This window comes from Sylvia atricapilla, chromosome 28 (assembly GCF_009819655.1).
Source record: "Sylvia atricapilla isolate bSylAtr1 chromosome 28, bSylAtr1.pri, whole genome shotgun sequence".
NCBI lineage: Eukaryota > Metazoa > Chordata > Aves > Passeriformes > Sylviidae > Sylvia > Sylvia atricapilla.
The window spans coordinates 1-476,361 of NC_089167.1; the positions used below are offsets into that span (position 1 = coordinate 1).

A 476,361-nucleotide genomic window follows, 5' to 3' on the forward strand; every position below is an offset into this window, starting at 1 on the left:
CAAGATGCCGCGTAAGTCTCCCAAGGCCCAGAGAAACCTTATGGCTGCTCCCCTGGGCCCTATAGAACCAATAGGTGCCCTCCTTGCCCATACAGACCCCTCCAATGTCCTATAGACACCCTCAGCTCCATAGAGACACTTTACCCCATATAGACCACTCTAGCCCTATAGAGCTCCCACAACTTCCCCATCCAGGCCCAAAGAGCTCCTCAACACCTTACAGACCCTGTAACACTCCCCCTAGCCCCATACAGACACTATAACCCCTGTCCAGCCCCATAGAGACCCCATCATTCCCCTCCTAGGGTTATACAGTGCCATAGAGACCACCCAAGCCCCCTGTGAACCCTCTAAGGTTCCTGTCAGCCCCCCATACCTTTCTCCAGTCCCATACAGATCCTAGAACCTTCCTCCCGACCCCATATAACCCCACCAGCCCCATATCCCTCTCATGGGCCACACCACTCCTCTGAGACTCATAGCCCTTCACAGGGCACTACAGCCCCCCTAAGGGCCCACAGCCCCCTGCAGCCTCCAAATGTTCCCTCATTGCCCCTATATAAGACTCTATAGCCCTGGGCTCCATAGACCCTCATGCAGCAAAAAGGCCACAGCCCCACATGCCACCCATAGGACCTGCCAGGCTTACCCGCAGCAGGGGCAGCAGGTCAAGCGCCCGTACACTGCTGCAGCCCCAAACCTGCAGCAGCTCCCCCAAGCAGCGGGAGAAGGCCCGGAGCTCCTCCGGAGGGGGCACCTACAGGAGGACATACTTGTACTGTCCAGTACTCGAGTTCTCTCTGGATCCCCCAGAACACCCACAATTTCAGACACTTGGGTCCCCTCAAACTCCTGTGTGCCCTCAAACCCCTGCCACTCACATGCAAATTGCTCAGTCCCCCCAAACAGCTGGATGTCCCCTCCACAAACTCCTGGGTCCTCCCCAAACCCCTAGGGCCCCAGAAGAACCGGGGTCCTCCCCCAAACGCCTGTCTCCATCCTGGCCCGGCCCCCCCCCCCAAATCCCTACCAGGTCCCCAAAGAGGAGGCGTGCGATGGTGCTGCAGGTATGGAAGGTGAACACCTCAAAGGGATCCAGGGGGGCCTCCCCATAGGAACGCAGCTCCTGTGAAAAAGAGGATGCTAGTTTATCTCTTCGCAGGAGAGAAGTGGGAGCTCTAAGGGAGTTTTGGGCACTCACAAGGATAATGCCCTTTTGAGGTGCAGAGAGTGAGGTGTGGGTGGGTCAGTTTTGAGGGAGAGGGAGTGGGGTGGGGGTGCAGGGTTTGGGGATCAGGTTTTGGATGCAGAGAGTGGGGGTTGAGTGCAAGGGGCAGGGTTTGTGGTGGGGAACTTTCAGATGCAGGGGGCATGGTTAAGGTGGATGGGTGGGGTTTGGGTGAAGGGAGTGGGGTTTAAGGTAACAGTTTTGGGGTGCATGGGGCAGGGGTTTGCTGAATGACTATTGTGAATTGGTGAATATTGTGAATTGGTGAATATTGTGTGGGGATCTGTTTTGGAATGCAAGGAGGATAAGTTCTGGGGGTGTCAGGGTTGCAGGGGAATCAGTTTGGGGAGAAGTCGGTCTCACCTCACACAGCTTCTGGCCCTGCAGCCAAAGGAGGGGCCCAAGACGGCCCCCAGCCCGTGCCAGTGCCCCCCGCACTGCTCCCCGCTGCCGCCGCCAGCCTGGGCAGGGGCCTCCCAGTGCCAGGTCCCGACCCTCGCGTGACACCAGCGACCCTGGTGTTGAGCAGGGGGAGTCAGGGACCCCCAGAAACCCTGCCAGCCCCTATAGGGACCCACCTCCATCACACCAGGGGTGTTCTGCAGGGCCTCTCTACCTCATAAAGCCTCTTTGAACCCCATAACCACCTCCTCCATAGGACGCCCCTAATCCCACCAGGATCCCTGGAGGTTGAAGGGTGTCTGGTGGGGCAGAGACCTCCAGAGACTGCCCTAGCCCGTATGGGCAACCCACCCCTCCAGAATTGCCACCACCTCCTCCCAGTACCCATGTCCCCAACCCCATAGAGACTCCCTCCAAATCCCATAACAACCCCTTCAACCTCATAGGGACCCCTTCAAACCCTGTAGGGACTCTCCATCCCATAGCGCCCCCTCCCCCAAACCCCACAGAGAACCCCATAAACCCCATAGTGACTTCCTCAAATCCCCCAAAGGGCTTCCATACGCACACTCCATAGCGACTCCCTAAACCTCACAGATGCCCTCCCCCCAGCCCACCCGGCCTCCCTTGCCCCCATACCCAAATAACTGGTGGGGCGCGCCAGCCAATCCCCCCAGTGCCGGACCAGCGCCTCACGGATGGTCCCGACCGAGCTCGGCACTAGCACGTCTGGAGGGAAGAGGAGGGGCTGGGGGGGGACCCCAAAATTGGGGGGGGGGGGTTCCCAAACCAAGTGGGGAGTCCTGGTGTGGGATTCTGGGGGGAGCATCGGGGGTTAGGGTTCCAGGAAAGGTTTGGGGGATTTAAGGAGAGGTCTGAAGTTCGGGGAGGTCCCAAAACAGGCGGAAAGAGCAGGGTTGGGGGTTCGGAGAGGGAAGAGGAAGATCTTCCCGGGGAGAGAGAAGTTTGTGGGGAGATCTGGGGTCCCAGGGCAGGCTCAGGGAAGGTCCGCTTTGGGACGACCCCCACTCACCGCGGCCCCCCAGGCGCAGGCGCACTACGGGCCCGTGCCGCCGCGCCAGGCGGCTCAGGTGCAGCGCCCCCTGCGGGTGCAACAGGTGCAGCGCCCCCCAGCGCGGGCCGCGCCCATCGCTCGGCCGCAGCAGCGCCGCCAGTGACAGTGACAGCAGCAGCACACACAGCAACAGCGCCGCAACCGCCATAGCCCGCGGGCGGTGTCCGGAGAGCCCCTTTATTGGGGGACCCCGAAACCACGCCCCGCGGAGCCCCACCTCTGAAGCCCTGCCCCTTGCAGGTCGCGCTCACACACATACCAGCACGACAGCACACACACACCCCCCCCCCCGCCCCCCCAACTATAAAAGTGGACCCTAAGCCCCGCCCCATAAGGGGGCCTTAAACTCCGCCCCTTGAGGCTCGGCCCTTATATAGGGGACTCAAGACTCCGTCTTTCATTAAGCCGTGCCCCTCAGGGGATGCTGTGTTTGTGTGAGGGGGAAACTGGCCCCCTGCCCTTGCAGGCAGCCCCCCCCCCCCCGCCTCCCCATCCTCTATAAAACGGACCCAGAGGCCCTGCCCCTAGAATCCCTGCCTCCTGATGCATTTATTCCTCCCTTAAAGCAAACCTCTAAACCCCCAAAATGACCCCACCATTATAAAAGTAGCCCCTTAGGCCCTGCCTGTCAAACACCACTTTATTTAGGGGACATTTAAGCTCCGCCTTCTCGAGGCTTGGTCTGCAGCTACGAGGTGCACCCCCGAACTCTTTCCATTAACTTCGCAGGTGCACCTGTTCATTCCTCCCACTTGGGATTGGAATTCCACATTCCTCTATGGGTGCCGCTGACTGAAATTTTCCCAGAATCACGCATTCTCGCCCTTCAAATCCTGCCCTCTCCCCGTGTCCGCCATACCTATCCCCAAAGCCCTCGTGGGGGTTCTCCCATCCCCCCTTAAGTCCCTGCACCCAGAGCCTCCTCCATGGGTGTTTGCCCCCAATTTCCCTCACTCTGGCAGCAGCATTTGAAAATCAGAGACCTTTATTTGGGTCCAGCAGCAGTGAGGGAGGTCCTCAACAGAGTGAGAGTCCTAGAAGCGTCCCTTTGGGAGGTGACGTCCCTCCAATGAATGGGTCCTGGGACAATTATAGGTGAGGACCCACAATAATCTGAGGGGTGCTGAAGTCAGGAAGGGTACCCCCACCATGGGATGTGTTGCTGCTGGAATTTTTGGGGACTCCAGAGGCGGGGTCCCATGGTGGGGGTCCTCAGGAGGGATATTGCAGAAGGTGGTCCCACCTGGGGGATGTCTCAACGTGGGGATCCCTTATGGTCTTCAATAAGATTGGGGATGTGAAGGTGTCAGGAGCAGAGCCACGGAGTGGTGGTCCCTGTGGAAGGGTACCAGGGGTTAGGTCGTGGTGTGAGGGTCCTGGGAGTGTTCCCCATCAGATGCTCCCCCTCTGGAGCTCCTGCAGGTGCCACGCCAGCTGCAGGCTCTTGGGGAACAAGATGGTGCAGTAGGCAGTGAGCACAGGTATGTGTCCTCCATCACCTGCGCTCTGAAGCCCCTCAGCATCCCCTGACTCCTTCACAGCATCTCCCACCAGCAGCAACCCCCTAAACACACTGTCAGGGCACAGGGTCCTTTCAAATCCAACCACAGTCCTGTGCCCCTAGAAGTGGGCCCCACTATCAAGTGACCTTCTCCCCCATACCCTCACAGACCTCTCCCTGGGGGAAGGGGGCCCCCCATAGCACTTCCCGCTAGCTCCCCATCCATGGAGGCCATAGACTCTCCCCTCAGGTCCCATAAGCCTCCCCTCCACAAACCTCTCAGCCCCCATAGGCCCTCCCTTAGACCTAACAACATCCCCTTAGCACCCATACAGATCCTCCTAGACCTCCCTACTCCCTCAGAGACATCCCCAGAACCCACAGGATCTGCCACAGCCTCTCTGGACACATACACACACACACCCCAGTACACACAGCTGTCCTCCAAGTGCCTATAGAATCCTCCAAGCCCCAGTCCCTCAACTCCCATAGGAGGATCCCTTTTGGACCACCCTTGGCCCCCCAGCCCTCACCTCCTGCAGCACCAGCAGGGCCATACCGATGGTAAAGGGACAAGCACAAGCAGTTCCTGCACCTGTGACAAGGGAAGGACAAGTGGGACATAGGGGAGCCGGGGGACATGGGGAATGTTGGGGGACATAGGGGCACATGAGGAATGTGATGACATAGTGGGACATGTGGGGCCATGGGAACAGGAGGGGGATATGGGGGACATGGGGGATCATGGAAGGCACGGGAGTGGGAATGATATGGGGAGGCATAGGGGACATGGAGAGGGGCATCAGGATATGGGAAGACACGGGGACAATCCTGCTCTAGGGCCATCACCCTGGGGAGACCTTGGGGACATGCTGGGGATGTGGGAACACCCTGGTTGTCACCCTGCACCCCCCAAATCAATCCCAAGATCCTCACAAACACACCTGGGACACTCAAAATCCACTCAAGGACATCCTGACCCCTCAAAATCACTGTGGGGAGACGCCAGGGACACACTGCAAGGGGACGCCTTGTGGACACCCCAGGTAGGGGGGGGACAAGGGTGTCTTGGGGATATCCTGGGCATGGAGACTTGGAGAGCACCCCCCTGGGGACATCCACTGTGGGGAAAGGGGACACAATGACACCCTGGGGGGCATGCAGACAACCCTCTAGGGACCCCCTAACGGGAGAGGGAGACAGTGCCACCACAGGGGAAGGGGCACAGGGGACATCCAGTCTGGGAGGTCTCTGGGGGATGGGTGGACACAAGGACATCAGAAGGCACACAAGGACACTGAGGGAGGACAAGGCCACCACGTGGTGGGAGGAAGGCAAGGACATAGTGGGGCTGGAACAGTGATGGGGGGGCTTTGTGTAGGGGTGGTCTCAGGGGGTTCCAGGAAGTGTTTAGGGGGTCTCAGGGTGGATTTGGGTGGTCCCAGAGCCTTCTTAGCAGATGTTTGTCTGTCTCAGGGTGGATTTGGGGGATCCAGAGGGTGGTGAGGAACCCCAGGGGGTCCAGAGAGGATCCTGGGGTATATTTGGGGGCATCTAATGGAGGTTAGAGGGTCCCTGGGGGGTGGGGTTCCCAGTCACTCTGGGGTACACTAGGGTGGATTTAGGGGGTCTGGAGGGGGTTGGAGGATTCCAGAGAGTGTTTGTGGGGATTTTGAGGGTGGAATTTGGTGTTCCAGGGTAGACTGGTGGGAGGGCGGTCTGGAGGGGGTTGGAGGGTCCTAGTAGGTGTTTGGGGGAGTCCTGGGAGGGAGAGGTTTCCAGGTTACATTTGGGGGCTGTCAGAGGAGTCCTAGGGAGTAGAAAGTGTTCGGGGAGGATCTTGGGGTGAATTTGAGGGGTCAGGATGTCCTTGAGTGGAATTTTGAGTGTCCCAGGGGTGTTTGTGAGGATCTTGGGATTGATTTTGGGGGTGCAGGGTGGATTTCAGGGGTCTAGGGGGGTGCAGTGTCCCAGGGGATGTTGTGGGGTGAAGGGGGTTTGTGGTTTCCAGGGTTGATTTGGGGGGATCCTGGGTAGATTTGGGGGACATGGGAAGATGACAGGGGTTGGAGGGGGGTTCTGATGGATGTTGAGGGTCTCAAGATGGGTTTGAGGGACTCCTTAGGGGTGGTTGAAGGGTACCAAGGCATCCCTGGGGGGCTGGGGACATTAAAAGGCATCGTGGAGAACATTGGGAGTCCTGGGGTGGATTTGGAAGGGTCCCAGGGGCTGTTTGGGAGGGTTTCCAGAACAGATTTGGGAGTCCCCCGGGGAACTCCTCTGGGGAGTTCTTGGAAGATCTGTGGAGTCCCAGGTGAATCTGAGAGTCCCTGGGGGATATTGCGGGGGTTCCAGGGAGGGTGGAGTGGGAAAGAAAGGCAGGTGTCATAACTCACCAGTCAGGGGTGCAATGCTCTTTGTAAATTCTCATCAGACTGAACAAAGATCCCAGGCACATGTCAAGGGGTCAGCCTCATGATGCACAGTTACTCACAGATCCAGAGAAAGCTCAATGCACACGAGCCACGTGGAGGAATGTTATACAGAACATACTGTTGTCATTTCCCAGTTCATTGGCAGTGACAGTCTGGAGAGACAGTGGCATTGATGGTGAAGGAGCTCACTTGCTTCAGGAGAACAAATACAGTCTCTCTTCCTCCCTTGTATTGGCTGTGGAGAAACTGTCCTGGGAGTTCCAGCAATTCAACATCCCAATATATCAGAGGAATGTCCTGCTCCCATCCATATGGACCAGACAGACTCTCAGTCACCAGCGGGCATCCTTTCTTCGTCAAGGTAGGACGGAAAAGGTGCAAACCATTCCGACAACCAGCAGCCCATCCATGGCACCTGAACAGCTGGGCTGCTTGCCCCAGCACCTCCAAGAGCTAGGCCATGAACCAGTGCCTGGAAAACCAGTCCATCTCCCACTGAGCACGAGGGAACTGGCCCCTCCCAGCTTAGGTAGGCACCTAACACATGTGCCTCCACCCGATCCCCACAGCTTCCCAACTCGATCAGATGTCCTCTGCAGGACCAGCCCAGAGCCCTTCAGCTTCCAGAGAAACAGAACCCACTCTTGGACAGCTTCAGGGCACAATTAGTGATTTTAGAATAAAGGCAGAATGATAAACACAGATCAGGAGCACAGTCGTCTGGGTTATAAAGGCAGCAAACCTAGGAACTCACCAGTTCTTATGTGAGGTGGGGGATGTTCCTAGGCACACTGGTACAAGGATGAGATTGTGGGCCGGGCACACTGAGGAGGGTCCACAGGCTGAGGAGGCGGCACTGCTCTGTGTTCACCTCTGCTTAAGCTGAAGCCCATATTAAGGCCTTGGCCAAACAACTTCAGTTTCTGGGCAGTTCTTGCAGCACTTTCTCCCAGTCTCGTGTTTTTGTGCATTTAATGCTGCTGCTCAAGATTCTTTCTCCTCAGAACTGCAACTGTAGTCTCCATCCAAAGGAGAGCTGTTTGTCTCATGAATAAAATGCAAGAGCAGAAGAACTGGGCCTGAATGTGGATCCATTGGCCATGACTTGCTGCTGTGGGCCAGAGGTCACACATGGTCTTGCTGCTGGGGAGGCAAAGCTCCATGACATTCACAAGCCCCTTCCCAGGAAGCACTAGCATAGCTGTGCCAGAGGTCTGTCCCAGGTGTGGAGAAGTGTTGTGGGGCAACAGGTGGGTGTCCTCCCCCTGGGGGAAGCTGCCAGTATGAGGGAGATGCCAGTGAAGAGCACGAGCTGTGGGGAGCCTGCCAGTGAAGAGCACGAGCTGTGGGGAGCCTTCCCTGTGCTCCAGGCCAGACTGTGTAGAAAGTTCTCAAGGGGTGCCCAGGCCCCCGAGGGAGGCAAAAGGCCCAGAGCACCGTAGAGCTGAAGCAGGAGCTAGAGGGAGGCACTGGGCACAGGGCCATGGAGGGACAGCACCCCAGACTCCACAGGCAAAAAGGCAGGTCTGCCTGGTGCCTCACAGAAAAGCTTCCCCTACACTGCCTTGGTGCCTTTCAGAAAAATTTCCCCTGCCTTGTTTCAGTGTGTCACCAAAAGACCCCGCCCCCCCCCATGCCTCCTCTGCTCTTCAGTCTGGAGGTACCCGACCCTGGCAGCTCCCAGACAAGGGCAGGATAGGGTAGAAGCTGCTGCCAGCTTCATCTTCCCCTCAAACTCTGTGGGCTGCACTGCCAGCAACGTGGGGTCACCTCACTGACACCAGGGTCTCATCCAAGGCAAAGCCCACACGTGGGTTGTGGTGCAGCTCCAGATGCAGGTGGGAGTTTAGCACCCTCCAGGTACTGCAGGTACACTGCTAAAGGGGGCAAGGGGCCAGACCTTGTCTTGCTGGACTCAGAGGGTCCAAGAGTTTACTCCCATGCAGGCACCTTTAAACAGGAAGCCCTGGAATCACCCTGGAGCTGGGCACCCAGCCTTGAACTGGGCACACCAATTGCCAACTGGAACTGTGGCAAACCTGGAATTTTAAGAGCTGGGCACCCCCACACTTGGACCAGCACCCTCCAACAAGGACCACTGGGATACCCATGACAAACCACCTTCAAACTAGGTTGCCCCAACAGAAGATTGCAGACTGCAGCTCTCCCTTACTGGAAACACTGGGGTCCTCACCTTACGTGGACAGCCCACACCAGCTCTGCCAAGTGTCACCTGTTGAAACAGACCTACAGGGCACCCACAAAGTGGGTGTCACTACCCCTCCCATACTTGCAAGTGCAGGGAAAAGGGTAAACAAACAGAACCCTTCCCCATCTGAAGCACTGAGGACCCCCATACAACAGCTCAGCGCCCAACCAGCCCAATCTATTCACTTCTGGTTCCTACGGTGGGCCTGGTGTAACCACCTGACTGGCTGGGGTCCTCCTGCCCCCTTTAACACCTTTTTCCTCCACCAGTGCCAAACCCTGCCCTCCCCAAGCTGAGGGACAGAAGGGGACTGCTTATGGTATATGTACTTTAACTCGTTTTATTTAGACTCGAAGGTAACTGCGGCCCAGTGGAACCGTGACCCAGTAGAAACGCAGCAGTACATCAGGACTGGGGTAGGAGCAGGTGAGCTGCAGCAGGGTGTGGTGCCCAGGCTGCACAAAGAACGGTCAGGTGGTGAGAGACGGGTTTACGAGAGCTGCCCGCAGTCAGTGATGGTGATCTTCTTGCTTGTTTTGCCATCTTTGGAGCCACAGCGTTCCATGGCCTCCACCACATTCATCCCCTCCTTGACGCGGCCAAAGACGACATGTTTGCCATCCAACCTGCCGGAGAAGCACCAGTCACAGCTTGGTCCCTGATGTCCCCCAACAGAGGACATCTCCCAGATGCAGATCCCCAAGCTTCTCCCACAGCCTACGACTCACCACTCGGTCTTGGCAGTACAGATGAAGAACTGGGAGCCATTTGTGTTGGGGCCAGCATTGGCCATCGACAGGATACCAGGGCCCGTGTGCTTCAGGATGAAGTTCTCATCTGGGAACTTCTCCCCATAGATAGATTTGCCTCCAGTGCCATTGTGGCGTGTGAAGTCACCACCCTGTGAAAAGGCAGCATTCCAGATCACAGGTGCAGAAGAACGCTCTGGAACTGGGTGCAAGCATAAGGCAGAACCAACCTCCCACCCTAAATCTACCAGCATCCTACTCCAAAACCCACATGGGGGCCCGATCTCCCCACCTACCCACTGCAGCAGGACCACCACGCACCTGGCACATAAACCCAGGAATGATTCTGTGGAAGCAGGACCCCTTGTAGCCGAATCCCTTCTCACCAGTGCTTAGAGCACGGAAGTTTTCTGCAAAGGAAATAAAACCCCACCATGAACAGCTTTATTTGTTGTGAGTTCAGGACAGTACTAGGGCTTGGTTCAGTTGCAGTGGAGCCAAAGTTGCTTTACCAACCTGCTGTCTTCGGAACCTTGTCTGCAAACAGCTGTGAAGACAGGAAAGACATTTGTCAAATCTGGGCCAGTGACTGGCCACTGCCTCCCACTCCCTGAGGCCACCTCCAGACCGCGGGAATCCCCACAGACACTGCTTGGACCCCAGGGACCCCCTCTGGGTGGCAGCTTCTCAGCCGTGCCAGCAGCTCTAGAGCCCTCTCCGCTTCACACCGTTATCTGCAAGCTCTGAACTAACAGCTGCGGCATCGCGCGTCTCACTAGTGGGGCAGAGATGCGTTCGTTCCGCTGGCCGAGAATAAATTAAACATTAATGTGCCTGAAGGCTTCCTGGGCGGGGCGCGCGCGCCGCCTCCCAACGCTTCAGGACGATTTTGGGCTGCGTGCGCCACCCGTGCGGGAGCGCGGCCCCGAATCTGCAGCAGCCGCGCTGCCCGGAGCAGGCCCAGCCATGCCATGGATGCTCTGCGCCCCGGGCGGGGTGACAAATGCTTTGCTCGTCAGCGACAATCCCGCGGCGATCGGGTTGTCAGCACTCTCCGCCAGCATCCCCAGACTCGGGCAGCACTACCCGGGAGCTCGACACGGCTCATCCCGATGCTCCGGGGGCCCTGCGATAAAATGGCGGCGAAGCAGCCACAGCCGCGACCCGCAGTGGGGGGGGGGGGGGGGGGGGGTGGGGAGGAAACTGCCGCGCCCCTCCGGCTCCGGCGGGGAGCGGAGGCGCGGCGGGAACACGGTGGTAGAGAGGCCAGCGGTAACGGGGACCAGCGTTACCGAACCAGGTGCGGACGGACTCCCGCGGGTGATGGCGCGCCCTGGGCTGGCATCGCGCCGCCGCTCCTCGACCTCCACGAGCGCGACGCTGCGGGTCCCTTTGTTCGTCCCGCCGGGCCAGGGGCGCCGCAGCCCCGCAGCCACACCAACGCGTCCCCGCCGCGCACGCGCGGCGCCTGCCGGCCCCCCCACCGGCCCCACGCGCCCGGCAAGGAAATGGCAACGGTGCCCCCCGCCCCTCCCCGGTCTCCTCCCGCGCCCACCTCGAAGGTGACGCGACCCAGGGGCTCGTTATTGGCGGCGATGTCGAAGAAGACGACGGGGTTGGCCATGGCGAGACACGAGGAGAGTACCAGATACTCGTCCGTGCGGCGGGCGCGGCGCAGCAGAAGGAGCGCAGCGCCCCGCCGCCTGTTATATAGGGTCGAGGAGGGCCCACCTACCCCGCAGCACCGGCCAACGGCCGCTGTCGGAGTGGCGGAGTGGCAGGGCAGCCAACCAATCGGCGGAGCCACGTTTGAAAGAGGGGGAAGGGAAAAAAAGCGCGGGCGGGGCGGGGGGGCCGCGGTCCGGCGCTGGGCAGGGCGCGGCGCGCATGCGCCGTGCGGAGAGCAAGGAGAGGGATGGGGCACGGCGGGGGGGGCGGGAGCGGCGCCGGCATGGGAGAGGCCCGGTGCGGCGCTGGGCCGCCGTGCGGAGCGGTTCCGGGGGAACGGCGGGGATGCGGCGGAACCAGGGCGTGTGGGGCTTGGAGCTGCCACCCAGACCTGGCAGGCTACCGCCCGACGTGGGGAGACACCCAGTTCCCCTCCTCCGCCGTCGGACTGCAGCACCGCCCGGCCGGCCCCGGTTAATGATTGACGCCACAGGTCCGGTTCACCGCTCGGCCGGGCCGCCGCTGCTCGAGGATAGGGCAGGATTTCCTCGCTACTCGGCACACACCCTCCCCACTCTGCCCAGAAAGAGGGCTGAATACCGCCTCCCGCCAGCCGAGGATCTCCCCTGCTTGCCAGAGAAGAGTCGCGGGGTCAGCCCCATAGCAGGATGACAAAAGATGGGGGGAGACACGTGACCCTGCAGAAGGATCCTTTAATAGTCATCGGGGACATACAGGGCAACTCTGTGCGGGGGCAGTGGGAGCTGAGCACCACACTCCATACCAGACCCGTGCAGTATAAGGGGCAGCAGCATTTGCACAATGATAGGGGGGCACGGGCAGCCCCGCAGTGATGCACTTGCCTTTAAATATGGGGAGTCTCAGGGAACAGTAGTGTGTCTACACTATGTACAGCTTTGTGCTTCTTGGGGGGCTCAGCCCCTCTGTCCCATTGCAGCCCTTTGAGGAAAGCCCCCGCTGTGGAGGGTCCCAGCTCTGCAGCGGGCAGGGGCACATAGTGCTGCCCCCCAGCCCCAGGAGGAGGGCAAGGATGGCTTAGTTATTCTCGAAGAGGGAGAGGAGGTCGTCGTTGCTGCTGCTGGGGAGGTCGGGGGGCCCCAGGTAGGAGAGCAGCTCATCAGGATTCGTCAGCTCGGGCAGGAGCTGGGGGCGACAGTGTGTGATGATCAGCTTCCTGCAGCTGCTGCGTACTCCCCTGCAGAAGGTGGGATCCCAAGCCAACAGCAGGACCCTTGTCCACCCCTCTGAGTACTCACATCGAGAGTAGGCTCTGAGCCATCACCCGCCGCAGCCACGCTGGGTGTGGGGGGGAAGACGAGGTCGGTAGTGTGGGCTGGGGGTCCCAGGGGTTGCCGTGCCACTGCACTCCGGGAGTGCAGTGTGGAGGCCAGCTGGCTGCCCGAGGGAGTGTTGTGCAGCCCTGCCTGCACTGAAGGGTGGGATGGCTCCATTCGTCCCGGTGGGGGAAGCTGGGGAGTGGGGGGAAAGAGCACAGCTGTGAGACCTTCCCTTCCCTGGGACCCCCCAGCTCCCCCACAGTGAGACATCGGGACTTGGGTGGTGTCCCCCACCCATAGTCCAGCTGACCTGTGCAGGCAGAGAGGGCACAGGCAGCTTCTCAGGGGCCAGAAGGCCGCCTGGGATGTTGGGCTGGTAGGAGACAGGGGTGGGACCTGGCGTGAAGTCACTCAGTGCTGAGGTGCCAGCGACGCCAGGGGCAGCAAAGGGCTCTGGGAAGCCCCCAGGACCCAGAAAGCTGGAACCTGTGAGAGGAAATGGGGCAAATTGGGGGACACACACACACAGGGATGGGGTTCAGTCCTGTCCCTCATGGGTCCCCCCGTACCCGGGGTGCCGTAGTCAGTGGCAGCCCCTGCTGGAGGCTGTGACAATCCCGAGAAGGGCACAGAGCCAGGTCCCAGGGCTGCGATCATCTCCATGATGTTGGGCAGCACCATGTGCGCAGGACTGAGTGTCCGGCACCGCTTCAGCACTGGCCCCTCTGGTTCCTCCTTGATATGGACATCAGGTTTGATAGGGACAGGTTTCCAGCTACAGGTTGGGTCGATGGTGATCTCCTCATGCTCTGAACTGGGGGCAGCAGAAGGGCAGGGGAGGTGAGGTTTGGGGCATTGGCTGCACAGCCCCTCAGGGGTGGCAAATGACCAGGCATGGATGGACAGACAGCCGAATGGAAGGCACTTACTTCTGGATGTAGATCAGGATGCCCAGCATGTACTGGTCAACCTCAAGCCCCTCCAGCAGGGCTGTCTTACTGCAGGCAGAGTGAGGGCAGGGTGAGATAAGGCAACCCTCACCAGACAGGAACCTCCCCCTAAGGCAAGAACTAATCCTCTCCCAGAGCAGGAAATATATCCCCCACAGGTAGTGAAAGACACATCCACGCCCTGCAGGCAGGGACACCAGGGCATGGCTCCATTGTGGCCTCAACTCACTTGCAGACAGGACACCGCCATGTCCCCCTCTCGCAGTTGAGCTGCAGGTATGACTCCAGGTCAAAGCACTGTAGGGGAGAGCAACAGCTGAGATGGAGGGGGGCAGGATATTGGGTGGGGGATATACCTAGCACCCTGTCATCACTACCCCTACCTGTATGTGCCGGCAGTCATGACCTCTGGCTGGAAGCTGGATCCTCCGGAAGGTGATAGGACACTTGAGGGACACCTTGATGGCTGTCTGCTCCACACCATCCTCACCATTGGGCCCTGGTGTCCCTGGGATGGTCCCACTGCTGAAGTTGCGCTTGACTAGGAAGGTGGGGGTGAGGACCACCAAGGGTCAGAACCAGGACACTGGGATGGGGGTGGCACCATGGTGGTACCTGGGCAATACTGCACCATCACCCCCATCCTGCTGTGGCCTTCCTGCCACACTGCATCCTCCTGACCCCCAGGACCCAGGTGCTCACTCTTGGTGATGCAGTGCTCAGCAGGGAGCAGGCGCTTCTTGATGAGCCCCTGCAGCACCGAGCGCACTGAGGGCCGATGCACCAGCTGCAGGACGAACAGGTGGGACTGTGGAGAGATGGGAGGCTGAGCAGTGGCCCCAGCCACCTACCTCCCTCTCCCAGTACCCTCCTGGTGACTCACACAGCAGCAGGCGGTGACAGTGATCTGGATAGTGTTTCTACCGGGCTGGCAGACGTGCTTCAGGTAGAGCGGCTTGTGGGAGGTCTTGTTGTCACCACGCTCAATGCTGAGCGGTGTGGCGTTGACGCTCACCTGCACGGAGGCCGGCCAGTTGGTATTCATCTGCCGGTCCTCGTGGTGGTAGCACTTGAACTGCAGCTCCAGGTCAGGCCTGGGGGCAGGCAGGGTGTAGACAGGGGGTGTGTCCGCACACGAGCCACCACACCACATGTCACCACACCATGCTGCTCCAAGCCACATAGAACCATGCAGCGCTAAGCCATTGCATGTTACACTGTGTCATATGGCACTGTGACAGTACCACAGTACCACGGCATAGCACTGTGCCAGCCCATGCCCCAAACCACCATGCTGTGCCACAACATACTGAACACCATGACAAGACGCTGAACCATGGCAAGCAGAGTCGCGCCAAGCTACACTTTGCACCACGATGCATGACAGTGCCACGCCAAGCCATACCATGGCATATACTCGCGTGCCACACAGCACCATGCAGTGCCCAGCTGTGCTGCCCAGCACAGCCCCACACCACACGGTGCCGTACAGCACCCCTCATGTAGCACTGTGCAACATTACAAAAGGTGCCGCAGGGCCCCCACCTCATCATGAGGGTCTTGTAGACAGAGTCACGGAGCTGGAAGACGTGGTTGCTGACAGCCAGGTTGTGCTGCAGGCGGAAGGGCTCCAACACCACGCCGTCCCGCACCGGGAAGGTCAGTCGCAACTCCTCGCCGGGGGCCGGCCCTGCGGGACGCCGCCATCAGGGAAACCGACACCTTGCCCCGGGCCCCAGCCACACCCCGGCCACGCCCCGCCCACTGCACATAGATCCACCTCGCAGGAGCCCAACCTCCACTACACACAGCCCCGCCCACCCCGGAAACCACAGTCCCGTGCAGGAAGCTCCTCCCACCACAGTGGCCCCCCGCCATGGGCCACCCCACTCCTACCGAAGATTCCTCCCGCTCGCTCCAGGAAACCACACCCTATCCAAGCCCCTCCCAATCCAGATGGTCTCACCCTAAAAACAGAAGCCCCCTACCAAACCAGCACTCTTGTAAAGCCCCGCCCTTTTTGACGAGCCCCTCACAGTACTCTTTCCCACCCTCACAAGCAGCCTACCCCCTCCATCAGCCCCAAGCCCTAGCAGTGGTCACGCCCCCTTCTCTGAAGCCCCTCCCACCCTCCGTTTAAAGGGGCAAAGGCCACAGCGGTGCCCCAAATGAGCCGTACACCCCGATGCTTGAGGCATGGGGGTGATGTCTGTGAACTGCCCCCCACACTCGCACCAGAGACACCTACCCGAAGGGGATGGGTGCATGGGGGCAACACCGGGCTTCATATCTGCCAGGAAGGGTGACTTGACATCCTGACCAGGGGACGCATAGGCGGGGATGCCACTGCCTGGTGTCATGGGTGGCGTGGGGTTCCCGGCCAGCGGCGAGCTGGGGTACCCCGGCAGCGATCGGCCCGGCTGTAGAGGCACCATGCGCCCTCAGCGTCCAGCCAGGCCACCACAGGCCCCACCCTACCCATTGCCAGACTCACCCCACTGATGGCTGCTTGGCTGTAGGTGCTGAAGCTGGCATTCTGCCCGTTGAACTGGTCAGCTGGCTATGGGAGGAGGAGGGTCTCCAGGGGCTGGAACCGGGAGAAGGCAGGCACCCAGACTTCCACCCCTTGCCCACCGTTCCCCCTGTGGTACCTTGTAATAGGGTCCAGCACTGCCTGAAGCGGAGAGGTACTGGCCCATGCTCTGCTGCAGCCTGTGGCCAGGGTATGAGGGGGACGGAGCAGAGGACTGGGGGGCGCTGGGGGCATACTGGGCACCAGCTGCAGCGTACTGCCCGCCCTGGAGGTACTGCTGTGCTGGGTACCCCTGTAGGGCCAGGGAGTCAGCACCAGTGGGAAAGGGGGTCACCACATGCCATAGCTTTCACCAACACAGCACTCACCTCATTGGAATATGCCCGCTTGAGGCCCTGGCGGGGCAGCTGCTGGCTCTGGGGAGGGCCAGGGTAGGTGTGCTGAGGCACTCGCTGCCCACCATAGAGGGGGCCAGTACCAGGCGCCCGCACTGGGCTCATGCTCACAGGGGAGACACCAGAGGGGGCCACAACACCTGCCATGCCGGCTGGGCTCATGCTGTTTGGGCCACGGGGCCCAGCATGGGGCAGGAATGGGCTGGTGAAAGACTGCCCTGTGCTCATCTGCAGCAATGAAGAGAGAGGGGTCACAGCAGAGCAGGGGGGGCTGTCAGCTCCCCAGTTCTGCCACAGCCAGGTTCTTACCGTGCCATACTGGCTCAGCTCCTGGCTCTGTTTCTCCTGCAATGCTGCCACCGTTGCTGTGGCTGTGGCCGTGGCTGTGGCAGCAGCCGCGGCCACAGCAGCAGCAGCTGCTGCCTGGGTGAAATCAGCAGTAGCCCGGCTGGCGTGAGAGGGGAGCCCCATCCCTCCAGGGCCACTCGGGCCACCATTATAGCTGGAGAACAGAGAAGCAGGAAGAGGCATGCAGTGGCCCTGCAGCAGAGCACATGCCAGGCCATGAAGTGCAGGACAGGCCTTACCTGGCAGGGAAGCCCGGCCCACTGGGGTAGGCATTGCGGCCATAGACACTTGGCTGCACATACCCCTTTCCTGGTGCCCCCTCGGTGAAGGGCTGCTGTGGCAAGAATGGTGGTGAGCTCATGCCTGAGCTGGTGCCTGCCATGCCAGGCAGCAGCGGGGTGCTGGAGCTGCTCCCCCCAGGGCCCATGGGGCTGCCAAAAACCTGGAGGGTGCAGTGGGAGGCAGTGGGTCAGGCAGGGTTAGTGGCATCCAGGTGCAAAGGAGTCCCTGGGGCAGGGACGCTGCCGGTACCTGGCTCTGGGAGGGGTTGCTGACACCCCAGACTGTGGTTACCACAGAGAGGGATCCCGGCGGCTGATTGGTGCTTGGTTGCCAAGGAACAGCCTCGTATGCAAATGAACCATCACTAGAGGAAAAAAAGAAAAATTAATGAAGATGAAGGACAGAGGGATGGAGGGACAGAGGGGACTGGGGGATGGAGAAATTGAGGAAACGGAGAGATGAAGCATGGAAGGGATGGAGGGACAGACAAGAGCATGGATGCACGGAGGGAAGGATGGAGGGATGGATGGGGGAATGGATGCATGGGTGGATGGAGGGACGCTACCCCGGCGCCCACCCGTGGGGCGCAGGCGGCAGCGAGGGTTTCATGGGGTTCATGGAGCTCATCAGCGGGTGTGGGCTGGGTCTTCCGAGGCCGCGGCGGGCACTGCGGGACGGCGGCACCGTCTGTCACTGGGGCTGCGGGAAGCAGTGGAGCGGCGGGTGAGGGGCGGCCGCCCACGGAGAGGCCGGGACGGAGTGGGGGGAACAGCCCCGTAGGCTTCGCGACCCCGCAGCCTCCGCGGCCGGGACTTGGCGTCCGGCCCGCGGCTGGCACGGGGCGCCGGCCAGCACGCGCCGCCCCCGCTCCGGGCCGCCCCCCCCCCGCGCCGGCCACCGCGGCGTCAGACCTCCCCGGGGCGGCGGGCGCCGGGGGGGAACCACGGGGACTTCCCGGGGAACGGACGCCGCCCCCCGCCCGGCATTTCACCCCACTGCCCGGGGTATTTCCAGCCGAGCCCGGCAGCGGGGGCCCGCGGGGTCACTGGAGCTTTCGGTTCCTCCCGGCGCCGCGGGAGGGCGGCGGAGACGGGGTCGCCGCGAGGAAAGACACGCAGAGGGGAACACCTGCGGCGGGCCTGCCCCAGCTCCCGGGAGCCGCCACCACGGAGCCACCGGCCCCCGGGGCCCCTCACTAGCGGTGACAGCCCCCTCAGGTTCGTCCCCAGCGGCACCACAGGGACGAGCCCCGGGGCCGGGCCCCCCCCCCCCCCCCGCCATTGCCATGGCAACCGCCCCCACCACCCCCGGCACGGCGGAGGAGGCCCGCGGGGGCACCGCCAGCCCCGCCCGTCTTCCCCCCATCCCCCCCCGCCCGGCGCTCCCGCTCTCACCACGGCGGCGGCCCAAGATGGCCCTGGCGGCGCGGGGCGCGCGCGGCTGCGCGGAGGCTGCGCGGGATCTTCAGCCGCGCGGGGCCGCAGCTCCGCGGGGGGCGGGGCCGGGCCGCCGCCGCGCACAATGGGGCCGCACTCTCATTAGTATGCAGGCCCCGCCCCGCCAGGCGCGGGTAGCCGAGCGCTGAAGAAGAAGGGTCCGGGCTGCGGGGGGGGGGGGCGGGGGGAGAGTGCGGGGAGCAGAGGAATGTGCGCCCCCATGTGCAGGGCGCCAGGGGCAACGCAACGCACGTATGGAAGCATGACGGGCACTGCCACCGCAGCGGCGGGACCGCGAGTCGCGAGTGCATGACATCTTGCACGTGTGTGCGCGTGTGAACGGGTTGCGCGCAAGGACGGGGACCCGCGCGCGCTGCACGGACATTGTGCGGTGACACCATGTGCGACCCAGTGTGTGACAGACAGCACAGCCACGGGTATGCGAGGGGATGTGGCACGCATATATCCCTGACCTGCCTCCTTCAGCTGAAAGACCTTCGTCGCATCGAAAAGCCGCAGTGGGTTCTGGGGACTCAGCGAGTCCCATCTGCAGCTGCCCACGTCGTCCCCATCCCCGAACGACGTCCCATGGGAGGACTAGGTGGGCTCTGGGGATGCCAACAATGAGTCTCATTCGGGAGATCACCTCCCTCGACCCCTACTCAGGACTTCCAATGAGAGGATATGCCACCCAGCACCAGCCCTGCCCCTGTGAGGGCTCAGAGCTGGGGGATGGTGCAGATGCAGAGGTGGAAAAACGTGCTCCCCAAGGACAGGCAAAACTGAGATGGGGCACACCACTCTCACACCCGCCTAGGCCTTAGGCTGTGCAGATGCCCTATCTCCTCCAAGAAGCAGTGGCTGCACAGGTGCAAGTCCACGCCTGAGAGGAACTGAGAAGAACCTGACTCATTGCACTGGACACCCCCATAGAAGCTCTAGGGACTAGCCCCTCTTGGGGGGTATGGGACACACTCAGAGAAGAGCTCCAGGGACCAGTCGTTCCAGGGGTCCGGGAGGCCATGGGTCTTACCCACTATGGCAGCAGGCAGCCCCCAGACCCTCATGGTGCAACAGCGGCTGCACCAGTGCCACCCTGGCATGAGACAGACAAGGACTCCAGGCACCAGTGTGGGGTTGACAAGATCTGTAGTTGAGGGGGGGAGGCGAGCAAAGGACAGAGAGATGGACAGACAGGTGGAGGAGCATGCTGTTGCCATCCTGGCACTCAGGCCAGGTCCTTGAAGGCATCGAGGTTGAAGGCCGTGTCGAGGAGCCGCTGCAGCTCTGTCAGGTGGGTTTTCTTATTGCCAGTGGCAGGGGCAGCTGCTGGCTCCCGCCCTGCATACCTGCCAGGGACAAGGTGGGCCATGAGAAGAGTCTGTACCTACCAATTCCCTCCCAGCCTCACAGCCAGCCCCTGCATCCTTACCAGACCGGCTTTGCGCGGTTGATGGTGGTGCGAAGCCGGGGTTTGACATAGTCATAATAGCCCTGGTTCTTGTGCTCCTCCTGGCACCACACCAGTTCAGCAGCTGGGTATTTCTGGGCTTCCCGCTGGAGAAGGTCAAAGGGGAACGGGGAGAGCTGTGGGGGACACAGAGTGGTGTCACACAGGGGACAATGAGGCAGCATTTCAGGGGGTGCAGAACCCCCAGCCTGCAGGCATGGCAGTGGCAGGACCCTGCTCACCTGCTCCACCCTGGTAATGGCTACATCAGCCTCCATCTGCCGGGCCTTGCGCTCCCGAGTCAGGTCATAGTACACCTTGCCGGTGCAGAACAGAACTCGCTTCACCTGATCAGGGTTCTGGGCCGCAGGGCCACTGTCAGGGATGACACGGAGGAAGTGGGTGCCTACCAAGGAAGAGAATGGCACCCTGAGCCACAGCAGTTCACAGCACTGTGCCAGCAGCCATTGCACCCACATCCCATGCCAGCCCCTTTCGGGACAGTGAGAGGCAGAGTCAGGACTTCCAGGCAGAGTCAGTTTACCCAGGTACAGGCATAACTCCCACTACTTACTCCCGTGCCACTTGGGGCAGCCAAATCCCAGCAGCAAGTGGCTGCTGATGGAGGAAATATCACTGAGCCAAGTCTCCCGAGGGTGCCATGCTCAGCCCTAATGATAGGGGGGCTCCCTTGTGCCAAGGAGAAGACCCTGGCCTCACTTAGCCACTCTCCAGCATGGGAAGGCTGCTGTCAGGCAGACTTTACCCAAGGCCACAGGCTCCTGCCCTTCACCCTGCAGAGTGGCATGGGGGGAATACAAGCAGCTCTGTGCTACTTGTACCTGGCAGCATGTCATCGAAGCTGGAGCGGGCTTCAGGATGGCGCAGCAGCGACTTTGGAGTGAAGATTATCAGCTGGAGGGGGGGATAAGAGGCAAAACAAGGTGGTCAGCCCTGCCAGAAACACCTCCCTGCAAGCCAGTGGGTAGAGCAGACGTGCTTGTCATCCCCTGCCCATCCTGCCTGAGCAAAGGCACAGCTGCCAGGCAGATTTGCTTCTCACTCAGCTGCAGTGCTCTGCCAGATTGGGCACCCATTACCAACAGCACCAACCATCTCAGTCAGGATGTCCCCTGGGGAAGAGGTGGAGGGGCTACCAGCGACTTTCCTGTCCCATTGCTGGAGCTGACTAGAAGTGGCTGATTTAGGTTACATAGCAATGTCTGTTGGCTCCAACAGCCCTGACCTCCCCAAGTAATTTGGGAACAGGATCACAGTTCTTGCAGCCCACAAGAGCCAACAGCTGCACATCAAGTGCCAAGCCACTCCCAAGCACTGTGAGGTCCTTGGCCAGGCAGGGGCCTACTGCCCATGTCTGAGGTGCAGGAAGAAGCTGACCCCAGCCCTATCCCAGTCGAGCAGGGACACAGTGTCCTGCTTGGGCACCGAGCTGGGCATGGAGCTGCTGGCACTTACTGGTTTGCGGAAAGGCAGGAGGATCTGGCGCCGGAGGACATGGAAGAAGTTGGCTGGAGTGGAGCAGTTCACAACGATCCAGTTACATTCATAGAGTTGACGCACATCAAAGTCATCCAGCTTCTGCCTCGGCCAGCACAGGTGAGGGGATTTCAGGAAACACAAGGTACCTCTTGGCCCTGCACCTCCAGCAGCAGGTAGAGTAGTGGTCCCCAGCCCTCCCTCCTTCCCTCCCTCCCTTTCCTCACACACAGAGACCCACAAAGACCTGTGAGAGGCTCCAGGCATGTGCCCTCCACCTTGGTCTGGCCATAGGGGTGGCCAGCAGCAACCCCCTCTCATGCCACTTTCAGGACCACATCTGACTCAGACTATGCCGCAGCTCCAGGTTCCATGGAGGTCCAGCCTGGGCACCAGGTTCAGGCTTTTTCCCCAAACCCTCTGGGCAGCATGAGACCAAGGCATCCCATGCCTCCATCCCATGCCATCGCTGCCCTCCACCCAGCCCAGTCCAGGGCACAGGAGGGCCAGGCTGAGCACCACAACATGGGGGACACCACTCACAGGGAAGACATCGGGATCATCATTGCACATCTGCAGGAATCGCTCCGGGCGGGCAGAAGAGTGCTCGGGACCCTATCGGGACCAAGAAGGGGGATGGTCATTGCAGGCCAAGGCAAGCATGAGAATCCAATGTCAGGCACTGCCATGTCATGAGCAGTGCTCCATCCATGCCACAACTGTCCAAGGTTCTGCCTCCAGGGTGAGTCAGGGGAGTCCTTACCATGCCCTCCATGCCGTGAGGAAGCAGCAGGACAATGCCGTTCTGCCTGACCCACTTGGCCTGCCCAGGACAGATGAACTGGTCGATGATGCACTGAGCAGTGTTGTGGAAATCCCCAAACTGGGCTTCCCAAAGCACCAGGGCATTGGGACTGGCCATGGCAAAGCCCAGTTCGAATCCTGAGGAAAAGAAGAGCAGCTAGAGGGTTGGGTTACCCTTCCAGAGTGGCCTCACCCTGGGCAGTGAGCACAGACCTACTCACTCACCCAAGACACCGTACTCTGACAGGGAGCTGTTGCAGACAGTGTACGGAGCCTGGTTGGGCCAGAGGTGGTTCATGGGGATACAGATCCTCTTGTCCACATTCTGATCATGCAGGACATGGTGGCGATGGCTGGAAAAGGGAGAAGAGTAACTTCACTGTCAGCCTTTGGATCCCTTCCAGAAGAGCTGGAATTGCCTTTAAAGCCTCCAAAAGCAGGGCTTTACCTAAATGTCCCCCTCTCAACGTCCTGGCCACTCAGGCGGATGTGAATGCCCTCTTTGAGCAGGGAGCCAAATGCCATGTACTCTGCCAGGGCCCAGTCAACTGTCCGGTTCTTCACCATCTCCCCACGAGTTTTCAGAATACGGCTCAAACCTGCCAAGATGGGAGCCAGTTCATAGTCAGCATGGGACAGAGCTCCAGTGACACCACGTTTGTTCCACAACCAGCCCACAGACTGACAGACTGCAAGTGCTGTGGGCAGAGGAATGGATTCACCTCTTCTGGAGGGATGAGCCATGGATAAGGAATCAGGATTGCAGAGAAAGATCAGCTCCTAAGAAGAGCTATTCCTTGGTTCACTTCACTTACCCACAGCTCACTCATGAATAATTTCTCATAGAGTCTGGGTGAGAAGGAACCTTAAAGCCCAACCCCTGCCACAGGAATTTCTTGCACTAGAAGAGACACCTTCCAGTAGACCAAATTGCTCTAAGCCCTGTCTAAGCTGGCCTTGAACACTTCCAGGGCAGCCACAACTTCTCTGGGAAACCTGCGCCAGGGCCTCACCGCCCTCACAGAGAATTCCTTCCCAATATCCCATCTAACACTGCCCTCTGGCAGTGGCAAACCATTCCCCCTTGTCTTGTCACTCTGTGCCCTGGTGCAAAGTGCCTCTCCATCTCTCTGGAGGCTGCTTTAGGCACTGGAAGGGTCTCTAAGGTCTCCCAGGATCCCTCTTTCCTCCAGGCCAGACACACTCAGCTCTCTCGGAGCTCCTGCACAGAGGCTCCAGCATTGGTATAATTTTCAAGGCCTCCTCTTGACCTGCTCGAACAGGTCCAGGTTTCGCTTGTTCTGGGGTCCCCAGAGCTGGACATGTGCTCCAGGCAGGGTCTCAAAAATACAGCACACAGGGAGGATGCCCACCCTTGACCTGCTGCCCACACATATTGAAGCACTGCAATACATCCCTTCCTTCCAGGCCACATACCAGCCCTATCTCACATCTCTTTGGAACAAATGCCCAGTGTGACACAGCTTTCACAAGCTCCTACCTCCATGGATAGTGAAATCCTCCACTGGCACCGAGCTGGCCACTTGACCAATGTGTGTCAGGTCCTCTTCATTGAGGCCAGTGGAAGGGCAGGTCATGCTCCGGGGCTGCCCATCCAAAGTGAAGAAACCTGTCAAGAGAAGGAGAAACACCATGCTGCAGGAGATGTGCCAGATCCATTGGAAGACCTCAGGTCATGGACACCCTCAAGCAAAGGTGAGGACACCAGAACAGGAAGAGCACCACTAACTTCCCCTGTGGGGTGGTTTACTAGAAAATCTCTGCCATGGCTCTAGAGAGGCCAGGTGCTTTGCTATGGCCTCCAAATCACTCCTAGTGCCTTACCTGGCCAAGGTGAGTCCAGCCAGTGCTTGATGTGCAAGATTTTCTCATCCTTGGATCTGGCATGGGCCTCCTCACAAATCTTATCGTACTTAGCAATTTCCTCCTGAAAGGCAGAACCGAGAGGCAGAAAAACATTAACGGGGGATTTTCAAACAAGGGTGTTGACCTTGGTGTAAGCTTGCAAGGGTGCTGGAGGGCAGAGGTGGTCCCCACAGCATGAAGTCCCAAAGCTATGCAGTTCAGCCTCAGAGAGCACAGCCACAGCTGGGACTCATGTACCCCAGGGCTACACTCAGAGCTGACATTTTGTGTTCAACCCTACTGATGCTGAAAGGTGGTGCCAGGGAAAGCAGAGCTGGTGGAGCCTCTGCATCGCAAGCTGCCCAAACAGCAGAACCAGGACAGGATCCACCCCAGATACCTGTGGCCTCAGCAATCCTGAGTACTGGCACCTGCCTGTGCTGCAGTGGCCCAGAGCTGCATGGCCTGTTCCACACTGATCACAAAATGATTCTTGAACTAGATGTTCCTGCACTTTTCAGAGCAGGCACTGTTCAAGGATGAGCCTTGGCTCCAAACTCCATTGCTGCAAGGTCTGCAGCGTGCACACAACCCCAGCACAGCTCTGCCACCTTTAGGTTACAAGCACAAGCACACAGCTCCTGTAGGCCCATGTAGGCTTCATATGGTTCACACTCAGGTCTGAACCACGTATGTAGTTTTGCCTGAAGATGCCACCAGCAGTTTTCCTTTCAGGCTCCACAGATGGTACCTCATACTCTGGCTGATTTACCACCCCCTGGGAAATCAGCAGCTCCGCGTATTTCTGCAACACTGGCTTCTGTTTCCGGATCTGTTTGTACATCAGGGGTTGCGTGAACATAGGTTCATCCATCTCATTGTGCCCATTGCGCCTGTAACAAACCTGCCAGGAAAGAAAAGAGCCTTTGAATGCAGCTGCCTGTGACCTACCACTCCAAAAGCACTTGGGAGCTACCTAGGTCATGTGAGGGAGGGTCCCAAACAGCCTAGGAGGGACCCAAGAATAGCCCTGGCAGTGTTCCAGCTTCAGAGACTTGTACCACATTCCTTACCAAATCCACCACCACATCCTTGTGGAAGGTGCTTCGCCATTCTGCTGCCACATTGCACACATAGACAACGGCCTCAGGGTCGTCTGCATTGACATGGAAGATCGGCGCATTGACCACACGGGCTACATCAGTTGGGTACGGGGAGGAACGGGCCATCCGCGGGTCTGTTGTGAAGCCAATCTGTAGCAAGTGAGGGCAAACAGGATAAGCATAGTGTTACCAATTAGATTTGGGACACAGCTACTATGCAGCTCGTTCTTTGGACACTGATGTCACAGCTGGCTCAGCATGAGGCAGCTGCACTTTGCTGTCCCAGGAAACCGTCCACACAGCTCCAAGGCCGGCTCAGCTGCTGCAGCTGGGCTATGGATGCACAACCTGCCTGTCTCTCATGTCTAGACACAGTGGCACATTCTGGTACCCGCTGCAGCTGTGGGGACAGGCTGGTCCCAGTGAAACGCCTCAGGTTTCCGTGGTGGCAGATAGGATCAGCTCTGTCAGACCTCACACACTGAGCATCAGATTGTATCACCTCTGCACCAGACTGGGCTCAAAAGCTGCTGCTGTTGAGCAGCTGGGTGAGAAGTACCCCTTGTTGACCCCAGGTTAGGGCTCCTGCCACGAACACTGGCAGGGAAACAGCTGCTGCTGGTTCCAGCTACTCCCTGCCCCAGGGTCTGCAGAGACAGCTCTGCCAGGGACCCACAAGCACAAGATATTTGCTCCTCACCTGGTTGTTGACCACAACATGGACAGTGCCGTGGGTGGTGTAGGAGGGAAGGTCACTGAGATGAAATGTCTCGTACACAATGCCCTGCCCTGCAAATGCAGCATCTCCATGCAGGAGGATGGACATCACCTGGGAGAAGGGAAGCCATGGTGGTCATCAGGGATGGCAAGCAGGGCATCACCAGTAAATGGCCTAGCTCTCCCCCCCATAAGCTTTCAGCATCCCAGAAAGGACAAGGAGCAGCTTGTGAACATATCCAATGCTTTCCCAGGGGATGGGAGTGGAGTCAGCCATGGCTGACACACCACTGGCCAGAGACTGTGGCCACCAGCCCCTCCCCAGCAAGGGCTGCACACTTGGGGCACTCTGAGCAGACACCAAAACAACATCCAGTATGCCCCAGCTGGGCACCAAGTCCCATTCCCAAATACATACATCCCAAAGCAAAGCCTTTTTCTCACTGGGGGAAGAAAAGAAGAAAGCCCTGTTCCTTCACACTTTCAGCCCAGAAACCCCATGAGCAGGAGCGGGCCCTGGAGCTTCAGAGCCACTGACATTATTCTGTCACCACACCAGGGGCTGGCTGAGGACGCTGCCTGCCAGGTGAGGACAGGATTGGTTTTTTTATATCCAGTCCTTGGGATGTAGGAGGGAGGGACGCACTTTCGATCTCACTCTTCCACTTCTTGGGGTTGGAGACAGGTCTACAATGAATCACGCAGCAAACAGCTCCCCACAGCCCCTTCCCATTGGGGTGTGGAGAACTGCCTCCTGCTGCCAGCTTCAGCTTTCCCAGTCCTGTGAATGGTTATCTCTAGTCACACTGAGATCCTGCTGCCTAGGTGTGGTGCTTGGATTGCCTTGGGGTTCCCCTCATGTCCCCGTGTTCCAGTCAGGGGTTGTGCATTTGCTGTGGCCACAGCTCACCTTAGTCAGCTCAGAGATGAAGAAAGCAGCAACAGGAGCCTAGGGTGTGTAAGCCCCTCCCAAAGTTATCTCCAAAACCAGAAGGGAAGGATGAGGGAGCAAAGTCAGGGTGACAGCAGGGGAAGGGGCACACCAAACAGAAAGCAGACAAGTTATTTCACTTTCCCACCAGCCTGTCTCCACCAAAATCAATCCAGCCTAGGCCACTTCACTACACACATTTGAGCAGCACTCACCTTCTTCCCCTCCGTGTCCCCACAGTAAAACTGCTCTGCTTTTGTCTTGCCTTGAACAACAGGATCAGCTGCTTCCAAATGAGAAGGATTTGCCACCAAGGAAAGAGTGATGTTCCTGTCAGTGACGCGGTTAATCCGCCGGTGGTACATTCCCAGGTGGTACTTCACGTCACCAGAGCCCTGGTGGAGAGGAGAAGGGAGTCACCCTCAGGAGCATGAGCAGCTTTTGGGTTGTGGAAGGAGACAGAGGAGTGCTGACCCCAAGGCTGGAAGATGGGGGCATTTTTTGGAGGTACTGCCACAACACAGCAGGCATTCACTGCAGGAGCTGAACTGGCACCCAAGAAAGCCTTTTCCAGGTGCCAAACCACCACTTCGGACATGTACCCAGCCCATCTAAATGCCGCCGAAGGTGTGGGGGATTAAGCAAGTGTGGTGGGTTAGGCAAAGACCCTGAATAACAGCTTCCCTGAACTCTACCCACACTGTAGCAGCATGGCCATCCATGGCACCATTCCCAATATGCAGCCAGGTACCCCATCAGGGCACCTCAAGGCCCCAGGCTGCTGCTTTCTCACCTTGAAACCCCACTGAAGACCATGGCAGGATCAAGCCAGCCCAGCCCAGCTTCCCAAAAGCCAAATCATCCCAGCTTATGATGCTGAAGTTTTGGAGCATGAGCTTATTGCAGTGACAGAGCTGCTTTTGGAGCTGCTTTAGAACCCAAGATGGGGACCAGGAGCACAAATTAACTTCTGCTCCTGGCCACCTTCCCATCCTCTCAGCATCTACTGAGGCTGCCACATGCCCTGGAGAGCTGCCAACAGCCAAGCTTGTGCTGGAGACACCAGCACATGTCACCCACAGGACAGGCAAAGACTGGCACCTCTACAAAGACTCCCATCACCCAGGTGTGCTTGCAACGTGGAAATCCACGCAATACCAGTGCCACTGAGTGACACCAGAAGCAGTGGCACAATCCAGCCACAGCCCTTGGGGACTGCTCAGGGACAGGCACCAGCAGCCTGCTGCAGGCAGGGGAGAAGCTCACCTCATCAGCAGCCTCCAGCTTGGAGTCAAACTGGCAGAAGATCTGCTCCAGCTCTTTCCTGATCACGTTGGCGAGAACATTCAGGCGTCCCCTGCAAAAGCAAGGCCACTGCTGACAGACATTGAGTGCTGATGGGTGATCTACAACCCTCAGGGTCACAGCACACATCTCCTGCGATAGCTGTGGTGGGGTGACCCAGAGATGGGAACTCCCCAGAAGGAGTCTGAAGACACCTCAAGCACAGGGATGGTTTGGTCAACACCAACTCCTACATACTTGACGTGATGCCCCAGAGTGGGCAGGTGCTGGGATTCCACCATGATCCCAGCTCTGACCTCAAGCCACCAGCCCTTTCCAGGTGAATTTACAAAGAAGCTGGAAATACCCTGATGAGCAGAGAGCAGCCAAGGTCTGAGTTCTCCAGCTGAGGTTCATCACCAACCAAGATCAATTAGGTGACGGCAGAAACCAGCGTGCTCTCCGGTACCAAACCCCAGCAGCACCCCCCCACACCTTCTACCCACACTGAGCAGCAAGCTTGCTTAAGGCAATGTTACCTGTGGGGCATCCCCATGATCACATAATCCACTCCCTTCTCACTTGACTTATCAATAATGGTCTTTAAGGCTGGGATCAGCACTTCGCATCCCTCCAGACCAAAACGCTTCTCTGAAGACCATTTCCGATGGAGGAACTCCTCAAACCTAGAAGGCGAAGGGAGGGAGGGATCAACGCCAGGATTACAGCTGAATGCAGAAACCAGCGAAGGGACAGGGACTGCACCAAGGGAGCCACAGCACTGACTGATGCTCAAGCTGGTACCATGCAGTGCACAACAGTCACTTCAGTATCTTTCCACAGAGCTCAGCTGGCCATTTCCCCCCACTCCAACACCATGCTGCACTTAATCCTCATTTTTAGACCTTTTCTTTCAGGATCATCCACATTTTCAGGCTGCTTGCCAGCACCTGAGCCTGCCAGACTGCCAGCTCACTAGCAGTCAACCTGCTCATTAGGTTGATGGCGACAGATGATGTCAAGACATGACTCAGCTTGTGACTGCATCACTGGCTGGAAGCAAACCTCTTGGGGAAGATACTGAAAAGGTGAAGACCCCCCAGGGTACCTGGTAGAGCGGACCAGCCTGGCCAGCAGCGTGCGCTTCTCTTCATTGGTGAACTGCATGATGCCTGGGGTCTCAAACTTCTGCCGGATCCACTGGCACTGCTCCAGGTCATTGATGAACATGAACTCCACACCAATGTGCTGGCAGTATGCCATCTGTTCCAATGGGAAATAAGGGGCCATGAGACAACAGCCAGGGCTTCAGCACCTCAAACCCGCTGGCACTTGCAGCACCCCACTGGATCACAGGGCCAGGGGGCTCTTCATTTACCCCTTTACTCTTTCAGCCAAAGAGCCCCTTCTATAGTGGCACAGACATTGACCCTCATGCCTGGCACCTGGAGGAGGATGCTGGGGAAAACAGGTTGCCCTGCAACAGCCCAGCTTTAGGAGCCTTGTTTGAGTTGTATTCCCAGGTAAAGGGATGCTGCAGGGCAGCTCAGACTCTGTACATGACCCAGCATCAAGCTGTTTAATTTCCCTTCCCTGAGGGGCCCACAGTCAGCTTCTCAAGTCCTTTACATCCACCTCAGAGGAGAGATTTTCCCTCTTGGTGGCATCACCTGTGAGCAGTCCAAAATTCCACATTACCAGGACAGGGAAGAATCAGAAGCAGCTTGTCCCACAATGATGAGCCCATTCCTGCAGCTGAACTAAGATGCTGGCACAGTTTTGCTTCTTCCAAGGTCAACTAGTCTCAGCAGAGACCATCTGAGCAGCCTGAGAACTGCTGGAGATCAGTCCAAGCATGGGAGGGGATGAAATTTGGCAGAAAAGCAGAACTGCCTACATCAGCTGGAAGCCCAAGCCCCAAGGGTCTCAAACCTGCACCAAGACCCTCAGAGGGATATCCATGCAGGACAGCAACACTGTTGCAGTGCCTGGAGCGGGGTTCACTGGCCTCCAGCCCACTCCTGTGCTCTGCCAGCACCAGCTGCTGCTTCAAACTGGAAAGCACAGCTAGGAAAGGCTTCAAAAAAGGCTCTATCTAGCTGCCTGGGGTTTGCTCCACCTTGGGCAAACTAAGTGTGTTGCTGCAATGCAGCAGAAAGCTGGAGGCAATCAGAGCAGGTTACTTGAGGTGGCTCTTGTGAGTGGCGCAAGTGCTGAGAAGCAGTTCCCAAACTGAAAATCTTATAATGTGCAGGTTGACCCAAGACTTTCCAAAGACAACTGCTCTACCCCTGTCCCTGGCTGCACACAGGTCTGGTATAGACCCCTGCCCTCCTCACCTCCAGCCGACGGATGATTTCCCGGAGTGGAAGAGCCGATTCATTTCCACCGATGAAGGTGGTTGTGGGCAAGTGGAAAACTTTGTCGAGGTCAGATTCATCCAGACCGTAAAAGCCTGCAGGATTTGTCATGGGTGGGACAAGCAAGAGAAAGAAGGAAGGGAGAGGGACGGAGATACCATCACACAGGGAGCAGGTACATTTGGGAGAGGTGGAGAAGGGATAAAAAAAAGCACCATAAAAAAAAAATAAGCATGAAGGAGATTTATATGGATAAAAAACCAAGCCATAATTAAACAAAAAGACATTAAGCACAGAACAATGAGTTATTATGGAAGGCACCGCAGGAAATAAACCACAAAGCAATGTATATGCACGGAAACGGGCAATAAAAATCCAGGGTGAGTTTGGGAATTTGGAGCCCCAAGAACAGAAAAAAATACAGAACAAATAATAACAGAGGGGAGAGAAAAGAAACAAGAATTGAGGAGTCACCGAGCACATCAGAGGCATCAGCGCAGAGAAGGAAACAGTTAAAAGAGACACAACCGAACAGACAAAATCCCAAGGAGGGAAAGACAAAGAAGCAAGAAAGAGAAAAGGCAACAGGGCTCTGATGGACTCTCCTGAATAGCTCAGCCCGAGCTCAGCAGCCACTTAGGGGTTTGGCTGCCCTGGTACCCTTTCACCCCAATCAACAGCTTTTTAATTAGAGCTTTTGCCTAGCTCTGCTCAGCAAACCTCCTCCCTTTGGCGCTGGCAGCTGATGATTTGGAGGCAGCTCCTACTCATGTTATGGGGGCTGTGGGGAGCTGGCCTGGAGAGGGGCTAAGCATGCCTCAGGAGCTGGAGATTGGAATTTAGGATTGCAGGTGAGTCCCGCTGTACCCCAAAGCCACTGTACCCACTGAAGCTCATGGTTGTCTTTGGGGAAACTGAGGCACAGAGAAGGAGGGACAGTACTGACCTTGCTAAACTGAGGCAGAAAGCCAAAAGCACGTCCAGGAGTCGTAGAGACCCTTCTGAAGCAGGAGCTTGGATAAAGGATTGGCTCTACAGCCCTGGCACCTCTTTCAGGCTTCTGCTCATCCCTCCCGCACTCCTAACAAGGCCTGGTCCCAAGATGTTTCCTAACCCCTGGGCAGGAGCTGCAGAAAAGACACATACCACTACTCCTCCCAGCTTCCTCCAAACCATTCCAGGACTCCAGCTGGGGGGTTGCTTTAGAGAGGGAATGGGGAACACCATCTAAACATGGCAGGGCAGTGTAACACACCTTCCTCAGGGGAATGGGAGGCAAAAACTGGCCCCTTGTGAGCTGGCCCCTTCCATGAACTTTCATTTAAAAATCTATCCCTTGCTGTCTGGTCAGGAATGGATAGTGAGCTGTAGACAGCCCGATCTCTGAAGTGTTCAACACCAGACTTGGAGCAACACGGTCTAGTGGTCTGGGTAGTATGAAAGGCCCCTTCCTAAGCCAGTGGGTGATTCCATGATGACAGGGCTGGTCATGGCGTATTCCTGTACAGCCTTGGGGGGCGACTCCCGAAACTGGGAACGCTCCAGCCAGCCTGTAGTGGACACATTTCTGGCTGCCACTGCTTCTTCATCCCCTCTGCTGCTCACACAACCCTCCTGGACACTAGATTCCCAGGAGAGTAAATGAAGCCAGGCCCCAGCAACTCTGCTCCAGAGCTATGCCTAGAACACTGAACCAGACAGGACTTGAGAGTTTGGCCCCATGTCTCTGGGGCTTCTCTTTGGCTCCCACTCAAACAGAAATCCCAGAGAGAAGCAGCAGGGAGCATCCCAGACAAATTGCCTGTTGAAGGGTTTCAGGGAAACCTCAGTAATTTACTGAAGCTTGCAGACCTGTAGCATAGCACTTTGGCTTGTTCTGCTGTGATGCTTTGAAGACACTCTGGCACACTTTGCGGAATATCCGATTTTAAAAGGAGTTTTAGGACATCTAAGCATCTTTGTTTCTTCTTTGCTGCAGCCTGCCAGCTCTGACAACATTCGGTATTTATAGCCAGTAACACCATCGGATGATGGAGGAAGGCAAGGGACAAGCTGCTAAATTTTCCCAGTGAAAAAACCAGGAGAGGACAGCTTGGATTTTTAGGAGCCTTGAACCAGTGAGGGAGATTGAGGCCTTGAAAAAATAATATTCACAACAAAACTCCAGCAAGCCAGGCATGCAAACACAGTACAGAAAAGGCCAGCAAGGCTCAAACTGCGGATTTATACAAGGCAAAGGGTCACTAACCACACACCTACATCAAGACTTTGAGCAGAAATTAAAAATAAAACATGTCGCAAAACTCAGGAATGATGTGAGATGGGAGGGGTCCACTTTACCAGCTCAGTTCATGCCCAGAATAACCTATTCAAAGAGAGTCCTGCACTCCAGAGGGTTAAGGGCTCATTAATTGCATACCTCCTACTGTTAACACTCTCAGCCGCTCCTTGAACACTGCGAGGTCTGGGGTGGGGGGATGGGGGCAGGGAGGGAGGTGCAGAAAGGGAGAAGATAGAGAGATGCAGTCAAAGTTAGTAAAAAAAACTTGTAACTGTGAAAACTAGTCATGGAAAGCACAAGTCAAAAAAACACAGTATTTAAAATACAGTCAAAATCCATCAGAGGCAAAAGGGCAGGGATGGAGGACGACAACACACTAGGCAGAAGAAAAATCTTAGTGGGAAGTTTGATGAGAGGAGGGAGGAGCAGGAGGGGAAGAGGGGCATCAGACACTGGGGAGCAGTTGAGCTGCATGGTTTGAGATCTCCTCTTGCACCTTGATGGGAGAGAGGGCGGCCTGGCACCTTCATTTGCCACAACCGAAAGCATCCTGCCAAGCTGCATCACAGGGAGTGGGACCCTCTTGCAGAACTGGGAGCTGCCTCCCACCAACACCTGCTCCAGAGGGTTTGCTCAGCTTGTGCTGCTGGGAGGATTTCAAGGTCAACCCACGGAGGTAAGGGTGCTGCCTTTGCAAAGAGGAGGAGGACTGAGGTGTTAACAAGCAGACAGTTCATGAGGAAGACAGCGAAGACGGCGGGCGCAGCAGGCATGCACAGCTGTCTCTTCTGAAGCACGCTTGGTGCAGACAGGAGTGCCTGCACACTGGAGCAGTGGGCAAGCACGCAGCACCAGAGCTGCCTGCCCGGCTAGGTTAGGTACTGCCTCAATCTCACCTGGGTTACAAGAAAGGCCTTGGAAACACTTGTCCTTTGGGTCAGCAGGGAAAATCAGACATTTCCCCAAAGCGGGGAAAAGGAAGGTGGGAGCACCTTAAGCGCAGCTCCCTGCAGGGGCTCGCCTGGCTCTTCCTGAGCTGGAGGAGGATTTCCATCAATTCCCCTTGGCATGAGGCAGAGGCAGCTGCCTTCCTCGGGGAGAAAGACAGACAAGACAGACACTTAAAACACACACAGCCTTCCACACACCACCCAGATTTCAGTGCGCTAAAGTAGTATTTCTTTCTTTCTTTCTATTTTCAGGGTCATACTGAGTTCCTGTAGTCATCCTGTCCTTGCTTTACACACCATGCCAGACCAGCTGCAGTGGAAGACCAGGATGAGATTACTTTGGGGTTTTTTTAAATAACAAAGAAAAGACAAGAGAAAGGGGAATTGGGTGGCTCCAGCCCCTCCACTCCTCAGACTGAGTAGCCCTGGGCAGGTTTTCTCCCTCTGACCATTTTCCTCAAAGAGTGAACTGCTTAATCCAAAGAGAGCTTACAAACCAGAACCAAATCAGTTGCTAAACAAAATTAATTGAGTAGAAGTAACTGAGAAGAAAGATCAATTTCTGAGATTAATCATCCAACTGTTTGAATCACAGCACTACCACTTAAACTGTTAGCAACTGCGATCACACCACAAAAACTGACCTTTAAAGGACTTCACTGTTCAGAAAGCGGAAACAAGATTGTTTCCAAGTTTCAAAACCACTCCTGTTATTAACCACCCTGTCAAGTGGTGCATATTCTTTCAAAGAAAGAAAAAAAAAAAAAAAGCCAGCAGAATCTGCTTAGAAATTGGCTTTTTCTGCCACAAGCAGGCAACACCCAACCTTAGGTCCAGCCGGAGTTCTGTATTCTGCACCATCGCAGCTCCTTCTCCACTTCCTGAACACATTTGCAAGCTAAGTTCACCCAGTTACAGTCAGGACTGACTAGATAAGGTTTTTCCAAGATAAGAATACCAGGGGAAAATATACTCAGTATAAATAATACTTATAGCAAGATTAAAAAAAAAAAAAAGTCTTTTGCTGAGATCTAGCCACCTGAGTCTGGGGTTCTAGCATGAGACACAACCCCAGCTTGAGCTGGCAGCTGCCACCATTATATCTTGCTCCCAGGACTCATTATTTCCTAGGAATTCATGGATTTCTGGGAAGCAAATCAACACCAGTAGCCACAATGACAAGTATTTTAATATGAAAGCCATAAAGGAACAGAGATTCAGCTTAAGGGCTTGCTCAGACACAAGGGATCCCATACTGAGGCTCCTTCCAACCAATGCCTATCTACTAGCTATGCCTGAATGCTTCCTGCCACAGTGAGCCACACTGGGACACACTACTTGGCTTGTGGCAACCCTGGGGAACCAGGAAAAATGAAGCCTGGACTGCTTCCCCCAGATGTTGTTACAGCTGTACACTGCCTCCAGCCCAGTGGGCTGGCTGCCGCTGCCATGGAAAATTGCCGGTTGCGCTTGGATCACACTTGGCTCTGCATCCCCTGAAGCCAGGACATGGCTGGAACACACCTGGTTCCTGAGGAACCAGAAGACTCAGCAGCACTCTGAGCTGACTTTCCCTCTGAACTGACCTCACCCTGAAGCAGACCTGTGAGTTTAATGTACAAGTGGAGAGCAGTAAGGAGCAGTGTTTTTCAAGGGTCTCTGCTGGGATCAGTAGGGTTTAAATCCTCCATCAATGGTATGAACAGTGGAATGATGGGCACCCTCAGCCAGGTGACACCACTGAGTGTTGCAGTGACATGCTGGAGGGACAGGATGCCATTCAGAGGGACTTGGACAGGCTGGAAGAGACGGACTATGGGGCCTTCAGGAAGTTCAGCTATGCCAGATGCAGGGGTTGGGGCAATTTCCAGTCCCAGCATGGAGGGATGGATAGCAGTTCTGTAGAGAAGGACTTTGAGGTCCTGGTAGATAAGAAGCTGAACATGAGCCAGCCACATGCACTGACAACCCAGAAATCCATACACGTCCTGGGCTGCATGCAAATTGTGACCAGCAGGCTAAGGGGGACATTCTATCCCTCTGCTTTGCTCAGGTGAGATTCCACCAGTGCTGCCTCCACCACGAGGTCCCCAGGGCAAGACAGATGTGGACCTGCTGGAGCAAGTCCAGAGGAGACCACGGATATGCTTAAACATCTGGAGCCCCTCGGCTACAGAGATAGGCTGGGAAAGCTGGGGGTGTCAAGCCTGGAGGAAAGAAAGCTCCAGGACATCATGTTTGACCTTTCAGTCTATAAAGGGGAAGGAGCAGAGAGACTTTTTACCAGGGTCTGCAGTGACAGAACCAGGGACAACAGTTGCACACTGACAAAGGATATGTCAGTGATTGGACATAAGGAAGAAATTCTTCCCTGTGAGGGTGGAGAGGCCTTATCACAGGCTGCCCAGAGCAGCTGTGGATGCCCCATCTCTGGAATTGTTCACGGACAGGTTGGACAGGGCTTGGAGCAACCTGGCCTAGTGAAAGGTGTCCCTGCCTGTGGCAGTGGGGTTAGTCTAGCTGACCTCTTAAGCTCCTCTCCAACCCAGACTGCTCTGTGAGTCTACGACCTCCTGAGCAGCACAGTAACTCTCTCCCCACACCCAGCTCCCTTTCCTGTCGAGGGACAGCTGTCACTGCCGCCACTCAGCTGACTTGCTCTGGGTTTCATCCAGATCCTGCTCTACTCTCAAAAGGGATACACATCTACCAGGCATAAGGCTTCAGGGCTCTCCTCTCCTGCTCTGCTTCACAACTGTAGTGCCCACAGCAGAGGCCAAAATCTCTGAGTTGGAAAAGTCTTTCCTCATCCTCTCCACTACCCAGCCATGGTGAGTGGCTTTAAGTTCATCTAAAAAGTCTTCCTGCTTTTCTCACAGTGCTGACTATGAGCACTTGTGTCTTCTCCTACAGCTGGGTTCACAGCCATCATCTCCCCACCTCTTGCCACCAAAATATCTCAGGCACAGGAGACACTCCAAGCTGGAGCTGGACAGCTCCTGAGGTTCAGCCAAGGGTTGGTCCTCCAGAGAAGCATGTCAGAGTCCAGATCATGGGATGAAGTAGCCTCCTGATCATCCAGCGAACTGGTCCAACCAAAACCTACTCCCTTCCCTACCGCTCCTGGTACGTGTAATCCTGTCCAAAGGTCCAGCAGGTCCAGGGCTGGTGTCCCTGTGCTGGCAGATGAATAAGGAATCAAGGTGGTTTACATGCACTGTGCATTCTGATTGGCTGTTTCGATTGGCGAGGTTAGTAATCATCACTGATGCTCTACTCTATGTTAGGAGCATGAGCATGCCTCTGGAGCACTCAGAGTGCCAAGGAACCACCCCGGGAAGCACCAGTGAGGTGACAGAGTTCAGAAACCTCATACTGGCTAGGAGAATGGTAGCAAACTACAGAAATCAGCTCAAAAGCACATGGAGAGGTGCTGGGTTTAAGCACTTTCAGAACAGGATTTCAGGTCCTGTGCACCACACACACTTAGGCACAACACTCATGCAGCTCTCACTCAAACGCATTGCAAGTTCCACCTCTCTACTTGGTGGAGAGTATGCATCCCAAAGCTTCCTTGTTATGATCACCAGTAGGGACTCATAGCTCAGTCTTGGACAAAGAGCAATTAAAGGATTTACAGATGCTGGGGGTAGCTGGAAGTTCAGGAGGGCACCCTCAGCCCTGCAGAGATGAACCCAGTACATTCAATTCCCAGCTCTGAGGGTCCCCAAGGGCAGCAAGAGGTGCTGAGAGAACAGACCCCCAGCTCTCACCAACACAAAACCTCTCTGCTTTGCATTTCCAGAAGATGCAATTGCAAACACTTCTGGTTTTTTGCTTCTGGTTGAGCAAGATCAGTGATAACACTGATTGGCAGTAGTTGAAGAAACATGAGTTGAGTACTGGACTGACAGCCGGAGGATGGCAGGACTGCACTGCTGCTGCGAGCAACTACAGTTTTAGAGTGATCATTACTAAGGAAACTTCAGATCCCTGGCCTGTGAAGCAATTTACCTACGAAGCTGTGAAAGAGAGGGGAGCCCAAGCAATGCAGCACCAACTGCTCTCAAAGCCCTCACCCAGTTTGTCTGTGGATGTGATAATATCGGCTGGAAGGGAGGAGTCCAGATCTGCATCCAAGATGCCCAGTGGATCGAGCTGTGCTACATGATGCCCTCGAATCTATGAAATGCACCAGGAATGGAAAGGAGAACAGGAACCAAAAGGGAGAGAAAAACAAAAGAGGGGAGGGGTAAAAAAGTTAAATTACATTAGAATTAATTTGCAGAGTAATTCTCACCGACGTTTGGAGAAACAGTTACTGGCGCATCATCAAAATTTACACAACTAATGCCGAGAGGATCAAGCTTTGCAATGTGGTGACCCCTGACCTGAAAGCAACAACACAGATTAGTCATTAAAACAAGTTAATTGAAGAGACATTCCTTAAAAAAAAAAAAAAAAAAAAAAAAAAGTTAGAACATTTCATTCAGAGTTTCCCTCTTTATGTTTTCTAGTTGCATAGCTACTCCCAATTCTACCTTCAGTTGAAGCCTGGAGAAGTTGGATTTACTGTCACCTACAGGACACAGGAGAGTGCCAGGAGCCACCAGGACTGTTCTGCTCTACCTGACACCAGTTTTGGCAGGGGTACAGGGGGATGGCAAGCTCCTTCACAGCAGAGACAGGGTCTAAGGGTCTCCTGATGCTTTTCCAATGTCCAGCTTGAATAGCTCCTTTCTACAGACGCAGTAACTTCACACTGATGATTTCCTCCTAAGAATCACAGGCCCATGAAGAGGAAATTTGCCCAGAGAAGCTGTGGTTGCCCCATCCCTGTCAGTGTTCAAGGCTACACTGGATGGGGCTTGTAGAACAATTTGGAAGGTTGTAGTAGGTGTCCTTGCCTGTGGCAGAGAGGCAGCAGGGTGAAACAAGATAAGCTTTAAGGACCCTTCCAACCCAAACTATTCTGGAATTATATGAATTTTCCGGATTTTGGTAGATATAGATGTTCTCTTGCCAATAGGGCAGAGGAAACAGCCAGTGCCATTGGCAGTGGTAGCTCCCAAAAGGCCAAGGAACATGTCTGAGGAACATTTGCCTAGCTCTGCAGCAGGTCACAGCATCCCTCTGGAGAGAGGAGCCCACAGCAGAACCTGGAGCACTCTCCTGTGAAGGGCCAGGTGTGGAAATAATGAAGAGCTTTTGCATCAAGGAAGTCCTGACAGCTCCTGGCAGCAGCAGTCAGGCCAGGAATTCCTATACTGGTCTGAATCCACATCGAGTGCCACAGAGAACAGGAGGTAATGAGGAGTTCTGGGTTTTTGCTGCCACAAGGTAGGTACCCATGGACAGACTCCAGCACATCTCACTGGGCAAACTCAGGTCATCTCGGTGGCCAGCACTCTCCAACTGCTGAGCTGCAGGTTATTCCTTGACAGTTTTCAGGCTCAGCGATGTTGGGAATGGGGCAGGAAATACAACTGCCATGGTATGGGTTGCAGAGCCTTCCTTGCAAGCAACACCCTGGGCATCAAATCTGCTACCAGTTAGGAAAAGCACTCAAATACAAGTGCATTACTAAACCTCTTGGACAAACCAGACACATTGATCTGACCTTATTTATCAGAATGTATTCCTATTCAGAGCATCTCATGGGGATTATAGGATGGGACTTTTGTGGTTTCACCAGCCAAGGAGCCTGAAATTAGCCATCAGCATTAAGGGTGAAGAAAGCACCATTACCCCTTGCTCTCTGCAGGGCCAGGTGATACCACAGCCCTGAGCACTGATGGCCACAGGAAAGCTCTTCTGGGCCAGCTCTGTCTGTGAACTATTTGCTTGTCCATCTTGCTGTAAAGCACAGGGGTCAGCCCACCACATAGCAGTCAGCAGGATGGAAGCTCACCATGCTACTCCCCAGGGCCAGGATGCTCTCAGTGGGATGAGGAGGCCACTTAGTCCAGCAAACAGCTTTGAGCTGGGGACACCTGATGGCTTACAGATTACCTCAGCATTTTGCAGGTACACAGAAAATCCTCAAATCAGTGTGGGAGCAAAGAAAACTCTTTGCTCACAGGAGCCATGCTGTTTGTTAGCGTCCATATGCAACACAAGCCAAAACAAGGAACAAGAAAGATGCTCCAAAGGCTGGAGCCTCTCTGCTCTGGAGTCAGGCTAGGAAAGCTGGAGGTGTTCAGCATGGAGAAGAGACAGCTCCGGGGAGATCTTGGAGCTGATTCCAGGACCTAAAAAGAGCTGGAGAGGGACTGTGGACAAGGACCTGGAGAGACAGGACATGGGGGACTGGCTTCCCACTGCCAGAGGGCAAGGTTAAATGGGATATTGGGAAGAAATTCTTCCCTGTGAGGGTGTTGAGCCCTGGCACAGGCTGCCCAAAGAAGCTGTGGCTGCCCCTTCCCCAGAAGTATTCAAGGCCAGGTTGGTCCAACCCTGGACTGACCTGGGATAGTGGGAAGTGTCCCTGCCCGTGCCAGGGGAATGGGAACAAGATGGTCTGTAAGGCCTCTGCCAAGCCAAACCACTCTACAATTCAAAATTAATAATGACTTGGACATGCAAACAGAGTTGCAATTAAGGTTAAGGAGCTATCACTGATGTCACCGCAGAATAGTCATTGCTCATCTGTAATTACAGGGAAAACCAAGCTCAATCCAAGTAAGAAATTATTGTGTGGTGTTTTAAGCAGGTTACTAACCACATGCAGGACTTCCTTCGCCTTCCTACTCTTTCATACCTCCATATACTGTCATGAACCTGCCCACCTGGACATCCCACTGCAGCTACAGCCCTACTGTGACACCAGGGCAGGGAGGGAGGCAGGTTTCTCACTACGGACAGCTTAGAAAAATACATCCAAGAGCCATCATCTTCCTACGCTGCCATTTAGAGCCTGAAGAAGAGACAGGCACGCTGAAGTGGTTGCGGATTTTGTTTTCAAATCACTGACTTCAATTACATCAGTCATTCCATGTTCAAACTTGGCATCTGCCCACTTGTTCCACTGGCAGGGGCTGCCTAAGAGCTAGCAGGGATGTCATCTCCCATGGAATTAGCCATGCAGGTCCTCACAAACAGGTTCTAACGCAGACATCAGCACCGCAGTTGCAGCGGCAGGCACAGCAGGGACACTGTGTTTTGGAGCCAGAGAGCAGGGCCAAGGCTGGGCAGACCTTTGGATTCTCCCAGTGCTACAGTTCCTGCTGTAACTCATAGCCTTTTATACTGGATTTTCCCCATATCTCAGCAGGAACACAACTGCACAGCACAGTGCTACATCACAGGAACAGGTGAGAAGCTCACAGTCAAAAGTGCGCAGCACCTGAGTTCATTAACTTCTCACCATAGCCATCCATACTTGATAAACCAGAGCACAACAAAAAGTAAAAGGATAACACAGATGCAGAAACACATTTAAATGTTAAAATACTTGCTGGCCTTCCCTCAGCCACAGGACGTTTCTTCCCTGCTCCGAACTCATTTCTCCCTTCTGGGAGAAACACCCACCAGTGCCATGGGCCACTTCCAGGTTGCAAATCACATGGAAATGTTTCCTGACATCTGAAGTTCTGTCAGCAATGGAGGGAAGCAGGATAGGTGCTGCATGCCACTGCTAAGCATGGCAGGAGCCCTTGGCACAGAAGCAGCATTCCAGACAGCAGCAAACTACCCAATGGGGAGATGCCCCCCCCCTCCCTGCTACCCTCTTTGGATGACAATAGCTTTAATCTTTCTGTTGGACAGCAAAGCATCAGCTGAGCTTCTGCCCAAACAGATCAGCTGCTCCTGTTCCTAACAAGGCAGCCCAGCTCCTATCCTGCATGCTCCCCACACAAACACATGCATCACTCGTAGTAACTCCAGCCCACCTCAGCCACCGCATGCCCCTCTTCAAAGGACGTGACCCTCCTTGGCACAAAGTCCCCTTACCTGATAGGCCCTGATGAGAGATTGCACTGCAAGATGGTCCTCCACCAGTTTATCCACGTTAGGCTGTGCCTGAACCAGGGACTGGGCTTGGGACAGGGTGGAGAGGCTGGTAGTCAGTGGAGGGGGGCTTTGGTAAGCAGTGCCTGGAGCAGCTCCAGCATTGGCGTTGCGAAAAAAGATGTCCCATGACTAGGAAAAAGGAAAGAAGAGAGGTGACCAGGGTCTTCACTTGTAGTCCAAACACCTCCTCAGTCAAGTTTACAGAGGTCTCAACTTTACTGCCAAAGCAGGGGACAGAGCTGCCTCCTCCCCAGTACTTCAGCTCCATGCATCTGTCACTGAAGGCACCCACCTGCCTTGAACAAGAGAGCACTAAAGATCTCCCACTATTCCAATTACATCACAATTCAACTTCCCATCCATCTGGATTATTTACTTTGGCATGAGGCCAACACCAGAGCCACCCCTCCCTTGGCAGTGGCACCAGGACATGACACAGTGATACCTCATCTCTGCTTTTGGAACTGCTGCTCTGAGCAACAAGCCCCAGCCTGGACTTCCAGCTTGTTTCCTTCTCCCCAGGTGAGGTCACTGCTCTCTAAATACCCCAAAATTTTCTGAAAAATATTTCTGACCTGCAATCAAATACACATCTTCTTCCTTCCATGGTTTGAATGGCCTAAATCTCAGCATAAGCTGGGCTGTTCAGCCCTCAACCAGCAATGTTTTTATTTTTCTATATCTTCTTCAATTTTCTCCCATCCTTTTGGTGACACCAATGACAGCACTATGGAGGTACTCTCATACTAGCTCTCCCATGCCCAGAACGAGGCAGCTGCCATCTTTGCTCCTGTTCCCTCTGCAGATGGGCATTTCTAAGTGTTAAGAAAACAAATCAAAACACTGGAAAAAAGTCCTGGACAGACTTTGTGTACTGTCATACTTTCCCAGGACTGTCTGAAAAGCCTGGAAGTATCCCAGGCCAAACCCAAGTTAACCAGTCTCCTTGTAGGAGCACCAATAGATTTGGGGAAGGAGAGCCTGGCTGAACAAAGTCCAATCCACATCCTCCTGTCATGCTTGTGCCTAATCTCATGTGCCACCAAATGATGGCAAAGGATGAGGACACAGCAGAACAGCAGCTGTGTGCCAGCACAGGCCCAGAAAGCTAGCAACAGCAAACAAATCTTGTGGGATTTGCATGCTGGCTTCAGCTCAAGGGTCTCTCCACCGACTGGGAGCTAAGCATCCTGCAACTTGGAGAGCACCAAATACAGCCGTGGTGATCGGAGACGGGTGAAGCCCAGTCATCCTCAGAGTGTTTAAATCAAGTGGAAAAGTGCCCTCAAAGCACGGGTTGCTTGGGGCAGAAAACAGTTTTTGTCCCCTGGAAGCAGGGTGCAGAGGACCAAAAACCTGCCCTTCGCTGGAGGACTCGCAGCAGCTCAGCTATTCCCCCCACAGCTCCTCCAGCTGCAACACCCATCACATGCCCCAGGAAGGTATTTCCAGTCCCAATTTACCCAAACACCCCATTGTCCCGTCACATGACTGCACAAGCTGAATAAATTTAGAAACAGGTCACGCTAAAGGAACATAAATAAGATCTGGAACATTTTGACACTGTAAGTGATAAACAATCACTCCCCTAAGGGAAAAAAAAAAGGAGAGACAGTAAACACTCAACCCTATTCTGATTGCTAAAGGAAATTTCAGTGGGAAAAGAGGGAAAGCTGCTTTTTGTTCCATCCCTTCTCTTCCCTTCCCCCGGTTCACAGAGCTCCTGGGTGCCCCCAAAGCCACCAGCTCCTGCAAACGGAGGGACAAGCACCCAGGGATGGGCTCTGTGCCCTTGGGATGGAGAGGAACGGTGGCTGGCTACTTTGCTCCGTGTTTAAGGTTGTTTCACGTACTGGCAAACAAAGGCAAGAGAAAAGGAGCACTTATTAACCTGAGAGGTGGGTGGGGACAGGGACAGAGCCAGGGGTGTTGCCTTTTTAACCTCCTCTCTTCTGCCTTTCATACCTCCTGGAGTTGCAATTAGCTTCTGTTTTGAAAGAAAAGGTTCACTTTAAACTCTGCAAACAAGATGTGGCACTGGCTGGGTCATCTTGGGCACTTTCACTGAGTGCTTTATTGCTCCACAGAATGTTGTCTGGATGGCACAGGGCAGGCTAGGACTCTGGTAAGTGCCATAAAAACATCAGCTTTCAACCTGCTGATGTGGATTCGAATTTATAAGAATCCAAAGGCTATCCTATGGGTTTCTGGGGAGCACGGAGGTGCCTCTGGTGCTCACATCTCCCATGGGAGAGGCTGAACAACCCCGTAAGTGTTATCCTGCTTTATCATGGGAAGGAGAACTTTGACTTAGTCCAGCACTTGCCAAAGGTAACAGCAGTAATAAACTTATGGGGTTATTCCTCTCTGATTTCTCTGTGCCTGTGACAGCTCTGTGAGCACTCCACTCACTTTTATACCCTGTATAGCCGCATATAAGATATAAGATACATAGATACACATTTTGGAAACAAGAGAGCTCAGAATCAGGGCATTTTTAGACAGTTACACAGCTGCAACACAAAGCATTAGCCTGGTCCGGCTTTCCCAGTGCTCCTCATGCACTGGCAAAGTGGGATCAGTGAACCAGCTGCCTGCCATAGACCAGAAGAGTTCAGGCTTTAGAGGGACCCTGAGCTCAGTTCTGTGAGTGGTACGCAGGGCAAGCTCCTCTATTGGGAACAGTCCCAAACCAGTTCACCAAACCAAACCAAACCAGCACCTTCTACCAGATTCAGCTTCTGAAGAAGGGTGTGGGCTCATACTGTCGTGTCCCAGCTAGGAGGTTTGGCACATACAGCAAGGGAAGAGGGGTGATGTTTCTTATCTACTGCAGGCACTGAGGGTGTTTCAGGCTGGGATGTGCATATGGGACACACAGTTTCCACCTCCGGGTCAGGCCACTTCCTGCTCCTTCCCCTGCAACAGGGTCTAGAAGCATCAGTCCTGCTTGGCATGGTCCACAGGTCTGGCAGCACCTCCTGCTCCAGCAGGGAGAAGATGATGAACATCAGAACTTAAGGCTGCAGGAGGAGGAGCCTGAACGGAATTTAAGGCAGGTAGTCAGTGCTGAGAGCAGGCAGTCAAGTAGCAATGGGCTCATGCTATGCACATTGCTGTGTCTTTTATCAACCTAGACAAGAACCTTCAGTTTTCTGAGGTGTGATGTGGCCATCAAACCCCTTCCAATTTTAATCCCCAAACACTGGCAAATTAAGGCGTCTGTGTTAAGGGCTGTTTAATGTACAGATCCACGGGGAGAGCTGTGTCCCTGTCCCCCAGTTCAACCTAAACTCCAGGGCTGCTGCTTGGGGAGGCTGAACCTATCCCAGATAGGTTCCACTCACCTGCAGCCACAGCTGTTTGGCCACCTTCCCTGAAGCACCCAAGCTGGTCAAACGGAGAGCAGGAGGATGGTGTCCCCTTCCAGGGGATGCAGTCCCAGGAGCAAGCAGCACTGACCCTGTGGCAGCCCACTGGCACTCATTCCCCCTGCCCTCACCTCCTCTTTCTCCCACTCTGCTCTAATTTTTGTTATTCTATTGTTATTATTATTATCCAACTCTGCTCAATGGACTTGAAAACTGGAGTTCAGCTAAAGGATTCCATGCAGAAAATGCCGTAAACAACCTATTTTTTTACCTTCCCTATTTTAAGCAAGCAATAAAGCTTGTTCTGCAGTTTAAACCCCAGGTGTATACATAGAGAAATGCATTCAGTGTGCTCAGATGGGACCACTGCACCAACTGGAAGTCTCAGAGGTTTTTGGTGACAACAGCAAAGACACTCCAGCTCTTCCCAGTTGAACGTGTTCCTCCTCCCTGGTGGGACACAGCACAGCAAGGAGCAGCTGGTCTCTGTGCTACACAGGGATAGAAAAACCTCAGCCAACTCCTCATGACAGCCTGACTCCTTCCAAGACCTCCACCCTAGGATCTGATCCTCCACCTGGAAGGATGGAGGCCAATGCTTACCAAGGACAGAAGGGACACTTTCCCTCACCCAGTGAGGGCACACAAGCTGATTAAGATTGCAAGTCAACATGACCAGAGATAGTCGCAAGCCCAGCCTGAGCACAGCAGCTCAGCATCGCAGCAGGAACAGGGGGACCCATGAAAAAGTGCAGAGAGGAGCTGGGAAGGAATCTTAGTAAACAGGTCACTGGAACGAGGTGGAGTCCGCACAGGACACAAGGCCTAGAATGAGGCCAAGTGCACCAGGAAGCACCAGCAAAGTCCACATCAACACATGGATCACACATCAAGCCCACCAGAAGTTTTGTGACCTGGATTCTGTAGGATCACAGAATGGTTTACATTGGAAGGGACACTCAAAGGTCATATAGTCCCATCTCCCGGCTCCAACCCCTTTTTGCCAAGCAGGACTCCAGCTTGGTTTTATTGGAAAAGCACTCCCTAATACTTGCTTTTTCCGTCATGAGTCTCAGGTTTGCTTCCTGGAAATGGCAAGATCTCATTTCATTCCATTACATTCACTGATCTTCCTACTGTCACAAACGAGTCCCAGCCATGCAGGAGGAAAACTCTCATGTCAATTACAGCACTGCTCTCTGAGCACTTGGAAGTACTTCCAGAGATGTTGATTTCCAGGGGGTCAGTCACCCAGAAATCGCACACTTGCAATTCTTCACCATAAACACTGGACTTGGGGCCTGGAGAGGTGGTGAAAGCTCCACCCTTATAGGGGCTCAAAACCTGACTGCACAAGGCCCCTGGTGACCTGGTCTAGCCATGAAGGTGGATGTCCTGCACAAGCTAGAGGTCACCTCCAAGCTGGATGCCAGGGCAGAAGCTCCAGAGTCTCCTTCCAACCTAAATTCTTCTTCAGCCAAGTGCGTACATGCCCTGCCAACTTACAGACAGGCTGACAAGCCACATTAGTGAGGAGACAAGACCAGAAGCAAACCAGAAGTCTGGCCACAGAACCCTAATTCACTTCCCAGCCAGCTTCCATGGTCAGTCCTGATGTTCACTCTCATATTCACTTGGAGTGACTTTCAAGACTGTCCAGAGTCTGGAACAAAAGAGCTGGTATCACACAGTGACTCTCTGTCAAAGTCATGATTGTGCCTGTTGCTGGGACAAGGTGGTGTAACCCCTTCTTGTTTTTAAATCAAGCTATAGTATTTAAACTCATGGATTTCAATTCAATATCCCATCTCTGAAGGAGGGGTTGTTCCACGTGCTTGGGCAGCTTTCAAGTCACTGTTTGGCAAAGCACACAATCCAAACGAAGCTGTTTTGTGATTTCCAAGTCTACAGTTTGGCACAGCTACCCGTTTCCCTCCAGAGAAGCATGAAGTCAACATTTTTTATGAAAATCTTACATTAAGAACTTTTTAGCACCTTCATTTTGGATGGGTGGGATCAGTGCCATTGAAAACACATCAAAACTGCCATGAGTGCTGGAGCATAGGATTCCCTTATACCCTCAACTGCTCATTCATCATTCTATTCTGGTCTACACATGGCTTATAAATAAAGAAAATCCCTGGTCCACATCAGGACATGTTCAAAACTGTCCTAGAAATCCCCTGGGTAATGCTGAGACTTAGTCACTGGAGGAACATTTTCCTTGTGAAACAATGGAGATGGGGAAAAAAATGCTGTCAGGTTTCAGAACACCTCCTCCCAGCTGAGCTCTTACCTGCTGGGCTCAGCCTTGCTGGAAGCGCTTCAGGGATCAGATCAGGACAGACCTCTGCACATACTGCCCACAGATGGACTGTTTTCCCAGTTTTCAGTTTAGGAGCAGCTGGTGGGAATACCTCTGGCCACCAGGCCCTGTCACCCTCCCCATCTGTACATCAGCAGCCTGGCTTTACACACAGAAGCTCAAAGCCAAGCTCAGCTACATGTGCCCCAACACGGAATACCACCCATGCCTGAGACAAAAAGGAAACCAGCCACCATGTGGAGAATACCCTCCTTGCCCCTTTTCCTCATCCTCCACTCTGGAATCAACCCTCTTGATGAACCATCAGAGACGGAAAAAATACAGCATTGGGAGCTCGCTACAGATGGATTCCCAGAAGCCATTCCTTGTATCCACTTTTGATCCAGGATGCTGCCTTGTGTCCCAAGCCCACCGGCGTTCCCTCTTGAACAGAAAAAGCTCCTCTTGGTTCTTGCTCAAGGAATCGCTGCTGTTTCTTTTGGACAAAGAGAGGCAGAAGGACCATCCACAAACATCCAGCCCCTACAGATGAATTCACTCCTCCTCAAGAGGTGGCACTTACCCTGCACCCACTGCTCAGACACACAGAGAAGTAAAGATGACATCCTGGCAAGGTTAATCCTTACCTTATGTACACTTTTGGGATTTTCCAGCCAAGCATAATACATTTCCTCCACATAGTTTGAACTAGTCCCACTCAGAAATGGTTCGGCAGCCACCGGTGCACTGTAGCACCTGAGCTGTTGGAACGTCCTGGGTGCTGCCGGTCTGTGTTGGGAAATTGTTTTTACAGTCTGTGAGGCCGTCAATGGCCTCAGTTTTGCTGCACAAGTCCTTAAGTTAAGCATTTTTGTCCTGTTGCGTCACACAAGTTCCTGTTGAGGGAGAACAGAAGAGTGGGTTATGAACTACTTCAGGAGAACACTGAACAGAGACCACTCCCTCCCCCAAGCACGGAGAATCAAGCTTAAGATCGATTTTTAATTTGGATTAATCCATCCACCCTACCCCACAGCCAGGTCCCTGATGGCTTGGAAATGCATTTTTTGCTCAGTAAACTTGGCATGGCTAGGGCTGCCTCTCCCATCCCAAGCAGCATGGCACCATCATCTCCTCTGTCACAACAGTGCAAAGCAAATTTATCTGATGGGTAGCAAATTTATCTTGGATGAGCCACTGAACATCCAAGCCACCCACATCTCTTGATTTCAGCTTCTTCCATCACTCTCCCTCCCAGGGAGGTCTGGACTTCCATTTCTCTGACCACTCTGCTTGGCCAAGGTTTTCTTCTTGGTTTGTTGTGACGTGCACTAGGATAAAGCTGGGAAGAAACCATCTACAGGGAAAATCACTTGTAAAGTAGGGATATAGCAGTGCAAAGCACTTGAGAAGTGGGCTCCAGGAAAGACTGCTTCTCCTCAAAAGCCCAGACCCAGGAATATCAGTGCAGATGAAAGACCCAGAGAGGGGCTCTCCCCTGCTCAGAGAATCCAGAAAAGCAACCTGGAGCCAGTGTTGGACCTTTGAGAGGTCCCACCTTGCCGCTTTCAGCAGGACACATACTGGGAGGCCTGGGGTTAGCCAGGGATTTGCCACAGGGCTGGCCATGGCATTTAACACACAGACAACCAATCATCACAGCCCAAGCAAAGCACTGGAGATCGTCCTGAAGGAAGTGCAGGCACTTGGAGCGACTCTTCTTAGAGTTGCCCTTTCCACCCAGCTCCTCCCACAAGAGGCAGGACCCAAGGCTAGAGTGACCCAGCTGGCTGGTTTCCATATCCCAGACCAGTTTAACGAGCAGCAGCCCAATGTCAAAGCAGTTATCATGTGTTCACCACATTAAAATGAAATTTCACAAGAAACTAGAAAGAACAACACATCTTCATGACCAGCATTTTGCTAGCCAGCCTTCTAGGTTTGTCTTGCTGAATCTAGTTCAGATACTCATCTCTTCCCTGTAGTGACCAATAACAGGACCGAAGGGTTGCATCAGGGGATGTTTAGGTTAGATATTAGAAAAAAGGTCTTCACCCAGAGGGTGTTTGGGCACTGGAACAGACTCCACAGGGAAATGGTTAACGCACTAAACTGAGAGCTCAAGAAGCATTTAGACAACACTCTCAGGCACAGGGTGTGACTCTTGGGGATGATCCTGTGCAGGGCCAGGAGTTGGACTTGATGATCCTTGTGGATCCCTTCCAACTGAGAATATTCTGTCATTCTGTAGTTCTGGTTGCATAGCATGACAGGTGCTACACTTCCCATTGCAAACCATAAGGTTTCAGTTCAAAGAGCTTGAGGAAGATCCAGAGTCACCTGAATGCAGACAGTGTTTGGCAGATTTACCCATAAGAAAAAGAGAACCACTTGTTTCCACCCTGCCCACAATCACACCTGGCAAGAAAGGCCAGCAGCTGCAGGACCACAAGTGCCACAGCACTGTGGATTCTCCCAGTTCACCTCATCAGATCTACAAAGCAAAACACATGCTGTTGTTTTTCTGAAAGGCTGAGAAAGTTAGGGATGTTCAGCCTAGATAAAAGAAGGCTCCAGGAAGACCTTAGAGACCCTCATAGTCCCTAAAGGGGTTCTAAGAGAGCTGAGTAGGGACTTTAGACAGGGCCTGGAACGACAGGACAGGGGGAATTCGCTTCCCACTGCCAGAGGACAGGGTTAGATGGGATATTGGGAGGAAATTCTTCCCTGTGAAGGTGGGGAGGCCCTGGAACAAGTTGCCCAGAGAAGCTGTGTCTGCCCCTGGATACCTGAAGTGTCCAAGGCCAGGGTGGATGGGGTTTGGAGCAACCTGGGCTAGTGCAAGTTGTCCCTGCCTATGGTAGGGGGTGGAACTGATGATCTTTAAGATCCCTTTCCACTCAGAACATTCCATGATTCCGTGATATTTCAGCGAGCCAAATGAATCAGGTGCCAGAGCACAGGCATGCATATGGCAGGGGAAAAGCCTTAGGACAGAAGCATCATCATCATCTCCAGTTTCATGTCCAGTTTTTGGTGCTGTCACTCAGCAGCATCCAGTGACCTCTCTGGAAAACAGTGAGGTTAATGCCAGAGTTTGACCCAAAGTGAGCAGAACTACCTTCTCTTTGAGGATCTCTTGCAGGAAGGGTTAGCTAGGAGCCTGGACAGAGACAGGCAAGCTTGGAGCTGGGATGACTGCAAGTTGGATCAAAATAGAGAACCAGAAGCAAGGATGAACGAAACCGACTTTGAGATAAGGGATATCAGGGTCACACAGGAATGCAAAGGTCACACTGGGAGTGACGACTGAAGAGAGTGCAGGGGGGGAGCCAGTCACAGCCCGAACCTCACTAAAAGGCCAAACCCCAAGAATGCCCACAAAAGATGACGGCTCAGTGCGCGCCAATAAGCAGATCAACGTGCTAAATGTGACCCACCCGCAGCCGGGATGGGGACGTCAGCCTACACAGCAGGTACTTGGTAACGACTTGCGACTTAGAAATACTTTCAAGGTTAAAAACAGCACAAATTCCACCTTCCAGGAAGCGGCGGGGCCAGAGCCACCAGCTGCAGCCACAGCTTATCCAGCACCGGGCAACTTTGAGCCCGCGGCAGGCGCGGGCTTCAAGGTGGGCAGGGGCCGGGGCAGACCCTCTGTGGCCGCTACACGGCCGACCCCGGCCCACCAGAAGCCACTAGACATCTCCGCAGCCTCGGACAGCATTCCCCGACCGGGCAAACGGAACGAAGCGGATCCGCAGCGGGACCCAGCGAGGGCATGGGGGGACCGGGAGGGATCGTCAGGCGCGCGGTAGCCCCGGGAAAGGGTAATGGGACCCCCCGCCCACGAGAGCGCGCCAGGCCCGCCCCCGTCCCGCGCCCCCCAATCACCACCCGTCACCGCCGCCCGGGCTTGGCGTCCCTCGCTTTCTATAGGAGAAAAGCGAGCAGCTGAAGCTTTCCCATTGGCCGCAGGGCTGCTCATCTCGCCACAATCCCGCCCCCCTCGCTCCCCTCCTTCCAGGCGCCCGGGCGGCGCCAAGGACACCGGGGCGCGACCGCGGGCACCCGGCCCAGCGCGGCCCCCGGCGCGGCCCCCGCTCCGCTCCGCTCCGCTCCGCTCCAGCGCCGGCCCCCGTTCCCAGCCCTCCTGCACGGCACGGTCCGACCCCATCGTCCGGCCCTGCCGTGGAACCCACCAGCGTGTCCGTACACTCTGCTCGTGGCCCCGGCTCTGACAGCACCCCGACCACCGGTCCCGCCCGGCCCCTGCGTCATCACGTCGCGTCGCCACGCCCTTTTTGTCACGCCCTTCGATCCCAGCCCAATGCGGCTGCGCCGTCCGGCGTGAACCAGCGGGGAGGGGGCGGAGCGCGGCGTGGGCTGGGCAAGGCACGGTACGGCACGGCGCGGTATGGCGCGGGTGTGGCATGGGGTCCACTGTACGGTATGGGCCAGAGAACTCTCGGCATGGCCTGGACGCCCTTGGTATGGCCTGGGGACTGCCGCGCTATGGCCAGAGAACTCTCATAACAGCCTGGAGCCCCTTGGTATGGCCAGGGGACACCCACCGCGGTTCATGGTTCACAACCTTCGTCATGGCTTGGTGACTCCCATCGTGGCTTCAGGACCCCACCTGTGGCCTGGTGACCTCTGCCATGGTCTAGGTGCCTCCACTGTGTCGTGGAGGACCCTTTGCCCTGGGGCACCTCAGGGTTTTGGGGATATCCCACTGCGTGTGAAAACCAGTAGATGCCCAGCAGGGCCCTGGAGGTGCTCTGGGAGCTCTGCGTTTCTGGCAGTTTCCTGATGATGAGTCATGGTGGCCAGGAGCTGTGCAGGGCTGGATGGCACTTAGAGGAAGTGAAACAGGTGCCAGGAAAACACCCCAACAACCCAAGTCCACGCAAACCCGGCCACGCACATCCCCGGCCCTCTCAGCATGATGTAATCTCCGGCACACTGGATGGACCATGAGGATGGTCTAAAGGCCATGACTCTGAAGGACCATGTCCCCGGGGTGGCATGACTGGGCACAAGAAACTGAGCAGACACGAGGGTCCTGCACCCACTGGTGTTGGGGCAGTGAGGACAAGAGGGGTGACAGAGGAGGCACAGCTTGCCACGGTACCAGGGGTGTGGGCAGTGCAGGAGGAAGCCATGAAGAAATGGTGGAGAGGCAGCACTTGCACCACTGACACCTTCTGGGACACCCACAATCCCTGGCCCTGACAAGGGTGAGTGTCATCACAGCTGGGCTAGGGCTGGGATTGGGACTGGGGTTAGAGCTGGTGCTGAGTGAGTCCAGATCCCTGCTGGATCAGCTGACTGGCAGGCTGGCACATGGTCACAGGCCCCATACATCAACCCCAAATATCCCCTCTGCTCCCTGTCCCACTCACTGGCCCTGGAGCATCCTTCTGCTCTGCCCTTCTGTTCTGCACAACCCAGGTCGAGATCACCCCCTGCTCTGCCCCATACTCTGGTCCTGGAGCATCCCCTGCTCTGCTCCATGCTCCACCTCTCCACTGCACTGCTTGGGGACAACCACCCCAGCCCTCCACCCCTCCAGTCTCAACAGAGTAATTGAGCAAAACCAGGCATTGCGAAACCTGGAAATCCCACTCTGACAGCGCTTCCTTCTAGCGACTCTTGAAAACCAGCCACACTGACACCGGACTCAGAGAGCAGCCAAGCAACACTGCAGGCAGGACTAGCAGGAGCAGGCAGCCAAGCGCCTCAGAAGTTTGCAAGTACTGTGAAGTCTCTGCCCAGGACTCTGCAGTCAGTGGCAGCAATGGCATTTGTCCCTGATTTGGACACACTGGAGAGCAGCAGGTAAGAACAGACTTCCCAGAGAGGACTTTGGGGATGTGATGCTGCATTCCTGACCTTGACTTCACCATCTCTCTTTGCCTTTCAGCCTGAACGAGGAGACGTTGTATGGCCCCAACTGTCCCTGCCTGCACAAGGTAATGCTAGGGTCATGGGAGTGGTGAGGGTCCATGTTGTATGGAAGCCAGGCTCTCACCCTGCATCCCCTTTCTTCCCCAGAAGCCCCAACTGGACTTGGAGGTGACATCACCTGGAGTAGGCATCCAGGTGACAGTGACAAAGGGACACCTTTCCAGGACCTTTCGCCAGGCTGCCGTCCTGGTGGTTGCTGTGACCAGGCTCCTAAAGCAGCCATCACACGATTTTGCTGATAGTGACCTTGGCAGCTTCTTGGATGATATTTTTGGTACGAGGGTGATGTCAGGGGTGTCACCCCAGCCAGAGGATATTCTTGGGGGATACTCTTGGACCTGGGAACAGCATCCTCCTGATTGTCTTGCTCCCCACAGAACCCGTCTCCTTTGAGTGCATCAGGGGCAATTATACCAGGGCACCCGTTTTCCGCTACACTCGCTCCCAGTCCTTTGACATCCTGGACATTGACCACAAGTGCTTCGTGCTGGAGTCACCCACCCAGCTGGTGGCCCTGCACCTGCAGGGACCCTCTGCTGGACGGAAAGGTGAGAGCCTATGCTCCCATCCCAATGTCCCTGTCCCCAGACCCAGGACCACCCGGGAGCTACCCTGCAACCTCAGGATCACCCATTTACCTGTTCCTTCTCTCTGCAGTGAAGCTCAACATTGCTTTGTACCGTCCCCGGTCATCGCAGGGTGGTCCAGGGTCTGGAAGGGTCCCAGTGGCATTGGGTATCAAGGGCTACCAGCTCTACATGTCATGTGTGATGAGTGGCACCAAGCCTGTGCTGCAGCTGGAGGTGAGCAGGGAGTCTCACCAGTCCGTCCTCTGTGAGGCTGGGGTCTCCACTCCACCCTGACCCCCATTTCACCCCTCTTGCTATAGGAAGCTGATATCAGGAGGGATATTGAGAGTGTGGAGCTGACCCGCTTCATCTTCTACCGCCTGGACAGCCCAGCTGAGGGGACCACCCGCTTTGAGTCGGCTGCCTTCCCCGGCTGGTTCATTTGCACATCCTTGCAGCCCCGCCAGCCTGTCGGCATCACGAACACCCCAGACCAGGTGAACATTGCTACTTATGAGCTGAGTGGGCGCTGAGGACCCTACAACAACCCAACCGGCAGTCACCGGTTTTCAGGCTGTATGTACTAAGTACAATCTCCTGGGACACAACCCCCCTGTTCATCTATTTCATGTGAAATTAGCAGCTCTGGGCCCCATGGGCTCGAGCCACCCCAATCTGTATTTATTTATTTGTTGTGTCTCCCCATTGCTTTGGTATTTATTTTTTGTGCCCCCTTATTTATTTTTGCTTTTAATTTGTATGTGGATGGAGGTGAAAATAAAAAGTTTTCTAGGACAGCATTGCTCAGCTCATTGCTCATGGGGGATGGGGTTATGGATGGGAAAATCATTCTGCTTTGGCTGCTTTTTGGGTGAAAATCCAGGGAATTATGGGCCACCCCACAGCCCAGGGACCACCCTGACCCATGCAGGACCCTCCACCATCTGTCTCCATGCCCACACCACAGCTGGGAGGCGACTGGGGTGGGCATCCCACAGTGGATCGCCAGCAGCCCTGACAGTTGCCTGGAACTGTCATGTCTGCCCCAGCTGTGGCCAGCACATGGTATGGTGGGCCACAGTGCAGCAGGACAATGAGTGGCATGGCATAGTGCGGCGTTACAGGGTGTGGGATGGTATGACATAGTATGATGTGGTGTACCATGTCGTGCGATTTCACACCACACCATGCCTCATCATGTGGCACAGCATGGTGCAGTGTAGCATGGTGTGCCATGGCATTTTGTGGTATTGCACGGCGTGGTATGGCATTATGTGGCATTGCATGGCATGGCGTGACATTGCGTGGCCAGACGTGAAACGGCATCGCACACCGTGCCGTGGCACGTTGTGGCCTGGTTCAGTGCGGCACGACGCTGCTTGTCACAGGGTTGCAACGCGTGTCATTGCAGGCACCCACCAGCCCGCCCCGCCCCGCCCCCGACCCCGCCCCGCCCCCGACCCCGCCCCCGACCCCGCCCCGCCCCCGACCCCGCCCCGCCCCGCCCCGGTGGCTGCGACGACGGGAGGGGGCGCATTGTCACCACCCCCTACCCCCCTCAACCAATCACGAAGCCAAAGCTGGCGTTTGGCTCTCTCCATTGGTCGGTTTGAAGAAGGCTGTGGCAAATAAAGACGGCGCGGCGGTTGTTGGGAGTGCTGGTCGTCGTGCTGCGGCAGCGCCCGGGATGGAGCGGTCGGGAGCCTCGGATCTGGATCTGGATCTGAGGGATCCCGGTACTGGGGGGTGCAGGAGAACGGAGCAATGAGGTCCTGCGATGCGGGAGTGCTGCAACGTGCGGACTCTTTGGGGCGGGTACTTCGTGAGGAGGCCGCGAGTTCTGGGAGAGTGCTTAACTGGAGGCGGGCAAAGAGGGGCCTATGGGGTGGGTGTCAGGGGCGGCCTGGGGGGCTGCTGAAGCCTCGGGAGGGAGGCTGAATGGGGGCGGTGTGAGTGAGGGGGTGTGAACCCGCGGGAGGCGCCCACAAAATGAGCCCAGGGACGCGGTAGGGGAGAAGGCAGTGTGGGAGGACTGGGGATGTGTTGGGGGGGTCATGCTGCTCTTGGGGCTCAGTGGAAGCCTTGGGAAGCAGAGGGCAGGGGGGGCTTGACATGTCCCCAAAGCCCAGGGTGAGATGTGGGTGTGACGGAGGGTCACCCTTGCGGCTGCTGTTAGGAGCACAAAAGGACGAGGCAGGCCAACAGGAGGTCAGGCAGGAAAGCTTCTTCTTTAGTTTTCTGACTCCATAATATATACAATTTTACAGACAGGCCAAGACTGGCTACACAGGTAGCCACCTCTTCGACCTCGTTGGTGAACGTCACCATTGTCCTGGTTTAGGTCAAATTTGGGAGGAAACCTCTGAGTGGGGTTCCTCTGGGGATTAAACCCAAACGGCCCCAGCCCCAGCAGGTCCGGGGGGGGGGGGGGGGGGGAAATCCTCAGAGAAAAGTGGAAAAAACTATTTATTTAACAAACAAAATGCCCACGGGCATGAGGGATGGGAAAATTAAACAACAAAACCTCTCGCTGCTCCGAAGAGGGATGGCAAACTGAGGAGGTTCTCGCCAGAAGTTAGTTTCAGTCTTTCTGGTGCTGGAAAAGGCCGAGGTCCACCCCCTGGTGGGCCACGGATGCCGGATCCCAGAGACTTCTCTGAGTTTTCAGTCCAGAGCAGACTTAAACAGTCCCAAGAAAAAGACAGAAAAACAGTCCAGGAAGCTTCTTTCCCTCACCTAGCTAAAACTAACTAAAAAGGAAAAAAAAACCTCTCCGAAGTATCCAACACACCATCCCGAGGGAGAAAAAAAAAAAAATGTTTTTTTTTCAAAAACAAACTGCTCCCGTCTTCTTCCCTGCTCACCCTCAGAACCACTCTTAAAGAGCACAACCTACACCACACGCAGAACACGATTGGTGATACAGAGGCATCGTAGTCAACCCAGGACAACCATCAATCATCTTTCTCCTCCCAAAGAGGAGAAGTATGTAAACAAAGATAATTTTCTAAAAACATGCATAGTTTACTTGAAGCTGCGTGAGAACAAAATGCAAACAGTGGAAAGCAGTCTCACCCGAGGCAACAATCGGGTGAGACTGGGAGAGTATTAGAGACTGGGGCCCTGGGGATGGAGTGATGCTGGGCTCTGGCTATGAGATGCCCTGGTGCTGCAGCCAAACTGGGGGTGTCAGAAGTATTCTCTGTCCTCCTGTTGAGACACTCCTTGCTTTTTTTTTCTTACTTGTGTTAGAAGAGGGCATGAGTGCAGGCCTGTGGGATACGCAGCTGAAGTGGAATCATGGGCAGCATCTCTCGTTTTCTTCTGCAAACTGAGTCGTGCACGGTTGAGGTGTTGAGTGGCATCACGCTGTGAGTGTCAGGAAGCTTAAGATGGGCCTCTGGGCAATATCATGTCCGTGGGAGTTTCTAAGAGCAGCATTGCCAGGCTCCCCAGGCAGGGAGGTCGAGAGATGTGCAATGTAGTGTTTGAAAGTAACAGAAATTCATTGTCATGGGTACTCATTCTTGGAGTACTGAGGCCATGCTGTGTCCACTGCATTTCCTGTCATCTTTCTGCAGCGCAACGAAGGACGCAGCTGCAGAACTGCCAAGAAGCCGAGGAAAGGCTGAAATGCCCAAGTGCAAAGTAAGTTAGGAGGATGTTGGTCTTGGATGAGATAATACGTAAAGTTCTGTGGTATAGCTGGCTCTCCCCACTGGCCAGTGTCTACCTTCTCTGGCCTGTGTACAAAGAACACAGGGGCCTTGCTGTCTGGGCTCTGCTGCCACAGCACCCTGGCACCAGTCTATAGTTACTAGCAGCAGGAGCAAAGGCATGGTTTGAATGTTTGCATTTTCCAATGGCTGATGGTGTATCTTCTGTATATTTTATGAGACTCTGTGAAACTTTCTCATCTCAGCTCTTGACTCTGGCAGAACAAGCCTTGCTGTTAAAAAATTCAGATTTGGAACCAGATCTCGAGGAAAGGGTGATGGGAGTCTCACCACTGGTTTTTAATGGCAGCTTCCAATGGCCTTTGGAATATGTTAATATCAGGAAAGGGCATTTTCTGTGCATCTGGCAGGAAAACGTGAAGAGAAGAAGCAGGATCAAAGAGCAAACCAGTCCCTGTTGCCAGGCTCTGGGAAACACCACTAATAGAAATGAGAGAAGATTCATGACCTTTCTTTTTGGCATAGTGCAGCACTTGGGCAGAGCAGAAGATGGCCCTCACCCTCTAGGCTCTTTCTTACAGTTAAAAACTTAGGCAGGCATTAATCTTCCCAGAGGACTGAACTGCTACCCTAGAGCAGAGGGATGGGAGAACTACACAGCTGCTGCTGTCAGAGGGCTTCAGTTCTCTGCGTAGGAGGAGGGGAGGACAGAATTGTGGGAGCTGACAGTGGCTTGCTCTCCTACCTTCCTGCTTAGCTGTAGTGCCTGGACAGCTGCTGGGCTTGTGGATCAGCCACACTGCAGTGACCTCTGGTCAGGATTCTCTGAGGCACCACTATAACCTGCAGCATGGCAGCAGCATGGCCTCAGTTGTCTGTGGCACACAGGGGAGTTTGGGAGCCTCCAAACCTACTACCTGCCAGACCACCACCTGCAGGAATTATTTTGGTTAGTTTTGTTGTCCATGGGAAATTTTGTGACAACCTTGGATGTTAATGGCCTGTGTCGCTTTTCTGTTGCCACACAAAAGAAAAAGAATTAATAGTATGTGGTAGTATTCCTTGACAGGTGTTTGATTTCTGAAAGCTACTTCTAATCTCCTGTGTCTGAGACAACCAGCAGTGGGTTAGATAGTTAACTCTTTCTGCTTTTCTTATGGCTGTTAAATAACCTGATAACTTGTTGGACTTTTACAGACCCTTTTTAAAGGTCTGGACTAATCACCTGAATGCACCCTTAGAACCAGTTTCTAAACTCAAGCATGTAAGTAAGAAGTTTGAGTCCTTCATGCTTTAAGTGAGTCTGGGGAGAATGGGGTCCCCTGTCACGAATGAGTGTTTTCTGGTTGCTTAAAGAATTACTGGTAAATGTATCAGCAAAAGCAGGTTTCATATAAAAGTGAATGCAAGACAAAGTTCATTGTCAAGGTTCACTCTACTACTTACTGGATGGTAAAAGCACATAGAGAAAAAGCAAGCTAAAATTAATCAATCTAAAACTAAAACCAACCCAAAAATTCTGTGTGGAGGCTGAGGGAGTGAGGCAGAAGAAGGAAAGGGTAGGGACAAAAAGGAATAAGGATAGTCCACTGAGTCACAAGATTCAGAGCAGACTGCCTTGCTAATCTGAGCACTGGGCTTGACCAACAGTTTAGGCCTGAGGGTTCTAACAGCACTTAAACTTAACAGCACTTAATGAATAGGTTAAGTTCAAGAATTTAACAAAGGATTTGCATAGAATTTACTGTAACACAATAATAACTTGCTCACAGGCCTGACTTAAAAATCTAAAGTACTTAAGAACCAAGGAAAGCCACATTCATGGAACATTCACTCTAGCATACTTACACACACATGAACCCAAAGATTTTATACAAGGTATATATCTGTGAAAAATTCCCCTCAAAATCAGTGAAAGACTCATGTTGCTGCCTTTGTATCTTCTCAACACGCGAAGGGTTGAGCTTTGGGGAAAGGGGGCATCAGCCCAGGTTTTGTTGGCATCATTTGCTGTTCCTCCAAGTACAGCAAACATGAGAGTTTGCTGGCTCTGAGAAGCCCCACTCAGAGGGAGATGCTGGTCACAGCCCATACAGTCCAAGAGAGCTCAAAAGGTCTCATTCAGGATGACTTGCTTATCAGGTCAAAAGAGAATGTATTTTAGTTATCATAATTTTTCATCCTGGCTGCAATTCAGATCTGTAGCTTGCTTTGCAAACCACATCCTCAAGTCAGGGTCATGAGTTCCTGACTCCAAATGGGGGACATACCACAGATTGCTAAATAGCTGGCAGTGAGTCAGCTAGCTATTTTTCAAAGGAGTTTAGCCTAGTTAGGCATTTCAGTTTGGGAGACTGATGCTTTGCCCATGTCCAGGTGGGTGTTATGTTATTGTTGTATTGACAGCTGCTTTGTCACATGACTGTCTCCTGGGCCAGCTGTCAGGGTCTGACCAAGCTGTGCTCTCCTTGGAGCTGAGGGCTGCTTTGTCTTTCCAGGTTGACAGGAACAAAAAGGATGTTCTTGAGAATGTGACGGTGGGTGCTCAAGAGGATGGCAAGCTTGGAGCCAAATCCACACAGCACACTGGCCACACTGCTCAGAAGAAGCCTTCAAATACATCCCAGAGAGCAGGAGGGGTGCATCCAGTGCAGCCAGGGAACAATGTGACACTTCCTGCATCTGCACAGACTAGAGGCAGGGTCCCATCTTCAAGCTCTGGTCACCTAAATCCAGGAAGGAACCTGAAGTCTGCACGGGAGACTGTTACTGCAGCAGCACCTCAGGTGGGAAGTGACCACCCTCCTCCTGGGGCACCTCACTCCCTGAATGAGGGTCTGCAGGACAGGCTGGTCTGCCACAAAGAAAACCTTGACCCACAAACCTCCACATCCCCAGAGCTGATCAGAACTTTCCAATCTGATGCAAAAAGTCTCAAGAAGAAGAAGAGAGTCTTGGCCCACAGGGAAAGCTCAGCTGTAACGTCAAGGCCTGTTCTGTGTCCAAAAGACAGAATTAGTAACCACCAGGCTAAGGAAGAGCCAGTTCTGGATAAATTCAGGAAATCCCTGCCAGAATCAAAGAGCATATCTCAAAATACAAGTATCAGAACTCAGCCAGTGCAGCCCTCTCGGTTCCTTCCTGCTTCTGCTAATTTGCTACATAAAAACCCAGGGACAAGCCAGGGAAAAACTTCTACAGTGATGCAACCTGGTACAGCCCCAGGGGGAAGTCTGAAACACCACAGCCAACCTCTCCCAGTGAGAGGATTTCCCACCAAGCCTCCCACCTTGGGCAAGCCCCAGGGGACCACAAACCTGAAATCCAGCCTGAACCCAGGTGTCCCTTCGCCATGTCCAAGGCCCATGGTTAAAGAGGGTATGGACAGGAGGGACATGAAGGTGATGCCTCCTGGACACACGGCAGCATCCCAAGGGACAGGTCACCCAAGCCAGTCTTGCAGCATACACAATTCCAAAACTCATGTACTTGAGGATGATTTGAGAAGTCAGAGAAATCAGCTTAAACCAGAGCTGCTGATGGCAAATAGCATGCAGGCTAGGCACATTCCAAGGATCCCATCAGCTGCAGATCGTAGGTAAGTGGCAGCTCTGGCTGCCTGGGTCCTGTCTCCAGGAAACAGCAGAGTTCAAAAGATTTGACTGGGTGAACCAGCACCATCCTGTTGAAAACAGAGTCCAAAGTCTTTAGTCAGTGAAAGCTTGTTGGGAGGTTGATGTCCTGAAAAATAAGCGGTTGGGGATGATGTTGGGTGGCACCCTTGGTTCCTCTCCCACTGATTCAATAAGTGGAAGGAAAGTGTGTAGCCACTCTCCTGCTTTAGCCTCAAGGCTTACACTTGAGAGTGTTTTCCTTTCCCAGTCTAGAGCTCGGGTGTGTTTCTCAGATAGATATACTGATTCTTTTTAAGCAGCTGAAGTTGGCTAAAGAGAGATTCCAAGGAAAAACAGCCAGCTCTTGCCAAGCTTCTGGGGTAGTAACTGTGATCTCTTGGTCCTTGGACAGGAAACAGCTGGAGGAGTGGTTGGCATCCAAAGGCAAGAAATACAAGCGGCCACCAATGAAGCTGCTTCAGAAGCAGGGAGTGAAGCCATCCTGCAGAAAGGTCAAAGCAGGAGAGGAGCAAGAGAATCCAGAGCAGCACTGCCAAGCGAAGATCAACAACATATTAACTGAGTGCCTGGAGCTCATTGAGGAGGTGGGAATGGGAACGGAGCTGCTTGAATGAGCTTCTCCTCTGCTGGAGCATGTCAGGGGATGAGGGCCATGTCCCTCCAGTGGCTAAGAGGGATTGGGAACAAGTGTTCAGTTGCCAGAGGCAGAACATAGGAAAATAAAAGTCCTCACAAAGTTATGGGTAGGCCAAAGGCATGCAGTGAGCTGCGCTGACTGGGACAATGGAAAGGTACCGTGTCAAGAAAGACTCTTGTGGTTTAACCTCAGCCAGCAGCCAAGCCCCATTTAGCTGCTCACACAGTCCTCTACCAGCAGGACTGGGGAGGGACTCATAAGGGTAAAACACAAAGAATTCATGGGTTGAGGTAAAGACAGTTTAATTGGGAAAGCAAAAGCTGTGCACACAAGCAAAGCAAAACATTGACTCTGCTTCCCATGGCCAGGCAAGTGTTCTACCACCTCCAGGAGAGTGGGGCTTGGTCACATGCAGTGGTGACTTGAGAAGACAAACAGCATCACTCCAAATGTCCCCCCACACTTTATATACTGAGTATAGGGTCTGGAATATCTTTTTGGTCTGTTGGAGTCACCTCTCCTGGCTGTGTCTCCTCTCAGCTTCCCACACATCCCCAGCCTCCTTGCCACTGTCACAGCACAAAAAGTAGAAAAGGCCTCCATTCTGTGTAAATCCTGCTCAGCAATTGTGAAAATACTTGTTATCATCACATTTGTGTTTATCACAAATCCCAACCACAGCTCCATACCAACCACTGGGAAGGAAATTATTTCTACCCCAGCCAAAGCCAGCATGGGCCTTGTGTATGTTGCTGACAGTGTCCTGGAACCTGGCAGTGAGTCTCCAGCAGCAGCCTGGGCTAATTGAGCCAACTTGAGGTAGAGCCCTGGTGGGTGTCACAGCTTGAGGTAAGGCCCTGGTGGATAACAGTTGCTGGGAACACTGCTAGCCCTGCTCCAGGGTTTACTGGCCCCAATTAATGCCAACACTGAAGCCTATCCTTTGACACCCCTCTGGAATACTAGACTCAATTATCCAAGGGGAAGATAGAGGCAGGACAGCTTTTATCTGCTATGGTTATGTAGGAGACTTGCAAACCCAGACTTTTGAGGCCCTCCTCCTGAAGAGTGCCAGGAGCTGTGGTCAGGCACAGACTGCTTCCTGGTGCACACACTTGTCCATGCCATGGACACCTTTCTTCAGGCCCTTACCCTTCTCTTTGTAGGGTGTCCATGCAGAGGAGCTCACGGGAGTACTGTCCCTTGTGCCCCAGGCTGAGAAATTTGCCAAATTCTGGATCTGCCAAGCAAAGCTGCTGGCCCGAAATGGCCCCTTTGACGTGTTGCAGCTGTACAGAGAAGCAGTCAGTGCTGGGGCTGAGGTGAGTGGGGCATGCCAGCTGTCTGTGTTCTCTGCCTCTGCACTGGAGAGCTTCCTCGAGATCTAGGGGCCAGGTTTTGGAATGAGTTTAGCAGCATTAGTTGCTGGTGAAAAAGTCCTTTAGAAATGCCAGTCCCATTCCATGCCGCAGGATATGCCTGTACAGGGTGGGCACCTGGCCAGCTGTGCTGGGTGCTGATGGATCCCTCTGGGCAAAGGGGAATCCTGCAGCCTCTTCCTGCTGTCCTCAACATGGGGTGTTGTGGTGCAGCAAAAGCCTTTCCTCCTATTCAGCTGTAACTCTAGTCTCATTCCCATGCCAGACCTGCCTTGACCCACGTTCTGCTTTTCCTGCAGCCAATCGAGGAGCTCAGGGAAACTGTTCTCAATATTTTGAAGCATGCAGGCCAAACACCGGAAGGTAACCTGAGTGTTGTGCGTTGACTGAAGCATGGGCAGGCGGGGGCTCCCTGGTGTTGCCAGCCAGGAGGCAACATGGTTTATAGTCTGTTTCAGCACCTCCTGTATCTCCTCATGAGCATTGTGAAGGTCTGGAATCCTGATCTGAAAAATGGGACACTGCCTGGGTAGGGAGGGTCCTGGCCCAGCAAGCCTCTGCAAGCAGGCACCCTGCCCCTGTCCAGAGTGCCCAGGTGTAATCCCTCCCCAGCAGTCGCTCTCTGCAACTGTGTTGCCTTTTTCCTCTCCTGCCAGGAGAAGAGGTGGAGGAACCCATTCCTTGGGAGCCTAGGACACCCTGTCCAGGTGAGAGGCAGCCCACAACATCGACTCCAGGCCTGGTGGGGAGGCCTGTGAACTCCCTTCCCCCCTCCATCAAGTTACTGGTTACATCTGTGTCCAGGTAAGGCTAAACCTCCTGCTTGTGGTAGCAGACACCCTCCATGCCAGTGGTCCTCTGCAGGGTTTACCCAAGGCTCTTGTTCTCTCCATAGAGGAAGGGAATTCCTGGAAGGCCCAAAATTGAAATTTCTGACACCTGTGCGGCGCGCAGTGCGAATTGAGAGGGCTAGGAGTCACTACCCAGAGATGCTGAAGGACCATGACCCTGTGGTGTCATCCCTCAGTGAAATCCTGCATGCTGAGGAAGATACTTGCTTCTTCTTCCGGAAAAACATGGCTTTGCCAGAAGTGACAGAGCTAGAGGGTTTGAGTTCATATTCCCTCAAGAGCTCCTGAGGGGTTCCCAGCAGGGGCAGGCTGCCTGCCCACCATGCTGCCTTGTACACGTGCCCCTGGCTGTTCTTGTTGCCCCTCAGATGTAGAGGAGAGGGGATGGCACAGAATAAGCCTGTATCAAAGATTTAAATGCTTACATATATTAATGTTTAAATGGTTTTTCTTATATTTATGTTTAAATGTTTACATATATTAAAACTTGTGGTAGAGATGTGTGTGGGCTAGTGAATGGTGTGGAGACACTGGCTCTGTCTCCTGAGATTGTGTCCCTCAGGACTGCCCTCAGCTCTGGTGCCACATGACACACACTCTGGTTTTCCTGCTGTAGAATGGTGTCAGTCAGATGGTAATGTTCCAGGCACCTCACAGTGTGTGAAATGTCCGAAGCGATTTGGTCTGGAATTGCCTCGTGCCCTACCTGGACTCTCGGTGAGGTGCCCACCCAGGGACGCCAATTCTCATCATCACCCTGCACCAAACTACCGGCGTGGGCTTTTCCTCCCCCTTTGTCCCAGTCTCGCGGTCCTCAAAATCCCGACGATCGCCCGCGAGTTGTTTTCCCCCGCGATCCGCTCCCCCCTGACATGGTGTGTTTTTCTGCTGCCCCCCGTCACGTTCCTCCTGCCGCCGACGTGATTTGGGGTCGTTTTCCCTGCTGCTCTGGTGTTTGGCTCACTCCCCCTCCCCGCTGTTGTGTCTGTCCTTGCTCGGGTGGAGGAAGGGATGGCGAAGCGATTTCGCTCGGTGTCTGGGTGGGGTAAACGGACTTCTAGGTGGAATCTGATCTAAATCTTCCCGTTCCCCCCTCTGGGGCAATTGTCCCATGTCCAGGGGACATGCCTCAAAAGAAAGCATGTCTCTATCCTGATCGCTAGGATGAAGTACAAGTTTTTTCTTTCCCGGGACCGGCATCGGGGAATCAGGTTTCGGAATTTGAGGCGCCGAGATAGGCTATTGTGATTTATGTGCCTCATCTTGGGGAAGCTGCTGGCTATCCCCTCCCACATTCCCACTAGGAGATATGGGACCTGCCTGCTGCTGAGAAGCAGCTCGTTGCTGTTCAACAGAAGAAACATTGCTCTGTTCCTCCTGCGCAGCCCTCCGCTGCTGTAAAGAAGGAGGAACTGCCTTTTTATTATGTGAAGTTGCCTCTAGCATGATTCTCCCTCCAGGCAACAGCCTCACAGCCATTTTATCCTTTTTAGTTGCCCTGTGGTACAGTTCCCTATTTGCCTCTTGCCAAAATGCCGGCTCAAATAGGACGTGGGTTTCACAATGTGGAAAGTTACACCAAACCCACAAAAGCAGAGCTTGAAGCTCCTTTTCAGGAAGGCCTGCAGGATGTGCAGACATAACTACTCGTAAAGTAGATAGGATCTTAAGTTGTTCCTGGGAGACTCCCACCCCCATGTGTTCTGGATTTGACTGGTCTCACCAAAACTGAAGAACAGGGTGCAGATGTTCTCAAATTCGTCCCGGAGGTAGCCTGATCACCGACCAGCAGATCTCAGGGTGACAAGTCCAGGGCCCTTGGAATTCGTCTGTCCGAGGCGAAGTTGAAGTCAGCTGCTTTGGCCACAATTCTTCCCCTGTCTTCTCTGGGTTTTTTCCTGGCTTTAGAGGGCTTTGTCTGTCCACTGGAAAGCACCCAGGGATGCCAATTCTTGGTGAGGTGCCCACCCAGGGACGCCAATTCTCATGGGGGGTTTCCTCACCCGAGATTTAGGTGGTTTAAAGTCTTTGGCCCTCTAAAAGCCCTGAGTCGCGTTGGTATAAAAAAGCAGAGTCCTCAAGGTCTGTTTTCAGGTTTCTCGTGTTGTTTATTATTTGGTATCTCAAAATTTTCTCTGCTCCCAGCTGAGGTCCGGACAGCAGCTGGGACACGAGGCGAATGCCTCCCAATGGGATGTTCCCTAACATTTATACAGATAACTACGTGTCAGTTACTTACTATTTTGTACCAATACCTAAGTGCCCACACTAAAAGTGTCATTTCTACTTTGATCCAATCCACTCTAACTACTCTGTGCCATCACCACCCCAAAAGATGGAGGGTGAGGAAGAAGGAGAAGTACATGAGGTACCACCCAAATTCCGCCATCTTGTCCCCATTTACTTCTATTCTATAAACTCTAAAACTACTGAATTCTGTATCATCTACTGTACTAAACTACTGTTTTCACATCCCGGTGGTAATTCCTTTCTCAGTGTCGGAAGCCTCTCCCATGGATTAAAATCAGACCCGGTGTTTTCCTGGGCTCTGTGCCAAGGTCTCTGCGCCCCCTGGACCGGCTCCACACCCCCTGTGCAGGGCTCACATTCCCTTCCTCGGGTCCCAGGCCATCCAAGGGAATGTCCTGGACTCCAACATTGGACAGCATCTGTATGTCCCCTGCTGAGAGGCATATAGGTGCAGACCTGGTCTCTTGAGGCACAGGTGGTAGCAAAGGGTCTGCCTCAGGGGCTCAGGGACCTGCATTGTCCCAGCAGCTTCTGTGCAGGCCCCAAGACTAACAGCAGCTCCAACAGTTGCAGAGGACCTTGGGGTTCAGCAGGCCAGGCCCCCAACTCCTGGACATGGTTGGGGTCTGGGGGCAGATGAGCCCTGTGAGAGCACTCAGGCCCCGTCTGCTGCTGTCCCTGCACTTGGCAGCAGCACAAGGTACCAGGCAAGGGGCTGGCAAGGGGATCGGCAGGTGCTCTCTGCTGTGAACAATGACCATATGGCAGCTGTGGAAGGCGGGGGAGCCCTACTGTCATCCACCCAGCCCCAGCAAGCAGTGGTCCTGGCCCCATCATGCTCTTTTGCCTCCCCTCTCCCTCACAATGCACCCAACCCCAGCCTTGGCTCAGCATCTCTATTGAGTCATGGATGCTGGCAGGAGTCTCAGAGTAATGTGCTGGAGTTCTGGCATAGGGTTGGCTTCACTCTGTGGAGTGCCGCTGGCCTGGCCCCCTCTGCAGAGGTAGGGTAACTCAGGGCTGCCACCTTCTCCCCAGGGGCTTGTGCTTGCCCTAGCTGCTGGACAAGGATTTGGAGACTGCCGTTTGCCTCCACCTCTCAGGTGCAGGGACAAACCACTTTTCCTTTGAAGCAGCCAATTTTATGTCTCTGCACTGCCAGGAGTTTTGAGTATCTTTTATAAATAGAAAAGGGAAGAAAAAAGAGGGGAACAGCAGGTGAAGGGGGTTCCACCAGAGCTCCACCCCCTCTACCCAGCACAGCAGTGCTCCTGGCCAGGCCCAGAGGCTAAAAGGGGAGGAGCTGCTGGGACCCCAACTGCTGCAGTGGGGCTTCCAGTGATACTGCAGCAGTGGCACTGCCTGTTCACCCTGGTGTTGGACAGTCCCAGGCTGGCATTGAGCTGGTGGGAAAAGTGAGGAGAGGTTAAAGGAGCAGGAGCTAGCAGGCTAGGGGGGGCCTCTCTGTCTCTGGGCACAGTCAGGAGAAGGTCCCAACTGCCCAGGGACAGGTGTGACAGGGACCATGGTCAGAGACCATGGTCAGTCACCAGCCACCTGTGGCCACCAGAGGTGGTAGCTGGCAATGAGTGGCTTTAATCTGGCAGTACAAGTAGTCCAGGGCCACTGCATGCCCTCCTGTGGGTCTGGCACCTGGCATGACAGCAGTTGGCATATGGTCAGGCTTCTCCATCATCTTCCTCCTCCCCACTCGAGTCCTGGGGGACCTGAGACAGTGCAGAAGGGGCTCAGTGGTCACAGGATCCCAAGGGCATCAGGGTGGCAGGATGCCCATGTCCTTCTGCCCTCTGTTCCCTGCCACCCACCTGCTGGCCAGGATCACCATGCTGGGCCAGCCAGGGAGGAAGGGCAGTGACCGCATCCCCTGAGTCCAGGCGAGAGTGCTCCACTGTTGACTCATGGGCCATCTGTGGGCAGGTGGACAAAGCTTCCAGAGAGAGGCTGGCACCAGCCAGCCAACGGGTTGGGTGCCCACCCAACACCTCTATCAGCCCCATGGCCCCCTCAGGCAGATAGGTTAACTGAGGCGCAGTTGGTGACCAGCAGGCGCTGGGGGCTGCATACCAGGACAGGCGGTGCCCGGAAGAGGTAGCTGAAGGGATAATAGAGGAAGTTGATGAAGGAGGCAGCATAGAGGTCTGCATAGCGCATCAGCTGGTTGGCAAAGAGTGTCTGACGTGAGCCACAGCGGAAGAGGCTGCCCATCTTCCCATAGCACATATCCATCTCATGTGTGACTTTCTGTGGGCGTAGCAGGACAGTCAGGGCGCCCTACGGCCCCTGAGGGGCCCCCCCACGGAGGAAGTCGTGGCAGGGGAGTGAGCTGAGCTGTGTGTCAGCTGGGATAGTGCCCTGGTTGTCACCTGGATCCGACGCTTGATGGAGCTGATGTCTGGGCGCTCATTACTGCCACTGTCCAAGTGCCTGGAATGGATCAGACCCAGCTAAGGGCTTACCTGGAGAGTTCCTCACAGATGCTTCCACCCCTGCCTGTCTCCCACCCCAACTGACTTACTGGTACAGCTCGGCCAGGAAAACATCCAGGCTCCGCAGCTCCTCAAACAGCTCTGCAAGGGCAACAGGGCCAGCTCAGTGCAGGAGCATCACACACTGCCCAGCATGACCAACAAAGAGGGTCAGGGCAATGGCCACTGAGGCAGTTTTGCCATCAAGGGGTGTAGGAGGCTCCAGGCCTCCTCCCATTGCATGGCAAAGTCTGTGTTCCCAACCCGGCACTGCTCACCACTCTTCTCTGTCCAGACCTGCAGCTCACGGGCCAGCTCAGGAACCACCAAAAAGGTGCGCCAGCCCTGCCGCTTCTTGGATTTGAGGATGTCCCCAAAGATGTGGTCCCCCATATAGAGGATGTCTTTGCCCTTCACACCCAGGAGGTCACACACCATATCTGAGGAGCCTGTGACAGCCGAGGATTAAGGTGGGGGGGGGCAGAGTATTCTCCCCTATGCTGCCCACAGGGCCCAAACAGAGCCCAGCTGGGCACTTACCACCGGAGTAGACAGCACAGTGCTGGAGGGGGCCAGTGTATGTCCCAATGCGCAGCTTCCCTGTGTCCTGCAGGAAAAGAGGACCCCAGGATGGGGACACTGTTATCTGTGCCTGTTTGGTGGCCGACCAGCCATTAGTCTACCTTGCTGTGCCCACGGAAGCTCTCCAGGTGCCTAAATAGTGCCCACCATCCCAACTAGCCCTGCAGCAGGGAAGAGGTCGTCACCGTGTCGACTTGGCGAAGGACAGTGCCCTCGGCAAAGAAGAGGGGCTTCCGGGTGTCCACCACAATCAGGTCGAAATAGGACCTCCAGGGGCGCTGTGGGACGTCAGCCTGCGGATGCCGGGGAGGGGGTCAACAAGAAGATGCTGATGGCATCCAGCGTGTCCCACCCACTCCACAGTGGGGACAGACTCACCTTGTCCTCATTGCTGAAGTCAAACAGGTAGGACATGATGGCCTGCAAGGACATCCAGCATCATTGCTGCCCCCACGGAAGGCAGACCCTGCCTGTGCTTCGACACATCCCGTCTGCCTCCCCCGTCTAGGGCCAGCTGGACCTGGTGGTGGGGGATGTGGACACTCCCTACTCACATCAGTGTAGGTGTAGTCACTGTTGGTGGCCAGGAAGACCTTCCCCACTTCCTTCATGCGGCTCAGCAGCAGTGGCACACGGGGCTAGTGAGGGGCAAGTCAGTGGGGGGAAGCAGAAGCGGCCACAAGGAATACAGAGGCGGCCACAAGGAATTGATGAGGGGAGCAGAGTAGGGACGGGTCCATAGGGGTCTGCACAACTCACATCCTTCACCACATACTTCTCCAGGTTCTCTAGTGTCTTCTCCTTGAGACAGCCCTGCAGAAGGGGTGAGGTGGGGCTGGCCACAATCTCCCAGGGCATGCATGTGGGAAAACCCCAGCAGTCTGAGCACCCACCACCACCAGCCCCTGCCCATTGCACCCACAGAGAGGTGGACATGGTCCATGGCCTCGCGCACATCCTGGAACATGCTGCGGAAGGACATGAAGAGGTTCCCATGCTTGTAGCCGGTGTCACAGCTGCAACAGTCAGGAATGGAGGGGGTGAAGGGGCTGCCCTGCAAAGGGAAACTTCCCCCAAGATTTACCCCATCTGGTCCAATACCAATCCCCCACCCACCACCTCCCTCTTACTTGACATATCTGGAGCAGTTGGTGAAAAAGTCCACGAGACAGGCATAGAGGTGGGCCTCTGTGTGGGAGAGGCCTGTGAGAGGGGATGCAGGGCAGGACAGCACCTCAGGGTGGTGGGAGGGCCAGGACAATGGGGGTTTTTACTCACCTGTGAGGTTGAAGAGAGTGTTGAGGATGTGGAAGCGCTTCATGTCATCCCGCTGGATGAACTTGTTGGGGTAATAGTGGAGGATTTCGGCCCTGGGGAGGGAGCATGGAACTGCACTCCACCCTGAGGGACCTCTCAACTTCCCCCTGCCCCAGGGGTGGTGAATTCCCAGACTCACCCTTTGAGGAAGCGGAAGCCATGGGCACAGACTAGCAGGTTCCCGTGGGAATCCACCTTCAGCAGGTTCCCATACAGGGCATCAAACACCAGTCCCCTGCACCACACAGCTGTCAGTGGGTGGGGGGCTCACTTCCCCTCCCCTCCCATCTCTGGACCCCCTCCACAAACCAACCGGGTGGGGAAGGTGGGGTCATATTTGTAGGCAAGGATCTCAGGAGGGTACCCAATGGCAACAAGGTGCTCCAGCAACAGGGCGAAGGCCAGCTCCTCATAGTCAGGGGACTTGTACACTGTAGGCAGGAAAGGGGGATAAGGGCAGGGGCTGGGGGATTCCCACCACTACCCCACCCTGCCTTAGAGCCCCCCTAAAACGCACTGGCCAAGGTGTAGTCCATGTCAAAGCCAAAGCATTTGATCTTCTCCAGCGCCAGGCTCCGGTTGACAAAGATCCTGGGGGTGACCATGGGAGGAGTTACAGGGTGAGGAGAGGTTTAGGGCTGGGGGTGGCATAGAGGAAGAGATGTGGTCGTGTTTCCCTATCCCAATCTCTGGTCAGTGCTCTGGAAGGGTTGTGTGCTCACCCCAGCCTAGGGCCCCATAGCAAGTTATTGGAGCAGGAAAATGGGCCGTGGAGCTGGAAATGGAGTTGGAGGGGGGAAGGAGGGGCAGAGGGTGTGCAGGGAGTGGGGACAGTGACTACTGTTTGGACCTGCCCCCACCCCGGCATGTCTATATGACAGCCAGGGTCTCTGCCCCCTCCCGATAAAACACGCGTCCTCTCCCATACCTGAATCCCGGGATCCTTTCTTCGGGTCCTGCTCCTCTCCCCATGTGCCCTCCCACCCATCCTTCCCCAAGCCCTCGCCCCGCATCCCCAAGTCCTGCTGCGCCCATTGCCCGCCAGTCCCCCCGCATTCCTCAGCCCACCGGTGCTGGCAGTCCCTCCGGAGGGCCTGCGGGTCGCCCTGCCCCGGGCCTCGGGCCGCCGGGCCCCGCTGCCCCTCGCTGCCCATGGCCACCGCCTCCGGCCACCGCCTTCGGCCGCCGCAACTTTAACGGCGCCCTGCGGAACGGCCCCGCCCCGGCCACCGGCCGTGCCCGGCCCCGCCTCGGGCAGCGCAACCGGGACGGAGCCGCGCACCCCGAGGCGGTGACCCCCGAATGGGACCCGGCCCCCCCCACGGGGTACGGGCACCTCCTCGCGCGTGGCCCCCGCACACGGGAAGGGCTCCCCGTGCCCTCCCTGAACGGGGCTCCCCCGTGCCACCGTGTTCGGCCGTGATACCACGCTGCCCCCGTGGTGTCCACCCCCGCGACCCCCAGGCCCAGAGCCGTGGGTGTTGTTTGCCCAGCGGCGCCGCTGGCAACCGTCCGGCGGCGAATCATTAACCGGGGTCAGGGACCGGCCTCTCCGCCGCCCCAAAGCCGCCCCGATGGGCGCAGCGGCCGCGGCGGGGGCCGGGCGAATACACCCTGGCCTCGCAACGGGGAATCCGGGACAGGATGGAGCACCCACGTCCCGTGGGACACATCGACCCTCGCCCTACGGCGCTGGGTTAGCGTCTCCACGCAGCACATAAAGCACCTCCTGAAACCTACGTGCGTCGCCCCATGGGACCGTCCCCCGCCCTCAAGCACTCCCGGCTGGCCCCCACCGAGGTTCTTGCGACACCCCGGGGCCGCTGACGCGGGGCCCCTGGACCGGCCTTGACCCAGGCAGGAGGGAGTATCCCACGGCACATGGAGGGGCGGCAGGGCAACTGTTATCCATGAGCTGTGGAGGGACGGACACACGGCCGGACACAGGAACACGCGCACTCATCCCCCCACACCAGGGATAGGGCTGATGACAGGGGCAGCCGCCCCCAGGTGTAGGGCCCCGATAACCCCTGCGCAGGGCTGTTTACAGCTCCTCCCATTATCCAGGGGGCACGTGGGGCTCTTATCTTTGCCCCCAGCTCTCTCCCAGGGCTCAGGGCCAAGGCAGGGAGGGCTACGGGGCAGTACCTGGCCCCTACCATATCCCAAATCCCCAGAACCATAGGCAGCACTGGCATACGAAGGAAATCTTTATTAAGTCCGAGGTAGCAGCAGTGACAGGAGGCCAGAGGGCAGCCCCCAGGGCCCCCGAGCAGGATGGTGTCCACAGCACTATGGCAATGGAGGCAAAGCCGAACACTGCAGAGCCCGCACAAAGGGTACCCCCACGGCTACCCAGCCCTTTGTTCCAGGGCAGGCAAGGACCAACCTCTGTCCTTCCCCCAAGAAATCACCAGCAGGGGGGGAGTAGAAGTGAGAAAGTGACCCCCAGTAACTGCTTATCTACAGCTACAGCAGATCAAGGTGCATTACCAGGGGGCAGATACAGCCATGGCAGCATACCCCCCAACAATATTAGCGCCAAGACAGTTATATTTAAAAAAAAAAAAAAACAACACGATACTTCAGTGACAGCACTATGCGCAGATGGGCGCAGCCGCCACCCCACAGCAGGGAGCCCCAGTGGCTCCTTGAGGGAGGACAGCAGTGGGAAGCATGAGCACTGGGAGCCCTGGTGCCCTCACACCTTCAGGACAGCAAACTTGAAGACAGCCATGATGGCAGCGCTAATGAGGCCAGAGATGGGGACAGTGACAAACCACGCCATGAAGATGTTTCGGAAGAGGCGCCAGTCCACTGCCTTCCTGGAGCGCAGCCAGCCCACTGAGACCACTGAGCCCACCTGCCCAAGGAATGAGGGCACTGCTCAGTACCAGAGCAGGCATCTGCACCCCTCAAACATGCACTCCTTTTCCCCCTCAGGCCAGAACCCTGGGTCCTGCCCCAGCCTGTGGGGACCTCAGAGAGCACAGGCAGGGAGTGCAGGAAAAGGAGTTGCCACCCCAGAGGGGTGACAGGACCAGAACCTCACAGCACTTGGGTTCTCATAGCCTCTTGGGAGAGCCTAGGGGACCATGAAAGGGGTTTTACTCTCCCATCATCTCCCAAGTGCCCCAGGGACCCACCCCGAGGCTGGGCAGCCACTGCCACCTTGCACTGAGATGCCAGCAGCAGAGCTGGGAGCTGACAGTGACCAGCAGCCCAGAGTGGGGCCTCCCCCATAGCTCAGCCCTACGAGCACCAGGATTCGAGAACACTGAGCTCACACTGAGCCAAAGTCATTTCCCCACTACCCCTCTTACCTTGCAGTGGGTTGTGCTGATTGGGAGGCCGACATTAGAGGCAATAACCACTGTCAGCGCTGATGCCAGCTCAATGCTGAAGCCGCTGCAGGGACAGAAAGCAGATCAGAATAGGGGCACTGGATACCCCAAAACACCCAGTGGGCACAGCTCAGGGCAGCACAGCTTGGCTCTCTAGACTCCCGAGTAAACCCCCCAGGATGCAGCAAGGTGTTGGAGCTACACAGACTCCAGCTCCACCACTGAAATGCCCCAAGACAGAAGGGAGAGAGGCTCCTGGAGCAGAATGCAGCTCTCATGCTGCCTGAAACATCCCCTCTGCTCCATGGTAGCCCTTACCTGGATGGCGTGATGGGAGTTAGGTCCTTCCCCATCGTCTGGATGACTCTTCTTCCCCAGACCCACAGGCCAATGCAAATCCCTGCACCCCCATAGAGAAGCAGCCAGATGGGAGTTGCCACCTTGGTAGCCACATCGCCCGTCTGATAGACCAGGAAGAGTGCAACCAGGGGCCCAATGGCATTGCTGGAAGAGAAATGGGATCTGGTCTAGACGGCCAAAGGCTCTTGGCAAGATAGAATATCCCTGGAAGTGTTCAAGGCCAGGTTGGATGGCACATGGAGCAACCTGTTCAAGAGGAACATGTCCATGGCAGGGGCTTGGAAAAAGATGATATTTAAGGTCCCTTCCATCCCAAACTATTTTGTGATTCCATAATTCTGTGAGCACTAGCCCCAGCTACCAGCCTCCCTGGCTCCCACTAACTCCACTGACCTGACATCATTGCCACCATGAGCGAAGGAGCCAAAACAGGCCGTGAGGATCTGCAGGAACTGGAAGAGTAGGGACACCTCAGGCTTGTCCTGCTCATGCCACTCTTCCAGGGAGCTACTGCTGCCCTTGTGGTCACTGGCACCCAGCTCTGCCTGGGCTGTGTTCAGGTCCACGTCCGCAGCTGGGTGTGCATCCGCCACTGCGTTGCAGTAGCTCGTATAGCTGTCCATGCGGACCCTCTTCTTAGTGTCCACCACAGACCAGCTCAGCTTCTCCCCCTCCTCACTATCCCTGGCACGCAGGGAGTCCAGGGGCATGCCACAGATAGCCATGGTGTAGGAGGTATAGCTGTTATTGCGCCGCAGAGGCTTGTCCCCAGAATCCCCCATGCAGTCCCCCATCTTGGCAAGGTGCAGCTTGTGCAGCAGCTCCTTGTAGAGACCGGAGTCCTTGTGCACAGTGTGGTACTGGTATTGCCCACCTGAGCTCAGCTGGTGACCCACTGCCTGGCTGAGGTGGACCAGGTTGCCATTGGGCAGCCGCACAGCTCCTGCCAGTAGGGACAGCAGGTGAAAGGGTTAGCACCAAGGGGTGCCTGGCACTGGGAAAGTCTTACCTCCATATCACCCCCTGCTACTCACCGCTGTCAATGCTTGTTTCCTTCAGATCAAGGCTGGGAAGCCTCTCCTGCTCCAGGGCCTCCTCCAGCTCCCCCACATTGAAGGAGACCATCCTCTCCTCCAGCACTGCCTGGGGGGGAATGGCCGACCCTGCATCAGCAGCAGGGCCCTTGGCATTGCCCGGGGTCATCTTGGCCTCCTCTTGCTCCTCCTTTGGGCAAACATTCTTCTCCATCAAAGGGCTTTCAGAGGGACTTGATTTTATCTCTCCTGTGAAGAGGGGCAGCCACCATCAAATCCCTTTCCACCACTGCACCCAATGCCAGCAGCAAGCCCACACACTCCTTGCTACTCAGATTTATGGCAGCCAAATAAAATTTACAGCTCCTCCCTATCCTGAACTTTGGAAATTGCTGGCTAGTCAGACGTTGTCCCGGGCACAACAGCCAAACCATCTAAGCCAGCTCATCCCCTATTTTTAGACACACACACCCACACGGGGTGTGGTGAACACCATTATAGGGCTTTTATGTCAGTAATGTCTAGTGCAGAGGTTCCTCTTTAGGTCATGTTTGTCCCATCCCTGTGGGCAGTGGGATGCTCTAGACCCACTTTTGGAGTGGCTATGACTCCTGAAGCTGACAGGTGCCCAGAAGAGCCCAGCTCCTCTACCAGCCCAGCAGCTCCAGCCTGGGCTCCTCTCCAGCTTCCACTGGTAGATGACAAACCCAAACAGGAGCTGGTCTCCACCTCTCAAAGGCAGCCTGGTTTCCTGTCCATCCTAGGGAGCCAAGCCAGTAGCACCCGGCTGTGGAAGCTGAGGCTGTTCCTCCGCCTCTAACGGGAAAAGCATGTTTTCTCCAGGTGAAAACATGATGTCAGCTCCTTCAGAAAACAACCAAAACCACCTTCTTGTCATAAACATGACCATTTCCCTGTCACTTTGTTTCCTTCAGGGCCTGGGCTGTGGCATCAATCCTTCATCCTGGCATCAAGTCCCAGCAGAACTATCTCCCCCTGCATGCCCACCTCCTCCCAGGGATGCTGTGGGCAGGCAGGGAGCATGTCTGACAGGCAGAAGAACCCACTCACAGGCAGGAGTTAAGTTAAACAACTGGAGGACTGTGAAGAGCAGCCATAAAGCTGTTAGTCATACCCCAATTACACCAGCACAAGGACATCCCCTCATCACCAATTCCCAAGGCCCCAGCTTGCACACATCATTGATATTCACGACCACATGCAGTTCCAAGCACTGCTCTGGAGGCAAAGCTCAGGGCTGATCCTTTGGATGCCTTTCAATAGTGTTTTGGGTTTTTTTTTTTGCTACAGGGAAAGGATTTCATCAGCTTTAAACTTGTGATCTGCACCAGCCAGGCCAAGGATTGCTCAGCAGGTACGAGAAGATTAAAGGTTACAACAGGCACATTGTCTCTTGCCTTCTCTCTCCTCTATTAGAGTGGGACAAGCTGTCTGATACTGCCCACAGCTCCATGAGAGATCACCCTGCAGATCAATGAGCCCCAGACACTGCTCAGCAGCACAACAGCTGCTCCTGGGGTGCTTGGGTTGAGAGCAGCCAGAGCCCAGTGATGAGTGCCCCAGTGACTCAGAGCAGGTTAATCTCTGAGCAAAGATGAGGATTCTGCTAATAACAGGCCCACAGCTAATGGGATCTCCCACCGGGAAGAGAAGTCAGTCAGCCAGAGCATGCCCTTCCCCAAGGATTGCAGAGGGACATGGTACTTACGGTCGATTTTCTTCTTCATTCTCGGACATACAAAGAACCAGACGACAAGAGCACAGACAACAGCACTCCCCGCCGAAATTAGGAGGATACCCCACAGAGGAAGTTTGTCAAAGCCCAGCACTAGGAAATAAAACAATGAATCTTTGAAAACCTCTGGGCAAAACCCTCCTCAATATATGACTCTGGTTTTCCCAGGCACAGGGGCTCCATCACCTGCAATGGCCCTGAGCTAATCCACCTGCCAGGGAGAAGACATCACTGCTGGGAAGGCATCACTAACCATGCTAAGACTCCAGGTATACTCTCTGAGCCCCACAGGTCATATCCCCAAAAGCAGCTGACCCTTCACAGCTCCTTCCCCCAGCCAAACCCTGCACAGAGTGGGGCATGCCCTGGGCTCTACACAGCTCTTGTCTCCTCATTTGCTGCAATGTCAAAGGAAAAAAAAACACCTCTCAGTGTGGCTGCAGCAGCAGCGGTGCTGTTTCCCTACTCAGGAGAAGACACAGAAGCTTGAGCTGCTCCCTCTGGAGCACACCAGCCCTGCTGGCTAGTGGGGAGGGTAGCTCTTCTGCTCCTGCAGTCAATGGGAATTTAGGCTTCATGGCATCTGAGATGATACATGACCCACTTAGGAGCATTCTCACAGGCAGCCTGACTTTGAGCAGAGGACTGACATCACACAACCCCAGGTAGGGCATCAGGTGCTTGTGGCTATCCAAATGCTGCATTTGCTGCTACAGGCAGTGACTTACTGGTCCTGAAGCAGCCCAGACACCTCACCCAGCCACTGGTCTGCCTGCAAACCCTGTGCTCGAGCAACCTATAGAGCTCACTCAGCAGTTCAGGACTCAGAATAAACACAGATCCACTTTGGACATGCCAAGTGATCAAGTGATTTTGGAGCAGCCTCAGTGCCCCCAGCAGCATCACTGCAGCCTGTCCTCTTCTACCCCATGGAGAGCCCAGGGAAGGGGAAGCTGACATCCCTCCAAAAAATTTTCCAGCCACTGTTTACAGAGCAAACCCTGCCAAAGCCAGCACTGCCTGCCTGCATCCCACCTCCAGAGGCTCCTCCACAACAGGAAACCCACGCTCACACCAAAAAACAGCTCAGGCCGAGTCATCCCAGCAAACAACAGAGGGGACAGAACCTCTGTCTCCACAGGCAAATCCACCTGTCCCTGCTTAGTCCTGGTCGTGACCTGTCCCCTGCAACACAGCATCTCAGTTTGACTTTTTCAACTGAATCTCAAGACTCTGCAGCACACAGGCCAAGAGTACTCTCCTCGCCAAGAGTAATTAGCTTGCTTTTAAGGACAGGATGAAACAGGAGGTGCAGCCCCATTCCCTGATCCTAGCCCCACCACTGGCAGCCTGAAGAGTCTCTTCAACAGATACCTGAGTTTTAGCACAGGTAAGAGAAGGGAAGGGGAAGTCATGTTATTGGCCAGTCCTGGGAAGTCTAAGGAGAAAGGTCTGGAGGAGTTTAGTTTGAGCAGGTCTCTTTGGTTGGGCAACTACCTAGCCCAGACAGTGCAGGCTAGCCTGCCGCCTTCTGTAACCGGCACAGGCCAGCCGCCTTCTAGGAGATCTCAGCCCTGTAAAGCAAAAAAGGGGTAAATCGTGCATTTAATGGAGGCTTTAGAAAGAATTTCAAAATTCAGGTTCAAGCATTCTGTTGTGCACTTACAGGGCGCCCCAGTGTACATGATGGAGAAGAGGTTGATTCCAACAGTGCAAGCATAGAAGACAGGCAAAGCTCGCAGGCCGTTTGGAACAGGATCTGCCTGGAAAACACGTATCAGTGCTGTAGAGAGGTAGACTGGGGGGGCTGTGCAGCAGCCAAAGAGCAGCTTAGCAACAGATTCTTTCCAGAAGAGGTTTGTGCCCTCAGTCACCTACAGATGACAGCTCCCAAAAGCCTTTAGGGAACAACCCACAGTCAAATGCCCCCCTGGCTGGGAGGTCAGGAGGTAGCACAACACCTGGGTCCCACAAGGCTCCCCAGGGAGCTAGGGCAGGCCCAGCCAAGGGTTCCAGCACTTCCAAGCCTGGAACAACTCATCTCTACCTAGCTTTTGAACCCTTTCCCTGGCTCCCCAAACTGTCACCTCCACCTACATTTTTCTTTCAACTCCTCAAAAACTTTCAAAGCTTTTACCCCTATCCAGATGACTTGAACAAAATAAAAAGTCTATTACTCACAAAGGAGTTTATTTGACCACATACCTGGCAGCAAGGCCTTTACCCCAGCAGCAGGAGCACTTAATCCCCATTGCTGCCCAGCAATTGGGATTTGGCATCAGTACAAGCAAACCAAGTCATCCTGAATGTCAAGCAGCACAGAGCAACTGGACTGCTTAGCACCAGAATGGAGTGTGACAGGGCCAACCCCACTTTGGGAGGCTGGTTACACAAGGTTACTGTGACAGGGGTGACGCTGAGTTGTTTTAAAGGGCTGCCAGTGATAAGATCTTAATATGTCTTAAATCGTTAGAGATAAAAGTTAAAAGGAATTTAACCTCAGATATGCAGAAGAAAATGCTGGAGTTTCTCTGCATAACTGGGGTCTCAGGTGGAAAGAATGTGTTTTCCCTAGCCCCAGGAACAATTCTCAGCTCCTTCCCAGCTGAGAAAAGCCATGGCTGTGGGTCACCACCTTTACCTACAGCTCACCCCAAGGAGAAAAATCTTTACACCAAGATTTTGGAACAGCCCAGCTGACAGCCCTGGTCTTATCAATTCTGGGCTACTTCATTACTGGGAAAGAGGGCTGTTCCTGTTGAAGCCAGAAAGACAACTCCCATGTTTCAGAGGGGAGGTGATGCCCCAAAACCCTCCAGGTCCACTCTGTGGAGTGGCCACAAGCCCCCTTTTCTGACCTCTAGAGCTCCCAAAGGGCTCCCCTAGTGCCAATACATACACCTCAGGATGTGCCACCCCAGAAGCTTTGGTGACCATAAACAAACCAACAAGTCCATTGAGAGCAGCCAAGAGCCCCAAAGTGTAAGAAAACAGGGCAGATAGACCTTACCTTACAGAGGATGAACCTCTGGACGAGGAAGAACAGGATAGCAGACATGATGCCCGAAAGAAGAGGTGAGATGAACCAGGACAACACTAGAAAGTGGGAAGCACAATCAGCATCCTGCCACTGGAAAAAAAAGCCCAGGGGCACACAGGGTCCACGGCTGGGGTGGTCCTGCCAGCTGGACTTACCAATCTTCAGCAGCTCAGACCACTTGACACCTTCTTGCCCTTGGGCCACCAGTGAGAAGCCAATGGTCGCTCCAACAATGCAGTGGGTACCAGAAATGGGGAGCTTCAAGAATGAAGCCATCAGCTGCCACACAGCAGATCCTGGAGAAGAAGCAGCCTACTAAGAAAGCCATCACGAGGTCACCCTGGGACATACTGCCCCTACATTGTGACCTCCCTGCTCCTTACCAGACATGGCGCTGATCGAACCTGCCATCAGCACCTCCTGTGTGGAGTTGTACATCTCTACATCGATCAAGCCCTTCCGGATGGTCTCACTGACCTTGGCTCCCAGAAGAACGGAGCCCACCGTCTCAAAAATGCTGGCCAGGATGCAGGCCTGCCGCAGGGTCACCACCCCCGAGCCCACAGCAGTGCCGAAGGAGTTAGCCACGTCGTTTGCACCAACAGAGAAGGCCAGGATGAAGGCAATGATGAAGCCCAGGACCAGCATCCAGAGGAAGTCAGCCATAGGGGCGGTGGGCACCGCGGAAGTCGATTCCATAGCGGGGCGATGGGTTAATAAATTAGGTATTAAATTAAATAGAGGGATCGCTATAGGGCTCGGCGGGGCTGCGACGTCCTACGGGCCCGTCGGTCGTAGGGGCTGGGGGCTGGATGCCGCGCCATGGTCTCCGCCACTCTTCATCCTGCGGGAAAGACAGAGCTTAGCAGGGTGAGCACGGGATACCAGCCCTTCCCGCCGCCGGTAACGGCCGCTTCCGCGCGCACCACCGCCCCCTCTCGCCGCCATGTGTGTGTCCGCCCCTGCCCGTCATCTCCGCTCACCGGCTGGGCCGGGCCGGGCCGCGCTCACCAAGAAGCCTCAACCACAGTCTCGCTTCGCTGCCGCTCCCCCGCTTCACTCACGACAGGCCCGATCCGGACCCGCCCGCCCGCGCCGACCAGACTGATGCGGCCACAGCGCCCGGCTCACTTTAACACCGCCCTCCGCTCCCACGTGACCGCAGACCCGCCAGGGCCCGGCACCGCCCTCGCTGGCCATTGGCCCGCTCGGCGAGGGAAAGGGCGGGGCCTCACCGCCATTGGGTAGCGCCGAGCAAGGGGCCCGGGCCCAGCCCCGCCCCTCCGCGCGGGCACCGCGCCTTAGAACCACGTGCGTGCTCAGTGTCCCCTGGGCGGCCGCGCTGGCGCGGCGACTGGGTGGCGTGGCCTGGCCCGGCACCGGCACCAACCCAGCCCGGCACCGGCACAGCCCAGCCCGACGGTGGGCTGACTCCACTCTGGCACGGCTCAGCACTGGTGTGAAACATCCTGACTCAGATTTGTACTCTGCCCTGGCATCGTCTGGCTCAGCCGTGCACGGGTGTGGCCTTGACTGGGTTCGGGCACATCTGGCACGGCTTGGCACCGGTGTGGGTTCTGCTTCAATGTGGCACGGGCACAGCCCAGCACATGTGAGGGCCCAGACTGGGCTTCAGCATAGCCCAACACGGTTTGGCATGGGTGTGCATGCCCACATGTGGAACAAGCTCTGCTTGGCTCCAGCATGCCAGGCACAGCAGTAGTGCAACGCCAGCCCAGGCAGGCACTGAGCTGCTGACCACTGGGCTGGCACTCCAGCATGGCTGAGTCCCACTCCCACAACTCTCGAACTGACAACACATGTGGGCCTTGCGCTTCTCTGGTTGAGACCAGCACCAACCCAGGGATACCCACTGGCCTCAGCAAGGGCCACACGTGGGCACAGAAACCAGTACCCACCAGGATCAACCGTGGCACCAGCATCCACCACTGAGTGGTGGCAGCTCAGGGGATCCTGCAAGGTCCCAGGAGATTCCCAGGAGATCCTACTGTGTTTCACCCAGAACTTCCAGCCTGGGTGACATGGGCGGGGGTGAGCTCCTGCACACAGCTAGCACTCAGCCCTCCATGAATATGTGTGCACACAGCCCCATATACACATGCACATGCATTTGCTGGGGGCACACATGTGCCCTGAGCAGGGTGAGCGCCAGTGCCCATTCCCATCTTGGGGTGATCATTGCCCAGCAGGAACCACGGCTCAGTGGTCAGAGGCCACAGGCAGCCCCAGGGCAGCAGGTCAGCCAGCACAGGAAGCTGGGGTGTGTCGCCAGGGGTTGTTCTGCCGCATGGGTCACCGGCTGGGGGCTGGCCACGGCTGGGCCATCGCGTCATGGGGACACTAGTGACAAGGGGTTGCAAATGGCACCTGGTGCGGGGGGGAAGTGGCCAGGGTGCCCCAGCCCTGCTGCATCACTGCCCCTGCGTCACCCGGCCAGAGTCCGTCCTGTGTCCCCATGGGCCCTGTGTCCCGAGCCACGTGCAGCACTGGGTGCACAGAGCCATAGCACAGCCCAGGCTGGGCCTGGGGGATAAGGAGGGACATGTACCTGGAGCCTGGGGACCCCTTGCCACTCTCAGCTCACCAAAGCAGTAGCAGGGGATGACCCCACTGCACATTCCTGTACCACTGGGTGTCCCCATCTGCACTAGGTGTGTGAACTGAGGAGGAAACTGCAGCAGGAGTCCCTGGATGAAGCTGGGAGGATCCATGTTCTGGGCCCCCAGGTTCCAAAATCCTGTACCCCCAAAGCTGAGAAGGGATCCAAGTGTGTTTACACCCCTGCAGGAGTAGAGGCAGGTCTGGGGAGCAGCACAGGGCATACGGAGTGCAGCAACAGGTACATGGGGTGCAGCACCAAACATGGAGCACAGCACAAAGTGCACAGGTGTGTGGCCAAGCATGGAAGGGTGTAGCACTGAGCAAAAGGGGGTACAGAGCCATGCACATGGGGAGCAGCACTGACCACATGGGTACAGAACTGAATAGATGGGGTGCAGGACCAGGGATGTGCTGGGAAGGAGAGGCTGGGTGGCCCTTCGAGATGCCCCCAGAACAATACATTGCAGGCTCCCAGCACTGGGAGGGGATCCTTAGACCCTTTGTCAGCTTCACTCCTACAGCGAGCCCTGCTCCTGAGCAGTGGGACTGTGACACTGGAGGCACTTCAAGCAGTGAGGCAGCACTCGGGGAGCTGCTGGGAAAAGCCCTGAGAAACACTCCAGCCTGTGGCCATCTCACATACAGACCCAGGGGCTACATCCTCCTGCCCCACTAACACGAGTAACTCCTGCATTGGGAGTCTTTGATGGATGCTGAGCCTGCCCCGAAATCCACCTGCTCGGCATCAGCATTCCCAGTCCTGGTGCCGGCTTTGACCTACAGGTCCCTGCACATACCCTGGTGTTCAACAGCATCACTGGGCATCCCAGCACTCATTGGCACACTATGGACCTCTAAAGTGTCACCAGCGGCCTCTGGAAACCCCCAGCACCGCAGAGGTTGGTGCTGCTGCCTATCTGAGCTCCACTCCTGACTGATCCTCTTATTTCATGTTGTTCTACTCTGTTGTTAATTGGTAATAAATTAAAATTAATTTTCCCGAGTCAAGTGTTTTGTCCATGACTTAACTGTTGAATGATCTCTCTCTCCTTACCTCACCCCAAAAGTTGTTCCACTGCTCACACCCCTGCCACATGTGCCTATACTGCCCCTCTCTGTATCACCAGATGAACACTGTAAGTGCAGTCATGTTCCATGGGAACACGATCCAGATTCATGAATAGTTTGGCTTATTGGAGCAACAGGGAAGCAGGCTCAGAATAAATGCATGAACCACAGAGTACTAATATATCATGACAAAAGGTATAGAACAGAATATATATAAAATATTCTTATGTGTTGCTGGAGGTTGAGAAGCACTCAGTGCCTGTTCTGGACATCAGCCAGGCACAGGGGCCCTGCGGCAGAGCTCCACAGAGGAGCAGCCCACCCTTTCCCGGTGTTCCAATAAGCTGGAATGGATAAAGTCCTGTCAAGGTCTGCCCCGGCTCACTCATCTAGCTCCTTTCTTTGCCATAGATTTCTCCAGGAGATGGTGCCCAGCATATGAAGAAATCTTGCTGGGCGCCTCCCCTGCATGGGAGACCCCTGCCACTCACTACGTGCTGGTGAATCACTGGCAAAGGTATTAGTGAAAACAAACTTGAATCACATTGTGAATAAGGTTGAAAGGGACAAAACAGTGGGGTCATCTGGTCCCACCTCCCTCCTAAAGCAAGGTCATCCAGAGCACATTGCAGCAGAGAATTATGTCCAGACAGTCCTGGAATATCACAAGTGGGTGAGACTTCACAACCTGGGCAATCTGTTCCAGTGTGTGGTCACCTGCATAGAGAAATTCTCATGTTCATGTGGAATTAATACGAATTTGCAAAACCACAACAAAGGGTCGTGTCCAGGGTCACTGTATTGCTTACAGCAGGGATAATACATATAGTGGAAATCATATTAGAATCAATTAGAATCAGTGGCAAGTTAAATTCAGAGGCATCATGGAGTCCCTGCACCCCCTCAGTACCCACAAGACCCCCAGGCCCCACAGTGGCATCCATGGGAGTTTGCTGCTAATACAGCACAATTGATTGTGCTGCTGCTCTTTATTTATATTCTTCCAAATATTCTGCTGGCTTCTGGCTGGCTGGTTGGGTGCTCCAAACTGGCTCAGGAAGCTGTGAGGTGCCTGTGGAGAGAGGAAGCTGCTGAGGCCCGGCCAGGGCACAAGGGTGGGTGTGAGGGTCCGGAGCAGCACTGGGCACCCGCGGGCTGTGGGCACCTGCTGCAGAGGGGAGCTGAGAACTCTGACCAGAGAACTCTGAGCAGAGCACGGAGCGCCAGCTCACAGCATCAGTCTCCACAGTGACTTACGGGGCACCAGTGACCCAGAGCACCAGAGCTCAAAATGCCTCATGCCACCCAATACCTGTCCGGCAGCTCCCCTCTGCCCCACCAACCTACTTTCTCCTCTTCCTCCACACATGGAGCACACAACACAGCACCATTCCCAGCAGCATCGAGCCAAGGACTGCCACGATGCCTTCGATGCAGTACTTCTGGAAAGAATTAGCATCCACAGCATTTGTGTCTGCCCTGCCCACCACAGCGTTTGGGTCCGCCCCGTTATCCACAGCATTTGTGTCTGCCCTGCCGTTCCCGGTGCTGGCGGATCTCCTGCTGACAGCGCTGTTGAGGCTCAGGCTGTTCACACCTGGAGGACCAATTGTGCACGTTAGTGGGTTCTGCCACACCTCTGGCAATCTCACCAGAGGGCTGACATTACCAACAAATGTTCTTTCCCACTTCACTAGCATCTCTGAATGAGGGAATATTCTGTGATGGCAACATTTCCACGGCTGCAGCAGAAACCAAGGGAACTCAGAAAGGCCTTGCAAGTCCCTGCTCTCTGGACCCTCTCTCCTCTCAGCTTTGTTTACACTTTGGAGTGGCCACAGTCCAGTTCTTCCAGTGTCTGCTCTCTGTTCTTGGGGATTCTTCACATGTGTCCACAATTTCTCTTGTGCTCGAGCCAGGGATGATCTGACTGGGGCAAACACAGTCCCTGGGACTCAGCTGGAGACACAACTGGCAGTTGAGACTGTGGACCACCCTTGCAGCTCACCACTACCCACAGGGCATGCATAACATGGAAAGTCCCTACAGTGAGGGTCTGAGGTGTGGGCAGGGGGGGAGCTACGGTGTGCCCCTACATGCACCTGAAACCTCTGCTGCCCGATTGTGCTTGTCAGGAGTGTACCCACCTCCTACTATCATCTTCAGCTCCCTCAGGATTTCATGCAGTACTTTGGATGTCTCTATGGAAGATTGTCCCCTTCTATCTTGATACTCTGGACCTTAATGGAAAGAATAAATTTGCATTTTCCTCCCAGCAAACCCTGGAAACAGTGCCCAGGCTGTGCAGTCAGTCAGGACTGATCAGTGACTCTTGCAGTGCCAGGGAAGTTCCAGTGCAGGGTCCAACCAAGAAGCTGGGAAAGCCCTGCCTGTGCCCACAGCTGCAACCAGACTCCCCCCAAGAAGCTCCCCTTACACCCTGAAGCACCATCTGTCCTGAAGGAACAACAGAACAGGGAAGAGGATCATGGAAGAACATCACACACCCAGGCTTTTCTCCCTGTTCCTGAAGATCCTTCACATTTGCTCACATTTTCTCTTGCACTTGCCCATCTTCCCTTTTGAGGCTTGGCAGGTGCTGCCCTGGATGGAGACTCTCTGATGCTGAAGGATATAGCTGTCCCTGTGGACAGGACTCAAGGGACTGGACAGGGAGCATGGGGGGAACACAGCTCCTTGGAGTGAGATGGACTAAACCCATTCCTGTGTCAAGGAGAGCCACCCCCAGCTCTGCCTCCACAGCCCAGCACCCACACCCCAAGGGGATGCAGTCAGGCCTTCTAGAGAGATACTTGGACTTCCCTCTCCCTTACTGCCTTTTCTGCAGTACGGGCAGCATTTGCCTGCCCCCAGTTTTCAGGACTTGTCTCCCACTTACAACCTGTGGCTGGGCTGTCCAGTGCCTGGATAGTTTTGGAAGTATTCCTATATCCTGGCATGGGGGCCCTCCCCAGGGTTGGCTAGCACTGCCAAGGGTCAGGGAAAAGTAAAGCTGCAGCATGGCTCAGGCACAAGTTTGCAGGAGGATGATATAGGGTCCCCTTAAGCCATGCTGATCTGAGAGTGCACCCCTTTGGACCCCAGTTCTGAGGAGGGATCCCTCTCTGTTGTGTTAGGGCCTCCAGGGTCTCACAGCAAAGTCTGGGATGCAGGTGCTGGGGGAAGGACGTTAGATCCAGAGTCACATTTCCCATCATTTGCTGAGGGGTGTCCAGGTGGCCTCATTCCCAAAAGAGCAAAGTTCTGAAGTGCCCAAGAATGGAGTGTGAGAGGTGGTGAGCATCTTGCTGCACCCACAGAGCATCTGAGTGTGTACCCCTAGGACAGCAACAGCAACAACCTGCACTCCAGAGGTGACAATCACCCCAGAGCAGCTCCTGGCTGCCAGCAGAGCACTGGCTCTGCACTGACAGTTTGGCACCAGGGCACAGCCTGCAGACACCCGGGGATCTTGGCAGATCCCCGGGTGTCTGAACGGCCAAAGGATAGCGGATTACCCGACACACCTGTTGTGTGAAAGGCCCTGGTGTTTTCCCCAGGGACTGTCACTGCCTGACGACCTTCCTGAGGCACTTCCTTCCGCACAGCCTCACGCTCCAGCGCTTTAGAGAGAAAGTGTGTTAGTTGAATTGAGTCACTGTTGCTCATTAGGATCTGTCAGAGCTGGGTGCTTGCCCTGGCCTGCCTACCTACCCAGAGCTTGTGCTTGCCACAGAGCAGCCTCAACATCCTGGACTGGCAGGGCCACCAGGAGGAGGATGAGAGTCAGGGTCCACCGTGCCTGTACCATGATGCAGCTGCTGCTGCTGCTGCTCCTGCCACTACTGCTGAAGCTCCTGACACCCAAGCTACACTGCACACCAGGCCCTGGCTTTGCGGTTCCACAGGGCACTTTGTGACCTCATGGGGGCTTCTACCAGCAACATTCTGCCATATCCATGGGGGGCCCAAATACTTCCCAGGTGCTGGTGACGGGTCAAAGCAGAGACACCAGATTCAGCCCTTCCCCAGCATACACAGGATTCTCTGGAAAGCTGCTCTAGAAAACTCTGCAGTGACCACCTGGGACTTCACCTGTCTCCAGAACAAATCACAGTGCTCCTGGAAGTGCCTGAGGGTGTCAGGCAGCTGCTAGTGTGGACCTGCCCTGAACATGGACCTAATACTTCCTGGAGTTCCCTTGGGGGAATCAGGAGCTGGCACCTAGGAATTATCTCAAACCTTTTATGCTCCACATCAGTCATCAAAAAGGACTCAGCTGGAAACTAAGCACAATGAAGCTGCTCATTTACTTTTCCCCTCATGGAGTAAGGAGCATACTCAAGAAAGCAAAGAAAATAGAACTTGTGGGCTGAGATAAAAACAGTTTAATAATTGAAATGCAGTAAAAAAAAATTGTGAGAGGGAGAGAACACACAAGAAAACAAGTGATGGACATTATAACTGTTCACCATCTACCAACCCATGCCAAACCAGTCCCCAAACCCTTATAGGCCATTTGTTCTGGGTAACTTCCCCATACTGGGCATGATGCTCTATGGCACAGAGTATTCCCTTGGCCAGTTCAAGACAGCTGTCTCAGCCATTCTCCCTCCCAGATTTTAGTACACCTCCTCCCTGGCAGAGCACAAGACACAGAAAAGTCATCGGCTCAGAGCAAGCAGTTCCTTGGGGCCACCTCTCCTGTCTCCTACCTGATTTGCTGTCCATCCCACTGACCCGGCAGCACCCAGGCCGGCCCTTGCCACTAGCACCTCATGTGCCTGGCAGAAAGCTGGGGGACGTCTGCAATGGAGGCCAGCTCGACAGGTGCCCCTGAGGCTCCCCCCAGCCCAGCACAGATCCCACTTGCCCAGGGGGGACACCATGCAGCTGTTTCTTCACCCCCCAGAGCTTCTGTCTCCAGTGGACTAGCACCAACCCACCTTCGCTGGCCACCTCCATGCTGGGCCACAGTGCCACTGCCCTGGGGCAGCCCAGACAGGAGGGGCCCATCACAACACCTCATCACCTGCCAAAGAAGTGCAGAGGAGTGACTCACATACCTGGGGACCCTGCTGGTACCAACATAGAAAGTCAGAGAGACAGAGGTGGCCCCAGCCCCCATGGTGCTGCCAATATCCATCGTAGCCACCACTGGGGGGGCATCCCCCGGCAGCCACATGGCCCAGGGCAGCCATATTCTCCTCAAGGCACTGCCCAAGGGGATCCTGTGAGATTGCTCCCCGGTCAGACAGGATGATTGATCCCAGCAGTGGATCTATCCAGATAGACCCTGGAGCTATCCCCCACAGAGATGGTGGCTTGCTCTCACTGCCAGAAGAGTTGCTCAGCCACACTGCAGCGTCTCCAAGAGCACCAACTGTCTTGAGCCTGGAGCAAGTCACCACTGGCAGGATGGAGCCCTGGAGGCTGTGTTGGGGTGTACAGAGGGACTCACCACTACTCTGGCCTACCATGTCCCAGCTTCGCACAGGGCACATGGAAAATGGGAGGAGAAGTAGAAGAGCACCGGGCCAAATCCCGCTCCTGGCAAGTGCCAGGCTCTGGCAGCCTGCACTGGGGTGGGAGGCGTGGGTACATTTCAGTGTGGAATTGTGATAGATTGTAACTTTATGAGATATTTACTCCCGGTTGTGTTCCATTAAAAGCTGGTTCTCCAAATTGTTTTGTGTGGGAGGGGAAGGCAGTACCGGGGGCACTGGAGAACAGCACCCAAGACGTGCAGGAGCTGCGCTGAGCCCCAGACAAGCAGAAGCCCCAAGAGGCTACTGAGCTGTCCCCAGGACTGAGGCATGGCCAGCTGGGACGACAGAGGCACAGGTGGCAGCCCTGTCCCCTGCCTTGTGGGAAGTAGCCAGATCTGATAGGTCTGTGGGAGACTCTATGGCCACAGCCTCATGCAGAAAGCAGCACAGAGCCCCTGGGACAAGGGCAGATGGGGGAACAGGGCCGGGGATGGACACACAAGGGATACAGCACCTTCATCTTGAACATGAGCAGTGTTCCCTGCAGTGGGGACAGGTGTGAGTGCAAAACCCTTCAAAGCCTCAGGGCAATGCACCCTGCCTGGTGTCCCTTGCACTTTGCTCTGCAGCTCAGCTGTGCCTCACTGCTGCAGGCAGATCACCCCAAGAGTGGCAAAGAGATCAGCTGAAGGCCAGGTAGGGATCGTCCTCTGCTGGTCTGGCTGAATTGGTAGGGAGTGGGGGAATAAGAAGAAAAACTAATTCCAGCACTGACCAGAAAATACCTGGATACTTCATCCCTCCTTGTTGCCCATTTCCCATCCAAACTCTGGACCCCATCCCAGGCGTGGATCCTGGGAAAGTGCAGTCTCCATTGGCATCAACCTTGCCCCACACTGCCCCACCCTGACCACTGTCCTTTTCTCAGGGCTCCCATCTCTGTAGCAGCTGCACTAACACTGCCCACCACCCTCGGGGCCACACTGTTCCTCTGCCTGAGAGACAGAGTGAAAGAGGAAAAGCCCAGAATTTCAGGGCTGAGCAAAAGTAGCAGCATGTACTGCCAAAGTGCATCTCGGGCCTCTGAGGGAACTGGCTGATGGAGTCACCAGGCTCCTCTCTGAGCTTTTGGAAAAGTCACAGCCATCAAGTGAAGCCTTGGGTGATGGGGAAGGGAAACTCCACCTTCCCAAAAGAAATTTAATATGCTGTGTTTTATTCCCATGTGTAGATGAACAATGTGTCCAGCCCCAAGTCTCAGTATTCAGATTTAACAGAAGCTTAATGCACTAATTCCAGGTAGACAGGTTTTGGATAAAATTCTTTACTACTTTCAGCTAGTTCCTTAGACAACTTAAAAATAACCAGAAAAGTATCTGCAGAGTTGTAAACACACGTTTAACAACACATGGCAAAGTATGTTCCAGTGTTAGTATAGACTTTAAAACGTTCATTAACAGGATTTATGTCTGACTGATTGAAAAGAAGTACCTAGACTCTGAGAACTACCAACTCTCTCAGCCTCAGCTCTATCCCTTGGAAGATTATGAAACAGATCCTCCTGGGAGCTCTGCTGAAGCCCACGGAGGGCACGAGGTGATTTCAGGACAGCCAGCACAGAACCAACGACAAGTTCTGTCTGACCAACCGTCTGCGATAGAGCAATTCCACCCGCAGACAAAGGGTGGACTACGGATGGTACCTCTCTGGGCTGTTGAAATGGCACCCCCAACATCCTTCTCTTCCCTGGAGAGACGGATTTGCCGGGCATGTCTGGTGGGTGAGTTGTTTGGATGGTCGCAGTGTTGATCAAGTCGATCAAGGGGAGCAGCTGATAGAATAATTTTTGATTTACAGTCTGTCCCAGGACTTTTCTGGACCAAACCTGACGCATACGGCTGGATAAACCCATGCCCCGACAGGGGAGGAGTGCGCCGAGGGGTCACAGTGGCCGGGGTGACACCAGGCCAGAGACCGGAGGCAGGAGCGAGGGGTCTGCTAGGGGAGCTCCCGCAGCCCCGAACGCAGGGAGCAGGCCCGGGACCGCCGAAGCCGCTCCCGCCCGCCACCACGGACCCGGCCCGCGCCACTTCCGCTTCCGCTCCCGCGCCCGAGGGCGCCGGCGGAGCCTGGGCGCCACCTGCAGGCTCGGAGCGGCTCTTGCAGCCCCGCCCCTCCGCCCCCTCTCCGTGGGGGCAGAGCCGGGAATGGCGAGGGGAGGGGGAGGCCGGGGACATGGAGAGTATGGGGAGTGGGACACTGGGGACGTGGGGACCCGGGGTCTAGGCGTTGCCTCGTTCTGGGAAGCGACAGGAGGCCCCAGCGGTGCCACGGGGGGCCGGGAATGCCTTGGAACCCCCAGCGGCGCGGGAGGGGCCTCTCGCGACGCCGGAATACATGTGCGCGGGTGGGGTTCCGGGCGGACCGGAAACGGGGCTGAACCCGTTGCCGTGACAGCAGTCCCTGGGCCGTCATGGAGGCCGCGCTTACTGACATGTACGACCAGGCGCTGCTGGGCATCCTGCAGCATGTCGGCAACGTGGAGGAATTCCTACGCATCCTCTTCGGTTTCCTCTACCGCAAGACCGACTTCTATCGGCTCCTCCTGCGGCCCGGGGACCGCCTGGGCTTCCCGCCCGGCGCGGCGCAGGCCATGGCCCTGCAGGTACCGGCGGGGCCCGGGGGTATGGCGCGGCCTGGCCTTGCTGGCGGCCGGCGCTGTGTCTGTTGCGGGGCCAAGCCGAACGGGCCGTGTCTCCCCGGCTGGGCGGTGTTCGTGTCGGGCCAGCGGCGGGGTTAGGTCCTGGCAGAACGGGAGATGTGGGGCAGGGTCAGGCAGCACAGCAGACCCCGGGGCGCCGGCGCTACCTGGAGGAGCGCAGAGGAAGGCAGGAGGGGTCCCTTGAAGCAGGGGGAAGCGTCACCCTCGTAAGAAGATGAGCCCAGGAGGCAGGCGAGGACTGCGAGACCCCGATGGGAAGAGCCGGGTTGAGATATCTCCTCGAAGCTAAGCCACAAGAGCACCGGGCCAGGCTTGTCTCAGGGAGCTGCTGCCAGGAGCCATGGGAGCAGAGAGCCCAGAGAGAAGCAGGAGGCAGATGAGGACCCGGGAGTGGCGGGGGGGAGGCAGGTCTGGGCTCCGCTTAGCGAGAACTTGTGGCTGGCATTGCTCTGGTCCCGCTCCTGGATGGGAGGGGCAAAACCCCTGACCTGCCTGGTTCGGTGTTGAAACAGCAGTGATTTGGGTTCTCTGGCCTGTTATTAATCTTCACTGGTAAGGAGGAAACGAGCTCGTAAAACTTACAGTGAGGTTGGGTTTAGGGTGTTTGTCTGCTCGGACTGGGTAGGTTTTCTTTCCCAGGTGCACCAGGCCTGATGTGCCTCAGGTGAGGGGACAGGAGTCCTGCCCCTCCCTGCAGTGTCCTGTGGCACATGGGAGTCCTCATTACCCGCAGGGTAGCCCCTGCTGCCTTTCTAGATTAGGCGGACCCCAGAGGGGGCTCAGGCTGCAAAGGGACAGCATAGAGCTCAAACTATTGGGGAGAAGGGCAGTGCTGATGAGGTTCCTATCTGGTATCAGCCAAGGACTTTTTGGGTTTGGGACAAAAAAGGAGGTGGAGTGTTCCTGCCATGGGAAGGTGTTAGGACAGCCTCATGGATGCAACCTGAGGTACGCAGAGTGTGGAGGCAGTGTAGAAAAGGCTCATTTCCTCCTCGTGCTTGCTTTGCTGCAGTCCAGGGGACACAGTTCTGAGGTGTTGCTTTGCATGATCCATGCAGGGGTGGTACTCACTTCTCCCACATTCCATCCTTTGCTCACTGCCTGGGGAGGAAAGCTGGGATGGGTGGCACAAGCTTCTGTCCGTTTGTGATTGGGCTGGTAGGAGCCCTCCCTGTGCCGTGTCCTTTGTCCTGCACCTCCTGGACCCAGAGGAAGACTCGAGTTGAGCAGGTGTGCCAGTCCACTGCTGGAAGCACTAAAACTACCTCCAAAGTATTTCTGGGAAGCAAATGAGAGCTGTGTTTGATGCTTGCACGCTTTTCAGAACATGTTTACAGCGCCAAAGCCCTGGCACCTGGGTGGGAGAACTTGCAGCCCTTTCAAGGAGCAGGTGCAGGGTCAGAGTGGCCATCACCCTTTGCTACAGACACAGTTATGGGCTTTACTTCTGATCTCCAGCCTGCACTGGACAGGCATGGCCAGAAGTCAGATGAGGGGTAGGATTACATCTCCTGGAATCACATATTTTCCTGCAGCTGTCTGTTTGGGCACAGCCAGTTCCAGGTCAGCTGTCCTGCAACTTCTCCTGGGGCAGCTCATCCTGTTTGCCTGTTGGGGACTTTGTCTCAGTCCAGGCTTGCAAATGGTCCCTAGGTGAGCCCTGGAATATGGGGTGGGGGAAGGCTCTCTTGGAGCTCCCTCCCAGCCAAGAGCTGAATCTCACCACTCTGCTTTTCCATGGAGTAACCAACCCTCTTCCCAAACTAAGGTGAGGTTGGCTGTGAGAATACAATCCTAGAAACAATTCTAAAATGCTTCCAGGAGTTTCTGGGGTGCGCTGGTGTGCTTGACATGGCCATGGGACTTTTCAAAGAGACAGCAGCCATTTTTGTTGGTGACCAAAGCAGCTCGGGGTAGGTATGTGGTGCAGAGAGAGGAACAGCAGGAAGGAGTAGGTGCCCCAAGTGTGTGATGCTGCTCCTTTCCTTTTCTTGGCGTCCCAGGCAGAGCTGGCAGTGTTGCTCACTTGGTTTGCTCTTTCTCTCCCAGGCATTCCGAGTGTTTGAGCGGATGGCCAGGCAGGATGATGAGAAGAGGCGCCGGGAGCTGGAGGCCAAGCTGAGGAAGAAGGAGGAAGAGGAGGAGGCAGCTGCAGCTGCTGAGAGGGTGAATCTGTGCCCTGCAGCTCAGGAGATTGAGGTGGAGACAACGGAGCACATCCCAGCACCAGATGCTGGGGAAGCTGAAGGCACAGAGGAATCAGCTGCAGCCCAGGGTGCTGCAGCCCCCAGCCATATATCAATGGAGCCTCCGGGGGCTGCTGCCCCAGCAGAGCTGCCCACGTAAGGGTCTCTTAATTTCTTCATGCTCCTGGTGGGGGGGGAGGCGAAACTGTGGACAGGGTATCCAGTGTTCACTGCACAGCCCGTTTTGGATTTTGACCTTCCTCTGCAGACACCCAGCCCGTTAGGAAGCTGTGAGGATTTCGCTTTCAGGCTTTCAAGGCCGGAGGCATTGTGTAACTCCCCACAGGAGGGCAGCAGTTGTTGTCCTGTGGGTGTTTCAGGGTTTCCCACTCTGCTCTGAGTAGGGGAGGTGGCATATCCTGTACATGGCCCCACAAAGCTGGGCTGGGCCACGCAGCTCCTCCACAAACTGGTTGTGCTGTGCACCGTTCCTTTTCCACACTTGCTAAGGCTCACGTGGAAGTCCTGGCACCAGGCTGCAACCTTTTTGTTAGTGCTGGGCTCCTTGGCATGTTGGGAGACATCCTAGCAGCCGTCTGGGAGTGTGCATGGATACCTGCAATACCTGCAAGTTGCTGTTGGCAGGCCTGGCCGTATGACAGGTGGCTGCAGCAGCAAATGGGTTTGGAGCCCTCTAGAGGTCTCTGGCCCAGCCGTTGGCTCAGAGCAGGATCAGCTTTGAAGATCAAGCAAGTGCTGCAAAGTTTTCTCTTTAGCCAGGCTTGGTGGCTTTCCAGCAGTGCCAAGCAGCCTCCATTTGTGCAGAAGGGTCCTTGTGTCAAAATTCTTCCACAGCTTCTGAGACACTTGCAATCTGATTCTGCTGAGCAGCAAGATGTGAGCTCCAGAGGGTCAGCATGGCCTCTCTGAACCATGTACCTGTATGCAGGTCCTGTACAGGGTTCACTCATGCTTACCTAGCATCATTTTGACCCCGATGCAAGTCAAAGCTGCCCAATCCTTACTCAGGACCTCATGCCCCACTGAGGTTCAAACTCCTGTGTTTCTTTGCTAACCAAGGCAGGGGATTGATCTGGCTGTGCAGACTCCATCTCCTCCTCCTCTCCCTGGTGTATTCTGTGGCCAGACCTCATGTGATGGCTGTGCCGACCGTTTCCAATCACCACGATGTCCTGGTGATGTAGGGCTTTGCTCAGGCTTGTCCCTGCCATCCCACTGGTGCTTGGTGAGGAGGGAAGCTTGGACTGATGATCCCTGTCCTCCCAGCCAGTTTTGGACATGTCATTGGGAAGAGCAAGCTGCCAGAAAGAAGTGGACCACTGGAAGAACCCCAAATCCTGTAAGGACTGGGATGGCTGATGACCCTGAGGGGCAGAGGGAATTCAGAGCTCAGACTTTGGCGCTGTTGGCCCTTGGCATATGGAAAGAGCAGTCTGAGGACCAAAATCTTGAGAGCAGTGGAATAATACGTGGCAGGAATGGAGAATGGTTCTTCCCCCAGGGGATGGCTGGGTGCTCGAACAGGCTCCTTGGTCATGGCTTCAAGGCTGCCAGAGTTCAAGGAGCCTTTGGACAATGCTTTAGGGCAAATGGTGGGAGTTGGACTCAATGGACTCAATGTGGGTGCCTTCCAGCTCAGGATATTCCATGATTCCATTATTCTAGGACAATGGTGGAGTCAGGTTCTGCAGCCTTGGCTGGAGGCTGTGTTGGAGAAGAGCCTGACCTCTGGCTGTGTTGGGAAGGAGTCTTAGAGTGGCCACCACTGGGGGAAGGGGAAAGGGGACCGGCAAGGTACCTGGTGAGTCACACAGTGCAGTGGGAGGAGAAGAAAGGACTTACATGTAACTGATGTCCATCCCACAGGATAAAGATAAGCCAGAAGCCAAAAATTTAATCACCTGCAATGCCTGTGCTGAAGCTCTCTTGGTAAAAGAGGATTCTCCGTGGGGCTGCCAGTCTTACACCGATCCCTGGGCAAAATTAGCAAGTCAAAAAAAGCCCTGCCAGAGTGCACAGCGGAGGCCTAGCTATGTCCAGCTCACTTTGGCCCAGTGGAGAAGAGAGGGAGAGATTGGAGGCCCAGTGAAGCCCTGAGCAGTGGGAGCTAGGCTGGGCTGAGTGCCAGTTGCTTGTGTCCCTATGCAGGCTACATTTGCTGTGGATTGCCCCATGAAGTTTCACCTCAGGACTTTAGTTGTGAGGCAGCAGCTGGTGTGAGGAGAGTTCAGCTGCCTGAAAACAAATGTCAGGGCTGCAGGAAAGAAAGCTGGAGGGATCAGGAAGGAAGATGAGGGCTTATGTGGGAGCAGTATGGGTCTGACAGTGAGTGTGGTGGAGCTAAGAGGGATGGTTTCTGCTGTGTGTGGTGAGAGCCTGGTTAAAACTCAGCCTTGCAAGCGCCACCTTCTTCGTGTGTCCTGGCACCACTGGAGAGTGGCCCTGTCAGACCTCAGACAGTCAGGTGCTGTTTTGCAGCCTGCAGCTGTGGTACTGAACATCAAGCCCTGCATGGCAGCTCTCCCCTGGGTGTTGCCATGAAAAGAAGGTGCCTTCTGCCAAATATAGCTGCCACTGCAATTTCTGCTCTCGTCAATGGGCTCTTCTCCCTTTTCTCTTACTGCTCCCACCATCCTAAACTCGCTGGTGGGGTGGAACACCTGCAGCCCCCTTGGTGCCTGTCCAGTTTAAACATGTGGTGGATGAGACCAGTGCAGGTGGCCCTGTCCCAGTCCCAGGAGTCCAGTGGTTTCCAGGCCAGGAGAATGGGGTATCTGGGGTCTTGAAGTAGGGCAGAGGAACCCATGGGTTTGTCACGGGGCTGTAGTTGGTTTTGATGACTCTGGGGGGCACTAGAGCCCCCAGAAAGGCAGTGGGGGCTGGGCGGGCACCCCCTGACAGACTATTAATAATTTAACCAACTGCTTAATTCTCCACAGCCCCTTCCTTCTGAGCAAAACCCAGAGCTACCAGCCTGGGTACGAGGGGTGCATGAGTAATGCACAGTTCTGCTGGCAGGAATGCAGAAAAGAGCTTAAACAAAAATATTTTCCAACTCCCTTCCTTCCCCCTGCCCCTCCAGCCGCTGGTGAGGAAAACCACTGCCACCAAAATCTATATAAAAACTTGCTCATTCTGTCAACCTGACGGCTCTGGAAATGTAGGGCAGGTACCATCCCAGATCTGCCAGCTCCCATCAGAGCCTCGCACTGCGCCTGGATGCTGGGGTGCTGGTTGGGAACATCTTACAGAGCACAGTGAGATGGTAGCAGCTTTTTCAGGGTCGATCCAGATGAATCAAGCAAGTTTTGCAGGTGTGGACGTTTTCAGGGCTCAGTTTTGGGCTTGGCCAGGTCTCCCCAAGTCCCTCACCTTCCCCACTTGTGAAAGGCAGGTGAATCGATTCCTCTTTGCTGCCCTGTAAATACACCAAGAACTGAGGCGACACTCGTGCCAGGAGCTGCTCTGAGGGGCACAGAGGTCTCTGTCCCACAGAAGAAGCCAGGCTCCTCTTGCAGCTGTCCCAAGTGTTACAGCCATCCTTCCCTAGCTGTTGCTGATCTCTTGCTGTCCCTACCTTACCAGGAGGGTAGCAGGGCACAGCCCTCCTCACACCTCACCATGGGGCTGTTCTTCCTGGCATTGCAGCTGCACAGTCCCAGCTCTGGCTCTTCCCCCATCTGCTCCCAGAAGCCATCCTTGCCTGAGCTCAGCTCCTAATTTTGAACACCTCTGCTGCCCAGCACCCTCCCCTTCCTCCAGCTTGGATTCCATCCTGCCTATATTTGCCACACAGCATTTAAAATAGAGCCTGGCAGCCCACGTGTGGCACTGCGCAGCCCGGCCTGTGCTTGTGCTTTATGACTTTGGTTCCTGGCTTCCCTCTGCTCCTTGCTTTCTTTGGTATGAACAGGGCTGGGGAAGTTCTCATCCCCCTGTCCTGTGAGTCCCTTCCTTTACTCTGTGTATGGGCAAGAGGTAGTGGCAGGAGGCTGAGAAGGGCAGTCCTGGAAGCCTGTGCATGATGGTGAATGTCTCACTTTCATATGTTTCTCCATCCAGCTTTTGTGTCTCTCCCAGGTGTTTCTACCAGGTGTGCTCAGGATGGGGCAGCTCTGGGTCTGTACCTTAGAGATCATCTGGGTAGGTGAGGTCTCTGAGAGGAGGATCTTTGAGTGTGAACAGCACAGCTAGGGCTGGAAGCAGGGCCACTGGGACATGGAACACCATGCCAGCTGGGCCCAGGAGGATATGCAGGTGCCTCATTCCTGAGGAAGCCTTCAGTGGCTGCTGGGCAATGTGGCACAGTAACGTGCAGAGCAGAATGAAACCCTGGGGTCTCTGTGGCCTCAGCCATTCGCCTTCTGCACTGTGGAGAGGGAAGAGGTGGCTAAAGTAGTGGACTGAGGTGAGGAGGGAGCTCTTCATGGCTTCCAACTTTGTGGGGCCTTGAAGGAGCCCCACAAGTGTTCTGGAGTCTGTGACTCAGGAGGGGACTCCACTCACCCTATGCACACAGTGCCATTGTGCCAAGGAAGGGGGCAAACAGGCTGCTGCTGTGCAGCAGAGCCCTGGCCACTGACTGCCCCAATCACCTGGGCCAAGTGAGCCGCATCAGCAGGCTGATCTCTCTGACATTGCTCTGCTATCCCTGGAAGTGGGTGTTGGGGCTCAGCAGTGACCTACAAAAATCCCTGGTGTACTCCTGGCTTGCTGGCTGTGAGAAGCAGAGTGGAATTGAACTGAAATGCATTAATCTGGTGAGCTGACTCCTAACATTCCAGCTCTCTCCTGAGACCCACCGCTCCCATTCTCAGAGCCCTTGGTGACTGGAGTTAACCCTTTGTGAGACACACTGGGAGCATCCCTAGGATGACACAGCAGTGCTCTGGGAAATTTCCATGAGGTGCCTGTGTGAATCTAACTCGACTTAGCAACGGCTTGGCTTTGCTGGAAGCCCAGATGGCATTTTGTTGTGAGGTGCCTGCAGGATGGGCTTCCTGGCATGGCTGCATCCTCTTTGGGGTGCTGGGGACAGGAATTTCTCTGCTGGTCACCCTCTGTGGGGGAGCAGGGCTGTGAATAGGAGCTGTTGCTGCATGCTGCTAACTTCAAGGCTGGTTTTGTTTGACTCAGAGACTTGTCCCAAGTTTTCTCCTCTCAAGCCTTTTCCATTCAGAAGGGAGGGGAACCGTTAGGTGCTCAGCAGTTTTGTCTGGGACTGTCCAGACCAGAAGCCAGTTAAACTGGTTTTCTTCCCCACTGCCCCTATGTACTTTATTGATGAGCTCACCTCAGAGTCCTTGCTGTTCTTCTTGCCTGACCTAGAAAGGAGCTGATCTTGATCCATATTTAAGGAGATTCTGTCCTGGTTCTGATTCCTCTTATGCATGTGGGGCTGTGCACGGGGAATTCCTCCAGCACGGCCAAGGCCCGTCATGAGCAGGAGTCAGAGCTCAGAGAACAGCCTGACCCAATACAGCTGAACTCCATCTGGCCCCGTATCCTGTTTCTATCAGCAGCAGATGCTGGGGGAAGAGAAGAACGGAATGAGTGGTGCAGTGATACTTTCCCTGTTTCACCCTGTCCTGATACATAGTGGCTCAGAGGTTTTCTAAACACTTGGTCCTTCAGCCCTTTGGGAGGATATTTTCCCTTTTCTTTCTGAATTTCAGCCCTCCCATGCCTGGGGGCTCTGCAACATCATCCTGCACCAGGTCCCTGTCTATGCAGCACTGCCATGTGTGGCTCTTCTCTGTCCGGGTGAAGAGGCATTTGAGAGGGTCCCCAGTCCCCTTCTCTGCCCTCTGTGGGGTTCTTCTATCATGTCCATTTTCCTCTTTCAGCCTATTTTTGGGCTGAAGAGTCATAATTTCCATGCTTATTTCTCACTTCAGCATCTTTGTGCTCCTGGTCCTACACAATTCTCCAGTATTCTGAGGCCCATTCCCTTGCTTGTGTGTGGGCCCATTGGTGTTCTCTGCCTCCTACCCTGTTTCTTTTCTCCTTTGCTGTCCTGCTTTTGCAGTGAGGCCAGGAAATCCTCTACCAGCCACATGGTACCTCACAGTAAAGTGACATCACTCCAATCCCTTTTCCTCCCTTTCCTGACAGCTGACAGCTTTTTCAAGTGGGAGCAAGAGCTTCACGGAGGCTCTGTGTTGGTGAGACCTTCTTCTCCCAGTGTGTCCTTGGTTCCTTATGTGACACCAAGGCTTTTGACCTTCGGGGTCTGCAGCGCTGCACTTGCAGTGCTGTTGTGTTTGGTTCCTGGGAGGAATGTGTCCAGGTAACACTGAGGGAAGCAGGGAGATGTAACTTAAGTCGTCTTTGCTAAGTGGAGTCTTTCTTGCAATGGAGAGAAGCCATTCCTGCTGGGAGAATTATTTTAATCCATATGCCTTCTCCCATTGTTGTGGGAATTTAACTGCTCAGGAAGCATCGTTTCAAAGGGCTGAAGGTGAAATCCCTTAGCCCTTTCTGGTGCAGTCCTTGTCACTCAAGCCTTTTGCAGATGATCAGGAGCAGTCAGGATCCAATTTTTCAGTGTTCTCATGAAGACCCAGGCCCCTCCGGTTGGGTAGCTGAGATCAGAAGCAGAGTGCCAGTTTCCCTATGCTGCAGTGAACTGCGAAGGCTTTTGGTTGCCCTGCTGAGGTACTGAGCTCCAAAATTAGGTCCTGGGACCAAAAATAACTAAATTAAGACCTACAAATTTTTCTCTCAACAAGCAGAAAATCCCAGGGCTGGAAACCAAGGGACAGCATGTGCCCAATACTTAGGTAAGAAAAGCAATCACTGTTTGCTTGGTTTAATATTGCAGTGTTCACCAAAAGGGGCCTAACGTGGAAAACTACCTGGATTGGGCCAGGTTGTGTTGGTATTGCTGGGGTCTGAGAGGCCACCTTGTCCACTGTTCCCACAGCTCAACCCCAATGGCTTCCTTTGGCCTTGTCCCCCTTTCCCGGGGGAGCCTGGTTGGCTGTCTGTAGGTCTCTCTCCCAGGAGATCTCTGAAGCCCAAGGCTGTATAAGCTGTGTGCAAACAATAAAGATCCCAGGGGTCTTTTCTGGACAGTAGCACGTCCTGCTGTCCTTGACCTAAATATCCCAACAGTAGTGAAATTCAGCCCCCCGGTGCCAGCACTCCAACACTCTTCTGCAAGCTAGTGGTGGCATTTCAACTTGCCTAATGTCAGTAAGTTGGTGCTGTCAAACAGCTCTCTAAATAATTCAGGACGCTAAAGGGAAGGCTAAAAGCTCTCCTGAAGTGAGTGAGCTTGGAAAAGAGCAAGGCTCTCTCCCAGCAGGGAGAGGGGCAGAGCATCTCAGTGGGGCTGTTGGGGGCTCCAGATGGAGAGGAGGCAGGGGGATTTGTTGGTCGGCTCCTGAGTAGAGCAGCAAAGGCATCATGTGGGTGGTGCGTTGGGCACCTGGTACGCAGGACCCTTGACCCCTTCCCACTGCATCACCCGGGCTTGGTGACAACGGGATCTAGAGTAATGTGTCTTGAAGGGCTTGATTTTTGGTTGTTGGTCCCATCCTGGTGGTAAGTTGAAGCTCTGAGGCTTGTGAAGGTGAGGTGACCTTTGAAGTACAAGGCATATGAGGAGCAGCTGAGGGAGCTGGAGGGGCTTATCTTGGAGAAAAGGAGGCTTCTCACTCCTGACAACTCTCTCAGGAGAGTGGAGCCAGGTGAGGATCTGGCTCTGCTCATAGAGAACAAGGGACAGGACAAAAGGAAACAGCCTCAAGTTGTGCCAGGGGAGGTTTAGGTTGTATATTGTGAAGATTCCTTCATGGGCACAGGCTGCCCAGGGCAATGATAGAGTATTCATGCCTGGGAGGATTTAACAAATGTGCAGATTTGAGACTTGGGTACATGAGTTAGTGGTGGCCTTGACAGTGCTGGAGACACAGTTGGACTTGATGGTGTCAGAGGGTTTCTCCAATCCAAATAATTCTTGTAAGGCTGATGGTGGGCGCTGCAGGCTTGAACTTGGGCTGCACTTCCTGGCTGGGCTGTGCATCAGGTTTGAGTGAGGGGCAATGGCTTGCATTTTTCACTTTTGTTTTTGAGAGCAGGACCACCAAGCTGCACAGTGCAGTCCTGGAGGTGTGTGCTCAGGAGCCCAGGGATAATGGGCTATGGGGAACTGTTTACAGACTTCTGCCCACTTTGGGGCTGAAGAAGACTTTCCAAAACTGGATTTGGTTGTTCTCCAGCAAACTAAACACACCTGTACTGGAAGAAATCCTGAGGACTGGGAGGGCCCTGGACCACTGCTGTGCTCAGGGCTGGAGCTTGCTGCTGGCCGAGGAGTGTCGAAGAGGATCAGGATGGATCGGAGAGGATCAGAGTGGATCCTGAGGCTTATTGACTGCAGTGCGACTTGAACTGTGAAGGAAGGGATTTGGCATTCAGCTTGCTTAGTGCTGTGCCAGAGCCCTCAGTAGCTGAAGTGTTGGTACAAAGAAGCCTTTGTGGAGCCCTGGGTGCCTCCTGGACCCCAGCAAAGGTCTGGGAGCCGCAGTCTATGTTTTTCTACTGCGGTGCTTCCCATGCAGAATCCAGAGACAGAAAGTGCAACTGTCCTGATGTTTTGATGCCAAAAGATGTTAAATCTGGAGGTGAGGGGGGAGGCTCTTTTGCAGCTTGCTTGCAGAAGTAGCACAAAGCTGGGATTTTCCATGCACACAATCCCTGCAGCTTTGGGAATGCAGCTTTCTGATGAGGTTAAACCTCTGGCTTCCCTACCTGTTGCTACAGCGCCCACACTGGAACCCTGAGGAGCAGAGGGCACATTTTACTCTCTTCAAAATCATCCTAGAAGCTGGGGTTTTTTTAGCTTTGGCTTACCAGCTCAAGCTGAAGCTTGGTAGCAACTTTTTGGGGTGCACAGACCTTCCCGTGGCTTGAGGCACTTTGGGTTCTCATCTGGAGGGCTAGTAGTTCTGGAAATCTGTTCCTGTAAATCTGTATACTGTTGCATGTGCTGGTATCTTTGGGCGAGCATGGCCTTTCTGTAGAGATGCAGAATGGGCTCTGGCGTCCCCCTGCCTGCCTGCCTAGCTGGCACTGCTCTGTGGTTTCTGTCCTGCTGGGCTGCATGCAGCCCCTTTAGTGCTGAGAGGGCAGGATGCAGGTGTGGTGCAAGGTGCTTCCCCAAGAGAGATAGTGTGAAGGCATGGAGGCTGCCAGGGATCTGACAGGCCACCCTGAGTGGGTGACCCGAGTGTTGCCATGACAGGAGGATGGTGGGTGCTGATATGGTGATGGTTCCCGGCAGCCCTGTGCTGCCTGCAGCCGCAGTTACAGGGGAAGACAGACTGTGGGCTGCTCCTCTCATCCTTCCTCAGTATCTCCACATCTGGCCTGACATGATTTCCTTAAAGCTGCCTAAATAATTCACCTTGAGTAATAGCAAACAGCAGTGCCATTACTGGAGGAAGCTTTCTGGGAATGCCAGTGATGTGAGGGTGTCTGCTGTACTGGCCACTGAACTGTGGCATCCTTGACTGTTAGATCCAGGTATCCTGGACTTCCCTTCCTGAGAGGGATCCTCTCAACCTTGGAAAGCTGGACTGCTCCAGGCTGAGAGGATCACTTTCACTGAGTTGTTCTCAAAATCCTTGGATTTTTTTTCCTCCTTCTTATGGGGAAAAAAAGAAGTCCATTTGGATTATGCCATACGAGTTCCCTCCCATGGCACTTTCCCACCTCTGCTCCTCATGCTGCTGTGTCTTCTCCTCAACTTTAGCCTTTGGTGCCTGCGCCAGAACTCCTTAGTGAAGAGGAACTCGAGCTACCCTGCTTCTTCTCAACCCAAACAACCAGATGTTGTCTATTCCACACCCTTGGTGTGTTTGGTTCCTGCTCTTCGTTTGTGTCCAGCACTGCATTCACGGTGTTGGTGCTGCAGCTGTTGAGCTCCAAGGACAGAAACGTGTTCAGCTGACTGTCCGCAGAGCGAGGATTGCTGTTGCCATTTCCACATTGCTCAGCTCATCATGCGTCACCAACCCACGGAGCTGGGAATCCCAGAGTAAGAAATGCCCAGAAATCTGTGTATGGGGCTTGACATATGGCTCAATCCTCAGAACATCTAGAATGTCCACCAGGACAGCACTGCCACCTCTCTAGGGGGTCTTGGTCCCCTTGTGCTGCTGCTGAGGGTCTCACCCTGTGTGTATAGAGTGGCTCCAGTCCCAGGGACAGCGCAGCCGTGATGCACTATGTGGCTCCAAGGAGTGGGAAACAGATCGGCTGCTTCTTGACGGTGCATTGTTAAAGGTTTCACCTCCCCCAAAATGACACATTGCAAGCAAAAATAGAACAAGACAGAACACATAGACCCACCCCCACCATCCCCACCACCCGGCAGCCAAGTGCACGCAGTGCCAGGCCCTTGGGTTTAAAAGCTGGTGCTTTGTCACCCTTCCTGTCTCAGTCCTGCCACCACCTGCCCCAGCCCAGCAGACATTCAGGCAGTCCTATGAGTGACCGTCGCACTAGGAGCAGCTATACTTCTGGGACAGTTGCCACTCAACCCACACTTTGTGCTGGATCTGGCCTCCATCTTCACCTGGTGGGTCTGGGGATGGGAGCAAGAACCATGGTGTTGGTGCAGGCGGTTCTCTCACCTGCTTCACAGTGGTGCTCTTGAGACATGACAGATGCCTTTGGCCAGAAGAACCACCTCCAGTGTGGTGGCATGGCGTGGCCCAGCATGCTGTGAGCCAGAGCTGTCTCCCAGCCAAGGAGCAGGGTCCAATTCTGAAGTGCCACTGGTGTATGCTAAGCACAGTTGGACCAGGCAGAGATCTGGCTGGAAAACCTCCAGGAAAGGAAGAGTTGCTCCAGGAGGTGGTAGAGCTGTCAGCTGTTTGTCAGCGGTGCCTAACAAGGCTGCACCCTGCCTTCATCACCCTGGATCCTCCATGCCTCCAGAGTTGGCAGTTACTCTGGTAGTGAAAATATCCAGGCTTTGTGAGTCCCCCAGTGATCCTGTTCAGGGGTACAAAGCTCATTGCATGAATTTTTAACATTGGAGACACAGTTGAAGCAGAGGTTGGTGGTGTTTTGGGAAAACAGCTGGAGGGATTTGGACTAGGTGTTGGGGAGGAGAGGAGCAGAGAAGTGATGACACTGGAACTCACACACCGCCCCCCCCAGGCAGCCATGGCTGAAGGGAGATTTAGGCATAAGGGGGAACTTCTCCCCCTGAAGCTGGATGAGGGGCTGCAAGGCCGAGGCAATGGGGCTGAGCTTGTCCAATGAGCTGCATGTGATGGCAGAGGTGGCAGTGACATGTCCCTCTGTCATCCAGCTGTGCTCCAGTTATGACACAGTAACAGCTCTGGAGTATGACAGAGCTGTCCCACAGGGACAGTTGGGCTGGGAGTAAGGCTGCTGTCGCCTGTGCAGTCCCTATACTGTGCAGAGAGACATTAGATGAAGTCCCTGCAGAGCAAGTCCTGCCTCAGTTTCCCTGTCACACAGTTAACACTGGCTGTGGGGCTGATGAGTCACTCATGCCCTCACAGGCAGTGAGATTGCATTTGGTAAGCTCTCCAAGTGGGGCTACAACATTCAGAATGCCTGACTGAGATCTGACTGAATGCCCCAGTGCTCTTCTCATGAGGGGGAGAAGGTACATTCAAGGACAGACCTGGTGGCTTTTTGACAGCAACTGATTGCTGTATTTATTCATGCTGAGGCTGTTTGCAGCTGGCATCTCACCATGTGTGCCTTTGTACCAGTGGATTTCTCCCATCTTTGATGATTTGCATCTGGTTTCATGAACCTTGGCTGGGCATAGGTCCACTGCCTCCTCCTGCTCCCTTTTGAATTTTTCCCAGGAGAGGTCCAGAGGGGAACAGCCCAGGGGAAACTGCTGTTTGATGGTTCTTGTCTGGTTGTTTTGTGGTTGTGGGGAGCCACGGAGGCTTGGAATGGCAATTCCCAGCTTCCCCCCCGTGTCTTGCTGACAGGTTTGGGAGGAGCCACGTTGGGCTCTGCCACTGCCATCATAGTCACTGATCCAGAAAGCTGGGCTTCTCATGGAGGGAGGCTGCAGAGAACTGAAAGGTGGTGCAGGTAGGACTGTGGGGTGTTGAAACCCTCTCCATGCTGCTGCCCCTGAAGGTCATAGAAGAACAGAAAGTGGCCCACATTATTTAGTCTTTTAGGAGATAAAAAACCCAGCTGGGTTTAAGATCGGGTTAGATTTGTCGTCTGGTTCACCATGTGGCCTCGTGGCCAACCTGGGGTGGAGGGCAGGAATCCTGTGAAGCTGTGCCTTGCCTGGGCAGACCCTACAGCATGGGTAAATGACCTTCGAGGGCATTTAACCAGCCAAACTGCCCCAGGCTACACACAGACCTTCCTCCCTGCCAGGGACTGATGCAGGATGGTCTCTGAGACAGTTGTGCCTTGAGAGCCAGGCTGGGTGCTACCACTGGGCTATTCCTAGCTGAGGACCAGGGGACACGAGACAATGCCTGAGGACATGCCACCACATTTCAGCACGTTTGTTTTGTTTACTTCCCACGTGGGTGTGTGCGGGGCCCTGAAGACCCTGTCACCACAGCCCCTGGTTGCCTGCACCGTTCGGCTTCTCACCCTCCAGCCTGTTTGACTCCTACAATCCGTGGGTGGTTGGGAAGCGACAGCTGGAGCCAACGCACCAGCCCGGTGCGCGCTGCCATGCCAACCCTGTTTCCATGGCAATGGGCACCCAATGGGCGACTGCCAGGCGAGGCCAAGATGCCCAAAAAATGATGCGATGCCCCCTGAAATGGCCATCTGAGGCTGGGAGCCTGTGAACGCCACCAGTCCGAGTAATGCCTTCAGTGCAACAGGGCAGGTGAAACCCTTGGTGCACCCAGTGAAACCATAGAGAAAAAAGAAATGGGCACAGCCACATTTACAGCCCTCTCCGACTTACAGCCTAATTTGATTTAAATAGATGGCTCTTACATAACCCTCAGGGCACCGTGCTGCTGAAGCCAAGCCCACCCTGTACTAGTGAGGGCTCCCCAGAGTGGGGGTGCCAGGAAGGCAGCAGGGCACAGAAAGATAGGCTCTCCAGGCCTGTCTGTGCCCTGGGGCTGCTCTTCACCAGCCCCCCCTTTACATAAGTCGCTGAGCCCCATGTTTATCCAGCACTACATTGAAGCCTAGGTGGGTATCAAAACATTTTAAAATAACTCTGCCTTTTGTTAGCACCGCAGCTATCTTTAGAAAAGATTTGATTTTATTTGAAAGTCCTCTCTGTGAGGGTTCAGTGGAATAGATCCCCAGCCTAGCAGTTTAAAGGGATATAGGTGTGGTGATCTCCTTTCTTGGCTGGAAGCACTGTTTTGATTATTGCCTATCGATAAACCCCATCTTACCCCTGCAGCCATCTTCTCAGCTTTTCTGACATTTCCACAGCTGGAAGGGGCTGTGTTTTGCTCATAATTTGCTTGTCCAGGCACCCTGGCATAACTCTTGAGGCATCCTGGTCCCCAGCTCCATGACCTCCATGTAAGCAATTGCCCTGATCTTACATAACCCTCAGGGCACCGTGCTGCTGAAGCCAAGCCCTCTTGGTGACTTTCCCAAACCAAGGGTGAGGAGAACTAGTGCTGTGTTTGGATGGTGAACTTAGGTCACAACCATAGGCCACCACTGCTGCAGCCAGGAGAGTGGCTTGGCTTGGGGGACAGCTCACACCCAGTACATGCCAGTGTCCCTGCTCCAGCTGTGGTGGGGAGTGGATGAGATGGGAAGGGAACAAGGAACTCTCTACTGGAGCAGAGTTGGCCAGGGCTCAGTGGGAGCCAACGGCACTTTTTGGGCAGCCAAACTGTTGCCACTGTGTGTCAACCAGTTGTCCTTTCATCAGCCTGACCGGTGGTCCAGCAGGCTGGGGAAGAGGGGACTATGAGTCACCCACAGTGGGCAGTGTGGCTGTGATCCCTCTGTCCTGTGGCTGCCTACTTGGACCCGCTCCCTTCCATAGAACCAGCAGTGAGGGAGAGATGGGGCAGGAGCCCAGCCTTGGAGATGCTGTAGGAGGGCTGAGCAGAGGCTATGCCCTCCCTTTTGGTTTCTTGCATCCTGCTCTCAGGCTTCCTGCTCTTTCCAGGCTCGCATCTCATCTGATATTTAACATGTCACCCCTTTCACCCCACACCAGGAGACAGGAGCAGTTCCAGACAAACCCCGACAGCTACAATGGAGCTGTGCGAGAGAATTACACCTGGTCCCAAGACTACAGCGACCTGGAAATTAAAGTGCCTGTGCCCAAGCACATTGTCAAAGGCAAACAGGTAAAGTGGTGTTAGCAGTGTCTCTTTAGCATTTCCCTTTCCATTGGGGTGCACAGCTTTCGTAGAAAACTGTGTTTGGAGCAGAAAGGCTCCTTGTCCTTTGTACTGAAGGACCAGGATGTGGCTGTGCTTATTCTCCAGTGTGAGTCTGATGGGGACTCAGACCACAGACTGTCTGTGTTCCTGTTGTGCTGCAGTGTCCTCTGCTCCATCTCAGCTAGATTCTCTGGCACTGCCTTGCCCTTTCTTTCTGCTTCTACTACCTGTATACTCACACCTGTGTTTTGGAGCCTTGCTGGGCATGGATGCCCTCCCTCATTTGTTCCTCTGGCTCTGAGTGTCTTCTGCCTTCTATTTGGAAGCAGGAGCTGCTGGAACGGCTCCTCTGGCACTGGAGAGCTGGATCAGGCACAGCCCCTGTGTGGCTTGACCTGCTCTAGATGGAAGGGAGCCGGCCTAGGATGGAGGCTGAGGGCCAGCCCTTCCCCCTGGCTGGCTTCACACACAGAGCTGTCTCACATCTCTCTTTGGCTCAGGCAGGAACTTCCCTGTTCTGCTTGTGGTCATGTTGTTTTTCCTGCACCATGTCTGTTATCTCCTGGTCAGGGACCCAGAAAGGAGTGTGCCAATGGCTGGCCTTAGTCAGACCTAGAAGTTTGAAGTCTTTCCCAAGTGTTGGTCTTCCCTCTGTATTTTTTCGTTTAAGAAGCCTGTGCTCTCCACTTCCTGCTCTCCTCTGCTTCCAGGGTGGCTGAAAGGAGTGCACTGGAATTTGTCACTGGCTTCAGCCTACAGAGCTCCTCAGCATGCCAAGGAATGTCACTGGTGGCAGCAGCAGTAGCAGCCCAGGCCAGAGGGGTGAGGGAGCACATGGCTGCCACAGGCACAGCAAGGCACAAGGAAGATGGATCTCACCCAGTGCCTCTCTAAAACAAACCCAAGCTCTTTCTTCAAAGGATTCTGGGGTGTCCAGATGGGTATTCCATCCCTCCGCATGATACTTTGATCATGATTCCTCTCCCTGACTGGGGAAGTTTCCTCCATTCCAGGGAACTTGTGTCCTTGCCAAAAACCCCACAAAGGGCTCTGTCTGCTCCATCCTTGGCCATGGAGAAGTTCAGGAAGCCTGCAAGAGCTCACAGGAGTGGAGACAAGATATGTTTTGCTACCTTTCCTTGGTTCAAGACTGTGCCATCGCTTTGGAAGAGTCCCTGCACATCAGAGCAGGCAAAGGAGGTTTCAAGACACCCCCTTCCGGTGCCAGTGCCTGTAGCATGGCTCCACCTACTCTTGTCCCAGTACCTGTCCATGCTGCCCTCTTGAAGCAATTGGTTGTTTGAGTGCTGGACTTCCCTTCTCCTTGCACTCTTTCCTGGTATTTTGTTCATCCATCCTTCTTGGGGCTTTTCTTGGCAGCTGACTTTTCATTTCCAAATGGTTCTATGTATGCCCAGCCTTGAGGGAATGAGAACAGACAGGCTGGGTCTTGGGCCAGAGCAGGAGGACTCACAGCAATTTAAAAGCTCCATGGACTTTGGACATGTTATTAATGGGTACCAGCACAAGAGCAACATTCTCCTGCGTTCAGACAGCTTCATATTTTTAAAAAAATTACCAGGTTTTTGGCTTCTGCCTGCCAAGGCAAGAGTAAAAATTTCCCCGTTTGATTTCTGAGCTCAGTGTGCACCCAACTCTAGTGCTGCTCACAGTCTTCCTTATTTTTGGGAAGACTTTTTGGAATTCAGGCTGTTTCTATTGCACATTTTGCTCTGGTGAGCTTAAGGTTTCCTTGTATGGAGCTCAGGTGTCCTTGAAGCAGAAATGGGCGATTGGGTAGGTGGGAGCATCTTCCTTCATGGTCCCCACCTCTCTGATCTACTTCATGGGCAACAGAAGCTCATGGATCTGAGTGCTTAAATAGAAATAATGACTCCAGGCCTCTCTTTGCTGGACTCAAGAAGAGACAAGCTCGATTCCTCTCTCTGTTTGTGTTTGCTTGTTTGAGCTGTGTGGGCAGGTGTGGGCATTGAGTGTGGACAGAAATCACTGTGGTGAACAGGCCACGGCACACTAACGAGAGCTGGCATTCCTTGGGAGCAGCCAGGTGTTTTGGGGAGCAGAGGTGCTCCCGGGGAGTGCATGGGGAGGAACAAGCAGCTTCAGAGCTGCCAGCATATTGTGAGTTGCTCTTGGCCTTCCCCCAGGTGTGGGCTGTCCACAGGTACCACCTTGTGCACACATGAGTCCTGGCCTGTTGTCCCCTCCCATCCTCATGTCCCTTTCCCAATCTCCTGTGAGCACAGTCCTGCTCCCAGCCATCACGCTGGAGCTCAGTCCCATGTCACCCTGTGCTGTGTGTGCTGGGCCTCCTCTGCTCCTGCCAGAGCACACAGCAGGTTTGGGGGCTGTACCCGGGTGACATCAGTCAGACACAGCCGCGGTGCCCTCCCTGGCTGGAGCAGCTCTGCCTGTCTTCTGCCTGTGTGGAGCTAGTGAGCTGCTGGAAGTCTCCTAGGTAATGGATAATGTAATAACATTTCAAATGAGATCTGCAGAGCAGGAGGAAGATCTGGGGGAACTCTGGGAGAGAATGCAGGCAAATCTCACTGCAGTCCCCTCCTCTCGGGCCAGCACTGGGGGCCATGATCCTACCTCTTCCCAGCCAGGTCTTCCCTGCATCCCCTGGCTCGGCATGGTCTCTGCTGGTGGCACCTCAGGGCTTAAGGGGACAAGAGAGAACATATGGTCTCTACGGAGACCAAGGGTACTGCGTGCCTCTCAGAGCCTGCCTCTGTCTCCCCAGGGGACAGCCATGTCACCTGCTTGGCAGGTCGGAGCAGGGTTCCCCATATGGCTGCTGTGGGCGGGAACTGGCCCCGTTCCTGGGGTCGGAGCTGCCCCTGTAGCAGGGAGCCGGGAAAGCATGCTGCAGCATTCCTCCTGCACGCGGCCCCTCCTCACACACCCGATGGGAGGCCTGGGCTGAGCCCAGTGCTGGCTCCAGCAGCAGAAGCAGAGCCAAGGAACATGCTTTCAGCATGGTGCAGCAAAGAGGGGATGATGTGCTGCAGCCCTAGTATAGGAACCCTCAAATGGCCCCTGCTTATCTATCAGGGTGACACACACTCATGCCCAGCTTGTCATAGCAATGGACAGGCACACCCCTGAAAGGTCGCTCACAGCAAGTAGGTGCCCAACCTTTGAATGCTGTTTGAAGGCCTGTAGCGTTACTGGTCTTCTTTGAGGGGAAACTGAGGCAGTTTCCTCTGGGGTAGAACCTGCTGCCTTGAATCCGTCAAGGGTCCTTCTGATTGCTGGGCTGTACTGCTTTTCCGTCCATGAAGAGTTTTCCTCTCTCCTCCAAAATGTCGTCGTTTGCTGTGAGAGAACAGTGGGATTCCCACTCTGCTGCTACAGGCAGGGCTAGAAGCTCTTCTCTCTCTCATCCCCTGCAAGTGCACTTGACCCCAAACCCCAGTTTGCACAGTGAGGTGGCAAGCAGGAGCCTTCCGGATTACTGTCTCTCTCTTTGTTTCCAGGTGTCTGTGGATATCAGCAGTGGTGCAATTCGTGTAGCTGTGTTGGAGGGAAGCAGCCAACACGTCCTCATGGAAGGGAAACTCATCCACAAGATCAACACAGAGAGTTCCCTGTGGAGCCTGGAGCCTGGGAAGTGCATTTTGGTAAGGGTGGCCTACGCTAGCTGTGTCTCCTTGGCTCACAGCTCTGCCACATTTGACCTAGGAACCTGGAGCAGGTGGAAGTTTGAGCCAGCTCTGGATGTGTCTGGCTTTGCCTGTCCATCGTGTGGTTCATGCTGCCCTTGCCTGTGTGCTGTACCTTGCCTCCTACTCCTGAGTTGCCTATCAGGGTGCCAGCTGGGCAGCGTGACTATCAGGCTGGGCAAAGGGATCCCCAGCTCCAGCTGAGGGGGTGTAGCACAGTCATGGCTTAGGAGTAGTCACTGTCCCCAATCCCAGCATGGAGCCCTGCACCACAGTGCTGGTCCTGCACACCTTGGCCTTGCTGACTCTGCCTTCCAACTCTTCTGGCCCCACTCCGTCCCGAGCATCTTGGCAGGTGCCTGTTCCTCACAGTTCCTTTCTGTCCTGTCATGGGATTCCTACTTGCCCTGTTTGATGTGGACGCTGTGGCTCCTCTGCAGCAGGCCTGTGGTTTGCTGTGTGCCTGTTGTCCCAAATCATCACTGTCAAGGCAGTCTCAGGGCTGCTGGTGCCCAGCTGTGTATTACTGGTGGGGTCCCAGCCACAAGCCTCATTTCTGATGTGCTCCAGATGTTCAGGCTGAGGGTGTGAGTTCACCTGTGTTCACAGCTGGAGTTGTTGCAGGAGTTCTGCCCATCACCCTGGGATCTTGAGTGTCAAAACAGTTTCCAAAGTTTATATGCCGGTTTGGGGGCCAGGATTGTGCTAGGAACAGGATTTTGCTACCTATGACCATCTTTGCCCTATCCTTTTCCACCCAGGGGCTTTTCCAGGAGAGTTTCAGGAGTCCCAAGGCTGTTGTGAGACCCCGGAGGGGACACGTGCTGTCCCTGGGAGGGAGGGAGCTGGATCCAAGCCTTTCTCCCTGTGGCACGAAGGTGGCAGCAGATGGCACCCAAATCCAAGCCCTCACAGTGGAAAATGGAGTGGGAATGTGCTGCCAGAGTTAGGCTGCACAGTGCCACTCGACCACTGCTGATCTGCGGGGATGTACCTCTGGTGACAGGCTGGTGCCAAAAGAGTGAGTGAGGTCTCTGCAAGGGAGAAGAGCTTCTTCAATGCTGCTAGGCCATTGAAGGGATGTGGTAGTAGCATTCTTAACCTGCATTTTGGAAATACAAACATCTTGAAAATTAGCTTACCTGGGACAAAGAAAAGATGCTGGAAAGGCATAAACCCATTGAAGAGGATGTGGCCCAATGGGTGCCTGCTCCACACAGTGTGGATGGAAGTCTGGAAGTCCCAGGTAGGTGTTTGCAGCATCAGCAAGGGAGGCAGTGTCTCTTTAGTACTTGTCAGAGGCTGGGAATGGCGCGGGTGGAGCGAGACTCTTGCCTCCTGGAGTGGCCATGGGCAGTGTGGGGAGTGGAGTGGGCCCATGACCCCCAACCCGAGAGCTGTGTCTTGCCTCAAATAGCATGAGCCCAGGCTTATGAGGATCTCCAGCTGGCTGCAAACATATTGATGGTGGGATGAGATCTTGCTTGAAGAATTGTAAGGTAACTGGAGCAGAGTGAGTAATTCTCGCCCAAGAGCATCTCCTTTTTCCATGCGCTGAGTAGCCAGGAGTGGTTTGTGCCTCCTCCCTATTCATTCATCAGGGGACACCCACCCATGTGGGAATGCATTGCTTCATTCAGTTCCTGGATAGGGCCATGGGAGTTTTTTGGAGCTTATAGGGCATATGGACCCTTTCTGTGCCCCAGTTTGTGTATCACACTGTGTAAGCTCCAAATGCAGCAGTTGGGCTGTCTCCCTCCTGCAAGGTGCTGCAAGGTGCCGCCTGGCTTCCCTGTGGGACACAGGGATGGTGTTCCCTGGCAGGGTGTGGATGTAGCCAAAACCGAGCTCACCCAGTGTCAGCGCTGGGGCTGTCCAAGGAGAGCCTGCCTGCCTTGGGGACTGCTTGGGGCACCTTGGTGGCCCTATCCATGCTGTATGTTCATGGTCCATGAATTGAGGTGATCCCTGCAGCAGAAGTCGGTCTGGGCACTGAGGAGGTGGAATCTCTCTTGCTTGGTCCTATCTATCTGAAAAGGTCTCAGTTCTGTGCAGAGAGGCTATTGAGTCCCATGTCCTCTTGCAGAATATATCAGGGATCATCAAGATTCTTCAGGAGGCTTCTGTAACAGCTTTTTCGCTGTCCTCAGCCTCCCCCCAGCTCCCTTCTGGGATGCCATTCACGGGCACACCATGAGCCGATTCCCGTCTCCTCCAGCTCTTATCCTGGGAAGATTATTTTGCCTGACAACCCATCCTAGTTCTGCTTCCCCCATCCTGCCTGGTGTTCTTATTCAGGTATCCTCTTCATTATGTCACTCGCACTCCAGCTGCCCCAGAACTCCCCTTACCAGCATTCAGAGACCACTCTGCCTTCCCCTCCTGCTCCATGGAGCTCTCCCAGCTGGAGCCCAGCTGAACACCAACGTGTTTCTCATATCATCCTTTGGCACAGCCGTGTGCATGGCAGCAGAATCCAGCTGGCATTGTTCCGCAGTGGAGTGCTCTGCTGACGTGGGGTGGGGGCCTGTCCATACCTCCTGCTTAGGATTTTGTCCCAGGATTGTGCCCCTGCCTGTGGTGTGCCGCACCGTACTCTGGTCCTGGGTGTCATCCCTGTGCTCTCACTTCTTCGTCACACCCGCTTGCTTGTTGAAAGTGAGATTAAAATAACCTTGCTGTTTTTAGCAATCCCCACTGAGTGTTGTGCACAACTCCTTTTGGTATTATTTTCATTGTGGAGGGTTTTTCTCCCATTCCTTTTTCTCTTCCTCTCAGCCTTTGTTTTCCATGCTTAGGCTTCTGTCAGCAAGTCCTGCCTTGAACATTTAGTACAGTCTTGGCTTGTCATCCTGTGAGCCATGAGGCTGAGGGGAGACAATTCGGTGGTACTCAGCTGTGCCCTCCCCGTACTGCTGAAAATGGCGTTGCTGTCTCCTCTGTCCCCCTAAACACCTCCAGTGATTTCTGAGGTGACTGGCTGCTGTGGTTCCAACAGGAAAGCAGGCAGGTGGAGGTTGTCTTCCCAAGACCTACTTACACCCCTTGGCAGCATCTCTCAAGGTTTAATAAGGTATTTGGCATCAGAGAGGAAACCTTGTGCTACCGCAAAGCCCAGCACCAACAGTGAGGGGTTGTGACCTTCCCAGTAGGGGGTGGAGATGGGACATGACACCATGTCCATACCAGTGACGCTTGTCACCTGCTAGAGGGTCTTTCCTGCTGAGTGTCCCATTGTTCCTGCAGCAGTCCTCCTTGCAATCCAGCATTGCCCTGGTGCTTTTCCAGGGAACAGCCCATCCCGACATGGCCGAGAGTTCATATCTTGGACACTGGCTGTGGGAAGTAACTGCTTCGGCATGAGGACACTGCCAGCCTCAGAAACAGCATTGGGGTATGCCTCCTGCAAGCCCCTCTCTCCTCAGGCCACTGTTGCAGAGGCTTTGTCTGCCTCCTTTTGCACCGCAAAAGACTCAGCTGGGCTTTTACTCAATTGGGACCCATTCAGACAGAGCTGAAATCTGGCTGCAGGCACAGGCACACTACAGGAACCTCATCCTTCCTCAGTGACTCTCAGCATGTCTGGGGCCCTGGGGGGCCAGCCAGAGCTGTTGGCTGGAAAACTGAGCATCAGTGTCAAATGGACAGGCAGATCTGTTCCTTGTCTTGAAGTGAGAAACATAATCAGGTTAGTGTTTGTTCTCATGGAAGAAGCCATGCTCCCTCCTGGAGCCCCCCAGTTTCTGGAGCTCTCCCCAGCAGTGCCCACAGCCTCAGGGGGGCCTGTCAGCTGAGTGCCAGAGCCTCTTTCATGGGCAAGCGGGTGGGGGAGAACTGGCGTGTGTGGGGAATCACCCAGAAACCTGCCATGGCCTCTCAGCTCTCCCTTGCTCCACCTTTGGGCACCCAAAGTGCTTGTGGGGGTAACCAGCTGCATCTCCATCACCACTGGCTCTCATAACACAGACACTCAGCCAGGCAGGGGCTGTATATAGAGAGGACATTGGCAGAAACTGTCCAGGAAAATGGCCTATGTCTGTGTCCCCCATCCTGGAGGTGGGATCTGTCTGTAGCAAGTCCTCCAGCACCGCCTTGAACCACAAAACCACAAACTCATGTGAATATAGTGGTCTTTGCCCTGGCCCAAGGGCATTTCACTTTGGAAATGGGCTCACTTGGGAGCGAGTGTCACTTTGACAGCTTTCCCCCTGGAATACAGAGAGATGAACAGGTCACCCCAGGTTGCAGAGGTGTGCAGATGGTGGCAGGGTGGCAGTGAAGGAAAGGGGTTTGTTAGGGAAGGGAGGGAGGATGGGTTTCCATTCCAGAGGCTCCGGGGTGGGTTTTCCACGGCCCTGTTGCTCTGAAGTGGAGCAGAGATGGAGTTGGGGGGATGCCTGAACTGCTCCAACACTTGTCCACCCCTCTGCCAGCAGACTGGCCCTGGTTTGGGATATACCACGCCAAGCATGCTTCACAGCAGTGCCATGGGAGCATGGCTTGTGCTGGAGCCCTCTCTAGGAAAGCTCACACCTTGCTAGCAGCACCGTGGGGACATCCCTCATGTTCCAAACCTGAGGAGCCTGAAGGCTGCTCCTGCTGCAAGTGTGAGACAGTCGGGGCTGCTGCCCCTCCACTTTGTTTTCTGTCCCAGGGTGACATTCTGGGGGCACTACCATTCCCCCACCTGCCCACCCAGGGTTGGGGAGCCCAGGGGCAAACCCTCGGTGGCTGTCCTTCCCCTCCAAAGTAGAACTGTGCAATTAAAAAGAGAACAAGCATGCCTGTCTAGCTGGAAAAACTAACGCCTTCCCCAAGCTGGAATATTTTACTGGCTCTGCTCTCCTAGAAGGATTAAAACCCCAGCCACCCCCTCCTGTATTAATTGGTTCCTTTTCTTCACACCACAGAGAAGCTTGGCTCTGTAACAGGAGTGGCTGTCCATCTTTTCTCCTCTGGAGCTACTGAGCTTCCAGGGAGGTTTGAGCAAATTGTATTGTCTGCCTTTATTGATGATTTTGCAGAGGCCAATGAATGCCATAAATCTGCCCTGCTGCTGGGATTAGTGCTAAAATACATGGGAGGAAGCAGCCCACTCTTCCTGGAAAAACTAAAAGCAAGTTGGAGTTCCCGTTGCAGGATGCCCCATGCTGACCCCAGCACAGCCCCAGTGGACAGCCAGCTGTGTTCAAGGCACTGCCATCAGGGATGCCTATGACTACAGCCAGTGGCTTTTCCCAGTGAGGATGTTGGCTGGAGCAAGGAGATTATCTCCTCTCCTTGTCCATCCCTCCAGGGCTGCTGCTGAGCTGTGGTGCCATGGGAAGCAGGTGCTGGCAGTCAGCAGGGGTGGCACAGAGCAGCAGGTGATACCCTTGCCTCCTTTGCCACCCATGCTGCTGCCCACCAAGCCAGTGCCAGGGGAGCTGAGGCCTAGGTTCCCTTCTAGGTTGGGGAAAGGCAAGATGGCTGCACTGGAGCCCTGGCCCCACACTCCACCAGACAGAGCCTCCCCATCTGACAGTCCTGGGCTCTATCACTGCTGCTGTGTCAGCCGTGCGGCCCCAAGCCACAGTCAACCCTAGGCAGGCACCACTGGGAGACACTGGTCCTGACTTTGAGCCGTAGTGTGGGCTGAGGTTTCATCCCTAGGGCCTGAGCTGGGGCTGTAGCGGCCCACAGCAGGGTTGTGCAAAGCTTTTGGCTGCTGAAGGAGGGAGGCACAAGCATCCCTCCCCTTCTGCCAGCTGTGAGGCTGGATCAGTATGAGCTTGACTTCCACTCATGGGCAAGCCCCATGCTGCTGTCGTCACTGCCATGGAGCTGTGAGGTGGGCAGGGGTACCACAATCTGGACATGAGAGGGGCTCCTCTCCCCATTCGCTGACCCACGCCTTGTCCGCAGATCAACCTGAACAAGGGGGATGAGTACTGGTGGAATGCCATCCTAGAGGGTGAGGAGCAGATCGACATTGACAAGATCAACAAGGAACGCTCCATGGCCACAGTGGACGAGGAGGAGCATGCTGTGCTTGACCGCCTCACCTTTGACTACCACCAGAAGCTGCAGGGCAAGCCCCAGAGTCATGAGCTGGTAGGTGCTGGCTACCCTGTGCCACTGCCCCAGCCTGGCTCTCCCACCTGCCCTTCAAGAGTCCCATCCCAAAGAAAAGGGGCCCCATAGCTCTGCTGTCTCTCAGAGCCCCTCTTCACAGTGTCCCCTCACATTAACATTTGAGGGGTGTGAGGTTCTGCTCATCGATCTTTTGCCATGCACTGCTGTCTTTCCACCTTGGCAAGTGCCTGTAAGCCCAGAGCCCCGTACCAGGGATGGGCCCCGCATCCCTGTGCCTCTCTCCCATGCTGGCCCTGCTCAGGGCTGGATCCACATGGGTCTGAGCTCAGCCTGACCCAGGAGCTGCCTGGTGCCGCTCTGGGTGCTGTCTGCCCTTTCCCAGGCAGCGAGGGGGAGCACAGAAGTGCTGTGTGCCCTCGGCAATCACTACTGCCAGCCAGGGAGGAGGGGGACTGCTTTCCACAGCCCTTCCCATGGGTCAGGTGGCCACGCAACCCCAGCACCTGTGGGATGAGCGACAGGAGAGAGGAAGGGGTGTGGGGAACAGCATGGCGTCACCCCAGGCTGACAGAAGCCTGTGACCTCTTTGCAGAAGGTGCATGAGATGTTAAAGAAGGGCTGGGACACCGAGGGCTCGCCATTCCGCGGCCAGAAATTCGACCCCTCTATGTTCAACATCTCCCCCGGTGCCGTCCAGTTTTGACAGTGGCAAAAACAACTGAAAAATAAAGCAGGGAGAGGAGACCTCCCCGCTCCCGGATGCTCACCAGGACCCTCGCACCCAGCGCCAGTGCCCGGGACTCGCTCATCCACGCTGCCGGCACCCATCCATGCTGTGTCGGGAAGCCTGAGGAAGTGGGCAGATTTACATCCTGTCACCACGGTAGCCTGGGCACCAGGACCCCTCTCCTCCCTTCCCCTCCCTGCCCCTCACCTTGTGCTGCCGACGCTCCATGTTTTTCTGGAGGGAGGGAGTGCGTTGGGTCACATTGGGTGACATAATTATTATTTTGGTGAGGATACAGCTTTTGGGGTTTCTGGGGATGTGGGGCCCTCCCTGCCCTGGCAGTGGGCAACTTTTGTCCTCACAGGTGGAGATGGGTGCTGGGTATGGGCAGTGGGGATGGGGAAGCCTGCCTCTGCCTGCCTCTGCCAGCACCCTGCCCTCCTGGCAGCCCCACATCCTCTCACCAACCCCTCTCCAGGGTACCCCAAGGAGGCTGTGCTGCACCTGCCCTCTACCCAGCCCTGGGGGAGGCTTCCTCCTGGTTTCCCCCTCCTTCATCTCCTCACTGGAGGGTTGTCGGGATACCCGGGAGTGGGCAGCGACCACAGCAATCCCCTAGGGCTTGCTCCCCCTTCATCTGGGAGCAGTGGGGGTGCTCCCCACAGCACTGGTGTTTGTAGGGGGCTACAGGCCCACCCCTCATAGCCGGCAGCTGGGTGGGAGCCTCAGAAACATATGGGTTTCCCTGGCATGGTACTTGGGGGGTCTGAGAGTGGGGACTTCTTGGAGAGTAGGCCCCACCTAGGCCCAGCCTTACTCTCACAGCTTCCCACCCAGCCCTCCACCCTGTGGTGTGTGGCCTGGGGGTCCCCAGCGCCTTGTCCAGCTCCCCACCCCCCCGCCCTCAGTTTGCAATAAACACGTCTCACCATGGGGCCTGTGAGTGATTCAGTGCCACCTCTGGGGAGATGAGTGTGCCCAATTCTCCACCATCACCTTGCTTATGGGACAAGGAGACACTCAAGCAGGATGCCTGGGGTGTCTGTCAGCCAGCAGGGGCTCCAGACATTGGAGTGGGTGTTGGGGTGGATATGGGATTCCTGGGGAGAGTGGAATTTGAGGGTCCTTCAGAGTATGGATATAGGATTTCTGGGGGTGGAGGGAGTGAATTTTGAGATCCCTGGAAGGGTCTAGATATAAGATACCCCAAGGAGGGCTGGTTTTATGGGTTACTTGTGTGCCCATAAGTAACCCATAAAACCATGGGATGCTGGAATGTGGGATCTCAAGGGGGCTGGATTTTGGGGTCCATGGGGTGTGATATGCGACCCCTGGGGAGAGATGCTGGATTTTTCTGTCCTTGGGCAGGGGGGTAGATACGGGATCCCCAAAGCTGGCTAGGTTTCATATCGTGGACGCTTTGGGGATACCACCCCGGAGGTGTCACCCACCACTCTCCCCCTCTACCCCTCCACCAAGTGTGCCGACATCTCCCGGTGCTGATGCGCACCGGGCCCGCGGCCTCCCCGGCCGCCCACGGTCCCCATGGCAACAGCAGCGCCAGCCGCCCGCCGCCCACCCGCGCCATGGGGGGGCCAACCCCCGCTCCCACTCCCACCCACCTCTCCGAATGGGGGGGACACCCCGCTGTCCCCAGGCCCTGGGGCTACTAGTGGCCTCGAGGGTGGCCTTTTGTGTGTCCGGCGCACCAAAACCCACCCCCGCATTATGCTGCTGACATTGGGGGACTTCAAGGTGCCCTTGGGGGAAGCTGGGGGGTGATTTTGTCCTGCCTTGACCTCTCCCGGGTGTTTTGCTTAGGGAAGGATTGGAGCCTGTAAGGGTTGTTTGGGGTGACATTGATGCAGGAGGAGGGAGCTCAGTATTGGGGGGATTCCCCGAGGGGGGAGGGGGAAGGCAGGTCATTCATATGGGGTCTTTGAGCAGGTTATCTGGATATTGGGGCTTTTTAGGGGGAGAATGTGGGATCTGGAGGGGGTGCAGGTTTGGGGTCCTTTTGCGGGGGCCTGTGAGATTCTTGGGAGGGGTCTGGATGTGAGTCCTATTGCCAGGGGTGTGGATGTGAGTCTAGATTTGGGGTCCTAGGGGGATGCGTCAGAGGGAGTCTGGATATAGGGCTATTTGGGGGAGAGTCCCGGGAGGGGACGTCTGGCCTTTAGGGGTGGGGTCTCGGTATCCCACTCCCAGGGGTGATTTGGGGTAAAGGGGTCCGGGGTTGCGGGGTCTGGTTATGGGGGCCCTTGCGGAGACAAGGGGGATCCCCCCGGCGTGTGGGGGCAGGTCCGAGCTGAGGGGTGCCCCGCGGAGGGGGTTGGGGGGGATCCCAGGCGGGGGGGGGCGGCGGGGGCTGTCCCGGGCTGGAGCCTCCCCCGGCCCGGCGCCTCCCCCCGCCCCCCCGAGCCGGGCGGAGCCGGAGCCGAGCGGAGCCGGTGCCGGGGCGGCTCATTGCGGCGCGGCGCGGCGGCAGCATGGCCACCACCGTGCCCTGCACCCGTTTCACCGACGAGTACCAGCTCTACGAGGAGATCGGCAAGTAAGGGCGGCGGCACCGGCCCCGGCCCCGGCCCCGGCCCTGGCCCCGGCCCCGGGGCGCGGCGGGGGCGGGGGGCGCTGCCCGGGGCTCGGGAAGCCTCTCGGTGCAGACGTGACGCATCCCCCCTCCCTCCCCCCACCCTGGGATGGGACACCCGGGACTGGCCCCCCCCGCCCCCCCGGGATCGGCCCCCCCCAGCCCACCCCCCTGGGACCGGCCCTGCCCAGCTCCCCCCCCCCCGGTACTGCCCTCCCCCCGGTATTGGCCCTGCCCCCCCCCCACTGGCCCCCACCCCTTATACCGCCCCCCTCCTGGGGCCTTCCAGCCCTCCCCGGCGGCCGGACCCCTCAGCTCCTCTGGGCCCCCCCTCCCTATAACCCCTCCTAGTCCCTGCAGCCCCCTTGTTCCCCGAGGTTTCCCCATCCTTATGGACCCTCACCTTTCGATTCCCCTGATTTGTCCTGATTCCCGAAAGCCCTGATCACCCCAGACCCCTCCTCCATCCCTCCAGATCCCCTGCAGTTCCCATCACTTGTCCCTAGAGACCCCCCCCACTCCGTTCTTATAGCTGCCCTTGACCCTATGGACACTCCATCCTTACAGACCCACCAATTCCTCCTCAACTCCCCCAATTTTCACAAATTCCCCCGGCACTCCTAATCCTGTCCCTGGTTCCTGCAGACCCCCTCAGTCCTTAAAACCCCCTCACTCCAATAGAACCCCCATTCTCACAGACCCCTCATCCCCACATAACGCCCCCACATCCTTACAGACTGCCTCCCGCCCCTCACGTTCCCTGGTCCTTATAGATCCCCATCCTTCCAGACTCCCCCCACAAAGCTCCTACAAACCCCCACTTCCTTCAGTCCTTATAGCCCCCCTGGTCCCTTCCAAACCCTCCACCCCTCAATCCTGATAGACTCCCCCCTCCTTAGTCCTTACAGCTCCCGTACAGACACCCCCTATTCTCCAGACCATCCTTGAGTATTTATAGGCACCTCCTCCTTTTAGACCTCCTCCCCTTTCAGGACCCCCTTGCCCCTCACCCTGATGGATTTCTCCAGCCCCCTCCAATTTCCATAGACCCTCCCCCATCTCCATGGACCCCCCCCCCCCAGTCCCTCTCCCCTCTGGTCCTTTTAGACCATACTCCCCCCATCCCCTATTAGACCCTTTTAGGCCTTATATAACTCCCAAAATCCACTCCCCTTTCGGGTCCTTATACATTCCAGCCCTCCTGGGCCCACCAGGCCTTAAAGAGTCCTCTGCTACCCTGAATCCTTCCAAGTCCCCCAGCTGTGCCCCCTGCATCATGACCCCCTCGGGTGGGTGTTGTGGGGAGCTGAAGAGGAACTATTTCGAGGAGGGTTCATTTGCCCCCAAGGCCATGGGGCTTGCAGTTCCCCCTTCATCCACGGGCAGGGATTGGTGGGGAGTAAAATGAGGGGGGAGAGAGTCAGACCTTTTGTGAGGGGGGGTTGCACCACCACCCCCCTAGACTGGGGGAGCATTTTGCAGGGATGGCTGTAGTCCCTTTGGGGGTACCAGTAGGGGGAACATGGTGCCAGTTGGGGGCTGTTCTGTAGGTCTGCCCAAAATCCAGCCCATCCTGGTTGCCATGGCAACGTGGTCCTGTTTCCCCCTTCCCATCTCTCAGTGTAGCCTGCCAGCCATGGCGCATGTGTCCCTCCCTCACTGGGGTGGGGGGGGGGGGATATTGCTCTCACTGGAGGGAAACTGAGGCATGGCTTGAGCCATGATGGTGTGCTCCCCCCCCTCAGGGGCCGGCACCCACCATGTCCCCTGTCCTGGGAGCGACGTGGGGAAGGAAGGGGTCGGGGCCCTGGGAATCCCTGCTTTTCTCATGGTGGTGCGAGGGTCCCCACTATTCTAGCTAGCATGGGGTGGTTGGTGCCTGAGGACATGAGAACATGGGGCAGTGGCAGGAGACAGCCAGGCCCTGTGGCTTTCCCAGGGCACGCGTCCAACGTGGCACCCTCTCCATGGCAGGACTGGGGTGGTGCTGGTCTCAACCATGTCCCTAGCCAGTTATGGGGATCTCCTCTGTGTGTCCTGATGCTGCCTTGACCCCTCCACCAGGGAGGGGCCTGTTGGGCAGGGAACAGGCAGGAGATGTGCAGGGACGTGGATCCTGGAAGGGGGACAGGTGCTGATGGCACTTGAAGGGGCTGCAGGTGCTCCTGCCTGGCATGTGCACGACCATGCTTTTCTCATCTCTGTCCCTGGGGTGTTGGTGGCTGCCAGCTCCCTATACTCACAGCTGGGTCCTGTGCTCACTGCTATCACCACCACTGTCACCGCCACTGCCATCATCACCATCACCGCCACCACCACGGCCACTGCTGCCATCCGGGCCACCCACTGTTCCCATGGCAACGAGCTGCCGGTGCTGGATCCTTTCCGCGACCCTCCCCCCAGTGATGCGTGGCACCGAGCCCCCCCCTCCAGCCTCTTCCCCCCAGCCAACCCCTGGTGCCCCCCCAGCACACCCACGGCAGGGGCCCAGTGTGTCATGGCCCTCCCCACCTCTGTGTCGGGGTTCACCCCCCTGGTGCTGAGTCACTGTGGGTGCAGCCCCCTGGCCTCGGGTGCTGAGTCATGGGTGGCAGCCACCCCCTGCCCACCCCCCAAGGTGCTTTGGGGCGTGCTGAGCCTGTCCCTCCCCAGGGGAGCTTTCTCAGTCGTCCGGCGCTGTGTCAAGCTCTGCACTGGCCATGAGTACGCTGCTAAGATCATCAACACCAAAAAGCTCTCAGCCAGAGGTAGGACCCCCAGGAACCCTGGGACTCCCCAAGACACCTCTGGCACCCGAGGGGTTTGCTCCCAGACATCCCTGGTACCTGTGATATCCCCTGGTGCCTATGGCACCTCTGATACCCCTGGTGCCCATGACACCTGTGACAGCTGTGAACCCAGTGGTGCTGGTGACACTGGATGCTGGTGGGGGGAGCAGGGAGAATGCTCCAGGAGATGGGGTCTGGCCCTGCCTATCCCTGTTATACCCCCTGCTGCCTCCCCCAGGGCCCCCCAGAACTTCATCTGTCCCTGAGGGGTATCCTGCACGTACATAGGTGTAAGCAGATGGCAGGGGGGGAGGGTGTGCACTGACAGGTGTGAGCTCTGTGCGTGCACATATGTGAGCCATGTGTGTGCAGGCGTGAGCTGTATGTGTACAGGTGTATGCAATGTGTACATGGGGGGGTGTGTGATGGTGGGTATGTGCACACATGGGCAAGGGAGGTACCTGAGCATGTGTATACAGGTGCATGTTCGTGGTGCTTGCTCATATGTATGTTCATGGTGTGTGTATGCACAGATGTGGGTGTGCACACACTTGTGAGCAGGGGCTTCCTGAGTGTGTGTGCAGAGAGGGGGGTGTGTGTGTGCATGCTTGGTGTGCACCCAGGTGTGCACCCTGGTGTGAGCAGTGTGTCAGCGGGGCTATGGGTGTGCACATGTCAACAATGTGTGCATGTGTGTGTACTTGCACATGAGGGTGGGCACTACTTTGTGTGCAGATCTGTGAACAGAGTGGGTGCTTGTGCGGTGGGGTGTGCTCACAGCTCAGCAGTAGGGGTGTACAGGTGTTTGCAGGTGTGGCATGTGACAATGTGCAGGGGTGTAAATGTTTAGGATATGCACCTGGATAAGAGGCAGCATAGTGTGGCACAGGATGTGTGTGTGTGTGTGTTCTGTTTGGGCATATGTGTGTGTCTGTGGCTATAGCTGTATGCACAGGTGTGAGCAGTGAGTGGAGCGGTGCACACATGTATGTGTGTACTGTGTGTGATCTGTGTGCACATCTGTGCATGTGTCTGTGTGCTGTTGTATGCAGACACATCCAGAGGTGTAGCTGCATTTATACAGTGCATTTATGCAGTGGCTGTTGCAGGCACACGTGTAGAGTCACACACATGGAGAGCTGCACAGATGTACACCCCTGCACATGCAGGAAACATCATACACGGCTACAGCTGCACACTCCACATCACATACAAACGCAGGTAGAGTGATGCACATGGGTGCAGCCACACACATGTGTACACCTGTGCACACAAGTACAACCACAGAGCTGTATGGCTGCACACATGGGTACACACAGGTACAGCTGCACACAGGCACACCCACGTGTGTGCACAACTGCAGGACATGGATACCCCTGCACACCCATCACACCTGCACACTCACACACCTGTATACCCACGCAAAAGTACAGCCACGGGTGCTTACTCACATGTGCACACCCATCTGTTTGTGTGCGCAGGGATGCACAGCCTCACACTTGGGCACACATGTGAATGTACACCTGTGCACACCTGCACAGTGTGTGCATGTCTGTATCCACATACATGCTCAACCCATGTGCAGCATACATGCAAACATACACACACTTGCACATGTGCACACCCAGACACAAGTTCACAAGTGCACAGGTACAATCCCCACCTCTGCCCCTGGTGCATACCTGCACACCCCACAGAGCCATGTGCACTCTCACGTGGGCATCCATGGCTGCTCTTGCTGGGGTTGGGCTGTGGGCAGGTGATGGAGGGGGAGTGGAGGGGCAGGGCAGGTGCACCCCTGACTACTGCCCCCCCAGACCACCAGAAGCTGGAGCGTGAGGCGCGTATCTGCCGGCTGCTCAAGCACTCCAACATCGGTGAGTGACTGGGGACACCAGGGGGGTCTCACCACTGTGGACCTGCTTGGGGCCACCCCGGGACACCCTATATGACACCCTGGGGTTACGTTGGGTGTCCCTCTGGGGATGTATGGGGTCCCACCCTGGGGTCTGTCTGGGTGCCACTTTTGGGACACTGGGTGTGGAGGTGTGGGCTGCATGTGACGTAGACACACGTGGGTGCCACATATAGTGGCTGTGGTAGGGGACCAGGGAGTACATGGGGGGCTGAGACTGAGCCTGTCCCTGTCCCCATCTGGTCCCCACAGTGCGACTCCACGACAGCATCTCTGAGGAGGGGTTTCATTACCTCGTCTTTGACCTGTGAGTGTGGCAGGAGAATCTCAGAGCTTTGGGCGGGGCTCAGGGGCTCCTGGGGGGTCACAAGGTGATATGGTGCCTGACTGTGTTTCAGGGTGACGGGTGGCGAGCTCTTTGAGGACATCGTGGCACGGGAGTACTACAGTGAGGCTGATGCCAGGTGAGCCTTCACCCCACCACGCACCCCCTAAAGCCCTGGACATCCCCAGCCACCTGTACCCTGCACCCTGGGAGGCCTGCAGGGATGGGGTAGCTCCAGCAAGGCAGGCAGGGGGGCAGCCAGTGGGAGGGGGGGTGCACCCCCTCGGCCCCTGTGTTATTGTAACCCCTCCTGGCTCCATCCTGCTGTTGGGTGGGGTAAGGCCCCCAGGTGGGGCCCCCCCCATATTCCACTTCCCACCCCGTGCTTCCCCCTCTGCCTCTGAGTCCTGGCACTATCATGGCCTGTGCTGGGGGGGCTGGTGGCAAGTGGGGGGCCCCCAGGGCCCCTCCTGTGCTGTCTCCAGCCCCCCAGCACCCCGTGTGCCACCATGTGCCCCTCCCCGTGGTCTCTGGGCTTTCACAACATTGTTTCTCCCCTTCTCTCGTTCCCCCCATCTCCGCCCCCCCTGTCCCTGTCCCCCTCGTGCCCTCACCTCCTTCATCCATTCCCCCCATCCCTCTGTCCCTCTCGTCTCCCATCACACATTGCTCGGGCTCTGTGCGTGTCCGTGTGTCCATCTGTATATCCGTTTGTCCCACGGCTGCCCTCCGCTTGCTGCCCCCCAGCCCTTGCCCCCTGTTTTGCCTCCTACAGTTGTCCTTGCCCCCAAAATGCCCCTTATCCTCCCATCCCTGTCTCCTGCCTCTTTCTCCCACCCCTTTACCCTCAACCTGTCCCCACACCCTGACCGCCACTTCTTGCCTCCCCCCCCTTTACCTCATCCCACCCCGTCAACCTGCTCCCTCACTCCCACCCCCTTTACCTCATCCTGCCCCCCATCCTGCCCCCGTCTCCTATCCTCTACCCCTCCATCCTGCACCCCTTCACCCCATTCCTGCCCCCCTCCCACACCTTTGCCCTATCCTGCCCCCATATCCTGCCCCCTTTCCCACCCCTAACCCTCCATCCTGGCCCCCTGCCCCCGCCCCCCGTTCTGTTTTGCAGTCACTGTGTCCATGAGCTCTTTGCCCGCGTTCCTCCCACCCATCACTTTGCCCCTGAGCAGAGGGAGCCGCAGGTCAGTATCTGGGGGGGGCCGGGGGGGCCATTTCCCCCTCGCTGCCCCCACCCACCGCTGCCCCCGCTTCCCGGCCCCCCCGCTCCCCTCGTCAGGACCCTGCTGTGGGGCTTTCTCCTCACTCTTTTTTCTCCCTGACCGCTCCTTTTTTGCCCCACCCCTCATAGGGAGGTTGTCCCCCCTAATGCCCCTGCTCCCCCAGCTAGGTGGGGCCCCCCTTCACCCCCATTTCAGGCTCTCATCCCCTTGCTCCTTCCCTCTTTCTTTCTTGTCTCGTCTCCATCCGTGCACTGCCCCCCCCGCCACATCCTTTGTTCCCCCCCTTTCCCCGTGAGTCCTGTATGGGGGATCCCAGTGTCTGGGCAGCAACAGGGGAATGGGGGTTTCCCATGGAGGACAGGGGGAAGGCACAAAAGCACCACTGGGATGACACCCCATGGCTCTGTGCCAAGGTTGGAGCTCACCTGGTGGGTGCTGAGGGGTGACCCCCAGCCAGTGACCATCCCCACCAGGATCACCCCCAGCCAGTGACCCCCAAGGGATGATGCCACAGGCATGACCCCTAGTCAGTAACCCCCTTGGAGTGAAAACCCTGGGATGATGCCCCAGGATTGACCCCTAAGGGATGACCCCCAGACAGTGATATGCCCCCAGGGTGATAGACCCCAGGATGGAGTGACACCCTCAGGGATGACCGCCCCTCAGGTAGTGACATCCCCATAGGTGTCCCCTCGGCAATGACCCACCCCAGGTGGACTCTCCCCAAGGGTAAGCCCTCTGGGTGACTCCCCCAGGTGGTGATCCCCCAGGAGTACCCCCAGGGGTGATGCCCCAAGGCTGACCCCCCTGGCAGGGGTACAGAGGCGTTGTCATGCACAGCACCCACAAATCCAAGGTCACCACTTGTTTTTGTTAGTACCCCCCTGTGTGCAGTTGGGTCCTAGCAGTGGGACAGAGGGGTTGGTTTGGAGGTGCAGGTCGTGGACAGGGGGCGTGGGAGGTGGGGGAGCAGTGAACCTCTGACCCCCCTGCCATTTGCACGCAGCCACTGCATCCAGCAGATCCTGGAGGCTGTCCTGCACTGTCACCAGATGGGGGTGGTCCACAGGGATCTCAAGGTAAGTGTGTCCTCCCAAGCCCCATCCATCCCTCTGCCTCTCTGCCCCTCTCCCTCTGCCCAGTTCTTGGAGTCCCCACAACCTGGGGGTGCCCCTGGCCTAGTAGGCTCTGGGGAGTCACTGAGATCTTGCTGGGCTTGGGGGATCTCCTCAGCTCTGAGCACTCCCAGCTACCTTTTCTGGGGATGTGCATATGTCCCCCAGTTGTGGCACAGTTCTGCGCTCCTGCAGGGTCTCACTGCACCCCCCCCCCCCCACCGTTTCCATTTCCCCAGGGGAATGTGAACTGGTGGGAATGGGGGCATGAAGGTGGGAGCAGGTGGAGTTTGGTTGGGAGAGTCAGGACAGGACACAAGGGGATGATGGTTGGGACATGGAGGGATGGTGGGATACAGGGGGATGCTGGGATAGGGGGCCAGTGTTGGGATGAGTCCAGTGAGACATGGGATGACCCTGAGCTGGCCATGGTACTGTGCCATCCAGCACCCTTGGCCATTGGCAGAGGGCACCCACGGCCACAGCCCCACAGCAGATAGCCAGCTGATGGGCAGGACCTAGTCAATGGCAGCGGTTAAGTCTCTCTTTTTGCCCCATCCCTTCTCTTTCTCCCCCCATGTCTGTGCCCGGTGCTGTCCATGCCTGGTGCTCCCTGTGCCCGGTGACTGCATAGCCGGAGAACCTGCTCCTGGCCAGCAAGTGCAAAGGGGCAGCAGTGAAGCTGGCGGATTTTGGCCTTGCCATTGAGGTGCAGGGGGATCAACAGGCTTGGTTTGGTGAGTGCTGTTGCCCATCCTGCCCACCACAGCCCCAGCCCCTGCCCACTGTGTCCTGCTCACCATGTGCTGTGTCTGCTGTCTCCCTCCATGTCCACTGAGTCCCTGCTCCGTTTCTGTTGCATCTGCCCCATGCCCACCACAATCCTATCCCATACCCACCATGTCCATGCCTCTGTGCCCACAGCATCTTGCCCTGTCCCCACCATGTCTACCCCTGCCCAGCACATCCCTGCCCCATGCCTATGTCTCAGTCCTGTGTCCTGCTCAGTCCTTGTCCCCTCCCACTGTGGCTCACCTGTCTCTACTCACCCATCTCTCTGTCCCTGTTACAGGATTTGCTGGCACACCTGGCTACCTGTCCCCCGAGGTCCTGCGCAAAGAGGCCTATGGCAAACCGGTGGACATCTGGGCATGTGGTAAGGGCCAATCCCTGCCCAGTCCCTGCCTGGTCCCTGCCCCTTCTCCACCCCCATCCCAGACCTGGACCCGGTCCCAGTCCTGAACCCTGCCCTGTCCCTACCCCAGTCCCTGTCCTGATCCCTGCCCAGCCCCTGCCCAATGCCTGCCCAATCCCATCCCACCTGGTCCCATTCTGATCCCATCCCACTCCCATTCTGGCACTTTCCAGACTCCGTTCTAGTCTTATCCAATTCCCATCCTAGTTTCACCTTCTTTCCAATGCCATTTCTGTGTTGGTTCCAGTTCCTGTTCCAGCTCTGATCCCATCCTGGGGCCATCCCGTGCCATATGTCCCGGCAGTGCCACACTGTCCCCTGTTCATGCCGTCCTGGCAGCACAGGGGACAGGCTATATTGGGAATAACTGCTTTGTCATGGGGAAATTGCAGGGGTGGAGGGAGCCAGGGGTGGTTTGGGGTCCCTGCACTCCCCTAACCCCACTCTCCCTGGCTCAGGGGTCATCCTGTACATCCTGCTGGTGGGCTACCCGCCGTTCTGGGATGAGGACCAGCACAAACTCTACCAACAAATCAAGGCCGGGGCCTATGATGTAAGTCCCCGGTGCCAGGACCCCATGCCCTGTGGCAGCTGGCCCATTAACTCTGGAACCTACTGAGGGACAATACAGCTAATCTTTAGCAGGCAGAGCCTGGGGGTGGCTTTGGACCATGTCTTTGGTCACTGGCTGGGGTTATGTAGGGATGTAGAGTGACACACATGCCGTGGAGCTGCCCCTCCACAGCTGTCACCCCCATGTACCTCTGCTTCCCTAGTTCCCTTCACCTGAGTGGGACACAGTCACCCCTGAAGCAAAAAACCTCATCAATCAGATGCTGACCATCAACCCTGCCAAGCGCATCACAGCCCATGAGGCCCTCAAGCACCCGTGGGTCTGCGTAAGTGCAGTGTGTCCCCCCAGTGTGTGTCACCCCAGTCCAGTGACCGCTGGCACCTGGTGCTGACCCCGCTGACCCCACTGTCCCCCACAGCAACGTTCTACCGTGGCCTCCATGATGCACAGGCAGGAGACAGTGGAGTGTTTGAAAAAGTTCAATGCCCGAAGGAAGCTCAAGGTGAGGGGGCTGGTGGGGGAGGTGTGGGCTGGGGTCAGTGCTTATCCTCCCACCACCACCCTGCCTTCTCCACGGGGCTCTCCTGTGGGACCCGCCCCTGTCCACTCTGGGACCTCTGCCCTGCCTTCTGTGGGACGTTCTCCTGTTCGCTGTGGGACCCCTGCCTTGCCCCCTCTGGCAGCACCTGGTATGACACGTTCTTACCCCGGCACGCATCTGGGCCTTCCTGTGCCCTTGCATGGGGCACAGTCCCTTCCCATTGGGTCTTGTGGTCCCACTCTGGTGTGCCTGGTGCTCTGCTGTGGGCTTTGGTCCCACCCCACAGTGAGGCACAGTCCCACCTGTCCCTGCCCAGTATCTTCCCCTGTGCTATGGCTCTAGCCCGCTCCCATCCAGCTGCACCCCCTAACCTACATCCTCTGTCCCATTGCCTGGTCCCATGGCTCCTTCCTGCCCCCTAGTCCTGCAAACCCCTCTCCCAATTCCCAGTCCCATGGGCCACCTCTTGTACCACCCCCATCCCATCACCCCATTTCTCCCGCTCCATCTCACCCACTCCCCATCACACCCTGCACTCCCAGGGCCCCATCCTGCCTGTCCCACCCCAGCACCCTCTCCCCTGCTCACTCTGCCCCTCCCTGCAGGGTGCCATCCTCACCACCATGTTGGCTACCAGGAACTTCTCAGGTAAGGGGGGGGCTCCCACTGGCCAGGGGGGCCGGGGGCCGCAGCTCCCCCTCCCAAGCTCCCCCTGGGCCGGTGCCCCCCTCTCTCTATCTCGCTGTCTTTCTCTCTTTCTCCCCTCCCTTCCTTAACCCCCCCACCCATTTTTTCCCCATCGGTGAGGAACGGGGCATGTGGTAGCCAAGGTGGGGGCAGGACCCGGCCCCCCCCGCCCCACGCACACAGCAGCAGGTAGTGCCCGGTCCCCGTGTGTCCCCCCCCACTCCGGTGGCTGGCGGGGGGGCGACACGGGGAGGGGGATGGAACAGCAGCAGCCACACCCCAGGCCTGAGGCCAGGGTGATGGGCACCCCAGGAGTTCTTGTTTGGGGGGAGGGGGGAAGGTGGGGGTCCCGGCTGCAGCCCCTCCCCGCCCCCCCTAACAGGAGCTCTGCTCCCTCTCTCTCTCTCTCGTGGCCCGCAGTGGGCAGACAGACCACCGCTCCTCCCACCATGTCGGCGGCCGCTGCCGGGGCCCCCCTGGGGCTGGTGGAACAAGGTAGACGCGTCTGCAAAGGGCCCCCCCCGGCCCCCCCCGGCCCCGCTTGGTCTCTGTGTGTCCCCAGATCCTTTATCCCTATGTCACCCTCTTCTCCCAACCATCCTCCCTGCCTCCCACTTCCCCAACGGGTTTCGGGTGCCCTCCTCGGAAATTGGAGCGCATGCATGGCCCCCCGGCATTGCCCCCACCCGCAGCCCTCCAGCCTCTCCCCCTCCCCGCTGGCATCACGAGATGCCGCTGTCCCCCCTGCTGTCATCCCGCAGCTGGCCCCGGGGGAAGGATCTCTGCACCAGCCCCCAGCCCCAAGGTGGGGCTGCTGAGTGCTTGACCCTGGGCCAGTGGTTTCTGGAGGGGGACACACTGGTGGCATCCCCAGGGTCCACATCTGGGTCAACAGTGAGGAGCTGGGGGTGGGGAGGTAATATTAGGGTGTGTCCCCCCACTGTTCCCACCCCACAGCACTGCCCCCCTCATGCACACAGAGGGGGCACACCGGTGCATGGAAGGGGGAGCAAGTGGGCTGCATGTCCTGTGTCCTCCCGTACCCCCCCTGCATCCCCACCTCGCATGTGCCCCCCCCTCGCATGTGTCTCCCCTGGCACGTGCCCCCCCCAGCATGTGCCTCCCCACAGCTTCTGAGAGCTGCAGCCAGTGTTTGTGATGCTGCGAAACACTCGGTGGGTCTTAAACCATCCCCCATACAAAGGGCTACCACTGGCCCCCCTGCCAGGGGTCCCCCTCTCCCACCCCCCAATTTGGCTCTGGTTTAAACCCCCACCTCTCAGCGCCCGCCTGCTTTCAGAGGAGGGACCGGGACCCTTGGGAACACCCTGCTAGGGACTCCTGAGGAGACATACGTCCACAGGGGAGGGATGTGTGGGTCATCTCTTCCTCCCCACATCTGCCCTCCCCTTCCTTTGGTGCTGGTGGGTGCCACCCTGCTGTCACTGGACTTGTCACTGCACATCCCCCCTCAACTTGTGATGCTAGTGGGGGGAGGGGTCCCTCAGTGTGGAGAAATGACGAGGATGCTCAAGGTGACACCCCTTGCCTTCCACACCCCCACAACCACTTTTGTCCCCATCACCCCCTATTCCCCCTCTGGCCAGAGATCATGGTAGCAGTGACAGATGCTCATACCCATGCCCATCCATGTCTCCCTCCAGGGAGACAGGGGGGGAGCAGGTGGCCGTCCCCACTCCCTGTACTCAACTCATCTTTTTTATGTTCTTTTTTTATGTTTTTCCCCTTTTCCTCCTTCCCCCACCCCGTTTCTCTCTTGCTCCCCTCCCCACTCCTCTCTCTCGCTTTCCTCTCTGCATTTCTCCAAGGTAAGCCAGCCCTGTCCCCCCGATGTGGGGGCCACCAGGATGGGGACCCCCCTCAGGTTGGGGGCACCTCCTCCGAGTCTGAGGACCCCCTGAGTTTGGGGACCCCTCCCTCCAGAATGGAGACACCCTGCCTGGATGGGGATCTCCACAGGTTGAGGACATCCCTCCCAGGATGGGGACAGCCCCCAAGGTTGGGGACCCTCCTAAGTTTGGGAACCTCCCACTGGGATGGGGACACCCATCAGGATGGGAATAGCCCCACAAGGTTGGGGAAACCCGTCCCTGGATGGGGATGCTCTCTTCCCCCAGGATGGGGACCTTCCTGAGACTGGGGATCCCTCCAGGTTGGGGACACCCCTCTCAGCATGGAGAACCCCCAAATGGGGATTCCTGGGATGGGGACACCCCACCCAACATGGAGACTCTCCCTCTAAGGGAACACCCCCACGATGAGGACACCTCTCCCAGCATGGGGACACCCCTCAAAATGGAGACCCCTTACAATGGGGACACCCCTCCCTGCATGGGGGCTACCCCTCCAAAATGGGGACCTCCCCCAGGATGGGAACACCACCTTCCTTCTGTGTTCCCCCTCTCTGACACTGGGGTGGCAGGTGCTGCCAGCACCCAGGGTGGGATCAGGTTGGGTGGCTGGGAAGGGTCCGGGTTTGGGGGGACATGCAGTGTCTCTTGTGCTGGGGGGGGAGCACTGACACTGTCTCCTCCCACAGCAGCTAAGAGCTTACTGAACAAGAAGGCAGACGGCGTGAAGGTGAGGGGCCAGAGGGGCTGGACGGAGGCTGGGATGGGCTGCTTCCCCGCCATACCACTGAGCCCCTTCCATCTCTCTCCTCCAGCCCCAGACCAACAGCACCAAAGGCAGTGCCGGTGTCACCAGCCCCAAGGGGACCCTCCCGCCCACCGCTCTGGTAGGTGCCGCCGACGCTGCACCCCGCAGATCTCCCATCCCATCGGATCCATCCCACCAGCCCATCCCATCCATCACCATGCGCGCACCCCGATCAACTGTTCCTGGGGTCGCTGGGGAGGGGGAGTGTCCCAAGGATGGAAAGGGGTATGCAGGACATGGGCACAGCGTGACCCCACTGGACAGACAAGGTGGGTGAAGGGTACAGGCATGTGGACAGCCCCGCATCTCCCTCAGTCATGGGGACAGTGACGTGAGAGCAGGACACAGTCATGCAGGTGTCCTACCATAGGGACAAGGTAGGTCCAGGACACAGACAAAGATATTTCTGCCGTGGGAACAGCAAGGTGGGTGCAGGATACAGGCATAAGAATGTCCTGGGAACCAAGGGTATGAGTATGGGGGTGCCCCACCATGGAAACACGGTGGGTGCCGGGTACAGGCATAGATGTTCCATAATGGAGACAAGGTACAGGCAGGAGGATCCGGGTGACACGGATGGCAAGGTGGGTGAAGGGTTGGGGGACGGGGACACCCTGCGATGCCAATGGCAAGTGCAGGGTCACAAGGATGGGGCTGCTGACTGTGACCTCACAGGGGCAGGATCCAGACACAGGACAGGACTGCCCAGCTGGCACAGGGAGTGTGGGAACATAAGTAAAGGTGTGGCTGTCTAGAACAGCAGGTGCAGGATTTGCGGGTGCTCTGACAATGCCAACAGAAGGTGGGTGGAGGATGTGGGTGCAGGGATGCCCACTGTCATCTTCATGGCACAAGGGGTGCAGCACAAGGGCGGGGTGTGGTACTATGAGGGCAGGATACAGGCAGGGTGATACCCAGCTATGTACTGGGGAAGGTGTGCCTCGTTGGTCAGTGAGTGCAGGATATGGAGAAAGGGGTGCCTACCCCACACAGTGATGTGTGGCAGCAGGAAGCTGTGGATGGGGGAGGTGCTCAGGATATGGGCACTGGGATGGTCAGGATCCTGACACAGGGATGGTTGGGATGCAGGCAGCAGGATGGTTGGGATTCAGACACAGGGATGCCCAAGATGCTCAGATGCATGGTGAGTGGAGCCCCTGGGCACCGGGGTGCAGGACAGGGGCACGGAGCTGCCCTCCAGCGCATCCTTTTGGTCTCACTTTGTCTTTCCCTCGGCTCTGCCTACCTCTTTCCCCCCTTTCTTCCCCCTTCATGTCTGTGAATTAAACCATTTGGCTTTGCTGGACTAATGACTCTCTGCTTCTCTCCCCCCTCTCTATCCCCTTCCCAAATCCGGTCTGGGTCTCTCCTCGCCCCTGTCCACGTGCTGCTCAATCCGTCGTCCCCCCTCGTTGTCCCCTCCGGGCTCTCGCTTCCCCCTACCCCCGCCTCTGTCTCTCTCCCTTCTCCCATAGGAGCCTCAAACTACTGTAATTCATAACCCCGCGGACGGCACCAAGGTATCGCTGCCCCTGCTTTCCACCTCCATCCTCCCCCCAGCATCAGCCATGTCGTGGGGGGGGTGATGTGGACGAGGAGTGTGCACGGGGCGCGGTGACAGTGGGGTCCCCCTGTGGCATCCAGCATTGTTGGGGTCCTGCCAAGCCCTGGCCGGGCTTGTCCCCCCATCCCCCCGGGGCCAGGTCTGACCCCCCTGTTTGTGTCTCCCCCCCAACCGCCGCCGTCCTGTGAGCAGGAGTCCTCCGACAGCACCAACACCACCATTGAGGACGAGGACACCAAAGGTGACGGGCGCAGGGGGCGGCAGGGTTGCACTGGGACGCACTGGGAGGGAGCTGCGATGCACTGGGGTGGTGCTAGGATGCATTGGGGTGCACTGGAATGGCACTGGGGTGCACTGAGAGGGTCTTGAAATGCACTGGGATGGTGCTAGGATGGCACCAGTATGCATTGGGGTGCACTGGAATGGAACTGGGATGGCTTCAGGATGCACTGGGATGGCACTGTGATGGACAGTTGTGGTGGCACTAGGATGCATTGGGATGCACTGGGAGTGTGCTAGAATGCACTGGGGTGGAGCTGGTATGTGCTGGGATGACACTAAGATGCACTGGGGTGCACTGGAATGGCACTGGGATGGCAGTAGTATAGCACCAGAATGCATTTGGTTCACTGGGATGCACTGGAGCAGCTCTGAAATACACTGAGATGAAGCCGGAATGGCATAAGAGTGTGCTGGGGTGTGCTGGAATGGCACTAGGATGAGTTGGGGTGGCACTTGGATGCACTGGGAGTGTGCTGGATGGAATGCATTGGAATAGAGCTGGGATGCATTGGGTTGGTATCAGGATGCCTTGAATTGCACTGGGATGAACTGGGGGTGGAACTGGCATGGCACAAAGATGCAGTTGGTGCACTGTCATGTGCTGGGACAGCACTGGAATGCACTGGGTGGGATTTGGGATAGCAACAGGATGCATTGGGATGGCACTGGGATAGTGCTAGGATTCACTGGGGTACACTGGAATGGCACAGGGATGCATTATGGTTGTACTGGCACATTTCTGGGATGCACTAGGCGAGTGTTCAGATGCACTGGAATGCATCTGGAGTGTGCTAGGCTGGAGCGGGGCTGACACTAGGATTCATTGAGATAGCACCAGGATGCACTGGGAGCACACTGGTAGGGTACTAGGATGCATTGGAGTGCACTTGGATGGAAATGGTATAGATTGTGACATGCTGGAATGGCACTGGAATGGCAACTAAGGTTCATTGAAAAGGCACTGGGGTGGCATCAGGATGCACTGTGGTGATACTGGAACACATTGGGCTGGTACCAAGGGAGGCCCTAGGTAGAACTGAGCTGTACTGGGATCTGCTGGAATGCCCTGGCATAGCAGTGAGACACAGCATGTTGGCAATGAGATGTAGTGAGAGGTCACTGACACAAGCTGTGGAGTGTACTGTTATACTCTGGAGTAGTACTGGGTTATACTGGGATAGAAATGGGCTGTGTTGGAATGCACATTAGTGGCTAGGAGGGCATAGGAGTGACATTGGGATGCACTGGGACAAACTGGGATATAGTCAAGTGGCACTGAGGTGGTTGGAACACATTAGGGTGACAAAAGAATGCACTGGGGAACCCTGGGATACAGTAGAACCCTAAGATTAATTGAGATACATTGGAGTGGCTGTGGGATGCACTGGATGGAACTGGGGTATACTGGCATGCACTAGAATGGTACTAGGATGCACTGGGAAGCAGTAGAATGGTACTGGAATGGTACTGGGATGTATTTGGATATACTAGAATAACATCAGGACACAGGAGATTGGCACAGAGATGCAGTGAGATATTACTGGGATGCACCAGGGCAAACTGGAGTGTACTGATATGCTCTGGAATAGCACTGGGAGATACTGGGATGGAACTGGGCTGTGTTGGAATGCACTCAAGTGGCATGGGATGCACTAGGGTAAAACTAAGGTGACTGGGATGGCATCAGGATGAAGTGAGTCATTGGGATATAGTGGGATGGGCTACACTGGAATGATACTTGAACACACTGTAATTGCACTGGCAAACACTGGAATTCAACAGCATGATACTGGGATGCACTGGGATGGAACTGGAATATACTAGAAGGGCACTGGAACACAGTAGGTTGGCACTGAGTTGCATTGAAATGCAGTGGGATGGCCCTGAGATGTACTGGTGTAAATTGGGGTGTATTGGGATGCCCTGGAATGGTATTGGAACACTCTGGGATCACTCTTCATTCACTCATTCACTTCATTCACTCTGGGATGTGACTGAAATGTAGTGGAATGGCACTAGAGTGTACTGGGCTGTCACTGGAATGCAGTAGGATTGCACTAGACTGTAAGTGGGGTATATTGGAATGCACTGGGCTGGCCCTGGGATGCACTGGGAAGTAATATGATAGTACTGGGATGCATCAGAGGACACTGGAGCCTCTCTGGGATGCACTAGGATTGCACTGGGATCTATCAGGATGCACTTGCATGGAACTGTGAGGGTACAGGGATGCACTGGAATATCACTGAGACAGTGGAATTGCACTGGGAAACACTGGTATGGAACTGGCTGTTTTGTGATGGCACTGGGATATACTGGGACTTGCAGGAGTAATGCTGGGATGTACTTGGAACTACTGGGACATGCTGAGCAGGCACTGGGATGCTTGAGCATGCTGGGAGGACACTAGATAGCACTGGGACATGCAGGGGTTGCACTGGGCTAGCAATGAAACATGCTGAGAGGATTATGTGAATACTGGTGTGGTAGAGCTGTGGTAGTCCTGGGAGCACAGTGGTCCCTATCTGTCCCCAAGGGCCTTCTGTCCCCAAAGGGTGTCTGTCTGTCCCCATGGTTTCTGTGTCTGTCCTCAAGGTCCCTGTGTCTGCCCCTGTGGTCTGTCTGCCCTCATGGTCAGTCTGTCTGCCCCCAAGGTCCCTGTGTTTTTCCCCACGGTCTGTCTGTCCCCAAGGTTTTTCTGCCCCCAAGGTCTGTCTGTCTGTCCCTGTGTCTGTTCCCATGCCTCCCCTTCATGTCCCATGTCCATCCCCACATCCCGTCCACCCACCCCCACGGTGTCACCGCGGGGCTGGGGCAGTGGCAGTGACAGTGACGTGCCCCCAGCCCGCAAGCAGGAGATCATCAAGATCACGGAGCAGCTCATCGAGGCCGTCAACAACGGGGACTTCGAGGCCTACGCGTGAGTGGGGCAGGGCCGGGTGGGGCGGGGCAGGGCCAGGTGGGGCTGGGCCAGGCGGGGCCACTCTCACCTGCTGCCTGCAGGAAGATCTGCGATCCGGGGCTCACCTCCTTTGAGCCCGAGGCATTGGGCAACCTGGTGGAGGGGATGGACTTCCACCGCTTCTACTTCGAGAACTGTGAGTACCCGACCTGCCTGTGCCACCTACCCATCTTGCCTGCCCTGCCCAGCCTCTCCCTGTCCAGCCCAACCCGATCCATCCCATCTCCCTGTCTCCTTCGCTGTCCCCTGTCTCTTGCCCACTGCCTGCCCATCCTGGTCACCTCGCCTGCTTGTCCCCAGCCCTCCCCTGCTGGGCCGTCCATTTGCTTGCACTGCCCCCCCGCCCCGCGCCCCTTCCCCTTCAAGCTCCTCACCCGTTCCCCGCCCCGTCGGTGCACATCCCCCTGCCCGTGCCAGCCCCGCTGACCTCGGCCGCCCCGCAGTGCTCTCCAAGAACAACAAGCCGATCCACACGACCATCCTGAACCCACACGTGCACGTCATCGGGGAGGACGCGGCCTGCATCGCCTACATCCGCCTCACCCAGTACATCGACGCGCAGGGCCGGCCCCGCACCAGCCAGTCCGAGGAGACCCGCGTCTGGCACCGCCGCGACGGCAAGTGGCAGAACGTCCACTTCCACGGTTCGGGGGCCCCCGTTGCCCCGCTGCAGTGAAGGTGAGGGTGGGCTTGGGGCTCGGGGGGACGGGGAGCCCCAGTTGTGGCTCACCAGGGTGTCCCCACAGAGCTTGCGGTGGCTGTCCTGGTTCCAGCCCGATGGAGACGGCGATGGGAGCCGAGGCGGCAGCCGGAGCTGCGGCCCCCCGAAGCACGCGTCCGCATGCCTGTCCCCCCTACCCTGGCCCCTGCTCCCCCCTCCAGTGCCTGTGTTTGCAGAAAACAAAAAGACAAAAAAAAAAAAAAAAACACAAAAAAAAAAAAAAAAAAAAAAAAAAAAAAAACCCAAAAAAAACAAAAACCCAAAATGATGAAGACAACAAAAAAAAAAAAAAAAAAAAAGGAAAAAATGAAAGGGGGAAAACCCACCCCAATCCCAAACCCACCCACACCCCCAAACCCAACCCAGCTGCTCGGCCACAGGCGAGGGCGCTGGGGGGCTCAGCCCCCCCCCTCGGCCCGTCTCTGCTGGGGGGGGAAGGGGGGGTCCCGGCCCCCCTCCCAGCTGTGCTCGTGGCGTGTTGCTGTCGCTGGTGGTGGATGTTGTTCTTTGGGCTCCGCTTTGCTCTGTCCTGCCCCAGCCCCTGTACATAGAGAGAGCTATTTATTTTTGAATTCCCACGGGGGTGCCCAGCAATTGGGGGGCTGCCAGGGTGTGAGTGAAGTGGGGGGGATACACACAGACTCTCTCCCCTCCACCCCACTCCAGTGCCTCCCCTGGGAGTGCTGCCTATGGGGGCCCGAGGCTTTTCCTGGGCACTGCTGAGCAGGGAACACAGCAGGTGCCTTTGGGAGGGTCCACCAGCTGTACCCCCACATCCCCATCCCACTGATCCTCACTCCAGCACCCCATGTCACAGTTGCCAGCTCCAGGTGCTGGCAGGTTTTGGCAAGGGGGATGTGGGTGCCATGTCAGGGGGCAGAGGGCAGCCGGGGGGGTGTTGGGGTTCGGGGTGGGAGGCTCAGGACGATCCAGCCAGCACTGACGCAGCATCGAAAGCACTTTAGACTAAGAGAATGGGTCTCTTAGGGGGCACAGGCTGCTCCGCCGGAGACCCCCCAGCACAGGGGCACCGGCAGCACATCCTGCACCCCCCCTCCCATGGCCAGCGCTCGGGGGGACCCCGTCACCCCCAACCCCCCATCCCTGGAGAGGCATCACTCGACTCCCAGGCGCTCCCCACACGATTTCCCAGGGCATCCCCACCATGCTGAGGGCTGGTTTTGGCTGGGGGAGAGGGGGCGGGATGGGCGGGGGATATTAATTATTTTTTAATTATTCTGATGATTTCTCTGCATGCCCTTTGCGCGGGAGCAACCCTCGGGCGCTAATGCTGTATGTCGAGGAGCTGAGCTGTTCCTGTCCCATGAATGCTGGTGGATCGTTGCCAAATTTTTCTCTTTCCTCCCCTCTCCTCTCATTCTTTTTCTGTCTCCTCCTCCCCAGCATATCCCCCCCATGCCCTTCCCCCCAAAAAAACCTTCTGTCTTTTCTTTCTGAGCCTTGTAAGTGTAAAAGATGACTCTGATTTCGTTTTTGTCTCGGGAAAACTGCAAATAAATTATGAGGAAAAACCAATGATGATTAAAGTAAGAGGCGGAGAGGGAAGGCCAAGTGCATCCATCCCTGCCGGGGTGCCCAGGACATGTCCATCTGAAATCCCACCCCGGGGTGCCTCAGAGAGCGAACAGGGCTTCAACTGCCAAAGACGACTTTATCCCCCTGGCCAGCGCAGCCAGGGCACACAAACAAACCAGAGCACCGCGAGGTACAGCCCAAGCCCGACTTTTCCCTTCCCGATGAGGAGGAAGAGGAGGCAGTGAGGGCTGCTGGGCCCTGGCAGGTACTGAGTCCCCCCCCCCACCCTGGCTGGTGGGAGCAGCAGAGGGGCTCTGAGGTGCAGGGCAGGCTGGTGAACTCCCCACCTCCCCCAGCACCAGGACATGGCTCCAGGCTCACCACCATGGGGAGAAGTTGCCCGGGAGGCAGTGAGCACCCTCCGCTCTAGACACATTTTTCCCTTCCTCCCTTCTCCCACCCCCCCCAGCTCACCCTTAGGACACAAATACATAAAAGCCCCCCAGCCCCTGGGATGGCAGAAGGGGGCTCTGCCTGCCCCCTCAGCCCCCCACACAGCAGTGGGGGGCTCCTCCAGGCTTCCCAGGGGGTGTCAAGGCAGGGAACTGTGTGGCCGGGTACCCCCTGGTCCAAGCTGTCCTAGGAACAGCAAGGGGGGTCTTCGGTGTGGACCACCCCCCATGGGTGCCAGCCCAATGCCAGTCTTGGTGTCCCCTTAAGGTGGACAACAGTCACATCAGCCCAGGGGTCTGAGGACCCCTGGCCCAGCCCCAGGAACACCCATGGGGTGGCTCTGGAGGGGGGTGGAGGGCTGGTGGTCCAGAGGTGGAGATCCCAGGCTCCACGTCACATGATTTCACAGCAGGAATTCTGCTTTCGGGCCTAAGCAGAGAAGGAAAATGATTGGTAAGGCTCCCCAAGAATTTGCGGTTCCCAAGGCCACCCACCTGAGGTCCCACACAGCCCCTCTCCTGCTGGACGAGGCCAACATAGCACAAAGGTTGATGACCCAGAGGCTCCTTTCCTTTTGGCCAGAGCTGCTGCCAGGAACGGGGATGGGCATCAGCCCCCACCCATGGCAGGGTGCAGGACACTCCCAGTGAGGGGCTGGGGAGCTCTGCAGCTGGAATTGGGCTGCAGGTCTCCAGGCCCAAAGCCTGCAACAGAGGTGATCCCTGCCTGGTACCCACAGCTGTGGCCCAGGATTCATCCATTGTGGGTGACCCCCCAGGATGACACTCCACCCATTCCCAGCTCCCTCAGAGCGGGGCTGACCCTCCACACCCACCGTTTTGTAGAAGGCTTTGGATTGTGCCCCCAGCACCTCCGATTTGGAGACCAGGTCGTCCAGCTTCTCCCCACGCTCCAGCAGTGATTCCATAGTGTTGTGCTGCCAGAGAAACATGTGCTGACCCCCAGGCCCACACCATTCTGCAGCAGGAGATGGGGATGCCACCACCCCTCATCCCACCTTCCTACAACCCCCCCCAGCTCTGCAGCCCCAAGGGAGATGGGAACTTGGCCAGGGGCAGGAGCAGCAGAGCTCCCACAGAGTCACCAGGCAGAGAGACTGCCATTTGGAGGATGGGTCAGAGCCCTGGTGCTTGTGTCCAGACAGCTAGGAAAAGCCCAAGGAGAAAAAAGGAAGGAAGTGACTTAAGGGGAAGAGAAAAGGAAGCTCCCACATCAGGGAGGTCTCTGGGGAATGGCCGGGGGTGACTCTACCCTGCGGCCTCACCAGGATGATTTTGGTCTCATCCAGCTCCGCCTGCACTCGGGTCATCGGATCAGCATCCCGGGGGTTCTGGAGAGAAACATGGCACTGGCTGCACCGCAGGGACACCAAGGTCCCCGGGTCCATCAGCATCCCCACCTGTGCCAGTGTTGCCTGTCTCCCCTGCCATTTTCAGGGGCAGCAGGAAACACAGGAACACTCTGTACTGGTGCCCTGCAGGGTCTCGGGGGTCTGTACCTGGTATTTGCTGAGGTATCCATCCAAGGCAGAGTAGTTGATGGTGGCAGGTGACCCCGAGGGCCAGTCCATCTTGCTGACCTGCCTGGAGAACTCATCCAGCACCTGCCAGGTGAGGAAGCAGCAGTTGCCATCCAGGAGCCACAGCTGTGGGGCCACAGCAGCTGGAGGGGCTTTGTTGATCAAAACAGGAGATCTAGAGATTTTTGGGAAGGGACCTTACAGATCATCCACACCCCTGCCATGGGCAGGGAGACCTTCTACTACCAGATTATTCCAAGCCCTGTCCAAACTGGCCTTGAACACTTCCAGGAATGGGGCAGCCACAACTTCTTTGAGAAACCTGTGAAACCCTACCAGCCTACAGGGAATTCTTCCCAATATCTCATCGAACCCTGCCCTCTGGCAGTGGGAAGCCATTTCCCCATGTCCTGTCACTCCAGGCCCTTGTCCCAAGTCCCTCTTCATCTCTCTTGGAGCCCTTTTAGGTGCTGGAAGGGGGTCTGGGTCTCCCTGGAGCCTTCTCTTTTCCAGGCTGGGCAACCCAGGTCTCTCAGTTTGTCTCCCTGGCAGTGGCTGGAAAACTGCCAGTGGAGAAGGACCTGGAGGTGCTGGAGGCAGTGGCTGGACATGAGCCCAGGTATGCCTATATGGCCCCTGGCCTGTACCAGTCACAGCATGGCCACAGGTCCAGGGCAGTGACCATTCTCTGCTGGGGCACTGCTGAGGCTCCCCTGAGTGCTGTATACCCAGTTCTGGGCCCCTCATGGCAAGGAGGACATTAAGGGGCTGGAGCATGTCCAGAAACATGAATGCAGCTAGGGAAGGGGCTGGAGCCCCAAGAGCAGCTGAGGGAGCTGGAAAGGGGGCTCAGCCTGGAGAGAAAGGGGTTTAGGGGGGGATCTTCTGGCTCTGCACAATTCCCTGAAAGGAGGAGCAGCCAGGGCAGGTCAGGCTCAGCTCCAAGGAAACAGGGACAGGAGGAGAGGGAACAACCTCAAGCTGTGCCAGGTTCAGGTTGGATATTGGGAAAATTCTGTCATGGAAAGGATTGTCCAGCCCTGACACAGGCTGCCCAGGGCAGTGGTGGAATGCCCATCCCTGGAAACATTCAAAAAAACATGTGAACATGGCACTTGGGGACATGGTTTAGAGGTGGCCTTGGCCATGTTGGGGGAATGGTTGGACTCCATGGTCTTGGAGGGGCTTTTTCCAACCACAACAATTTGACAATTCCATGAGAGGTGCTCCTGCCCTCTGATGACCTTGGTGACCCTCCTCCTCCACCCCTTTTGAACGAGCTGAGGCCAGAGACATGAACAAACATGGCAAAAGAGGACCAGAACGCTGCCCAGGCTGAGGTGGCCAGCCCTGACAGTCCAAAAGCCCTGCGTGTGCCAGGGCAGGGAGACTGGAGAAGCCCTGTAGAGCAGCTCTCAGCACGCACCCTCACCTTGTCCAGCAAGGTGAAACAAACCCGCTGTGGATATTCATTGTCTGCAATCACCACTCCAGCCAGCCCGTCGTTTCGCACATACACGTGGCACAGGTACTCTGGGAAGGAAATTCCTGTCAAAGAGGCAGCAAGGGTCCCGAGCCTTCCCCAGCACACACCACGCTCCATCCATCCCCCCCCAGGTTCCCCCTCCCCCAAACCACACTGGAAGGTGTCATCAGCACCTGCATTTTTCATTACTTCATTAGGAAAGTAAGAAGGGCTTAAAATTTGGGGCTCAGCCCCAAATTGTTCTGTGGCAGGGGCCCCACTGTCATGCCCCATAGTGTGGGACATGAAACTGTCATCCCATGATAGTCAGAGGGAAATAAAAACCAGTGGGGAAAGAGCTCAGCCTGATTTTAACTCATTTTAATGAATAACAAGGCTGGGGTGTCATTAAAGAGGCTCCAGCAGCCAATCCAGGCTGTGTCCCACGTGTCCTGTGGCTTAGGAGGCATGTGAAGCAGGACAGGGAGGCTGCAATGAGCTGAGAATTTGGGATTTGTGCCTGCACTTGCAAAGCTGGCACAGCCACTCTGCAGTGGGGTGGTCTGGGAAGTTGGGGGGCTGCAATCCAACAGTTCCAGGGGGCCCAAGGGAGCCGGGGAGAGCGCAGACACTTGAGCAGGTCCCTGCTCCCTGCAGAACCTCTGCTGCACTGGGCCGGGCTCACATCCAGCTCAGCAGTTCCTGCCAACAGTGCTGCTCCCCCAGGCACGGGGTTTGGTGAGACTTGTCCCAGGAGTGGGGCTGGGGGGACGTGGCCACCCAGGCCGGTCTCACCTTGCTCCTTGACGGAGGCCCTGCTGCCCAGCGGCGAGCGCTCAGCGATCAGCTGGCTCGTGAACGTCATGAACTCCTGCACACTGCGGGGAGACAGCGCCGGGCCAGGGGGCAGTGCTGAGCAAAGCGGCCGTCACACAGCTCCCCGGCGTGCTGGGGAAACAAACCCTTCCACGCAGTCCCCATGCCTGAGCAGCGGGGCTGCAGCTGAGTGGTGGGTTTTCCTTGGGGAAGAGGCTGGACCCTGAACCTCTGAGGAGTGGCAACCCCCAAACAGACACCTCCAGCCACCACCCAGACCCAGGAGAGCACCCACAGCCATCCAGCTGTCCAAAGACTTGTGTTCTTGGGCTGAACTTGCTTTTTGGGGATCTAGCAGAAAGCAAAAATGCCATTGAACCTGGCTCTGCCTTGCCAACACCTGGTAACCAGGTGCATCATGGAATGATATGGGTTGGAAGGGTTAGGGTTAAAGGGTTAGGGTTAAAGACCATCCCGTTCCACCCCCTGCTGACACCCTCCACTACAATCACAGTGGAACACTGAGCTGGAAGACACCCATTAGGATCATTGAGTCCAACTGGCTCTGCAGGGAACACCCCAACCATCCCACCCTGCCCCTGAGAGCATTGTCCAAATGCTTTTTGAACTTAGACTCCATGCTGTGACCATTGCCCTGGGGAGCCTACTCAGTGCCCAAACACCCTTCGGGGGGAAAAACCCTTTCCTGATATCCAACCTAACCTTCCCCTGGACACAACTCCAGCCATTCTCTCGGGCCCTGTCACTGGTGACAGAGAGCAGAGACAGAAGCTGCTTCCCCGCTGCCCCTCAGAAGGGTGCTGAAGAGCACAGTGAGGTCTCCCCTCAGTCTCCTCCAGCAGAACACCCCAAATGTATTCAGACACTTCTTGTATGGGGCCTCCAGACCCTTCCCCATCCTTGTGGCCTCCTTCGGATGCTCTCCAATGGCTTAATGACTTTTTTTATATTGTCAAGCCCAAAGCTGCCCCAGGACTTGAGGTGAGGCTCCCCTCAGTGCAGAGCAGAGCAGGACAATCCCTCTTGGCCAATGCCAGGACAGGGATGCCCCTCCTGACTGCCAGGGCACTACTGACCCAAGCCCCAGAGCCTGAGGCAGCTCTGTAGGTAGGGTCTTACCTGAGTGGGTCACAGGGGCAGAATTCCCCCTGCCCACACCAGGTATGCCCTTCCCATCCCAGGGGGTCGCTTGACTCCCCAAGCACCGAGCAACCACTGTGAGTCAAAGTTAAATATCCTTAAGCCAGACTTGCTCTAAGTTTGAAAAACATTCTTGAGCCCAGGCTCAGGCCTGTCCAACAGGCTCCTCAGTGATTCCTCATCACCCCACAGCAAAAGAAAAGAGGCCACAAATAATGAGCAGGAGTAAAATAAACCTGTTTCCAAAACACCACATCCTGGGCATTAGCCAGCATGTGAAGCAACACATTCCCCAGTTCAGCTCAAAAATCCCAGGAAGGGATATTTATCAGGGATCAGGTCACAGTTTGCCAAACACCAAGGAGCGGGACAGCTTCTGCTTGGGGGGTGACGTGGTGCCAAGGAAATGTCACTGGACACAGACACTGGCATGGCAAAGACCACGGTTTTCTGACGGCCTCCCACTGCTGGAAGCAATTCCAGAGTGGAAATTGCCTCTCACAGTTTACATCCCTTAGAGGGGTCTGCATTCCTCCCAGCCTGGACACTCGCTCCACAGAAATTCTGGACTGTTGGGGTTTCAGGCACTGCACAGAAGAGTCCAGCCCAAGGACTCCTGAACATCCCTGCTTTGTCAGAGAGGGAGCACAGACACCTTCCTCCAAGTCAAGGGATCTGCTGTCAGCCACAGACCCCCACCCATGATCCCAGGGTTTCATGCATACAATGGAAAAAATACTTAAGATCACTGAGTCCAACCATGTGTCAGTTAGATCCCAGTATATATCTTCTTCACAGACAGCCCTTCTACTGAGAATACTGCTTTTATTTTCCAGTATTCAGGAAGGAAATGCCCACTCAGTACTCCACTCTGCCTTCCTGACCCTGCCAAATTCCTTGGCAGATGTTCAGCAGACGTGAGGCACTGGCACAACCCAGCCCTGGTGCTCCTGCCCAGCAGGTTCCACAGCCCTTGTTATCCCAAATCCAACCCTTCAACCCAACTCTCTGGGAACTCCAAACTTCAGCTAAACACACCTTAAACATCACACCTGGGCCAAGCTCTTGCAGGCCAAGTATCACCTGTGAATAAGCATCAAATCCTGGGAACAGCTGCAAGACTGACATGCACAGACCACCCCCTCTCCAAACTTCACTGCTCTTCTCAAAATACCAGACTTTTCTTTAAGCAGAGACACAGCCTGCTGTGGGGGAAGCCCACAGCATAACCACATGGGGAATTTTCTTGGGATTTGGGAAAACAAGAGCTGCAGCTACAGAGTGTTTTGAGATTGCAGCTGACATCACACGCTGGCGCTGCTCTGCATCCCACTCGCACATTTGGCTAAGAAAGAGCTTTTTAAGACAGTCCTACTTCAGTCTTTCCCCTTTACCCCTGAAATTACAAAACCAAATGTGCCTGAGGCTCCATAAAACCTTGGCATGGAAAGTGTGGGTCCCAGAAGAATTTCTTAACTCTTTTACCATTGGAAGCAGGCACTCAGAACAACCTATTCCACAGCATGTTCCTGCTCTGTTTTATAGCTTTGGGAGGTTCTCAGGAGCTGCCAAGAACTCCCCAGTCCCTGTGTGCCTGGAGTGGGGAGCAGAACACCGGGAGCCTGGACTGGCATCTGTAGCTCAACCAGCTCATCTGAAGCCACTGGAATAATCTGAGCAGGGCTTTGTGGGCTGGGAAGAGCTTCAGATGATTCCAAACAATCCATGAGCACCAGAATCCAGGCGAGTCCTGTGAGCCTGACACAGATGGGCCTCCTCCCGCCCCACCCGAGAGGGAAGAGCTGACTTACTCCCAGGGCATTCCCTGTGCCCCAATTTAATTGCTTGGCTCCACTGGAGAATTTGTAGAGTCAGACCTGATCTACTACTGGCTGGGATTCCAGGAGTTTCACTCCATTCCTGAGACTGACCCATCACTCCAAGTGCTGCAGCAGGTTGCAGCTCCACAGGGAGTAGCTCTGGGGGTATGTTCTCTTTCACTGAAAAGCCTTTCACTGCTGCCACTTCAGTGGGGCAGAAAACCTCCCAAAAGCTTCTGCTTCCCCTCCCCAAGGTCCTGCCTGAGCCATATGCCAGCCTATAGCACAAAGAAGCAATTCCCCCCCACATGTTCCAGTCGCCGGCACCCACCTGGATCTCTGAAAGAAGTTGAAGGTGGACACGTCATAGGCAGCTTTGAGCAAATGCACTTTGGGGTCACCTTTGTAAAGGACACTTAGGCTGTAGAGCCTCATCGCGCTGGCTCCGTGGGCCTGGGGGAAAGGAAGGGTTGGGGCTGATGCCACGCAGAGTCTAGGACACTCTCGGACCTCCCTATGCCACCCCTGTGCCTGGGGCTCCCCCAAAACCCTTCTTCCGTCCTTTAAACGCTATCCCAGTCAGCCAGAACCCCCCTGCCCCCGGAGCCCCTGACTCCTCATCCCGACCCCCGCCCAGTCCGGCCTCCTCAGCCCAGCATAACCAACCCCTGCCCTCGCCTGTCTCAGCTGGCCCAGTATAACCTAGCACCCAGCCCAGTATAACCCAGTAAAACCCAGCCCCTCCAACCACTGTAACGCGGCCACTCCTCAGTACAACCCACTTACAACCCAGCCCTTGGCCACCAGTAAGCCCAGCTGGCCCTGCCCCGCCTTGTCCTGTACAGTCCAGTTTCCCCGCAATGACTCAGTACAGGCCAGAGATCTCCAGTACAGTCCCCAGCCAGCCCCGGTACCGACGCTGCGGTCGCGGCTCAACGCAGGAGGCGGCCGACGGGGCGGTGGGCGCGACCCGGAAATGGAACACGGCGGCCGGAAGTACACCAACCCCAGCGCCTGCCACGGGATTCCTCCTGGATTGCGCACGCGGCAAGATGACTCCGCCCCCTCAGCCCTCTGACCAATCACCGCCCGCCTCCCCTCTCTCTGGCGTCAGCCGCGCGACCAATCAGCGCCGCACCGGCGTCGTGGGGCAGGGCTCGTTCCTCAGAGCGGCCAGCAGGGGGCGCTGTGCCCGACCGCCGGGGCCGCGGGGGCGGGGCCTGCTCGGCTCTCCCGCTGTGGGGCGGGAGCCCTCTGTGGGGCGGGAGCCCTCTGTGGGGCGGAGATCCCCTGTGTCGGGGCCTCTCCCTGTGGTGACCCTCTCTGAGAAAGGGCCCCACGTGCTGAACAGCCTCCTCCGGGTGCGGGGAGACACCCTGGGGAGTGGGGACCCTTCCGTGGGGCCGTTCTGTCCCTGGGTGGGGGTGTACTGACGAGAGGTGGGTGAACCGCTCGAGGGTTTCGGACCCCTCTAGGGGTGGGCACCACCACAGGGGAGCCCTCCTGTGGCCCCAGGTACGCCCTGCACAGGGGGCGGGTGAGGTACTGTGGGGTGACCCTGTATCCCCCAGGTTCTGCTCTGCCACCCACAAACCCTCAGTCAGTCCCCCAGGGGACTGTCACCCCCGACACCCACCAAGGCTTCCTCGGGACCCTCCTCAGCTCTGTGTCTGGGGAGATGCTGCCACAAACCAACACCAGGAGGTTTTGGGGTCCACCCATGAAAAAGGGTGCACCCCATTGCCATTTGGCCCACCATAGTCCCCTATTTCCACAACACTGGCTGGATGACGTGGCTTCGGGGGTGATGGGCGTTGCCACATCTCAAATCCAGCACATCCCAAATCCAGCACCCATCTCCGATCTGTTGCAGCGCCTGGTGTCAATCCCAACACCACTGGATCCTTTCCCCTCCTGGGGACTCGGAACGCGTCCCAGTTGCCCTCGGCCCTCGGCGAGTGTCTGTAGGCCGTGCTGTGTCCGCGGTCTCCATGGGAGCATGCCGGTTGCCAAGCCGGCCGGTGGAGTGCTTGCCACCCCCATCGAGCCGTTGGTATGACAACGAGGACACGGGTGACCCGGGGCGTGGTGTTTCGCGTGACGGGGCCAGCGGCCCCTGAGGGGAGGGTCCTGGCCAAGCCTCGCCGACACACCAGGGGGTCCCCACGGGCTGCCGGAACCCCCTGCGTTGGGCTAGGACCCCCGCGCCAACTCCAGCCCGGGAACTTATTAACTCATTGAGGAAGCGAGCAGAAGAGCGTGAGGGGAACCCCTCTGGAGCAAAGATGTGGGGCAACAGGGCTGATCCCACCAGGGCCTCGGGCCCTGCTCCCTGTGCCTCTGCTTGAGGCCTGGGGCTATCAGGACTCCTTCAGTGGGTGCTGTCCTGGGGCATCAGATGAGATAACGCAGCGCAGCTAAAGTGGAGCATCCGCGTGTGGAGCGAGGGACGGAGCAAGGGACGGAGCAGCCCAGTGCCTGCTGGACACCCTCCAGGACAGGGCAGGGGGCTCCCCCAGGCCAGGCACCACGGTGGGGACACAGGGGCTGAGGGGGGCACGGCTTGGCCCGCAGCCCACCCCACCCCGCCACCTGCCCCCATGCTGGATCACCGAGCCAGGATGGAGAGCAGCAGGAAGGAGAAGGTGAGGCTGCTGCCAGGGCAATGCTGGGGGGCTGGGGGGGCCAAGGGGTACCCAGTGGGTGTGGGAAAGAGTGCAGATCCTCACTGGGGTTCCAACCTTCCCTGGAGCTAACGGGCAGGTTCTCCCAGCATCTCCCAAGGTTCCAGCAGAGGTAGCCCAGAGGATGGCTGTGGGGAGGACACCACCTCCCGGGCAGCCTGGGGGCAGCCCAACATGCCCCAGAGCAGTCCCCATCCCTGAGGTCAACCCCCAGCACAGCACAGGCCCTACAGCACTGAGGGCTCATGATGGAGCTGGGAGCATTTGTGAGACATTCTGCTGGTCTGGGATACTCCCACCATCCCAACATTGCCCCAGGCATCTTGCAGCCATGCAGCTGCACCCCCGGATGAGATGGGGCCTGTCACCTCCTTTAGCTGGCTGTCATCCTTGTCACTGAGGCACCCAGCAGGGTGTCAAACCACTTATCCCCAGTCAAAAACCAGTTGATTGAGGGAAGCATCCTCTCCCAGATGGATTGAGCTCATGGGGTCATGGCCGAGCATAGTGGAGACATTCCCTGCTGCCAACTGGGACACTGAGGGGACACCCAGGGGACACTGAGGGACTTGGCACATGCTGGACCTGCAGAGATGGGTGTCACTGCCACATGGTTCCCAATGCACCCCCTTTTGTGGGATGCATTGGAGCACACCATTTCCATGGGAAACTGAGAGCCAGATAACATCATGTGGGAAGGGCCAAACCCATTGTTTTGAAGGTGAGTGAAGAGATGAGTAAGGACATGGGGTGCTGAGATGGAAAAAACATTGGAGAAATAAAATTTGGACTTCTGGGTGCCAGCCTTGGGATGGGGACCCTCTGGCCATGGCAGATCTGGTGTTGCCATGCCAAGCAGTGCTGTGGGATGAATTAGCATTGAATACCTTCAGCCAACAACCCAGGAGAGATGGTCGAATCCAGCCCCATGCTTTTCCTGGCAGGATTTTTCCAATCATTCTGGGCCAAACACCCTCTGGATCAGGGCAAACCTTACCACAGTGCTGCCATGGGTGCCCAGCCCCATTCCAGGGGAGTCTATGCTGCAGCCATAGCATTTGGGGGTGGGTGATGTGCTAGGATGGAGGGCAGGTGGACTGAGCCATGGCAAGGGGTGTCCTTAGTTTGGGGATGCTCCAAACCACACCCTAAATGCTTTCCTGAGCCCGCTTCCCGAAAACCTGTCAGGAAACAGAAACAGCCTTGAGGCAAACATCTGTGCCGGCCAGAGCATTGGAGCCTACCTGGAGCCCAGTGACTAATGAGCCCTAATGCTGCCGACTGCAGCTGGCGGAGGAGTGCCGGCTCCAGCTCCATCTGACAGCCAGGGCACCTGGCCCCAGCCCTGCTGGCTAATGGAGGCTGCACCAAGCCCAGGGTTGCTACGGAAAGGATAAACACGGATCCTGCTTGCCAGGTGCTTCCCTGGAGTGGGTCCTGCGGCTCTCCCTGGCAGCGAGACAAGGCAGCAATCCCCAAGAATATTCCTGCCTGCCCTCTGCCCCATATTAGCCCCACGTTTGATGGGTGAAAAATGGTACCCACAATTCCCAGTGGGATACAGGGAGAGGGATACTCTCAGGGGAACAAAGAAGACACACCACCATCTTCATCATAAAAGAATCCCATATCCTTGGTGGGAGATAATGTGCTCCTCAATGGCATGGCCATTGCTGGGAATGACCCTGACATTCAACAGGATGGGATGTGCCAGGTCCCTGCTGGAATGGTGCCAGCTTCTACACAACCATCAAAAAATTCAGCTGGGTGACAGGGACATCAGAACCCCAGTGCCAACCCCAGTCCCCAGGAACCCCAGAGCTGACTGTGGCATCCTGCAGGCAGCACCAGAAGGGGACTTGGTGCCTTATGACAGTCCTATGGATTCCCTGGTGCCTTTGTTCAGTGGGAGAAGAATAGCAGAGTGATAGGATAAGTCATTTCAGGGTGTCCATTGTCCGATGGGGAAAACCAGGGCTGGGGCAAGGGAAACTTGGGTATTTCTTGCCATTCAGGCCTCTTGTATTCCATATCCCTGGTCCCTGGCTGATGATGTGTTGTGTGCAGGTGGAGCAGATCCTGTCAGAATTCCGTCTGAAGGAGGAAGACCTGAAGAAGGTGATGTACCGAATGCAGAAGGAGATGGACCGAGGGCTCAAGCTAGAGACACATGAGGAAGCCTCTGTCAAAATGCTGCCCACCTATGTTCGCTCCACCCCCGAGGGCTCTGGTATGATGTCACTCCCAGTCCGTTGTGTGTCACCCATTAGACCCCATCAAGCTCCATGTGGAAGGCTGAGCCTACCAAGAGCCAATCACCTTCTCTCCCTCTCCCTGGCTTTGCAGAGGTGGGAGATTTCCTGTCACTGGACCTGGGCGGCACCAATTTCCGTGTGATGCTGGTGAAAGTGGGTGAGGGGGAGGAAGGGCAGTGGAAGGTGAAGACAAAGCACCAGATGTATTCCATCCCGGAGGATGCCATGACTGGGACAGCTGAGATGGTTAGTGGAGCACACAGGGCATCCCATCCCGACCCAGTCCCTTTCATTGTGTGTGTTTCAGTGGGAACACTGGATGGGACACCCCCATCTGTCCAGCCAGCAGAAACTGGGTGGTGACCAGGCCTGGGGAGCCCATGGTGGGGGACAGCATCCATCTAAGGGCAGTAGAAGGGTGGGGACATCCCTTGGGAAAGGCTGAACCTCCTGTCTTCCAGCTCTTTGACTACATCTCTGAGTGCATTTCCGATTTCCTGGACAAGCACCAGATGAAGCACAAAAAGCTACCCCTGGGCTTCACCTTCTCCTTCCCTGTGCGGCATGAGGACATCGACAAGGTGAGGGGGTGGCTGGGCAGCATGAGGGCCTAGTGGTCCCCAAGCCTCACCTACACCCACAGCCCCATTTCTGTCTGACCTCGATTCCAGGGCATCCTCCTGAACTGGACCAAGGGCTTCAAAGCCTCCGGTGCGGAAGGGAACAACGTGGTGGGGCTGCTGAGAGATGCCATCAAACGGCGAGGGGTGAGAGGATCAGATGGCTGTGCTGGTACTGCCGCAGTGCAGAGACCCCAGCACGCCCAGCTGCCCCTGCAATGGGCTCACTGAAGCCTGGCTGTGCCTGCAACAGTGCCACTAGAACCTGGTGTGTCCCCAGGAAGGGACCACTGGATCATAGTTGTCCCCACAATAGGGCTGCTGGAGCCAAGTGTGTTTCTGGGCAGGGCTGTTCCATGTGTGTGTGACACATGTGTGCATGACACATGCCCAGGTCCTCACCCCTGGAGACAGTCCACCCCAAACCCACCTGTTGTGGGACAGCCTGACCCCCCATGAGCCCACAATGGTCCCTGTCCCCAGGACTTCGAGATGGATGTGGTGGCGATGGTGAATGACACAGTGGCCACGATGATCTCCTGCTACTACGAAGATCACCAGTGCGAGGTTGGGATGATTGTGGGTAAGATGCCCCTTCTACAGGGACATGTGGCTGGGGACAAAGAACTGTCCCATGGCCCTGCTCTACTGCTGCTTCCCCCGTCCTTTTGGGGAGACACACCAAGGACGGGGGAGTGGCAGTGGCACTCTGCTGAGATGTCTAGTGGTTGGGACACCCGAAGGCATTGTTTGGCCCTAGCATGGTGGTTGGGGCACTTTGGGAGCAGGGATGTTTATCAGCTTCTTGGGGCTGGGCTGGCCTCAGCATAGTGCCCAGAGCCCTTGGGACCCTGCCATGGGGACAAGTGGCCAGCCAGGGCTGTGGGGACACTGAAGGGTGGGGAGCAGGAGGGATGTCCATCCCCCTCACTGCAGGACAAGGATGTGCAGCTCCAAGCCCTCAGCCATGATCTCAGTCACTGAATCCTGGTGGTCATGGAGGATGCGCTGGCTGTTCAGTTAGTTCTTTTAGTGTGAAACCACCCTCACAGGGAAGGATTTCTTCTCAGTATCCAATCTAACTGTCCCCTCTTTCAGTCTAAAACCTCCAAAATACTATCCCAGTTTTATCCCAGTTGGGATGGGAGGGCTGTGGCAGGAGGGTGTCACTGCTGCCTGCCCCCGCCACCCAGACCCATCCCCAGTTGCCGGCAGGGACAGGCTGTAATGCCTGCTACATGGAGGAGATGCACAACGTGGAGCTGGTGGAGGGCGACGAGGGGCGGATGTGCGTGAACACTGAGTGGGGGGCCTTTGGTGCCTCTGGGGAGCTGGACGAGTTCCTCCTGGAGTACGACCGCGTGGTGGACGAGACCTCACTTAACCCCGGTCAGCAACTGTAAGGAATAGGAGAGATCCAGTTCCTCTGGGCGTCCCTCCCATCCCCTGCGCCATGCTGGGCTCAGCCCCCCAACGTGGGTGTCCCTCACCCTGGGCCATGCCCGTGTGCGGGAACACATCCAGCAAGGAGCGGGGGAAGGAAAGAGGGAGTGCTGTGGGATGTGGCCCCTCAAATCTCAGCTCTGATGCCGCCCCCTCACCTATGCCCCCCCCAGGTACGAGAAGATCATTGGGGGGAAGTACATGGGGGAGATCGTGCGGCTGGTGCTGCTGAAGCTGGTGGATGAGAACTTGCTCTTCAATGGGGAAGCCTCTGAGAAACTCAAGACTCGCGGAACCTTTGAGACCCGCTTCATGTCCCAGATTGAGAGGTACGAGGCTGGGGGGGGCACCCCCAAACTGGCCTGCCAGGCTGCATGGCACTGGGAGGTCTGTGCTATCACTCCACACTGGTCCAGGCATACTGAGCAATCTGTGCTCTCGCTCAGCACTGAGCTGTCCCACATGGGGATCCCCCTATTCCATCATCCCATACCAGTCTGCTTTGACTGTCTCATTTTAGGGTCCTTTATCCTGTTACCCCACACCAGCCCACTCTAACTGTCCATCTTGGAGTCCCTGTGTCCCACCACCCAAACCAGTGTCCCATGTCACAGGCCTATCATGATGAGACATCATGATCCCATCATTCTGTACCTGCCTGCTCTGTCACATATCGGGGTCCCCATGTCCCATCAGCCCACATTAGGGGGGCCCACTTCCAGGTCTCTCTGTCCCATCACTCCACACCAGCCCTCTACAGCAGTCCATGTTGGGGTCCCCCATCCCATCACCCCACACCCACCTGCTCTGACTGACCCAGTTGGGGTTCCCCATCCTGTGACCCCATACAACTGTCCCATGTGAGGGTCCCCAATCCCACCACTCCCCCATCCCTCTCCAACTGCCTCACCCAGGGTCCCCACCCCTCAGCCTTTGCTAACCCCCTTTTTTCCCCTTACGCTAGCGATTCTGATGACCGCAAGCAGATCTACAACATCTTGTCAGCCTTTGAGCTGCTGCCATCTCGGACAGACTGTGAGATTGTGCGCCGGGTGTGTGAGAGCGTATCCACACGGGCTGCCCAGATGTGCTCAGCTGGGCTGGCCGGCGTCATCAACCGCATGCGGGAGAGCCGCAGCCAGGACACTCTCAAGATCACTGTTGGTGTCGATGGCTCTGTCTACAAGCTCCATCCCAGGTGGGGACCCCCAGACCCCGATGACATCCCTATCCTCTCCCTTCATCACCCAAGCCTTGACCCCATTTGTGACCCCTTGTTCCCACTCCCCAGCTTCAAGGACCACTTCCACGCCACAGTGCGGCAGCTGACGCCCGGCTGTGACATCACCTTCATCCAGTCAGAGGAAGGCAGCGGGCGCGGGGCCGCCCTCATCTCAGCCGTGGCCTGCAAGATGGCCTGCATGATGGGGCAGTGAGCTGGACTCAGAGTGGGGATGGCAGGGGCCAGTGGTCCTGCTCGGAGCACTGTGGGAGCAGACACAGACGCGGGAAGGAGGCGGCTCCAGCCCCCCAATAAACGGGGTGTGTGTGGACTTCTCTGAGGCCACTTGGGCCAGTGCTCCTTGTGCCTCTCTCCCCATGCTGGTGGAGAGACCCCCATGGGGCTGCCCCACATGTATGGGATGGCCAAGGAGCTTCCCGTGCCCTCAACCCCCTCCCCCATCCTCACACAGCTGCAGCAACGGGGGCTCCAGTGCACCCCAGCCCCTTTGCTGGGGGAAAGCCCCCCCAAGGGGGTTGGCCTAGAGATAACGGGCTCTTTGGGGGTACTTTGGGGGGATGCCAGGGTAGAGGAGCTCATCACCAGTTCATCACCAGCTCATCACCCTGGGGTGCAGAGACTGACCAGAGTGCACCAGAAATGAGCCAGATGGAGGGAGGCAAACTGGGGAGAACCCCCTCCAGCCATGTCCTTTACCCATGTTCCCTGAAAGGTCTGGGGCACCCCAGAGATTTGAGTTCACCGTAGGATCTGTAACAGAGTATTGGGGTGCCTCTGGGGCTCATGGCCAGAGCTCTGGGGTTCCTCTAAGGTTCTGGCAGTACCAGAGCATATTGTTGTTCCCTGAAGGATCTGGAAGCAACCCAGGGTTTTGGGCCACTCTGAGGGTCTGGAGTACCCTGGGGTCCTCCTGGGAGACCATAGGGTGTTGGGATCCCTTTGGGGGTTTGGGGCACTCCAGGATCTGGAGCCCACTCAGGGTGTTGGGGTCAGCCTGGGGGTGTAGGGCTACCCCATGGTATGGGCCATCTTGGTGGTTCGGGATTATATCTGTGATATTTGGGGCCACTACAGGGGTCTGGGGTCACCCTGGGACATTGGGACACCCAGGACCTAGGGACATCTCAAGGTGCTGGGGTAACTTGGGCACCCAGGACCACCTGGGGGGACTGGATCACCAGGGTTGTTTGGGTGTGGGGCCAACCTGGGGGTCTTGGTGTCCTCACAAAGTGCAGGGTCACCCCATGGCTGGGGTGTGCACAATGAGGGGCTGGGGACACAGGGAGCGTCTGTGTCACCCCAAGGGACAAAGCCACCCAGTAGTGCTGCTCCTGAAGCCCCTGGATCTATGGCTGGCACTGGGATCCCCACAGCTCATTGTAGAAGGGGAAGGGGATCCCTCTGCTCTGCCCAGCTGCAGCCCTCAGCCAGCAAGATTCCCTGTGTTCTGATTGGTTTGCACCAGAAAGACATACTTGAGCTCTGATTGGTGGCAGCCCTCAGAGACCTGCAGTCTCTGTTCTGATTGGCCAGGGGCAAACAGAAGCGATTTCCTACACTCCAATTGGCTGGAATTAAAGAAAGAAAAAAAAAAAAAAAAAAAAAAAAAAAAAAAAAAAAAAAAAAAAGGGATGTAGGATTCCCTGTGCTCTGATTGGCTGGGACTGAGGGGATTCCCTGTGCTCAGCTGGGACAGTGCCAATGCCATGTGTTGGGGACAGTGAGAATGATCCCAAGCCCATGGCAGTGCCAGTGGCAAGTGGGTGACAAGTGACAGCACCAAGTGCAGGGACAGATGCAGTGGTAAACACAGGGACATGTTGGTGCACAATGAGGGGACAGTGACAGCCAGGACCACCCAGGTGTGTGGAGGGAATCACTCACTCCCACCCACATGGGACACAGCCCCACACTACTGCTGGCAGCTTTGGTGTCACCTTGGTCCTGCTGGGGGCAGGCCAGGTCCAGAATGTCCCCTGCCAGTGCCCAGTGCCATACACCCTTGTCACCATGTCCCCCCAGGGCAGACAAGACCCGGGGAGCCAGAGGAGGGACTTTATTGTGGGGGAGGGGGATGGCTGGGCTGCAGAGGCATCAGGGGCTGGAGGAGTGTTGGGGTTTGGGGTGCACTTGGGGCTGTGCCTGTGGAGAAAGGAAAGAGCAGAGGGTGAGTTGGGGGCCAGCGGAAGCAGCTTCTCTAGCTTTCCCCCTGCTCCACAATGCACTTTGGGGTGACCTGGCTTACCCTCATCCTACAGAGCTGCAGTAGGGAAGGTTCAGAAACCCCAAGCACACTCCCACCCCTCTGGCAAATATAGGGTACAGGATGTAGGGTGCAAAGTGTGGGATGCAGAGGAAAGATACAGGATCAGGATGTGGGATGTAGGACATGGGGTTCAGGATCAGGATGCAAGGTGCAGGATCAGGATGTGGAGCGCAGGATGCAGGGTTCAGGACACAGTGCAGGACTGGGACATGGGGTGCAGAACATTTGGTGCAGGCTGTGGGTTCACGATCAGGTCATGGGGTGCAGGACAGGGGCCGTGGGACTGCGATGCAGGGTGCAGGATGTGGGATGTAGGATTAGGATGTGGGGTGCAGGACACAGAGTGCAGAATAAGCCCATGGGATGCACAGTCAGGATACAAGCAGCCACTAACCGTGCTCAGGACCGGCAGATGCCCATGGCACTGCAGATGTCCCGCGGCATGTCCCCATTCTGCAGCCCATTGGTGATCTGGTCGTGGTACTTTTTTACCAGCCACTTGCACAGCCTGCCCATGGTCCGGCCCAGCACCCGGCAGCCCTTCTGCAGTGCTGCTGCCACCGCGTCCTGCCAGAGCCACCACAGGTCAGGGGCCCATAGGGAGAGGGCCCCAAGCCCAGCCTCCCAGACCCTCATCACTCCTCACCTTGTCAGGGTTGTCACCTGCCAGCGCCTGTATCTTTTTCAAGGCCTTGGTGCACAGGCTGCACTTAATCCCCCTGCCCTGTGCCACACCATTCCCATTAGCCATGTTGTCCACATCAGCCACATTGTCCCCTTCTGCCACAATCCCCTGTAGGGAGACAAAGACTCTCAGGACTGCCTGCATCCCTGGGTGACCCTGGCAGTACTTGAGGGTGGGGTGCTCACCAGGGCCAGACTGTCCCAGAGGTCCTGGCACTGCTGCTCCCAGCCACAGCGTGTGGCCATGGCCATGTCCCAGCACAAGGACATTGGGTCACCCTGGCAGGATGGGGGGGCCGCAGCCTGTGTTGCTGCATGGGGACAGGATGATGAGCAAGGCTGCAGGTGCCAATCACTGAGGTCCCCAGGAACCCTGGAGGTGCTCAGACACCAAAACCACCAGACCCAGGTATTCAGCCCCATCCCTACCATCCCTCCTGCCTGTACTTGCATCCTTCTCTTCCCACCATTCCTAGGTCCTCATGCAGATCCTGTCCCCAAACATCCCTAGGAGTTGCTTCCAACATGGGTAGCACACTCATCATTCCTGGGTCCTCTGGCAGGCCCCATCCCTGCCACCCCCAGGTGCTTGTTCCCATAAGATCCCATCCCCGCAACTCCAAGGCCCCCACCATCCCTCCTGCATGACCCCTTGCCTTCCTTCCCACATCCCTGAGTGCCAATCCCTACACAGACACCATCCCTGTCACACACAGGTCCCCACACAGACCCCAGTCCCCCAGGCTCAGTCACCCAGGCTGCCATCCCCATTGTCCCCATGTGTCTCCTCTCCCCTCCACCTTGGGGTGACCATCACCCCTGGAAAGCAGGAGGGTCCCTGTTACCTCCCACCAGCAGCAGCAGCAGGAGGAAGATGGAAGCCATGGTGAGCCCACTGAGCCGGTGACAGCCAGTGAGTGACACTGAGTGACTGCCTGCTGTCCTGACACCTTTTATAGTGCAGCTACAGGCTGTGGGGGTGGGGGACCAAAACCCCAAAACTCTTTAAAACAGAACACCACTGCTCCCCAGGCCCCTTCCTGCCTCACACCTCCACCCCTGCAGGAAGGGGATGGGGGGGCCTGGGGGGGACACGGGGGACCTCCCCAGCCTCGTCCCCTAAGGGAAACTGCCCTTAAGTCCCCCAAAGTGTAGGGCGGGAAGGGAGTGGCCAGACCCCCAAGGGCTCCGGAGGGTCTGTCCCGGGGTCTCCTTGGACCTCTCCGGGCTCTGGGGAGTCCAACAGCCCGGGCTTAAGTGACTCCCCGGAGTCAGTCCTGGTGTCCTCCCTGGGGTCGGCCATGGTGCCCTCTTCACCGCATGGGTTCCGTGGGACCCCAGGGTCGATCCCTATGTCTCGCTGTCGCGCTCCAACCCCGCCGGCGTCGGTCCCCGTCCGCTCTATACGCCCCCATTCAGGACCCTCGCACCGCCCCCGGCCCGCAGCGGTTGCCATGGTGTCCCGAACGTCACTTCCGCCGCGCGGTCACACAACTTCCGAGTTTGCGGCGTTCGCGCCTTTTCCCGCCCCCAGGTGTCGGCGGCGACCCTCGACCTCTGACCCCTCACCCTGTACGTGACCTGCGGCAACCCCGGGCGGCGGCCGAGGGGGTGTCCCCGTTTGGGAGCGGGGAAGACCCCAGTGGGAGGGGCTGCGGGGATCCTGGAGGTCCTGCAGCCTGAGGGGGACTGGGGCGTCGGGGTTGCGGGTTTGGGGGGACTGTTGTGTCCTCGGGGGGGTTCTGGTGCTAGGGAGGTGTTTGGCGGCCCAGTGCCGCGGGGAGGAGGATTGTGCCAGAGGGAGTGTGTTGGGAGGGGCAGTGGTGCCTGGGGATGTCCAGGGGGCTATGCAGGGCCTGGGTCCATTTGGGAGAGAGGTGTCATGGGGGGATCCGGTGGTCAGGGTGTATTTTGTGGGGACTTCAGGTGTGTTGCTCTTGGGGGGATTTTAGGAGAGGGTGGTCCCGTCACCAAGATGAGTTTGGGGATGCTCTGGGTTGAGAGGAGATGGGATGCTGAGGGGGTGCAGTGAGCAGAGGCAGGGTCAGACCCAGACATGATTTGTATTTTAGGGGTGGGGAGGATAATTTTCAGGGGAACTATTGTGTCTTGGGGTGACAGTGATGGCCGGATGGGAGCCGGGATCCTTAATTCACCTATTTATTTTCCAGACCCATCGTTAGACCCCCATGTCCCATGCCATGTTCTCGGAGCAGGCTGCCCCCACGGCACAGGGGCTGCTGGCCCCCCCCTCGGCCGAGCCCCCCACCTTCCCCAGGGTGCCTGTGTCGGGCTATTCGGACTGCTCACAGCCCTTCCAGCTGGGTGAGCGCAGCTTTTCCCGGCAGTACGCCCACATCTACGCTGTGCGCCTCGCTGGGATGCGGCCGGGCCTGGAGCGGTGCGCACGGAAACAATGGGGTGAGCCCGGGGGAACCCCCCCTTTATCAGGGCCCAGCCCCAGAAAAAACACTGAGGGGCTGGAGCACGTCCAGGGGTAGGGGCTGGAGCACCAGGAGTGGCTGGGGAGGCTCAGGTAGGAGAAAAGGAGGTTCGGGGGGAACTGGCTCTCCACAATTTCCTGGCAGGAGGGTGCAACCAGCGCGGGGGTCAGGCTCTGCTCCCAGGAAACAAGGGACAGGACAAGAGGACACGACCTCAGGTTACACCAGGAGAGGTTCAGATTGGATGTTGGGAAAATTCCTTAATGGAAAGAGCTGTCTAGCCCTGGCACAGATTGCCCAGGGCAGTGCTGGAGTCCCCATCCCTGTGGGGAAATAATGGGTGTGTGGATGTGGCACTTGGGAACATAGGTTAGTGGTGGCCTTGGCAACAAAGGTCTATGGAGGTGCTTTTGGATTTTGTCTCTGTTTGACCAGATTTATATCTGGAGTCCAGAAGTGAGTGAGTGTTCCTGTCCTCAGGCTGAATGTACCCTGCAGGCATCCCTGGTGTCAAGATCCTTCCCGTTTGGGAAGAGTCCATCCCTGCCAGGCTATGATCCACCCACAACCTTCCTGCAACTTGTGCAGCTCCAGTGTACCCAGTTTTGCCAGTCTCCAGTGGCATTTTATTCCCTTGACAGGGGATGTGCAGCACAGCCCAGCCAAAAGAGCTCAGCCTCCCAGCTCTGAGATGCACAGTAAAGATAGGATAATCCATTTGCAGTTGGATTATCTGGTAGTCCTGATGCAGCTCCCACCTGGAGTTCTGACCTTGGGACAAACTGCATTCCCCATCACAGATAGAAGGGGGTGTGTGCAGGGAGGACACGATTGTCTTTGTCACATTGCCCCACACACTTTTGGGAGCAAGAGTTGAGTGTGAGGTTTGTCAGGGTGGGGCTGGGGGGCCCTGGCCAGGAAGTGGGATACAGGAGGGTGCAGGGGGGTGAGATGTGCTAGTTGTGCCAGTGGGGGCTGTTTCCTGCCTGGGGGGGGTTGTGGTTCTGTGGGTGAGACCCTCACACTCAAAGTTTCCATCTGCAGGATGAAGCAATGCTGGCGGTGCTGGGGCTCTGCCCCCCTGCCTGGGCACAGCCTGCGATTGAATTTCCTTGAGCTTTGCCCTTCTATGGGCAAAAAGCCCTTCAGTGGAAGTTTTTGGGCTGGATGCCTGTTCTTGTGCTCTCCCCAGCCCCGTGGGCTGTGTGGAAGCAAAGCCAGTACTGCTCCCACGGCGGATGTCATTTCTTGGTTGGCCACCCTGAACTTTGCCAAGTGTGACAGGACCCAGTGGTTTGCAAAGCTCTACCTCCTGGAGTCCTGGGATGGGACCAGATTTAGGAGTTTGTCTCCCAGCAGGAAGCTCTTGCAGACAAAAATCTGGAGAGCACAGCTCCCTCCCCCCGAATACACATTTTGGGGAGTTTGAGCCAAAAATAAGAAATTTCAACAGGATTGTTTTTATTCTGACTCAGACCGCTTGCATTCCTGGGCTCAGGAATCCATGTTTCCAGTGTGGGGTGCCAGGGATGGCAGCGGGGTGCTCTCCCTGGGACAAGAGTCACGTTCAGCAGCGCGTGATGAGCAAAGTGAGATTTTTGGGAGGAGAAATCTCACCCAGAAAGGATGAGGAGCTGGTGCAGGCAGTGTTGTTTTCGGAGAGGAGACCAGGAGCAGGTTCCTTGCTCCTCTCCAGGGCCTGAGGCTCAGGGTGGTTTAAACAGGGACTGACAGTCCCACAGCCACATACTGGATGAGAGGACACACACCGTGATGGGTCTGGAGCACCTCTGGATCCCCAGGCGTAGGTTAAGAAGTTTTGGACTCACCTTGTGGTGAGGGAGATTTTTGCTCCTCAGCCACAGAGTGGATGCAGCTGCCGAGGTTCTCCCAGCCTGTATCCCCTGTGGATCCCAGGGACTTGTCAGCATGCCAGGATCTTCTCTGATGTGATGAGGATCCTGAATTCCAGCAGGGATCTGGTACAGAGGATCTAGCCATATCAGAGATCAGGTTTGGGGGTGTTGAACGATCTCCTGCCTGTCAGCTCCCAGCAGGATGTTTGGGTCATCCCCTGGGTGAAGAGCAGGAACAGCAGCCCCCCATGCCCAAGGGCAGGAACACTGCATCCTGGACCCTTCCCAGCCAGAGCTGTTACTGGGAGCTAAACACACCATCATGACCCAGCTTTCCCCTCAGCACAGAGGAAATGCCTGCAGGCTTGCAGGCTCTGGAATGCTCCTTGGCCCCATCTGGCCCACACATGTCTGTTCGGCGCCGTGCCTCGAGGAAAAGCAGGAGGCTTCCCAACATTCCCCAGCACCTCTTGCTGGCCTCGATGCTGGGGCTCTTCAGTGACTCCCACCAGCCCTGCACTGTGCCCACCATCACCCCGAGGCTGCTGACCCACATCTCTCCACAGGGAATGACATTGCGCTGCGGAAGCTCTCGGAGCTGCAGGCAGGAGAGAAGTGCTGCGTAGTTGGGACACTCTTCAAGGCTATGCAGCTCCAGCCCTCCATCCTGCAGGAGATCAGTGAGGAGGTAATGGGCTCACCCCCTCTGCCTCCCCACAGCTCAGGGGGTTGTGCCAGCACACCTGAGAGCTCAGCTGGGTTTCCATGGCTCCCCCATGCTCATTACAGCCAGGGAAGGGGTTGGGAAGGATCCTCGGGGGCTGCCGGCCCCTACTGAGGCCATCAGAGCTGTCCCTGTGCCCTGGCAGCACAACCTGGTGCCTCAGCCGCCCCTGCCCAAGTACATCCAGCCCTCTGACGAGCTGATGCTGGAGGATGAGCTGCAGCGGATCAAGCTGGAAGGTGCCATTGACGTGCAGAAGCTGGTGACAGGTAACAGACAGTGGTGGCTCTGTGGTGGCACCTGCCCTGCAGGTGCTGGCCAGGTCTGACTGCCTGCTCTACCGTAGGGACCATCGTGGCTGTGTACGGCTCTGAGCAGGACGATGGCAGATTCCTGGTGGAGGATCATTGCTTTGCTGACTTACCGCCACCGCTGCCCTGGAACGGGCCCAGCTCCGACCGGTGAGTCAGCAGCAGCAGGACTGGGGCTGGCACTGTGTCCGTGCTGTGTCTCTGAGTCCCTTGTGCCAAGAGGGCTGGCAGGGAGTCTGGGCCCCCTGCCCCGGCTCCCTTAAGCTCCCAAGTTTTGGAGCGTGGCACACTGCCTGAGCCTCTCCATCCATCCAGGTTTGTGCTGCTGGCCTCGGGACTGGGGCTGGGCAGTGTGAGTGGGGAGGCCCTGCTGAGCACTCAGCTGCTGGTGGATGTGGTGACGGGGCAGCTGGGTGCAGAGGGCGAGCAGAGTTGTGCTGCCCACATCACCCGTGTCATTCTGGCCGGGAATCTGCTAAGCCAGAACACACAGAGCCGAGACACCATCAACAAGGTACAGCAAGGAGGGGGCTGCGGCCTCACAGTGCTTCTGGGGAGCTGGAAGGGTGTGGGGAGGGGACAGAGGGGGTGCAGGGTTGTCCCTCACTGTCTTCCTGCTCACCCAGGCCAAGTACTTGACCAAGAAAACACAGGCTGCAAGTGTGGAGGCTGTGAAGATGCTGGATGAGATCCTGCTGCAGCTCTGTGTGAGTCTTCAGGGTTGAATCAGGTTCTTTTCGGGGAGGGAGCCTTATTCCTGAGGCAGGGTAGCAGCATGGGGTGCAGGGTGGCAAAACTCCCTTCCCCAGCATCCCGCTTCCCTTTGAGCACTCCGATATGGGGAGACAGATCACAGCCCAGCTCCACATCCTTCTCCTGGCATCTGGCCTCCTTGGTGAAACCAAGCCGGGTGTCCTGAGGAAAAAGAGCAGCAGTGACACCAGAGCTTTCCTGTGAGCCCCCTTGGAGAGCACTTTGGCCACCCAGTTGATCCCTGCTCTACCCACAGACTTCTGTGCCTGTGGATGTGATGCCTGGTGAGTTTGACCCCACCAACTACACACTGCCACAGCAGCCCCTGCACCGCTGCATGCTGCCCCTGGCCAGCACCTACACCACTCTGCACCTCGTCACCAACCCCTACCAGGCCAACCTGGACGGTGTCAGGTAAACAAACCTGGTGTGCTACCAGCTCTGGTGACTGTCAGTGGAGTGGGACCATGGGACATGACCCGGCATGTCCAGCATCTAAAGCTCCCCTTCTTTCCCCCATAATGTAGGTTTTTGGGGACGTCAGGACAAAACATCAGTGATATCTTCAAATACAGCAGCATGGATGACTACCTGGAGATCCTGGAGTGGACACTACGGGCAGGACACATCAGCCCCACAGCCCCAGACACCCTGGGTATGGTGATGGCTGGGGGGTTGTTGAATGGGGAGCTTTGCCAGGGGCTTCCCCACTAATTCCCATCTTCCCCAGGCTGTTACCCCTTCTACAAATCGGACCCCTTTATCCTCACCGAGTGCCCTCATGTCTACTTCTGTGGCAATGCGCCCCACTTCCAGTCCAAGCTGCTCCAAGGTGGGTCTCACAGCACACCCAGATCCCCACAGGTGCTGGGAGCCCACACTGGGGGCTGCCAGGGGACTCCTCTGCTTGACACCCACCTGTGTTTGCAGGGAAGGAGGGGCAGCGGGTGCTGCTGGTGACGGTGCCAGACTTCAGTGCCACACAGACCGCCTGCCTCATCAACCTGCGCGACCTCACCTGCCAGCCCATCACCTTCTCTGGCTTTGGGGCTGACAGTGAGGACAGGGACATAGAAGTTGGACACTGACCACACAGAGGGCACAGACTTCACAAGCCCTCACCCCTCAAGGGGTCGGGGCACCCACTGCCTTTTTCTGTCCTCTGGGAAGGTAACAGAGCTGGGGAAGCACCGGAGGGACAAGATGTTCATACCAATATAACTTGATTTATTTGTGTAACAAAAACTGTATGGAGGGGAGAAAGGCTATGCTTGCCTCCATGGGCCCTGCCCAGGAGAGCAGTACCACCCCTGCCACCCCACTGGGACTCAGACAGTGGGCTGGCACTGCCCAGGTCCGAGGGATGGGGTAGCATGTCCCTGACAGCACCCAGCTGTTGGCGACAATGCTTGCAGTCCTTGGAAGCAGCAAGGTCAGGGGCTGGAGCCCACTTGGAACAGCTGCCTGGGTTCAGGGAAGATGTTGGAAGTGGATGCTGAAGCATCTGACCACAGCCTGAAGCAGAATGAGAGGTCAAGTGTCCCTAGTCCCCAAAGTTCACGGTGTAGGTTTCGGCTGTGGTGAGGGGCTGCGCTGTCCCTGTGTGCAACTCCCAGCCCTCCATCTCTGTCACCAGCTCGGTGACAACCTCTGTCTCAGTGTCCATCTCCCAGGTGCTAGCAGTGGGTGGCTCCTGGCTCCAGGGTGTGTAGGCCGTGCTGCTGAAGGGGAAGGGCAAGGCCGTGGTGGACGGTGGGGCTGTGGGGCTGCTGGTGGCCATGGTGGCGTTGAGGCGCCGCAGCCGCATCTGCTCCCGCAGCCGCATGCGGTGCCGCAGGCGCATCCGCAGGCGCAGGTGCTCGCGGGGCGTCATGGGCCGGCCAGGCACCACGCGGCGGATCGGCCGGTTCCCGTTCATAGCCATGATCTCCCGGATGCGCTTCCAGTTGGAGCGGGACAGGATGAAGTTGCACTGGGTGGCCCCGATGTCGTAGAGGACATGGCAAGTCTTCACGCTGGGGTTGTAGCCCTCGGCCCGTGCTGTCACACGGTACTCGCCCGGGTTCAGGATGCGCCAGTAGTCCCCGCCGCTGGCTGTGGAATATGGGGGCAGCAGGGTGGGGTGGGGATGGCACGGTGCTGCCAGTATCCTGCCAGCACCTCACAGTACCTACCTGTCCTGACGTTGTGGTTGATGCCCCCCACCACAATGGTGGCATTGGCAATGGGCTCTCCCTGCTGGTCTGTCACCACACCCTTGATTCCCCGGTGGATCTGGGTGAGGAAAAGGGATGAGTGGAGCTGTGTGGGACAGGTGGGACAGCTGTGACCATGTCCCAGTACACACCTGCTCCATGAAGGTGAGCAGAGACTCCTTATTATTCTCCCACTCCTGCTTCAGCTCACTCTCATGGGGGAACTTGTCACAGCCCAGGTAAATGGAGAGCTCCAGGCAATTGGTGTGCAGGTAGCTGAAGTCATTCATACCTGCAAGAGCACAGACATGCCCGCCCAGCCACTTGCTCACCTACCAGTGGCCGGGTTATGGGGCAGCCACACTACTGGCCCCAACTTACTGCCAGCCTGGGGGTGCCACTTGGCACCCTGCACGATGCCCATGGCATTGGTTACATCCGGTGCATGGCAGCCCCCACGGAAGGTCTCAGTCATGGTGAGGTGTGCTGAGGCATAGGAGATGGCAAGCCACCGGAACACAGCGTGGTCAGGCGTCTCCTGCAGCTCAGGGTGTTCATCCTCATAGTCCAGTGGACGAGGGGCAGCTGCTGGTGTTGGGGGGCTGGGTCGGGCCGTGTCGAAGGGGAAGGACACCAGCTTCTCCCCACCCTGCAGGTTGGCTCCCAGTACGAAGGGGTTCTTGTCCATCCAGGCCATGACAGCCCGTGTCTCCACTGCCACCTGTGAGGCAGGCACAGGGCATGAGATGTCACCCCCTGCCACCCTCTCACCATCCCCTGTGCCCTGTGCTGCACTCACCGCCGCATCCTCGGACAGGTAGTGCTCTGGGATGGGGATGTGGTGGTTGGGGAACTGGTGGGGCACCAGCCGCCTCTCCTCGGCTGCCCACAGCGCTGAGGCCAGGTCGGGAAAATTCTTGAAGAGGTCAAAGCCTTCCTCTGTCCAATGGCCCAGTGCCCAGTTGCCCAGTTCGGAGCCCTGCGGGCAGCCCAGAACAGTGGTGAATCCAGGGGCTGCATCCCACCACCCATGTCTCATCCTACTGCTCCAGGTCCCATCCCCTTCTCTGACACATCTCAGGTGCTCTTGGAGTCCCGCGGCCAGCCCAGGGCAGTGGTGAGCTTTGAGGGGGGGGCTGCATCCTACAGCTTTGCCATCCCATCCCACTGCCCCACAGCCCATCCCAGCACCCCACATCCTACCCCACTGCTCCCTGTCCAATCTCACTGCCTCATGGCCCCATCCCACCCTCCTGCCCCCTCACCGCCTCATGGGCCAGCTCGTAGCCATCGGGGTTGAGGGATGGGATGAGGTGGATGCGGGTGTCGGTGACCAGGCCCCGCACGCGGGGATTCCCGTCCTGGTACTCCTTGCACAGGAACTGCATCAGCAGCAGCAGCAGCTCCCGGCCCAGTGCCTCGTTTCCATGCAGCCCCGCCGTGTACCGGAACTCGGGCTCACCTGGAGGCGGGGACCAAGGAGGGTCAGCAAACGCCTGGGACCATGGCTGGGGGCCCCCAATCCCTCACACCTCCCTCACCCGTCTCGTGCTCGCCCGGGTTGTCGGAGACCTCCATGGCGTAGATCTTCAGCCCCCGTGAGCTCTTGCCAATGTTGTAGATGCGGGTGATGGTGGGACACTCCTCATTCACCACCTTCATCAGCTGCAGGGTGGGAGAGATGGGGGCAGTGCTTGGGGGGGACAAGCCCACACCCTGCAGAGAATCCCACACCCATGGAGGATCCCATTCTATGAAGATGCCCACCACCATGCAAGTGCCCACAACCACAGAGAATGCCACCACACCCCAAAGATGTACCCACCACCACAGAGGTGTCCGCTTCTCATGGTGGATCCCACCCCATAGAGGAACCCACCACCATGAAGGATCCCACAGCCACGGGTGTTCCAACCCCACAGAGGATCCCACTCAAAGGATTTTTTTCACTGAGTATTCCATCCCCTACAGAGGATCCCAACCCCCACGGATCTGCCCCCCTAGCAGTGCAGTGCCCACCTGCCTCATGTCCTTGTAAGAGTGGTGTCGGAAGTCCAGGTTGTCCGTGGAGGTCACCTCGTTCTGCTGGGTGTAGTAGCTGCTGACAGCTGTGGAGGGGACAGGGACACAGCAGTGTGGATGGCTGCAGAGACCCCAGCCCCGGTGGCCCCCAGGCTGCTTCAGGGTGACTGTTACCAGAGAGGGGGCACCCCAGGACCTCAAGGCGCAGGCAGAGGCTCCCATTCCAGCGCTGGGGGTAGATGCGGATATACCGGGCCACCATTGGCTCAGGGAACTCACTCAGCACCGGCGTGTCTTTGTCCACATTGCCATAAAACATCTGCCAAGAAGGGAGAGATGTACCCAAAGAGAGTCACCACTGTTCCCATGTCACCCACCCAGAGCAGGTCCCCACCATCTCCTCGTAGCCATTGCTGTACATCACCCAGTGTTGGCTGTCGTTGCTGAAGCCCACATAGAAGCTGGTGACAAAGTCATCGCTGTGGAAGGACACAGACAGGTTGGGACAGGGGTCCCCACGCTGCTCCCCTGCCCTACATCCCTGGCTCCACCCCCACATCCCCATACTGGATCTGGGAGTCGCGCCCCTGGGTGATGACACCGGTGAACATGGTGATGCGGCGGGTGTCCACCTCGAGCCAGTGTGCCCGGCTGTCATCCTCGGCACACCATGCCCCATCAAAGAAATCGTCCTCGTTGGTGCCTGCCTGGGGAGCAGCGAGTGGGATGTCAGTGGGGGTGTCACCATGACCCATGGGCTGGGCGCTGGGGGTGACCCTCACCTGCATGTTGAGGCGGCCACGCTGGGCACCCAGCCCGTGACGCAGCATGGAGGAGGCCAGGATCTGGTCATCCTCAATGCGGTGGGACTCCAGCCCAATTGGGGGACATCCTGGGGACAGCAGGGGGTGATGGGCTTCCCCCGCCCAGCGGGGTGTGCCTGTCATCACAGGAATGGGGACACTCACTTTTCTTCTCTGCTGGAGGGGCCCATTCCTCTTCATCTGGATCCCACTTCTTTCCTCCTGGTTTTTTGGGTTTTCCTGGGAAAGGAAAAGGCACAGTGAGGGGGGCAGGGACAGGGACAGGTGTGAGGGGACAGGAATGGGGGCTGCCACCCACCTTTGCGGTCCTGGCCCTTCTCCTCCGCCCAGTGCTCCTCCTCCTCCTCTTTCTTGGGCTTCACTGTTGGTGAGGTGATACCCACCCCAGGGACATGACACCAGTCCCAGGAACATACCACCCACCCAAAGAATGTGCCATTGATGCTAGGGGTGTGACACCCACCCTGGGAACATGTTCTCTCCCTGGGGATATGACACTCACCATGCAAGACCTATCACTCACCCCAGGGACAAGCCACCACTCCAGGGATGTGCCACCATCCCTGAAGCCGTGACACCCACCTTGGTGATGTGACATCTACTCCAGCGAGGTGCAGATATGTCACCTATCCTAGGGACATGCCACTGACCATGGGACATGTGACCCACCCTGATGATGTGCCACCCACCGTCGGGATTTGACACCCACCATGGGGATGTAACCCAGCCCAGGGTCCTGCCACCCTCCCTGTGGCACACATGCCCACCACATGATTCCCACACTGGGCCCTGCCCACCCCACCCAGCTGCCTCCCCCCGCCCCCTTACAGGCTCTGATTTTCTCCTCACCCTTCTCCATCTCATCCTCTTTGTCCGGGTGTTCATGGGGCTTCGCTGGGAGGGGCAGCCCATAGGTCCCTGCAGGGCACAGGGTGGGGGGCTGGGACAACCTTCCGGAGATTGGTGGGGCAGGGATGATTTGGGGTGCTGGGGTGCCTCATCCCTGGCATCCTTCCCGCTTCATCACTCACAGTCATCGTAGTCGGGTGGCTCAAAGCCCTCGCCATAGTCCCCTTCAGTCACTGGGCCAGGCAGGGGGGGCTGCGGGAGGGGCTGCGGGGGGGGTTGTGGGGAGGGCTCCTCCGGCTCTGCTTGGGGGAGAAGGGGAGGCAGTGAGGGTCCCCATGTCCCTGCAGGGACCTCTGTACCTTATGGGCTCCCTATGGGGTCAGCACGCCCCTCTGCAACTCACATTTCCCTTTTGGATTCCCATGTACCGTGAGGTCCCCATATCCTCTGTATCCCACTGGGATGCCCATGCCCCCAAGAGATCCCCGTACCTCTAGTGTCCCCCCAAGAATGTCCCATGCTCTGATGGGAACTCCATGTCCCTAAGGGGTTCTCCATGCCTGCACAGGGTCCCCATGTTCCTGCAGGGTTCTCTGTGTCTGTACAGGACCCCTCTATATCCCTACAGGATCCCCATGCCACCAAGAGATCCCCACACCCCTACAGGATCCCTGCACCCCTTATGCTGTCCTCATGTTCACCCCAGCTCCAGGCTGCTCCAAAATGCTGCTTCCCTGGGTTCCCAAGGCTTGGGACTGTCCCCCAACCTCACCCTGAGCAGTGCCAGTCCCCCATGTCCCCATCCTCCCACGTACGTGTCTCCTCGGGCTGGGGCCAGACCCGCTCAGGCCTCCTCCTGCTTGGGGGCTTGGGGGGCTTCTGCTGCCGCCGGATGTACTCAACTGGGGACACAGAGGGTTGCACTGGCTTTGTGGTGCGGGGTGGAAGGGGACGTGCCCTCTATCCCTCCCTGCAGGCCAGGGGCTCTGGTGGCCCCCCACCTACACCCCAGCACCGTACAGTCCTCGTAGTCCTCCCGCTCCAACTGCTCATTGTAGTCCAGAGTTGGGGGTTCCGGCTCCTCGGGAACCTCTGCAGAGAAGGGACACATGGAGAAGGGGCACAGGGTGGCACTGGGGTGCAGGCAGGGGACAACAAGGAACAGGGAGGTGGCACTTGAGAATAGGAAAGAGGCCCTGAGGGTAAGTGTGATGGCCCTGGGGCACATAGGAGGTGACACTTGAGAGCAGGGAATTAGTCCAGAGTGCAGGGAAATGACACTAGGGAGGAGGGAGGTGGCCCTGGCATGCAAGGTGATGGCACTGGGATGCAGGGAGATGGTGCTGGGACACAGGAAAGCGACATAGGGGTGGAGGAAGGTGGCATTTGGCAACAAGGAGGTGGCCTGCATTGCAGGAGCATGGCCCTGGGGAGTTGGGATATGGCATTGGGTGCAGGAAGGTAACATTTAGGGACAGAGAGATAGCCCCAGGGTGCAGAGGGGTGGCCCTGGCCTGCAGAGGAGTGTCCCCAAGACATAGGGTGGTGGCCTTGAGGACTGAGCACTCACCTGGCTGGGGCTCAGGATTCCAGTCCTCCCGGCCCGGTCCCCAGCGCTCATTTGGCAGCTCTTCTATCTCTTCTGGGGACAGAGACAGAACGATGGGCTGGTGTGGCCTCTCCAGGCCCCCTCTAGCCTCACAGTGGGAAGAAAATCCCATGGGAAGGAATGCAGGGAAACAGAGGGGAAACCCAAGGGGACAAACCCTGGCCAGCTGTAGGGTGCTGCTGAGCTCAGGCAGCTGAGCACGATGTGGGGTGATGCTCTGCTCTGGTGAGACCTCCCACCCCAACCCCACTAGTGGCAAGATGGGTGTCCCCAAAACTCAGCGTGGGCACCTCCATCCTCCTCCTCCTCCTTGTTGCGCAAAGGCTCCAGGAACTCGAGTCTCTCTTCATCCTCCTTGCCCTGTGAGGGCTGCAGGGTCGTGGGAGGTTCAGTGGGAGGGCTTGGCAGCACTGGTGGCTTCTTGCCAGAGGGTTTGGTGGCCTTGGGTGGCTTCTCCTTGGGCTTTTTGGAGCCTTTTGGAGGTTTCTCAGAGCCTTTTGGAGGTTTTTCTGAGCCTTTCGGTGCCTTCTCCTTCGATTTCTTGGGGGGTTTATTCTTGCCCCGGTCCTTGTCCTTGACCTTGTCCTTATCCTTCTTGGGGCCCCGGGGCTTCTCTTTGAGCTTCTTAGGGGGTTTTTCCTTCTTCCCCTTCCTGGGTTTCTCAGGCTCCGTCAGCGACCCCGGAGAGCCTGAGGGGACAGAAGCGGGGGGGCAGCCACTCGAAGGCAGGGCGAGCGTGGCAGGGCCGGGCTGCGGAGTCCCCCGTCTCGCCACACCCGTTCCCCGCGGGATCCTGGTGCCAATCACTCACCGGTGCCGGTGCCGATGCTGAGGTCGGTGCCGAAGCCCAGCTCACTGCCGTCCCCGTCCCGGTCCCCGCCGTCCCCGGGTCCAAGGAAGCCCCGCAGAAACTCCTCGATCTCGGCGTCGGTGAGTGCGGGGGGCCCCGGGGCTGCCCCCGGTGCCGGCACCGGCAGCAGCGGCAGCAGCGCAGCCGTCAACAGGAGGCAGGAGAGGGGCGGCCCCGCCGGGACCATCGCGCTCCGCAGCGGCCCCGCTCCCCGAAAGCCCCGAGAGCCCCGGCCGGGCGGGCTGGGGGCGGTGCTGCGGCCGGGGGCGGCACCGAGCGGCGGCGGCGCCCCGCGGGCTCCGCTCAGCACCGAGCTGGCACTGGCGCTTAACGGCACCGGGATGGCACTGAAGGGACGGGCACCGACACTGGCACTGCACCGAGGCCGGGACTGCCGGGAACCCGCACTAAACCCGCACTGACACCGCTCGGGACTGGCGCTGCCGGGCACCGGGACTGGCACCGGGACTGGCACCGGGACTAGCACTGGCGCTGCCGAGGACCCGCGCTGCGCTGGCAGCGGCACTGGCAGTGGTACCGGGACTGGCACCAGCACTGCCTGGGACTGGTACTGAGCCCATACTGGCGCTCTGCGGGGCCTGGGTTGCAGGGGCTGGCACTGCATCAGCACTTGCAGGGCGTGGGGACCAGAAACACTGGCACCAGCCCTGGCACCACCACACCAGCCGCACATGCCGTATGTAAGGGCCCGGCCACAGCGCTGGCACCCGGCCGGGCGCTGGCGCTTCGCCTGCAGCATCTGCACCGCTCTCCGAGCACAAGCCACACGCCTGTAGCCCCGTACCCCTGTACCCCCGTACCCCTGTACCCCCGTACCCCTGTACCCCCGTACCCCCGCGGGGTCTGCACATGCAGGCACAGCGCCTCACACACCAGCGCTCCGCCTGCACGGCGATCGGGCACACGCCCATTGCATCCGTGACACTGCAGTCACAGCACACGGGAACCACATCACCCAGAGCAGCACATGGACACGCTGCACGTGTTAGGACACTGAATGTGGGACATGCACAGCACATGGAACACGCACCACACATGCACACAGGACACACACACGTCACACACTGCTCATGAGACCCCGCGCACAGAAAACACGCTGCACACGAGATCCCACACACGGCACACACTGCCACACACTGCCTTGGGTCACCTGCACACGCACCGCCCGCAGAGGAAGCACACGCAGGGGATGCAGTGCACATGCATTACACATATGTGACACCCCTCCCCCGAAGCCCCGCTCCTTCCAGGGTTGAGGTTCAGGCTGGGGGGGTGCACCGCCAGGGTGCCCCCTGGGGGGCTAGGGAGTGATTCTGGGGGTGCCCTGGGTGCCCCCACCCGCCCGGGCCCTGCAGGCTCCCTGGGCAGCGCTGGTGGTGGCAGGGCCACGTGGCAGCTCAGGCAGCCCGCGATCGTCACATGCGTGACCACCCCCCGTCACACGCGTGCCCCCCCCAACCATGACTCACTGTCCAGCAATGCTGGGGCCTGCCGGGAGCGGGGGGCCCCCACCTGCACCTCCCAGTGCCTCCCAGTGAGCCTCTGCTGCAGCCCCCACTCCACCTCGTGCAACCCCCAGGAATGTCCCTCCTTCCAGTTCCACTCCCGCCTCCCAAACCTGTTATGGCTCCCCCAGTGCAGTCCCGAGTGCAATATCCCTCTCTCCCCCCATTATAGTCTTCCCCCAGTGCAGCCCTGCCATTCCCAGTACAAATCCCCCCACCAGTAACAGCACCCAGTACACCTCCCTCAATCCTAGTCCCATGTAGACCGCCCAGTATAGTCCCCCAGCCATTACAGCCTCCTTCCAGTTCACTTCCACCCCCCTACAGCCCACCCACTACAGTTCCCAGTATAATCTTCACACGCAGCATAGTTCCCAGTACAGATCCCACCTGTCCCGGAGCCCCAGAGCTGCCCCACCCCTGGCAGGGGACAGAGGCCTGGGACCCCAGGGCGAATGGGCCATCGGGGGCACTGGAGGGATGGGGGTCCTGGGAGGGGTGGGCAGTCCTGGAAAGAGGTGGGTCCCAGTAGGATGAGGTAGGGTGTCATCCGGGGGAGGAGTCCCAGGAGGGTCCCGGCGGGATGGGGATCCCAGGGTGGGTCCAGGAGGATGGACGTCCCAGCAATGGCGTGGGGGGATCCCATGAGAGTGTGGCGGTCCAGCAGCACTGAGAGGGGTTCAGGAGGAGGGGGCTCCTCAGGAGGGTTCACACAGTGGTGGGGGGTCCAGCAGTGTGAAGACAGATGCCAGTGAGGTGGGGATCCCATGAAGGTGTGGAGGCAGGGAGAGTGTCCCATGAAGAAGGGGTCCCCAGGAGGGTGGGGGTCCCAGGGCTCAGTGCCCGCCTCCAAATGCCAGGGGCCGCACCCGGGGCCACATTTTCCCCCCCGGGGGAGACCCAGCGCCGGCGTCCCCCCACTCCCTTCTCTCACCGGCCGCACTCGTCCCCACCCTTTCCTGCGCCTGAGTCACTCCCGGCGCCTTCCGGGCCTTGGGGCGTCCTGCTCGGAGGCAGCCGCGGACGGGGCCGGGCGCTCTCGGGGCTCCGTTCCTCCATCGGGGGTCCGTCCGTCTGGCCCTTGGAGCGCGGCGCTGTCGGGTTGTCCGTCGTGGGAGGTACTCCTCGCGGGCTTTTGTCTGTTCTGGGGGCATCCCACCCCCGTGGGGTCTGTCTGTCTGCCGGGATGTCCGTCTGTCCTTCCAGGTGTCTGGCTGTACGTCAGGACACCTCTGGCTGTTGGGGTGTATGTCCATTTTCCTGGTGTCCATTTATGGGTTGTCTGTCTGTCCATGGCAGTCTCCCCCTACCCACAGGGACCTCCATCTCTACCTAGGGGTGTCTGTTCGTCCTCTGGGTGTCTGCCCATTGGGGTGTCCATCTACCTCATGTGGTGTCCACGTGTGTATTGGTGTGTCTGTCTGTCCTTCTGGGTGTCTGTTGGAGCATCCGTCTGTCCTTCTGGGTATTAATCTGTCTCCTGGGGTGTCCTTGACCTCCCTCCTGGCTCTCCACCCTTTGCAACAATCTCATGGTGTCTTCCCATCCATCCATCCGTCCATCCGTCCATCCATCCATCCGTCCATGCGTCCCCACAGACCCAGCACCATCTACACTGCTCTCCCCAAAAGGTACCCCCTCCCCAGTCCCCCCACCCCCTGGACTGCTCACATCTGACCCCACCTGCTGCCCAACAGTGGTTCCCCTTTTGACCCTGGTGCCACCAGCCCGGGGCTGATGTCTGGTGGGTGGAGCAGCTGCGGCCAGTGGAGATCCCTGAGGCCACCCTGGGTGCTTTCTTCTCGGGGGACTCGTACCTGGTGCTGCACAACAGGCTGGAGGAGCAGGCCCACCTCCACCTGTGGATGGGTGAGCACGGGGCAGGGATGCAGGGGTTGTGTGATGGTGCAAGGGCAGGTGCTCACCTGGCTCCCACAAGTCCCTGTGTGAGCACCTGACCCCGTGTGTTTGGGAAGGGTGGGAGATGGCCCGTGGCACCCATATGGCTTGCCACCACGAGTCCCCCATGTCCCCAGATCTCTCATGTCTGCAAATCTCCACTGTACCTCCATGTCCACCCTCTGCTCTCTCCACGGTCCCTGCACCCCCAATTATCACCAGTGTTCTCAAACCACCAGTGCCACCAGCCACACCCACAAAGCCCCTCTCCACCCTGGACCCACCCAGACACCAGGACCCCAACCACTGCAGGCTGCTTCCTCCCTCATTAGACCCAGATAATTAGTGTGGAGACCAATTATGTCCCCAGTTACCCACTCCTTGGCCCCTGCTCCTCAACAGCCTGGTGTGATAACATGTCTGGCATTATGGACATCAAACCCCTGGCATTTCTCTCCAATTCCCACCAGGATCCTGCTACATCCATCATCAAAGAAAAGCCCTTTTATTGTAGCTGGGGAGGGCCCGGGGGGATCAAGGAGAAGAGGGAATTTGGGGGAGGGACTCAGAGAAGCCACCATGTCTCCCAGCACCTGCAGGAGGGGTGGGTAAGCTGGGACCCCCTGACGCCCCAACCCTTCTCTCCTATTCCTAAAGTGACACCAGGGCAGGAAATTCCGTGTGGAGGGGATGGGCTGGGCTTTTCCTTGTTCACAGTGAGTTTGGGGGGGTGGGGAGGAGGGGTCCCATGCACATGGCCCTTGGCCAGGCTGGATCTACGCTGCAGGGGAAGTTATTCACTCCCAGTTCAAATCCCCAGAGCATGTTTGGGGTGAGGGAAGGGAACAGTGGGGAGTGCAGGGAGGAAAACACAGGATCACATGTGGCGAGCTCAGTGTGCTCAGGGTGGTGGGTAACAGAGCCAGGATTCACCTCTCCTGGTCATGTCAGACCCTGCAGGATCCCAAAATTATTCTTAGAAGCTTTTCCAGTGAAATAAAGTTGGGGAAGTGGCTTCTCCAGTGTGGCTGTGGCAGGTCCAAGGTCATGGGTGAGAGGGAGGACAGAGGGGAGATAAATCTGTTCCCTGAAAATTCCTGTGAGGGATTTGTCACGCCCTCTGTCCCACTCCAAAGCCGAGGGAGGAGGGGGAGACCAGCACTGCGGGCTCAGGGTGGGATGGGACCCTTCTTTCACCCACCCAAGGGCAGCTATGGGGGACAGGGGTGCAGCACCTGGGGGGGCCCCTGCCAAGGGACTGGGGAATGGCACTTCACTGAGAGAGAAAGAAATAGAGAAGAAGAAAAAGCCACATGTCATTTGGAAGAATCAGGCAGGAGCTGAGTGGTCTCAGGGTCCGGAGCCCCCCTCAGCTGCCCGCCAGTCCCCTACTCTATCAGTTCCACGTAGTTGGCGGGGAACATCCCAAAGTGGCCATCGGGGCCGTAGCCACGCCACCAGCCCTCATCGATCATCTCGATGTTGGTGATGATGTTCTCGGGATCAAAGGAGATCTCGGTGTCATCAGCTGCAGTGGGACAGAGAGAAGGGAGGAAGGGTCAGAGCACCTGAACTACCCCAGGCCTGGGGCTCCCAAGATAAGAGGGATGTGGAGCTGCTGGAATGAGTCCAGAGAAGGTCATGGAGATACTCCAAGGGCTGGAGCTCCTCTGCTCTGGAGACATGCTGGAAATGTCCAGTATGGAGCAGACAAAGTTCCAGGGAGACCTTAGAGCCCCTTCCAGTGCCTAAAGGGGCTCCAAGAGAGCTGGACAGGGACTTGGGACAAGGGCAATGGCTCTGTGGGTCTCACCAGCCTGGTAGTCATACAGTGCCCGGGCACAGAGCCCCTTCCCTGCCAGGTCCAGTGGCTCCTGGTATTCCGCCCTGTAGTCATATTTGGCATCGTCAACTTGTTCCTTCAGGAAGGAGAGGAGAGCAGGAATTACCAGGAGAACAGTGGGAGGGAAGAGAACAACAATGCCCAGAAATGTCCATCAGCCCCCTGAGGCTTGGAGACCTCTGTGCTGGAGGTTCCAAGAAGTGCCCTCTGGAATAAAATATGGGCTCCAGAGAAGTTGTGCCACATGTCTGCCACAGCAGCAAAACAGCTCTTAGCCAAAGAGCCAAGGTGACCACGTCTCCACCTAACTCAACACCAATCCCTGTCCCTTGGGATCTCATCCCAACGGAAACATGGGAGACCAGTGGCAGACAACCCTCAGATCCAGCTCCAACAGGGTCCCCTGCCCCCCAAACTCACCTGGGGTGGCTCCTCGTAGATGGCTGAGGGCTCCGGAGGCTCCTCATACAGATTCTCTTCCATGTGGGACCCTGGGACACCAGAATTGTATCCAGAGTCTCGTCCTGAGAAGAAACAAGGGATCTGTCACCAAAACCATGCCGTCCCCTCATCTGGCTCCTGCCCCAGACTGGAGCGACAGCATATTCCTGCTTATGAGCTGGGTGTCCCCTGGGTCTCTTGTCCATCTGGGTGATGGAGCACGCACAGACCACAGGATGGAGGAGGCAGCAAGCATGGGATGGTGCAATGGAAAGGACAAAGGAGAGATTTATCTCCGATAGGGAAGGGATAAAGACAAAGAAGGCATAAACTTGCTCAAGATGAAAAAATTCCCATGGAGGGGAAGGGCTGGAGCAGAGGTCCTGGCCAAGAGCAGCATCTAGTGGTGACAGTGGCGTGGGGATATTGGAGCTGGATCCCGGCCCCAGCACATCCCTGTTTCCCTGCCCCTGGCAGGGGAGGAGGAACTAGATGGAACTGAGATCCCATCCAAACAGAACCAATCTGTGATTCCATGATTCAGGGACAAGGGCAGCCCTCAGTGACACCTACAGCACATGGGGAGACCTCTGGGCACAGACAGAATCCTCTAGAATCTCTTCCTCCCCCAGACCACTGGGAAGGTGGTTGGGCAGGGACACCTTCTACTGTCCCAGGCTGCTCCAACCTCAGTCCAACCCGGCCTTCCAGAGATCCTGGGGCAGCCACAGCTTCTTTGGGCAATCTGTACCAGGGCCTCCCCACCCTCATAGGGAAGGATTCTTACCAATATCCCATCTAACCCTGCCCTCTGGCACTGAGAAGCCAGTCCCTCTTATCCTGTCACTCCGTGCCCATGTACTTTACTCTGACAAGGAAAAAAGCAAATCTAGCTCTGGAGCACAGGGATGGAGCCACCTCAGCTGGGCCTTTGGTATTCTGGAAAAGTCCAAGCCTGACTGTCAAAGCCCTGTGGCAGGTCTGGAGGAAGGTGGTGGGTACACAGAGCCAAATTCCAGCAGGAGATATTCTCATCCCCCAGGCACTCAGCCTTTGGCTGAAGACAAGCAGGAACCATCCTCATCCTCAGCATCACACTCAGCTCTGGCTAGAGACAAAGCCCAGGGGAAAAACCAAACGAATGGAATTTTCAAGCTCAGGCTCAAAATGCCCAATGTTGCGAGATCTAGTTGGAAAGACAAGGAGAAAAGCTTTGGGGAGCTGAGGGAGCCAAGCACATACCTGCTGCAGGTACTGGGGAGGCCGGCGGGGACCCCCAAACATCCCGGCTGGAGGAGGCAGGACTGGGCACAGAGGTAACCTCCTTCTGCAGGAATGGGCTGCGGAGCTTCCCTGGAAAAGGAATTGAAGGGGCAGCAGGAGCTGGTCAGGCAGGGGGGCTCCCAGCCTGACTGTGCACCCATGGGTACTGCCGGGTCAAGCTCCCAAGCAGGATTTCCCAGCTCTAATCCTGGTTGTGGAAAACAAGTTTGGCTACTGGTTACAGCAGCAGCCAAGGAAAAATGTTTAAGAAATGGATTTTTGTGGAGGAGGAAAAGCTGGACAGCTCTGCCTCAGGCTCTCCATGGTGACTTTTGGAGCACCTTGAACTCCACAGGCACCAGACTGGGAGGGGACAATGCAAACTGGTTTCTGCCGGTGCACTTCCTGTGGCAGGAGGTAACTGCACTGGTATCTCCTCATCTCCACCTCCAAACCAAACAAAAGCTCAGGAAAATTCCAGACAAGTCCTACCAGCACCAAGACTCCTGCCTACCCTTATCTCTGGGTCTGATCAATTCCAGGGCATTTATCTCCCTTTCCTCCATGAAAACCATCAAATCCTAAAAAAATACCTCAAAGTCAGTCTCTCACCATGATGTCTAACCATCAAAGCCCACATTTTCCGAGCATGACATTCCCTCTTCTCCCACCCATGCCTTGCCTGCTCAAGGTAGCAGGGATTCGTGCTCCTATCACCAAGTGGAAGTGATTATTCTGAAAGAATTTAAGGTGCTTTGGAGGGGGTTGGGCTGAGGAGAGAGGAGGAGGCAGAGTCAGTCACCCAAGGGTGTCATGCGTTTGTCACAGCTACTTCCTCAGCTGCTCTCAGCTCTGGTTTGCAAACTTCCTGATTTCTATCTGAGAGATCAGATCGGGTTCTTCTAACATCACAAGATTCTGCTTGGCTGGGGCAGTGCAAAAATTTGAGTGAAATTTGATTCAGTCAGGATGGATTGCCATAGTGGTGTTTTCCTGGTGTTAATATATTGAACTCTAACTTTAAAAAAAGAATGAAGAACTTTAAGGCTCAGAAAGGGAATCAGAGTACAAAAATCTTGTCTTTGTGATTTAAAACTTGGCTAGAGCCACACCCTGGAAAATGGCAGGAGCCAGGTGTGGGACACAGCACAGCTGAGAACATCAGCTGCCTCAACAGTCTCACTGCCCCACTGGGACCCCTCCATGTGCAGAGAGACCCAGTGGGGACTGGGACCTGCCCCCAGCCCTCTCCCCATGTCCCCAGGCCATACCTGGCTGTGCTGGCATCCCCATGTCCCCTGGTCCCGCTTTCTCCCTTTGCTTGAAGATGTCCCGGGGGTTCACGGCTCTCTGCGCAATCAGCGTGGCGGCCTCCTGCCCGGGGAGGACACACGGCCCTGTCAAGGCCCTGAGCAGCACAGAGCTGAGCTAGCCCCTCCTTTCCCCAGGGGTCAGGGTCCCAGTTCCTCACCTGGGCTTTCTCCACGGACTCGCTTCTCTTGACACCCTTCCGCTGCTGTGCCTCATACTCCTCGACCTGCTCCTTCTGCAGACAGGAGAGGTCTGGGCAACCAGGCTCCAGCCCCGGCCAGCCCTCCTGCCCCCTCCAGCCCCCTACTGCAACATCCAATTCCTTCCAGAACCACCTGCCCCCTTCAGCCCCCTCCAGACCCAGGGAACTGATGCGGTGAGGGAGGGTGGATGAGGAGGAAACCCTGGATCTGGGGGGGAGATGTGGGAATTCTAGGCTGAAAACAGGGACTTGGTGTCATGGAATCATGGGATTATTTGGGTTGGAAAAACCCTCTGAGAGCATCAAGTCCAACTATTCCCAGCACAGCCAAAGCCACCACTAACCCATGTCCCCAAGTGCCACATCTATGAACTGTTAAATCCCTCCAGGAATGGGGATGCTGGCACTGCCCTGGGCAGCTGTGCCAGGGCTGGACAACCTTTTACACAAAGGAACTTTCCCAATACCCAACTTAAACCTCCCCTGTGCAACTTGAGGCCATTTCTACTTGCCCTGTCCCAGGCCCCTGTCCCCTCCACCATGGATAAACCTCGCCTGGGGCCAACACCAGACCTCACCCATTGCTGCTGCTCCCTGTCCCTGTTCTCAGTCTCTGGTTGCTGCTGAAGTCTCCTGTGGGGACAAACGGGTTAAAACTGAGGATTTGAGACCTTGCCCCACTATTCCAGGTCCATGGGAATAGCACATGAAGGCCATCCCTCACTTTGGTAATGCTCTCCCTCACTTCACGGCCGACAAGGTGCCCTAAAGAGAGGAGCATGGTGAGAGGAGCAGGAGTTGTTCCAAATAGTGGGATCATTCCAGGTAAATCTCTTCCTTAGGGATATGGACATGAGCATCTTGATATGGGAGCTGGGCAGATTTCCCCCCTTGTGGGGCTTGGCGCTCCCTGGACCTCTGACGCCCCAAAAATATGGGCCATGGGTGCCAGGCAAGGGTTTGGGAAGCAAAAGGGGGAGTCGTCCTGGAGCAGGATCCATGGGCAGGGAGACTCAAGAATGATGCTGATGATGCTCCATCTCCATCCATAGGGAGATGGAGCAAGATCCCCTCATATCTGTCCTCTTAAAGGAGATTTCCTGGGACTGCAGGAATTCCAGCAGTGGGAAATGCACAGACATGATCCACCACTTCCTAAGGAATAAACTTTTCTGGAGTAGAGGCAGCTCAGAGAGGTAGTGACAGGGATAGGCAGCACCACAGGGATCCTAGAGAGCAGGATGGGCTCTGGGAATCATTCCCAAAACAACACTCACTTCTGGGCTTCGATTTCACTGGATCTGGCTTTAAACATCTGCTCCCGGCCCGCTGCCTCCTGCAGCTCCCGCTCCCGCCACTCCCGCTCCCGCCGCTGCCGCTCCTCCTCCGCCCTCCTCTTCTCCTCCAGCCGCCGGTTCTCCTCATCCTTCTGAGGGGAGACACGCACACAGCCTTGGCCTTCCTGGGCTCAGAGGGGTGCGGGTCACACTGCAGCCCTCAGAACCCCCGGCCCTCTGCATCCTGGGCACGCAGCAGGTCCCGGGGGACACGGCGTATCCCAGGGCACACAATGGATCCTGGGGCTTGTGGTGGATCCCAGGGCAGCTACCCAGTCAGAAGGTTCACACATTATTGCTTAACCCCATAAAACCCAACGTGAAAGGGAAGGAGACAGGGAGCAGCCCTTGGAGAGGTCAAAAAGCAGTTTCCTCACCCAGCTGGGATTTGCTGGGAGCTGGGATGCAGCCCAGCTATCTGCCAGGAGAGCCAGGGTGCATCCCAGCCCTTCCTCCCTGAGCCCACCCCAGCAGCCCTGAGCCAAATTCAGATGAGATAACGGAGCACCTTCCCCTTCAAGACTCAGCCCCTCCTCTCTGAGCACCCCAAGGCAGTAGCTCTGTACCACCCTGAACTTCTGATCCCTCATTCCAGGCAGGACTCCTCAGTTTCCAGACAGGGAATAAGTCGTCTATGAAGATTAATCTCCAAACACTTTGTGCTCCAAGGCATGCATTCACTCACCTCTGCTTTGGCCCAGAAATTATCCTTATTTACCCGTTTGATTTCAGACATTGCGTTCGTCTTCTGGTACACAGAGCCCTGAGGAAGACAGAGAAACCTTTTCACATTTTTTGTCAAAAATCAGCCCAAATCAGCACAGTCTGGAACTGCTTTTAGAAGTTCCTATAACCTGATGCTTTGCCTCACAATTTAAAGGAGGGCTGGGTGAGGCCAACAATGTGCATGTTGCCAAAACTAGGGAGTTGCTGGCCCTAACTCAGGTTGCTGCCCCTGGATGCCTGGAAGTGTCCAAGGCCAGGCTGGACAGGCTTGGAGCACCCTGGGATAGTGGGAGGCATCCTTGCCGATGGCACAGGGTGGGACTGGATGGGCTTTAAGGTCCCTCCATGCCAACTCATGATTCCATGCTTCAAACCTGCCCACTGGCAGTGGGATACTATTTCCTCTTGTCCTGTTACGCTGTGTCCTGATGCCAAGTCTTTCTCTAGCTCTCTTGGACCCCCTTTAAGCACTGGAAGAGCTCTGGAGCCTTTTCCTCTCCAGGCTGAACATTCCACAGACATGTCAATGGCAAGGGTGCTCCTTCCATCACGGAATGATAGTGGTCCCAGACCTTCGCCCCACCCAGAGGCACCCAAAAGCCCTCACTGATTCAACTCACCACGGGAACCTGGGGCCCCGAGTCCTGGAACTTGATGCTCTCCTTGTGGAAGCTGTAGTTGGCCCCAGAGGCCTTGGCCACCTTCTCCATGATGAGTTCAGGTTCCACGTCTTCCTCTGCCCGGGCATTGATGGTGACGTGAGCCCCCTGAGCAGGAGGAACCAGGATAGGGGTGAGGGGGTCACTCTGGGAGCCCCCATCCCCACCACCCTGCCCCGGTAGATCCTGTCTGTGCTCCCAGAGCTCTCAAGGGATAGGAAAAGGGTTATGGTGAGAAGGAGAAAATATCCAGAGGGATTTTTGGGGCAAAGTGGTCTACTGGAAGACATCCCTGACCGTGGCAGGGGGGTAGAACTGGATGGTCTAAGGTCCCTCCAACCCAAACCATTCCATGACTTCCTGAAGGAGGACATGAGGGGGAATCAGACCTTTAAGAAGTTGGCCACAGTGCTGACGTGGTTGGCGCAGGCTCCTTTCCTCATGTCACTGACACCTTCACCCGTCTGCAAGGAGACACCAGCAGCACTGGCTCACCCGAGCCCCTCTGCGGTGGACTCATGGCAGCAGCACCTGGATCTGAGCCTGAGCCCCTCTCCAGCTCTCCTGGAGCCCCTCAAGGCACTGCAAGGGGCTCTGAGGTCTCCCTGGAGCCCTCTCTTCTCCAGGCTGGACACCCCCTGCTCTCCGTGGCAGAGGGGCTCCAGCTCCCTCCCAGGAAGCCGGGGTCTGTCCCCACTCACCCAGTTGACGAGGACGTATTTGGGCAGCCCAGAGTTGGGATCCTTCACGCGACAGAAGCCGTACATCACCTTCCCACTGTTGAGCTCCTCCACCATCTCCTCCAGCCCCCCATCTGCCCCAGGAGGAAGGAGAGGGGTGAGTCCAGCCCATTCCATACGTGTGGTGGGAACAGCCAAACCCATCCCAGCTCTGTATTCCCTGGAGATTTTCCCCGTTAGATGTGGGGTTGTTGTACCTCATGAGAGCCTCAGACCCCTGTGTTTACTCTGTAAACACATAACCTGATCATTTAGCATCCACATGATTATTTGGGAGTCAAGCCCCAGCCTTTTCTCACCCACTCCCATCCCCAGCAGCCTTCATCACCCAGTTCCTCTTCCTCAAGCCTTCACAAACCCCATATGGAAATATCCTAGATCTGCAACCAAGTGCAGGCATGACAGAGAAGGGAAAAGAGCTGCTCACACTCCCTAATCAATTAGAAGCTTTAATGAGAGCAGGCAACTGTCAGTTTTGCCCATAGGCTCCTGCACAAAACTGTGCTCAGAAAAACTTCAGTGAAGGTGGGAACGGTGCTGAGAAGTGATAGAGGAACTGGCTGAGCCTTGTTCCTGCTTTGCAAGATGGGAAGTAGGGAAGGAACCAAAAGGGTAACACGAGGAAAGGTCCTGCTAGTCCACCATGGGGAAACTCCTGCCTCAATGCCTCTCTCCCTGTTACACCCACCTAGAGTGGTCTCAGTGCTGGTTTGAGGACCTGGGAGTGAATCCCAGAGGGAAAATCCCATACAGGGCTCGGGCAGGGGCAATGGAAAGGGAACAGAACTGCTCCCACTACACCAATAAACTACCAGGAAAGAAGGAAAACCACCAAAAATGCAGAGTCTCATCTCAAAAATATTCCCCCAGACCACATTTCCTCCTGTGCTGGGTTGTCTGAGCCCTGAAAAGTGGGAAAAGAGCCAATGGTCCTTATCACTCCTGGCAGGAGTAACAAAGACCAACACAGCTTGCTCTGCTCTGCAGCATCACCCGGATCATTTCCTTCTCCCTATTAAATATTTATGATTTGGCTCTAAATTTGGCTTCAAACCCGGCAGGAAAGTTGAAGGTGGAAGTCTGAAGCTGGTTGGTGAGGGCTGGAACAGAGGGACGTGACAGAAATGCTAGGGGCAGCAGGGATCTGTGGGGATCTCAGGGCACAGCCTCTGCAGCTCCCCAAAACCCTCGTTTGTGACTCAACAAGTGTTTTCCTAAACAAAATTCCCTGGCTCTAAGAGTGCCACCAGACCCTGTGAAGCATCACAGAAACTTCCACAGGCTGGGAAAACACTTGGAAATTAAGGAAGCAGCTGGGGAGGGATGAGAAGATGCAAATTCCGAGCGTGGGGAAACCTGCCTGAATGCACTGCTTCCTGAAGGCCTCAGCTTCCCAGCCAGTAGTGCTTGAGTAAGAGTCAGCAGTCAAATATAAGGATTGTGGGAAGAAGGGAACTGGACACAAGGGCCTTTAAGAGCATTGAGTAGGGAGCCCTGGCTGAGTGACTGGCTTTGGAGTACCGTGTAGTCCTGCCTAAATCCAGGATATAAAATACTTCAGCAAAGAGCTGCCAGGACACAACCTTTGGATCCTTTGGAAAGGAGGAAAATGAAAGGAAAAGCAGAGATGCCAGTGAGGCTCTGCTCCATATTCCTCACTCCAAAATCACCCTGACACAGCTCCCACCCTTGTCTTATTACCAAGGGAACCCCCCAAAACACCCTCAGGGATTAAACCCCCCCAAGATCTCAGGCAGGTGCAGTGAGATGAGCCCTGGAAGCCCCCCAGGGCCAGGGAAGCCATGGAAACGGGGGGATGGTCCCCAGAATCCTCACCTCCGGAGCCAGCCACTCGCAGGTCGTTGCTGTTGCCTTCATAGGTGAACAGAGCCCTAAAATTAAGGCAGAAATGGGATTTTTAGCACAGGGCTGATCTGGAGTGTTCACACACCCCTGACACCTTATGAGGTGCAGGGGGACCTGCCACCCCACAGCCCAGGGACTTACTGATCCCCCTCGACATCCCCGCATCCCCCCAGACACCCCCACACCTGGATCCCTGTCCCCCCATATCCCCGCAAGCCCCTGGCTCAGCCGAAATTCTTTTCCCCAGGCCCTCCACCCGCACCTATCCCTGTTTCACTCCCACCCCTCCATCGCCGGCCCCACCTCCTCGGATTCCCCCTACACCCCCATCCCCCATCCCACACCCAGATTCATCCCGACACTTCACCGTCCTCCCCTCCCCATCCGCCCCCATTCTCCCCCCGGGCCCCGCCGACCCTCCCTCACCAGTCCGTGGGGCTCCCCGCGGCCACCACGCTCCCGTAGGCCTCCTGCAGCGCCCGCCCGTTCTTGGCCAGGTTAAGCGCCATGGCCGCGCCCGCTCCGCCCCGCCGGCACCGCCAACACCGCCCCGCCGGTTCCCCGGCCCCGCCCCGGCCCCGCCCCGCCGGTGCCACCGGCCCCGCCCCGCCGGTGCCACCGGCCCCGCCCCCGGCCCCGCCCGTCCCCCGGCCCCGCCCCGGCCCCGCCCCGCCGGTGCCACCGGCCCCGCCCCCCCGGCCCCGCCCCGGCACCGCCCCGCCGGCACCGCCAACACCGCCCCGCCGGTTCCCCGGCCCCGCCCCAGGCCCCGCCCCGCCGGTTCCCCGGCCCCGCCCCAGGCCCCGCCCCGGCTCCGCCCCGCCGGTGCCACCGGCCCCGCCCCAGGCCCCGCCCCGGCCCCGCCCCGCCGGTGGTACCGCCACCGCGGCCCCGCCCCGGCCCCGCCCCGTCGGTGCCCCGGCCCCGCCCCCGCTGATGCTCCTGGCCCCGCCCCGCCGGTGGTACCGCCACCGCGGCCCCGCCCCGGAAGCGCCCGACCCCGCCCCGCCCAGCCCCGCCACATCAGGCCACGCCCACGAGAAGCATCTCTCGCCCCCGAACTGCTTAGACCACGCCCCCGATAGAGAGCCCACCCCCGACAGAGAGAACGCCCACTCAAATGCCAGACCCCGCCCATCAATGGCAGACCCCGGTAAGGGAGAGGCCACCCCCGACAGGGAGACCACCCCCCGAATACCAGACCCGGCCACGGAGACCACCCCCGACAGGGACCGCCCCTTCGGGCAGACAGGCGCCGCCCCCGCCGATAGGCCCCGCCCCCGGCTCGGCGTTTCTCGCAGACGCCCCGCCCAGGGTGGGCTTTGGGGTCCTGTGTCCCAGGGCGGCTCTCGGGGACCCCCGGCCCGGGGCGGTTCTGGGGCTGCCCCATCCCGGGATGACTCTTGAGGGCCCGTTCCGGCGTTCCCCGTGCCAGATCAATTTTCGGAGACTGCCACCCAACGGGGTTCTCGGGGTCGCGCACCCCAGGAGCCGTTCTCAGGGACCCCCATCCCGGGCTCTTCTGGGAGATCCGCTCCCCGGTGGTTCTCGGGGTTCTCTGCGCCGGTACAGCCCCGACAGCGCCCGCGTCCCGCACAGTCCTCCCCAGCCCCCGTACCCCCTAAACACAGCCCGCGGGGGCAGAAAATCAGCATTTCCGCGGATTTCCCAACCTGAGTGGGGGGCATTTCAGGGGTGTTTGCGAGTACCGAAGCAGTTCGGAGCCTGGAGCTTTTTGGGATGTAAATGCGTCTCAATTTTAGCCCAAATCATCCGGAATCTGCCTCTCTCTCACACACACCCTCTCGTGGCCGTGGCTCTCCCGAAGAGGTGTTCTGGGGCGGCAGGAGGTGGCCTGGGGGGACACAGGAGGTGACAAGAGGCGGAGGGATGTGTGCGGGGCAGGGACCGAGGGTGGGCCCTCGCGCGGCGGTGCTCCCAGAATGTGTTAATGGGACATTAGCAGCTCATTGTTCCCCCAGCCCTCCCCCAACATCTGGCTGGCACCGCGCTGCCACCACGTGGGGAAAGATTTCGGGGTGGCTCTCCATCGGGTCCCCTTTTTCTCCCGCGGGCCTTCCTCCACATTTCGGGTCTCCTAAAGTTGGCAGAGCAGCAAGGACGCGGAGATGGGGGGCTTCCCCCAAAACTCCTGCGGGCTCGGGGGCCACGGTGGGAGCGACTCACCCATGACCCACCACCTTCACGCATGGGGAAAATCGCGGGGTCCCCGAGCTCTGCCTGCCCCGGGAGGGTGAGGTGGGGTTTAACGAGCCCCCCCAGGCCCCCAGTTTGTCCCCAGAGATAACGATGCTTCCAGTGCTCTGTCAGCATTTGTCTCCTTGGGGCTGCAGGCTTCAGCTGAGGAGCTGGATGGTAATATCCTTGTGCCCCCAGTTCCCAGGAAAAATATGTCTGGCAGAGTGGGATGGGGTGGGAGATGGTGAATAATGTGATGGAGGGTCCTGGGATGTTCAAGGGTCCTGAGCCACCTAAAAGTCCTGGAGTTGCTGTAGGTCCTGGGGTACCTAAAGGTCCCAGGTTGTCCAAGGGTTCTTCGTAGGCTGAGAGTCCAGGGGTGTGCACAGGTCCTGGGGTGTTCAAGGGTCCCAGAGTGGCCAAAGGTCATGGGATGTGTGCTGGGTGCTGGGGTACCAAGGTGTCCAGACTTCCTGGGGTGACCGAGGGTGAAGGAACAGTGGCAGGTCCTGGGATGGCTGAGGGTTAGGGTTAGCTGAAGATGCTGAGGTGTCAGATGGTCGGTCCCACCTTTACACCCTTCAGCCCCTCCATCCCATGGATCCCCCATCCATTATTCTGGTCATCACCCCCAGAACACCAGATGTCACCTCCCAGTCAATGAAACCCATTGAAGAGGCTCTCCCGTGTTTGTAGGACCTACAAAAATGCTGGGAAACACCCCAAAACTGCAGGGCTGCCAGTGCAATTTTTATGATTTAGGAAGTCATATGAGTGCAAAGTTGGGGGGCACCTGGGGAGCGCTGGGCAGCATGGGATGTTCACCCTCCACATGTACCCTGTCAGGAGCCAGCCACCTCCTCACACCTTGAGGATTAATCCCATGTTATTTATGGGAAATATGGGCAAAAATAATGCATAAGGTAGTTATTTATATTTTTTAGCATCCTGGGACTCACACAGACATATCCTGGACATATCCTTACCCCTACTACATGTACGCCTAAACAAGGAGCTGGCTGGGAAGAAGGGGCAGATGTGAGCTCCCCATTCAGCACGTGGCTGGAAATGTTAATTAAACACAGGGCAATAAAACATCTGGAGGGCTGGGAGCGGGGAAGGGCCGGCCGGCACGACCCCCCGCAGCTGCTTTTCCTTGGGAATCTTGGGCAGGGGGGACTGGGGTCACCAGCGATTTCGATGGTACAAAAGCCTTTTCATGAAGTATTTCAGGGAAAGCAACTGAAGAACCTTTGTGGCGCAGAGCGAGGGGCTGCCGGGGGGTTGGTGGCCCCAGGGGTTTGGAGACTAAAGATGGCTGGATATTGGGGTTCACGGTCAGGCTGTGGGTGATGGGATGGGACAAAGACAATGGTTTGGAGATGCTGGATTAAGCCCCATATGGTGCCACCCCACCAGCCCTGAAAGTGCCTGTCATGGGAGAATGAGCCCATCCTGTAAAAAAAAAGAGGGGGAAAGGTTTTTTGGATTAATCTGTCCTGCAGCCTGGCTGGCCCCACCATGGGACTCTGCTCCCAGTGTGGGGAGGGATGGCATCTCCCTCTGCATTCCCTGGGGTAGGGGACAGGGGCACTGCGGTGGGCTGGGGTCACTCTGATGTGGTGAAACACAGGGGTGGGATGGAGACCCCATGGCAGGCCGGGGTCTCCCTGGTGAGATGTGGGATCTCCTGACACATGGAGGCACACAAGTGGGATACGCGCACCTCGGCAGGACAGGAACGGTGGAGTGAGGGGCACCCGGGGTGGGACGGGGGCACTCAGCGAGGGTGGAAGCAACTGAACGGGATGGGGGGCAGGGATGGGGGCACCCAGATGGGAGGGGACACCCCGGGACGGATGAGAAGAGCCAGGGCACGATGGGGAGGCTAGGACAGGGTGGGAGGCACACGGACGGAATGGAGGGGACGATAAGAACACAAGCTGAGAACACTCAGATGTGTCAGAAGTGTCACCCCGCATGGAATGGGGGGACCACGGGTGGGATGGGAACACTCAGACGGGAGCTGACACCCTGCATGGGACCGGGCGACCCCAGCTGGGGCATCCTGAACGAGGTGGAGGAACCCTGGACGGGATGAGGGCAGCAGGGACGGGACCGGGAGAGCCCGCACAGGATGGGGGCCCCCGAACTCGCAGGGAGCCTGGGACGCGGCGGGACCGACCGTCGCCCCGGAGGCGGCCCGGGGCCGGCGCGGGTCCGGCGCGGAGTCGGCGGCGGGACCGCTGCGGGCCCGGCGGGGCGGCGCGAGCCCCTGCCCGGCCCCCGGTGTCGGTTTGCATCCCGGCTCCTCCCCGCCCCGCCGCCCCGCGCATTCCCGACCCTCCGGGCGGTGGCGGCGGCGGCGGCGGGGCCCGGCGGGGCCGGGGCGGGACCCCACGATGCCGCAGCTGGAACCGACGGGGGGAGACGACTTGGGGGCCCCCGACGAGCTCATCGCCTTCCAGGACGAGGGCGAGGAGCAGGACAAGGGCGCGGGGCGCGGCTCGGCCCACGGGGACCTGGACGAGCTCAAGTCCTCTCTGGTCAGCGAGACCGAGAACCGGGGGGTCCCCGGCCCCGCAGTCGGCCCCGGCCCCGAGGTGAGGCGAGGGGCGGCGGGGAGCCGGGGGGAGGCGCCCCCCGCCCGGCCCCGCTCCGCTCACCGCCTCTCCCCGCAGGCGGAGCGGCCCCCGCCGCCCCGGGAAAGTTTCCAGAAGCCGCGGGACTCTCTGGCAGAAGGTACGGGACCCCCCCTCCCGGCGCCCCCCTGCTCCCCGCCACATCCCCCGGGACCGGCCGACGCTTCCCAACTTCTTTGTTTCCGCCCCCGGCTGCGGGCGGGACCCCGTGTGTGCCCCCCCGCGTCTCCCCTCCCGTGGCCTCTGGTTCTCCCCACGGTGTCCCCCCACGGTCGTGTCCTCACCCCCCGTGTGTGTCCCCCCCGTGTCCTGCTCGCATCGTGTCCCACCCGCTGTGTCTCTCCCTGATGTCCTCAACCCCCCCGCCCCTCTAATTCCCCTCTCCGTGTCTTCACCCTCGTGTCCTCGCCCCCCCGCGTGTCCATCCGCTGTGTCCCCCCGCCCCGCGTGTGCCTTCCCGTCGTGTCCCCCCTCCGCCCGGCAGCCCCAGCTCTCGCCCCGGTGACCGGCCCCGGTCGCTTCCCCACGGATGGATCGGTGTTGCCCGTGGCTCCGCGGGGCAGCCGGGCTCGGGACGCCCCCAGGGCTGGGTCCTTTCAGGGGGTGACCGGCACCGGGACCCGGCACCCCGGGACTCCCCCCGTGCAGCCGAGATCCCCCTGCCGCGGGGACCGCGCTCCCCGGCAGCAGGGACGCTCCCGAGCAGAACCAGGGACACCCCCAAGACATTTGGACACCCCCAGAGGGACCTGTCCGCGCCCCTCCCCAGCAGGGATCCCCCAGCAGAACCAAGGATCCCCCTAAGGGATTTGCGCACCCCCAGATGAACGCACCCAGGTGCCCCCCAAGTGGGAACCCCTGGAAAATCAAGGACCCCCCAGAGGAACCCACCCACACCCCGTAAGTGCGGACCACCCTCCACGAGAATCAAGGACTCCCACAAAATTACTGGGGCACCCTCCCACAAGGGGAGACCCCCAGAAGAAGCAGGGACCTCACCAAGGGACTTGGGCATCCCCGGGCCCCCCATTCTCAGCCTTGCCCCCTTCCGTGGGTGCCACCCCCGCCGCTCCTCCTCCTGACCCCCTACTTCCTTCTCTCCCCAGTGGTCAGAAGACAAGATGGGAGTTTTTTTAAGGGCCCCCCCTATCCCGGCTACCCCTTCCTGATGCTCCCTGAGCTGGGCAGCCCCTACCTCGCCAACGGAGCCCTCTCCCCCGGCGGAGCCCGCACCGTAAGTGCCCCCCCGGACCCTTCCTAACCCCCCAGCCTTTCCTCACCTTTTGCGTGTGCTCAGACCCCCCTAAGCCCCGTCCTGCAGGAAATCGAGCACCTGATGCTAAAGAAAAACCCTTAGAAATGTGGTTTATTTCTTTATTTTTGGTTCACTTTGCCCATTTGGGGGGGGGGGGGGCTTCTTCTTCACTCCGGGGGACCCGCCCCGAAACCTGACCCTGAGCTGCCGCTTTTCTCATTTAAAAGGGTTTTAAAGCCGTTAATGGGCCAACATTGGCCGCGGGGGGAGAAGTGATTAAGCAAATTGAGCGAGAACGGGGGGTGGGGAGAGGGGGCATGACCCCCTCCCTCAGCAGAGCCCCTCGATCCGAAACCATCCCACTCAACTTCTTGGGCAGCATCGTAAAGTGATTTCAGGGATATTAAGGTATTTTAGGAACATAGGGTGTTCCCTGCGGGGCCATCCTGGGGGGAATTCTCAAGGCCCCCACCCGAGGGAGGAGGAAATTCCCCGGCCTCCGGGAGGGATGCTGACCCGGGCAGTGGTACCCACCGGATCCCGGGCTGGAGCACCGCGCCTCGCTCTTGATTGTCCAGCTGTATTTCTCGCTCCAGTGATGCTTTCCCACGTATTATTTCTCCGGATCCATAGGGAACTCTGTTCCCATATGGAACGTATATAGGATAACGATATTGTGGCAGTTATAATGGTTTGAAAGGCCAGAATCTGGCTGGTTCGCGTGGAGAGTTTTCCATATTTTCAGGTGTTCCTACTTTTGCTTTCCTGGAAGCAACTGGTTGGAGTGCCGTGAAGTGCAAATCCCGGGATGGGGAGGGCAGATAAGCTAATTATCCTGGTGTTTTGCCGGCGGCCGGATAAAGGTTGTACTCCCAATTTGTCACTCTTGGGATTATGAGGTTTTGGGGACGAAGCAGGACTGACCACGATGCCAAACACTGCCAAGGAATCCGGGATAATGAGAAGGGGTTGGGGTTGGGATCCATCACAAGTGGCCGCTAACGATGGTTTAATGAATCCCAGAAAGGGGATTAATTAACAGGGGCCGGAGCGGGTGTCACCTCCCGGATGTTTTAGAGAAATGGCTGGGATTGGGAAAGTATGGATTGGGGCTGAATTCCGACAGACTGGGGCCTCTGCATGGAGCCAAATTAGCAAGGGCTGTGGGGGGGTAACTGAGGATGCCGAGGGCGGGTTGGGTGAATTTTGTGATGCCTCTGGGTGAGGTCCTGCTGGAATCCCACGGCCACTCATGCACAGAGAGCAGCTGAGCTCTGTGCTGCCCATCACCAAGCCCCTTCCATGAGCTCCCACGGCGTGGCAGCACAGGGATCCCCCAGATCCCAGGATGTCATCGTGCCTAGTGGAACTGGACGGGCCCTGATCTCATATTGGATCCATCTGGGCACGGGGTCCTTGATCCAGTAAGGCTCAAAATCCTTCTGTTACATTCGTAACAGAAAACGGCAGGACAGAGCATCCTTTATCCTGGTCTGGACCCAGCCAGGCACGGCATCTTTGATCCTGTACTGGATCTGTTTGGGTGCAGCATCCTCAACCCCAAACCAGATCCTGCTGGGCACAACATGCTTGATCTCATATTGGATCTGGCCAGGCTCAGCATCATTGATCCTGTTCCTGATCCATCCAGGCACAGCATCCCTGATCCCATATTGAATCCATCTGGGCACAGCATCCTGGATCTGATACTGAATCCATCCAGGCTCAGTCTCTTCAATCCCATACCGCAACCATCTGGGAACAGAATCCTTGCTCCTGTACCAGGCTGATCTGGACACAGCATCCCTGATCCCGTACCGGATACATCCAGGCACAGCCTCCTCAATCCTCTGCTGGAAGCAGCTTCCCAATCCCTTCTGGATCCAGCTGGGTGCAGCATCCCCACATGCAGCATGGCCTGAAGGCACTGAGCTCGCCAAACCCACCTCCCACCCTCATCTTGAGAGGCTCTGGATGAGCCTGGACATGTGGAACACCAGGGTGGCAGGAGGCACAGGATGCCTCGGGAGCCACCTTTTTCTTGTTTCCTTCTTTTTTTTTTTTTTTTTTTCTTTTTCCTTTTTTTTTTTTTTTTTTCTCTTTTTCCCTGGCATTGGAGGGAATGAGTTGATCTGTGGGATCCAGCTGTGCTGGTGGCCATGGCATCCAGCCTCATATATTTTGCAGCCAAGTGCTGTGGATTGAACCGCATGGAAAAAAAGATTTTGGGAGACAAAACCCAAACCCCAGATAATCTCCATGGCCAGGACGGTGGTGGATCCTGGGGATGGATGAGTCTGCAGATGCCAGGGCTGATCTGGCCAAACAGCTGGAGGACTTCATTTGGAATACCCAGCAGGAAAGCAGTGCTTCCACATTTCTCCACTCCAAAATCTTTAGAAATCTCGGATGTCTATGGAAATCTGGGAAATATTTAGGAATCTGGTTACACAGTGCCTTCCCACACTCCAAGCCAGGAGAAGTCCCATCCCTATGCCAACCCACCAAGCACCAATGGATGGATGCTCCTGCTCTTCAGCCTCTGTGAATTCACTTTGTTTCTGGGTTATTTCCAAACAGGATCCTGGAGTTTGGGAGGTGTTCGTGGTCCCCAGTATCACTTTACTGGCCATTTCTGTCCAGGGAGTATTTTTGGGGCTCTGCTCTGAAGGTGAAGGAATTTTTTGGAATCTAACGATGGCATTGCTATTTGGAGCAGTGTTTCAGCCTGGTTTTCCTCATGGGGAATCAGGAACTGGGGACCTGTGAGGCTGTGTTCGGCTCCTTGGGATCATTCCCAACAGCACAAAGATCTCAAAGGTGTGGTGGAAAGGAAATGCTCTGAACATGCACGAGCTGGATGGATGCAAATCCCTGTTGCCACGATGCCGGATCCATTCCATCACAATCGTGTGGAGTTGATGGGTTTTATCCCAAACCCAGAATGAGACAGGTCCATACTGGGGTAAAATCTCATCCCAGCATCTTTCTGCTGCTTGGGAAGTGGATGGGAACCAGGCACGGCACTGCTGGAGCAGTGAAGCCAAGACCATGCACAGGATCGGCATTACTCCCAAAAAAACCAGTTTAACCCCTGGAATTTGAGTCTGGAGGCGAGGATTTAAATAAATCCAAACCTTCCTCAGGCATGGAATTCCATCCAAACAGCTCTCCCAACGCCATGCCGGTGTAATTAATGCACTTCGATGTAATTAATGCGCCTCGGCAGGCTGCAATCCCAAAATAAATGAGTGAAAAATCCATAACCTGGGCTTATTCCGGCTTTTCTTTGCACCACTCTTGCGATGAATTCCTGAGTATACAGAGCTGTATCTGTCTCCTAAAGAAAATAGATCCTTAACTGCGCTGCTGCCAAGGAAAATTATTAAAATACGGATTTTTGGCAGGAAAAAAGGTTGTTCCAAAAACCGGGCGGGCCTTACTGGTGGTTCTGGCAGAGCATGGAGGGTTTTGGCATTGGGATGCAGATGGAGGTGTTGGAATGGAGGAATTTTTCTGGCGTGGGGGCTCACTTGATGCTCAGCATCCTCAGACTGAGGCAGTTCCTTCTTTCTCCTGCACTAATTTGGGATTTTCTGGTTTATTTGGGATTTGCCCCTCACCAGTGCCGCCTTCCTTCCCCACTTGGAAAAAATAGTAAGGAAAAATCCTATTTTTTTTTTCACACTTTTTGGCTTGTCCTTGTTGCTCTGTGCAGCTGCTGGGTTGATCCAGTCCTCCCCGGCTCTGAGCCCTCCCCGTGCCTCAGTTTCCCTACTTCCAGACTCCCGCCTGCTCTGCAGAGCTGCCGCACACAATGGCCCCTTTATCCCCACTCCTTAATTATGCTCTTCGGCTAATTACCCTGCGGGCGGAGTTTGTAGACCTACAGGAGGTTTCCACTCCCCCCCACCCCCCAAATCTCCCTCCTCCCTCCTTTTCTAACACGATTCCCAAATTAAAGCAATGAAGTAAGTGCTCGGGGCGCCTCTGCTCAGCCCTGGGATTGTTCTGGGACTGAGGCGCATTCATCATCCTTCTGGAATTCCCAGCAGCTGCTTTTCATTAGTTTTCCTTCCTTGAAGTCGATGGCGGGAGCTTGGGAGGGAAGAGGAACCCGGGGGGAAGTGCCCGGTGCATCCTGGATGGAGGAAGAGGAGGGATAAGGGAAGAGGGGTCGGGACTGGGATGGGGTGTTGTGTTCCGTCTCTCGGAATTTGGGGGAAAGGGGGTGGAATGTGGGAAGGTTGTCGAGGGAGGAGGGGGAGAGGAAGGGAGTGATGTGCCTCTCCCCGGTTTGCCTCTTTTTCTGCTGGTTTTTTTGGCAACAGTCTCACCCTCTGTGTTCAGCTGGGGGATCCTGGAGCCTTTGGGATCCTGGAGCTCTGGGGACACTGCTCAGGACTCTGGCAGGGGGCAGGGGAGGTGGCAGGGTGGGAGCTGGCGGTGCTGGTGTCCCGACTGAAGGATGCTCTGGGAAGCAGTGGGATTGTTGGTGCCGGGGCAGGCTGAGCCTGCTGCTCCCGCTGGGATCCCCCATGTGGATGCAGAGAGATGAATGGATCCATTGAGGCCGGGGCTGGGAGCTGCAGACAAAAGCCTCAGGGCAGCAGCAGGATTCAGGGCCACTGGGTTTGGGAACAGGGAGGAGGGGGCAGGGAGAGGGGGCCCAGTGGGTCCTGCCCCATGGTCAGTGTGTGCTGGGGGCATTCAAAGGCCAAGGGTACTCGGGGCACCCATGGGTGGGGAAACTTGGGGTGTCCATGGGATGCTTGAGTCACCCAGGGGAAAGGGTTAGGTCCTCCCTGAGGGGAGGGTGCTGGGGCCACCCATGGGTGAGGGAAGCTCAGGATGCTCAGGGCACCCACATGTTGGACATCCTGGTGCCAAGGCTGCTCTGGGCTGAGGCTCTGGCCCCACTGGTGTCCCAGCAGTGCTCTAGCCTCATCCTGCTGCCTCTGATCCCTCCCATCCTGCCTCCCCTCTCCTGCCTTCCTTTGCAGATCTGGGGCCTTCAGCTGATGCCACTGGTATCCACAGGGTGGGGACATGGGATCTGTGGGTGGAGATGAGGTCGCACAAGTGTCACCACTCCAAGCTCATCCCAAATCGAGGGGGGTTTAAACTTATTTTTTGTCTCCCAGCTGTGTTTTCCACCTTCCCATCCCAGCTCCATTGGCATTTCCCATCTGGGATCTGTGGCTTTGTTACAGGAATAGACAAACATCTGTTGTTAAGGTGTCACAAACCCTCATTCCCCAAAATCCTTATCCTCTCCTGGGACAACCTTTGCCTGGCCAGCGTCACCCAAAAAATGCCAAAAGGGACCTGGTGATGTCTCCTGCATCACCCCCATATCGCCCTTTAGAAACCCTAAATCCTGATGGGAAAATAACCCTTATCAAGAATTTTTGGTGTTCTCCCTGGGAAGTGGGGATGCAGGAGACCCTCCCAAAAGTTTCCTGGCTGGAATTTGTCATCCTGGTGTTCATAGGCAACATCTGGAGGAGATTATTTGGCTGGGAAGCAGATGGATGGTGGGGGTCGGGGAGAGATTTATGTCTCATTCGCTGGGCTGTAAATCCAGCTGTAACTGGGATTTCTCCCTTCCCAGTTATCCCAGGGAAGCAGAATGCAGCAGCTGCAGTGGGAGGTTGTGGGATGAGTGATTTGCTCGGTGGGGCCAGGATGCTTCTGGGTTTTCTCCCTAGTTTTTGGCATTGGGGTGATTTGTTGGGGCACAAAGGACACCCCATCCTGGCTCAGGAGGATGAGGCCAGGTCCCTACTTTTCCCTGTCCTTTCCCTCCTCTTCTCCCACCTCTTTTTTCCCTGGTTTGGGGCTTCCCCTGCAATCCCTGTTGGTGTGATCCCCATCTGCCACATCCCTGGGTACAGCCTCAGACCCTTCTGCCAGGGCAGATTTGGGGTTTTTTTTTCCACCTTCTTAAACCCAAGCACAAAGTTTAAGGAACTTGATGATGCACTGAGCCCAGAACGCCTATTTCTCTCAAAAATCCCATCACCATGTTACTCCTGGATCCAAATTTTGGTGATTTTTTTCCCAGACAAACCAGTGTCACTGCTCAAAGCTGGATCTCGGGATGCCATGGGGCTGCAGTGGCCACACCTGGACAAAGATTTTGGGGGCCTCCATTAAACATCCTACAAACCCCCATTTTCTGCCCTAATGCTTGGCCTGTCCTGTCTCACCTGGCTTGATTTTGGGATGAATTTTGGGGGAAAAGGGCTGGAGCAGAGGCAGGAAGGGGAAGGGCTGTTGGTCATCCTGCAGCTGTGTTAACAGGCTGGGAATCTGGGGGTCTCTGGAGGGGCTCAGGGGACTTTGCAAAGCCCAAGGAATTTGGGCTGGAAAAGGGATTGTTGTGAGGATGGGGGACTGGGGGTCACCATTCCCCACCTCCTGTCCTGGGACAAAAGGATAGATATTTAAATGTGTGGATGCCTGTGGGAATCTTCCTGGTGCCTTCCAGCTCACCTGGGAGGTTTTGGGGATGAGGATGAAGCACTCGAATGCTGGGATCACCTGGATCTTCTCCATGGTGGTTCCTGTGGGATCATCTCTGGGCTGGAGCCTCTGCAGGCAAAGGAAAAAGCCAGCAAAGAGCTGGCAAAATGGTCCCAAAGAGACCTTTTCTCTCCCAAAATGAGGCCATCGAGTACCAAGCCTGAGGCTTTGATCCCAGCAGAGAGGAGCCTGTGCTGGGACAGGGAGCATCGGGAGAAGTGATGGAATGTGCAGCACTGGGATAAGTTGCAGAGCCTGGAAGATGGAGCAGTGGGAAGGGCAGTGCTGGGATGGCTGATCCTGGGACACCTGGATGTGCTGCATCCAGCCTGGAAAACCCATTTCTCTCGAAAACCACATCTCACCTGACGGCAGTGCTGGGACCAGGACAGCAGGACAGGAGATGTGGACTGAGTGATGGAATCCTGAGACACACAGCACCGTGACAAACCACGCTGGGACAAGTGACGTTAGCAGACGGAATGCCAGGATGTGCAGTCCTGGGATGTGCAGTCCTGGGACATACGATAGTGGGACACTGTCACCAGGATGTGACACATGAGGACCCTGGGACACACAGCAGCCACCGGACATGCCACACCAAGGTCCACGATGTTGGCACGTGCCCCACCAGGACACAGCCCCAGCTGAGCCCAGGCAGGGCTTTTCCAGCTGTGCTTTTCCCCTTCCCAGGGAAATCATCACAACTGGATTGATCCCTGTGCAGAAGAAGAGCGGAAATCCTCTCATGAACGCCCTTAATTGGACATTAGGGGATCTCCTGTCCCCTTTTTCTCCAGGGTCTGGGGGCTCCCAGAGGGATGGGCTCCAGCAGGGAAGGGGTTATCCCTGGTTTTAATTGGCTGGTAAGGAGGACCCAGGACTGGCTCTAATCTCTCTGGAATGTGACTGATTTTCAACTATTTTCCTTTTTTTTTTTTTTTTTCCCTGCTGTTTCACAGCTCAGATCCCCACGTGGATCCCTAGAGCCAAGGGATGGGGAGCAAAAAGAGGGGAGTGGGATCATTTTTCCACATCACCACTGAACCATTCAGCAGCTCCCCTTGCTTTGTATATTTTGAAAGAGTCCTCCCTCTTCCTCTCCCTCCCTTCCCCTTTCCCTTCCTCAGTCTCCTGAAATGGCCTCGAAATGAGAATCAGCCTTTTATCCCCCAAACCTTCCCCCACTGCCGTCCCCCCTGCGCCGCCTCCTGCCTGCCCCTGTCCCTTTGCACCTTCTCCACTTACAGAGCAGCCCAGAAAGGCCCTTTGTGATGGGGAGGGGACAGGGGCTGGGGCTGGGGCTGGGTCAGGGAGCCCCTTGGGATGTGGGGGGCACCTCCTGGCCCTGTCCTGGACACGGTGGGTGAGCACCAAGGGTCTTGTAGAGTGCTCAGAATGTGAGGTCTTGGCTAGGGACAGGTGAGGGGTCCTCAGTGCCACCTCAGGGTGGCTGCAAGCATGACTGTGGAGCTTTTGGGACATTTTGGCTGCCCTGGCACTGTGGATCACCCAGTTTTGGAGGGTGCATCAAAGCTGCCACTTCAGGAAGAGCTCCTTCATCCCAGGGAGCGCTGGGTCACAGTGAACCCACAGGTGACAGTGAGCCTGGGGTGACAGTGAGCTGGCAGGTCATGGCCAGCCCACAGGAAACAGTGAGCCCATGGGTGGTGTGGGGCCTGCAGGTCAGGGTGAGCCACCCGCATTCCAGGCGTGCTCTGGGTGTGTGGTGTCCCAGCTCCCGGCCCCTGCAAGCAGCTGCCAGGGGATGGACCCAGTCGTGGCACCTGTGGGATTTTCCTGGCAGTGCCAAAAGTCTCCCCATGCAGGCACTGGGAGTGTGGTGCTGGAGCATCCCTGTGCCAGGATGGGAAGTGGCCTCGTGGCACCTGGTTAGGCAATGAAGCAGGTTTTTGGGGATCCCCTGTGCCAGCAGATGTGGAAATGGTTGGGTCATGAGGAATCCTCAGCTTCAGGACTGTGCTATGCCAGGGGGGTCCTGGGTGAGGGTCCTTGGGTGCCAGCAGGGAGAGGGGGCGATGGAGAGTGCTGGGAGGTGTGCTGGAGATGGAATGCTGGGGATGGAGGGCTCCTGGAGGCAGAGGGAGGAGACTGAAGATGCAGGGAGGAGTACTGGAAATTCAGGGACAGGATATCAGAAATGCAGGTGGAGATACTGGAGATGGAGGGGATACTGGAGGTACAGGCAGGGATGCAGGGCTGGTGCTGGATGGGATGAGGGGTACAGGAGGGGCGTGCTGGAGCCAGGGGACAGCCAGGGGTGCTGCAGGGGGCAAACGGGACACTTTGGGGGTGATGGGAGGCCATGTGAGGGAGCAGGAAGCCCCCAGCCCTGGAAGAGATACCACTCCCCCAAACTCCTCCTGGGTTTTCCTTCTAGCTGCCTCAGCTGAGGAAGGTCTGTATTTTGGGAAATTCCTGCAGGCAGCTGCTCCAGCCACATTCCCACATTCTCGAGCCCTGGGATCTCCAGGGACCCTCCCTCCCGCCTGCTGTCTTCGGGAAATGCCTCTGTCTCTCCAAACACTGCACAAAGTGCCTTTCCTTGGCAGTGCCGAGGGGGCACCCCAGTGTCACAGCGAGATGTTAACCCAGAAAGGGGAAAAATACCCCAAAACCTCTTTGCCACCAGCCCATGAATTAGGGTCCTCGGCTGGGTATGCAGGCGAGGCTGGGGAATATTTTGGGGACAGAGGGTTGTTTCAGAGCTAGGGAATATTTTGGGGTTGGGGGGAAGTTTTGGGGCTGGGAATCTTTTGGGGCTGGGTTTTTTTGGAGGGCTGTAGGAATGTTTTGGCGCTGAGTGGGATGTTTCAGGGTTGGGGGTGCTTTGGGGCTGGGCGTGTTTTGGGGTGTGCTTGAGGTCAGGAGTGGGGTGATTTGGGGCTGAAGGGGATGTTTCAGGGCTGGTGCAGTGTATTTGGGAAGGGTTTTTGGGGGCCAGGTGTGTCCAAGGTTCTTGGAGGGCAATTGTCCCATCCCTCCCACAGTACCTGCAGATGAAGTGGCCACTGCTGGACGTGCCGGCCGGGGCCACACTGAAGGACAACCGCTCTCCCTCACCTGCCCACCTGGTAAGAGCAGCCCCATACCCCGCCCCGTGATCCTGCAGTCAGGGAATTTCCGAGTGGTTTGGGCTGGAAGGGCTCTTAAAGACCAAAGTGTCCCAATCCTGCCGTGGGCAGGGACACCTTCCACCGGACCGGGTTGCTCCAAGCTGCCTGGAGCAGTTCCAGGAGTGGGGCACCCGTGGTGATGCTGCCCTGCTGCCCACGGGCGTGTTTCTGGAGGGTGGCTGCAGGTCCCCTGCCACATCCTCTCCCCGCAGTCCAACAAGGTCCCGGTGGTGCAGCATGCCCATCACGTGCACCCGCTGACCCCGCTCATCACCTACAGCAACGACCCCTTCCCGCCAGGATCGCCCCCCGGCCACCTGTCCCCAGAGATCGACCCCAAGACGGGTGAGCAGGGGCTGGGGGACGTGTTTGAGGGAACACGGTGCTGTGGGGAATGTGCTGGGAGTGGGGGGCTCTCCACTGGATGCTGCACCTCCCAGGTGGTCTCAAGCCAGTCTCGGGGAGGGGGCTGGGGATGCAGTGGGGGACCAGGGGGTTCCTTGCCCAGAGACAGGCTGGGTTGGGGTGTGGGGATCCCACCAGGGCTCCGCTGTGGCTGTTTCAGCTCTTCCCAGCCTAGGGTGGTGGGTGCTGAGGGGAATGGGGCTCTCAAAGGGAGGGTGCTGGGAGGAGGTGGAGTGCTCAAAGGAAGGGTGCTGGAGGGCACGGGGGGCTCCAAGGCTGCCGTGCCCTTGTTCTGATCTCCCTCCTTGCTCCCTCTCCCCCTCACAGGGATCCCGCGGCCGCCACACCCCCCTGAGCTGCCCCCCTATTACCCGCTGTCACCTGGAGCCGTGGGGCAGCTCCCACACCCGCTGGGCTGGCTCGTGCCACAGTAAGGATGGACTGACCCTGGCATAGAGTCCCTGGCAATCCTGGGAGCCCCACTTCCAGCTGAGACCCTCCTGCTTTATCCACTTTTCCTGCAAGCTCAGCAGGATGCTGCAGGCTCCTGTGGGGGGCGGGAAGGGAGGGGCTCCCCACTGCTGGAAAATTTGGGAATCTTGCAGATGGAAATCAGCTGAAGAGCAGTCCAAGGGTGCCCATGAACTGGAAAGGGATCTTTTCTTTTTTTTTCTTCCCTGAAACTCGTGTTTTTGTAGGCAAGGACAGCCCATGTACTCCATTCCGGCTGGTGGCTTCCGGCACCCATATCCTGCCCTGGCCATGAATGCCTCCATGTCCAGGTGGGTCATGGGACAGGGAGGGACCCTCAGGGGCACCCTGGAGCTAGCACTGGGTTTTGGGATAATTCACTGCACACAAAGCATGGGCACAGAGCAGTCCCAGGAGATGGGGGTTGTGTCCTTGGCTGAAAATGCCCCCAAAGGGCACGGCTGGTGCCCACAGGTGGAAGAATGGGACATCCCATGGGCTCAGGGCATTGCTTGGGCTGGATTAGTGTCACCATCTCAAAGCTGGGGTGGGATTTGGGGGTTTTCAGGTGGACTCAGGCTCTTCAGCACGGATTTTGGGTTTGCAGAGTGGATTTGGGGTTTCTAGGGTAGATTTGGGTTCTGGCATTGTTTAAAGGTTTCCGGTGTGCATTTGGGGTTCCAGCCTGTTCTCAGGATTTCCAGCTCAACTCTTTTGAGGCAGGTGGTCTCTCAGCCCAGGAGGTTCTCAGGGGGGTCTCTGGCTGCCTGTGAGGAGGTGACCACCCCTCCTGTCCTCTCCCCCTGCTGCAGTTTGATGTCCAGCCGCTTCTCCCCGCATATGGTCCCACCGCCCACGCACGGGCTGCACCCCTCAGGCATTCCACACCCCACCATCGTCTCGCCCATCGTCAAGCAGGAGCCCTCCCAGCCCAGCACCAGCCCTGGAAGCAGTTCGTGAGTGGGGGCCCCGCCGGCCGTGGGGATGGGGGCTTGTCCTGGGGGTCCTGACCCCCTGTCCCACTCCTTCCAGGAAATCCCCCGTGGCAGTAAAGAAGGAGGAGGAGAAGAAACCCCACATCAAGAAGCCTCTCAATGCCTTCATGCTGTACATGAAGGAGATGAGGGCCAAGGTGGTGGCTGAGTGCACGCTGAAGGAGAGTGCTGCCATCAACCAGATCCTGGGCCGGCGGGTACGATGGGGACCCCTCATCAGGGACCCCTCATCGGGGACCCTTCAGACCCCCTGGCTTCACTTCTCCCCATGGATCAGCCCCCAGACCTGGGGCACTGCCGGCCCAGGGGGTCCCAGGGAGGTGGTGGTGACCTGGGTGGCACTAGGATGAAGAGGGTTGGAGCTCTGCAGCCCAGGGCAGCAGGTCCTTGGGGTCAGCAGTGTGGGTCTGGGGACTCCAGCCAGCTTTGGGGTGGCTTTGAGGTCTCCAGCACGGCTCTGGGCATCCTAGCCTGTATTTAGTGTTTCTGGGGTGCATTTGGGGTCTCTAGGCTGGCTCTAGGGTCTCCAGTGTGGATTTGGGGGTTCCCAGCCTGGCTCTGGGGTTCCGGGAGTGGCTCTGGGGTCTCCAGCACGCTCTCCCCCCGCAGTGGCACTCGCTGTCGCGGGAGGAACAGGCCAAGTACTACGAGCTGGCACGGAAGGAGCGGCAGCTGCACTCACAGCTCTACCCAACCTGGTCAGCGCGGGACAACTACGTAAGTGTGCCCCTGGCCCCCACGGCCCCTCCCCGGGGTCTGCCTGCTGGGGAGGGGCTGGCTGTGCTCCAGGGTCCGTGTTGGGGATGCTGGTGGCAGCGGGGGACCGTGCCAAGTCCCTGCAGACGCTCTGGGGCACTGCCAGCCCTGTTTCCCACCACAGCATCCCCCATGGTGGCCAAAAGCCACGGGAGGACCTGAAATCATCTTTTCCAGGGCAAGAAAAAGAAGCGAAAGCGTGAGAAGCTGGCGCAGCAGCAAAGCCACGACACGGACAGTGAGTACCTCCCCCAGCCCCGCCACCTCCCCGTGTGCTGGGCTCTGGCCTCACTCCCCTGTCCCTCCAGGCTCCCTGCCCTCCAAGAGCAAGAAGCCGTGCGTGCCGTACCTGCCGGCAGAGAAGCCGTGTGCCAGCCCGGCCTCGTCCCACGGCAGCATGCTGGACTCTCCCGCCACGCCGTCAGCAGCGCTGGCCTCGCCGGCCGCGCCGGCCGCCACCCACTCCGAGCAAGCCCAGCCACTCTCGCTCACCACCAAGCCAGAGGCCAGGGCTCAGCTCACTGTGCATTCCACCATCCTCACCAGCAAAGCCTCCTCTTCCTCCTCCTCCTCCTCCTCCTCCTCCTCCTCCTCCAGCCTTGGCAGCCCACCCTCGCTCCTCTCCAGACCCATCCCTTTTGCCTCGGTGACCCCCACGGCTCTCCTGTCCTCCCCCTCCAGCTCCATCCCGGCTGCCCTGGCCGTGCTGCAGACGCAGCCCCTCTCCCTGGTCACCAAACCTGCTGACTAAGGGAAAACCCTCGTTCCTCCTCCGCCCTCCCGTCCCCTTCCCGTTGTACATTGCAGAAGCCACAATCAAGATTCAAATGCAGCCAAAACCATTATTGGTCAATATTTGACCCTTTCTGAACTCTTTGGAAGCAGACTCTGGAGGAAGGGGCTTTCTGCTCACAGCTTCTGCCAGCAGTCAACCTAAAGACTGTTTTTATTAAAAAAAAAAATGGAAAAAAAAAGAAAAAAAATAATGGAATAGACCCTCCACAAGCTGCCGACAATGGGAATCTCTGTGGGATGAACTGAGTGCCCATTGCTGCCATGGGGCACAGGGATGAAACCTGCATGGTGATGCCAGCACCAAACACGGCAGGTGTTGACTGGAACTGGCACTCCATCCCAGATCCAGGAGCAGGAGTGCCTCCAGCTCCTCCCAAATCCTCCCGTCCTGCTCCCATCCCCAGCTCTGTCCTGGCAAGGAGCTGGATCCTGCCCCGGGAATGCTGCTTCATCGGTGCTGCTCCTGCTTACAGTCATGCTGGGGTGGGCAGGGTCTGGGGCTGAGCCCTGGGAGGGGTTTTGTTTTTATCACCTCAAAATCCTGTTATTTTTCACAAAAGGAAATAAAACTACAGCTGCAACTCACTGTGTGAGTGTGGTCTGTGTGGGAGGCGCTCGCTACTTATCCATTGCCACCTTCCTGGGAAATACCTCTGGATGGAACTCCAGTTGTGCTCCTGAGCTCCAACATCCCCTGAACACCTCTGTCAATGGGCACAGGGAGATTCTGGAGTGTCCATCAACAGTGTACAGTCTGCTGGAGTTACCCAGGCATCAGGACATGGGGGGGGTTGGGTGAACCAGTGCCCGAGAAGCCAGAGACTGGGAGTTACTGGTGTGTTCTGGGTCCTCTGTGCTTGTTTCTTCCAAACCAGGGATGAAAGGATTGGCATGAAAAAGGACCAGCAGAAAACCAACCCCCAATGGAGTTTCAACCCACTTGGAGTCCTCAGTCTGTTCAATACTTGGGTGTATCAGGACTCTTCCTTCTCTTTGTATTTTAACAGGAAAAAACGCTCAATTTTTTCCCCTGGAACTTACCATTTTGTTTGTTGCTGACTGACTTGGAGCTGCACCTGCCTGGAGCTAATTTATGGGGTTCACAGTCCTGTTCCATTCCCCTCTGGAATTTCCTGCCCTGTTCCTGTCTCCCAGGCCCAGGCTGGCTGCTCTCTACCCACACCCTCCTGCATTTTGGGGACCACAGTGTCCCCCAGTTCCCAGGCGTGTCATTGGCAACATCCTGACCACCGGTGATGGATGAGCCCATCCCGTAGCTGCTGGGTCTGGTGGGGCTTCCGTGCATTTGGGGGATCAATGACACCTTTTCCTCCTGTTGTGACATTTGTCTTCTCCTTTCCAGTGCTGAGAAGCCACCAGGGAAGTACTTTTCAGAAAGTGGAGCAGCAGCAGGCACCTGTCTGCAGTTAGAGGGGAAAGGGAACTTGGCGGTGACTGAGGATCTGTCTGTGTTTTCCAGATGTGCTGGATGTTGGTATCCATACCTGCAGCAGATGAGACCTGGATTTGGGGATTTTCATATCAGAGCTGGGCAGAACTACAAAAACTCACATCTGAACCAGGCCCCAACTACAGAGGCTGACATGAGCCCTTGGCTGAGCCCTGGGGACACACCTAGGGCAGCACCCGCTCCCAAAACCTTGTGAAAGCTCCTGATGCCTTTGCAAGCAGCAGTGGGACCTCCAGCAGGAGCATGGCTGCTCTATCCAGCTCAGGACCATCATGTGAATCGCTGAAATTCCCAGCTTGGAGCATCCCAGAGCTCCCAGAGTCAAGGTGGGAGCCAGGAGCAGAGAGTGCAGCTCACACAGCTCTTAGGTGCCACCAAACCCTCTGAGTGCCTGGGGGATCCTTCCTGTTGCTACACCCAAGACAACCCCAAATTTGGGAGGTGTTTCCATTCTACACTCCAAATTATTTAAATTTCTTGCTTTCAAAGAAAAAAACAAAACTCTGTAAATTCTGGATTGGAGCATGACTACTCCTCAGGAGCACCCGACAGGAGGAGCCACGTGTGGCACAGTCATGTGAGCACCAGGGCAAAGGGGATTAGGGTGTCACCAAAACGTGCATGGCTGTCGCTTGAAAAGAGGCAAAATGGAGCTTTTTTGGGAGAAACTGTTCCAAGAAACTGGTTTTTGTGAGGAATGCCTCGACGACATGCAGCCCTGCTCTCCCCAACACCAGAAGCAGGCTGCAGACAAACATCTCCTTGAATTGCATTTCATGGGACATTAGAGGCATGAAGAGACCTGTCACAAGAATTAAATCTGAACCAGAGCCAGACAGCTTCAAACAGATGTTGGGCTTCAGCAGGAGAATATTCCTTTGTTTTACTCAGTGTTTTCCCATACGGAAAAGGAACATCTGTTCCAATGCTTTCGTGGTGCTCTGGAGCTGACACGGGGTGGGATTATCCCTGCCAGAAGCAATTGGTCACCAAACCCTCCTGGCCTTGCTGCTCCTGGGGAAGAAGGTGAGACCAGGGATGCATTGCTCCAGCCCTGGGTGGACCCAGTGGAGCTGTCACGGTGGAACAGGTCATGGGATCAATATATCCATCATGCCTGCAGCAACACAGCTGGATAAAAATACTGCCCTGGAAGGGGAAAAAGCCAGGAGGGAATGCAATGGAGTGTCAGCAGCAGAGGGAAGGGGTAGCATGGTGTGGGAGGGGTGGGACAGCTGAATCCCTCTGTAGCTGAGGCACAGAACAGCTGGAAGAGGAGCAGCACACCCGTGGTGGGTCCCCAGGACGTCCGGGCACGGAGCTGGGAGCATCCATGTGGATGAGGAAGCTGAGACTGGAAATGAACAGCTGGGTCCTTAGTAACTCAGTCACCATCACTGCTGCCTCTTCCCAGAGCTGAACAAAGCTCGGGAAGTGCCTGGCTTCTCCTGCCTGGGGTTGGGCCAGGTGAGGAGCTGCTGCAGAGCTGTGCTTGGGTGGAACTGGCTGCTCCATCCCTGGAAGCGCCCAAAGCCAACCTGGGACAGTGGAAGTTGTCCCTGCCCAGGGCAGGGGGCTGGAACGAGGTGGCCTTTAAGATTCCGTCCAGCCCAAATCATTCCCTGATTCCACGGAAAGGTGGAAAACCTTGTACAAGTGGCACGGGCTCCCCTCGGGGCTCATGGCCAGGAGCTGCCGAGAGCCCCGTAAAGGGCTCAAGCTCCCGGAGTGCCGGGAACATCTGGGAGCCACTTGGAGCTCTCCCGGCTGCTTTCTGGACACGGGCTTACTTCTGTCACCTCCGCCCGGTTAATTGCCGCCAAGTCCCCGCCCGCCCCCAGCCCCGGTCCTTTCCCCCGCCCCCGTGCAGGCTGGCCAGGCACTAATTGAAAAGCCTAATGAGGTCCCAGGGGTCTCCTGCAGAGATGGAGCTAATTAGGGGCTCCACCGCGAACACCGAGGTTTTTTCAAACCTCCTTTTTTTTCGGGGGCTTTGGGGGAGGGCGCACCAGATGTCCTGTTATCCCGCTCTGCTCCGGGATAAGGCTGGTGCTCCGCGTTCTCCGGGCTCCTGCCAAAGCAGCTGGTGCAGAGGCAGTGGCTACACTTAATACATTTTAATTAGCGTCATTAAATTCTTCCATTTGCTAATTGTTTCTCCTTTTGATCCTTTATCCTGACCAGATTAGCCCTCAGGGGGAAGGGGCGGGATGGGGGATGCAGACATGTCTGACGAGGTGAGGACTTTATTATCTTGACACCAGACCTCGGGACACCACATTAAAACACCCCAATTATTGTTAATTAAGGCCAGATTTGTGTGTCCAGCCTGTTCTTGGTGGCCATTCTCAGAAAGACTCATCTCCAAAAAGTGAATCCACAAGAATTTATGAGAATATATGGCACCAGCCCAGGAACACCCCAAAACTGAAATGTAAAAAAAATTTAAAAGCTGTTCAGGTGATAACGTGCTCGAGCCTTGGGGTGTCCTATGCAGCGCCAGGAGCTGGACTCCACGGTCCTTGTGGGGCCCTTTCCAACCTGGGCTATTCCACAAATCCATGATCCAGGACCAGCAGCTGCCACCCCGTTGGCTTGGGCCATGGTGTGAGGGAGGTGAGGTGAGGTCACTGGTCCTCTTCATCCTCTTGGATCCCAAGAAAGGTGCTGGGTCCTGGTGCAAGCCACCGGGCTCTGGGCTGATACCAGTTTCATCCACAGTGTTTTGAGGCAGAATTCCATTCCCAGAGGCATTGTTGTAAATCCAGAGGAACTTGGCCTCTGCTAAGTCACTCTTGACTTCCAGGGGGTGAGTGAAAGTTGAGCATGAGAAACAGCCTCAATTCTGTGTTTAAAACCCAAAAAAGCATTAGGGCCTGTTCTGGTCTCCTTGGAAAGGCTGGCACGGGCAGAACTGAGCAGCAGGGACTGTTGGAATGTGTTGAATTGAAATGAGACTCCCCAGAGATTGGGGAAAATACCATGAGAGAAGAAAATCAACCACATCTTCTGCCACACTCCAAGGCAGGATTATCCCTCAGTTATTCCACAATCGCCGTGTGGGATTCGGTTGGTTTCCATGTGATTTTTTTTCTCTGTTTTAGGGTTAAGTGGAACAGGCAATGGATCCATGGAAGACTTTGATTCCTGCTGGAGACAGGGGAAATTTCACTGCTTGGCTTTGATGCCATCTGATGGGTGAGACTCCATGGGACAGCATAAATGACCTCGGGGTTACACACCCAGAACTTCATCCCGGCTGCAGATGGAGGCAAACACGTTGATCTAAAAGGAAGTGTCTAAGGCCAGGTTGAATGGGACTTGGAACAACTTGGGATAGTGGAAGGTGTCCCTGCCCATGGAAAGGGGTGGGACTGGATGGTCTCTAAGGTTCCTTCCAAGCCAAATCACTCTGGGATTCCATGATTACATGAAAAGCTGGATATTTAGTCCAGAGAAGGGAGATTTAACAGTCTAAACCAGATTAACAGAAAGAAGTAAACAGTCCTGGGTGCCCACTGACAGGCACAGCCCATGTCCTGCTGCCGCTGGGAATTGCTGCTGTCTAAGAGAACATGCCCACTTGGGCCAAAAGAGAAAAACAGGTTGTCAAAAAAATTAAACAGTATCTGAAAAATAACAGGTTATCTAAAAATTGAAACAAAATTAAAAAAAAAAAAAACCCAGGGTATTAAAAAAAAGAAATAATACCCGAAAAATACCAGGTATTCCAAGACCAGCAGGTTCTCCAAAGCTACCCTGGAGCAATGGCAAGGAAAGCAGCCCTGATTGCCCCCTCAGCCTCGCCCACTCCAGAGCGGGGAATGCACTGGTAGCGCCCGTCTGGGGCTGCCGTCCCTGATTTCCTCACTAACTGCTCGCCCTGGGCTCTGGGAGCAGACCCCGAACCGGCGGGTTTTAGCCCAAAACCGCGGCGGTGACCGCACGGGGACCCGCCAGGGGGCGCCAACCGCCGCCAGGGGGCGCCAACCGCCGCCAGGGGGCGCCAACCGCCGCCAGGGGGCGCCAACCGCCGCCAGGGGGCGCCAACCGCCGCCAGGGGGCGCCAACCGCCGCCAGGGGGCGCCAACCGCCGCCAGGGGGCGCCAACCGCCGCCAGGGGGCGCCAACCGCCGCCAGCGGGGCCCCGGCCTCCCCAAGCTCCGCCCCCAGCCCGAACAAGCCCCGCCCCGTCAGCGCATAACCCCGCCCCTTAGTAGTCCACGCCCTGTGCTTCTCAAGCCACGCCCTGCGCACCGAGGCCCCGCCCAAATACTTGAGCCAGGCCCCCATCCGGTTCAGTCTCCGCCCACTCGCCGCCGTTCTCTCTCCCTCCCGTCCCCTTCCCGCTCTCGCGAGATCTGTGCCCGGAAGCAGCATCTCCTCGCGAGCCGGCGCTGAGGGTCCGGCCCGCCATGGAGGCCCCGAGGCCGCTCTTGCTGCTGCTGCTGCTGCTCCTGGGGCTCTGCGCCGCCCGCGCCACGGGTGAGGGGCCGCTGGCGCACCGGGCGGGGGACCCGGGCGGGCCCGGAGAGGTGTTGCAGAGGGGCAGCGGACGGGGGAGCTATGACAGGGGTGGGAGAGGGCAGCGAAGCCCTTGGGCCGGGGGTGGGTCAGGCACTGCACTTGGTTTGTGGGGCCTCCTCTGCCCTTGGGCCCCTCCTGCGGGAAGGGTTCCTTGTGGTCCGCCGCGTTCGCTCCCCGGGGGTTCCCCTTCCCCTCCCGCCCGAGGTCCTTCCTCTCCCCTGAGGTTCCTTTCCCCCCCTGCTCCCACCGTCTCTCTATGGGGATTTGCTCTCTGCTCTCCAGTTCTCACCCCCCCGTTCCCGACTGACTCTTCTCTCCGTGTTTGCCCACAATAGAGACCCTGCAAACAGATAACGGCAAATCTTCCGCAGTGCTTCAGGCAGACAAGTCACCTGGAGCAGGTGACAACCAGGAACACAGGAGCACATCCTCAGAAAACACAAACCAGCAGAAGGATAATTCCAACAATGGCGAGCTCAAAACAGACGTGAGTAGCAGGACCAGGCGGGATGTGAATCAGAATACAAATGCAGACCAGAGGGACAGTAGTCTGACTGGAAATGGCAGCAATGATGAGGAGAAGACAAATGGGTTACAGAAACGCAGCAACACGGGGGCTACTCAGGATGGCCAAGGTTCAGATGGAACTGGTGAAAGCAGCAATGCAGGAGGTGGGGGACAGGGAGATGGAGACCAGAGCAGCAGCAGTAATGGCCAAGGCAGTACAAGGACCAGCAGTGGTGGCCAGGGCAGTACAGACACCAACACTGGTGGCCAGGGCAGTGCAGGGACTAACAATGGTGGCCAGACTGGACAACCAAGCAGTGGCACTGGTGGCCAGGGCAGTACAGACAACAACAATGGTGGCCAGAGCAACCCAAGCAGTGACACTGGTGGCCAGGGCAGTGCAGGGACCAACACTGGTGACAAGGGCAACCCAAGCAGTGGCACTGGTGGCCAGGGTGGTACAGACACCAGCACTGGTGGCCAGAGCAACCCAAGCAGTGGCACTGGTGGCCAGGGCAGTGCAGGGACCAACAATGTTGACCAGAGCAACCCAAGCAGTGGCACTGGTGGCCAAGGTGGTACAGACACCAGCACTGGTGACAAGGGCAACCCAAGCAGTGGCACTGGTGGCCAGGGCAGTGCAGGGACCAATGATGGTGGCCAGACTGGACAACCAAACAGTGGCACTGGTGGCCAGGGTGGTACAGACACCAGCACTGGCGACAAGGGCAACCCAAGCAGTGGCACTGGTGGCCAAGGCAATTCAGAGACCAGCACTGGTGACCAGAGCAACCCAAGCAGTGGCACTGATGGCCAAGGCAATTCAGAGACCAACACTGGTGACCAGAGCAACCCAAGCAGTGGCACTGGTGGCCAGGGTGGTACAGACACCAGCACTGGTGGCCAGACTGGCAGCCATAACAATGAGCAGAGCACAGACCAGGATAGCCATGTCAACAAAAACAGCCAGGATGGCAACCAGCCAGACAATGCCAAGAGCAAGGACACCAAGGAGAACAGCAGTGAGAAGAACAAGGCTGGCACTGGCAAAAGTGGCAACAACGAGGGCGGCACGAACACAAATGGCAGCAACAACAAGGAACAGGGCAGCATCCAGGGCGGTGGTGACAGGAACAGGGCTGGCACCCAGGGCAGCGAGGCCAGTAATGGGCACACAAACGGGGACACCAGCCAAGGCAGCAATGGTGGGCAGCAGGCCCAGACTGAGACCCAGGGCAGTGCTGGTGAGACCCAGGGCAGTGCTGGTGAGAACCAGGGCAATGCTGGTGAGACCCAGGGCAGTGCTGGTGAGACCCAGGGCAGTGCTGGTGAGACCCAGGGCAGTGCTGGTGAGACCCAGGGCAGTGCTGGTGAGACCCAGGGCAGTGCTGGTGAGACCCAGGGCAGTGCTGGTGATGAGCAGCCTCATGGCCAGGACAGTGCAAAGAACTCCCAGGAGGACCAAAGCGATTTGTCACGCTTGGCTCCCTCCACTGAGGAGGGCTTTTTGGAAAATGAAGAAAGCGTCGCAGAGGACCTGGCCAAGGCTGAGGAGGATGGTGATGCCTCCTTGGATCAGGACAGAGGGAAGAGTGTTCCCTCCGTGCCCCGGGCCCGCTCAGAGAGCAGCCACTTCTTTGCCTACCTGGTGACCACGGCCATCATCGTTGCAGCTCTGTACGTGGCATACCACAACAAACGAAAGGTGAGCAGCCCTGCTTAAGCCCTGAGGGTTGGGATTGGGACCTCCTCAGCCCTTTCCCCCTGTCCTGACTGCAGTGTCTCCCTCACTGGTTCATGTGGCCCCAAAAGCAGTGGGAGGAGCAGGAGGGTTGTGACCAACAAAGGGATCAGATCTGCTGGAAACTGGGTGTTCTCAGCTCTGCTGCTGATTTTCAGTTGAGAATGAAAACATGAAGGGGTGTGAGATCCCTGCATCTCTTCTCTGACATTTTCCTACTGACAGTTTTCTGTAGCAGGTTTCACAAGACTGGGGTTGTTTTTTCTCACATAAAGCTGGTTTTGAGGGAGGAGAAAGAAAACAAATTCTTACTGTTTTCTGCTTGTTGAGCAAACCTCATTATCCATCTTAGCTGGGGTCAAATACTGGCATTCAAGTGCTTGGTCACAGGAAAAGGGTTGTAGGAGCAGGTGAATGAAAAACCACGGGTGAGCCTGTGTTGGAAGCTGCTGTTCCACTCATCCTATCTCATTTTTTCTCTCTCCAAAGATCATTGCTTTTGCTCTGGAAGGAAAAAGATCAAAAACCGGTAGACGGCCCAAATCTGGTGATTATCAGAGACTGGACCAAAAGGTGAGACCCAGGCCAAAGTGGGGCTGGTGTGTGTGATGTGTGTTGGAAATGCAAAATATTGGCCCTTTGCATTAGAAGGGGTCCCAAAGCCCCAACTCAGTCCGTTTGGGCAAACACAGTTCCGTGCAGAAACAGAGTTTTGCCAGGAAATGGAAAAGGTAAGACTGAGAAATGCTGGCAGAGGTGACCCAGGGCACAGGCAGGACAGTCTCAGACTGGCTGTGCTGAATGACTTTGTCACTGATCCAAATGACTTGTCAGAGAGGATTTTAGTGGGAGAAGGGTAGGATTTGTGGAGAAATCTGTTTCTTCTCTCCTTTGAAACCTTTTTCCACCTCTTACCCTTCAAGGCAGATGTGCCTGTAATTATTTTCACCCATAGGAAGAGGAAAGGTAGGAAAACAAAGGCAAGAGCTCATGTTTGTTTTGGGAGCTTCTTAGCCCACTCAAATCTGGACAGAGCAGCAGAGTAATTCTGAGCTTTCAGGTAGTTCCAACCTTTCCTTTTGCCTTTCCAGATCTAGATTCCTCCTCAGATGATGACAGCTGCCAATGGGAGTGCAGTGCTGCCACAGTTGGATTTTGTCCACAGGAAGGAGAGAAAATGCTTTTCATTTTGCACCTGCACCTTGATAAAACTTCTCACTTTCCCAAATTGCTCCTTTCCCAGCTGCCTTGTTGTTCCCCTGGGCATCTGGCTGCTGGAAAAGCCAGTCCCAGAACTGCACACCCAGAACTTCTCTGTCCCAATGCAATGGAATTTGCCATCTGCTGGACTGACCCCTCCTTTAAGGGGGGGAAATTAAGGACCTGCTGCACAATGAGCCATGGGACTGTCCCTTGCCTGGGAATGAAGCTGCCTTGGTCTCCTCCTCCCCCTCCATCTCCTCCATTTGTTGGGTTTGGATGCTCAAGGTGGGAGCATACGAGTTCTTTTGCGCTTGTTTGGAATTGACTCACCACAGACTTGGTCTTGGGTTTTCTCTCCCTGATCAATTTTCCATTTTCACACCCAGATCCCCTTTTTCACAGACACCTTTGGCCACGCTGAAGCAGTTTTTGCAGTGTAGCTCAAACCCTTCAAGCTCTGTGTTGGTCTTTTCCCTCCCAGTCCTCCCAGTTCAGCTGTTTGCACTGGGAGTGTTGGTTGTGGTGTGGTGATGTGGAGGAGGGCGTCAGGCTGGGGAAGCTTCGTGTCCTGTTGGGATCAGGGATTCAGATAGGAAGATTGCTTCCTCCCCCTTTTCAAGTGTAGGAAGGAAGGAATGTAAATCCCTGAGGAGTTTCGAATGAATGAAGCTCCCAGTCCCTCCAGTTGTGTTGGACTGGTACTGGTCAGACCAAGGGCTGCCGAAGGCATTGGTGCCCCAGTTACATCTGTGAGGTGGTTTTCTTTCCTGTAATTCTACTCCCCAGAGTTTTGTTCAAGCTGGGATGTTACTGGAGAGGGCACAAAGTACCTGCTTGGCTCCTGCTTTGGAGTTTTCCAGTATAGGCAGAAAAAAATGGGTTTGGGGAACCCAGAGCTCCTCACGTGGGCACCCAGCTGCATCACATCAGGTGATGCCAGGCATATGCCAGTCCCACACTTGCTGACTGACTGCACAGGAAGAATCCCAGGACAGTTAAATTACTTCCTGGAGGACTTTTTTCTGGCCTTCCCAGGCTTGAGAACAATCAGCTCCTTGCTCTGTGGTCACCCTGGAAAAGGGCAGAGCCGTTTTCTGGTCACTGTGAGAGCTGCAGCTCTAGTTTTGATTTCTTGGTAATTCATTCCAAGTGGGGAGAGAGGGCTTGACCTTCTCCAAACCCTAAAATCATTCTTTCCCTTTACTAGCTCTTGGTAAATACAAGGAGCATGAGAGTCCCTCTTGGCTTTAAAGAGTTCTCAGAGTTTCCCTTGGAAACATCTAGGATGCTAAAAGGACTTCCAGGAGTTGTTTTGGAGAGGGAGAGGGTGGAGGGAAGAGAAAGGGAAGCAGGGCTGGGAATGTAACTCTCAGGGAAAAGGGTGGGAACCTCCTGCACCAAGCCAGCCTGCTCCAGAGCTCCTGTGGGATCAGGCAAGCTGGGGTCTGCTTTAGGGCAGGGTCGGGGAGGGAGACACTGGGTTTTGGCTGGTGGCAGCAGGGAGACAAACCCTGTTCCAGTGTGTGGAATTCTGTGTGTTCCTGGGCTGCTCCGGGCAGGATTTTTGAAGCGTGTGCACATTTTGGAGTGTGAGTGCTCTCTGCTTGCTTTGTCCTGTTGTTTATTTTTTTTAAATTGAATAATAATTTAGAAAGGTGGGGGGTTTGTACCATCTACTTATTTTTCTATCCTGGGAGCTCTTTCAAATCCTCTCTCACTCCAGGCTGTGGGAATCCCACCCTGGGGATATATTCCACCCTGAGGGGAGATATTTTGGACCTGAAACACCTCAATCCCAGGCTGAGCCAAGCACAAGCTCCTTAGGGTAATAAGGACACACCTCACAGCTGTGGGAAGTGCTGGGTCTGGGGGGAGGCAGATCTCCCACCAGGCTGGATCTCGGGTTTTTCCCCCAAAGTCTCCCTGCCAGCACTTCCCGAGGCTGGTGTGTTTTACCAACAGTCCGGGCTGCCCCAAACCTCTGGGAATTGCTCCCAGTTTGTTGAGGTTTATGGTGTTTATGCAACGTGTCCGAAAGGGGTCAAGGTGTGCAGCACCTTTTCCCTTTGGACGCACATGTTGCCCATGGATGGTGTCTGCTGATAGAGAGGGTTTTTTGCCAAATATTCCTACTTTTTAGGCTTGAACCAGCACTTGATTTGTTTGCAGTGAAATGCACCTTGCTTGGAAGGATCGGAATTTTTTACAGTTCTTTGTACTGTTTTTTTTAATTTCTGTGTGGTGAAGTCAGTAAATGGATTTAAAAAACCCAAAAGGTCGAGTTTTCGCTTCTCTCTTGGTTTTGTTTTTCTCATGTTCTTTGCATGGCTTTCATTGCCACCTGGCACCAAAGGTGCAGGGTGGCTCCTCTTTATGCAAAACCAAGTTGATTTTGTTAAAAACACCTGGGTTTGTGGAGCTGTTTGTGCTCAGAGCTCCGTGTGCAGCCGGAAGGAGCCCAGACAGGCCCAGGCCAGAGCGGATTTGAAGTTTACAGTCCAGGGCCCAGTATCAGCCCAGCTCCACGGGGGCTGGCATTGGGTGGTGTGAGGTCAGGGCCCAAGAGGAGATTAAACTACTCTGGACAGAGCTTAGTCGTGAGCTCTCCTCTTGGATTTCTTCTTTCTCCTCCAGAGAGCCCCAGAGGGCAATCCCAGGATGTCCCAGCTTGTTGGAGCAGTTGGGAGACTGGGAAAGAGAGTGATGTGGCTGCTGCTGCCTGGCAGCTGTGGGACAGGGAAGAGGAGGTGCCTGATTCTCAGTGGATGATGAGGATACTTCTGGGGAGTGTTCCCTGCAGAGAATGGAAGATACTCGCTCCTTGCTGCCACCTCTTTTCCCTAAAAGGAGGAAATGCCACCTTCCACTCTCTCCTCCAGCCCTGGCAGTGGCCAGTAGCCTAGGCTGGGAACAGGGCCACTGGTTTTCCTGGGAATGGGGTTACTGACAGCTTGCAGGAGGAAAAAAAGGTGAAAATGGGAGATCAGATGAGGATCCATGGGGATGTGGGGTTGGGAGACACAGACCCCCTCCCAGTTCCTACGAGGAGCTCAAAGCACTGCTTTGCTCTGTGTCCTTAGGGTGATTTCTCCAAAAAACCCTGCATTGTGCTCCAAGAGCTTGCTGAACCCCTTGCCTGTTCTCAGCCTGACCTGAGACAGCTGTAAAGGCCCCAAAATACTGCAGGCAGAGCCGGTGTGGTGGGGCAGAAATGGCCCCTCAGGTCAGGTCCTGTGTGTGGGTGCAGTGGGAGTATCCCAGGGGTGGGGAGTGCCTGCGGGGTTATGTCAGGGTGACTGCCCAGGAGTCAAAGTCCAAAGGAGTGGAAATTATGTCCAGTAACATCAGAAATGCTTTGCCCAGCTGGGTTGGGCTCTACTTATCAGGGCTGGATTGCTGAGACATTGTGATAGAGGCAGTTGAGCAGAGAGGCCCCGAGGCTGGAGGAAGTTTCATGCATGAGAAACTGGGCGAAACTGGGCACTGAGCTGGGGGCTGGGGTTGGGTTTGTGTCCTTCATCCCTCCTGCTCCTGCACAGGCTGACTGGGGAGTGCTGCCAGCTGGGGGTCGGGCTCTGCTCCCGGGGAGCAAGGGACAGGACAAGAGGAAACGGCCTCAGGCTGTGCCAGGAGAGGTTCAGGTTGGATATTGGCAAATTGGTTGGAAATTGCTCCATGGAAACAGCAGTCCAGGCCTGGCACAGCTGCCCAGGGCAGGGGTGGAGTCCCAGTCCCTGGGGGGATTTAGCAACTGTGTGGATGTGGGGACATGGTTCAGTGGTGGCCTTGGCAGTGCTGGGGATCAGTTGGACTTGATGGTCTTGGGGCTGTTTCAACCCAAATGATTCCATTGCTCTGTGAAATGCTGCTACATCCAGTGCCTGACCTCCACCCTGGACCCTAGTGAACCCAACCTGCAAACCCTGTAAACCACCCCGGGTTTGTTTTATGTTATCTTCTTTTGTTGGAAGCCTTCAATCTTGCACGGCTTCCTGAGCAAATAGGTGAACGTGAGCTGATCTCACAGCAGGTATTTTCCTTGTGGGCAGGGCACCAACCAAGCAAACACATGAACTTTGCCTCTGCAAGACAAATTCCATGGCCTGGGAAGGTTTGTTTGGATTAAAAAACCACCAAAATTACTAAGATGGCATTTGCAAGGTTGGGACTCTATGGGGTGAGAAAAGCAGGAGGAGAGGCAGAGAGACATTTCCAGGGGTCCAGGGGCTTCTCAGCTTCTCTGAGCATCTATCCCTTCCCTCTGGCAGTGGGAAGCCATTCCCTGTGTCCTGTCCCTCCATCCCTTGTCCCAGTCCCTCTCCAGCTCTCCTGGAGCCCCTTTAGGCCCTGCCAGGGGCTCTGAGCTCTCCGTGGAGCCTTCTCTTCTCCAGTGAACACCCCCAGCTCTCCCAGCCTGGCTTCAGAGCAGAGGGGCTCCAGCCTTTGGAGCAGCTCCATGGCCTCCTCTGGACTGACTCTAGAAGCTCCACATCCCTCTGGTGTTGGACCCAGAGCTGGAGGAAGCTCTGCAGGTGAGGTCTCACTGGAGTTGAGCTGCTGGAGGTGCCCAGAGCAGCCTCTCCAGCTCACTGCTGTGCCCAGGACACTCCAGCCTGGGTAATTACTCTGGGTAATCTCTCTTTGCAGAGCTCACCTTCTCTTCAAATTCTATCCCATCGCTGAATTATCTCTTTGCTCAGTGTTCTAATCCTCTTTGCCAGATCAGCCTTCAAGCCTCTTTCCAGGGCTCCTTTCCAGCACGGTCACACTATTCCCTGCTCACTAACACTGCTCCCTGCTTAGGAAGTAGCTCTGGGATTTATTTTTCTCCTACTCCATTAGCAGCTCACAGCTGGGCTTCTCCCAGCCCTGCCCTGGGGGGTGCTGTCCCCAAACATCACTGTGATGGGATTTCAGGTCAACTTTTATGATTTCATCTACATCCAGTTGGTGTCTGGAGGAGTATTTGCTCCCAGTGATGTCCTGTGTCATGGCACACAGTGTGATTTCAGCCCCAGTAGTCCAAAGGGTACAAACCACTGGGAGAAACGGGGACACTGCAGATAATTGAGGCTGTACCCTGAAGGAGAGACACCTGTAGGATGGTGGGAGGATGTGAGGGGGCTGCAGTGAGCAAGGAGACTTCAAGAGTGGTGAAAGCATCAAAAAAGAGGCATGAAGCATAAAAGAATTGGGATGGAGGGCTGTGGTGGGAAGCTGGGGAGTGAGGAAGGGATCAAGGAGGGACCAAAACCCACCATTAAACCAGATTTATACTGGCAGCATTCAAAATCTCATGCTGTGCCAGTCCAGTTCTGCCCAAACCTAGCAAAAAGTGGGGAAATTCTCATCCAGCAGCTGCTTCACCTGGACAAAGATGTTTCAGGGGATTTTGGTGAGCACTGGGCACTTCTCCTATGATCAAATCTGGAAAATCAGTTTCATGGGCTTTGAGCCACAGCCTAAAGTGCCCCAATGCTCACAAAGGGCTCACCATGCTCACATACCCCCAGTACCAGGGAATTCCTTCTTGCCATGGCTCTCAGCTCCAGGGAGGTGGGAGGTAAATCCACATTGGCCAGATGGTTTTCACTTGAGTTCCCAATTTATGGCTGTTCTGCCATTATTCCTCCCCAAAACTTGGCTTGTGCAGGACAAACCCCCAGCAACACATTCACAATTATGGGGCTGTCCCTTCCCCTTTCCCCTTCTTTTCTCCCTCACAACCCCCGGCCCCACTGACCCATCATGAGGTACAAATCTCAGGATCATTACCACTATTTTATTATTTCCAGTCTCACATGCTTCCCTTCCCATCTGGAGGGGACTTTGATCCTGTCCCTAAGCTTTTACCAGCAGACAGAAGGACTTTGTTTCTGCTAAAGGAGCATGTGCTTGTGCCACTAATGCCTTGGGGCAATGTGGGGAGAGCAGCACCCAAACATTGGGAATACTGGGGGGCTGGGGTCCTGCTGCTCCCAGGAATGACTCTGGAAGCACTGGACTTGGACAGCTCTGGGGCTGCAGGTGGAAGTGGGCTTTTGCTGGGGGATGCAGGTGCAGGTCAGTGATCCTGATGGGATCAAGCAGCCATCAGTGCTGCTGGGACTGTGGGAGCTGCTGGGCCATGCTGGTACCTGCTGGTGCCACCTGTTTTGGGGTTATCTTGAGTTGTCTCCTGGCCACGACAGCTCTTGGGGCCTCCCTTCATGCCCAGTGACCAGCACTGGACATGATGGTGGAAGGGGATGCATTTTTTTTTGGTGGGGGTGAGGTCCAACATGATCCGTCTGGGAATGGGAATGAAAATGGCATCTTCCTGGATTGGAATCCCTTGGCTTTGCATAGAGATGGATCTGCTACAGGTGTGTGACAGCTGAGAGCGAGGTGGTGGTGATGTGGTGGGGAACAGGGGGCCCTGGTGGTGGGATGGCAGGCTTTAGTCTCCCTTCTTGGAGTTGCTGGTCTGCAAGCGCATCTTCAGCCACGCCACATCCACGTAGAGGTTGCGCTTGAGGATGCTGCTGGCGCAGATGATGGCTCCTTGCAGGGCTCCCATGAAACCCCCCAGGCACAAATCCTGCCCTGAAAGGAGGAAGCAGCAGATGTGGTCCCCCTGTGAGCAGCCCTCACTCCCCATTCTATTTCAGCCAACCATCAGCAGTGGTTTGGGAATCACCTTCCCCACCTTCCAGCTGCCCCCACACTACCCCTGGGGTCTGAACCCACCACCCTCTCCCTGTCTTTTCCTTGTCTCCAGCAGGAAAAGGGCCTCATCCTGCCTCACTGTGCATTTGGCAAGGAGACAATCTCCCAGAGCTGGAGGAGCACAGCCCTTTCCTCCACCCCTTGGGACCATGGAACTCTGCTTTTCCAGGCGTTATTCCATTGCCCCACAGTGGCTCTTCCCTTTACTCCATTTCAGGATTTAAGATTTTCTCTCCCCACATCCTCATCTGAGGACACTGGTGGTGCTCTCACCTGTCAGGTAGAGGTTGGGCACAGCTGTCTGTGCCCGAATGGTGGCAATGGCCTCAGCCTGCAGGCGGGGGATGCTGTGCTCAGCGCCGTAGAACTCCCCGTGGGGACTGGCGATGTAGTGCTGGTTGGTGAGGGGAGTCCCACCCGACAGGTACTCGATCTGCAGGGGAACAGGGACAGGGTGGTCTGCAGGGGCAGCAGGATGGGGGCTATTGCAGGAAGCTGGGTGTGGGAGGTACAGGCTGGGATGGGTTTCCTTGCAGACCCTGGGGTGGTGGTTCTGGCCAGGTTTCATCCCAGGATGGTTCTGGACAATCATCCTGGGATGGTCATTCAGGTCTGCCCGGGTTGGATAGGGCTTGGAGCAACCTCTTCTAGTGAAAGGTGTCCCTGCTCATGACAGCATGGAAACTGGATTAGCTTTAAGGTCTTTTCCAACCCAAACCATTCCATGACTCCATGGTCACTGGGTAGGCAGAGGTGACCCAGAGAGGGGCTTGAGGACCCTGAACCCATGTTTCCTCACCCTGCCCTCAATGCGAGGATAGAGCTTGAAGACAGTCTGCATGATGGCATCCACAAAAGTCTTCTTCAGGTCCTCATAGTCATCCCCCCGCTTGTGGACCTGTTTGTCCTTCCACTCCTCGAACCACTCATACCTGGCGAAGGTGACGATGGCCAGCGTGGATTTACCTGCAGGAGGACAAGGCTGGGGTGCTTGTTCCTCTGCCCACCCTCATCCCACCCTGCTGCTGCTCCAAACCCTCCCCATCCAAACAGGGAGATGTCCTCCAATCTTTGGGATTCCATGTCCTCCATCCAGGTATCACTGACTGCATTCCATGAGCCCTGGGCTCAGCAGCTTTGATCAGGGATAGCTGAGCAGAAACTCCTTCTTTGGGATCACAAAACCTCAACAAGAGTTTTGAAGCCCCTCACAGGCATTTGTGGCTGAATGTCAGCCTTACCTGGGTGCCTCATTTCCCAGGTGGGGTCCTTGGCTGATGGGGAGGTGACAAAGAGAAGAGGGATGTTGTTGGCAGCTTCTTCTCTGGATGAAGCCAGGTAGCGTTGCATCCTGCATGAGAGAGAAGGGCTGAGCTGGGGTGCAGAGCACACCTTTCCCTGAATTCTCCTTACGGCCAAATCCCCTTTTTCTGAGTCACTCCTAAGGAATTCATCTCCTTACACTCAGCGAAGCACATCCAAGGTGAAGCCAAACCTACATTCCATCCAGATCGTTCCCTGGGTACATGAAGTAGTTGACGGGTACGAGCCCCAACTCTTCCTTTGAGCCGTTGAGGCCGACAAAGACGGTGAAACCCCCTTCACCAGGGGCTACCATGTGGAGCTGGGACTGGATCTCTGCAGTGTGGAGGGAAAAAGGGGAATTAGTCTGTTCTAGGGGAAATCAGGCTTTTCTAGGATCCTCCACTACAAAGAAGTGGTTTCTCCAACCCTGGTCCTTTCCCACCAAACCCTGACCCTTCCCACCCACACAACCAACCCCCTTCCACCCAAGTGCAACCCTTCCACCTAATTGTGCCCCTTCCCAAGCACCTCTGTCCCCTTCCACACCACCACTCCCCCCCATCCTTGCCCTTCCAGAAGACTTTCTGGCAATCCAACTTTAAGTGAACATTCCATGAACTTTCAGAAAATTTCAGGGCCCTGCACTGTGTTTCTTAAGGAATCCTCTCACCAAACCAGGACTCTGCAATGCAAACTACAGCCAGTTTGGGCCAACTCATTTAAGCTTAACAAAACCCCCGTGGAGAAATGAGCGGCCAGGACTGGGTTTTGAGGGCTGTGGCACAGAAGCGACAGGGGGTTTGCCAATGTTAATTGATAAATCCACTTTCTGCTGAAGCTCAGGATGGGATTAACACCGTAACCCCGCCGCAGCACTGACGCAGTACCCGGCAGAGCCCGCGCCTCCGCTGGCAGCAGCCTCTCGTAGGTGTTGAAGATCCCAGCGTCCGAAATGATCACTGGAGCGAAGATATCCACCGAATCCTGGCCTTTTTTGACACTCACGCCTGGGAGGGAAAATCCGGAGGGGGAAGAATGAGGTGCTGGTGAAAGGAACTCCCCTTTGGGGAGCAGCCCCATGCCCCGTCCCAGGCCAGAGCTCACCGCACGCTCTGCCCTGGGAGTCCAGCAGGATCCTCTGCACCGGCGCCTTCCCAAACACGTTGCCTCCAGCCTTCCGGATCACGGGAATGGTGTGGAAGGCAATCTCCCCGGCCCCACCCTTGGGGTACCACGCGCCGTGGAGAAAGTGGTTCACCAGGATGCTGTGCATGGAGAAGCTGGCCTTGGAGGGGAGCACACCTGGGAAAAGGAGCAGCCAAGGGGAGTTTGGGCAAATCATGGGTTTGGAGCTTATCCTAAATATTTTAGGATGAGGAATACCCTGGACACAACACTGAGAAGAAGGTGAGGAACCTGGAGGAGGTTGGGTGTGGTGTCCCCATGGCAAAGCCCATGGTCACCAACCTGATCAAGTCATGGGGGGCTGTGAGCAAAGCCCAGGTGATGGGATGGAGGGAAGGGGGAAGCTCAGGAACATTCCCTTGTACAGGAATGATGTTCCACCATGGGAAAGATGAACGCAGAGGGAAAGAGATGGAGATGAGCAACGGGGACATGTCACCTGCCAGTGACTTGGGGACAAGGATGCTGATGAAGCATCTACCACAGCCTTCCTGCAAACCTTCCAAAAGCATGTTAAAAAGGGTGTTCTTGCCTTTTTTTCTGTTTCTAAAGGGTTTAATGTCATCCCAGGGCCTCCTGGTCACCTACCATAAGTGGGGAAGAGGTAGCTGAGGACAGCCCGGAGCTCCGGGTTAGAGGTGAGACCATCCACCACCTCCTTGAGGGTGTGTGAGGCCAGGTAGGAGAAGGAGCAGAGGCGTGGGAGCAGCCTGGAGCGGATCAGGAGCGTGGCCAGGAACTGTGGGAGCATCTTCAGTATCCCCAGCAGCATAACCCCGCGTCCAGCACTCTGTGGGGAGAGCCTGGGGCTCACTGCACAGACCCGGGGGATCAGACACACCCAAAGCATTTTTTTCCCCTTAAATTCACTGCTAGGCATCCTGGGGACACATGGGCAAGGGGGGTACTGGCTCCCTCAAAAATCTTCCCTCAAAAACCTCTCTTAAAAAAACCTCTCAAAAAAGTTTCCCCACTGAAACTCCTCCAAAAAGGTCCTCCCAAAAATTCCTCCAAAAAGCTTCCTAAAAAAAAAGGTTCTTCAAAAAATCCTCCTTAAAGAAATCTGCCCCAACTCCTTAAAGAACTTCTTCCTTAAAGAAATCTCCCCCAAGACTAGTGATGCAGCATTTTTGAGGCAGAAAGAGGTGATTTTGCATGTGTTTCCCAATGCTTTTGGGGTGACTCCATTATTCCCTAGGGGTGCCCAGTATCCAGGTGCCAGGTTCCCCTCTTTGTGTGACTCCTCAGATCCAAACATCCCTCATTTTATCCCACCCAGATCCACCTCTACCTTCACCAGCCGCTGGAACTCATCAATGGCTGCTGCCTCCCCAGGGAACTGCTCCTTCAGCCTCCGGAAATATTCCCTCTTCCCAGAATGGATGTGGAAGGTCTTGCCAGCACCCTGGGGGTCTCCCAAAATCACAGCATCGTAGGTGGCTGGGAGTGGGGCCCACTCCAGCTGCCCATCTGTCAGCTGGTCCACCAGGAACCGCATCAGGGAGCCCTCCTGCATCTCCCCCACATAGTGGATCCCTAAAATAGATATTTTTTCCTTTATTTTCCTCTTTTTCCCTTATTTTCACCTTTTTTTTAAATTTTATTTTCCCACCCCAGGACACGCCAAACCCACCTCTTACTTATCCATCCCCGCCTCATGTGGAATGGAAAGGGAAAATCTGGGATACACCTGCCTCCCAACTGGGGTGAGTAGCACTGACCATAGTGTTTTTAGCTGGTAATTTTGGAATTTTGTTACACTTCGCTCTTCATCTCTGCTGTAAATAATTAATCTCAGAAATCTGGGGACACGCAGCACTGGACCTTGTCTTGCCATAAGAAGTTTGCCAGCAAGATGTGTCCTGAGGTGACATCCCCCATGCTGGGAATACGTGGGGGCTGGATATGAGGAATCTGAGGGACTTGGTATCCTACACTCAGATGATTTTGGGGTGAAGAGCAGGAAAATGGTTTGTCTACTGCGAGGTGTCTGCTGGGGAGTCACAGTCCTCACCCCAATGGGTGCAATTCCCACCCTGAGTGTACCCCATGCCCCTCCCTTGGATCCGGCGGAATTTGGGGCCCTGAATCATACCAGTGTCAAACTCAAAGCCCTTCTCGGTGAAGGTGTGGCAGCAGCCCCCCAGCTTCCCGTGCTGCTCCAGCACCAGCACACGGCGGCCAGCCTTGGCCAGCAGTGCTGCAGCTGCCAGGCCACCGATGCCGCTGCCTATCACGATGGCATCAAGCTCCTGGGGCACCTTCTCTGCCGAGAACACTGTGGGGAAACGGAGTCGTCACTGGGGGGACATCTCAGAGCATCGGGGAGCCCCGAAACCACAGTGAGCAAGTGGCACCACGGGGGTGACACTGGAGGGGTGTGACAAAGCCACCCGGGGGAGTTAATGAATCCTGCTGCCCTGGGGGGGTCATACTGCCCCGGGGGTCCATGGCACCCCGGCGGTGATGCCACCCTGCGGGGACGCCGCTCCGGGGGCGCTGCCAGCCCGGGGGGATTAATAACACCCCGGAGGTGGTGCTGTCCCGGTGGATTAATCCCACCCCGGGGCCAGCGCTGTCCTGCGGAGCGATGACACCCTGGGCTGTTGATGCCAGCCCGGGGTTCAGTCCCGCCCAGGGTTGATGCCCCGGGGGTCCCGTACCTGTCTTGACGACTGTCCTGCGCACAGCCTTGTCCGTGACCAGCGGGGCGGGCGGGCGGCGGCTGTCGGTGGCGAAGGGGTTGCGGCTGCCCGGGACCCTCGGGAGCAGGAGGGAGAGGAGCGGGAGGAGGACGACGAGGAGGAGGAGAAGGGGGGCGAGGAAGAGCAGCGCCTGCAGCCACATGGTGCTGCGGGAGTTCCGCTCTGCCCCGCGGAGCCGAGGACAGCGGCGGGGCCGGCGAGGACGGCGAGAACGGAACAGCGGCCGCGGGGGACGGCCCCGGCACTGGGCGGCGGGACCGCGGGGAGGGGCGGCGGGGCGGGGGCTGGCACCGGCACTGGGAGCTGGGACTGGGCACTGGGGGCGGGCACTGCGATTCTGGGAGCAGGAAACAGGAAACCAGGAGCAGGCACTGGGCACAGGGAGCTAGGACTGGGACCTGGCGCTGATATAGTGGGAGCTGGTAGTGGCATACTGGGAGCTGGGGCTGAGCACTGGAAGCTGGGACTGGGAAGTGGCACTGGGCACCGAGGGCTGGTCCTGGACACTGGGAGTTGAGACTGTGCAGTGAGAGCTGGCACTGGGAGCTGGCCACACCAGGAGTTGTCACTGGCATAATAGGAGCTGGCACTGGCTTACTGCGACCTGGGATTGACAACTGATAGTGGGACTGGGATCTGACACCGGGCACTGGCAGCAGGCACTAAGGGCTGGCGCTGACCGCCCCGGCGCAGACCCCGGAAGCCCCGAGCCGCGCTCCGGGCACCGCCCCCGTCCCAGCTCGGTCTCTTGGGCCCCGCCCACCCGCTCTTAGCCCCGCCCCCGTGCTGACCCTCGCGCGCCTCCGTCTCCTCATCGCGCGGTGCACGCCAGGAACTGTAGTCCCGGCGCACCCTCCATAGCGGGCGGAGGTGCGGACTACAGCTCCCGGCGTGCAGCGCGGCCGCGCCGGCGCAGTGCGGAGCGCTCCGGCTGGGGGAGCTTCAAGAGTCAGAGAGGTCTGAGGGGGGCTGGAACGGGCTCCTGAGGGGTTGGGGGGCGCTGAGGGCAGCAGGAGGCTCCTGAGGGGTTAGGGGGCACTGAGGGGCTGGGGAACGCTGAGGGCAGCAGGAGGCTCCTGAGGGGTTTGGAGGCACTGAGAAGCTGGGAGGTGCTGTGGGTAGCAGGAGGCTCCTGAGGGGTTGGGGGATTCCCGAGGGGCTGAAAGGGACCTGGGAAGGGCTTCTGAGGGGTGGGGTGCTGAGAGCTGCCGGAGGCTCCTCAGGGGTAGGGGACCCCAGAGGGGTTGCTGGGCGCCCGGGGCCGTTCTGGGGGTGTCAGTTGCTGGGACACCCTCATTGCCACCAGCTGATCCCCTCCTCTCCCGCAGACCATGAGCGGCGTCGGGGGCTCGCAGCGGCCGGAGGAGCAGGCGGAGGAGCGGCAGCTCGTTGTCTCCCCGGCAAGTCCCCGTCCTGCGTGTCCGGCCGGACCCTCCTGCAGCCGACACCCGCCGGGCCCCACCTCAGGGCTCCCAGCCCCCCACTAACCTTCACTGCTCCTTTTCTACCCATACAACCACATAAAATCATCTTGAGGGTACAGACCGCCCTGAAGGGGCCTGAGCTGCCTTCCCACGGGGTACAGGGGCTGTTCCCTGGGGAAAAATCTTGGAATTCGGGGTCGGTTTGTGTTTGGGGTCTGTCGCAGGGAATGACACTGTGTTCCCTCTGTCCCCTCAGGTACCAGCTCTGGGGCAGGAAGATGTCCTGCAGGAGCTGGTGCTCGGAGCAGGGCAGCCCCCAGACCCTGGTGAGCTTCTCCTGCTTCTCTTGGATCAGTCATGGTGTTTCCTGGTGGGAAAGCCACCTGCGGGGCTCGGAGGGACCCCAGAGAGCAAGTGGGGTGTCAAATCCAGATTATTCCCCAAATTCATCCAAGATAAACCTTGTGGTGCCGTGGGTGGCTCCTGTTGGGATTTTCCTTGCAAAAGAGGAAATACGGCCCTAGGGTGTACTGAGCAGTGTTGGGGGGAGGAAGGACAACCCCCATTTCATGTCTGCTGTCCAGGTGTGACTCCTGTACTCCTGTACCCCTTCCCTTGTGACTCCTGTACCCCTTCCCTTGTGCAGGGATCAGCAAGGAGCAGCGCCAGGCCCGGGAGGAATGGGAGGCTCTGGAAGAGATCCATTTAGGTACTGGGACTAAGGGGGCTGGTAGCTGGAAATGTCCAGGAGGGAGGAAAGGAGCTGCATCCTGTAGGGCAGGATAAGCGGGGGAGAACCAGGGGCGTTATTTGCAGCGGAGAGGAGGGAGGGGGTGGGAGGTTCCATCCTCCCCTTGTTCCCCACAGCATCGTTCTCCTGGAATCAGGGATGATTCGGGGTGGGAGTCAGGGGTTAGTGAGGGTCTGACCCACTCCGTGCCTCCCTGCAGGGTTGGGGGGCACCTCAGGCACAGTCCTCCCTCCGATTTCCTTCGCTGAGGCGCTGCAGCACTTCCAGAGGGAGGAGCTCTCCGAGAGCCGGGTACGGCTGGGCTCCAGCTCCCGCTCCTTGCTGGGACTGTAGAAGTAGGAATGGGGGGCACCAGCCCCCTGCCCCCGCCTCTGCCTGCGTTCCCTCATGGATTTGGACTGTTTCTTCTGCAGGGGAAGGTCCGGGCCCCGGGGCGCCGGGGGGTCCTGGCTGCCCTGCTCCGTTACCTCTGTGGGCCTCCCCGGCTCCGGCCGCAGCTCCGGGGAGAGCAGGAGCTGGCGCTGGCCATGGCACAGTGTGAGTGGCCCCGGGGTCCCCTTTGTGCCCTGCTGGATCTCATCCCTGCTCCCTACGGACGCAGCTGCAGGTGGGAGCCCTCTGGCTCCACGGCCCCTCTGCCCCTTAGTCCAGGGGCAAATGGGATGTGAATCACCCAGTCCCTTGGTATGAGGGGGTCACACACACATGGAAACCCTGGGCCTGTGGGTTTGGGAGCTTTCTGGGCACCCAAGGGGGTTTTTGAGGTTCCAAGCTGTGGTTTTTAGGTGCTGTAAGGGCATTTTTGGAGGGTGTGGTTTTGGTTTTGGGTACTGAGGGACGTTTTCTGGGCACTGTGGGTTTTTTAGAGTGTTGAGGGGTGAGTTTGGGGTCTTTTGTCCGCCAAGAGGCATCTTTTGGTTGCTGAGGGCTGTTTCTGAGAAACTCAGGGGCTTTTTAGGATGCTGTGGGGCATGGGTTTGGCTGCTGAGGGTTTTTGGTGGCAAGGGGCATTATTAGGTAATGGGATTTTTTTCTTTTGAGGATGTAAGGTTGTTTTTTTTTAGGTGCCAAGGAATGTTTTTGGGGACCAAGGGGTGTTCTTGGGGCAGTGAGGGATGTTTTTTAGACCCCCAGGAGTGTTTTCAGCCAGCCGGGTTTTGGCTCCCTCCCTGCAGGTGCCCTGGATGACTCAGAGTGGGTGCACATGCGGATCCTGCAGACCATCTACCAGCAGCTGACACACTCCAGGCTGGGCTGCCCACGCTATGGAGCACACTGGGAGGAGCTGGGCTTCCAGGGTAGGAGAGGGAGCAACCCTCTTTCTGGGGAGATCCCTAGGCACATTCCCAAAATCCATGCAAACCTTCCCTGGAGCAACTCTGTTCTATCCCAGCTCCCTGAGCCAATCCCTGTGCTCCAGACCCAGCTCCACTGGCCTCCCTTGGACATGCTCCAGCACCTGAATGCCCTTCTTGGACCCCAAAACTGATTCCAGATTTCAATCCCCCAATCCTCACAGTCCTCTCCATATCCCTACAAAATTCCCAAAGGCACTCTCAATCCCTTTATCCATAGAAGGATTAAACCAAACTGATCCCAGTGCAACATCTGGATTGGTTGGCTGTGTCATCCCAGTCCCATATTCATAAAAAAGCTGGTAATTCCTGGAACAGTGTGGGAATGGGTGTGGTGAAGTGGAGCAGGGGCTGGTTAATGCCCACATGGGCACAGTGATGGCCCCATTGGGAAACTTGCCTGTAAGCTTACCCTCAGGAAAGGGAATCCCCAGGATTCTTGGACTCTTCCATTCTTGCCCATGGAAGTGGGAAGGTGACAGGTGACTCCATGCTGTCGCTCACCTTCCCAGGTGCAGATCCCGGGACTGACCTGCGTGGGACAGGAATGCTGGGGCTGATGCAGATCCTCTTCTTTGTCCTGGATTCTCGGACTCTGCCGCTGGCACAGGAGATTTTCCGGCTCTCCCACCATGAAACCCAGGCATGACCTTCCTCCTCTCTGCCAGGGAATCTCCCTTGGAATTCCCAGTGCTCTGTGAAGGGGAAGAAATAAATCCTTCTCTTCTGAGTTTTTTTTTTGAATGCTGAACCACCTCATGCTTGTGAGGGGAAGAAGGTGGTGCCCAAGAGCCCCGATTCAGGCTGGATCAGAGCTTGGTGTGCTGTATTTATGCTGGGAACAGGATTTTAGAGATTTAATACTGGCTTGGAGTGGGATAAACAGGCTGAAGAGTTGGGCAACAGGAAAATGGGAGTGACTGGAGCCTGTCTTCCTAAATTCCACATTTTAGTCTGGGTTTAAGCATGGGTACAACCCTCAGTGTCCATCCAAGCCTGGATTTGTAGGGCCATTATCCCATGGATCCATCCCATGGATTTGTGGATGCATGAATGTGGTGTCAAAGGGCCAGAGGTGGCGGAGGGGAGGAGGGTTTTCCAACTGACCTTCCATAATGCTGGAATTCTGGTTGTTTTCCAGAATTTTCCCTTCTGCGTCATGTCCGTGAACATCACCCGGATTGTCATCCAGGCGCTGCAGGAGGAGCGGCTCTCCCGGTGAGAGGGATTGGTTTTGGAGTCTCAAGCTGCATCCCGGGTCCTTCCCCTTCCCAGAATGTGGCTGAGCCCTGTCCCCCTCTGCAGGGAGTGCAACCGGCGGCAGCAGGTGATCGGGGTGCTGAATGACCTCTATGCTGCTGCCTTCCTGCGCCTCTCCCGCCTCTGGAAGCGGCAGCACGGGACCATTGCTCACGCTGGCTTCTTCCTCAAGGGTTTGTCTTTCCTGGTTTTCCCTTCCCAGCTTTCCTTGTGGGGACATCCTCAGGAAAACAGCCTCAGAACACTCCTCGCTGTGTTCTCAGCACGTCCCAGCCCAGTGCCGAGGGCTGTAATGCCCAGGAAAGCCAAACGTTCCCAGTTTAATCCTCACACTGAGCTTTTTCTACAGTTTTTCGCTATCCCAGTGCTTCAAGGGGTGTTTTTCCTCACATTTACCACCCCAGATGGATGCTGTGACAGGGTGGGTGACATGTGAGGACATTCTCTGCTCCCCAGGCTCACAGGGAGCCATTGCCTAGCCCCAGTCCATTAATTATTCCAGAGAGGATTGCTGTCAGTGGGACTAATGTAACCCTCAGAAATCAGGTTCCAGCTGGCACTGCTGGGCTCTAGCTTTGCCTCATCTTCCTTGCATTCCAGTCTGAAGGGTGCTCAGGCTGGCATTGAGCTTCCTGTGCTTCCTCATCCCAAGGAAAGCATGAACATGCCCTTTCCCAAGGGAAAATGTTGGGACACTGGATGTATTAGACCCTTGACACCATCCAGGCCCTGCTCCCCTTAACCTTTTCCCCCTCTGACTTTTCCAGAGCTGGAATTATCCACCAAAAAGAAGCCAAGGCAGCTGCTGAAATCCCTGGAAGCCTACCTGAGCCGTGGCCTTCGGCCTCCCTCCCTTCCCTCTTCTCCCTCCTCCCAGATCCACTTCACCAGCATTTGTGACCCTGGAGTGGAGCTGGAGGGAGATTCCTGACTTACCTGACATGGAGTGGGATTCTGCATAGGGAATTCTGTTAGTGGATCAGCCCTTGGAGGGAGATCCTGTTCCCCCTGGTGTTCCCCCTGGTTTGGGGGCTCAGGAAGGGCTGGGAGAAGTCAGGGAGCCAGGATTTTGCCTGCTCCAGGTGGAACTCTCTGGAAGTGAAGGAGGAGGAGGTGGTGGAGCGGAGGACTCCATGAGCCACCCAGCTTGGCACTGGGATGGTCCCTCTCTCCATCCCAAATCCAGGGTCCCACCTGGCTCCTCCCCAGGTGGAGCTGCTGGGTGCCTGGATCCCATCTCAGCCGTGCCTGGAATGGGTAACTCCCCACTTTGGGCTGTGGCAAACCCCTCAGGGTCACTGTGGGGTGTCAGCACCCAAAAAAGCTATTCAAGGGGGGAGATGAGGGGTCTAGTGGAAAAGAGAGTTTTAGATTTGCCACTGGACTTTGTGTCTGGGGGAAGTAAAGGTGAACTGGGGGAGCCCAGAGTCCACTTTGGGGTGAAAAAGGTGCTGTGGAGGGGAGAAATGAGGGACGGTTGAGAGCTCCAAGGAGGAGGAGAAGGGTTATTCCCTCTGGAAGCAGCTCAGGGCCAGTGCTTGGGAATGTCCTCTAAAAATGGGGGGAAACAGCCCCCAAAGCCCAAATCTGAAGAGAAATGAGGGGTTTGGAGGAGAGAAGTGGGAGTTGGGAGGAGAATGGAGTATTTTGGCCCCAGGCCTCCTGAAGGGGAAATGATTCCTGGAGGCTAGGAATGCTCCTGGATGGAGAAAAATAAAATAAATGGAGAAAAAGGAGCCTGGAGTTGGGGTTTGCTCTCCTGATCTTGAATTATTGTGGAAATTGAAGGGAGAATCCTTTTCAGGTGTTTTATAGAGTGTTTTGGGGGAAAAAAGATCTGGGTTGGGGATGAGGTTGGTTGGGGAATGCAGGAGGATGGGAGTGCCAGGAAGTTGGGAGGAAGTGCAGATGGGATGCAGGGACCAGGGAGGATGAGGGGAAGAGGTGGAGGTGTCACCTGTTGGGGAGGTCGGGGGAGTTCTTGCACCTGTAGGAACACAGCTGGCAGTGGTATCTGAGATCTGGGATAACAGGAGAATAGAAAAGACAAGAAAAAAGGGGGAAAAGAAAGGATGGTATAAAAGGAGAATAAAGAGGCAAGAAAAAAGGAGGAGAAAAACCAAGAAAGAAATAGGACAAGGAAAAACGGAGGTGAAAAAGATGATAAGAGACAAGAAAAAGGAGAGAAAGAGGCCCCACCACTCTTTTCATAGTTTGTTTGGTTTGGTGGGGTTTTTTCCCTTTGTCTTTTCCTTTGGTTTTGGGGTTTTTTTGGAGTGCTTTTTTTTTGTTTTGTTTTGAGTGGGGTTTTTTTGGTGCGGGTTTTTGTATTTTTTTTTTCTTTGCTTGTTTTCCCCCCTTTCTCCTGGCATTCCCCTTCCTTATCGCACTCCCGGTACCGTCCCCAGCTGTGGTCCCGGCGGTGCAAGGCCCCCGCCCCTCCGCAGGTGAACCGGGCCCTTGTTGGTGTTTGCCGGCCGCTGCAGCCGCCCGGGCTCGGAGGTGTGCGAGGGATGGAGCGGGGCTGGCCGCAGGGCTGACGGCCCGGGGACAGGGGCTGGGGGCGGCTTGGGCCGGGGACAGGGGACTGCCGGCCCTGGCGGGGACAGGCCCAGGGCAAGGGACGGGAGCCCACGGCGGGGCTGAGGCTGATGTCTCCAGCGGTGCTCGGGACCAGCCCAGGGGTGACGGGGATCCCGCGGGGCTCTGTCCCGGGCTGGGCTCGGCTCTGTCCCGGGGCTCTGTCCCGGGCCGGGCTCTGTCCCGGGCAGCGGCGGCGGGGCCGGTTCCGGCCGGGGGCGGAGCTGGGCCGGGCCGGGCCGCAGTGCGGGGTCTGCGGTGAGCGGGGCCGGGGTCGCGGGCTTTGGGGGCCCGGGGGAACGTGACCCCCCAAACTCCCTCAGGGACAGTGGGGCTGCGGCCCCCGGGCCGAGGGGAGTGTGGGGCCGGTCTGGGGGTGACCCAAAGGGGCTGTGGGGCCTGTGCGGGGGATGCCGCCCTCAGCCCTCGGGCCTGGCGGGCCCATGTGGGCTGTTAGCGCCCTCAAACCCTGTGCGGGATGCAGAGTGTGAGGGGTCAGTGTGGGCTGTGCTCCCCCCTCCCCAAATTCCCTGTGTAGCCCCCAATTCCATAGGAGCTGTGGGATGTTACTCCCCCTCCCCAGGTCGCTCCGAGCTCCGTGGGGCACATGTGGCGTCCCTTTCCCTGCCCCTTTTCTGCGTGTCCCAAATCTCCCGAAATTCCCCTTTCCACCTGTTTGTGTCTCCAGGATTTTCCCAGGACCCTCGAGCACCAGTTCTCCCCAGTCTGAGGCTGTCCCCCAGCCATGACACCCCCCAGGGTATGTAACACCACAGGGACCCTCTGTGCCACCAGCCTGCCCCTCCAAATCCCCTCATTCTCCCTCTTCTTCTCCTCTCCCCCAGCTACAATTTAAACCAAATTTGCTTTTTTCCCCTCTCCTTTTTTTAGGAAATAAAATTTGTTAACCCCACCACTCAGAAAGGGAGGGGGGATCCTAATTTGGAGGCCACAGTATTGGAATCCCAGTGTCTCAGGGTACACCCTGACTCTGGAGATGAGGGGCTCTCCCCAGATCCCACTGAGCCCCCTCAGGCCTATTCCCAGCTGATCCCACTGGACCTGGGTTAATCCCACTGGATCTGTGTCTCTGAGGGAGAGAAAGCCCAGTGCCCAATCCTGCAGGGTGCTGATCTCCCAAAACCAGGTTGATTCCCCTACCTCCAGGTTGATCCAGGTCCACACAGTCACCAAAATGTGCCACCATCTTGTCCCAGCTAAGATTCCTTTATTCCTTGCCATTATTGAAAACTCACACATCACAAGCGGGTTTTGGGGTGTATCCACCCACATTTCGCATTCCCAGATGCCTCTTCCCATTTTTCTTCTCTCCCTCAGGTTCAAACGTGGATCAGCCACTCGGGCCCAAAGCTGGAAGTTTTCATCCCATTCCTGGGCAAATACCACCGCCCGGTTTCGGGGCGCTGCTGCCAGACCTGCACCCCCAGGAGCTGGGTAGGAGAGTCTGGGATCCTGAGTCCTGGAACGCTGAGGATTTGGGCTAGCAGGGATTAATCCCGTTTTTCCTGCCAGGATGGATTCTATCCCGAGGATCTTGCTGCTCTCGGGTCCCGCGATGTCAGCCGTGTGAGGGAGACAGACACACGGTGAGGATGGATGAGCTCTGTGCAGAAAACACCTGGAAAACCACTTTGCCCCCCATATTTCACCAAAATGCTCGTGGGAAATCTCTCTCCATCCTCCCCAGTTCCTTATTATTGCAAACCAAGCTCATTAATCAATTTTGGGAGGCTGGAAGGGGTGTCTCTGAGGGCTTGGGCTGTGCTTTAGACATGGAATTGAGGATTGAGGGTCATGCCTTTATTTGTTTGAGCAAAAACAAATGGAATCTTGGTAGGAAGAATGTGGAGGTGGAGGGTTGTTCTTTTCTCTGGCTCATAGGGAAAAGGGAAAACAGCCACTTCCTCCTAGAAGGAAAAATAACCATAATTTTGCCTTTCCTGGTATCCCTTTTCCTCTGGGCAGGAGCTGCCTCAGAGCCATTTCCAGGTATTTTCATTTTTGAGGTGCCAGATTGCTTTAGCTACATTCCCCTTTAGGGAACAATCCCTGGATTATCCATGTTTTTGCTTTTTTTCTTCCCAAATCAGATCATTATCCTCCATCCAGTTCCAAATGTTCCCAGCTTCAGCTTTGAAACACTTGGAAGAATCCGTTTGGATCATAGGGAATGAAGTTTCCCTGCCCTACTCCAGCCCTTCCTGCACACTCTGGGATGTCCCAAAGCTCCCTCCCAGCCTGCCCTCAGTGCAGATTTAGGGATAGATTGGGAAATTTCTGTGATTTGGGAATCCCAGGTTTGAATCCCAGATTTCCTTCCTGCTGGGAAGCCTGAAACATCAATTCACTGGTGCTTCAACATTTCCAGCTGTGAAACGGGGAGAAATGTCCTGAATCTGGCAAAGAGGCAGTCTGGGGGGCTCTGATGCAGGTAGAAAAGCCCCCCCAGACATCCCACCAGGATGTCACTGTGTGTCCCCTCCAGGTTCCGGGGCTGGCTGGTCCGGAGGGTCTGTGGATTCCTTGCAGCCTGGGAATGTAAAATTCCAGCAGAGAGCCCCGGGGAGCTCCTGGTGCGGATCTGCAGCAGCAGCAGGTGAGTAGGAGCTGCTGGGGCCATTCCAAGATCACCTCACCCACGAGGGGCTGGGCCCCAATCCTAGGGGTCCTGTTTTGTCCCTGGATCCCAGACCGGTGTGATCCTGGAATCCACTGAGGCTCTCTGGACCCCAACACATGGATGCTGGGGTGCTCCCCCCTCCCATCCTCTCCTCAGGGTGCAGGATGCTGCCTCTGGCCAGGACCCTAGATCCAGACAGGATGAGGAATCCCAGCGGTGCTGGAAGGAGGAGATCTGCCGGATCCTGGGGGAAATCCAGGCCCCGCTCTCCCCTCTGCTGCTGAGGTGCAGATCTTTTGGGGAAATATTCTGGGATTCTCTGAGGGATGGATACAGATACTTTTGGAAATGCTGTGGGATTTTGGGGGGATGAACATGGATCCCTTGGGTGGTTTTTTTGGGATCCTTTTGGGAGATGTGCTGACATACTTTGGGGGATTTTTTGGGATCCTTTGGGAGTTGCGTATGGATCCTTTGGCTGGCTGCCCTTGGGGTCCTCTGTAGCTCCTGGGCCATTCCCCCAGTTCCTTTTGAGGAGCTGGAGTGGCAAAATCCAAACCCGGCAGGAAGGAGGGAAGCAGAGAAAACTCTCCCATTCCTTTTCCATTTCCCATCCCAGCACTGACAACTGGGAATCCAGGGCTGCATTGCTGGTCTGATCCAGTGGGAATAAAGAGTACTTTTGAGCCATTAAAGGGAGGGTATTGCCCTGGGAATAAGAAATTCCCTATGGCATAAGAGCATTTTGGGATCCCAAGGTAGGACAGGAAGGTGGAGGGAATGTAGGATTCCCTATGGCATCTCTGGTTGTCAGTGGGAAGGAGGATGTCTCATCACATGCAACCTTTCCCGTGTCATAAGAGAGAGTTTTGAGCAGGGGTGGACTGGTAAAACTGAGGCAGGGAGAGGTTTGGGGGTTTGGGTTTGCCATGGGCTCCATCCATGGCAGTTTCTCATTCCCAGTTTTCCCGCAGGCTGTGCCACTGGCTGCTCCCCAAGCTCCTGACACGTCTGTTCCTGAGCGTGCAGCTGCACTGGGGGCAGCTGGAGATGGTGCTGCGAGCTGCCAGGACGGTACGGAGCCCAGCCGGAGTCTGGCCGGGCATCTCAGCCCCTGAACCCTGGGAATTCACCCCACGATCCCTTGCTTGCAGCCTGAGGTGCCGCTGGTGTTCCTGTGCAGCCACCAGTCCCAGGTGGATGGGCTGCTCCTGTCCTTTGTCCTCCTCTCCCAGGGGATTGGGCTGCCCAGGGTGACAGTGGGCGCCTGGCCCAGCCCCTTTCTCCGGTAAGGCAGCGCTCCGGGATGTTTCCAGAGGATCCGGGGAATGCACTAGCTGCCCACGGTGTCCTTCTCTCTCCAGATCCCTGCTCCAACGCCTGGGAGGGATTTTCCTGCCTTCAGGAATGGCACAGACACTGAGTAACAACGATGAGGGGCTCCCAGGAGCTGTGCTGGATGCGGTAGGTGCAGTTTGGGCTGAAAAATCTCTGTGGGGCGCTCGGGGAGGTGCTGGCAGCTCCCAGTACTCCCTGTCTTTCCCCAGTACATCCAGGAGGTGCTGCAGAGCCGCCAGCCCCTCATCCTCTTCCTGGAGGAGCCCCTGGCTTCCCTGCAGCTGGCAGACCCTGCCCGGTGCTGGCTGCTCCGTGTGCTTCGGGCGCTGCGGGATGGAGCTGTGCCCGACGTCCTCATTGTCCCAGTGGGAATCGCCTATGACGTGGCTCCTGGCAGAGTGGAGCAGGCTGGAGCGGTGAGAGGGAGTCAGGGGGATCACCAGTCACTGTCCCTGGGGATCAGCATTCCCCAAAACCGCTAGGAAGCACCGTTCCCCTAAATCTCTGGAAAGATCCCTAGGGAGAAGCATCACCCCAGATCTCTGGGAGCATCCCTGGGGAGTGGCATCCTCCCAAATCTGCTATTAATCCCTCAATGCCATCTCTTGTCAGCCCCCTCGGCCCCTCGGGATTGGCACGTGTCTCCGGGCAGCATTCCAGGCCCTGTGCTGGCACCGTGGATGTGCCCAGGTGGATTTCTCTCAGCCCTTCTCCTTACGGGTACGGCAGCTGCATATCCCCCTGGATCCATCCCGGCACTGGGAGACTGTTCCTGGGATGTTGGTGGGCTTTGAGGTGTCTGGGGTGATTGAGTGAATCCATCCTGGGGAAATCTGTCCTCAGCTCACAGGCTCCTTCATCCTCATTCCCAGGAATTTGTGGACAACAACCTCGTTGGGCCAGTCCTCACAGGGAATCGTCCAGAGCAGCTGCTGCTTCCTGCCATCCTGGACAGGTGAGGAGCCCAGCCCCGGGCAGTGTTTCCCTTTGAATCTCTGCTCCTGCCTTCTCTCCTCACCCCTCTCATCCTGACTTCCCAGCCCACTGGATGTTGGCAATGTGGAGACTTTGAGTCCCAGTTTGGGGACTGAAGAGGAGATTTTGGTGATGGCGCTGGGACTGCACGCACTGAGTGGTGAGGGGGCCGGGGGGTCCCTGCATCCCTTGGGGTGGCATTCCCTGCTCAGGAATGGGGTGGAGGTTAATCCCCCCCGATAACAAATCCCTCTCTCTCACTGCAGATTCCAGTGCCTGCTCTGCCATCACGGCTGTGGGAATCACTGCGGCGCTGCTGCTCCACAGGCACCAGGAGGTGGGATAAGTTTTCCATCTTTCCCTTTCCTCACAGTAGCATTCCCAGGAGGACTCCCCGCTCCCGATAAGGCAGCAATGCCCAGTGGGAATCACCCTCCTTTCCCTGGGAGCAGCACTGCAGTAGTAATCACCCTGCATTAACAGGGAGTAGTAGTCCTAATGGGACTCACCCCTTCTCAGAGCAGCATTCCCCATGGGAATCACCCCGTTTCCCTCAGAGCATCGCTCCCAGCAGAATCCCCCTGTGTTCCCCCAGGTCCTGCTGCTGCCCCGGCTGATGTGGGATTTCTCAGCGCTGCTGGAGCAGCTCCTGCTGCGGGGCCGGGCCGTGGGGTTCTCGGGGCAGCTGCGGGCGCTGGTGGGGCACAGCCTGCGGCAGCTGCAGCCGCTCCTGGCTCTGCGCCTGCCGGGGCCCCCCAGGGCTGCTCTGGGGCCCCCCAAGGCTGCTCTGGGGCCCCCCAGGGCTGCTCTGGGGCCCCCCAGGGCTGCTCTGGGGCCCCCTGAGGCCTCGGCCCGGGCACGGCTGGGGCGGCTGGCAGCGGGTGTCCGGCACCACCTGGCCGGGGAGGCCGTGGGCGGTGAGTGGGGACAGGGTGACACTGGTGGGAACAGGGATGCCGTGGGGATGTGACACCAGGGCTTAGAGGCACTGCAGGGATCGGTGACATTGGGAATGGGTGATGGCTGCAGTTTGGAGAGCGCCAGGGGTATTGTTTATATCGTGGTGACCAATGACATTAGGATTTGGGACACCAGGAATCGGTGATGCCAGGGAGATTGGTGATACTGGGGGATTCGGTGTCACCAGGTTAAGTGGCACTGGGGAAATTGGTGATGCAGGGGATTATTGACACTGGGGAATGGGGATGGCAGAGGTCAGGGACACTGGGGGAGTTGGGGACACTAGAGATTGGGGATGCTGGGGTATTTGGTGACTCTAGGACTGGTGACACCCCTGTCCCATCAGCCTGTGCCATCCGTGCTCTGCTGCTGGAGTTGCTGCCAATCCTGGGGCCGCCCTCCAGCCTCACCAGGATCGTGCTGAGCCGGGACGAGCTGCTTCGCAAGATCCTGGAGCTGCTGCAGCTGCTGCCCCCGACCCTGCTGGGGCTCCAGGTGGGGACACGGGGTGGCCTGTCATCCCCACCACTTCTGGGGTCCAGGTGGGGACATGGATGGCCTGTCACCCTTTTTCCTGTGTCCCCAGCCCTGCCAGCCTAGTGACTGTCACAGCCTGGACATCCTGGACAAGCTCATCCTTGGGGGGCTGTTGGAGGAGGAGGAGGTGGGTGTCACCCCAACACCGCTCCTGGTCACAGGGACAGGCTGGCTTTGAGGTGAGGTGACACCCTGTTGTCCCCATAGCCAGAGAGTGAGCATGGGGGTTGTGACGTGGCGCCCTGGCACTTCTTGCGGGGACATTCCTTGGGGTCCTTCACTGATGACAGCGACAGTGACAGCGAGCAGGGGGTCTCCAAGCAGTGCTACAAGGTACTGGGGGCTTCCCCCACTGCCCCCTGGGCCAGGGGGGAGGGTGGTCTCCCCCAAATCTGGCTGTGTATCCCCCACAGCTCAGCGAGCCCCAGGGCTTCCCTGGATTCCTCCTCTTCCTCTGCCGCCTCCTGAGCCCCGTTCTGCACACCTATGGCCGCGCTGTGCAGTTCCTGGAGCGACCCTCCTGGCCCCAGCCTGGTAGGACCCCCCCAAAGCAGGGACCCCCTTGGGACTCCCTGGGGACACTGAGTCACGGCTGCAGCCCCCAGGACATGGGATCTGACGCCCCTTCCCATTGCAGAGGCAGACTACGTGGAGGCACTGCTGGAATTCCTGGCCGAGGATAAGGATGGTGAGTCAAGGTGGAGAGGTCTTGCTTTTAGGGGTCAGTGACCCCCGAGCCAGGCTAAGGGTTCTTGAGAGGTGGCATTTGGGGGTTCCCTCGGGTTCTCTCTCCCCACAGGGTATCCTGACAGGAGCCTGGCCCTGAGCTCCCTGCAGTGTTTCAAGGACATGGGGGTAAGAACAGCTCCTCCACCCTCCGAACATTTTGCTGCCCCCTCTCTCCCATCCTGACCTCCCTGTTCCCCCCAGGTGCTGGAGGAGCTGCAGACCCCCATTGGACCCCTTCTGCAACTCTCCCAGCCTTTCCAGTCTGCTTCCAACCGGGAGAAGCTGAGAGCCTTTATCCACCAGTTCACTCAGCTGTAGCCCCCCAGACCCAATAAACAGGGCACAGTGAACCCAATGGCTCGTGGGCTCGTAGATTTATTGACCCCGTTGGGGGGAGGTGGGATCTGGGGTGTGTCTTCACCATCAGACTACCCGGTTGCAAATGGTGCCCAGCTCTTCGATCTCACACTGCACCTCATCACCACGCTGCAAGGGGGGACACAGTGGCATCTCTCCTCAGTGAGGTCCACTGTGTCCCCACTCGTGCCCCAACCTCCCCTGAGCCCCCATTTCCCCTCACCTTAAGGAAAACTGGTGGTTTCCGAAAGACACCCACTCCTGCAGGGGTCCCTGTCAGAAGGATGTCTCCAGGGACCAGTGTCACGAACCTGGGGGCACATGAGGTGTTAGCCATGACCCCCTGGGCTTTGGGGGTCCCCAGAACTGCCTCCCTCCCGCAGTTCCTACCGTGACACCCAGGCAACAAGGGTGGGCACCCTGAAGATGAGGTGGCAGGTGTTGCTGTCCTGCATCCGGTGCCCATTGACGCTGGAGCGGATCCACAGATTGTGGACGTCTGTGGGAGGTGACATGGGGGTGCATGGGCTCAGTGCCAACGTGACCCCACCCTGGGGAAAAACATGGGGCAGTGGGGAACATGGGGCTGTGATGGCACCAGTGGCAGCTGAGAAAGTCACCATCCCATCTGTGTCCTGTCCCCATCCCATCTGTGTCCTGTTCTTGTCTTATCCCTATTCTGTGCCCATTCCATCCCTTTCCCACCTGCCACCGCCTCCCTGGTGACAATGGCTGGCCCCAGGGGACAGAAGGTGTCGAAGGTTTTCCCCAGCAGCCACTGCCGCCCATTTCGCCGCATCTGCCAGTCCCGGGCGCTCACGTCGTTGGCCACCGTGAAGCCCAGCACATGCTCCAGTGCTGCTCCTTCCTGGGGACAGCAGGAACCTGCTTACAGGAGGACACTCCCACAGACCCCCGAGGTGAGGCCGGGGCACGGGGTACCTCAATGTTTCGCCCCTTCTTCCCAATGACGGCAGCCAACTCCACCTCCCAGTCCAGCTCCTGTGGGGACACAAGGGGAGCTGGGAGGGCCACTCCCCTGGGGAGCTGTGGGGGTCGGTGCCAGGGTACCCACACTGGTGTCCTCGGGATGCACGATGTCATCAAAGGGCCCAGTGATGGCGCTGGGGAACTTGCTGAAGATGAGGGGCTCCTTGGGGACCTTCACGCCCTGCTCCTGACAGTGGTCATGGTAGTTGAGCCCCACACAGATCACCTTCTCAGGGTCCCCCACGGGTGCCAGCAGCTGTGCAGTCGCCCGGGGCACCCGGTGCTGCCCCGACTCCAGTGCTCTGTGGCGACAGATTCACCCTCGGTGTCACCCATTTCTCAGGGGATGCACTTTTTGGGGGGGTCATTCAGGGGGGTCAGTTATATTTCAGGGACTCTCCTTTTGTGGATCTCCACAGTTGAGGGGACCCACTTGGGGTGAGCCACTCTTGGAGGTCACGCATCATTGGGGGTTACCCATGATTTGGAGTGCCCACCTTTTCGGGGGAACAGCTGTTGGGGGTAACCATAACCCACTTTGGGGTCATCCAAAGCAGCATGCAGATATGGGTGGCCACTGCTGTGGGGATCCATGAGGATACTCCCTTTGGCGGTTCCCTCTCCTTTTGGAGGACCCACCCTTGGCCCCACACACCTCTGGGCGAGCTCCAGCCCGCGGGGGCCGATCTCCAGGAATTCCCGCATCGATCGGGGCAGCTCCGGCTCCGCCGCGTTCAGATCCACCAGGTCCCCGCCAGGCGCCTCCTCCAGCCCGAGCCGGGGCCCCGCGGCCGCCCGGAACCGCACCAGCCGCAGCGCCGTGCGCATCCCCTGCGGCAGCGGGGCTCGGGATCCCGCCGAGGGGCCCGGGACAGAGCCGCCTCGCCTCGGGATGAATCCCGGCACCCGCGGGGATCCCTCTCCCCATCCCACCCAGTCCCGACCCCGGCGGATCCCACGCAACGCCGGTGCTCGAGGGTCGCTTCCCCAGCCCCAGGGGATCCCCAGAATCCCCCCAGTCCCAGGGGACGCCGTCCTGATCCCGCACGGCTGCGATCCCTGAGGACATTCCCCGCACCCCGATTCCGCTCAGCCCTGTCACAGGGAGTCCCCAGATCCTGCACAAACCCAGACCCGGGGGATTCCCCCACATTTTTCGCTCACTCAGCCCGATCCTAAGGAATTCCCCGGCTCCGTGGGATTCTCCACCGAGCCCACGTTCCCCTCACCCCGAGTCCCGCACAGCTCCGATCCCGGGGACCCCCACATTTATCCCATACCGCCCGATACTGGGAATGCCCCCGATCCAAGGAATATCCCCCGCAGCCCCAGGGGACTCCCAGGGACCACCCCCGTCCCGGGGTCCCGGGGGTCTCACACACGGCTGTTCCCCCGCTCCGCTAGGGGGCGCGGCGCCACACACGTCACGTGTCACCCCGCGGGCCCGAAGGTCGCCGCGCCGAGACTCCGCCTCCTTCAGGCCGCCCAATGGGAGCGCGCAGAGGGTGGGGCCAAACAGCCAACGAGAGCCAATGAGAGGAGAGGGCTGAGGGGCGTGGCCATGGGAGTGGAAACCGGAGTCGGCACGGTAACGGGGCTGGGGGACGGGAATGGGACCGGGACCGGGACGGAAGTGGGGACTGCCAGCCGGACAGGGACAGGGACAGGCACGGGGAATAGGACCGGGAGCGGAACGGGGACAGGGACAGAGAGCAGGACAGGGACCGAGACACTGCGCGTGTCTCACGTCCCTTTTGACTTCATTTCACCCCTAAATCGTCACTATTTGGTTTATTTATAAAATCCGCCCCTCTCCACGCTCTTGGGAGAAGGTGTTTCATGGGTCCCCTGAGTGTTGGGAGGAGGAGGGACTGTGTGCTTTTGGTTGGTGTCTGGGGGCTGCATTTCATGGTTGTGATATGGTGACTCCCACACCCCGAGGGGTTCCTGCCCTGGGGGGTCCCATCTCTCAGGGTCCTCACGCCCCAGGCAGTCCCCATGTCCCGGGGGCGTCCACCCCAGGGGGCCCTGGGGTCGGGTTTGTGCTGTGTCAGGTCCCTGCACCGCCAAGGGGGGAAGTCGGTGTAGAGGGGAGGCTCAGCCCCCCAAAATGGGTCTGTCTGGCGGCACCGTGCCCAGGGGGCTCTGGCGGACACGTCATCCTTGTCCTATCCCATCTCCAGGAGCCACATGCTGGATTTCTCCTGACTCTGAACTTGTTGTCTGAAATAGTAAAAAATCTCCGGGGCGGGACAGGGTCTAGAGCACGTTGTGGAAGATCTGCATCGAGCTCATGATGTCGTTGTCCTGGGAAGGAGAGACCAGAGACCCCGTGTCCCCCTCCTCCCAGCTCTCCTTGTCACCCTTTCGCCATCTCCCTGGTCTTCCCCCTCGTGCTGTCCCCGTCTCCTGTTCCCTGCATCCCACAGTTCCCATCACAGTCCAGCTGTCTGCCCTGCATCCCTCTCGCACCTGTGACTCCTGTCCCTCCTCTCCTGTCCCACTCCCATCCCTCCCGGGGTGACCCCTTTGTCCTTCTCTCTCCTGATGTCCCCAGCACGTCATTGTGGAACAGAACAAGGAGGAGGATGAGGATGGTGCCCCCCAGAGCCCCTCACCTCCTGGCACGTGGCCAGGAACTCCTCGAAGGTCACCACGCCGTCCCTGTTCCTGTCCATCTTCTGCAAGGGAGTGGCCAGGGCTCAGCGGAGCCACCCCTGGGCGCAGAGTGGCCCCAGGAGGTGACAGTGGGGACAGTCTCACCTGGAAGAACAGCTCCACGTGCTGGGCCGGTGCGCTGGCCCCCAGGGCGGGCTCGGTGCAGCGGCCCATCATGGCATAGATGGATTTCATGATCTCCAGCATGTCCTAGGGGACACAGGGCGCTGGCAGGGCCCGGTCTGGGCATCCCCACCCCACCAGCCCCCCAGTGTGCCCCACTGTCACCTCCTTGGTGACGCAGCCGTCCTTATTCACGTCGTAGAGGTCGAACGTCCACTTCAGCTTCTGCTGCTCCGTCCCCCGCAGCAGCACCGAGAGCCCCACTGCGAAATCCTGCCGGAAGGGTCGTGGCCATGAGCGGGGAGGGACCCTCACCCCTGCCCTTCCCTGCCGCTGCCACATCGATCCCGGGGCGCCCGAGGGATTTCATTCCCTATTGATCCTGTTATTTTTACCCCCCGCTGCCGGTGCGCCCGGCCCCCGCCAGGGAGAGTTTGGCCACAGCCTGGGAGGGGGAAGAGGAGGAGGAGGAGGGGGAAGATGTGATGAATCACGGTGCTGGCACAGCCATTCCCACCAGGAATTCCCACCTGGAAGCAGAGAGCCCCGTTGTGGTCGGCGTCGAAGGCATCGAACAAGAAGTGGGCATAGGAGCTGGCGTCTGCAGGGGAAGGGGTTCGGTGACTCCCCCAGCGCTGGATCAGGAGTTTTCCCGGACCCTCCGGCCGGGTTTGGGCACTCCCGACTCACCGCCTTGAGGGAAGAACCGCGAGTAGATGAGTGTGAAGGTTTCCTCATCCACGAGGCCACTGGGACATTCCTGGGAAGGGGAGCGGCGCCGGTGACCCCAAGGAAAGTGGGGACCCGTGGATCTGTGGTGTCGGGGCAACGGACCCCCAAACTCACGTTCTTGAAGCCACGGTAGAGGGACTGAAGCTCCGTCTTGGTGAACTTGGTCCGAGCCAGCAGCTGTTCCAGCCCCTCGGGTTGGTGCCGGATTGTCGGGAGCTCCACGTCGGCATCGCTGCTGTCTGCCAGGAGAGACCCCCGGGCAAAGATCCCCCTTAGAAACATCCCCTCCACTCCTAAACCCGCCCCCACCACCCTAAAAGTGTTGCATCCCGGAGGGTTTCCCACATTCCCAAGGCGCAGAACGTTCCCGAGCCGCCTCTTAGCCACTGCTGCTCCAGCCCGGCAGAGCAGAAGGTAATTAATAAATGATGGTTCATTAATAATTTCAGCCTGGGAAGCCCCTGTGGAGCCATTCAGCACAGGGGGTTGTCAGCAATTTTGGGATGGGGTTGGGAGCCTGTAAAATTCCCAGGCACTGTCAGAGGGGGGTGGACCCCCAGCTCCTGCTGTGAGGGGCCTCAGAGGACATGGGGGTCCCTGATGTCCCAACACAGGGGGTTTTGGGGGGCAGTGGGGGACCTGTGAGGGGAGGTTCAAGGGCTGATGCAGGACTTGGGTCTCCCTGTGTCCCACCTCAGGAGGTATTTGGGGTCCCTGTGGAGTCGAGGCCCCCCAGCACCCCACCTCGGAGGGCTTGTTAGGGGTCAGTGCCAACTCCGAGCCCTCCTGGCCCGCCTTGGAAGGGTTTGGGGGTTACTGGGGGTCCCCATTATCTGCTCCTGGGAGTTAACAGGGTGCGGGAGCCCTGGAAGGAGAGGGGGATCTCTGGGGTGAGGGTCCCCACCCTCCCAGGTGTTTGGGGGGCCGCTGGCAGCACAGCCCCTTGGGGAAGGCCATGACACTGCTGGGGGGGTTGGGGGCCCTGCCCGCTCACCCCCGCAACCCCAAAACCTCAGCCTTCAGCCCAAACCCTCCTGAGGGGGAACCCCAAAACCAGCCCGTTCTACTCCACAGGCACCAATCAGAGGCCAACAGGTCACATAGTGCAGGGAGGAGGGACAGGGATACCCCGGGATGGGAGGGGGTGAGAATTAATTCAATGAAATTATTAGGATTAATTAAGGTTAAGGAGGGTACCTTCTACAGAGATGGGCTCCAGGATGCCGAACTGCTTGAGGACGGCGATGAAGAGGAGGATGACAACGGCCACGGCGCACAGCTCCATGCCCTGGATGCCCATGGCCCCTGGGGGGGGATTTGGGGGCTCCCCCCCCAAAGCCTGCGGGGTGCGGGCTCCGGGTGCTGTGGGAGCGCGGGGCGGGTGCTGCGCCCGCCGCCCGCCCGTGTCCGGCTGTCCTGCCCTCCTCCTCCTCCTCCTCCTCCCTTGGCACGCTCCCACCCCCGGCCCCCCCCCCGCCCCGCCGCTGCTTTTCCACGTTTTATTTTTAGTTTCCCAAAGAAAGTTGGGGGTTGGGTGGGCAGGGGCGCTACCCCGCAGCGCCCGTGGGTGCTGGGTTCACAACTGGGGGCGTCAAACCAGAGTGGGCCTCAAAATTAGGTGGAAAAAAAAAAGGTTGTTTTGCCCCCCCACCTCCGGTGGGATCGATGGGATCAATAGGGATGAGTAAGCAGCGAGGGGAGGGGAAACTGAGGCAGAGAAGGCGTGGGGGCTGTCCCTGTTCCTCCCGAGCTGTCCCCACCGCTCTGTGGGTGTCCCGTAGTCCTGGGGACATTGGCCCTGTTCTCCGAGGACCGTCCCTGTGTCCCCCCGGGGCTGTCCCTGTGCCGCTAAGAGTGTCATCTCTCCCTCTGGCCATCTGCACCCATCGCCACGGGGATGTCACTCCGCAGTGTCCTGGGCTGCTCTTGTCCCCAAGTCTGCAGGGACATTGGCCCTGTACGCCCGGGGTGTCGTGTCCTCAAGGCCCCAGAGGCATCTGTCTCCATCCCTCGGGAGGTTTCATCGTCCCCATAGTTCCAGGGCTGTCCCATCCTTATGATCCCAGGGACATCATCCCTGTCTCCCGTGGGGTGTCCCTGTCACCTCCAGGGTATCCCCGGCTCCCCCCTGTCCCAAGGTGTTTCATCCCCATGGCCCCTGGGGACATTGTCCCTGTCCCCCTGAGGGCTGTCCCTGCTGCCCCAGGGGTTGCGCCGTTCCCATGGCCCCTGGGATATTGTCCCTGTTCCCCCAGGGTAGTCCCATACGCAGTGCCCGGGGGACACTGTTCCCCCAGGGCTGTCCTTGAGCCCCCAGCGCTGTCCCGTTCCCGTCAGGGGGTCCCTGTTCCCACGGGGGTCCCATCTGCGACCCCAAATCTCAGCCCCGCCCACCGTGACCCCCGGGCCCGCAGCGGGGGCGGGGCCAGAGCGGGGGCGGGGCTCCCGGTAAAGGGGCGGAGCTCCGGCCAGTGGCGCGCGGCTCCAAAGCTCGGCCTCGCCGCTCCGCCCAACGTCACTTCCGCCCGTGCCGGAAGTGCCGCCACTCTCGCCGCCATGGCCTCAAGGTTACTGCGGATGAGCGCGGCCCTGCGGCTCCTGCCCGCGGCTTCTGCTCGCGCCGTGCCCGCCCGCCACCTCGGCGTGCCCGGTGAGCGAGGACCGGGGAAGCGGGGAAACGGGGCGGGAGCGGGGGAGGAACGAGGGGGACCGGGGGGGGGACCGGGGCGGCGTATCTGCACCCCCAGTGTGACGGCGCCCCACAGGGAACCTGGCCAGCGATGAGGAACAGGCGACCGGGCTGGAGCGGAAGGTGATGGAGGCCATGAACAAGGGTCTGGTGAGTGCCGGGAGTTGGGGAACCTCGGGAGGATCTGAGGGGTAAGGGGTGAGAAGATGTGGAGATCCCAGAGGGTTTGGGCAGTGCTCGGGTGGTGGCGGCATTATATCTGAAGGGGGTGTTTCAGAGTTTTGGTGTGCTTGGAGGGTTGGGAGTTCTTGGGAGGGTCAGGGGGTTTCAGAGTTGGGAGAGTCTCAGGCACAGCGTGTCTTGGGGGTGAAATTGGGGGTCGCCAGGATGGGGTGGTCAGTTTGGGGTTCTCGGGGACAGGCTGCCCTTAGGGGCGGTTGAGGGTCTGAGGGATGGAGGGGCAGGTTAGGATTCTGAGGCGCTCACAGTCCGGGGGTGTCCCCGCTCACCCCTTGCCCATAGGATCCGTACAACATGTTCCGACCCAAGCGCTATGCTGGCACCAAGGAGGACCCGAACCTCGTCCCCTCCATCACCAACAAGCGCATCGTGGGCTGCGTCTGTGAGTGCCCCACATCCTTGTCTGTGTGTCTGTCCTGTGTCCTTATGTCTATCCCCATGTCCGTGTGTTTGTCCTTTTCCTGTCAGTGTGTCCATTCCCTTGTCTGTGTCTGTCCTGTCCATGTGTCCATCCCTGCATCCATGCCTGTTCATTGTGTTCATGTCTCCATTCCTGTCCCTTGTCCATCCCTCCATCCCTCCCTTGTGTCCTTGTGCTCTGTCCCACACCATCTATGTCGTCTGTTCCTCTCCCCCATGGCTGTTGTCCCTGTCCCATGCTGTCCCTGTCCCCCCAGGTGAGGAGGACAACAGCTACGTGGTTTGGTTCTGGCTGCACAAGGGCGAGGCCCAGCGCTGCCCCTCCTGCGGTGCCCACTACAAACTGATCCCCCATGAGCTGCCCCACTGAGGGGGAATGTGGAACCTTCCAGCATCACCTCCCCGGGATCCCGGGGCCCTGTTGAACCCCCCTGAATCACCCCAGATAAAGAGGTTGTGTGGAGATCCTGACTTATGTCTGTGCTGGGGGGGCAGTGGGGCAGGGGGATCAGGCCATGGGAGTGTCACCATGAGTGGGGAGGGGACATGGGGGTCTGAATGGGATGCCATGGCCTAGGAGCAGTATTTGGGGTGGGAGGATCCCATTTCACTGTTCCTCTGCCCTGGGTCCAGCAGCAGGGGGAAAAGCCTAGTGGGTCGTGTTGCTGCTTTGACCCCTTTGGGCTTCCAGCCTGTGAGATGCCCCACCCCAAAAGAAGCCCCTGAGCACTGAGGGGGGTTGGGTTGGTCCCAGAACCTCCTGGACAGATCACAGCCCCCCAGACACACAAGGTTATCCCCCCCCAGAGCCCCCCCTGGGGACTTGTTTGTTCCCTTGGACATGTGCTTGCCTGTCCTGTGGGTGATACCTCTGTGGGCAGGAACCTCCTCCTGGAGGGTCCCAGGACGCCCAGGCACATCTTCCTCTGAGAGGACTCGGAAAGCCCCGCCAGATGCCAAGAGATCCACATGTGACCTTAGGAGGTTCCTGAAGGTTCTGGGGAGATCTGGGGAGGTCCCTGTTGGTTCCCATAAGATCCCCAAAGACCCTGCATGGTCCCAGGGTGGCCCTTAGAGACTGACACATCCCTGACATGAGGAGTCCCCTCAGGCAGGTAATGTGGGTTCTGCCCTCCAGACCCTGCTGAGGGGTCTCGGTGGGCCCAGGGAGGACCCGGAGATTGGAAGGGTGGCCCCAGTCCTACTGACTAGTCATGATGTCATCAATGATGTCATGATCACTGACCATGACGTCATGCATCATTGGCTGGAAGGGGTGGAGCTGTGAGCCTCACTGGCCAATGGAGGCTGTGCTAATGGTGAGTGGCAGCTGGGGGGTGGGGTTTTGGACCTCAGGGACCAATGGGGCCTCCGGGAGGCTGTGAATGACAGCAGGGAAGGGCGGGAATCCAGTCAATGAAAACAGCGCCGGAAAGGGAGGAGCTGGGGGCGTGGCTTCACGGACCAATAGGAGCTGCCAGAGCCTGAGACTGACAGTTAGGGGGCGGGGCTCTGCCTCAGTAGATCGGCTGCGGAGGAGAGCAGAAGGGGCTGCGGGGCAGGGGGCGGAGCACTGGGACTCATTGACCAATAGGAGCCAGCTGTGGCAGCAGAGCTCTGCGCTCACTGGAGGGGCGCGCCGGGAGGAGAGGGGGGGGTGCGGGGAGGGGCCTGGGCCTAGCGACCAATGGGAGGCGAGGCGATGGTGACTGACAGCTGGGGGCTGGATTCAGCTGGAATTAAAGAGGAGGGGGCTGCGGGGCGGGGCTTGGTAGGGGGCGGGGCTTAGCCGGGGGCGCACGGGGACGCGGCGGGCGGGGCCCCCGGCGCACGTGACGGCGGCGGTGCGGCGGTGACATCAGCGGTGTCGCAGCGGGGCCGGAAGCGGGCGGCGCGCGGGGCGGGCGGACAAGATGGCGGACGGGGACAGCGGCAGCGAGCGCGGCGGCGGCGGCGGGTTCGGGACCGCCCGCGGCGGGGCGGGGGGGGCCGGCTCGGCCGCGGGGCCCGGCGGCGGCGGCGCGGCCGGGCCCGAGCAGGAGACGCAGGAGCTGGCGTCCAAGCGGCTGGACATCCAGAACAAGCGCTTCTACCTGGACGTGAAGCAGAACGCCAAGGGCCGCTTCCTCAAGATCGCCGAGGTGGGCGCGGGCGGCTCCAAGAGCCGCCTCACGCTCTCCATGGCCGTGGCCGCCGAGTTCCGCGACTACCTGGGCGACTTCATCGAGCACTACGCGCAGCTGGGCCCGTCCAGCCCCGAGCAGCTGGCCCAGGCCGCGGGGCCGCCGGGCGAGGACGGCGCCGGGCCCCGCCGCGCCCTCAAGAGCGAGTTCCTGGTGCGGGAGAACCGCAAGTACTACCTGGACCTGAAGGAAAACCAGCGCGGGCGCTTCCTGCGCATCCGCCAGACCGTGAACCGCGGCCCCGGCGGCCCGGGGGGGTTCGCGGGAGGCCCCCCCGGGCTGCAGAGCGGCCAGACCATCGCGTTGCCCGCCCAGGGCCTCATCGAGTTCCGCGACGCCCTGGCCAAGCTCATTGACGACTACGGGGGCGAGGAGGACGAGCTGGGCGGCCCCGGCGGCGGCGGCCCGGGCGGCGGAGGGCTCTACGGGGAGCTGCCCGAGGGCACGTCCATCACCGTGGACTCCAAGCGCTTCTTCTTCGACGTGGGCTGCAACAAGTACGGGGTGTTTCTGCGGGTCAGCGAGGTGAAGCCGTCCTACCGCAACGCCATCACCGTCCCCTACAAGGCCTGGGCCAAGTTCGGCGGCGCCTTCTGCCGCTACGCCGAGGAGATGCGCGACATCCAGGAGCGCCAGCGGGACAAGCTCTACGACCGGCGCGCCGGCCCGCCGGGACCCGGCAGCGGCAGCGGCGCCGGTGACGATTCCGACGGCGACGACGTGGACGACGACTGAGCCGATCCCCCCCAGCCCTCGACCCCTACGCCGGCCCCCCACCACCCTCCCCGAGCCCCGGGGCGAAGGGGTCCCCAATCCCCCTTCCCAGTGACGGGGCGAAGGGGTCCCCGAACCCCCTCCCACAGCGATGGGCCGAAGGGGTCCCTGAGCCCCCCTATACCCCTCCCAGCGGCGGGGTGAAGGGGACCCCAAACCCCCCCCCCACGTCCCCGCTCCCAGCATCGGGACAAAGGGGTCCCCGAGCCTCCCGCAGCAGGGGTGGGGCACGGGGGTCCCCAGGGCCCCCGATCCCCCCCCTCCTGCCGCCACCGGAGAGAGAGAACCCGGCCCAACCGTGCTGCCGCCCGCGGTCCCCCGGCCCCTCCCCTGCTCCCACCATGGGACCCCCGGCCCCCAGGACTCGCTGTTTTGGGGGGGACGGGGGCTCACCAGCAGACCCCTCCCGGTGCCCCCCCCATCAAAACCAGCACCCGAGGGCCCCGGAGCCGAGCGGCAGCGCCGGGGGTGGGAGGCAGCAGAGGCACCTTGGACCAACGGCCGTTCCCTCGGCTTGTGATTTTTCCTTCATTTTCTTTTTTTTTTTTTTTTCCTTTTCTCTTTACACGTTTGTTTTTTTGTTTTTTTTTTTTGGTTTTTTGGGGTTTTTTTGGGATGCAAACTCCGGGCGCCCGAACTGGAACCAGCCCTGAGCTGGCGAGTCCCTGACAATTAGGAAAGATTTCCTCGGTTTTGCCGATTTCTGACCGTTTTCCCCCCCTCCCCGTTTCCCGCCGGGAAGGGGGAGGCGCCGGCACAAAGCACAAGGAAAAACTCGACGGGGTGAACCATCTTCCCCTTCTCTCCAAATAAGGCGCCTCCGGCCCCGTTTCACCAGGACCCGCCGGAATCCGCCCCTTGGCTTCACCCAAATTGGATTTTCCGGCCCCCAATCTGTGGCCACGCCCGGCCCCGGCACCTTGGGGGTGGATTTTGGAGGTTTATTGTTATTTTTTGCCTCCTTTTGTCGTTTTTTTTTTGCCCCCCTGGGCCTGGCCCTGGCGCTGCCTGGTCCCTGCAGCCACCTCCTATTAAACAAATTTTTCCACTCTCAAATAGTCTTTTTTTTTTTTTAATTCTTTTTCACTCCCTCAGCTCAGTCCTGCCCTTTCCAGAATTCCGGTTTTTCACCCTGTTTTCCCATAACTCTGAACTCCGTCGCTCTCATTCCAAAGTTTTGCCTCTTCTTCTCCTACAGTTTCACCACTTCTAGGACCTTTTTTTTTTTTTTTTTTTTTTTTCCTTTTGATCCATTTTTGGGAGCCCAATCAGCTGCCTCCTTAATTTATTACCATGGATGCGGCATCTCCCTCTCTCCATGTTTGTTGGGAAGTGAGGAAGAGCTGCAGACCCCTGGGGAAGCCCCCACACTGCAGGGACGTCGCGGTCCGTCCGTCCAGCCCCCGGCCCCATCTCGCTGCTCCCACTGCTCCGGCTGCCGTCGCTCTTTTTAAAGGGATTTTTTAAAGCGAATTTCTTCCGTTTATCCCATTTTTAAGCCTTCTCCGTCGCAAAGGACCTGGATCCCTCACTCACTCACATGGGAGCAATAGTCTTTCCTCGATGGCCGATGTGTCCGTACTGTATTTTGTACCCTCAGGCAGCTCTTTCCGGTGAATTCCTGCTGTATCCACCCATCCTCCTGGTCCTGTGTTCTTTGCCACGGAGAAAAACCATAAACCACAACGGCGATGACGGATTTGGGGGGAAAAATGCTCCCAGCTCCGTGGGACTCACCGGCGTCCAGCCGCAGGACCTCTCCTTTTATTTTTGAAGAGGATGATATATATATATATATATATATATAAAAATATATATATATTCCTTTGGGTTTCTTTCTTTTGGCTGAATTGAGGTGATTTAGCCTTATTTCTACTCTGGGAGAGCGGCAGAATCGCTGCCAGCCCGGCCCGGCTCTGGGAGCTGGCTAGAAATACACGGAAGAGGAAAAAAAAAAAAGGCAAAACCACCAAAATCCAGTAATAAACCCAAAAAAGCTCCCGGCGTTGGCTCAGGGAGCCTTTCCTGGCCAGAGAAGCGCTGGATCCATGGACACAACCTCCCACAGCTCCATTTGGGTGGGAAGAGCAGAGCACGTCAGGGGACGACAGCAGACAGAACAGCCAAAATGAGATAAAAGAGGGAGAAAAGGGGATTTGAGGTGCCAGCTGGAGCAAGGGGAGCAGCCATGGGGGCTGCCAGGGGAGAGGGGATCTTGGGGGGCAGTTTGGTTGGGTTTTTTTCTCTTGGAGCCCCCCAGGAGCCGTTGGCTGTTTCCCAGGAAAACGGGACAACGCCGGCATTTCCCCTGAACCCCCTTCCCATCTCTGTGTATAGACATGGCTGTGTGTACATAGCTCAGATTTGGTTGAGTTTTGGGTTGAATTCTGTAGAAAATGGGCAAATTGCTTTTTTTTTAATTATTTTTAAACCACAGATAGGGGGAAAAATATCCCAAATTCCTGGTACTTCCAGCTTTGCTGCCTCAGGGGCTGATGGAGAACGCGATGATGGCTGTACAGACAGAATATTGGAAGTCTTGTACGATGCCCTAAAACCCAGTGGAAAACATCCCAAATGGCTGGGTCTGGAGCGGGTGGTGCTTCCAGAGCAAGTTCAAACAGCTTCAATTATTTTTGCCCTAAAAAATATGGAAGAAAATTTAAGTTCTCCTGCCTTGTTTCTAGGCAATTTGGGGGCAGTGGGGAATGGTTTGAGGGGGCCGTGCCGGTGGTGGCTCCTCGTGTTGGTAACAAAACCAAGCCAACCCCTCGCTGGTCTCTTGTAAAAAGCAAAAAGTGGGGAAAAAAAATCTCAAAAAACCTGGAAAGGATAAAAGAAAAGCAGCTGAGGGAGCACTGGGGGTATGCAGGATGGTGCACCACGGAGCTCAGCAGGTATTCCCAGTGGGAAATCCCAGCTGGCTCTGTGGATGCTCCCAGATGTTCCTGCAGGGCAAGGCCTGGCCAGGGGTGGCATCACCCTCCTCATCCTCGCGGAGCCGGTAGAGCCAGCGGCGCCGGAGCCAAGCCACGAGAGCCGGGCCTGGGTGTTGGCGGGAGAGCCCAGATCCAGGCGGGACAGCCGGGAAGGAGCCGGGAGCCCCGGGGGTCCAGCCCCACAACAGAGCCCCAGGGGCTTCTGGCCTCGGAGCAGTGGCCGAGAGCGGGTTCAGCACGGGTGGCTCACCAGGCCCCAGCACACGGGTCAGCCCAGCCGGGAGGCTGGGACAGCATCAGTGGGGAGAGCACTGGATCCTCCTCCAAGAGCCAGGCACTCCCAGAGATGGATTCTCTGGCAGCTGGGTCCTCCAAGAATTGTATCTTCTGGAAGCTGGATCCTCTGAGTGCCCGATCCTCCTTCAAGAGTTGGATCCTTCAAGAATTGAATCCTCCGAGAATTGGATCCTCTGAGAATTGCATCCTCTGAGCACCAGATCCTTCTCTGATTGCTAGATCCTCCTCCAGGAGCCAGATCCTCCAAGCTGGATCCTCTGAGAGTTGGATCCTCCAAACACTGGACCCTCCTCTTTGAGCTGGGTTCTTCTCCAAGCAGCAGATCCTCCTCAGAGAGTTGGATCCTCTGGGAACCGGATCCTATGAATGTTGGATCCTCCTCCAAGCACCGGATCCTCCTCGGAGCAGCAGATCCCGGGAGCGCCACCTCCCTCCCTGAGCGCTCGCCATGATGTCCCTTTGCCGAAAAGAGAAAAAAAAAAATAAAGTTTTATTCCTGTTATTTTTTTAATGAAAGAAAAACAAAAACTAAAGCAAACCTGCACTTTAGGCAGCTGGGGGGGCCGGGGCCCCCGTGTCCCTTCCCTGCGGCCGGCGGGGCGGCTCCAGGGGCCGGAGGCAGGTCCTGGGTGTTACCACTAGCGCAGACGAGGCCAACGCGACGAACTCCTCCTGCTCCGAGCACTCCTGACGTAGCAGATTTTTGCAAATGGAGTTTTACAGTCTATATTTAAAGAATTGTATGTTTGTAACAAATAAAGTATGCGGAAAAGTGAATGAAAACCAGCCTGGGCCCGACTTGCTTCTTGGGGGTGATGTGGGGGGCCCCGGAGCCTGGAGCTGGTGCCACCGTGATGGTGAGGGGTGGGGTGGTGTCCTGTGGCATTACAGGGACATGCAGGATGTCGTGAAGGCGTCAGGGACACAGACGGGAACGTGAGGTCCCCCACCTTGTCCTGAGGGGATGGGTTGACTCAGGGGAGTTGGGGGTGTGAGGTACCAGCACGGTGGGGAGGGAGAAGGTTTGGTGTGGCTTAGGCATGTCGTATCACAGGTCAGGCTGGTGTGTGGGTGTGTGTAAAGTGTGTGTGGGTGTGTGTGTGCCATCGCACTGCTGCCTGGTGCCTGTCTGTAAGGCGTGTGTAAAGTGAGTATAAGACACTTGTGCCATCACATGGCTTCCTGTTGTGGGTGTGTGTGTAAAGTGTGTGTAAGGCGTGTGTGCCATCACATGGCTGCCCGCTGCCTGTGGGTGTAAGGCTGGGAGGATTTGGCACGGCATTTGCGTGGCGTGTGTGCCATGGCTCAGGCCGGCGCACGCACAGGTGTGAGCGCACAGATGTGAAAGGGTTGTGAGCCACACGCAAGACTGCGTGCTGTGTGTCAGGTACGTGTGCCATCACACGGCTGTGCCACGCGTGCCGCTGTGTGTCCTGGGCGTGTGCACAAGCGCGGTGCCGTGCCCAGGGCTGCGCGCCGTGTCCCCGCCGTGCCCGTGCCGTGTCCCCGCGGCGGTGCCGCAGCCCCCGCCTCCCGCGCTGCGGCTCCCTGCGGGCTCGGGCTCATCTGAGGACACGCGGGGACCCGCCTGCGCATGAGCCGCCGCCGCCGTCACAGTCACTCCTGCCATCGCCGCCGGCGCCTGCTGCGACCCCCGAGCCCCCGGCCCGCACATCCCCGCGGCCGTGGGGAGCGGCTCCTCCGGCCGCATCGCAGCCCGCAGCTGCTCCGGCCCCCCCGCCGCCGGGCCCGGGGACAGCTGGAGAGGCCCCGGAGACAGCCGGGGGGCCCTGGACGGAGCCCGGGGGGCCCAGCCCGCGGCTCTTGCTGCCTGGGTGCCGGGAGCAGCTGCAGGGTGAGGGCCGGGGGGCACCCTGAGCCTCCCCGACAGCTGCAGGGAGGGGCAGACACCCCGGGATGACAGTGACAAGGACAGATGCCTTCGTCGTCATCCTCCTCGCCCCCCAGCTCCTCCCAGCCCGTACCTCGGGCACGGTGCAGCCGGGGCAGGGAGGGGGACTGAGGGCCCCCTGAGACCCCCGGCAGCTGCAGCGAGGGGCGCCTCGCCCCGGGAAACCGGCGGCGAGGCCGGGACAGCCGGGAGGAGCCCAACAGGTGCCTCAGCCTGGAACACGGTGGCTGTGGGACGCCCTGCGCCCCCCGGCAGCGCGGCGGGGACTGCGCGGTGCCCTCCGCCCCGCCCGCCGCCGAAGGGACACTGAGGCCCAGCAGCCGGGACACCCGATGGCCGTGGGGACAGTGACCGCGCTCCGGCCCCAGCCCGGGCAGGACTGCGCTGTGCGGGGCCCACTGCTTCCGAAAACACTGCTCTGCCACCGGCCCTCGCTCGGGAGTCCCCGGCTCCGCCGGTCACACAGATTCCATCTGACACTGAAAGGGGCTCATCGTGAGAAACTGAGATTTTATTTACTGTGACACGTTCGTTCGGAAAGGGGGCATTTTTACTCCAACAGTGCCGTAGATTTTTGGGCTTTTGCTTGACCTCTGCCTTAACCACTGACAGTTCCTTCAGCCTCTCAGGGTCCGCCCCAGCCCCCAGTCCGGTCCGGGGGCTGCGGAGTCCACGTTACCTCACTACCGCTGCCCTTCTCATTCATCCTACGGGACAGCGCCGGGTTATTTATACTGCCCCAAAGAAACACAGGGAAGGTCAGAGGGACCGGCGGGTCTGGGTGTCCCCGGACGGGCTCCCCTCACACCGCGGCCTCTCAGCCCCGAGCAGGATCTGCCCACGTCAGGAGCGAAGCCTCCGATCCCGCGGAGCCCTTTAGCAGGCTCGGGCCCAGTGGGAGCCTCTGGCGGGGCCTGAGGACCTCCCGAACCCGCCAAACCCCGGGCCCTCGCACTCCCCTCACGGTCCGCCCCCCCCTACCCCGGCTCCCTCACACAAACACGACCCGGGCGGGAAACACCACTCGCTTTCTAGTGGTTCAATCGGCTGTCCATCATCATAACCCCGCCTCGCGTCGCGTTGTTCGAGATTGTTATTCGCCGGGTGGTTACGTCACCGAGGCGAGCACGCCCCGCCCTCACTCCGCTGCGTGCCGTGTGCAAAGGCAACACAGCCGTTAAACGAGCCTCGGGGCGGAGCCAGTGATGGACGGGGAAAGAAGCGGCTCGTCCATTGGGCACCGCGGGATGTTCAAACTAGTATGGGAGGCGGTGATTGGTGGCGACGCGGCGCGGCCCGCCGCCCCCGCCCGGGCGGGTCATTGTCTGGCGGCTCCTGAGGAGGGTCGGGTGCGGCGGTGGCTTTGGGGTTCGGACGGCGGCGGCGGTATCATGGTGAGGGCAGGGGCAGCAGTGCGGCTTGGGACTCGGGGGACCGGCCGGGACAGCGCGGCCAGGCTGAGCTGGGCCCCGTGGGGCTGCCAATGGGTGCCGCTGTCAGCCCAGGCCGGGCGGGGGGAGGAGAACGGGCCCCGGTCCGTGACCTTGGGTCCGGCCCGGTGCTCCCCCGGTGCCCCGTGGTCGCTGCCGCCTGGCTCTGGGAAGGGGGTTTGTCCTGCTCTCCAAATCGGGCTCCGCCGGTGCCCTCCGATGCTGTCAGAGGGGTGCCGGGTCGGCCGGTGTCTCCTCGGTCTCAGTTTGTGCCGGTTCTGGGTCGGTTGGACGGGAAGAAGCGGCTGTCGTGTGGGAAATGTCAATCGAGGGGCCCGAGCGGGGTTTGTCAACAGCCCGGCGCCTCCTCCGGGGTTACGCGGGATGCGTCTCAGCCCGCTTCCCGGGGAAATGGTCTGGTCCGTGGGGGAAGGAAAAGGGGGGTTCATTCTCCCTGGTGCCCCGTTCCTGTGGCTGCGTAGGGGCAGTGCGGGGAGCCGGGTCTGAAGCTGTCAGCGAAGGCGGGCAGGGGAATGTGGATTACGGGCGTTCTGTGGAGCTGTGAGAGGTTCCGTGGATCTGCAGGATGCTTTGGGCTGTTCTGAGGAGCGTTGAGGGGGTTCCGCGGATTCGCGGGGGACCTTGGGGACTCCATGGAACCGCGGGAGGGTTCTGTGGTTACAGCGGGGATTTCTGTGGGTTCGTAGGGGGATTGGGGTGGTTCTGTGGAGCCGCGGGGTGTTCTGTCGTTCTGTGAAGATACCCTGTGGATCCACAGGACAGGTTCTGTGGATTTGCACGGGGCTTAGTGGGTTCTGTGGGTCCGCAAGGGATTGCTGTGGATTTGCAGGGGACTTGGGGGGCTTTGTGGTACCGGGCAGGGGAGGAGTGGTGGGTGTTTGAGGGCATCTTTGGGAGGTTCTTTGGATCCACAGATGGGGTCGAGGGGGTTCCATGGGGAGCCCCGGGATTTGCAGAGGTTCCGGAGCTGGCAGTAAGGGCCCCGATCCTTCAGCATTAATGGAAGCACAGTTGGATTATGCAACTCCTGCTGCCGCCAAGAACTTGTGCTCGGGGATGTCTGGGAACGTGCTGCAGCAGATAAGAAGTTGCTGCTTGGAGGGGTTTTATCCTGTTCGAAGCAATAAGAAAAAAATAAAAAAAACGCATGCCTGCTGTGAAGGATCCAGCTGGTCAGACCCGGGGAGGATTTAGCACGGGAATGTGCTCCCAGCCAGGGGCTTAGGTGGAGAGAAGTGATGGAGATGTCGCAAGGATTGTCTGAGTCCCTGGGAGCACAAACTCGGAGGATAAGGAGAGAATTCCTCGGGATTCCCTCCACAGGAGGGAGGAGTCCAGGATCCCTCACTCCCAGCACAGAGTGGGATGGTCTCCCATAGGGAGCTGGAGGCAACTGGGCTGGGGGAACTTCTGTGTTCCCTCTGCAAACCCTGTGGAGGGTTGTGAAAATCAGGACAAACCTCGGGATTTCCACGGCGAGACCTTTCTTGCTCTTCTTATTTGTACCCTCAATGAAGATTTATCAAGCAGGCAGCTCCAAGCTGGAAAACTTGATGGGGCAGTGGGAAAGTTCACAGCTGGCTGATAAAAGCCCTCAGTGGGAACAGCCAGTGCTTTTCCCAATGCTGCCTTTTATTCCTAGAGCAAGGAAATATCCACAAATCCCCCTTGCCTCCCCCTTTCTTTCCCATAAACCTCCCTTTCCATCCCTCAGATCCTCCCACCTTCCCCTCAAAAGGCCCTTCTTGAGTTTTGTAGTTTTATGGAGTGATGTTTTCTCCTGATGAAAGTTAACTCCTGGTGCTTCACTGTTTCTCAAAGTCATCCCTGAAGACCCTTCCTGTCGTAAGTGCCAGAACACAGAGTGGGTTTGCCAGTCCCCCATGGCCTCACCTCTGCTTGTTTTAATCACCTCAGGATCAATTAATGCCCCCTCGTGAGTAATTTTTTTCCAATGTTTGAACTGAACCTTGTGTTAATTCTCACCTGGCTGGGATGGGACCCAGATCTTGGACATTCCCAGGTTAACCAGCATCTTGTTTTAAGGATTAACATGCTCCACTTGCTTTCCCTGGTGTTTCTGGATTCTTTCAGCTCCCTCACCATGAGCCAAAATTCCTGCTTTTTAGAGGGGATGGGGATTGTGGGATCAATATATACTTTAAAAACATGGATTGTGAGTATCCAGGGTGTTTTCAGGTTCCTGTCTCCCTCTGCTGTTGTTTCTTGTCTCTCTGTGGGCTGGAAAACTTGATTTTGGGGATTGTTATCCCTGTTTTTTTTTTAACCTGAAGCAGATTTTGGGTTGCTGACATCTTTCCCATGGGGAGGGCGCAGCTCCCTCTGCCTTCCTGCATCACCCGTGGCTCTCACCTTCATTAGGAACAGCTCTCAGTAGTTATTAATGACATCATGGGGTCTTCCCATATCCCTGGAAACCATGGATTTCCTGACAGCGGATGGGAGAGCCCAGCAAACCTGTGCTCAGCTCTTCCTTGTTACTCAGCAACTGCCAAACTCTTGGCTTTGGCATTTCCACCCCTTCCAACATGATTTTCATTAAATCCACAATTTCTGGGGCTCCTGGGTGATTTCCCACCCTGGAGTAGGAGGGGAATGACCCCTGAATCCCACAGGATTCACATTCCCATATACAGGAACAGTGTCCTGCCTAGTTCCCAGTGTCAGTGTGTGGAGAAATTGAATCTGAAAACAAAACTGGGCTCATAACTGCTGGAAAAATAATGCCCAACAATGGGATTTTGTGCTGTTTTCTCCCCATTGGCATTTTCTGGAAAATACTGGGAATAGTGGCAACAGGAATAAGATACCTGAGAGAAGGAGCAGCTGCTGCACCCTGAAAACCTCCCTTGTTTATCGTCTTGAATCCACGTGGTTTGAGAGGTCCTGAGTTGCCAGGGAGCTGCTAGATTATCCTGCAGCAGGTCCCTCTGGTTTAGAATTAACGAGATTGTTTGGCTTCAGGGATTAATTAGATTAATTAATAGGCCCCTTTCTCCCCCAGGCTGGCGGCAAGGCGGGCAAGGACAGTGGCAAGGCCAAGGCCAAGGCAGTATCACGCTCCCAGAGAGCCGGGCTGCAGGTATGGCACAGGGAATCGCCAGGAAACGGAATGCTGGGCCCCAAACCCTCTGCTTTGGGGTCAAAACGTAGTCTTTTGGCATTTGGAGGCTTATGGAGCCATGAGGAGACTTGGGCTTGCAGAGGGGATTTGCTGTCAGGTGGGACAGAGAGGATAGGAGGATTAAGTGGGAGAATAATAAATTTCTATTTACTAATTAGAAGAGTTAAAATACAAACATTTTATGCTGTAGAAGCTATAACTACATTTTACTAAATTATGATAGCAATATACAATATACAACAACATAATGTATTATTATATTATTATATATTGTATCTATAATAATTAAACGAATATATAATATTAATAAATAATATCAATCCACGTATTAATAATATATCTGAATTAGTAATAAATAAATTGGATAGTGATTATTAAGTTCTCTGGAGAGTTGCTCCTGGAAGCCACAGCCCAAATCAGCAGTGTAGGGTGTAAATATGCACATTGCAGGGGGGGTGGGGGGGGCTGTAGGTGTTAATGAGGTTGTTAATTGCCCCCCAGTTCCCAGTCGGCCGAATCCACAGGCACCTGAAGACTCGGACCACCAGCCACGGGCGCGTGGGAGCCACGGCGGCCGTGTACAGCGCGGCCATCCTGGAATACCTGACCGCTGAGGTAGGACCCCCCTCCCCAGCCCCAGCCCCCCTGCCCTCGGCATTCCCACCTCGTGCTGCTGTCCTGCAGGTGCTGGAGCTGGCCGGGAACGCGTCCAAGGATCTCAAAGTCAAGCGGATCACGCCCCGGCACCTGCAGCTGGCGATCCGCGGCGATGAGGAGTTGGACTCCCTGATCAAAGCCACCATCGCTGGTGGAGGTGAGAGTCGTTCCCTTGTTTCCATCCTTGGGTGGGAATTTTTGCAAGGGGAAACGTGGGAAACCAAACAGGAATTTGGCAGTTGGCAGAAATGAATGGGCTCCCTGCTTCCCTGGATTCACACTGAGGGTTGTCCACTCGACATTCACACTGGATTTTCACAAAATGGGGAATTGAGGATTTTTGGAGTTTCTTGGGAATTCTGCAAGTGACTTGATGGGATTTCTCCCCTCCTCTCTGCAGGTGTCATTCCCCACATCCACAAGTCCCTGATTGGAAAGAAGGGCCAGCAGAAAACGGCGTAGAGGGAGTGTGGCACCGGATCCCCCTGTCATCGTACTGTACCTGGGCACAGGAACATCTCGGGGATACGAGGAATTTTTTTTAAGGAATAGTTTAAAGGAAGAGCATAGAGGATTGACTGTAGAGGAAACATTGGGATGGGTTTAGATTCTGAGTAGGACACACTGCGGGCTGTGGGGTGGCAGCTGGGGGTGGGTGAGTGGCTCAGCTGCCCCCATGTTTTATACAAAAATGGAACCCATAAACCATTTTTTACAAAAATCCAGACTGTCTCCAGTGGTGGCAGGCAAGGTGGGGTTGAGGGGGCTGTCGGGAACCCCCGGTACCGGGCAGAGGGGCCAGGGGCACCCCATGTGAATGAGCCCCTATGCAAAGACAAGGTGAGGGATAAGTACTGCCCACTATGCAAATATTCTTGTTCCAAGGCCCTGCCTCCCAGGAGCACATGGCTGGGTCTGTGCATCTATCCTAGCCTGGACACAGGAGTGTTTCTGTGTGTCTGTTCGAGGGCTGGGGGTGCCAGTGGTCAGGCAGCCCGCAGCAAATGGATGCTGGAAGTCTAAGTGTTTGTGAGGTCTGGCTGTGTGGATGCCAGAGCTCCATCTCTCCGGGGCATCTGTCTGTGGTTGTCAGGGTCAGTCAGTCCTGGGTCTCACTCTGTCCTGGGCACAGGGGTCCTGCAGAAGCTCCCGCCGAGCCCTGTATGTAGCAGTTGGATACGGGGTGCTCTGAGCCGGATTTGGAGGCGGTGGCGGAGCAGGGGCGGCTCCTGCACTGGCAACACCAGACGCTGGTTGCATCAGGCGTCAAGTGGCCGAACGGCCTAGGGCACCATTAGGGCCGTGGCTGGGGTCAGGGCCACCTCCCTGAGCCACAACACCTGGGGTAGCCGAGGGACCGGTTGCGACCGGGGGCAGGGGCCAGGGTGGGGCCATGCTGGGGTCGGTCGCGGCGGGCCCGAGGTCGCACAATGGCGACGCCGGTCTGCGGAAGATGGCGGCGGGGGGGCGGGGTCGTCCTCACTGCCCGCGGTCCCTGCACTGCGCATGCGCACTCCGTGCCTTTCCCGGGCGCATGCGTGCGCCGCCGCGCGCCTTGAGTTGCCGGGCCGCGCGGGAGGCACCATGAGGCCAGCTCGGGGGAGTCCGGCGTGGGCATCAGTGCCCGTCCGCAACATTGCGCCGTGTGGGGCACAGGAAACAGCCTGACCGGCTGTTCGACTCCGTTGAGCGCTCGGCTGGCAGCGGGGTGCTACGGGCTGTCCCGGCGGTTGAGCCCAAGCTCCGCGTTACGTAACGTTCTCCCCCTGCCCGACTGCAGTGGTTCTCGTCCCCCGCTCCCGTGGCGCGCATTACGCTCGCCATTGGCTGGGGCGGCAGCGGGGCGGGGCGAGGAGGCTATAACTAGAGGCGGTGAGGCAGGGGCCGCGTTCAGTCCATCGCTGCGGTGCTTGGGTTTTGTTCGTCTCGTGCTTTCCGCTTTCGCCTGTCGCCGCCCATCGCGCCGCCATGAACGGGCAACTGAACGGTTTCCACGAGGTGTTCATCGAGGAGGGCACCTTCCTCTTCACCTCCGAATCTGTTGGCGAGGGGCACCCAGGTGCGGGCCGAGCGGGGCTGGGCGGGGCGGCGATCGCGCAGGCGCGGCCGGGCCGGGGGGGGGAGGAGGAGGAGGATGGTGAGGATGAAGATGAAGGAAGTGAGGATGAGGATGGAGGCAGTGAGGGTGGGCCGGGGGCGTGGGGAGGGCGGTGACGCGGGCGGGCGCGCGCGCAGTGTGAGGGGGGCGCGCGCTCGCCGCATTGCGGGCCCGTGGCGCACGTGCTGCCCGCGTGGGGCGGGACACGGGGGTGACGGTGGGGCGGGCGGGGGGGCCGCTGCTCCGTGACTCAGCCGTGACTAAGCAGCTCCCGGTGCCCCCGCACCCCACGGGACCCCCGCCGTGGGCTCCCTCCCGCCTGGATGCCGGGGGTAAGACCGGCCTGGCGAGCCCCACACGCACCCCCCGGGCCGGAATGTCTCCCTCCCTCGGCCCGCCCCACGCTCCCCGCCCGACGGGGCCGCCGAGATCGTTAGGCCGGTGATGCAGTCTCGTGGATCTCCCCAGATGTGCCCTCCCGCCGCAGCTGGGGGGGGGTTACACTTCTCCCGGCCGGTGGCTGGAGCACCCCCTAGCTCGATACCTGCCGGTGCCGGTCTCTCCCGGTCTTTGTCCTCGGCGGTTTGGGGCACATGACCGTTAATCTGCGGAGGCGGCTGCCAACGCCCAGTGCCCGCTGCCTGGGCACACTCAGTACCCCGAGCCCTCTCAGATCTGGCCACTCCAGCACCCACTCTCGGGGCACACCCAGCACCTCCCAAGTTCCCATCAGCTCTAGATCTTGCTCTGGCCCCACAGTACCCCACAGCTCTGCTCCTTCTGGCTCAAGCACCCACGACACGATGGCACAACCTGCCGCTGCTCTGCGGCTCCCCCCACTCTGCCTGAGGGAGGAGGCTATGAGGTCCATTTCCTCACTCTTTACCACCAAAAAGCACTCAGGGGATCCTCCTCCCCTCACCCCAGCTCGGTGCTTCCTTGTCCTCTCCCACATCCTGCCCAGAAGGTCGCTGCCAAGGACACCCGCAGTCCTGGGAACACGGGTGACCCTTAGGATGCCCCAGACACCCCCCCATCCCCACAAAACACCCTGGGGGCAGGAGGGAGCTGGGTGTCTAGTGAGGTATGGCTGGAGCAGCTTTGGCTGGTGGCAGAGCTACTGGAAGCTGGCATGCTGTGAACTTGGGAAGCTGGGATATGGGTCTGATCCCCTCAGTGGTGCCACACGGCTCAGCCTGAGCTGGAGCTTAACCGGGACATGCCTGGAATTCCAGACTAGGGACAAGGCAAGGGCTGTGTGCACCCTAGGGGGCTCCTGGATTATGGGGCTCCAATCCCTGTGCTGGAGGCTCCGGAAGGAAGGGCTGGGCTGTGTTGGGCTGTCCCACGCCACCATGACGCCTCCTGCTCTCCATGTTCCCAGATAAAATCTGTGACCAGATCAGCGATGCTGTCCTGGATGCCCACCTCAAGCAGGACCCTGATGCCAAGGTGGCGTGTGGTGAGTAAGGGCTCCAGGGGACAGCAGGTCGGTGACGTGGAGGTTACACCATGCTGACGTCGCCCTTGTCTCTGCAGAGACTGTTGCCAAAACCGGGATGATCCTGCTGGCGGGGGAGATCACCTCCCGGGCCAACGTGGACTACCAGAGGGTGGTCCGGGACACCATCCGGCACATTGGCTACGACGACTCCTCCAAAGGTGTGTACCGGGCTGCTGCCACCGCAGTGATAGCTCAAGGGTGGCACTGGGCTCACTAGAGCCCCCTTTGTCTCCCCAGGTTTTGACTACAAGACGTGCAATGTGCTGGTGGCCCTGGAGCAGCAGTCCCCTGACATTGCCCAGGGTGTGCACCTGGACCGCAGTGAGGAGGACATCGGCGCTGGTGACCAGGTGAGACCCGGGGTCATGGGGTCCCTGTGGTGAGACCAAGGGGTGGGCGTGACCTCCTGGTCTCCATGCCACAGGGGCTGATGTTTGGCTACGCCACGGATGAGACGGAGGAGTGCATGCCCCTCACCATTGTCCTGGCTCACAAGCTCAATGCCAAGCTGGCCGAGCTGCGCCGCAGCGGAGCCCTGCCCTGGCTGCGCCCCGACTCCAAGACCCAGGTGAGGTACCGGTGGGTCCACAACGCCCTCGGGAGCCCCTTGTTCCCCGGCCTGGCCTCTGACTGGTGTCCCCTGGCAGGTGACAGTGCAGTACATGCAGGACCGCGGGGCAGTGATCCCGATCCGGGTGCACACCATAGTGATCTCAGTGCAGCACGACGAGGACGTGTGTCTGGATGAGATGCGTGATGCGCTCAAGGAGAAGGTCATCAAGGCTGTGGTGCCCCCCAAGTACCTGGATGATGACACCATCTACCACCTGCAGCCCAGTGGCCGCTTTGTCATCGGCGGGCCCCAGGTGCAGCGGAGGGCACTGTGGGGGCAGCGTGGTGGTTGTGACAGTTGTGATGACGTGGTGGTGGTGGCAGTGTTATCATGGTGATGGCAGCAGTGATGACGCAGTGCTGAGGGCTGGTGACAACATGGGGATGATGTTGATGTGGTGCTGGTGACACTGATTGGGCACAGTGGTGGCAGTTAATTTGGTTTGCGGTGGCAGCGGTGGTGGTGAGAATGGCACAGGGGTGGCAGAGACTGTGGTTATGGTGGCAGTAATAACACGACATTGGTCACAGCATGGTACGGTGGTGGCAGTGGGAGCATGGTCGTGGCGACGCTGGTGACCACGTGGACAGGGTTGTGACGCTGCTGTCCCCAACAGGGTGACGCCGGGCTGACAGGCCGCAAGATCATCGTGGACACGTACGGGGGCTGGGGCGCGCACGGCGGCGGCGCCTTCTCGGGCAAGGACTACACCAAGGTGGATCGCTCGGCCGCCTACGCCGCGCGCTGGGTGGCCAAGTCCCTGGTGAAGGCTGGGCTGTGCCGCAGGGTGCTGGTCCAGGTGGGTGCCGCTCGGGGTCGCGGCTGGTCCGGGTGGGTGCTGGGGCCCCTCTCCCCAGGCTCTTGGGGGTCCGGTCTCAGCCGCAGCCCCGCCTCCCCCCTGCAGGTCTCCTACGCCATCGGGGTCTCGCATCCCTTGTCCATCTCCATCTTCCACTACGGCACCTCCCAGAAGAGCGAACGGGAGCTGCTGGAGATCGTCAAGAAGAACTTCGACCTGCGGCCGGGGGTCATTGTCAGGTAATGGGCGTGGGGGTCTGTGCTGGGGGGCAGGGGCGGGCGGGGGTCCCTCCCGGAGCAGCCTGGGGACCGCCTGGCGCCTGGACCCGGCGCGGAGCCGCTCGGCTGAACGGAGAAGGCGCGCTCGGGGCGCGGACGGGGTAAGTATCGGCCGGAGCTGAGCGCTTGGAGCTTCCCCGGGAGCGCGCTGGGAGTTCTGCGGGAGCGGCCGGGGAAGCTCCAACTGCCCCGCGGGGTGGGGAGGAGGCGGAGGCGCCGCTGCGGAACCCCTGGCCAGGCAGGGAAGGGGCGAAGGCAGGACCCCGGGGCCGCCTCACTGAGTTGGGAATTGTGTATTCCAGGGATCTGGATCTGAAGAAGCCCCTCTATCAGAGGACTGCAGCCTATGGCCACTTTGGTAGGGACAGTTTCCCTTGGGAAGTGCCCAAGAAACTAAAATACTGAGGAAAAAGAGCATTGTTAGGGCTTTTCCCCCCACTCCCGCGGGCGTAGGTTACAGAGAAGCCCGTGGGCTCTGGGGGAAAGAGCTCCCCGCCACTCCCCAGGCTCCCTGGCCGTGCCATTGTCTCTCACCATCGTTTTGGTTGTGTGGGGACCATGTGCCTCTCCTGGAGCCCCCCCCCCCACTGTGTCCCCTCAAAACCCTCTGGATGGTTATTAACAAATCTATCTTTACTCCAAGCTATGAAATGGAGAAAAAGGCCCAAGTGCCCTCTCTCACCCTCCTCCATGCCCCCACAGTCCCCCTGTGGCAAGGGCCACCCCGTTTTGGGTCCCAGCAGTCCTGTTCTGTGGGGGAATACCCCATTTTATCACTCCCTGGTCCCCTTTGGCCTCAAATTCCACTACATCAAGGGGACCCCCCATTTTGGCTTCCACTGTTTCTGCCATCCTGCTCCAGAGGGGGGACACATAAACCCCTCATTCTGGGTCCCTGTGTGTCCCCCCACAACGTCCCCATTCCATAAGGAGGATACTCATTTTGGCTCCCCCAGTCCCACTGGTGGGGAAGACACTTCCCATTCCACCTCCCCACACCCTTGGGACCTTGCTGGTGCTGGGTTTGGTTCTTAACCCTCATTTTTAACCTCTTTTTTTTCCAAAAATGCACATTTTGGGGGGGACATGCTAAAACCAACCCCCAACCCACCCCCCGAGGGTTCGGTACCAGAGGAAAACATTTTACATACTTTTTTTTTTTTTTTTTTTTTTTTTTTTTGGGGTGTGGGTTTTAATCCAAAAGCTGAAGTGACTCCCCAACTGCACAACCCCTCCCCGCAACTTTGTCCAGATTTTGGGGGGAAAGGGGGAGGCATTTGGCGCTTGATACTTGAAGGTTTGGTGTATTTATTGTGCGCCGAGGCGGGGGCGTGAGTACAGAGAAGTCCCCGCGCTCAGCCGGCAGCTCCTGATTTCCTGAAAGCCCCCCCTTCCCCTCCCCCCGCCCTCTCCCCACCCCCCACCACTTTGGGGTGAAACAGGGAGGGATTGGGTTTGTTGGAGCGCCGGGGGTGCCCTGGGCGTGGCGCTGGTGGCCGGTGTGGTACAGAGAAGCCGGCTTGTTTACTGCCCGCCCAGGCTCCGGCCCCCAGAGTGCCTTGGGGAGGGGCAGGGGCGGCTTTCTCCTGCCCTTGAGGATTTTTTTTTTTTTTTTCTTGGTTTTACTATTTTCGGGAGGTTTCGTCCAAATGTTTTGATCCACTGAATCAAAAAATAAGTTCAAAAAGAAAAGAATCTCAATAAAAGTGATGGGTTAGAGGGAGCCACGTCGAGTGTGTGGGGGAAACGGGTGCAGGGGGCACTGAAGGGTTTTGGAAACTGAGGCACTGGGACATGGAGAAATTTGGGTACAAGGGAAAGTGGGGTATAGGGAAGTAGACAGGGAAGAAAGTGGGTGGGGGAACAGGTCCTGGGGAAACTAAGGCACAGGGTTCTGGGATGAGTGGAAATAGGGGTGGGAGAACTGGAGTACAGGGCAGGAATGAGTGTTGGGGCAGTAGGTATAGGGGAGGGGGGAAGTTGGGATTTGGGGAGATACTGAGGAACGAGGAAACAGATACAGGAAATCGGGGTACGGGGGAAAGTAGTGGGGTGTGAGGGGAAACGGGTACAGGGGAGACTGGGATGGATGAACCAGGAAAGGAATGTGGCTGGGGAGCTGGGAGATGGGAAGGAAAGTGGGATGGAGGGAAACGAGTGGGTGGGGAACACACAGGGTGGGGGGACCATTCACCGGGAGAAGCTGGGGCACGGGGAAACGGAAGCACAGGAGGATTTCTGGCTTAAAAACGGCATTTATTTGGGGTGTTCAGAGCTCGGGGCCCCTCTGGGCCCCCGCACTGGTCTCAGGCCAAGCCTCCTCCTCGCCGCGCCAGTTGGCAAAAGTCACCTCCTGTGCCAGGCGCTCTGGGGACGGGCGGCCCAGCGCCAGGTTCCGCAGAGCAATCAGCGTCATCAGGGCACTGCGGGAACAACGGTGGGCAACCGGGGCACGGGGCCACCGGGGGACAAGGGGACAAAGGGCCTTTGGGACTGACCTGCGGCGGAAGAGGAAGAACTTCCTGCGGAGGAAGCGCTGGAGGCGATGGGCCAGGCTGGATTCACGCTCCCGCCGCTGCTCCCGCTGCTCCCGCCGCAGGAACAGCGACACCACCGGGTCCAGCGGGACCCCCGCGGGCGGGGGCTCCCCCAGGATGGGACGCAGCTCAGGGGGCAGTGGGGACTGCTCTGGAGGGGTGAAGGTGATGGGGGTTTGGGGGTCCCCATGACCCCCCCCAGTCTGGTGCTGGGAACTGGGGATGTTGCCATAATCTCCCCACAGGAGTGACAGGGACTAGGTGTCTGTCATCCTTCCATCCTATTGCTCATCAGAGAATAAAGTGACTGGAAATTGGGTCTCCTGCTGTTCCCCACCCAGTGACAGCGATTGGGGTGTTCCATGATCATCTCAGCTCACCGGGGGCTGAGGTGATTGAGCTTTTGGGGTCACCCAGTGCTACCCAGGGGTTGAGGTAATGGGGATTTTGGGGTCCCAGGAAGCAAGGTGTCAGGGATTCTGAACTTCCCAGGTGTGAGGTGTCAGGGGTTCTGAGGTCTCCAGGGATGAGGTGCTTGGCATTTGGGGGTCTCTCTGCCCTCACCAGTGCCGTTGCGCACGCGCTCCCGCAGCTCCTGCAGCCGTGTCAGGTTCTGCTCCAGCTCCAGGGCCGTGGTGTTCACGTACAAGTACATGTAACACGAGGGCTCCGGGGACACCGTGTGCACCTTGTGGTACTGCCCCGCTGGCAGCTGGGGGAACAGGAGTGTCAGCACCCCCAGTTACCCCATAGCCCCCCAGGGTCCCTCCAAGCCTCACCTGCATCCCCTCACCCTCCTGCAGTGAGTGGTTCTGCTGCTGCTCCACCAACTCCACCAGCACCTTCCCCCGCAGCACCCGCAGGCTCGTGTTCCCTAGGTCTTCGCTCACAAAGTTCTCCAGGTGCAGGCCTGGAACACAGCTGGCTCTGTACCCCGACCCCAAACCCCTGGGACCCCCCTGTGCCCTGTACCACATCCCTCCAAGTCCTCAGGCAACTCCCATGTCGTCTACTCCACCCCTCCCACTGACTGCAGGGATACTCCTGTTATCCAAAATAACCTCAACCTCAGGATTCCCCCATGCCCTATACCCAATCCCTGAACCTCTGGGATCCTTTGTTCCCTGTACCCACCACTGACCCCCCTCTGTGTCCTGTAACCCCTGTACCCCACGCCCCAGGACCCCCCTGGGCCCCACCGGGGAAGTCTGCGATGAACACGGCGTCCGTGTGTCTGTCCAGCTGCGCCTCCAGCTCCTGCAGCCGCTGGCGCCATGGAGAGAGATCCACAAGCAGTGGGAGCAGCCATGGCGTGGGGCTCCATGGGGACCACGGGGCACGGACCAGGTCCACCCGGGGGTCCACAAGTCTGAAGGGACAAGGTGTCAAGACCCTGCAGCACCCCAAATCCTGTGTGTGCCCCCAAACCCCTGCTGGAAGTGACGGTGCCCATAGCCTGGGCAGGACTCCACAGGGACCACAACAGGTTCACTTGTGGGTCCACCAGCCTGTGAGGACGAGCCACCGGCACCCCCATATGTCCCTGTGTTCCCCCAAACCTCAGCTGAAAGCACCAGCAGCAGCAGCACCCACAGCTGTGGGCCCACAGCTCCCACCCCAGACCCACCCCCAGGTCCCCCACGCCCCTGTCCCCCCATCCCACCTCTGCTGGAAGCGCTCGTTGATGGACACCCAGACGTCGAAGTAGATCTGGGGCTGGGTGATGTTGTAGCGTGGCAGGAGCTGGCTCAGGCAGTCCGAGTACTGCTTGAGCATGTCTGCGTGGTCCCGCCAGCGCCGGCTCTGCGTAAACGCCTGCGGGGAGCCAGGGCAAGGCGTGGGACAGGGGAAATGAGGGAGGGGGGCCACGATGAGGGATGGGGGAAAATGAGAAATAGGGAAAAATGGCACACGGGGCGTGTTCCGTGAGTGGGAGGTGATGGGGAGACATGGGAAGAAATGGAGGCACAGGGGGAAAATGAGGAATGAAGGAAACTGAGGCCCATGGGGGAAGTCCTTGTATTTAGGAGTGATGGAGGGGGGGTCACCGGGGGAAACTGAGGCATGGCAAGAGAATGAGGGACTGGGGAAACTGAGGCGCAGGGGGGTGTTGGCCCAAAACACTCAATTTATCTAAACTGATCAGAGCCCCCCAATCCTTCTGCATCCCTGGGCCCAGCTCACCCCAGCCTCAGGTGCCCCCAGAGCTCACTCACCCCTGGTTTCAGGTACCCCACCTCCCCGGTGAGCCCGTCCCTGTAGGTGATTTTGACGTGCTGGTGGAAGCGGGAGTGGACCATCATGTCCCAGGAGTAGCCATAAAGCCCGTTGGTCCAGTTGTTGTAGCCCTGGGGAGACATGGGGAGGTCACAGACACCACAGGGGTGTCCCCACCCCAGGGGACAAAGGGGGGCCAGGGACCCCCATACCGACCACCAGCTTCCTTTTACCACCCTAAATGCCTCTCCCCCCCTTAACTGTCCCCTACGTGCCCCCAAATGCCCTCCACATCCCTCAATCCCCTCCCTGTGTCTCCCAAATTCCTTCTTACTCAGACCACCCCCTGGTCCCCAAACCATCGCCCCAATCCCTCCCCCTTATGCCCACCTGGGTGATGAAGTGGGAGTAGGGCAGGAAGAGCTGCTCCAGCACGTAGAGGACTGTGAAGGCTGCAGCCAAGTGCTGGCGAGGCCGAATGCCCCCCTGTGCCCCCTGGCCCCCGTAGTGGCAGTCGGGGCTGCGCTGGGGGGGCTTTGTGCTGGGGAGCCACTCCTGCAGCCAGCTGGGGCAGCGGGCCAGGAGCCTACGTGGCCACTCGGGGTGGCAGAAGAGCCCGTTGGTGGCCAGCATGGTGTAGGAGAACATGCCTGAGATGAGGACACTTAGGGACCCCCACTGCACCCCGGGGTGGGGGGTGCCCCTGTCTGGGATTGTGGGGGTCCCTGCACAGGGCCAGGATGTTTTAGGGTGTCTGGGCACCCCTGTTCAGGATTAGGGGAGTTTTGGGGGCCATGGAGCAGGGACCTTGCCCTAGTTGGGAGTCCCATGTCCAGACTGGAGATGCTCTGGGGTGCCCTGGGAATACTGGGGATGCCCTGTCCCCCCTCACCAATGCTGAAGAGCTGGGAATTCATGCAGTGGAAGTAGGTGACGAAGACAAGGGCCAGGGTCCGTGTGGCATCGAAGAAGAGCAAGAAGCCAGCAGAGAGGTCGAGCACCAGCCCCCCGCCATGCACCACCAGCCGGCTGGTCAGCTCCTCGGACAGCACCAGCCTGGCCAGGGAGCTTTCCTTGGCATCAGCCTCACACTGCCCCCTCCTCAGCCCCATCCCATCATCTCCCTCACCTTCCTCATCCTCAACCCAAACCCAGCCCTCTGTACCCTTCCTCATCCCAACCCCCTTTTAACCCCAGCCCATCAGCCGCCCTACCTTCCTCATCATCCCCCTTCCCCATCAAACCTCCTTAATCTTATCCTCCAACCCTATAACCTTCCTCATCCCATCAAAATCCCATCCCTGCCCTGCATTCATCCTCATCCCCTCCCCTATCATCCCCCTCACCCTCCTCACTGTGCCCATTCCTGTCACCCCATCACCCCCTCCTCATCCTCACCTTGGACCCCTCAATTCCACTGCATCCTCATCAACCCCCTTCACCCCTCCTCATCCTCACCCCAAACCACCCCTCACCGCTCTCATCCCATCCCCACCACTCCACTGCCCCCTCCTCACCCTCATCCCCCCCTCAGCCCTTCCCCTGCCTGACCTGAAGGGTGCAAAGAGCCAGTGCCGGGCGAGGGTCCCCATGGAGAACCCCCCGACCCAGTCAGCGTCCAGTTTCTTCAGCCCCGCGATGAAGTACACAATGAACACCTGGGGGGACAGGGTCAGAGGGTGCAGGGGTCCTGGGGGTCCTGGGGGGTCCTGGGGCAGGGACACCCACCTGGGCACGCAGCAGGGCATAGTTCCACAGCGGGACGTGGGCGTTCCGCTTCCGGGGCCGAAAGAGCCCGTCCACGGACCTGCAGGGACATGGAGGGACAAGGCCACTGTCACCCCACTGCCAGAGCCACGGGGACATGTGTCACTGCCTGATGGGGACGCAACGGGGACAAAGGGCCAGGGGTGACACCAGGACCTGTGCCAGCTGCTAGGGACACTATGGCCTATGCCACCCCAGGGGGCCCCCCATGCCACAAAGGACCCCAAAATCTGTGCCACCCACAGGTGACCCAGTGCCACGGGATCCTCAGCACCTGTACCACCCCCTAGAGACACCAGAGCCACAGGGGATGACAGTACTTGTGCCACTTGTCCCTACTCCACAGGGACCCGATGTCATGGGGGTCCTGAGGATCTGTTCCACCCCCTGAGAACCCAGTGCCATGGGGACCTGGGCCACCCCACTGGGACCCTGGCACCACAAGGGACCCCAAAACCTCTGCCACCCCCTGGGGACCCCAGCTTCCATGTCACCACCCTGCTGCTCCTGCTGCCTTGCAGAGCTCCAGAGCCTGGGATCCCCAGAGCCACCCATGTCCCCTTGTGTCCCCACAGGCTCCCTGTGCTTTGGGGACCCCTGCAGCCCCCCAGGTGCCCACCCATAGCGGTCGGCACCCAGCAGTGCCAGCTGGAAGCCCAGCAGCCCATAGAGGTAGGAGTGGTTGTTCCAGGAGGTTTTGTCCAGCAGCAGCAGGTACCAGTATGGGCACAGGAAGGCGATGCAGCTCAGCCGGTAGCAGCACCCCAGCATGATGCCCAATGCTCCTGTGGGCACAGGACCCCTGGTTTATCCCCTGTCCCCTCCTGGTGCCTGTCCCCAGCCTTCCTTCATCTCCCCTTTCAGTCCCTGTGTCCATTCCAGTGCCCATTCCCACCCCAGTGCCAGTTCCCACCATTATTCCTGCCCACATCCCACCCCTGTTCCTGCCCCAGTGCCATCCCTCGCCTGTCCCATTCCTCCCTGGCCCCAGCCCTGTCCGTACCCAGGAACATGATGGTGTAGAGCAGGTACATCCAGTCCAGGGGCAGGGGCTGCAGGAAGGGCAGCAGTGGGAAGCGACACACCTCCAGCCCATCCAGGTACCGCTGGTCCAGGTGCCCCAGGCCCCGTTCCTGTGGCACGTCCAGGGCCATCAGCAGTCCTGCAGGAGGGGCCCCAGGCACGGTCAGTGGCCGTGTTCTCCCCATCCGGCCGCAGGGAGCCCCGGGTGTCCGGGCGGGCACTAACCCCTCCACCCACCCAGGCCATTGCCCAACCTTTACCCCGCTGCTGACGTGTCACAGCTGGACACTGCCAGCACCCCTCGGATCTGGGAGATCCCCCGGACCTCAGCCTCTCTCCCCAAGGCCCTGAAGCCCCTCCAAAGTCCCGGTGCCCCCGGAACCTCTGGATTCCTTGAGCCGCCACAGGCCCAGCCTCCCTGTCCCCCCAGAGTCCCCAAGGAGCTCTCCCAAAGCTCCCCCATGCCTCCCAGAGCCCCTCCAGCCACGCCAGAACCCCCGACCCCCGCAGCCGCTGCAGCGCCCACTGCCCGTTCCCCCGTTTCCCCTCCTGAAGCCCCTGTAGCCCCACGAGCCCACGGTCTCCTTGTCCCCCGCCGGAGTCCTCCCGGACCCGCCCAGCCCGCGGGTTCCCCGTACCCCGAGAGCCCCTCCAGAGCCCTCCCCGCTCTCCCCCAGTCCCCGCTCCTTCTGTCCCCGCGGTATGTCCCCGTGCCCGGTCTCCCTGTCCGGGTGTCCCCGAGCCCTGTGGTCCCCGTGCCCCTCAGAGCCCCTCGGTCCCCCAGGCCCCGGTCTCCCTGTCCCCTGGACGCAGCTCCCGGTCCCCCCGGAACCCCCCGCGCCCCGTCCCCGCTGACCGAAGGCTGCGCGGAAAGCTCCGAGGGCAGCGGGGTCCTGCGGCCGGTGCAGCAGCCGGACGAAGCGGTGCCATCGCGTCAGGTCCCGCAGCTCGAATCCCAGCAGCCGCCGCGCCAGCCCGGGGCCGGCCCCGGAGGACTTGGGGGACCCGGAGGGGTCCGGGGGAGACCCCGCCGCCTGCCCCCGCTCCGGCCGCCTCCGACGCGCCGGACCTGTCGGGGGTCACAGCTCAGGGGTCACCGGGTCCCCGCGGGTCCCGCGGCCCCCAGCCCGAAAAGCTCATTACCCGCCGCTGCCGCCATCGCCCCGGCGCGGCCCCGCCCCGCGCTGGCCCCGCCCCGCGCTGGCCCCGCCCCCGCGCTGGCCCCGCCCCGCGCTGGCCCCGCCCCGCGCTGGCCCCGCCCCGCGCTGGCCCCGCGCTGGCCCCGCCCCGCGCTGGCCCCGCCCCGCGCTGGCCCCGCCCCGCGCTGGCCCCGCCCCGCGCTGGCCCCGCCCCGCGCTGGCCCCGCCCCGCGCTGGCCCCGCCCCGCGCTGGCCCCGCCCCGCGCTGGCCCCGCCCCGCCGGCCCCGCCCCTCTGGCCCCGCCCCGCCCCGCTGGCCCCGCCCCCCCCCCCGCTGGCCCCGCCCCGCCCCGCTGGCCCCGCCCCGCCCCGCTGGCCCCGCCCCGCCCCGCTGGCCCCGCCCCGCCCCGCTGGCCCCGCCGCACGTGACGGCCACGGCAGCCAATCAGCTGCGATGGGGCGGGGCGACCGGACCGCACCCCGTCAAACCCCGCCCCTTCTCCCATCAGACCCCGCCCCCGCGACCCCCGGCCCGCGACCCCCGGCCCCTTCCAGGACTCCCCCGCCCCCCGTGCCCGAACCCCCCCGACCCGAACCACCGGCACCTCCCCTCTCCACGACCCCCGACCCCCCGTGACCCCCGACCCCACCGTGCCCCCGGCCCGCCCCCGGCCCCGGCAGCCCCCGCCCTGACCCCGCAGCGGCCCCGGCCCGCCCCCGGCCCGGCCCCCGCCCGGTGTGCCGCCGCTCCCGGAAGCCCCGGGCAGGCGGGGCGGGTCCGGGGCCGTCGCGGGAGCGGAGCCGAGCGGGGCCGGACGGACCATGGTGGGGTCGGGGCACCGAGGGGCACGGCGGGCACCGGGGGGGGCTGCGGGGGTCGCTGTCGGGGCGCCGGGATGTGCAGGGGCTCCGGGGGTGTCCGGGGGGAAGCAGCCCAGGTGTTCCTGGGTGTCCCTGGAGTGCCGAGGGGGTGTCCCTAGGGGGTGCGGGGTGCCCGCAGGATGCTGAGGGAGTCCCTTTGGGGGGCTCCAGAGCACGTGTGGGGGTCTGGGGTGCCCGCAGGGTGCTTGAGGAAGTGCCCGGCTTGCCAGGGGGTGCCCGTAGGGTGCTTACGGGGTTCCTCTGGGTATCCGGGGTGTGTAGGGGGGCTGGGTGCCAGGGGATGCCCGTGTGATGTGGAGAGGTGTCCGGGGGACCCACAGGGAGCCTGGGGAAGCGCCTGTTGGGTGGTTGGGGCGGACATGGGGCACCTGTGGGGTGCTTTGAGGTTCACACAGGGTGCCCAGAGTACATATGAGGTGCCAGGTGGCTTCACAGAGGGTGCTTGGGGTGCCGGTAAGGGGCTTAGGGGGTCTCTTGGGGGTCCACGCTGTGCCTGCAGGGTGCCTGGGGACATACCTGCCTGGGGAGCACATGGGGTACTCAGAGGGTGCCTATGGGGTGCTGGAGGCACTGGGGTGTGTGGGATGCCTGTAGGGGCTTGAGGGAGTGCCCAGGATGCCCATGGGGTGCTCAGCAGATGCTTGGAGTGGCCGTGGGGTGTCTGTGGGGGACTCGAGGCACTCATGGGGTATTTCAGAGTGTGTATGGGGTACCCAGGGAGTATATGGGATGTCTGAGGTATATATGGGATGTCATGAGGGTGCCTAGAGGGTGCTTGGAGAGGTGCCCCGTGTGCACATAGGGTGCTCGGGGTGGACATGGCACCCATGTGGGTACCGTGGGGGCACCGTGGAGTGTATTTGGGGTATGGGGAGTGCTCAGGGGGTGTTTATGGGGCGCCCACCTCTGCCCTGTGCTGCAGGCGGGGGTCCCGGACAGGATCCCGGCGAATGTCGCGACAGATGCCCCAGCGGGCGCCGACCGTGTGCAGGCGCTGCAGCGCGAGGTTCAGGGGGTCACCACCATCATGACACAGAACGTGGAGCGTATCCTGGCACGGGGTGAGAACCTGGAGCAGCTGCACAGTAAGAGCCAGGACCTGGAGGCCACGGTGAGGGGGGCACCAGGGGGGTGTGAGGGTGGGCACGGGGTACCCACATTGAGCACGGGGTCACCAGGGTGGGCACAAAGCTCCCTGAAGGTGACCTGAGGTGGTGCAGGGCTCCTGAGGTGGCACTGGGTCCCCTGTATGGGGGCTGGAGCCCAGGCCAAGGAACTTAAGATCCCCAAGAGAGAACAGGGATCCCCAAGGGATTGCAGGGTGCCCAGTGGGATGGAATGGGACCCTTGAGTGGCAGGGGGTGTCCCCAGAGTGGCAGCAGAGGGTCCCCAGGGTGGGCAGGATTGTGTCCAGGGTGACCTCAGGAGGTAAGGGCTGTCCTTTGCATGGGATTTGGGTTCTCCAGGGTGCCATGGGTGTCCCTGGACTGGCAGTGCAGTCTCTGGGGTGGCAGCTGAGTGTCCTGAGTGGTAGTGAGCAGTCCCCAGGGTGTGAGGGCTGGCCGTGGGGTGGCAGGGATGTCCTCGTGTCTCTGAACGCTGTCCCTACAGTCAGAGCACTTCCGCACAACGTCCCAGAAGATGGCCCGGCGCTACTGGTGGAAGAACATGAAGCTGCTCATCATCCTCGGCCTCGTGGGCATCATTGTCCTCATCCTCATCATCCTCCTGGCCACCGGCACCATCCCCACCTGAGAGCCACTGTCCCCACAGAGACACGGCCACCTCAGGGCCCAAATACAGATGGGGAGGAAGAACCAGAACCAGCGAGATTTGTGTGTGTGTGTGTGTGTGCTGGGGGGGACACACGGGGATATGATGGGGGACACAGATGGACATGGTGGGATGGGCATGGGGACGTGGAGCACACAGAGGGCACCGGAATATTCATGGGGACATGGGAGGACGTGGTGGGGGACAGCCCCCAGGGATGTGTGGGGACACTCAAGTGACAAGAGGGGTGACGAGAGGGACACGTGTGGAGACACAGGCATGAGGGGATGCGTGGGGGCAGGGTGCCGTGCCAGGGCGCCGGAGGTTGTGCCAGGCACCGAGGGACAAAGGACACTGTGATGGCACTGCCACCCTTGGAGGCTAGGTGAGGGGGGAGAAGGGGGAGTGGACAGGGACAGGGACATGGGGGTCCTGGTGTGGCCTCATATCTGCAGGGACTTGAGGACACCGACACATGTGGAGCTGTGGGGCCCCTTTTCTTGGGGGCAGAGCAGACCCAAGACACACGTTTGGGGGTCCTGGGGCCATGGGAGGCCCGGGGGGCTGTAGGGACAGGGGGCTGTAGGGACAGGGGGCTGTAGGGACAGGGGGCTGTAGGGACAGGGGGCTCTTGGGGACATGGGGGGCCCGGGGGGCTGTAGGGACAGGGGGCTCTCGGGGACTTGGGGGGTCCAGGGGGCTGTAGGGACAGGGGGCTGTAGGGACAGGGGGCTCTCGGGGACATTGGGGGGCCCTGCAGCTGGACAGGGTTGAGTGGGGGCCCCGGGGAGCCCCAGCCCGGGGCCATCGGCCGCTGTGTCCCGGGTGTGCGGACACCGGAGGGTGGGAGGACGGGCGGTCCTGGTCCCTCCCGTCGGGGGCGGCCGCTGGGGCCCGAGGCGGGACGGGTACAGGAACGGGCGCACCGGTAGCGACATCAACCCGCGGTACCGGGACCATGGTGAGTCCCGGGGCCGCCGCTGCCGCCGCTTTTGCTTTCGCTTTCCGAGGGGGCAGACCGGGCTCGCAGGCACGGGAGCGGCCGGGCTCGGGATCCCCCGGTCCCGGTCCGCGGCCCCGGGCTCTCCGTCCCGACCGGAGGGAGTGCTGGGGGTGGTGGCCCGCGCAGGACTTTCCGTGTCCCCTGTTGTGTTCCGGCCCCGCGTGTCGCGCGTGTCCCCCGCTGTGCCCCGCGGTCCCGGTGTCCCCGTGTGTGCTCTGACCCCTCAGCGCTCGTGTCCCTCCCCGGTCCTCGTCCTCAGGTCGCTCTGTACCCACGTCCCCACGGTTTCCTGTCCCCGTGTGCCCCCCCTCGCAGTGGCAATGTCCCTGCGGTGCCCTTGTCCCCGTGGTCAGGCTTTGTCCCCAGGTAGTTTCCTCACGGTCCCCTGTGTCTCCGTAGTCCCCAGGATCCTCATGTCCCCTGGTCCCCACATGACCCGTCGCCGTGGTTCTTGTATCCCCACGTTCCCCCAGTGCCCCTTCCTCGGGATGCCCATGTCCTCGGTGTCCCTGCCTGTCCCCTTGGTCCTGATACCCCCACGTCTCTTTGTCCCCACGGTCTGTCTCCCTTCGCCCACAGCCCCCGTGTTCCCAGAGCACCGCGTGTCCCCACACTGTCCCCCCGTGTCCCCAGGCAGGGCTGGCGCGGTGCCAGCGCGAGGCCGAGGAGGTGGTGGAGCTGATGCGACAGAACGTGGCGCGGGCGCTGGAGCGGGAGGGGCACCTGGAGCAGCTGCAGAGCCGTGCCCAGGACCTGCGGAAAGCGGTGGGACCGCGGGGACAGGCCGGGACACACGGCGCTGGGGGAGTGGCACTACAGGGGACACCTGGAGCAGCGGCAGAGCCGGGCCTGGGGGACACACGGGGCTGGGCTGTGGCACTATAGGGACACCTGTAGCTGGCCAGGACCTTCGACAAGTGGGGGACAGCAGGGACACATGGAGCGGGAGGAGGGGGAGTGGGGCTTTATGGGGACATGTAAATCTGGGGACACTGTAGAGCCATAAAGCCCCAGGGAGGACCTGTCACAGGCACATATAGCCTGGGGGGGACAGTGTAAGGACATGCAGCCCTGTGAGATACATACAGAGCCCTGACGGGACCCTGTGGGGACAGGAATACAACGGGGCTGGGGGACACTGTGGGGACATACAGCTTGGGGAGCAGCGACTCCAGGGCCATAGAAGGGTTGGGGGGTTCCTAGAGGTCCCCCCAGCCCCTCTGTAGCCCTTGAGGGGCTGTGCCCTATCCCCTCCGTGTTCCCACAGAGTGAAGCCTTCACCCGCACCACACACACGGTGACACGGCGCCAGCACAGGAGACAGCGGCGGTGGCACCTGGTGGCCCTCGGCCTCGGCCTCTTCCTCCTCTTTATCCTGGGTTTGGCACTGGCGCTGGCCCTGGCACGGTCATCCCCTGGAACTGTCACCAGCACTGTCCCCACCCCACAGGGGGGGACCAAGCACACCCCCAGAACTGCAGAGACCCCACGAGACAGCAACGGGGGGATGCCTGAGGGGACCCCATGATAAATACACACCAGGACTTGGTTGGGGAGACTCTACAACAACAATAAGGAATCAGTGCAAAGATATTCAAGGAGATCCTACAATTAATAAACTGCAAGATCTGCTTTGAAGAAACCCTACAATAAAAACCCATTCAAGGGGTGAGACCCATTCAAGGGTAACACTGCCATAAGCACCAGGAGCTCTTTAGGGACACCCAACAATCACAAACCAGGAGGATGAACTCCAGGGAGACCCTATAATAAATAAATAAATACCAGGACCTGTTTGGGGGTGACCCTACAATAACTAAGGCTCCAGAATCTGATTTGAAGATACTCCACAACAATAAACCAGCAGGATGAACTCCTGAGAAGACCCTACAATTAATGAACACCAGGATATGTTCAGCACCCCACAGCAAACAAGCCTGTAGGACCTACGTCAGGGAAACCCTACAATAAATAAACATCAGGATCTGTTTTGGGGACACCCTACAATAAATAAATACCAAGAGCACTATGGGAAGACCCTACAAAAACAGAGCAGAGAGACTGGGGGAGATCCTAGAATCCCAAATGAACGAGATGATTTCCAGGAAAATCTTACAATAACAAATGTGCCAGACCCTCCAGGGAGACCCTACAATTAGTAAACAGAATCTACTTCAGGGAGACCCTATCATAACAAGGGACCAGGATGATCTCTGGGAAGACCCTACAATAACAAACATGCTGGACCTCCTCTGGGGAGACCCTGTAAGAAATAAACACCTTGACTTTTGTTTGGAGAGACCCTACAGAAACCAAACCAGCAGGACCTGCTCCAGGGAGACTCTATGAAAACACCCTGGACCCTCTCTGGGAAGACCCTACAATAAATAAACACCAGAATCTGCTTGGGGTAGACCCTACAATAACAACCCCTCAATGTCTTGCTGCTGGGAGACCCTACAAAAACAGAGCAGTGGAGTGATCTTCAGGGTGACCCTACAATAACAAAAGACCCTGATTCAGGGACCCACACAATAAGCCCCTGGGGAGACCCTACAACAAATACTCATAGGACCCACCCTGGGCACACCTGGCCTTGGCCAGAGGTGCCATCAACCAGGGCTGGGGGCAGGAGGTGGCTGTGGCCCCACCACCAAGGTGGGGGATGCAGAGGGAGCCCTGGGGACACAATGGCACCTGACGAGGGGATGGGGACTCCAGGGAGGAGACTGGAGGTCCCCAGGGACATGGTGACACCTGGGAGGGACTGGAGGGACGTGGCAACCAGGTCACTGCACAGGGCCACCCTGGCCTGGGCTGCTGAAGGGGACAAGTGGGAATGTGACACTCCGGGACACAGAAGCCACATCACTTCCCCCCGCCATGCCTCAGTTTCCCCGAGCAGTGAAGGACACCAGAGCCTCGCAGCACCTTTATTGACACCGGGGGGATGGCACCGGTCCCCGGGGTGGCATCGGTCCCATGGGAGTGGCAGTGTCCAGGGCTGGCGGCGTCACCCGGTACCCCGGCGCTTGCTGAGCTCGTCCTGCACGCGTTGGCACAGGGCCCTGCGCAGGGGGGGCTCCAGCGGGCTCTGGGCGCACACCCGGCGTGTCACCTCCTCTGCGCTGTCCCCCTGCGGCACCCAGGTCACCCGCCGGGCCTGCCAGCGCCCCACGGAACCCCGCCGCGGCACCTGCCCCACGGCACCCACCGCCCCCTTAGCCCCCGTGCGCAGCCCCCCACGGAGCCCCAGCCCTGCGGTACCCACCCGGAGCGATGTCCCCTGTCCCACGGGACCCCACCAACACCACCCCACGGCAGCGGAGACCTGGGGTACCCCCACGCCACGGCAGCACCCCCTGCCCCGAGGGCTGCCCCCCATCCGACAGACACCCAGGGCAGCGCTCTGTGCCCCACGGAGCCCGCAGCCCCCCGGCAGCACCCCGCCCTCCGCAGCGGCCGCACCTGGTGCACGATGACGGCCGTGACCTGCCCGTCGTCCCCCTCGTACTCGAGGCAGAAGAGCCGCGGCCCGCGGGCGGGGTCCGGGGAGGCCTCGCGGGTGTCGGGGGGCGGCCCGGCGCTGGTGTCGCCCCCGGGGCCCCCTGCGGCACCTGCACCCTCAGGGGGCTGCCGGGCCGGGGCTCCCGGGCCAGCCCCCCCGTGCCCCCATCCCCACCCTCCGTGCCCCCCATCCCCACCCCCCGTGCCCCCATCCCCACCCTCCGTGCCCCCCTTGGCCCTCCTCACCCGGGAGGTCCCCCCGCCCCCGGGTACCCCGGTCCCAGCCCACCCCGGGGTGCCGCCCCTTCCCCACCCATCTCCTTGGGACCCCCTACCCCTGACTGCGCCCCGGTCCCACCCTCAGGAGCCCCGGAGTCCCCCGATGCCGGTCCTTCCCTCCCCTTCCGAAACCAGCTCTCGGAGCCGCCCCCGCACGCCCGCGGTGTCCCGCGCTGCCGGTGCCGCTCACCGCTGCCCCGGTGGGGCCGGTACACCTGCTGGTCGGGCCGCCGGGGCCGCGCCGGGGCCGGGGTCAGCCGCGTCCGCGCTCGGCCCCGCGCCTGCCGCACCGCGCGATCGTACGCGTCCCTGGGCACCGCAGGGGCCGCGTTACCGGCGGGGCACCGGAGTTACGGGGTGGGGGGGGGCCGAGGAGCACCGGGGCCAAACCGGCCCGGGGACGAGGGTCCGCGGGGGTCCCCGGGGGGGCCGGGCCGGGGCCAGTACCTGGCGAGCTGGTTGCGGCGGATGTGCCGCACGAAGCCGTGGCTCATGTCCAGCCGTCCCCCCGGCCGGCACCGCCAGCCCGGGGCCGCCGTTGTGGCCGCCGCCTCCATCCCGGTACCGGGGCCGGGGGTCGGTACCGGGACGTCGCGCCTTTAAGAGCCCCGCGGGCCCGGCGCGCGCGCCGTCGGGGGCGCCGCAATGCGCAGGCGCAGCGGTACATCGCCCGGCCCGGCGGCTGCGCATGCGCACAGCCATCCCGGCGGTTTGACCCCGGCCCTGAGGCGCGCGTGCGCACACCGCCCGCGCAGCCGCCATGTCGAGCCGCGGGAGGCGGGACCGCGACCCCCGGGATGCCCGCGGGGCCTCCGCCGCCTCCGCCGCCTCCTCCGCCCGGGGCTCCTCCCGCAGCCGCCGCGACACCGACACCGAGCGGTCGCGGGGCCGGCGGGACGCGGAGCGGGAGCGCTCGCGCCGGGACGCGGCGGATGCGCTGCCGGTGGATCTCGCGCGCGTCAAGAAGGAACCCGGCACCGGCACCGGCACCGGCGTGTGGGGGGGCTCCGGCACCGCCGCCCCCGCCGCGCCCGTCCGTGTGAAGCGGGAGCGGGAACCGGATGGAGACTCCGACCCTGAGCCCGAGCCCGCCGGTGGGGATCGGGAGGAACGGGCGGGAGCAAAGGGCTGGGAGGACACGGGGGACCGCGGGGAGTGAGGGGGGCACGGGACACCGGGATGGGGAGCGGGGAACTGAGGTGGGGGAGAACAGACCCAGGGGTGCGGGCACACCAGGCTACGGCCCAGGAGGCATCAGGTCGGGGGGATCGGGCACTGGGGGTGTGAAGGGACATTGGGGTGTCTGGGGACACTGCGGATGGGGAGCGATCACAGTGATGTCCTGGAGGACACCAGAGGGAGGGGAGACAGCACTGTGGATGTGCAAAGGAACTGGGGTGTCCTGTGAGCTGATGGGGGACACTGGGTGTGGGGGAGGAACCGGGAGGGGAGGGATGGGGTGTCTAGGGGGATTCTGGAATGAGAGTGCAGTGTCTGAGGGGATTCTGGGACAGAGGAGTCACCAGGACTGATCCTGGATGTCCTGAGCTCAGCTCTGGGCAGAGTTTGCAGACACCAGGGGAAACTGGTGCTGGGGGGAGATGTAATGGAGGGGCCGTGTTTTTTGTGCTTTTGGGGTCCTTGTGCCCCCCTTGTTAACACTCCACCCCCCCCCAGTGCGCTACGGGCGCTTCGACCCTGAGGACCAGCGCAGCCGGCACTGCCCCTACCTGGACACCATCAACAAGTGGGTGACAGGGGTGTTTTGGGGTCCCCCTGTCCCTGGGGGTCCCTCCAGCTCCCCCACAGCTCTGTGACAGTGCCCCCTCCTCGCAGGAGTGTCCTGGACTTTGACTTCGAGAAGCTGTGCTCCATTTCCCTGTCTCACATCAATGTCTATGCCTGCCTCGTTTGCGGGAAGTACTTCCAGGGTGAGACCCCTCCCAGGGGCTGCTGGGGACATGGGGACGTGGGGAACACCCAGGGACTGCTGGGGGCATACAGGGGACAGCCAGGGTTGTTGTGCTGCCCTGGGGGACACACATAAGGACTGGGGTGGGGCATAGGGGACACCCCAGTGCTGTTGTGAGGGGACACTAGGGGATGGAGTGGTGATGAGGGGGACACCCAGGGACTGGGGTGGAGCACAAGGGGTATGGGATGGTACCCCAGGGCCGTGGGGACACCCGGGGACAGGGATTCTGCCTGGTAAGGTGATGGGGAACAGCTAGGGACAGGGCGCTGTCAAGGGGTACAAAGAGGATGCCTGGGGAGGGACACAGTGGGGACACTGAAGGACAGGGTGGTTGCTGGGGCAACTCAGGGACCCTCCAGTGGGCACAACTCCCTGTATATGTGCAGGGGATCCTTTTTGTGCCCCTCCCTCTTCCCGTGGCTATTCTGTGCCCACCCCTGGTGTCCCCCTGATGGCACTGTCCCCGCAGGCCGCGGGCTGAAGTCCCACGCCTACATCCACAGCGTGCAGCTGAGCCACCACGTGTTCCTCAACCTGCACACGCTCAAGTTCTACTGCCTGCCCGACAACTACGAGATCATCGACTCCTCCCTGGAGGACATCACGGTGTGGGATGCCTTCAGGGGTACCCCGGCTCTGGGGGGCCTGTTTGGGGTCCCCACTTCTGGGGGGTTGGGTTTGGATCTCCTCCAGCTCTGAGGAGTTTGGGTTGGGGTCCCCCCAGCTCTGGGTTGTTCAGGTTGGGGTGCATTGGCTCTGAGGTGTCAGGTTGGGGTCACCCTGCCTCTGAGGGGTTTGGGTTGCTCAGGTCTCTCTGCTCCCACAGTACGTGCTCAAGCCCACCTTCACGGCTCAGCACATCGCCCACCTGGACAAACAGGCCAAGCTGTCCCGGGCCTACGATGGCACCACGTACCTGCCTGGCATCGTGGGGCTCAACAACATCAAGGCCAATGACTATGCCAACGCTGTGCTCCAGGTGACACCAGTCTTCCTTTTGGAGTGAAACCCTGCCAAAACGTCACTGTGGGTCTGACAGGGAGGAATCACACACTCCTCCTGTGGGCTGTACGCTGTGAGGGTGTTCAGGCTTCATTCTGGGGTGAAACCCTCCCAAAATCCTGCTCTGGGGGTCTCAGGGATGAGTCCCACCTCTTCTCCCACAGCATATGCACCTGAGGATGCTGCCTTCATTTTGGGCTGAATCCCCTCTGAAATCCTCCTAAAATCCCCCCCTAAATCTGGGGGGTCCTGAGGGTGTATCCCACCTTTTCTTCTACAGGCACTACACCTTGGGGGTGCAGGTGGCCTTTTAGGGTAAAAGCTCCCCCATAACCCTCCCCATACCCCCTCTGTGGGGCTGACAGGGATCAGCCACACCTCTGGATCTTCTCCAGCTCCGACTGTTCTGAGGTTTCCTGCACATTTCACACCCGTGGCAGTACAGGGTTTGCACAATTGCCCCAGAGCCCTCCCAGATCACCCCTCTGGGGGCTGAACCCCCCCTGCTCTGTCCCCAGGCGTTGTCTAATGTGCCACCCCTGCGGAATTATTTCCTGGAGGAGGAGAACTACCGGCGCATCCAGCGCCCGCCTGGGGACATCATGTTCCTGCTGGTGCAGCGCTTCGGGGAGCTCATGAGGAAGCTCTGGAACCCCCGGAATTTTAAGGCACATGTGTCACCCCACGAGATGCTCCAGGCCGTGGTGCTCTGCAGCAAGAAGAACTTCCAGATCACCAAGCAGGGTGGGCTGTGGGGGGACAGAGAGGGTTGGCAGGCAGAGCTGGGTTTGAGGGGAAGAGCTGGACCTGGATTTGGGGGTGCAGGGTTGGGCTGGGGAGGCAGCACAGGCTCTGGGGGCTCTGGATTTGGGGGTGCAGGGTGGGCTGGGGAGGCAGCACAGGGTCTGGGGGCTCTGGATTCAGAGGGCAGAGCAGAATCCAGGCTCAGGTCCAGCTCTGCTGTTGCAGGGGATGGGGTGGAGTTCCTGTCCTGGTTCCTGAACGCGCTGCACACAGCACTGGGCGGCACCAAGAGGAAGAAGAAGAGTGAGTCAGGGGAGGTTCTGGGGGGCCCTCGGGGGCTGCTGTCCCCTGCTAAGTCCTTGCTGTCTCCCCAGCCATTGTCACCGACGTGTTCCAGGGCTCCATGCGCATCTTCACCAAGAAGCTGCCACACCCTGATCTGGTGGGACTGGGGGGAAAATGGGGCTGTTGTGGGGTTCACTGAGGGGTGTCAGGGCATGGTGGGCGGTGATGGGTGCAGTGTGGGGTGCCAGTGTCCAGTGTGATCCAGTGGCAGGGGTACAATGGGAATGACAGGGTCAGAAAAAGGGGTGTCATGGTCCAGTGAGGGAGTGTCGGGGTCAGATGGGGGGTGGTGGGGTCTGGTGGGGGGCTGTTTGGAAATGCTGGGGGGTGTTGGGTGTAATGGAGGTGATGGAGGAGGTGGTTGGGTATCATGGAGCACCTGAGCCAGGGGATGAGAAGTGTCTGGGATCTGACTGGGGAGTTTGGGTCAAAGGAGGAGTGTAATGGGGTCAAATGAGGGATGGGGGGTGTTCAGGTATGGTGGGGGGCAGTCTTTGGGTACAACAAAGGCATATTAGGGTCCAGTGGGGGATTTTGGGTCCAGTGGGGCTGATGGATCCTTGGGTGCAATGGGGATGTGCCATGGGTGCCCCGCAGCCAGCAGAGGAGAAGGCACAGCTGTTGCAGAACAGTGAGTACCAGGAGCGCATGGTGGAGTCCACGTTCCTGTACCTGACCCTGGACCTGCCCACGGCGCCGCTCTACAAGGACGAGAAGGAGCAGCTCATCATCCCCCAGGTGCCCCTGTTCAGCATCCTGGCCAAGTTTAATGGCAGCACCGAGAAGGAGTACAAGACCTACAAGGAGAACTTCCTGAAGCGTTTCCAGCTGACTCGCCTGCCTCCCTATCTCATCTTCTGCATCAAACGCTTCACCAAGAACAACTTCTTCGTGGAGAAGAACCCCACCATCGTCAACTTCCCCATCACGTGAGCCAGGAGGAGGGGGCTTGGGGAGCTGGGAGCTTGTAGAGAGGGTTAAAAGCATCCAAGAGGAGATTGAGGGTATTGGGGAGGGGGTTGAAGGCATCTGGAGGGGGTTGGAAATATCCACGAAGTGCTGGAAACATCTAGAGGGGCTTTGGAGGCACCTGGGTCAGGGGATTTGAAGTGTTGAGGGATTTGAAGGTATCTAGGGTGATATGTGGGCATCTGGGGAGGCTTTGTAGGCATCCAGGAGGGCTTTAAGTAGTTTATAGGCATCAAAAAGGGGGTTGAGGGCACTTGAGGGGCGTTCCTGGGCATCGGGGTGTCGGGGAGTTTGTAACATCTGGGAGAGGGATGTAGATATCCAAGGGATTGCAACAGTCCGGGAGGGACTTGGAAGCACCTTGGGGGTGTCTGTGGGTGCTGTGGGGGTTCCCCGTGGCCAGTGCCCCCCGGTGAGGGTGCGGGGGCTCCCCAGGAACGTGGATCTGCGGGAATACCTGTCGGAGGAGGTGCAGGCCGCGCACTCCCACACCACCTACGACCTCATCGCCAACATCGTGCACGACGGGAAGCCCTCGGAGGGCTCCTACCGCATCCACGTGCTGCACCACGTGAGTGTCCCCTCCTCGGGGGGCCTGGGGGGCCCGCGGGGACCCCCCGGAGTCACCCCGTCCCCTCCCGGGTCCTGGCAGGGCACAGGGAAATGGTACGAGCTGCAGGACCTGCAGGTGACCGACATCCTGCCCCAGATGATTACCCTGTCCGAGGCCTACATCCAGGTGAGGGGGGACAAGGGGTGATGGTGCCCCCAGAACGTCCTATGACACTCCCTAAAGGTCCCTTACATCCCCAGAATGTCTCCTGTGCCCCCCAACCCTCTCCTGCCCTCCTGCAGATCTGGAAGCGACGCGAGGAGGACGAGACAAACCAACAAGGCGCCTGAGACCCTTGAGGACACCCAGAAACCTCCTTGGAGACACCCCGAGCTCCTCTTTGGGGCATCCCCAGCCCCCTAGGGGTACCCTGAGACCCCTTTGGGAGCACCCCAAGGTCCCTCATGGACACCCAGAGACTTGGCAGGAACACCCATAGCCCACCTAGAGACACCTCCATCCTCCCAGGGGTCACCCAGAGGACCCCATGGGGACACCCAGACACCCCTGGGAGCACCCAGAACCCCCCTGGGGACACCCCCAGTCCCTCCTGGAAGTGTGTGTCTCCCAGTAAATGCCACCCACTATTTTTGTAACCTCATTTTCACCTTTTCTTTTCTTTGGGTTTGGGGGGTGTTTGTGGTTTCTGCTGCTTCCCGTGGCATGTCCCAGCACCCAGTGACCCCTCAGCGCCCATCACACCCTGCAACGCCCTAAAACACTGAGGCAGAGCTGCATCCACACTTTATTGGGCAGTGCTGGGGGGTCCTGGTGCCCTCTACAGCCAGACGTGCTCCTGGCAGTACTGCAGGGCCTGCAAGGGGCAGAGAGGTCACTTGTGGGTGCAGGAGGTCACAGCCCCTGTCCCCGTGTCTGCTGTGTCCCCAACTGACCTGGCAGCGCTGGGCAGCCTTCGGGCCTGAGCACCAGAAGATGGGGCCCAGGGCACAGGGGCCCAGGGGGAGGGACAGTGCAGGGACACCAGCACCTTTGGGGTCCTGTGGGGGGGACACAGATGAGGGGTCTGCCCAAGGCTGGGGGCACCCCCAGGGCCCGCCAGAGCCCCTCCCCAGGGCTGTGTCTTGTGGACTCTGTCCTCTTGGGGGAGAGTGGCACTTACTGGGGACCTCGCCTTGTCTCCAGGGGTGATGGGGCTGTGACACTCGAGATGTGGTCCCCTTGGGGCTGCACCAGCATTTGTGTCCCTGGCTCTTGGGGACTCTGACACTCAAGGCTGTGGCCTCGGGGCTGTGACACTCTGGACATGTCCCCTCAGTCTTGTGTAACCCTGGGGCGTCCTGTCACCTCCTGGGGACCATCCTCCCCAGCCATCCTCTTCGTGTCCCCCTCGCATTCCTCCTCACCTCTTCACTGACGCACTCTGCCAGCCGCACCACGATGGCCTCGAGCGCCCAGGGCGGTGGCAGCGTTCCCACGTCCTCGCTGTCCCAGGTGTCCCCGCCGCGGCAGGCGAGGAACAGGCGGCAGAGCAGGCGGGGACTCAGGCGGTCCAGCAGCCTCTGGAGCACCAGGGCCGCGTATCGCTCGGCCAGGCACTGGCACGGCGCGGCCACCGGCAGCGGCAGCGCCCGGCACAGCCCGGCCACGGCCGCGGCCACCGAGCCCACGGGGACAGCGGCCTCGGCCCGCGCCACCAGCGTGCGGCACAGCCAGCACAGCGGCATCGGCATCGGCATCGCCAGAGCCTCCGGGGACCCGCCGGCGTCCTGCGGGGAGGGGACACCGCGCTGGGGACACCGCGCTGGGGACACCGCGCTGGGCGCTGGGGACACCGCGCTGGGCGCTGGGGACACCGCGCTGGGGACACCGCGCTGGGGACACTGCAGCCCGTGCGGGGGACACTGCAGCCCGGCTGTGTCCAGCCCGTGACAGTGCCCACGGCGCCGCTGTCCCCGAAGCCCCGCTGTCCCCGTGTCCCCGTACCTGCAGGTGGGCGCCGGGCGCCTCAAGGAGCGGCTCGGCCCCGGGCTCTCCGCGGCACAGCTTCAGCGCGGCACAGACCTGCCAGGGCTTCTGCGGGGCAGCACGGGCTGGTGACCCGGCTGTCCCCAAGCCCCAGCAGCCCGCGTGTCCCTGGGGGCCACGGTGTCCCCACCCCGGCCACGCCTGTCACCAACAGTGCCCATGGGACCCGGTGCCACCTGTGACCATGGCACACACGATGGCATCTGTCCTGTCACCCCACCACCATGACACCTGCGGTGGCACCTTCAGTTGTTGCTACCACCTCATCAGCCGCAGTGGCACTCCCAGTGGCACTTGCCTGTGTGGCACTTGCTGGCACCCGCTATGACACCCAGTGGCACCTGTGCCCATGGCCCCCACAGTGACACCCAGTGGCCCCTGTCCCCCTCCCCGCAGGCACCTCTGTAGATTGGTTGGAGGCCTGGTGGAGGAAGTCGAAGGTCTGCTGGCACACGGCACAGATGTCCTGCAGGAGGGGACAGCGGGGACTTTTGGGACATGGGGACACGGGGACACAGCAATGTGGGACATTGGGTACGGCAACAGAGGAGGACAAGGACATGGGGAGCAGGAGGACACTGGTTTGTTGTGGCACAGGGATGTTGGGAGGTGGGACACGGGGACATGGGAACATGGGGGAATGGGGACATGGGAACCAAGGTGGAGGCATGAGGACATTGCTGTGGGACCACGGTGGGAATACTGGGACCCCCGTGGAGTTTTGGGGACATACAGGGGGCACAAGGACAGAGGGAAGGGTGAAGGGACATTAGAGGGTTGATGGGGACATGGGGGGTCTCTCACCACATCGAGATGTCCCTGGGTGAGGTGGGGGCAGTGCTCCAGGGCCCCACAGCGCAGCGCCGTCACCCAGTCCTGGCACCAGGCAGAGGGGGGCATCCCACAGCCCCCCCCCGGTGCCCCCAAACCTGTGGCCACTGTCAGCACCCGACCAGGGGCAATCCAGGACCCCCCAGTACACCTCCCTCAAGTCATCCCATCCCAGCACCAGCCTTCTTGGTACTCCCGGGGACCCCCTCAATGAACCCCCCGCTCCAATCCCCATCCCAGGGGGCCCCCGCCGCCGTGACCCCACCTCTGAACACACATCACCCCTAAAACTCCACTCCTGCCGTCACGGGGGGAAGGGGCCACATCCCACCCATCCCTCACGGGGGGAGCCCTGCAGTGACACCCCCCGTACACCATCCCAGCCTGAGCCCCAAGAGGGGCCAGACCCCCACCTAAGGGCCCCCTTTTCCCTTTACCCAGGTGTCACTTCCCCACAGGGGCCTTACCTGGGGTGCTCCCAAGCAGGGCGAGGAGCAGCGGCAGTGCCAGGGCCATGGCAGGGGACAGGGCCGAGGACGGGGACAGTGGCTGGGCCGTGGCACTGCTGGCAGGGCTGAGCCCACAGCCTCTTATGGCCCTGCAGGCGGGAGGTGGCCGCTGGGACTGTGCCAGCGCACGGGGACAGGTGTGTCACACCCATGGGGACACTGGGGCCTGCCACTCCTGCCCTGCCACTCTGCTGCTGGCCCCATGCCCCTGTGTCCCCACAGCCACGTCCTGATTGGGGTCCCCATTCAAGGGCCCCATGTCCCCTGCAGGGATCCATTTTAATGTCCCTATGTCCCCACTGAGTCCCCACTCCAGTCCCTGTGTTCCCTGTTCAGGTCCCATGTTCCCAGTGGGGTTCACACAGAGGACATCCCATGTCCTCCACTGGGGTCCCCATGTCCCCACAGCCCCTTTTCCCCCTAGACTTCTCCCTGTCCCCAATCTCCCCACGTCCCCTCAACCCCCCCATGGCCTTCCCACCATATCCCTGTGTTCCCATGTCCCTTCTGTGTCACCGTGGTCCCACATCCAATATTCCCCCATATCCCTCCACAGCACCCTCCAATCCCCCAGCCCCCTCTGTTCCCCCTGGTCCTTTATGTCCCACCCTGCCACCTCCCTCCAAAATCCTCAATGTCCCCGTGTCTCCAAACTCTCGTCTGCCCCCTGTTCCTGTGTCCCCCATGTCCCCATGTCCCTTTCCCCTATCAGTATGTCCCCATGTCCTGCCCATCCCTTGTGCCCTGCCACCCCCCGAGTGCGGCCCCCTGTCCCCCTCCCCCTGCTCCTCTTCCCGGCATGTCCCTCCCCGGTCACCACCTTGACCCCACTCGAGAGCCCTCAGCGCGGGTGTGGTGGAGGGCAGGGCCCCACGGGGGGGCACCTGGCCCAGGTGAGGCACTGGGATGGGCCCCAGGGTGGCACAGCCCCGCCCCGTGCCCCCGTGTCACCCTGTGTCCCGCTCCCCACGCCACCCTCGCAGCCTGGGCTGCCCTGCGCTTGTCCCCCCATGCGTGCCACATCCTTCTGTCACCTCCTGTGTCCCCTGTCCCACCGTGTGTGCCCCAAATCCCCGTGCCACCCCTGTGCCCAACACCACAGTGTCACCCGTCACGTCCCCGACCTCCCCTGTCCCCCCGGGGCAGATTTGGGGACACACGAGGCGGGGGCTGGTTCAGGGGCGCCCCTGGCCCGGGGTGACCCCGGCACAGCCCAGGGACAGGACAAGGGACAAAACCCCAGCCCGGGAACCACAGAACCAGGAGCAGCACCGGAATGAAGCACCTGGGAGGGGTCAGGGATGAGGATGTGGCTGAAGGACACGGGGGACAAAAGGGGGCTCGGGGGGGACCTTCTCACCCTCCAAAACTCCCCACAGGAGCGTGGATCTCCATCCTCACTGTCCCCAGGCCCCTCCTGCAGCAGTTCCAGCTCACACTCCTCTTTTGTAACGAAATAATTTATTTCCTAACATTCAAACAAGACAGAAATATCCATGGACACAGCAAAGATCTCCTAAAACATGGAATTCCTAAAAAAAAAAAAAAAAAGGCAAAAAAAAAAAAAAAAAAAAAAGCACCATTCTATTGGCTTGACATGGGGTTCAGCCCAACAGTGGGATATTTACAGCAGGAACGGCTGGAAACGGGATCCCTGTCCGCTCCCAACTGCCCAGTGGAGCCAAGGGTGGGGTGGATCCACTTCTTGGGAAGCAAAAAGAACAGAAAAAAATGACGGAGAAGCACAAATAAGAGGTGTTTCCAAAGAATAATAAAAGGTTAAGTGGAGACAGGATGGCTCCACTGGAAAAATTAAGGATGAAACAACATTTTGGTGCTTCCTGGGAGCTGGCGGGTCGGGATCTGCCTTCCATAAGAAAAAAGAAAGGAAAAACAGCCCCAAAAATGGGTGTTTTTGATTCCCACCCATCTGTGCCCCCATCCTACTCCCCCCACTCCCTGGATTTTTTTCACAACCTATAAAAAAGTCCTTCCTGCAGTTTATTTCATAGGAATGCTGGTGGATCAGTGAATTCCAGGAAAAGGTTGGCACCACCTTTGGGGACCCGGAGATTCCGGCTTAGTGCAGAGTTTTGGGGTTCCTGGAGCACAGCCCGACAGTGCAAAGGGCTGGGAAGGGTCAGTCTGGGATAGGAAGGAAAAAAAGGAGGAAAAAAGGCATTGGGAACTCAAAAAGGCACAAACCTGCCCAACCCCCTCATTTGTGCTGAGGCCAGACTTTCAGAATGTCCAAAACCAACCAAAAATCAATGTTTTGTACCTCTAGAAGGGCCTTTCCAATGCTGGAAATCACCTGCCCAGAGGGTTCTGCTGGGATTCCCCAGGTGAAGGCAAAAGCCTCCTCAGCCACCAGCCCCCAAGGGCTGATTTTCCTCTTTTTCTGGTGTTTTCCATCTTTTTGCCTTTTTTCTCCTTTTTGCTGGTGCAGGGGGTTGAGCTCAGGTGCCCAGGTCTGTGACAATGCCAGAGGGTGGAAAATTCCAGCAGCTTTAAAAGAAAATTCCTTGTGTTTTGTTATTTTTTTTTTGTCTTAGGAACCAGCACATGGAAAAAGAGCCAGAACCTGGAGGATTTGGGCAACTTTGGGGCCTGTGGGTGGCTTCCCACTTCCCCAGGTGACCCAGGAATGGGACTGGGGTGTTGAAAAGGAAAAGAAAGGGGGAAAATGAGAAAGCAGTAAAGGGGAACAGAAAAGGAGAAAAAAAGGAAAGGAAAAGCAGGAAAGGAGGAGAAGGAGAAAAGGGAAACAAGAAAGGGGTAAGGAGAAAAGGAAAGGGAAAAGGAAAAAAAGGGGAAGGAAAAATGGAAAGAAAAGGGAAAAGGACAAAGGAAAGGAAAAAGCACTGGAGTCTCCTGCTGATCATCCCCTTGCACTCCATGGAGCATTTTGATGCCTTTCAGCACCTGCATTTCCTGAAAGGGCCCAGCAGAGGGTCAGGGTTTGTATCCCAGTGCCAGGAAAAGCCCTGGAGAGCTCCCTGCCGACTCCTCAGCAGGGCCTGGCCGGCCTCATGGGCTGGAAGAGCCCTTGGACCAGCCCGAGGGGAAAAGGAAGGTGCTGGAAGCAGAGCTTTCTGCGTGTCAACACTCCCAGAGCATCCCTAAGAGCAGGAAGTGGTGGGAATGCTCCCTCCAGCGCATTGGGAAAAGAACCCACACCACAGACAGCCCACGTGTGCTCCAGCTTGGAAAGTCCCCTGCTGCCTGGGCCTTCCCTCCCTGTGCTGGCTTCTGGAATCTTCCACCAGCCTGGAAAAATCCCAGATGGATGGACACAATCTGGGGAGTTCTGTGGGGTTATTGCTGAGCAGAGGCATCATCTTTGTGCTGAAGGGGTGGAGAGAGTCCACGGGCTCCCTCCGAGGTAGAAAAAATTGTTCCCGAGACTAGAAGCGTGGGAAGGGAATTCCAGGAGTCTGGAACGCCGTGCCACAGGAGGTGACGGGTTTGGGTTTGGGGAGGGCAGAAACTTCCCAATCTGGAGGGGGCTGACCTGAGGGGTGAGGCTCTGAGCCCCCGGAGCGCTGCTCCCCACGCCAGGAATGCTCTGGGATGATGGGAGGGCTGGGATGGGGTATCCCTGAATATTTAGAGTCAGGGGAAGGAACCCCTGACTGAGGCTGTGCCCAAAATGCTGTGTTCCCAGCTCGGCTCCGCTCTGTCACGGGTAGAAACTCCACAAAGGGTCGGTTCTCTCTTCATACCTCCTCCCAAAAGCTCAGCTTTTTGGGTCCTGAGGGTTGGGAACGTCGCCACCCAAACGTAGAGAAGACAGGGAACACCGGGCAGTGATAGCCTTGGAGAGAACCCAGGGAAGGCTCTTGAGGTTGCTGTTATTGCCAGGATATTCCTGGGCGCTTCAGGCGTGGCTGGAATGTCGGGCCTGGCAGAGGAGGAGGTTTGGTGCAAACGGAGCCCCGGGAGCAGCTGGAGCAGTGGGAGGTTCAGGAGTTTCCGTGCAGGGAATGCTGGCAGGGTCGGCGTGCTGGCTGACGGGATCCCCAGGGGACAGCGGTGGTGCCACGGCCACGGGCAGAGCTTCCTAAATCCCCACAGGAAGCTTCCTGCTGCTGGCCAGCTTTGCCCTGGTCCCGCTGGAGCTGGAGTATCCCTCGTCGCTGCCCAGGCTCTGGAGGCTCCCGCGCTCATCCGAGTCACTGGGGCTGCTGCTGCTCCAGTCCAGATCGGCTGGGAGGTCGTCTGTACTCTCCACGTCCACGTCCATCTCTTCTGCTGGAGGAATGGGAAGGGTTGGAGCCCCGGCACGGCCGGGCCTCTCAGCAGCCATCCCCCAGCGCGGGCCCTCACCTTGATCCGAGTCGGAGCGCTCGGAGGAAAGGCTGGAGCCGACGCTGTCGATCCTGACCCGCTCCATGCCCAGCTTTTCCAGCTGCCGCTGCAGGTGCCGCTGCTCCCGCTGCAGCTGCTCGATCTGGTGCAGGGCCCGGCGCTCCTGGTCCTCCAGCTTCTGCAGGGGGGACACGGCACCCTGAGCTCGGGGTTCCCTCAGAACCACGCAGCACACGCGGCACCGGAGTGCCCAGCACAACCTGGGAGCCACTCGGCATTCCTGGCCCAGGAATTCCAAACCAGCCCAGTGCAGCCCCTGCCAGCTCCCGAGAGCCTCCTGTCTTCAGCACACTTGGGATGTGGAGTTGTATGGATCACAACCCTCCCAGTCAGCCCAGGCCAGCACCGGCCCTCTCCCAGTTATCCCAGTTAGCCTGGTGTCAGCCCTCTCCCAGTTACCCCACTGGTGTCAGTGCTCTCCCAGTTACCCCACTGGTGTCAGTACTCTCCCAGTTATCCCAGTTATCCCACTGGTGTCAGTGCTCTCCCAGTTACCCCACTGGTGTCAGTACTCTCCCAGTTATCCCACTGGTGTCAGTGCTCTCCCAGTTACCCCACTGGTGTCAGCCCTCTCCCAGTTATCCCACTGGTGTCAGCCCTCTCCCAGTTATCCCAGCCCAATTCAGAACTCCCCCAGTTACCCCATCCCCATCCCTCTCCTCTCCCCGTTATCCCAGCACAATCCAGAGTTCTCCCCGTTATCCCATCACGATTCCAGTGCTCCCCCAGTTATCCCAGCCCAACCCAGCACTATCCTAGCCCATGCCCCGCACTGGGATCTGCTCTCAGCTCTGATCCCAGCGCTGGGTGCTGGTTTTGGGCTCACCTGGATGTGGAGCCTGGCCCTGGTGAGGAGGCTGAGGGTCGTGTGCCGCCCGGCCGCTGCTCCCAGGGGCACCAGCCCCTTCAGCCTCTCCAGGCACAGCCGGAGCTGGGCACGCCTGGAATGGGAACACACAGCTTCATCAGCTTCCTGAATGGCATTCCCACCCCTCTGGTGTGGAAAAACGGGCTGGTGGGAGCTAAACCAAACCAGGAGCCTTCCCAGCCTCCGTGGGCTTCCAGAAACTGGGAGAAAACTGCAGCCAGGCAAAAGGATGCCTTGGAAAAACCACATGGATAAATCCTGCTGGCATCCTGGGCTGTTGGGATGATCCCAGGCAACGAGATACCAATGACCTCGGAATTCTTGGTGGAGAACATCCACTTGTGGTCATTCTCTTTCAAAAAAGGTTCCATCTCAGGAGTGCTGTTTGGTGCCTGCTGACAGCTGAAGCTGCCCAGGCTAACATCCAGCTGCAGATCCCTTGGGACTGCTTCCTTTCCGTATTTTTAGCAGGAACAGGGTGGTTTGGGATACAAAAACCCCAGATCCCTGCAAGAGCACTCATTGTGCTCCAGGAATCCTCCCTCTTCCTGTAACATCTGGGTTTTCTCTGCTTTAACAGGTAGGACGTCAATGCTGGAGGGAAACTCCAGCTCCCTGAGGAAATCCCTTTTTCTGCTGAAAGCAGGGAAGCTTCCAGCACATCCCAGCCTCCTGTGTCCATCACTGCAATGCCAACATGTAGGTCAGATCCCTGGGAATGGGTTGTAACACCCATTCCTGAACTGCCTGATCCCGGGCAGCTCCAAACGGATTTTGCAATGACCTGCTGGTCTTGTTTGGAATATGCTGGGAGTGAACAGGGATTTCCTCACCCAAAGGACCTTGGGATGACAGCACAGGCAAAACCAGTGGAATTTACACGGGATAAATCCCAAACTCCAACTGGCTCAAAGATGAGCCTGTGAAAAGATAATTTTCCTGAATAAGCAGAGTGGGAGCTGGCTGTGGAGATGGATACCATTCCCAACAACCAAGGACAGTGAATGCCTCAATCCTTGATGTCCTTTATCCCATTCCTTCCCTCCCACTCCCCCTCTCAATCCATCTCATGTTGCTTTTCCAGGGGTATTCCAGGGGTAGAATACCCTGGAAAAGGAATAATTCCTCCCAGCCCAGCTCCTGACAACCCTCTGGGACTCACCTGTTCTTTTCCATCTCATTGTGTGTCGACCTGGAAAAGAAGGAAGAAGTTATTAATTCCTCTGGCTGATTAGGGATTAACAGTTGAGATTAACATGTGGGAATTAGCAAAAGCTCCCTGGAAAAGCTGCAAACCCGGGGGGCTTCCAGAGCTCCATACCCAGGGATGGCGAATGGCGAGGTGCAGACGCAGAAATTGCCAGGTAAGTGTCAATAAAAGGGTCAGGAAAACCATAAAATGGGATTTTTAACCAGAAAGTCAAGTTTTAGAGCTGGGGTTGGGATCAACAGTTCATCCCTGTCCCTCGACCTGCCAGGAATATAACATGGAAAAAGCCTTTCCTGCGTCCAACAGCACAGAGCAGTTCACAGGAGACCCCAAAAGCACCACTGACACATGAAAACCATGTCAAGTCCCTCTGAAAGTCCCAATTTCCACCGAGCTGGGAAAAGGTGGAAAACCACAAGCTATAGCTGACTTTCCCTCCACTGAAATTCAGGAAGAAGTCACAGGAGACCACAGCTTGTGTTCCCTTGTGCTTAGGGAAGAGCTGCTTCCCTGCCTGCTGACTTCCTAAAACCTCCAGAGGCCTCAAGAAGCTCCACTCTGGTCTGGGAAAAATGTTGTTATGTGCCTGAAAACAGAAAGGTGGGAATAACCCACAGGCTATTGGATGAGGATGTCTATTGGGATGGCCCCACAGGATCTGAGAGTGCTGGAAAAACAGGGGATGTCACTGAAGGGAAAACCAGGGATGTCACCATGGGGAAAATGAGGGATGTCACCATCACAGCAGTGGAAGATGCTCTCCGAGGTCTCCTTCTCTTTTCCAGCAGCATTCCTGATGGATCACCCTGCTCCAGTGGCTCTGTTGCCTTCTGGCAAGATCAGGGCCACATCTCCAGAAATGTGGGGATATTCTGTCCCAGAAATTCTATCCCAGCAGAAACACTTCCCCCTCCAATGGGATTATCTTGACACAGTGGAAGTGCTCAGCTCTCCGGGTTCTGTGCAGTCTCTCCATTAAATTTTTCCCTGGATAAATCTGCATGTTTCACACCCAGATCTTTACCAAGGGGTTGCCATAGGCTGCAGCCTCACGAGATTTTTTCATTTTTTCTGAATTATTCAAACACTTCCTGAGCACTGGTAGAGACAGGGGTGAAGCTCCCATCACCTCCACAATCATTAATTACAAATCCACCATCTTTTCTGCCAGGATCCTTCCTGGAACAGTTGTTTTCTCTTGTAGACTTGCATCCACCACCACAAATATTCAGAAAAATATTAACTAATTGATGGATTTTAATTTTGGATAAAAATACTCAGGGACAGAGGGGATGGCAGCTTCACCCCAGGGCAGGTGGAGCTCCCACATCTGTGGCTCCAGCATCCCCTCCAGAACAATCTCATGCCCACAGTCCCTGATTTGGATTCCCACCAGTTTGACCCTCAGCTGACCACCAGCTTTCCCTTTGGAATGTGTTTTTTATTCCTGAAAATCATGATAGATTGGCCCATAACAAACAAGATATTCTGAGAAGGAACCCCGGAGCACGTCCAGGCAGATTCACCTGGAGCCTGCCCGATTTGAGCCCAGGGGCCCTGGCTGCCCCTCGAGGGGCTCCTGACACTCTGGAACACCCACCCGGGAGCCGCCCCAGCGCCGGGGGACACGGGGAATCACAGCCCGGGCAAATCCAGGTGCATTTGTTCTGGCAGCTGCCAAAGGTCAGCTGTCGTGGCGTCGCGCAGACGGGATCACTCCCAACCAGGAAAAGAGTGACAGATGTGGTGCCATCAGGGCCTGGCCCCTCCCTGGCTCCAGCCGGCACCAGGGACACGTCGGGATGGACCTGCTGCCCCTTACAGTGTCCCCTGGGCTGGGGCACATCCTGGAGCCGGCCCTTCCCAAAATCAGCCGAGCCATTTTAAGGTTACTGAAGTGGCGGAATAAAGCCTCTAGGATGTGGGATTTGCTCCTGGAATTCAACGTGGGTGTTTGGAGCCGATTTAAACTTGGAGAAAAGGTGGTTTAGGATTTAAAATCAGCGAGCAGTTAGAGGGAGGAAGAACCAAGGAGGGATAGTGGGAGGCTCTGGGCGGGTTTCAGGGTGGGTAATTAAGGAGGTGGCAGGAGGGTCCCCTGCCACTGCGCTGTGACAGCGCGACCTCTCCGGGCCACTCACCCAGGGACAGAAAGGTCCCACCCATGGTGTCACACCCAGTGACAGGAGGACTTTGGTGACAGCAGAGCCCCACCCAGTCCCGTCACACACCCAGTGACAACAGGACCTCACTGAGCCGGGTCACCTGATGACAGCAGAGTCCCCCAGTGCTGTCACACACCCAGTGACAGGAGGACCTGCCTGTCCCCCAAACGCCTGGGGACAGGAGGCTGCCCCCGGCCGTGTGACAGCCCCGGTGACAGCAGGGCGGCCCCACCACAGCCCGGGGAGTCTCCGTGGCCCGGCCACAGGCCCAGTGACAGGCCCGGGCACAGCTCCAGCGACTTCCCCGAGCCGGGACACCTGGGGACAGGAGCCCCGGGCCTGTCACACACCCGGAGACAGAAGGACCTCAGCGGACACTGAGCCGGATCCCCCGGCCCCGTCGCACACCCGGCGACAGCGGGGGCCCACGGGAGCCCGGGGACCGGAGGGGTAACCCCGGCCCGAGGCCTCACCGGGCCCGAGCACACGGACACGGGAGCCCCCCCGGGCCTGTCACCCCCGCCCAGGGACAGCGGGGGCGCCCCGGGCCCGGCCGCACGGTGCCGGGAGCTCTCCGAGCCGGGCCGGACCCGCAGCCCCACAGCGGCCGGGCCCTTTCGGTCCGCTTCCCCCTCGCCCCGCCCCGCCCGGTGCTGCCATCACCTGCCGCCGCCGCCGCTCCTCCGTGCCTTGGCGCGGCGCCGCGGGGCCTCCCCGTCCTTCCCGCCGGGCCGCAGCGAGGCGTAACCGTGCTCGGCTTCTGCGGAGACACAACGGCGGGCGCGGGTCACCGCGGGGCCCGGCCGGGGACACGGGGGACAGCGGGGGGGGACCGGGGGGTACCTCGCTCCCCGCCGCTCCAGGAACTCGGCGGCCTCCAGCAGCATCTGGATGCCGAGGCGGGGGGGGGCGGCCAGTGGCGGGGGCCGGGACGAGCCGCGACCTGGCGGCGGGGGGGAGCGGCGGCCTCTGCCCGCCCCGAGCGCCGCTCCGCCAGACCCCGCGCGCGCCACGCCCCCTCCGCCCCTCATTGGCGGAGTCTGAGCGAGGCCCCGCCCCGCCCGTCCTTTGATTGGAGGATGCGGCGGAGGCCCCGCCCAGCGCCTCCACGAGCGGAGGAGAGGGCGCACGGCCGCACCTGAGGACGCGCCCCCCGCTCGCTGCCATTGGACGAAAGAGCCACACCCTCCTGCCATTGGCCCGACCTCCCCGCGACGCCTCGCCCACAAAGCCGGCCCCGCCCCGCCGGCCGCACGCGCTGCCCTGACTCACTTCCTGCCGCTCAGCCAATGGCGAGGGCGGACGGGGAAGGGGCGGGGCCTCTGCTACGTGGGGCAACGTGAGCTGGGCGGGAACCTCCCGGGCAGGGACAGACCCCGGGGAACGGGGACCCCTAGGGACAGACCCCGGGGAACGGGGACCCCCAGGGACAGAGACAGACCCCGGGGAACGGGGACCCCCCGGCCAGGGACAGACCCCGGGGAACGGGGACCCCTAGGGACAGACCCCGGGGAACGGGAACCCCCCGGGCGGGGACAGACCCCGGGGAACGGAGACACCCAGGGACAGACCCCGGGGAACAGGGACATCCCTGGGCAGGGACAGACCCCTGGGAACGGGGACATCCCTCCCCGGGCAGGGACAGACCCCTGGGACAGGGAACCCCCGGATTAGAGCCAGACTTCTCCGGGGAAGGGAGAAGGGACAGCCACCCCCACAGAGCTGGGACCCCCAGCTCCCCTGCCGAGCAGCCACCCTCCTGGGGAGGGACCCCCACACCAGGGCAATGACACCCGCAGTCAGGCTCCCCCTCTGTCCCACTGCCGGGGGCACCTTGAGCCCTCCAAACCAAGAACCACCCACAGACAGAGCACCCCCACCCCAGGCAGGGCTCAGAGAACCCAAAGCTCCTCCTTAAACTGGGAGCACCGCTGGGGGGGCAGGTGATGGAGGGGGCTCCCAGCCCCAAACCGATAATTGGGTGGGGTCGAGGGACGAAGAAAGATCCCCCTGCCAACCGCTTTCAGTTTCCGCCCAGGGTTCAAATGGGACCCCACAGAATTGAGCCGATCTGTATCCACTCCAAGGATTTGTGGGAGGGGGAATGGAGGCCCTGCTTTATCTCTTAATGGTAACAATTAAAGGAAAAAATACATCTGGGGTTTTATTAACAGGGAAACAAACAAAAAATGGGGAAAACACAGCAAAATCTCACCCAGAAAACAATCCTTGTCGTAAAAAACAACCCCAAAAAATCCAGGAAATGGAAACTCGTGGCAGCTCTGGTCTGTGGGACTTGTGGGGAATAACCCAAATTCCACTGGAATCCATCATCAGAGCTACCCAGGAGAGTGAAGGGAAGTTGAATTCTTCTATGGTGGGAGTCACGTCCCAGTGTCAGGCGATGAAATCCAGGGGCCTGTTGAATCCTCCTTTTCTGTTCATGTATTGCCTGGGTGAGGATGGAGCTAGAGTCAGCCCTGGATCCAAGGGAAATTGGGACAAAAATACCCGGCAGAGGCTGGGAATGCAGCTCAGTGGCCACATGGAACCCGATTCCCCAGGCATTTGATCAGAAAAAAGGGGCAGGAAAGCTCCCAGTGAGGAGCTGCTGCAGAGGTTGGTGTGAGGATCCCAGGTTCTCATCAGAAAGGGAGCAGAACTGGTAAACTGGGTGTTCTTTGGGAATAAACCAGCTGAACAGTGTCACCTCCTGCTGCTCCAATCCTGTTTAGGCCTCACTGGGCACATCCCACCTGTTCCTAATGTGCTCCTCACTCCTCATCCTCCGGATTTCCCCATTCCCAGGGCTGCTGGGGAACTCTCACCTCTGCTTTTGAGTCTAAACCTCACAAAATTACTATTTTACCCAGGCCTGGAAACCAGATCACCATGAGACTGTGGCCACAGTCACCTCACAAAACAAAATCCTCTTCCTATTCCAAAGGAGGGGGAACACACCTGTACTTCCTCTTCTGGGACACATTGATGGCGTAGGCATTGGCAGCACCGTCCACCTTCTTCCCCTGAGAACAAACATCCCAAAATCCCATGGATTATCCCCAAACAGGGCAGGTGACACCGCAGAGCCCCTGGAGTGGCCTCAGGCCCGTGCTCACCTTGGTGGTATCAAAGGAGGCAAAACCCATCATCTTCATCATCTCGATCTCCTCCTCTGTCTTGCCCTGCAAATCCTCCTCTGAGGGAAGAAAATTGAGCAAACGCAAATGTCTGGGATTCCCAAAAATGTGGGTGCACCCTGGGCTGGTCCCAGCCCCAGAGAGCATCTGGGGGTGTTCCAAATTTCCCCCCTCACCTGTGATCTGCCGCTCCTTCTTGGAGTCCTTGAGCTCCTTCTTCTCCTCATCCCGACGCTCCTTAGGTCGCGCTGGTGACGAGGAGCTGGAGCGGGTGCCGGCGTGGGGACCTGCTGGGGCACACGAGGTGGGGCTGCACTTCCCACCTGGAATCGCCATGTGGGGCTCCCGTTGTTTCCTGGGTCACTCACGGTGCCCTCACCTAGCTGTGCCCAGCCCACGCCGGTGTCCTGCCCTCACCTGGACCATCCCTGCCCTCACCTGGACCATCCCTGCCCACACCTGGATGTCTCTTCCATCCTCTGCACAGTGCCCACCCTCACCTGGACGTCTCTCCCCTCACCTGGATGTCCCTGCCCTCACCTGGATCGTCTCCGGTGCGGGGAGCGGGACCGGCTCCTCCTCCTGTCCCTGTCCCGGGACCGCGATCGCTCCCGCCGCCGCCTGTCCCGGGACGTGGACCGCGAGCGCCGGCGCTCTGCCCGGGGAAGGATCAGCTCCTGCTTCCCTGCCGCTCCCAAAGGAAATCCCACAGAACCCCCGCTCCGAGCACGACCCCGGGAGAGCCCCACCGAACAGGTCTGGGCTCGGGGACCCCTCTGGGCACCGCCAGGAGGGAAAGAGCGGCAGGAAAATCCTGCACCTGGAGCGGGGGAGATGGTCCCCAAAACCCTGAGGGAGGTGGAGAGGGGTGGGGGGAGAGGAGAGGAGATAAGGATGGGGAGAAGGAGGAAAAGGAGAGGAGGGAGAGGAGGAAGAGGAGAAGAGGAGAGGAGGTAGAAGAGAAGAGGAGAGAGGGTAGAAGGCAAAGGATGAGGAGGAAGGAAGCCGGAGGATGAGGCAGGGAGCCTGCTCTCCCCCAGACGAGGACCCGGGCTCTCAGTGGCCCCACCGGCCCCCGGGCCCTTCCCCCCGGATGTCCCCGGGCCCCGTGCCCTCCCGCAGGGCTCCCGGCCCTCCCCCGGTCCCCCCGGTCCCGCGGTGGTCCTCACCCCGCCGCGGCGGTACCGGAGCGGCTGCGGCCCATGGCGGCCCTCAGCCCCGCGCTGGCGCTGGCACGGCCGGAGCGGGGCCCGGAGCGGGGACAGTGCCCGGGCGGGATCAGCACCGCATGGGGACACCGCGGCCCGGCCCGCCGCTCGGCCCGGGAGCCGGCGCCCACAGCGCGGGGACGGCCGGGAGGAAGAGGACGGCAGGAAGGGGAGGGAGGAAGGCGGGGCTGTCACGGGCTGCTGCTCGGCCTGGGCCTGCCGTGCCCCGTCCCTGTCCCCGGTGCCGACCCTGTCCCCGGTGCCGTCCCTGTTCCCGGTGCCGTCCCTGTCCCGGTGCCGTCCCCTGTCCGTTGTCGTCCTTTCCCCGGTGCCGTCCCTGTCCCGTTGTCGTCCTTTCCCCGGTGCCGTCCCTGTCCCCGGTGCCGTCCGTGTCCCTGCCCCGGTGCCGTCCTTTCCCCGGTGCCGTCCCTGTCCCCGGTGCCGTCCCTGTCCCTGTCCCGGTGCCGTCCCTGTCCCTGTCCCGGTGCCGTCCCTGTCCCGGTGCCGTCCCTGTCCCTGGCCCCGGTGCCGTCCCTGCCCCGCCGGCGGGTGCAGCCGCAGCCTCGGCTCGGTTCGGTGCCGGCGGTGCCCGGGTTCGGTAGTAGGGGAGCTCAAGAGGGCTGCTGGAACCTTCCCAGGGTCCGGTACCGGCGGCTCCGGGACGTGCCAGTGAAGGCACCGAGTCGGGGAATGCCATTCCTGAACGGTGACACCGTGCCCTCCTCACCCTGAGCCCCGTCCCTGTCCCATTCCCACCTCCACCCCCGTCTCCCCTCGTCCCATCGCATCCCAGCCCCATCCCGTCTCATCCCATCCTCGTCCCGTCCCCCTCAGTCTCCGGGCTGCCGGCTGCCAAACACAGGGTTTATTTACACCGGCGTTCCACGCGCTCCCGGGCGCCATTGTCACACGCGGGGACATGTCACATCCCGGTGGCGTTCCCGGGGGTTCAGCAGCCGCCCGAGGCCTTCCCGGGCAGCCCCAGCTGGGAGCAGGGATGCTGGGTCAAGCTGGACTCGTCCTTCCCCACTGCCGACGTGGGCTCAGCCTCTTGTTTTCCAGCAGAGGTAAGCGTGGAGGCCCGGATCAGGGATTTGCTCCCTGCCTTCCCCTGGAGAGCCCTCCCCGCCCGGAGCCTTGCTGGAAGGAGGCAGGGAGGTGAGGTGGGGAATTACCTGAAGGGTGGTCCTGGGATGTCATCGTGGCTCTGTTTCCTACCAGCTGTGCAGCCAGGACCCTCATCACTGTGGTTAGTGGTGGCCCTTAAGCCTTTGTCCCTTTCTACCTGAAACTCCCCAGGGTTTCATGGAGGGGGAAATAATTGCTCCCAGGGTCCCCTGCAAAGCCAGCGGCCCTTGGAAAAAGGGGTGACAAAGGTCTTGGGGACAGACCTTCAGAGACCAAGGGGGGACAAATGCTCTAGGGGAGTCCCCAGATTGGGCTGGGGGTGTGGCAGTGCTGTCATTCAGGAATTCCCCCCAGGTGTGACCGTGCTACCCTGGGGAGGTGACACAGGTGGCTCTGCTGCCCTGGGTCCCCCAGGGGGAACAGGCCAGGGACAAAAATGGCCTCAAAGAGCCTTAAAACCAGTGGCAGTGAGGAACAGCTCTCGCCCCTGCCCCCTCCAGTGACAGGATGGGGGCACAGAGGGGGTTTAGGGACTCGGAGTGTCCCCTCGGTGCCCCCCATCCTGCAGGAGTGGGATGGGGACAATGGGCAGGGCAAAGGCTCTTCCCAAAATTTAGGCTCAGGTTGGCCATGGGGCTCTGGCAAGATCCCTGTCTGGGGTCTCTCTGCTGTTTCCTGCACCCCCCATTCCATGGCATTCCTGCTCTTCCAGAGGGAATCCAAGCCCCATGAGCTGTCTCGCAGCAGTGAAAAGTTTGACACCACGGTGATGGCACATGGAAAAATCCTGCTGGGGGTGAGGGAACCCCAAACAGGGTTCTGGGCCATTCCAAACCTCCTGGACAGGGCTCCGTGGATGCAGGAAGGCTCAGGGCGAACACCCCAGGAAACTGGGAGGATGGGGGCTGATGCTGTTGATTTATCCCCAAATCCCAACGCTGAAATGGCTGGGGAACACCAGCATGGCTGAGGCTCTTCCCGGGAAGGGCTTGGCCAGGAGGTTGTAACGCTGGGAGGGAAGGGAACGCCAGGAAGGACTGAACTTGTGCTGGGAATCCAGAGCTGGGAAAAGCAGGGATCCAGTGTGGATGGGGTCGCTGTGAGCGGAGGCCAGCGGGTCTTAGCAGCGTGTGTTCATCCCGAAGTAGCACTTAGTGAGTTTTGCTCAGTTTTAAATAACACAGACAATTCCCAGAGGATTTTTTTTCCCTGTTTTCCCAGGTGCGGGTCGTGCAAGTGAGGTGGGGGCTTTTCCAGTGGTGGGAAATCCTTTTGCTCTTCCTCGGTGGGGAAAACATGGGGTGGGAATACCAGGAGAAGGGGATGAAGTGGTTCTTCAGTCCAAGGAGAGGAAGATTACAATCCAGGAAGGAAAAATCTCAGCTTCTCCTTTGGGAAAAGCAATCCCCCGCCTTCAGCTTGATCCCATTCTCCTGGTGAAGTAGTGGACAGGTTTTCCTGGGATGAAGCCAGCGCCATTCCAGCTGATCTTGAAACAGAAGGTGAAGAAATAACCACAACAACACCCTTTTCTTCCTCAATCAAGCAGACCTGAGCTCTGGTGGAGAAAATTCAACATTTGGCCCATGGTGAGAAGGAGCTGGAGCCCAGGAGGGAAAGGAGGAAGGGAGATGCAGCAGGAATTTCCCCAAATGGGGACCACAGTCTCTCTAAGCTCAGTGACCGCCTCAAGAGGTGGGTGACAAGGGGGATGAGATGCCTTGTGCCAGGAGGACCCGGAAAACAGCCGGATTTCAGGGGGTTTGGGCCACACCTCGGCCAGACGCACGAGGCAGGAGCTGCCCCCACCCCAGAGCTTCTGGTCTCAGAGATCCTGGGGATCCCTGGGATGGCCTCGGGAGACTCAGGATTCAATCTTCTCCTTCTTTTTGCCTTTTTTCAGGAAAGATGGGGTCCGGAATTTCTTCTTCTTTTTGGAGGGCGATTTGGAGGGTGAACCGTCGGGGGACACGGGTTACTGGTCACTGTCTCCTTCTCCTTGGGGGCCTCCTGGTCAGTGTTGGTAGTTGTCCGTCCGTCCCCCCTTTTCCAAGGTTTTCCTCAGTGCTTTGCTCTTCATCCTTCCCATTCACCACAGCCGGTGGCTCCTTCTTGGCAGTGGAATCCGGGGGGGCTTGGCCACCATCGGCCTTCTTATCACCTTGGAAGGGGAGAGGGGAAAGGGAATTGGGGCAGCAGCACCAGTGCTGTGGGGGGGTTATCCCCCCAAACGTCCAGTGGGGCCTGGGCAGGAGCAGGATTTGGCCTTCATGAGTGGAGAACGTTGGGATCTGATCCCGTCCTGCCAGGCACCACTTCCCTGAGCCGCCCCCCTCCCTGCGGGACAAGCGATGTGGATGGAGAGCCTGGAAGAGGCAGCAGGAAAAGCAGGAAGCAACAACGAGGAAGGATTCCCCAAGGGATTTTCCCCCGAGTGGGTCTGGAGTGGGCCATGGAGAACGAAGATCCCCCCGAGCCCGTGTCCCTCAACCGGGGTGGCCTCTCCGTACTTACTACGGCGCCAGGGATTCAGGGATAACTCCTTGGGTGACAGGCACACGGGGAGGAAAGAGAAAGGAGACGTTGTGGAGACAGACAGACAGACAGACACCACGAGACACCATGGCAGAGCCAGCAGCCCCGAGCCGCGCCCCGGCACCCGCTGTGGATGGGAACAATGGGGACATCACACCCTGGAGGACTCGGGACAGAGCCACCGGCAGATGCTCGTATCCTCCTGCCATGAATCCTCACCGGTGCTTGGCCCCTCTGGGGTGGGGACCCCCGGACACGTGGGGGGACACGAGGTGACAGCGAGCTGCGTCTCAGTGCAGTTTGGCCACAGCTGCCCTTGTCCCCCCACTCCTGCTGCTCGCTGGGACCCCACCCCTCGTTTTGGGGTGCTTGTCCCCTCACTCACCCTCCGTGGGCTCTGCAGGCTCCGGGGGCTCCGGAGGGGGTGGCTCTGGAGGGGAGCCCCACTCTCCTCTGCTGCCGCGTCCTTCTCACCTGCCTGCACGAGAGACACGCTGGCCCTCGGTCCCCTCACTGCTGGGGGCGTTTGGGGGTTTTGGGGTGTCTCCTACCCTGCAGGCACTTCTTCCTCTCCACCTCCTGCTTGTACTCCTCCAGCTCCTGGTCCGTGAGCTGGCTGAAGGGGTTGGGGGGCTCTGCCTCGGGGGGAACCTCTTCCTGGCCCTCCTTGGCCTCTGCATCCCCCAGGTGGCTCTCAGTGGACTGAAACAGACCCCCAGAGCGGTGTCACCCCCCGGAGCGGTGTCAACCCCTTCCAGAGAGATGTCACCCCTCCAGAGTGCTGTCACACCCTCTGGAACTGTGTCAACACTCCCACCCCAAGCAGTGTCAGCCCCACTGGAGCAGTGTCCCCCCTCCAAACAGTGTGCCCCCTCTGCCCTCGGAGTGGTGCCACTGCCCCTGTGGAATGCTGGGGAACCAGGGAAGGGCTGGGTGCTCTGGGAAGGGGGCCTTGGAGCTGGGAGTGTGGGGTGATGTGGGGCTTGGGAGGAGAGGTGACATGGGGCGATATTGGCAGGGGGGACATGGGGTGACACAGGGTGACATGGGCTGGGGACAGGGGGTGACACAGGGGACACAGGTGCCATACTGGGCTGCGGCTGGTCTCGGCGATGACGCTGGCCAGCAGCTGCGACTGGGGCCCGGCAGACTTCACATCCTGGCGGTTTTGCTCCCGGATCTGTGGGCGAGGGCAGGGATAAATCCCCGTCCAAGGACAGGGATAACCCCCCAGCACCCCGAAAGGCCCCTGTCCTCCAGCCCCACCCACCTTGTTGCGCATCTCCAGCACCTCCTGGGGGTCCGTGTAGAGCGGCACGAACTGGTTTGGGTTCTCGATGCGGATTGGGGTCCCGCTGCTGCCCTTCTCCACCTCGTCTGCTCGCAGCCACTGGAAACCCGGGAAAGGTGTTTTGGGGAGCAGGAGACCCCAGTGATAGATGGGGGACCCTGACAAAGGCAGCTTGTATAGAGTGAAGGCCCCGATGTAGAGGGGAAACACCATAAATGCAGGGAGACCCCAATAAACACTCCTTGCGCAGATGAAAGATCTGATACATGTATCACATAGAAGGAGGACCCAATAATAAAGGAGGATCCCATAAAGAGCAAGGAAAGACCTTGATAAACAGGTCTTACAGGGAGGAGAGACCCAATAAATGCATCTTGCATGAGGGAGAGACCCCAACAATAGAGAGATCCTTATAAAAGATCTTGTGTTGAAGAGAGACCCCTAAAGAGGAAACCCCAATAAAAGCATTTTATGTAGAGGGGAGATCCTGATAATAAAGCAGAGACCCCAATAAATGTAACATAGAGTGAGACTCCGATAAATGAGAAGACCCCAATAAATGTATCTTACACAGAGGGAAGACCCTGATAAAGCCAATGGCATTTGGCCCCTAGAACAGGGTGCTGGGATTTCAGAACAATCATTAGGATGAATGGTCCTTAGGCGTCCCTGCAGCCCAGTTTCTAGCAGGATCCATACCCAGGACACCCTCCACGTCCCTGCCCGTCCATCCCCAAGCCCATCTGCCCCTCACCGTGGTCTTTGTCCTCTGGCCGCCGGCGCTGCCCTGCGCCTCCTCGGCCAGGTTGACCCTGGTGTAGGTGTTGGGGGTGTTGAGCCACCTCGTCTTCTCCTTCTGCTGCTTCTGGGCGTGCTGGCGCAGGGCGGGGGTCCCGGCGGGCTCCTCCTCGAACACGAAGGCGGTCACGGTGGCGGGGATCAGCACGTCGCTCTTGGGCTTGCTTTCTCCTGCACGAAGGGTAGCGGTAGGTGTAGCCCGTGCGGTATCCCTGGAAAAGCAGAGCGGGGAGTCAGGCGCGTGGGGATAAACCGAGCGGCTGGGGCGCGTTTCGGGGCGGGCCGGGCGGGTTTTGGCATTCACCAGGTTGTCCAGCATCCTCATGAGAGCCTCGAACTCGTGCTCGCCCAGGCGGCTCTTGTGCAGCGGCCCGAAGGTGGTGCCGGCGCGGCGCACGGCGCCCAGCCCGTGGGGCACCCGCTGCTGCGCCCGCTCCAGCACGATCAGGTTCTCCGCGCCGCCCGCGCTGGCCAGCGCCGACACCTGCGGGGCACCGGCCTGAGCTGGGGACACCGGGGACAGCGCCACGGCCGCCCCCGGAGCCAGTGCCGCCACACGGGCCGAGACCCGGCACAGCTCATCGCGTCCTCCTGCAGCCGCCGGGCCGGCTCACCCCAGCCCCGCGCTCACCTGCACCTCGCAGGCCGCCTGCAGGTGGAAGATGCTGTAAAAAGCCTCCTCGGCCGTGTCCCCCAGCGCCAGCACCCCGTGGTTCCGCAGCACCAGGATCTGCAGCGCCCGGGCGGGATGTCAGTGGGGCAGGCGGCGGATGGCGGGGTGACCCCCGCGTCCCCCCACCAGGTGTCCCCTCACTTTGCAGGTGGGCCCGAGGCACTTCTGGAGCTCCACGCGATCAGCCTCGTCCTCCACCTCCCCGCGGAAGTCGAAGTAGGCGACGTCCCCCAGAGAGAGCGGCGCGGGAGTGGGCAGGAGCCCGCAGCGCATGGCCGACACCTGGGCACGGGGGGGAACAGGGCAGGGGGCCAGGAACCCCAACACCCCCCAAAAAAACCCCAACATCCCGAAAATACCCCAAACCAACCCTCCTCAAACCAAAAGCTTCCTCTCCCAAAAAACCCATAACCGCCCAATCTCCCCCAAAATCCTCAACCCTCTCCCAACCCCCCCCAAATCTCTCCATCCCACTACTAAATTCCTCCAAACTCCCCACCCTCCAAAACCCCCAAAATAAACCACCCACAAGAACCCCAGCCCTCAAAAACCCCCATCATCCTTGATCACCCCACACTTCACGTTGCCCAAATCTCCCAATCCCCAAACTCCCAAGGAACCCAAGTCCTTCTCAGCCCCACCCTCAAATCTCCAAGACCCCCTTATCCCCCAAACCCTCACCCACTCCAAAACACCCTCCCAACTCCCAACCCCCCCAAAGCCAACCTCCCCCAAAGGCCCCCAATTTCCCCTAACTCCCAAGCCCCCCGAACCCCACCTGCCCCGAGGGGCCCCGTCTCCCTCAGCCCCCGTTCCCCGTTCCCGGTTCCCGGTTCCCCGCCGTACAGCGGCGGCAGCGGGGGTGTGCAGCCGCACGATGCAGCGGATGTCGGGACGCGCGGCGTAGATCGCGGCGTGCAGGCTGAAGCTGCGGGCGTCGGGCGCGAAGCCGGTGCTGCCCTGCTCCACCACGGCCCCCAGAACGTTCACCTTCACCTTGAGGGGCACAGGGGGCTCAGGGGGCTGCTCCTCCCCAGGCAGCCCCGGGGAGAGAGGCGGGTGCTCACCAGGCTGGCCGCTGTCACCGTCGCTGCACGCCAGCCCCTGAGGGGCCACCAAGAAGTGCTCCTGCTCCTTGCTGACCCGCAGCTGCCACGGGGGACAGGTGAGGTGAGAAACACCCCCAAAAATCCCCAAATAAACAGTGCCTCAGAACCCCACACCTTCTGATCGCCCCAAAAACCATTTAAAAAAACTCTGAAAGTCCCCTCAAACCAACACTCCGAAGGAACCCAACCATCCAAAACCTCCTACCCCCCCAAATTCCTCCCCCCAAAATAGAAACCTCCAAACCCTCAAAATCCCAACCCACCTCAAATACCCAAAACCCCCAAAATCCCACAAAAGAACCGCAATTCCTAAAATTCTTCAAATCACCATCCAACCCAGAAAACCCCCAAACCGGCCACCTTCAATCAAAATTCACGCCCAAACCCCACACCGTCAAAACACAACACAATCTCCTCAACAAACTCCTTCAGCTCCTCTTCAGACCCCAAACATTCTTAACCATCCTGGCCCTCTGTACAAGTTTTGGGGTGCTGATGCTGTGCCCTAGCTGTGCCCAGTTAACAGGTCCAGCAGGACCCAAAACCCCCAAACAACACCAAATCCCACTAAAATAACTGAATTTCCTCCAATATCCCCTCCAAACAACTCCAAACCTCCTCCAACCCCCCCAAATCCCCAGATCCCCTGCAGAGTTTTGGGGTGTTCACAGTGACAGATGTGCCCCAGCTGTGCCCATCTGTATAGGTCCAGCAGGTCCCAGCCTCCCCCTAAAAAAAGCACCAACCCCCCTTTAAATCCCCCCAAACAACCCAGAATACCCTCAAAACCCTTTCCAGGCCCCCCATTCCCCCTGAGCAGGTTTTGGGGGGCTCACGGTGACAGCAGCGTGTCCCAGCTGTGCCCAGCCGTACAGGTCCAGCAGCCGTGGATGCTGCCGACCTTGCAGCGCATCAGCCGCTCGCCCTTGGCCAGCGCCGGTCCCTCTGTCCCGTGCAGGTCATTGATGGGGGGTCACTGATGCCAGCCCTAGGAATTGGGGACCCCCCATCAGTGCTGGACACTCCAAACCGTGGGGTGCTTCAACCAGGGAGAGGGGGGCAGAGGGTTGTGGGGATGGGTTTGGTGGGTCCAAAGGTTTGCTGGACATCAAGGTTTGGTGGTGGCACAAAAATCTTTGGGGGTTCCCAAGACCTCAAAGGTTTGGTGGTGCCCCAGATTTGATGGCCCAAAAGATTTGGTGGTCCTCAAAGGATTAGGGAGATCCCAGGGGTTGGGGGCAGCTCAAGTTCACAGAGGTCCCAAGGACATAAAAAGGTTTGGAAGCCCCCAGTATCTCAAAAGTTTCAGGGGCCCCCAAAGTTTGGAGAGCCCCAAAGGGTTGATGGTCCCAAAGCATTTGATGCCCCTGAAGGTCCCAAAGGTTTTTGAGGCCCAGAGGTTTGGAGATTCCAAGGTTTTGGGGCTTTTCCTCTCACCCCACTCCCCCATTAAATCCCTCTCGAGTGTCCCCCAGACTCCCCAGCCCCACGTACCCATGGGGGAGGTGGGCAGGGGCGGCAGGGGACGTGGTGGCCATGAATTCGGCGATCTGCCGCAGCGCCCACACGTGGACGAGTTGTTCCCCTTCTTCATCTGCTCCTGGATCAGGCTCTCCAGCTTCCTCCCGGAAGGACTGCAGCCCCGGGACAAAGTGACAAACGGGCTGGGTGGGACATTGGTGCAGCACCACTGGCTCGGTGGAAGTGGCACTGCTGGCTTGGTGGCATGGTGATGGTGGCACCGCTGGCTTGGTGTCAGTGGTACCTACAGTTGGTGCCTCACTGGTGGCACCGGCATCACCAGCTTTGTGGCAGTAGCGTTGCCAGCATGGTGCCACAGTGGTGATGGTGGCACCACGGTGACGTTGCCATCTCGGTGCCAGTGACACCGCTGGCCCGCTGGTACAGTGACAGCAGTGGGCCTGGCAGCTCAGTGACAGCAGCACCGTGGTGACAGTGACACTTGCCAGGTGGGGACATGCACCACCATTGTGGCGACATTTATTAGCTCGGGTAAAGGAGGGACGGGGCGGTGTACAGACAAAGGATGGGGCCAGGGACAACAGGGCGGCTGGGTTGGCGACAGCAGGGACGGATTTGGGCCAGGAGGACGGGCTGGGACACAAAGGACAGCGTCTGGGACAGGTGGAGACGGGGCTGGGGACAAGAGAAGAGGGAGCTGGGGACACAGGGCAAGCGTGGGGCCGGGAGCTCACCGGCTCTGCAGGATCATCGTCACCCCGCTTTCTTTCTGCTCCATGAGGTTGAAGTCCTGGCGCAGGTCCCCGGCCCCGCTCTGCGGCCGCAGGAAGCCGGGGTCCTCCTGGGGGGACAGCGGGGCCCGGGGGGCTCGGGCAGGGGCTCGGGGCTGGCGGCCGTGCTCATCCTGGGGACGCGGGACATGCGGCGTCATCCCCGGCACCCCCAAGGACAGATTGGGGAGAAAGCACCGAAAACACCGCCGGCTGTGCCGCTGCAGATAAGGCCCGCGGGGCCCCGAGGGGACAGGTCGGGACACGCGTGGGTGGGGACCGGAGGGGGAGTCCCCGGCTGGCGGCACTGCCCGGGCGGGTTACACCTCTCTGAGGACGCCGCAGCGGAGAACGGGAACAACTCAACACAGCAATGAGGACTGAGAACGGGCACAGCTCAGTGCAGCAATGAGGTCTGAGAACGGGCACAGCTCAGCACAGCAATGAGGGCTGAGAACGGGCACGGCTCAGCACGCAATGAGACTGAGAACGTGCACGGCTCAGTGCAGGCAATGAGGGCTGAGAACGGCACGGCTCAGTGCAGCAATGAGGGCTGAGAACGGGCACGGCTCAGTGCAGCAATGAGGGCTGAGAACGGGCACAGCTCAACACAGCAATGAGGCTGAGAACGGGCACGGCTCAGCACAGCAATGAGAGCTGAGAACGGCACGGCTCAGTGCAGCAATGAGGGCTGAGAACGGGCACGGCTCAGTGCAGCAATGAGGGCTGAGAACGGGCACGGCTCAGTGCAGCATGAGGGCTGAGAACGGGCACGGCTCAGCACAGCAATGAGGGCTGAGAACGGGCACGGCTCAGCACAGCAATGAGGGCTGAGAACGGGCACAGCTCAGTGCAGCAGTGACACGGCTGAGAACGGGCACAGCTCAGTGCAGCAGTGACACGGCTGAGAACGGGCACAGCTCAGTGCAGCAGTGACACGGCTGAGAACGGGCACGGCTCAGTGCAGCAGTGACACGGCTGAGAACGGGAACAACTCAGCACAGCAATGAGGGCTGAGAACGGGCACGGCTCAGTGCAGCAATGAGGGCTGAGAACGGGCACAACTCAGGGCAGCAATGAGGGCTGAGAACGGGCACAGCTCAGGGCAGCAATGAGGGCTGAGAACGGCACGGCTCAGCACAGCAGAGGGCTGAGAACGGGCACAGCTCAGCACAGCAATGAGGGCTGAGAACGGGCACAACTCAGGGCAGCAATGAGGGCTGAGAACGGCAACGGCTCAGTGCAGCAATGAGGGCTGAGAACGGGCACAGCTCAGCACAGCATGAGGGCTGAGAACGGGCACAGCTCAGCACAGCAATGAGGGCTGAGAACGGGGCACGGCTCAGCACAGCAATGAGGCTGAGAACGTGTCACAGCTCAGTGCAGCAATGAGGGCTGAGAACGGGCACGGCTCAGTGCAGCAATGAGGGCTGAGAACGGGCAGACGGCTCAGTGCAGCAATGAGGGCTGAGAACGGGCACAGCTCAGGTTGCAGCAATGAGGGCTGAGAACGGGCACGGCTCAGTGCAGCAATGAGGGACTGAGAACGGGCACGGCTCATCGCAGCAATGAGGGCTGAGAACGGGCACGGCTCAACACAGCATGAGGGCTAGAACGTGCACGGCTCAGTGCAGCAATGAGGGCTGAGAACGGGCACGGCTCAGTGCACAATGAGGGCTGAGAACGGGCACAGCTCAGGGCAGCAATGAGGGCTGAGAACGGGCACGCTCAGGGCAGCATGAGGGCTGAGACGGGCACGGCTCAGTGGCAGCAATGAGGGCTGAGAATGGGCACGGCTCGGGGCACCCATGGAGAGGCCGCCGAGAACGGGCACGGCTCGGGGCACCACGGGGCGGTGGCTGAGAACCGGGAGCGCTCGGAGAACTGATGGGAGCTGAGACAGGACACGGCTCAGCACACCCACGGGTGTCACCCAGCCCCGAATCGGGGTCACCCACTCCGGGGGGGCTCGACGCCGCACGTGGGGGGTTCCCGGCCGCCCCCCGCCCCCAAAAGGACCCTCCCCTCTCCTCCCATCACCGTCACCGAGCGCTGTGGGGGATGCCGCTGCCGAGGCCCCCAAGCCAGGACACCCCCAAGAACACAGGGTGGGGCTGCCCCCCCAAACCCCGGGGGTGGCCTCCATCCCCCCCTCGCTCAGGGGCAGAAGGGGACCCCCCATTTTCGGTGCTCGGAGCGCACGGGGGCTCAGCGGGGCGGGGGGGCCGTGGCCGGGGTACATGCAGGGAGGCCGCGGGGACCCCCGGCCGCGGGCCCGATCAGCCCCCGGAGAGGCGGGGGATGCTCTGGGGGGGCTGGGCCAGGACCCCCCAACTGTTCCCCTCCAGCATCCCCCCCCCGCCTCCGCCCTCGCCGCGCCCAGCGCCGCTGCGGCAGCCGCAGGGCGGCGGGGTGGGAGAGCGACAGAGCGGGATGGGAACCGGGCTTGATCGCGGGGGGCCGCAGCATCGACCCCCCCGGGGCTGGGCACCCGGAGAGGATGGCGCTCGTGGTACCACCGAGGGATGAAGGCCCGGGAAAAGGGGAGAGGGGTGGGATGCGGCCCCCCACACCTGCATGCAGCCGGCTGCGGTGGGGTGAGGAAAAGGCGGGGGGGTCACCCAGCGTCCCCGCCGACCCTCCCCAAATCCCCCCCAGCCCCGATGGATGCTGCGGCCGGGGTGCTGCTGCCATCACCCCACCTTCCTCCTCCTCCTCCTCCTCAGAGCATCCTGACAAAGGGCCGCCCCCCCGCGACACGCCACTCGTGTCCCCGCACCTCCCCCCGCCCCGCCCTTCCCCCCGCGCCCCCCCGAGCTCATCCCTGCACAGAAATAACAGGGACCCCCGACCCAGTGCCGACGCTGCCACAGCCCCTTTTTATTGTGCAATTAATCGGGTTTGTATTAACGATCGTGAACAAGCACTTACCTGGTGGGGGGTGGGGAGGAGCAGCTAATCTAATTATTAATTACAATTTCTTAAAGCAATTAATTACAATTCTGCCCCTCCCCCGACCCCCACGTTTAGGGGTGACAGACCCCTGCCCCTCAGTTTTGGGTGCAGGTTTCATGAGGTGTAGGGCTCCAGGACAGGATCATGACCCTGAAAACGGGGGCTGGAGCCTTGAACTTGGCCTTCGGGGGAGACTCCCGAGGGCCCCCCCGGATTTTTAGGGATGTCAGGAAAAACCTTAAAGAAAGCAGAAAAATAAAGCTGGTTTTCACCTTTGGAATATTCTGGGGGAAAAGGTGATTTCAATCCTCCCTTGTTTATGCCTGGTGTTACCCAGATGCTCCCCCAAACCCATGGGTGAGCCCCCCAAGTTTGTCTCCCCCAGGTGCCTCCCCCGAGCTGATCCACCCCCATCCAGGTGCTCCCCCAAATTCCCAGGGTGCCCCCCAAGGTGCTCTGTCACCCCCCAGGTACCTCCCCAAGGTGCTGTGACCCCACCTCCGGGTCCCCCACTCACCGGCCCCCCAGGGTGGGGGGGTCCCAATGTGCACGGGGGGCCACTCCCAGGCCAGGTCTCAGGTTGCCCCCCAAGGGACCACCCCTCCGGTGTCCCCCAGCTCCTGCTCAGTGCTGAGCTCCTGGGAAAAAGATAATTAAAAAATAGATTAGAATTGGGGATGCCCCCAATAATAACTATCCCCCCAGTAATAGCCCCCCCATAATAACTCAATTAAATTATTGAACTAATTTAAACCTCAAAAACCTCAAGCAGGAAAATCCCCACCAGGGCCCCAAGCCCCCACGTTATAGGAGGGTTGTAGGTCAGTTGTAGGGCTTACCCTCAGAATAGTTCAGTGTATTTTTAATTTTAAATTAATTCCAATCTGAACAATAAGAATAAAAAGCCCAAACTTTATAAAAAGCCCCACTTTATAAGGGGTCCCCAGTGGGGGGGTCAGTTTTAAGGTCCCTCCTCAAATAATAATTCAATTTAATTTTGACTATTAAATTAATTCAAGCTGAAAAATATCAGGAAAAGTCCCATGAGCCTCCCAAACCCATTATAGGGGAGTTTGAAAATGGAGGGTCAGTTTTGGGTCCCTATATACTGGAGGTCAGTGTTGGGATGTTCCTCCTGCAATAATTATATTCTTTGTTCATCTTAAACTGAAATCCAAACTAAAATTCAGAAGAAATAGGAAGAATCTATCCCTCTCCCACCCCCAATCAGATGTTCCCTCCAGCCCCCTCCAAATCCCAATTATAAGGGGTTTGGAGCCCAAGGGCCAGTTTTGGGATGACCTACAAAAACCGAGCGGACTAAAAGAAATTGAATTATCGATTCCAAGCAAGGCAGAAAAAAAAAAAAAAAAAGCAACCAGCCCCCCAAAATCCCACATTACGGGGGGTTGAGGGGCTGGGTTTGGGGTACCCACAGCAGCAGGTGTTTCAGGGAAGGTTAAGGGGTCAGCTTGGGTACCCACAGCAGTGGGTTTCAGGGGGTTGAGGGGGCCGGGTTTGGGGTACCCACAGCAGGTGTTTCAGGGGGTTGAGGTCAGGTTGGGGTACCCACAGCAGTGGGTTAGGGTCAGGTTTGGGGTACCCACAGCAGCAGGTGTTTCAGGGGGGCTGAGGGGTCAGGTTGGGGTACCCATAGCAGTGGGTTTCGGGGTTTGGGGTCAGTTTGGGGTACCCACAGCAGTGGGTTTCGGGGGTTTGGGTCCAGTTTGGGGTACCCCAGCAGGTGTTTCAGGAAGGGGTTGGGGTCAGTTTTGGGTACCCACAGCAGTGGTTTCGGGGGTTTGGGGTCAGTTTGGGGGTACCCACAGCAGTGGGTTTCAGGGGGTTTGGGTCAGTTTTGGGTACCCACAGCAGGTGTTATCAGGAAGGGGTTGGGGGTCAGTTTTGGGTACCCACAGCAGGTGTTTTCAGGAAGGGGTTTGGGGTTTCAGGTTTGGGGTCAGTTTGGGCACCCACCCGGACAGGCCGCCGTGTCCCGCAGCACGCCCCGCAGCAGGCGGATGTACTGCGCTGCCGCCCTCAGCGTGTCCGCTTTGCTGGGCCGCCGGTCCCGCGGCACCAGCGGCACCAGGTCCGCAGCTGCGAGAAGCCGCTGTTGAGGTTCCGGATCTGCGGACACAGGGAGCCCACGGGGGGGCTGGTCAGACACCGAGGGGACCCCAAAGGGACACCCGGGTCACAACCGAGAGCCCTGAGTTAGAGACCAGATCAAACTGGGATACTCAAGATCAAACTGGGACCAACCCATGATTCAGCTGGGCTCAGCAGGATTAAACCAGACCCACCCTGGCCAAAATTGGGGCGCCACCCTGAATTAAACCGACCCCCCCAGGATTCACCAGCCCCCCGAGAATTAAGTAGGTCCTCTCCAGGATTTGGAGAATCAACCCGGGTCTCATGATTAAACTGTGGCTTTAAATTAGGATTAAACTGAGCTCACCAGGACTAAACATGACTCTCACAAATTAAACTGAGACCTCAGAATTACCTGTGCTCCTTCTAGAATGAAAGCGGTACCTGGGGTACGTCCAGGATTAGACTGGGTGTCCCAAGATTAGACTACGCTCCAGTAAAGCGACCCATCCTCTTCCCCAGGATCAACCCGGGCTCCTACCGAGAATTTAACCGGAGCCCTCCAGGATTAAACTGACCAACGCAGGACTAAATCCAGCCCTCCTAAACTCAGCTGGGCCGCGCCAGGATTAACCCCCCGCAGGATGAAATCCAGCCCCTCAAAGTCCGAGCCCATCCCCGAGCCGCCCTGGCGGTGGCACTGCCGCTGTCCCACCGCGGCAGCCCCGGAGGACACCCATGCTCCCGGGGTGTTTTTGGGGCGCAGCAGCTCCGGGGGTGTCTCTCTCCCTCACCCTCTCCCTCTCCTTGGCGTTGGCGGCCTGCCGCCGCTGCAGCACCCCGCCCGGGTCCCCGCTGGCCTCGTAGGCGCCGTCGGGGCCGCGCCGCAGGCGGGCGATGGTGGCGGCCCGGGGCAGCGGCCCCAGGCGCTGGGCCAGGAGCCCCTCCAGCATCTCGGCGGGCGGCGTGGGCTGCAGGAGCCCCGAGGGCTCCGGAATTCCCGAGGGCTGCGGGAGCCCCGAGGGCTGCGGGAGCCCCGAGGGCTGCGGGAGCCCCGAGGGCTGCGGGAGCCCCGAGGCTCCGGAATTCCCGAGGGCTGCGGGGTTCCTGAGGCTCCGGAATTCCCGAGGGCTGCGGGAGCCCCGAGGGCTGCAGGAGCCCCGAGGGCTGCAGGAGCCCCGAGGGCTGCGGGGTTCCTGAGGGCTCTGGGACTCCTGAGGGCTGCAGGAGCCCCGAGGGCTGCGGGATTCTGAGGGCTGCAGGAGCCCCGAGGCTGCGGGACTCCTGAGGGCTGCGGGACTCCTGAGGGCTGCGGGACTCCTGAGGCTGCGGGACTCCTGAGGGCTGCGGGATTCCTGAGGGCTGCGGGATTCCTGAGGGCTGAGGAATTCCTGAGGCTCCGGAATTCCCGAGGGCTGCGGGAGCCCCGAGGGCTCCGGGATTTCTAAGGGCTCTGGGACCCCTGAGGGCTCCAGGACCCCCCGGCCGCTCCCCAGCTCCGCTGGTCTCCCCCATCCCACAGAGGACCGAAGCTGCGCCCGCTGAGCCGCCGCTCAAAAGGGGGAAAAAAAACGGCTGAAAAAAGGGCCTTAAATACGCGGGAGCAAACAAGGCGCAGGTGGGTCCCGTCCGGGCTGATGAGCCCCGGCTGTGCCCCGGCTGTGCCCCGGCTGTGCCCCGGCTGTGCCCGGGCCCTGTCCCCTGTCCCCGGCTGTCCCCGGTCCCGGCTGCGCTCCGCAGAGCCCCGAGCCCAAACCCGGCCCCCAAAACCACGCTGAGAGACCTCTGGGGGCCGATGGGCACCTGGATTCATTCCAGGGAGAAGAGAGTTGGTTTGGGAGGCCTCGTGTGTTCCTAAGAATGTGGGAAGCACTTTGGATGGGGAAGAAAGAGAGGTTGATGACAGGAGAGCTGCCTCGGTAGGTGGCAGCATTAGTCCCCTGACATGCTGCAAAACTCAGGGAGGTTGGGAGTAATAAATAAATAAATAAAATAAAATAAAATAAAGACGGTAAACCCTCCCTTTTTCTTCCAAAAAAAAAATTCCGGTCACTTGGGGTTATCCACCGTGGGGGGACCCTCATCCCAGTCCCACCACAAGGATGGCTTTCCCCTCCTTTCTGGTGTTTTCGTGGGGAAAAGTCCTTCCAGAAGTTCATCCCGGTTTTCCTGGGGAATTTGGGGCAGAAGGGAACGAGTGCTCTGAGGTGGGTGTGGGGAGGGGTTGGGGCTGCCCTGCCTCAGTTTCCCCAAACCTGGAGGCACCTGCGGGGGCTGAATTCCATCCCCAGCTGCTCCGGGATCCTGGGAGTTCACTCTGTGTCCATAAGGAGAGTGAGAGTGCAGAGCAAACTAAAGAAACCCCCAAATGACCCTAAAATGAGAGGCACCTGGAAGCTGAGGTTTTTCTAAGAATTTAGAGAAACCAAATTTTCTTCTCTTTAATGCTCTGTAATGAGCTTCCCTGTCCCGCAGCAGGCTCTGGATAATCCCATTATTCCTGCCCTGATCTGGGCATAATTCCAGCATCTGACAAATTAATCTGAGGGCAGGAAGGTGTAAAGTCACCCCAAGAATGGGTCCGTGCCCAGCTGCTTACCTGGGTTCACCCCTGGAAGTATCTGGGGGGATTGAACCCCCCCAGCTTGGGGTTTGTTCCTTCTCTGTGGTGGGGAAAAGGTTGGGAAATGCTCCAAATCGAACAGAGGGAGATTAAATATTGAGGGAAAAATGAGGGTGGAGAAGGGGCTGGTGGAAATGGGGTTTTGCAGGGGTTGTACCCTAAGGGGAAAATGAGCAGAGCCAGTGAGGGAGGAATTGGGGATTGGAGTTGTTGGAGCAACAATTATTGGGAGATGTCATGGTTATTTGGGGTCACAGTTATTGGGGAACAGGGTGTTTAGGGGTCACAGTTATTAGTGACCTCATTTTAGGGTCATGGTAATTAGGATTTGGGGTTATTAGGGATCGGGGTTTTAAGGCCATCACAGTTATTAGGACCCACAGTTTTAGGGGTCACTATTTTTGGGGGTCACTGTTGTTAAGGACCTAATCTCTCAGGGGTTGTGTTTTTTAGGGTGACAGTCATGAGGGGGCACGGTGGTGAGGGTCCCAATTAGGGATGGAAGCTTGGAAAAGGCCGGACTCCTGTGACACATCATCCCAGCAACCCCGGGTGCTGTTTTGGGAATGCCCATTTGGAGTTGTGTTTTCCAACCCTTCGGGCCCGGTTTTCGCTTTCATTTTTCCCTCTCTGAGCACAGACAAAGCTGGAAGCAGCTCCCAACCCTCCATCCCACGACGCTCCCTAAATCCAGGTGTCTCCACCCCCCATCCCACCCACCCCAACGCCAGTGATCCATCGAGGATCTGACATTTGACATGGAGACTGGAAACACGACCCGTGGGTTTCCAGTTACGGGCTGGGGTGGCCTGGGAAGGTCAAGGAAGGTCCGGGAAGGGAGGCGGTGCCAGGGCTAATCTGGGGCAGGGGCAGCTAATCAGTTGGCATGGGATTAAACCCAGCCTTTCCTGGCAGGGCCCCAAATGTCTCGGGTGTGTCCAGTCCCTGCCAGAGCTGCCAGCCTCGTGTCAGCCTCGTGGTGTGCCCAGGTCTTGGCCACGGGCAGGGAGAGCGGGAATGTAATATTCCAAGGGGGTTTATGGAGATGTCGCAACAGCCGTGGCCACTTCCACCTCTCCATCCTCCTCCTGCTGCTGCTGCCAAACACATCCCGAGACACCTCCTCTGCCTCGCGTGCATCCTGGAATCTCTTATAATTCATAACCTGAGCTCTCCAAGAGTCGAGCCTGGCTTGGCACCAGGATTCCCCATCCCGTTTCCAGCAGGTTCTGGGTGCCCAGGGACGGGCTCGCAGCTGCCAGGGCAGGGACATGTGGCTCGGCAGGTGTCCACGTGGACAGGGAAGCTCCTGGAAAACTTTTGTCCTGTCATTAAAGTAATGAAATCTTCTCTCCTGCTGCTGCCGCTGGTGACATTGGGACCGCGTCTCCCAAGTGCCTTATCTTGGCCCATTATCCTGGTGTTCTGACGTGGGACAGAGAGATCTCTCCTGCCTCAGTTTTCGCAGTTCACCCAGAAGTCTGAAGGGATATTTGGGAGGGAATTCCAGAGGCTGCGTTTGCCCTCAATCCAGCCCTGGGCTTGACGCTGTAGGATTTGCGGCTGGGTGGGTTCCCAGTGCACCGTCCGGGCTCCAAGGGACATGCCAGGGGCATGGCAGGGCGCATCGCCATCCTGCTGCAGCCCAGGCACTCGCTCCTCCACCCGTCCTCAGAAAGGGGCCATTTGTCCCCTTTTGGGACGGAGAGCAGGGGGTGGAGCTGTCCCCGGCCGCCCAGCCGGGATTGTTCTGGGGTTGTCCCGGGGTTGTCCCAGGGATTGTCTCGGGGATTGTCCCGGGGATGCCGTGCTGGAAGGGGCACGTCTCACCGGGGATTGTCCCGGGGGTTGTCCCGGGGGTTGTCCCGGGGTTGTCCCGGGGGGTGTCCCGGGGGGTGTCCCGGGGATCCCGTGCTGGAAGGGGCACATCTCACCGGGGATTGTCCCGGGGGTTGTCCCGGGGGGTGTCCCGGGGGTTGTCCCGGGGATTGTCCCGGGGATCCTGTGCTGGAAGGGGCACGTCTCACCCCAGCCATGCCTGGGTTTGTCCATGGGACGGGAGACACACTGAAGGGACTCAGTGACACGGCGAGGGGTCGGGCGGGGACAGCCGGGCTGTGGGGCTCGTCATCGCTCTGATCCCCTCATTCCAGGGGGGTATTAAACAATCCTGGCTTGATTAAATCGAAATGATGACTAAAATCCTGCTGGGATTGGCGGGACGGAGTTAATCCGGGACGAGCAGCGATGCCTCAGCGCTCGTCTCCCAGCACGCAGCGCTCGAGGTTCGCAGATTTTCTCGTTGCTGGAGATTCCCGGAGGCTGGTGCCGTGGCTGCCGCGGTCGGGCGGGATGAAGAAAGGCTCCTCTGTCCGTCCCGGCTGAAGGAGCCTTTGTGCGAGCTGGGGGCGGCAGGGGGAGGATCCCAGCCTGCAGCGGCCCCAGTTTTCCCCGTCCGAGAGCAGAGGAATTTTTGGAGATAAAAGAAGTTTCCAGTGGATGAAGGCGCTGCCAAAGGCCGTCATGAGGCAGGTGGATGCAGGGACAGCTCGGGGCGGGGGGCTGGCTGTCCCAGGGTCCCGATGATCCTGGCCTGTCACCGATGGGCCTGTGCCCTGGGAATGGGATGGGATGAGGATGAGGATGGGTAGGGACAGGAGCTGGGGTTTGGACAGGAAAGGGACTGTGGATGAGATGGGACAGCGAACCAGGACAGTGTGAGGGATGGGGATGGACAAGGATGAAACTGGGACAGGGATCAGGACAGGGATGGTGACAGGGATGGGGATAGGAATGAGGACAGGGATGAGGGTGGCAATGGAGATAGCACAGAACCACGATGGGGACAGGGATGGTGTCAGGCATGGGGATGGTAATGGGGACAGGATGGGGATGAATGGAACAGGAAACCAAGACAGGATGGGGATAGAAGCAGGTTTGAGATGGGATGGAGATGGAGAGGGGGACAGGGCAGGGATGAGGATGGGGCATGGGATTGGGATTGGGACAGGGATTGGAGCAGGGATGAGAGAGGGACAGGGATCAGGATGGGACAAAAGCAGGATAAGGACAGGGATAGGAGCAAGGCCTGGAGCTCAGCTCTGCCTTGCCCTGCCAGCTTACACAGCACCCAACCAAGGGCCGGGGCTGAGCTCAGCACCTGGACAAAAATTTAGGTCTGGTCTTAACCTTTAGCTCCTCCAGGTGGTGCCTAAATCCAGACTAGAGTCTGCTGCTCCCAAATCTGAGCTTTACCCCTTCTCTCAAGCCCATCCCTCTCTGTGATGGGAAAAACTTAGGGCTGCAGCTCCATCCTCTGCCTCCCGACAGCAATTCCTGCCTTTCCCATCTCAGGCAACCCTCCAGGACCGGCTGCTGATGCTGCTGGGCCCTCCGAGCTGGATAATCTCGGTTAGAATTAATAAATGAATCAGCCTTAACCCTCTTTGCCTGTCAGCTCCTCTGCAGCAGCAGGGAGAGGGGCCCTGCGTGCCCACTGTCACGTAGGGATGGACCCACGGAGCCACGGGCTGGAGGAGGAGCCAGGCAGCTCTTTCCCCCCTCTCTTATCCCCCATCCGGGTTTTTGGAATTCTCCGGGACTCTCCTCCGAAGCGCAGGAGCCGCCGCTGCCATGGCAGATGCTGCAGATCCCAATTAAGCCCTTTGCCGGGTCAGATCCATGTGGGAGGCCACGTGTCCCTGTCCCACGTGTGCCCTCACACGCAAAACACATTTTCACAACGCATGATGTGTCTCCAGCAGGCTCAGGCCTTGTTCCGCCTCGGGGCTCCCAGCCCCTCTGAACACATCCATCCCACCTCAGCTGGGGTTTTTCCATTTTATTTTCTCTCTCTGGGAGAAAAGAGAGAGGATTCCTCAGTAAAACTCTCCGCACTGAAATTGGGGCTGGGGGCAAGTGAGGTCACCCCCAGTGGGACAGAGCAATGCGGGGCTGATCCATGATCTGGCTGCTCCTTATTGCCGTGCCCAGGGGTCTGGAGCCGAGGGCTCCGAGAGGAGGGGTCCTCCGTGGGGCTGTCAGTGTGGGGCAGGAGGAGCCCAGACCCTCCGCAGAGCGTCTCATCCCAGACAGCTCCGTCACTCTCATCCCAAGGCTCCGGGATTACACCGCTGCTGCTCAAATCCCGTCTTCATCCGCGTGGTGCCCAGCCAATGACCTCAGCGCTGGCACGCAGGGCCTTCCTCCGCAGGGATCAGAGCTGATAAAGCCCTCCCAGACCCGGCTCCCTGCGCCCAGGTCTCAGTCTCTGTCTCAGCAAACCGCTGTGGATGCTCCGAGGATGACGTCCGCACAAACGGAGAACGGGATGGACAATGAGAGCTTCACCCAGGTAAGCTTCAATGAAAGCTTCATCCAGGCATTTCTGCCCTGGGTTCAGGAGAGTGAGGGAGTTTGTGCTCCGTGTACCTGGATGAGGGTCGGCGATGGATGCAGGCACAAAGGGGTGACAGGGGAGCAGCTGTGGCTGTCAGGGATCACGGGATGGGGAATAACTGATGGCAGGGTGGAGGGGAGCTGTTTCTCAAATCTCCAGCCTCGACCAGGTGGGGTGATGTTGGAGAAAGGTGGGATGTAGTATTTGGGGTGATTTTCTGGCCGTTGGAGTGAAATTTGTGGAAATACCTGTGACTGAGGTCTTTGAGCCATCCTCAGGGAGAGAAGGAATGCTGCCTGTGATGACCAAGGGTACCAGGAGAGCCCAGCTCTGCTCCTGTCTCCCAGAGAGATCTCTGGGCTGGACTTAGGAATCGTACTGGACTTGGGGCACCTGGAGGGTTCAATCCTTCCCTGCCCACCAGCCGCACCGTGGCTTTTGGCTGGGATTTTGGAGGGGCAGGAGGTGGGCTTCCCAGCCCCTTGCCAGCTCTTCCCTGTGCCTCACCCAGGCCCCTGAGGATGGGCTGGCAGGCACATCCATCTGCACGTGGGTTTGCCGTGCTGGTGTGGATGCTGGTCCTTGCCATGGACTGAAGGGTGGGATTCTGTCCCAGCTGTGCACCCATCCCTTCCCAAAACCTGAGTTTTGTGTGATTTCCTTCATCGGTGGGAAGGATTTCATGGGTCAGTGGATGTGGCTTGTGGCAACGGGACCATCGGGGTGGTGATCCCACTCCCACAAGACCCCTGGGATCCAGCTTGCCCACACCCACAGCACCGGTAGAAAGGCTGAGGGTCCCCTGGGCAGAGGCGAGGGAAAAGCACTGAGCATTCCTTGCCCAGTCCGGCTCGTGTCCCTGCTCTGGTTTGGTGGCACCAGGGACATGGCGTGTGCCGTGCCGTGGGACGTGGCGGTGCCCACGGAAAATGCCCCAGGGATGCAGGAGAAACCTCCCCTTTGTGCTGGGATTGGGAAAGTGCCGCATGCGGGAGCTGCTCCTGCCAGGGCAGAGTGACTCAGGGTCCTGTGTCCTCACCGGGACTTTTGACCTCGGAGCTGTGCCAGGTTTTGTGGCACCTGCCGCAGCCCCTCTGGGATGGTCCTCAGCTCTCCCTGCATTTGGCCATGCTGGCTTTTGGGGACACCTTCCTTCCTGCTACAGCTCCTGCCAGCTCCAGCATCCAGGCTTTGGGTACTGGGCTGGGACTTTTGGGACCTTCCTGGAATGTTGGGGACCTTTCTGGGGGCATTGGGGACGGTGTGGCTCCTGGAATGGAAGGGGGCAGACATCTCGTCTCCCTGTGGTGTCACGAGGCCGATCCTGTGAAACGTTCAATGGATCAGGAGATGTTTTGATGGAGCTGGCGCGCTCCTGTACAGCTGGATGAGCTGGCACTGCCCCCAGGGAGGTTTGGTCAGGCCAATATCATCTTCACGGTGCGGTGATTCGGGACACGGCAAGAGGACGTGCAGGGCAGGGTCTGGGAGTGGAGGGGGAAATGAGATGTGCCTCTGTGGAGTGTCCCACTACAAAAATCCCCCTGGCCAGAGGGGCTGCTTGGGCGGGGAGATGATCCCAAGGCTGAGGGTCACCAGTGGAGAGTGGCCACAACAAGGGGACAAGTGAGGAATGGTGACTGGAGGCGGTTGGTTGTCACTGACAGAGTGACCATCGCTGTGGAGGGTGGCCAGCACCACTCCAGTGTGGCCATCACCAGTCAAGGATGGCCATGTCCAGTGGAAGGTGACCATCACTCTCCTGGCACAAGTCCAGGGACCCCCATGCCCACCCACCTCTGGGTGCCGCTACCCAGCCAAGCCCCTTTGGATCCCTCCTGTCCTGACTGGTGGCCTTGGTGACTTGGAGGGTCATGCGGGGCTGGGGGAGAGAGGGAAAGAGCTGGAGCAGTGTGTCAGTGACACGTGAGGATGCTAAAATTAGGTGGCTCCAGCTAATCTCATTTCATCTCCCCGTCTCCATCCTTTCTGTGGGGATTAGCCCGGGATGGGAAGCCAGGCTGTGGGGCAGCCCAGCCCAGGAACACCCAGTCCGACCCCCGGGGAATCCCTCTGGCTGTTTTGGGAGACGTGTCTGTGTGGGGTGACCTTGGGGTGCTGCTGGGCTTTGGGATGGGCTGGAAATCACGCCAGCATTATGAGATCTGTGGAGGAGCAGCAGTAGGATGGATGGAAGGATGGATTCCCACCACCCCCAAGGTGGGCAGGGCACAATCCTCCCCTCCTTCACCCTTCACAGAACAGTTTGGGATGGACGAGCACCTTCGCTCTCAGCAGAGCTGGGGAAAGGCTGTTTCACCCAGCTCAGCACAAGGTCAGGCGCTCATCCTGTGGCTGCTGAAGAAAGAAAAGTTCTCCGACCGGTTTTCTATTCACAGCCCCATGCGAGGGCTGGGTCCAGCCCAGTTCCAGGCTGCCGGTGCTCAGAGTGACAGGGCAAAGTCACTAACTGGTCACCGGTGTCATGCTGATGCCAATGGGTTCGTGGGGATGTGTGTGCCTGTGTCCAATGAAACGTCCTTGGAAACTATGTGGAGCAGCGCTGGAGCGATGAATCACGGGGCAGGTGATCCCAGATGAGTTTACGCCTCTCCTGGAGCAGATCCAGCTCCAAGGTCATCCCAGCTGCTCCATGCTCGGATGGGCTGCTTCCCATTTCTCTCTGCCCACCCGTGCCTCAGTTTCCCCAGTATTACAGTGGGTTGTGACCCTCGCCAGGTTCCCACAGTCTCCCGGGGGTCCCCAGGGGCAGCAGCTCTCCACGGGGGCCGTGGCCCTGTGCTGTGGGTCAGGGCTGGTCCCAGGGTTCCAGGATGCTCCAGCCCTGCTCTGGCCGCTGGGCACGGCTCTTCCTCCCGCTCTGACATTGTTATTACTGCACCACTCGTCCTTAAGGAATCACATTAGAGAAATTAGGGCTGGTTGTAGCTCCAATCCCTACAATCAGCCACTTCCTTTTCCTAAGGAACGTGGCATTAAATGCCGATAGATTATTACAAGCCCATGTGGAGCCAGGAAGCAGCTGGGATGCCTTGAAAGGTTTCCATTGGGAGCTTTATTCCATGAAAGGAATTCCAAAACCAGCTGAAAAACCTCAGATTAAAAAAAAAAAATACTTTATTTAGAGGAACTAGTAGAGCAGAGTCTAGCTCCTCCCGTCTTTCTTGACTAGGGGATTATCTGGCAAATCAATGGAGTCTTGGGGAATATTTTCCCTGAATAAACTGATTTTATGGGACAGAAGGATGAGAAGGTCCCTCATTTTGCACAGACAGTTGCTTCCTTCATCCAGCCAGGCTGGTGGCAGATGGGGAAGGTGGACAGATGTGTCCAGCTATTTTTAGGCTCAAATGCTGCTTTAATTTCAATTTGACCACAGAGAATTTGGTTTTTTAGGGTAAAAAAAAACCCAACCAGCTGGATCAGAGGCTGGATTGAAATGTAGAGACAGCGACAGAGATTAATGGAATATCCTGAGTTGGAAGGGGTGCACAAGGATCATTGAGTCCAAATCCTAAAGTGAATGAGGTCACGATCTGGGGATTTAACCGGAATGCCTGACAGATCCATGGTGGGTCCGGCAGGACCGGATCCTCCAGGAAAAGGTGTCTGGTAGCAGGATTGTCTCGCCTCTGGCTTCGGTTGCTTCTCCCCCTCTTTCCTTTGAAACGGAGTTACAGTTCCTTGAGCAAAACCACCAGAATGATGTAAATGGCCGCGCAGAAAGGGCTCTCGAGAGGGTGAAGGCAAGAGGAGCCGGGGCTGCTCCGCACTGGTTGGGAAAGCGGCAGGAGCGGGCAGACGGGTTGGGTAACTCCTGCCCCAGGGCTGCTGGGACCGGCTCTGCCGGGAGCGGGAGCGGGAGCGCTCCGGAGGCCAGGACGTGCCGCGGCCCTCGTAGGGCTCCGGGCCACCAGCGCCCGGCCGCGGCCGCGGGACTCCGGGACGGAGGCGAGCAGGACGGCGGGATGGCGGAGCCACATCCCGGCCCCAGTGATGCTCCCAAACGATGCTTCCCGAGGTTTTCGGAGCGCGGCGGGCACCGCCCGCCGTCCGTGGCCGCGCACGGGGAGCGGGACACGCGGGCGTCGCGGCGAGCGCCACGGGCCGCGGGCTGATGGATGCGACTTGACGGGTGCACAGGGCCGAGCACGTTCACACGCATGTGACAGCACCGGGCACACCGGGGCGGAGCGGCGGCTGCGTGCGGGGACACACACAGGGGCTGCGGCCACGGCCACGGCCACGCACACGGGCTGCGGGCACGGCCACGCGTGACGCGGCCCCCGAGCACCCCAAATACAGCCCTCCAGTACACCCCACTGGCTCTCACTGCACCCCCTAACCCTCCCAATGTACCCCTGTTACATCCCCCAGTACACCCCCAACCTCCAGTATCCGCCGTGCACCTCCCCAGTACAAACCAGTACGCCCGAATTCACCCGTGCAACTGCCACGGCCCCAAAGCACCTCCGGTGAAACCCCAGCGGACCGCAGTGCACCCCCCTGCTCAGCCCGCAGCAGTGCATGCCCAATGCACCTCCCGTACACCCCCATGCGCCCCCAGCCCCTCCAGTGCACCCCCAGCCCACCCCCTGCATTCACAGCCCCCCAGCACATCCCCAGTACACCCAGTAATGCATGCCCAGAGCCCCTCGTATAACCCCGCCCTCCCAGTGCCTCCAGTGCACCCCCAATACACCTTCCCCATGCACACCCAGGCCCCCAGTGCCGACCCCCAATACACCCTACAGAGCACCCCGACCCCCGTGACCCCGCACTGCATTCCCGCCCCTTCGGTGCCCACCCCACTGCACCCCCAATTCACCTCTCCAGTGCACCCCCGGCCCCCAGTGCCCCCCCAGTGCCCCCCAGTTGGCCCCTCCAATGCACCCGCAGCTCCGCAGTGCGCCGCCCAATGCACCTCCCAGTGCACCTTCGGCCCTTCCCAGTGCACTCCCAGTGCATTGCCCAGGGCATTCCCGGCCCCCTCAGTACCCACCCCAGTGCGCCCCCGACCCCGCAGTGCCCTCTCAGTGCCCTCCCACTGCCCACCCCGCTGCCCCCAGTGTGCCCCCAGTGCACCTCAATGTACTCCTGCCCACTGCCCCCGGGGTCCCCAGTGCACCCCTTCAGCCCCCCCAGTGTCCCCCTAATGCACCCCCAGCCCCCCAATGCCCTCCTGGTGCCCTCCCAGTGCTCCCCCAGTGCACCCCACCGTGTGCTCCTCAGTGTTCCCCCAAGTGCTCCCTGCAGTGTCCCTCCGTGTCCCTCCCCAGTGTCTCCCCCGCGTGCCCCCCACTGTCCCCGGTGCTCCCCGGTGCCCTCTCGGTGCCCACCCAATGAACCCCCCATAACCCCACCGGTGTTTCCCCGGTGTCCCCTCCACTGCCCCCAGTGCCCCTCCGGTGCCCTCTCAGTGCCCACCCAATGCACCGCCAATGTCCCCCCGTTGTCCCCCCGGTGCCCTCTCAGTGTCCCCCCTGTGTCCCCCCAATGTCCCCCCGGTGTCCCCCCGGTGCCCTCTCAGTGTCCCCCCGTTGTCCCCCCGGTGTCCCCCCGGCGCCCCCGCAGCCCCCCGCGCTGGCCGTGGCCCCGCCCCCGGCACGCGGGGCACACACCCTCGCCGCTGGGCCAATGGGGAGCGGCGGCGCGGCCGCGTCACGGGCCGGGGGCAGCTCCTCAATGAGCGCGATTGGCGCGGGGAGCGCGCGGCGCTGCCGGGGCCGCTCCGCTCCCACCGAGCCGAGCCGAGCCGAGCCGAGCCGAGCCGAGCCGAGCCGAGCCGAGCCCAGCCGAGCCGAGCCCAGCCGAGCCGAGCCGAGCCGAGCCGAGCCGAGCCGAGCCGAGCCCAGCCGAGCCGAGCCCAGCCGAGCCGAGCCGAGCCGAGCCGAGCCCAGCCGAGCCGAGCCGAGCCGAGCCGAGCCGAGCCGAGCCGAGCCGAGCCGAGCCCAGCCGAGCCGAGCCGAGCCGAGCCGAGCCGAGCCGAGCCCAGCCGAGCCGAGCCGAGCCGAGCCGAGCCGAGCCGAGCCGAGCCCAGCCGAGCCGAGCCCAGCCGAGCCCAGCCGAGCCGAGCCCAGCCGAGCCGAGCCCAGCCGAGCCGAGCCCAGCCGAGCCCAGCCGAGCCGAGCCCAGCCGAGCCGAGCCGAGCCGAGCCGAGCCGTGCGCTCCGCTCTGCCCCGCGCCGCTCCCGCCATGATCGCATCGCACCTCCTCGCTTACTTCTTCACAGAGCTCAGCCATGACCAGGCGCAGAAGGTGAGGGGGGAGCGGCGCACGGGGGGAAAGTGGGGAGGGGGAGAGGAAAAAAACAATGGAGAGGGAAGGGGAAAGGTGAGGAGGGAAAAGCGGAGAGAAAGAGGGGAAAGGGGTGAAAAAAAAGGAGGGATGAAGAGAAAATGGGAGAAGAGAAAAAGGGAAGAAAAAAAAGAGATGGGTAAAAGTAAAAGCAAAAAAGGAGGGAAAAGGAGAAGGGGAGAGTGAAGAGGGAGAAAGAGAAAAAGAAAAGGGAAGGAAAGGGGAAAGGGAGATAAGAGGGAAAGGAAGAAGAATGAGGAAAAAAGTTGGAAAAAAGATGTAAAAGTATGGAGGAGAAGAGGGAAAAAAGCAGAAAAGGGGAAAAGAGAAAAAAGGAGAGGAAAAGTGTAAAAAGAGCAAAAAGGAAAGGGGAGGTAAAAAAAAAAAAAAAAAAAAAAAGTAAATGAGAGAAAAAAACCCCAACAACAAAACCACAACGAAAAAACGGGGTGAAAAAAGCGCAAAAGCTTTGTAAAGGAGAAGGGGAGGCAGGATCCCGGGGCAGCGGGGCAGCGGCCCGGCCGCGTGCGGTACGTGCCGCGGGTCCCCGCGTGGCCGGGCGGCGGAGGGGGCGGACGGCGAGGACGAGGAGGAGGAGGAGGAGGAACGGGGGGGAGATCTCCGTGTGTCTCCTGGCCGGAGCCGGGACCCCGCGGCCGCCCCGCAGCACGTGTCGCCGCTTCCCGCCGGCGCGGAGCATCCGCGGGCGCGACCGGCCCCGGGAGCCGCTTCCTCCTCTTCCTCCCCTTCCTCCCCTGCCAGGGCAACGAGCCGATACCCCCGCGGGAGCGCGGTCAGCCCGAGGCACCGGCCTGGGGGTGGCATTGCCCCTCGGGTCCCCTTCCCCACGCCGTGCCCCCCACCCACGCTGCGCGTGTCCCCCCATCCCTGCACCCACAGGGATGGAAAACCCTTCCTGTCTCCCGATCCCTTAACTTTGGCCTTCTGAATCCTTAATTCCGGGGTCCTGAACTCCCCGAGTGTTCACAGAGTGCGGCCCCAGCAGCATCGTCCCGCTGGGATGCAGGGAGTGCTGGTTTCCCTCTGGGAAAGCTCCAGAGTCACTCCGACACTGCTCGGAGTCAGTGCTGCTGCTCTCCCGGGGCTGCGGGAGCCGCCGGCCTTTGTCTGCCCGGGACAGCGCTTCGGCTGGCCCTCATAAATTATTCCTGCAGGAAAAACGCTGGATGGGAGAGAGGGCATCTGGGAACAGGGCAAAGGGGATGTAATCTGTGGTTCCTGACTCTGGGAGGAGGCCGGGATGTGCTGAGCTGAGTGTGAGGTGGTCGGGATTTGCAAATATCGCCATAAAAAAAAAAAAAAGAGAGGAAAATGCTTGGAGAGACCTGGGATAACCCTGGAGATGCCACCGGGGAAGTGAAACTTGCCACGTTGGCCCTTTACCGGTGTTGAACAGGAAGGAAATCGAGGCAGAACATTTGAGAAACTAAACGAAAAAAAAAAAAAAACAACAAACCAAAAAAAACAACACAACACCCAACCAAAAACAACCAAGAAAAACCCCTAACCCCAACCTAAACAAAGTGCAGGGAAAACTTCCCAAGGCAAAGCGATCCGTAAGGAAAGACGGGCTCGGCTTCTCGCTCTGCTCGCCGCTGGCCCCGGGGTTGTGCAACAGCCCGATGCACGGAAGGGGTTGTGTAACCCTGGCAGAAATAGGCCAGCGGCACAGCCCGGCCCTGGCTCCGCGCTGCTCCCGCCTTCCCCATCGGGAGCCGGGATTCTGCGGGGGAAAGGCTGGATGGAGGAATTCGCCTTCCCGACCCACTGCGGGAGGGGGAGCCGAGCCTCGGCAGCTGCCTTCTTTTCCCTCCCGGCTCCAAAACCCAAAGAAAAAAAAAGGTTGTTGCGATGTGAGGGAGGGAAAAGAAATGCAGGAGCTGCCGGCCAGAGCTCGGGGTGCTGTGGGAGATGGCACTGCCCTCCTGGCCGCCTCCACAACTGGATTCTCTGGGATATTTTAAACAAATTCCTGAGAATCCTCCCAGTGAGGCAAAGCTGGGAGAGAGCCTGGAGCTCAGCTCGGCTCAGGGAGAGGGGAAAGAAGCCAGCTGTCTGACTTGGCTGCTTCCACCAGGGGTGTAAAAGTTATTCCTGTTTTATAAATCTCCCCAGGCAAAAGCAAAAGCCAGGGAGTCCACGGCACAGGGAGGTGTAGGGGATGAAATTCTTGGAAAGCCGTGATTTGTTTGGTTGGGTCTGAACCGCAAACCAGAACCGCAACAGGGGATCTTCTTATCAACCCCTGTATTTGAGACTGTATTTGGGGGAAAAAAATTGCAGGTGGTAGCCTGGGATGTGTTTTCCCTTTGGATCATGGAGAAAAGGAGCTCAGCTGGGGTAAAAAAAGTGCCTTTTCCAAATGTTGTGGTTTGTGTCTCCTTCAAGGCCTTGAAAACAGCCTCAAAAATGGGATTTTTCTTCCCATTCATGCCATGGAGCAGCTTTACCTGCTCTGCCACTCATCTGGGGGCAGATTACCTTCCTCCCCAACTCCTGTCCTATTCCTGCCTGGAAAGTGGGTTGTCCAGACTTATCTAACCCCCAAGGGATTGTGCAAACTTTAATTAACCTCAGCAGCTTCCTTTGAGATCCCGGCTTGAAAGTTTGCCGCTGCTGCCCTGTGCTCCCCTGGGATGTGACAGCTCACCCTGGGCTTCCTGGTCCTCAGCCTTGTCGTGCCATGGGAGTGGGGCTGAGCTCTTCTTCCCCCTCCCTCCCTCCTTCCAAAGGGAAAAACCGGGATGGAATTGATTTCCTGCATTTGTGGCCATCCCCAAGCAGGGGCAGCTTTCCTAACTTTTTAAAGATTTTTTTTTTCCTTTGCTGAGGGATTAGTTTTACCCAGCTGATTCCTCCCTGGCTGCCTCTGTAGATAGGGAAGGGCCACCGATGGCAAATTCCTGGAAAACCAACGTAGCAGCTTTCCTTGAGGCTGCCCAGATCAGTGTCAGGAGCCGAGGTCAATGTCAGGACAGCTTTCCCACCTTTGGGAAGCCGTCCTGTGTCTCCTTGCTCCTCGTCCACCTCATCAGAGCTACACAGCCTCAGTTTCCCCTCCACAGGGGGATGTTCCCACCATCCGAGGGGATCCTTGGGGCCACTGAGGCTTTGCCATCCCACATCTGAGCATCTTTGGGATCTCTGCCCCAAAGACCTTCTGGGTTTAACCTGGGGAGAAGGATGATAGGGGCAGGGACAGGAGCAGTTGGATGTCCCCAGTTCCAGAATGGGAAGGCAGAGCGTTTTCCTGGCTGAACTGGGTTTTAGTGGGGCAGCAGGGTCACCTGAGGATGGCTCAGGGGATGCTCCGTGGTGTCACTTCCTCACCGTGGGTGCCTGGCTCCACCTCCGGCGCGGATCCAGCTGCTGTCCCGGGGCTGAGGACGGGGAGGAACCGGCCGAGCAGGAAACATCTGACTCACCCGGGTTCGGGATGACTCTGGGCGTGTGTCATCCGAGGCTTGGGCACGTGGGCTCGGAGTCAGCGTGGAGGAGCTGAGGGACGTGGGTGCCACCAGGGCCAGGGCTGGGGAGGGTGGGTGCAGCCCAGCATCACCCCTGTGTCATCCACGGGAGGTCGGGGAAGGGGACGAGCCGGTTCCCTGCTCTGAGTCACCCGGGGTGGGAAACAGGGACAGGCATGGGCAGCACACGGACTGAGGACATGGAGCAGCTCTGCCTTGAGACGGGGAATAAACCTTCCCAGCGCCTGAGGTCTTCACCGTGTAGCCTCTGCTGCTCCCCCTGCCCCGCTTTCCCCAAATTCCTCACATCCCACCCCAGGTTTGGGAGGGATGGGAGCATGGCTGGTGCTTACACAGCATCCCCCTCACAGAGAAACACGGAGAGAGCCAGCACTCCCTAAAACTTCAGGGGTTCTTACAAAACAGCATGCTTGAAGTTAAAAACTGCGATAGGGAGAGAAGTAATTTAAAGAAAATATAATTCCCAGCAAAATTTTCCCTGGAGAGAGGAGTGACAGCAGGTGCTGAGGGTTTTGGGGAGTTCCAGCCTTCTCCAAATGTGAACATTTCTCTGTCATCTTACTGTCAACAAATGTTTGACTTTTGTTGCCAAAAAGGAAAAGAATCTATCCCAGAAAGCAGCCACTCTCTCCCAGTGTTCTGCTTTTGCTCAAAAAGCTGCTGGAATTAATCCCATCCCGCCCAAAAGTACAGGGGGGAGATGCTGAGGGATCGCAAACATGTGCTCCCACTCCGGTTCCTGGCAGCCACGTGGCTCTGGAAATGGATTCAGAGCAAAACAAAAACAAAAGGCAAACAGTTTCCCCTTCTTGGAACCTGGGGTCATTTATGGGAAAGATGTATCTGGGACTTTATTGCACAGGAACAAAGCTCCCCGGGCCCTTCCCCTTCCTGCTGGGCAGGGAGTGGTGGCGCGGTGCCGGGAGCGTTGTCACTCTCAGCAGCTTTGCCCTGTGTCCCCGAGACACAGGAGAGGGTCCCCAGCCTCCCTGCAGGGGCACCCTGTGAGCCGAGGAATTTACAGAATCCTGCTATGGTTTGGGTTGGGAGGGACCTTAAAGCCCATCCAGTGCCACCCCTGCCGTGGCAGGGACACCTTCAACTGTCCCAGGGACACCTTCAACTGTCCCAGGGTCACCTCCTGCTGTCCCAGGTGCTCCCAGCCCTGTCCAGCCTGGCCTTGGGCACTGCCAGGGATCCTGTGTGTAGCAGGGCCTCCCCTCCCTCCCAGGGAAGAATTCCTTCCCAATACCCCATCCAGCCCTGCCCTCTGGCACTGGGAAGCCATTCTCCGTCTCCTGTCCCTCCAGGCCCTTGTCCAAATTCCCTCTCCAGCTCTCCTGGAGCCCCTTTAGGCTTCTCTTCTCCAGGCTGAACAGCTCCCACTCTTTTCTGTGGAGAATGTCATTGGTTTGGAATTGAGTTATTTGAAGGTTAGTTAATTAATATTTCCTCAGCACTGATCCTCCTTAAGAGGAGTCTTGAGGAGTAGAAGGTGTCCAGCTGCAGCACTGGCACCGGAGCCACGAGTTTGGAAGTCTGCAGCTGTTTTTTGGGTTGCTTTAAGCTCAGCTCAGCTCAGCTCAGCTCAGAACACACGGCAGCAGCAGTTGGGCAAGTTGAGGTTTCCTCAGTTGCGGGGCAGAAGGACCTTTCCCAGTGGTGGCCGTGCAGCTGGGACAGGCGACCCTGGGCACCTCTCCAGCATCCGGCATGGAAATGAGCTGAGCCTTGGAGACAGCCTTGAGCCAAGAGATGGGGATTTGCTGGGGTTTGGTTCAAAAACGTGGCATTGAGCTCATTACACCCACAGCTACTCCGTGATCTGGAGCTTTAACACAGTGTCCTGGGCTGGGGCGGGCCTGGCGCTTCCATCCCTTCCTTCTTCCCTCAGTTTGTTTAGATTTCCTCGAGGAAACACCATGATTTAGGCTGGAAGCTTTCCAGAAATTCAATTACCCCCTTCAGGATCCTAACTTAGTGACTTTTTTTTTGTTTGGAATTGGCAATCTGACCTAAACTATTCCATGCTCTTCAAAAACGTTAAGTTTTGACACAACTGAGAATGTGTTTTGTCTTGAAAGATGTTCAGAGTCTGGCAGTGCAGGCTGAATGCCCTGTTCTATCCCATCTTTGTAACGATTTGAGGGGTGCTTGGAGTAACCAGCTGAGCCATGGGGCTGGGAAGTTTTGGGAAGGACAGTGGCCATGGCTTGGTGGGGGCCAGGCACAGCCAGAGTGGTTTCCGTGGGGAAGGAGCTGTCCTGCTGTACGCCCTGACCTGCTTTAGCTGCCAAGTGGGGTGATATCCACGTTGGGAGAAGATGATCCAGGTTTTAAGGGCTTTGGGGATTAGAGGGAGGTCACCCTGCTCCTCAGGATGAGGTTATTCTTGGTGTGCTGCAGCCTGGAGGACATGGGGGACGTGCTGAGTGGGGCCTGTCCTAGGGGAAGGGGATGAAGCCTCAGGGGAGTTTCCATGTGCTGGGAATTTTGGGCTGGGGGGGGTCTTCACTGCTGAGGAGCTCCCAAAGCACCCAGCTTCTCTGGGATGAGGGGATGAGGACTGTCTGCTCTGGGCCGATGGCATCGACTGACAACCCTCAGGACAACCCTTGGCACAGCTCAAGGGGAGGTTTCTACCTTGGGGCTGGCATGGAGGTGAGCTCCAGCCCCAGAGCCACCTCTTAGCCAGTTAACTGGAGCTTACTGGTGCCAGTAACCAGAGCCTCAGCACATGGGAGGGGATTTTCTGCAGGTGAAAGCAAACAGGAGGGGAGGGAGGAGAGTGTTTGACTTCCTGCTGCTGAGCTGGATAAGGAGAGGCTGGCAAACAACTGGTACCAGGAAATCTCCAGGTTTCCTTCTCCTTGGCCTTTCCCTTGTGTCTACCTGGTCTTCCAGCTCCTGATTTTGGGAAGGAGCTGAAAGCACTAGGAGAAAGAGGGAGGAGGTTTTACTCAGAGGATGCTGCTCCAGAGGGGATACAGCATCACTCCTGGAATGTGTTGGGCAGGGCCTTCCTCCATCTTCTGACCTCACCAAAGGGATCTCAGCTCCCAAATTTCCAGCAGAACTCAGGGTGGGGGAAGAAGGGATGTGCTGGAGCACCCTGAGCCTGAAATACACGCAGCCAAAACCACAGCAGGGCTGTTGTGTCCAGCCCAGGGTCAGATGGCACATCCGTGAGCGAGGTCACAGTGCCTGGTGCAATTAGTTGCCCACAAAATGCCCATTTCCTCCAGCACAGCCCCATGAAGCACAGTCTGAGCCCAGGTTCTGGTCACCTGGTGTTACGTGCCTGCAGACAGGTGAGCGCACGGGGTGGAGTTTTCCTCTTGACTTCTCAGGGCTTGCAGCTGCCCTTTAATTAATTCTAAGTGAAGCTAATTGAAGCTGGGCATGGTTTGGGAGCGGGCAGTGTGAGCCTCTCCCGCTCCCTGCTCTGGCCAGGCTGCACAGGCACTCGTGGTGCTGATGGATGGCTGGGGAGGTGCTTTTCCATGCCTTTCCCAGCCAAGACGAGACGTTTTGATACCATTTATAGAAGGGCTTCTTCTTTATGTTGTCAGCTCGAGGGTATAACAATTTCCAGGAACAGGGGAGTGGGGTGGATTTCTTCCCTCTCTGGCCATGGCACATCCTTGTGTCATTTTAGCGCTCACTTGTGTCACTCCAGCTCCCACTTCTGTCCCTTCAGTGTGGTTTGCTCGAGGGTGCTGAGTAGCCCTTGGCTCTTGGGGTGATCTCAGCAGCGGGTTCCTGCCGAGCATCCTCGTGTAGGGAAAAGGCCCTGGGGGTCAAGGTCAAGGTGCGCTGATGCCATGGAATGGGAAGGGCTTTGCACCTGGAAAACCTCCACTGCTGACCTCCTGACTCACTCTTGAGTTTGAATTCCTGCTTCTGTAGCAACCTGTTTGGGTGTCTGTAGGTGACTGAGCGGGAAGAGGCTTTGGAGCATCAGGAGCAACTTGTGGTTCGGCATTCCCAAGCTGGCAGAGTCTGGGGAGGGGATGCAGGTGGCATTTGGTGAGGACCTGGGAGAGAGTTGCAGAAGCAGGGATGGGTGATGCCTGGGATGAGCAATTCCAGCAATGCTGCTATGTCCTGCCCTTTGGGATGGGTCAGAACCTGCTCCTGCTCCTTGTGTCAACCCCAGCAGCCTTGGGAGGGGCTGGGCGCTGTCCTGAGTGTGTCGTGGGGACTGTGCCCATGTCCCCAGCCCTCCAGGACATGGAGGGCTTCACCTTTGGGCTTTATCTGCACCTTTCAGGTTGACAAGTACTTGTACCACATGCGGCTCTCCGATGAGACTCTCCTGGAAGTGTCCCAACGATTTGAGAAGGAGATGGAGAAGGGGCTGGGAGCAGACACCAACCCCACTGCCTCCGTGAAGATGCTGCCCACCTTCGTCAGGTCCACCCCAGACGGGACAGGTACTGTGGGAGCAGAGGGGCTCCTGGGAGAGCAGAGGGAGGGCTGGGGACAGCGGGGCTCCTGGCACTGCCACCACAGGGCTGGCACCATGGCACCTTCAGTGCTGGCCCGTGGGGCTTCACCCTGCTCGGGCCGAGTGTGGGGACAGGCCTCGCTCCCCGTGCTGGGGCTGGAGGGGCTCCAGTTCCTGCTGGCAGGGAGGCAGGGAGGCAGGGAGAGAAGCCGCCCTCGCGTGCCCTTGCTGGCAGGACAGAGACAGTCACGGGTCCTGCTCATCAGATTTCATTAGCAGTGAGGCGGCAGCAGTGCCAGCGCTGTCTGAGTGCCACCAGGGCCCCAGCAGGAGCAGGGCCTCTGCAGCCCTCACAATGTGGCCTTTCTGCCTCTCCCCGAGCTGCCCGAGGCACGCTTCGGCCAGGCACATCCTCCTCTCAGCCCAGAGAACTGCTCCCTCGGGCATCCGTATGGGAAAGTTCCTTGTTCCCTCTTCCCACCCCCGTGCTTTGGGAAGGAGCTTGTCTCCATCCCTGCAGCATCACCCCTTGCCTTCAGGTGAACCCAGGACCCACCAAGTGTTTGGAGTGGTCCTGGCTGCTGAAGGGAAGGAGGGACAGAGCTCTGAGCAGCTTAAGCTGTTCCAGTTCCACATCTGGGCTGGCAGCAGCCTTGGAAAGGGACTCAGGGATGGTTGTTTGTGCTGGATGCAGTTATTCAGAGTTGGAGTTGCCCTGGTGCTGGCACCTACACGGGGATCTGTGCAAAACCTCAGTGGCAGGGGCTGCTGGCCACCAGCAGGAGAGGTGCACAAAGTGGGACAGAGCCCAAATGCCTCCTGGCTGCTGGCTGTCTGCTCGATGGGGGCAAGCACAGAGGTGACAGGGCCACGGAATCACAGAATCATGGAATGGTTTGGGCTGGAAAAGCCTCTGCACTGGTCAAATCCAACCACTCCCCCAGCACTGACCCATGTCCCCAAGTGCCACCACCACACAGCTGCTAAATCCCCTCAGGGCCAGGGACTCCAGCAGTGCCCTGGGCAGCTGTGCCAGGGCTGTACAGCCCCTTCCATGAAGGAATTTCCCCAGTATCCAACCTAAACCTCTCTTAGCACAACTTGAGGCCATTTCCTCTTGTTCTGCTCCTTGTTCCCTGGCAGCAGGACCTGACCCTCACCTTCCTGTCAGGAGTTGTAGGTGGTGACAGAAGGTCTCTGCATCACTGGGCACTGCTGGGTGTTTGCTGGCACTGTCTCAGTGGGTCTGGGGATGGTGGTGGCATCTGCATTGCTAGGGAGAAACAGACATTGTGGAATGGTTTGGATGGGAAGGGTCCTTAAAGCCCATCCAGGGCCACTCCCTGCCATGGGACACCTTCCACTACCCCAGGGCATTAATAATATCCAACTCAAATCTCTGCTTTTTCAGTTTAAAACCATTCACCTGTCCTTTCACTACACCCTGGCTAAAAGTCTGTCTCCACCTTCCCTATGAGCCCCTTTAATACCCGAAGCATCCCCTGATCTTGGCCCCCCAGCTGCAGTTACACCCAAAAGCTGGACCTGGCTGCCTGCCTTGGGATCAAGATTCCAATCTATTTAAACGCTGGAGAATATTTTTAATTACAGGGATAGCCAGGAGCCGCCCCTGGGCACGGGAACTGGTGCAGCCAAAGGTGCTGGGTGCAGGTGGAGCGTGTGTCAGCATTTCTAGCACCCTGACCCGCTGTTGGGAGTAGGAGCAATCTCTCCTCATGCCCTTACAAGACTCATCCTTGGCGCCCTTCCCTGTATCCAGCTTCTCCAGTGTCCCAGCTGGCATTTCTCACCCCGAGGAGGGGGAAAGAGGAACAGCAGCATGGAAAATGTCACATGACAGGGATGCTGGGGCAGTCACGGTGCTGCAGCTGCCCTCGGGGCTGGAAAATGTGGGAGTTTTGAGCAAATCCCAGAGAATTAAGAGCTGGGATTCCCTGTTCAGCGCCAACTGGATCCAACCTCTGAGTGGTGACTGTCCCTTGGGTTTTGGGGAGGGGTTTGGTGCCAGATCCTTGGCACGGATGGCGTGGCAACACCTTGGGAAAAGCTCATTGTCCAGGGCTATGTCCTTCCTCCTTCCCTCTTTTTAAAGCTCTGGGCAAAGTCTGACCTGGGCTGGGCACCTGTGCCAGGTGCCAGCAGCTGTTCCCAGTCCAAGGACAAGTTATCCCTCTGCTCCAGCCCTGCTCTGACCTGGTGCTGGTGCCATAGGGCTGCCAACCATCCACCTGTAGAATATCTCCATCCTCCCTCCCCTCCTCCTGCAGCTCCAGTGTCTCTGCTCTGGGATTAGATCCCGTTTAATGCGCAGCTCGCGGGATCCAGGGGGATGAGAGGCGCTTAGGGAAGTACAAGGTCATATCTGCAGGTTAAGCCAAAACACAGCCCTGGGTGCTGGCTCTCAGTGGCTTTGCCATTCCAGAGCGGTGTGATAAGTGGAGGGAATTCTGCTTTGAAAGCAGAAACTCTTCTAAAGTCAACTCTCCTTGCTTTGCTTGGCTCTGGCGTGCGCTGGAACACCACCATGCTGTGCTGGCAGGAGGTGACAGGGAAACAGGTCCCAAATAAGCTTCTCCTTGGAGCCCCAGTGACTCTCCCAAGGGCTTTCCTTGCTCAGTGCAACCAGCACCCTCCTCCCTGCTCCATTCCTGGTTTTCCCAAGCTTTTCTGGAGTCCCCAGTTTTCCTGCTCCATAATGGTGTTGACACAAGGATCTTGTGGTGCCTCTGTTAAGGCCCAGCAGCTGATAAGCCCAGCCTGGAGCTTTCAGGAGGATGCTGCAGGACTTGAGGGTCAAATCCCTGGAAATCTGAAGGATGGCTCTTGGCAGCACCTTTCCCTTGGCTGGTGGGCTCAGCTCCTGCCAATAACTGGTGCCTCTCGAGGAAAACCAGCTCATGTGGTGCAGAGACTTGAAAGGCTTGAAAAAAATGGCTGTTTCATGCCCAGAGCCCCGTGGTTGGGATTTACCAAATTCCCAGCAAGGTCTGTCCCATCCCTGGAAGTGTTCAGGGGCAGACTGGATGGGCTGTAGGGCCTGGCCCACTGGAAGGGCAGAGGAGTGGAATTAAATGGTTGGTCCTTAGGGTCTCTTCCAACCCCATCCATTCCATGATGCCATGAATTAGCTGGAAGGAGGGAGGGCTGCCAAGGAGTGGCAGTGGGAAATGCCAGGGTCTGCAACTCCCTGGAGCCCCCCAGCTTTTCCTCTTCCTCTTTTTTTTTAATTAAGCCAGTTTGCCAGAGGATTCCTGGGCAATGGAATTGCAGTCAGTTGGAAGTCTTGAGGTGGGGTCTCTGGGATGACCAGCCTCTGAGGTGCTGGGACCTGATCCCTCACACGCTGCTGTTCCCAGGAGCACAGCAGGTTTTCCAGGCACTCCACTCTCACCCTTTGCCAAGAGCAAACAGCCCCTGGAATCTATGTTTGCCCTCGCTCTTTGGCTTGTGGGCTCAGCACCAGCACTGATATCTTATCACGGGACCTGAGAGCCCAAATCGGGGGGCAGTGCCCAGACCTGAAGCCCATCACGTGTTCCCAGCATGGCTGGGAATTTTCCGAGGGAGAGTTTGCTGCCTTTTTTCTCCTGCACAGTTGATCCACCCAGGAATTGCCCCCAGACTGCCTGTGTTCCCCTGGGGTGCTGAGCAGGGTGAGGAGCGGGGCTTTGGGCGACGTTTGGGTCCCTCTGGGGCTCCATGTGAGAGCAGAGCAGAGCAGAGCTGAGCAGAGCTGGTCCCACACGGCTCTGGGGACACGAACCCCACGAGGTGGTTTGGCCAAAACACCCCTGGTGTGTGAAGAGTGGGCAGGACAAGGATGGCCCCGTCTGGGCTCCTCAGCCTCTTTTTTTGGGATTCTCCTGGGTTCTCTGCTTTAAGGAGCTGAGCAACCTGTGACCCTCTTGGCTCTTATCACTGGCATATTTATCAGCCCCCGGGGTGTTCTCCATGCTCTGCTAACGAGCAGAACGAGTGCTGATGGCCAGGGAAGCCGAGCACAGCGTGACCCGAGGAGGGGCAGGACACGGGGCCAGCGCTGCCCAGCCGGGTGTCACAGCCAGCTCTGCCCTGCCGTGGTGCCCGTGCTGGGCTCCCCAGGGCCGGCAGGGCACTCAGGAGCTTCTCCAGGGTTTCCCTGCTGTGTTTGCCATGCGAAGAACCAAGGCGGCAGCAGCATGCCCTGTGGCTGGCAGACGGGCTGCAAAACGAGCTGCCAAACTGGTTTAAAGCTCATCGCTGCAAAGGGTCAAGGGGAGGAGGAGAAAGGAGGAGAAAGGAGTATCCAGGGACCGGCTGGTGCAAAGCAGGAGCTCGGTGCCCCGATGGCTCTGTGCTCTGCAGGGATGTGATGTGATGCTCTGACCCCGGGATGCTGCTCTGAGCCCCGGGGTGCTGCTCTGAGCCCCGAGGTGCTGCTCTGACCTCCGAGGTGCTGCTCTGACCCCCGGGGTGCTGCAGTGACCCCGGGATGCTGCAGTGACCCCGGGGTGCTGCTCTGAGCCCCGGTGCTGCTCTCCCTCTCCCCGTTCCCCGTGCCCGGCTCTGGTCCCGCTGGAGCCGCACATGGCCGGGAGCGCTCTCATTCATCCCTCTCATTCATCCCCTGTCTCCTTGGAGCCCAGCAGCTGCTTTCCGTGGCCCTTTTCCCCCTCCGCAGAGGCGCTGCAGCTCCGGGGCCGTGCCCGTTCCCTGGCCCCAGCGCTGGGAGGGTGAGCCCGGGGAAGCCGCGGGGCCGATGGAGCCCCAGGGGCTGGGACTGGAGCTGCCTTTTCAGCTGGAGTCACTGGAGATGCCGCTGGCGTGTGCATACTAATGACCCGCGGGTTTTGTTGCCTTTGTGCCGCACAAAGCGGCCGGGGGGAGCCAGCGCAGCACATTCGGTGCATTCAGGGCTCCGACAGTGCTGATGGAGGGCTTTCCCCGGCCCTGTCCCCGCTGAAACAGCCAGCGGGGCGCTTTTCCCCTGCCGGCTCCGCGGGCTGCCTTGAAAACAAACAGAGGGGACACTCCGAGCCCCTGGGGCTCGCTGCCCTGGGAGAAGATGTGTCCCACCTCTCCCTGGGGAAGTCCCCAGAGCTCTCCGGGACCTTCTCCCTCCCTGGTTTCTTGCTGTCACCTCCCCTGTTGCCATCGGCCACCTGCCGGGAGTGTGGGGCTCCTGGGGCAGGGAGGCTGAGCCCGAACGTGAGGGGTTTGAGTGTATCAAAACTCAGCCGAGCTCCGGTATTCCCACAGCTGCCATCAGGAATTAACCCCTTGGGATGGAGGTTTAGGAGCTTCCACAAGCGTCAGGAGGGTCAGGAGTGGCTCTGCTGCCTTCCTCCTGATGGAGCCTGAGGCTGGAGCTCATCCTCCCTGGGATCCCCGTGGGTTTGGGCATGGACCTTTCTGCGTGGGGCTGGTGGGATTTATCCTCCTGCCACACCCTCCCCAAGGCATCTGGATCTGGCTCAATAATGGTCAAAATATTGATCCTCCATTAGCTGGGGGGATGCCAGGGGGCAGGGAACACAATGATTGCTCCAATAAAATACCAAAAGATATTAATAATGAATAAAATAATGAAATATAATAAAAGAACCTGACCTCAGCCTTGTACCTGGGAGGGGCTGGTCACCTCGGGGCTCTGGCCTGCTGTGGGCAGAGGATCCTCCACGTTCACGGGTTGTCCTTGTCCTGACCCCACAGAGGACGGGGACTTCCTGGCACTGGACCTTGGTGGCACCAACTTCCGTGTGCTGAGGGTGAAGGTGTCAGACAACGGGCTGCGGAAGGTGGAGATGGAGAACCAGATCTACGCCATCCCCGAGGAGCTGATGCGTGGCAGTGGGGTGCAGGTGGGTCCTGGCAGAGCCCCTGCTGTGTCCTGGGGCTGGGGCAGGGCTGGGCACCCCTCACCCCTGGGCCAGGGCTCCTGCTGGATCCTGGGAGCTCCTGGCACCCAGCACGGCGATGAGGGGAGGTGGGCACTGCACGCCTGCATTCCCTCCCAGTGGGCAGCCAGGGGAGGTCTCACTATTTACCTTTCTTTCTTCCAGCTTTTTGACCACATTGCTGAGTGTTTGGCCAACTTTCTGGACAAGCTGCAAATCAAAGACAAGAAACTCCCCCTTGGCTTCACCTTCTCCTTCCCGTGTCACCAGACCAAGCTGGATGAGGTGGGTGAGGAGCTGTGCTGGGACAGGCTGAATTCTCCCTGGGGCTTCCACACCAATTTAAACTCAGGGTTTTAATTAGGCTCATTGATTTGGGGTCACGTGGCCTTTCCTGAAGGGCCATCTCTTGTTCCTGTAAAGCCATTTCCCAAGCTCTGGGTGAGAGGAGTTTAGGAACAGCACTGTCCTTTTATTTTTATGATATTTTTTGTTGGTGCAATGACTCAGTGGCTGCAGGGTTACGGACAGAGAGGATGGAACATTCCTTCAGGGAATGCAGAGCTTGGCATCACTTCCCTGTTGCTTGTCATCTTCTCCAAACACACTATAAACCCCCTGTTTAAAAGAAAATGTTTGCTAAGGATATGTGCCAGATTGCCTTTTTTGAAGCTGTTTGATGGCAATAAGTGGTGTTGGATCTCCTGGTTTAAACACATCTGGCCAGGTTTTCATAGGAGCCTGGAGTGGTTTGGATTGAAAGGGACCTTAAGGACCATTCAGAGTTCCCCTCCCCGCCATGGGCAGGGTCACATCCCACCATCCCAGGCTGCTCCAAGCCCTGTCCAACCTGGCCTTGGGCACTTCCAGGGATTCAGGGGCAGCCACAGCTGCTCTGGGCACCCTGTGCCAGAGCCTCTCCCCATCCTGGGTTTCTGGATTTCCCCTAATTTATCTCGAGGGTTTCTCAGCTACCACCCATCTGTGAGCTGTGACAGGGTCACCTGTGCCAGCAGGGCGTGGTGCTGGGATGTGTCCCCGGAGCTGCGGGGCTTTGGGAGCCTTTGGGATGCCTCCATGGAGAGCAGCTTTTCCCTGGCTGCACCAGAGCTGCAGCCACCCTCAAACCCAGACGTGCTGAGCATCACATCCCCCATGCAGCCGCAGGCTGTCACTGTCACTGTCACTGTCCCTGTCACTGTCCCTGTCACTGTCACTGTCTGCCGGCCTTCTGGGAGCCGTGACCTCGCCAGGAGACCAAACAGCCCCAAGGCCAGAGAGGCACATGGGCCCTGCTGTGCCCAGCCCGGCTGCCCGGGGCCTGAGGGGCGATGCTCCCTCTCCTTGCCCTTGTCTCACCGCGGATGGGCTCCATGGAGCTGGCACGTCCCTCAGTGGGATGGGGAACTCCTGCAGGCGATGGGGAACAGCAGCCCCGGGGAGGATTAACGCTCTCCTCCCGCAGGCACGGGGCTGTAAGGAACGGGAAAACACAGAAGCTGCAGGAGGAAGTGTCTGTGCCCCGTGACCTCGCCCAGGCTGCGTTGCTCAGTGCCTCAGTTTCCCCAGCCCTAAGGCAGGGCGAGTGTCTGCCTCCCCAAGGGGGCTGTGGCCACAGGGTTGGAAATTTCAGATGTAATTGGGTCCTTTTCTTCTCCCCGGGTCTCAGCTCAGCCCCCAGCCAGCTGCTTCTGGCCGTGGGGACTTTGAGCGCCCCACCCCAAGGGATGGCCCAGGGATCATTCCACAGGTACAGTGAGCCCCTCACCCTCCAGGGACACATTCCATAGCTACAATGGGCCTCTCGCCCCACAGGGCTGGGTCAAGGAGCATTGCACAGGCACGGCAAGCCATCCACCCCTCAGGGATAGGTCAAGGTGCATTCCTTGGGCTTGTGAATGGGTTTTGCTGCAGGGCTCAATCAAACCTGGTCATGGGAACCATGTTCCTCCTGCCAGGGGAGCAATGAGCAGCTCACGTGTTGTTTTGTGGCCATAAACTTTATCTGACACGGAAGCTGTGGCTGATAACGCAGCTGGTGAGCTGATAACGGGGGGGCTTGCCTGGAGGGCCACATGTCTCTTGTGCCAGGAGTCAGGTGTCACCTCCAAGCTTCCCTCTTGCTGTTCCCCTGCAGAGTATCCTCGTGACATGGACGAAGGGGTTCAAGTGCAGCAGCGTGGAGGGGAGGGACGTGGTGTCTCTGCTGCGCAAGTCCATCAAGAAAAGAGGGGTAAGAGGTTGGGATGGGGGCACAGAGGTCCCTGCTACAGGAGCCCTTGGCTCTGTGGAGATGTTTCAGTCTGCTTTGTCTCTTTTGGGTCACCCTCTGTCATTTCCACCATCTCAGGACTTTGACATCGACATTGTGGCTGTGGTGAATGACACTGTGGGAACCATGATGACTTGTGGCTATGACGACCACAACTGTGAAGTTGGCCTCATTGTTGGTGAGCTGCAGCAAGGGGGAAGAGCTGGGGTCCATCCCTCTGGGAAAGCCAGAGGGAGATCCTGCCTCTTGCAGGCCTTGGGGAAAAAAAGAGAGGGGGGGATACCAGTATTGGAAAACCAGCATTGTCCAATGTTTGCTTAGTTCTTCACTTTCCTTGGTGAACTGGGCTGTGGCCAAAGGGAAATCGGGAATAATGGGAATGAAGAATAATGGGAATGAAGGAAAGGCAGTGTCTTCGCTCACCCTGTCCCCACACTTGGCCCAGGTACCGGTACCAACGCCTGCTACATGGAGGAGATGAGGCACATTGACCTGGTGGAAGGGGACGAAGGTCGGATGTGCATCAACATGGAGTGGGGGGCCTTTGGTGATGATGGGGTGCTCAACGACATCCGCACCGAGTTCGACCGTGAGATCGACATGGGCTCGCTCAACCCTGGCAAACAATTGTGAGCAGATTCTTGGCTCGGGCTCAGCCTTGTGGTTTGCTCAGCATTGTCCCGGAGTGCTGGTGTTACTGGGACTGGGAAGGTCATCCCAGCTAACTGGGTCACCGTGTCCTCTGCCACTGGTGCAGAGAGGGGCCGTGTCCCAACCCGGGGCTGTGTCCCAAACCAGAGCTGTGTCCCAACCCGGGGCTGTGTCCCAAACCAGGGCTGTGTCCCAACCTGGGGCTGTGTCCCAAACCAGAGCTGTCCACCCCATCTGCTGCCCTCATGTGAATGTGCTGATTCCTATTCCCTTCCTGGCCAGCAAAGTCACCCACCAGCCCAGGCAGACACTCTCACCTAATGTCCACATCCCAATCCTACAGATCTCCCTGTAGGGTTGCTGTGGCATCTGAGGACTGAGCCCCTTCAGGTTCTGTTTGCAGAATGTCTGCATGGTTTCATATTCTCAGTGATGGGATAAACTGCTCTGGGAGGAGATTACCTAGATTCTGTTTGGGATGGGAGGTTGCCAAGGGGTTTTCAGGTCAGCCTGTGGCCACCTCGTGGCACACACAGCCAAATACATACATCATTTAGCTGGGTGAAAAGAGGGCTTAGGGAGGAGCTCATGGTGAGATAGGAGAGGTTTAGGTTGGATATTAGGGGAGATTTGTGCTCTGGAAGGGTGGTCAGCTGTGGCATAGGCTGCCCAGGACCCTGGTGGTATCACCATCTCTGGAGGGACTGAGCAGCTCTGTGGATGCGGCACTTGGGGACGTGGGTTGGCTGTGCTGGGGAATGGCTGGACTTGATAACCTTGGAGAGCTTTCCCAGCCCAAATTCCATTCCCTAATTCTATCTCACGCCTCCCCGTGGGCAGGTTTGAGAAGATGATCAGCGGGATGTACATGGGGGAGCTGGTCAGGCTCATCCTGGTGAAGATGACCAAGGAAGGGTTGTTGTTTGGAGGAAGGCTCACGCCGGATCTGCTCACCACCGGCCACTTTGAGACCAGATTTGTCTCTGCCATCGAGAAGTAAGTAGGCCCCAGGGGGTTTCCTGGCTCCCAGCCCATCTCCTGACATCCGTGCATGGACCATCACCGAACAAACCTCGACCATCACGCAGCAAAAGTTGTATCCCCAAGCACGAACCTCTTTTTGTCCTTGCAGGGAGAAGGAAGGGCTGCAGAAAGCCCACGAGATCCTGAGCAAGCTGGGCCTGGAGCCGTCACACGAGGACTGCGTGGCCACGCTGCGCATTTGCCAGATCGTGTCGACGCGCTCGGCCAGCCTGTGCGGGGCCACGCTGGCCGCCGTGCTGCGCCGCATCAAGGACAACAAGGGCGTGGAGAGGCTGCGCTCCACCGTGGGCGTGGACGGCTCTGTCTACAAGAAACACCCGCAGTGAGTGAGGGGTGCTGGGGACAGGGGTCTGGGGGTGGTGGGGACAGAGACAGGGGGTGGTGGGGACAGGGGTCTGGGGGTGCTGGGGACAGGGGGCTGGGGCTGGTGGGGACAGGGGTCTGGGGGTGGTGGGGACAGGGGTCTAGGGGTGGTGGGGACAGGGACAGGGGGTGGTGGGGACAGGGGTCTAGGGGTGGTGGGGACAGGGACAGGGGGTGGTGGGGACAGGGGTCTGGGGGTGGTGGGGACAGGGGTCTGGGGGTGGTGGGGACAGGGACAGGGGTCTGGGGGTGGTGGGGACAGGGGTCTGGAGGTGGTGGGGACACGGGTCTGGGGCTGGTGGGGACAGGGACAGGGGTCCGGGGGTGGTGGGGACAGGGACAGGGGTCTGGGGGTGGTGGGGACAAGGACAGGGGTCTGTGGGTGGTGGGGACAGGGACAGGGGTCTGGAGGTGGCGGGGACAGGGACACAGAGATGGGGACCTGCTGCTGCCACCAGCGCGTACAGCTTGGCACAAGAGAAGCACCTCCAACTCTCCCCTCGGGCGCCTTGTTTGGACCCCAGGGGCCCCAGGGGGGTCACACTCAGGGTCCCCTTTCCTCCCCCCGCACAGCTTTGCCCGTCGCCTCCACAAGACCGTGCGGAAGCTGCTGCCGGACTGCGAGATCCGGTTCATCCGCTCCGAGGACGGGAGCGGCAAAGGGGCGGCCATGGTGACAGCGGTGGCCTACAGGCTGGCTGCACAGCACAAGGCCCGGCAGAAGATCCTGGAGCCCCTCAAGCTGAGCCACGAGCAGCTGCTGGAGGTGAAGGAAAGGATGAAGACAGAGATGGAGAGAGGGCTGGGCAAGGAGACGCACGCAGAGGCAACGGTGAAAATGCTGCCCACCTACGTGTGCTCCACTCCTGATGGAACAGGTGATGTGTCCTGTGTAAAACCTCTGTGTGTGAGCCCATGGATATCCTCCATCCTTGGGAGTGGCCGAGCCTTTGCTATGGCCAGTTCCTCTTTGTGGTGGCACAAACCTCCAGTTTGATACTGGGCAGAGCACTGAGCCTCTGGGACGTTCTGCACCTGATTTAACACAAAGGCTGGCTCTGCGTGGCCCCAGATCCTGCCACAGAATTCTCTCCACCCTCATCCTGGGTTGTGCTCCTGGTTCTTCCTGTGGCTTGGGCGAGTGCCTGACCTTGGCTTGAAGTTTGTGCAGGTCCTGTGGGGGGCCAGGAGCTGGACTTAAGTGATCCTTGTGGGGGCCTTCCAAATCAGGTTTATGATTTGAAGCCTCATCATCACCCCTTTCCACCCTCTTCCTACCTGCACCCCCTGTTCCTACCTGCATCCCCAGTCTCCATCCCCAGCCACGTCTCCCTTTCCATCCCTCTCTCTGGAAGAGGGCAGACTCATGTCTGCTCTGTGCCACATCCTGGATGCCCCGTGCTGGGATCTCTCCTGATGATCCTCTCGGGTTGCAGAAAAGGGAGATTTCCTGGCCCTGGATCTGGGAGGAACCAACTTCCGTGTGCTGCTGGTGCGCGTCAGGAATGGGATGCGGCGCGGGGTGGAGATGCACAACAAGATCTACTCCATCCCCCTGGACATCATGCAGGGGACGGGAGAGGAGGTCAGGATGGGCAAATGGAGAGGGGAAAGGGCATCTTCCCTGGGGTGGCTGGAGTAGTGCTGACCATGGAGCTGGGTTTGCCTTTCCAGGGAGCAAAACCTGATGGAGTGGAGAGCGCTGGTGCTCTCCTGTCCTTAGGGCAGTGAGTTCTGCCCAAGGCTCTGGAGTTTGGGAAGCTGGAGACTGGTTTTTAGGTTAGAAACAGTGTTTTTCCCAGATGGACTGAACCTCCCTAAATCCCATACACTCCACAAGGGCAGATAAGCATCACCCCCATTTCCCAGATAGGAAACCACAACACAAGCAGTGAGACGTCTCCAGAGACACATTTGGAAAGAGTTTTTTTTACAAGTCACTCCAGGCAGTGCTTGGGGACTGGGAGTATCTCCAGTAGGCTGGGCTAGAGGGCTGTGGGGATCCCTTGCAGAGAGGCTGGATTCCCATGTCACCTCCCTGCTGGCCCTCACCCCTCCTGGGACCTGCAAGGTGGAGATAATGCAGGGATTTGGCCACACTGTGAGTAGGAAAGAGGGTGAAATAGAGCTTTTTGGGGTTGCCTACCTCCCACAGTGCAGCTGAGCCATGTCCTGCTCCATTTAAATCTTAGGAGTGATTTGAGCATTCCAGCAGGCCTGGGAATGGGTCGAAATCCCCAGTAGTTTGGGCAGGCTGGCCTCCAGCTGGGCTCTGGTTGTGGTGGTAACTTTTCCCTTTGGCTTTGCTTGTCCAGCTCTTTGACCACATTGTCCACTGCATCTCTGACTTCCTGGAATACATGGGAATGAAGGGTGTATCACTCCCACTTGGATTCACCTTCTCCTTCCCTTGCCAGCAGAACAACCTGGATGAGGTAACCCCAGCCCTCCTGGCAGAATCCCTGGCTGGTACCTGGCTGTGCCTCCCACCTGGTATTCAGAGACACTCACTGGGGTGTTTTTTCCCACAATAGGGAATTCTCCTGAAGTGGACAAAAGGTTTCAAGGCGACGGGCTGCGAGGGAGAGGACGTGGTGGGTCTGCTGAAGGAGGCCATTCACAGGAGAGAGGTGAGTAGCCATGGGGCTGGGAGAAGCCAGTGGCTGCTCCCACATCCTGGCTCTCTTTAGCATCGTTAATTGGCCTGTAAAACAAATTACTGGGCTGAGCTCAGGGTAATGAGTGTCGGAATTTTCACAGCCGCCCTTACTCATCACTTGAGGTTGAATTTTCAGACCCTGGAGCTACAGGCTGGCTCCTGGCCAGGGCTGGAGCAGACTTGTCTGGCCTTGAGCTCAGGAGACACTGGCTCATTTCCTCAGCACAGAACACCCTGAGCTCTTGCCCAGGGGCTGCTCCTGGCAGGGCTGACCCGGCCTCTCAGCAGCTGGAGGTGTCTGAGGTCTGAGGTCTACCTGCAGACAGGTGGGGCTGTGGGAAGTCCGTGGGTGCCTCCATGTATGTGGAGGTGGATGGTCTTGGAGAACAAGGGGGAACAGTTTTAAACTAAAAGAGTTTAGGTTTAGATTTAGGTTTGATGTTAGGAAGAAATTCCTTCCTGTGAGGATGGTGAGGCCCTGGCACAGGGTGCCCAGAGCAGCTGTGGCTGCCGCATCCCTGGAAGTGTCCCAGGCCAGGTTGGATGGGACTTGGAGCAGCCTGGGACAGTGGAAGGTGTCCCTGCCCATGGCAGGCAGCAGAATAAGATGGGCTTTAAGGACCTTTCCAACCCAGACCATTCCGTGATTCTGTGACTCTGTGACTGCCATAGTCACCAGACAGACAGGTCCTTTCCCAGCCACGGGAGCAGACATAGCAGGAATTCCAAGTCCTCCAGGAATAACTCATGCAATCCATCCCTCTGCAGGAATTTGACCTGGATGTGGTGGCAGTGGTCAATGACACAGTTGGCACCATGATGACCTGTGGGTACGAGGATCCGTACTGTGAAGTTGGGATGATTGTTGGTGAGAACTGAAAGTTCCTTGTGAAGCTCCTGCTCTGTGGTCCTGCACCTGCCCCATGGGGTGGGAGAGGTGTCTCAGGGCTCTGACCCTGCTCCTCTCCGCAGGCACGGGCTGCAACGCCTGCTACATGGAGGAGATGAGGAATGTGGAGCTGGTGGAAGGCGACGAGGGCAGGATGTGTGTCAACATGGAGTGGGGGGCCTTCGGGGACAACGGGTGCCTGGATGACATTCGGACGGAGTTCGACCTGGCGGTGGATGAGCTGTCCCTCAACCCTGGGAAGCAGAGGTGGGTGGTGGCTTTGCGAGGATGGAAGGGACCCCAATAAGGCTGAGGGTCCAGGAGCAGTTCTGCCCCTCCAGCCCCTTGGTGGATCCAGGGGATGATGAGCAGGACACCGATGTGTCCCTCGTCCCCTGCCCATGGGCTTGCTGAAGGGATTGTACTGAAGGCATCTGGCAGAGCTGGAATCCCCATCCAGTCCCAGCGTCCCTTCGTGCGTCCCAACCTTGTCCTCTCCTTCTCAGGTATGAGAAGATGATCAGTGGGATGTACCTGGGGGAAATTGTCCGCAACATCCTGATGGACTTCACCAAGAGAGGGCTGCTCTTCCGGGGACGGATCTCGGAGAGGCTGAAGACCACAGGGATCTTTGAGACCAAGTTCCTGTCCCAGATAGAGAGGTGAGGTCTAGCAGGGACCAATCAGAGCAGGGATGGAATCTGGGGGAAGTGCCCCCAGGGCTGGTGGGAGAAGTTCCACATGCTTGGTCTGGAGCCAGGGTGATGCAGGATGGTGCCACACAGATGAATTAGCAGAGCTCACGTGGTTCTGGCAGCGCCAGTGTGGAGAGACGAGGAGGCTGTCTGGGGCTAGCAGCACAGATGGCTCTTTATCCTCCTCCCTGGGCAGAGAGGGGCCGTGAGTTAACAGGGTGTCACACTCCCATGGCTTTATCCTGAAATTGCCTCCTTGGTTAGGATGTGACACCAGGCCGTATCCAGGTCTGAAAGCTGAGGCTGAAGGGGAGCTGTAGGGTCACCCCAGGCACTGCCACCCAAGCCAGAGTCCCTGAGCTCTGCAGGAATAGATCAGGACGGGGAAGCCACGCGTCCCAGCTGCTCATCTCCTAACGCTGTCCGTCCCGTGTCCTCCGCAGCGACTGCCTGGCCCTGCTCCAGGTGCGCTCCATCCTGCAGCACCTGGGCCTGGAGTCCACGTGTGACGACAGCATCATCGTGAAGGAGGTGTGCACGGTGGTGGCGCGGCGCGCGGCCCAGCTCTGTGGCGCCGGCATGGCCGCTGTGGTGGACAAGATCCGCGAGAACCGCGGCCTGGACTTCCTCAAAATCACCGTCGGCGTGGACGGGACGCTCTACAAGCTGCACCCTCAGTGAGTGCCTCTGGTTGTGCTCCCTGGGGGCTGCCCGGTGGCACCTGCCCACCTTGGCCAGTCAGGGGGCTCAGGGGGAAGGTTCAGGGGGTAATGGGGGAGGATTTGAGATGTTTCAGGGGCTTGAGGCTGCCAGGACCTCACTGACCCAAGCTTGAGGCCCAGCAGGAGTCAGCTGCTCCCTTAAGGACAGGGGCACCAAGACAGGCAACGCAGCAGTGGCTCCTCCAGTCCCCTGGACCTGACCCAGACGTGGTTCAGCCAGGGCTCCAAGTCATGGGGGCGAGGAGCTCTAACCAGCAATGTGCTGGGTCATGAAGGTTCATGACCACACAAAAGCTTGTCCATGCCAGAGCTGCCTGGCTGGTGCTAGTGGACAGTGGAGTTCAGACAGGGATAAAAAGCACTGGGCTGAGCTTAAATAGGGCTCAGGAGCCCATGGGCAAAGGCAAAGGGAGGCCCTCAGGGTCTGCATTGCTCTTTGAGGCTCCGTGCAAGATGGACTGAGGGTTGGCACTGACACTGACACAGGGTTACCCACGACCAGTTAATTCGGAACCTCTCTCTCCCCTTGCCCTGCAGCTTCTCCAACGTCTTGCACGAGACAGTGAAGCAGCTGTCCCCCAAGTGCGAAGTGACCTTCCTGCAGTCGGAGGACGGCAGCGGCAAAGGCGCCGCGCTCATCACGGCCGTGGCCTGCCGCATCCGCGAGGCCGGGCAGCGGTAGAGGGAAGCAGGTTTGCCCAAGAGCTTGGTTTCAGCTGAACAGGACATTTCCTCACCCGGTCCCTCTCTCTCTCTGCACACACTCACGCACCCATGCACCCTCTCCCCTCTAAGCAGACTCGTAGCTTTACTTGTTCTCCGAGGCATCACGGTGGGACTGGAGACGCCGTGGGCTCTGTACAAAGTGTTGTCGTAGGAGTTTCCTTGCATGCCATAAAACCGCCTGTCGAGTAAAGCTCACAGTGTCTTTTGGCTTCTCCCTGCATTTCCAGGCGGAGCTGGAGCTGTCCCACCCGCAGCCTCCATCACACTCCAGCTCCCCTCCCACTGCTCCAAACCACTGGCCCTCCCCCGACAGCAGTAGGGATAACACTTGGATAATTAAGACACTGCATTGTCACTTTAACAGTACCTATTTATGTATGTCGGAGTTGTAGCTGTCTGTGCTGTAGAAGCAAACCTCTAAGATTGGGCTAAAGACCTCCACTAGTCTTTTACCCTGATCAAGGCTGTATTATTTCCATGAAAGTCATGGTAACTCTTAAAGCACAGGGTGCAGAATTCCACCGGCGTGGCCGCGGCTGCACTGGAGATACCAGGTATCTCCCTTGGTGAGCAATACTAGAGACCCTGCTGGAGCCGGGCTGAGGGGCCCCTCGGCCGGCCTCTGGCAGAGCATGTGCCTGGAAATAATTGGGGACTCAGGGTCTAACCTCCTTTCCTGACCTCTCACCCACACCCTGAGTAGTGTGTAGGAATGTGGCAGTGTATGTAGGGTCGTGTGTCACCCCAGGACACCACCACCCCTTCCCTGGTGCATGTGCAGGCACGAGGAGCCCCTGCCACGGGTTGGTGTCTCCCCTGCCAAGCCCCAAACTCGTGGCCATGTGTCTGCCCCTGGTGTGGAGAGTCTGGTTTGCTTTGTGTCTGTGAAATAGTTCTGCGGCTGCAGCCTTTAGGTGGCACCTGGATTTATACACTGTATATTTATGTTTTAAGAGATCTGATGTCTTTTTATGTACATAGTCTCGGGGGGGTTGTATCACTTAGTTTTAACGTCACCTTTTCCTGTTGTTGAAGAACAGTACAGAGTAATTATTTTCTTTTTTTTTTCTCTTCTGTCATGTAATTTTATTTTTTTTTTAATTTAAAATTTTCTTGGGGTAGACTGGAGAAAGAGACCCAAATACCTGAGGACGGTTGTACAAGAGGTTTGGGCATTCTGACTTTATCACCAGGACAAAAGGGAAAGCAGAAAGCCAGGGACACAGCGGGGCCCTGTGGTGATGCTGTCAGCTTCAGGCTGGGTTTAATCTTAGGAGAGGTTTTATTTTGTACCCTGCCCTCCCCAGCTGTGCTCTGAAGGTTACATCCGTGGGTGGGGGACATAACCCAGGGCCCTGCAGGGCTCTTGACCTCACATCACCAACCTGGTTGAGCGCTGGTACTGGCCAAGCTGAGCTCATCTCTCGGTGAGGTGACAGCAGCTGGTGTCACTCCATCCCCTGTGGCATCCCCAGGGACTCCTGCACCTGCAGCATCACTTGTGTGCCATGGCCAAACGCAGGGATCCATTTCTTCCCAGAGAAAACTGGATGAACTAAAAGCTGCAGGTCTCTGCCTCAGTGAGCAGATGCAGACAGAGGGTGGGGGGGATTTTCCTGTAAATATTTAGCAGAAGTTAATGAAATTCCAGTGATGTACAAAAAAAAAAAAAAGATAATAATTAATAATCCCCACAAACAGCCCTTCAGATTGGAGGATAGAGTTTTTGTCTATTTTTATGTATATTTTTATACTGCTTGGGGTAACCTCATTACCAAAAGTCTTTCTTCTGTGTTGGGGGTTAAGTTCAGTAGCACAATTTTAAAGCAAAATTACTCTTTTGGGCATTTAAAATGCTTATTTTTTTATAAGCCTCAAGACAATTATAAAAAATAAAACCTGTGTATAGAAATTATGTAAGAAACCAAGTTTAGTGGAAGTTTTAGAAGCTGTCAAATAAATCTTTGAAGGATGATACAGAAATCCTCTAATCTGGTACCAAGCAGTTTTGTGTGATTTTTTTTTTTCCTCAGAAAAACAGCATTTTGCCTACTGAAAAATCAAAACAGAAATCTTTTTAGCTGCTGCACTGTGCAGAATTGCATTAGTGGCTGTTTTTACTTTTAGCCAGCTGTACCTCTTCTGAAATCCATAGTGTTTTCATCAGTTTGTGAGTGAAATTTTACACAACAGTAGTTTTGGGAGCAGAACGGGAAGGATTGGGATCTGAGCAGCCCTCCACAGGGGTGAGGCAGGATCACCTTGAGCTTGCAGGGTGGTGGTGGATTTTTGGCTGGGCTTGGTCAGAGGGATACCCACCTGGGTATCCAAGGCTCCCATAATGCTGGAAAGCTTTTACTCAGAATCAAGCAGGGTCTGGAACGTTCCCAGTCAAAAGCAGTACCTGAAGCATGACAAGACACCTGTGTTACCTGTGGGTGCAGATCTGCCCTCCCCGGGGCTGGAGGGAGGCCTTTGGGGAACACTGGAGGGGTTTGTGCTCCTCAGGGTCCCCAGGGGACGAGCACTGGAGGTGTTGAGTGTCCAGTCTGACTGTGACGGCTGAGACCGGGACCTCATGCCAAAACGTTGCCACGGGATGTTCTGTGAATGTGTTTAAAATTAAGAAGGGAAGATTAAATCCTAATTATTGATATGAAGGGAAGATCAAATGATTTTCTGTAGGGACAGACAGACAGACTGCTCAGCCTAATTTGCCCAGTCTGCATCTTCCCTGCACCAAGAAACGCTGCTTTGTGGATTTAGGACGGTTTTGTTTTGCTTGGTTGTTCCCATCTGGATGCATTTTCTTTGTGTTCTCTGGCCATGGAGGCAACAGGGAACAGAGTCTCTGCCCTTCCTTCCCTGGCAAATCTCTCCTTGTTGATACTTTGGACAGGATTTTATTGGGTTTTTAATATATATATAGATATATACACAATCAGCAAATTACTGAGCCTTGCAAGCAGAATTTACCTCTTCCCTTCCTGGAGTCCAAGGCTGAGAGGGAGAAGCTCGTGCTCAGTGGCCCGAGGGGTACAAGGGTATCAGTGGGGCACAGATCTCTGGCCTGGCAGCAGCTTGGGTGCAGTTTGACCCGAGATAACTCAGTGCTTGTTCTCCTTATCAGGCAATCCAAACCCATCTGGCTGTCAGAGAGATAACGGGGTGAAAGGTCCAAGTGCATGGGAGAGCAGAGGTGTAAAATGCTGGCACAATGCACCATGCAGGGGTTGTGAGGTAGAAGGTAACAACAAAGTCACCTGGAACGTGGGGAGCCCTTGCTCCAGTCCCCTCCCCTCCAGATATGGAAAAAGCCCACTTTGGGGAGATCATTCGCTTGTTTTGGTAGAAAAATGGGCACTGAAGGCAAAAAAAGAGGCAATTCCTGTTCTCAAAGTAATCTGGAGAGAGGAAAATTCTTTCCCTTGTGACATCCCTGACCAGTCTGAAATCTTTCTGGCCTGAAGCAAAGAAAATGCATCTTGATGTGGGCGCTGGCTCCGTGCGGGCAGGGGAGTCATAAAGCCAAAGACTGTGTGGCTGCTGGCAGAAACGAGTGCTGTAGATTCACCTGATGTTGTTCTTTCGTGTTTACAATATTTATTTTTAGCAATTGATTGCAATGATATTATATATAGGCTTCCTTATTTTTGTACTTTTCATACCGTTTTCCTGAGTGTGGTGTTGTACTGCTCAGCTCCCCTCGGCCACCACTGCTGCTCGTAGTCAGTGACAATAAACGAGAGAAAAACAACCACCAGCCACTTCTGGGGTCAGTGTTGTGTGTTTCGGCTCCTGTGCTCCCTTCTCCCCCTCAGCAGCCCCTGAGGACAGGCACCTGTGCCCTCCCCACCCCAAATCCCTGATCCTGGCCCCTGGCAAGAGGGACCCTGCTGGGGAGGGGTCATTCACTGTCACTGACACTGACAGTGTCCCCACAGCCAGGAGGGCACAGGGAGACCCAGGACACCCAGGGAGCGAGGGAAGGAGTTGTTGCCTGGAAAAAAAAAATAGCCAGGTGAGCTTCCTGCTCCACATGCCACATCCTGGAGACACTGGGTGGGTCCCAGCACGGGGGGAGACCTGGGATCCAGAGGGCAGAGCAGGATCACCCTGACAAAGGTGCAAAGCCCTGCACAGCTCAGACTGATGTGCTGCAAAAAGCCACCTGGATTTAAGGTACCTCTTCCCTCTGCCATTCACCAGCAGCCCCCGTTGCTTTCAATTTCCACTGAATCAATTTTAAGGAGTGGCTTACTTCTCATAAAAACCAGAGAAAAGTATCTAAATACAATTAATTCAATAAATAAATTCGATGCCATAGCAGCTGAACACCTGAAAATGCTTCTGCCAAAGCTGTGACACAACACAAGATCACACTGAGATGCTGAATCCACAGGGTGAATCCAACACAAAAAGCTATTCCCAGCAGGAAAGGACAGACACGGGTAAGTATTCCACTTGAAATCATTTAATGACACACTGCCATGTTTTTCTATCTTGCCCAATGCATTTTTATCCTTGTTATAAAGTACAAATGGCTTTATATTTTTTTTGACATTAAAAAAATAGGCTAACGAGGCAAAAATTCCCAGTTTGAATCAAAAAATTCTGCTGTAAGAATTCAAAATTGTAAGAGACAGACATAAAACGCAACAAAGACTGCACAGAGTGTACCATGACACGACTTGTCCATCAAACCAAGTGGAGAGGAATCTTCTTGTTCCCAGCTCTGCCTTTGGATCCTGTGACCTTGCTGAACTGATGTGAAGTTGGTGTTACACATACTACTCAAAAGGCACTCAAAAGTCACAAGTTCCTGAGCTAACAGGGGATGTATTCCCGAGATAACAGCTAAAACAAGCCACAGAAAATGTTTAAAAAGTGGTATTTGGTTTGTGTGAGTCGAGTCAGCACTCAGCAGAACTCCAGCTGAGAGCTGCCGTTGACAGGACTCAAGTGATGGTGAAGACATGAAGAGTGTTTGCTGTACATGGAAAAAATAGTTCATTTATGAACATCCTTATTTGTAAATTAACCTGCTAAAAGACAGAATTATTGGCTGCAGCGTTAGAACAAGACCAAGAATGAAATGTGTGTACATGAGCTGCAAGAAAGGCTTAAACCCAGCAGGCTTAAGCCTCTGTATTTAAAAGGCTTAAATTCAGAGGCCTCTAATTTACAGAGATTATTTGGCCCTAATAGAAAAGGACCAGGAAAAAAAAAAAGCAAAATATGGATCTGGTATTTACAGATTAGTTATTTAAAAACCCAACAAATAATACAGCCAAAACCCACACAACCTACAATGTGGGCTCAGAGTCCAACAGGTAATTTCCTAAGCTGTGATCCACACAAATTCCCTATTTCCAATTTGGCTCAGTTTTCAGAAAAGCCCAAGTGTAACACTTCTCAAACACGGAATGGCTACCACCTGACGATGCAGAACAGAAATAAAATTAAAAAACTTTAAAAAGGGTCACTGGTTTTGGCCTACCTAATGTCTGATCTTTCCAGAGCTGCATAGGAGAGCACTAAGGCAGGGCTGTTGCTATAGTGTAAGGCCTGCCTGCCCCAGCTTTGGAGCAGCATCCAGGTGGGAGAGGGGCTGCCACAGGCCCCAGGGAGGTCTCAGGCTTCCAGATTATCCAGCTGGGCCTCGCTGTCTGCCCTCTTCTCTGATGAGGTGTACAGGAAGTTGCAGCAGATGTAGAGGGGGAACATCAGGAGTCTGCTGTCCAAATTCATCACTATCTGCTCCTGGAGCACACACAGGACATTTGTGTGGTGAGGGGGGACCAGAAAGCACAACACTGACACAGAAGTCACTCTGCACATCTTAGTGACCATGGATTAAAAACTATATAAAAAATAAAGCAAAGACAGTTCACCTCAAGTTTATAACACTGACACATTCTCAGCCTGCCCACAGCTCCCACCCCAGAGCTCCCAGTCCTCTACAGCACAGGGAACAGCCCCAGGAAACGCTGGAGCAAATCTCCCCTTCAACATGCTGGGCAGAAAGGGACAGTTTTCGGTTTTGGGAAGTTTCACCAGGCATTCCACAGCAGTTTATACTTGAAAACAAATTTCAGTTTGTGGGTAGGAATTTTTTGGTTCCATTCTAGGAACTGCTTTTGGGGTAGCAAAATTGAAATTTCAACCTCATGAGGATGCAAAACAATTGAAACTTCAAAATGGAAACTCTACCCTCCAGTGAGGATGGCACTGACCAGGAAAGGTTTTTTTGTGTTCTCATCACCTTTGCATCAGTGCTGGCCAGGATTTGAGAAACTTGATTAACAAGTCCCACGCATGCCTCACTAAATCCTGCTGTCAGCAATGGGTGGAAAACTCCACTCCTCTCTGGAGCTTTCATCAATTTATTTAATAGAGTAATAAATCCAACCCTTAAACAACTTGTAGACATTCTTTTAACTCCTCAGCTTACGAGAGTCTTCAAATTCCGAATTTGCCTCTAAATGAGGAGTTTGATAGACAGATTATGCAGAGGGCTGATGTCAGCAGTGCTGGAAGGCTGGGAGAACAGCAGAACATGACACCGGCAGCAGACAGCAGCACCACAGGCACTAATTTCACTAATATGGGAACTAATTTCATATCATCAACAACACTAATGAAACCCACATTACCCTACTCTAGATCCACTTCACAAATTAGCTTAATTACCCACTACCTCTAACAGGAATGCCTGAGATTCCACATAAGCAACGACAGCAAGAACAACAACTCCCCTTCAAAAGCATTGGTGACCTCTTAGCATTTTTTTCATGCCTTGAGCTCCACCATTCAAGTTCAACAGCTCACAAGCCCCCAGACACACCTGGTCCTTCTCCAGTGTCAGGATCTGATAGCCCGTTGTCCTGCTGCAAATCACCTTCCCGCTGCCATCGAAGGAGGCCAGCCGTAACCTGGGGACACAGCAGCGAAACCACTTCAGTCTCCGGTACGTTTCCAGCACGAGGAGGAGGCAGGGTGAGGTTTTGGGATGTCACACTGGGTGGCAGCACCCCCCGAGGCCAGCAGGGCTGGCAGCACGGGCAGCCCCGAGGCACCTGAAGGCGATGGTGCGGCGCGGCTGCAGGCTGACGGAGCCGCTGCACGGCTGGTTCAGAGTGTTGCGCTTGAAGATGATGTAGCGGTTGGTGTAGGTCACCAGCAGGTCCAGGCCAAAGTTGAAGCCAGTCCAGCGCCAGCAGTACTGCAGGACAGAGGGGACACAGAGGGGACACGGGCTGTGACACGGAGCGGGAGTGCCACACCGGCTCCCAGGGGTCAGCCCTGGGAACGGGGCTTTGGGCTACACTGGGGGGTTCAGGGATCCCTGCCAGCACCTGTCTGGGACAGAGAACTCGGGGGGACAATCTGTACTGGGGACTGTGTGACAGCAGCTGAGTGCCAGCTGTGTGACACACGTCACACCAGTGGGTATCAAATACTCGGCACTGGGTAATGGGGCTGATCAGTCCCAGCCAGGCCCAAAGCACTCTGCGGGTCAAAAGCCTTGGGTTATGTAACCCCAATGGGAAAAATTAATGTTTTCTGTTTATTTCACAAGACCTGTTACCTAAAGACACAGAGGGCTCTGGCTCTGAATGTGACACATTTTATCTAGAGAACTTCCCTTTCTACTTAAGAAGAAAAAGACCCCAGTGATCAGAGCTCTATTTAACTGTCTGGACTAACAGTTTTCTCAGTCTCACAGCACAAGAGCACAATGAAACACCAGTCCCTTGCTCCTTGTAGAGACAATTGCTTCCATCCCTCCAGGGAGAAAAAAATGGTGTCTTTTTCCATGACATCATTTGGATGCAGTTTGACAGCGAGGAGCTACATGATGGGGAAATGCCTGACTTGTCTCAGCCATGCCAGCTCTGCAGTTTGCCACATGTCACACTTACATCACCATCCTTGGCCAGTTTGCGACCACACCTCATGCTGTTTCCCTCCAGTTCCTCCTTATTGATTTCTTGAGGCCTGAAAGAAAACCAAACCAGCATCTTCAAGGACACTTAAACAGTTTTGTATGCACCTTAATATAGGGAAGATGAACAGACCAGAGTAAACTTGTCTGACCACACAATCATGGAATACCCTGAGCTGGAAGGGAACCACAACTGACCCTTCTTTAAGCAGAGGTGTGACTGGATGAGCTCCCAGAGCCTCTTCTATCCCAAACTGTCCCATAAATATCCACCTATACTACACAACTGCAATACAAAACAGGTTGTGACACCTCAGTTAGGCAGACTTCTTTTCTGAAAGAACTTTTCCAGATAATAGCTGGAAATGAAAATAATAGCTGTTGCAATGAAACACATTCTCCCAGCCTTGTAAAAACCCGAGTGTTTTTTAAACACAGCAGGCTGACTTCTTAGGCACAACGAGAGACAAGTGCTGGGGCACAGCTGCAGGGCTCTGCACAACAGCAGTGCTGTGAAGCAGCAGCCACGAGACACTGGGAGAGGTTTCTCAAGGGGCTGGTTACACAACTTGGCTAAAAAAACCCACTTCCCTTCAGTGCTCATGAAGTGCCAGAGCCTCTCAGAGCTCCTGGGATGCCAGAGCCCTTGTCTGTGTCATCCCAGACCAGCATCAGCTCCTCTCACCCACCAGTTCCCCTGTGTCCAGCACGTAGAACAGCCTTGCAGAGCCAGCATGAGTGAGATCAGTCTTCATTTCCTAGAAGTGTGTTACACACTTTGCTTCACACACCATGACATCATTAACCCAACACCCACTGCTAAAAAGTGGTCAAGTTACACCAGGCTGAGGGCTGGCAGTGATCTCTTTTAACCCCAGTGACATCAACCCCTGCAAACCCACAAGACCCAACAGTGCCCTGCAAGCCAGAAAAGATGCAGCATCTGTTCTCCTTCTACTGCTCACACTCCACAGCAACTGGCAGCTAAAGCTTTTATAAATTCAGCCCAGGTCTTTTCTCTTGCTTCTGTAAAACCCAATCCTGGGAGGTGAAATGTTCAAAGAACAGGTTATGCACAAAAGCTCATCACACTTGAACAAATTCACCCAGGAACCTCCTGTGTGCTTTTCCACATCTTCCAGCTGAACTGGTTCTGTGGCTGACCTAAATGCAGTAATGGTGATAAAAGATTTATTTCTGTTTAATTAGTGACAAATTTTACAAACATTTGTCCATAATGCTCAGACTGACATTAACACCCCCTCTCCATCCCTCAGACAATGCAGAACTTCTGCTTTAACCACTTCCACTGGCTGCCACACAGTGAACAGTGGAGTTATTCTGCTTCCTCCTTACACATTGCTAGAGAGACTGCTAAAAGCAGAAGCAATTCCAGTCCCAGACTTGAAAGATCTGTCTGGCTTCTGCCACAAAACACACGCTTAATTAAAAAAATTGTGATCCACTTTAACACAACAAGTAAACCCTGAGCAGTTCAAAGCTGCAAACTCCACTACTAACACTAAAAAATTCTTCAATTCTGAAGAGTGAGTAAGATGTTTAATCCTTTTAAATGCAAATTCAAAAAGTAGAAGGGAAGCACCTTTTTCTCCTCCCCTCTCTAAAGCTACAGTGACAAAGCACATCACACATTTCCAAGCAGTGCCATTTGCTGGCATTGTTAGAATAAGCAGGTACAATCATGCCCTGCACCAAGTGGGATATGGAATAGAGCCTTACTTCAGCTCAGGAGTCAGATTCATGTCTTGCTCTGATTCCTAACTCTGGCTTCCTTACCCCTGAGGGAAAACGTGTTGGATATTGCCATGGGCAGTAGGTGTGAGAGGAAGTGCAGCAGAGATGGATAAAAGAGGAGCTTATAAAATGCGAATTCTTTTCCTGCAGCTGACACCTTGGTCAAATGGCCAAAACATTTGCACTAACACAAAGGGAACAGTTGCATGTGTGCCCTTCTAAGGCTGACACTTTTGGTTTTCACTGCCTTAGAAGAAATAATAAACCCATACTGCAAAAGAGAAAACTAGACAAAAATGTGGGAAAATACTCTGCCCATTCCAAGAGCCATTGAAATCCTCAGCTGTACTTAATTTTAAAACTGCTCTTTTCCAAGCTGGATGATCCCAATCATCCTCATGGCAGCTCTGTGGGAACTCACTTTTCCAGAAGCATGTGTATCCACTGTATCCAGTGAATTCAAATGCTCCCCCTGCACTGAACTACCAAAACACATCAAAATTAGGAAACACAGCATCTTATCTCGTATCAGAATTCTGATGACTCCCCTGTGAACTGTGTTTCCGCATGAGCCAGGAGGAAACAAACACCTGTCTGCTCTCAGACAACCACAGCACCATTGCAAAAGCCTCCCCAAGAGAACAGCACCAGAAACAAGCCACAGCCACCCAAAATTCATCTGCAGGAAATGAATGTGACAGCCACAGTTCTGCACTTTACCTCCACCACTTCCTAAGGGACTGCTACCTAAGAAAACAGCTTTTAAAGGTCTTGGCTATTCTTCAGACCAGAGTGTGGGGCTGTTCTGAAGCTCCTGTTACAACCCAGCATGTCCCTGTCCACAGTGGCACCTGCTGGGTGACACAGCTACAGCACAAGGGATAAGTCAGTCTGCTGGGTTTGGGCAGGTAATAGGCATTTTGCAGCTGCCTGACTTGGCATTTTTTCTCCACAAACCACTCCAGAAGCCAGGAGAGAAGACAAAGGCAGGACCAACTCCCCCAGCTACATTTTGCCATAGTTTTGGTGTTAAACTGGCTCACTGCAGCACGGCCAAGAGCAAGCAGAAGGAAGAGAAACAGTTTGATGACTGAAGTATCCTTTAAAGGAAAGGCTCAGAAATTACCCCCTCAACAGCCTCAATGCAGATCTCCAGGTGAAGTACTAGTGAGAAGTATTAATTAACATAAAGGAAAATACAGAACCCGTGTCCCCCACCCAGCATTTCCCTCTGGTCCCATTAAACCAGTTTTCCGCTGGTTGAGGGATGGGAGACCAGCCAGCCCAAGGGAACAGAGAGCTCCACAGAGATTACCAGCTTAAAACCACTGAAGTATGCTTCACCCCACACAAAAAAAAATATGAAGTATGCTTCCCTCCCTCCTTTTAATGTAAACTCCAAAATAATTCATGTCAAAATTTCTATGAGAGGAAGGTTTCTAATTAAAGAAACAAATAAAGCCTGTAATATACCTACCCAATATCATTTTCTTGTTCTGCTCTGAGCATGGCAAACCACTGCTGTTTGTAAACAGAGGACAGCCATTCTAAAATTAAAAAAAAAAAAAAAAAAAGAAAAAAAGAAAAAAAAAAAAAGAAGCTTGGTGTTGTCTTTGGAGCTGGGAATGGGGATGGTCATATACATTCGAAATAGAGAAATAAAATTACATTGAAATAATAAAGTTAAAGTTATGAACTGGACAGTCTATGCACTCCACCCCTGATACCTCCCTGTGTTCTCCAGCTCCCAGCCTCAACCACAGGGGAAGGGATAAACATCCACCACCAACAGGCAGTCACTCCAGACTATGTTCATCTCCTCAAACACCCACTGCTGCCACAAGTGATGCAACCCCACACATTTTCTCAGCACACAAAGCTCCATTCAGCCAAGGAGCTTGTTACCAAGCTCTTGGGAGAAGCTGTTTTCTGAAACCCCAGCGGAATTCTACGTAAGTTAAAGAAGAAGAAAACACAATCAAGGGATAAAAGAAAACAGCGACTTAACACAAATATGGTAAAACAAACAGAAATTGTACCCTACCAAGAACAAACATAAATCATGTCTTCCTTGGAGAACACACAGAGATTTTATTGGCTGTGTTAATGTAATGTTGCAACCAAGAGATAAAACAGAACAAAACTCAACAGTCTGTCAGGCAGCTACACAAAAGGGATCCCCAAAGCATGGGGCGTAAGAAGTTCTTAGTCAAGATAACAGATGGGGCAAGGGGGCAAGGTCATACATGAGAACCAGTTCTGGGAAATGGTCTGGGTGAGGGAACAGGGAAAGCCAATGTGACCAAGAACAAATCAAGAAGCTGCTGAATCTGACAGAAGAGAGGAGAGATCACATATGGAAAACTTAAAACCAGCCTTTGTCCCACCGACCCTAGAGTGAAAGTACAGACTGTGACAGGAGCAAACTGGGAATAAACCAAAGTACAACAGAAAATAAAAAATGAATTAAGGAAACCTACACAGGTAAAGAACAGAGAATGGATGTGCTAGAAGGGAAGGAAAAAAGTATCAGGAGGGAGAGCATCTTCTCTCTTTGTGTATATGCATGTATCTATTTCCTACCTCCCATTTCAGCTGCAGTTCACCTGTGGATTTATGAAGAGGAGAAGCACAGCTGAGGCAATGTTCACAAGCCACTAAGTAAAACAAAACAACAAACACTGTGCCCACACAGACACATTATGTATTCCTGTCTCTTGCACCTTTTCTGCACAAAGATCAGACTGCTGTGAGCTCCTAACACACAATTTCAGTTTTTCCCTTCAGGACCTACACACAGAGAATATATCAATAAATAAATAATCACAGTACTACTTCCAACTGCTTGGTGTGATCTGCTTCTCTACTTCCTTGAGAACAATTTCATCTGGAATAATCTAAAAGGCTTCCACAGAACACAAATTACCCAGCAATGGCCCTGTCTGCAGCCTCTCAGGTACCAGGTATCCCCTCCAATACTGAATGCTGGCAGCCAACACGGCCTGCTCCTAAGTGCAGCCCAGGAAGAACTTATCTCAACCTCCTTGTGAATGAAGAGTAAAAGCTCTGATCTTAACACAGCTTGTGGCTGCACCCCGGCACGAACAAGGGCAGGCAAGCACCAAACTCTAGAAGCACTTCTCAACACGCAGACAGATCATCCCCCTGCACACGGGACGTGCCCCGTGTCCCCTTTCCCTGCACCACAGTGCCACCCAGCCGGCACAGTGCTCATGGCAGCTCGGGGACTGCCTCCCTGCACAGCCAACACTGGTGAGGATGCACAAATGTCTCTTTTTCAACGAGCACCAGGAAATCAGCCCCAAAGATGCAATGATCTCAGAACAACTCTTCCCCTGACAGACACAGGTAAAGGCTTCATGTTTGAGAACAGACATTTATCCAGCGAAGAGCTCTATGAAAAGGCTGCCCATCACACTGTGAGTGGTAAGAGCAGACATTAGGAGGAAATCAAGTGTGGCTCCAGAAAATTTCTGGTTTGCAACATCTTAGTGACATGCTGACAAAGCCACTTCACAGGGATACAAAGCCACTGCTCTCCTGTGTCACCATTAAAGATCTAAACAGCCATTCACCTGAAGTTATTTCTTATAACAACCTTTGCACTCCGCCTATAGCCTGTACCAGTAACACTCTGAAGTGAGATGGATTATACTTACTCTATACATCACTTATGCATATAAAATATCAAGTATTAAAGCTGAGATCTGTTCTTTTGGGATTTTTATGCATAACAAAATGTTATCAGACATCAGCAGCAGGAAGAGAAGGGGCTTTTCATTTTCCAGTGATACAGAGATGTTAGCCTCAGTAATCTCTAATAATGTGAAATGGCATTTCCCTCTCTGGGCTTCAAAAAGCACCAGGCCCTAGGAGGAAGATGTATTTTATACAAGTCAAAATGCAGACAAATGAACAAGAGTGGAATACTGGAATATCTCTCTGCTCCAAATCATCCTAAATCTCTATTAGTAAATAACATTTGTTTTGGAAGAAGGAAGAAGAGTTCACGGCATCTTCTGCTTTTCATTTTAATTTTAGGGTTTTATTCCAAATCCTATCAAAACCCATTCAGCTCTTTTTAGAAACTAATAGCTAGAAAATAGTTGAGTCTCAGCAAGTTTTACTCTCCCAAAAGTATCTGCTTAGTTGGGCCCCCTGGGAACATTTAAACATTGATGAAGTACTATGTATCTATTGTAGAGCATTTTGACAACTTGACTGATGAGCAGAATTGCTTATCATATGGTGGTGACACCTATGGGTGCCTTTGCAGACTTTTATGTCTGCAATTTTCATACAGAGCCTCTGCTGAATCTTCAGTCACAAAGCAGATGCTGGACAGGCTGGGGAAAGCACACAGAACGTGATCAGTCAAGAAGAACCATGGAATGACTTGGGCTGGGAAAGTCCTCTAAGGTCATTTGAGTCCAAGTGCTCCCCCAGCACTGCCAAGGCCACCACTGACCCATGTCCCCAGGGGCCACATCCACACGGCTGCTAAATGTCCCCACAGACAGGGACCCACCCCTGCCCTGGGTCACTGTGCCAGAGCTGGACAACCCTTTCCATGACAGAAAGTTTTCCCAATATCCAACCTGAACCTGAGACTGTGTCTTCTTGTCCTGTCCCTACTCCCTGGGAGCAGAGCCCGACACCCCCTGGCTGCCCCCTCCTGTCATAGAGAGTGAGCAGCTTTCCCCTGAGCCTCCTTTTCTGCACTTCCCTCAACTGCTCCTCATCAGACTCGTGCTCCAGACCCTTCCCCAGCTCTGTCCCTCTTGGGACATGCTCCAGCACCTCCCTGTCTCTCCTGGGGCGCAGACACTGAAGGCAGGAATCGAGGCCTCAGCAGTGGCCAGCCCTGAACTCACCTGAGGGCAGCAGGGCATCCCTCTCCACGATCCTGGCCGAGGCCAGGTCACTGATGATGTACTGCAGCCTCAGGTGTGCGAACACGGGCAGGAAGGCGCTGCCCTGCGCCGACTCCAGGAAGGCAACGGCACCCCCAAACTCTGCAACACACACGTTATGGTTTGCCTCCCTCAACATTTGCCAGACCCTGTTTATACTGGGTTTTTTACTGATTGATTAGAGAAAGTTATTACGGGCATTTAATGGCTTTTATTTCATTACGGTATTTAGTAGCTTTTGCCACTAAAATTAAGAAGTGGCTCATGCTCAAGCCCCAAACCAAGGCCTGGCCAACTCCTCCTACCTCTCCTGTGCTCAGCAAACCAGGCATCAGCTTCACTTAACACCTGCTTGAAGGACCCATTCCAAGAAGGCACGAGCTGAAGGAACATCCACTGTGCAAAACAAATAAATTCTAGTGAGCCAGCTGAAGAAGGTTTCAGGTAAGCAATCTGTATGTTAATAAGAGACATTTCCACAGTGCATTCATTTCTACAGAAGTTCTGCTACTCCATTAAATACTTTTAGTCAATTCCTAAAGGTTCCACTGCATTGAACCCCAGGCAAGTACCTTTTTGAGGGCAGTGTACACATCCATTTCCACCTGCAGCACAAACAGGTTGGAGGAGCTGATCAGCTGCTTCATGAGGTTTATGCTGGAAAAAATCAATTGTAACAGGTCAGTGAGACAGAAAAGAAAAGAAGAAGAGGAGGCAGCAATAGCCCAAGAAGCAATCTGCACTGAGCTCCAGATTTGGGCAGGGACTGTCCTTCATCCCTGCAAGGGAAGTGCAGCCCCAGTACCTGAGCTCCTTGAAGAGTCCAACACTCTGGTGAGTCATCAGATTGTTCAAGAGCCACTCAAGGCACCTGCATGGAAAGCAAGGAATTAGGACCTTTGCTGGTTTCCTCTGTGTCAACATTCCTGCAGCAGCTGCTCCCTCAGTAAATTTGCAGACAACACTAAGATGGGTGAGATTGTGGATCTGCTGCAGGGCAGAAGGGTTCTGCAGAGGGATCTGGACAGAGTCAATCAATTCAGATTAGGTGCTTGATTTTTTTCCCCCCTGTTTGGGTGGTCAGGCACTGGAATAGATTTCCCAGGAATGTGGTGGAATCACCATCCCTGGAGGTGTCTGGATCTGGCTCTGGATTATGTGGTTTAGAGGTTTCAGTGGTAGTGCTGGTTGGATGGTTGGACTGGATGATCTCATAGGTCTCTTAGGGCCTTGATGTTCTATGGTTCTATCCTAAAAAAACTTCAAAGCAATTAACCTGGCCATTATGGTACTGTGTGTAAATTCCCTGTTAGTTGGCAATGTCCAAAACAGCTTGGAGACAGTAATTCTTACTTTTTCTTCACAGAGTCCAGCCCATACGTCCCCGCAGAATTATAATAACCACACACAGTTTGGGCAGTGATGGTTTCCTTCATTGTTTCACCACACTGCTGGATTAAGCCATCCTGCAGGGAAGAAGAACCATGCAAATGTTTTGAGTGCTCATTTCCCAACAGGAAATGTCAGACACTGTGCTGTTCATACAGATTCTCATGCCCAACCCATCCCCACAGTCCCACAGGCTGCAGTGGGACCTGTGCCATGCTGTTCAAAACATTCAAATCTTCCTTCCTCAGAAACACAGATGTTCCTTAAGATCATTTCCCATGAAAGAAAAGGGTACTGAATGCCTTCAGGGTAGAGCAAGCGAGCTCCAAAACCTATTTAATCTACTTTTAGATATCACTCTCAAATCACTTAATCTCACACCTCAATCTTAGTCACAGCATTTTCCAATTAAACCCACTGCATCGTGTTTGGCTTTTTCCCCAGTCAGCCAGAAAAGCTGATTCATTCCTCGGGGGGGAAAAGGCCACGTGGGTGAGACACTCTGAACTGCTGTGTTTCTCCCCAGGTGAAGGCAGGAGCAGAGGCACCCCGACTCACCAGCTGCAGCATGCAGGCTGCTGCCAGCAGGGCCACCACGCGGCTGGGGTTGATCAGCACATCGTCTCTGTAGAGTGAGCCAAAAGCCACCTGCAGGGCTGCAAAGGAACAGGAGTCAAACAGAGACACAACACGGGCAGTAAAGAACCTGAAATACACCCAAACCCCTGCACTGTATGCCTCCTCTGTGCTCTCAGTGCTGGCTCTGTATCTAGAGCAACTGCCCAGACAGAAAACACAACAAGAGGCAGTAACCAATCCATCACTGAGCTCCCACGATTTAAGCAAATTCCTCAACACCCCTCAGAGCTGAAAAAGAGGTGCACAAAAAGACGCTAAACCTCGTGAGCCTTCTCTGAACATCATGAGGTTTAACTTAACCTCTCCCTTCAGGGTTTTGTTAAAATAAAAGCCTCCCTTTTACTTACCTTCCACATCAATATTTTGATCAGGAATCTCCAGCTCTATGACATTCATGCTGGATTCTTTCCAAGAACCACTGAACATACTGGAAAAGTAGCCTGACTGCAGGAAGAGAGAAAAAGAACTCAACTAAGAGATTTCATCTCACTTGAAATTGCCAAAAGCAGCACAGGGAACAAAACACAGTTAATATTTACCTTTATGCAGAACCAAACATATTAAGGAAACTTTCACAAGCTAAAACATTCTGACAGACTCAAGGGACTGATTGTAGTTGCTGTTTCTGACACTCAAAATGCCTACAGGAAAGGTTGGGCTATGTGTGTGTAACCAGAGTAAGGAAAGAGTTTGAAAAGGCCAGAAAGGCTACACAAGCTCTTTTCCCACAAACCATATCACCACTGGGGACAGAATTAGTTCAAGAACTAAGTCCTTAAGGTTACTGGCAAACAACAAATCCTGCAGGCATTAGGGAATGCCAGTTTGGGGACTGGGGAAAAAACCCAAAAAAGGCATGCAAGACATACAAATTACTGTACAAGGCTGTAGTCTCATACCACACATAGGACACACACACACACTATTTACAGCAATATACCTTTTATTATTAAGTGAAAAGCACATAAAACTAGAATTTGAGGTTCCATCCAAAGAAAGGGAAAGATAATGCTCTACTAGGATTCCTGATTTTCCTTCCCAGCAGCAGCTGTGCCCATTATGAGATGCTATCAATGAAGTTTACCTGAGAGATCAAAAAAATAAAGTCTATTTGTACAGCACCACATTCCCTGACCTCTCCCCTCAGCATTTCAGCTCAGGACAGCAAATAGTACAAAACTCAATTTTGGTTTCATTTGATGAGGTCAGTATTTCTGTACACTTGGCATATCCCTAACTGAAACACACATGTTCCTATCAAACCCAGGACCTCGCTCATCTTTGTCCTCCTCACGAGGCTGCCTCAGCTTTGCCACGGAGATCAGCTCCCCAGATTCATAAGGGTTTATTGTTTTTGTAACAGCAGCATGACAAAGAAATCCCTCACTTCTCAGAGCTGCTGTGCCCAGGCAGAGCAGCATCTTACTGTCCTCATGGAACTTGGGGCAGTGCTTGGAGAGCAGGGGAGCAGAAAGAGCCCAGCTGAGTCTGCTCAGGGGCACAGAGAGGGAGTCACAATGGCATTAAGGGTCATTTACATGGAGTTATTTCTAACCTCCACCACTGTTTTACCTACAGTACCAAACTGCAAGGCAGGAGTGTGCCCAGAAACAGACCCTGCCTGAGGAGAATGGTGAACTCTCCCCGTAAGAACACTGCTCCTGCAAGGCCTCTACAGACAACGCCACAGCTGTCAAACCTCTGTGAACAGCTGCACCCACAGAAGGGATTTCACACCAACTTCAGCCACCAACCCGTGCTGAGGTCTCACCCCACGGCCCCCTCAGGGCCACTCCTCCCACTCTGGCTCACACAGAGGACTCTCTCACCTCCAGTTCATGCCTGTTTAAACCTTGTCATGCTTTTTTCCTAGAAGAAAGCAACGAACACTTCAGTTGCTGTAATGCAGGTAATTGCTGAAGCTGCTCTGGAATTCGGGCACTGACACAGCAACAGCCACAAAAAAAATCCAGAATTTGCTCTTCATGTCACTGGTTGCACCAGAGGAGCTGCAGCCACGTGCAGAGCACGTCCCAGTGCCACACCTGTGCTCTGGCTCCCACTGCAGCTGACACACAAGTGCCCTCCTGTCCAGGTAGAGCACCCTGAGGGCTCCACATCAACCCCTGCTAAGGCCAGAACCCCTGAAACACACGGGGACAAGGGAATTCAGTGTTTGAGGGCACAGTCACAGCTCCTCCCTGCCTCTGCCCCAGCAGGAGTGACACAGAACACACAGTGAAGCCAACAGCCCCTCTGCACTCCCAAAACACAGACACAAAGGAGGACACCTGAACACAAGCCCAACAGAAAATGTTTGTGGAAACAGCATTGTTTTTGGACATATGCACTAAGGTCTATTCCTTTTTAGAGTTCCTGAGAAAACATTCCTCCTGCAGCAGCAGGGAAGCTGGAAGGAATTTTTCAAATATGAAGCTACAGCTCTGCTTCCCAATATTGCTAACAGGAGTTGGTTAACTGTTTGCATCTGCAAAAAGAGCGAAAGTCCTAAATATAAAGCAGAAAAAAAAATATCTCCAGTCATACTTCACCATTTTCAGACATCTTATTTATTAAAAACACAGTTCCTACTAGGAGTTAGAAAGGAGCCACTTACCTGACACAAATAAATCTTGTGCAAGTTCCACTCCTCTCCCAGAGCACAAATTTTGATATCACTGTTCTCCCCATTCAAAAACAGAGTCTGATAAATATATTTCGACGTGCTTTTCAACTTTTTCCTAGTAAAAACAAAACGACAAACCACAGTGAGTGAGACACTCTCCTCGAAATTCTCCCATTACAGTGGTAACAGTCGGTCTGAAGCCCTCGGGGGGATTCGTCCCGCCCAGCGCAGCCTGACCGCCGTGTCCCCCCGTGTCCCGCCGTGCTGCCGGGACCTCTCCCCGAGCGCCCCAGGGCCACCCGTGAGCCTGGTGGCTCCATGAGAGGCCTCAGCCCGACACCTTTCCCCTCCAGCCCCCGCTCCTTCCTGCACAACGGGCTCCCGGGGCAGGCCGGGCAAACAACAAATCCTGCAGGCATTAGGGTCCCCTCGAGTGTCCCCTCACAGCTGCGCCCCAGCCCCGGCCCTGCAGCCCCCGGCCCCGGATCCCCCGGCCCCGGCCCCGCATCCCCTGGCCCCGGCCCCGCATCCCCTGGCCCCGGCCCCGCATCCCCTGGCCCCGGCCCCGCATCCCCCGGCCCCGGCCCTGCAGCCCCCGGCCCCTCTGCCCGCCTCAGCTCTGTCCTGCATCCCCCGGCCCCTCTGCCCACCTCAGCCCGGCCCCGGCCCCGCATCCCCCGGCCGCTCTGCCCACCTCAGCCCGGCCCCGGCCCCGCATCCCCCTCAGCACCCCCGGCCCCCTCAGAGCCGCCGCCCGTCCCTCAGCCACCCCCAGACCTGCGGCCCCGGAGGTGCAGGAGCCGCTCCTCCCGCTCGGCCTCGCCGTCGCTATCGCTGTCCCCGGTTCCCTCGGCTCCGCTGCGCTTCCTCTTGCCGCCCTTGGCCGCGGCCTCGCCCCGCGGCAGCCCGGCCCTCCGGCGCAGGACGCGGCTGCCCAGAGAGCCCATGGCCGCCTCATGGGGCCGGAGCGCCGCCTCAGCCCGGCCGGCGGCCGCGGCTCTGCGCCTGCGCAAAGGGCGGGCGGTGGGCGGGGCCTGCTGCGCCCCCAGCGGCGGGTTTCAGTCAGCGGGCTAAAGTGACTGCGGGGTTGTTTTCCTTAATCCTAACCTGTATATTAATAATAAATAGCCCTTTAGTCTTAAGTTACCCTTAGTAAAATTGCCATAAGGTGCGTTTATAGAAAGACAGCTCGCGGAAATGACTGAACCCGTAAGCTTTGATAAACTCGGATGCGCTTCAAGGAACAAAGCCTGGGAGAGAAACGTGTCGTTGAGGTTGGATACCGGACTGTAGAATTTATGGACCACAAGAAAAATTTCCAGAGACAAAGACTGAGTGTATGCGTTGGAAAGTCCTTACCGGAAGAAAAGGATACTATGAAGACTAAAACGTGGGTTAATAACATAAGAAGCAGCCGTGCAGCCGCTCCCCAGCCGCCGGGCCCTGAGGAGCAGCGGCTTCCTGCCCAAATCAGGAGGTCGGGACTAAAATTCTTCTCGTGTTCCCTCCCAGAACACACCACCGGGACAGGAAGTACAGAAACAAATTCTTTATTCATTTTTCAACATTCAGCGACCTGGCCCAAGGCACTGAAACCCAACAAAACCCATTAAAAGGCATCCCCAGCACCTCCGCAGCTGCTGGGCATTGCCTGCCCTGGGCAGAGCCCTCGGAGGAACTGGATATACCTCTGCCTCTGCCGGCAAAAGTCAGTAAGGTGTCTCCAGTGGCAGCCCAGAGAACGAGAAAGAAAGTTATTTTATTGGAGGCCACTGAGGCATCTCCTATTCCAGCCAGCAGCAGCCTGTTTTAGAGGAAAGTGAGTGATGGAACGGGGTGTAGCCAACCTCAGTGTTTGAGCTTTGACAGTGAAGCCTCAGTCTGATCCTTCACAGGAGGATTATACACCAGTGGTAATAAATAAACTGCTAAGCCAAAGCAGAATCCCATTTTGGAGTGAAACCAGTGAAGAGGCAGGTGTGCAGGGTCTGGGATCCAGCCACAAACGCTGGATCCCTTACTGCTCCTGTGACGTGGGGCAGTCTGTGAGGAGATGTGGGCAGGAGTCCCAGGCACGTCTGGGGAATTACCTCAGGGAGATCTGAGGTGCCCCAGCACCAAGCTGGTGAGGTGGGGTTTTGGGGACAAGTCATTCCTTAAAAAGCACCATTCTAATGACATCACTTTATCCAAAGCAGGGTTTATAATACAATTATTTATATTCCTATGATCTAGCAGACAGACCAAAAACACAGGGCTGCTCTAACCAGGGAAGAAAAAGGTTTTTCCTCATGTCACCAGTGACAACCTCCTCACTTACACACCTACAGGCAGCACATACACACAGTACAGCCAGGCTGTTAATGCTCCACAGTTAACAGAGGCAAGCTGATATGTAAACATGCTTGTATTTTAGATATTTGGTTTCTTTGTGTTTTAATTATACTGAAAAACCGAAGCAAACCCACGTCCTGAAGCCCTCCTCCTGTGAGGTTGGCTTTTCCCTGTGCAGCCTCTCACACTCCATCCAGGTTTGCTTTAATTGATGCATTTTGCTGGTGAACACAACAGCACAGGGGCAGCTGGTAAAAAAACCCACTTTTATACCTTTGGTTACAGCATTCTGTGTAAGGTGGACTTCACCAACCAGTTAGTAGGCAAATGGGTGTTCCAAGCATAAAGGTGTATCTAAAGGGTCAACCAGAATGGCCACTATCTAACCACAGCATAACCTTACTTAAGTCAATAATCAGAGTAATTAGTAAGGCACTAGGGAAAAAAAAAAAAAAAAAAAAAAAAAAAGATAAAAGTCGTGATTGGGCTCGATGATCTTAAAGATATTTTCCAACCTAAACCATGATCAGCTGCTTCCCATCACGCAGCAGGTTGCCCAGGCCTCCTTTAATCCTCCCCACCACACAGTCTGAGCAGAACCTTCCTGTAGTCCCCTGAGCAGTCTCCCTAGAGAGAGCAGAAAAAAGGCACACCATTTATTTTGCAGCTCTGTGGAAAGCAGTGTTCTTTTCCGCATAAATGACTTATTGTAGTGTTCATGTCCTTTCTGACAATTTAATAACCAAGAACATTCAGGAAGGTTTTCCATAAATGTAAGGTCCCCTTAATTCCGCCTCCTCTAAAATACCCAAGAAGTTGTTGAGAGGGTCTGCTTGAAGCTGCTTAGCAGATCCAGGTCAGTGTAAGGCTGGATCTTGAGGAAGGCAGGCTTACCTTAATGAAGGAGTGGAGGGATTTGCCATACATGGCCAGGAACTCCCTCCTGATGTAGAGCATGTCTATCTCGGAGCGGGACACCATCACCCGGATCAGCGTGCTGTCATCCGTGCCCAGGCCCTGGAGGGACACAACAACAGCTGCACAGCACTGAGGACACACCAGCCACAGCCACAGAGCTTTGGCCCACTGCGGAATCCACTCCTGATTCTGTGGAATCCATTTTTGCATTAATGCAGGGATCCATTACCAGCTCTGAGCTTCCTGAAGGAAAAGAGGGCCACAGAAAGAGGAGCTCAGACTTCTTTTTTTCCCCAATTAACCCAATTTCTTTTTCTATAATTGTTGTCATGCATGGAGAGGCAGAGGGAAAAACAGCAAAATCTCTTTACCTTCATGGATTTGTACAGTCTTTCAGCAAAATAAGCAGGTTTATTCCTCAAGCACTTTACTGTAAAGGAGACAAGAACAAGAGAATTAAAACAAATGAACACTGAAGGATAAGGTCTTTCAAACCCTTCCAGCATTTTCTCCGACATTTATTCTGTAAAAATGCAATTCAACAAGCACAGTGCAGACATCCAGAGTCAGACCTGCTGTCAATTGATGTCTCCATGCCCAGTGCACAGCAATAAAATATCTTTAAGGCTTTAAAGCTTCCGCACAGCAAATGTCATCTGCCAAAGCATCCCTTGGCAGAGAAATATAAAGCACAGAGCCGTCTTGCCAGGTCTTTGCATCTGCAAAGATTAAAACACTGTGGCTTGTAAAACAGTGAAAAAAATCTTGCCTCCTGAAGCTGTGCAAACAGTGAGGGCAAGAGACAGTATCTTTAATTATTTAATTAGTTTGTAGACAAAGTTTAAAAGCAGGGAACTCACCCACAGCTAACAAAGCATCCTCCAGGTCTCCTGACATCTCAGATTTTATGCTCTCAGTGATGTCCTTATTAGCAATCACTCTGTACACATCAAAAACTAGGAGGAAGAATTGGATAAAAGAGCCAAGTGAGCTGCTTCAGAGTGTAACCCCCGAGGATCACTTTGCAAGATCAAGCTCCTCATACCCTGTACAAACACTGCACCATTACCATGACATTGTAAGCTAAATCAGGGCTGCCCCTCAGAAATAATTAATTTTAATTATCAGTGGTCTTGCTAATTAGCCTACCACTGCTGCTAGCATTTTCCAGAACTGCTATTTAATGCAGACAGTTTCCATGCTTAGCTCTGTCCCATGGGACTCACACTTCATTATCTCCAATTCACAGGCTAGAGGAAGTTGTATGGTTTTTTTTCTCAACTCCCATTTTGTCTCAGGAGGGAATAAAATGGTCTAAAAGAACTGAATCAACTGGCCCTAAGAATACCTATTGTCTCAGGAAGGGATCACAATCAGTTAATGAACAAGTACAAAGCTCCTACAAAGTACTGTCCTGAAAGAAAGGAAAAAACCAGAGAGGTCCTACCTCTGAGCAGGTGGCACCTGTTCCGTGTGCAGAGGATAGACATGAACTGCACCTCATCTGTCCCCCACTTCTTCTCCCCAGCTTCATACAGGCACTTGAAGACATGAACAGAGTGAGGATAATTGAGAACACCAGGTACATATAATGGTATTTTTACTTCATAGAACCGTTTGGGTTGGAAAAGCCCTCTAAGGTCACTGAGTTCAACCCTTGCCCTGCACTGCCAAGGCCACCACCAACTCATGTCCCCAAGTGCCACATTCACATGGCTCTTGAATCCCCTCAGGGATGTTGAATCCCCTCCATCCCTGCTCTGGGCAGCCTGTGCCAGAGATGAAAACTCTTTCCTAATATCCCATCAGGTCTCCACCTGGGGAACTGCTGACTAGCACAACTTACTCATCTACCTGGAGAAAGAGGTAGAAACAGCAGGGATTCACCACACAGCACACATGCAAACCCAGACAGTTCTTCCAAGGACGAAAATTGCTACACACCTGAGCATCTTGTTGAGCAAGGGCCTCATCCACAAATGTTCCCTCATCTCTGTTACCCTGTGGAAATACAAGGATGAAAAACTCATTTCAACAGAGCAACTAATGGAAGTAAATCCTGCAAATTCCCCATTCCAAAGCAGTTACTGGCGATGTATAATGGGATTCTTAACATTGAGTAATGGGTTACAAATACAGCAAAACATGATTCAGATGTGATTTGTTCTTTCTTTTGAAACAAGAAGCCATCCACTTTAATTTAAAAAGAGCATATGGCATTAAGGCATGGCAGAGTGAGGCTGCTCTCCCTGCAGAAGCTGGTGTGGAATGCTGGCAAGGTGAAATGCAAGAGAAGTGAAACAGCAGGCAGCCTGAAGCACCTCATCACTGAGTGAGAGATGCCCAGGAGCACATTCACCCCCATTATTGCCCCTGTGCAGGACTCACCGTGGCGAGGGACACGAGGACTCTGCGGAACATGGAGGATGTGTCAGAGACAATGTCATCCTCCAGGCTGGAGCCATACTCTGCCAGAGCACAGACACAGCACATCTGTTACTAACAGCTCACACAATCACAAGGTTTGCTGAGTGGGAAGGGACCCACAAGCATCACCAAGTCCAACTCCCAGGCCTGCATAGAACCAGCCCCAAGAGTCCCACCATATGCCCAAGAATTATGTCCAAACACTCCTTGAGCTGTGTGTCAGCATTGGTGCTGTGCACACTTTTCTAGGGAGCCTGTTCCAGTGCCCAGCCACCCTCTGGGCAAAGAACCTTTTTCTAGTATCCATCCTAAACTGTCCCCAGGATTCAATTGCCTCAGCAGTGCAGCCCAGGGGAACAGGCATGTCCTGCTAGCCACACTGTGACTGGGACAAGCCAGGATGCCCTTGCCCTTCTTGGCTTTCATCACAGCAATGCAGCCATCATATTGAGGGCTACAGGGCAAAATTAAGAAGCACAACCAGTATAAAACTGGCAAAAGATCCACCATGGATAGACCTCCAACTGACACACAGAACAACCCCATCCCGTGATATTTACACCGACTCAATTTCTGTGTGTAATTCTGGTCCTTGATGCTGACAGACCCTTCTCCTGCCCCTCCACACATTCCTGCACACACACAGCTGGCTTGTGACCCAGTATGACACTGCAGAGGGTGCTACATACGGAGTTTGTAGTTCTCGTTGATGTGCCGAATCTCCGCGTTGGTGCGAGAAGCCAGGATCTCAATCAGGCAGCCTTCATCTGTCCCTGCTCCCTAGGGAATCACAGAGACAACAGCCAACATTGTGGCAACTGTTCTGAAGGGCAACTATGACTTTTGTTTATTAGATATAGCTGAATAAGAAACTCATAATTAATATACAATTATGCCACTGCATACTGAATTGAATAAATCACTGACGTAAAAAAGGATTTCCAAACCTTCAGAGCCCTCCTCAGTTCATGCACATCATACATGGTGGTAGGAGTCATCAAACCAATGATCACCCTTTCAAAATTCCCACTCAGCTCAGACTTCAAGTCCTCGATCAAATCCTAGAAGACAGAAAGAGAAGAAATGAGAAAAAGACATGGCCTGGGAAGAGGAAGAACTCATTCACCCCTTTTCTTCATGCTCCAGCCCTCCTTGGATGAACAGTTACTCTGAAGTGAACAAGACCAAAATAACTTTTTGGCCAAGGAAAGCTCGTGCTTAGTGCCAACCATACTCCTGTGGAGACTGGGATTCACATTTCACCCGAGTGGTTCAACCCAAAGGAGTCCACATCTCCCAATGAGAGCCACAGGCAGTGATCTCTGAGGAGCACCTACCCTGCCAATAGTGCTTTTATAGGTGATCAGAACTTGCTGACGCTGGGAAACGTTCAGCTTGGTCAAGCTCTCAATGATGGCATCTTCATCTGTGCCTGGAAGAAAGCAATGAAAACCAGTCAAGTTGCCTGCTCTGGCCTTGCCCACGATGTACCATTGGCCACACAACCTTGCACAACCTGTGTGTCACCTGTGCACGAGTGCCTCAGCCCAGCAGCACCACACCACAGGACAGAGAAAACAAGAGCCTGACATTTTTATGTCTTTAGACATTTTTATGGCCAAGACTTGGATTTCCAGTGGGGTTCAAGTTGCCCAATTCCCTCCAGTGCCCTCATACGGCAGTGAGGTGATGCAAATGGCTGAACTTCCCCTCCAAAAAAAAACCACCAGTAAAAACCTTCCCAACCTCCAGAGCTAAAAAGGAAGGTTTAACAGTTAAGGGAGATAACTTACCCAATCCCTTCATGGCCTTCCTTAGTGCCTGTGCTTCTTGCTCAGCACTGAAAGATGAGACGCCCTTGACTGTTGCCTAAACCCATAGGAAAGGAGTTATGAAAAGCAGTCACAAAGTGAGACATTCACAGAGTTGAGTTGAATTAAAAACAAACAAACAACAACAACAACAACAACAAAACAGTTCAAAAGATGCAAACATCTTTTTTGGAAAGTGATAGCAAATAAAGTCCACCTTCCAAACGTGAGTGATTTTACACCAGAGTCCATCTTATCCTAAAAAGAAGTGGTTTGTTCCAGAGGGGCTTCCCAGCCACATAAGAAATAAGCCACAGGGACTCAACTGAAAGTTGAAAATATCTTAATGTGGCTGCACATGGAGTATCTGCTTTCCAGTTAAATAAGGGCACACAGCCTGACATCTCTGTTCACTCCAGCTTCTTCCCAGCAGTTTTCCATGTAAATCATAGAAGAAGCTGTTCCCATCAAAGCCCCATTCCTGACTTCTCTAAGAGCAGTCAAGGACCATCATTCTGTTAAATAACACACCAGGAAGTCCAGTGTTTTACCTGAAATGGTGATTCACAAACAGGTTTCTCCTGCCTCTAGTCTAGTGCAATTTCTGGGGAAATACACTTTTCTTGTAAAGCTCTTCATGTTCCCAAGAAAATCATCAGCAAAATACCACTTAACATTCAATGGGCAGAAAAATGTTCCCCTGCCCCTGGAAGTGTTCCAGGCCTGGCTGGACAGGGCTTGGAGCAGCCTGGGCTAGTGGAAGGTGTCCCTGCCCGTGGCTGGAGGTGGAAAGGGATGATGTTTAAGGTTCCTTTCAACCCAAACCATTCCAAGATTCTGTAATAACAACCATAGAAATGGCTGCCTTGCAAGCTCAACCTGGAAAGAATAATATGCCTAGGAAGTTTATCTGGAGAAATTAATGTTCTTTGAATTAATACCTGATCTGGTTTTCCATTAACTCCCCAAATGCAAAAGCCTGTATGTGTGGGTCATTCTCCTCTACAATGAGGAAGCAGAAAGAGGTGATAAATTCACTCCCTTGAAGGCACAGTCAGTGACAGTGTTCTTCCTGCTGTGCCCTTATCTGAGCCCCACTCCCTGTGTTTATCAGGTTTATCAGCAAAGGCTTGGCACAGCCTGGCACAGCAAACACACTCACCATCGTGCTCGGATCTGGTCAATCTGCTATTGTCTGTGTCCAGGGCACTTAGACAGCTGTAATAAAAAAACACTGGGAGTATTAGTTTTCCAGCAAATAATTAATAGAATACACCTTCCCTTGAAGGTTAATGAGACTGGTTAAGTAACCATCTAATTCTCTGGGGACTAAAAGCAGGATTGAGCAGCCCAAGTGAACAGTGTCCAGCCCTGCTCCGTGCTGAGCAAAGGCTGGGTCACGACAGGGGCAGAGCCAGGCTGGAAGGGACGTGCTGGACAGACAGGTGATAGCACTGGTAATTTCATGATTCTTCTCTATTCCTGCATCACAGCCTGGCTGAGGCTACAAGGAGAATCAGGCAGTGTTGCCCTGGATGCAAAGAAAATAGATTCCCATGTCCTTCAAAACACATGGCTTTGACCTTGGCAGGTGAGAGCCTGAGGATGAAGCAGGGTGAGGATGAAGTAGCGTGAGATTGCCCACACAGCCCTAACCCTTCATGGATCCTGGGAGGCAGAGACATCACGGTGTAGGTGAGCACATAAAGGATAACCACACTTGAGCACTGAGCAGGAGAATTATTTTCCCTCTTAGTATTTTAACAGAACATTTTGTATTCAGCATCCCCTCAGTTTGGTGCACTGTGTCCTTCCTTGTAGGGCAGTAGTTTCAACTGACAAAGCCCTTGAAAAACCCCAAAGCTTCCTTGCCATCTGCCCAGGGTTATGAGTTCTGTTCATAATTTTGTTTTCAATCAGAGAGCTTTTGCATGAACATACCCAAATACTCCTGTGCCCCTGATCACTTGACAAGATGTCACGTACCAGGGCAAGGTTCACTTCCCCACAACCCAAGTTCATACCAGCCTCACAGCAGAGGAGTTAGGAAAGGCAGACTTGAAGAGATACCTACATACAGAAGGGCTGAATTAAATAAAAAATAAATTCAAAAGATGCAAACACAGTGACAGCGAGTCAAGTCCACCCACCAAATGTGTGGTTTTATTCCAGAGCTGAGTGAGTTCTCTCATTAAAGCCCTGAAGCAGAAGCAGAGGTGCTTGCAGTGAATGACATCTCTCCCTAATTCCCCTCGTGGTGTTTAATGCTATCCATGAGCCCACAGAGTTGTGCAAGAGCAGGAGTGTGTTTGCTCCTGCTCCACATGACTCCTACAGACCTGGAAGGCACAGGGTGAGCTGTTCAGGGCAGTTAACTCTGTGTGGCACTTGCCATGGATGTGTCACACACACAGGCACTCCCGGGTGCACCCCTACCTCACTACACTCTGTGCAGTCAATAATTGCAACACACGGCAGGTATTAGTGTTCAGTTTGCTTTCTTTCATCTGATCATGAATTCCAGTGATCACAGGATGACCTAGACCTCAGAAATTCACCTTTGCTCTCCTCTAATCTTTTTACAGAAGTAAAAACCCATTTTTATTTGCTTTAGTCAGACACTAAACGAAGGCTCCAAATTTTACTGCTGTTTTTATAATGCAGCTGGTTTGTACACAGAAGCAGGAATATCAGACAGGCTGGTTTAGCAAGTCAATTAGAGGGCAAAATAAAGGTCAGTAGCAAGGAAAAGGGAAACAGAGAAATTCTGAGTACAAATGAGCTGGCAGAAGGAAACCAAACCATGAGGATAGGCTGCATGTACTACAGTCAGGGCAAAAGCTCTCATCACATCCATTAACAGCAGAAATACCACACTGAATATTGACTGCAAGACTCTGATTTCTCCATCCTGGGAACGCCACTGGGAACTGAAAGAGCAGAGCACTGAAAAGGCAGCCGTGCAAACCTGCTGCTCAGTTTGCTCCTGGTGCATTTCTGTGTGAGAGGGAAGCACTGAGGTCACAGGTGGGAGAGTGCAGAGTTCAGCCAGGCTGTCCAGCACTGGCCCCTGTAACCCCTTCACAGCTGAAGGGGTCTGCAGGAACTGCTCATGCTGGGGCTTTAGATGAATGAAACTCTCCTAAGCCACCCCTTGGCAAGCAGAGAGAAGGGAATTGCTCAGCAGATTTGCCAGTGCTTAGCAGCTTAGCACAATTCCTGGCCTACAGCTCCATCAGGGAAACACAGCTTCAGGACAGGAACAATACTTTGCTCTGTGCTCTCAAGAATTCAACTATGCAAGAGTCAGCGAGCCAGTGCTATGGTCCTGATGTGATTTGCTTCACCCCAGAATAAAGGCCTGGTACAGTAAACCTGGCTTAGAACAAGCTCAAAACACAGAGTGCAAGTGTAGGAGGCATCCTCCCATTACTCAATTTTTTTTCCATAGATGATCTTTTCCTGTTGGGCTTTATCAGCTAAACAGCCTTTTTAAACTCCATATCAACATCCTCTAAAAGCTGAATCCAGCCTAAACTTAATTTATCAGAAAAGTGCTGACACTATCACGTGTGCTGGCCAATTCAAGTTTAGGCTTGCACACAATCAGGTTTTCCTGACTCTGCTCAGAGCACACACACAGGAACCACCAAGGAAAGCTTCCAACTGCTTCAGAGGATATAACACTGGGCTTTTTCCCTCCCAGTTTGAGCTCGCAGCATTGCCAGTCCTACACCCGGGATCTGGATGGAAACCCACCGCTTTGTGACCCTTTTCCTTGCGAGGCAAACACTGGACTTGTCCGACGAGTTCCTTCCTTGGGTGCACGTTTACCCAAACACAACCCACACCCTGTGCCGGATCAGATTTTCCACAGCTCCGTCCGTGCCAGCTGTTCCCGGGATGCCCGGGCTGGGCTTAGTCACAGAGTCACTGTCTCCGGGTTTGCAGCTTAGGAAAGGATCTCCCGTCTGCCACGAGCCCCGAGCCAGCTGAAATACCCCAGCGCCTCCCACACAGTGACCTTTGTGTGGCCACTGCCCTCAGGAGGAATAAAAATATGACTCTTCCAGCCTCGTCCTCATTCAGTCCGTGCTCCCACCCGAGTCACCCCCTGCCACTCCCTCGGCGCTCCGGCGGCCAGCGGGGACATGCCAGCCCGGGCACGGCACAAACAGGGACCGAAACCCGGGCAAGGTCAGCCCTTCGTCCATGTCACAGCTGCCCCCCGTCCCTCCTGAGCCCGGGCCACAGTCGCCTGGCTGTCCCGGTGCCGGGGCATCGCCCAGCCCGGCCGGCGGCGCTGTCACTGCGCTCTGGACAGCGGCGGTGGCGCTTGGCACCTTCCCGGGCAACTCCAGCCGTCCCCATGCCAAGGGCATCCCCCGTTCGCTCACCTGCTGCCCCGCGCCGGGCCCTGGCAGAGATGGGGAGAGCTCTGGTGGCTGTCCTGGGTGGCAATGTCCCCGCCCTGGAGACACGCGGCCGTGACGTGAAGGAGTTCCAGCCCTGCCCTGCCCATGTCGGAACAGCTGGTTGTGATCCAGAGCAGGGAGAAGTCCTCCGGGGAGCCTCACTGACACTGCGCGCTCGGGATGTGCCGCCACACTGCACTTTCGGGACCCCACGGAGGGCTGGCAGGTTGGGCCGGTGCCGCGCTCCCCGGCATTCCCAGTGAAGGTCCCTGGGAACAGAGGGACCCTGGCTGCAGGCTCTGGTCTCTCACACACCAGGGGGAGCGAGGGGGACCACGGCGTGGAGCACACGGACAGCAACATCCTCGGGCAAGAAGCGCTGTTCCTGCTCCGGTGTGTGCGGGGGTTTCTTATCTCTATCGTCCTCTGTGCTCCCACGGCACCTCTCTGGGTCTGCAGCATCCTCATCCCTTGGCTAAGAACTCTGCACTGCAAACAGGCATGATTTCAGTAAGGATGATTCTTTGCATAAAGATTATTCCTTTTGCCCCAATAAATGGCAGTGCCCTCAAGCCAAAACCCTTCAGGCTCCAGTTTTACGGTGCTGTGACCCTGCTGGGGTCAGCCACGATCACAAGGCTGACAGAGGGAAATCAGCCTTGCAATGGATATATCTTGTCCTGAAGTGTCTGTCCTCAGGAAGTTTTGTCTCCTCTGTTGCCAAAAGTGCTGTTCTTATCATGGCTAAACCCACCCTCTCAGCTACCTTCCAGCTCATATGACAGCTCTGTCTCACCCTGTGCCTCTGCACATGCTCCTTTGCTGGAAGGGAACTAAATTTAGCCGCCTGGCTGCAGGCAGGCTGCGCCTCAGTGAGCATGTCTGTGTGGGTTATTTAGTACAGCTCCCGCTGCAGCTCAGCCTCCCAACAGCTCCACAGAGCCCAGCACCTACTGCTGATGGACCAGGGCAACAGAAAAACCAGGCTCAAGCCTCAAGCCTTCTCTGTTTGCACTGCAGAGCCTCTTTCCTTGCAAAATTTGGCACTTGACCCTGACCAGGATTCAGTGTGGACCAGCACATTTATAAACTGTTGTGAAGGAGAAACTCTTCTCTTTCCTACATCTGTGAAAGTTTCCATTCTCATCCCTTCTCACGTCAGCAGTCCCTGCTCTGGGCTCATTTTAATCCACCAGCAGAACTGCTGTGCTTCTCCATCTTACATTGCCAGTGATTTCTTTAGCCTGCTCATTTTCATCCTCCTGTTTGCTTCCCAGTCTCTCCAGCCCCCAGGATGGAAGGCTCTGTCACTGCAGTTACTGCTATACACAATAGTAATTATTTAATACCGTAAGTTATTAATTTTCTTTACAAATTAGTTAAATATTTCACCAATCCTGCCATTCATTATTTTCATAGTATAGCCTTTTCTGTCCCCCTGGGAGACGCACCAAGTAGGAGGAATACTTGAAGATATGAAGTGTTTGTGTGGATGTTTTTGGCCACCTGGAATTACTCATGTGAGTGTAGTCCATTCAGCAGCCAGATCCTGATGCATCACACAGCCAAGTTCCCTGTAATCTTGGCTGGTTATGGATGCTGGCTCCAGAGCCATCTGATTCAATCATGATTATTTGGATCAGAAAGAACAAAAAAAAAGGGCACAAAACCTTCTGAGCAGGCTGAGAGTTGGCTGAGCTTCTCTGGAAGATGGATAGAATGTCAGGGGATTTAGGGAACCCTGTTGTAACTTGCTACAGGAGCTGCTCCCTTCAAGAAGGGTATTGCTGTATTTTCCTAGACAAGGTTCAGGTGACAAGGCTTTGTCTCTCCAGGAGCCCTTTGTGCAAGGTCTGCTCAGCTTTCAGCTTTGTCTTCATCTCTGAAAGGATGGAAAGGCTATTGTTTATCTTCCAGTATCTCCAGCTGAAGCACTGGCTGGCACAGCTCTGCTGTCCTTGCATCCCAAGATGGACAGTCTCAGCTCAGTGCAGTGACAGAGCATGTTGCTCTTCTGTTCATGAGTATTTGTCCCATCAATTATTTTAACCAGCTTTGTTACAAAGCTCTCAACCACCCAGACTTGACTCAATTGCACACGTGCTTTCTGTTCCCATTCCATCCTGCTGTTTTCCCATCTACAAAAGATGTAATAAAAATTAAAGGTCACAGAAAAATGGGGAGGGCAGTGTGCATTATGTAAATAAATAGAGCTCAAGCAGCAACCCATTAGGAAGGGGGTATTTATTCAAAGTCCCACAATGAGAAGAGAGCTGAACCTCTAGAAAATGGCAGCACTTGTTTTTGCCTGAAGGACTTGACCTTTTAAATTTGCACCTCAGAGAGCAAAGGAGCCTTGTGCTAGGAGGAGAGATTTTCAGTGTGTCCTTTCATTAGCAGGTACCTGCCTTTAGCTCTAGAGAAACAGCCTCGCCTCATTCACTGAGCTGCAAATTCTGACATTAATGAAGTCATTCACCAAGTGAGGGTCAGAATTTGGACCTTTGGGGATTAAGTTGGTGTTTTTAGGAGGTTCATAAGGGAAGTGCTTATTTTCATACCTGAGTTTCCAAGCAGCAGCCCCTGAAAATGGGGTTATTTAATGGTTGCACAAGGGCTGTGGGAGCGTGTTGGATGCTGTAGCTCAGTGTTGTCTCCATAGCAGCAGTACCCGAAGGCAGGGTGGAGGCTGAAAACCAGCCCAGGCTTTTTTAAAGCACTGAGTTCTGTGTGCTTTTAAGAGGGTAAAGAATTCTCTCTGTATTAATATCGTAACAGTCCCAAAGTGAACTGCAGTTGTTGGGGTCACTGCCTTCTGACCCTTGGAGCAAGGGTGTGTCCTTACCTGCTGTTCAGTGTAAGGTGAAACAGCCATTTCCACAGGTCAGAGATGTTCCGGGAAGAGGTGTCTTGGGGAAGACCTTTGGAAGAGGCAGCCTGGAGCTGTTGATCTATGATCCGAGTAGAGCCCTTTTAACACAAAGAGGAAGGAAGATGAAACACTCCCAGACCTGGGTAAGCAGTGCTTATCTGAGGTGGGAAAACTGAACTATTCCAATTTGCATAAGAAATTGGAGTGTTCTTAACTCTTCGTAACCATTAGAAACACTGCTTCTGCACTCAGTATTATCAGGGGAATGCACAGCACTCTCCCTTTTAGCAATCCAGGCAGGATTTAGAACCCTGAGCACTGCTATGCAAGTCAAAGTCTCTCTGGGTAGATTACATAAACACAAATGTCACACAGGGCCAAGAAGCAACCGGGGAGCAAACTGATTTGAGAAAATTCCTGTAACCCAAGATGCCTTTAAAACAAGAGACCACTTGGACACGGGAGCCCACTGTAATAAGCTGTAAGGGGAGACAGCAATGAGCACGGCAAGGATGAGACAGCCAGGAGTCAAATTCCCATTTCAAGTGCGCTTCAATCAGCAGGTCCTCAAGGTGGGGATGGCTGTGTGTTCTGCAGGCGGGCACTCAGGAGGGGATCCCGGCTGCTCTCACAGCTCCTCACGCTCACAGCTCCGGCAGCATCTCGGGCGTGGGGGCTCTCCACGCTGCTCTCAGCCGGCATATGCTGTGCTGACACTGCCTCAGAGATGCCACCCACTCTGCCTTCCTCCCACGGACAAACTGAGGGCTGCGCTTGGCCACGGGCCCAGTCTGCTGTTTTCTGATAGTCACTAAAGCTATAAACAGCAGGGAATGCAAACAGTCCAAGGCCATCGGGGGTCTGATGGCTTTGCTGGCTGCCCGTGTCCACGAATCCATCCAAATGGGGAGTCAGCAAGTACCTCCAGAGTGGGAGGGGACTTAATGACTGCTTAATTAGCACACATATAGCTCTGAAGAGGAAATTAGTAGCTTTCACTTTTTCCTTCTTAATTAATATCTGCCTCAAAGAAGTTTAATCTTACTTAGCTGCTCTGTAATTTGGCCATAACCCATCTGGAGGGGATGGAAACAGAGCTGTGGCTGCCCAGCTCGGGATGACTTTTCCTGACTCTACATTTAAACAGAAGTGAGCACGGGGTGTGGGCAGACCCCGGTGAGGTAGCTTGGGGCAGGAGGAGACCCAGCAGCATCCTGACACTTGAAACACAGCTGACAAACCCCTTCTCAGGGAGAACCCAACCCTCACATTTCCCTTAATGTAGCAGCGCTGCTGTAAAGCACAGTGTGGAGCTGTGGTGCAAAGTCATGTTCCTTGAGAAACACGGCTCTTTCCCACCCGGTGCTCCATCCCCTGGCTGTGCACAGGGTCACTCCAGGCCATTGCATCCCACGTGTGTGAGCCTGCAGAGCTCAGCCAGCTCCATTATTTCTGGGTGTGCCCACCAGAGCTGCCATTACCCTGGATGGAAGATTGGCTTCCAGCCACAGGAAGCAGCCACTGCTGGAGCCATGAGGATGCTCTGCGAGGGCAAACAGGAGCACCAAGGAGGTGGAAGCTTCCAGGTTTTAAACATGTAAAACACAGATCTGAGTTCTGGATAACCGTGTGATTAAGAGTTAAATTCAGGAAAATGTGACCACGGCTCCGTTTCCCGGTGACAGTTAAATGTCACCAAGCACAGGAACCAGCTCTGTTCTCTGTCGCTGCTGCTCCTCGGGCTCTCCAGAAGGGGCCAGTGTGCCCTCGCCTTTCGGGGACCGCAGGAAACCTGCCCAGGCCTGTGTTTTTATTTAGAAAATGCTGAACTGTCTGGAAAGTTTGAAAAAGAGGGATGCAGCTGTATTAATGTGCTTTTTCCTGGGGATTTGAACACATTTTCTGAGCAGTACAGGAGGACCAGGGGTCAGGGAGACAATGTGCAGGGAAGCAACTCTCCTGACCACACTTGGATATTTTAAACCTCGCATCATGGGACTTAAGCAGCTTAAAATTGGGTGTTTAGGATTGAGCACATTAGTCAGAGTGATGTTCCTCTCTGCAGCAGGACAAGCCTTCAGCACTCTGAAGTCGTTCTGACACGGGAGAAGCACCAGGCCATGTCTGTGCTGCAGCCACTGATCAGCTTTTTCACTTGGAGCGTTCAGGCTCAGTTCCCTCTGATCCCTGTGAAGGTCACTGGGATTGCAGCAGTGCAGCCAAGCCTTGCACCTTCTGGAATAAAGAATATCCTTAGCATCTGCAGCGGGGGATGGCTCCTGCTGTGCTTCTGCTCCCCAAAATGGTCATGGGTGGGGTCTGTGTGCCCGTGGGCTGAACACCAGAACCCCCAGCAGTGCGTGGGTCTGACACTCCCTGCATTGCACTGCAGGTAGGTTAAAAAAAGCCCTCTCGGAGCCAGGGAGGAGGCTCAGCAGAGCATCTGCAGCTCTCTGCATGCAGTGGCTTTTATCTTCTTTAGTTGGAAATGAGTCATTTCCCTGTACTGTACAGACAGAGATGCACATTTTCTTTGGAAATTGTTCAGTTCTGCAGAGTCCCCAGAAATCTCCAGTGATGGGACCCAATTTTTGCACTGGGTGTTTTACCTAACTTGAGAGATGCCTGGGGATTTTCACAGGTTAGAGAAACTAAAAAAAAAAAAAATTTGAAATAACGGATAGAAGCAACTGAGACTTTACTCAGTTCATATGTATTCTGAAGGGCATGTGAACCTTTTGTATTGACCACTGGCAGATAATTCGTCACAGCCCAAAGCAAAGCCAAGCATGTTTCATGCAGATTAAAGCTTGCAAATCAAAAAGGACTGTTTTCACATGTGTGTTGGCTGCCTGGCTGAAATGACTGCAGTTCCAGCTGCGGGTGTACTTGGAAATGAAGTGCAGTCAGGAGCCACCCTACAAATTATGGGTGACAGAAGATGGTCAGAGGAGGACTTTGGGGTCTGCAGGGTGGGCTTGTGGGCCCATACCTTTAAGACCTGCTCTGGACAAGGATGGTGGAAGAGGTGTAGCATTATCCACAGTGAAGAGGCACAGTGGCTCAGCAGAAAAACAACTGTAGTCATGTGCTGTCAGATCTGTGTATTGCTGAATGTTACCACCAGCATTTTCCCCTGCCTGCTCTGAGAGCCATATGCATCTTAAAAGTCTTCAAACATCGTGAGGAAAAACCCAGTTTTTTTACAACATGCTGATCCCATCTCACTGCTGCTGCTGGGAGCCCTGACCAAAGTGAGGCCTGATGAAGAAAAGGGCTGTGTGAAGGGTAAAAACACTTTTGTCATCCCAAAGCTGCCAGGCCTGGCCTGTCCACTGAGAACAGGGGCTGGCAGCAGGATGGCTGTAGTTATTACTATAATACAGGAAATAATAGTCATTGGGAAAATGGCACCATGCTTCATGAGGAGAGGAATCAGGTGCTCTGGATGCCATAGGCTGGGAAAATCTCCTGTTTTCTGAGGGAAAAAATACTGAACAGAACCCAAAGTGCATTTAAAGTAAGTTTCCCACGATCTGAGCTAAACTAAACCTTTCCAATGTCTGACCCAATGGCTTTGGGCTCTGGAGGAGCTGCAGTGCACCTGATGAGCATCTTGCCAATACTCGGGCAGGAAGGAGCAGAAAACTGTAATTTATCAGCAAATCAATGGCACAGGTTTTACAAAACCAGGTGTAAAACACTAAAGACATTTTGAGGGCTTGGGATATCTCTGCTTTTAGGATTTTTCCCCAGGCTCTCAAAGCAGGTGCTAGCCATGGCCTGTGTGAAGATAAGCCTCCTGCTTCAGGTTCATCCCAAGATGTCACAGTACCTTTTATAATTATATCACAAAAATCATCGAGTTTAGCAGGCTATTTCAAAGATAAACGTAGATACCCGTCACGGTGCGAAGTCCTAGTGCAGGCCGTGCTCCCTCAGGGACAGAGTCCCTGCCGTCCTCCCCCGTCCCTGAGGCGGCCCGGCTCCCGCCCGGGCTGAGGGGCGCTGCACAGCCCCCGGGGGCCGGGCCGCGCGGCATGCCGGGACTTGTAGTCCCCTCGGCCCCGGGCCCCCCCTCCGCTGCCCGCGGGGAACTACCGCCCCCAGCGTGCCGCGCGCCCCGCCGCCATCCGCCCAGGCCCCGCTCCCCCATCGCCTCATCGCGGGGCACGGGCTGCTCCGAGGGCTGCGGGCCGCTATTCTGGCACGCCGCATCCCGGGACGGGGCGGGACGGCCCGGGACGAGGCTCCCCGGGCGGCGGGGCACGGCCCTGCGGCTGGCGGAGGCGCGGGGGCGGCGCTCCTGACGGCAGCCGGGACTTCCTGTGACGGCCCGTTTCCTGGTCGGATGGGGCCGGCGGGGGGCGGCGGCGGGGTTGGTCCCTGTCCCTGTCCCTGACGGGCTCGGTGGCCGCCGGTGACGCCGCCAGGCAGCGATGCGGGCCCCGGGCCCTGCCGGCAGCCGGCCCCCGCCGTGACTCGGTGGGGCTGCGCACGCCGGGCCCGCGGGGTGCATGGAGGCCCCGGCTGCGCTCTGCCAGGTAGCGGGCAGGGGCCCTGCGGGCCGGGGCTCGCCGAGGGGCCGCGGGGTAACGCCGCAGCGCCGTTATCCGCTGTGCTTTTGCAGGTGTGAGTCCCCCCGAGCAGCGCCAGGCCAGCGGGCCCCGGGCCCCCCTCAGCGGCCGCGGCGGGAGCCAGGAGCGGCTCGGGAGCTGACAGCGGCATCGCCCCCAGCGCCCGCGGCCGCCGCCTCCTGAGACATGAAGAAGTTCTTCGACTCTCGCCGGGAGCAGGGCGGCTCCGGGCCCGGCTCGGGCACCAGCGGCGGCGGCGGCGGCAGCAGCGGCCCGGGCAGCGGCTACATCGGCCGCGTCTTCAGCATCGGCCGGCACCAGGTCACTGTGGACGAGGTGCTGGCGGAAGGTAAGATCCCGGTGCCTTTTCCAGCGCTCGCCGTGTGCCGCTTTTCCCGTTCCCTCCCCGAGGTGAAAGGGAGGCCTTGAGCTGTCCCGGGCACCCAGCCCTGACCCCCGCATTCTTGACTATTTCATTGTCCTTGAGAGAATTGCAGTCCGGCGGTGTCCGACGTGTTTGGTCTTCCCATCTGTAAATCCAGTGCGGGGTTGCTGGATTCGGCGCTTTTTCTGATTGCTTTAGAAATTGGGGGGTTTTCAGAAGTTAATTGCTTCCCACTCCTCCTAAACTGGGAGTTAAAAAAGCCAAAAGAAACAAAAAAATTGTCAGCTTTTTTGGTGCAGAACAAGGTGCTGTAAATAAAGAAAGCAGTGTCCTTCACTCTTAAACTTTCTTCAGTTGTTCCCTCCTTTCCTACCTCAAGCAGAGAGGATGAAAAACACTGGAGTAAATTCCTTGTAGCTGTGGTATGTACATAGATAGGCTGAGCAGGACTGGCTGTGACCTGGGATGAGGGATTTATCTGTGTGGGGTTTCTGCAAGGGGAAGTGGTGATCCCACTTGTCTTTTTTTTTTTATTTTTTCCCTCCCAAATAAAACAGTTAGGGACCTAAAAATGAATCCTAGGGGTTCTAGAACTCATGACGTGTGCAGGCCTCGCAGTGCAGCAAGCTGCTGATGGCATTTGTTTAATTGTAACCAGCTCTGCTGCTTGAGCTGTCATTTTACATTGCATTTGTTGGGGCTGTAAGGAGCCTCCTGAATGGCTCTGGCTGATAACCTCAGCCTCGACCTTCAGGGAGATGTTGGCCTCCTTACACCTGCTCCTGGTGCCTCCTCCACAGCATCCTGGGCAAATTTAGTCCAAACTAAATGTGTTTTGTTTTGATGGCTGAGGAGAGGGGAGCTGCTGGGAGAGAGCTGAGTGGGAGGACCTGTGTTAGCTTTTACAGAAAGAGCCCTAAAATGGAAAAGGGACTCTGTGTACGCTGCCTGTGTTCAGATTTGTAAGAATTCACCATGGTGTACAAGAAAATAGGTCTGTGACTGTTTTTTAGACTTGGTTTCTGGTATGTTCTGCTGAGAGGAGCACCAAAACCAGGATTTAAACTAGCAGCTATAGTGCTTTTTTTTTTTTTTTTTCTTTTTTTTTCCTTGAAATTTGCAATATAGGTTTGCCTGGACTGATACTTCCTTTTGGCCCTGGAAGCTTAGGACCTTCACGAGCTAAACTTGAGAAGCTGTCAGAGTCTCCGTTTGATGTAGGGCGGCCCCGTGGTGGTACCAGGGGAAGGCAGAGGCTGGTTTTGCTGATGAGTAATCTGCTGGCAGGTTGTGCTCGGTGCTGCCAGCCCTGGGAAGCAGAGCCGTGTGTCAGCGGGCTGGGCTGCAGCAGGGGCGGGGAAGGAGCACGGATTGCCTGGAGAGAGGAGCCTCCCCTCCCTGCCACTGGGTCCTGGGGAGCTGCTGCTTGTGGCAGCTTTTCCCTGGTTTCCTGGCTGCCCCGTGGGATGGAGCGTGGCTCCTCGGGGCAGGGAGCACACCTGGGGAACACGTGCTGGTTCTGTCCCTGTGAGGCAGAGGGGTTCTGCTGAGAGGTGCTGCCCAGGAATGTCCCTGCTGTGGGCAGTCTGAAACCCTGGTGCACGCAGAGTGAAGCCTCTGAGGGGCCGAGGGCAGGGTGGTGTGTTGGCTTGCAGGTTGTCACCTTTTGTTGGGAGCATGAAAATGTTTCCTGTGTGGGAAGGTTGGGCCAGCTGGGCAGCAGTGTGGGTCAGAAGTGCTGCAGCTCTGGCAGTGGCTGAGTGTGCTGGTAAACAGCCTCTTCTCCCTGACTCAGCTGCAGACCTGGGGAGCTCGTGGGCAGCCCGGTCCCTGTGCTCCTGACGTCTGAAACCTCGGCTGGAAATCCTCTCTGTATCTGCAGTGGCTTTTCACTAGTGCTGAAAAGGCAACTCGTGGCTATTTCTGCTAAAAGGAAAAGTCCCCTGGGAAGCACTTTGTAGGAGGAGTATCCTGTGTGGGCAGGAAAGGATCTCTCATCCCCATTGCTTTAGAGGGGAGTGGGGAGGCCTGTGTTTAGGTACAGCGTGTGAAACGTGAAAAAAAATGAGATGTAAAAGTGGCTTAGAAGAGAGAATCAATGAAATAATGAATAGTGTGGAGGAGACTTGAGCTGAACCAGAGCTTCTGGAATTGAAATGTTAGGATTTGCCTCTGTCTGTCAGAGCTGTTCCTGGCCACCCTGAATTCTGCTGAGCAAACCTGCTGATGAGGAGTGTGCCCTGGCTGCAGCACTGCCTGTGCCAGGTGGCAAATGGCTCCATGTGCCTCTGGGCTCTTGTGTAGATCCCCCAGAATACCTGCTGTGGTTAGGTGAACCCCTCCCATCCCCAAAAAAGTAGTTCTTCAGTAGTTCTTCTGGATACTTGCCTTCCTGGGCAGGGAGGAAGATCCCTTCCTTTTGGAAGGAAGTAGATGGGGTAATACAAAAGGAATTTGGGGGGTTGTTTGGGGTGTTACAATACTGGTAGAATCAGTGGGGTTGTTTTGCAGACAGGGTGTTGCAATAGGTGTTTCCTGGCTGGGTGTTTGTAGCTGTCCTGCTCTAATCCATACAATACCACAAATAATCTCTCGAAGAGTTCCCCTCAGCGTTTTCACAGGATTATCTGTGGTGAGAGGCAGTGCTGCTGGTCCTGGGGCTCTGCAGGGCCAGGCTCAAAGTTCCACAGTGCCCCAGCATGGGCTGGGAGGTGCTGTGACTGGTTTTGGGGTGAGTGGTGTTTCACAGAGCTGGAGTGAATGCCCAGGGGCTCTTGCAGTGAGGACTGAGTCAGGCTGCTGTCTTGCTGTTTTCTTTCTGAAAAGAAACCAAAACAGTGTTGGACCAAGTCAGACACTGCTGTTTGTTTGTGTCTGTGTGTAGGGGAAAAACCAATACAGCAAAAACCCACCCCAGAGCCCCACAGCCCTCTGGGGAGGTTGCTGTCCCTCTGATGGGGATCAAAGCAGCAGAAGCATTGAGAAGGATGTTGCCATAAGTGAGGAGTTTGCTAAGGAGCTTGAGAGATGTGTGTGTGTGGCAAAGTACCACAAGGCACGGGTACTCCTCTGAGCTAAAACAGGTTGGGGATTGCCCCAGTGTCCCATTTTTGACGGCCTCTGTGTTTTGTGTGACTCTGTACTCACAGTGTTGTGAGACAGTGCTGAGCTGACCCGAGGTGTGTAAACACTGATGGGGCACGTGTTTGGGCAGGGTTTTGTTTGTCTTGCTCTGCTTCTAGCAAAAGGTACAGGCTGTGTTTCTGCAGGTCTATGAAAAATGACTTTTAAAATCACTTGTACTTTTTTGAAGGTCTTTTCCCCTTAAAGTGTGTAAGTAAGGAATTCAGGTTTAATTGTTGGAAATCTCTCTGAAGTTTTTCAGGTATGTGCCTGTGTGCTGGTAGCTAGTGTTGATTTAAAAGCATTTAATGGTTGATATTACAAACCAGTGCAAAGTCACAAAATCACCTTACGTTTGCCAGCTGTATTTTTTCCTCTGTTTTGAAAAGAGACATTGTGGGATTCACCCTGACTTTCCTTAGCAGACCTGCAGGCTGGTGCCCGTAGGAAGCAGCCAGGAGAGGCTGTGGATGCCCAGGTGGGGTGGGGGTCCCCTGGGCACTAGGGCTGCCCTCAGTGCAGAGGGTTTCTGCTGACCCCTGCTCACCCTTGGCACCTCCTTTCCCTGCAATCACTGAAAACAGGCATCAGCTTCTTTGGAAATAATTTCACTTTAAATCAAATCCCATCTGAGGTACGTTTTACAGATTTATATGATCCTCAACCCAATTCCAGTGTGGTTGGGTTCAGGACATTGCTTTGAAGTGTATTTTGTGAGTTACTGCTTTCTAGCTTCAGCCAAGGGCCAGCTGCTAATCAGCTGACTAGTGACATTTGGATTAGGAATTAAACTCTTTCTCCTCTTGGAATGGGACATGTGATTTTTTTCTTTTTTTTTTTCTTTTTTTTTTCCCTGTTGCTTTATCTATGTTTCTTGTGAGGCAGAACGTGTACTCTGCACTCTGCTCTGTCAGGTAGGATGTCTGACTCTGTGTTCTGGCAGTCTGTTTTTCTGAGAGTAGAAGTCAGGGGAACTGGTGAAGAATCCCAAGGGAGTGATTTGGTAAATGCTGAGGTATCCCAAGTGTTTTGGTGCTTTTAGCAGCACAGCTTTTGCTGGGACAGTGTGTGCTGTGTCCTGAGATGTAATCAGGGAGGAAAAGCAGGTGTTAGTGGATTTAAGTGTGTAAGAAGTTGTGTAGGCCAGAGACTGGCCTGGCCTGGCTTGTGGACTTTGTGCAGCCTGTCACAGAAGGGATCTGGGTTGGTTCCTTGTGGATCAGCTGTGGTGGCTAAAAGCTGGTTTAAAGGCACTGTTAGCCCAGCACAGTCAGCATCCCAGGAAGGAGCCTTCCGTGTTAAACCAGAATAGTTTCTGTGTCAAGCAGTCCTGCTGTGAAGTTGTCAGTTAGGATAAGAAAGCTTAGTTTTAGCATTCTGGCTGTGGGTAATAGGTGGTTTAACTCCAGCTGGGGTCTTGCAGAAGTGTTCTAGTAGTTGAACAGGTTGCTAACCTCTGGTTGCACGTACTTTGCCATAATGTTTTTATTGTGGCATGAGCCTTCTCCCCTTTGTGCAGGAACTTGTTAACAGCTTGAGGAGAGCAGGTGGGAAGTTCCAAATGTGCTGGAGACAAGCTGGCATCCCCTCTGGATCTGGCACTTCTTCCTTCCAGCCTTACCCCCCTGCATTAATCATGGCTAATAAGGGGCTCAGCACTGGCTGGGTGCTGCACACTGGGGGCTGGTTCCCTTGAAGGTGACTTTTTTCCAGTGTAAATGTTCTGGGCAGGCTGTGCCCGTTGGGAAGGCAGCGTGCCAGCTGCAGGGCTGGTGCTGCTCCTCTGGAAAGTCACAACCAATTTGCCTTCACTTGTGCTGGGTGTTTACTTGTGCTGTGCATGTGGAAGGAGACAGGAAGTCTCTGGGAGAACATGGCATAAGCCAAGTTGGTTTATGGAGGAGTTATCTTCTGATAACAAGAGGTAACTAAGTGAGTTTCCCTGGATGGGCTGCTGCCTTCCTTGGCTGGGGGAAGCACAGGATGTCCTTTGGTGGTATCGTGCTGGAAGCAAACCTCCTTGGATCACGTACTGGCTGCTGTACTCCTGGAGAGTAGGAACAATACTGACAGTGATTTACAAGCACAAGGAAAAGATGTGGAGAGGCTTAAGTGAGGCACTGCAAGGTGATTCTTGTTTGTGGCTTTTTGTCATTATGGAAACTTTCTCCTTTTGTAGGAGGGCCAGGAATTGCCACTAAATGAAATGAAGGTTATTGTTAGCTGCCCACAGTGTGATGCAGCAGAGTGAAACAGAGGGGAGCTGCTGCAGCTCCTCTCATGTGAGGAGCTCTCACTACTCAGAGTATCTGAGCCCTGGCACAGTCTGTGGATGTGTCCTTCCACCCTCTTCTAGGGCTGCTGGGAACTCGGGGAGGTGAAGCAATGCAGAGCATGTGTGGCCAAGTCAGGAATTGATCTCTGGCCTTCCAGATTGGGTGCTTTAATTGCAGTCTGTGTTTCCTGTCGAGTGCTGCCTTGCTGTGATTTCAGTGAATGTGCTCTTGGCACACGTGTGATTTGGGTGTAAACTCACATTTGCACTGTGGCAGAACCCCTGCTGACACCAGGACCCTGGGCCATGTGTTGCAGGAGTGGATTAAAGACATTTTTGGAACGAGATGCTCATGGCATCTGGTTTGCTTCATGATTTTGCAGAAACAAATTACGTACTAGTGACGGGTGATCTCATAGATTAAAAATAAAAAAAGCCATCAGCAGCTGAGTTCCCTGAGCAGGGATTTGCGTGTGCATCCCCACTGAGCTGGAAGATGGCTGGTGCTGTGATGAGGACAGGTAGAGCCGATCTTCATTCACTGTTGGTCACACACCAGTTTCCCTTTCCATTAGGTGAGCATAGGCCCGTGTTAGGGGGCCCCAAAATGTGCCTGTGTGAACTTACAGAGCAGTCTGACAAGCTGTTCTCGAGACTGAGGGCAAAGCACAAGATCTTCTGAGGCTCTCTGATTGCCCAGCTATTGTTCAGATATCATCTTGGCTTGTCTCTCCTCCTGTAAGTGAAATGATGCTTGCAGGGTTGATGTGTGCTCTTGCTGCACAAACAGCAGCAGTGAAAGAAGCTCAGGCTTGTCTCAAAAGATGTGCAGTATGCTCCATGAGGACATCGTGTGCCTGCTTCCTGTGGCTGTCACTGAACATCAGTCTCTCCTGAAGGCCCCAGAGCAAGCAGGAGGAGCTCTTGGTTTGGTGTGTTACACGTGTTTGTGTAACCTGCTCTCCCAGGTCTGTGGGCTGCTATTCAGGTGTTTATGAGTGATGCAAAATTTGGACTTTCAAAGTGATTTGAAATATTTAAAGTGAGCACAAGAAGTCAGTGCTGATGTGAGAAGCATGGCAATGGAGACCTATGTGCCTTCTCTGCATGACCTACCTGCTAATTCAGTGTTACTTCAGTTACCTGTTGTGACCTTCTGAAGGATTAATGGCTTCTGACTTGAGAAGGTCTTCAGCTATAAAGACTTCTCTGCCATTGAGCTGCTGCTTGGGAGGAGGGAGCTGATCAGTGGGAAATCCTCCCTTGTGGCTGCACTGTGGCCACGTGAGGGGTATCTGTGTCTGCTGCTGGCCCAGGGCTCTGCTCTAATGACTCTCTCCATGACCTTTGGCAAGAAGGGTTTAGTACCAGGGGCAGGCAGATGGCTGGTGGCATGGACAGCACCCTGAGATTGTTAAAGAAAACGCTCTCTGGAGCTGGAAGGATCTGTGAAAGCCCCTGTGTCTGTGCAGGAGCTCAAGTGCTGCCACGCTTGCCTTTTCACCCAACTGATGAGATCCTGCTGGTTCTTATGTTTGTGGCTTTTGTTGGTTATGTTTGTAAGGAAATAAAGAAATGCATCACAGAGCCTTGATGTGGAATAGCAAAGGATGGAGGGGGCAGTACAGGGAGGTCACACTGTCCTGTGATCCTTGGGCACGTATTTCTGGGAAGAACAAATCTGCTGAATGTCAGAACCTTTCTTCTGGCCTTTCACTGTGGGTTTTGAGTCAGCAGATGTACTTGGATATGTGAATATATGAGTTTATCCTTCTGTTTCTATGCTCCATTACCAGTTGTAGTTTGAACTGCTGAGCTGTCCTTGCTCTCTGGAGAACACAGAGGCTCCGTGTGTGGGGTGTCACACAACCTGTGGTTCTGTGCCCATCCAGATGGTGGCAGGGAGACTTATCAAATTATTTTACAAATGAGAAGCTGAAGCCCATGAAGATGAAGCCATTTGATGAGGGTGTGTAGGAGAGCAGGGACAGTCTCTATTAAATACAAATATAACTCCTTGCCTGGTGTTTTAATCACAGGGTCATTAATATTCATGTCACCACAGTATCCAGGAACTTTTGTCATGGACCAGGGCCCTGTGTCACACAATGCAAATGCAGAACAAAGCCTGTCCCTGCTCCTTGGAGATTCCTGGCCCTTCCCTGTGCCTGCTGATTCTCAGCACTGTGCTTGGGACCAGAATACACTGGTGTGCTGCTGCCTTAGGAGGCGTGTTCAGAGAGAGGCTGTGAGATGGTACAGCTGATCGTGGTGTGAGAGTCCATACACAGCATCTTCTGGAGATCTGATACTGTTCAGAGGCCACAGGAAGAACACAAACTCAGCCTTGCTCACCCAGCCTTTAGCAGAACATGTGACAGGATTAAATTAAATTGAAAATTAAAATGCTGTTTTTGAAGGGGGACAGATGGTTGTTTTCTACCTTTTGTTTTAAACTTAACGTAAGAAGCCCTACACTGTACCTTTGAAAGTTTTTGTGCAACTGATGCATTTAGGGATGTATTTGGTTTTTTAAGTTGGGATATAAATAAATAAAACAATTAGTTATGTTCATTTGCACTTATTGATTCAATCCCAGTGGTTACAGGCTTGGTGAGTAACAGTCACAAGACTCCTGGTTCTGGACCCCTGCAACTGTTTCCTGTTCTGAGACATCTGACAAATGAACAGACAAGTAGTTCATACCTCTCCCTCTTCACCTGTGTACGTGTGGAAATCCCAAAGCCCTGTTTTATGTAGAGCTGGTATTATTTCCTGATAAATGCTGAATGATGGGTACTTTTTGTACCTGGGGGTTTAAATTCCCTGAGACCTGCCTGGTGGGATACCTCTCTCCATGCTTGGCCTGTACTCAGGAGTTAAAAAGTTTATTGCTGTCTTCAGGGGCAGGTTGGCATGTGCCCTGCAGAGGAATGGGACGTGTCCTTCAGTTGTGTTTTCCTGTTACTCAGGGAGGTGGCACTTCCATGGCCCAAGGGCACCTGTAACCTGTAGTTACCTGGCATTCCTGGAGAGGCTGAACTCTGGATTCCTGGCTTTAAGGAGAGGAAGTTGGTTGGAGAGAAGCCTTCATACACTGCTGTGAGCTCGGCCTCTTCCTGGAATGTGTGGAGTTCTGCTGGTGCTTCTCCTGCTGCTGTGCTCAGGTGTGCCTGGGAATCAAAATTCCTGAAGGCCTGACTTGTCTGTTGCTGTGAGCTGTCCTCAGATCCTGGCATGACTGCTTCACAGACAGAGTGTGCTGTTACCATGAGACTTCTCCATGGCCTCTGCTGCCTGTCCAGTTAAGGACCAGTCTGAGCCCTGGCCTTCATCTTGCGTTCTCCCTCCTCTACACCTCCAGCTACAACCTGCTCTCTGCTCGACTGGTTTTGCTTTTTTCTCTCCTCTCCTGCCAGCATGATTCACGGGTTCCTTGCCTTCCCAGAGAAGCTTTTCAGCTGCCTGCAGTTGCTGCAGCTTCTTGCTGGCTTTGCAGTTCCAGTTGTGTTCACTCAGAGCCCGTCATGCTCTGCAGCATGTTGATGCCAGTGCTAATTTCACTTGGAGATGAACAAGGGCTCAGATGCTATTAGCAGCTGCTGGGAATAATAGCAGCTGAAATGTGCTTTTTAAAGGGCTGACTGATAACTAAACAAATTATTTTTTAATTTTTTTTTTTTAAGCCGTGAGTTATTCATGACCCATTAATTTTTTTTCAGGCTTACAGTGGAAGTTCAAGGACTAAAATTGTTACAATAGAGAGGGACCGAGTCTGCCTTGCCAAGTAATCTATTTGGAGGCAGCGTGTCTTGCTGCATAGTAATGAAGCAGTGCTCTCTCAGCTTTGGTTCTCCAGGTCTGCCTGTCAGGGAGTCGTGGAGAGGATGCACGGGGCTGTGCAGCACAGCACATGCCCAGCAAATCTACCCACGTGAACACCTAAACGTGCTTCCTGCTGTGACAGCCAGGACAGTTCATGGCCTCCAGTGAGCTGCTGTTTGCCAGGAAATCGCTGTCACAAAGACTGGGGACTTGAATACCCCTGAACTGGGGTGTCTGGGCTCTCAGAGTGTCAAACCACTGCTGCCCTTGGACTGGGGCTTCTGACAAGAGTGTGGGTTTAATGCACAGCCTGGATCTTGCCCACTGATTATTCTAGGCTTTTAAAATGCTGCTGCATGGCAGAGATTAATTCCCTTCCCCTTCTTTCTCTGCTGTGTTGTGATTTACAGCTTCCCCTTTTGTCTTGCTCCATGGGCCTGGGTGGGAGTTGCAGGAGGGTTGTGTGGGGAGTGAGGTGTCTCCTAGAGGTCTGCAGTGAGATGGGGTCCTAGCACATACAAAGAAGTGAAGCTGAATGGTTTTAAATCAGCTCTGTCGAAATAAACCCCCAGGGAAGTGACAACAGGCAGTTATGCTTCTCCTGTGTCATCCATGCAGTGAAAATGCCTCTGACTGTAATTATTTTGTGTCTGTTTGCTGTTGTGAGTGAGCATCATAGCTTACAGACTAGATGTTCACTCCCAAACTGCCACAATCAATAGACAGCCAGTCCTGCTCTCCTAAAATCAGGAGAGGTAAAGGCTGTGCTGCTGTTGTGTGTGGGGTGAGGTTCCTGGTTGTGTTATTTCAGGCACTTGTGGCTGGGACTGCCACACCAGCGTTAATGATGGTGATGTCCTGCCTTTTTGGAAGGAGAAGGTGGAGCTTGTAAATATAAATCTGTCTTGTCATGGCCTAGATATTGCAGCAGTGGCATTAAGCAAGGGCCCTATAATTATGTTGGATAATCACATTAGGATTCTCAGCTACAGTAAATCTGTGTAGGGCTGACTGTGGCCCTGCTTTCCCCTGGCTGAGAGTCTGACCCTTGAACTCTGTGTAAGCTTAAGCCTTTGTTTTACCTGGGGGGAAGTCCTTTGCTCAAATGTGCTGGATGTTCTATTAAAGTTTTCCTGCTGGTATTTAAAGCCTAAAGCTTGGGCAGTGCTGCAGAAAGAGCTGGAAGAGCTGCTGCTGTCTGGAGCTGGGACTGAGAAAGGTTTGTGATCAAAGCAGGCCTTTGCCTGAGTGGTTCTGCTCTCTTGGAAGCAGACCTTTATGCTGATGATGGGTGTTGTCTGATGGACTCTGGAGGTATTTTTGAAGCTGGTTGTTTAGGTTTTTTTTTTCCTTTTTTCTTCCCTGAAATCCCAGTTGCATTCCCACTGAATCCCGTTTTGTGTGGGCACCAGGCTGACACAAAAGCTGGGCTTTGTGTGCCTGCAGAACTTGGTCAGTGTGAGGCTGCCTGAGGGATTTCTGCTGGCCAGCCATGGAGGCTCCTCTGCTTCCTGCTGTCATGTGGAAACTGTTGCTTATGTGCAGATTGACTTTATGCAGATCAAATTCTTCCCAGCTCCAGTGTGAGCTGCGTGGAGAATTTCTGGCAGATTAAAATGGTTATTACTGGAAGGACAGTACTGGAAGGACTCTGACAGCTGTGGAGGTGTAGGGCTGCACATGTGTTTCTCTGCTGTGGGCTGTGTGAGGCTGTGAGTTGTTGCCTGCCCTGCTCAGGGATGTTGTTGTGAATATGAGCCAGGTGGCACAGAATGCACCTCAGTTTCCCAGCACTGCTTTCCTCTGGCACAAGGATGAAGCCTGGGAAGCCCCAGCATTTGCTAGGAGGAAACAAACTGCACATGGTCTGCAGGGAGGGAAGGGGAGCTGGTGGTTTGCCCAGCAAAGCTTGAATGTTCTTCAAGAATATTGTCTTATGCCAGGAGGATTCTGTCCTTGGCTGGCTTGACACACAACCTGCATCTGTGACCCTTGTGTAGTTTCTTCAACTACAGTATCACCAGAAGTACTCATAAAATAGCTGCATTTCCTGTATGGTCACTTTAGCTCTGAGCTCTCTTGACTTTTTACAGTTGTAATTGTTACAATCTTCTTTAGAGTATGTTCACTATTAAATTCCTGATCTTGTTGCAAAAATGCTGCCTTAGCTAATTTTCCATCTGGGCAGATGCAGGATTCAGCTGATTCTCCTGATACTGTGCACGTTTCAGGTTTCCTGCCATGAAATACTAGATGTCCTCTGTGCTTTGTCTAGGTGCTTTTCTACTTTCCCTGCAGTTCTGGAGCTCTGACTGCCTCCTACAGACACTTAAAATGGTCAGAGCAGGGTTGAAATTTGAGTTACTGTGGCCATTGCTCTTCACAGATAAAGCTCTTTCAGCTGGAGTTAGTGATGTGCCCTTTCTTTTTTGCCCTCAAGATAAAACTTAAACGTTCAGACTGTTTAATTGATGGTTGATATTCCAAGATCTGATTTGGTAAGTTTCCTAGAGGAGTTCTATCTCCACTTCAGGATGAAACCTTTTAAAGTGCTGTTTAGGGGCAGTGGAAATGGCCCAAAGGAACAGACAAAGCCACAGCTGAAAGCTCAGCGGAGCACCCGGAATGTGCACTGATTTTTGTTTGGTTTTAGTGTGTTTGACTCCCTGTACAGGTGAGTGTGGTGAGATCAGGCACTGAGAGGTGGATCTCTGCTCTTGGAGATGAGCACGGGGAGTTTCCTAGGGCCTGTGATGGAGGGAGGTGCATTGTTTTCTGCTGTTTGCTTTGTGGCTTTCAGGCCTGCCGTGCTCTGTGAGGACTCTGCTGGTGGTTCAGAGCCCTGGGCTGAATGAGAGCAGCACTGCCCAGAGCCCTCTGCCTGCCCTGCAGGGACCAGAGGTTTGTGTTCTGGTGTGCAGAGCTCCTGGAAAAAGCTCTCTCCAAATCCTGCTGTGGGAGATGCTGGTCCAGGCCTTTAGGTTGAAGCAGTCCCTTAAACTTGGCACTGTTACGCTTTAGATAAGTCAAGGGGCTTGACAAAAACAACTAAGCAGAGCTTGTTATTTCCTTTGAGGTAGAAAATCTGGGCTGAGAGAGGCCCTGTTTAATTTAGTGTTATTATCTGCTCCTCTCAGCTGGGGAAGCTGTTGGCAGGGGATGAGGGTTTGTTTTGTTCTTGTTCAGAACTGGACTCTGGTTTGTAGCACACATGTACACAAACACATGCACTGTTTACAGACGGTTGGGTGTAGGAAGACCAGGAGATCCACGCTCAGGCCCTCCTGGAGCAGAGCCTGCTGCTGTTCTCTGTGTCCCACGTGTCCTGGTGTCACCTCTGTCCCACCTGCCACCTTCAGAGCGTTGTGCAGGTACCACTTACACCTGTGGGTCTGTGTGTGAGCCGTGGCTGAGCACACCCTGTCAGTGTGGATCATACCAGTCTTGTCTCTACTCTCTTTGGTATTTTCATGGTCTTTGATATTACAGCCCTAATGCAAAGTCTGCCTCATTACTGTGCCTTCTGAATTATGCCTCAAACGACTTTAAAAACAAAATGAGGGAGTTGTATTTTTCTGTAAAGGTGTTAATGCTGACACACTGTGCCTTTAAAGGTGTTCCAGATGCTTCATAAAGCAGAAAAAGCAATGTGCAGTGATCCTGTTCATTCCAACTCCTTGTTGTGTATCACAGTAGAACACCTCACAATGCTGCCTCTGGTTTGTGGGCACATTTGGTAATAACAAGGAGTAATACTGGAAAAGAAAACTTAATTTTAGGGTGAAATATCCTGTCCTGGAAACAAAGAGCTCAGAAGCGATGCAAATGTGGCATAAAAACAGGGAAAATGGGATTTGAAATGGTGTGTTTTCTGCAGGTATGTGCAGCAATACCCTCCTGCTGGGCAATGGAAGAGTGGAATAAAGGCAGCAGAAAGAATACATTGGTGCAGATTAATAGCCACAAAAATAGCACTGTAATCCTAATGCAAATCAAGGGGAGCTATTATTGAAATCAAAAGCCCACATTAAAACACGCCAGGCAATATTTACTTGTGTGGAGGGTCACAGGAGATCACGACATGAGGCAGGATCAGTGGGGCTGTTTTCCTTGGCTCTCCTCCCCGTCAGTGCTGGATTTGTGGGGCAGTGTGGTGCCTTTTAGAGGAGCTGCTGGGGAGTCTCCTCAACACTCGTGGTGTGGTCCCAGTGGCACTTCCCAGCAGGCTGAGGGAGGTTTTTCAGAGGTCTCAGCAGCCTTCTCAGAGGACAGGATTCTAGGAGACCTCTTCTGCCTGTCCTACAGATGAGTCACTTGTCCATTTTCATCCTGGGTTTGCAGTGTGGGGAGCCAGGCTTAGGGGAACCTTCAGCTTTGTTGAGAGCTGACCTGGAGAGCTGTAGGAGAGCAGCACAGGCACATGGAGAGCTTTTCCCTGATGTGCTTGCAGAACTCTGCTGAGCTTGGCTGTTGTCTGAAATAATTACAGATTATTGTATTGTTTAACTGTGGTCCAAACTGTTTTCCTTGGCCTTTTTTCTTTGTGGTGACCCCACTTTTTAAGTGACTCCGGAGCTGAGGTTTGCTGGAGCCATCTCTGTCTCTGGAAAAGATGCCCAAAAACATTGGTGCTTTAGGATCAAGGATCACATCACAGAATAGTTTGGGTTGAAAGGAGTGATTATTGTATATACACAACTTGGGGAAAGGTTTTGTGGTTTTTTGTTTGTTTGTTTTGTTTGTTTTTTTGAATGACTGTGTGTTGCTCCGGTTAGAGGAGCCAGAGGTGCAGGATGGCTTCCTCAGGACAGCAGCAGAGAGAAAATGGTTCTGGTGCTGCCAGGTGATGCTGCCCAGTGATGGGTAATGTGCAGTGCCTCTGTGACAGCTGATTGTGGCTGTGACTGGGGGGAAACCACATTGCTGTGTTTTAGTAAAGCTTTGGGAATGGTGAGCTGGAAACACCCCCTGCAACGGAGTCACTGTGGTTTTCCTGTAATGGGTCACAGCATCCTGACTGTGGGGAGAAAAACACAACCTGAGTGAGCCTGCCCTTGTACTTAGGAAGGTAAGTGCTAAAGAAGTTCTTCTGGCTGGTGAGATAAGACAAAATATGACATAATTCTTGATGGATAAGGATCAGTAAGCATTGGAATTGTGCAAATGGAGTGGCTTTGTGCCTGGTTCAGCAGAGCACTTAAAATTAAGTGCCTGCTGGTACAGCTGGAGCTTAAAATGCCTCACTGGCAGTCCCTGGAGGCCGAATGTTCCCAGGTCAGTTTTGGGGACGTTTGAGCAGCACTTGGCTTCCCTTCAGCTGCAGTGCTGAACACAGTGGGCTGTCTGCATGCAGAGCATTGAGGAGGACGGGATGGAGCTAAAATACAGAAAGATGGGAACAATTAAATGGAAAACCATGTCTTGTTTGTTGGAAAAGAGTTTCACCCCTGAGGAATAAAAGTTTTTAGTGACATCCACAGTGTTTATCAGGAGCTGTGGTTAATTCCAGGTGTTGTAATTTGTTTGTGGAACGGTGGTGGAGAAAATACAAAAAGAATTTTCTGTATTTATTTTTGAAGGTGGAAATTGGTCATTTGACAGTTTCAAGGCAAATGATTTGTGCCTTTACTAAAAGAAAAGTGATTCCTCCTCAAACCCAACACAGCCTCAGAAAAAATGCAGGATGTGATTGCAGGAAAACCTTGACAGTGTTTGCAGAGGGAAGACACATCCATGGGGATGTTTTTGTAGCTGCTGTTGCAGAGCTCAGATGTGCAGCTGGTAGGTTGTAGAGCTGTGTGTCTCCTTTGCTCCTGGACAAGCAGCACTCTCATCTCTGGGAGGAACACTGAGCAGGATTCTGGGAGGAGTTCTGCCTGACCGTGTTTGGATGAGGCTGTTCCTGTTCTGTCAGTGTAGCTGCTGTCCCTGGCAGAGGCTGTTGGGTCAGCACAGAAGTGCAGTGTGTTTGGGAGCTCTGACTGCTTGTGGAAGCACCTTTGGTCCTGCAGATCCCGTGAAATGCAGCCTGCTTTTCTGTGTGTGCACAGGGCAGAGTCTGCTGCTGGGCTGTGATTAACTCGGGTGAACCGGTCTGTTGAGTTGGGGCTTAAAAAACTGTCTGGTTACAGCTGAACTTCCTTTATTTTGGCCTGGCAGGGACAAAGTGTAGTGGGATTCTCAGGCTGTGCTGTGCAGGGCCTAGGGTGGTCCCTGTGGGTGTCTCCACTTCAGGGTTCACTGGAATTCCATGAAAACAGGCTTTTCCTGGGTGTCTGGCAGCACCACTCCTGCCTGTGGATGTGCCTTGTTTCCCTCTGTTGCTGCAGGTGGCCTGCGAGGGGGATGTGGAGCAGGGCAGAGGAGGTGGTGCTGTGTGATGGCACAGGTGTGGAGCTGCTAGCAAGGAGGGTCTCAGGACAAGGCATTTAGGGTGGTTTCTCTGGCAGCCCCTGGTGGTGCCATCCCAGCAGGACCAGGAGGTCTGTGGATGGTGAGGGGTGGTGTCCAGAGCACGGCTCAGCTGGTTTCTGTGGCCAGTGGAGAGCAGCTCTGGAAGGGCTCGTCACCAGGGGCTGAGGGAAGGAGCCCGTGTCTCTGTGCTAACATCAGCTGGTGCAAACCCTGTGCAGCAGCAGTGCTGGGCTTGGTGGCAGGTTGGCCTTGCTGCCTGCCTGGGGCTTGCTGGCTGCCAGAGGATTCCAGGCTTGCAATCCATGTGAATCTGTCACACTCAGCATGGAGCTATCTCCTTACCTCGGAGGGGCTGAGAGGGATCACGTGCAGCTCTGTGCAGCTGCTCTTACCTAGTCCAGAAGAGCTTGCCTGGCTGTGAGAAGTTCTGCATCCTGCTGAAATTACAGAAGGGCTGAAAACATCACTACCAGAGCTGGCAGCTGGCCAGTGCCCTGACACAAACCTGCATGGAAAATTGCTTTGGCGTCTGTATTGACTGGAGATAACTGGGACTTCCCAGTATTTTTTCAGCTTGTCCTAAAACCTCCTAGGATACAGCAGCAAGAACAACAGTCAGGCAGCAGTGTGTAGCATGATAACCATATTTCCATGCTGTTGAGGCAGGCCCAAAGTGCCAGAGACACAAAAAAAGTTTCCCCAGTGAAACCCCTGTAGTGGCTCTAAGCTGATGGTGATCCCAGTGCTGGCTGTGTGCTGCCTGCTCAACAATATCAGTGTCATAAGGATGAATACAGAAATAACTTCTCATGGTTTAGAATGGGAATTGTATTTTAGCTTTTGCTGGCTGCTGTGGGAAGAGAGTTGCATTTCCTTCAGAAGCTAAAATCACAGGCACATGTGTAGGGGAAAACTGTCCTCTGAGGTGACTCTCAGGCTTAGCTCTTGCTTTTGTCCCTTCTGGCGCTTGCAAGTCTCTGGATTAATTTATTCTGTTGCAGTTGAAGCCTGCACTGATCTCGTGCCTTTTGCTTTCCACACGTGTGCTGGAAAAGAGGCTTTACCAGCAGAGACATGGGGATGTTCCTGGTGCCTGGAATACTTTGCCTCTAAGCTGTGCCTGTGTGTGACCCACCCTCCCTGGCCACGTGTAGCACAGGCTCCTGAGCTGACCTTGGCTGCCGGGAGCTGCTCAGATCCTGGGATGATCAGTGCCTGGCTGTTGTCTTGTGGAATAGAAGTTAATGGTCCTGTGGTGTGTGTCTGGCAGGGCTTCATCATAATTGCTCATAAATTAGTCTTTGATCTGTTTCCTTTCAGCTTTACCAGATTTAGCCGGGTTGGGGGTTGGACTGGAATGATGAGGGAGAAATTGGTTGTGGTCTGGAGCTCTGGGAGCTGCAAGCCCTTGAGGCTGAGGAGATGGTGGTGTAGACGTGCAGTGGGCAAGGAGCAAGGGTTAACCAGCTGTCAGCAATAAAAGATCAGGTAAGTGTATGGTTTTCAGCATGATGCTGGCTGTGAACACCAGAGTTCAGAGGGGTGACATGTTTGGGCAGAGGCTGGCTGTGGAGTGGGCAGTGACCAGGCAGGGCTGCAGCCATCCTCACCTTGCAGCCCAGGGGAGACACCCGGCAGCCTCTAGGGGTGTCCCCATCCCTGCTGGGAGTGTCCCCATCCCTGCTGGGAGTGTCCCCATCCCTGCTGGGAGTGTCCCCATCCCTGCTGGGAGTGTCCCATCCCTGCTGGGAGTGTCCCCATCCCTGCTGGGAGTGTCCCCATCCCTGCTGGGAGTGTCCCCATCCCTGCTGGGAGAAGGGGAGCTCCGGGACAGATGAGGAGGCCCTGGATAAGCAGTGCTGGCTGCAGCCCAGGTGCTGGATACTTCATCTCTCCCTGGGCTGCTGTGGGCTGGCTGCTGCTGCCAAGGGACTCTGGGCCATCTGGTGGGTGCTGCTGCCCCTCTGCTGTCCCACCTGAGCTGTGTTTTCTCTACAGACAGTGCTCCTCTGACCTGCTTTTTGCTGGGAATGTCACAGCCACAATTGCCAGTGAAAGGGTTTCAGGTGCTTCAGTGCTTTGAGTGTGTTTGCCGGTGTATGCACCCGCCCCCTAGGCTTAAAATGCTGCAGCTTTTCTGCAGTGCAACAGTTTGTGGCCACTTTCTTTATCTTTGCACAGTTCTTGAGCAGTCAGTAATAAACATTTTGAGTGTTTGGGAGATGAAGGATGGGCCAAAGTTCCTGGACTCATCTCTTTTGCACAGAGAGAGAGAGAGAGAGCACCCTTTGTGCTTCTCTCCTTCTCTTCCTGCTGTTTCCCTGTTTGCAGTCCCATTCTCCTCCTGCCAGCCTTGGAGTGCTGAAGCCAATTAGCAATGGAAGGTGTCATAAATGCAGATAAGCACAAATTCGGGTGGTATTTTCCACACCTGATTTAAATGTGAAGCGACCACCTGAGGGCAGTTAGAAGTTCGTGATTGTATTGTGCCTTTCTGGACTGACTCCTGGGTACAGCCAGAGCCTGGGAAGGAATGCTGTGGTCTGCTTTGGCTGAGCCACTGGACCAGATGATGTAGGAGTTTCATAGAAAGCACAGCTCTCAAATGGATGTGGATCATGAAGTTTTGCTTCTCTGATGGCACAGTCACTTTCTCTAGATCACTTTGTAAAAATTGCTGTGTTTTTTCCCAAGGGAACCAATCCTTATTTTCTCTGGAAGGAGTAATCACGTTGGGTTGATTTGCAGACAAAATAAATTCAGCTGTTTTGCACATCTTTGTGTGTGGAGTTGTCAGCTGAAGCTACAGGAGTCAAAGGTGAGGGACACGAGGTGTAGTTGTACCTCTGTTAGTGCAGATGCTGCAGGTTCCTCTTCCTTGGATGTGGCTTCACCTGATGTATTTTTGTCTCAGGGCTGCATTTGGAAGATGCTCCAGGCCACGAGTCTGTTGATGTTTCAGTCCTGTATCAGAACCCATTAGCTCAATTTCTACTGTTATTTTTTTAATATTACAAACATCTCTTTCCTCAGAGCTCCTGGGATGCTCTATCTGTGTTCTCCCTTGCACAGGCTGTATTTTTCTGTGCCAGCTGGCTTGTGCACCATGTGCATGTTCTAACGAGGGTGCTCTGGAGGTGACTTCGTTAATTAGCCCAGGATCCTGGTAGAGGGAAGGGACCTGTGGATGAGGCATTAGCAGTTGGTCTGAAGAGGCTCCAGTCCCACTTAGCTGAAGCATAGGATTGGGAGGAGGAGGAGGTTCTTGAGGTTAGAAAAGCTGTTTTTGAAAAGAAAAAAAAAAAAAAAAAAAAAAAAAAGGCAGTCTAATTGATCTATTTTTGCTGCTCAGCCCGTGTTTCTTTCTGCTGAGCACAGCACTGTGAAAAGGGATCCTGTGTCCTGCTGGCCTGGCCAGAGCTGGGAGAAGGGAACTGAGTCCCTGGGATGGAGAGGGGCCTTCTTGTGGTGACTGCTCATTTTAGGGGCAGGGAAACCCAAAGGTCTTGTGATTACCAAAATGTTTTGAGGATGGCTGAGACTGTAATAAACTTTGAAAAACCAGCTCTTTGGGGTTTTGTTGGGTGTTGTGGTTGTTTCGGGGTTTTTTGTGGTTGGTTTGTTCTTTTCCCCCTGGTATTTTTCTGAGATCCGTGGAAGTATTGCACAGAAATTTTTAAAAAAAGGATTCCAAACTTCAATGATTCTGAAAAATATAGGCTGTTGGGAAAGTTTTGTTGGTTCTGGTCCCTTATTTCTTCCTGGCTCCATTGTGGATGTTAAGAGGGGGAAGGAAAATCAGTGCAGTGTTACTCTTGTCCACAGTCACCCTTTGGCTAAAGATTCACAGCGGGATGTGCAGATTCGTTCTCCCAAAATGAGACAAATGTGGCTGGGGAGAACAATAAGGCCACTGCTGTGGGTTCAGAAGCTCTTAAAAATGACTTGTAATCTGAGATCCTCAACTTGAAGCAGCTTCAGGGCGAGTCAGAGTTATTTTTGGGTCTGAATCGAGCACTGTGCACAGAGGCCCCTCGGAGCTGCCAGGGGGTTCCAGCAGCTGTGATGTGCTGCATCCCAGGGCCACGTCCCAGTTTTCTGGATCCGAGTGTCCATTTTGCAGCCTGGGTATAGTTTTCAAGACCTTTAATTGAAGTCTTGATGCTTATTTTTTTTTGTAGTTTTTTGGGTTTTTTTTCTTGCAGAGGAAGGGTGGAGTAGTGATTTTTTCGTTTTGTTTCTTCTTTCTGTTGCATCTCTGGGGCCACTTCTAAAAGTCAGTGGGGCTTCCTTGGAAACAGTGCTCTGGTTCCCGTGCTGTGTGAAACTGAGGGGTTTGCCTGCCAGGAGAGATTCCTGCTGGGCAGTTCCTGTGCTGGCAGGTGTGTTACCTGTGTAACTCCTGTGGCAGAGGAGCTGCCATAACTCACGTGTAAGCTGGGCCTTTGGGAGTCCTTGCACAGGAAAGAAATGTGTGTGCAGTGTGAGGTGCTGGGAGAGCAGAAGTGCTGCTGCTGGGCTGTGGCATCAGCAGTGTCACTGTGCCTCCCTTTTCACTGGTGTGCACCACTTCTGGCTGCTTGGATTTGTGCCACTCTGACCAAATTCATCCCCATCTCTGGAGCCTGGTGTGAAACTTTTGATGCCTCTACCCCTCCATCAGCTTTCTATTTCTGTTAGGACTACAAATGTAAACCTGTGTTTTGATGGAGAGCTGACAGAGATGAAAGGCTTTCATCTGAAACAAGTCAGTTTATCCTGGGAGTCCTGACTTTACTAATAGTAATGACCACAGAATAAATAGTGGGGTTTTCTCTTGTTCCTCTGTCCTGGTTTAAAAGCATTAACATCAAACAGCATGTGGGAGATGTTTCTCCTGCTTTTGCACAAGTCAGCTTTGTAATGTAACTTAGATGCTTCAAAGTTGCAGAGCCTTTTAAGTTTAGGCCTTTGGTGGTTCAGTGGGTGATCTGTAGCTCTGATTTCCATCCCAGGCAGTGGTGCTGTCTTTCAGCTTCCTTCTTCATAACGGGAATTAATGGAGCCAGGAGGGACTGTCTGGCAGGACCAGGAGCCTGTGTAATTGCTTGTTTTTATGGAAATGTTAACTGTTAACTTTGTTTGCATTAACTGAAGATTATCCTCTTGTATCCCTTTCAGATCCTAGAGACAACTGTCCAGGCAGAGCTGGAAGCTCTGGAGATGGGCATGGGAAGGAGCATTCCCAGTGTGGAGTGGTGGGAGCTGCTCAGTGCCCTCCCTCTTCCTGCTGCCCTCCCCTGGCAGGGACAGGACTGGGGGCAAAGGCCAGGAGGTTTCTTGCTAATGAACAGGTGATTTTGTGTCTCCCATAGGTGGCTTTGCAATCGTGTTCCTGGTGAGGACCAGCAATGGGGTGAAGTGTGCCCTGAAGAGGATGTATGTCAATAACGAGTATGACCTGCAGGTCTGCAAGAGGGAGATCCAGATCATGGTGAGTCTGTGCTCTGTGCTGGGCCCCCAGACTGGAATGCTGGCTGTGGGAGCCTGGTCACCTTCTGCTTGTGAACTCTGTGGCATCAGGTCACAAATTGTGCATTTTCCTAGCAAAAATGGCTTTTGTGTGGAAAAGACCTGACCTCTGGGGCTGTGTGAAAATCTAGTACTGAGCTATTTCCCAGCCAGTGGACAAGGAAAGCCTGGTACTGAAAAAACCCAGGGAGTCCTGGAAAATGAGGAGAGGACTGCATGTCTTCATGGGAAAAGGAAGGGCTGAAGATGTGAGTGTGGCTGGAGGTGTTGGAATTCAGTGTCTCACAATCTTCACTTGAGATCTCAAGTCTTCAGCCTTTTAAACTCGATGAGAAAAGGCTGATGATTCTGGTATCTCTGAGCTGAAATCAGTGCAGGAATGGCAGACCTCCATCCTGAGATAAATCTGTATGACAGCATCTTCTAATCTTTTGGGTTGGGATGAAGGTTATCTCTACATTGCTGAGGTTGGTAGATTAAAACAGTATCTGTGGGGAAGTTGCTGCCAGGGCTTTTGAAATGTAAAGTATTTGTAATAAGCTCTGGGATATTTCTCTAGATTGTTGGACACAAGGATTTATATGATGGGATAACTATTTTTAATAGCTGTTTTAAACTTAGTTTCTCTAAACAAAGACAAAATGGAGATGATCCAGATAGATTTGCCTAATCTTGTTTGCAGCATGGTGAACATGGGAAATGCCACTTTTGAAGTTGTATTCAAAGATATTGATGAGCGTTTAGAGCAGCTGCCAGGTGGGGAAGAAAATACAAAATCCTCATTTTGTGAATTTACCACACCAGGTACAGGTTTGGGGTAGATGATCTTCATGTCAGAAACTCCTAGCTGGAGCAATTCTGTGTGTGATTTCTGAAGTAGTTTTTAATTAGGTTAATACCTTTAAGTGAATTGCTGCAGTTTGTGGTAGTGCAGGGAAGCTTTGGGCTTGGTTTCCCTGTGGCTACGTGGCAAAAGGAGAGATTAGATCTCCCATCAGAGGTTTAGCTGTGCTCACTAATCTTGTTTACTTGGGTTTCACTTGCTGCTGCTTTATCTTGTCTCCGTGTCTTGGGTGCCTTTGGAATGGTGGCTCATGGAAAGCAAGGGTGAGGAGGTGCAGCAGGGCTCCTGAGCTGGATTTTATCCCAGGCACTTGTGTCCTGGAGAACCAGTGCATCTCTGAAAGGAAACCTTTACTTCTTTTCCAGCTTTTGTGCAATAAGGAATTATTTTACCCTTAACTGCAGTTTTTGCAGCCCTGCAGTGTTAGAGCAGAATGTGCCCAGCAGAACCTGGATTTGTTTTACTGGTGAAGCTGAGCACCAGACTGGGCTGGCTGTCACAGCTGGGAGTGTGTGTGAAGCTGGCAGTCCCAAAGAAACGAGTTTTCCCTGTGATGTAGCATGTGTCTCCATAGCACGGGCTTGGAACTTGATGATCTTTAAGGTCCCTTCCAACCCAAACCAGTCTGTGATTCTGTGCTAAGTCATCAATATGAGAACTTGTGCTTTCATCTGTCAAGTTACTTAAAATAAAACACCTCTAAAAGCAAGGTTAAGATTTATTTTGTTGTTTTAGTGGGTTTTTTGGAGTATGTGAAGAGTTGAGATGTATTTTGTCAGCAGAGGTGTTGGAAGGAGATGAGACAAGTGAGGCCAACAAGTCCTGCATGGCCACTGCCACCCTCTGCCCCGTTTGCCCCTCCTGTAGAAGAGGAGCAGCTCCTGGGCCTGGCCTGGGCCACCTCAGGGAACGTGCCAAAATCTGAGCAAGTTAATTCATCAGGTTGGCTGTTTCTCTGCTGTTTGTCTCAGATCCTCCTGGAAGGAAAACAGGTAGAGACAGACCTCAGGTTTGCTCAAGCTCAGGGTGACCATTAATCCCAAGAGACAGAAGCTTGTGCAATGTGGAGGAACCAGATGAAAACACTGCTCACTCTGCAGGGCTGGTCCATGGTGTGAGTTTGGCTGGTCCATGGTGTGAGTTTGGCTGGTCCATGGTGTGAGTTTGGCTGGTCCATGGTGTGAATTTGTCTGTCTTGCAGAGAGATCTGTCTGGCCACAAGAACATTGTGGGCTACATCGACTCCAGCATCAACTCTGTCAGCAGTGGGGACGTGTGGGAAGTGCTGATCCTCATGGACTTCTGCCGGGGTGAGTGTTGGTCATGGCTGGGTTTGTCCTGCTGTGCCTACAGGGAACTTGCACAACATCTTCCTTTTGAAGAAAGAGCTGCCAGGAAGCTGTTCTGAGCTGAGCAAAGCCAGGGCCAGGGGTGGGGAAGTGGATGTCCCGTGAGGCTGTGTTGACTGTGCTGATGGGATTGGTGCCATCTCTGCTGCTGCCCAGGTGAAGGAGAACCCTTAAATGTATCTTGCTGTTGTCTTTAGAGTGGTCCACACAAGAAGTGGCTCCTCTTAAAGCTGCCAGGAATGTAATTTTTTCTTCACTTTAGTCTCACTGCAAGCTTTGTTCCACATCAGCGTGGCTTAGGATTGTTCTGGAAGAAGCATGAAATGGATAATGGGAAGCCAAAAAGCATTCTTCTTACCTCTGACCTTTTTGCTTGGCTGTCCAGGCTCTTCCAGCTGTCCCAAAGCTTTGATCTTCGTGCTGGAATGTGGTGTTTGGAACATGATGCATGTGCTGGGCTCAAATGCTTCTTGAAAGAGTGTTCAGCAAAACTAATGTTTTGGCCAGGTGACTTCAGGAGCCTGTGGCTGGTTTGGATGGTGACAGCCACTGGAAATGGGTATTTTTGGGCCTGTCTGGCTTTGGTCTCAAAAGCATTGTAGCAAAGACATGTAGATGTGTGTGAACATGTCCAGTGCAGGGTTCTGTTCTGCCTCTTTGCTGCTTTGCTTTGCTGGAGTTGTTCACTGCTCTGCCTTGCACTGGGTTGTTTGCTGGTGAGAGAAGGAACTTTGGGTGCAGTTTTGCTGGAGGAATCACTCCATAAGCTCTCTTTACCCAAACATGACCAGAGCTGTTGTAAGCATGAGGCTGGCAGCTCTGGCAGATCCCTGCTCAGCCCCATGTGCAGGGCCACTGTCGAGGGAGGTCCAGACTGATTGTTCAGATGCACCCTCACAGCTGCAGTACCCAAATTCTGGGCTGCTGAAGTAAAGCCTGTCTTTCTAAGGAGTTTCCTTCCATTGAAAGGAGGAGAGCTGCAGGATGGCATTTCTCACATGGCTCTTGCCAGATGCTGTGCTGAGCACATGCTGACCACTGTCTGCAGCCTTCCCTCTGCAGTGGTTGTTACACGCTGATTTTCCCTTGTTACTTTCCTTTTGTGGCTGACAGTTTCCAAACCAAATCAGCGTCTTTGTGTGCAGAGCTGCATTCATTTTTGAGTGTAAAATATTCACAGCTGTAGTATTCATTAAACTGAGCTTTTCTTTCCTATCACGAAAGTTTTCCAGCACTTGTGATGTGGAATGACACTGTGCTGCTGAGCCAGAGCTTCAGAAAGGAGCTTTTTCTCTGTCTGTCCAGGGTGTTTAGAGGAGAAAGAAAACCTCTGGATTGTTTTGGAAAGGCCTTGACAGCAACAAAACCCCAAAGCTGAGACAAATTCAGGGACTCGTTCATGAAAACTTGCTTTTGTTTGTCCAGAGTTTCCCTTGGTACAGATGGATTTTTAGTTTCTTTGCCAGTGGACGACTTCAGCCAAGACCCTTTTAACATGTGGATTTTCTGAGTGTCTCCCTTTCTCCCTCTTCTTGCTTACATGTGGCAGACTAATCTGTGGACTGTGGGTGCCCCAAATTCAGCCTTTTATTCCTCTAGTCAGACAAAAGAAGTCCTATTTGGAAGAAAATAAAAATTGGTTAGAATTGCTTGAGTGCTGACACAGCCAGGGCAAAGTGTGAGCTGTGGGAGTTGGTGTGAAGGTTTGCTCGGAGCCCAGGTGAGCTGTAAGACCTGCCCACAGGTTCTGCAAACCCCTGGGATGTAGGGAATGAATCAAGCTGAGTGAGCAGATTGCAGAAAGCCTCCAGGGAAGGTCTGTTAGTTTGGGCTCCTCCCGTGCTGACTGTGGAGCCCCAGTGTGAGGAGCAGCCCAGGAGCAGGGATGTGGGGGAATGGGTTTGGGGTGGCCAGGGCTCGCTGTGTGCCCCATGATGTTGTGTGATGTGGGGAGGAGAGGTGGTTTGGGACAGCCAGAGCTGACAGTGTCCCTGCTGTGGTTGTGCCCTGCCAGGGGGGCAGGTGGTGAACCTGATGAACCAGCGGCTGCAGAGCGGCTTCACCGAGAGCGAGGTCCTGCAGATCTTCTGCGACACCTGCGAGGCCGTGGCCAGGCTGCACCAGTGCAAGACCCCCATCATCCACAGGGATCTGAAGGTGGGCTGTGGCTCCGGGGCTGCCAGCAGGGAGGGTACATCCTCCTTGTGTCTGCAGGCTGCCCACGCCCCGCTGCTGTGCTTCTCCTGCTGGTAACGAGGGAAAGTGGGCACAAACACACCTCTCTGCTGGAAGATAAAAAAAGTAATGAGCTTCTCAGTGCCACTTGCCGTATGTTTGCTGTCTGTAGATTTACTGAAAAACAAGTGTTTGTGAATAATTCTGTCTTGCACGTGTGCCAGAATTACTCACAGTGACCTGAAACACTGCTGATTTAAGGTAGCTCACAAGTGTGCTGTGACGTAGTTTCCTGGACCCAGATGAAAAGGGGCACTCCAGAAGCGTTGGCCTTGGGGCAGAAATCCATAGGAGCTTTCCAAAGTGGCCTCTGGGAGCTCTGACCATGAAACTGTGTTGTAAAACCCTGTGTGCTTAGCTGGGAGCAGAGCTGGGCCAGTAGGGCCAGCTGGATGTCCTGTGCTGATGTTTAACAAACCTCACAGGGTGTCTGAGTGAAAAATCACCTCAGAAAAAACCAGCCAGATAAAGTGGGAGGGCTCTTGGGGAAATGCTGGAGGAGTATTTGCAGGGAATAACGCGGCCAGTGTTGGTGTGCTGGGGAGAACATCTGTGTGCAGTGCTTTATTCAAAGCAGATGGATGGCAGAGGGGGAAGGGGTGTGTTTAACCCTTGGTTTCAAGCCAGCGTTCTCCCCCTCAGCTGCTCTCATTTGGCTGCATTTTCTGATGCTTAAAATGCTGACTCCTTCTTTTCCTTTCCTTCTTGTAAAGATCCTCTCTGATGGGGAGCTCTACTTCCAAAGGGTTTTGTTAGCAAATGCTTATGTGGTGATTTTTTATATTTTGAACTGTGAGCAGTATGTTTTATCTCGTTGTTGTATCTGAGAATTTGACACTGATTGAAGATAAAGACATGAAAAATTGTGTGTTCCCTTGAGAGAACATGCTGCTAATGCTGCTGCACAGATGAGGACTTGGAGCACAGGGGTGTTCTGCCAAAGCAAAGAATGGAACGCGGGGTTTCACACGTTTTAAGTCTGTGTTGAAACAGGCAATTTTCTCAGGTGAAAGCAAGGTAGAGTTTTGTTAATGCACGGTTCTGATTATTGAGGGGAAGGTTTCTGCTGATTTTATTTGTTTCAACATTTGTTTCTGTTGTCTGATTCAAGGTACCAAATCATACTTGAAAGAAAGGGCTCTTTTCAGCAGTCTGGGGGAGCCTCTGCTGCTACAGCCCCTGTTTAGGGACTGTGAGGCACCCAGCAGACTCTGAGAACAAACAAATAAATGTGAGCATGAGGTTTGTTTTGAACAAGACCCTCAGGGACAGGTAAAATGCAGGCAAAGACCTGGGGATGTGTTTAATTTCATAAATATGGAAGTGGGTGTGTTATTTGTTTGCCTCCCCTCTGCCCTGTGGACAGTGAGGAGTTACAGCCCTTTGTGAAGCTGGGACAGCTTGGATTCCCTGTCCCTGATTCAGGTGCCAGACCAGGGCCACAGTAGCTCAGGAATGTGCTTGCAGGAGGAGAAGGGAGGGAAGGCAATCTTACAACTGTGCTTCCATGATTTGACTTCTGTTTTAGGAGATGTGACAGAGTTTTGATGTCTGTTTTCTTTGCTGTCACATTAGGCTTTAGTGTCAGATGTGTCTGATATGTCTTCAGGCACTTAAAACCTTAACTCATCTGAAAAATACCCAAAGCCTGAATATTTTTTTGTCTGAGTAATTCTGTGTCTGTCTGTGCTGCTCCAGGTTGAAAACATCCTGCTGCATGACCGTGGCCACTATGTCCTGTGTGACTTTGGAAGTGCTACTAACAAATTCCAGAACCCTCAGACAGAAGGGGTGAATGCAGTCGAGGAGGAGATCAAGAAGTAAGTGTGCTTTGCCTTTTCAGCTCAGCTGGAGTTTGTGTTTGAAGGGTCATTTTTTTCTTGTGCTGGGCTGGATCTTGCTTAGCCTGTTGCAGCAGATTGGCTGTGCTGCATGGCAGTGTCTGCTGCAGGTGGATGAGTGCCCCGGGGAAGGTGAAACAATAAATTGAGCTTGATGTAATTGCTTTGGACCTGGAAGACTGAGATGAATGCAGAGAAGCAGCCCCACCTCGGCGAGGCACTGACCTGTTCTGTCCTGTGCAGGGTCAGGCTGTCCCTGTCCTTCATCTGTCTTGGCTCCTCTGGTCTCCAGACAGGGATGGCACAATCCCATCCTCCCTGAGCTCCCCTCCCCACGGATCTGGGCACTGCCTGGGGCTGATCCCAGCTCTCCATGGGAAATGTCACTGACCCTTCCCTTGCTACACTGACTCTGAGCAGGACTCCTGGTGTGGAAATCTACTTTTTAGGAGCTGCATATCCAGTTACAGTCTCTGTCATACAGCTGGCCACAGCCTTGCAGTGAGGGCATTGCAGAGGACATTTGATTACTGACCTTGTTAATGCTTTGAGTCCTTGAATGCTTCTGCTCTTAAAATGACTGCACAGTTTTGTGGTGAATTCTGTGCTTTAGAAAGGACTGTGGTTACTATTTTAGCTCCCAGGGCAGTTTGAGGGGTGTTTTATTGTTTGAGCTGTGTAGCAGCTGATGCTGTTAGAAGAATTTTCCAATAGATATCTTTAGCATCCCTTTCGTTAAAATGAATAGGGAAAGAGTGAATTTTGGATTATTTGGGTATGACAGATGTGATATACCCCTTCTGAACTCCCTGATCCCCCCTCCCTTGCAGGTACACAACGTTATCCTACAGAGCACCAGAGATGGTGAACCTGTACAGCGGCAAACTCATCACGACAAAAGCAGACATTTGGGTATGTATGGAAATCAAATAAAAATCACTGGGCATCCTCCAGCCAGGCTGCTTTCATTGCCAGGGCAGGGAAACGGGGCTGCCCTTGTTTTCTGAGAACCTGGACAGTCTCTGAATGAAGAATTCCTCTGATGATGTGTGTGATGAGCTCCTGCTGAGCAGGGAGGCTGGTGGAGCAGATGTGTGTACTCCTCTGTGTGGTTTGAATTTAGAGATGGGTGGGACTCCAGGGTTGAATAGGACAAACGTGGTTTCATATCTGAAGAGTTAAACCAGGAAATTCACAGTATTGTGGCTCATTGTTGTTACTGTGTAGAATCCAAGTTCTGGTCAGAATTGAGCAGAAACCTGAGAAGATGCCCCCCACAGCAGCAGTGTGCTGATCTCTGTCACACAGGGCTGAGTTGTCAAACTGGCCAAAGGCCAAACTGCTGCACTGTTTCTGATGACCAGGGCAATCCTGCCATGCTCCTTCCTCAGGGTGAGAGCAAAATCCAGGTGTGGTGGAGTCCATTCTTGGCTAACCTTGTCAGGTGGGGAAGGCTCCTTTGGGTGGGACAGAGGTGAGAAAGAGTCTCTGCTTTTTGGAGTGTAGTTTGCAATGGCAATTCAGCACATGTGCTTAAAAGTGTTTAAAATGCTAACTGGGACCGTGTTTTTTGGAGCCCTGAGCTAGGAAGTAACATGGTAGAAGCAGAAAGAGAGAGTTTTGATGTATGTTCAAGAGTTCTGCAGCTACAGAGGAGGAATTGCTGGTGTGACATCTGCTGGAATCCCCTCAGTGAGCTCCTCAGCTGCTGGGGAAGGAGCAGCTCCTGTGGGAGCAGGTTTAACCAGGGGGCTGTGGGATCAGCCCTGCACTCTGCAGGGTCACTGGCCTGGAGTGGAGGTCACAGCTGTGACACTGGGAAAGGACAGGCCTCAAAGGCAGCCAGAGGACAGCCAGGATTTGCACTTCTTCCTTTGGCAGTGTGGAAAGGGGGAGATTGAAAGGCTCTGCTCTTCCTGGCATGGCAAGAGTTCTGTTCCAGTGACACTTAGAGCATGTGCAGAGCAGTGTATGGTGGTGAGCACACTGGGGCCTCAGTTTCCAGGCCTGTTCCAGTCCTTGTCCTGCTGGAAACCTTCCTTTCCCTTAAATCTTACCAAGGTTTTTTTTAAGCCAGAGTGCAATTTCATTGTGAAATCCTATGAAAAAAAGAGATGAGCTGATGATGAGTTTCTTAGGATTAGGAAACGTTTCCTGCTCCTCCCTCTGAGATGGAAGGAGTGTTTCATCATTAGCTCTTTGTGCAAAAACGGTTTTCTGTTGCAGTAGGTGGTGGTTCTTGCTACCAAAAGCATTGTGGCAGTAAGGGGGAAGGGTGGTGGGACCTGGCAGCCTGCAGAATGAGCTGTACTTCCCTGGCATTTATTTATAGCAGCTGAAAGGTTGTTTGAACTTAATCTCGGAAAGAGTTTGGGTTTCTCTTTGTCAGAATGGATGTATTAATGATGATGGTTGCCATTTATTTGTGCTGTTACTTTGCTCTTTCCTCCCAGTGTGTGGCTGAAAGGCTTTTGCTGTTCAATGACACCAAGGGTCACGCTCTGCAGAGCTGGGGGGAGTGTGGTGATGAACAATCCTCCAGATCATCTAACGAGGGAGTGCTCTGCCTGTGTTCATCTTCCCCTGCAGCTGTGTCTGTCTCAGGCCCCTCACAGGCTGTGGGTGCAGGCCTGACATCAGCAGGACCCCCTGCTCCCTGCCGTGCCCTCAGAGCTGTGCTGTGCCCTGCTGGGCTCAGTTTGGTGACTCCTTGTCCTGTTCTCTCCCTGCAGGCCCTGGGCTGTTTGCTGTACAAGCTGTGCTACTTCACCTTGCCCTTTGGGGAGAGCCAGGTGGCCATTTGTGATGGCAACTTCACCATTCCAGACAACTCCCGGCACTCCCAGGACATGCACTGCCTCATCCGTGAGTGTCTGGAGGGCCACGGGTCTGAAAACAGCACAGGGGCTTGGCTCTGGCAGTTCTTCTCCCCTTTTCAGAGGCTGGCTTGCACACAGAAGTGGTTAAAGTGATCTTCTACTAGTTTAGGAGCTCACTCTTGGGGAGACAGTCACGACAAAGAGATTTCTGTTTGGCCAGGCTGGAGTGAGCTCTGTGCAAAGGCAGGAACACAGACAACCATTTGGTTTGAGTCCTACAGAAACTTGCACAATAAGCCTATTTATGCAGAAACGTATTTCTGCAGTAATAAATCTGTTTGGATAAGGAACTGAAAAGACTACAGTGACTTAGGCTAGTGATAAGAATTCATCTTCTGTGAACTGGGAAACAGAACTGAAATGATTTATAAATATCCCTGTGACTGGAGTGAATGTGTAATTAAGTGTACAATGCACCACTCTTGGCAAAGCTGGGGCAGCTCTCTTGTTTCCAGCACAGCTTTTGATTTTTTTCCTTTCCCTAGCCACAGTCTTGACTCACACAGAGTTGGATGTGTTTGCAGAGCAGGCTGGTATTTTCTTTGCTGATGTGGAAGTATCTGCAGTGGTGCCTGTGGCTGCCCTGTCTCCCCATCCTTGTGGCACACTGGGGCTGGATCAATCCCTTTTCCTGTGGGTTCACTGGGAAGTGCCCAGTCCCTCCCAGTGCTGTTTCCTGGCCAGGCAGCATTTCCCCTCCTTGCCCCAGCGGCTTTGGTGGCAGCTGCAGCTCCCAGCTCTGTTGGAAGATCTGTCCTGGTCCATCCTGACTGTCCTGCCCTGTTTCCAGCTGAGCCCAGCTGAGCCTGCACTGACCACTGCTTCAGAGGAGACAGGAGACCCTGTTGGCACCTGGTTGTGCCAAATGTGGAGTTGGTTGGGTTGGAGGGACTTTAGAGCCTGTCCAGTGCCACCCCTGCCGTGGGCAGGGGCACCTTCCACCATCCCAGGCTGCTCCAACCTGGCCTTGGACACTGCCAGGGATCCAGGGGCAGCCACAGCTCCTCTGGGCACCCTGTGCCTGCCCACCCCTGGCGCAGAAAAGTCCCTTGTTGTATCCAGTCTGATGTGCTGCCACAGCTGGCTGCCTTGCATCTGTGTGTCCTGTTGCTCTGATCTCAGCATCTCTGTCTCTTCAAGGGTACATGCTTGAGCCAGACCCTGATAAGAGACCTGACATTTATCAGGTCTCCTACTTTGCGTTCAAACTGGCCAAGAAGGAGTGCCCGGTGCAGAATGTCCAGGTGAGCAGAGGAGGGCCTCAGGGGGGCTCTGGGAGGGGCTGGGGGCTGAATACTGAGCATTTGTCTCTGTTCTGTAATTCTGTGGGGTTTGTTTGTTTGTGACAGCGCAGTTTGGTTTGGATTTTTGGGGTCAGAAATCAGGGTTTCTCATGTCACTTATTTCTGTTTGTCCCTGATTTACCTCCTCACCCAGTCACCAGTGTGAGGGCCAACCAAGAGATCTTGTGTATGTGAACATGGAAAATTAGGCCATGCTTGGGAAAACAATTAGATTTCCAGGCACACTCATCATAGCATGTGTAATTTGGCCTGCACTTTGGTTTGAACACAGCAGTTTTGGGTCTGTTGGCTGAGACTTGGCATTTGAACTACATCAGATCTTACACAACCATCTGCCCCTTCTTAGTGTGTCTTTAGAGACATCAGCTGAAAAATGGAGTTGACAATTATTTTCTTATGTTGTTATGGACACCTGTGACAGACATTTTATTTCGTTGTTCCTACATAAATAGAAAATCTGGGTGTTTTCCCCAGTGTTCATGTGCTTATTTATGGTCTTTATGAATAAGGGATAGTTTGGGTTCTATTATGCCTGTGTTTTTATAGCATCATTAATAAATTTTGTCACTGCTGTCTCCTGGTTGTCTTTTAAAAATGCCTAGGTTGTGCTGTGGAAATTTATGTTTGTAGTCTATGTTCAGTGGTCAAAAAGCTGAGTCCTCTTTTCTTCCTTTGTAAAGACTGTCCCAAACTCCTGTTTCCCCATGACATGAACATTGTAGTGTCTGTTATGTGTTCAGCATGAGGAGTAACTGCTTTTGGAATCCCCAGATCTCACTGTTTTATTGTGATTTTTTGCACATTATTTCTGACTGTTTTCTGCCCTCAAAATACCAAATTGGGTGTTTTTGGGATCTGCAGAACTCTCCAATCCCCGCTAAACTCCCAGACCCAGTTAAAGCAAGTGAAGCTGCTGCAAAGAAGAGTCAACCAAAGGCCAGGTAACCCCACCTGCTTTTTACTCCTTCTTTTGTTGCCTGTTGTCTCTGCTGTTTATTCACAAAGATGTATTTAGCTGCTTCCTTGGGGACTTCAGTTGCCAAATGGTGGCTGAGCACAGTTATTCTCCCATTATCAGGTGTGTCAGCTATCAGAAACAATCTGATGGCAGGTTCATTAGTTATTAAGAATATTGTGGTCTCTACAAACCACAGTGTTCACAGAAGGCTGGGGGGATGGCTGCTCCTCTCCTGCTGTTTGTTTTTGGAGCTCAGTAAACACTGAGCAGAGATCAGAAGGGTTCAGTGACCTGATTCTGGGGTGGATGTGCCCAAGTTAAAGTACATCTAAAGATGGCAGTTTAGACAACTCTGCCCAAAGGTACCAGCTGCTCATGAGCTGATTTGTGTCCTTCTTGTGCTCATTCAGAAGTCTGAGTGGTTTCAAGCAATATGTTGTAGGAAATAGCTGGATATAAGTTGAGTGGTTTTGACAAGTCCCAGCTGTCCACCAGGAGATGCCACAATTGGCAAGAGACATCAGAATGATAGTGTTGGGTTAATTGTTGTGGATGCATGCAGGAGGTTTTACTGTGCTTGGTCTGTCTGGGTGCCCATGAGCGTTTCACCTTTGTCAGTCACACCCAGCTGAAGTGTGTGTGAGTGTTTAACCCTGCTGTGTGTTCTGTGCACCAGCTGCCCAATTCACAGCCTGTGCTCACTGCCCTTCCTTCTCCTCCTTCCTTTCCAGGCTCACAGACCCCATCCCTACGACAGAAACGTCCATAGCACCCCGCCAGAGGCCTAAAGCAGGACAGGCCCAGCCCAACCCCGGAATTCTGCCGATCCAGCCAGCCCTGACGCCCAGAAAGAGGGCCACAGCCCAGGCAGCCATTCAGCCACAGGGTGAGCCGTGTGTCTGGGTGGTCCCTGCACCCCTGTGTGCCCCAGGGCGGTGACCTGACGGTGGCTTTGTGTTCTGTCCCAGTTGCAGGCCCAGCTGGCCAGCCCTCCCTCCCTGCCAGCACACCCCAGCCAAAAGCAGCCCCCCAGCAGCCTCCAGCCCAGCCCCAGGCCAAGCCAGCAGCAGCACCCCAGGCACAGCCCCAGGTCCCCTCGACACAGCCGCAGGCCACCCCTCAGCATCAGCAGCAGCTTTTCCTGAAGCAGCAGCTCCTGCAGCAGCAGCAGCAGCAGCAACAACAGCAGCAGGCTGCCTACTTCCAGCAGCAGCAGCAGCAGATGATGCAGGCACAGCAGGTGGGTGTGTGCACAGGGTTCATCACATCTGTGTCTGTAGTGCTGTAGCTTTGTGTTCATGGCAAGTTTCCAGTTCTTTTGGGGGGAATGGGTGCAGCCTTTAGGCATTTTCCAGTGCATCCCCAGTCCTCTAGCAAGATTTGGTCCAGGTCCAGCACACCTCAAACCTCTCAACCAGCGGTTGTTTCCAGTTCCCAGTGATGCAGCAAGGAGCACCTGTGCAGCAGCAGCTGATGCAGAACTACTACCAGCAGCAGCAGCAGCAGCAGCAGCTGATGGCCCAGCAGGCAACTATGCAGCAGAAGACTGCAGCAGCAGCAGCAGCAGCAGCTCAGCAGAAGCAGCAGCCCCTGGCACCAACACAGCCCCAGGCCCAGCCCAGCGCGGCGCCGCAGGAGCAGGGGGTGAGACCCTGGGGAAAGGGCTGCAGGCTCTGGCCTCTGCCAGCTCCTGTGTGCTGGGGACACTTCAGCTGGCTTTTCAGACCCGCAGAGCCCAGATTATGGGTGCCAGGGGAGGTTTGGGTTGGGCGTTAGGAAAATTTCTTCACCCCAAGGGTTATCCAGCCCTGGCACAGCTGTCCAGGGCAGTGGGGGGGTTCCCACTCCTGGTGGGTTTAACATACATCTGGATGTGGCCTTGGTAGATCTGGAGAAGTGTTGAGACTTGATGACCTTAGAGGCCTTTTCCAACCCAAGAAATTCCATGATTCTGGGGCCTGATTAGTAATAATTCAGTTATGACTGAGTCACAGTGGTGACCTTGTTACCCCAGAGATGTGCAGTTGTTTGGATTTCTCATTCCAGCAGACTGCTGGACTTCAGAGTTGTGCACTGGGTCCACAGAAAGGAGGTGAGTAATGGATGAGTTAGAAAGCAGATCAGGAGATCTAAGTAGCTGCTTAATGCAGCTTCTCTCCATCCTGTCATGTTGCCATAAAAGGTATGTGAGAAACTCTCTGAAACATCATTTGTACTTAACACACCAGGATGGGCACCAGAACTACTTCATGTTGTTGTTGTTTGTTTGGAAGACTTTTGCCTGATGCTCAGAGGAAGGCACAAACAGCTTCCTGGTTGTTCCTAGCATTGGGTTAACTTTAATAAATATAGTGGGAAGGAGGCTTTTCAAAGGAGACTTTTGAAAGCACCATATCTAAAAATAAATCAATCATCCACTTTACTAATCATCTGAACGTACACCTAAAATAAATGCTCTTTGCTTGATGGAAAATATGTCCAAATGCAGAGGAACAGGCCACAGGGAGGGGCAGGGAGCTGTGCCAGGGGCCCAAAGTGCTCTGCACGGCTGTGGGAGGAAGCTGTGCTCCCATTTCTGGGCAATCCCATCTGCTCTTCCCTGGCTTTGGGGGCTCAGAGAGGGGTCCCTAACTCTGGCTGTGTGCTAGGAGTAATCCTGGGCACCAGGCAGGAGAGTTTGTGCTGTACCTGGCTGCAGGTGTGCAAAGCAGGCAGTGTGGTGACAGCCCTGGAGGTGTTCAGGGCTGGGCTGGATGGGGGGTGAGTGGTGTCACTGCCCGTGGCACAGAGTGGAGCTAGGTGACCTTTAAGACCCCTTCCACCCCAAACCATTCCATGATTCCATTATTTCAGAGGTACACAACTGCTGGAGTCCAGGCTAAGGGTCACTTTATGCTGGCTTGTTGTGAGCTACCAGTTAATTCCCCTCTCCTTGTTTCCTTGGAAGTGCCATCAGGAGTTCCTTTGACTAATAAGCTCCACTAATAATCCATGACCTGAGCAGTGCTGGGGCAGCTGTTTGCTCTGCTCTCTGAGGTGTCTCAGGGCTCTGCCAAATCCCTTTCCTGTTGTATTTCCAGTCCTGGTTTGGGTGGGGAGCAGGCTCTGAACTGTTGTGTTCCTCATCTTGCTCCTGTTCTGGTGAATGACCTGGGGCAGGTCAGTTTGTTGAAGCTGGTGGGAGATTTTTCATTATGTGCAGACAGGTTTTGAGTGATGCCCATTATTACCCTGTTTCTTTTAGGGCAGAAATGCCTCAAATGGAGCATTGAATCAAGAGCTTTGCTGTGATTTGCTAGCACAAGAAGTCTTAATTTTATTTAATCAGCTAGCTTGAAAATTAGCCTTATTCCCCTGGTGGCTGGTAAGAATGGACACATGTGGACTCTTCCCTGCTCCTGCAGCAGTCAGGAGGGGAAAACTGTGGTTGGCTCATTTACAAAAGGTGGTGAAGCCGTCTCTGCAGAGCAGTCTCTGAGCAGAAGACACCTCTCCAGGACCTGTCAGAACCTTCTCATGTTGGGAGATTCCAGCTTAATAAGCTGTGCCTTCATTCCTGCGGTGGTTTTGGTGCTGCCCTTTCATCTCTCAGCACCAAATGTCCCGTTCTGCAGTGACCTACATAGGGAGTGGGTGCAAGGGGAGCAGGCAGGGCTCTCTGCCCCTCGGCACTGAGTGAGTGTGTTGGAATGCCAGAGGAAAAGCAGGACACCTCCCCATTGTTTGCCTTCTGCCCCCGGGGCTCAGTGCCACGCTGGGCAGCTCCTGTTGCCCTCTCAGGTTTTTACAAGCCCTTCATCTATTTGAAAAAGGCCTGGGAACAGGGGAGGTAGTGCCCAGGCAGGAGAGGTGACATGCACAGCTTGCTGCTCCTTGTGTTCCAGTTTTCCTGTTTAAGATCCAGCAGTGATATTTCCCTGACAGACATATTGTGAAAAATCGTGTAGTCACAAGTGGTGCTGTTGTTTATCACTACAGAACCATATTTCAAGTATTTATGGGTTTGTGAGTGTAACATAAGACTAAGGTAATGGAAAAATTAAATCAGTGTGAGGAAAGCCTTTGCAGTTTCCACAGGGTTTGTAGCTGGGCTGTCTTGGCTCGCACCTAAACCAAATGTGCTTGGTTTTCTCCTCCACATTTTAATGACAAACGTTGCTCCTGTGGTCTTTGCTTTTTTTTTTTTTTTTTTCCCTTTGCCCTAAGAGGAAGTTTTTTTGCACAAGATTTCTGCACAAGACCTGCACCCCTTTAGGCATTTGACCCCAGTCACACGTTACACACTGAAGGCGGTGCTGCCCCTCACAGTGTCCCTGTGACAAGACTCTGGTGCACTGTGACCCGAGTTCTTTCCACCTCTGCTCTGGATCTCGGCCTCTCTCCGCTTGAGCAGGTTTGAGCCCAGCCAGCCTTTGCCTAATGGGGGTTTGACCTCCAGAGCTGCACCACAGAAAGGAAAGAGACTTTCTGCTGTAGTGCAGAGCAGCAAATCCCCCAGCCCGGTTTCTGTGTTGGTGTGGCTTTTCCCCTCCAGACCATTCCCAGTCCGCGATGGAATGCTGGAGCTCCAGCAGGAGCTGTGTGCTCCCGTTGTGACCGCTGCCTTTGTCCCCTGGCAGGCTCAGGCTCAGCAGCAGCAGGCTCAGGGCACGGCCCAGGGGCAGAAGCTGGGCTCGCTGACCCCTCCGTCCTCGCCCAAGGCGCAGCGCGCGGGGCACCGCCGCATCCTCAGCGACGTCACCCACAGCGCCGTCTTCGGCGTCCCCGCCAGCAAATCCACCCAGCTGCTGCAGGCCGCCGCCGCCGAGGCCAGCCTCAACAAGTCCAAGTAGGTGCCCAGGGCTGGGGGAGGCCTCAGCCTGGCAATCCCCCCGTGGGGTGTGCAGTGAGGGCCGCCTCAGGCTCTGGGGGCTGTTGGATGCAAAACTTTAAATGACACAGAAAACTCTGAGTACGTCTTTGCCTTGAGGAGCTCAGTTTAGGGCTTGGCAGGAAGTGCTGGAAAATTTGTCCCCGAGTCCCCGTGAGTTGTCTGAGCTCCCAAAAAGCTTTGAGTGACCAGGGCCTTCTCTGGCTCACAAAAGGCAGTGTCATTTCAGCCACAGCCCTGGTGTGTGCTTCATTCTCACTGCTTGACACCAGCACTTCCTGAAGGTTGCTGGTCTTTGAGATCTTCATGGAGCTCTCATTCCCTAGGAGGATTTGCTGGGTCACTTTTACAGTGTCTACAGGCAAGAAGCCTTCCCGTGGGCACTGCTGTTCCTGGTGGGATGCTCGGGATGTTGGTTTTAACCCCTGAGATAAGTGTGCCCAGCCTCAGTGCTCAGGCTTTGGAGAATGGGGCTGCAGTAACTTGCACTGGATGCTTTAACTGGGAGGTCATTAGAGTGTAGTAGCCTGGACCAGTGATGGTGCTGGCCAGAGGATTCCAGATGGGTGTTAATGGCTCTTGTTTGGGGTGATCACATGCAGATCTGCTTCCACCACGCCCTCGGGCTCACCAAGGACCTCGCAGCAGAACGTCTACAACCCTCCTGACCTGTCCTCCTGGAACCCCTTTGATGATGACAACTTCTCCAAGCTCACAGCTGAGGAGCTGCTGAACAAGGACTTTGCAAAGCTCGGGGATGGTAGGTCCATGGGGTGATTGACACCTGCCTTAATCTGGAAAGGGGAGATGCTGTGGATTGGGGATGCCTTTGGGCAGGGACTGCTTGGGTGCCCCATATAATAACAGCCCTGTGGCTAATTCCTTCTAGTTTCTGTTTGCAGTTGAGTGCTGCCTCAAGTGCAGAGGTACAGCTGCTTTGACAGTAGCTCAGATGCCTGTGGAAGCTGCAGTTTAAACTCTGCTTCTTCTGCAAGTTGGGATTTGCAGGAAGGGGCTTAAGTCACTTAGTGGAACAGTAAAGATCCAGATAAGCAGCCTACTTTCAGAATAGAAGCTTTTCCCTAACTCTGGGTCTGCATTCCAGGGAAAGCTCCAGAAAAGACAGGCAGTTCCACAGAGAACCTGATGCCGGGTTTCCAGGCGGCCGCGGCGCCGGCAGATGCCTTTGGTGGCTCTTCCTTCAGTGCTGGGCCAGGTGAGTCTGTGAACACCAACAGCAGGAAATGGCCCCTCTGAAAGGGCAGGGATACCAGCTGAGCTGAGCCTTGGCACTGGGAGCTGGCACTTCAGGAGAGGAGGGAACACACAGAGGGTGCATTCCCTTGTCACTGTTTGGGTGGCCCCTTGAGTTCTCAAGGAAGCTTCTTAGTGCCTGGAAGTTCCATGGAGCTCATAACAAAGAGTAAAACCTGTCGTGTGCAGTGAAGGAACTGGCTTGGAGGTGTTGGTCAGACCTGCTGGTCTGTTTGGAGGAGCAGAGGAACAGGGATAACTGTCTCTGCTGCAGAGTGAGGGCAGCAGGGATGAGTGAGCTGGGGAAGTGCTCGGGGGAGAGCACAGTCTCATAATTGACACGTTAAGTGATGAAGGCAGTAATTCCTGCACTGGCTGGGCTGTCTGAGGGGTTTCTCTGCAGAAGCCTCTGCCTGTGGACCTTGTCTGGTGTCTCCTTTGGTCCTGGTGTCCCAAGGTTTTGCTGTGAGCAGCCCCTTCTATGCCAAAACCCCTTGGTGAGTGCTGCTGCTCATTCTAATCCTTCAGCATCAGTCCTCACTGAGGGCAGCTAAGATCTGTCAAAGGCAGAGGTCCTTATTCCAGGAGCTCCAGATGCCAGGGATCCTCCCCCTGCTGAAAATGCACCCCACAGAAGCAAAACAACTCTTGGTGAGATGAGTCTGGGAAGAGGCTGAAGAATCCTTCTTTCTGTTTATAAAAGGAGATTTAGTGGTGCTTATAACTGAGCTTGATGTGTTGGTTCTTACTGGAGAATTGGGGAGTTGAAGTCCCTAACACAGGAGTGCTCCTGGGGAGTTGCATTCTGAGTTTGTCTAGCTGTGAGCAGTTTGTAGTGTTCCATCAGCCCCTGTGAATGATGCTGAGCAGCAGCAGCTGCACGTTGAGCTGTAGAGAACCTTCTGCAAAAGCCTGAGGAGCATCTCTGTGCCCTGGGCTCTGTGGTTTCTGTCCCGTGGTCAGTTCTTGCAGTGTCTGTCTTTAAAATGTGCCCCTTGACATTCCAGTCCTGGTGTTGTATTTTTTCTTTTTAGTAGTGCACTTGGTCAGTGTGCCTGTGTGTGGTTGTGTCAGGCCAGGGCTGGGGCTGTGCCTGTGCTGGGGTTTTGCTCTGTGCTTTCTCCTTTCCTCTTCTCTGTTCACTCTGCCTTTTCTTTTCCTTTCCTCTTCTCTGCCAGCTGAAAAAACGAAAGACATTCTGAGTTTGGACTCCAGCCCTCCTCTCCTGACTGTGCCTGATCCTTTCATTCCTCTCCCGTTATCTGACACACCAGGTAACCACAACTGAGGGGGTGGAGGGGGACAGAGTCTTGGCCTTTCTTTTGTCCTCTTAATCCCCTGGTTCTGTTTGTAGGCACAGCTGAAATCCTGGGCTCTGCTGGGCTCACTGGGCTCCGTGGGGATGGTTTTCATGGCAGAGCCTGGGTTATCTCATTGCTCCTAATGCCAAAATTGTTGGTGTCTTCAGAGGCTCAGCATTCAAAGCCAGAAGTGATTGGAGGGCTGGAGCACCTCTGCTAGGAGGGAAAGCTGAGAGGGTAGGATTTGTTCAGTCTGGAGCAGAGAAGGCTCCAGGGAAACCTCAGAGCCCCTTCCAGTGCCTGAAGAGAGCTGGGGACAAGGGCTGGAGGGACAGGACACAGGGGGTGGCTTCCCACTGCCAGAGGGCAGGGACAGATGGGATACTGGGAGGGAATGGTTCCCTGGGAGGGTGGGCAGGGCTGGCACAGGGTGCACAGAGCAGCTGTGGCTGCCCCTGGATCCCTGGCAGTGCCCAAGGCCAGGCTGGATGGGGCCTGGAGCACCTGGGATGGTGGGAGGTGTCCCTGCCCATGGCAGGGGGTGGAATGAGCTGGGCTTTAAGGTCCCTTCCAACACAAACCATTCCAAGATTCTATGAGAAATAATCCCCAGGTAATGAATTACCTGTTCTGACTTAATCTGCTTTCAAATTGTCTCCAGTGTTGAAATTGTAGGTTTTATTACTGTTAATCTTTCTTTCCTGTAAAAGTCAGTGTTCCTTTGGCTTCCAAAGTCTGTTGCATATCTGAGCATCTTGTGAAGCAGAAGTTACATGTGACCTTTTCTGATTTGGCAAGATGTTCCAGTGCAGTTGGTGCTATTTCATTTACTTTACAGTGCTGCTTCTAAGCCTTCTCTTCTGTGCACATTTCTGATTGCAGCAGCCAACACTTTTTAGCACAAGATTATGTAAGTGCTTAGGAGCTTATTTGCAAATTGGTGGGATTTGGAATATGGGAATATTTTTATCTTGGAGCCTGTGTCAGCCCTCTGGTGAATGTGTGGCAGGTCCCACGTCAGTGAGCCCCAGAGCACACCAGCAGCTCCCACCCTAGTCCTTAGCCCAGGATCACTGCTGCTTGGAGGACCCAGGCTTCAAAATGTGCTGTGAAGGTGACATCTCTCCATGGAGAGTTGAGCAGTTCAGGAGAAAAATAAACCTTTTATCCATAACTCTGTGGAATTTGCTTCCTTCTGGTGGATGCTCAAAGAGCAGAACCGTGGTCTGGTCCAAAAGGGATTTTACCCATAAACGCACTTTGGGAGTAGAAGCAAAACTTGGAGTCTTTGTTCCCTGTGTGAGCACTGCCAGGAGCTGACCTGCTCAGCTCTACCTTGAAAACTACCCACAGAAGGCAGCACATTTTCCTCCTTCCTCCCCCCAAATGCTGCTGAAGTGTTGTTGTCCTGACTGGAGTCACCCAGGCCATTTGTTTCCCCCCAGCATGTCAGCTCACAGTTTCACACCACGGTGTTCCCCTGTTGCTTTTCCACACAGCAGCAGATGTTTTCATCTGTTTGTTCATTTTAAAGTAAAACTGGAGGCCAGGAGCTCATGAATATTTTCAAGGAGTAGGGCTACAGACCAGTCCTTAGCCTTGAAACAAGAGGGGTTGTCTGCTTGTAAATTTAACAGAAAAGATCAGATTTCTGGATTTGAGGTTTTGAGGCTGTGTGTGTCATCCAGCAGTGCTGTGTTTGCTGTTGTGTGCCATTGTTCCTGTGCAGGAGCCCCCCAGCACAGAGGGCTTGGCCCAGGGCTGTGCTGGCAGCTCAGGTGTGTTCAGGGCTCAGCAGAGCTGGGAGTGGCTCCAGGCTCCAGCACAGCACCCTGCCACCTGCCTCAGCTCTGTGCAGCTGAATATTTGCTTTGTGTTTGGAATATTTCTATGCCTGAGAAAGCTTTGATAGTGAATCTCCTTGCTTTGGGAACATTTGGCTCTGTCTTTGTCAGCTGGGAAGATGCACGGCCCTTTCAGAAGTGAGTGTGCCCCCTGAGCCTCCAGGGCAGTGTCGTTCAGGGAGGGTTTTGGTTCATGGCTGAGGTTTTATTGGGTGTGTGCCCTATTAGTCCCACAGAGCCAGTCCTGGGGGCTCTGCCCTCTGACCCTGCAGAGCTGAGGCCTGGATAAAGCTCAGCTGCTCTTTCTGCTGAACAAACCTCCCCGTGGCACTCAGAGGTGCAGGGGACATCACCTGAGTGCTGGCCAGGGACCTGGGCCTCTCCCCCTGGCACAGGGACACATGCAGTCAGGTGGCAGTGGGGGGTTTTCAGTGTCCCCCTCTTCCTCCCCTGTGTAATGGCTGCAGTTCCTAATGGGATTGTAGCTGGTAGGAGGAGCTGGCAAGAGGGATATAAAAATATGGCAAAACATCTGTTAAAATAAAGGATAATTAAATATTCATGTTGGAAACATATTTCCTTGTGTATGTGTAGGAAAATGAGCCGAGTTGTTCTTGATGAGCTTATTTTAGGCTTCACCACTGACTGATCCTGGGGTGTTGGTCAGGAGAACTCTGGGGTCACTGACTGATGGAGGAGGGTGTTTTATTTTTTTTTTGGAAACAAAATACTTGATGAGATGTTTTTAATCACCATAACTCTACTCCAGACCAGTAAATTCTGAGGAGATAACTGGGTGCCCAGCTCTGCCTGGGTGTTTATAACAACTGTAATAAACAACTGTATTTCTGCTGAGAATTAATTTGTACCAAGATGACACATTAAGATAAAGTAATTGCACATGCACAATTAGGCATGCACAGCAACTGTGAGTGTGCACTAATGATCTGAGTTTACATCTTGAGTAGGGAAGATGCAAAAGGGCTGATGTAGGAATTGGATGGATTTATTGCTGTATTTACTGAGAGGACACAGTGGTGGTGTGATGATTTAGAGCAACAGAGAACAAGCAGACCATGAGAATCCCAGCTAAATGAGTGTGAAGAGCATCCAGTGTTCTGTCTGGGCTTTGAGTTTGATCTTAGAGGGGAGAATTTATTATTTTACAGATATTTGAGATCTTGAAACTAAAACTGCTTGATTTTGATCTCTTCAGGAGGCACTGTTCAGTGTTGTCCTGTTACCTTCCATGGTGTTTCCAAAGCCTTGTGCATTTGAAGCTTTCCCTTTGCCTTTATTCCCCTTCTCTCTCTGCTGGTGTTATGTAAGACCCAATCCCATTTCACAGCAGCTCCACAGGAGAATGGGAATGCAGTGCCTTCCCTGGACTAGTCCAAGTACTCTGTTGCTGAATACCATGCAGGGCCTCCTTTAATCTGCTAATTCTTCATCAGTCAATAGGCAGAAACCTTCCCCAGGGACAGAGCTCTGCCCACGCGGGTGATTTCCCTCCCGCCTGCTGACCTGCAGGATTTTCACAGCCCTGTCTCTCTTTCCCAGCTGGCCCCCGAAGGAAAGGACTCTGCTGTGTGCTCTCTTGAGCTGTGTCTGTCCTAGGGCAGCCCTGCAGTGAGTACCAGCCCTGTGTGCAGTGCTGCTGACCCTCCTGCCTCGTGGTCAGTGTCCTCCCCTTGGCACACAGCTCTGCCCTCTGCTCCCATTTGACTTGCAAGTTTTCAGGAGTTCTTGTTCTTTCTGGTAGCCTGCTCTAACCCAAAGCCCCCTTCTTTGCTTCCCTTGTCTCTTGGTTGATATTTTTTCCTAACTCTGGTGTTTTTTAAAAGGCTTTCTGTGTCTTTGTGGCTGAAGGGGTGTGTGTGAAGGGGGCCAGCAATTAAAGCAGCATGGCAGCAGAGTCTCTGGCAGTGGTGGCTGCAGATGCGAAGTCTGTGCAAACTGACTGACTGTAAACTCCATCAGGTCTGTGCATGTGTTAGAAAAGGGAGCTGAAGAAAAGGTCAGCACTTTCTCACTGGATTGTCCAGAGCTGTGCAGTGCATGGGGTTTGGCCTGTTTGCTTGTCCCAGGATACAAATCCACAGTTAATTCAACGGCTTCACCTCCTTCTTATGGTTCTGCAAATCATAGGAGAGACTCCTGCTTTCACTCCTGGAGGAAGTGATTTGGTTTTCCAGGCTCTGAGGCCTCCAGTGTCATCCTCTTGGGGATACTCCAGGACCCATCAGCTGCAGGCTCCTGCTCTGCGTTTTCTGCAGCTGTTTTGCTTACTCTGACAGGAAACCATCAGTGATTTCTTACTGCCAGGAGCAGGGAACTTGACAAATGTTTCACATTCTTTCTTAAAGGCTGCAGTGTGTGGCTGGGCTCTGCCTCAGGAAGGGGTGAGAGGGCACTTTTTAATCCCCCTCTGTGCTTTTAAGCATAGACACCTTCTAAAAGCTTGCCATGGTCTCCCTGGCTGCTGCACAGCCCCAGCAAACCTGCCCTGGTAGGGCTGCAATGGGGCAAGGCAGAAAACCTAGCAGAAAATGAAATAGCAGTGGCCAGCTGATCCTGAACTGGGTCAGACTCACTTCCCCACGGCTGGAAAGCATCTGGCAGGTTTTCCACAGGCTGGCTGAAGAAGAGGAGGTCCCCAAGAGGCAGCAGCTGCAAGTGGGAACACAGTGACTGGGGTAAAACAGGCATTTCCCTGCTGGAATTGATGGAGGCCCACCCTGAGAGCCCTCCAGGAGCTGTATGAGATCAAATACCTCCATCATGGGTTACCTTTTCTTAACCTTGTTTATCCTGGGGCTTATTCATATGTCTGCACAGGAGTTACCTGGGTTTGTCTGTTTGGACTTTATCTCCTCTGTTCATTCTGATACCTTCTTGGTTTTGTAGAACTCCCCAGCCTCACTGAAAGGGCATAAAAAGTTCCTTTAAATCATGCAGTGGCTGCCTGAAACAGCACTGGCAGATCAGCACCCAGCACTGAAGGAGGCAGGGAAGGAGATCTTGGGAGACAAGAAACAAAATCAGGCAAAGAACCACTGACAGCCTAAAGCTTTGCATAAAACCAGCTGTGCCCTGGGGCAGGAGGGAAAATGAACGTGTGGGGAGAATGCCACAGTGGTTCCCTGAGTCTGTGTGGTTAAAAACACGTCTGAGCTCAACAAGGACCTGTCTGGGGTAGTTTCAGTGTGTTACAGGGAAAATCTGCACTGCTGGAACAGGAGGAAACTGTTGAGAAGGTAAGGGAGGAGGAGGAGCACACCTGGCAGTGGGATGTGACAGGAATGGTTGTTGGATGTGAGGGTTTGAAGCTGCCCTGGGAGGAGCTGGGCACTGACAGCCCCTTGGGAAGAGTCTGCCTGGAATGGAGCACGTTCCCTGTGTCTCCATGTCCTCACAGCTCTCCTGTGCTGTTTCCCCAACCCCTGTCACCAATTCCAGCCTCCTTAGCCCCCTGTGACAGCATTAACACCTGCTGGTGCCCCTGCTCCCAGCCTGTCCTCCCTGCCCCTCGCTGTGCCACAGAAGCCAGGGATGTGCCTGGATGCAAATCCAGCTCTAAAATGGACATTCTTACAGGTGGGAGGAGCTCCTGTATATTAGGGCTGCTCTTTCCATCACATTTGCCTTTCAGCTGACCTTTTCCAGCCTGTAATGATACGACAGGTACCTCTTGGGTTGATTTTTACGTTTCCTTCCCCTCCTGGTTGCTTCAGTTGTTGGCTTTGTCATGGGGAGTAGATTTTGTCCTGCTTTGAATAAGCAGTTGGAAAGCCATTAGACTGTTTTATTATTTATATTGGGCAATAGAAAAGGATGGATATTATTCCCACATATGTAGCAGTTGTAACTTAAGCTTTTCTTTGGTGTTCTCAGCATGCCAAGTTTTATAAAGCAGGATTCCTGTGCTTTTGTGCAGTTGTGAGCAGGATTTCTTTGGATAATAAACAATAACACCAGTCTGTGAACTCAAAAATTGAAATATTGATGTAACAGTTTTGTAACATTGTAATTTTAGATTATTAATGGAGTAATTTCAATGAGTTGAAATGGCCAGGTTTGTCCATGTGGAGCAAATTTTATCAGAGCTGTTCTGTTGCAGGTAGTTACTTCTGGTAAATCCTGAAATTGTTCTTTACCTTCTTGTTCTGGGAAGCAACCCTCGTGAAAGCTAAATAATTAATCTCATTTCTGCTGATCTGGTTAGTGATTGGGAAATCACTCATCCACCAGATGAATAATTGAGATTAACTTCTTGCCTGGGCTCTCTGTGAGGATAATGGGAACCTCGGGAGCTGTGCTGCTGCGAGTGACACGTGTGATGTGAAGCCTGGTGCTGAGGTGATTGCCTGGGCACTCTGTGAGCCCAGGGCAGGTTCTGCTGCAGGGTCACTGCCTGCTCCTGCTCCTGGGGCTGAGTTCCCTCCTCAGGCTGAGCTGCCCCAAGGCTCTCAGCTCTTGTCTCCAGTTACACAAACACTGACAAAGGAGTCCCAGCACAGGGAGGGGACAATTATTTCTTCAATGTGGGGTTCAGCATGTTAAATTATGGGTTTGCTGTATAAACGTAGGGGTGGCAGTGCCAGAGCTGTGGGCTGGTGTACAGTGGCTCCTCGGGGAGAGGAGCCCACAGTGGGTGAGGATGTCCTCACCTCGTAGGTGGCCTCTCTTTGATGCCTCTGAGTGACACTGGGGGACAAACTTCACAGCAGGGCCTGTTGGGCTGGGACAGGGGATGGTGTGTTAAACTGAAGGAGGATGGGGTTTAGATTGAAGAGCAGATCGTTCCACAGTGAGGCTGCTGAGGCCCTGGCACAGGTTAGAAGCTGTGGCTGACCATCCTTGGAGTGTCAGAGGCCAGGTTGGGTGGAGCTGGGGCGAGCTGGGCTCACAGAAGGTGTCCCTGCCCATGGACCGTGTGCCTGCTGTGGCAGGGGTTGGCTGAGCTCAGAAGGATCCTGTGCAGCCCAGGCCCACCCCGGGCTCTGTGCTGGGGCCATTTGCACACCCCGTGGTGCAGATGTTCCCCTGGGGCTCACACACAGCACAGCGAGCCACGAGCCGAGCACCTGATTAATGTTGTCTTTTTCTTTCTTTTGCTTTTTCTCTCTGTTGCCTCCCTTCCTCCTTTTCCTGCTTGCCCCAGAAAAACTGATTGAGGGACTCAAATCTCCCGAGCCTGCGCTCCTGCTCCCCGACCTCCTGCCTCTGGCTGACCCCTTCGGCAGCACGGCAGATGCTGTCAATGGTAAAGGCCCAGCCCTGTCCCCTCCTGTCACACAGCATGTCCTGCCCTGCATGCTCACCCCTGTGACCTTCTGCTGGGGGACAGCGTGAGGGAGGGACTGGATCTGGAGGTACAGCTCTGCCTGTTCTCTGTGAGGTGGGCCCTGAGCAGGGAGGGTTTGGTGTCTGCACCTGAACTCCAGGTGTGCTCACCTGTCACGTGGCACAGTTGTGCCTCGGGTTTTCTCTTGGTAGAAGAAAGTTAATTGGTGATTGAAGAAGAAGATGGCAAAAATGCCTTCATTTCTGGTCAAGGTTTTGTGTTTAACCATGGCCCAGAGCTGTCTGTCTCCAGGGACCCTCAGCAGGATGAGGAGGAAGGACAGCATTCCCTGGAGCTGGGAACATGCCAGGCTGCTGTGAGCCTGGGTGCAGCAGGCTCCAGGCAGGGTCAGGATTTAGGAGTGCTGCAGAAGTGTGTCTTTATCACGTGCCAGGTGCACTGAAGACAGTGTTTGCAGGCTGCAGGTTGTTGCCATCAGCTGCTCCTGTGGGTTGGGATCCCAGCTGGGCTCCTGTGACCTGTGGCTCTGGTAGAAAGGAAGGACATGACTTCCTCTAATAGTAAAACTTCTACTTTGTCTCTTTCTGGCAGTTGTCTGAATTTTAATGATCAGTTACTCTGAATGCAAAGGGACTCCAGTGGTCACTGTTATCCTTTTGCTGGACAAGGATCTTGTGGCTGTTTTTTTCCTCTTCAGCTGCAGGGCAAATGTTAGTAACCTGCTGCTCCACTCTCTGGGTGTTTCAAATTGGGCTTCTACAAATTCAATTAAATAAAACCAAGTAAAAGCTGAAACCAGAGTTCAAAACCAAACAAACCCTTGAGCTGACGTAGTACAGGGTCAGTAAAGGATTCAGACAACTCCTGCCTCAGTTCTTCTGCTTTTCCTTGCAAACTAACCTCTGGCCTCTCCTGTGCTGCTGTGCCCTGGGGGAAGGAAAAGCCGACGTGGCAGTGGAGAGCCTGATCCCGGGGCTGGAGGCCCCTGTGCCCCAGCGCCTCGTGTCCCAGAGCGAGTCGGTGGCCTCCAACAGAACAGGTTGGTGAGGCAACAGGGGCTGGGGGGCTCTGAGCACCAGAGAGCTCTGGCTGCTCCCACAGGGGCTGCTCTTGCCACTGCTGCCACCTGCGTGGGGGCCTTGCTCAGGGAGTTCTCTGGGGTCCCTCGTCTCCTTGGGAGGAGTGGAGGAGGTTCAGAGGCTCCCCAGGGAATGGGCACGGCCCCCAGGCTGCCAGAGCTCCAGCAGCCTTTGGACACTGCTCCAGAGATGCCCAGAGTGGGAAATGGGGGTGTCTGTGCAGGGTCAGGAGCTGGGCTCTGATCCCTGTGGGTCCCTTCCCACTCAGGAGGTTCTGTGATTCCGTGGTACAGTGTTCCTGAGCCCACCATCACAGACCTGTATGTGCTGGTGCATTGCTCCCAGGAAGTGGTTTAGAATCAGGAGCAATCGCTGATTTGTCCCAGGGAGGCAAGAAGCCACTCCTGGCCCTTTCTCACTGTGGAGCTTTGATTGAGCCACTTCCCACAGCAGATGGACTTAAGCTCTTCTCAGAGGTACCTGGAGGGAGTGCTGTGGGTTTAAAGCTCCTCTCTCTGCAGAGCTCCCACTTTACCCTGCCTCTGTGGGATTCCTTTGTCTGTTCAGCTTCAGAGAGGCAGAAACCCCAGCTGAAGGTGCTGGGACTCTGTGCCCTCACTGAGAGCAGTGGAATCTCTTCCATCACAGAAAATGGCAGCGTTTGTGCTTGGCACCAAAGCTGTGTTTGTACCTGTTTGTGGTGAAGGGGAGTGTGGGAATGTGAACTTAACCCTGTTTGTGTCCTGTTCAATGCCACCCTGGGATGCTCACCTGGATCCAGACTCTCTCACTGGGGAAGACTCTCTGCTTGACTGTTCTCTGCTCTCTAACCCTGCTGCTGACCTCCTGGATGAGTTTGCTCCTGTAGCTTTTGCAGCTCAGCCTCACAAAGGTAAACTGGCCCTCTGCTCTCTGCCCTCCTGCCCCTGGCCTGGAGCTGATGTGAAGCTGCTCCTGGTTTACAGAAACAGATGCTCTGACCTGTTCTGGTGTTTTACTGTCCCCAAGCCACTGCTTTGTTTTCTTCCCGAGCTGCTCAAACTTGGAATGTGCACTGAAGTACTGAGGGGGGAAAACAGCAAGTACTCAGCTTGACTGTAAGGACAGAGTTTGTCAGAAATGGGGTTGCTTTCTGTGGAGTGGGCATCCAGCAGGAGGGATCCAGCAGGAGGGAAGGGCAGGCTCTGTGTGCAGCCCTTCCTCACTGAATGGATTCTGGCTTTGCTTTTTCCACTTGGGATTTGAGACTCTGGTTTTTCTGCATTATTAATTCCAGAAGGGAGACTGATAATGATCTGACACAAGTTTTTGGAACAAAAGGAATGTTTTTTTGGTTTGTTGGAGTTAGCCTCCCAGGCAGATGAGCTCTTCCAGCCCTAGAGAACTGGTCCTTATCAGGAGTTCTTGAGTCCAGCTGTAGTGTCACAGCAAACATGAATGAGAACCTGAGGGGGAGGCCAGGACTTCTGGGCTATTTATTGCCTTGAAAGGGAGGCCCAGAGCATCAGTGCTGATTCCTGGGTGCCCCTGGGAGCTGGGGCTGTTCTGCTCCCTTGGTGAGTATCCCTACAGCAACAGAAATGCTCTGGCCTCAGAGGAATTGCTGCTAAAACAGTCTGGAATCAATTTTTACACTTGATGGCACTTCAGAACCAGTCTGTGCTTTCCAGAGAGCTTTTGGGTTAAACAAGCAGTTGTTCTCCTGCTCAGTGCTGTAACACACTCCTGTGTCCCTTTGCACTGAAATGGGTGTGCAGCAGTTACTGCTGCATCCTGGGCCACAGCAGAGCCCACACACAGTGGTGTGGCTTAGTGAGAGATTGAGTTTACTGCAGGGCTGTCCTGCTGTCCCTCCTGGATGGGACAGGCTCATGTGTGAGGAGGAGAGTCAGACTCTGTTAGTGGGAGCTGGGGGCAAGGTATAAAAATCTTCCAGAAGTCACTTACGGCTGTTTCCAAACACTCATTTTTAGCTCTGGATTTGGTTATTAACTGAACATCAGTCTCACTCCTTATTTTTTGCTTAGTTTATCCACTCCTGGTGTTGGTGATGATATAAAACACCTCTGGGATGAGTGCTGCTGTCCCTGGGTGTCATCAGCACGTGGAGTTGCAGTGCTCCTGGCACCAGTGGGACCAGGAGGGCTGGAAAAGAGCTGTGCTCTGATCCTTTTATCAGTGGGGTCTGGGCTCTGATCCTTCAGCCTTGCCACTGCAGCCTTTCCTTGTCCTTCAGTGGGCCCTTGGCTGCCTCTGGAATTCAGAGCCTTCAGGGTCCCTCAGTCTGCATTTGCTGAATCCAGGCTCTGTGTGTAAGAGGGGGAGGATGTTTCTGCTTGGGGTGGCACAAGCCACTGAGCTGAGCTGCAGAGCTTTGGCTGGGCTGTGCCCAGCTGGGGGCTTTGGCTCTGGCCTGTCCCTCTCCTCAGGGCTGTCCACAAGTGCTCTTGCAGCAGCCCCTGGAGCTGTGGGCACAAATGCCATGGAAGTGGGATCCTGTGCAGGAGCTCTCAGGGTGCTGGGAAGAGGCACAGATAAATAACTCTGGGCACAGAGAGGTCACAGTGACAGTTCCTGTTCAGATGAACCTCTGTGTGTTTAACACTTTGCACTGCTCTCCTACAGTATTTAGGGGTTGTTTTTCCAGAGCATAGTTCCACGAGTGCTTTCTTGCCTCATCTCTCCCCATTCCTGTTAAATCTTGGTCACCTTTAGGTAGAAATCTCTTATTCCCAACAGGAGCCAGTCAGGAATGTTCCTGTTCACAGGAACTGTCGGGTTGATGTGTCCTTGCTGGGCTCTCAGAAATACTTAATACAGGAGCTGAGGAGAGGATTTAGGAGGGTATTTGAGGTGTCTGAAGGAACAAGTGGTGATGCCCAGGGAGTGTGAGAGGCTCTGAAGATGGATAATTGCCTGATGAGGTGGATAAATCATCTCATCTCTGGAGATGGTTGAAAGTGCCTCCCTCCAAGTGTTGAAGTGCAGCTGATGTGGTTTTAAATCAATGGAATTATCTCCCAGAACTGCCCTGGGGCCTCTAGAAAATCTCTCACAGCATCTGGGTACTCTCCAGGCAGGTAAACTCCTTGGAAATCTGAATTCATGTTGCCCTTCTTGTTTTATTGCTGCAGGTGAAAGCTCAGGGGTTTGTCTCATGTAGATGACTAGAATTTCTTCTGTGTTTTTTTTTTTTATTTTTTTTTCCCCAGCCCTTTTCCTGTCCCTGTGCATGGGAACTGGGAGCCACACTGAGCTCTCACACCATGCTCAGGCCAAAGAACACCTTCAGTCCTTGGCAGCTTACCCCAGGCTTCTAACTGTCCCCTTGAGCCTTCACACTGGTCAGGGTTTGTTCTGGTCTTGTCACTTGGCTTGCTTGGTTTGGTTTGATCCCTGCCACTTCTGTATTCCATTGCCTCTCTTCTTTCCTACCCAGACTTACCAACTTTATTTCACCTTGTAAATAAAACTCCTGCTTCTAAACCCTGTCTCTGAAAACATACAGATGTTCTAACACTTCCTGGCAATTCTAACCAGCCTCTCTGCTGTCTTTGCTTCTTTGCCCTTATTTCTCTCCTATGCTGCAGAAGATACTAACCTGATATCAGGCTTTGATGCACCTGAGGGCTCTGAAAAAGTGACAGAAGATGAGTTTGACCCAATTCCAGTGTTGATATCCAAAAATTCACAAGGTAAGCCAGGATATGGGAGTGAAAAAGGGAAGGAAAAAAGGCAAACAGTGAATATATAAATTAGTTTTGGGGCAGTGGTGCTGCAGCACTTGTGATTAGTTCAAATCCTGAGCTGTGAAATATTATCAGTGTGGTGTTCAGTGAGATACTTTAGCCTTGAATTTCCTGTAGATTCTCTACTTGGCAATATTGAAGTTCCCATGGGATGGTTTCTCCCAGCCTACCAGGAGGGCACAGACCCCTCAGTGACTGACTGCAGGGAGAGCTGTGTCCTCCCACCTTCTTCCTTACTGCCCCAGCCTTTGGTCTTTTAAATGAGCTTGGCGTGAGGCACAAGAAAGAGTGGTGATGATGATAATCCTTTGTGGCCCAAAGCTCCTGCTGGAAGTGAGGTTTTTTCACTTCTCTTTGGTGTCTTTTGAAGGTGGGAACTGAGTGTGGGAAGTGTGGTCCTCTGAGGAGCTCAGAGCAGGCAGTCTGCAGGGCAGTGACTGGGCTCCTGCTCATTTCCACCTTGAGGAGATCTTTGCCAGCACTCTCAGCCCCTCGGGGGGTTCTGAGGAGCCAGCAGCACTGGTGGCCTGACAGCAGCAACTGTGCTGTGGTTTTTAGCTCTTTAGGGACAGCAGCAGGCAGCGTTTCACCCCTGGCCAGTGAAGGGTCAGGGAAGTGGGTCCCCGCTCTGCAGTCTCCCCATGGAAAGGATTTTTTGATTACAGCCTTTGATGTACTTCTGGAGGTTTAAAGACAAATCCAGGACTTTTTTTTTTTTTTTTAATGAGGGGTTTTTTGCTTCTTTTTGTTTTTTCAGTTTGGTGACAGAACCTTTTGCTCTCTAACTCCCATTTTTGGTCACAGCAGGAATGTGCTCTGCACAATCTTGGCTTTCAGAGGCTGACATTCGTTAGAAACATTTCAGACCTCACAAACTCTGCTTCTACTGGAGTCAGAGATTTCTCCCAAGGCTGGGCCAACACAGGCCACCTTGGAGAGGAGCATCCTGAGGGGTAGGAACCAGGTGGCCTTTAAGGTCCTTTCCAACCTCAGCCACTCTGTGGTTCTCTCCTTTAGCATCCAAGCCCCAGTTACCCACGATAGCCCAGTTCTCCTGGAAAAAGCTCAAAGCACCCAAAGATGCTCCTAAAATAGCAACTAGATTTCAAGTTTTAAAACTTTTGACCTGTCCTTTCTGTGACCAGTGGGAGCCCTTGAATTGTTTTAGAGATCCCTTAGTAAGGATGGGGTTCTAGTTAAACTCTGTGAAAGAATGGGTTTGTTGGCTGCTGTGCTGGTTTGGATTGGGGGGAGAGGGTGGAAGAGTGAGCAGGGGATTCATTGCTGTTGTCATACAAATAATGAGAAGAGCTTGTGCAGATTTCCTGTTTTGCTTTTACTTTTTTCTTTCTTTCTTGATCTTGAACTTCTGAAACTGTTGTGTGTGTGTGTGTGTCCTGCTCAATACTGAATTCCTATCTCTCACACTTTCAGGTGGGCATTCTAGAAACAACAGTGGAAGCTCTGAGTCCAGTCTTCCCAACATAGCCAGGTCTTTGCTGCTGGTGGATCAGCTCATAGACCTGTAGCAGTGACACAGTAGCAGACGCAGTTTCTGTAACGTACCCAGACCTCCGATTTCGTTGCCAGAAGAGTTTCCTTCTGTTGTGCTTCTTTGGGGCTTTCCCCCCTCCCCTCCCTTTAATTAAGAGAAAAATCTGCCAACAGGAGACAGTCACCCACCTCTCTCCCCGTCTCCCCGTGGCCTGGGGAAGGTTCTGGCTCAGTTCTCCAGGTAGCCTGTCCTCTCTGAGGCTGGTCAGTCCCTGTGGGGTTCCCTCTGCACTGTCCCGTGGCCGTGGCCAGGGGAGCACCGTGGAGAACCCTCCTGGCCCTGCTCAGGGAGCTGTGGCTGCTCTGTGACCCTGCCCAGCCTCCTCTCCCTGGAGCAGGGAGTGCTTTTTTTGTGCCCTTGGGTGTGGTTTGGGTTGTGTTTGCATTTCCCCGCGGCTGGGCAGCAGCAGGGGCCAGGTGTCAGGGGCAGGGACATCCCTCAGCTGCTGGACACGGGGCAGGAGAGCTGGTGGCTCTGAATTGCTTCAGTGGAGGAGGAAGCCCCGAGTTCCTCCGGAGCGGTCTGGCCATACTCTGGTGATGGGGCACTTGAAGAGTTTTCCAGCTGCCCCCAGCTCAGGGTTTGCTGTTAAACAATCCTGCTGGGAACAAACTGTGCTTCGTGGGGGAGGGAAAACCAGAGGAAAGGAAAAAGAAAAAAAACCAGATTGCTAAAGCTGCAGAAATGACCCTAAGTGAAGCGTAACAAGGTTTTGAACCAAATCCATGTGAGTATGGCTGAGACTAGTGTTTCACTGATCTTTTCTGGGTGAAAAGGGCGCTGTGGCAGCAGCAGATGTATTTTCTGTGACTTCTTTTCTGTGTTTGACTGGAGAAAAAGAAAATCCCCTCGACCTACTGTAAATTGTGTATGAAACAAATTGTCCTACGGCTGTTTGTCTATTTTTAATCCCGGTTTTAGTCAAGCATCTGGTATATGTTCTGGGTTCTCCATTTTCTCTTGTAACTGCTATAGTGCACCCCAGTTCAGTATGGAGCCATTGTTTTAGTAGACAAAGATTCCTGTGGGCCTCTCTGCACCCCAGTCTCTGTGAACACGCATGCACTCGGTTCAGGTGGTTTGAAATCAGTGCTGCTACAACTCGATGGGGTCTCCCTTTTCTTGCCCCTTCACACGCTTGGTTTGTCAATAGCTGGATACGCTTAACTCGTTTTCCTTGGCTTACCATGAAGTCTGGAATTTCTATCTCGTATTTGAAAGCCCTCTCTGAGCAGAAGGACTCTTCCTCTGTAGTGGAACTCTCCCCAGCTTTCCTGCTCCCTGTGTTTGTGTTCGTAGCTGTATTAGTAACAGTGCAGTTCCCACGTGCGAAAGTGCGAGCGACTGAATGTGTCTGTGCTGACCTCGCTGAGAAGGGAAGAACCCCCAGTTTGTGACTCCTCCTTTCCTCTCTCCATCTCCTCCCCGATTAGTTTAACAAATTCTGTACATAGGACTCCCATCAGTTGTGTCTCGACATTATTCTTCTTTTAAAACCTACACTTATTAATAAAAGTATTGCTTAAGTGTGTTGTATCATTACATGTGTATACTGCACTTTCCAAGAGAAGCTTTACATGAGAACTATGGAAATGACCTTAGTAAAATTGTGGATAGAACTTTATTATTTTTTTGTTTTATATTCCTAAAGCACAGGCAAGCTGGACTGGAAAACATGAAGACGCTATAGATAGAAAGTTATTGTATAGTCAGATACTGAGATTATATGAAAAGAGAATGGATTTTAAAAAGTAACCATCTACTGTATATTAGAAACAAAGATTTCTGTGAATTAAAGTACTTTTAAAGAATGTTTAAGATTTTAAATCTAATGGCGCTTGTTCAAGGGTTCTGGAAAAAATGACAAATGCACTGGGTTGTTAATAATGCTATTAAATAAGCAGATGTGAATGTTTATTTTATTGCTTTTTCAAGTAGCTCTTCGTGGGTGTGGGTGGAAATAAGATATTTTAGAGACGTCTCTTTGTAGACCTCCTTCATCAGAGAATACTCACCATGTGTTTGCAGAGCGAATGGCAATGAGAGATGAGTGGAGATTGGGGATTCATTTTAAACTCTGCAGAACCTGTGGGTGTCCCACGGGCTCTGGGTTAGTGCTGGTGCTGCTCAGAACTGAGGAGTTGGTGTGAAAGCTGCTGCTCTGAGAGCACAAACTGAACTTCCTCCCGTGGGACAGGTTTGGTGCCTGGCATTCCTCTGAGGGGCTAAGAATCAGTGTTGTAGCCCTTCAAGGCAGGGCTGTGCTTTGGGGGCAGGAACAGACTCTGGGTTTGGGTGGCAAGGATCAAAGGAATAGTTGGAATTTTGGTGTTGGTTCTTGCTTACTCTGAGGGGCTCAGGCTGGGAAGGGCCTTTGGGAACCTCCTTGTTCGTCTTTAACCAGATGAGCACAAGTTCAGTCAGCCACTTTGTTTCTGACAGTGTCCACTGTGTTGGGAGCATCTGTCCCAAAACAGAAGGTGCAGCTTCTTCCTGAGTTTGGACTGTCCAGGTCTTCTCCCTTGGGACTTCCTTGGCCAGGGCCTCAGGTGCTGTGCAACCTGCAGGGACAGTGGGTGGGACAGTCTTGGGTTTGTGGCAGATCTGCATCCTCCTCCAGCCCACTCCTCACAGGCCAGGGTGGCTTGAGCCAATCTGTGTGGAGCAAATTAATTTTTGGAGGGAGCTTCTTAAGGAATGATGACTGTGTTCTTTGGCCTAAAAGCCTGTGGGGTATTGCCTCCAGTGGCTGTGCAAAACCATCTTATTTAAAAATTCTGTGCTGTCCCTGGGGAGCGAGGAGGGGCTGCTGGCTGGGCTTGTTCTGGGGACATCCCTGCTGTAGGGCTGGGTTTGTTCTGGGGACATCCCTGCTGTAGGGCTGGGTTTGTTCTGGGGACATCCCTGCTGTAGGGCTGGGTTTGTTCTGGGGACATCCCTGCTGTAGGGCTGGGTTTGTTCTGGGGCTGGGTTTGTTCTGGGGACATCTTTGCTGTGGGACTGGGTTTGTTCTGGGGACATCCGTGCTGTGGGACTGCTGCTCCTGCCCAGTACAGGAGCAGGGGCCAGCCCTGGAGCTGCCCTTGTGTTTTTGTGGGAGGTCCCTGCCTGTACCTTGAACAGGACTCCTGTAACCCGTGGCTGGGGCACAGCACAGCAGAGGGGGAGCCAGAGGATGCCCTTGGTGTGCAGGGCTCAGACTGTTGATGAATGGAATGTGGGATGTGGGTTGGTGTGTTTAGCTCCTGCCTGGTGCAGGTGGCTGTACAAAGGTGCCACAACTACAGCATCACATCCCTTATCCTCTGGATCTGCCTCCAGCTCTCCCACTGTGAGTGGCTTAGAGCAGAAACACTTGATCCTGCAAAGTGCCACAGGTGACACTGACCTTTGGTGCTGTGCTGTCTCCTTGCTGGAAGTGCTGTGTAGTTCTGAGTTGTTGTTTAATAATGTTGTTTCTAGAAAATGGAGTAGTTTGCTGTGAGGAATTGGAATACGAGGAAAATCTCCACAGTGCAAGAATGAGTGATAAGTCTTTTGACCCCTTAAAAATTCCAAACTGGTAATTCTGCACACTGGTGACTGTGCTGATCTTTACCTGTTCCTGGATGTCGAGTTTGGCTTGATGAAGTCAGGAGAGTTTCCTGGTGAAAGTGTAGCTTTAGGCTCCAGGAATTTCTGTCTCCCTGGACTGTTTTTTTTGGGCTCCTCTCCAGAAGTGAGATCCTCACCATTGTGGTGACTCTTCTGCCTCTTGTAATAGGGAGTAAATCTTTTCTAGTTTTCCTCTTGGTTATTTCAGTACTCTGCCACTTCAGGACACTGTTTTCCGTGGAAGCTGGGGAAGCTCCAGGAGCCAGGGCTGTCACCTGGGGCAGAGCTCTCTCAGGTTGCTGTCTGAATACAGAGTGTGTTCCTGGGGAACTGAGTGAAGAGAGGTTTTTTTAAGGCTCTCCCTCTTGAAAAAGAGCCTGAGAATAGTTTGGAATCTTTTTTTAGTATTACATCTGACCCTGGAATCAAATGTTACACCCCGGTGTTGTGCAGGGGTAGGGAGAACCCATCTCCCAAGCTCCAGCCTCTGTCAAGATTTCTGCTGGTAAAGCTCATGGCTGTTTGCAGTGATCATTCCTTAAACCTGAGCACTCACTGAAAACCTGAGGGGTGCTTCCCCAGGAGTAACAGCCAGCTCTTGGGAGTCTGGGGAAGGGAGGGGACAGACAGGACGTGCCCAGTCTCAGGAGAGGCAGATGGTGGGAAATGCTCCCTCTAAAGAGAGGCATCTCTGCAGAGGGCTGCTGGGGCTTTGTTGGGTCAGTCCAACAAATCATCTGCCTGGTTCTGTCTCACCCCCGTGAATGGGGCTGAGACCCCACAGGCACTGCCTCAGATCAGTGAGATTTGTCCTTCATCCTGCTGTTGTCAGTGTTGTGAGTGACCCCATTTCCTGTCACTGCAGCCAGGTCTTTTCCCAGGGAGTTGTCCCTCGAGTGCCTCAGCCTGGCTGGGCTCTGATCCCAGACCTGCCAAAGCATCCAGCAGCCCTGGCAAACTGCAATTCCCTGTAAGTCAAGGGGACCTCTGCAGTGCTGGTTTGCAAGGGCTGTAGTTACAGCTGCTTATGGGGAGCACTTGTTATTGCTTCCCTGGCCTTCACACACAGGCACTGGGGTGTGGTGTGATGGGGTATTTCAGTGTCAGTGTAGCCCAAACCCTTTTGTTAACATGGTAATCACAGCTGGAGAGGAGATGTCTGAGTCCCACAACCAGATAAACTAAGGTAAAATGCTGGTATGATGTTGTCTTGTTGTAAGGATGCTGCTGTAGCTCCTTCTGGGACCAAGGTAAAGAAAAGCTGCTGAGAGCAGTTACAGTGGGAAGGGTCTGGAAGTGCCAGGTCTCCCTCATTCAGCGTTAGAGAAGCATTCCCTGTGGGTGCAGGTGGTGCTCCTGCCTGGTCAGTGAGTCCCCAGACTCCCAGGTTCATCCCTGTGTGGTTTGGTTGTGCTCAGGTCACTGTGGCCCTTCCCTGGGGCTGTCATTCAGCAGCTCTGACTGAAAGCTGCTGGTGAAGCATCACTTACATTGTCTCCCAGAGTAACTCAGAGCTCCTGTACTGCCCTTGGCAAGGGAGAGAACTGCTGCTGAGCATTTGGTGCCCTTCTCACCTGAATGGGCAGAGAGAACATCAGAAAAAGTAATTTTCCCCAGAACAGGGCATTCTGCTTCTTGTGCAGTGTCCTCACATTCGGAGCTGCATGCTCCTAAGCAGATGGGGTTAGATCCTGCCCTCCCTCTCTTACTCTGTCCCAAATGTCATGGCTTGAGTGGGCACAGGCACCTGCTAATGCATGTCAAAGCTAGAAACGAATCCCACCCAAACGTGCTGTTCTTGTGCCGTGGGCCCTTGGCGTGCCTGAGCACACTCTCCATGTGAATGCCTTTTCCCTGTGGATCCGTGTGGCCCAGGGCAGCCAGAGGCATTTGCATGATGTGGCAGCTGGTCCTGATCTGTTCAGCCTGGATCTCAGGGTGTCCCAGGGCCCCCTGGCCAGTGTGGGCCCAGGGAGGGAGCTCCACCAGAGCTGTGCTGCTCCTGGAATGCCAGAGGGGCACCTGAGGGAAAACCAGTGTGGACAACACAGGGTGCAGGAGAGAGAGAAGGGGTTTTTGTAGAGTAACTGGTCAAATGTTCTGCGCTGTCTTCATTTAGCAGTGTGATGTACCCAGGTGAAGAGTTTCCCAATAAATACTGGTTTTGATGCCTAATGAATGGCTGCTGTGTCTTTACTTGTGAGCAGTGATGGAGGAGATAACTTGTGTATCCGTGGGTGTGTAAACATGAACAGTTAACCCGAGGAGCTTTCCCTGGGTAAGGTTCTGTCACTGCAGGGTGTGTTGGTTGGTGCCTTGCTGACCCTGGCTACCAACCAGCCTCCTCACCCTCCTCATTCTTCCTGCAATTCCTGCTGTTTTAGTTTTCATGTGATTTTCTCCTATTGCTAACGAGTCCAATGACACTCTTCTAACCTGCCAGTAGTTCTGTGAAGGTAAGAGATCTTCTGTTTTGTCTGTGTGAGTCCTAAGGCAAGCCCAGCCTCCTGGAGCTGGAGAAGGGCAGGACAGCCTCTCCCTGCACTGCCTTGTTATGCTAATGCAGAAAAGAGGGAGGTCATTGGAGCTATGATTTGAAGTCATGGTATGGAGTGTTTAAAAACCATTTCTCTGGCAGTGGTTAAAAAGAACAGCTGCTACTAAAATAGCTGCTACTCAGGATTTACTAAAAGCTGTAGGCTGACCTTCAGTCTTTGAAATGGGCCTGTTACTTGAGCAGGTTTAGCAGGTTACCTCAGCCAGGTATTTCACAAGGATTTCCACCTCTCTGTGGGCTGGCCCACAGGAAGAGGCTTCACCAGGCAATAGATGTGCTTGGGGAGCAGCAGTGCAGGATGGAACGACAGAAGTTATCTGTCTGCTGGAGCTTCCCTCGGGCAGCAGCGTGGGGAAGGGACACTCTGTGCTGGTGGGTGGGTGGGTGAGAAGGTGGTGGGCTGGTGCTGAGGGTGCTGAGTGTGCCCATCGTGTGTCAGACATCTCCATCCTCTGAGCAGCGCTGTCCCCGGGCCGTGTCACAAACACCTTCCCTGGCATTAGTTGTCATTGATGTGCCCTCCCTCTCCTGCCCATTCTCCATGCATGGTGGTGGTTTCCATCGGAGGTCTTGTGTCGTGTACTCACTGTGATTGCTGGGCGAGGGCATGGAGCTGGTTCAGTAACACTCTGCTCTTGTGTTTGTAGGTCTGCAGAGGGATCCTGGCCGGCTCCCAGCTGCAGCTCTTGAGCTCAATAAAGGAGATCCTGGCAGTGATGGATTCGCTGTGTACAAGGGTCAGCTGGATGTGAAAGTGCAGCACAACTCGGAGTCAGAGTTCTTGGCCAGAGATGGTCCTTCAAGCAACAGCTCCTTCTACAGCAGTGAAGGAGAGGGCACAGACCACGAGGGAGATATTCTGGATTGCAGTGGGTCCAGGCCTTTGCTGATGGATTCAGAAGAGGAGGAGGAGACGTGCAAGTCACGCCCAGGGTTCCTGCAGCCTGTGCCCAGGCACGAGGACTCCAAAGAAGATGCCCAGTGCCAGGCCAGAGGAGGGCAGGTGCTGTTCCCAGCCTTCCAGTCCCACACTGGGGAGGTTTTTAACGAACCTGATGTGTTTGCCACGGCTCCTTTCCGAAGCTCCAGGAGGGTTCCTGATGAAGCGGATGTCTTTACCAAAGCTCCTTTTATCTGCAAGGGCAGTGTGGCTCTACGACATCCAGAGGAAGCAGACGTGTTCCTGAGAGCCCCTTTCACCAAGAAGAAAAGCCAGGAGGAGTTGACTTCCCATAAGGAGCCATTCACACCGTCTGTTTTCCTGAGCCAGGGAGGGGATGGCCGAGCCCAGCCCACGTTCCCGTGCCTGGATTCTGCAGCACACGGGGCCGTGGCCTCGGCGAGGGCTCCCTATCCTTCCACTGGGTTTGCTCAGCCAGGCAACCTCCATCCCAGCCCTGCCAGAGGCACGGAGGCCCAGGAGGGCGTCCCTGCCAAAGCAGGGCTGCTGGAGCAGGGCAGTGTGGCTGCTGAGAGGAGCCCCGGGCAGGCACTGTCCCCTGAGGCCACGCTGAGCCCCGTGGCCACCTTCCGTCCCCAATCCCTGGCCAAGTATTCCCGGCACTACGGCCCCGAGGACGGGCCGGGCCTCGAGGCCAAGCCCATAGCTGCCTACAAGGTGGTGTCTCACACCAGCAGACAGGCTGTGGCGGGCTCTGTCTCGGTTGTCCCCCTGTCTTCCAGGACTACGGAGCTGCCTGGCGCAGATCCCTTCGCCTCGGCGCCCTTCCCTTCCAAAGCAGCAAAGCAGAAGCCTTAACGTGCCAGGAGCTGTGCTGTGCTGCCTGCAGGACCACCTCGTGCAGGGCCTCAGACCTCTTAGCTGAACTGGATCTCAGAGCAATATATATATATATACACACACATATATATATATATAAAGTAATTATTATTTTTGGTCAGAACTCGATTTGCAGTGATATAGCTGAACCATTTAAGTTATGTTCATCCGAATGCCTGACTCTCAGGATCCTCGTATCCTTTCCAGTTGCTTCTCACCTTCCTCCTCTCACTGTCTTCCCTCCGTTTATTTCTTTTTTTTAGATGCTTTTCTCAAACCAGCAGTATTCCATATTTTCTGGTCCTGGATGGAGAAATGCACTACAGGATGAATAAAAAGGTTTATTAATTACAGAGCGAGTCAAGCAGGACTTGCTAATGCTCTGGAAAGGACGTGATTTCCCAGGTGAAAGGGTTACTGTGACTTTTGCTATCAGTGATTGTCCTGCTGCTCGGCAGCAGTGGCAGCTGTGGCTCTGGGTGTACCCTGGGTGACATGCCCTCAGAGCCAGAGCCTTGCCCCGATGTCTGGGACCATTCTGGGCACTGCTGGTGAGGGCAGATCTGGGGCTGGAGGCAGGGAGGGACTCGGGGTGCCTTTTGTGCTGTGAACCCCACGGAGCAATCAATCAGGCTGTTACTGTTGCTGGAAAATCAAAGGGTCGTGCAACTATCAGGCAGAGCTTTCACTTTCACACGTGTATTTCCTGTCTGGTCTATGCCAAAGAGTAGGGCCTGGAAATCTGCTTATGGTGAAGGAGAGATGTGTATAGACAGTATTAAAAGTGGCCTTGATGGGGAAATTCCTGATGTAACCAGTTCCATGACTGTCCTGGTGTACCTCATGTGGTGTGAGTTAGCAGAGGCCACAGCCCCCTTAGACTGGTTTATACTGGCAGAGAGCTTGACTCAAGGTGAATTCTGCCTATTGCTTTCCTGTTGGTTAAGGATGAACCTAAACAAAATCCATTTGCTCTCCTTCTGAAGAGTTTTCTATCCTGTTCCCAAAGTGCAGGACTGAGATGACTGAGGCACACACTTGGCCTGGCAGAAAACCTGAGACGTTTATTGCAAAAGGCAAACCCTTTGTACACCCTTCTCCAAGACACAGTGAGTGGAGTGAGCAGGTACCCTGTGAGAACCACGTGGGCTCCAGGTGTTACCTCTGCTCCCTGGATTCAGGTTCTCCTGCCTGCTCTTCATTTTTACTTGAAAAATTGCTTCTGAATAATTGAGTGAGGCTTCTGTCAGTGCCACGTCCAGGTCTCCCAGAGCTGATGCTGGAGGAGCAGCAGCCTGTCCCTTCCTGCCCGGAGAAAGGGAAGGTGCACTGAGGTGTTGTGGGCTCGTTTCCAGCCCTGCTCAGCTTAGGTCAGGCTGAATTTCCAGCTGGCATTTCCATTTTGGCAGCTTTTCTGCGCTTCAGGCACTTTACACCAGGAGCAGGATAAATGTGCCCCAGAACTCATGATCCTGCCAGACACATCCAGTGCTTAAACGGTTTTAAATCTCTTCTGGGGGTGGAGGCAGCTCCTTTCTATCTCTGCATGTGACTCATAAACTAATGGGACTTCTGGTTATGGTCAGGAAACTCAATTGTAATGCCTGTTACTCTAATACCCTTCTCGTTTCCAGCCTGTGTTCCTCCTAATCCTGCACTGCCACTGCTGCAGCCTCGGTGGGATGAGTTGTAAGTGGAAATCTCATTTCCTTAGCCTCTGAAGCTTATTGTTTTAATGAATGGGGAAGAATCACGCTTTTGCCACACAATCAGTGATCTAATGAAGTAAGACTTACACAGACTCAATGTGGTGTTTTGAAATCAGTTTTCTGAAAAGAAGCACTGGTTTCATGTCTAATGCTGTAGTGAAAGGTGTCCACTGCCCTGGGCCTCAGGCCCCACGTCCATGTGACAATCCCGGATTCCTGCTGGGACAAGGACTGGCTCTTGGGTCTCACCCACTGAATCGCTAAAGTCTCTTTAAAGTGATCAATCAGAGTTTCTACTTGAGTAAAACAAGCAGCTGGCTCTGTGCTCACAGCAGCAAAACCTGGTGAGATCTGCTTAATTGCTGAACTCAATCACTCCAAAGTGGTAATTGGTTACTTTAACTCAGCTTCCACCAAAGACTCTTGTGTTGGGGAGTTGAATTTTTGTGGGTTTTTGTTTCTTTCCTCACGGTGTTAAATCAATGCCTTCGAGCACACTGACAGACCCCAAAGCATTTTTACAGTAGTATCGTGACACTGAATCCTGCTCCGGTTCTGAAACACATTCCTGAAACCTGATGGGCTGCATTTGCATTTCTAGAAATAACCCACAGCCTGTAGTTCCTGTTGTAGGTGGGCGAGTACCCTCACACACACTTAGAAGTACTCCCCGTGAAGTCGGAGGGATAACGTTGATCCGTGTTCCTGATCCCTTGCCTCCCAGGGGATGGGCTGGCAGGGCAGGAGCTCACTGGTGCGGGATGCAGCAGGTGGAGCATCCCTCACACCGAGCCTGGTGCTGGGAGAAACTCCTTTGTGTCCCCGAGGAGCTGGAAGTGTCTGTGGTCCCCACAGTGACACGTGTCCTGTGTCCCCTCTGTCCCCTCTGTCCCCTGCCTGGCAGATCCCTGGGCTCAAGTTTTGCACTCCGGTTGGGATCGTCTGTTCCTGGTAATCATGAAGAAATGTTCCACATGTAAACTTATGTACATTTTATTAAAACTGTATCTGACGACAACCGCCGTCTCCATTGTGCCTTCCTTCTCCCCTCCCCGTGGAAAATATTGTCGCTGGATACAGGGAATGTGGGTTTTAATGAGTTCTTCCTCCGTAAGTGCTGAACTGGGTTTATCCCTGCTGTTTTATCTGGCAGCTGTAAAGTCAAATGGATCTTGCTGCTCTAAAGCAGAGGGTATTTCAGTTTCTATCCCGTTTCTATCCCGGAGAGAAGCCTTGCAGGGCAGGACAGAGCCCGGAGCCCTCCCTGCAGAGCTGCTGCTGCTTTCAGCGCAGGGCTGGAGCATCTGGACAGCGGGGCACGGGGAGATGTGGAGACTCGCTGTTGTGCTGATTAAACGTGTTTTTCAGCAGCATTCAGCTGCCAAGACTCTTCTAAGTGCAAAATACTATTTGGGCTTTGCTGCACTTCTTAATTTCATTTCCGTCTCGGTGTAAATGTCCATTGAGAGGGACTTTGTGCTGCCCTGCACACCTCCCGGTGAGGAGTGGCAGCGGGGGCTGGTTCTCCGCTCCCGGGCCCCGAGGAGAGGGCAGGGCCCCAGGCCGCCGGGGGAGGCTCGGGCTGGGAGCGTTCCTTCCCGAGAGCGGGAGAGCTGCTCCGGGCGAGGGGAGCGCTGGCGCGGTGCCGGAGCCGCCGTCCCCGGGGATTGAACAGCCCCGCGGCTGCGGCACACGGCACACGGCCGGCGGTCGGTGTCCCGGCGGTTCGTGTCCCGGTGTCCCGGTGTCCCTTCGGTCCCGCTCAGCCAGTGCCGCCAAGGGGTGCCATACAGACCCCCGGTGTCCCGGAGCCCGTTCGGTGCCCATGGTCCCCCTCACACCCGCTGTCCCGCTCAGCCGCTGTGGCCAGGAGCCGCCATACAGGTCCCCGGTGTCCCTGGTGTCCCCGGTGTCCCGGAGCACGTTCGGTCCCCCTCACGCCCGCTGTCCCGCTCAGCCGCTGCCGCCAAGGGGTGCCATAGAAGTCCCCGGTGTCCCCAGTGTCCCCGAGGCCGTTCGGTCCCTATCGCTGCCCGCTGTCCCGCTCAGCCGCTGTCGCTAAGAGGTGCCATACAGGTCCCTGGTGTCCCCGGTGTCCCCGGTGTCCCGGAGCCCGTTCGGTCCCCGTTCGCTCCCCTCACACCCGCTGTCCCGCTGCCGCCAAGGGGTGCCATACAGGTCCCTGGTGTCCCCGGTGTCCCCGAGCCCGTTCGGTGCCCATGGTCCCCTCACACCCGCTGTCCCCAGGGGGCTCCATACAGGTCCCCGGTGTCCCCGGTGTCCCCGAGCCCGTTCGGTGCCCATGGCTCCCCTCACACCCGCTGTCCCGCTCAGCCGCTGTCGCTAAGAGGTGCCATACAGGTCCCCGGTGTCCCGGAGCCCGTTCGGTGCCCATGGCTCCCCTCACACCCGCTGTCCCGCTGCCGCCAAGGGTGCCATACAGGTCCCCGGTGTCCCGGAGCCCGTCCGGTGCCCATGGTCCCCTCACACCCGCTGTCCCCAGGGGGCTCCATACAGGTTCCCGGTGTCCCCGGTGTCCCCGTGTCCCGGAGCCCGTCCGGTGCCCACGGTCCCCTCACACCCGCAGCCGCCAGGGGGCGCGGCGCGGCCCCGGGGAGCGCCAAGATGGCGGCGGCGCTGTGGCGGCTGTGCGGCGCGGCGGCGGCGGGCCCGGGCGGGCGGTAGGTGACCGCGGGGCCCGCGGCTCCCGCTGCCCCGGCACGGCTTTCTCCCGGACGGGGCTCGGCTCATCCCCGGCGGGGACCCCTCTCGCCCCTTCCCCTGGGACTGAAAGGGCGCCGCGGCGCAGTCGGCGGCACCGCGAGCTCCAGGGCCGCCCCCGGTGCTCGTTGTTCTTCCCCTTCCTTCGCCGGGGTGACGCTTCTTCCCGGCGGGCGGCGACAGCCCGCTTCTCCTCAGCGCCCCCCGGCCGCCGGCTCCTGAGCGCTCAGCCCCGCACAGCGGCGGGAGCCGTGAGGGGAAACTGCCCGGGGCACCGGGACCCTGCCCTGGGCACCGGGAAACTGCCCTGGGCACCGGGACCGTGCCCTGGGCCCCGGGACACTGCCCTGGGCACCGGGAAACTGCCCTCCTCGGCCCCAGGACACTGCCCTGGGCACCGGGACCCTGCCCTCCTCGGCACCGGGACACTGCCCTGGGCCCCGGGAAACTGCCCTCCTCGGCACCGGGAAACTGCCCTCCTCGGCACCGGGACCGTGCCCTGGGCCCCGGGACACTGCCCTCCTCGGCACCGGGACCCGGGACACTGCCCTGGGCCCCGGGAAACTGCCCTGGGCACCGGGACACTGCCCCGGGCACCGGGAAACTGCCCTGGGCACCGGGACACTGCCCCGGGCACCGGGAAACTGCCCCGGGCACCGGGACACTGCCCCGGGCACCGGGAAACTGCCCCGGGCACCGGGACACTGCCCCGGGTACCGGGACACTGCCCCGGGCACCGGGACACTGCCCTCCTCGGCACCGGGACCCTGCCCCGGGCACCGGGACCCTGCCCTGGGCCCCGGGAAACTGCCCTCGGCACCGGGAAACTGCCCTCGGCACCGGGAAACTGCCCTCGGCACCGGGAAACCGCCCTCGGCACCGGGACACTGCCCTCCTCGGCACCGGGACACTGCCCCGGGCGCCGGGAAACCGCCCTCCTCGGCACCGGGACACTGCCCCGGGCACCGGGACACTGCCTTGGGACCCGGGACCCTGCCCCGGGCACCGGGACACTGCCCTGGGCACCGGGACCCGGGACCCTGCCCTGGGCACCGGGAAACTGCCCTCGGCACCGGGAAACCGCCCTCGGCACCGGGAAACCGCCCTCGGCACCGGGAAACCGCCCTCGGCACCGGGACACTGCCCTCGGCACCGGGACACTGCCCTCCTCGGCCCCGGGACACTGCCCTGGGCACCGGGACACTGCCCTCCTCGGCCCCGGGACACTGCCCTGGGCACCGGGACACTGCCCTGGGCCCCGGGACACTGCCCTCGGCTGTAATTCCCAGCCGCTCAGGGCAGCGTAGGGCGGCGATTTTTCAGCCCCACATGTGCACAGGGTCCTCCTGCACTGAGGGATAATTTCGCAGCTCCACATGTGCACACAGGGTCAGGCAATAAGAGGTAATTCTGCAGCCCCACATGTGCACAGAGTGAGGCAGTGAGGGGTAATTTTTCAGCCCCACATGTGCACACAGGGTCAGGCAATAAGGGATAATTCTGCAGCCCCACATGTGCTCAGGATCCTGCAATAAGAGGTAATTTTGCAGCCCCACGTGTGCACACAGAATCAGGCAATGAGGGGGTAATTCTGCAGCCCCAGATGCACACAGGATCAGGCAATAAGAGGTAATTTTTCAGCCCCACGTGTGCACACAGGATTAGACAATAAGGGGTCATTTTGCAGCCCCACGTGTGCACACAGGATTAGCCAGTGAGGAGCTGTTACACGCCCTTTCCCCACCCCGTGCCTGTATTTTCGGGCTGTGAAATAAGAGGAAATTCCTCCCTCCACAGTTTACTCAAGATGGAGCAATAAGGGGGTTTAGGGGACCCTAAAGTGGGCACACCTGCTCCGTGCTGAAACAAAATAATCATCATTAGCTAAAGGGAACTTCCAAGGGACCTTCCTGACACATCCTGGTGTGGTTTCTACCTGCTCTCAAGGCCACAAAACAGCAAATAACGCGAGGGAGACACTTTTTGGGTTCATGTGTCCTGTGCTCACTGCAGGGACGTTCATTTCATGAGACAGAGCTTCTCTCCTGTCCTGTGTTTGAGTCTTCTGAGCCTCTGCAGTACTTGTGCTCTGGTTTATGAGCCCCAGGGAGAACCAGCCTCTTCCTGAACAGCCCCTGCAGATGGTATTTACTGACTTTATCAGTTTTCCTCGTGTACAGCTGATAAGGAGGAGAATAACTACATAATAATTGATCTTTAGTACATAATAAGTAGCCCGTGACATGAGGTGGGTTTTGTTTTCATTTTCTGATGTTCACTTTGCTTTGGAATACCCTGATGCTGTTGGCTGTTCATACAGTTAGCAGAAATCAGGTATTCACTCTGAAGCCTGTCACTCCATCACTGTCTTGCTTTTCCTTTTGATGTTTGTCTCTTTTTTCCCCACTTTACCTGTTTCTGAGCCAATGACACCACCCCAGGTGTGTCTTGCTGTGTCCTGAGGCAGCCAAAAGCATCTGCAATACCTTTTCTTCGGGACAGTGCAAATGTGGAATTTGCAAATCGTTAGTAAAGTTATTTTTGCCTAGGTTCTGTCATATGCTGTTAAAAGATCATAATCTGACAACTCGACAGCCTTTCCACCAGCTTCTGCAAAAGAAACCATCTCTTCCCTCTGCAGTGTGGCATCGTGCAGGTAAATGCCAGTTAAAAATTAACAGCTGAGCTCCTTGTGGGTTTTTATACCCCGTGGCAATGCTGAAGGTTTGCTGTACGTTCTGAGGGCGAGGCTTTTCAGTAAATAAAAGTTAGCACAAAAAGCTAAGCCCAGGTTCCGTTTATCCTGCTGTCTCCTGTGGGGTGACATTCCTGTGCTCATCAGTGTTCCTGGGGCTCTGGGGTTGTGTTTTTAAAGCCTCTGGCTGCCTGGGCTGCAGTTCCCTGGAGCACAAGGATCACCCGGGGCTTGCTGAGTAATCAGGACTTGACTTTCATTTAAGCTCCTTAGGTTTGATTGTGTTCCTTTTCTTCTTTGTTTTTGTCTTTGCAGTCAGAGGCATGTTTATTCAAACTCAGGACACACCAAATCCAAACAGCCTGAAGTTTATTCCAGGAAGGGAAGTGCTGGAGTCCAGGACGATGGAGTTTTCCACACCAGCTGCAGCCTATTGCTCACCTTTAGCAAGGTATTATTAAATACATCAGTGTTAGTTAGGGGCCTGGTCTGGGCTCTGCGTTTGTAGCTGATGTTTTTAAGCACAACTTCCCATCATTCCACTTCTGCTTTGGAGCATCTTGCTTGGATTTGAGATTCACAGAATAAAGAATGTGTAGGTTGGAAGAGGCCTTCAAGATCATGGAGTCCAGCCCAGCCCTAACACCTCAACTAGATCATGGCACCCAGTGCCTCATCTAGTTTAATTAATCACATTTAATGCTGCCTAAGGTGGAAGCTGGGGAGGTTGTTGCTGCAGCTGTTTGTTTGTACTCCCCACAGCTCTGTCAGGAGGCACCAGGGTCTGGTTGGTGCAGTTGGATTGGGAGGGGTTACAAATCAGTCTTTGTCAGCAGTTGCTGCATCAACAGCAGGACCTCTGGCCCTGATTTCTTAAATTAAATGCCCTCAGAACACTGTTCAAGTAGTTACTTGGAAATCATGTAACTGTTTAGAATTGGGAAACAGTCAGTGAATAGCCTCCAAAACTCTGAAATAAATGCAGCAGCTCTCTTTGGCAGGTGTTGGGGCTACCCTATACTCAAAACCGTGGGCTTTTGCTTCACTGAAGACTTGTGCTTCACTCCAAGAAAGGCTGCTGTCCTGGCCTGGGTCTGTAACAGGCCTTGGGAGTGCAGCTCTCAGTAATCAAAATGTTTCCAGAGGTTTCTTGCAGGTCTGTCTGAGAGCAAACAGGGGCTTTTCAGGCAGAGCTCTGTGACTTGCAGTAATAAATCCAATGTGAAAGGTTTCTGAGGACATCACAACATGTTAGCAGAGTGCTGAAGCTGTAAGAGCTCATTGTGCCAAGGTGCATCAGGTTGCAGAGTGAATTCGACTGTCAGAAAGTGGCTTTTTGTTGTCATCCATCTGCAAGAAGACATTTTCATCCCAGATGATGTATGTGCTGCAATGTTTGCAGGCAGACCAGCCTGGTTGTGTGAACTGTGCAGGAACAGGGGACAAACTCTCTGCTCTGTGTGTCACTCATCCTGGATTATGGTTTTTGTAGAGTAGGATGACTTAGTTTTAAAAGGGAATATCATTCTCCTTTAAATATCATTTGGAATAAAATTTTCCAAAGAATTAACAAAAGCTCCCTGGAGGAGAGGGAGGGAAGAGAGTTATTTAACTATTTCAGACAGTTTGGTGCACTTGCATAATTCCATGGTTTAAGTCTTTTCAAAATCCAGTTGATTGCACATACAACTGTTTCATGTGTGGAAATTCTTTCAGCTGGGTATTGTGAAGTCACCTTTATCTTTTTCCAATATGGATGCTTTTGTGGTAAGATTTCTGATTCTTTCATTCATTGCATTTTTTGATGTTTTCTAGTCTTTCAAGAGAATATGTTTTTTTCCTCCCCATAGTTACAAAAAACACTCTTACAGCCTTACATTGTATTTACCCCCAAGTTCACCAGAGTTTTAATTTATTTTTTCTGTAGATGAAATTGTTGGGTTAACCATATTGTTAATTGTTAAAATTAAAACTCAGTTTGTCAGATGGGGTTAATTTTTGTCCATTTTCCCCCCTTGTTTCCTTAACAGACAGTTATTCCGGATTGAAGGAGTTAAAAGTGTTTTCTTTGGGCCAGACTTCATCACAATCACCAAGGTGAGCAGAGCAGGGCTTCAGCTGTGCTCAGAGATGAGCTGTGTGAGAATGGAAATGTGGAATTGGAGCAGATCCAGACAGGCACAGATGGATGTTCCAGAGAAATGTCCACAGGTGCCTTTAATATAAAAGAAAATAAGCTCAGGGAATGATGAATTGGTAAATTCACAATCTTGAGTCTCTGAAACAGTTGATAAAAATTTATGTCAAATAATAATGTCTTTTGGAGACTTTGCCACCTTTTCAGCTAATATTTTAAAAGCACTTGCTTGGCTTGCAAACGAGGAGACCCTTCACCTTTCACAGTCGGAGTCTGACTAAACGTCTTTGGCAAGGCTGGACTGGACAGAACATGAAGTCCAGTCTGTGCATCAAATCTGAGAGTCCATCATCTCATTTTTAACATAAGAATCTCTGTGTGATGTAGCAGCAGCAGGCAGTACTCTGCTTCATTCTTTTTATTTCCCCTCTTCTGATTCTCACAGGAGAGTGAAGACCTGGACTGGAACTTACTGAAACCAGATATTTATGCAACCATAATGGATTTCTTTGCCTCTGGCTTACCTGTAGTTACTGATGAGGCACCTAGGACAGATACAGGTAAATCAGATCTTCACAGAGAGGCCAGGCTCTGCCTTTGGCTTCAGCTTTTGTGACGTCCAGAAGTGACGTCCACTTCTCCCTCAGCAAAGCCTGCAGGAGATTTTAAATTTAAAACCTATTAAGATGAGTGCAGGCAGGAATTTGCAACCTGGCATTCTCTCAGTGTTCTGACTTGCACATTTTTCTTTTCCCAAGCTGCTTCAGAAGAAGATGATGAAGTTGTGCTGATGATTAAGGAACTGCTGGATACAAGAATCAGGTGAACAGGGACCACGGATGAGGGATTGGGTTTATTTAGGGAACAGTATGTTTTCCTTTGGGAATGTGATTTCATGGTTCAGCACCTCATGTGAGAGGGGTGGTTCAAGTGCAGAACTGGCCAGAGCTGGGAATGCTGGAGACTTTTCAGTTGAAATGTTTCTCTCTGGATTTCAGGCTGAAGCTCCTGTGCTGAGTCCTTTTTGCTGAGGGGCTTCAGAGCAGGGCTCACCTTGGACAGGTCCCTGGCTTTAAGGAAACAGCACAGGCTTTGCTTTTACAGGCACCTCCTTCTCTCTTTGTGTTAATGTCAGCTGTAATTGTTCTTGCCCCTCCGTTCCAAGTATTCCAAAGTAGTTTATACTCCAAAGGAAGATTTCCTGGTGGAAAATCCTCAACAGATTCTGGCCTTGCACTCTGTTGTGGTTTTATTGGTGCTTTAACACAGCCTGAATTTAGAAACTGGTGGTGACTAATGAAGTCTCAGGAGTGGCTGTGGATCATGTTGTTTACCTGAAGGGTATTTTTATGCTCATTAATTGCTTTCCAAAACGAACTGAAAGCAACAAGCAACTTGACATTTGAGGTGCAGGGGTAGATGTCTGATGTGTTTGTGATGTCTGATGGTGACATCTTCCCCAGCTCACAAACTGCAGGAACCAGAAAATTTACTACCTTTTTTTTTTTTAAGATGCTGCATTTAAAGTGATATCACATAATTTAAAAATTTGTTTATCTCAGAGCAGACACCTGGTGCTGGTTAATTTTCCTGAAAAAGCAGGAAAAGTAGAAATATGCTGGAACATCTTTCCTAAACATGTGTACTGAGTGTTGAAACCAGAAGCCAAGTACAAAGTTGTATAAAGCTGTGACAGTAATGTTCATGCTCCTGGCTGGTTGTTTAAGCTCTTTGGGGTGTCAGCCCTTGATTTCCCAGGGACCTTTTGTAACAGGCACGAAGTTTCTGCCAAAAATTCCGTTTTTTCCACCTTTTCATTTCTTTAGTTTCCTCTCCCCATACCCATCAGTGCACCAGAAGTTTTCCATAAACCAGACCACGCATAGAGCATTTATTGTCCAGCAAATCAAAATTAAATGCAGAGCAGTTGTCAGAAGGTGCAGGATGGAGGGAATGTACATCTGAAAGGTCCTGTAGTGTGTCAGAAAGTTAATTCATGTAAGAAGAAGGGGATTTTAGATGATGATCTTTGGCTTTTTGGAATGGAGATCATTTGCTGCGGTGAGTTTATAAATGTGCCAGGTTCACAGATTTTTCTGTTAGGACTGTAGTTCTCAGAGGGTTATTTTGGACATCAGTATAAAGAGCTTCTGTTAGGGTAACTTGATGGTTTTAACTTGGTCTGGAAAAAATGTTGCTATGGGGACAGAGCTACAATGCTGGGCATTTGTGGAGCAGGCTGCAGAAACGCTCGTGGCTCTGGGGAGAGCTTATCTGGAGCTGGTTCCTTCACCCCTGAGCAGGATTCAGCTTTTAGAGCCGGAGCCATTTTCTGTCCTGCGTAAATTGTGGAGAACTGCATATTTATTTATGGAGGCAGGGCTTCTTATCTCAGGTGACAGCTGCACTCAGCCCTGGGGGGACACACCCTGGTGTATTGGCAGTGCTAGGAGAGTCTCCAGGCAAGGCAGGGTGTCTGTGCAGGCTGAGATCTGCTCCAGGGTGTTTACAGCTCCCCTGGCACTTCAGTGGTTCCTTCAGACACTGCTGCATTCATTGCAAAAGTGGTTTGCCTGCTGTCCTGCAGAATGACTTTCTATGTTAGATAGCCCAGCACAGCAGGAGTTGTTGGAAATGTGAACCAGGTGGTTGTAGAGAAAGTGACTAAACCCCTCTATGTTGATGGGTTTTGTGAGTATTAAATAATTGCTTTACTGAGGTTCCAGCTCTGCGAGCTTTAAGTTGACTATTGTGTTCCATCAGGCCCACAGTGCAAGAAGATGGTGGAGATGTTATTTACAAAGGCTTTGAGGATGGGATTGTGCAGCTGAAGCTGCAGGGGTCATGCACCAGCTGCCCCAGCTCCATCATCACCCTCAAGAACGGGATACAGAACATGCTGCAGTTCTACATCCCTGAGGTGGAGGGCGTTGAACAGGTGGGTCTGGAGTGACCACAGAGGTTTCCTTTCAGTGGAGAAGGAGCAGGCTGGCAGTCAGGGAAAAGCAGGGCTGCACAGATGCAGGTTTTCCAAGTCAGCTGCTGTGTCTTGGCAAGGATAGAGAACCCTGCAGGGTCCTGGGGCTGGGAGCCCTGGGTGCTGTGGGTGCCAGGCTGGCAGCAGCAGTGGCCCTGGGGCAGGGAGGGGACCCTTGCTGCACTCTGCCCAGTGTGCACTCCCCTCTCTGCTGAGGAGCCCAGAGCTGGACACACGTGTCTGCTGATGCCCTTGTGCCATGGTGACCTGGTGTGATAAAAAGCAAGGAGCTTTGTCTCCTGAAACGCAGATTATTCGGCTTTCTCAGGAAATATCTGATCTCTAGAGTGATTGTTTTCGTGGTCTTTGTGGTAACTTGACCAGCTCCTATAATTAAAGCTCATTTCCTCCTGGCCTTTGGGATTGCCAGTGTGCTGAGCCCATTGTTGTTGAGCAGTGTGGGATAACTGCTGCTCTCCTTGGGTCCAGCAGGGATTTAACGTAATAAATCCTGCACGACTGAGAGCTTAAACTGTTTATCTAAACTACTTCTGGATTTGATTGCAGGTTGTTGATGACGATGATGACGTGGGGAAAGAAGCAAATTCTACTTGAGCTTCCTAATCTGTGGCCAAATAAACATTTACCTCCTGCTGTATTTAAACCATCTTCCTGCTGAGGAACAACCCAGTCTTGGCTGTCAGAAACCTTCTTGTCAGAAAGAGACTTGTGCTTACGGTGAGAATGTACCATCAGTTTAAGCAGTTCATCCACTAATTTATTAAATGCCCTGTATTACAAAAAAATTATTTTGCTCCACTTTGTGCTATGTCTTTCTAAAGAAATGGTGGGCTCAGAAAACAGTGATGTGTTTCTGTATTTCATACAGAAACTTCAATATTGAAAAAAGAGAAGGCTGAAGTTCCATGGCTTTTTTGTGCAATAGCACAAAATTTATTAGATATTTATTCCCCCAACTTGTGGGACTGACAGGACTCTACCCCTACTGTGCAAATGGGAGCTTCAGGAATGTTAATTTTATCAAGTCTTATTTAAAAGCTGCTGATTGCCATCGAATTTTTTTTTGTGAAAGACAACTTGTAACATCAGCTGTTCATTTTGGAGGATGTAGCACTGCTCTGGCTTGTGGAAAGCCACCTCATTGCTCATTACCCTTGTGCAAACCATAGCAACAGAAACAAAAAACGATTGTTGTAAAAATCCTATCTTCTAAAGTAAATGTTAGAAAAGAATGATCCTTATCAGCTTCAGTACGTAGAGAGAGGACTAATTAGCTCATTTAGCAGTAAAATCGTTCAGCCACCTTCAGTGTTCTGTTTAAACATGCAGCAGCTGATTTGTCAGTGTCATTGTCCAGCTCCCACCTCGGGAGGAGGGTGCAGGGCAGGGATTGCCCGTGCAGGGTGGCAGAGGGAAGGAGGGGCCGTGTTTGTGTTTGCTCCTGCCACATCCTGTTTGCTCTCCAGCCTTGTCCCTGGCTGCCTCTGCAGGAGGATGTGGCTGAGCAGGGCCCCCTCCAGCCCCGAGCACCTCGGAGAGAAGTGTTTGTCTTCTGACACTGAAATACGTAAATGGGGCCTTGCAGGGAGCTGTGTGTACTTCTGTGTGTGTAGGAATGATTTCTTCCTGGTGCCTGCCTTTAGCAGATGGCTTTGTGACCAGGAATTCTGTTCCTCCTTTGTGGTGCCACCTTGGAGCTGAGTTTGTGGTCCTCATTTGGCTTTTGATTGGCTTGACAGCCTCCACTATGTTCCCCTCTTTCATCCCTTGCCAGTGTAATTATTCCCAAGAGTCCCTAAACAGGAACAGTTCAGCTGGTGGAGAATCTCCTCTATCAGCATGTGGTGGCCATAAACTTCATATTACTTGGTAGGAATTTGAAAATAAATGTTTTAACTAAATACTTCAGCTTTCACAGAGAGGTAATAACCCACAGTTGTTTGAATTACCCTCTCAGGATCTGGAAATCGGTGTGAAATGACCATGTTTTCTTTTCCTCTCTGATGAAACACACGGTGCCTGTACACTGATCAATTGATGTTGAATTTCCCTGCTGAGGGAGGGGAGAAATGCCCAGGGTGAGCCCCGAGGGCAGCAGCGCTGCTTTTCCTGCCCCTCACACCGCCCAGGGCTCGGTGCTTCCCTGGGAGATTCCTGCTGGGAATCAGGGAGTGCTCGGCCCTCGTCCAGCTGCACAGGTGAGGGGGGATGAGGCACCGAGAGCCTGGCAGGCTGCACTCCGGGATTGTCCCCGGCTTGTCCCGGGGAGTCCTGGCTGTGGAGCAAAGGCTGGGGACAGCCGTGTCCTGGCCGCAGGCTTCTCGTGTTCCTGAGATCCGTGCCCTCCTCCCCGCTCTGTGTCCGCCCAGGTCGCGTTCCAAATACACCCCGTCCCAGCTCTTTGATGTGTCCTGAGGTTGTTTTTTGCTTGTTTTCTCTGCTTTTTCAGGAAATGTTTCTTTATTGATTTTTTTTTTCTTTTTTTTTTTTTTTTTTTCTTTTTTTTTTTTTTTTTGTGTAATACAAAGCTGAATGAACGGCATTTTTCTCTACAGCATTGCTCTCTTCTGTAGCCTCAGGCTTTTAATAAGTTTGCAGGCAGGGTTCGATGGGGTGGCTGCGGGCAGGCAGCATTCCCGAGCTGCAGGGATGTCACCCCTTGGGCAGTTACCCCTGTCCCCGTTCGCTTTGCAGATTCCTGTCAGTGGTGTCTTTCTCTTGCATCTCAACAGGTGCTGGTGTAGAACAGCCGGAATAAGAGCCCAGAGGCAGGTCGAGTGGGCTGGGGCAGGATGCAGCCCGTGTCACAGGGGGCTGCTCGTTCTCTGCCCCAGCCCGGAGCAGCCTTCGTCACCCGCTCAGCGCCGCGGAAAGGCCTGGAGCTGATCCCG

At 56.0% G+C, this 476,361-nt stretch overlaps 41 protein-coding genes and 2 long non-coding RNA genes across 91 annotated transcripts; 21 read left to right on the forward strand and 22 right to left on the reverse strand.

Annotated features, from left to right (window-relative positions):
- Nucleotides 1–564: 564 nt before the first annotated feature.
- On the reverse strand, nucleotides 565–2,875 carry LOC136372561 (steroid 21-hydroxylase-like). The gene is made up of 5 exons (XM_066337210.1): nucleotides 2,664–2,875; nucleotides 2,270–2,359; nucleotides 1,592–1,743; nucleotides 1,031–1,126; nucleotides 565–757 (listed from the first exon to the last, which is right to left on the reverse strand). Exons 1-5 carry the CDS (start codon nucleotides 2,851–2,853, stop codon nucleotides 593–595), a joined length of 693 nt encoding a protein of 230 aa, XP_066193307.1. The 5' UTR covers nucleotides 2,854–2,875; the 3' UTR covers nucleotides 565–592.
- A 6,299-nt stretch (nucleotides 2,876–9,174) lies between these two features.
- LOC136372516 (peptidyl-prolyl cis-trans isomerase A) lies at nucleotides 9,175–19,328 on the reverse strand. 4 transcript variants are annotated; one of them, XM_066337136.1, is made up of 21 exons: nucleotides 17,651–17,893; nucleotides 17,323–17,437; nucleotides 17,031–17,233; nucleotides 16,753–16,945; nucleotides 16,417–16,671; nucleotides 16,167–16,340; nucleotides 16,010–16,075; nucleotides 15,764–15,935; nucleotides 15,061–15,205; nucleotides 14,399–14,609; nucleotides 14,218–14,323; nucleotides 13,899–14,056; nucleotides 13,745–13,812; nucleotides 13,495–13,563; nucleotides 13,135–13,379; nucleotides 12,876–13,051; nucleotides 12,545–12,757; nucleotides 10,116–10,146; nucleotides 9,921–10,009; nucleotides 9,579–9,751; nucleotides 9,175–9,476 (listed from the first exon to the last, which is right to left on the reverse strand). In XM_066337136.1, the coding sequence occupies exons 1-21, from the start codon at nucleotides 17,698–17,700 to the stop codon at nucleotides 9,341–9,343; spliced, it is 3,048 nt and encodes a 1,015-aa protein (XP_066193233.1). In that variant the 5' UTR covers nucleotides 17,701–17,893; the 3' UTR covers nucleotides 9,175–9,340. The 4 variants fall into 4 exon arrangements, with proteins under 4 accessions (XP_066193233.1, XP_066193232.1, XP_066193235.1 ...); XM_066337135.1 differs by lacking the exon at nucleotides 17,651–17,893 and adding an exon at nucleotides 18,983–19,328 and having other exon boundaries at nucleotides 16,417–16,945; XM_066337137.1 differs by lacking the exons at nucleotides 9,175–9,476; nucleotides 9,579–9,751; nucleotides 9,921–10,009; nucleotides 10,116–10,146 and adding an exon at nucleotides 11,947–12,431 and having other exon boundaries at nucleotides 17,651–17,969.
- Nucleotides 19,329–19,641: 313 nt separating this feature from the next.
- Nucleotides 19,642–51,741, reverse strand: OGDH (oxoglutarate dehydrogenase). 3 transcript variants are annotated; one of them, XM_066337139.1, is made up of 23 exons: nucleotides 51,644–51,741; nucleotides 48,089–48,337; nucleotides 41,706–41,894; nucleotides 37,832–37,934; nucleotides 30,501–30,616; nucleotides 29,270–29,424; nucleotides 28,701–28,847; nucleotides 28,144–28,234; nucleotides 27,093–27,272; nucleotides 25,930–26,058; nucleotides 25,200–25,379; nucleotides 24,878–25,030; nucleotides 24,106–24,208; nucleotides 23,762–23,890; nucleotides 22,709–22,859; nucleotides 22,486–22,613; nucleotides 22,220–22,398; nucleotides 22,000–22,071; nucleotides 21,436–21,558; nucleotides 20,802–20,874; nucleotides 20,202–20,365; nucleotides 19,942–20,096; nucleotides 19,642–19,858 (listed from the first exon to the last, which is right to left on the reverse strand). In XM_066337139.1, the coding sequence occupies exons 2-23, from the start codon at nucleotides 48,308–48,310 to the stop codon at nucleotides 19,738–19,740; spliced, it is 3,063 nt and encodes a 1,020-aa protein (XP_066193236.1). In that variant the 5' UTR covers nucleotides 48,311–48,337; nucleotides 51,644–51,741; the 3' UTR covers nucleotides 19,642–19,737. The 3 variants fall into 3 exon arrangements, 2 of the variants coding, with proteins under 2 accessions (XP_066193236.1, XP_066193237.1); XM_066337140.1 differs by lacking the exon at nucleotides 37,832–37,934 and adding an exon at nucleotides 38,053–38,143; XR_010745502.1 differs by lacking the exons at nucleotides 19,642–19,858; nucleotides 20,802–20,874 and having other exon boundaries at nucleotides 19,958–20,096.
- A 132-nt stretch (nucleotides 51,742–51,873) lies between these two features.
- Nucleotides 51,874–57,619, forward strand: LOC136372525 (interleukin-1 beta-like). 2 transcript variants are annotated; one of them, XR_010745503.1, is made up of 6 exons: nucleotides 51,874–53,282; nucleotides 53,368–53,416; nucleotides 53,499–53,685; nucleotides 53,789–53,959; nucleotides 54,069–54,556; nucleotides 57,562–57,619. XR_010745503.1 is itself a non-coding variant. In XM_066337164.1 (6 exons), exons 1-6 carry the CDS (start codon nucleotides 53,242–53,244, stop codon nucleotides 54,511–54,513), a joined length of 807 nt encoding a protein of 268 aa, XP_066193261.1. In that variant the 5' UTR covers nucleotides 51,874–53,241; the 3' UTR covers nucleotides 54,514–54,777. The 2 variants fall into 2 exon arrangements, 1 of the variants encoding a protein (XP_066193261.1); XM_066337164.1 differs by lacking the exon at nucleotides 57,562–57,619 and having other exon boundaries at nucleotides 54,069–54,214; nucleotides 54,301–54,777.
- CKAP2L (cytoskeleton associated protein 2 like) lies at nucleotides 55,726–64,654 on the forward strand. 3 transcript variants are annotated; one of them, XM_066337142.1, is made up of 8 exons: nucleotides 56,877–57,628; nucleotides 58,855–58,921; nucleotides 60,156–61,255; nucleotides 61,684–61,876; nucleotides 63,096–63,251; nucleotides 63,608–63,671; nucleotides 63,965–64,112; nucleotides 64,204–64,654. In XM_066337142.1, exons 1-8 carry the CDS (start codon nucleotides 57,393–57,395, stop codon nucleotides 64,445–64,447), a joined length of 2,208 nt encoding a protein of 735 aa, XP_066193239.1. In that variant the 5' UTR covers nucleotides 56,877–57,392; the 3' UTR covers nucleotides 64,448–64,654. The 3 variants fall into 3 exon arrangements, with proteins under 3 accessions (XP_066193241.1, XP_066193239.1, XP_066193240.1); XM_066337144.1 differs by lacking the exons at nucleotides 56,877–57,628; nucleotides 58,855–58,921 and adding an exon at nucleotides 55,726–55,865; XM_066337143.1 differs by lacking the exon at nucleotides 58,855–58,921.
- A 2,917-nt stretch (nucleotides 64,655–67,571) lies between these two features.
- On the reverse strand, nucleotides 67,572–72,874 carry LOC136372522 (cytosolic purine 5'-nucleotidase-like). Of its 10 annotated transcripts, none has more exons than XM_066337151.1 (18): nucleotides 71,863–72,234; nucleotides 71,312–71,385; nucleotides 71,108–71,225; nucleotides 70,934–71,029; nucleotides 70,756–70,847; nucleotides 70,608–70,680; nucleotides 70,400–70,493; nucleotides 70,237–70,290; nucleotides 70,032–70,115; nucleotides 69,856–69,897; nucleotides 69,663–69,770; nucleotides 69,436–69,502; nucleotides 69,174–69,344; nucleotides 68,946–68,997; nucleotides 68,794–68,854; nucleotides 68,495–68,671; nucleotides 68,236–68,337; nucleotides 67,572–68,136 (listed from the first exon to the last, which is right to left on the reverse strand). In XM_066337151.1, the coding sequence occupies exons 1-18, from the start codon at nucleotides 71,946–71,948 to the stop codon at nucleotides 68,089–68,091; spliced, it is 1,599 nt and encodes a 532-aa protein (XP_066193248.1). In that variant the 5' UTR covers nucleotides 71,949–72,234; the 3' UTR covers nucleotides 67,572–68,088. The 10 variants fall into 10 exon arrangements, with proteins under 10 accessions (XP_066193248.1, XP_066193249.1, XP_066193254.1 ...); XM_066337152.1 differs by having other exon boundaries at nucleotides 70,608–70,665; nucleotides 71,863–72,231; XM_066337157.1 differs by lacking the exon at nucleotides 69,174–69,344 and having other exon boundaries at nucleotides 71,863–72,874.
- Nucleotides 72,875–72,991: 117 nt separating this feature from the next.
- On the reverse strand, nucleotides 72,992–81,469 carry SLC20A1 (solute carrier family 20 member 1). 6 transcript variants are annotated; one of them, XM_066337145.1, is made up of 11 exons: nucleotides 81,312–81,469; nucleotides 80,712–81,172; nucleotides 80,484–80,624; nucleotides 80,299–80,384; nucleotides 78,955–79,051; nucleotides 77,262–77,381; nucleotides 75,533–75,781; nucleotides 74,892–75,441; nucleotides 74,457–74,642; nucleotides 74,118–74,202; nucleotides 72,992–73,657 (listed from the first exon to the last, which is right to left on the reverse strand). In XM_066337145.1, exons 2-11 carry the CDS (start codon nucleotides 81,025–81,027, stop codon nucleotides 73,496–73,498), a joined length of 1,992 nt encoding a protein of 663 aa, XP_066193242.1. In that variant the 5' UTR covers nucleotides 81,028–81,172; nucleotides 81,312–81,469; the 3' UTR covers nucleotides 72,992–73,495. The 6 variants fall into 6 exon arrangements, with proteins under 6 accessions (XP_066193242.1, XP_066193243.1, XP_066193244.1 ...); XM_066337146.1 differs by having other exon boundaries at nucleotides 81,340–81,465; XM_066337147.1 differs by lacking the exon at nucleotides 74,457–74,642.
- A 3,523-nt stretch (nucleotides 81,470–84,992) lies between these two features.
- Nucleotides 84,993–91,744, reverse strand: LOC136372524 (uncharacterized). The gene is made up of 4 exons (XM_066337163.1): nucleotides 91,210–91,744; nucleotides 86,166–86,258; nucleotides 85,366–85,615; nucleotides 84,993–85,090 (listed from the first exon to the last, which is right to left on the reverse strand). Exons 1-4 carry the CDS (start codon nucleotides 91,742–91,744, stop codon nucleotides 85,072–85,074), a joined length of 897 nt encoding a protein of 298 aa, XP_066193260.1. The 3' UTR covers nucleotides 84,993–85,071.
- Nucleotides 91,745–91,845: 101 nt separating this feature from the next.
- On the forward strand, nucleotides 91,846–120,214 carry NUDCD3 (NudC domain containing 3). The gene is made up of 6 exons (XM_066337162.1): nucleotides 91,846–92,172; nucleotides 94,279–94,571; nucleotides 108,622–108,754; nucleotides 112,294–112,437; nucleotides 118,384–118,572; nucleotides 119,147–120,214. Exons 1-6 carry the CDS (start codon nucleotides 91,981–91,983, stop codon nucleotides 119,255–119,257), a joined length of 1,062 nt encoding a protein of 353 aa, XP_066193259.1. The 5' UTR covers nucleotides 91,846–91,980; the 3' UTR covers nucleotides 119,258–120,214.
- Nucleotides 120,215–121,715: 1,501 nt separating this feature from the next.
- Nucleotides 121,716–141,973, forward strand: CAMK2B (calcium/calmodulin dependent protein kinase II beta). Of its 9 annotated transcripts, XM_066337221.1 has the most exons (22): nucleotides 121,716–121,835; nucleotides 124,524–124,618; nucleotides 126,457–126,516; nucleotides 126,807–126,861; nucleotides 126,953–127,002; nucleotides 128,006–128,078; nucleotides 129,124–129,196; nucleotides 129,867–129,969; nucleotides 130,305–130,388; nucleotides 130,886–130,980; nucleotides 131,204–131,326; nucleotides 131,420–131,503; nucleotides 132,148–132,190; nucleotides 132,650–132,724; nucleotides 134,793–134,830; nucleotides 134,916–134,987; nucleotides 136,384–136,428; nucleotides 136,665–136,713; nucleotides 139,599–139,674; nucleotides 139,758–139,852; nucleotides 140,160–140,394; nucleotides 140,463–141,973. In XM_066337221.1, exons 1-21 carry the CDS (start codon nucleotides 121,771–121,773, stop codon nucleotides 140,390–140,392), a joined length of 1,686 nt encoding a protein of 561 aa, XP_066193318.1. In that variant the 5' UTR covers nucleotides 121,716–121,770; the 3' UTR covers nucleotides 140,393–140,394; nucleotides 140,463–141,973. The 9 variants fall into 9 exon arrangements, with proteins under 9 accessions (XP_066193318.1, XP_066193309.1, XP_066193310.1 ...); XM_066337212.1 differs by lacking the exon at nucleotides 128,006–128,078 and having other exon boundaries at nucleotides 121,717–121,835; nucleotides 126,953–127,018; nucleotides 134,790–134,830; XM_066337213.1 differs by lacking the exon at nucleotides 128,006–128,078 and having other exon boundaries at nucleotides 121,717–121,835; nucleotides 126,953–127,018.
- Nucleotides 141,974–142,089: 116 nt separating this feature from the next.
- On the reverse strand, nucleotides 142,090–150,263 carry YKT6 (YKT6 v-SNARE homolog). Of its 2 annotated transcripts, none has more exons than XM_066337222.1 (8): nucleotides 150,143–150,263; nucleotides 149,560–149,681; nucleotides 146,227–146,309; nucleotides 145,399–145,499; nucleotides 143,946–144,050; nucleotides 143,712–143,777; nucleotides 143,262–143,363; nucleotides 142,090–142,855 (listed from the first exon to the last, which is right to left on the reverse strand). In XM_066337222.1, exons 2-8 carry the CDS (start codon nucleotides 149,661–149,663, stop codon nucleotides 142,820–142,822), a joined length of 597 nt encoding a protein of 198 aa, XP_066193319.1. In that variant the 5' UTR covers nucleotides 149,664–149,681; nucleotides 150,143–150,263; the 3' UTR covers nucleotides 142,090–142,819. The 2 variants fall into 2 exon arrangements, with proteins under 2 accessions (XP_066193319.1, XP_066193320.1); XM_066337223.1 differs by having other exon boundaries at nucleotides 150,147–150,258.
- Nucleotides 150,264–151,819: 1,556 nt separating this feature from the next.
- On the forward strand, nucleotides 151,820–157,666 carry GCK (glucokinase). The gene is made up of 10 exons (XM_066337048.1): nucleotides 151,820–151,873; nucleotides 153,980–154,142; nucleotides 154,259–154,413; nucleotides 154,629–154,748; nucleotides 154,839–154,934; nucleotides 155,271–155,370; nucleotides 156,003–156,186; nucleotides 156,404–156,559; nucleotides 157,195–157,428; nucleotides 157,522–157,666. Exons 1-10 carry the CDS (start codon nucleotides 151,829–151,831, stop codon nucleotides 157,664–157,666), a joined length of 1,398 nt encoding a protein of 465 aa, XP_066193145.1. The 5' UTR covers nucleotides 151,820–151,828.
- Nucleotides 157,667–159,514: 1,848 nt separating this feature from the next.
- LOC136372469 (antimicrobial peptide NK-lysin-like) lies at nucleotides 159,515–161,381 on the reverse strand. Its single transcript, XM_066337065.1, has 5 exons — nucleotides 161,269–161,381; nucleotides 160,610–160,734; nucleotides 160,386–160,532; nucleotides 160,134–160,306; nucleotides 159,515–159,615 (listed from the first exon to the last, which is right to left on the reverse strand). Exons 1-4 carry the CDS (start codon nucleotides 161,306–161,308, stop codon nucleotides 160,139–160,141), a joined length of 480 nt encoding a protein of 159 aa, XP_066193162.1. The 5' UTR covers nucleotides 161,309–161,381; the 3' UTR covers nucleotides 159,515–159,615; nucleotides 160,134–160,138.
- A 561-nt stretch (nucleotides 161,382–161,942) lies between these two features.
- On the forward strand, nucleotides 161,943–167,737 carry POLD2 (DNA polymerase delta 2, accessory subunit). The gene is made up of 11 exons (XM_066337047.1): nucleotides 161,943–161,995; nucleotides 162,595–162,844; nucleotides 165,290–165,411; nucleotides 165,593–165,716; nucleotides 165,794–165,908; nucleotides 166,074–166,272; nucleotides 166,385–166,465; nucleotides 166,768–166,925; nucleotides 167,039–167,166; nucleotides 167,242–167,343; nucleotides 167,442–167,737. Exons 2-11 carry the CDS (start codon nucleotides 162,613–162,615, stop codon nucleotides 167,597–167,599), a joined length of 1,419 nt encoding a protein of 472 aa, XP_066193144.1. The 5' UTR covers nucleotides 161,943–161,995; nucleotides 162,595–162,612; the 3' UTR covers nucleotides 167,600–167,737.
- AEBP1 (AE binding protein 1) lies at nucleotides 167,718–175,067 on the reverse strand. Its single transcript, XM_066337069.1, has 21 exons — nucleotides 174,822–175,067; nucleotides 174,301–174,699; nucleotides 173,972–174,043; nucleotides 173,422–173,493; nucleotides 173,217–173,303; nucleotides 172,584–172,700; nucleotides 172,381–172,470; nucleotides 171,851–171,913; nucleotides 171,697–171,771; nucleotides 171,511–171,620; nucleotides 171,296–171,435; nucleotides 171,123–171,207; nucleotides 170,903–171,047; nucleotides 170,726–170,814; nucleotides 170,248–170,371; nucleotides 169,972–170,168; nucleotides 169,506–169,685; nucleotides 169,088–169,427; nucleotides 168,859–168,998; nucleotides 168,686–168,785; nucleotides 167,718–168,605 (listed from the first exon to the last, which is right to left on the reverse strand). The coding sequence occupies exons 1-21, from the start codon at nucleotides 175,045–175,047 to the stop codon at nucleotides 168,055–168,057; spliced, it is 3,402 nt and encodes a 1,133-aa protein (XP_066193166.1). The 5' UTR covers nucleotides 175,048–175,067; the 3' UTR covers nucleotides 167,718–168,054.
- Nucleotides 175,068–178,774: 3,707 nt separating this feature from the next.
- DBNL (drebrin like) lies at nucleotides 178,775–189,236 on the reverse strand. Of its 2 annotated transcripts, XM_066337043.1 has the most exons (15): nucleotides 189,100–189,236; nucleotides 188,644–188,699; nucleotides 186,769–186,881; nucleotides 186,457–186,531; nucleotides 186,029–186,175; nucleotides 185,368–185,445; nucleotides 184,623–184,774; nucleotides 183,924–183,978; nucleotides 183,304–183,378; nucleotides 183,104–183,206; nucleotides 181,812–181,922; nucleotides 180,549–180,652; nucleotides 180,099–180,204; nucleotides 179,678–179,813; nucleotides 178,775–179,561 (listed from the first exon to the last, which is right to left on the reverse strand). In XM_066337043.1, the coding sequence occupies exons 1-15, from the start codon at nucleotides 189,180–189,182 to the stop codon at nucleotides 179,228–179,230; spliced, it is 1,728 nt and encodes a 575-aa protein (XP_066193140.1). In that variant the 5' UTR covers nucleotides 189,183–189,236; the 3' UTR covers nucleotides 178,775–179,227. The 2 variants fall into 2 exon arrangements, with proteins under 2 accessions (XP_066193140.1, XP_066193141.1); XM_066337044.1 differs by lacking the exon at nucleotides 178,775–179,561 and having other exon boundaries at nucleotides 179,582–179,813.
- A 3,962-nt stretch (nucleotides 189,237–193,198) lies between these two features.
- On the forward strand, nucleotides 193,199–208,437 carry TCF7L1 (transcription factor 7 like 1). 2 transcript variants are annotated; one of them, XM_066337310.1, is made up of 12 exons: nucleotides 193,199–193,475; nucleotides 193,554–193,614; nucleotides 194,621–194,748; nucleotides 204,309–204,392; nucleotides 204,647–204,779; nucleotides 205,167–205,269; nucleotides 205,538–205,621; nucleotides 206,123–206,266; nucleotides 206,343–206,502; nucleotides 206,915–207,022; nucleotides 207,239–207,299; nucleotides 207,370–208,437. In XM_066337310.1, exons 1-12 carry the CDS (start codon nucleotides 193,275–193,277, stop codon nucleotides 207,810–207,812), a joined length of 1,710 nt encoding a protein of 569 aa, XP_066193407.1. In that variant the 5' UTR covers nucleotides 193,199–193,274; the 3' UTR covers nucleotides 207,813–208,437. The 2 variants fall into 2 exon arrangements, with proteins under 2 accessions (XP_066193407.1, XP_066193405.1); XM_066337308.1 differs by having other exon boundaries at nucleotides 193,215–193,614; nucleotides 207,869–208,437.
- Nucleotides 208,438–213,657: 5,220 nt separating this feature from the next.
- On the forward strand, nucleotides 213,658–219,580 carry TGOLN2 (trans-golgi network protein 2). The gene is made up of 5 exons (XM_066337263.1): nucleotides 213,658–213,812; nucleotides 214,190–215,585; nucleotides 215,754–216,066; nucleotides 216,592–216,675; nucleotides 217,194–219,580. Exons 1-5 carry the CDS (start codon nucleotides 213,743–213,745, stop codon nucleotides 217,197–217,199), a joined length of 1,869 nt encoding a protein of 622 aa, XP_066193360.1. The 5' UTR covers nucleotides 213,658–213,742; the 3' UTR covers nucleotides 217,200–219,580.
- Nucleotides 219,581–223,067: 3,487 nt separating this feature from the next.
- RETSAT (retinol saturase) lies at nucleotides 223,068–229,458 on the reverse strand. Its single transcript, XM_066337042.1, has 11 exons — nucleotides 229,167–229,458; nucleotides 228,599–228,781; nucleotides 227,795–228,039; nucleotides 227,092–227,293; nucleotides 226,423–226,620; nucleotides 226,206–226,325; nucleotides 225,513–225,651; nucleotides 225,255–225,364; nucleotides 224,813–224,979; nucleotides 224,287–224,446; nucleotides 223,068–223,890 (listed from the first exon to the last, which is right to left on the reverse strand). Exons 1-11 carry the CDS (start codon nucleotides 229,348–229,350, stop codon nucleotides 223,745–223,747), a joined length of 1,854 nt encoding a protein of 617 aa, XP_066193139.1. The 5' UTR covers nucleotides 229,351–229,458; the 3' UTR covers nucleotides 223,068–223,744.
- LOC136372477 (uncharacterized) lies at nucleotides 226,787–228,456 on the forward strand. The gene is made up of 3 exons (XR_010745495.1): nucleotides 226,787–227,015; nucleotides 227,783–228,209; nucleotides 228,320–228,456. It is a non-coding gene; the product is annotated as an uncharacterized lncRNA (long non-coding RNA).
- Nucleotides 229,459–230,450: 992 nt separating the features above from the next.
- ELMOD3 (ELMO domain containing 3) lies at nucleotides 230,451–235,741 on the forward strand. The gene is made up of 10 exons (XM_066337071.1): nucleotides 230,451–230,608; nucleotides 230,889–230,958; nucleotides 231,279–231,341; nucleotides 231,583–231,674; nucleotides 231,797–231,920; nucleotides 232,559–232,681; nucleotides 233,251–233,381; nucleotides 233,880–233,956; nucleotides 234,044–234,171; nucleotides 234,766–235,741. Exons 1-10 carry the CDS (start codon nucleotides 230,540–230,542, stop codon nucleotides 234,927–234,929), a joined length of 1,041 nt encoding a protein of 346 aa, XP_066193168.1. The 5' UTR covers nucleotides 230,451–230,539; the 3' UTR covers nucleotides 234,930–235,741.
- Nucleotides 235,742–237,308: 1,567 nt separating this feature from the next.
- LOC136372620 (glycerol-3-phosphate acyltransferase 2, mitochondrial-like) lies at nucleotides 237,309–244,113 on the forward strand. The gene is given in 22 exon segments (XM_066337313.1): nucleotides 237,309–237,338; nucleotides 237,917–238,033; nucleotides 238,112–238,185; nucleotides 239,085–239,195; nucleotides 239,376–239,504; nucleotides 240,194–240,293; nucleotides 240,374–240,507; nucleotides 240,584–240,683; nucleotides 240,767–240,973; nucleotides 241,170–241,277; nucleotides 241,430–241,524; nucleotides 241,598–241,692; nucleotides 241,799–241,869; nucleotides 242,128–242,313; nucleotides 242,377–242,449; nucleotides 242,839–242,987; nucleotides 243,079–243,156; nucleotides 243,237–243,362; nucleotides 243,443–243,563; nucleotides 243,667–243,717; nucleotides 243,829–243,884; nucleotides 243,960–244,113. Coding segments are annotated over 22 exon segments (2,313 nt in total). The 5' UTR covers nucleotides 237,309–237,323; the 3' UTR covers nucleotides 244,077–244,113.
- A 4-nt stretch (nucleotides 244,114–244,117) lies between these two features.
- On the reverse strand, nucleotides 244,118–246,520 carry LOC136372619 (fumarylacetoacetate hydrolase domain-containing protein 2-like). 2 transcript variants are annotated; one of them, XM_066337311.1, is made up of 8 exons: nucleotides 246,488–246,520; nucleotides 245,761–245,936; nucleotides 245,191–245,407; nucleotides 245,058–245,117; nucleotides 244,821–244,983; nucleotides 244,506–244,614; nucleotides 244,339–244,426; nucleotides 244,118–244,244 (listed from the first exon to the last, which is right to left on the reverse strand). In XM_066337311.1, the coding sequence occupies exons 2-8, from the start codon at nucleotides 245,931–245,933 to the stop codon at nucleotides 244,182–244,184; spliced, it is 873 nt and encodes a 290-aa protein (XP_066193408.1). In that variant the 5' UTR covers nucleotides 245,934–245,936; nucleotides 246,488–246,520; the 3' UTR covers nucleotides 244,118–244,181. The 2 variants fall into 2 exon arrangements, with proteins under 2 accessions (XP_066193408.1, XP_066193409.1); XM_066337312.1 differs by having other exon boundaries at nucleotides 246,484–246,514.
- A 348-nt stretch (nucleotides 246,521–246,868) lies between these two features.
- LOC136372461 (calsenilin-like) lies at nucleotides 246,869–250,015 on the reverse strand. Of its 4 annotated transcripts, XM_066337058.1 has the most exons (8): nucleotides 249,816–250,015; nucleotides 248,733–248,857; nucleotides 248,577–248,646; nucleotides 248,417–248,487; nucleotides 248,052–248,159; nucleotides 247,869–247,973; nucleotides 247,724–247,786; nucleotides 247,233–247,412 (listed from the first exon to the last, which is right to left on the reverse strand). In XM_066337058.1, exons 1-8 carry the CDS (start codon nucleotides 249,916–249,918, stop codon nucleotides 247,365–247,367), a joined length of 693 nt encoding a protein of 230 aa, XP_066193155.1. In that variant the 5' UTR covers nucleotides 249,919–250,015; the 3' UTR covers nucleotides 247,233–247,364. The 4 variants fall into 4 exon arrangements, with proteins under 4 accessions (XP_066193153.1, XP_066193155.1, XP_066193152.1 ...); XM_066337056.1 differs by having other exon boundaries at nucleotides 246,869–247,412; nucleotides 247,724–247,973; XM_066337057.1 differs by lacking the exon at nucleotides 247,233–247,412 and having other exon boundaries at nucleotides 247,548–247,786.
- A 1,096-nt stretch (nucleotides 250,016–251,111) lies between these two features.
- Nucleotides 251,112–252,430, forward strand: COX5B (cytochrome c oxidase subunit 5B). Its single transcript, XM_066337050.1, has 4 exons — nucleotides 251,112–251,268; nucleotides 251,384–251,457; nucleotides 251,830–251,929; nucleotides 252,225–252,430. The coding sequence occupies exons 1-4, from the start codon at nucleotides 251,175–251,177 to the stop codon at nucleotides 252,335–252,337; spliced, it is 381 nt and encodes a 126-aa protein (XP_066193147.1). The 5' UTR covers nucleotides 251,112–251,174; the 3' UTR covers nucleotides 252,338–252,430.
- Nucleotides 252,431–253,754: 1,324 nt separating this feature from the next.
- PURB (purine rich element binding protein B) lies at nucleotides 253,755–256,748 on the forward strand. The gene has a single exon (XM_066337059.1). It carries the CDS (start codon nucleotides 253,881–253,883, stop codon nucleotides 254,883–254,885), a length of 1,005 nt encoding a protein of 334 aa, XP_066193156.1. The 5' UTR covers nucleotides 253,755–253,880; the 3' UTR covers nucleotides 254,886–256,748.
- Nucleotides 256,749–261,262: 4,514 nt separating this feature from the next.
- LOC136372468 (histone H2A.V) lies at nucleotides 261,263–266,046 on the forward strand. 2 transcript variants are annotated; one of them, XM_066337064.1, is made up of 5 exons: nucleotides 261,263–261,466; nucleotides 264,549–264,626; nucleotides 265,170–265,283; nucleotides 265,353–265,482; nucleotides 265,726–266,046. In XM_066337064.1, the coding sequence occupies exons 1-5, from the start codon at nucleotides 261,278–261,280 to the stop codon at nucleotides 265,785–265,787; spliced, it is 573 nt and encodes a 190-aa protein (XP_066193161.1). In that variant the 5' UTR covers nucleotides 261,263–261,277; the 3' UTR covers nucleotides 265,788–266,046. The 2 variants fall into 2 exon arrangements, with proteins under 2 accessions (XP_066193161.1, XP_066193160.1); XM_066337063.1 differs by having other exon boundaries at nucleotides 265,170–265,482.
- Nucleotides 266,047–266,872: 826 nt separating this feature from the next.
- Nucleotides 266,873–272,340, forward strand: MAT2A (methionine adenosyltransferase 2A). The gene is made up of 9 exons (XM_066337051.1): nucleotides 266,873–267,384; nucleotides 268,808–268,885; nucleotides 268,963–269,085; nucleotides 269,165–269,277; nucleotides 269,352–269,495; nucleotides 269,575–269,793; nucleotides 270,157–270,339; nucleotides 270,445–270,578; nucleotides 270,920–272,340. Exons 1-9 carry the CDS (start codon nucleotides 267,294–267,296, stop codon nucleotides 271,020–271,022), a joined length of 1,188 nt encoding a protein of 395 aa, XP_066193148.1. The 5' UTR covers nucleotides 266,873–267,293; the 3' UTR covers nucleotides 271,023–272,340.
- Nucleotides 272,341–272,852: 512 nt separating this feature from the next.
- GGCX (gamma-glutamyl carboxylase) lies at nucleotides 272,853–279,344 on the reverse strand. 2 transcript variants are annotated; one of them, XM_066337332.1, is made up of 15 exons: nucleotides 279,305–279,344; nucleotides 279,018–279,230; nucleotides 278,142–278,300; nucleotides 277,758–277,923; nucleotides 277,100–277,178; nucleotides 276,923–277,029; nucleotides 276,264–276,427; nucleotides 275,762–276,021; nucleotides 275,371–275,502; nucleotides 274,818–274,969; nucleotides 274,354–274,523; nucleotides 273,934–274,064; nucleotides 273,719–273,866; nucleotides 273,116–273,305; nucleotides 272,853–273,040 (listed from the first exon to the last, which is right to left on the reverse strand). In XM_066337332.1, exons 1-15 carry the CDS (start codon nucleotides 279,318–279,320, stop codon nucleotides 272,887–272,889), a joined length of 2,241 nt encoding a protein of 746 aa, XP_066193429.1. In that variant the 5' UTR covers nucleotides 279,321–279,344; the 3' UTR covers nucleotides 272,853–272,886. The 2 variants fall into 2 exon arrangements, with proteins under 2 accessions (XP_066193429.1, XP_066193430.1); XM_066337333.1 differs by lacking the exons at nucleotides 277,758–277,923; nucleotides 279,305–279,344 and having other exon boundaries at nucleotides 279,018–279,246.
- Nucleotides 279,345–280,031: 687 nt separating this feature from the next.
- Nucleotides 280,032–282,004, forward strand: VAMP8 (vesicle associated membrane protein 8). 2 transcript variants are annotated; one of them, XM_066337066.1, is made up of 4 exons: nucleotides 280,044–280,124; nucleotides 280,577–280,604; nucleotides 281,104–281,292; nucleotides 281,793–282,004. In XM_066337066.1, exons 2-4 carry the CDS (start codon nucleotides 280,593–280,595, stop codon nucleotides 281,934–281,936), a joined length of 345 nt encoding a protein of 114 aa, XP_066193163.1. In that variant the 5' UTR covers nucleotides 280,044–280,124; nucleotides 280,577–280,592; the 3' UTR covers nucleotides 281,937–282,004. The 2 variants fall into 2 exon arrangements, with proteins under 2 accessions (XP_066193164.1, XP_066193163.1); XM_066337067.1 differs by lacking the exon at nucleotides 280,577–280,604 and having other exon boundaries at nucleotides 280,032–280,124.
- A 753-nt stretch (nucleotides 282,005–282,757) lies between these two features.
- Nucleotides 282,758–285,552, forward strand: LOC136372546 (vesicle-associated membrane protein 5-like). Its single transcript, XM_066337191.1, has 3 exons — nucleotides 282,758–282,915; nucleotides 283,591–283,722; nucleotides 284,225–285,552. Exons 1-3 carry the CDS (start codon nucleotides 282,913–282,915, stop codon nucleotides 284,483–284,485), a joined length of 396 nt encoding a protein of 131 aa, XP_066193288.1. The 5' UTR covers nucleotides 282,758–282,912; the 3' UTR covers nucleotides 284,486–285,552.
- Nucleotides 285,553–285,876: 324 nt separating this feature from the next.
- On the reverse strand, nucleotides 285,877–287,505 carry C28H2orf68 (chromosome 28 C2orf68 homolog). The gene is given in 5 exon segments (XM_066337291.1): nucleotides 285,877–286,093; nucleotides 286,426–286,565; nucleotides 286,934–287,052; nucleotides 287,191–287,312; nucleotides 287,314–287,505. Coding segments are annotated over 5 exon segments (696 nt in total). The 3' UTR covers nucleotides 285,877–285,970.
- USP39 (ubiquitin specific peptidase 39) lies at nucleotides 287,504–292,992 on the forward strand. The gene is made up of 12 exons (XM_066337289.1): nucleotides 287,504–287,837; nucleotides 288,421–288,490; nucleotides 288,580–288,674; nucleotides 289,188–289,324; nucleotides 289,545–289,697; nucleotides 290,239–290,464; nucleotides 290,690–290,767; nucleotides 290,839–290,906; nucleotides 291,407–291,738; nucleotides 292,214–292,349; nucleotides 292,431–292,517; nucleotides 292,634–292,992. The coding sequence occupies exons 1-12, from the start codon at nucleotides 287,504–287,506 to the stop codon at nucleotides 292,679–292,681; spliced, it is 1,764 nt and encodes a 587-aa protein (XP_066193386.1). The 3' UTR covers nucleotides 292,682–292,992.
- A 128-nt stretch (nucleotides 292,993–293,120) lies between these two features.
- On the reverse strand, nucleotides 293,121–296,093 carry SFTPB (surfactant protein B). The gene is made up of 6 exons (XM_066337085.1): nucleotides 295,676–296,093; nucleotides 295,182–295,306; nucleotides 294,719–294,843; nucleotides 293,756–294,395; nucleotides 293,285–293,389; nucleotides 293,121–293,205 (listed from the first exon to the last, which is right to left on the reverse strand). The coding sequence occupies exons 1-6, from the start codon at nucleotides 295,722–295,724 to the stop codon at nucleotides 293,170–293,172; spliced, it is 1,080 nt and encodes a 359-aa protein (XP_066193182.1). The 5' UTR covers nucleotides 295,725–296,093; the 3' UTR covers nucleotides 293,121–293,169.
- A 1,068-nt stretch (nucleotides 296,094–297,161) lies between these two features.
- MXD1 (MAX dimerization protein 1) lies at nucleotides 297,162–305,586 on the reverse strand. 3 transcript variants are annotated; one of them, XM_066337053.1, is made up of 5 exons: nucleotides 304,995–305,574; nucleotides 302,119–302,148; nucleotides 300,915–301,029; nucleotides 300,047–300,206; nucleotides 297,162–299,971 (listed from the first exon to the last, which is right to left on the reverse strand). In XM_066337053.1, exons 1-5 carry the CDS (start codon nucleotides 305,525–305,527, stop codon nucleotides 299,781–299,783), a joined length of 1,029 nt encoding a protein of 342 aa, XP_066193150.1. In that variant the 5' UTR covers nucleotides 305,528–305,574; the 3' UTR covers nucleotides 297,162–299,780. The 3 variants fall into 3 exon arrangements, with proteins under 3 accessions (XP_066193150.1, XP_066193151.1, XP_066193149.1); XM_066337054.1 differs by having other exon boundaries at nucleotides 297,162–299,968; nucleotides 304,995–305,377; XM_066337052.1 differs by having other exon boundaries at nucleotides 297,162–300,206; nucleotides 304,995–305,586.
- An 896-nt stretch (nucleotides 305,587–306,482) lies between these two features.
- SNRNP27 (small nuclear ribonucleoprotein U4/U6.U5 subunit 27) lies at nucleotides 306,483–308,184 on the reverse strand (the record flags this gene model as incomplete). The annotated part of the gene is given in 6 exon segments (XM_066337068.1): nucleotides 306,483–306,783; nucleotides 307,293–307,357; nucleotides 307,451–307,530; nucleotides 307,648–307,741; nucleotides 307,743–307,758; nucleotides 308,012–308,184. Coding segments are annotated over 6 exon segments (483 nt in total), but the record flags the coding sequence as incomplete, so codon positions are not given.
- Nucleotides 308,185–309,529: 1,345 nt separating this feature from the next.
- Nucleotides 309,530–318,660, reverse strand: ADD2 (adducin 2). The gene is given in 18 exon segments (XM_066337070.1): nucleotides 309,530–311,968; nucleotides 312,728–312,816; nucleotides 312,894–313,044; nucleotides 313,433–313,522; nucleotides 313,613–313,732; nucleotides 314,388–314,595; nucleotides 314,597–314,643; nucleotides 314,736–314,915; nucleotides 315,063–315,161; nucleotides 315,246–315,386; nucleotides 315,951–316,100; nucleotides 316,172–316,189; nucleotides 316,191–316,253; nucleotides 317,050–317,102; nucleotides 317,105–317,189; nucleotides 317,704–317,783; nucleotides 317,786–317,847; nucleotides 318,430–318,660. Coding segments are annotated over 18 exon segments (1,905 nt in total). The 5' UTR covers nucleotides 318,627–318,660; the 3' UTR covers nucleotides 309,530–311,896.
- An 18,024-nt stretch (nucleotides 318,661–336,684) lies between these two features.
- On the forward strand, nucleotides 336,685–364,498 carry HK2 (hexokinase 2). The gene is made up of 18 exons (XM_066337041.1): nucleotides 336,685–336,815; nucleotides 344,637–344,799; nucleotides 350,526–350,674; nucleotides 350,876–350,995; nucleotides 352,848–352,943; nucleotides 353,061–353,160; nucleotides 353,428–353,611; nucleotides 354,474–354,629; nucleotides 354,766–354,999; nucleotides 355,614–355,918; nucleotides 356,477–356,625; nucleotides 357,356–357,475; nucleotides 357,575–357,670; nucleotides 358,468–358,567; nucleotides 358,672–358,855; nucleotides 359,095–359,250; nucleotides 359,727–359,960; nucleotides 360,543–364,498. The coding sequence occupies exons 1-18, from the start codon at nucleotides 336,753–336,755 to the stop codon at nucleotides 360,685–360,687; spliced, it is 2,754 nt and encodes a 917-aa protein (XP_066193138.1). The 5' UTR covers nucleotides 336,685–336,752; the 3' UTR covers nucleotides 360,688–364,498.
- On the reverse strand, nucleotides 356,950–363,309 carry LOC136372476 (uncharacterized). Of its 4 annotated transcripts, none has more exons than XR_010745494.1 (4): nucleotides 363,164–363,309; nucleotides 362,219–362,347; nucleotides 357,531–357,744; nucleotides 356,950–357,391 (listed from the first exon to the last, which is right to left on the reverse strand). It is a non-coding gene; the product is annotated as an uncharacterized lncRNA (long non-coding RNA). The 4 variants fall into 4 exon arrangements; XR_010745492.1 differs by lacking the exon at nucleotides 357,531–357,744 and having other exon boundaries at nucleotides 356,950–357,104; nucleotides 357,187–357,391; nucleotides 362,117–362,347; XR_010745493.1 differs by lacking the exon at nucleotides 357,531–357,744.
- Nucleotides 364,499–365,189: 691 nt separating the features above from the next.
- Nucleotides 365,190–381,015, reverse strand: GMCL1 (germ cell-less 1, spermatogenesis associated). Of its 2 annotated transcripts, none has more exons than XM_066337046.1 (14): nucleotides 380,800–381,015; nucleotides 380,014–380,137; nucleotides 377,744–377,840; nucleotides 377,316–377,413; nucleotides 376,722–376,834; nucleotides 376,174–376,239; nucleotides 375,941–376,025; nucleotides 375,674–375,764; nucleotides 375,330–375,470; nucleotides 371,912–371,981; nucleotides 368,657–368,732; nucleotides 367,811–367,956; nucleotides 367,579–367,666; nucleotides 365,190–366,494 (listed from the first exon to the last, which is right to left on the reverse strand). In XM_066337046.1, exons 1-14 carry the CDS (start codon nucleotides 380,967–380,969, stop codon nucleotides 366,366–366,368), a joined length of 1,494 nt encoding a protein of 497 aa, XP_066193143.1. In that variant the 5' UTR covers nucleotides 380,970–381,015; the 3' UTR covers nucleotides 365,190–366,365. The 2 variants fall into 2 exon arrangements, with proteins under 2 accessions (XP_066193143.1, XP_066193142.1); XM_066337045.1 differs by having other exon boundaries at nucleotides 380,014–380,130; nucleotides 380,792–381,015.
- A 541-nt stretch (nucleotides 381,016–381,556) lies between these two features.
- On the reverse strand, nucleotides 381,557–392,149 carry ANXA4 (annexin A4). 2 transcript variants are annotated; one of them, XM_066337061.1, is made up of 13 exons: nucleotides 391,910–392,149; nucleotides 388,667–388,730; nucleotides 387,495–387,570; nucleotides 387,039–387,133; nucleotides 386,649–386,762; nucleotides 386,391–386,481; nucleotides 385,663–385,742; nucleotides 385,219–385,275; nucleotides 384,722–384,815; nucleotides 384,135–384,230; nucleotides 383,646–383,704; nucleotides 383,251–383,373; nucleotides 381,557–382,983 (listed from the first exon to the last, which is right to left on the reverse strand). In XM_066337061.1, exons 1-13 carry the CDS (start codon nucleotides 392,032–392,034, stop codon nucleotides 382,924–382,926), a joined length of 1,134 nt encoding a protein of 377 aa, XP_066193158.1. In that variant the 5' UTR covers nucleotides 392,035–392,149; the 3' UTR covers nucleotides 381,557–382,923. The 2 variants fall into 2 exon arrangements, with proteins under 2 accessions (XP_066193158.1, XP_066193157.1); XM_066337060.1 differs by having other exon boundaries at nucleotides 388,675–388,730; nucleotides 391,910–391,986.
- A 7,319-nt stretch (nucleotides 392,150–399,468) lies between these two features.
- Nucleotides 399,469–463,937, forward strand: AAK1 (AP2 associated kinase 1). The gene is made up of 21 exons (XM_066337211.1): nucleotides 399,469–399,725; nucleotides 420,753–420,871; nucleotides 422,955–423,063; nucleotides 425,117–425,259; nucleotides 427,036–427,157; nucleotides 428,009–428,090; nucleotides 429,911–430,043; nucleotides 431,198–431,301; nucleotides 432,223–432,302; nucleotides 433,051–433,205; nucleotides 433,288–433,559; nucleotides 433,751–433,963; nucleotides 436,939–437,147; nucleotides 437,792–437,949; nucleotides 438,295–438,405; nucleotides 439,622–439,717; nucleotides 446,753–446,854; nucleotides 447,834–447,935; nucleotides 448,757–448,867; nucleotides 451,566–451,670; nucleotides 460,078–463,937. The coding sequence occupies exons 1-21, from the start codon at nucleotides 399,563–399,565 to the stop codon at nucleotides 461,187–461,189; spliced, it is 3,801 nt and encodes a 1,266-aa protein (XP_066193308.1). The 5' UTR covers nucleotides 399,469–399,562; the 3' UTR covers nucleotides 461,190–463,937.
- Nucleotides 463,938–465,497: 1,560 nt separating this feature from the next.
- NFU1 (NFU1 iron-sulfur cluster scaffold) lies at nucleotides 465,498–474,255 on the forward strand. Of its 2 annotated transcripts, none has more exons than XM_066337197.1 (8): nucleotides 465,498–465,600; nucleotides 468,190–468,296; nucleotides 468,651–468,786; nucleotides 470,366–470,432; nucleotides 470,918–471,032; nucleotides 471,231–471,294; nucleotides 473,236–473,410; nucleotides 474,017–474,255. In XM_066337197.1, exons 1-8 carry the CDS (start codon nucleotides 465,545–465,547, stop codon nucleotides 474,062–474,064), a joined length of 768 nt encoding a protein of 255 aa, XP_066193294.1. In that variant the 5' UTR covers nucleotides 465,498–465,544; the 3' UTR covers nucleotides 474,065–474,255. The 2 variants fall into 2 exon arrangements, with proteins under 2 accessions (XP_066193294.1, XP_066193295.1); XM_066337198.1 differs by lacking the exon at nucleotides 465,498–465,600 and adding an exon at nucleotides 467,583–467,888.
- Nucleotides 474,256–476,361: the final 2,106 nt, after the last annotated feature.

Excerpts from the sequence above, each read along its gene's own strand:
- LOC136372468 (XM_066337063.1), top strand. The coding sequence starts at position 261,278 with ATGGACGGGGAAAGAAGCGGCTCGTCCATTGGGCACCGCGGGATGTTC. Across the intron at positions 261,467-264,548 it reads ACGGCGGCGGCGGTATCATG|GCTGGCGGCAAGGCGGGCAA; the intron begins GTGAGGGCAGGG and ends TTTCTCCCCCAG. Across the intron at positions 265,483-265,725 it reads AGCCACCATCGCTGGTGGAG|GTGTCATTCCCCACATCCAC; the intron begins GTGAGAGTCGTT and ends TCCTCTCTGCAG.
- CKAP2L (XM_066337142.1), top strand. The coding sequence starts at position 57,393 with ATGTCCGTGGGAGTTTCTAAGAGCAGCATTGCCAGGCTCCCCAGGCAG. Across the intron at positions 63,672-63,964 it reads TGCAGGCCAAACACCGGAAG|GAGAAGAGGTGGAGGAACCC; the intron begins GTAACCTGAGTG and ends CTCTCCTGCCAG. Across the intron at positions 64,113-64,203 it reads CTGGTTACATCTGTGTCCAG|AGGAAGGGAATTCCTGGAAG; the intron begins GTAAGGCTAAAC and ends TTCTCTCCATAG.
- NUDCD3 (XM_066337162.1), top strand. The coding sequence starts at position 91,981 with ATGGAGGCCGCGCTTACTGACATGTACGACCAGGCGCTGCTGGGCATC. Across the intron at positions 94,572-108,621 it reads GCCCCAGCAGAGCTGCCCAC|GAGACAGGAGCAGTTCCAGA; the intron begins GTAAGGGTCTCT and ends ACCCCACACCAG. Across the intron at positions 108,755-112,293 it reads ACATTGTCAAAGGCAAACAG|GTGTCTGTGGATATCAGCAG; the intron begins GTAAAGTGGTGT and ends CTTTGTTTCCAG.
- AAK1 (XM_066337211.1), top strand. The coding sequence starts at position 399,563 with ATGAAGAAGTTCTTCGACTCTCGCCGGGAGCAGGGCGGCTCCGGGCCC. Across the intron at positions 430,044-431,197 it reads GGACATGCACTGCCTCATCC|GGTACATGCTTGAGCCAGAC; the intron begins GTGAGTGTCTGG and ends TGTCTCTTCAAG. Across the intron at positions 447,936-448,756 it reads GGTGGCCTCCAACAGAACAG|ACTCTCTCACTGGGGAAGAC; the intron begins GTTGGTGAGGCA and ends ACCTGGATCCAG.
- LOC136372546 (XM_066337191.1), top strand. Across the intron at positions 283,723-284,224 it reads CCCAGGACCTGCGGAAAGCG|AGTGAAGCCTTCACCCGCAC; the intron begins GTGGGACCGCGG and ends GTGTTCCCACAG.
- NFU1 (XM_066337197.1), top strand. The coding sequence starts at position 465,545 with ATGGCGGCGGCGCTGTGGCGGCTGTGCGGCGCGGCGGCGGCGGGCCCG. Across the intron at positions 465,601-468,189 it reads GCGGCGGGCCCGGGCGGGCG|GTTCTGTCATATGCTGTTAA; the intron begins GTAGGTGACCGC and ends ATTTTTGCCTAG. Across the intron at positions 468,787-470,365 it reads TATTGCTCACCTTTAGCAAG|ACAGTTATTCCGGATTGAAG; the intron begins GTATTATTAAAT and ends TTTCCTTAACAG.
- SFTPB (XM_066337085.1), bottom strand. The coding sequence starts at position 295,724 with ATGGCCCTGGCACTGCCGCTGCTCCTCGCCCTGCTTGGGAGCACCCCA. Across the intron at positions 295,307-295,675 it reads CCTGCTTGGGAGCACCCCAG|GTTTGGGGGCACCGGGGGGG; the intron begins GTAAGGCCCCTG and ends CAGTGGCCACAG. Across the intron at positions 294,844-295,181 it reads CCCAGGGACATCTCGATGTG|GACATCTGTGCCGTGTGCCA; the intron begins GTGAGAGACCCC and ends CCCCTCCTGCAG.
- LOC136372522 (XM_066337151.1), bottom strand. The coding sequence starts at position 71,948 with ATGGGCAGCGAGGGGCAGCGGGGCCCGGCGGCCCGAGGCCCGGGGCAG. Across the intron at positions 71,226-71,311 it reads CATGGACTACACCTTGGCCA|TGTACAAGTCCCCTGACTAT; the intron begins GTGCGTTTTAGG and ends TCCTGCCTACAG. Across the intron at positions 69,503-69,662 it reads TCCTTCGCCAAGTCGACACG|GACACAGGGAAGCTGCGCAT; the intron begins GTGACGACCTCT and ends CTTTTCCTGCAG.
- LOC136372525 (XM_066337164.1), top strand. The coding sequence starts at position 53,242 with ATGGCATTTGTCCCTGATTTGGACACACTGGAGAGCAGCAG. Across the intron at positions 53,283-53,367 it reads GACACACTGGAGAGCAGCAG|CCTGAACGAGGAGACGTTGT; the intron begins GTAAGAACAGAC and ends TTTGCCTTTCAG. Across the intron at positions 53,686-53,788 it reads CTTCTTGGATGATATTTTTG|AACCCGTCTCCTTTGAGTGC; the intron begins GTACGAGGGTGA and ends TGCTCCCCACAG.
- ELMOD3 (XM_066337071.1), top strand. The coding sequence starts at position 230,540 with ATGAGCGGCGTCGGGGGCTCGCAGCGGCCGGAGGAGCAGGCGGAGGAG. Across the intron at positions 230,609-230,888 it reads GGCAGCTCGTTGTCTCCCCG|GTACCAGCTCTGGGGCAGGA; the intron begins GCAAGTCCCCGT and ends CTGTCCCCTCAG. Across the intron at positions 232,682-233,250 it reads GGAGGAGCTGGGCTTCCAGG|GTGCAGATCCCGGGACTGAC; the intron begins GTAGGAGAGGGA and ends TCACCTTCCCAG.
- PURB (XM_066337059.1), top strand. The coding sequence starts at position 253,881 with ATGGCGGACGGGGACAGCGGCAGCGAGCGCGGCGGCGGCGGCGGGTTC.
- MAT2A (XM_066337051.1), top strand. The coding sequence starts at position 267,294 with ATGAACGGGCAACTGAACGGTTTCCACGAGGTGTTCATCGAGGAGGGC. Across the intron at positions 267,385-268,807 it reads TGTTGGCGAGGGGCACCCAG|ATAAAATCTGTGACCAGATC; the intron begins GTGCGGGCCGAG and ends CCATGTTCCCAG. Across the intron at positions 270,340-270,444 it reads GCCGCAGGGTGCTGGTCCAG|GTCTCCTACGCCATCGGGGT; the intron begins GTGGGTGCCGCT and ends TCCCCCCTGCAG.
- OGDH (XM_066337139.1), bottom strand. The coding sequence starts at position 48,310 with ATGCTTAACTTAAGGACTTGTGCAGCAAAACTGAGGCCATTGACGGCC. Across the intron at positions 28,235-28,700 it reads ATCATGGGGATGCCCCACAG|GGGACGCCTGAATGTTCTCG; the intron begins GTAACATTGCCT and ends TTGCTTTTGCAG. Across the intron at positions 25,380-25,929 it reads ATGTTGTGGTCAACAACCAG|ATTGGCTTCACAACAGACCC; the intron begins GTGAGGAGCAAA and ends CACTTGCTACAG.
- RETSAT (XM_066337042.1), bottom strand. The coding sequence starts at position 229,350 with ATGTGGCTGCAGGCGCTGCTCTTCCTCGCCCCCCTTCTCCTCCTCCTC. Across the intron at positions 228,782-229,166 it reads CAGGACAGTCGTCAAGACAG|TGTTCTCGGCAGAGAAGGTG; the intron begins GTACGGGACCCC and ends GTTTCCCCACAG. Across the intron at positions 225,652-226,205 it reads GGAGGCGCGGGCTCTGCCGG|AGATCCAGTCCCAGCTCCAC; the intron begins GTACTGCGTCAG and ends TCCACACTGCAG.
- COX5B (XM_066337050.1), top strand. The coding sequence starts at position 251,175 with ATGGCCTCAAGGTTACTGCGGATGAGCGCGGCCCTGCGGCTCCTGCCC. Across the intron at positions 251,458-251,829 it reads AGGCCATGAACAAGGGTCTG|GATCCGTACAACATGTTCCG; the intron begins GTGAGTGCCGGG and ends CCTTGCCCATAG. Across the intron at positions 251,930-252,224 it reads GCGCATCGTGGGCTGCGTCT|GTGAGGAGGACAACAGCTAC; the intron begins GTGAGTGCCCCA and ends CTGTCCCCCCAG.
- LOC136372561 (XM_066337210.1), bottom strand. The coding sequence starts at position 2,853 with ATGGCGGTTGCGGCGCTGTTGCTGTGTGTGCTGCTGCTGTCACTGTCA. Across the intron at positions 2,360-2,663 it reads CCTGCGCCTGGGGGGCCGCG|ACGTGCTAGTGCCGAGCTCG; the intron begins GTGAGTGGGGGT and ends TCTTCCCTCCAG. Across the intron at positions 758-1,030 it reads GCCTCCTCTTTGGGGACCTG|GTGCCCCCTCCGGAGGAGCT; the intron begins GTAGGGATTTGG and ends GTCCTCCTGTAG.
- LOC136372469 (XM_066337065.1), bottom strand. The coding sequence starts at position 161,308 with ATGGCTTCCATCTTCCTCCTGCTGCTGCTGCTGGTGGGAG. Across the intron at positions 160,735-161,268 it reads GCTGCTGCTGCTGGTGGGAG|CAACACAGGCTGCGGCCCCC; the intron begins GTAACAGGGACC and ends GTCCCCATGCAG. Across the intron at positions 160,307-160,385 it reads CAGGTGACAACCCTGACAAG|GACGCGGTGGCAGCAGCACT; the intron begins GTGAGGAGTGAT and ends TGGCTCTGGCAG.
- CAMK2B (XM_066337221.1), top strand. The coding sequence starts at position 121,771 with ATGGCCACCACCGTGCCCTGCACCCGTTTCACCGACGAGTACCAGCTC. Across the intron at positions 126,517-126,806 it reads GCTCAAGCACTCCAACATCG|TGCGACTCCACGACAGCATC; the intron begins GTGAGTGACTGG and ends TGGTCCCCACAG. Across the intron at positions 131,327-131,419 it reads TCAAGCACCCGTGGGTCTGC|CAACGTTCTACCGTGGCCTC; the intron begins GTAAGTGCAGTG and ends TGTCCCCCACAG.
- POLD2 (XM_066337047.1), top strand. The coding sequence starts at position 162,613 with ATGTCCCATGCCATGTTCTCGGAGCAGGCTGCCCCCACGGCACAGGGG. Across the intron at positions 162,845-165,289 it reads GTGCGCACGGAAACAATGGG|GGAATGACATTGCGCTGCGG; the intron begins GTGAGCCCGGGG and ends ATCTCTCCACAG. Across the intron at positions 165,909-166,073 it reads AACGGGCCCAGCTCCGACCG|GTTTGTGCTGCTGGCCTCGG; the intron begins GTGAGTCAGCAG and ends CCATCCATCCAG.
- HK2 (XM_066337041.1), top strand. The coding sequence starts at position 336,753 with ATGATCGCATCGCACCTCCTCGCTTACTTCTTCACAGAGCTCAGCCAT. Across the intron at positions 358,568-358,671 it reads TGAAGTTGGGATGATTGTTG|GCACGGGCTGCAACGCCTGC; the intron begins GTGAGAACTGAA and ends TCCTCTCCGCAG. Across the intron at positions 359,251-359,726 it reads TTCCTGTCCCAGATAGAGAG|CGACTGCCTGGCCCTGCTCC; the intron begins GTGAGGTCTAGC and ends TGTCCTCCGCAG.
- GMCL1 (XM_066337045.1), bottom strand. The coding sequence starts at position 380,980 with ATGAGGCGGCCATGGGCTCTCTGGGCAGCCGCGTCCTGCGCCGGAGGG. Across the intron at positions 376,240-376,721 it reads CTGGACTCTGTGAAGAAAAA|GTGCCTTGAGTGGCTCTTGA; the intron begins GTAAGAATTACT and ends CTTTCCATGCAG. Across the intron at positions 367,667-367,810 it reads CGCCGCACCATCGCCTTCAG|GTTACGGCTGGCCTCCTTCG; the intron begins GTGCCTCGGGGC and ends CTGTGTCCCCAG.
- GCK (XM_066337048.1), top strand. The coding sequence starts at position 151,829 with ATGCTGGATCACCGAGCCAGGATGGAGAGCAGCAGGAAGGAGAAG. Across the intron at positions 154,749-154,838 it reads GGCATGAGGACATCGACAAG|GGCATCCTCCTGAACTGGAC; the intron begins GTGAGGGGGTGG and ends CCTCGATTCCAG. Across the intron at positions 154,935-155,270 it reads ATGCCATCAAACGGCGAGGG|GACTTCGAGATGGATGTGGT; the intron begins GTGAGAGGATCA and ends CCCTGTCCCCAG.
- LOC136372619 (XM_066337311.1), bottom strand. The coding sequence starts at position 245,933 with ATGCGCACGGCGCTGCGGCTGGTGCGGTTCCGGGCGGCCGCGGGGCCC. Across the intron at positions 244,615-244,820 it reads CACCAGGGAGGCGGTGGCAG|ACGTCCACAATCTGTGGATC; the intron begins GTGGGAAAGGGA and ends CACCTCCCACAG. Across the intron at positions 244,427-244,505 it reads CTTGTTGCCTGGGTGTCACG|GTTCGTGACACTGGTCCCTG; the intron begins GTAGGAACTGCG and ends ATGTGCCCCCAG.
- SLC20A1 (XM_066337145.1), bottom strand. The coding sequence starts at position 81,027 with ATGGAATCGACTTCCGCGGTGCCCACCGCCCCTATGGCTGACTTCCTC. Across the intron at positions 75,782-77,261 it reads AATGAAGAAGAAAATCGACC|GAGAGATAAAATCAAGTCCC; the intron begins GTAAGTACCATG and ends CCCTCTTCACAG. Across the intron at positions 74,203-74,456 it reads ACTCCCATCACGCCATCCAG|CGGCTTCAGCATTGAGCTGG; the intron begins GTAAGGGCTACC and ends CTGTCCCTGCAG.
- YKT6 (XM_066337222.1), bottom strand. The coding sequence starts at position 149,663 with ATGAGGCTCTACAGCCTAAGTGTCCTTTACAAAGGTGACCCCAAAGTG. Across the intron at positions 146,310-149,559 it reads AACTTCTTTCAGAGATCCAG|TGTGCAGGAGTTCATGACGT; the intron begins GTGGGTGCCGGC and ends GTCTCCCCGCAG. Across the intron at positions 145,500-146,226 it reads GGCCTCCGTCAAGGAGCAAG|AGTACCTGTGCCACGTGTAT; the intron begins GTGAGACCGGCC and ends TTTCCTTCCCAG.
- LOC136372524 (XM_066337163.1), bottom strand. The coding sequence starts at position 91,744 with ATGTCCCCGGCCTCCCCCTCCCCTCGCCATTCCCGGCTCTGCCCCCAC. Across the intron at positions 86,259-91,209 it reads CATTTCAACAGCCCAGAGAG|GTCCAGAGTATCAAGATAGA; the intron begins GTACCATCCGTA and ends CTTTCCATTAAG. Across the intron at positions 85,616-86,165 it reads GCTGAAGATGATAGTAGGAG|GTGTGAACAGCCTGAGCCTC; the intron begins GTGGGTACACTC and ends TTGGTCCTCCAG.
- TCF7L1 (XM_066337310.1), top strand. The coding sequence starts at position 193,275 with ATGCCGCAGCTGGAACCGACGGGGGGAGACGACTTGGGGGCCCCCGAC. Across the intron at positions 193,615-194,620 it reads GCGGGACTCTCTGGCAGAAG|TGGTCAGAAGACAAGATGGG; the intron begins GTACGGGACCCC and ends TTCTCTCCCCAG. Across the intron at positions 206,267-206,342 it reads ACCAGCCCTGGAAGCAGTTC|GAAATCCCCCGTGGCAGTAA; the intron begins GTGAGTGGGGGC and ends CACTCCTTCCAG.
- TGOLN2 (XM_066337263.1), top strand. The coding sequence starts at position 213,743 with ATGGAGGCCCCGAGGCCGCTCTTGCTGCTGCTGCTGCTGCTCCTGGGG. Across the intron at positions 215,586-215,753 it reads GGTGGGCAGCAGGCCCAGAC|TGAGACCCAGGGCAGTGCTG; the intron begins TGAGACCCAGGG and ends GGGCAGTGCTGG. Across the intron at positions 216,067-216,591 it reads CATACCACAACAAACGAAAG|ATCATTGCTTTTGCTCTGGA; the intron begins GTGAGCAGCCCT and ends CTCTCTCCAAAG.
- LOC136372516 (XM_066337135.1), bottom strand. The coding sequence starts at position 19,143 with ATGAGACTCATTGTTGGCATCCCCAGAGCCCACCTAGTCCTCCCATGG. Across the intron at positions 17,234-17,322 it reads GCAACCCCTCCCAGAGCCAG|GTTTTTGGCAGCCCCATGGG; the intron begins GTACCGGCAGCG and ends TGCACCCTCCAG. Across the intron at positions 13,813-13,898 it reads ATGACTGCCGGCACATACAG|TGCTTTGACCTGGAGTCATA; the intron begins GTAGGGGTAGTG and ends TCTCCCCTACAG.
- MXD1 (XM_066337052.1), bottom strand. The coding sequence starts at position 305,527 with ATGGCAGGAGGGTGTGGCTCTTTCGTCCAATGGCAGCGAGCGGGGGGC. Across the intron at positions 301,030-302,118 it reads AATGAGATGGAAAAGAACAG|GCGTGCCCAGCTCCGGCTGT; the intron begins GTGAGTCCCAGA and ends TTCCCATTCCAG. Across the intron at positions 300,207-300,914 it reads GGGCCAGGCTCCACATCCAG|AAGCTGGAGGACCAGGAGCG; the intron begins GTGAGCCCAAAA and ends TCCCCCCTGCAG.
- VAMP8 (XM_066337066.1), top strand. Across the intron at positions 281,293-281,792 it reads GCCAGGACCTGGAGGCCACG|TCAGAGCACTTCCGCACAAC; the intron begins GTGAGGGGGGCA and ends CTGTCCCTACAG.
- USP39 (XM_066337289.1), top strand. The coding sequence starts at position 287,504 with ATGTCGAGCCGCGGGAGGCGGGACCGCGACCCCCGGGATGCCCGCGGG. Across the intron at positions 288,491-288,579 it reads TACCTGGACACCATCAACAA|GAGTGTCCTGGACTTTGACT; the intron begins GTGGGTGACAGG and ends CCCTCCTCGCAG. Across the intron at positions 290,768-290,838 it reads CACCAAGAGGAAGAAGAAGA|CCATTGTCACCGACGTGTTC; the intron begins GTGAGTCAGGGG and ends CTGTCTCCCCAG.
- DBNL (XM_066337043.1), bottom strand. The coding sequence starts at position 189,182 with ATGGCGCTTAACCTGGCCAAGAACGGGCGGGCGCTGCAGGAGGCCTAC. Across the intron at positions 185,446-186,028 it reads CGGGGCCCCAGGTTCCCGTG|GGCTCTGTGTACCAGAAGAC; the intron begins GTGAGTTGAATC and ends TGTCTTCCTCAG. Across the intron at positions 179,562-179,677 it reads AACTACGTGGAACTGATAGA|TGAAGTGCCATTCCCCAGTC; the intron begins GTAGGGGACTGG and ends TTTCTCTCTCAG.
- ANXA4 (XM_066337061.1), bottom strand. The coding sequence starts at position 392,034 with ATGGGCAGGGCAGGGCTGGAACTCCTTCACGTCACGGCCGCGTGTCTC. Across the intron at positions 388,731-391,909 it reads GGCCCGGCGCGGGGCAGCAG|CTGTCTAAGTGCCCTGGACA; the intron begins GTGAGCGAACGG and ends TTTTTATTACAG. Across the intron at positions 384,816-385,218 it reads TTGCTCAACAAGATGCTCAG|TGCCTGTATGAAGCTGGGGA; the intron begins GTGTGTAGCAAT and ends CATGTCTTCAAG.
- LOC136372461 (XM_066337055.1), bottom strand. The coding sequence starts at position 249,918 with ATGGGCATCCAGGGCATGGAGCTGTGCGCCGTGGCCGTTGTCATCCTC. Across the intron at positions 248,488-248,576 it reads GCGGTTCTTCCCTCAAGGCG|ACGCCAGCTCCTATGCCCAC; the intron begins GTGAGTCGGGAG and ends CTTCCCCTGCAG. Across the intron at positions 247,974-248,051 it reads ACGGCTGCGTCACCAAGGAG|GACATGCTGGAGATCATGAA; the intron begins GTGACAGTGGGG and ends TGTGTCCCCTAG.
- GGCX (XM_066337332.1), bottom strand. Across the intron at positions 277,924-278,141 it reads CTACACCATCATGTTCCTGG|GAGCATTGGGCATCATGCTG; the intron begins GTACGGACAGGG and ends CTGTGCCCACAG. Across the intron at positions 276,428-276,922 it reads TGGCTCTTTGCACCCTTCAG|GCTGGTGCTGTCCGAGGAGC; the intron begins GTCAGGCAGGGG and ends CTCCCTGGCCAG.
- AEBP1 (XM_066337069.1), bottom strand. The coding sequence starts at position 175,047 with ATGGTCCCGGCGGGGCCGCCCCTCTCCTGCCTCCTGTTGACGGCTGCG. Across the intron at positions 172,701-173,216 it reads GCCCCAGCCCGAGGAGACAC|AGCCGGAGGAGCCCTCCCCA; the intron begins GTACGTGGGAGG and ends TCCCCCAAGCAG. Across the intron at positions 168,606-168,685 it reads CAACCACAACGTCAGGACAG|CCAGCGGCGGGGACTACTGG; the intron begins GTAGGTACTGTG and ends CATATTCCACAG.